The following is a 576,716-nucleotide window of genomic DNA, read 5'->3' on the forward strand; positions in this document are numbered from 1 at the left end:
GCAGCAGCATGCTTCACTGGAAACCATGAACAGAGTAAAATTTTCCCCTTAACTGGCTTTTTTTACTTGATTACTAGATACTCTCTTGTCAAATGTATGATGAAAGTGAAAGTGAAGTCGCTCAGTCGTGTCTGACTCTTTGCAACCCCATGGACTGTAGCCTACCAGGTTCCTCCATCCATGGGATTTTCCATGCAAGAATTCTGGAGTGGGTTGCCATTTCCTTCTCCAGGAGGTCTTCCCAACCCAGGGATTGAACCCAGGTCTCTTGCATTGTAGGTAGACGCTTTATCATCTGAGCCATCAGAGAAGTCCCTAATGTATGATGGGACCAGAGAAATGGATTAAATTGTTATTAATACATATTCTGGGGGGGCAAATTGGGGGTGCTTTGACTCTCATATCTTATTGTTTAAACTGAGAGAATAGTGGTTCAAATTTTTCTTTCTTAGCTGTGTTTTGCATTCTTGTAGATATAAATACATGAAAAGCATATGTTAACAAGATTGTTCAAAGCTGGGAAAGATCATCACCACCATCATAAAGAACATGTACTCTTAGAGAACACAGTTCTATTCTGAAACTAAAAAGGCCTCTGAAGGGACTTCCCTGGTGGTCCATTTGGCTGGGACTCTGTGCTCCCAGGGCAGGGGACCTAGGTTTGATCCCTGGTCAGGGAACTAGATCCTACATGCCGAAACTAAGAGTTTGCATGCCACTACTAAGAGATCCTGCATGCCGCAACTAATACCTGGGGCAGCCAAATAAATAATTAATTTAAAAGGCCTTTGAAGATGTCCCTCACGTTGGCAGTATTCCAGAATCAGCTGGATCAGAGTGATACAGCTTAATATAGAACACTGCAACCCTGAAGACTTGTGAAAGCCAAAATAGTGTCTACAGCAAATGAACGTATGATTAATGCTGATGGATCCAACCTTCACTGGGTGACATCTGTCGAGATTTCTTGAGGAATGAGATGTAGTTCCAAAAAGAAAAAATCAAATAACTAGTCTCTGAAATACACAAATGTTAGCGCTATTTTTAAATTTTTTTTCTTTACCTGGAAGCAAAGATTCTGAAGACGTAACTAATCTTCAGTCTAATGTGTTTGACTATTGATTATATATTTTTAAAAAAAACTAGCAAGGGACTTGGTTCATTTTTTTTAGTTAGCTTTTATTTTGCCTTTCAGATAGAAAAAGAGACATACTTTGAATTGATCTGTGCTTGGTGATCACAGTAATGACTATAGATTAATGAAGCAGGAAGCACTTGATAAAACTATCTAGATAGCTAAAATGCTGAGGGTTCATTCAATCATTCAAAAAACATTTATTGTTTGTTCTATGATAGACACCATTCTCTGGAGGGATGTAACTATTGTTAAAAATAAACTAAGTCTGTTTCCTTCTAGAGTTAATATTTTAGTGTGTCTGATAGGCAATAAAATAGGTACAATATTTCAAGTGGTGATAAATGCCATAAAGACTGATAAAGCAGGTAAGGATAAGTGAGTAATGACATGATGGAATGGGATGGTGTTTCAGGATAAGAGCTTTTGGAGGAGGTGATATTTAAGCAGAATGTTGAATGAGCCACACAAGTACATGAGGAAGAGCATTTCAGGTGAAATTAAAGGCAGAAAACAAACAAAAAGATCTTGAGAACAAAATGCATTGAATTTGTTTTCAAATCAGCAAGGAAGCAGGTTTTATGGGAGTGAAGTGTACTAGAGAGAGACAGGTGAGATCAGGGAAATAGCCAAAGGCAAGTTGGCAGGCTTTGTAGCCCATGAAGTCTAGATTTCATTCCAGTGTCCACAATGTCATTGGAGGTTTTCTAATAGGGGTAGGACATAATTCCATAAATTGCCCAGACTTTAAAAGGTAAAAGTAGACTCAGGGAAACTAGTTAGGAGAGGATGGTGGCTTGAATTTAGATGTGGTAATGGTAGATAAAGTAAGAAATTGTGAAATACTGCAATAACTTAGAAGTGGATATGAAGATATTTGCTAGTGGCTTAAATATGGGATGTGATTTTTTATTTAGGCCATATTTTTCAGTATGCCAAATTTTAGTTCCCTGACAGGGATCAACCCACTCCAGTACTCTTGCATCAAACCTATGGCCCCTGCATTGTGAGCATGAAGTCTTAACCACTGAACTGCCAGGGAAGTACCTGGAGTGTAATGTTTAAGATAAAAAGGAATAAAGAGGGATCTTATATTTTTGCCTTGAATGAGAAGACTGTTAACTGAGCTGCAGACTCAGATCAAGGTAAATGGAAGATCAAAGGTTTTTAAGGGAAAATCAGAGTTAGATTTATGATATAAATATGTGTAAGTATTAGAAAAAAAGAAATCTCAAACTCCTAAGTGCCACAGCATAAAGATCAGATTTACACAAAAATTAGGAGATTCTAACATTACTTATGTTTCTAGAAGGGAATAGACTTGGGTATTGGGAAGAGATGTTTCCATTTTTTAAAAAATGCATTTCTATGCTTGTTCAAGGCTTTAAAAAAATCTTGTTCATGTATTACTTTTATTTTAAAAGTTTTAATATATCAGTAAGAATTAAGTAGTTAAAAGAGAGATTATATAGTAAACAGAATGAAAAATCAATAGCATTTAGCTGCTTAGAGAGATTTTAAAACTATCCAACCTCTAAAATCTTTAATGAGCCTTAGAAGCAGACAGGTGCATCTTTGGCCCTCTCCTCTAACGTGACATTTGGCATCAACATCAACTTGCTCTTAGTTTAAAGTTTGCTTTCTTTCCCCAGCTATGCCTTCTGCTGCTCCACTTGTAGCATGATATGCCCTGCCTCAGGCTCTAAAATGGCTTATATGCATCTATCTCAAAAGCATTTGTCATCTGTCCTAATCCAGTGCCTGCTAAAGACCAAAACCAGTTGGCCTCGATTAGTCAAATGAAGCCTGTTTGTTTGCTCTTTGAAGCTAGGTAGCAAATACAAGAGTTTTCCAACTTGCCATATTACCTGATGCTTCTGACATGAAATCAGTTAGCATAGTAGCTGTCATGAAGTCATTCTTTCTGTTTAGATAAGAAAGTAGCCAAAGCTCTCAGGTTGATTTTAACAGACTCCTATAGAGAAAGGATTAGAGCCTCTATTAATACACTCAGTCCCAGGATTCCTAGAATATGGGCTATTCTACTGATCTTCTCCCCTCACATTCTTCCAATGAATTATTCTTCTCTCCACAGTGGGGTCTTATTTCAAGGGCGTTCACTAGCTCACTTATAATGTCAACTTGCTATTTTTAAAATGAGATCATCAAATCATTAATTCACTTTAATGTCAGCTTTATTGAGGGCCGATTTTGAAAGTACAATTCAACAAGTCTTGACAAATGTACACGGTTGTGAACTCTTCATCACAGTCAAGCTGTAATCAACTCCAGCACTCTCCAACAGGTCACCACTGCCCTTTTGCAGTCATTCCTCTTCCTGACCTTCCAGCTTCTGGCAACCACTAGTCTGCTTTCTGTTACTATATTTTTGCCTTTTCTAGAACTTCATATAAGTGGAATCATACAGTGTATAGTGTTTTTGTGGATGACTTCTTTCTCTTAGCATAATATGTTAAGATTCATCCATGTCTTTGCATGATTTAAGTCGTTTGCTCCTTTTTATTGCTGTATCTCATTATATGGATATGCTATATTCTATTCATTCATTCACAAGTTGATGGGTATTTGAGTTGTTTGGCTTATATAAACTTATAAAAAGGTGCTTACAAATTTTTGTGTGCATATATCTTTTATTTCATTTGGGTAGATACCAAGAAGTAGGGTTGCTGGGAGTTGGATTTAAGTCTACTATTACTTCTGCTATTACTAATCTACACCTTACTATTTGTTTTTTATTGTGTCCATGTGTTTCCAGCTCTTTCACCCCATCCTCTGCCCTTATTCTGAATCTTTTGTAGTAATTATTTTTAGCATTCCATTTTGTCTCAACTACTGGTTTGAGAACTCCATGAACAGTATGAAAAGGCAAAAAGATAGGACACTGAAGTCAGTCAGTGCCCAACATGCTACTGGAGATCAGTGGAGAAATAACTCCAGAAAGAATGGAGAGACAGAACCAAAGCAAAAACAATACCCAGTTGTGGATGTAACTGGTGATGGAAGTAAAGTCCAATGCTGTAAAGTGCAATACTGCATAGGAACCTGGAATATTACGTCCATGAATCAAGGCAAACTGGAAGTGGTCAAACAGGAGATGGCAAGAGTGAACACTGACATTTTAGGAATCAGCAAACTGATGGACTGGAATGGGTGAATTTAACTCAGATGACCATTATATCTACTACTGTGGGCAAGAATCCCTTAGAAGAAATGGAGTAGCCATCATAGTCGACAAGAGAGTCTGAAATGGAGTACTTGGATGCAATCTCAAAAATGACAGAATGATCTCTGTTCATTTCCAAGGCAAAGCATTCAATATCACGGTAATCCAAGTCTATGCCCTGACCAATAATGCTGAAGAAGCTGAACAGTTCTACGAAGACCTACAAGACCTTCTAGAACTAACACCCCAAAAAAGATGTCCTTTTTGTTATAGGGGACTAGAATGCAAAAGTAGGAATTCAAGAAACAACTGGAGTAAGAGGCAAATTTGGTCCTGAAGTACAGAATGAAGCAAAGCAAAGGCTAATAGAGTTTTGCCAAGAGAATGCAGTGGTCATAGCAAACACCCTCTTCCAACAACACAAGAGAAAACTCACACATGGACATCACCAAATAGTCAACATCAAAATCAGATTGATTACATTCTTTGCAGCCAAAGATGGAGAAGCTCTATACAGTCAGCAAAAACAAGACCAGGAGCTGACTGTGGCTCAGATCATGAACTCCTTATTGCCAAATTCGGCCTTGAATTAAAGAAAGTAGGGAAAACCACTAGACTGTTCAGGTATGACCTAAATCAAATCCCTAATGATTATACAGCAGAAGTGAGAAATAGATTTAGGGGACTATATCTGATAAAGAGAGTGCCTGATGAACTATCAATGGAGGTTTATGACATTGTACAGGAGACAGGGGTCAAGACTATCCCCAAGAAAAAAAAATGCAAAAAAGCAAACTGGCTGTCTGGGGAGGCCTTACAAATAGCTGCGAAAAGAAGAGAAACAAAAAGCAAAGAAGAAAAGGAAAGATATACCCATTTGAATGCAGAGTTCCAAAGAATAGCAAGGAAAGATAAGAAAGCCTTCCTCAGCAATCAATGCAATAAATAAAGGGAAACAATAGAGTGGAAAAGACTAGAGATCTCTTCAAGAAAATTAGAGATACCAAGGGAACATTTCATGCAAAGATGGGCACAATACAAGACAGAAATAATATGGACCTAACAGAAGCAAAAGATATTAAGAGGAGGTGGCAAAAATACACAGAAGAACTATACAAAAAAGATCTTCACGACCCAGATAATCACGATGGTGTGATCACTGACCTAGAGCCAGACATCCTGGAATGTGATGCCTCAAGTGGGCCTTAGGAAGCATCACTACGAGCAAAGCTAGTGGAGGTGATGGAATTCCAGTTGAGTTATTTCAAATCCTAAAAGATGATGCTGTGAAAGTGCTGCACTCAATAAGCCAGCAAATTGGAAAACTCAGCAGTGGCCACAGGACTGAAAAAGGTCAGTTTTCATTCCAAACCCAAAGAATGCCAAAGAATGCTCAAACTACCACACAATTGCACTCATGTCACACGAAAGCAAAGTAATGCTCAAAATTCACCAAGCCAGGCTTCAACAATACATGAACCATGAACTTCCAGATGTTTTAAGCTGGTTTTAGAAAAGGCAGAGGAACCAGAGATCAAATTGCCAACATCCACTGGATCATTGAAAAAGCAAGAGAGTTCCAGAAAAACATCTATTTCTGCTTTATTTACTATGCCAAAGCCTTTGACTATGTGGATCACAACAACTGTGGAAAATTCTGAAAGAAATGGGAATACCAGACCACCTGACCTGACTCTTGAGAAACTATATGCAGGTCAGGAAGCAACAGTTAGAACTGGACATGGAACAACAGACTGGTTCCATATAGGAAAAGGAGTGCGTCAAGGCTGTATATTGTCACCCTGCTTATTTAACTTATATGTGGAATACATAATGAGAAACACTGAGCTGGAAGAAGCACAAGCTGGAATCAAGATTGCCAGGAGAAATATCAATAACTTCAGATATCCAGATGACACCACCCTTATGGCAGAAAGTGAAGAAGAACTAAAGAGCCTCTTGATGAAAGTAAAAGAAAGTGAAAGAAGAGAATTAAAAACCTGGCTTAAAGCTCAGCATTCAGAAAACAAAGATCATGGCATCCAGTCCCATCACTTTGTGGCAAATAGATGGAGAAACAGTGGAAACAGATGCAGACTTTATTTTGGGGGGCTCCAAAATAACTGCAGATGGTGACTGCAGCCATGAAATTAAAAGATGCTTCCTCCTTGGAAGAAAAGTTATGACCAACCTAGATAGCATATTAAAAAGCAGAGACATTACTTTGCCAACAAAGGTCCATCTAGTCAAGGCTATGGTTTTTCCAGTGGTCATGTATGGATGTGAGAGTTGGACTGAGAAAAAAGCTGGGTGCCAAAGAATTGATGCTTTTGAACTGTGGTATTGGAGAAGACTCTTGAGAGTCCCTTGGACTACAAGGAGATCCAACCAGTCCATCCTACAGGAGATCAGTCCTGGGTGTTCATTGGAAGGACTGATGTTGAAGCTAAAACTCCAATACTTTGGCCACCTCTTGTGAAGAGCAGACTTATTTGAAAGGACCCGGATGCTGGAAGAGATTGAAGGCGGGAGGAGAAGGGGATGACAGAGGATGAGATGGTTGGATGTCATCACCTACTCAATAGGCATGAGTATGAGAGTTGGGGAGTTGGTGATGGACAGGGAGGCCTGGCGTGCTGCAGTCCATGGGGTCGCAAAGAGTCAGACATGATTGAGCGAATAACAACTGATCTATTGGTTTATTAACCTAAGCTTTCTGCTTTATTTTCTCATGGTTTCTCAAAGTATCTACAATATGCATATTTTAAATCTTATCACAGTGCTCATTCCAATAAGAATATATCCTTTCACACCTAAGTAATTAATAGTATTCTTCCATTTCCCCTCCTCTTTTGTGCTATTTTTGTCATATACCTTACTTTTATATATGTTATACACTCTGCAATGCACTATTATTATTTTTTGCTTTAAACAGTCAATAGTCTTCAGAAGGGATTTTAAAATATAAGAAAAACACCTTTCATAATTTCACATTTTTTGCCCGTGTTTAGGCATCTTTATTTTTTGTGTGGGTCCACATTTCCATCTGGTATTGTTTTCCCTTTGTTCTTCCCGTAACATTTCTTTTGTAGAGCAGGTCTACTGATAATGAATTTTAAGTTTTTATTTGTCTGCACTTCACCTTTATTTTTTGAAAGAGGCTTTCACTGAGTACCAATTCCATGTTGGCAGGGTTTTGTTTTTTCCTTTTTCAGTATTTTAAAGATGTTGTTCCATGTCTTCTGGCTTGCATAGTTTCTGACAATAAGTTCCTGCAGTCCTTTTTTTTGTCGCCCTGAATTTTCTTTTTTTCCCCCCTCTCTCTCAGGCTGCTTTTAAGATTTTTATCTTCATCAGTCTTGTCATCTAGGCATTTATGATGTGTTTTGGAGTGGTTTTCTTCGTGTTTATTTTACTTGGGTTTTGTTTATATTCTTCAATCCATGTGTTTATATTTTTAATGAACTTTGGAAATTTCTCAGTCCTTGCTTCTCCAGTTTTTTGTGCTTCTCTACCCACTCTGGCACTCCACATACATGTACGTCAGAACACTTGATACTGTCCTTCCTGTCATGTTGCTCTGTTCATTATTTTCTGATCTTTTTTCCCTCTGTGTTTGTCATTTTGGGTAATTTCTATTGCTGTGTCTTCAAGTTTGCTAATTTTTTCCTGCAGGGTCTAATTTCCTTTTAATCACATCTAGTATAATTTCTACCCATATATTATATATTTCACCTCTAGAAATTTCATATGGATCTTTAAAAATATCTTCCACTTCTCTCTGCATCATGTTCATGTTTTCTTTTACCTCCTTGAACAATTTTCTTATCTCCTAATTCCATCACCTCTGTTATTTCTGGCCTGTTTCTATTGACTGAATTTTCTCCTGGTTATAGGTCTGGTTATAGGTCTCTTTTTCATGCCTCTTTGCATGCCTAGTAATTTTTTATTGAATTCTGAACACTGAGAATTTTACACTGATGGGAGTTAAATGTAGTTGAATTCTTTTAAATAGTAATTTGCTCTGAGACTCAGTTAAATTTCTGGGAATTAATTTAATCCTTACAAGCTTGCTTTAAAACCTTGTAAGGATGTGTCCAGAGAAGCCTTTAGTCTGTGTTCTGAGTTATCTCATGCCTAAGGTGATATCTTTCCAATCACTCTCTCCAGTGTCTATATATTAAAAGGTTTTTCTGCTCTGGCTGGTGGGAACACAAATTATACCCAACTCTTTCTAAATCACAGGAATTATTTAGTTTGCTGCCTCCTGATGGTTCTGTCCCAAGCTATGAGTAATTAGTATCTCTCACACATGTGCAGATCAGTACCCAGCCAAAAAGTTCAGGAGAGCTTTCTGCATATCTCTGGAGCTCTCTCTTCCTCTGTGCAGCTGACTCCTGTCTTGTAAATTTAACTGCCTTGACCTCCCAGAATTCTGATCCCTGTCTCTTCAATGAATTGAGAACTCTGGGCTCTCCTTGGGTTTCATTCCCTGTGCTACGGTTTGGAAAATTCTTTCAGACCTTAGTCTGGGGCAGTTATAGAGCTCTCTTTATTTGTTTTCCTCTATCAAAGATGACAATGTTGCTCTGCCAGTTGTCCAATGTTGAAAGGCATTGTTTCATATAGAGTGTTCATTTCTTAGTTACAATGGAAAGTAAATTTGGTCTCTGTTACTCCATCATATTAAGAAGCCTAAATCCCATGCATCCTTTTATGGCTATAAAATAAAACCTACAAAGATAAAATACAAAACAGGTCTTTATACTCTTTGCAAAACTCTGAAAAACTCAAATATACAAGCCTGCACACATATGCATGGCCCTTGTGCATTTCGTTATTTTGAAATTAGTATGTGGTTCCCTCTTAGTGTTTAAAAAGCAAAAATTAAGTGCTGTAAAAGATGAGAGCATTAATAAGAATAAGTAAAGAGAATCCAAGATAATGGTGACTTATGGTTACCAGGAGGGAAAGGGGAGAAAGGGATAAGCTGGGAGACTGGGACTGATATATACATGCTGCTATATAACATAAAATAGATAACTGATAAGGACCTACTGTACAGCACAGGGAACTCTTCTCAATACTCTGTAATGGTCTACATGGGAAAATAATCTGATTCACTTTTCTATACGGTAGAAACTAACAGAAGACTTTAAATCAACTATACTCCAATAAAAATTTTTAAGAAAGGGATAATGAAGTAAGCCAGAAAGAAAAACACCAATACAGTATACTAACGCATATATATGGAATTTAGAAAAATGGTAACAATAACCCTGTATACGAGACAGCAAAAGAGACATTGATGTATAGAACAGTCTTTTGGACTCTGTGGGAGAGGGAGAGGGTGAGATGATTTGGGAGAATGGCATTGAAATATGTATAATATCATATATGAAACGAGTCGCCAGTCCAGGTTCGATGCACGATACTGGATGCTTGGGGCTGGTGCACTGGGATGACCCAGAGGGATGGTATGGGGAGGGAGGAGGGAGGAGGGTTCAGGATGGGGAACACGTGTATGCCTGTGGTGGATTCATTTCAATATATGGCAGAACCAATACAATATTGTAAAGTTTAAAAATAAAATAAAATAAAAATAAAGAAAGGGATAATGGTGACTTAACTGTGCAAATGGTTAATAGTTTTTCATTACTGAATAGCTGTTTACATTTCTATAGTGCTCATCTCCAGAATACCAAGCCATAGCACCAAACCTGGTCTTTTTTCTTTTTTCTGATCACATGATTAGACTATTTCTCAGCCTCCTTCAAGTTACATGTGACTGTTTGCCAGTAGAAAATGAGAGGAAGAGGTAAGTACCACTACTAAGCCTAGGTCATGCAAACCTCCCATACACAACCCACTGTGTTTTTCCATCTATTGGGGTGTCTCTGAAAGTCACATATGAAAGATGGCAAAGCCACAGGAAGGAAGGAACTGAATTAGCACTTGCAGTAAAGTTATTCACCTCAGAAATTCCTGTTTTGACTTTATGTGAACAAGAAAATAAAAACAAAATCCCTCATGTTAGATACTGATTTTGGGGAGAATTTATCTTGCTTAAAAAGTGATCTATTATACCTCAGACATGCCATCACTTAAGAGTAATCGTGGGCTTCCAAGGTGGTGCTCATGGTAAAGAACCCACTTACCAATGCAGGAGATGTAAGAGACGCAAATTCGATCCCTGGGTGGGGAAGACCACTCCAGTATTCTTGCCTGGAGAATCCCATGGACAGAGGTGCCTGGCGAGCTACAGTCCATGGGGTCCCAAAGAGTCAGACACAACTATAACGACTTAGCACATACAAAGAGCAATTGTAGTTTAAAATGTTTTTATTAATCAATCATTACTTACTGAAGATAAACAAGAATATTTTCTACACAAATTATAACAGGGTTAATTTTAGATGAATCATTAATAACGTAAAGAAATAAAATCCTCCTTTCCATAGAAACCCCTAGGTATTATCAATTTTAAAATAAACAGGAAAATTCAGATATATTCATAATCCTGTGGTTTGCAATCTGACTTGTGGTTCAAGGCAGAGGATAATTTTAAGCCCCCAAAGGCCCTCCTAATCTTGGCAGAGAAGAGATAAACAGAGAGAAGAGTGTTTTTTTCTTTGCTTCCCCATTTAAGTTACATTGCTACTAATGTGTCTTATCTTACAAATGGTATGCCAAAGCACCTCGTGTTTAAGATTAAAATCCTATTGCATGTTTGAAAACTCCAAATTAGAGTTTAAGCGGTCCTAATATTTTTCTAAACTCTCTCACCAATTGAGCTTTGTGTCTAGGCCTCTGGTCCCACATTTTAAAAATGTTTTTGCAATATCAAGCGTCTGTGTGTTTCTCTTAATTATATAGTAAAAGGCTCATTTCATTTTCAATATTGGATCCATTCCTCAGTAACTAGAAGAGACATCAAATTCTAAGCTAATGAACTACAGTAATTATGTAAGCCACTTTCTTACTCATACTGAACACCACAAAAGACAACTTAGAAGAAAAATTACAGCCTTATAGTTGGCACACACATACATGCACATAAGTGCTTTTAAATGTTGTTATAAGTTTTTTATCTAACTATTCCTTGGGACTTACAAGTGAAAACCAACTTAGGTACATAGGTTATAAAGTAAACATATCACACCAAAAGGAAAACACAGCTTTGAAAAGATATGCTTTGTAGATAAGGTTAAGTTCAGGATGTGACCTTTTTCTTTTCAGGGGTTGGGAGGAAAGAGGTTGGAGGGAGAAAATGAGAGAATATGAATAAATTATAAAGGAATCACATGGATATATATTACAGAAATATATTTGTTATATATTACATATATATAATATGTATGTATATATATACACATTTTGTAATATATATATTATAAAAGTATATTACAGAAAGAAAGAAAGAGCACACTGAAAATTCTATCCTAGATATTGAACTCAAATTTTCTACAACTCCCATATGGAGAGACTGAAATGCTAAATTAATCAACTGGTAACAATATAAAATTATATAATTTGGATTCTTTGTAGTACATGATAATTAGCAAGGCTGAATAAGATACTCCTTCCCCAAATAACTGTGGACTCATTCATATAAATCAGCAGTTAAGTAGATTTTTAAATTTTAATAATTATATTTTTATTGAAATAGAGCTCATCTATTTTCAAATATCAGTTAAACAGTTGTATATGTTTATAATCTTATAAGGTAGTTCAGACAGGTGAGTATAAGAGTAAAAATACTCACCAGTCCGAGATGGGACCAACCACCCTGGATGTTGCTATTTAGCAGCATAGAAACAAGATTTTATTTCTTTCTACATTTTCAGGCATTAAAGAAATTAAAATAATTCTATTGACTGAGTCTAACTGCTTTAACCTCTACTTTATACTGTCAAGCAATTCTTTCACTGTGAATACATTCTGTTATTAGAGGAGATCTAAATGTTTCAAAATCTATTTTATTTTATTTAAAAAACACAAAAATGAGAGTAAACAGAGCTAATGAGTTTCCCTATTTATGAGTATTATTGTTTTCAGTTCATTTCAGTCATTCAGTCATGTTCAAGTCTTTGCGACCCCATGGATTGCAGCACGCTAGGGTTCCCTGTCCATCAACAACTCTCGGAGCTTGCTCAAACTCACATCCATTGAGTCAGTGATGCCATCCAACCATCTCATCCTCTGTCGCCCCCTTTTCTTCCTGCCTTCAATCTTTCCCAGCATCAGGGTCTTTTCCAGTGAGTCAGTTCTTCACATCAGGTGGCCAAAGTATTGGAGTTTCAGTTTCAGCATCAGTCTTTCCAGTGACTATTCAGGACTGATTTCCTTTAGGATTGACTGGTTTGATCTCCTTGCAGTCCAAGGGACTCTCAAGAGTCCAGCACCACAGTTCAAAAGATCCATTCAATTGTTGTTTTAGAGATCGACCAAATCAACTATTATTTTAGAGAAATAAAAACTTTAGGAAACCGTAAATATATTATCTTAAATTCTTGAAGAGTTCCATTTTTTAATTTTTTGGTTGGGGTTTATCTAGTCATTATGTTCCAAACAGCAATCTTTAATAAGCCATAATGTAAAGGAAATAACATATCTTTTATTTAATTTGGATTTCAGAACGCTCTCCATGGAAGAACAAATTCCATGTCAAAGCTTTCTTATCAGTAGGAGCTCATTACCTTGAAATAACTACAAAAAGTAATAAATCATGGGCTGTTGAAATTGGAGATGCTATTTCCAGTTGTACTGTATTGATCAATTATCAGCACAATTGTATTTCTGGGATTGTATTTTTGATTAATTATCTGCATGAATGCACAACTCCCAAGTAAAAGATATCTAATTTGAAAAATTAACTACAAAATTCATGTGGCAATCAAGCCTGGAAATAAAAACTGCAAAGTGGGTGGAAATAGTTGAAACTTGCACAAGAAGGAAAAAACTGAGTGCAATATTTCCATTTGGGACAAGGAGCAAACTCAAAATACAGACAAATAGATGAACCATTTTAGAGGAAGAACATAGTAAATGAAAAGAGAACTTTTCCTTTTAAAATGGACTGTGTATATTGGCAGCTAAAGACCCTAAATTATTTCTTTATTTTAGTAGATTTAGGTCACAACAGATAAGTACTAAAATTGGATTTCCAGAGTATACATTATGTGACTAAATTCAAACATGAATATCCATTGCTTAACTGCTAAGTATTGAGGTTGACAACTTGAAAACTGAAGTTCAAAGACATTGTTTCTGTGAACATCTAAGACCTTTCATCTCAAGCATTAAGTTATATCATAAAGGTAATGTAAACAATGTCTTTACATTTTAAAGGAATAATTATGAAATAGTTTCCTCATGAGAAAATCCAAGGATCTCAAAAAAGAACCTCAGTTCTTCACAGAAACACATAGATGCAGTATTGTGTTAATCAAGGTTCCTCAGACAAACAGAACTATTAGGGTGTGTGTGTGGGTGTGTTTATCAAAAAGGAATGGTTCACGTGATTATGGCCCCATGGAACGTTATAACATGGCCTAAGTGTCAAAGTGCCTGTGTCAGGATCCTGTCTCGACTTATTCCCTGGGTGACCCTGGATAAGACAATGCTAAGTGCTTCTGACTTTTGACTAGCAAATTAGGGATAATAACTTAAGTCCTTATTTCTACTGTTTTTATTGTTGTAAAGATTAAATGAAATGAGATTTCACATGTAAAATACCTAGAAGAATAACTAGCACATAGTAGGAACTCACCAATAATACACTGTATTACACAAAATTCACTGAAACAAAATTCTTAAAAATCATTGTTTTGCATATTTTTTCTTTTCTACTTGATTTTTTTCAGTTTCATACACAAACCAATAGTTTTCACTTGCTTCACCCATTTTTCTAAGTGTTCAATAGCACATATAATAAAACTTATGTTAAAAGGTTTTAACACAATCATAATATGAATGTATCTTATATTGATTAACCAGCATGGAGTGGTTATTAACTGCCATCAAGAGAACACAAAGAAAAGTAAGAAGAGTAAAATATGTTCATTTTTCTCAAATAATCTTATCCCAATTGAAATAAGTTAATAAATGTGACTTAATAAATTAATAAAGAGAAACTAATCCTAGACATTATAATAGTACAATGGGGACAAGAATTCCTCATGGTTATTAGAGGGGAACAAGGATTTCCAGCCTTCTCCTCTCCATCTCAGAAGAGCTAACCTGTTGGCAAAACTGAATTTTGGGTTTGTTTATGTACAGTAAGGAGAATGAGTAAAGCAAACAGAAAGTTAAAAAAAAAAAAAAGGCAGACAAGTGGGTAGATCAGCATAATAAAGAGGAGGAAGAGGGGGAAAGAAAGAGGTGGGGAGAGAAACAAAATTCCTTGGGCTAAGTATCCTGGGTTAGTGGATGGTAGTGACCCAAAGTCTAGAGTTGCTATAAAGTGCAGGATATTAATATGGGTAGCTGGCTGTTCTTTTAAACTTCATCCCATCTTTTTCTGCTTTTGGTTCACCCCTTGTTTCATCCTACTGTTTGATTTTGCTGGAGCCTGAGCTCAAGTTTTGAGACCTTACTCTAATTGCATTTGTCCCCTTATTTCTTTGAGCAGGCTCATGGTCATACTCCCTTCTGGCCTAGCACTGTCACTGATCCGTGCTACTGAGTGAGCCACCTCTGGCGTGACCCCAGAAACCATTTTCCTCCTATGGCTCCTTCTCTGGGGTGAACAGCCTGGGATGAAACAGAAGTGCTCAGACCTTACCAGCCAACCCCTGGCCCCTGGTGTTTGAGTGTCAGAGAGTAAGAACAAAGGTTAGCTGATGCTAATTACTTAATACATGAAATTGTTTTCTTACATATTACTATGAGACAAGTAGCATTCAGGGTAATTAAAGGGGAGAGAAGCCGAGGGGCAAGAGATTATAATAGTTAAGTGGTGAATTACAAAAGCTTGTAAAAGTAACTGCTCCCAGTCAAAAAGATGCCTATAAAGAGAACCAACAGACTGTGGCAACCACAAAGGTAAGAGAGGCAAAATATAATTGGGACAGTTACAGTGACTTTGAGGTCTCGTTATGGGATAACATCAAGACAGTCATGGAACTATCAAATACGATGATGGAGTATTAGATTTGGTGGGTACTGACACTAAAGTGGAAAGTGAAAAAGTTGGCTTAAAGCTCAACATTCAGAAAACGAAGATCATGGCATCCAGTCCCATCACTTCATGGGAAATAGATGGGGAAACAGTGGAAACAGTGTCAGACTTTATTTTTCTGGGCTCCAAAATCACTGCAGATGGTGACTGCAGCCATGAAATTAAAGGACGCTTACTCCTTGGAAGGAAAGTTATGACCAACCTAGATAGCATATTCAAAAGCAGAGACATTACTTTGCCAACAAAGGTTTGTCTAGTCAAGGCTATGGTTTTTCCTGTGGTCATGTATGGATGTGAGAGTTGGACTGAGAAAAAAGCTGGGTGCCGAAGAATTGATGCTTTTGAACTGTGGTGTTGGAGAAGACTCTTGAGAGTCCCTTGGACTGCAAGGAGATCCAACCAGTCCATTCTGAAGGAGATCAGCCCTGGGATTTCTTTGGAAGAAATGATGCTAAAGCTGAAACTCCAGTACTTTGGCCACCTCATGTGAAGAGTTGACTCATTGGAAAAGATTCTGATGCTGGGAGGGATTGGGGGCAAGAGGAGAAGGGGACGATAGAGGATGAAATGGCTGGATGGCATCACTGACTTGATGGACGTGAGTCTGAGTAAACTCCGGGAGTTGGTGATGGACAGGGAGGCCTGGCGTGCTGCGATTCATGGGGTCCCAAACAGTCGGACAGAACTGAGCAACTGATCTGATCTGTTCTGATCTGACACTAATATAACCAAGTTTGTGTTTGCCAAGGTCAGCTTGTTTCAGAGATGGTAAATCTTGCTGTACTGGAGTTATGCTGGAGACGGAGAACAAGACAAGTTATTTGAGTCTCTAAATGTTTGCTGAAACCACAGGATGAAAACTGCTTCCTCAGTAGGGAGAAAATGAAAACAATCACATCAATGCCTCTAAAGAAACATCCAAACAAGTCCTGATTTATGAAGACCTACATGATGGTTTTAAAAAGGTATAATGGTTTCTAAAATTTCCATAAAGGGAAGAAAGTAAAATTAACTCTAAATTGACTCTTTTTCAGGTACTATCACATAAAGATATTTCTGGACTTCTTAGTTGAAGGCTGCTGCTGCTGCTGCTGCTAAGTTGCTTCAGTCGTGTCCTAATCTGTGTGACCCCATAGATGGCAGCCCACCAGGCTCCCCCGTCCCTGGGATTCTCCAGGCAAGAACACTGGAGTGGGCTGCCATTTCCTTCTCCAACGCATGACAGTGAAAAGTGAAAGTGAAGTAGCTCAGTCGTGTCGAACTCTTAGTGACCCCATGGACCGCAGCCCACCAGGTTCCTCCGTCCATGGGATTTTCCAGGCAAGAGTACTGGAGTGGGGTGCCATTGCAAGACAGTTCTTTTTTTTTTTTTTTAATAAAGGAAATGGTTGCCAACTACTCTGTGAGTGAATATTTACTTTTTATAAACTCCTGCTCATGCCTAATAATGTCTCCTATGGAGTTCAGTAATCTAGATTGGGGGAGGATCAATTCCACAAACTAAGTCAAAGGTTCTGACGAATCAGGACCAGCTTTTCTGAAGTGTTGGTAATGCTTCAGTGTAACCTAGGATTCAATAACCTGTATGTTAGTTAAGGTAAAATCTTCAAGCGTTTAAATCTTACACCCGAGTTCCAGATCTCTGAGAGTAGCAATTTCATAATGGAAAGTCAGTTGCTGGGTTTAGCTTTGAGTTATTTCTTTCCATGATCTACGACATTCATAAAAGAATATCCATTCCAAAAGATTTTCAAAATGACATTTATTATGTGTCCCTATGCGCAAAGCTCTGTTGGGTTGTTTTGCTAAGGCATGTTTTTTAAAAATACCATTCTTCCACAGTGTAAACAGGAAAGATTTGGAGTGGGCGGATTAGTCAGAGGATGGAACCAGGGAAAGCATGTGGGGATGGAGACTTATTATGGAAGCATAAAGTGAGAGAAGTGACATTTCTTGGCTCCGTTCCCAGTATTGTTTGCCAGACATGTTTTGTGTGTGAAACAAGCAGCGTTAACACCCGATAGTACCATTTTCTAATCAACTGGTAGTACCTTTAAGGGAAATTAAAATTCCAAAGGATTAATTAAAATTAACCTTTGATATACTTGCCAAAGGCAAACCTAAAGAACAGAAGCAACACTGAGGAGCCCCACTAGTTTCACTTCTGTCATCTGTAATAAATGATTAAGCTTTGCCAAAAGCAAACCAGTTACTTATCCTTACTGTGTCTAAAAGATTCATGTAACTCACTCTAAGATAGCAACTGTGTCCCAAAACAACTGGCAGTGAGTCGTGAAATGGTCTTCAACCGAATTTCAGTCATTTGAGCAGTGTGGCCAAATCATAAGGCTCATTTTCCATGTCCCTAAACCTCAATCCTGTTAAGTTAGGCTACAGGGGAAAAAAAAGGAGAATAAATTAAATCCAGCTGTGATCATTCTGCATCCCTCTACATAACCCTAGAGATGTTTATGCGACTGCAAGGTTTCAAGGAACATGTTATGAAAATCCCTGCAAACTCTTTGTTGTTTACACTGAAATTCCCAGGAAGAATTAGAAACTTCAATAACTGTGAGGAAAACAGGAAAAGGGGCCTTTGATCAACACTTAACCTCTATTGTAGCTTTCAGTGGTAGAGCATCAGAAGAAATGACACCAGTTATTTGTAGGAAGAATTTGGAGAAGGGTGTTTTTACACTAAAATTTAACGTATTCCCTAAAATTATTAGCTAAGTGATTAGTAAGGAAATGTGAGGGTGGAGGCACACAGGAGGCACATCTCCTCCTGGAGAAATGTAAGCGAGAAACTGCAAGTTTAATATGTTAAAGATTACGTTAGTGAGGACAAGAACGTACAGTTTTAGACATGCGGAAATATTGTCTGTGTCTAAAGAAAATCTACATGAAGTAGCTTTTAAAAATCTAGAAGCCTAGGAAGCTGGTTCAAGTGAAGCCCTGATCCTGATTCTGAGCTTCAACTCTGTTCTTTTACCTGTTCCTTGTTTTATTCGTAAGCCCAGGCATTAATGAAGGGTTGAAGTTTAAATTTAATTTACGTTTGAATTTAAATTCATCTAAATTCATCACAGGAGGGAGCTGGAACACCTAAGATTTTGATTGAAGAAACTTTCTAATTCGTAAATTTATAGCCAGGCAGGTAACTGTTCAATTAATTGGTTCTTTGTGTGTATAAATGTTTCTCATTTTTAGTAAGTGAGAAGTCACCAAGAATCAGACTATCTTTCAGAAATGTTGTCAGAAATGTCTGAGATGTTTCCCTTCTAGCTTTTTCTCAAACTGAGGTGAGAGAAGGCTCTCAGAGAGAGGTCCCAAAGCCTCTCCCTTGCTCCCATGGTTGCTACTGAATTAGGAGGAGCTGCCGTAACCAAGGACCGTATTCCTTATATGGACTTAAGCAATGTGCTCTTCAAAGATCTGTGCTTGCTTGTATTGTGCCAGCTCAGCATTGGCTGTTCTCAAGGGAAAAAATTGTGAAACTTCACAAACCTGAGTTAGAATTAGAGATCATAGCAGCCAAGTCATAGTTCATGGTCAAGTGCCAACAGTTTGACACTCAGGGGAGTCAGGATGAAGGGCATCTTATTAATATGGATTGACAGTGTCAGAAAGGTGAAGTTCTGCCTCCTAAACCACCATACCCATTTAAGAGTTTTTCCTTAAAAAGAAATTGACTGGCAGTGAAGATTCGAAATGTAGAAGGGAAAGTTAGTGGCATAAGGTTTAAAAAAAAATCTATACTTTGGAACAGAAAAGAAATAAAGCAACTAATTCAGAGCTGAATGAAAATAGAATTGGGGATGAAGAAAACCATAGAATGTGAAAATGGGGGGAAAATGGAAAAATTAGAAAAATATAATATAACAGACCAGGTAATACTGCAAACTTAAAAACTGCAATAATTCAGTGTCTTACTATATTTGCCTTTTAAGTATTAACTAAATTTGAAGTATTTCTAATGATGGGCAATTTAATACTTTTGTTGGCAACTTAAGTTCTTGGCTGAACTTGCTAGTGCTATTTATGGACATTTTCCCTCGCCTGCCTGTAAAAATACATCACTGAAATATTTTTAACAGCAAACCTTGTATGAGACAGTTTACTTTCATGACCTGTCAGATACCTGTGGTTGCTCCTAAGTAGCCTCACTTGTAAACACTTGTTTGTGGATTATTTCCCCTCAAATTGGTGTCATCTAAAAAAATCGTAGTAGTAGTGTATTCATTGAGGATGCACTATATATGGCTAAAACTTCACTTTACAGGATTTCACACCACTGCAAGCACTTTGGTTGCTTCCAGGAATAATTTTTAGGTCTCAGTGGCCCTGAAGAAGGATCTGCTTCCTCTTTAATACAAACCAAAGCTGCTGCCATGTTATTTTTCTTTAATCTTCAGCACTGTAAGTAACAAGAACCGGAGAGCATAAACAAAACAACAACAACAAAAAGAATTTATTTTTAAAATGAGCTATAGGGGTGGGGGTTTCAGACAAGTATAAAATACCATTCTCTACCAGGAATATACTCACATTATATAGATCAGAAATGGCAACTAAGTTTCCTTGCATGTGTTTATCATGGTCATTGATCACTTGCTATGGAGAATCACATTAAGAAGGGTTTACAGGTTTAGTTCAGGCTCAACAAGAGAAAGTGTTCTGATTTGGAAATCTTCAAGAATTTTCTCAAAAATGTTAAGTTTAGAGGAATTATGGTTATATTTGGCAAGGAGAAATGTTCTAGCCAGTACACAGCACAGAGATGTTTATCTCTACCCACCACTACTATTAGAATACTACTAGTATTCTGCTGAATGAATAAACTCGTTTTCTAAAAAATTAAAGATCTCTGAGACATTTAGAAGAGCTGTTATTGTAGTTGTTTATAGTTTGGTAGTAGTTAATGAAATAATCTAACCCCTAGGTGAGATCAATTGAGCCATGGGAGTGAAATGGGAATTGATTATGGGAGAAGAGAAGAAGTAATAATTTGTGGGCAGGAGACACTAGAAGGCTTCCTAAAATGTAAAATTCTTTTGAGAGATTTTGGCTGTCTGGATTGCCAGTGTCTTATCTAGGTCACTGATGAAAACATCAAATGGAACAAGGCTTTGGTTTGACACCTGCTAAACATTATTTATGTCTTAAGGCTGACATCAAACCATTTGTAACCATTCTATTTATAAGTTTCCTGAGCACCCTTCTGAGTTTCCAGATATAAACTATAGTAGTGCTCTTGGCACTTGGCTGGTAGATTTGCCTGAAAATATAGATCTCTGAATTATCATAGGAATCTTCTTTCATAACTTTACTTTCCTCTGTAGCTCCAGGATGGTGGAAATTGTATGAGACAAAGATAGAAAGATTTGTATTTTAGCTCTAGAGTTCTAGCTTTAGTTAATTGTGTCATTTTGTACAAATTGGTTAATCTTTTTGGACCTCAGAAATGAAGGTAATCCAAGATCAGTATTTCCCAACCTATCGGCCTCAAATTCCAGAATGTCCTATCTACTGCCAAGGGCCCACAAATGCATGTGCACCCCAGAATTGTCTGACTAAGTACACTACCACATGTGAAAGATTGTGGTTACTGTCTCCAAAGAGGACTTTTGAAAATGGAGGAAAACATTGTCATAGTTTTGAACAAGCTTCTTTCTCTCTTAGCTTTTAACACATAGACTCCTTCCTCTATATTTGACAAGAGGAAGAATATTTGACAAGAGCTAAGAATAATCACTTCTGTTTTACAGTAAAATAACCTTGAGGCATAGAAAAGTATAATTAAGCTCTCAAAATTCTCCAAGCCAGGCTTCAGCAATATGTGAACCGTGAACTTCCTGATGTTCAAGCTGGTTTTAGAAAAGGCAGAGGAACCAGAGATCAAATTGCCAACATCTGCTGCATCATGGAAAAAGCAAGAGAGTTCCAGAAAAACATCTATTTCTGCTTTATTGACTATGCCAAAGCCTTTGACTGTGTGGATCACAACAAACTGTGGAAAATTCTGAAAGAGATGGGAATACCAGACCACCTGATCTGCCTCTTGAGAAATTTGTATGCAGGTCAGGAAGCAACAGTTAGAACTGGACATGGAACAACAGACTGGTTCCAAATAGGAAAAGGAGTACGTCAAGGCTGTATATTGTCACCCTGCTTATTTAACCTATATACATAGTACATCATGAGAAACGCTGGACTGAAAGAAACACAAGCTGGAATCAAGAATACCGGGAGACATATCAATAACCTCAGATATGCAGATGACACCACCCTTAATGGCAGAAAGTGAAGAGGAACTAAAAAGCCTCTTGATGAAAGTGGAAGAGGAGAGTGAAAAAGTTGGCTTAAAGCTCAACATTCAGAAAACGAAGATCATGGCATCCAGTCCCATCACTTCATGGGAAATAGATGGGGAAACAGTGGAAACAATGTCAGACTTTATTTTTCTGGGCTCCAAAATCACTGCAGATGGTGACTGCAGCCATGAAATTAAAGGACGCTTACTCCTTGGAAGGAAAGTTATGACCAACCTAGATAGCATATTCAAAAGCAGAGACATTTCTTTGCCAACAAAGGTTTGTCTAGTCAAGGCTATGGTTTTTCCTGTGGTCATGTATGGATGTGAGAGTTGGACTGTGAAGAAGGCTGAGCGCCGAAGAATTGATGCTTTTGAACTGTGGTGTTGGAGAAGACTCTTGAGAGTCCCTTGGACTGCAAGGAGATCCAACCAGTCCATTCTGAAGGAGATCAGCCCTGGGATTTCTTTGGAAGGAATGATGCTAAAGCTGAAACTCCAGTACTTTGGCCACCTCATGTGAAGAGTTGACTCATTGGAAAAGACTCTGATGCTGGGAGGGATTGGGGGCAAGAGGAGAAGGGGACGACAGAGGATGAGATGGCTGGATGGCATCACTGACTTGATGGACGTGAGTCTGAGTGAACTCTGGGAGTTGGTGATGGACAGGGAGGCCTGGCGTGCTGTGATTCATGGGGTCGCAAAGAGTCGGACACGACTGAGTGACTGATCTGATCTGGTATTATATGATGGCTTCATCATTGTAGTAGGAATTGACTGCTATTGTTTGAGTACGTTTGTTTTCTTTAATTAAGTGCAATATATGATCTTTATTATATTTGGTTCCTTTCCCTGATAATTAAACAAGCATAAATGTGTGAGTACATAATTGATTTGATTAAAATGTCCTTTGAGTAAGAGATTTCAATGAGAAACAGGAGCAGTGTTCAGTGAGCTACCTTTATAAAAGATGTAATTTGACTTTTGCCAGAAATGACTGGTGGAGTTTCACTGTCAGCTAACATGAGCTGCAGAACCTTGGCAGTCTGCAGGGCTAGCTACATGCCAGATACTCTTTTCACACTGCCAGAAGATACCTCACCTATGATGTAAAAACTCACAAGACAGTTGAGCTCAGAATGCAGGCTATGTATCCAGTAGGACACCAAAAAAAGTTGCTTGGGTCATACAAACAAACTGTATTTGGAACTGACGTCTTTGAGAGATCAAAATGCCATTGATATTTTAAAAGCTTTATCTTAACAAATCTTCACAGGGAGAACACATGGAGCTACAGACACACGTATGTCAGGTGTCTTAACTGATGAATGCCAGGAATTGAGGAATTTCTTAATTGTATCTAGGAAGATACACATTGTCCATTTCCAGGAGTTGGTAAGGTTAAAAAAATTCTAACCAGAAAGTATGATATTCCAGCTTAAAAGTGGAGGTTTAGCAGGATAACACATAAATTCAATGATTCTTTTCTTTCAGATCACAGACTTTATGCTGTAGGTGAGGGATACACTGTGAGTTTCCTTCAAGAGGTTCATGAACTTGTTTAGGCAAAGAGTCTTAGCCGTTGGCTGATTAAATAATATGTTTTATGTATTTGTACTGCTATCTGTTAAATGTACTATTAGCCACTATTGTGGCTAATATAATCTTAATTTGTCAAAAGGTACTAACAACATTAGTGGCTAACAGGTAAAGAAACCACCTGCCAATGCAGGAGACATGGTTTGATCCCTGGGTCAGGAAGATCCCCTGGAGAAGGAAATGGCAACCCACTCCAGTATTCTTGCCTGGGAAATACCTTCGACAGAGGAGCCTGGTGGGCTACCATCCATGAGGTCACAAAAGCACTGGACATGACTTAGCAACTAAACAACAATGACAACAACAACATACATATATATTTGTTTAATCTACTGATCTTAAGAGTTTAAGAAGTATCACACAGGGGTCAATGAAATTTTGCTTGTAAAGGACCTTCACTGTGAAAAGGTTAGGATACAGTCTTAATGGATTTCAGGTGGACAGGCTGGTGGAGAGATATTTTTGGCAAAGGAGTTTTCTTGCTGCAGCTGCCAATATGATAAAAAAAGAGCAAAGCATATCCTGAGAAAAAGCAACCTTAACCAGCATTCTACATGCCACAGACTAAATTTTACTTGTAAGAATAAAGCTTAGTGTAAGAAGTGATTTCTCTCCCAAATCCAAGATGCCACCTTATTTCTAAGTTATTGGACCAAAATAATAACAAAAACAACAGATTCCAGGTATTATATGCCTCTAAATCACTGGTACTTTAAAGTTAGTGAAACTAGATAACACCTATTTGCTGTAAGAGGTAAAAAATGATAAAGTACTAGCTAGAGGAATATTAAACTGCTATGGGTATAAGAGTTGGGGTTTTCCAGGCGGCACAATGGTAAAGCATCCGCCTGCCAATGCAGGAGACGCAGGAGATGCAGGTTCAATCTCTGGGTCAGGAAGATCCCCTGGAGAAGGAAATGGCAATCCACTCCAGTATTCTTGCCTAAAAAATTCCATAGACAGAGGCTCCTATGGTCCATAGAGGCTATATGGATTATAGTCTGTATGGACTATAGGCTATAGTCCATAGGGTTGCAGAGAGTCAAACATGACTGAGCGACTGAGCACACACCACACACAGCTTTAAGAGGCTCAAGAGAAGCTAGTTATGGCAAGCGAGGTGGCTACCGCCCTCTAGTGGTTAGTGGTTCTCGCTCCCTCTCACCTCCAGTACCCTAGACACTTTGCTAAGAAGTTTCCAGTTTCCTCTTATTCAATCAAGGCACCTCAAAAAAACAAAAAACAAACAAACAAAAAAAACACGGAAAGATAGAAAAAAGAAGTTTGAAATCTATTGCCATTCTCATCTTCAAATCCTAAGAGATTTTATCTTCCCAGGTTAAAGGCACACATACATATTCATATAGTTGGGTTTTGCTGTTGCTCTCATAAATTTTTGCATTTAACAAAAAACATTTCTTGAACATCTACTACAAAACCAATTACACACAAAAAAATTATTCATTAAAAAGTATGACATAATCCTTACCCTGAAGAAACTTTTAATATAGGAGAGGATATGACAAACATATAGAAAGAAAGCTGAGTGCCATAAAGGAAGCTGAGTGCTAAAGAATAGATGCCTTTGAACTGTGGTGTTGGAGAAGACTCTTGAGAGTCCCTTGGACTGCAAGGAGATCCAACCAGTCAATCCTAAAGGAAATCAGTCCTGAATATTCATTGGAAGGACTGATGCTGAAGTTGAAGCTCCAATACTTTGGCCACCTGATGCACAGAACTGACACATTAGAAATGACCCTGATGCTGGGAAAGATTGAAGGCAGGAGGAGAAGGGGGCAACAGAGGATGAAATAGTTGGATAGCATCACTGACTCGATGGATGTGAGTTTGAGCAAGCTCCAGGAGTTGGTGATGGACAGGGAAGCCTGGCTTGCTGCAGTCCGTGGGGTTGCAAAGAGTCAGACACTGAGTGACTGAACTGATACTGATATACAAACATGAATTTTTTTTTACAATAAAGCCGAAGAGTAATAGTGTTTTATTTACTAGAAAAGCAACTCTTTGATCTTACATACTTGACTCACTGGTCACTGAGATGATTTTCAGCATTGAGCAAAATTTTTTAAAAGAAAGTTGTAATGGAGAGGATGCCAGTGTTACAAAAATTGACACAGGTTTATGTGTGATGGGGGAGAATGAGGACACAGTCCTAGCTGTGTCTCTATTTAAACATGTTCTTAAACTGTTATATTAAATTGTTGCTTTGCTTGTAAGAAGACAAAAGGCTGGTAAGCCATTGTCAATAGTTTTCACTCCTTTTCCAGGTCAATAAAAGGACATTATAGGACTAATTGTCACCCTAATGCCATATTTAATAGTGAGCACCTTGTCTTGTGCATGAGTATTCAGAAAACACACAACCTCCTAGTACATTTATACTTCATGATTTCATATTCCTTGCTCTCCAGGGATAAAGTTGTTTATTAAGAACAGAAATGGAGGTATTATTGTTGTTGCTGTTCAGTCACTACGTCATGTCCGACTGTTTGCGACCCCGTGGACTACAGCAGGCCAGGATCTTCTGTCTTCCTCTATCTCTTGGGGCAAGCTCAAATTCATGTCCACTGAGTCGGTGATACTGTCTAACCATCTCATCCTCTGCCGTCCCTTTTCCTCCCGCCTTCAATCTTTCCCAAAATCAGGGTCTTTTCCAGTGAGTCAGTACTTCATGTCAGGTGGCCAAAGTATTGGAGCTTCCAGTTCAGCATCAGTCCTTCCAGTGAATATTCAGGACTGATTTCCTTTAGGATTGACTGGTTTGATCTCTTTGCTGTCCAAGGGGTTCTCAAGAGTCCTCTCCAGCACCACAATTCTAAAGCATCAATTCTTCGGCCTTCTTTAAGATCCAACTCTCACATTCCACACATGACTACTGGAAAACCATAGCTTTGACTATACAGACCTTTGTCAGCAAGTGATGTGACTGCTTTTTAATACGTTGCCTAGGTTTGTCATAACTTTTCTTCCAAGGAGCAAGCATCTTTTAACTTCATGAATGCAGTGATTTTTGGAGCCTAGGAAAATAAAATCTGTCACTGCTTCCACTTTTTCCCTTTCTATTTGCCATGAAGTGATGGGACTGAATGCCATGATCTTAGTTTTTTGAATGTTGAGTTTTAAGCCAGTTTTTTACTCTCCTCTTTCACCATCATCAAGAGGCTCTTTAGTTCCTCTTCACTTAATAAATGTTTCTATAACCATGTTCAGTAAATTCCTATCACATAAGTAAAAGGATATAATTTATACTCAGCATTGCATTTGATTGTGGACCCACATGTTACAGTACTATGTAAAGGCAGTCAGATAATACTGATGAAAGGTACTCTTATAGTTTAAAATTATTCCTAAGGATTTTTTAAAGTTTGCCAATGTGTAGAATGAGTCTCTTTTAAATTTTAATAGGCATAAATTTTTTTTTTAAATTAAGACTATTTTTTAGCATACCTGTAAAAATATTGATTTAGAAGATAACATGACTTGAATGCTCTCATATAAAATTTCTGAAGAACTTAGTTGATTTTATAGGATAAGTATGAACAGATCATATGATATCACAGGAAAAATAACCAATGAAGACATTAATTGCATTAATATAAAGTTTGATATTCATATCAATATTGTTCTCTGTCCTGGGCAGGTATATATGAGATATTGTGCTCTTTTCTGGATATCAAAGTTTAATGATGTCAACTTAATCACAGAGTTGTCAGAAGCAGGAAACTTTGGAAGTTGTACTGAGAACAGCTGGACAAAGTGGGGCAAAATATTAAAGATGATATTTTAGCTCATTTTAAATATGTGTAAGACTACAGTATAGAAGAAAGGGGAATGGGAAAGGAAAGAGATATAGAGTCTAAACCTATAGCTTAAAAATCCCACTGTTTTCTACATAAAATATGTCTCAAATTCATACTTTTCTTTCTTCTCATTTAACAAGTCTCCTAGATTTGTCCCAGTCTCTTTATTCTCAATGTTATTACTTCAATTTGGGTTATATTTTATAATTTATTTTCTTTTGGGCTTTGCTACGTCCTTGTTGCTGGGTGGGCTTTTCTGAAGTTGCGGTGCATAGGCCTCTCATTGTGGGGGCTTCTCTTATTGTGGTGCCCAGGCTCTAGGGCATGTGGGCTTCAGCAGCTGCGGCACAGGGGCTCAGCAGTTGCAGCTTGCGGGCTCTATGGCACAGGCTCAATAGCTGGGGTTTAGGGGCTTAGTTGCTCTGCAGTATGTGGGATCTTCCTGGATCAGGAATCCGATCTGTGTCTTCTGCATTGGCAGGTGGAGTCTTTACCACTGAGCCACCAGGGAAGCCCTTAATTTGGCTTATTATAATAAAAGTGTATCTCATTTTTATAGCACACCCTGACCTCACCCATCTTAATGTTGTTACTAAGCGTTTCTTCTTAAAATATTATTGATGCAATGGAACTACAGCAATTCTAAATTATGGCTTTCAATGCCCCCATTCATAGTATATGCTGAATTCACCTAGGTCTTATTTTCTATTATTTCTGTACTCAAGTTTGTTCCTTCACTATCTGACAAATGTGTCATGTTCTTTGTAAGTTCCACAACTTTGTTATATTTCTCATTTACCCACTCCAAACCCTTTGTCCATAAATTTCTCCCTATGCATCCAATTCTTATCCATTCTTTGAGAGACATTACAAGTCATTCTATCTTTGACATCTTCTTAAACTATTCTAACCATAATAATTTTGTACCATAGTTCCTATGGTGTATTTTGACTGACATTTAGTACATTTAAAATAATAAGGCAATTACAAAATAACACTTATTCCACAATACTGTTCATCAATTTCACTCTAATAAAATTTTATACTTTTGGGATAGATTTTTCAGGGATGACCCTGATTTATCCATGCCTCTTTGTATCTGTGGCCTTGGAGAGACTGTCATATAATAACCCTGGACTTAGTTAATTGACATAATTTGGCCAAAGAGGCAGTACGCAAGTGCAATGAAAGAAAAGATTTGAAAAATGTTGTACACTGGGGCTTGCCTTCTCTTGTTGCTCTTTGGAATCCCAAGACCAACCATGTGAGAGAGCTTAAGCTATCCTGGTGGAGACATGTGGCCCCAGTCATCCTTGCTCCCTGTTTCAGGGTTAATACCAACCGAAAGCCAGTATCAACTGCCAGACATATGAGTGTGACTGCCCTATAGCCACCAGCCCCTAACCAACCCAACCAACCTGTTGCAGCTGCGTGATTGAACCCAAGCAAGACCAACAGAAGAACTGGCCAATAGGCACTGCCAACTCACAGAACTGCTAGTTAAAAAAAAAAAATGATTGTTGTCCTAAATCATTACTTTTAAGGGTAGCTTGTGTTGAAGCAAAAGCTGCTGGATACAATAGTTCTGTATCAGTCAATTTTTAATTGAGTATTAGATCTGCTTCAGCATCTATAGGACTTTCCTGGTGGGGTTAGTCGGTAAAGCGTCTGCCTACAATGCAGGAGATCCAGGTTCAATTCCTGGGTTGGGAAGATCTCCTGGAGAAGAAAATGGCAACCCACTCCAGTACTCTTGCCTGGAAAATCCCATGGATGGAGAAGCCTGGTAGATTACAGTCCATGGGGTCGCAAGGAGTTGGACACGACTGAGAGACTTTACTTTCAGCATCTATACTGTGAATTATTTGAGAGCAAGAACCATGAAGTCTTTTCTGAAATCTTCAGTATTTTCACTAATTGATATTGCATAGACAATTTGATTAAAAATTTTCCTTAATAATTTAAATATTGTTTTGCTGGTACCATAAGGATGAAATTACCAATCCTTACAAATAACATCACTTGCATTTTCTAATTTTAGGTAGGATAAAATTGTTTTAAAATACAAAATTCATGATAAGTATAGTCTTTGATTGGAACTTAGATTTTTAAAAAATTTCTATAAAGAATGTTACTGAGACAATTGGCAAAATCTGAATATGGATTACATATTTGATAATAGCAATTTATCAATGCAAAATGTCCTCAAATTTATAATTACATTATGGTTATATAAGAAAATGATTCAGTAAAAATACTGGTACTAAATTTACCAGTACTAAACAAGTATATATGCAGAGAGGGGCAAGAAGGGGATGAGATAGAGAGACAGAGAAAACAGAGTATGGCAAATTGCCAAGAATCTGGTGAGTCTTAGGGAAAGGGTAAAATGGGATTCATTATACTACTCTTATACCTTTTTATACATTTGGAATTTTTATTCAAAATAAAAAGTAAGAAAAAAAGAGGTAGGAGCTACTGCTCACCAAGTAAACATTTTTACTTATAAAAGATGTAAGTCACTATTGTTTAAAATGGAAAGTCGGTTGGACACTAAGAATAAGCTGACAGTTACTCTATCAGCTCTGCTGTCATCATTCATTATCCTAAGGAATTTGTTCTTTAGTATGTGATGAAGGATTGGAGAAGGAACAGCAGGCCATGTTCAATGACTGCTGTAGATTGAGTGGCCAGAAATAAACTTGGGGATTTTAAGGCTTACCAGATCTTGTAACAAATGCAAAATTTACCAGTAGATTCTAAAAACAAATGCTTTCCAATAGTATTCCTAGAAGTAATGTAGAGCTATTCCTACCATTCCCCTCTAAAAGAATGTCTCACTGCAGTGAAGAGCTGTTTGCAATTAATAAATGATAAAAGACGAGCGATTACATTAATTTTTTTTTTCCTTTGGGTAGGTGATCCAGGACTGAAACTCAAACCATTTACTGATTTCCTAAATGTTCAGTCTTTTTCTCTGCAGACTAAACTATGGAATCCCTAGGAATTTAACATAATGACCCCAGTTAAAATTTATCTGAAATTCTTTGACTTCTTTACTCTTGTGTATATGTACAAATAAGAAAAACCTTCATTTTCTGGAAAACTTCTGGAATGCTGCAGACTAATTTAATATATTTATTATTTACGGGAAATTTTTAAAAGAAGGACTTTAATCTTTAATTACAAATTGTTAAAGATACTGTTTTATTGAAATACAAATGAAAACAAGCAAAACAATCTGAAACTAAACTCCAAATGCTTAGTTCCAAATGCTGTAAGAGGGTGAATATTTACTTTAGGCATTTTAGGCATTTTTAAACTTTTTTTTTTTCAAATTATTGATTTTAGTAAGAAGTATAGCTTAAAAGTCAAACTCATTTTATGCTTCTTCTAGATTGGACTTAGTTAAAAATAGTGGCCTTTTTCCTAGATATTCTTAAATAGAAGCATTGAATTAAAGCATAGGAATGTTGAGCTTTGCTGCAATTGACAATTTTGGGAATAAGAGATAAACACATAGGCCGTTAACCAAAGTATTGGCTAAGTAAGGATCAAAGAGGGAAAACTCTGGTTGAAATAGAATTTTTTTTTAAAGTATGCTCAAACTTTTCATTACTGATGGGAAATAAGTCCACAGCCAAGATAAAATCTCCCTGTTCCTTCTCCATCTACACAGTATGCTTGAGTGCAAAGGCAAATGGCCCTAAAAATACTGGAATCATTACTTAGTATCTGTTAACAAAATCATGATCAAGACCTACTGACATGAGACTTTCTTTAACACAGACAAATCCAATGCATGTAACTCTAATAAGAATAAATCAGAGTTAGTATACAAAGAGTAAAGCTCTCTTAAGAAAAAAAATAGTTTCCCATTTTTATTTTAAAAATATTTATCCTATAACTTGAATTGCAGCAGAGGAGAAAAACAATTTATCTTGAAATGCTCAAAAATCCAGCTTCTTATATGGTTTTGTGATTTGTTCTCCTTGTATAAATGAGATAACTGGGTCATAATGCTCATTATTTTAAAATACATTTTACCTTTTCTGACTGAGCCCAGATACCACATACTTAACTACCCCTGGTTTAGCTCCATTGCTTAGTACTTCATCCTGTCACTGGTTGGAAGTGATGAGGTATGTCCTAGTTTCTTCCTATTTATAGAACAGAGGCAATGACCAGAAATGACAGATGGGGCTTATGTTAGTTAGGGGTTAAGTGAAAGTCTTAAGTTCTAGGCTTGTATATAAACTTAATGAATGAGGAGTGGGCTCTTCACAAACTTCTCTTCTCCTTGCTTATCACTTTCAACTAACCAATCATATATATACTTAGAAACTGGCAAAGGCAAATTATCTTCTCTTACTTACTAAATAGAAACTTTTAAATAATTGCAAACCTCTAAATAAATGAAAATTGGGGCTTCCCTGGTGGCTCAGTGGTAAAGAATCCGCTTGCCAATGCAGGAGACATGGATTGATCCCTAAGTCAGGAAGACCCCCTGGAGTGGGAAGCAGCAACCCATTCCAGTACTCTTCCTGGGAAATCCCATGGACAGAGGAGACTGGCAGGTTACAGTCCTTGAGGTTGCAAAAGAGTCAGACATGACTTAGCGACTAAACAATAACAAAAATGAAAATTAGCACATCCTTGTATCTGTTATTCAGGGAATTTTTTTCCTCCTTGCAGCCTGAATCATTAATTGTTCAGTTTTAATATTTTATCTTACTTAAGAAGAAAGAGGATATCTATTATCCTGTTTAAATCTGTTTACATTCTTCAGGGCTTAGAATACCATCCTATAAATTACAGAATATGTGTTCTATTCATCTCAATTATAAATCTTTAAAAGGTCAAGTTGGTCTCTGGATTATGTTTTTCATTCATTCATATAACAAATATTTCTTGAATATGTCATAGACAGGCATGTACTGGCAAGTAAAGAATACATATTGCTCACTCCTATTGGTTTGATATCTTATGCAGGATAAAACCAATTATATTCTAGTGATACATAATTTCCACTTTTTGAAATATAAATATGTGAAAAATAATAAATTACTTTCCCTATAGAGAAGCAAGAAATAAAATTTCTAATAACTTTAGCATAATATAATGAAGCAAATGTACAGCCTTTCTAGTTTCTTATTCATGTTCATCTAATTCAATACAAAGTACTCACTAAGTAGAGTCTGTACCATCTTATTGCTATTTTAATAAATCTTTTCAAAATTTTTTTATTGCCACTTCTTTTTGATTAGATTTTCTACAAAAGCTTTAAATTTTGAGGGACAAGCCAAGCCATTAATAGGGATAATTAGAAAAACATGTTAGTTCAATTTACATGTAAAGTTTTATTTAATTCTATTTTATAAAAATGCAACACTTGTTTTGAAAGTAAAGACGTACTCATGATTTTATTTAGTGAGAAAACTCCCAAAAAGAGAAATATAATCAGTGTCTTGAAAAAATAAATCTTCTTAAAGGCATATATAAAACAACTGTATCTTCTTTGGTTCCAAGAGAATGACAGATTAGATGCAGAATATCCTTATGAGAGCTTCCCTGGTGGCTGCAATGCAGACCTGGGTTCGATCCCTGGGTCAGGAAGATCCTCTGGAGGAGGGCACAGCAACCCCCTCCAGTATTCTTGCCTAGAGAATCCCATGGACAGAGGAGCCTGGCTGGCTGCAGTCCATAGGGTTGCACAGAGTTGGATATGACTGAAGTGTCTAAGCAGCAGCAGCAACATTCCTTATAAAGGCCCTGATGTAATCAAAAGAATAATTGTGTCCATTGCTAACACCTAACTAGAAGACTGGAAAGGGTCACCAAAGCTGTAGGACAAATAACAAGATGTAGACCAGAGACAGCTAAGTCAGCACATCTCCTGATCAAGCGTGTCTTTTAGGAACAAGAAAAAGCGAAGTTGCTCAGTCATGTCTACTCTTTGCGACCCCATGGACTGTAGCCCACCAGGCTCTTCCATCCATGGAATTTTCCAGGCAGGAGTATTGGAGTGGGTGTTCATTAAAGGGAAAAGTTAGTGCCTGGAATATGTGAAAATGTTATTTCTGTGTCTTCTATCCAAAATGTTACATGTAATATTGGGCATACCAGGTAAGGATCAGTAAATGCTAGCTCCATCTTTATGGTCATAGAAAACATAGCTGCTTGAATATTTTTATAACAGATTTTGTTTCAAATGACAGACAAATACAAATTAAACTTTATATCTATTTTTATATTTAGTAGAAGTATATTTAGTCAAAACCATTCTATTTTGCTATTTTGTTTCTGTGGAATATGAAAACGTGAATGCTGTTGATTAGAACTCTATTACTTGGCAGAAAATGAAGAGGAACTAAAAAGCCTCTTGATGAAGGTGAAAGAGGAGAGTGAAAAAGTTGGCTTAAAGATCAACATTAAGAAAACTAAGATCATGGCATCTGGTCCCATCACTTCACGGGAAATAGATGTCAGACTTTATTTTTTGGGGCTCCAAAATCACTGCAGACGGTGACTGCAGCCATGAAATTAAAAGACGCTTACTCCTTGGAAGGAAAGTTATGACCAACCTAGATAGCATATTCAAAAGCAGAGACATTTGCCAACAAAGGTCCGTCTAGTCAAGGCTATGGTTTTTCCAATAGTCAGGTATGGATGTGAGAATTGGACTGTGAAGAAAGCTGAGCACCGAAGAATTGATGCTTTTGAACTGTGGTGTTGGAGAAGAGTCTTGAGAGTCCCATGGACTGCAAGGAGATCCAACCAGTCCATTCTAAAGGAGATCAGTCCTGGGTGTTCTTTGGAAGGAATGATGCTAAAGCTGAAACTCCAGTACTTTGGCCACCTCCTGTGAAGAGTTGACTCATTGGAAAAGACTCTGATGCTGGGAGGGATTGGGGGCAGGAGGAGAAGGGGACAACAGAGGATGAGATGGCTGGATGGCATCACCTACTCGATGGATGTGAGTCTGAGTGAACTCCGGGAGTTGGTGATGGACAGGGAGGATTGGCATGCTGCGATTCATGGGGTCACAAAGCATCGGACACGACTGAGCGACCGAACTGAACTGAACTGAACTTATATATATGTGTGTGTTTATGTATGAATATGATGGATCACTGAGATTATTTAAACAAAAATAATACTAGGTTTATGAAAATAGAGTATAATATGCCCAAAGTTAGACTTACATGTTTCATGTTTTTCCAGTAATACGATATAACTAAACCTCAGTCCTGAATATTCATTGGATGGACTGATGCTGAAGCTAAAGCTCCAATACTTTGGCCACCCGATACGAAGAGCTTACTCATTGGAAAAGACCCTGATTCTGGGAAAGACTGAGGGCAGGAAAAGGGGGTGACAAAGGATAAGATGGTTGGATGGAATCACTGACTCAATGAACGTAAGTTTGAGCAAACTCCAGGAGATAGTGAAGGACAAGGAAGCCTGGTGTGCTGCAGTTCATAGGGTCACAGAGTCAGACATGACTTAGCAACTGAATAACAATAGCAAAACCTCAATGGCTTTCTGTTTTATAGTTTTTTCTCTCCAAATGTAGCTTAAACCCAAAAGGGAAACTGTAGGTTTTAAATGGTAATGCCAAACTCCTTACTGTTTTTAATACCAAAAATCTTTCTTCAAAGCATGAACTTAAATAACATCTTGGAAAAGAGTATTATCCATTGTTATTCAAAATAAAATCACTGTTTTCCAGACTAAATCTTAGCTGACGTACAGATAATACTTGGATATTCAGACATCAGAAAGGAATTTTTAAACTTAAGTTTAAGAATGGAAGATTTTCATATCTAAACCTTTATAATGAAATATAACTGGAACTCATAACACTGAAGAAATGCCAAGTGATGCTAACTATAAGGATCACAACATGATCCAAAAGCTGTAAGTTCAGGAGTCTGATATTGATTTATACTTATCTTGTTACTAACCACAAACTACAGGAGTGAAAAGCTAATATAATGCATTGAAGAAAGGCATTTGTTGGTTTTATGAAGATTAAGCTTTGGATCCCATGCAGCCACATGGTTGTATTATGTTTCTTTAACTATGTCTCTATAAAACTTTTGTTTGTAGGTATGATGGGCAAACTTCAAACTAGGAATCCCTGCAGTTTCAAATAGTAATTATTCCATAAATATTTGTTGAATGAATGTAAGTCCTAAGTAGCTAGACAGATATTATAAATGGATAGAGAACTGAAACAACTTCTAGTATTTTTAGATGTTTATATTTTCTTGATTTCTTCATTCTATTTTGTAACTAATTACAATGAATTTGTTTCATCTTTTTTCTACTAGTGAAGTAAATTTTAATGTCCTAAAGACAAGTGCTTTAGAAAATGCATTATTAGCACTGCTTTTCCTTATGCCTTTTATTTAGGCTTCATACCAGAACTTGCAAATTATTTTTGTGTTTTGATTTTTACAACAATTCTATTGACAAAAGTTATCAGTATAAGTTCTATTTTATAGATAAGGAGACAGATTCAGAAACATTAAGATAAACTTTCATTAGAACCAAAATCTTCTGATTCTCAAATAAGTTTTTTTTTCCTAGTAATAATCTAAGGCAGTATTTCTATAAATCAATTGTAATATTTCTATATATGCCTCTAAGATTTTCTGGCTAGCCATAAGTGAGCACAATTCAGGTGAAAATTAGTAGATTTTCATACACAATAATTTTCTTTGTAATTAAAAAACAGCAAAGATATTTATGCAGGTGTTTTCCTAAACCAGGAATAAAATGTCTTCAACCACTTCCATTTCTTTAAAAATTAAAATTCAATTATTTAATGTATTGAACTCCTCCTTCCTATGAGCTAGACAGCATGCTACAATGTAGACACATGCACACACAATACATCACACACACAGGAACCTACCATACAATTTCCCTGCTCTCTTACTTCAGAAGCTGGTCTTTTACTACATCAGGAAGAGGCAGATTAGTGTGTGCTGAACTGAACATCAAAAGAAACTGATTAAGAAAATGGTATTGGGAAGAGATCTAATATTGTAAGCAAGCCTGTTCTGGGGTGTTAAAATTTCTGTTCAGTCTAACAGTCTGCAAGATGTGCAGGAAAGCAGAGATAGAGAATCAACAATAGGTAATATTCATGTGGTCCCTATAGGCATTCACTAGTGGGGACTAAACAAGAGTATATATGTAATGCAATTTCAGAAGGATACTTCCTAGTTCTAAATGAGTTTTTTGAAAAGTTTAAATCCTATACGAGAGATTGTTTAACTGTGTTGTGGCCTTCTCACTCCTTCAATCTACCCCCTCAATTCTTTTATATATATTTCTTTCCTTCTCAAAGTTAAAAATCTATTTTTATAAAAAAGCTAAAAATCATTTCCTCACAACTGAAGAAAGCTAATCTAAAGGCTTGAGTTCCATGAACAAGGTATTTCTCTTTATACTATGGGAGCAACTTAATTTCTAGTAATCAATTCTTATGTGATGGTAACATCATATACAAAGTTTTCCTGTCATGACATTGATTGGTAGGATATTGTTTAAAGTTCTAACTACATGAATACTCTGTTTAAGAAGATCTTGTGAGAGACATTTTAATCCCCAGTGCTAGGAAAAGTTATACTTGACCTAATCAACCAGAATATTCAAATTTCATGGACACTGAATTTTGAATTCATCATATTTACTTTTAGAAAATCAAGGAATTTTGTAGATGAACTCCAGCATTTGAGTAAGAACTTAAGATTTCCAGTAATTAGCTTCATCCTTGCCTTCATCTCATTATCCTACTTTTTCTTGCCTTGAGTTTTTTTCATTTTATATTCTTTTTATGCATTATTTTTGCAAAATGTTAATTGATTTTGTAAAGTGAAAGAGGAGAGTGAAAAAGCTGGCTTTCAAAATTAAAAAAACTAAGATCATGGCATCCAATCCCCTCATTTCATGGCAAATAGAAGGGGAAAAGGTAGAAGCAGTGACAAGAGTTTCTTTTCTTGGGCTCCAAAATTAGTGCAGATGGTGACTGCATGAAATTAGAAGACACTTCTTGGAAGGAAAGCTATGACAAACCTAGATAGCATACTGAAAAGCAAGGATATCACTGCCAACAGAGGTCTGTACAGTCAAAGATGTAGTTTTCCAGTGGTCCTGTGTGGATGGGAGAATTGGACCATAAAGAAGGCTGACGGCCAAAGAATTGAGGCTTTTGACCTGTGGTGCTGGAGAAGACTCTTGAGAGTCCCTTGGACTGCAAGGAGATCCAACCAGTCCATCCTAAAGGAAATCAATCCTGAATATTCATTGGAAGGACTGAGGCTGAGGCTGAATCCAATACTTTGGCCACCTGATGTGAAGAGCCAACTCACTGGAAAAGACCCTGATGCTGGGAAAGATTGAAGGCAAAAGGAGAAGAAGGGGGCAAAGGATGAGATGGTTGGCTAGCATCACCAAATCAGTGGACGTGAACTTGAGCAAACTCCAGAAGATACTGTAGGACCGGAAAGCCTGGCATGCTGCTGTCCATGGGGTCACAAATAATTGGAAACAACTTAGCAACTGAACAATTATTTTTAATGATACTATATTTGTGTGTATATATATGGTGGTGGTGATTCAGTTACTAAGTCATGTCTGATTCTTGTGACTCCATTGACTGTAGCCTAGGCTCTTCTGTCCATGGGATTTCCTAGGTAAGAATACTGGAGCAGGTTGCCATTTCCTTCTCCAGGGGATCTTCCCAACCCAGGGATCAAACCTGCATCTCCTTCATTGCAAGTGGTCTCTTTACAGACTGAGCCACCAAGGAAGCCATTATATTCCATTACATGATGACTAATCTGTGGGATAATATGTCCATTTTATAAATAAGGAAACTGTAGTCCAGACTTGCTGGACTTCTATGTTTCATATGAACTAACTAGTGTCTAGAGAGGAATACATTCTTATTTCAGTAACAGTAAATGCTTAATAGAAACAGTCTCAATTTAGTTCTACAATCTGAGAAACTCCTTCAGGAAAGATGAGAATACTAAGCAGACTATTGACAGTAAGTTATTTGCCCTTCATTCCATCATCACCTCCTGCCTCTGCAATTATGCGGCCCTGAAACTGCTGCTCAGTCATTAGCACAGACCCTTTTTCTCCAAGCATTGTTTCCACCTGACTTATTGCAACTCCAGTGTTCCCTAGCAGCCCAGTGGAGCAGTGGGTGTGATTCTTCCAATCCTTATAAACTTTACTGAGGCAAGATTTGAATCCTTTCTTCTCCTCATTACATCTTCAAGATCATTATCCACCCCGTCTCACAGTAACCCTACTCCTTTGAGGCATACGCACTTAGCCTTTATGACCTGATCATTTTGTCACTGTTATCTGTCTCTTGACCATTCTCCATTGTTCATCAAACACTTTGGCATCAGACGCACATTCTTTTCTCAGTTCCAGTTCCTGCCATCATTGTAGGTGGCTTTAATATTCAGTGTTCTTTCAATACTCTGGCCTTTCATTTCCTTACCCTCCTCATCTCTATGGCCTTTTCTACTACACCTCAACTACCTCTTCCCATGATCATACTCTGAATCTTTTAATCAACAAAATCATTGATATTTCAAACCAGTGATGTAGATATTTAACAATCACAACCCCATCTCTCATATTTCTGACTTGCTTCTTCAATTACTTCCACCTTGGCAATTCCTTGATCTCTTTGGACTCTCCGATAAGAGACCAGTCTCTCTATCTGTATCTTTCCCTCTTGGCTTCATTTTCTTCCTATTCAGTTTACTTTCCATGGTTGATAATTTTAAGAATTATCAATTTTGTCAATGCCATAAACTGTCTTATCTGTCTTATCTCTTCTTCCTGGAAAAAAATCCTTCCAGTGTGATCCAACTCTTTACTTTTTCCATATATTTATCTGTAAAACAGAACCATTGTAGGGGGAAAAAAATCACAGGACATATTAGTACCAGCAGATATTTATGATCACCAACTTCAACTGGGCTCTCAGAATGGCCCAGAAATCCTAGCGTGTTTCACTAAGCAACTTGCTTTCATGTTTGCTTAACTATTTCACATTTCTCAGTCTCCTAAATGCCTGTTATCCCATGTTCCCTTTCACTTCCTAGTATGAAAACAGTCAACTCCCTGTTACTGCCCAACTCTTGCCCCTCTCTGTCTGCATTTTTCCTGGTGCAACTGAGGAGAGTTTTTTTTCTCTCCTCTTGGCCAGTTTTCCATCTGTGTCCAAGAAGCTGTCTTTTCTTGCCTTTCAAGAACCTTACAGGGACTCTCCTGGTGGTACAGTGGATAGGAATTCAGGTGACATGGGTTTGATTCCTGGTTTGGGAAGATTCCACATGCTGTTGAAAGAGTCAATTCCTAGGCAGATTGATAAGAAGTCCAGGGGGTCCCCAAGGAGAGAGGGGTCTGGAATTCTCAAGGAGGAAAAAAGACAAACTTTTTTCCCTCTACATTCCTTAGGATTATATAATGACAATGTATCCTGCTTGAGGACAGTCTCTGGAAAAAACCTTCTGGCTAATCCTGTTATCTTAAAATGTAAATTATGGAAGTAAACCTCCAGACATTCTTTTGATTCACTGTAATAACTAATTAGAGAGTATATAACTCCATGACTAACACTAGCAAAGGGGTACTCTTTCTGCCCCCTTCTGATGCCTTTATACTTTAATAAAACTTTATTACACAAAAGCTCTGAGTGATCAAGCCTCGTCTCTGGCCCCAGATTGAATTCTTCTTGTCCAGAGGCCAAGAATCCCGGCGTCTTTCTGTGGTTCAGCAACGACCTTTCACTGTGGTGCAACTAAACCCCTGTGCCACAACTACCGAAGCCACAGGCCACAGCTGCTGAATCCTACGCACTCAGAGCCTGCGCTCCGTAGCGAGGGAAGCCACTGCAATGGGAAGCCGGAGCACCACAACTAGAGAGCAGCCCCTGCTGTCTGCAACCAGAGCAAGGCTGCAGCAGCAAAGACCCAGTGCAGCCAAAATAAAAAATATTTTTTTTATAAAAGAACCTTACAGAACAGATTCTCCCTCTTCACCTGTGTCTTCAACCACTACTTTTAATGAGGTTTTCTCATCAACATTTCAATTTGATCTAATCTTTCTCAGCTTAAAAAAATAGCCTTTCCTCAAATACATGGCACATTTTAATATTACCAATTTCAGTATCATTAACAGTCTTACTACTGGTACAATTTATAGAACTTTATGAGGTAAAGCCTCATCAACTTTCCTTTTCCTGTATGATGGAATCGAAGTGCATTGTCAATATAGTTTTTAGGGTTAACTAGCACCCTGGAAAATCCCATGGACGGAGGAGCCTGGTGGGCTGCAGTCCATGGGGTCGCTAAGAGTTGGACACGACTGAGCGACTTCACTTTCACTTTTCACTTTCATGCTTTGGAGAAGGAAATGGCAACCCACTCCAGTGTTCTTGCCTGGAGAATCCCAGGGACGGGGGAGCCTGGTGGGCTGCCGTCTATGGGGTCGCACAGAGTCGGACACGACTGAAGCGACTTAGCAGCAGTAGCAGCAGCAGCACCCTACCGCCAGCAGGTGGCTCTGTGTCAAAAAAAGGAAAAAGGAAACAAAAATACAAACTGAGAGTACAACCTAGGAATTGGACCCAAGTTCCTGTCATTACTACTTATTCTATTTATATTTTAATGGTTACCAAAAGATAGCTTTCTGTCATTTCTACTTATTTTGTTTACACATTAATAGTTATCATCTGAAAGCTGTTTACTATCCGGTGAAGAAGAGGTTACCCATGAAGGGACAAACAAGTAAAACACTGAAATAGACCAACAGTTCTTTCAAGGAGATAACAAATGTGCTCCAGATCTATAATGAGAAGTTGGCTTGGACTTGTTGCTTTTTAAAAAAAAAAAATTTATGTATTTATTGGCTGCATTGGGTCTTTGCTGCTGCTAGTGGGCTTTTTCTAGTTGTGGAGAGTGCGGGCTACTCTCTCCACAACGGGTGTGCAGGCTTATTGCGGCGGTTTCTCTTGTTAAGGAGCACAGGCTCTAGGTGTGTGGACGTCAGTAGTTACGGCCTGGTGGGCTCAACAGTTGCAGCTTGTGGGCTCCAGGGCTCCGTCTCAGTAGTTGCAGCACACGGGCTCAGCTGCTCTGTGGCATGTAGGGTCTTCCTGTACCAGGGATCAAACCAATGTCCCTTGCATTGAAAGGCAGATTCTTAACCATTGGACCACCAGGGAAGCCACTGTATTATTTTTTCATTTAATTTTATGTATTTATTAATGTAGTCAAAGAGAGAAGAGGGGAAGAAAATGGCAAGAACATTAAAAGGAGCTATTGGTTTATCTTGATTTTCTGTAGCTAGGGGCAGAAAGAAAGGCTTTGAATATTACTCACATGTCCAACAAATACATATACTATAAAATAAATATCTATGCATGCCACCTATCCCAGCAAATAGAACATTATCTGGCTCGTGAAGGTTATGTGAAGGTTCCTTTTTGACAAAGGTAATGATGTTCTGATTTGCATGTTTATAATTTTTGTCATTTCCTTTCTTGTCACTAGAGTTTTGCTACATATATACTATTCCTAGAATATTTTTTTAACTTTTTATTTTGTATTGGGGTATAGTCAGTTAACAATGTTGTGACAGTTTCAGGTGAACAGCAAGGGGACTCAGCCATACGGTGTACATGTATGTATTCTCCCCCAAACTACCTTGCCATCCAGGCTACCACATAACGCTGAGCAGAGTTCTACATGCTGTACAATAGTAAAAATATAATGCTTAGTTTGGTATAAATGATACCATACTATGTTCATTCTTCTGTGACTTCCTTTAATATTAACATTTATATCTGTGAGGTTCATGAATTTTGAGGTATGTATTCCATTGTATAAATAGACCACAATATATTATTGAGTCATCACATTTGATCAATAAAGAACTTAACCAACTGAGTGCAACCAAGGGAAAGAAGAATGTAAAATTAATATTGGGAAAAAACTTATAAGTTTTGTCCATTGGTCAGTTGCAGAAATGGGAAGTTGTAGTAGTCATCCATATTTTATCTTATCATGTTTATATTGTGTGTGCTACTGCTGCTGCTGCTGCTAAGTCGCTTTAGTCGTGTCCGACTCTGTACGACCCCATAGATGGCAGCCCACCATGCTTCCCGTCCCTGGGATTCTCCAGGCGATAACACTGGAGTGGGTTGCCATTTCCTTCTCCAAAGCATGAAAGTGAAAAGGGAAAGTGAAGTCGCTCAGTCGTGTCCGACTCTAGCGACCCCATGGACTGCAGCCTACCAGGCTCCTCCATCCATGGGATTTTCTAGGCAAGAGTACTGGAGTGGGGTGCCATTGCCTTCTCCGTATATTGTGTGTATACATAACCAATTACATTTTCCCCTTTCTTCCTTCCCTCTGTTGTTTTGTGTGGCATGGTTGATAGTGGTTGACTTAACAAATTAGCTTATACAGGTACAGGGGAGGTAAAAAAGCTGCAAAGGGTGTGAGATTTTCCCTACTTTGCAAGTTAACCTGACAGTTCCATGCTGGTAGAAGACACAAGACACGGGATCAGAGATGAAGGGCAGCTTATCGTTCACACTTTGTGCTGGTCCCCGAGCCTCAATTTTTACAGGACTAGTCAAAGAGGGTCAGATAACACCTGCATATGCAATGGGTTGTGTTTCAGGAAAACAACCTGAATCTTTTATAATGAGCAGAAAACATGCCTTCTTCTTTGCTCCAGAAGAAACCCTACTTTTATCTCCCAAGGCCATTAACTATATAAACTTTCATGAAAAGAATAGATATTATACACATTGTATTACATTCTGACTCCCACTTGTGACATACAACAGAGGCATTTAGATATCCTTGAGGAAATATAATTGAGTGCTAGTGGTATATCTATATCCACTAAGAACCTCTTTCCCCCTTCAGATATCTAAACGCTTTAACTGAATAATGTCATTAATAGCAAAACATGTGGCCCAGAATCATACATTATATTGGTTATTGTATCTCTCTAGTTTCTTTCAATCTGGGGACTTCCCTGCTGGTCTAGTGGTTAAGAATCCACCTGCCAATGCAAGAGACATGGGTTCAATCACTGGGTCTGGGAAGATTCCACTCACCTCAGGGCAACTAAGCCTGTTAGGTACAGATAGTAAGCCTGTATTCTAGAGCCCACGAGCCGCAACTAGTGAAAACCTGTGCACAACAATGAAGACCCAGGACAGCCAAATAAATAATAAAATTTAATTTGGAGCTACTCTCAATTTTTCCTTGACTTTCATGGCATTGACACTTTTGAATATTAAGGCTAGTTATGTTGTAAAATATCCTGCATATAAAAAGTCTTTCCTAGTAATTAAACTCAGGTATCTTTGGCAGGATTATGACAGAATTGATACTATGGTCTTCTGACTGGAAAGAGAGACAAGGAAAAGGAGGAAAGAGGAAGAAAAAAGTAGAATAAGTTTTGTAAAATTTAATGGGTAGAGAATATATTCTCTGAGACAAGGAGTTTCAGGTAAACTCAGAGTTTCTGAGATGTAGTTCTGACTTCTCTAATTACCAACCATGTGACCTTGGGTGATTTATTTGACTTACTTGGAATACACTTAATAAAATAGGAACTTACAAGGTTCTCAAAGACATTAATAAGGTAATAGGTATGGAAAGTTCTAATAGCCAATATTAAACATGAGATTTTTACAGAGGCAAAAAAATGTCCGTCATTAATGGCATGCTCCTGCTGCTGCTGCTGCTGCTAAGTCGCTTCAGTCATGTCCAATTCTGTGGGACCCCATAGATGGCAGCCCACCAGGCTCCCCCATCTCTAGGATTCTCCAGGCAAGAACACTGGAGTGGGTTGCTATTTCCTTCTCCAGTGCATGAAAGTGAAAAGTGAAAGTGAAGTCGCTCATTTGTGTCCGACTCTTCGCGACCCCATGGACTGCAGCCTACCAGGCATAAATTATATAAAAACTAATTTGTAAAAACAGTGACAACTATAGCCAATGTATATTGTCTCATTAGGAAATTTGGAATTGGACATTACATGTTTAATTTTCCCTGTGTACACATACATGAACAATAAGGCTCATGCTTACCTTATCTGATTTACTCATGTAAGAGCAGATGGTCAGAGCTGTTCTTATGCCAGGGACATAAAACAGTTTTTATTTTTTCTTTTGAATGAAAAATAAAGGCTTAAATACATGCAAAATGAAGATAAAACACCATTGTTCTTAGAATACTGTGGTCACTTTCAATCCTGTTTGGTTGGCAGTTGAAATATTGGATTAGCCAAAAAGTTCATTTGGGATTTTCAACATTTTTTTTTTGCCAAACCAATAGATTCACTATCTGAAAATACACTGACCTAGGGTCTCCTTGAAATAGTGCTCTGGCTATAGGGTGATAAAAATATTGGGATAAAAACTGTCAGATCTTATAATATCTCCTTTTCAGTGATGAATAAGGCAGTATTTAATTGTCTAGAAGGTCTTAAAAGGCTGAATTGTTTTTTGACACCAGTGAAAAGGAGCCACATATATTTTAAATGAAGTAAAGGGAAACAACAAGAAAAGTGTACTGGTGTGAGTAAAACTCTCAACTACTAAGACATTACTTCTCAAAAAGCAAAACAAAACAAAAACAAAAACTTCCCCCTGCAACAAAAACACATGGATATCTGCTTGGGTGGAAACATACATCTGATTGTATTGACTCATTAAGGATTTTGAGTTCTTTAACATTCTCTGCAGGTTCTCACTGCACTCACTGCAGGCAGATGGCAAAACACTTTACATTCTTAAGAGATATCCAAGGAAGGAGACTCTATAATGCCTCTCAGGAATTTGTTCAGTACTTTACAGGCTTTGCTGTCAGGAAACTATTCTTCATGTTTAACCTAAATCCCACAAGCCAAAGTTTAGACCCATTTCCTCTGATTCAGCCCTCAGTGAGATGGATAACAGCTGCTCACCATCTGCATAATATTCCTTTATAAATTAGAAGGCTGAGGTCATTCCACAGTCTTCCCTTCTACTGCATAATGATCCCATTCATTTAATCTGTCCTCATATCACCTATTTGCAGATCTTTAATCATTTTAATTCATGTCTGTGAACTCAAAGTTTTTCATGTGTACAAGACACTTGAATATATGTGCCAGAGTTGGGAACAATGTCTTTTCTCTGTTACAACTAAGCCCTTAAGATCCTGTATCATATCCACTTAAAAATAATATGCAATTCTAATACATCATTAGTCACTGTGTTCTCTATGATTACTATCTTCTTTTTAGCTATGCCATACATTCTTAAATTTAGTGTATTTTTTCTTCTTCTGTATCTGGGTCACTTTATGAATCTTTAAACGGAATTCCATTTTTTCTGGTTAGGACAAAATATTTTATTTTCATGAGAAATATCTTATTATTCTAATTGAAATTATTGATGATTTTAAATATATGCTCTATATTCCATTAAAAAGGTGATCATCAAATAAAATATGAAAAAACAACAACTAGATCTGACATAAACACTACAAAATATCTGGCTTCTAGGTTAGTGGTCGGAGAAGGCAATGGCACCCCACTCCAGTACTCTTGCCTGGAAAATCCCATGGACGGAGGAGCCTGGTAGGCTGCAGTCCATGGGGTCACTAAGAGTCAGATGCGACTGAGCGACTTTACTTTCACTTTTCACTTTCACGCATTGGAGAAGGAAATGGCAACCCACTCCAGTGTTCTTGCCTGGAGAATCCCAGGGATGGGAGAGCCTGATGGGCTGCTGTCTATGGGGTCGCACAGAGTCGGACACGACTGAGGCGACTTACCAGTTAGCAGGTTAGTAGTACCTTTGAGGACTATTCTTATTTTCCCTAGGAAAATATTTCCATCGGACAAAAATAATAGCTAGGCAATCTTTGGGAGCAACACATACACACATTCCGTTTAGGGGGTTATCTGCATCACTGCTGCACTGAGTTTGCTCCTCAAGCATGATTTTCTTTGCTTCTGTGGACAGACAAGAAACGGCCCACTGTGAGCTTTAGCCATTTGGCTTTGGTGATGCTGGCCTGTCGTGCAGGGTTTTGTTGGAGCATCTCACTCCTGCTGTGTGCCACCAAACCGTGGCTGCAGGCTGTTGTCAACAAAATTCTTACCATAACCACAAAAAGCAGTACGTGCAGAAAACACATTTATAATCTGACTAGAAAAATCACTGAAAGGAGTTGACATTCATGCCAGATTGTATTTTTCTGGGGTCATAATTTCCATTCCCTCAGTGATCCTATTCAAGTCAAGATAAATTATACCTATTCTAACTAGTTCTGTCATCCTCGTCTGCAAAAGAGCTAGATTGGTCCCGCAGGCTATTTTTTTCACAAAATCGTGCTGCTTATTATTCTTTTGTTCCTAAGGTGTTTGCCAATTGATTTTTTAATGATTAGATTTAGCCCTTTGGAGGGAATGATTGTTGAACTTTTTAAACTTACAGTTTCTAAGGAGCATTTGGAAAGAAGAGGCAAAAATCCCTTAACTTTATAATTTCTAAAGAGCCTCTTTCTTTTTTAGAAAGATGGGCACTGCATTGGCTCTTACTGACAGAATTTACAATTAATCAAAAAATACTACAGACAGATATTTTAAAATCAAGGCAATAAATCAATTCTTGATTTTGTCTTTAAAAAACATGTTACCACAGAATATGAGACTTTCCATGGAAGTTCTCTGTTCTATTCCAAAGGCAGACGTACAGAGAATGTTCTGTTTTAAGGTGATTGTGAATTAGGTAACAGTTTCTCATTGCTCTGAGTTGAAAAGTAGTCTGTGTCTCTTAGTTCATTCAGACCTACATTTCACAAAATGACTTAAAACAGTTTTCAAAGTTAACACTGTTGACTTATCAAAAAATGAAATCATAATTTGAGGTTACAAGATTCTCATTTAGACATGTCTCATTTGAACTTATAGTTCTATTATGAAATAGAAAATCATTCATAGCAATGGTTTTAAAAGTAGTTTGCTTGAACATCCCCTAAAGGATTTCTATTTATTTATTCAACAAATATTTTTTGAGCAGGTTCTGTAGAGACAGGTGTTGTTCTATGTTTTTACAATCCATCAGTAAACAAAACCCCAAGATCCTGCCTTCAAAGGAACTGACAGTTTAGAAACAGACAGTAAACGTAACAAAGAAATTAAATAGTACATATGAAGGTGATGTGTGTTATGCAAAAAAGAGAAAAATAGAGGCCAGGAACACAAAAGTAAAGAAAAGCATTAGGGAGCTGGTAATATTAATAAGATTTGAGCAATGCACTAAAAGAGGGGAGAAGTTGGCTAAGCAGGGGAAACTCATTCTAGACAAAGGAAACAGCTTATGCATAGACCCTAATATAGGAGCTTGCTGGGCAGGTTCAAGGGTGCCAGTGTTTCTGGAATATGGTAAGGAGTGAGAGCAAGGATAGTAGAAGAGGAATTCAAGCAATTGGAGGCCAGATCCTGAAGGGACTTTGCAGCCTTTATAAGGACTTTGGTTTTAGCTCTGGGTTAAGATGAAGGGAGAGGGCAGTAGAGGGTTTTAAGATGGGAATAACATGACCTAAACTACAGTGTTTCTTCCAGTTTTACTGAGATACAATTGACATATAGCTCTGTATATATTTAAGGTGTACTACATAATAATTTGACTTACATACATCATGAAGTAGTTATCACAGTAAATTTAGAGAACACCCATCATCTCATATAGATACACAATTTTTTAAAGGATCACATGTTGATGTGTGGCAGGGGCCACCACAGTGTTGTGAAGTGATTGTCCTCCAATTAAAATAAATTAAAAAAAAATTTTTTAAGGATCATTCAGGTTACTTTGTTGAGAATAGACTATCTAACAGTGAAGGTAGAAGTGGGGAAACTTCTAAGAAGGCTATTGAAAAACTGAAGTGACAAATGATGGTGTCTCAGAAAAGGCTACTGAGAAGTGATCTGATTATGGACTTGTTAGAAGGCAGTCACGAGATCGCTAGATGCATTGAATGTGCAACATGAGAGAAAGGAAGGAGTAAAGGATGGCTTAGAGTTTGACATAAATAAATATATACAACATAAAATTTGTAGGTAGGTCTGGAGTTCAGGAGAAAATGGCAATGTATGATAGTCATTGGTAATATGATAGAATATGTTAAGGCCATGAAGTTGAATGAGATCACAAAGGGTGTGTGTTGAGAACAGTTGAAGATCAGAGACTGGACCACATGACAGACCAACATTTTGAGGTTGGAGTGAAGGAAGAAGAAAAAACAAAGGAGACTGGAAAAGAGAGACCAGTGAGAGAGAGAGAACAACAAGACTGTGTTTAGCCGAGAGGAAAATTTATATTAAGGAAGAAAGATTAATCAACTACTATATTAAATCCTGCTGATAGATCAAGGAAAATGAAGCAGAACTGATCATTGGATTCAGTAACTGTGAAAGTTATTAATGAACTTTATGATAAGCTTTTGGTATAATGTTGGGTGTCACCTAACTTTGTGGCACTTCATAGGTTAAGGAGAGAATTGGAGAAGAGGAATCAGGGGAAGCAAGTATAAACAATTTTTGAGGAGTTTTATTAGAAACAAGAGCATAAAAAGGATAGTGGTTTTCAGAGTAAGTGAAGTTAAAAGAGTGTATTTTAAAGAAAGGAAAAAAGCCTTAATCTGTTTGGATAATGATAAGAATTTTTGTGGAGTGTGAAAAATTGATGATGTGGGAAGGGGTGGAATTGCTATTAATAGTTTCAGGTTTTGAGTAGGGAGACAGAGGATAGGAGCTATGTCCAAGTGAAAGAATTGGTTTTCCACAATAGCATGATAGCCATCGATACTATCAGATGAGAAAGCAGAGTATACGGTTACATTTACTGGTGGGTGAATTTCTATGGTGGTAGGAGACTGTGGAGACATTGCAGTTACTGGAAATGACAAGATCTAGTCTATGATCCTGAAAGTTAATGGCTAAAGTAGGGTGAAGCACAAGATCATTGGAGGAGAAGAGTTTTTTTCTTGTTTTTTTTTTTAAAGAAAAAAAATGAATTCACTGACTGGATGAAATAAGGTGCTGTTACCTTTGGTATGCATTACTGATACTCTCTTTGTATATTCTCATTGTACTGCTCCTCAGAGGAAATATACTTTTGTTGCCTATAACTAGGGGAGAGAAAAGGAATTATCATTAAACAAAAAAGTCATCTACTCCTACTCTACAATATATATAAATTCAGAACATTCTAACATGGGCCAAACCACTGTTTCTAACACCATGCATATGTATAAAGCCAGGATATATAAATTTCTACTATGGATTTATGGCACTTTGCTCAAATGAGGCTTCATTGACAGCAATATTTTGGGCCTTTCCTGTATTTGGCACTGTCAGAGATTTTCACACCCTGGCACAATGCACATAGCAAAATTCAGTATGGCTGAACTGTTCACCTCACTTTTACACTGTGAAAGGGAAAGTGGGAGAGGAAAATTGGCATGATTCCTTGAGGCAGATCACTTTTAAGGAAAAATACATATGAAAGTTGAGAATAAGGAAATTGATGCCCTTAAAACTTTCTGTGTTCACTCCCACATAAGAAGTCTTCCTTTGCCCTAGTTTTCAGATTATCAATATAGATTACTGAAAATTTAAACAATTTGATTTATTAATATTCCATCTGGGAAAAAAAAAAACCTGTCACAGTGTAATATATTCAAGATGAATGCTTAGTTCAATTAAAGCAGAAGACAAATGAAACAAAAGACAAATTGGAGCTCTCCAGAAAGGAAAGGACTTTCATCTTCTAAATGAGTAACTATACTACCCTTTAGATAACATTTTCATTGGGTGTTTATTCTTGAACTTTTATGACACTGTATGGCATTTGCTTGGCTGGACAGTAAATCAAGGATGGTAATAAACCCATCCTCCAGAGCAGGACAGATTCAAAGAAACTTGCCCCAGCAGTAATGGCTGACAACACAGATTTACTCTTCCAGGAAAGCCTGTATCCAGGGGTTTCAACAGTTCTCAAATACAGTCCAAGCAAACATCAACATGGGCATTAGTACAAACTGAAGTGCTTGGGTATCCCAACAGGTTGTTAGAGCTTATGACACAGACTAAAGCAAGGCCATTTAGAATTTAAGTGATATAGATAATCACCATCAGGGAAGCTTATCCATGGGTAGAGCTGAACCAAAAATCTATAACTTGACTGAGAACTCCACTTCTGCAGCTATTACCAAGGTAATGTTGCTCTGTAGAAGGAAAGGATGACAACTCTCACTGATAAATGGAGAATAACTAGTAGAGACTATTTGCTTCAATTAAAACAGAGACTTCTGGACATGCCAGGACATCTCTACCCTCAGCCAAACCAACTCCTCCTCTAGGAGGGTCTGGTGAGGGTCTAATGCACATTTCACTTCAAAGTAACTGACGGGGGCAGATAATGGCAAGAATCACCATGAGTTCAGCAACACTAGGACATTTTACTACTTTTAAGAGCATCTACACAAATCTGAGAATTGTTAATATATATGTTTGCAAGACATTTTATTCTCAATAAAGTTTATCTTTGATAGACTCCTTACTTAATTTCAAAACCTCCTATGGTCTGTCATGTGGGTTAGAAATTGAATGTCATTGTTCTAATATAATTCTTGTCCACCTTGTATTACCTTGCTTCAAGGAAGCCTCATTCTCCAGTGGTCAGCCTTGAAGTACATCATCTATATTCATAATTCTAAAACCAAGTTTTCTGAAAGATTTATAAAGAAATCTCTTTATATCCTAAAATGTGGTGGTGAGCACATGGGCTCCTTACAAACTTGATCTGAAGTCTTCAGTTCAGAAAAAGACAATATGAAATTTGTGAAAACACAATTCTGTGAAATGTATAAAGATCTTTGTATTGTAAAGTGTTTTGTTTTCAATCCCCAGCATCTCTACCAAATTAAAAAAAAAAAAAGTGTTTTGTCAAGAGTTCCCAGGAAAACTATAAAGATTACTTTGATACCAAGAGCACTTAAAAATCAGAACATAGGTTGATTTGAATAGTGTGATATATAAGAAAAGATTTCTCCAGTAAAAAGCTACAGTCTCATAAAAATGTTTTCCTTTATAGAAAAGAGTGAAGGTTATAAATAAAGTGCTGAGGAGAAAAATAATTTTCAGCATTTTCTTGTCTTAAAGCACCACCAGAGAACTATAAAAACTTCTTTTGTGTTTTCCCAAGCATTGGCAAGAATATTTGTGATTGGAAAAATGCATTTTCAAATACTCTTATGTATTTGTTTTGCCATATGTTTAAAACTAGGTTTATAACTGTCTCCCTGGATAAACCCATGTGCTTACAACAGTGCTTATTTTCAAAGGAATCTTGGAGAAAATAAGAAAAATAACAATAAATGAATACATGATTTTCAAATGTAAATAGATTTAATATAAATTGAAGGGCTTCGTTTATTTTCCCTTTCTTAAAACCTTCAAAAAAATTTAACTGCAAAAATTAAATTAAAAAATCTAATCATATGTATTAGCATTAAAACATGTATGGCAGGTCCTCAAAGTATTTAAGCTTAACTTACAAATAGTGGCTTGTATAGGACAACCTGCCTTAAAATGCTGAGAGATATTCTCGTTTCCTTCCAGCTATTGATCTTGAGACCTTTTTCTGCTCTCTCTCCACCCTCCCACCTGCATTTCCTTGAGGCCAGGTCTTCCTGCCTATTCTCCCAGCACCACTTCCCTACAGTGTCTATGGCAAGAGATGGGTGAGGGCTAAGCAAGAAAGGAAGCCACTCTCCAATAGATTGACTTGTCCTTCTCCCTGTCCCACTATCAGGCTCATCTGGCTGCAGGATGTCCATTGCTAAGTCTAAGATCTCTGGCATCATATAGGGCCTCCATCCTATTCTCCCAAATAGCTTTTATTCTAACTCCAAGGGTGAAACACCAAAAGGAGATGTCTGAGCAACAGTTTCAAATGTTCCACTGAAATATACGCCGTGTTACTTCAATCCATTTTGAACAGAATGGCGAACATACTATCACCAAGTGGTCTTGTATTTCCTTAGAATATAAGTAAAATAAATAAGAGGCAGAAAAAAGTCTCTTTAAGCCCCAAAAGGAGCATAGCTAGTAAAATTAAGAGTTGTAGATGGATTAGAATAATCACTTCAGGTAAAATAAGAAATGGTTATCTTGTACATTATTTCTTTCCTTACTTCCCATTGTCTTAACAAATATTTATATAGATCTATATATACCAGGCACTGTTCTCTATTCTAAGCTTATTTCTCTCTCTCTCTCTTTAAAAAATTTAATTGGAGTATAGTTGCTTTACGTGTTGTGTTAGTTTCTACCGTACAGCAAAGTGAATCACCTATAGGTAAACATATATCACCTTTCTTTTGAATTTCCTTCCCATTTAGGTTACCACAGAGCACTGAGTAGAATTCTCTGTGCTATACAATAGATACTTTTAAAAAAAGTTTTTAAAATAACACTTCTTCATGGCAAATAGATGGGGGAAAAGTGGAAACAGTGATAGATATTATTTGGGGGGCTCCAAAAATCACCGCAGACAGTGACTGCTGCTGCTAAGTCACTTCAGTCGTGTCCGACTCTGTGCGACCCCATAGACGGCAGCCCACCAGGCTCCGCCGTCCCTGGGATTCTCCAGGCAAGAACACTGGAGTGGGTTGCCATTTCCTTCTCCAATGCGTGAAAATGAAAAGTGAAATTGAAGTCGCTCAGTCGTGTCCGACTCCTAGCGACCTCATGGACTGTAGCCCACCAGGTTCCTCCGTCCATGGGATTTTCCAGGCAAGAGTACTGGAGTGGGTTGCCATTGCCTTCTCCTAGAGCCATGAAATTAAAAGACGCTTGCTCCTTGGAAGAAAAATAAATGGCAAACCTAGTCAGCAGGTTTGACTTTTAAAAAGCGGAGATATCACTTTGCTGACAAAGGACCGTATAGGCAGCACTTTGGTTTTTCCAGTAGTCATGTACGGGTGTGAGTGTTGGGCCATAAAGAAGGCTGAGCACCAAAGAATTGATGCTTTCAAACTGTGGTGCTAGAAAGACTCTTGAGAGTCCCTTGGACAGCAAGGAGATCAAACCAGTCAATCCTAAAGGAAATCAACCCTGAATATTCATTGGAAGGACTGATGCTGAAGCTTCAATACTTTGGCCACCTGATGTGAAGAGCCAACACATTGGAAAAGACCCTGATGCTGGGAAAGATTGAAGGCAAGAGAAGGGGGTGACAGAGTATGAGATGGTTGATGGTATCATTGACTCAATGGGCATGAGTCTGAGCAAGCTCAGAGAGACAGTGAAGGACAGGGAAGCCTGGCATGTGGCAGTTCATGGGATTGCAAGGAGTTGGACAGGACTTAGGGACAGAACAACAACGAAATATCATTTATTTCTTAATATGTGCACAATAGGAAACCAAAAAACACAAGAAGTAAGAAACAAAGTCACCATAATCACAAGCAGGATACCATTTGTTGCATCCTTCTAGGTCTCATGTGTATTTATACAGCTATACATCCATTTTTATGTCACTAAGATCATATAGCTATGTATCATGCTTTTTCAACATCATGAATATTTACCATTTCAAAGTCCCAAAGCTATGAGAAGCAAGAATTTTGAAAAGCTAGAATATACTATACCAACTCTATCTGGAAGGAAAAAAATGTAATCCTGCCTTTCTTGGCAACAAAAGTTTCAGAAAAGACATAAATAGCAACAGGTCTCTAGATAAAGATATTGGCAGAGTTACGATTAAAATGTTATGTTCCCTTAATGTTCAATTAAAAATGAGACATGAAGCAATAGAGTACATAAAGTATAATGCTTCTCAGGGGATTCATTATCTGATCTAAACTACTGAAGTATTAGCAAGGAGGTATGGTTTCACTGAATTACTTAAAAATGTATTCCTACAGTATAGCCGAAGATGCACACACATCAATGGTTATCAAAATATAAATATGAACATATCCACATATATTCCTACTTTCATACTTCCTTCTCCCTCTTGGGTGTCAACCTAGTGAATAAGTTCTGACGTACATTTGTCAGACGCAATTTAAAAATTCCATGTCCAAGATGCTGCTTTTTCTTTTTTAGCAATTATAACAAAGATATTTACAAATTGGTTAATTCACTAGCTCTACTTTTTCTCACACAGTGTCACCTCAGGACATTTAGAAAGCCTAGATCTTGCAAAATAAAGAATGAACTTTGTCCACATACAGAACTATGGTTATAGCCTAAAACTGTCTTCTAGATATGGAGATATTAGCTAACAGCCCTTCCCTTCACCCTTCTTACCTCTCCTCCAGCATTTCAGCAACTAAGCAAATTTCTAGCTCCAAGACGTATAGATACTTCAAGATACAGCCCTTCCTAAAAACCAACAAAAGGACATTAAGGGATTATTTTACTATCTCTACTTTTAATATACTTTGGGCATTATTAGGACTTGCTCATTCTTTACTACACAACAATTTTAACTAAAACACACCAGTAGAAAAATGGTTAGAAAATCTGAACTTGTCTAAATACTGATGGACACAGAACCCTTCTCTTTTCACTTTCTTTCCTGTTCCCTTCTCCTCCCCCACCACCCGGTGACCAGCCAACTTACTCTCCAAGACTCAAATTTAACAATTCAATTTCTCAAATAAAACCATTCCTATGAATTATTAGAAAAAACACTTAGAAGGTGTTAGTTTCACTCTCTACTTTCAACATAGTTTGTGTACTTTTACATATCTAGAAAGGCTAGATGTTTCAAATAAGGATTTAAGTTTGTACACTATATATGCACCTATTAACACTGAATAAACAGCACACAAGAGCTATCATCTCAGAGTGTTTTCTAAACAGGAACACTCTGGTGAAAACACTTCCCCTTCTCTATCATCAACCCAGTGGACAAACATAATATGCATCTATAACACTTGGAGGGGGATTTTTAACAATTTCATGTCCCCAGTTTTCATAAGTCTTTCCTATGAATTTTAATATAGAGTGTACACAATGTATTTGTTTGCTATTTTTGTCACATACTGGCAATCTCTTTCACATCTAGGAAGACTAGATGCTGTAAATTTGAATAGTTGTCTTTTTTGCACATTATATACACAGCTACCAGAGAAGGCAATGGCAATCCACTCCAGTACTCTTGCCTGGAAAATCCCAATGACGGAGGAGCCTGGTAGGCTGCAAGTCCATGGGGTCATGAAGAATCGGACACAACTGAGCGACTTCACTTTCACTTTTCACTTCCATGCATTGGCGAAGGAAATGGCAACCCACTCCAGTATTCTTGCCTGGAGAATCCCAGAGATGGGGGAGCCTGGTGGGCTGCCGTCTACAGGGTCACACAGAGTCGGACACGACTGAAGCGACTTAGCAGCAGCAGCAGCAGCATACACAGCTAAGTAAAACAAAATGCAGAGACATATGGGACAATGGTTAATTTTGCCTAACTAGAAACATACTGGTATAAAGTCCTTTGTACTTTCTCCTTTCTCCCTGAACCACCACAAATAAATAATGAGTACTGCTCAGAGATGTGGTTTGATCATTTTGATCATTCTATTTCTAAAAGAATATTTCCTGTCTTTTAGAATTTTAAAAGGATTTATTGAAGATGGTGAAGAAATAGGATGGGGAGACCACTTTCTCCCCCACAAATTCATTGAAAGATCACTTGAACACTGAGCAAATTCCACAAAAAAATTTTTGAATGCTGGCAGAGGACACCAGGCACTCAGAAAGGCAGCCCATTCTCTTTGAAAGGAGGTAGGACAAAATATAAAAGATAAAAAGAGAGACAAAAGAGTTAGGGACAGAGATCTGTCCTGGGGAGGGAGTCGTGAAGGAGGAGAAGTTTCCAAACACCAGGAAACCCTCTCACTGGCAGGTTTGTGGGGAGTTTTGGAATCTCAGAGGACAACATAATCGGGAGGAAAAAAAAAAAAACCCCACAGATTATGCACCTAATTGCAACTCCCAGTGGGGAAGTAGCCCAGACGCTTTCGTCTACCAGCAGCAAGGCGGGGGCTGAACAGGGAGGCTTGGGTTGCATGCTTAGGGTAAGGACCAGGCCTGAATGCCCTGAGGACAATCTGAGGGAGCTTTGAGGACAATCTGAGGACAATGTGAGATAGCAACCTAAACTGGGATAGCCAGAGAGAGAAAAAAGAGAGAGAGAGAGAGAAATTTCCCATGAAAACCTCTAAGGCACAACCTGACCCGCTCACAGAACAAAGGACTGAGAGGATACCAGAGGAGATATAGCTGGCTGTGGACTGGCCCCTCCCCCCACCGGAGGCAGAGAGGCAGGCAGGCGACAGCCGGAGCCAGAAGGCAAGGGGCAATCTTGGCACCAGAGACTCCACCAAACTGTGAGCAGGCTCCCAGTTGCTAACCAAGTCTTTCTGGGATCCTGGACTGTTGACATCTGCCAGGAGGGTTGCAGTTAGAGATCAGCTCCCCAGAGGAGACACGTGGCACACCTGAGATGGTGCTCTCTCAGCGCACCCAGGAAACCGAGCAGCTGGCACAGGGGAGGTGATAAGATGCACTGCCCACCTGGGGAGAGTGTGCTCACCAAGCACTGGTCACCTGAACTGCTCAGACCTGGGAAGGGCACAAAACAAGGACAAACCAAGTCTATGCCTTTGTGGAGTACCCCAGAACCTGAACCTGAGTGGATCAGACCTGGGAGGTGCACACAACCCAGGGCCCGCTTTAGACAGTTCCCCTGCAGAGCAACCTGGAGCCTGAGCAGTGTAGACTGGGAAAGCACACACGCGGTGAGTGGGGGCAAACCCAATGTGGCCCAGACATTGCGAGCACTCCCCACACATGCCAGTGATATTTGTTTGCAGTGTTCCTCCCTCCCCACAGCACAATTGAACAAGTGAGCCTAAATAAATGACCACCTTTGCCTCCTTGTGTCAGGGCAGAAATTAGACACTGAAGAGACTTGCAAACAGAGGAAGCCAAAATAAAGAAAGAAGAAGGAACCACTTTGGAAGTGACAGGTGCAACAGATTAAAACCCTGTAGTTAGCATTGACTACATTGGAAGGGGGCTATAGACCTTGAGAAGAAGTATAAACTGAAACAAGGAACTATCTGAAACTGAAATGACCCTACACTGCCTTCAACAGCTCCAGAGAAATTCTTATATTTTACTACTATAATTTTTAAAATTTTAAAATATTTAAGTTCTTTATTACACCTTTAATTTTCATTTTTAAGACCTACTATTACCTTGCAAAAAAAAAAGACCCTATTTTTAAAGCAAATTTTATATATATATTTTTTATAATTTTTACAATTTTGTTTTGTTATTTTAATATTGTATTTTTGAGAGTCTAACTTCTATTCTAGATTTTTCATCTTTGCTTTTAGGCATTTGTTATCAATTTTGTACCTTTAAGAATCCAATCTTCAGTACCCATTTTTACTTAGGAGTGTGATTACTGGCTTGATTGTTCTCTTCCCTTTTGACTCTCCTTTTTCTCCCCCAGGTCACCTCTATCTCCTCCCTCTCCCTTCTCTTCTCTACTTTGTGAATCTCTTTGGGTGTTCTGGGCTGTGGAGAACACTTAAGGGAACTGATTACTGGCTAGATTTGTCTCTTTCCTTTTGACTCCCTCTCCTCTCCTCCTGGTCACCTCTATCTCCTTCCTCCCTCTTCTCTATGTAACTCCATGAACCTCTCTGAGTGTTCCAGACTGTGGAGAGCACATAGGGAATTGATTACTGACTAGATTGCTCTCTCCCCTTTTGATTCCCCCTCTTCTTCTTCTGGTCACCTCTATCTCCCTCCTCCTTCTTCTCTTCTCCATGTAACTCTGTGAACCTCTCTGAGTGTCCCTCACTGTGAAGAATCTTTTCACCATTAACCTAAATGTTTTATCATCAGTGCTGTATGAATGGAGAAGTCTTGAGGCTACAGTAAGAATATGACTGAAAGCCAGAGGCAGGAGGCTTAAATCCAAAACTTGAGGACACCAGAAAACTCCTGACTCCAAGGAACATTAATTGACAAGAGTTCATCCAAAAGCCTGCATACCTACACTGAAACCAAGCTCAACCCAAGAGCCAACAAGTTTCAGAGCAAGACATACCAAGCTAATTCTCCAACAACGCAGGAACATAACCCTGAGCATTAAAACACAGGTGGCCAAAAGTCACACCAAACCCATGGACATCTCAAAACTCACTACCAGACACTTCACTGCACTCCAGAGAGAAGAAATACAGGCCTACCCACCAGAACACTGACACAAGCTTCCCTAACCAGGAAACCTTGACAAACCACTAGACAACCCCACCCACAGTGAGGAACCTCCACAATACTAAACAAGATAAAAAGGCAGAGAAATACTCAGCAGGTAAAGGAACAGGATAAATGCCCACCAAACCAAGCAAAAGAGGAGGAGATAGGGGTCTATCTGAAAAAGAATTCAGAATAATGATAGTAAAAATGATCCAAAATCTTGAAAACAAAATGGAGTTACAGATAAATAGTCTGGAGACAAGGATTGAGAAGATGCAAGAAAAGTTGAACAAGGACCTAGAAGAAATAAAAAAGGGTCAATCAATAATGAATAATGCAATAACTGAGATCAAAAGCACTCTGGAGGGAACCAGTAGTAGAATAACTGAGGCAGAAGTAGGTTAAGTGAGGTGGAATATAGAATGGTGGAAATAAATGAAGCAGAGAGGAAAAAAGAAAAAAGAATTAAAAGAAATGAGGACAACCTCAGAGACCTCTGGGACAATGTCAAACACCCCAACATTCGAATCATAGGAGTCCCAGAAGAAGAACACAAAAAGAAAGGCCATAAGAAAATAGTTGAGGAGATAATTGTGAAAACTTCCCTAAAACAGGGAAGGAAATAGTCACCCAAGTCCAAGAAACCCTGAAAGTCCTAAACAGGATAAATCCAAGGTGAAACACCCCAAGACACATATTAATCAAATGAACAAAGATCAAACACAAAAAACAAATATTAAAAGCAGCAAGGGAAAAACATCAAATAAGACATAGGGGGATTCCCATAAGGATAACAGCCGATCTTTCAATAGAAACTCTTCAGGCCAAAAGGGAATGGCAGGACATACTTAAAGTGATGAAAGAGAAAAACCTACAACCCAGATTACTGTACCCAGCAAGGATCTTATTCAAATATGAAGGAGAAATCAAAAGCTTTACAGACAAGCAAAAGCTGAGAGAATTCAGCACCACCAAACCAGCTCTTCAACAAATGCTAAAGGATCTTCTCTAGACATGAAACACAGAAAAGGTTTACAAACTCGAACCCAAAGCAACAAAGTAAATGGCAATGGGATCATACTGATCAATAATTACCTTAAATGTAAATTGGTTGAATGCCCCAACCAAAAGACAAAGACTGGCTGAATGGATAAAAAAACAAGACCCCTATTATGCTGTCTACAAGAGACCCACCTCAAAACAAGGGACACATACAGACTGAAAGTGAAGGGCTGGAAAAAGATATTTCACAGAAATGGAGACCAAAAGAAAGCAGGAGTAGCAATACTCATATCAGATAAAATAGACTTTGAAATAAAGGCCAAGGAAAGAGATAAAGAAGGACACTACATAATGATCAAAGGATCAATCCAAGAAGAAGATATAACAATTATAGATATATATGGACCCATCGTAGGAGCACTGCAATATGTAAGGCAAATGCTAACAAGTAAGAAAGTGGAAATTAACAGTAACACAAGAATAGTGGGAGACTTTAATACCCCACTCACACCTATGGATAGATCAACTAAACAGAAAATTAGCAAGGAAGCACAAGTTCTAAATGATACAATGGACCAGTTAGACCTAATTGATATCTATAAGACATTTCATCCCAAAACAATGAATTTCACCTTTTTTCTCAGGTGCACACTGAACCTTCTCCAGGATACATCACATCCTGGGCCATAATCTAGCCTTGGTAAATTCAAAAAAACTGAAATCATCTCAAGCATCTTTTCTGATCACAATGCGGTAAGATCAGATATCAACTACAGGAAAAAAAAAACTATTAAAAAGAAAAACATATGGAGGCTAAACAACATGCTTCTGAATAACCAACAAATCACAGAAGAAATCAAAAAAGAAATCAAAATATGCACAGAAATGAATGAAAATGAAAACACAACAACCCAAAACCTATGGGATTCAGTAAAAGCAGTGTTAAGGGGAAGGTTCATAGCAATACAAGCTTACCTCAAGAAACAAGAGAAAAATCAAATAGATAACCTAACTCTACACCTAAAGCAACTAGAAAAAGAAGAAATGAAGAACCCCAGGGTTAGCAGAAGGAAAGAAATCACAAAAATTAGGGCAGAAATAAATGCAAAAGAAACAAAGGAGACCATAGCCAAAATCAACAAAGCTAAAAGCTGGTTCTTTGAGAAGATAAATAAAATAGACAAATCATTAGCCAGATTTATCAACAAAATTAGAAATGAAAATGGAGAAATCACAACAGACAGCACAGAAATACAAAGGATCATGAGACTACTATCAGCAATGATATGCCAATAAAATGGACAACTTAGAAGAAATGGACAAATTCTTAGGAAAGTATAACCTTCCAAAACTGAACCAGGAAGAAATAGAAAATCTTAACAGACAGAAGCACGGAAAGCTTACAAGGACAGAAATCGAAACTGTAATCAGAAATCTTCCAACAAACAAAAGCCCAGGACAGAATACATAGCTGAATTCTACCAAAAATTTAGAGAAGAGCTAACACCTATCCTACTCAAACTCTTCCAGAAAATTGCAGAGGAAGGTAAACTTCCAAACTCATTCTATGAGGCCACCATCACCCTAAAACCCAAACCAGACAAAGATGCCACAAAAAAAAAAAAAGAAAAAAGAAAACTACAGGCCAATATCACACTGATGAACATAGATGCAAAAATCCTTAACAAAATTCTAGCAAACAGAACCCAACAACATATTAAAGAGATCATACACCATGACCAAGTGGGCTTTATCCCAGGGATGCAAGGATTCTTCAATATTCACAAATCAATCAATGTGATATGCCACATTAACAAACTGAAAGATAAAAACCATATGATTATCTCAATAGATGCAGAGAAACCCTTTGGCAAAATTCAACATCCATTTATGATAAAGTGAAGTGAAAGTCACTCAGCTGTGTCCAACTCTTTGTGACCCCATGGACTATACAGTCCATGGAATTCTCCAGGCCAGAATACTGGAGTGCGTAGCCTTTCCCTTCTCCAGGGGATCTTCCCAACCCAGGGATCGAACCCTGGTCTCCCACCTTGCAGGTGGCTTCTTTACCAGCTGAGCTACAAGAGAAGCCCCATTTATGATAAAAACCCTCCAGAAAGCAGGCATAGAAGGAACCACATAATAAAAGCCATATATGATAAAACCACAGAAAACATTATCCTCAATGGTGAAAAATTGAAAGCAAAGACAAGAGCGCCCACTCTCACCACTACTATTCAACATAGTTTTAGAAGTTTTAGCCACAGCAATCAGAGAAGAAAAAGAAATAAAAGGAATCCAGATTGGGAAAGAGGAAGTAAAATTCTCACTGTTTGCAGATGACATGATCCTCTAAATAGAAAACCCTAAAGACTCCACCAGAAAATTAATAGAGCTAATCAATGAATATAGTAAAGTTGCGGGATATAAAATTAACACACAGAAATCCCTTGCATTCCTATACACTAACAATGAGAAAACAGAAAGAGAAATTAAGGAAACAATTCCATTCACCATTGCAATTAAAAGAATAAAATACTTAGGAATAAATCTACCTAAAGAAACAAAAGACCTAGATATAGAAAACTATAAAACACTGATGAAAGAAATCAAAGATGACACAAAAAGATGGAGAAATATACCATGTTCATGGATCAGAAGAGTCAATATAGTGAAAATGAGTATACTACCCAAAGCAATTTGTAGATTCAATGCAATCCCTATCAAGCTACCAACGGTATTTTTCAGAGAATTAGAACAAATAATTTCACAATTTGTATGGAAATACAAAAAACCTCGAATAACTAAAGCAGTCTTGAGAAAGAAGAATGGAACTGGAGGAATCAACCTGCCTGACTTCAGACTATTCTATAAAGCTACAGTCATCAAGACAGTACGGTACTGGCACAAAGACAGAAATATAGATCCATGGAACAAAATAGAAAGCCCAGAGATAAATCCATGCACCTACGGACAACTTATCTTTGACAAAGGAGGCAAGAATATATAACAGAGAAAAGAAAATCTCTTTAACAAGTGGTGCTGGGAAAACTGGTCAACCACTTGTAAAAGAATGAAACTAGAACACTTTCTAACACCATACACAAAAATAAACTCAAAATGGATTAAAGACCTAAATGTAAGACCAGAAACTATAAAACTCCTAGAGGAAAACATAGGCAAAACACTCTCTGACATAAATCACAGCAGGATCCTCTATGACCCACCTCCCAGAGTAAAGGAAATAAAGCAAAAATAAACAAAAGGGACCTAATTAAACTTAAAAGCTTTTGCACAACGAAGAAAACTATAAGCAAGGTGAAAAGACATTCTTCGGGTTGCCATTTCCTTCTCCAATGCATGAAAGTGAAAAGGGAAAGTTAAGTCGCTCAGTCGTGTCCGACTCTTAGCGACCCCATGGACTGTAGCCTACCAGGCTCCTCCACCCATGGGATTTTCCAGGCAAGAGTACTGGAGTGGGGTGCCATTGCCTTCTCCAGAATGGGAGAAAATAATAGCAAATGAAGCAACTGACAAAGAATTAATCTCTAAAATATACAATCAGCTCCTGAAGCTCAATTCCAGAAAAATAAATGACCCAATCAAAAAATGGGCCAAAGAACTAAACAGACATTTCTCCAAAGAAGACATATAGATGGCTAACAAACACATGAAAAGATTATCAGAGAAATGCAAATCAAAACCACAATGAGGTACCAACTCACGCCGGTCAGAATGGCTGCTAGGAAAAGGGTACAAACAATAAATGCTGGAGAGGGTGCAGAGAAAAGGGAACCCTCTTACACTGTTGGTGGGAATGCAAACTAGTACAGCCACTATGGAGAACAGTGTGGAGATTCCTTAAAAAACTGGAAATAGAACTGCCATATGACCCAGCAATCCCACTGCTGGGCATACACACGGAGGAAACCAGAACTGAAAGAGACACATGTACCCCAGTGTTCATCTCAGCACTGTTTACAATAGCTAGGACATGGAAGCAACCTAGATATCCATCAGCAGACAAGTGGATAAGAAAGCTGTGGTACATATACACAATGGAATATTACTCAGCTATTAAAAAGAATGCACTTGAATGCATTCTAATGAGGTAGATGAAACTGGAGTCTATTATACAGAGTGAAGTAAGCCAGAAAGAAAAACACCAATACAGTATATTAACACATATATATGGAATTTAGAAAGATGGTAATGATGACCCTATGTGTGAGACAGCAAAAGAGACACAGATGTAAAGAACAGAATTTTGGACTCAGTGGGAGAAGGCAAGGGTGGGATGATTTGAGAGAATAGCATTGAAACATGTATATTATCATATGTGAAATAGACCACCAGTCCAGGTTCAATGCATGAGACAGGGTGCTCAGGGCTGGTGCACTGGGATGACCCTGAGGGATGGGATGGGGAGGGAGGTGAGAGGGGGGTTCAGGATGGGGAAAACATGTATACCCATGGCTGATTTATGTGAATGTATGGCAAAAACTACCACAATATTGTAAAGTAATTAGCCTCCAATTAAAATTAATTAATTTTTTTAAAAATAAAAGGATTTATCTACAAAACATGTTATTTCACTACTTCTAGTTTTAACATATTTTGTGTACTTGTAAACATCTAGAAAGACTAGAAGTTTCAAGTAAGGACTTAAGTTTGTCCACTATATACACAGTAGTGTTGAATAAACTACATACATGTAACAATGGTTATATCTGAAAGTGTCTTCTACAAAGGAATATTCTAGTCTAGAACCCTTCATTTTTCCCAATTCCTCCTCTTTGTTATCCATCCAACAGTGGGCAAGTACAGGTACACGTGTCACTTAGATATGATTTACAATTTCACTTCCAAATGTCCTTTTCAGGAGGCCTTTCACTGAACTTTAACACAAAGTATACAAAATGTATTAGTTTGCTGATTACTTTTGTCATACACTGGCAACATCTTTAATATCTAGAGACTAAATATAATGAAATCAGGATCCATTTGTCCAATATATACATAACATATACAGTAAAGTTAAAGGAAATATATGCAACATATAGAGTAATGGATTAGCTGAAATGTTCTAGTTCACACTAGTAAAATCTCTTTTGCAATCTTCCCTCCCACCTCCCTCAGCCCAATGAACAAGTGCAGAATATATTGTTCAGAGAGGAGGTTTAATTATTCCATTTCCAAAGACAGTATTTCTCGACTTTTTTTTTCTCTTTCTGGCCACACAGCATATGGGATCTTAGTCCCCCAACCAGAAATTGAACCTGCAATCCCTGCATTGGAAGCACAGAGTCTTAACCACTGGACCACAAGGGATGTCCCTCTCATCCATTTTTAAAAGCTATTTACAAGAAGCATTATTCTACTACTTCTACTTTTAAATACATTAAGCACTTTTAAATATCTAGAAAGGCTTAGATATTTCACAAGAACTTACTTGTTCAATATGTACAAAACACTGTTAAATAAAATTGCACACATGTAACAATGGTTATGGGTGTCCCTGGTGGCTCAGCATCAAAGAATCTGCTTGCGATGCAGGGGACACAGGTTTGATCTCTGGGTTGGGAAGATTCCCTGGAGAAGGAAATAGTAACTCACTCCAGTATTCTTTCCTGGAGAATCCTATGGACAGAGGAGCCTGGTGGGCTACAGTCCCTGGACTTGCAAAGAGTCAGACATGACTTAGTAAGGAAATAACAACAACAACGGTTGAAATCTGAGGTATCTACTAAATATGACCATTTTGGCCTGAACCACTACCTCCCTCACTTGTTTCTGTCTACAACAGACAGAATAGGCATGTGTAATGCTTAGAGGTGGTTGAACAAATTCACATCCAAAAGTCATTTACAGAAGACAAGCTTTCCTATGAATTTCAATACAACATGTACAAAATGCACTAATTTTACCACTGTTTCATACCCTAGCAGTCTCTTTAACATCTTGAGACTAGATGTTGCAAAGTTTGGACTCATTTGTCCATTATGTACACTATGCTGCTGCTGCTAAGTCGCTTCAGTCATATCCGACTCTGTGTGACCCCATAGATGGCAGCCCACCAGGCTCCCCCATCCCTGGGATTCTCCAGGCAAGAATACTGGAGTGGGTTGCCATTTCCTTCTTCAATGCATGAAAGTGAAAAGTGAAAGTGAAGTCGCTCAGTCGTGTCCGACTCTTAGCAATCCAATGGACTGCAGCTTACCAGGCTCCTCCGTCCATGGGATTTTCCAGGCAGGAGTACTGGAGTGGGGTGCCAGTGCCTTCTCCATATGTACACTATATACACAGCAAAATATAATGCACACAACATACAAAAAATGGTTTTGTCTGAAAATGTCCAGGTATGAGCATGTTAGCATATTAGCATATTACCTTTTGCAATTCTTTCCCTCCCACCTGCTCCAAACCACTGAACAAGTACTTGACAATAGTATACTGCTCACAGACGTGGTTTTGTTACTGAAACTCAAGTCCATGTGCCCAATGCACAGTGAGGCCAAAGAGTACCAAAAGTATCAGTTTGGAACCGAGGAAGGTTTATTACAGGGCCCTGCAAGGAGATGCCTTAAAAACCCCAAATTCCCCGAAAGCTTTCAGCAAAGCCCTTTTCTAGGAAAGGTGAGGGAGGGATGTGGTGAGTTGCTGCAAACTTTCTGGCGTCAGAACCTTTGTTTTTGAGGTCGGGTATGGGGTCGCACAGAGTCCGACACGACTGAAGCGACTTAGCAGCAGCAGCAGCAGCATGGTCAGAAAACAATGCTCCTGTAACTCTCTACCAAATGAAGGTTACTCTCTGTTCTGAAAAGAAATGGAAGGGTCCCAAGGCACAACCTTCCCCCTCAGAGGTTCCGGTCCGTGCTAAGAGGAGGCAGATCTCAGCTGGTGGCTCCCTCAGAGCCAGGTCCCCAGACCTGCCCAGCTGTCATCACTGAGGGACTGAGAAGCCCAACCCAACTGGCCCTCAGGCTCCTCAAGCCACCCAAACAATGGAGGGGTGGGCGGCTAGGTCCTGCATACTGCTACCCAGGCGACTGCCAGCTGCTATTAGGTCACAGAGGCAGGGATGGGGGAGAGGTTCACTCCTGCTTCAAGGCAGGGGCCCAGCCAGTGGGTAGCTTCCGCGAGGGCTCTGGAGCCCTGCGGGAACACAGCCTCCAGCCTGTTCCCTGGGTCCCCCATCTCACCTGCTGACCAGGTGAGCTGGAGGGCCTCGGGGGAGAAGGCCAAAATTCATCTCTTACCTGACTCTCCACTTGAGGACCACCATTCCGCACTCCACCGACACTTGACTGAAAATCAACCACTAACGGTCACTCATCGACAGTTGGTCGCTTGGGGGAGGGGCCACGGTGGCATGGACCAATGGCTGAGCAGGGCCACTAATTGCCTTTGGGTAACTGCTGCCTGTTAAGGGGGAGGGGGATAACTGAGCACAGCCACAGCCCGGTGCTAAGGGCTGTGCTTGGCTGCACCCTGTTACATTTTAACACTTAACATCCCCCAAGACAGTACTTCGTATGAATTTGGGCAAAAAGATATTTACAAAGTGATATTTTACTACCTCTACATTTAACATATTTGTTGTTGTTTAGTCACTAATTTGGAGAAGGCAGTGGCACCCCACTCCAGTACTCTTGCCTGGAAAATCCCATGGACGGAGGAGCCTGGTAGGCTGCAGTCTGTGGGGTCGCTAAGAGTAGGACACGACTGAGCAACTTCACTTTCACTTTTCACTTTCATGCATTGGAGAAGGAAATGGCACCCCACTCCAGTACTCTTGCCTGGAGAATCTCAGGGACTGGGGAGCCTGGTGGGCTGCCGTCTCTGGGGTCGCGACTGAAGCGTAGCAGCAGCAGCAGCAGCAGCAGTCACTAATTTGTGTCTGACTCAAATTATGGGTTTGTGTGCGAACCCATAGGCTCTAGCCCTCCAGGCTCCTCTGTCCTTGGAATTTTCCAGGCAAGAATACTGGAGTCGGTTGCCATGTTCTTCTCCAGGGGATCTCCCCCGACCCCGGATCTAATATGGGTCTCCTACATGGGCAGGCAGACTCTTTACCACTGAGCCACAGGGTGGCTGTTGGAACCCTGTTCAGCCTGTTGGCAGAAACCACCTGCCAATGCAAGAGACACAGGAGACTCCGGTTTGATCCCCAGGTGGGAAGCTCCCCTGGAGAAGGAAATGGCAACCTAATCCTGTTTTCTTGCCTGGAGAATCCCATGGACAGAGGAGACTGGTGGACTACAGTCCAGGGGGTTGCAAAGAGTCGGACACGACTGAAGCAACTTAGCAGTCAGTCTTTGCCACACAGGGAATTTGCAGTGGTATGTAATCATGCATGCATGGGTGCTAAGTCGCTTCAATCCACAATCAACTCTTTGTGACTCCATGGACTGTAGCCTGCCAGGCTCCTCTGTCCATGAGATTCTCCAGGCAAGAATGGAATAGGTTACCATGCCCTCCTCCAGGGGATCGTTCCCATCCAGGGATCAAACTCTTGTCACAGCATCTACCTCCATTGGCCACCTGGGAAGCCCAGTATATAATCATAAGACAATACAAAGATTAGTTCTAGTCTCCTAAGTATTGCTTTCTGTAACTATTTGTTGGGTGAATAAGTGAATTCAAAGAGGAGCCAGAACATAGGATTTGGGAAGGTGAGATGAAGAAAATACTGGGGCTAGTGTTAAGAAGAAGTTGGATTGGTTTTCAGTGTTTTTCAATGGAGGATTTTCTTAGAAATCTGGGTCAGACAATTCTTCATTGTCTTAATTCCCCTTTGCAATACAGGATATTCACTCCAGGGTGCTACAATAGTTACACTTCCATTGCACTTACTATGTGCCAAGCACTATTATGAAGTGGTTTCTATACATTTAACACATGCAGTCTTCACAATAATCTTATGAGATAAATAGTCTCATTCCCATAATAACAAGGAAATTGAGGCACAAGACAAGTAACTTGCCAGTCACACTTCAGTGATTATGACAATGAAAATGCTTCCCCACATTTTCAAATGCTGCATAAGGACAGAATATTAACTTAGTTGAAAAGAGCCAAATATAACTTCACTGTCATCTGGCTTCCATTACTGTAGCTGAGAACTCAGAGGATCTGTATGTTAAGATATTCTGGTTACTTTTAAGATCTTGCCTTTGGTATTCTGAAATTTCACTGCCATGCTTTCAGGGAGTGTATTTCTTTTTATTAATATGTATTCTTCATTGGATTCATTGATCTTCTGAATCCTGAGGACTGATATCTTATATCATTTCCGGAAAATTTTTCAGCCATCATCTCTAAGATCCTTCCATTCTCTATATATTTTCTGTGTGTGGAACCTTCATTAAATGTGTTTAAGGTTTTCCCTATCTTTCACATTTCCTGATCTTTCTCCTTCATATCGATGTGTCTCTAGTTTACATTTTTGAAATTTCTTTAGCACTATCATCTCCCAGTTTGCTCATTTTATTTCAGCCATTTCCAGTCTGCCATGTACCCAAAATATAGAATTTCTAATGTCAATAATATATTTTTCCTTTTTTGAAATTTATTTTGATACTTTTCACAAATTTGCTTAATCAACTTTGGTGATCATGTGTTCTTTCATCAAACTTTGAATTATTTTATATCTTGAAACATACTTATTTTAATTCCCCTTTATTATCAATTCTAATATCTGTACCTTTTAAGAAGTGAATACAGTGGTTTGTTGTTTCTTTGACTCTCATTCATAGTACCTTGATTTCACGTGTATTTACTATTTTTTTTTTTTTTTTTTGTGAGCCAATTTTCCTTGGAGTTTTACATGTGAGATTTCTTCGACAACTAAGTTTAATTTCCTTTCCTTCAGAGAGCACAACTATCTGGAATTGCTCTAAAGCAAACCTGTTTTGAGAGTGTGTTGGGGGGATACAAAGATGAGTGTAGGCTAAAGATTAGGGATTGTTAGAACTGAATGTGCCAGGTACATCTCTGTGAGTATGGCTAATTTTTCCTATGTCACCTAATTAGAATATTGTCTTTTAAGTGTCCATATTTCATGCCAAGTTCTCAGATCTAAATATCTACCCTAGTCAGGACCCCAGTTTTGTCTCTCTACCTCATGAGTAGTCCATTAAAACCCAGTGCTCACTTCCCACCTTCTTGTTGTTTTTGGCCTCTGAAGAGTACTTAATTCCTCTGACAGCATTAATCAGTAATCCTTTTTGAAAAATATTTTGTACAATATTGTGAGGTTTGTCCTACCAGGAAGGGTTTTTCTGAGCCTCACACTGCCATATTTCCAGAAATAAAAGTCAAGGTTGGATATTTTACCTCAGAGACCAGATCTTAAAGTTTTTGCATGTTGTACATTGTATGCCTGTTTATGTAAACTGATGGATTATATATTTTAGACTATTCTAAATGAAAAGATTCCCCTAAAAGGAACTATAAATTAAAAAATATTAAAATGCAAGTGTGGGCAGACAAAACGAAAATTACAAAGTTAGCTCTTCTCCTGCCCTTCATTGACAACTAACTATGTTAGGGAGTAAAAAGCAAACAATAAACTAATTGGATATGAGAGGAAGAGATAGTCTAATAAAATTAGTCAAACAATCAGTAAGCATATTTGAGACATGAATTTAAGCTGTTATGATTAGCAATAAAGTCCATCAGATCAGATCAGATCAGATCAGTCACTCAGTCGTGTCTGACTCTTTGCGACCCCATGAATCCCAGCACGCCAGGCCTCACTGTCCATCACCAACTCCTGGAGTTCACTCAGACTCACGTCCATCAAGTCAGTGATGCCAACCAGCCATCTCATCCACTGTCATCCCCTTCTCCTCTTGCCCCCAATCCCTCCCAGCATCAGAGTCTTTTCCAATGAGTCAGCTCTTCACACGAGGTGGCCAAAGTACTGGAGTTTCAGCTTTAGCATCATTCCTTCCAAAAAAATCCCAGGGCTGATCTCCTTCAGAAGGGACTGGTTGGATCTCCTTGCAGTCCAAGGGACTCTCAAGAGTCTTCTCCAACACCACAGTCAAAAGCATCAATTCTTTGGTGCTCAGCCTTCTTCACAGTCCAACTCTCACATCCATACATGACCACTGGAAAAACCATAGCCTTGACTAGACGGACCTTTGTTGGCAAAGTAATGTCTCTGCTTTTGAATATGCTATCTAGGTTGGTCATAACTTTCCTTCCAAGGAGTAAGCATCTTTTAATTTCATGGCTGCAGTCACCATCTGCAGTGATTTTGGAGCCCAGAAAAATAAAGTCTGACACTGTTTCCACTGTTTCCCCATCTATTTCCCATGAAGTGATGGGACTGGATGCCATGATCTTCGTTTTCTGAATGTTGAGCTTTAAGTCAACTTTTTCACTCTCCTCTTTCACTTTCATCAAGAGGCTTTTGAGTTCCTCTTCACTTTCTGCCATAAGGGTGGTGTCATCTGCATATCTGAGGTTATTGATATTTCTCCCGGCAATCTTGATTCCAGCTTGTGTTTCTTCCAGTCCAGCGTTTCTCATGATGTACTCTGCATAGAAGTTAAATAAACAGGGTGACAATATACAGCCTTGACGAACTCCTTTTCCTATTTGGAACCAGTCTGTTGTTCCATGTCCACTTCTAACTGTTGCTTCCTGACCTGCATACAAATTTCTCAAGAGGCAGATCAGGTGGTCTGGTATTCCCATCTCTTTCAGAATTTTCCACAGTTTATTGTGATCCACACAGTCAAAGGCTTTGGCATAGTCAATAAAGCAGAAATAGATGCGTTTCTGGAACTCTCTTGCTTTTTCCATGATCCAGCAGATGTTGGCAATTTGATCTCTGGTTCTTCTGCCTTTTCCAAAACCAGCTTGAACATTAGGAAGTTCACGGTTCACGTATTGCTGAAGCCTGGATTGGAGATTTTTGAGCATTACTTTACTAGCGTGTGAGATGAGTGCAATTGTGCAGTAGTTTGAGCATTCTTTGGCATTGCCTTTCTTTGGGATCGGAATGAAAATGGACCTTTTCCAGTCCTGTGGCCACTGCTGAGTTTTCCAAATTTGCTGGCATATTGAGTGCGGCACTTTCACAGCATCATCTTTCAGGATTTGGAATAGCTCAACTGGAATTCTATCACCTCCACTAGCTTTATTCATAGTGATGCTTTCTAAGGCACACTTGACTTCACATTCCAGGATGTCTGGCTCTAGGTCAGTGATCACACCATCGTGATTATCTGGGTCGTGAAGATCTTTTTTGTACACTTCTTCTGTGTATTCTTGACATCTCTTCTTAATATCTTCTGTCTGTTAGGTCCATACTATTTCTGTCCTTTATCGAGCCCATCTTTGCATGAAATGTTCCTTTGGTATCTCTGATTTTCTTGACGAGATCTCTAGTCTTTCCCATTCTGTTGTTTTCCTCTATTTCTTTGCACTGATTGCTGAAGAAGGCTTTCTTATCTCTTCTTGCTATTCTTTGGAACTCTGCATTCAGATGTTTATATCTTTCCTTTTCTCCTTTGCTTTTCGCTTCTCTTCTTTTCACAGCTATTTGTAAGGCCTCCCCAGACAGCCATTTTGCTTTTCTGGATTTCTTTTCCATGGGGATGGTCTTGATCCCTGTCTCCTGTACAATGTCACAAACCTCATTCCATAGTTCATCAGGCACTCTATCTATCAGATCTAGGCCCTTAAATCGATTTCTCACTTTCACTGTATAATCATAAGGGATTTGATGTAGGTCATACCTGAATGGTCTAGTGGTTTTCCCTACTTTCTTCCATTTAAGTCTAAATTTGGCAATAAGGAGTTCATGATCTGAGCCACAGTCAGCTCCTGGTCTTGTTTTTGTTGACTGTATAGAGCTTCTCCATCTTTGGCTGCAAAGAATATAATCAGTCTGATTTTGGTGTTGACCATCTGGTGATGTCCATGTGTAGAGTCTTCTCTTGTGTTGTTGGAAGAGGGTGTTTGTTATGACCAGTGCATTTTCTTGGCAAAACTCTATTAGTCTGCCCTGCTTCATTCTGTATTCCAAGGCCAGATTTGCCTGTTACTCCAGGTGTTTCTTGACTTCCTACTTTTGCATTCCAGTCCCCTATAATGAAAAGGACATCTTTTTTGGGTGTTAGTTCTAAAAGGTCTTGTAGGTCTTCATAGAACCATTTAACTTCAGCTTCTTCAGCATTCCTGGTTGGGGCATAGACTTGGATCACTGTGATATTGAATGGTTTGCCTTGGAAACGAACAGAGATCATTCTGTCATTTTTGAGATTGCATCCAAGAACTGCATTTTGGACTCTTGTTGACCACGATGGCCACTCCATTTCTTCTGAGGGATTCCTGCCCGCAGTAGTAGATATAATGGTCATCTGAGTTAAATTCACCCCTTCCAGTCCATTTTAGTTCACTGATTCCTAGAATGTTGACATTCACTCTTGCCATCTCTTGTTTGACCACTTCCAATTTGCCTTGATTCATGGACCTGACATTCCAGGTTCCTATGCAATATTGCTCTTTACAGCATCAGACCTTGCTTCTATCACCAGTTACATCCACAACTGGGTGTTGTTTTTACTTTGATTCTGTCTCTCCATTCTTTCTGGAGTTATTTCTCCACTGATCTCCAGTAGCATATTGGGCACCTACTGACCTGGGGAGTTCCTCTTTCAGTATCCTATCATTTTGCCTTTTCATACTGTTCATGGGGTTCTCAAGGCAAGAATACTGAAGTGGTTTGCCATTCCCTTCTCCAGTGGACCACATTCTATCAGATCTCTCCACCATGACCCGCCCATCTTGGGTTGCCCCAGAGGCATGGCTTAGTTTCATTGAGTTAGACAAGGCTGTGGTCCTAGTGTGATTAGATTGACTAGTTTTTTGTGAGTATGGTTTCAGTGTGTTTGCCCTCTGATGCCCTCTTGCAACACCTACCGTCTTACTTGGGTTTCTCTTACCTTGGGTGTGGGGTATCTCTTCACGGCTGATCCACCAAAGTGCAGCCATTGCTCCTTACCTTGGACGAGGGGTATCTCCTCACCACCACCCTTCCTGATCTTCAACGTGGGATAGCTCCTCTAGGCCCTCCTGGGGCCACACAGCTACAGCTCCTTGGACGTGGGGTTGGTCCTCCCAGCCACCGCTCCTGGCCTTGGGCTTAGGGGCATGGGGTATCTCCTCCCGGCCGCCGCCCCTGACCTTGGACGTGGGGTAACTCCTCTTGTCGCTGCCCCTGACCTCGGACGCAGGGTAACTCCTCTCGTCACCATCCCTGACCTCGGACACGGGGTAACTCCTTTCGGCCACCCCCTCAACCTTGGACGTGGGGTAAGAGATAATTATATTTTAAGATATTAGATACTTATATTAGATACTTATATTTAGGAAATACATATTTACATGCTTAATTCTCTTTAGGCATGCATGCGTGGGTGCTAAGTTGCTTCAGTCATGTCCAATTCTTTGCCATCCTATGGACTGTAGCCCACCAGGCTCCTCTGTCCCTGGGATTCTCCAGGCAAGAACACTGGAGTGGGTTGCCATTTCCTTCTCCAATGCATGAAAGGGAAAAATGAAAGTGAAGTTGCTCAGTCGTGTCCGACTCTTCGAGACCCCATGGTCTGCAGCCTACCAGGCTCCTCCATCCATGGGATTTTCCAGGCAAGAGTACTGGAGTGGGATGCCATTGCCTTCTCCAAAAAAAGTCTGATTGGCAGTTAAAGTGGAATTATCACCAGTTCAGCCAGTTCAGCTCAGTTCAGTTGCTCAGTCGTGTCTGACTCTTTGCAACCCCATAGACTGCAGCACACCAGGCTTTCTGGTCCATCTCTAACTCCAGAGCTTACTCAAAATCATGTCCATCAAGTTGATGATGCCATCCAAACATCTCTTCCTCTATTGTCCCCTTCTCTTCCTTCCTTCAATCTTTCCTGGCATCAGTTATGTCTTTTTCATCAGTTATGTTATGTCAATGAAGTAACTTCTTTAACTGTGTTTGAAAAATCATGACCCCATATAATTTATGTTGAAAAATTAATTGTGCTTCATAGTCATGGCCAAAAACCGTTGACCAACTGTTCAAACAGAACTTAAAAAAATTGATTGTCAGCAAGTCTGGAACACAGTACAATCAATTGGATATTAATTTCACTTTCAGATTATAATTGCTTTTGCCAGTGTATTGTGGTCAAGACTAAGAGAATGAAACTCCTTACAGAAAATTTAGTAATTTTTTTTTGTTTCTATGTGCTATGTTTCATATTCATTCACAAGATTTCCTATTACTGTTCCTTTTGAGGTGATATAACTCAGGAGATTCTCAATTTTTTTCTCCTCTGAGGAAATTCAGAGATCTTAAACTGCCTGGCACTATTTAGTCAGACAGAAGCAGTAACCCGTCATTCATATAGTTCTTGCAGGCCAGAAAGTAAGGCCATTGCAGCTAATAGTGGCCAGTGCTAATTTAAAGAGTGCTTACCTTATGCCAGGCACTGACTTATGTGCTTTTACTTGCATCATCTAATCCTCACAACTCTAGGAAGCAGGGTCTAGTGCCTTTCTCATCTCACAGGTACGGAAACTGAGGTCAAGAGGTTTAGCATCAAGAGCTGACTTAAGTCTGAGGCTGTCTCTTGAGTCACACTTTTACAGTGGGACTTTGACTTCTGTCTTACTAGTTCTCAGAAGTCTAGACACGCCTTTCATAGGATCATCCACAGTTCTGGTTTGTTGGTACCAGTTATTTATGAGCAGGGCATAGCTCTCACCTGCAGTAGAGCTGCATTGCCAGGACCAGGGGCTCTTATGGTTGTGCCATCTCACAGGTGGTGAAGAGAAAACAAAGGTGTAAATGCATTTGTTCTTCCATGCCCTCCTCTTTTTAACTCACAGTTACCTCCACCTCTGAAAATATCAACACATAGGCATTTTAAAGATGTTAACTTCAAGAAAGGTGAAGGTGGAATGTTTTGTGAACCAGTTAGGATTTTATCATTTTTATAAATTATTTTCTGTCTTTGGGGAGTAAAGTTATGTAAATATTATTCAGTTTATAGTTCTCAGAAGAAAGATATCAAAATACAATAAAATTGCCAAACTAAGTGCTCATTGAGTCACATGGTCAATTATGAACCTAAGACATATAAAAAGATTACGGCAAGAACAAAATGATGTACTTTGTTTAACCTACGAGAGGGTGAAGCTAGGCTTCCCTCATAGCTCAGTTGGTAAAGAATCTTCCTGCAAAGCAGGAGACCTGGGTTTGATTCCTGGGTCAGGAAGATCCTCTGGCGAAGGAAATGGCAACTGACTCCAGTATTCTTGCCTGGAGAATTCCATGGACAGAGGAGCTGGCAGGCTACAGTCCATGGGATTGCAAGAGTCGGTCATGACTTAGTGATTAGACCACCGCAAGTCCGGAGATTAAGGACAAGTTTACCATATTTGTCCTCACAGCATCACAGTAAGATAAATAAATACACGTTCAACATCACAGTGCTGGTCCTTCTTCCACATTATGATGCTCCTTTCCCCATGAGAGATGGAAGGTTGCTTTGCTTTTATTGCCATGGTGCTCAGAGACCATGTGTGTTGCTAAGGATCTCTGTCTTTTCTCTGGGTAAAAAGCCAAAATTGATAGAAGGTTTGAGGTGGAAAGATAAGAGAAAATAAAGATACTAAAAGGAAATGCCTCTAAAATTGATTTCTTTAGAAAAGATAAAAGAAAAAGAGGCCAGTGAACGAGGTCTTGGCTTGAGTAAACATGTTTAATAGGGTAACAACGAGGGTGGTCACATTCTTGGTTAGTCATTAAGGATTTTGAAGGGCTAAGAATGAACAAAAGCAAGCACAACCAAGGAAACTAAGAAGATAATTTACTTTCCAGAATGCACACACACACAATGTCAATGATTCTCAATCAGTTAAGTACACTCAAACATGTAGATACAGGGTCTAAAAGCTAAGGGTGTGTTATACAGAAGACTGAAGCTATAAAGTAAAGATTTCTGAACTACCCAGAAAATTAATGATAAAAAATTTTTTAAAGCTTTTAAGGATCTAATAATGGCCCTTATTTTGGAAATAAAATGAAGTGATTATTGTATGTATTAGCTAAGTAATGTAAGTATGATTTTCTCCCCTATTTCACCCTTTAAGGATTATGCTCTCTGTGTGTTCTGTGAGTGGGTTTTCTTTACTGGGAACCAGAGGTGAATGCTTTAATCATTATTTCCTTCTAACATGTGGACAGATCATATATTATTTGTGTTTTTATCTCTCGAGCCTAGCACAGTACTTACCCCAGAGGAAGTGCTCAATGATATTTCTTTAATGAATGATAACTTTTTCATTATGATATTTTTCTCAGCCAGAGTGTCCTAAGGAAGTGTATTTCTTTTTATATTTTCTTCATTGGATTCACTGGTCTTCTGAATCCAGAGGATTGATATCTTAACCAATTCTTCATAAAAAGTTGATTATCTTTGTAAAGGGTCCTTCTTGTTAGAGAGATCCTATAAGTTCTCCATGCAGATATGAGGACTTAAGGACTTTACCAAATTCTGGCAGTCCACATGAATGAAAGGAGGAGGCATGGTGTGCTTATCAGCCAAAACCATAATAACCATCTGAAAAAAATTAATCCCATAATAATTTTTTAAAAGAGGAAAGTAACAAAAGTGAACATTAAGACATAATTAATGATAGAAAAGCATTTTGTTATCTATTCTAAAGCCACTTATTTTTTATTTTTTAAAACCCTTTTTATTTTGTATTCGGGTATAGCCAATTAACAAACAACGTTGTCATAGTTTCGGGCAAATAGTGAAGGGACTCAGTCATACATATTCTTGTATCCATTCTCCCCCAAACCCTCCTCCTATCCAGGCTGCCACATAACATTGAGCAGTTTCATGTGCTGTTCAGGAGGTCCTTGTTGGTTATCTATTTTTAATATAGCCGTGTGTACATGCTCACCCCAAACTCTCTAACTATCCCTTCCCTCGTTCTCTCTCCCTTCCTTGCCAGAAACCATAAGCCTGTTCTCGAAGTCAGTGAGTCTGTTTTGCAAATAAATTCATTTGCATCATTTCTTTTTAGATTCCACATATAAGGGATGTCATGTAATATTTCTCCTTCTTTGTCTGACTGACTTCACTCAGTACTACATTCTCTAGGTCCGTCCATGTTGCTAAAGCCACTTATTTTTCCTATAAGCAGCCACAGGATCTGCATGCCTGAATTCTGGATCAGTCATTTTCTAATCGGTAACCTTGGGCAAGTGACTTTTTCTGTGCTTTGATTCTGTCACGTGTAAACTAACTTTCTGGGGTCATTGGGAGGATTAAAGGAGAAAATAGATTTGAAATACCGAGACAATTGGATTGTCTCACTTTTTCAGTACATAGTCGATACTGTTATTATTCCTGAAACAGTAGTTTGGATAAGTGAAGTCACTCAGTTGTGTGCGACTCTCTGTGACCCCATGGGTGGAGGACCTCCGTCCATGGGATTTTCCAGGCAAGAATACTGTAGTGGGTTGCCATTTCCTTCTCCAGTAGTTTGGATAAACTCACCATGAATTTATCCAAACCCACAATGAGCATTACTCATCGCCAAAGAAAGCTTCTGAGCAAGTTAGTGCTTTACCATCTATGCACATTCTTTTTCTAAGGACTGAGAATATGGCTTCACAGTTCAGTTCATTTGCTCAGTCAGGTCCGACTCTCTGTGACCCCATGGACTGCAGCACGCCAGGCCTCCCTGTCCATCGCCAACTCCCAAAGTTTACTCAAAGTTATGTCCATTGAGTCAGTGATGCCATCCAAACACCCCATCCTCTGTCATACCCTTCTCCTCCTGCTTTCAATCTTTCCCAGCATCAGGGTCTTTTCAAATGAGTCAGTTCTTCGCATCAGGTGGCCAAAGTATTGGAGTTTCAGCTTCAGTATCAGTCTTTCCAATGAATATTCAGGATTGATTTCCTTTAGGATGGACTGGTTGGATCTCCTTGCTGTCCAAGGGACTCTCAGAGTCTTCTCCAACACCACAGTTCAAAAGCATCAATCCTTCAGTGCTCAGCTTCCTTTACAGTCCAACTCTCACATCTATACATGACTACTGGAAAAACTATAGCTTTGACTAGATGGACCTTTGTTGGCAAAGTAATGTCTCAGCTTTTTTATATGCTGTCTAGGTTGTTTATAACTTTTCTTCCCAGGAGTAAGCGCCTTTTAATTTCATGGCAGCAGTCACCATCTGCAGTGATTTTGGAGCCCCCCAAAATAAAGTCTGTCACAGTTTCCACTGTTACCCCATCTATTGGTCATGAAGTAATGGGACCAGATGCCATGATCTTAGTTTTCTGAATGTTTAGGCCAACCTTTTAACTCTTCTCATTCACTTTTATCAAGAGGCTCTTTAGTTCTTCTTTGCTTTCTGCCATAAGGGTAGTATCGTCTGCATATCTGAGGTTACTGATATTTCTCCCGGCAATCTTGATTCCAGCTTGTGCTTCTTCAAGCCCAGTAAGCAGAGTGACAATATACAGCCTTGATGTACTCCTTTCCCTATTTGGAACCAGTCTGTTGTTCCATGTCCAGTTCTAACTGTTGCTTCCTGACCTACATACAGATTTCTCAGGAGGCAGATCAGGTGGTCTGGTATTCCCATCTGTTTCAGAATTTTCCAGAGCTTGTTGTGATCCACACAGTCAAAGGCTTTGGCTTTTTTTTTTTTTTTTTTTTTTCTGGAACTCTAGCTTTTTCAATGATCCAGTGGATGTTGGCAGTTTGATCTCTGGTTCCTCTGCATTTTCTAAAACCAGCTTGAACATCTGGGAGTTCATGGTTCACGTATTGCTGAAGCCTGGCTTGGAGAATTTTGAGCATTATTTGACTAGCATGTGAGATGAGTGCAACTGTGTTGTAGTTTGAGCATTCTTTGGCATTGCCTTTCTTTGGGATTGGGATGAAAATTGACCTTTTCCAGTCCTGTGGCCACTGCTGAGTTTTCCAAATTTGCTGGCATATTGAGTGCAGCATCATCTTTTAGGATTTGAAATAGCTCAACTGGAATTTCTTCACCTCCACTAGCTTTGTTCATAGTGATGCTTCCTAAGGCACACTTGACTTCACATTCCAGGATGTCTGGCTCTAGATGAGTGATCATACCATCGTGATTATCTGGGTCATGAAGATCTTTTTTGTACAGTTCTTCTGTGTATTCTTGCCACCTCTTCTTAGTATCTTCTGCTTCTGTTAGGTCCATATAATTTCTGTCCTTTATTGTGCCCATCTTTGCATGAAATGTTCCCTTGGTGTCTCTAATTTTCTTGAAGAGATCTCTAGTCTTTCCCACCCTATTGTTTCTGTCTATTTCTTTACATTGATCGCTGAGAAGGCTTTCTTATCTCTCCTTGCTATTCTTTGGAACTCTGCATTCAAATGCGTATGTCTTTCCTTTTCTCCTTTGCCTTTCAGCTGCACTGCATGGGAGCCGGAGCAGGAGTGGCAGCGACTGTGAGGAAACACCCCACGTCCAAGACCAAAGGAGAAACCACAGCAAGATGGTAGGAGGGGTGAAATCGCATTTAGAATCAAACCCCGTACTCGCCAGAAAGGCTCAGAGGGCTCAAACAAACCTTGTGACCCCCACCCCGGCCCAGGACCCAGAGACCCCACAGAGACTGAGACAGAACTGTGTTTGAGTGTCTCCTGTGGAGGTACTGGTCAGCAATGGACTGCCTTAGGGGCAGGGGCTCTGGGTGCAGCAGACCTGGGTATGGCATAAGCCCTCTTGGAGGAGATCACCATTAAGTCCACCATAGAGCCGCCAGAACCTACACAGGACTGGGAAACAGACTACTGGCAGGCACAAACAGAATCTCGTACACTCCAGGACCCAGGAGAAGGGAGCAGTGATCCCACAAGAGACTGCCCTAGACTTGCCCATTAGTGTCCAGGTGTCTCTGGCTGCAGGGCTGGGGGCACTGACTGTAGCAGTGCATGTATGGGACATTTTGAAGGAAGTCACCATTATCTTCATTACCTCCACCATAGTTGGCCCCAGGTAAATATCAGGGAGAAAATACAGCCCACCCATCAACAGAAAATTGGATTAGAGATTCACTGAACATGGCCCCATCCATCAGAACAAGACCCACTTTCCCCCTCAGTCAGTCTCTCCCATCAGGAAGCTTCCATAAGCCTCTTATCCTTCTCCATCAGAGGGCAGACAGACTGAAAACCACAAACACAGGAAACTAACCGATCTGATCACATGGACCACAGCCTTGTCTAACTCAATGAAACTATGAGCCATGCCGTGCAGGGCCACCCAAAACAGACGGGTCATGGTGGAGAGTTCTGACAAAACGTGGTCCCCTGGAGAAGGGAATGGCAAACAACTTCAGTATTCCTGCCTTGAGAATCCCATGAACAGTATGCAAAGACAAAAAGATAGGACACTGAAAGATGAACTCCCCAGGTCAGTAGGTGCCCAATATGCTACTGGAGATCAGTGGAGAAATAACTCCAGAAAGAATGGAGAGACAGAACCAAAGCAAAAACAACACCCACTTGTGGATGTAACTGGTGACGGAAGTAAAGTCCAATGCTGTAAAGTGCAATACTGCATAGGAACCTGGAATGTTAGGTCCAAGAATCAAGGCAAATTGGAAGTGGTCAAACAGGAGATGGCAAGAGTGAACACTGACATTTAAGGAATCAGCAAACTAAAATGGACTGGATTGGGTGAATTTAACTTAGATGACCATTATATCTACTACTGTGGGCAAGAATCCCTTAGAAGAAATGGAGTAGCCATCATAGTCAACTAAAGATTCCAAAATCCAGTAGTTGGATGCAATCTCAAAAATGGCAGGATGATCTCTGTTTCCAAGGCAAACCATTCAGTATCACAGAAATCCAAGTTTATGCCCTGACTAGCAATGCTTAAGAAGCTGAAGTTAAATGGTTCTATGAAGACCTGAAAGACCTTCTAGAGCTAACACCCAAAAAAGATGTCCTTTTCATTATAGAGGACTGGAATGCAAAAGTAGGAAGTCAAGAAACACCTGGAGTAACAGGCAAATTTGGCCTTGTAGTACAGAATGAAGAAGGGCAAATGCTAATAGAGTTTCGTCAAGAGAAGGCACTGGTCATAGCAAACACCCTCTTCCAATAACACAAGAGAATACTCTACACATGGACATCACCAGATGGTCAATACCAAAATCAGATTGATTATATTCTTTGTAGCCAAAGATGGAGAAGTTCTACACAGTGAGCAAAAACAAGACCAGGAGCTGACTGTGGCTCAGATCATGAACTCCTTATTGCCAAATTCAGACTTAAATTGAAGAAAGTAGGGAAAAGCACTAGACCATTCAGGTATGACCTACATCAAATCCCTTTTGATTATACAATGGAAGTGACAAATAGATTCAAGGGACTAGATCTGATAGACAGAGTGCCTGAAGAACTTGGATGGAGGTTCGTGACATTGTACAGAAGGCAGGGATCAAGACCGTCCCCAAGGAAAAGAAATGCAAAAAGGCAAAATGGTCGTCTGAGGAGGCCTTACAAATAGCTGTGAATAGAAGAGAAGTGAGAGGCAAAGGAGAAAAGGAAAGATAGCTTCACAATACTACACCAAATTAACTTTTCCTAGAGAGAACTGACTACTATGCTCTGGACACAATGACATCATTCTTTCCTTCCCTGAACTCCTCTCAGGTCCCTCGTCTTCTCCATAAACAAAATACCTGGGAAATGAAGATGGGCTTGATTTAAAACCCCTCTGAATTCCAGAGCCTATCACAGTATCTGGCACTTGTAAAGGCTCACTAGACATTTAATGAATGGATGATTGGACATCATCACAATTTAGCCCTCTTTTGACTGTTCTGAGCCCCAGGGACACAGGGGCATATATCAACTACATGTCTCTACTTGGATGTCCCAGCCAACTCACCTCTCCAAGGCAACCCTCCTAGGGTGTTCCTCATTCTGCATTTTTGACTTGGTGTCATATGGCAGACACATATGGCATGTGTTTTTGAAAGTATCACTATTTCCTCACCATTGTCTCTGGAATTTGCTTTTTTCTCTCTATTGCATCACAAGGTTCCTCTTGTCTCTTTGCATCCTGCCAATAGTCTTCACAGTCTTCTCTCCCCACTCCCAAGTCCATTACATTTTCCTGCCAGGGTATTCTTTATAAAATGCAAATCTAATCATAACACTTTTTTGTATAAAATCCTTCAATGCCATCCCCAAAAGTTTGGCTAGGATGTTAATTCTTTAGTATGGCATAGTGGACACCTACCTTTTCTCCTTTCTTTATCTAGCCTCCTTTTCCCCATACTTTAGCTCACCCAGACATCTCTGAACAAGTCCTCCACTTTCACAGACCTGAAAGTGAAAGTCACTCAGTCATGTCTGACTCTTTGCAACCCCATGGACTATATATTAACCTAGACTCTCTGCAGAATACCTTATGGCCTACCATGAAAAAATCTTAGAAAACAACATTCTGGAGACAGATAAAGATTGGAGTCAGTCAGTTTTATATTAAAAACATATAGCTAGTTGGTTTAAGAATTATGCACTACGTGTTTGACAATAATCTCCTGGTTCATAGGACCATCAACTCTGTTGAACATTGATCCCAATGGACTAGAACTGAAAATCATTTGAGCTGTGTACGTACCTTGGCCTGAATATGGATATTGAATCGTTAAACAGTTTTCCATACAAATATATTTATGTAAGATTTGGACATCAGATAAAGAGCTCCAACATGTTTCAATTAAAAGTAGTCACATGGTATCTCTGGAGGAATTGTTTGGCAAATATAAACGTAAGTATTGAATACATATGCTAGAAAGGCAATAGGCATTTTCTTGGAGCTAAGGCTATAACTTTAAACTCAAAACTGAGCTCAATTTGGACAATGTATTTATTCATTGATTTTAATTAATCAGTTAGGACATGAGTTATACTTTATGTAGCCAATAAATGTTATCCTTCAAAACCAAGCCAAAGACACAGAAAGACTTTGGCAGGAACCTAAGAACTGTGGGTATAGTAGTCACTCAAGAGTCAAACCAAATAACGTGTGATGAAAGTTCAGACTCAATTTGGAGAATATTTTCAACTTTGGTTTATTCAGGAGGAATTTTTAAAGTATTTCTTATTACATTAAAATATATATACATAAAATTTACCATTTTAGCAGTGTTTAAGTGTACAGTTCTGTGGCATAAGTACATTCATATTGTTGAGCAATCTCAATACCATCCATCTTCAGAAAGTTTTCATCATTTTAAAGGATGAGTAGCTTTAGAATATATACAAGTTTGGTTTTTACAAATGGATTCCCTAAAATGTCTTTTAAAAGAAACTTTTGATTACGTCATAATTCCTTAAAAGAATGTGCATATGAGTTTACATACAAGTTCAGCTTGTTCATTTGCTCATTCTGGTCTTTAGTTTTGTAATCCTTGAAACAGCCCTACTGGGGATAAATGTAAAGCTGTCCTGATGAGCAGAATGTTACCTTGGTTTATATTTTCATCCAACATCAAGCAGTGTAAGAATTCCATGGTGGAAAAATATTAATATCAATTATGCACATGAGGGATCACTATTCCACTTAATTGAATAATTTTTAGGCCTGCTATCATAATGGCCCTATTTTTTAAAGCTACATCTGAAGAAACTGAGAAAAAGAGAAACCAATGGCTTGATGTGAAGAATTCAGTCTCCATCTCTCTTACCAAGCTAGATAATCACATCTTTCATTTCAAGATGATAGCTGGTTGCTACGTATCATGTATAGAGTTCAGTTCAGTTCAGTTCAGTTCAGTTGCTCAGTCATCTCCAACTCTTTGCAACCCCATGAACTGCAGCACTCCAGGCCTCCCTGTCCATCACCAACTCTCGGAGTTCACCCAAACTCATGTCCATTGAGTTGGTGATACCATCCAATCATCCAACCATCTCATCCCCTTCTCCTCCTGCCCTCAATCTTTCCCAGCATCAAGGTCTTTTCAAATGAGTCAGCTCTTTGCATCAGGTGGCCAAAAGTATTGGAGTTTCAGCTTCAACATCAGTCCTTCCAATGAACACCCAGGACTGATCTCCTTTAGGATGGACTGGTTGGATCTCCTTGCAGTCCAAGGGACTCTCAAGAGTCTTCTCCAACATCACAGTTCAAAAGCATCAATTCTTCAGTGCTCAGCTTTCTTTATAGCCCAACTCTCACATCCATACATGACTACTGGAAAAACCATAGCCTTGACTAGACCATCCTTGGTTGACAAAGTAATGTCTCTGCTTTTTAATATGCTGTCTAGGTTGGTCATAACTTTCCTTCTAAGGAGTAAGCGTCTTTTAATTTCATGGCTGCAATCACCATCTGCAGTGATTTTGGAGCCCAGAAAAATAAAGTCAGCCACTGTTTCCACTGTTTCCCCACCTATTTGTTATGAAGTGATGGGACCAGATGCCATGATCTTAGTTTTCTGAATGTTGAGCTTTAAGCCAACTTTTTCCCTCTCCTTTTTCACTTTCATCAAGAGGCTCTTTAGTTCCTCTTCACTTTCTGTCATAAAGGTGGTGTCATCTGCATATCTGAGGTTATTGATATTTCTCCCAGCAATCTTGATTCCAGCCTGTGCTTCCTCCAGCCCAGCACTTCCCACGATGTACTCTGCATATAAGTTAAATAAGCAGGGTGACAATATACAGCCTTGATGTACTCCTTTCCCTATTTGGAACCAGTCTGTTTTTCCATGTCCAGTTCTAACTGTTGCTTCCTGACCTGCATACAGTAGAATTAATAAAGTTAATATAAGACTCCTTGAGTTGGAGAAAAGCTTTGTGCTTTGAGCTTAGCTTGGGACAAGCATTATCAGTTCAGTTCAGTTCAGTCACTCAGTCGTGTCTGACTCTTTGCGACCCCATGAATTGCAGCACGCCAGGCCTCCCTGTCCATCACCAACTCCCGGAGTTCACCCAGACTCACGTCCATCGAGTCAGTGATGCCATCCAGCCATCTCATCCTCTGTCATCCCCTTCTCCTCCTGCCCCCAGTCCCTCCCAGCATCAGAGTCTTTTCCAATGAGTCAACTCTTCGCATGAGGTGCCCAAAGTACTGGAGTTTCAGCTTTAGCATCATTCCTTCCAAAGAAATCCCAGGGCTGATCTCCTTCAGAATGGACTGGTTGGATCTCCTTGCAGTCCAAGGGACTCGCAAGAGTCTTCTCCAACACCACAGTTCAAAAGCATCAATTCTTCGGCGCTCAGCCTTCTTCACAGTCCAACTCTCACATCCATACATGACCACTGGAAAAACCATAGGACAAGCATTATAATATCACTGAATTGGCTGTAGATTTGGTGAGAGTATCTTGACTCTGAATCTAATTTGGGGGCAAGTTCACAGAGATTGAAAATTCTTAGATAACATGAACTCTAACATCTACAGAGCTCAAGTGTATCAGGAAATTGAAGTTCCAGGCCACTGCTACATCAGAGGGTCTCTTAGGTCTGTAATTCTTGAGGCATGGGGTCTTATTGATCTTGTTCATTCCTATAGCACTGATTTCTGGAATAGTGCCGATTACACAGAAGGCACTCAAGAAATACTTCTAGAATGGAAGAATATATCCTCCTCCCCCCAACACACATCTCTTGATTCCACCAGCATAAGGGTACAAATGAGTCACATGAGAATTAAATATGAAAATTTAAGAGGTTCAGTGCATCATCTCTCTGACCATTTTGTTAGTCTCCCTCTCCATGTATCTCCTGCAGTTTTATGTACATGTCCTCAAAATGTGTCGGAGAAGGCAATGGCACCTCACTCCAGTACTCTTGCCTGGAAAATCCCATGGACGGTGGAGCCTGGTGGGCTGCAGTCCATGGGGTCGGTGAGGGTCGGACATGACTGAGCAACTTAACTTTCACTTAAAATGTGTCTCATTTGTGTATAAGAAAAAATCTACTCCAGGTCCTCTGATCTGGCTTCCTTGTTGCTGCTGTCTGTGGCATGAGCAACTTGAGAGAGTCTCTTTATTCTCATTGCTGTGGCTAACCAATGGGAGAATGCAAGCATGGTGCTTCCCTTGACAAGAGAGCTTGTCCTCATGCTTCTGTGTTTGAAAAATCTTGGGGGTGGCCAATGGCATAGTGTATATTTCAGTTTTCTGAGCACTGGAGCCATGTGACATCCCACAAACAAATAGGGAGGGTCCTTCTTTAATACCAACTTAATGTTACTATTGGTACTAGGAATCCACAAAGCCTATTTGATTTTCTTTTAGAGTTCACTAGTACAAACATGTCTTACTTGTACAAAAGGATTCTTAATTACTGCTATTAGGTCCTCTTCCTTGCCACTGCACAAGTAAGTATAAGTACACTGCATTTTAGCCAGACCAGTTTCCTTCCTGATGTTTTATTTAGGTTTTTCCCTCTTAGCTAAATTTTTTGTTTTATCTTCCTCCATATTAATGTTCTCAAACATAACTTTCACTATCAATCTGTGCTTTACAATTAATAAAGCTTTTTTTTTCTTTCTTATTTTTTTAGAATAAAAAATACAAATAGATTTCTTTCCATTCCCTAATGGATTGTCTTATGCATCTTCCTGGGTGCATCTACCCCACTTTGGAGGTTACAGCCATTAGGAACTCTGTGCCCTGTTATTAAGCTAATGTCTTCCAGCCACAAATCTACCCTTCTTTACTAGGCTGGAAGTGGGCTGGGGTTGGTTGAATCACCTTTCTCCTTGGCTAGCTAGCGGGAGTTGGTGATGGACAGGGAGGCCCGGCATGCTGCGATTCATGGGGTCGCAAAGAGTTGGACACGACTGAGCGACTGAACTGAACTGAACTGAATAGAGGGTGTTAGAGGGAGACCTCAGCTGGAAAAGGAAGGAGAGACTTACTCTTTCCTGTTTCTTCTTGTTGGCTGTATCTCTGAGTGTCCTGTAGCAACACTTCACCCTCAAAGTGGCAGTCCATTCCAGTAGTAGCCCTTGATTCCAGGCCCCAGCTTTTTTTTTTTAACACTCACAGGCCCAGCCTCACTGTGCCCGCTGAAGAACACTAACCCTAGTGCTAACTCCTGGTGTCCCCCTCCCCCATCCCCTCACTTAGAGATCTGGTATGTTCCAGCTCTGTGGGCTTAAAGGTCTGAGTTTCAGCAACATGGGCATTTGCTTCAAGCTTATATGTTTAAATAGCGTCTTTCCCTTTATTCCTCCAGGCCAGAAGTGGTAACTACTTCCTACATATGCTAACTCCATGGTATTTTAAGGTAATATTTTTGCCTTTTCAGTCCCTCAATCACTAGCAAATATTTTTATTAAGTTCTCTCTGTTAAAATAACTGGTGTGAGGTCTCTTTATTGGACTCTGACTGGCTCTGTCTCTCTTTTCTGGATGACTTCAGTGTGCTTATATCTGACTAGTCTTGCTATTTACCCTGGTTACACTGGATTCATGTTGATCTCAAAATATCAAGTTTAGCTGTATGGTCAATATTAATCTCAAAATGACTGCAATGGTTAATTTTATGTGTCAGTTTAACTGGGCCACAGAATGCCTAGATATTTGGATAAACATTATTCTGGGTTTCTGGGAAGCTGAGAGGTTTTGGATGAGGTTTTTCCATTGGTCATGTATGGATGTGAGAGTTGGACTGTGAAGAAGGCTGAGTGCTGAAGAATTCATGCTATTGAACTGTGGTGTTGGAGAAGACTCTTGAGAGTCCCTTGGACTGCAAGGAGATCCAACCAGTCCATTCTGAAGGAGATCAGCCCTGGGATTTCTTTGGAAGGAATGATGCTAAAGCTGAAACTCCAGTACTTTGGGCACCTCATGTGAAGAGTTGACTCATTGGAAAAGACTCTGATGCTGGGAGGGACTGGAGGCAGGAGGAAAAGCGGATGATGGAGGATGGGATGGCTGGATGGCATCACTGATTTGATGGACGTGAGTCTGGGTGAACTCCAGGAGTTGGTGATGGACGGGGGGCCTGGCGTCCCAAAGAGTTGGACACGACTGAGCAACTGAACTGAACTGAACTGAACATTTATGTTGGTAAACTTTAAGTAGTTTGCCTTACCTAGTATGTTGGGTTCATTCAATCAGTGGAAAGTCTAATAAATTTTTTTAAAAAGACCAATTTTCTTCAGCAAAAGAGAATTCTCCAGCAGATGGCCTTTGGACTTCATGTGCAGCACTGGCTCTTCCTGATTCTCCAGCAGATGGCCTCTGAACTGGAACTGCAGCAGCTCTCCTGGATCTCTAGCCTGCCAGCCCACCCTGAAGATTTTGAACTTTGCAGACATGTATAATTGCATGAGCCAATTGCTTCTAATAAATCTCTTTTATATATATATATTATATATATATATATATATAAATGAATCCTATTGGTTCTATTTCTCGATAGACCCTAATATAGTAACTATTAGATATTTCTTGAAGAAATATTAATTATTCTGACTTTACCTCTTGTGCACTCTGCTTCACTGGCTGGTTTATTGGAGGCTGTTATTTTTGTCAACCTTGGCAACTATTTATGGGCAAAGTGCTCCTGGAATACTTTTCTTGAAAAAGAGCAGTATATTTTCTACATGTTATTTTATTTTAAAATTTCTTCCCCTCTTGTAATTTGCAGACAGAATCACATTGATATTTAGAGAAAAACCTCACAGTACTGTATTAATCAGCTAGTGCTGCCATAATGCTGCATAACAAATTCTCAGAGGCTTAAAACAGCATTTTAGTATCCTCATTCACAAGTCTACAGGGCAGCTGGAGTAGCTCTGCTTTAGGCTTTCTGTGTTTTCACTCTGGGACCACTGGTTACGCAGGGCATGATCTTATGGCAGAGCACAGGAGCACAAGTTTAGCAAATATCAACAGCTTTATTTTCTTTTGTACTTAATGGCTACATTCATATGTGTTCATATGTGGAAGAGCACAGGAGCACAGGAACACAAAAATCTTCTGCACATCAAAGGAAACCATCAACAAAACCAAAAGACAAATCACCAAAAAAAGAGAAGATACTTGCAAGTTACATTTCCAATAAGGGATTAATATCCAAAATATATAAAGAACTCATACAACTCAACAACAACAGAAAAACATTAATTGGGCAGAAGACCTGAATAGACAATTTTCTAAAGAAGACATATAGATGGCCAACAGGCACAAGAAAGATGTTCAATATTGCTAATCATTAGGGAAATGCAAACCAAAACCACAGTGAGATATCACCTCATGCCTATTGGCTATTATAAAAAAGCAAGGAATAACAAAGTTGGAGAAGATGGAGAAAAAGTGAGACCCCAAAACACTGTTGGTGGGAGTATAAACTGGTATAGCCACAGTGGAAAACATTACGGAGATTCTTAAAAAAATTAAAAATACAAACTACCATATGAACCATCTATTCTACTTCTGAGTATTTATCTGAAGAAAATAAAAACATCAGTTTGAAAAGATATAAGCACCCCTATGTTCATTACAGAATTATTTACAATAGTCAAGATTTGGAAACAATCTAAGTGTCAATCAAGGGATGAAAGAGTGAAGAAAATGTGGATCTAAATGTCAATCAATGGATGAAAGAGTGAAGAAAATGTGGTATATATATACAGTGGAATTCTACTCAGTCATAAAAAAGATGAAATTTTCCCATTTTTAGCAATATGAATGGATCTTGATTATTATGTTAAGTAAGTCAGATGAAGAAAGACAAATACCGTATGATGTCACTTATATGTGTAGTATAAACGAATAAGGCAAACCAAACACAAACATCTGGGTACAGAGAATAGAGTAGTATTTACCAGTGGAAGAGGGGTTGAGAGGAGGGAAAAATAGGTAAATGGGATCAACTGTATGGTAATGGGTGGAAACTAAATTTTTGATGGTGAGCATGCTGTGGTGTATACAGGTAGAATTATAATGTTGCCCGCATGAAACCTATATAGTGTTATAAACCAACTATTTCAATAAAACATAAGTAAAATAAAATTGAAACCAAAAAAAGTCAATTTTTTTTAAATGGGCAAGACTACACGATAGTTCTTAGACATGCCTCATTGGATAATAAAGCCACAAATATAAGCAAAGACGGATTAGTTTAAAAAGTAAGGATGGTGGTTACTTTTGAAGGGAATGAGTTCACTGAGGGGGAATTTCAGGAGATGACTGATAAAGTTCTATTACTTGATGTGTACTTAGTCTTAGGATCAGTTCAGTTCAGTTCATTCACTCAGTGGTGTCCAACTGTTTGCAATCCCATGGACTGCAGCACGCCAGGCTTCCCTTGACTATCACCAACTCCCAGAGCTTATTAAACTCATGTCAATAGAGTTGGTGATGCCACCCAACCATCTCATCCTCTGTCATCCCCTTCTCCTCCCACCTTCAATCATTCCCAGCATCATGGTCTTTTCAAATGAGTCAGGGGAGTTGGCATGGGGGCACCAGATCTAACAAAAACATCCTTGGATCATGTGTCTGGACATAGGAGATGGCGAAGTACAAAGACGTGTACTCATCTTCTCCTGCAAGAACTCCAAAATTACAATTCACTGCTGAACAACTGTCAACAGGAGAATTTTGGATCCCACCAATAAAAGATACCCATGTCCAGGGGCAAAGGAGAAGCCCCAGCAAGATGGTAGGAAGGGATAAATTCTGTTTAGAATCAAACCCCATCCTCACCAGAGACGCTCAGAGGGCTCAAACAAACCTTGTGCCCCCCACCCCGGCCCAGGACCCAGAGACCCCACAGAGACTGAGACAGAACTGTGTTTGAGTGTCTCCTGCAGAGGTATGGGTCAGCAGTGGACTGCTGCAAGGGCAGGGGCTCTAGGTGCAGTAGACCTGGGTATGGCATAAGCCCTCTTGGAGGAGGTCGCCTTAACCCCACCACAGAACTTACACAGTACTGGGGAAACAGACTCTTGGAGGGCACAAATAAAACCTTGTGTGCACCGGGACCCAGGAGAAAGGAGCAGGGACCCCACAAGAGACTGACCCTGACTTGCCCGTGAGCGTCCAGTAGTCTCTGGCAGAGGTGTGGGTTGGCAGTAGCCTGCTTCAGGGTTGGGGGCACTGAGTGCAGCAGTGCCTGCATGGGACCTTTTTTTTTTTTAATTAATTTATTTTTTATTGAATGATAATTGCTTTACAGAATTTTGCTGTTTTCTGTGAAACCTCAACATGAATCAGCCATAGATATGTATACATCCCCTCCCTTTTGAAACTTCCTCCCATCTCCCTCCCCATCCCACCCCTCTAGGTTGATACAGAGCCCCTGTTTGAGTTTATACAGAAAATTCCCATTGGCTATCTATTTTATGACAGAGGATGAGATGGCTGGATGGCATCACTGACTCGATGGACGTGAGTCTGAGTGAACTCCGGGAGTTGGTGATGGACAGGGAGGCCTGGCGTGCTGCGATTCATGGGGTCGCAAAGAGTCGGACACGACTGAGCAACTGATCTGATCTGATCTGAATGTAAGTTTCCATGTTACTCTTTCCATACATGTCACCCTCTTCTCCCCTCTCCCCATGTTCGTAAGTCTATTCTCTATATCTGTTTCTCCCTTGCTGCCCTGTAAGTAAATTCTTCAGTACCATTTTTCTAGACTCCATATATATGTGTTAGAATACAGTATTCATCTTTCTCTTTCTGACTCACTTCACTCTGTATAATAGGTTCTAGGTTCATCCACCTCATTAGAACGGACTCAAATGTGTTCCTTTTTATGGTTGAGTAGTATTCCATTGCGGAGAAGGCAATGGCACCCCACTCCAGTACTCTTGCCTGGAAAATCCCATGGAAGGAGGAGCCTGGTGGGCTGCAGTCCATGGGGTAGCGAAGAGTCGGACGTGACTGAGCGACTTCACTTTCACTTCTCACTTTCACGCATTGGAGAAGGAAATGGCAACCCACTCCAGTGTTCTTGCCTGGAGAATCCCAGGGACGGGGTAGCCTGGTGGGCTACCGTCTATGGGGTTGCACAGAGTCGGACACGACTGAAGTGACTTAGCAGCAGCAGCAGTATTCCATTGTGTATATGTACCACAACTTCTTTATCCATTCATCTGTCGATGGACATCTAGATTGCTTCCATAGTCTGCTGCTATCATTGTAGTTTTGATTTGCGTTTCTCTAATAATGAGCGATGTTGAGCATCTTTTCATGTTTGTTAGCCATCTATTATGACTTCTTTGAAGAAATGTCTGTTTAGGTATTTTTGCCACTTTTTGATTGGGTTGTTTGTTTTTCTGGTATTGAGTTGTATGAGCTGCTTGTATATTTGGGGAATTAATCCTTTGTCAGTTGTTTCATTTGCTATTATTTTCTCCCATTCTGAGGGTTGTCTTTTCACCTTGCTTATAGTTTCCTTTGCTGTTGCGTGGGACTTTTTGAAGTGCCTGCATGGGACTTTTTGAAAGAGGTCACATTATCTTCATTATCTCCACCATAGTTTGGCCTCAAGTCAAACAACAGGAAGGGAACACAGCCCCGCCCATCAACAGAAAATTCGATTAAAGATTTACTGAACGTGGCACTGCCCATCAGCACAAGACCCAGTTTCTCCCTCAGTCAGTCTCTCCCATCAGGGAGCTTCCATAAGCCTCTTACCCTTCTCCATCAGAGGGCAGACAGAATGAAAACGACAGTCTCAGAAAACTAACCAATCTGATCACATGGACCGCAGCCTTGTCTAACTCAATGAAACTGTGAGCCATTCTGTGTAGGGCCACCCAAGATGGACGGGTCATAGTGGAGAGTTATGACAAAACGTGGTCCACTGGAGAAGTATTGTTGCCTTAAGAACCCCATGAACAGTATGAAAAAGTTAGGATCACATTTACCTTATAAAAGGCCTCTTAGATGGCTCAGTGGTAAAGAATTCACCTGCCAGTCCTGGAGATGCAGGAGTCATGGCTTGATCCCTGGGTCAGGAAGATCTCCTAGAGGAGGAAATGGCAACACAGTCCAGTATCCTTGCCTGGAAAATCCCATGGACAGAAGAGCCTGGTGTGCTATGGTCCATGGGGTTGCAAAGAATTGAACATGACTGAGCAACTGAATGTGCATGCATTACCTTATAATAATGCACTCAGATGCACATTTTTTTCTGTGTGATTTTCTGTACATGTTTCATTTTACAAAAAGAAAAAGATTTAAAAGTAAAAAACAAAACAATAATAGCTATGAGATGTTTTTACTCATAAGAGTGAAAAAGAATAAAATAATTAGCATTAAGTCCTATTAACTGGAGAATTAGTTTGTGCAACCTTTCTAGATATCAGTCTACAATTGGTATTATCATTTAAAATGCACATAACCAGTTACTCAACAATTCCTGTGCTAAAAACTAACAAAGAGATCATGCAAAAAAATTATGTACAAAATATTTACTACTGGAGTAAAGAAAAATAGCCAAACAAATTGAAGAAAAAATTTTGGTCTCTTCCTTTTGCCTGAATATTATCACTATATACATGGCAGAGTAGCTAAATTGATCATTTCATCCATGGCATAAAACCACAAATTTTTCACAGTGACAGAGTATATTAAATTTACCAATAAAGTAACAAATTTCCACCACCAACATGAATGTGTTTTATGCACCAAAATGTGCTTTTACTGTGAAACATTAAAAAAAAAACTCTACAGGAAGGAAAAAGTGAGATAAAAAATACAGTTAAAGCAGAAAAAAATGTAAAGAGAAAGGTTATCAGGCAATTCATTTTAACAAGCTTTTGGTGTTTCATTTGTAGGTCTTTGAAAAGGTTGACTTTTACAGCCTTTTACCCAGAGCTTGCAAACCTTAGTACTTAAAGACATATTTTTATCAGAAGTCTGTTTAGCAGACGTTATGAAACTGGAGTGGAAGGAAAAGATGTTCAGTGTAATTTATGGTCGAGCATTGTCCTGAAGTTTCCAGTATAAAATGACCTGAGGTAATCCAATCAGGCTCATAATTTTGAGGTCTTCCCAGTTGGGCAAGCATGCAGTGGGGAGGAACAGCTTCCCTGTTGCTGTGAACAAGCTAAGGAGGCTGGAACAAGGTCAAGGGCCTCAGCCCATCCTTAGCCTCACCTGACTTATGTCAGGTGGGCAGCACTGCACTGCCTGTCCACCATTTGCATATGATCTTCACAAAGCATTTTACCACGCAGATTTCCCCCATGTTTACTATTGTTCTGGATAGACTTTTCATTTTATTCAGCCTGCCTAAAAATGCTAGATGAGGCAGATGGACAAAAGATATGCTGTAAAGATTTTCCTTCCAGATCAGCCCACAAATCCACATTTTCACCGACTCTACTCAATTCTCCATTCCCCACCTCAGCTGAGCTCTCCTGAAGGATGACTCTGCCCAACTCTTCCTGTGCAGAATCAATATATGAATATGCAAATTGATATTTGAACAACATGACAGAGGTTGGTAAAGAATGCAAATATTTAAAGGGGTATAAATCACATTAGGTACTTTGGTCTCAACTGTTCACCACAGGAAAATTTCCATCAGAGGATGAGTTTAGAACTCACTAGGCACAGAGAAAAACAAGCGTCAGAGGAAATGACTAACAGAAAAAAAGATAAGAAACTCTGGGTAGGATTGACCCACGTTGTTCAGTTTAATTTTCATTTCTAAATTTAATTTTGTTTATTTGCTGCTTTAGAGAAAACATAATAGTTATAAGTATTTATACCAGTCTTAACATTTCAAGTTCATCAATCTAATTAAACAACGAAGCAATTAGAAGTTCTAAATTTGCAGGAGGGCTTCCCTGGTGGCAAATTTGGAACTTCTAAGTACTTAGTGATTAAACAGCAACAACAACAAAATTTACAGGGGACATTCCACTACGCTTATTTCTTTATCTCAGAGTCTTCCCTTTGTTCAGAGTGATTGCAAACCAAAATTTTTCAAAGAATTTAGGGATAGCAGTATAAGCATAAGGCTTATAATCAACAGCACTGAGTCTGAGTACTAGGACCACTACCTAACAGCTGTTTGACCTTGGATAAATTGCTTACTTAATTCCTGTAAGGCTTAATTTTCTTATCTGCATAATAGGTCTAATAAGATCTCCATTACAGATCTGCCATGTGCCTTAAACAGCCCTACAACTATTGCTATCATGAAAGAAACATACTAAGTACTCCAGTTGATTGCAATATTCTCATTTTAATTTTTTGGAAATTATTTTCCAAAGTTATATATAAGAAAATAATTCAATACTTAGAATATTTGATTTTATATCTCATACCTTGCATAGTCTCTGTTTCCCCACATTTTTCCCCCTCCTTTTTTTTTTTTTTTTTAAAGATAGAAGGGTTGGTTGATGGGCACTGGTGGTTGAGAAAGAATAAGGCAACTAGCAATCTAAGGCTTTCCCTGCTGACTTTTGACCAATCTCCTTTTTTTCTGCCCTGAATCTCAAGTACACTTTTGTGGGTTCTGTGTTCCTAGTGCCTTATGGGTTCTTCCATTTTGTTGGGATGATGTCTTCTCAGCATATGTCCTCTCCACCCTTAGGAAACTTGGGTCGTAACTATGACTGGTGGTGGTGGTTTTGTTACTAAGTTGTATCTGACTCTTGCGACCCCATAAAATGTAGCCCACCAGGCTCCTCTGTCCATGGGATTTTCCAGGCAAGAATACTGGAGTGGGTTGCCATTTCCTTCTCCAGGGGATCTTCCCTACCCAGGAATTGAACCCATGTCTCCCGCATCGCAGGTGGATTCTTTGCTGACTGAGCTATGAGGGAATGGATTTAATCAAGTGCCACTCCTCCAACTTACTTCTTGTCTGCCAAAATATTTTTTGAAATGTTTTGTGTATGCTTGACTCCCTTCATCTCTTTGTCCTTTCTGAATACACCTTTTGTATACTTACACCTTCATTTAGTGTGGTATGGGGATACACACATATGTTGCTATTAGGTCATGCTTAACCAGCTGCTTGAAAGAACAAGTTTGGAAATTGAAACATAGGATTCAAACTAAGGATGTGAACAATGAAAAAGAGAAAACGATTTTTAAAACTCCAAGTAAAGGATGTATAAGAATTGTGATTTTTCAGTTCCTGAAAAGGAGATCAATCCATACATTTAATTTGAGCCTATCCATCATATAACTTTCAAGATAATGCACAAAAAGCTTCAACACTTTTAAAAAAGTGTTTTTTCTTTTTTGGTGGTGGTGGAACACTTTTTTTTTTTTAAGCACATTTTTAGGAGTTTTGCTATCCTTATTCTTTGAATTTATAAATAGGGCTTAATGCATAGGATACAAAGAGTGAGAACTAAAACTTAACACTCAACTGGCTTTAAGTTCAAACTTCACTTTTTGAAATTCATAGGGTGTTAAAAGTTGCCTTTGACTTCAGTAAAAGATAAAAGATGACTTTGGTTTTTCTTTTTAAAAAAAGACTATAATACTTGGTGTTTTCTAAAACTGAAAAATGAACCATGAACAGTGACTTAATCTTGGTAGCTGATATTCATCTGGGCCCCATTTTGCTTGAGCTGTGTAACTGAAGAGACTTTGCTGTCATCCGGAGCACTTATCTCTTATCTGCTCTTTTAAATTGGAAAACGAAGAGAACGTTAAAATTGAGGTAGAAGCACCACTACATTTGAAGAAATAAAAGACAAAGATTTGATTCTGAACACTTACAAAAACATAGCAGCCTATTAACTTGAAGTTTAAGTCAATATAACAAACAGTTTCATATGAATTTCTATTTATTTATAGAAAAGAAAGCTTCTCTATTCAAATTGAGCCTTACCAAATGTCTGCAATTAGCAAGTCTCCATTAACCTAAAATCTGCTCTTTAGTCTTGTCTTTTGGGAAATGGAATTAGGTCACTCAATATTTCATGAACCACTAAAAAACCAAAATATAAATTTATTAGAGCATACTGAAAATACACTTGCCAAACAAATCATAAAATTATTGTCAATTGTTTAGCAAATCTTCTTTCCAAGTGTTGCATCAGTTACAGAAAACTGGGTCCTTTTAACAAACAGCATAAGCAGTAGGGGGATAAATTTGCATGGCAAAGAGAATATTTATACCTGTCTATCAAAGCATCTTTTATCTAAGATAGTGATGGAAAACTGAAAATTTTCTTACAAAGTTTTTTCTTTTAAAATGTTTTTATGAGACATCCAAAAGCACATGTTATAAAAAAGTATCTTTCTAAGAGAAATCTCATGGTGCTAGTACTAGTGTTCAATACATGTTGGTTGTTCACGTGCGGGCTCAGTCACTTCAGTCGTGTCCGACTCTCTGTGACCCCCATGGACCATGGCCCAGTAGGCTCCTCTGTCCATGCGATTCTCCAGGCAAGAATACTGAGTGAGTTGCCATTTCCTTCTCCAGTGATAAAGTATGAAGTGAAGTGAGTGAAGTGAAGGCGCTCAGTTGTGTCCGACTCTTTGCGACCCCATGGACTGTAGCCTACCAGCCTCCTCTGTCCATGGGATTTTCCAGGCAAGAGTACTGGAGTGGGGTGCCATTGCCTTCTCCAATGCTTTGATTGTATAAATGTTAACTGGATGATAATCTCATGTTAATTACTCATTTCTTTGTGCTTTTTATTTCTTGATTAAACAGAAGTATTTGATTGAGGCTTGCCCTCTTTGAAAGGAATAGAATTTTGAGAGGAAAACAGATGGATTTTGAGGAAGGAAGTGAATAGCCAAATGGTCAAAACCACTCCTGCAAGCAATTAAACAAAACCATTGTGATCACAGCATAGTGACATCTGACATTCTTATGTGGGCCATAGGGACCGTTTAATATTTAGGAAGAATTCAATTCTTCTCAGAATTACACTTATCTATCTTCTTTTGGTTGTGACACAAATCTACAGATGTCCAATTTTTTTTTTTTACCATTTATATTATTGTTGTTTAGTTGCTAAGTTGTGTCTGACTCTCTGTGACTCCACGGACAGCAGCCCAACAGGCTCCTCTGTCCTGTGATTTCCCAGGCAAGAATATTGGAGTGGACTACCATGTCCTTCTCCAGGGGATCTTCCTGACCCGGGATCGAACCCACATCTTTTGCTTGGCAGGCAGATTCTTTACCACTGAGCCACCTGGGAAGCCCTTTATAAAAATTCTTACAAACCCCAGGCCTTAGAGACAATTTGGGATCTTTTCCTCCAGACTACAGTGGTTCATCCTAATTGAAGCCTGTAGCTTGCTATGAGCTATTGAAACTGTTTATATTAATAAAAGACGTACATACTGCCAGGAAACATACCATTTCCAGCCTTCATGGGCTAGGTCCCAGCATTCAGCAACTTGATGAAAACAATGATGCTTTCTCTCCATATGGCTCACGCTCATGAAGGACTGAAGTACTCATGTAGCAAAACTATTCTGGAGGCCAGAAAAATAATTTTTAGCATAACTTTGTTCATTGTTTTCTGGATCTGTTAATTTGCTGTAGATGAAAACTGCTTCTCCTTTGCTTATAACAATGGTGTTTATTTTCATAGTCTTGTATAAGTCTGTATTCCAAGAATTGAAGCTTCATCTAATTTCTGTAGTCATCACTTAGAATTCTCGTTTCACTGGAGAATTCTCTCTTTCCTTTGTAGACACAGGACAACAGATGTTAGTTGTGTCAGCAAAACCAAGATTTCCTTTGTTCTAAGCAATTTCCTATTTGCAATATAAGCCAATCTGAAAGATTCTGCTAGAAATCCTACACACTTGATACAAAGGCATCAAAATCAGTTTCTAGAATGAAATGGTAAAAAAAAAATGCTTAGGAGAAAGAATTTAGATCAGAAATTTGTTTGATATGTATGGCCAGGCTAATATATAGTTAAATAATCCTAAGAAACAGTATCAGCAAATGATGGAAGCCTGGTAGAGTAAGAAATATAAATAACAAACAAACCATAAATAACAAACAAATGCATAAGTAAGATGCACATAAATATTTATAAAAATTTAATTAATACAAATGAATATAAATATATTAGAAACATAGACTTATATTTATATTAAATAATAATACAGAAATATATTTATCATAAATATAGTTTTATTATTTAATTCAGCCTAGTGATATATTTATGAGACCATCTATTGCAGTGATTAATAACAAAGACTCTGAAGGCACATTAACTGGCTAAAATACTGGCTCTGTTGCTTTGAGAATTTGACAAATTAAAACATTAGTACTAAGTAACTGATTAGCACAAATATCAGTGTTTGCTATCATTAGTCAGCTTGTTACAGAGTCCTGGAAATTTTTGGATACATTCTTTTCCAAAATTTCATTTTGCTGAATTTCATGGGAAAAACACAATTCTTTGCATTAATATGTCTTCAAAATGTATTTTAAAAACTCAAATATACAAATCATTTTAATAGATACAGCTTGGGTTGCTTGAGGCATACTAAGTTCTAGAAAAGGGTTTACTCTCACCAAAACATTCTTTCTAAATTACACTCCTGTGTGTATTACTTCAGTGCCTCTAAAGAGGCAATCCTTCCCATCCTGTGACCTGGGATTATTAGAGAGGGTGACCTTCCTTTGATCTGAGTATCTTGTCTGTGTTGCTAAATTTGAGGACAAAATAGCTTGTGCCCTTGTAATCTACAGTCCATGAACTTTGTGTCCCTTTGGACTTGCTGTTTATGTAAGACAGGGGAAATGTCTTCAGGGAAAATTATGTCGTTGAATAATAGAGCAGAAAGTGAATTTGGAGGTCACATGGCTAACTCTTCTTTTCCTAGGACTGACATTCTTAGAGGAGATGAGCCACTTTGGGGTAACAGGACAGGGTGAAGGCAGAGGTGGGGTTTAATCATGGTCCTTCCTCCTATAGTATGTGTAGTGATGATACAGAGGGGATAGTAATTGAATCTGGAAAATTCTTGAAAAACAAGTTAACTTACTCTATTTTGATGCCTATTTTCCTCATTCATGATAGAAGAGTAAACATGCAACCTCATGAATAAGATTCAAATATTTAAGGAATTTTACATCTAGAAATGCTTTCATGACAAGCCTTTGTCAGTAATGTAACCACACTCAAGTTATGTAACTATTTATGATATCACTTTGTGGGCATTAAATGAGACAATACATGGGAAGCCCTCTGTTCAATGCCTGGCCCACAGGAAGCAATCAACAAATATTATCTATTTATATTATTTTCTTATATCTGGGAATCCTTTTTCAGCCAAAAGTCTAGGCAGAAAAACATTTATTCCCATTCTTGGTGTTAATTATTGTATTATTCTTCACAGTACCTGAAGCATCAGGTAAGAAAAATTGTGCTGTCCCTGTTGAAATCTGGGAAAACAGATACTAAAAGTTTGCAAGTACATTTCAATTACCCAAATAGGCTAGGAGCAGAAAAAGAAACATATTCTCATTTCCTGCTTTATTAATCCCAGGTTTAAATACTTCAGTTTTAGATGTTTTCAGATTCTCAAATAACTGACTATGAAAAGGAAATTGTTTGATTAAGTAAAATATACCAGAAAACTTTAGAAGTTGAGAAGGAAGCTCTGTGGGGTTCTCCTGGAGACTTCCTTCTTTTTCCATCAACAGTGCAGTTAGAAAAGTAGAAATGGGTTTGATTGACCACTTCCCCTTTACCAAAATAAAAAAAAAAAAAAGGAACTAACATGTGAGCTATTTTTATAATATTATATTTCCATTATTGAAGAAATGTGTAATAATCACTCAAACTTAACAAGCAGTAACCACTTGCCAAGCAATGCAGAGTTACTTGAATATATTAACCTGTTTAATCCTTTCTACTCTGATAAGAATGATTTTTTATCATCACCGTTTGTTTTATAGAAGAGGAAACATGCTGAGAGAGGGTGAGGAACTGCCTAAGATTCCAGAACTGGAAAGCAGCAGAGCTGGAATTCCAATACCGGGGCTCCAGCCGGCAGTACTCCAGACCAGAAGTCTCATCAGTACCTTGAGAGACCACACTACTGTGCAGGTTGGAGGATAAGGAAAACAAGAAAAAACTGGACTCTGAGTTAATACTGGGTTTTAAACAGCAGTTAGGAACTTGATAATTTTATCAGTTGGCTTCCAGCTTGGGAGTAATGGCGAAAAGGAAGATACAGTCAAATTAAAATAGTCCTTCTAATGATTGTGTGGACAAAGTGTAACAAATTGCCACATTTATTCAGTTACGTCTCATGCAGTCCAATCTAGATGCACAGGGTATCCATAAAGGGCACCTGGCATGAAGAAATAATTACCCCACTGGGGGCAGGGAGCTGTGAAATAGTGATCCACAAGGGGTTTCATCTTGCGTTTCTCACATTTCCCTTCCCTCTATCAGACAAAGAGTTGACTTTGTGTTCATTCTCCTCAGGAGAGGATGAAGCAACAAGAAAAATAAAAGTTGCCCTGCAAGTGCTTTTCTTCCCGGCTCTTAGTTCCAAAACCTAACTACAGAGAATGCAAGAATTCATCAGCGTAGACTCTTGAAGGAAACTGATCCCCTCTTCATACACTTGCTAATGATATTAACAACTGCTAATACTCACAGATCTCTAACTATACATCAGGCACTTTTGGAAGCACTATGTACTCATTAAATGCTTTCAAAACCCTATGAGGGAGTTACTACTATCATAAGAATGCTCTGCAAGGGTGATGATTTTTGTCTTCTTTTGTTTACCTCTTTACCTCTTATTACCCAGAAGAGCACCTGGCAGAGATTAAGTACTCAATAAATATTTGTTGGAGTAAATTTCCATCTAAAGATGAAGGGGTTAAGGCACGGACAGGTTAATAACTTGCCCAAGTCCTACAGTTGGTAGTAGAGGATTTTGCAGTATTCCCACTTGGGTTGGGGACAGGAGAAGAGAGGGGGGAAATCTGTGGTTCCTGAGCGGAAGGGCACTAGGCTGCTGCTGTGCTGCCCAGGAGGCGGCAAGACCACATTGAAGGGATAGTTGTGTTGGTCGGTGGGCAGCTGGAACCTCAGGAGGCATTGTGAGTGACTAAACTGCCACATTTGGGCAGAACGAGGATAAGGAGGCAGAGAAGCAGCAGGGAACCACTAGTGTGAACACTACACACACAAAGGCAGCGGGCAGCCTCTAGGACAGCCTGTGCTGATCAGTGACCAAGGAGCAAATGGCTACCCCTCCCCTGACTGATGATTTGTTCTCTGCCAGGTAAGCCAGCCAAGCAGAATGGGTTGTAAAGCAAAAAATCGTTCCAGAAAATGAGCAAAGTGCTATTATTTTTTCATATTTAATTTTTTTTCTACTGAAGCATTATGTAGGGAAAGAATATTAAATGTATCATCAGAAGGCCTAGGCTTTCATTCTAGCTTGTCCCATTCCAAATTCCTGGCCAATTTATCTAATCTACCTGCATCTCTGTTTCTTCATCTCTGAAATGGGGATTAAAAATAATCAAGGTGAGGACAAAAAGATTTTTTAAAAATGTAAGCTAAAACTCAGTGAAAGATAATTAATGCAATGTGTTAATTTTGGACTGCTTCCATTCCATTTGCACTTGATTTTGAGTGACATATATCATTTTGGCAGTAACGGGCTGTACTTGTGTGTGTGTGTTGTTTTTTTTTGGTGGGGGGCTGCTATGCACAGGCTCTTCATTTGTGGCACGTAGGCTTCTTCTCTAGGTATGGTGCACAGGCTTAGCTGCCTTGAGGCATGTAAGATCTTAGTTACCCAACGAGGGATCAAACTGGCAACTTTTGCATTAGAAGGAGGATTCTTAACCACTGGACCACCAGAGAAGTCCTGTACTTGTATCTTCTTAATTAGAATTTTTATAGGTTAATATATATTGGCAGGTCACAATTCATGAGTTCACAAACAGTTGGACATGACTGAGCATGCATGCACATATATATATATATATTTATTTTCATTTCTATGTTTATAATAAATGGATATGCAAATACTTTTCAAACTTTAAAGCAGTTAGAAATAGGAAATATTAAATAATTGATAGGTTGCTATTGTTGCCTTCTGGAAGTTAAAAACTAGACTGTCATTAAAGTGTTTCATGGATAATCTGCAAGTTCAGTAATATCCTGACAGGTATTTATTTCGCTGTACCTTTTCACTGAGCTGTTCTAATATTGAAGCTGGAATTAATTTATGCACTAAAGACTGAAAAAATAAATTTCTAAAACATTTAGGCATTTGTTACTAATCTGTTTAAGATTCATCAACAAGACATAGGTGGAGATTTAAAAAAAATGTATATGTGGGAGTTGTGAGTGAAGTTTATTTGGGGCAAAATGAGGACTATAACCTGGGAGACACAGATAGCTCTAGGAAATTACTCCAAAGAGGTAGAGGGGGAAGGTCAGCATATATGTGATTTTGATGAAGGGAGAGTACATGTAATCAAGCACATATTTTTTGCAGAAACTTTCTGCTAGTCTTCTGAAGGTTACTGCTATTCACAAGGAGTAGTCACCACCAAGAAGGATGTTAGTGCTTTTCCGGATATGAGGAAATAAAAAGAATCTATCTGAAGACCTGTTCTGCCAGTATTCCCAGAGAAGAAAGTGCCTCATTTCTGCTCTCCAGCTTGAGTTCCTTTCAGGGGAGGGTTGAAGTCACCTGCAGCAGCAGCACATGACTTAATCCCTATAGCTGTAGATGGCAATTGCCAATTTGTAGTCGCCATAGGGAAATCTTTCCCTCCAGTTTTACTTTAAACAAAATGACCCTGAAACCAAGCTAAGGGCTCATGTACACACAGCACGGAAAGCCAAACTGACAGTGGGAGTTTGCAGGAAAGGAAGGCTTTATCGCAGGACATCAAGCAAGGGAGTGGGAGGCAGGCCTCAGATCTACTCCAGCTTGGTCTTTCGTTAGGCTTTTATTTTTTAAGGGAAAGAACCAAAAGGCTGGGATTAATTATTGGTTTGTGACACTTCTGTGACACTTCTTAATTGAAGTTTTGGGAGTCACAGGATGTCTCTGGCCAGGTGGTCCATGCTTTGGGGTCTGTTAGCTCACCTTGCCCTTGAGAAACAACCTGGGTTTGTGGATTAATTATGATAGCTTATTTAACTTATATTCAGAGTACATCATGAGAAATGCTGGACTGGATGAAGCACAAGCTGGAATCAAGATTGCCGGGAGAAATATCAATAACCTCAGATATGCAGATGACACCACCCTTACGGCAGAACGTGAAGAAGAACTAAAGAGTCTCTTGATGAAAGTGAAAGAGGAGAGTGAAAAAGTTGGCTTAAAACTCAACATTCAGAAAACCAAAATCATGGCATCCAGTCTCATCACTTCATGGCAAATAGATGGGGAAACAGTGGAAACAGTGACAGACTTTACTTTTGGGGGCTCCAAAATTGCTGCAGATGGTGACTGCAGCCATGAGATTAAAAGATGTTTGCTCCTTGGAAGAAGTTATGACCAACCTAGACAGCATATTAAAAAGCTGAGACATTACTTTGCCAACAAAGTTTTGTCTAGTCAAAGCTATGGTTTTCCAGTAGTCATGTATGGATGTGAGAGTTGGACTGTAAAGAAAGTTGAGCACCGAAGAATTGATGCTTTTGAACTGTGGTGTGGAGAAGACTCTTGAGAGTCCCTTGAACAGCAAGGAGAACCAGTCAGTCCATCCTAATATTCAGGAAATCAGTCCTGGATATTCATTGGAAGGACTGATGCTGAAGTTGAAACTCCAATACTTTGGCCACCTGATGCAAAGAACTGACTCATTTGAAAACACCCTGATGCTAGGAAAGATTGAAGGTGGGAGAAGAGGACGACAGAGGATGAGATGGCTGGATGGCATCACCGAATCAATGGACATGAGTTTGAATAAGCTCTGGGAGTTGGTGATGGACAGGGAGGCCTGGCATGCTGCAGTCCATGGGGATGCAAAAATCAGACGCAACTGAGCTGAACTGAACTATGATCGTGATAATAGCCATCTTGGTATACTAAAAATATTATCAACAACAGCGATCTTAGTCATCTGACTCTGGTTGGTGAGTATTCTGTTAGGACAATATTGAGGTCAGAGGGGACAAGAAGGGGAATACAGTTTTAAACCAAGAGATTAACTACAAACTCAGTCAAGGACCTTGGTTAGGGGGATTTAGTTTCAGCCCTTATAACAGTGCAAGTGAAATATACTACCTGCAATGAGAATTTAGAGAGCCTCTTTTAAAATATGACTTGAAAAAAAAATTAAAAAATGACTTGTGGGGAAATATACACTGGGACATTCATCCAATGACATGCTGTTCATGGAGCTTACGTAGCACTGGGGGAGGATGAATACAAACAGATTAAATACGTTGTGTTGCCAGACACTGTGATGAATAAACACAGAGCAGGTAAAGGAAGAGGTTGTTTGAGGAGGGTTCTGGGGAGGAGGTGGTCAGCCAAGGACTAGCGGAGGACTCACCAAGGAGAGCTAGTGAGGTGAGGAGCAAGCTGTGTATACATCTGTAAAGAGGGTTTACTCACTCTCAAATTTTCTTTTTCTCTTGGGACCTATGGTTCTTTTTCTTTAAAAAAAAAAAAAAGACTTTAAAAATAAACGAACATGTAGCAATAGACAGCTGTAACTTTGACTTTACTAACTGTATGCAAATAACTCAGGTTATTTATATAAGAGATCCTATAAAATGCCAAGAATAACTGGAAGTCTTTATACTTTTAGGCGGGCACATTTCATCTAAGAAATGAAGGAAGAGACTTAGATGGAAGTAAGTCACTTCTCTCATTGGCTTGTGACCAATGATCTTGATCACTGTGGCTTGATCTTACTCTTCATATAAACCCAAATGCAGTCATACATAAGAGCATAGACGATACTAGAAACTCCACAGAGACACAGCCCAAGTAAGTGATATGACTGAACTGTACAGAGATTAGAAATTATATAATCTTCTCTCTTCATTTTAGGTTTATTTTTATTACTGTCATATTCTGTATGTGTCTGTCTTATGCCCTGTTTTTAGATTGAACTGTAAAATTGTTAATTCTTTATTTGTAAGCATCTATCCATCAAAATTACTCTCCAAATTCTATCCCATTTTCAAATAATCTGTTTAAATCTTTAAAGTGCTTAACAAAGTATTTGAATCTTAGCCTCCTTTGCCAGAGAGCTGAATTTGGATGTTGTTATTTTTCTAGCAGAGACATTAGAATTTTTGAGACTCTGTTTTACTGTACTCTTACAGCAATATACATATTAGAATAAAGACTTAGTTAAAATTAAATTGATTTATAAAGATAGTTTGTATTTTCAATGACTGCATGAAAATTGCTTCTGGGATTAAATATTTCTGTATTTTGTTGTTAATCGGCTGAAATGTATCAGTATTACATAAAGTAAAAAAGAGCTACAAACCTAGGAGAAAGAAAGGAAATACCCAGTGTAGAATTTTTCAAAAGCACTACTATTTTCTATGTATTTAATTTCTAAACAAGTTTAGCAAATATCAAAAGCTGTATTTTCTTTTGCACTTAATGGCTACATTCATATGAGTGTTTATGTGGGTAACTAATACCCATCAGGGTATTAGTTAGTCATCCACCCCTATGTTCTTTAAGAATCTTTATATCTTATTTTTTAAAAAGAAGCTGAAGTAAGCTTTTTGTTTATCTGCCGAATCAGGAACTTCTCATGACTTGGTGTGGAGTGGGAGAAAAGCAGCAGTTAGTTTCTAGGTGTACAGGAGAAGCTTAAGGATGATCAAACGTTTTCCTTCTTGTTTCTAAATCATTTCAGGAAATAAATGCAGCTTCCCCTAACACAGAATGACTATGACAGGGCTCAGAGATGAAGCTAACAGGAAATAAGTGACCAGCATGACACTGGAATTTGCATAGGCCCATTAAATCATATTCAAGTCTACAATACACCTGGGTGTTATTTCCATGTATCATGTGAAGTCAGGGTCTAATTATGTGTTATCTTTCCTCTTTTGTCTCCCAAACATTTTAGCCTACTCCTCTTATGAAGCCCACTGTAATATCTTGTCTCTCATATATCTGAGGTTCTGTCTCCAGACTCTGTGCATCTCCCTTTATCTAGTCCTGAACAAACATCACATTACCATAATTACATGGCTTTTTATATGTCTTGCTATCTGGTAGGTCAAGTTCTCGCCTCTATTCTCTTAAATTTTAGGGGACTATTTTAGTCCTTTGCATTTCCATTTGAAGTTTAGGATCAGGTTTACCTCTAGAGTCTCTTGGATTTTGAATATGGGCAAGCATTTGATTGTAAAGAAGGACAATTTTGTCTCTTCCTTTCTACTCCTTACGTATGTTTCAAGCAGGTTCCTCCAACCTCCCATCCTGTGTAGAGGATTTTATTCCCTTTTATTCTGAAAAATATCCTGGGGGCTTTCCCAGTGGCTCAAATGGTAAAGAATCTGCCTGCAATGCAGGAGACCTGGGTTCAATCCCTTGTGGGGAAGATCCCCTGGAGGGCATGGCAACTCACTCCAGTATTCTTGCCTGGAGAATTCCATGGACAGAGGAGTCTGGCTGGCTACAGTCCATGGGGTCACAAAGAGTCAGACACGACTGAGTGACTAATCATTCACTTTTTCTTTCTGAAAAAAGCTAAGGTCTAGGCTGCCCAATTGGAGAAGGCAATGGCACCCCACTCCAGTACTTTTGCCTGGAAGATCCCATGGATGGAGAAGCCTGGTAGGCTGCAGTCCATGGAGTCCCTAGAGTTGGACACAACTGAGCGACTTCACTTTCACTTTTCACTTTCATGCATTGGAGAAGGAAATGGCAACCCACTCCAGTGTTCTTGCCTGGAGAATCCCAGGGATGGGGAAGCCTGGTGGGCTGCCGTCTATGGGGTCGCACAGAGTGGGACACGACTGAAGCGACTTAGCAGCAGTAGCAGGCTGCCCAGTGCCGCTAGCAGAATTCCAGATCCTGCTCACTGCATTTCATTTCTGTTCATTTGGTCTAGGCAAAGTTTCTCTCACTCTTGATTCTAACTTTGTATCTTCTTTTTATATAACTTTCACTTTTTATGTCCCTGTAGCAGACTAGATTTTACCAAAGAACACGATCTCGAGGACTTGAGTCCAGTTGAATCACACAAAGCTGGACTCTTCTCCACTGCTAGGGGGAACCATCCCTCTCTCTTTTACCTCTTCTCACCCTCCTCCTTTTTCTTTGCTTTCTCAGTAAATACTATGCACTGAGCACTGTATTGGTGGTACTTCTGTTGTTCAGTAACCAACTCGTGTCCAACTCTTTAAACCCCATTAGCACACCTGGCACACCTGGCTTCCCTGTCCCTCACCATCTCCCAGAGTTTGCCCAAGTTCTTGTCCATGGAATCGGTGATGCCATCCAACCATCTCATTCTCTGTCACCGTCTTCTTCTCCTGCCCTCAACCTTTCCCAGCATCAGGGTCTTTCCCAATAAGTCAGCTGTTCACATCAGGTGGCCAAAGTATTGGAGTTCAGCTTCAGCATCAGTAATTCCAATGGGTATTCAGGGGTGATTAACTGGTTTGATCTCCTTGGTACTTTACACACAGTATTTTCATTGCCATCTTACAGGTAAGGAAAGTAAAGTGAGGAACACTGACTTGCCCAAGGCCATTCAGATAGTAAGTGGTTGGCTCACTCCAGAACCACTCACTCTCTTCCATTACCTTCTCTACCCTGAACTTGATCCTCACTGCATCCCTTGGTGGGGGCGGGGGGGATGTGTTTTAAGTTCAACCTTTTACTTCATTATCCTTATGAAATAAGGGCTTTAGCAAAGTGAGATAATTGTTACAGTTGAGTTCAGTCACTCAGTCCTGTCCGACTCTTTGCAACCCCATGAATCACAGCACGCCAGGCCTTCCTGTCCATCACCATCTCCCAGAGTTCACTCAAACTCACGTCCATTGAGTTGGTGATGCCATCCAGCCATATCATCCTCTGTCATCCGCTTTTCTTCCTGCCCCCAATCCCTCCCAGCATCAGAGTCTTTTCCAATGAGTCAACTCCTCACATGAGGTACCCAAAGTACTGGAGTTTCAGCTTTAGCATCATTCCTTCCAAAGAACACCTAGGACTGATCTCCTTTAGAATGGACTGGTTGGATCTTCTTGCAGTCCAAGGGACTCTCAAGAGTCTTCTCCAACACCACAGTTCAATAGCATCAATTCTTTGGTGCTCAGCTTTCTTCACAGTCCAACTCTCACATCCATACATGACCACTGGAAATACCATAGCCTTGACTAGAAGAACCTTTGTTGGCAAAGAAATATCTCTGCTTTTCAATATGCTGTTTAGGTTGGTCATAACTTTCCTTCCAAGGAGTAAGCGTCTTTTAATTTCATGGCTGCAGTCACCATATGCAGTGATTTAGGAGCCCCCAAAAATAAATTCTGACAATGTTTCCACTGTTTCCTAATCTATTTGCCACGAAGTGATGGGACCAGATGCCATGATCTTTGTTTTCTGTATATTGAGCTTTAAGCTAAATTTTTCACTCTCCTCTTTCACTTTCATCAAGAGGCTTTTGAGTTCCTCTTCACTTTCTGCCATAAGGGTGGTGTCATCTGCATATCTGAGGTTATTGATATTTCTCCCGGCAATCTTGATTCCAGCTTGTGCTTCTTCCAGCCCAGCATTTCTCATTATGTACTCTGCATATAAGTTAATAAGCAGAGTAACAATATACAGCCTTGACATACTGCTTTTCCTATTTGACCAGTCTGTTGTTCCATGTCCACTTCTAACTCTTGCTTCCTGACCTGCATATAGGTTTCTCAAGAGACAGATCAGGTGGTCTGGTATTCCCATCTCTTTCAGAATTTTCCACAGTTTATTGTGATCCACACAGTCAAAGGCTTTGGCATAGTTAATAAAGCAGAAATAGATGTTTTTCTGGAACTCTCTTGCTTTTTCCATGATCCAGCAGATGTTGGCAATTTGATCTCTGGTTCCTCTGCCTTTTCTAAAACCAGCTTGAACATCTGGAAGTTCACGGTTCACATATTGCTAAAGCCTGGCTTGAGAATTCTGAGCATTACTTTACTAGCGTGTGAGATGAGTGCAATTGTGTGGTAGTTTGAGCATTCTTTGGCATTGCCTTTCTTTGGGATCGGAATGAAAACTGACCTTTTCCAGTCCTGTGGCCACTGCTGAGTTTTCCAAATTGGCTGGCATATTGAGTGCAGCACTTTCACAGCATCATCTTTCAGGATTTGGAATAGCTCAACTGGAATTCCATCACCTCCACTAGCTTTGTTCGCAGTGATGCTTTCTAAGGCCCACTTGACTTCACATTCCAGGATGTCTGGCTCTAGGTGAGTAATCACACCATTGTGATTATATTGGTCGTGGAGATCTTTTTTGTACAGTTCTTCTGTGTATTCTTGACATCTCTTCTTAATATTTTCTGCTTCTGTTAGGTCCATACCATTTCTGTCCTTTATCGAGCCCATCTTTGCATGAAATGTTCCCTTGGTATCTCTAATTTTCTTGACGAGATCTCTAGTCTTTCCCATTCTGTTGTTTTCCTCTATTTCTTTGCATTGATCACTGAGGAAGGCTTTCTTATCTGTTCTTGCTATTCTTTGGAACTCTGCATTTAGATGCTTATATCTTTCCTTTTCTCCTTTGCTTTTTGCTTCTCTTCTTTTCACAGCTATTTGTAAGGCCTCCCCAGACAGCCATTTTTGGTTTTCTGCATTTCTTTTCCATGGGGATGGTCTTGATCCCTGTCTCCAGTACAGTGTCATGAACCTCAGTCCATAGTTCATCAGGCACTCTGTCTATCAGATCTAGGCCCTTAAATCAATTTCTCACTTCCACTGTATAATCATAAGGGATTTGATTTAGGTCATACCTGACTGGTCTAGTGGTTTTCCCTACTTTCTTCAATTTAAGTCTGAATTTGGCAATAAGGAGTTCATGGTCTGAGCCACAGTCAGCTCCTGGTCTTGTTTTTGCTGACTGTATAGAGCTTCTCCATCTTTGGCTGCAAAGAATATAATCAATCTGATTTCGGTGTTGACCATCTGGTGATGTCCATGTATAGAGTCTTCTCTTGTGTTGTTGGAAGAGGGTGTTTGCTACGACCAGTGTATTCTGTTGGCAAAATTCTATTAGCCTTTGCCCTGCTTCATTCCGTATTCCAAGGCCAAATTTGCCTGTTACTCCAGGTGTTTCTTGACTTCCTACTTTTGCATTCCAGTCCTCTGTAATGAAAAGGACATCTTTTTTGGGTGTTAGTTCTAAAAGGTCTTGTAGGTCTTCATAGAACTGTTCAACTTCATCTTCTTCAGCTTTACTGGTTGGGGCATAGACTTGGATTACTGTGATATTGAATGGTTGCCTTGGAAACAAACAGAGATCATTCTGTCATTTTTGAGATTGCATCCAAGTACTGCATTTTGGACTCTTTTGTTGACCATGATGGCTACTCCATTTCTTCCAAGGGATTCCTGCCCACAGTAGTAGATATAATGGTCATCTGAGTTAAATTCACCCATTCCAGTCCATTTTAGTTTGCTGATTCCTAAAATGTCGATGTTCACTCTTGCCATCTCCTGTTTGACCACTTCCAATTTGCCTTGATTCATGGACTTGACATCCCAGGTTCCTAGGCAATATTGCTCTTTACAACATTGGACCTTGCTTCTATCACCAATCACATCCACAGCTGGGTATTGTTTTTGCTTTGGCTTCATCCCTTCCTTCTTTCTGGAGTTATTTCTCCACTGACCTCCAGTAGCATATTGGGCCCCTACTGACCTGGGAAGTTCTTCTTTCAGTATCCTATCATTTTGGCTTTTCATACTGTTCATGGGGTTCTCAAGGCAAGAATACTGAAGTGGTTTGCCATTCCCTTCTCCAGTGGACCACATTCTGTCAGACGTCTTCACCATGACCCGCCCGTCTTGGGTTGTGCTACGGGCATGGCTTAGTTTCATTGAGTTAGACAAGGCTGTGGTCCTAGTGTGATTAGATTGACTAGTTTTCTGTGATTATGGCTTCAGTGTGTTTGCCCTCTGATGCTCTCTTGCAAAACCTACCATCTTACTTGGGTTTCTCTTACCTTGGACATGGGGTATCTCTTCACAGCTGCTCCAGCAAATCGTAGCTGCTGCTCCTTACCTTGGATGAGGGGTATCTCCTCACTGCCCCTCCCCTTGACCTTGAACATGGAGTAGCTCCTCTGGGCCCTTCTGCGCCTGCGCACCCACCACTCTTTGGATGTGGGGTTGCTCCTCTCGGCCGCTTCCCCTAACCTCGGGCGTGGGGTAGCTCCTCCCAGCCGCCACCCCTGGCCTCGGGTGTGGGGTAGCTCCTCCCAGCCACTGCCCCTGGCCTCGGATGCGGGGTAGCTCCTCTCTCATATCAGCAGTATATTGTTACAGATATACTGATAAATGCTATCAGGGAAAAAATATGTTTTTCTACTTTAGATTTTATTGTAAGTTTCCTTATGTTTTCATTGGCCATGAAAACATTTACTTGGAATTCCTCTTGTTAGTCTTTCTGCAAAAGCTTATAAGATATAGAAAGGATTTTTAGAGTCAGTATATGCTTCCAACAGTTTTTATCTTTAGTACTTACTGGTTTTGTGTTATAAAATGTGCACGTATATCTTAAAAAATAAAAGTCTTCAAGTTTGGAGTTTTATAACAGGAAAAAATTAAGAAACCAGACTTTTGCTTGGTAGAAAATACAACTATGCAAGTGACTATAGAAATGTGATGTTAAAGTAAAGCTTCATTAATGAGTTATGACTGTTGAAAGCATGTTCTTGAAAGCAAGATAAGCATTTGTCAGATGTCCATGGGCCTTGCCAAGTTTTAGATGTAAAGATATATTTGCAGAGAAATAAAGACAGCTACCAATTCATGCTAGGAATTTTTAAATGTCTTCTTTACTTAAATTAAATACAATGTAAAAGTTTGATTTTGCAGAATTAACAACAACCCTCTCATTTTCATGTAGAATTATGTGATATTTGACCAAATGAGAAAAGATTATATTTAATTTAAAATGTTGATCCTATGGACAAATATGAATCTATATATACATATAATGTTCATAAGAAATTCATAATGTCCTCAGGAGCATTGACCAATAGCATAAAAATCAATTAAAATAGCATGAAATTGTCTGGGAATGTTTAACTGTAGGATTCCTGTGTGCCGTTTCCTATATCTCTTGACCCCTCTGTTCCTTATCAGTACCTGTCAGGAGCGAGAGGAGTGGCAAGCCACTCCCAGGACTAAGATAATAGAAATTGGATGCTTGCATAGGATTTCCTACATTCAGATCAGATCAGATCAAATCAGTCACTCAGTCGTGTCCGACTCTTTGCGACCCCATGAATCCCAGCACGCCAGGCCTCCCTGTCCATCACCAACTCCCGGAGTTCACTCAAACTCACATCCATTGAGTCAGTGATGCCATCCAGCCATCTCATCCTCTGTTGTCCCCTTCTCTTGCCCCCAATTCCTCCCAGCATCAGAGTCTTTTCCAGTGAGTCAACTCTTCGCATGAGGTGGCCAAAGTACTGGAGTTTCAGCTTTTGCATCATTCCTTCCAAAGAAATCCCAGGGCTGATCTCCTTCAGAATGGACTGGTTGGATCTCCTTGCAGTCCAAGGGACTCTCAAGAGTCTTCTCCAACACCACAGTTCAATAGCATGAATTCTTTGGCACTCAGCCTTCTTCACAGTCCAACTCTCACATCCATACATGACCACAGGAAAAACCATAGCCTTGACTAGAAGAACCTTTGTTGGCAAAGTAATGTCTCTGCTTTTGAATGTGCTATCTAGATTGGACATAACTTTCCTTCCAAGGAGTAAGCGTCTTTTAATTTCATGGCTGCAGTCACCATCTGTAGTGATTTTGGAGCCCAGAAAAATAAAGTCTGACACTGTTTCCAATGTTTCCCCATCTATTTCCCATGAAGTGATGGGACCAGATGCCATGATCTTCGTTTTCTGAATCTTGAGCTTTAAGCCAACTTTTTCACTCTCCACTTTCACTTTCATCAAGAGGCTTTTTAGTTCCTCTTCACTTTCTGCCATAAGGGTGGTGTCATCTGCATATCTGAGGTTATTGATATTTCTCCTGGCAACCTTGATTCAGGCTTGTGTTTCTTCCAGTCCAGCATTTCTCATGATGTACTCTGCATAGAAGTTAAATAAACAGGGTGACAATATACAGCCTTGACGTACTGCTTTTCCCATTTGGAACCAGTCTGTTGTTCCATGTCCAGTTCTAACTGTTGCTTCCTGACCTGCATACAAATTTCTCAAGAGGCAGATCAGGTGTTTTGGTATTCCCATCTCTTTCAGAATTTTCCACAGTTTATTGTGATCCACACAGTCAAAGGCTTTGGCATAGTCAATAAAGCAGAAATAGATGTTTTTCTGGAACTCTCTTGCTTTTTCCATGATCCAGCGGATGTTGGCAATTTGATCTCTGGTTCCTCTGCTTTTTCTAAAACCAGCTTGAACATCTGGAAGTTCATCGTTCACATATTGCTGAAGCCTGCCTTGGAGAATTCTGAGCATTACTTTACTAGTGTGTGAGATGAGTGCAATTGTGCGGTAGTTTGAGCATTCTTTGGCATTGCCTTTCTTTGGGATCGGAATGAAAATTGACCTTTTCCAGTCCTGTGGCCACTGCTGAGTTTTCCAAATTGGCTGGCATACTGAGTGCAGCACTTTCACAGCATCATCTTTCAGGATTTGGAATAGCTCAACTGGAATTCTATCACCTCCACTAGTTCTGTTCGTAGTGATGCTTTCTAAGGCCCTCTTGACTTCACATTCCAGGATGTCTGGCTCTAGGTCATGATCATACCATCGTGATCATCTGGGTCATGAAGATCTTTTTTGTACAGTTCTTCTGTGTATTCTTGACATCTCTTCTTAATATCTTCTGCTTCTGTTAGGTCCATACCATTTCTGTCCTTTATCGAGCTCATCTTTGCATGAAATGCTCCTTTGGTATCTCTGATATTCTTGATGAGATCTCTAGTCTTTCCCATTCTGTTGTTTTCCTCTATTTCTTTGCATTGATCGCTGAAGAAGGCTTTCTTATCTGTTCTTGCTGTTCTTTGGAACTCTGCATTTAGATGCTTATATCTTTCCTTTTCTCCTTTGCTTTTTGCTTCTCTTCTTTTCACAGCTATTTGTAAGGCCTCCCCAGACAGCCATTTTGCTTTTTTGCATTTCTTTCCCATGGGGATGGTCTTGATCCCTGTCTCCTGTACAATGTCACGAACCTCATTCCATAGTTCATGAGGCACTCTATCTATCAGATCTAGGCCCTTAAATCGATTTCTCACTTCCACTGTATAGTCATAAGGGATTTGATTTAGGTCATACCTGAATGGCTAGTGGTTTTCCCTACTTTCTTCAACTTAAGTCTGAATTTGGCAATAAGGAGTTCATGGTCTGAGCCACAGTCAGCTCCTGGTCTTGTTTTTGCTGACTCTATAGAGCTTCTCCATCTTTGGCTGCAAAGAATATAATCAATCTGATTTCGGTGTTGACCATCTGGTGATGTCCATGTATAGAGTCTTCTCTTGTGTTGTTGGAAGAGGGTGTTTGTTATGACCAGTGCATTTTCTTGGCAAAACTCTATTAGTCTTTGCCCTGCTTCATTTTGTATTCCAAGGCCAAATTTGCCTGTTACTCCAGATGTTTCTTGACTTCCTACTTTTGCATTCCAGTCCTCTATAATGAAAAGGACATCTTTTTTGGGTGTTAGTTCTAAAAGGTCTTGTAGGTCTTCATAGAACCATTCAACTTAACCTTTCAGCTATACTGGTTGGGGCACAGACTTGGATTACTGTGATATTGAATGGTTTGCCTTGGAAACGAACAGAGATCATTCTGTCGTTTTTCAGATTGCATCCAAGTACTGCATTTCAGACTCTTTTGTTGACCATGATGGCTACTCCATTTCTTCTGAGGGATTCCTGCCCGCAGTAGTAGATATAATGGTCATCTGAGTTAAATTCACCCATTCCAGTCCATTTCAATTCACTGATTCCTAGAATGTCGACATTCACTCTTGCCATCTCTTGTTTGACCACTTCCAATTTGCCTTGATTCCTGGACCTGACATTCCAGGTTCTTAGGCAATATTGCTCTTTACAGCATCAGACCTTGCTTCTATCACCAGTCACATCCACAGCTGGGTATTCTTTTTGTTTTGGCTACATCCCTTCATTCTTTCTGGAGTTATTTCTCCACTGATCTCCAGTAGCATATTGGGCACCTACTGACCTGGAGAGTTTCTCTTTCAGTATCCTATCATTTTGCCTTTTCATATTGTTCATGGGGTTCTCAAGGCAAGAATATTGAAGTGGTTTGCCATTCTCTTTTCCAGTGAACCACATTCTGTCAGATCTCTCCACCATGTCCCTCCCATCTTGGGTTGTCCTACGGGCATGGCTTAGTTTCATTGAGTTAGACAAGGCTGTGGTCCTAGTGTGATTAGATTGACTAGTTTTCTGTGAGTATGGTTTCAGTGTGTTTGCCCTCTGATGCCCTTTTGCAACACCTACCATCTTTCTTGGGTTTCTCTTACCTTGGGCATGGGGTATCTCTTCACAGTTGCTCCAGAAAAGTGCAGCCATTGCTCCTTACCTTGGACGAGGGGTATCTCCTCACTGCTGCCCTTCCTGACCTTCAACGTGGGATAGCTCCTCTAGGCCCTCCTGCACCCACGCAGCCACCGCTCCTTGGACATGGGGCTAATTTCCTACATTAGCCTTTCCAAATGGTGAAAGGGATTATCTATGACCCTCTTTTGATATGGATTGCCTTTTGGCCTTATGGCCTCTATTGCTCTTTGTTTCCTTGGTAACTTGTAAAACCTGGTCTTTTGATCTTTATCTGAAGAAGCTACCTTGTAATACAGTATATATCAGTTCAGTTCAGTTCAGTTGCTTAGTCGTGTCTGACTCCTTGTGACCCTATGAATCGCAGCATGATTCGCAGCACGCCAGGCCTCCCTGTCCATCATCAACTCCCGGAGTTCACTCAAACTCACGTCCATCGAATCAGTGATGCCATCCAGCCATCTCATCCTCTGTCATCCACTTCTCCTCCTGCCCCTAATCCCTCCCAGCATCAGAGTCTTTCCAATGAGTCAACTCTTCACATGAGGTGGCCAAAGTACTGGAGTTTCAGCTTTAGCATCATTCCTTCCAAAGAAATCCCAGGGCTGATCTCCTTCAGAATGGACTGGTTGGATCTCCTTGCAGTCCAAGGGACTCTCAAGAGTCTTCTCCAACATCACAATCTAAAAGCATCAATTCTTCGGTGCTCAGCCTTCTTCACAGTCCAACTCTCACATCCATACATGACCACAGGAAAAACCATAGCCTTGACTAGACGGACCTTTGTTGGCAAAGTAACGTCTCTGCTTTTGAATATGCTGTCTAGGTTGGTCACAACTTTCCTTCCAAGGAGTAAGCATCTTTTAATTTCATGGCTGCAGCAAAGAAATAGAGGAAAACAACAGAATGGGAAAGACTAGAGATCTCTTCAAGAAAATTAGAGATACCAAGGGGACATTTCATGCAAAGATGGACTCGATAAAGGACAGAAATTGTATGGACCTAACAGAAGCAGAAGATATCAAGAAGAGGTGGCAAGAATACACAGAAGAACTGTACAAGAAAGATCTTCACGACCCAGATAATCACGATGGTGTGATCACTGACCTAGAGCCACACATCCTGGAATGTGAAGTCAAGTGGGCCTTAGAAAGCATCACTACGAACAAAGCCAGTGGAGGTGATGGAATTCCAGTTGAGCTCTTTCAAATCTTGAAAGATGATGCTGTGAAAGTGCTGCACTCAATATGCCAGCAAATTTGGAAAACTCAGCAGTGGCCACAGGACTGGAAAAGGTCAGTTTTCATTCCGATCCCAAAGAAAGGCAATGTCAAAGAATGCTCAAACTACCGCACAGTATTTATCAGATCAGATCAGTCATTCAGTCGAGTCCGACTCTGCGACCCCATGAATCGCAGCACGCCAGCCCTCCCTGTCCATCACCAACTCCCGGAGTTCACTCAAACTCACGTCCGTCGAATCAGTGATGCCATCCAGCCATCTTATCCTCTGTCGTCCCCTTCTCCTCCTGTCCCCAATCCCTTCCAGCATCAGAGTCTTTTCCAATGAGTCAACTCTTCACATGAGGTGGCCAAAGTACTGGAGTTTCAGCTTTAGCATCATTCCTTCCAAAGAAATCCCAGGGCTGATCTCCTTCAGAATGGACTGGTTGGATCTCCTTGCAGTCCAAGGGACTCTCAAGAGTCTTCTCCAACACCCCAGTTCAAAAGCATCAATTCTTCGGCGCTCAGCCTTCTTCACAGTCCAACTCTCATATCCATACATGACCACCGGAAAAACCATAGCCTTGACTAGACAGACCTTTGTTGGCAAAGTAATGTCTCTGCTTTTGAATGTGCTATCTAGGTTGGATATAACTTTCCTTCCAAGGAGTAAGCGTCTTTTAATTTCATGGCTGCAGTCACCATCTGTAGTGATTTTGGAGCCCAGAAAAATAAAGTCTGACACTGTTTCCAATGTTTCCCCATCTATTTCCCATGAAGTGATGGGACCGGATGCCATGATCTTCGTTTTCTGAATCTTGAGCTTTAAGCCAACTTTTTCACTCTCCTCTTTTCACTTTCATCAAGAGGCTTTTGAGTTCCTCTTCACTTTCTGCCATAAGGGTGGTTTCATCTGCATATCTGAGGTTATTGATATTTCTCCCGGCAATCTTGATTCCAGCTTGTGTTTCTTCCAGTCCAGCGTTTCTCATGATGTACTCTGCATAGAAGTTAAATAAACAGGGCAACAATATACAGCCTTGACGAACTCCTTTTCCTATTTGGAACCAGTCTGTTGTTCCATGTCCAGTTCTAACTGTTGCTTCCTGACCTGCATACAAATTTCTCAAGAGGCAGATCAGGTGTTTTGGTATTCCCATCTCTTTCAGAATTTTCCACAGTTTATTGTGATCCATACAGTTAAAGGCTTTGGTATAGTTAAAAAAGCAGAAATAGATGTTTTTCTGGAACTCTCTTTTTCTATGATCCAGCGGATGTTGGCAATTTGATCTCTGGTTCCTCTGCCTTTTCTAAAACCAGCTTGAACATCAGGAAGTTCATGGTTCACCTATTGCTGAAGCCTGGCTTGGAGAATTTTGAGCATTACTTTACTAGCGTGTGAGATGAGTACATAAAGCATCCTTGTTCCACCAGAGACTTGGGTCCCTGTGTCCTTCTCTCTCTTTCTCTCTATTTTTGGCTGATTCCCTGGAGCGCAGAAGCTAGCTGCGTAACCCAGGGAATATTAGCCTCTTTCCTTCTTTCACTTACTTATCGTTGACTCTGGATCACCAGGTTCCAGTCCAGTTAAAGGACCCCAACATGAAATGCGTTTCAAATAAAAACTCCAATTAAGAACAACACTTCCACTCTAAGAGCTATTTTTGTTCTTTTCAGATTTTAAACAAATAGACCAAGGAATCCTAACAATTACATTTTGTATCCTGCATAAATGTGGATCCTTTATTTTGCTTATGCAAAATTTTTTTCAGAAAGATATGTATTACTTTACATTTTTATCCACTATTTTTTTTTTGTTCTCATATATTTCCCACTATTTCTAAGCTCAATATTTCCAAGAAACTTGGAAAACAACCTCATTGTTCTGAGGGGCACTTAATTTAGTGCCCCAATGTGGATTTCCTATATGCATATTTCATCCCAAAGGAATTTGGGGCTGGAAACCTTGGAATTTTCATTAGTTTAGTGAATTCTTTAGCGAACATTCCCTCACATACTGATGTGTGGTATGTGCCACATTTCACTTGGGTGGGGACTCGACTAGCTAATGGAAGTGGACAGGACGCGGACTGTAGGGTGACTCTGTCTCTTACAAGGAGCGCCACCTCCACAGCATCTAGATATGAAAAAACCTGGGCCTAGAGAAATAGATTTGCTAGAAATTGCCATCACTGTTTCCTGGATCCGGAGGGGGTCTAGATAAACAATCAGACAGTTATTCCCCATCAGCATTCCCACAGATAGACTGATTTGTGTTTTATCTTTTATGTGAAGTGATTTCAGATGGAACTTTGCATTCCAAATTCAGCCAACTTTTTATCTAATATTCCATTCATATCTCTGAAAGACTTCCTTAGTAGAGAATACACTATTTAAGCTCAGCACTTTAAATAAATAAATGCTATTTATTATTTTTATTTAATTAAAATTTTGTGTGTTGTAATCATGGTGTTTATTCTTGAGTAGAATGAATTCAAAATTATTAACAGCTAAAAATTCAGTGTCTAGCTTTGTGCTAAATGCTGTACATGTGTTACCTCATTAAATCTCCAAATCTATATTAGTATCTCTATTTATAAAAAGTGGACTGTGAAATTTGGAGATACTACTATGTTGACTCAGCCAAAGGCACACAGAAACTAAGTGGAAAAATGAAAATGCGTTTCAGTTGCCTAATCATTATAAGATTGCAATACATTCTACTATTAGTGCTTATAATTACAAAATGTTTATAGACAATAGAAATGAAATTGTACAAATTACAAAAAACTCACAAAATTATGACGACCTCCATCTAACCAATATAGCCTGTTTTAGCAAACTTCCTGAAATGTAAGAAATATTTGTGTCTTTCTTCTTAGCTCCTCTGCAGAGGGAATAAAGAAATAAGCTCACCATCATCCCATCCCAACAGAGGTCCCCAATATGGGGTCTGTTTGTATGTGGAAGCAACACAATAGAACTCAGCAGTATGGATGCAGTAAGAGAAGAGAGCAGTTATTTCCCCTAGTCTTCCCTTCCTTCAGGAAAAAGCAACGGGGTGGGGGAAATCACAGCATGACAAATCGACATGCTGGTTTACATGCCTCTTGTGTGTACCCTGCCCTTGCAATCCTTACCCAGCTGTCCCCACAAACTCAGCTGTGTCACCAAAGCAAACAACAAAGCAGATGTCAAACACCATTCATTACAAGTGTCTAAAGGCAGAAGAAAAAAAAAATCCTAAAATGCAAAGTTTTTGACTCCATTCTCCAAAGTTTGATGTATAGGTACTCTCTGATATCTTTTTATAAATAAAACCTGGATTTGGTTATTTCACTGAAATGTTCCAGCTAGTTCTTAAAGAGAGTCAGGATCTTATTTCTATCAAATCTTCCCCATATATTATTAAGATAATGATTTATAATTCTGGTTTTGAAATATCCTCTAATGTCTCCGGTTATCTCAGACGATGTCATAAATTTTTCAAAAAGTCCTTCAAGAAAAACGTTGAAACATCTCTAGAGAGCTGTTAAAATAATTGCTCTATTTCACTCTTTCCAGAATCACACCATGCCAAACTACAAACTCATTTATTTTAATATGAGGGGGAGAGCAGAAATTATTCGTTATATATTTGCATATTTGGACATAAAATATGAAGACCACAGAATAGAACAAGCTGATTGGCCTGAAATCAAGTCAAGTAAGTAGCATAAACATTGTTGATGGAAATGTGTGAAGAGGAAATGTTTCTAGAACCTTTTGTCTCTCCTCAGGGGGAAAGAAAATATAAAGGTTTTTAGATCTTATGTAGCTTTACATTTTAAACAGCAGTTCAGGCAAGTTAAATAAATGCTATGTGACCCAGAAAATTTCCTACTTGCGGTGAAAACACACACTTGACAGAGGGAGCAGATCAAAATAACTGAACATAAAGCTCCATCAGAAGAGCTGAAATGGAGAAACACAGAAGTTAAACTTTTGACCATTGGAATTGACTGGGCTTGCTCAGCTATCAATAGCATTTGGACAATGGGTCAGATAAGCTGCTTTAACAGGAAACCAAATGGCTTAAATAACAAGGACATAAATTATATCACATAACTGAAAATCCAGAAGGCCAGGGTCCAAGGATGGCTTTATTCAGTTTTCCCCCTCACTGTGTTGGCTGAATCATGAAGCTCTAGCAATATATTTGCTGAAATTCCAGCCTGGCAGTGTTGAGCAGCAATCTTGAGAGGTTATAGGAGAAAACTTAACACTGCTCCCTTAGGTGTTCCCAGAAGGAAAAAAAAATTCCCAGGAGACCTCAGCAAACCTCTCATGTCTCACTGGCTCAGGCTGGTCCATGTGCCCATTTCTGAACCAATCACTGGCAAAGAGGGGTAGGAAGAACCTTAGAACTATTGAGTCCATCTCTGAAGTAGGAGATGGAAATTGTTTTCATCTCTGAAGATGTCAAGATAGTGTAGAAAGAAAACAACTTAAAAAAATATACCATCCTCAGAGAAAAGAGAAGATATTCTATACAACCTAAAAGGAATGTTCAGAGACAAAATTTTCTTCAGTTAATGTCTTATACAAACAGACAAATAAAATGATGAAAAGTAAGTAAATCCTCCAGAAAACACAACAGGGAAAAAATGAAAAATAAGAGAAAAATAAGGACAATTGAGAATCAGTCAGTTTAAAAGGTGCAACATTTCCATGAAATTCTGGAAAGGGAGAACAGAAAGTAGAGGGGAGGAAAACTTTTAAAAGAAACTTCCTTATACAAAACTGAAATTATCTCCATATGGCTTTCACATATTGGTCTTGGAATTACCATTTAAATAAGGGAGAACAAATTTTTTTTTCTCTCACATCCAATTATTTGAAGAAATTTAGAATCTTTAAAACATCAGAGAGAAAGCCATTGCTGTGTAGACAGTTCAATGAAAATGCTCTGAAGATAAAGACAGTCTTTGGCTGAATCCAGAACCAAGTCCCCAGGTAACTCATGCACGTGTATCTCTGTTTAGATATCAACTTTTGGAACTTCCTTGATTGTTTCTCTGATTATTGTGAAATTAAGTCCAACCTTCCCTGCCTTCTTTATTTAGACACTGATTCCTATACACTGAGATATGCAATCACATGTAGGTTCAAGGGACAACTGTCTGCTCTTCCTGAAGAGGAGATTTATTTATTTGTTTCCCCTGGTTTGGGTTTCCTCACCACCCAAGTAGAACAGGCTCCTGCTAGACTCTGCTATTTTACGTGTGGCACCTATGGGGAAACACAATGTTCCAGACATGAGAACAGCACACAGTAGACTGGGACGATCACTCCTGGCACAAGTTGAGACATTTTTCTAAGACATTTTACCAAGATCACAGTAGCTATTTTGGCAGCTATAGCACACTGAGGCTTTATGTTCAGCATCACTAAATCTCTTAAAGCTTTTTGACAGGTGTTCCTGTTAAGTTACAACTCCAACACCCTGAAATTATTTCTTTCTGGAACCAAATAAAGGACTTCGTATTTGTCTTCTTAAATTTCTTCTTGTTAGATGCAGCCCTGTATTCCAACTGTTGGCAATCATCCCAAGCTTGGCTCAAAGGCTTCCAGTAGCTGAATGCTTACCATCTCATAAGAAAACACATTCCACTGTTAACAGTTCCAATGGTAAAATAATTATTCTTGATCTTGAGTTAAAATATGCCCTTTAAAATTTTCTTTTTGGAAAAAGAATTTTTTTTTTTGGTTCTGGTTCTGCATTTTAGAGATAGTTAGAATAAGTAAGATTTTTCTTTCCATTTGACAGTTGTGCCATATTGGAGATGGCTTTTATGTTCCATTTAGTTTGTTCTGTCTCCTTCAGTGAATAGTGTGAAGGTCTTAAGCCAATCCTCATATAATGTGATTTTCAGACCCTTTCTAACTTGGATACTATCCTCTGGGGTTGCTCTGAGTTTTAATATCTGTCTCAAAACATGGCTCTTAGAACTAAAAACAGCTGAGCAAGAGTTCCAACTGACCTCAGTTTGGATCTCACCTTTACCAGGTGTGTGACCTGGGCTTTTTGTATAACTTTTCCTCATTTATAAAACAAGATGGTAGTTAATACCTACTTCATAGAGCTGTTGTAAGTACCTGAAGACCTAATGGGCATGTTCGATATTTAGTACAATGACTAGCACAAGGGAAAAACCCCCCAAATGCTAGGCATGTTATTTATTCTTCATCATATGCTTCAAATAAGGCATCACAATTTGTGCCAGCTTTATTTGGGACTTTGTTTTGCTTACCGAGTCTCTTAAACACCTAGAACAGTAAGAGGCATGCAAGGTTTTTATTCTCGGTGTGAACTGTAGTTCAGGCACTATTCAGTGCATATGAAAGACACTTGAAGGCTGATGCTAGCGGTTGAATTAGGGTTGTGGGATTCTAAGTGGCACTTTATTCTTTTCCCTCATTCCAAAATAATTTTATGCCCAAACCTAAGGTGGCTCAGTGGTAAACAATCCAGCTGCAATACAGGAGATGATGGTTCAATCCCTGGGTCAGGAAGATCCCCTGCAGGAGGAAATGGCATCCCACTGCCGGTATTCTTGCCATGGACAGAGGAACATGGCAGGCTACAGTCCTTAGGATTGTAGAATCAGACACGACTGAAGCAACTGAGCAAGCAAGGCACAGGTAGGGAAAATTGTGATTAATTCATACGGCAAAGTGCACGCTGTTCAAAAGATGGTGTTTTATTGATTTAGAAAGATTTAAAACGGTATTATCAGGGACCTTCCTGGCAGTCCAGTGGTTAAAACTCGGTGCTTCCATGGCAGGGGATACAGGTTTGATCCCTGGTTGGTGAACTAAGATTCCCCCAGGCTGCACGGTGCAGACAAGCAGGGAAAAACAGAAGTAAAACAAAGAAAAAAGGAAAGTATCATCTAATGAAAAAACAAGTGGTTTACACACATTATGCACATTATGATCCTATATTTATATGTATGCATGTGTGCTCAGTTGCTCAGTCGTTTCCGACTCTGCAACCCCACTAACTGTAGCCTGCTAGTCTCCTCTGTCCATGGAATTTTCCAGGCAAGAATACTGGAGTGGGTTGCCATTTGCTACTCCAATTTACATGTATATGGGAAAGCAATTAAAATGTTAAAATGGTTATAATTTTGTGGTAGAATTTGTATTTATCTTCAACTTAGAATGTTTCTGTAATAAAGAATAAAAATTACTTGCTGACAAAAATATAATAGGTTTCAATAAGAAAACAAAGTAGGATTTACAGAGAAATATTAATACACGTTCTCTGAATCTGTTGTATATTTGTACAAATATGTTTGTTGCCTTACTATATACTTCAAAGCCCCTCATCAGAATCAGCGTTTGGCTAAATTCCTTACCATAACTCAATTATCAAGACACTCCATATTCCTCAGACTATGGTTTTAAAGAATAATTTATATAATCTCAGAAGACTGAAAAATTAATGAGACTTTAAAAGAGAAGTTTTTTAAAAAAAATTATACAGTAAGTATGTGAGATAATGTATCTAAGCATTGATGTAAACCTGGATTTTAGACCCAGTTCTGTCACTAACTCTATAGCAGTTCTTCTAACAACTCATTCCCACCCCCTTTTTAAAAAAATTTGAAGTATAGTTGCCATACAATATAAGTTGCAGATGTACAATATAGTGATTCACAATTTTTAAACGTTATAGTCCATTTATGGTTACTATAAAATATTGGCTATATTCCCCACTTTGTACAATATATCCTTGAAGCTCATCTTATACATAATACTCTGTCCTTCTTACTTCTCCACCCCTATATTGCCTGTCCCCTCTTTCCTCTCTCCACCGGTAACCACTGTTTGTCCTCTGTATCTGTGAGCCAGCTTCTTTTTCTAACAAGTGTTTTTTTTTAACTTGTGAAATGTAAAGATTCCACTAACCCCCAACCAGGGACTAGATTCAGGAAGACGGTTTTTCTGTAGACCAGGGTGGGGGTGGTGATGGTTTTGGGGTGCTTCGAGTGCATTACATTTATTGTGCACTTTATTTCTATTATTATTACATCAACTCAGGTCACCAGGATTAGATCCCAGAGGTTGGGGACCCCTGCACTAGATAGGCTCCCTGGTAGCTTAGAGGGTAAAGAATTTGCCTGCAATTTAGGAGACCTGGGTTTGATCCCTGGGTAGGGATGGTCCCGTGGAGAAGGAAATGCAACCCACTCTAGTATTCTTGCCTACAGAATTTCATGGAGAGAGGAGCCTGGCACCGGGCTCAGTCCATGGGGTCACAGAGAGTAGGACATGACTGAGTAACTAACAATATCCTTTACAGAATAAATATTCAAGAATTCTGCGATGTTACTCTCATGCTTTGTTTCCACAATTATCAGTAAAACAAAAGTATTATGACTTGATTTTGTTCTGGAAGTTGATTATTTGGTTATTTTATTTTAAGCTCTTCCATTTGGCAAAATCCCCATTTTGGAAGTTGATGGACTTAACCTTCACCAGAGTCTAGCAATTGCAAGATACTTGACCAGAAACACAGGTAATATATTCTTTATGTTTAAGGTTCTTGATAACTGAAAAATGCATGGCATATATTCACTATTCATTTAGCAGCTCTATTACTGAATGAGATTAAACTATACAGTGCAAGGGATAACGGGATTAAATGCCAAGTTATTATAAATATACCAGCTCTATCAGTTTCATTTTCCCTGAGTTCCCTAGACAATTAATTTTATCTTATATTGCCCAGTCTCTCCTGCCCCACACCTCCTTGTTCTCAATCCCTTCTTGGAATATAGCTGAAAAATTAGACAGATGTATCTGAACCCAAACTTTTGTTAGAGTGCATATCTTAAGTTATCAGAAATTAACAGGAAATACACGAGGCATCAGTTCAGTCTTGTTCAGTCGTTCAGTTGTGTCTGACTCTTTGCAAGCCCATGGACTGTAGCATGCCAGACATCCCTGTCCATCATTAACTTGGAGCTTACTCAAACTTACCCATCAAGTCAGTGATGCCATCCAACCATATCATCCCCTTATCCTCCCACCTTTAATCTTTCCCAGCATCAGGGTCTTTCCCAATGAGTCAGTTCTTTGCAGCCTGTGGCCAAAGTATTGGAGTTTCAGCTTCAGCATCAGTCCTTCCAATGAATATTCAGGACTCATTTCCTTTAGGATTGACTGGTGTGATCTCCTTGCAGTCTAAGGGACTCTCAATAGTTTTCTCCAACATCACAGTTCAAAAGCATCAATTCTTCAGCACTCAGCTTTCTTTATGGTCCAACTCTCACATTCGTACATGACTACTGGAAAAACCACAGCTTTGAGTAGATGGACCTTTTTGGCAAAGTAATGTCTCTGCTTTTTAATATGTTGTCTAGGTTGGTCATAGCTTTTCTTCCAAGGAGCAAGCGTCTTTTAATTTCATATAATATACCATGTCATTAATATACAAACCCAGGTTGTTTCTCAAGGGCACGGTGTGTTAACAGATCCCTGAGCATGCACCACCTGGCCAGAGACATCCTGATTCTCAAAACCACCATACCTTCATTATCCATTTCTCTCTTGATGGACTCTTAGGTTGCTTCCTTATCTTGGCAATTGTACATAACACTGCTTTAACACTGGGGTGCATGTATCTTTTCAAGTTAAGAGTTTTTATCTTTTCCAGATACACGTCCAGGATTGGAACTGGTGAATCATGCGGTAGTTCTATTTTAAGTTTTTTGAGAAACCTCCCTGCTGCTCTCCACAGTGACCACACCTATTCCACCAACAGTGTAGGAGGGTTCCTTTTCCTCCATATCCTTGCCAACATTTGTTATTTATGTTCTTTTTGATGACAGCCATCCTGACAGGAGTGATGCGATACCTCATCATGGTTTTCATTTGCATTTCCCTGATGCTTAGTGACGCTGAGCATCTTCTCATGTGCCTGTTGGTCATCTGCATTTCGTCTTTGGAAAAATGTCCATTCAGTTCTGCCCATTCTTTAATTGGATTCTTTTTGATGCTGAATTGTATGAACTGTTTATATATGTTGGGTATTAATCCCTTATAGATCATATCATTTGAAAATATTTTCTCCCATTCAGTGGGTTCTTTTCATTTTGCTAATGTTTCCTTTGCAGAAATGCAACCAATCCAGCATGCTTCTACACAGAAGCATTTTAAATTGACACCAATGAAAATATATTTAGGAAGACCAATGATTCCTTAGCAAAATGTTGATCAAATGGCAGAAAAAAAAAAAAAAACCCAAACTATCTGTATTATTTTAAACTTATAGTTTCTAGAAAGCAAACACATGCTCTTGACAAAAAACTATCTGTACAAGTAGGAGTAATTCTTTCTACAAGATAAATGATAATATATGTATAGGTTGTTTACTGTAGTATTGCTTGTACTAGCAAAAGACTGGAAACAAACCTAATCAGTTGAGGCTAGTTAAGTAAATAGTGGCACTTCCACTTAAAGGAATCCTATGTGCCTGAAAAAAGGGCAAGGATGCCCTTAAAGAACTTGTAGGAAAAACTAGGATACATGGGGAGAGGTGCATGCTGAGTGGGATATGAATTCTTATTTTCACTAAGAAACAATAGAATAATATAAGATAAATGAATGAAAATGGTTACCAATATGATAGGTAGGTAAGGAACAAAATGAAGTGAATGGGAGCAGAGGTGGAAATTACTTTTCACTGGATACTTTTACTGTATACTGTTCAGAATTTTTGAACCATATGAATATGCTGCCTTTTACAAAAAAGCTTTACAATGGTAAATTAAATTGAGTATATTCTTGGGCATAAAATGTCCTCTCTCTATTCCGTAGATTTGGCTGGAAAAACAGAACTTGAACAATGTCAAGTGGATGCAATTGTGGACACACTGGATGATTTCATGTCTCGTTTTCCTTGGGCAGAGAAAAGACAAGATATAAAAGTAATGTGATCAGTTTGCTATTAATCATATCCATTTGCCAGATGTTATGTTAGGTGCTTTTAAAACTTCCTTTTTATCAAAGTAAAACATACCTCTAGTTTTAAAATATCAAGTTATAGTAAAAAGTTTAAAACAAAGTACTACTGTGATTCCTGCCCCACCTCTTTGTATTAACCCTTCCTCAGGGGCAGCCCTCGCTTTAACACTTTTATCTGTTTCTTTAGGATTTAGACATCTCCATATAGGATGTGTAAATATGGCTTTCTCTGATTCACAAATTTTAGTTTTGATAGACTTATGAGACTAATGAGAATCTATCTCCTACGCAGTCATTCTGATTCCCTTCCTCCAAACTCCTAATATTAAAATTTTGTGGTGAAATCGACAGTCATTACAATGCCTATGAAAATAGTGTGCAGAACTGTGCCTATATTTCCTTTCTCCCTTTCCTCTAAGGAGTAATTGCCTTTTTTCATTTGCTTCTTTTTCACTTTTATTGGTGAACCTTCCCACACTACCCAATAGCCTGCCAATACTGTATTCCACAAAGTCAATGATATCAGATAATCTGTTGTTTCCATTATTTCCTTGGAGATATCCAGCCAGAGATTGTCATTCTCCTTTGTAGAGCTGTCTAGGTTTTTGCACAGCTTTCACCATTGGACTTCCCTTCACTGCCATCCCAGGAACATCTTTCTCTTGAGCTAGAGTCCTGTTTCCTGGATGCTTTCCTCTGTTTTTATTTACTCCTTTGTTTACTTGAGGCACATCCCCAGTATTCATATCTTTTATCATCAAGGCTGCATCATTTTAAATATTGGAAACTGTTATCCTCATTTTCCAGATGAAGAAATGGAGGTTCAAGTAGAAGTGTAAATAACTTGCCTAAGGTTATTTAGCTGGTAAGTGGTACATGTAGAATTCAAATCCCAGACACTGTGGCTCAGGCTCCACGTTCTTAACCACTGAGTGTAATGTCACAGGGCCAGCAGCCATTCAAAACAGCTGTGCAGGAATATTTATTATGTACATGTTATAGCTTAAATAAAGTGAAAGGGTTAGTTGCTCAGCTGTGACCATTTGTGACCCCATGGACTGTAGCCCACCAGTCTCCTTTGTCCATGGAATTCTCCAGGCAGGATACTGGACTGGGTAGCCATTCCCTTCTCCAGGGGATCTTCTCCACCCAGGGATGAAACCCAAGTCTCCTGCATTGCACACAGATTCTTTACCATCTGAGCCACCAAAGAAAAGCTACAGCACAGAACAAATGGCAGTCTTATTAGTTTACTTAAGCATATTTACTTGGAGAAGGAAATGGCAACCCACTCCAGTATTTTTGCCTGGACAATCCCACGGACAGAGGAGCCTGGTGGGCTACAATCCATGGGATCACAAGAGTCGGACATGACTTGGTAACTAAACCACCACCACCACCACCATTTATTCTAAATACCGTTTGATTAGGACCCTCTGATTTAAACAGAGATATTTGGAACATAAAAGTATTCACATTTACTGGTTCCTTGATATAAATATAAGGTGTGTGGGGAGACACCCACACATGCATATATACACACACATACTTGACTAACCAGAGCAAAGTGTTAAATAAAGGCTCAGCCTTGATGATAGAAACACATTTGGGCTCTAGAGTTAGACTGCCAGGCTTGAACCCTGATTCTCTTTTTACCAGTTGTCACTTAACTCCCTATCAAATTTTCATATTCAATGTCTGTAAAGTAGGGATAGCATACAATCTACTTTGAAGTATTAGTCACTCAGTCATGTCCGACTCTTTGCAACCCTGTGAACTGTAGCCTACCAGGCTTCTCCATCCATGGGATTCTCTAGGCAAGAATACTGGAGTGGGTTGCCATTTTCTTCTCCAGGGGATCTTTCAAATTCAGAGATTGAACGCGGGTCTCGCACATTGCAGGCAGACGCTTTACCCTCTGAGACAGCAGGGAAGCCCACTTGAAGTATGTTGGGAGGATTAAATAGTAGAGTATCCATGGCTAGGTGGAAAGTGTTTACTAAATATTAGTTATTAATAGTAGTATTATATACTTCAGTGCTTATTTTTTCTTTTGTCAGACATGACATCTACATTTCACCTATCCTTATAAATGCAGAAACAAGCAGATATATATAATCTTCAATTTAGAAAAAAAGTATCTAAAGGTTTTTGTCCCGTGTTGGCTTGCCTTTCTCTATTTCTCTACTTTGTACCTGTGATTGAGGCTCCATAACAGAAGCAATCTCCCAAAGGAAAATGTCTTTGAACATTTATGATGAGAGTAACTTTACCTTTGTGTTAGAATAACAATGCTTTTACATACTACCTACCACAAAACAAAATAAAACCCAACATTCACAGGACATAATTCAAGTTTATGAATAAATCATATGAATGGACAATGTGTTGCAGAATTACTGCAAATAGCCAGACTATTGGATTATCTGATTAGTAAAGCAGGATCTGACCAGAATACAATGAAAAATAACACAGTTCTTTTGTATCTTGTCACTTAGTCTCTCTGTAGTGGTTGCATAGCTGCCACCTTGTGGTCAGGTAAAACTTTCAAAAGCAGACTCCTGAAAACAGTAAAGATGAAAAACAGTCAAGACAGTCCTCTTATTATATGTGCTTAAAACAAAATCTATCAAATTTATTTAATTATAAATGTATCAGTGATAAAAATTCCATTTCTAATTTAAAATTTAAGAAAGTTAAACTTACAGGCAAAATTTGTCTCTGTGCATTGGTCACACTGAAAATCCTTGAAGCTCTCACTAGAATTTCTGTGGTTATACAATGCATTTGTTTCAGTTTTCTCATCTGAAGAACAAGGCAGGGGTTTGTGGGTGGGGGACGAAGGGTAAGCAGGACTGAAGGAACATCAGTGGCCCATTTCCAATACTAAATGATTTTGATAAGTGTGGATTTTAAAATGGTACTTTGGAGAAATATACAAACCTCCTTAAACCCTGTAAAGGTTGTTTGATAGAAAACTATAGCAATAACTTTTCAGTGTGCACAAATCTACTGCCTTATAACTTCCGAGGAGGAGGTAGGAAAAATCTGAGTCCATCAAGTATAAGAATGGCTATCGAGGCTTTATCAGAAAATATACTTTAAAAAGATGTATAATAACATTTTGGGGACTTCCCTGGTAGCTCAGATGGTAAAGAAGCTGTCTGCAATGTGGGAGACCTGGGTTTGATCCCTGGGTGGCAAAGATCCCCTGAAGGAGGGCACGGCAACCCACTCCAGGTATTCTTGCCTGGAGGATCCCCATGGACAGAGGTGCCTGGTGGGCTATAGTCCATGGGGTCACAAAGAGTTGGATATGACTGCATGACGAAGCACAGCACACAAAAACATTTTATCTTCTTTAGGTTATTCTGGTGAATATTGTTTAAAATGACTCAAAACACAAATGGTTATGCTGTTTAGCAGTCTACATTTCATTAGACTGAGATGATTTCTCACCACAGACAATAAGAGAACCTAGGCTAAAGGAGAAGTCAAGAGTGTAGAGGTAAGACTTCATCTGGCACTGCCTATGCAAAGCACTGGTGTCTCTTACACTGTGGAAATGCACAGCAGGAGAAGTAGCAGAATTAGCCAAGTGAGCACACAGGAGTTTCTGGAAAGCTGTACAGCATCTACATCCTGTTCCACTGAACTCCCTCCTGTTTGCAGCTATCCAGGACAGCCAAGCTGGCTACTGCCTCCCCAACTGATGCTGAGCTACGCTAAGTTGTGGGAAATGTCACGTTTCTGGGCCTATTGCCTCTCAGCTCACAAATTTTGTATAAGGGGCTAAAGGACTCCCATTATTTTTAGAACCATGAATGTATTTACCATAGAGAGAGAACCATATATACAAAGGTGGTACAGAGCCGCGGAAAGCATGTAAAATCAAAATAATGACAAGCTTCCTAACCTTCAGTTTGTGATATGTGACAAACATATGTACAGGTGTAATGAAGCTTTTATAAACTCTGCTCCTCAATATAAGGCATTATAATAATCTGTACTACCTAGCTAAGTCATAGTAGTAACTCAGCGAATCGATGAAGGAGTTATCCACTATCTGACATTAATAAGGGCTCAATTTTATTGTGGGTCATTTATGAATATTGATGATATATGCATATTTTATAGTATTTTTGAGTTTAGTTTACATTTCATATCCACAATACAAACCAGTCCAGTTTTCATATATAAACAAATAAACAATTCTTACCAAGACAGACACCATGAACAAATTACTTGTTGTTCACAGATTTAAGTAAAAACAAAGATAATTATTTAAGTGGGTATATTTGTTCATTTTTTCCCCAAGGATATTATTTGCTTTGTAATAATATCTTACATATTCTATCAAAAGGGGACACCTCGGTGATGGATTTTATAGATGATATTCAAGGCAGAGAATCTCTAAGGTACAATGTTAAGTCAAAGAGAGGAAACTCATAAAGGCCCAAAAGCATAATACTTCTGTTAAGTGTAAGACTGCCAAACTGGAGGAATCTAGCCCAAGAAAATAAAGTTAGTTTCTTTTCCTTTAGTTACACTATTTAACTTTAAAGGGAGTGAGCCCAAAAAGGTGGGGGGATTTTAGAAATGTAAAAACATAATGGAATAATTTTCACTAACAAAAATCAGGATTAAAAACTATGGAAAGATTTTACTGATGAATGATTTAGTCATGATAAATGAAAAAAACCCTAAGAACTGATGACAAAAATGTAATCTATTTCCCCCTCAACTCTTTTTCTTCCTATTATCCTTAGAGTGATCTTTCCTTTCTCCCCTAGAATCAGATATTTAAGGAGCTACTTACATGTGATGCACCTCCTCTTCTGCAAAATTTGGACACGTACTTAGGGGAAAACGAGTGGCTTATTGGTGACTCTGTGAGTATGTTTTACATCTTAAAAAATGTATGCACATATATATGGATAAATCAAAAACTATAAAAATGTATTGAATAGGGAAGAAGTAGGTTAGAGAAGTAGACGTAGGTTAGAGGGACAAAAGCTAAACTTCTTTGAATAAACCTTTCTTGGTGATGTTAACTTTGGAAAAAAGTACTAAAGTATATAACAATAACAAAAACATTTTAAAAAGCTATCACTGACAAACTAGAGCAAAGTGAAACAAATGAACTTGTGTCAAATTGGTGAATAGGGTATGTGGAGAAATAGCTCTGTACTCTATCAGTAAAAAACTATTTTAAGAAACATCATCATTGGTAAAACAGAGTGATTTGACTATACACATCTTATTATGAATATTTTCTCAGGGCAAACAATATTAATCATACACGTTTCAGTTCACAATGTACTTTATTTTAGGGTAAAGAAAAAAGCATTGTGTGTCTTTTTCTTGAAAAAATGGCCAACTTACTTGTCCTGGGCAACCCTAGGACGCAGATCCTTGTCTCCAAATTCTAAAAGTAACTGTTTCTTGGAGAAACAGCTCATTCTCAGTTTGGGACAGGAAATGTAAAACATGAGCTGGGAATACTTTGTTATACCAGAACCAAATTCATTATTAAAAAAAAAAAAAAAAACCCGAAAATTGGAGTTGTGTCAAAAGGACCTAGAAGTCAACTTGTAGACACTCTCACTGGCCAAAGATGAGCAAAACTGTCTAACACAAAACCTTTATAATAAAGTGCTGAATGTCTCATATAAGTATTGAACACTGTAGTAAAAGTGAAAAACAGAATGGTTGTATGGGTACAGAATGGTTGTTAAGTGTATCGGTTGTTTACCCTCCTGATCATAGTTCACTGCCACGGCCCAGCATCACAGGAGAGTTCTACGCAGCGTATCACTAGCCTGGGAAAAGATCAAAATTCAAAGTGTGGTTTCTACAGAATATGTATCATTTTTGCACTGAAGGAGATCAGCCCTGGGATTTCTTTGGAAGGAAATGATGCTAAAGCTGAAACTCCAGTACTTTGGCCACCTCATGCGAAGAGTTGACTCATTGGAAAAGACTTTGATGCTGGGAGGGATTGGGGGCAGGAAGAGAAGGGGATGACAGAGGATGAGATGGCTGGATGGCATCACTGACTCGATGGACGTGAGTCTGAGTGAACTCCGGGAGTTGGTGATGGATAGGGAGGCCTGGCGTGCTGCAATTCATGGGGTCGCAAAGAGTTGGACACGACTGAGCGACTCATCTGATCTGATCTGATAGTCAAAAAATTGTAAAGCTGAACCACTGTAAGCCAGAGACAGACTGTCTATATTTAGAAAACTGAAAAACAAAAAGTGTGTGTGTGTGTGTGTGTGGGTTGAAGAAAGCATTTATCTTGCCATTCTTATGCCAATTAAACCTCAAGATAAAAAAAAAAAAGATGGGATGAAGTTTGTCTTCATAAGTTTTTTAGTTAGTAAGTATGGAGAGATTAAAATAAACCATCACTATCTTCCAACCCACGAAGAATCAATGGATCTAAGCACTGACTATCAACAACTGTTAATATCACAAAAGGGAGAGAACGAGATATTATGAGCCTGCTAACAGAGGAGCACACCGTCACCTATGAAGTAGTCTTGCCAATAAAAAGTTCAAATCTAAATCTGATTGAGAAGCTGTGTTAAGTTGGGGCGCCTGCCTTCAACGAGACACCATTCTAGGAGAGAAGATACTGCTTTTGGCCACGCTTCGGGACTTACTCTAGTCACTATCTGCTGAGTCCTGGAGAGACAGAGAAGCAAACTTACCACGTCTTTTGTTCCTTTCTCTGCCCTATTGACCGAACAATTTCTAATGATTTAAAATATTTTTTCTTCTGCTTTTTATTAAAATTTCTTCGTAATCTATCTCCTATCCATTTCTCAGCACTTTCTCCCTTCCTCCAAACGTTCCAAACACTCTGGTGTTTTGTTTTTCCCTTAAATACAAGTCATACTCCTGCCTGAAAGCCTTTACACTCGTTCTTCCTTCTGCCTGAAATGTTTAATTCCCAGATCACTGCACGTCTGGATCTTTTTATGATTCAAGCCTTAGCTTAAATGGCACCTCTTAAAGGACTTCTCTAACCACCTGAGAACCTCTCATCACTCTGTCTTCATCACCCTTATCACTTCACGTGGATTTTGGTTTTTGTTTAATTGAAGTACAGTTGATGTGCAACATTATGTTACTGGTATACAACATAGTGGTTCACAATTTAAAACTTACACTCTATTTATAAATAGTATATAATATTGGTTATATTCCGTGTTGTACAATATTTCTTTATAGCTTATTTTACACATAATGGTTTGTACATCTTAATGCCCTCTCCGAGATGTAAGAGTAGGAGTAGGGAACACTTTCTACCAGTGTCCATGTGGTAGAAAGCTCACATATATGGCTACTGCCAGTTTCTCTGTTCCTAGTATGAACACAGAGGACAAGCATGAGCCACAGCTTCCCTCTTGCCTCTCTGGAAGACTTTTCAAGACCAGTAGATAGACCTGGCCTATCAAAGTGCTGATTTTGCCCTGGATCCTGGTGTGAGATCTTGTGTGCCCCCTTAAGAGTAAAGTTTCTATTTCCCCCAGTTGTTTGAAAACTTCCAAAATCAAACCCTGCTGGTCTTCAAAGCCAAATAACTCTGGGGTCTTGTCTTCCTGGTGCTGGACCCCTGGGCTAGGGGCCCTGACTTGGGGCTCAGAAGTCACTCCTGTGGGAGAACCTCTGCAGCATGTTTATTCTCTAATTTGTCAATTGTCCCCAGCAGGATAAAGGACTGGATTAATTATATTATGAATCTGCCCCTCCTACTTGTCTCACTGTAGTTCCTTCTTTATGTGTTTAGTTGTAGATTTTTTCTGGTAGATTCTGGTCTTTTTCATCAATGGTTGTTCTGCAGACACTTGTGATTTTTGGTGCACTTGTAAGAGAAGGTGAGATCAGGGAGGTGAGCTTTCTACTCCACCACCTTGACCAATCCCCTGCACCACACTTTCCATGTCTGATTGTCTTCCTGCTTCTAAAGTGGGAACTTCATCAGAGAAGGGTCTTGCATCACATCTTGCTCTCTAGTCAATCCCAGCACTTAACCTGTACAGGGCACATAGTAGGTACTTCATAAATATTTGTTGACTGAATTCTGAATCCTCTAACCAATAAACTGTCCTATGAATGTTGACAGATGTTTAGTGAGCAAGTTCATAAAACACTAGCAACCTGAATCGTTAAATCCCACACAAAAGCAAAACTAAGAACAGTCCATATTTAAACTTCGCTCTTGGATGACATTTATATGGAGCCAAAGTAACATGATCCAGATTAGTTTCTAGTCATAAAGGAACAAAACAAGTGTATAAATCAAAACAAACAAATAAACAAAAAAGGTATACAAGAGTAGGGCTAGGCTGTCATCATCCTACTGTACAGTGGCCAGTTATAGTAATGGTCAGACATATATTATGTCTTCTGATGTGATCCAATATAATGTTATATTAGCCAAAGTATTTAATTTAAAGCCATGTACTGTCTAAAGATAACTTGTACTGTACTCCTTTTTACTCTGCCATATAAAGGAACAAGGTAAACATGAAATAATTATAAAAATCCCGAAGGCAGGACATTGTGCAGAACTAGTGTAGAATCTTCAATAATTCAATGATATGGAATAAAAAAGGGGGGTACTGTTCTGAATTGAGAGTTAAAGGATATAACCAAGTGAAATGCATGGTCCCAGAATGGATACTGGTTTGTCCTAGGAAAGACATTTGAGAAACAGATGGAAAAGCACTGACAGGGTATTAGATAACATAAAAATGTATTGTTACAGAAAGGTGGAGATTGAATCAAGTTACAAAAGAGTATGTACTGTAATATCTCATTTTAGTAAAAACACACACACATGCACAGAAAAACCACCTTATGCTAAAGTGTTAATATGAGTAACCTCTGGGCTTGGGAGTATGGTGTTATCTATAATTTTCTATCATATACACATTCTGCTTTTGTAATTACAGACTATTCTGAATTAAAAAACAACTTTTTTTTTTACATTAAGAAATTAGGCCTTTTATATTCCAATGAAAATTTGTTTCCTTTAAACTAGGTAACTTGGGCAGACTTCTACTGGGAAATTTGCAGTACCACACTTTTGGTCTTTAAATCTGATTTGCTGGACATCCACCCCAGGCTGGTGACATTACGGAAGAAAGTCCAAAGCATTCCTGCCATCGCTGACTGGATACTGCGAAGGCCCCAGACCAAACTCTAGGTAATGCCGGCGCCTCCAACCTTTATTCTTCTTCACAGCATCACTCTCATCAGATAAGAAGCTATATCAACATGCTGCATAATGTGCATACACCATCCCCTCAACTCCGTCAACACTTTCACTTCTGTCATATTCTGCTCATCAAAAGAAAAAAGAGGAGGAAAGGGGATTAAAAAAAAAAGACTTTTGTTTCCAGTATCTTTTTTTCTCCAGAAGAGCTTCACATTATCTATAAGCAGGGAAAATAGTTTACAATACAGGCAGGCCATGCTTTGCACTAGTTCTGACATGCATGAATTTCAGTCTATGGTTTAGTTACATACTTTCCAAAAAAAGAAATGGTTTGGATTTCAGTTTCCATGGTGTATTAATGAGTAATTGCATAAAGTATAAAGTTTGCTGCTAGCGCTTCAGCCCACAAGTCACTATGTAAATAACAGACGGATGTATGACCAATCACGCCACTTCTTTGAGTCTTCTGGAGACTGGTCACTGCACATCTGTCATTCACGCACAGACAGCAATGCATGTAGCTGTGCTGCCTGCTTGCTTCTCAGTGATAAACCCACTTGACATTTTACAAAAATGGATAATTGAAAAGAGGAACTCACCCACAGCAAAGGAAACCATTAACAAAATGAAAAGACAACCCTCAGGAGAAAATACTTGCAAATGAAGTGACAGATAAGGGATTAAACCTTCAAAATATACAAAAAGGTCATGCAACTCTGTCAAAAAACTGACAATCAAAAAATGGGCAAAAGATCTAAAGAGACATTTCTCCAAAGAAAACACAAAATGGCCAAAAAACACATGAAAAGATGCTCACCATCACTAATTATCAGAGAAATGCGAATCAAAGCTGTTGCTTCAATGGGGTATCACCTCACAGTAGTCAAAACGGCCATCATCAAAAAGCAAGTCTATAAATAATAAATACTGGAAAGGGTATGGAGAAAGGAGAACCCTCTTACACTGTTGGTGGGGATGTAAACTGTTATAATCACTATGGAGAACAGTATGCAAGTTCCTTAAAAACTAAAACCAGAATTATCATATGATCCAGCAATTATATACCTGGGCATATTTCCAGAGAAAACAATAACCTGAAAAGACACACGCATCCTGATGTTCATCACAGCACTATTTACAATAGCCAGGGCATCAAAGCAACCTAAATGTCCATCAACAGAGGAGGGCTAGGAGGTGGAACATATATATAATAGAATACTATTCAGCCATCAACAGAATGAAATAATGCCATTTGCAGCAACATGGATGGACCTAGACATTACCACGCCACGTTAAGTGAGCCAGAAAAAATCATGATTATCACTTATATGTGGGATCTGAAAAGGATACAAATGAATTTATTTACAAAACAGAAACAGACTTAGATATTGAAAACAAATTTATGGTTACCAAAAATGAAAGTGTGTGTAGTGGGGAATAAACTAGGAGTTTGGGATGAACATACATATACTACTGTATATGACCGATAACCAACAAGGACCCCCTACTGTATAGCACACGGAACTCTACTCAGCACTGTAATTACTTATATGACCAAAGAATCTAAAAAATATATGAATGTATAACTGAATCACTTAGATGTACAGGTGAAACAACATTGTAAATCCATTCTACTCCAATAAAATTAAAGTATTTAAAAAAAAAAAAGACAAAGAGAACTCACCAACAAAGATGAAAGTGCAGTAAAGAAAAGTGGTAATGCTGGAGTGAAACTCAAACTGAACATAAATGGAAAGACGGTCTTCACACGCAGTCTGAAGAACTTGGTAAGGCAAACTTACTGACATAGATGAGGAAAGTGGTTGTGACAAAGATGAAGATATCCTGGAGGAAGTGAGACTGGTGAAAAATCCTTCACATTAAAAGAACAGAAGATGAAAAGAATGAGAAGCCAAGGCACAGATAAGAAGAAAATATCTGCAAAAGGACTTTATCCAAAATATATAAAGAACTCTTAAACATCAACAACAAAATAAACAACCTGATTACAAAATAGACGAAAACATCTGGATACACACCTCATCAAAGACACACAACAGATGGCAAATAAGCATATGAAAAGATGCTCAACATTATATGTTACCAGGGAACTGCAAACAATGAGATACTATTACATACCTATTATAAAGGTAAAAATTCAAAATATAATACCAAATGCTGGCAAGGATGTGGGGCCACAGGGACTTTTATTCATTTCTGATATAAATGCAAAATAGTACATATACCTTGAAAGAGAGTTTGGCAATTTCTTACAAAATTAAACATACTCTTACCATATGATTCAGCAATCACACTCTTTGGTATTTGCCCAAGGGAGTTGAAAACAGGTCCACAAGAAAATCAGCACATTGATATTGTTGGTAGCCTCATCAATAATTGCCAAAACTTTCAAGCAACCAAAATATCCATTAGTAGGTTAATGGATAAGAAAACTGTGGTTTACCCAACAAGAGAACATTTTTCATTGCTAAAAAGAAATGAGCTATCAAGCCATGAAAAGACATGGAGGAAACTTCAATGGATTTTTAAAGCAGTAAGACTATTCTGCAAGATACTGTAATGGGTTCATTTGTCAAACCCATACACCATACAACATCAAGAGTGAACCTTAGTGTAATCGATGGACTTTTGGTGATTATGTCATCTCAATGTAGGTTCACTGATTGTAACAAAAGTATCATTTTGGTGTAAGATGTTGATAGCAAGGGAAGTTGTGTTGTGTGGGGACAAGAGTACATGGGAACCCTCTGTACATCCTGCTTAATTTGCTATGAACCTAATCTCCTTTACTAAAGTCCACTTAAAAAGAAAAAACAGCAGGGAAGGGGGGCATTATTTCATAACACTGAAAAAGCAATGAAATGTTGGAAGCTGATTGAAATCTAGGATTATGACTATTTGCAAAAGTTTAAAAAAAAAAAAAATTCTTGCCTGCAAGTTTTATAGGAAGGTACCATTCCAACTACTTTGATAAATTTTTTACAAAAATTTTCTCAATGTTTCTAATATTTTACAGTGCACTAAATATTAGTTTTCCTATTTCATTCATTTACTTATAAATTTACTTTATGCTGACAACATTTTTAAAGGCCATGGAACAATCATTTTTCCTGAGGATTATTTTACACTTTCAACTTCAATCATTTTTATAGTTCTACATGACTGTACAAGAACTACCCATATAAACAAGCCATTTACATAGAAATCTTTCAATAAACTGTATATTTGGATTATCCCAATCTATTTTAAACCATAATTATATTAAAAAATAACATTTTAGTTCAATATACATGTTAATATTATTGAGTTGTCTAATCTTAGTATGTCATATCAGGAAACAGATTAACAAAACAGATAGCCTTATCTATGAAATGAATGGCAGAGGAAAGAGAATATAGTTGAGAAGCAAAAAGTGGGGACAGGGTATGGGAAAAGAAGAAAGAAAAGGCAAGTCCATGTAACTGTGATCTTGTTTAAGGTGCTTCTTTCTTCATAACAATGTTCTATGAAATCTGAGGAAAAAAATTACTGTACACATTATTAAGAATTACACAGAGTCAGAAAGAGAAAGATAAATACCGTATTCTAACACATATATACGGAATCTAGAAAAATGGTACTGAAGTATTTATTTACAGGGCAACAATGGAGAAGCAGACATAGAGAATAGACTTACGGACATGGGGAGAGGGGACGAGAGGGTGAGATGAACGGAAAGAGTAACATGGAAACTTACATTACCATATGTAAAATAGATGGCCAACAGGAATTTGCTGTATGGCTCAGGAAACTCAAAACAGGGCTCCGTATCAACCTAGAGGGGTGGATGGGAGGGAGATAGGAGGGAGTTTCAAAAGGGAGGGGATGTATGTATACTTATGGCTGATTCTTGTTGAGGTTTGACAGAAAACAACAAAATTCTGTAAAGCTATTATCCTTCGATAAAAAATTAAAAACAAACAAAAAAAGAATTACACTGAAAAACAAAGTGTATTTCTCAAGTACCTTGCTTCTTCAGATTACTTTTCTTACTGTTAGTAGCTGTTAAGAAATGATAATAGGTTGTAAGCAACTTCTCATTGCATAGTCCTCATATATGTCATCAGGGCAGTCTAGAGGGAAAAAAAAAATTGTGTTTCACAGAAGAAATTCAAATAATACTCTAGATAATAAAGGTAGAAACTTTTCTTCCCTCTTATATATATTGATTTTCCTCCACATAATTACATTCTAACAAGCTGTATTGAAAATAGAACTTAGTGATAAATATATTTATATAAATTATGAAAACTCTATAATATAGAGTCCCACTGTTTACAAATATCATGATTCAACAGAAAATGCAACCATAGCAGATTTTATAAGGAAATATTTCAATCACAGCATCATCATAACCTTTAGGTCATCTTTTTTTCACTGAAAAGAACAACATATTCCATTATCCCATCCTGTATTTAAACATCTCCTCACTGAGCAAGTAAGCAAGGGCGAGAGTACATGAATTAATCACAGCAGAAATGAGTTGCATATTATATTTATAATTAGTAAGAAATCATACCTTTTGGGAAGTTAAAACAATCAATTCCTTAATTTATAGACCATTTAAATATCTTAAGGTCACACAAATGGAAACCAAATCTCCTGATACTCTTATCTAATCATCATTATACAATAACACCAATGAGGAACAATATTAATGTTTCAACATACATATCTATTGGTATAAAGTTACAAGACTGGGGTCAGAACTAAGAGTTATGAAAACACATTATGTCTTTTATCCCTGTGTGACCTGTATTAAAAAAACATACGGTGCTTCAGTTGGCCAAACATTACTCCAACAACTGTGGCTTCATATAGTCTTTACTGAATATGGATTTCGAATTTTACTGCTATCAGTTCAATAAAAGGACTAATGAGAATACATCCAAAGTAATCATTCCAGTTTACTGAGAAAGAGACAATATTAAGCACATAATACCATTTGTGCTCAATACAGAAACTACTACAAAATGTATGTAATACAACTTATGATCATAATTGTTTTTATTAAGCCAAAAACATAACAGAGCTTTACAGGGAGAACCCAACTACATTTAATTAAACATAAAAATATGGATTAAACAACAACAAAAGAAACAGCCTATCACTGAAGACATATTAATACAAGAAAGTTACAAGGAACCCATTTAAGATTTTTAGAAGGTAACATTCTCAACAATATAAGTGATTTGGGTACCATGATGTAGAAGGAGGTAGTAATACTATTTGCAGAGTCTTTTCAATCTTTCAAGACTGGGTAAGTCTACTGAGTCATGAGTTTTCAGGGTCTATAGTATCTGAAGAATCACTATAAGAGCTTCATTAGCCTTCAACTGAAGAGTTCTATTACTCTAGAAACTTAGAAAGCCAGGATGTTGTGAAAGTATAATCTTCAAAAATGAACAAATCTTTGATTTATAAATAAGTTTATTTATAATGATATTTACATAATAAAACAAAACACATGAAACTCACAAGTTATACAAAGAAACTGATGCATAATAAAAACAGCAATATAGACCAACAGGCAAAAATTTAAAGAAAGATTTAATAAAGACTTAAATATCAAGTAGACAACTTTACTTCTAAATTTCACTTTGTCACCCACACTGAATTGGAATTGAAGAATGGCTCTCTCTTCAGGAGGTCCTGTACTGGAAATTCTGCCAAGTGTAAATTATATTTTGATAAGAATTCAAAGTTAATGACCTATTTCCATGCAGTACCTAATGCTGCCTTAAAATGAAGTCATATTCAGTCTGCTTTGAAGTGAATCAGCCTGCTAATCTGTTCTGCCAGACTAGAAAAATGTCACCAACATTTTGCTGACGTGGCAGGAATAAACTACTATGTAAAGAGAACTGGAGCAGAAATAACTGGGCAATAGTTTCAAGAGAAGCAAAAGCCAGGAGAGGGAAAATAATGAAAACATGCACAAGAATAGGTAGACTAGTAAGCACAGTTAGTGCAGTTGGGAAATGAACAGAAGGATTTACTTCATGGAGTAAGATAACGGCTTCTTCAGTTACTATTCACTGGAAAACAACTTAGTGCCTAGCCAAACAAATTTGTGTTAACAGAAGTACTTGGGAGGACCTGGGCAGGGGGTTAGTATATGGAATGCCACCTTTAAATTCAGGTTGAGTTCTTATTGACAGTGGTGAACATCTGTTTCAAATAGCAATAAAATGAAAACTATATAATCTATACAGCTGCATTCTTTAACATAATTAAAAAAAAACTTCAAATGAGACGAGCAAAAACAAGACATAAGCATTGTCAAATAAGGCACATGTAAAAATCTACACACATTATCCAGTGAAAGACAATATATATATATATATATTTGGAGGTAGAAATAATTACAAAAATACTGACATTTCTAAAGCATTAGCGTATTTGTTACAAACAATCACCAACTAATCCCCATTCAGAAAACTGTTTTGTAAAATGATTATTTAACATCTTCAAGACTACATATTCGTGGCTTTTTTCGAAATTTCACATGTGAGCATCTGGAGAATTCAGTTAGTGGCAAAAAAGTTGTCCATACTATGAGAAATGTAATATGGAAATTATAAAAAGTTATAAATGTTCATAAACCCCATGGTCATCATAATGTAAATGTCCTTGAGTGCACCAAGTTGATATTTCCTCATCAGTTAGGAATTAACAATTCTTACTTCACAGGCCCATTGATGTTTTCAGTAATGTGGCTATATCTGCTGGCATACTTCCTTCGTCACCTGCAGGTCAGAAACTGGTGTTACAAGTTTGATAAAAATATTTTATGAAGCATACTTCTTTCCAATTTTCTCTACTTTTGGTGAATTCTTAATCATCTTTCAAAGCCCAGTTTGATTCAGTGTTACTCCCTGTTAAAAACCTTCTCAAATTCCTACAAATAATATTAGGGCTACTTCCCCTGTGCTCATGTTCACATTGCCAGCAGAGCAGTCTACAGCTTCTCTTTCTGATTTGATAAAGATATACAGAGACAGATATAGATAGCCTGGATCATATCCTATTCATAGACTACATAGTATTTACTCCTCAGGTTCACTAAATAAAAGCATCTATGTAATAATCTGAATGTGAAAATAAAGACAAAACTCACAAATCCAACCAAACAGAAATAATTTCATCTAAACTTATTTTCAGTCCAAAGATAATCATTGACTTAAAGAAAATTTCAATTAAACAAGACCCCAGTATCTAGACACACTTATCCAGGCGTCTCTCTTTCTCTGTCACTCATACAGACCCCAGCTAGAGTCTAAATGTAAGACAATACTTTTATCTACTCTTCTCCTTTCAGTAAAAAATATGCATAAGATGACAAACCACTGTATAAACTCTCAGGACATTCACTGACATGCTTGCCTCTGAATTTGTCCAAAGACTTGAAAACAGTCCATGAAATCCAAATTTAACATCACATAAAAAAGTAAGATGCAGAAATAACTGGTCATACAATAAAAAATAAACTTTACAAGGAAGCTGGGTGATAGGGTGGGAAGGAGGCTTTTATTTGCCCTTTTATATCTTAGGAATCTTGAACTATGTGGATTTATTTACCTTTTTAATAAAAAATTAAAACTTTAAAAATCATTCTCTTTAAAAAGATGGAGGAAATGGAGAGGGTTCTATTTGATGATTGTTTCTAATATCCAATTGCTCTTTAATTTGAAATTATTCAATTTTTTAATAAGTGCATTTTATTGTACTCTAGAGTAATGAGTATTTTGCTAGTCAAAATGAAATTAATATAAATGTTAGAGTTCTTAAGAACTTAATATTGTGCCATGTGCTTTGGATTCATAAATATTTCTAATATAGTAAGTGAATTATAAAACTGCAGATAAAATTATGGACCCAATTTTATTTCTGGGATATTTTTGTGTCAGAGACTGAGAATGGAAGAGACAGAATTTTTCAAAATCAAAGTGGTTTTATCAGTTCTGGCAAAATGATCTTAGTTACTGCAGTACTTTTAACACAAGTATGCTTATGTTCTCCTGTGCTATCCGTTAATCTGCATACCAATCAAGGACTCAAATCATCTTTGTTACTCCCTGCTACTGCTAAATTGACGCCTTTCCATATTTTATGCTGATAAAAAACTTACCTTCATCTACTGTGGTCATATCTTGTTCTAGTTTCAACTTCTGTTGATTAATTTTTAGCATGGATTCTTCAATTGTCCCTTGGCCTATTAATTTTATAACTAGTACTTCTCTAAAGAAAACACAAGATATGTCCACTGGTTACTTAATATAAAATTATTTGATATATATAAACTATGAAATACATAAATCGCTTAAGAATGCAGTAAGAATAATTAGAAAATTGTTTTAATGAATACATCCATAAATTTAAATTCTTTTATTCACACTACTTGAGATTGACGTTTTCTGAGCATGTCACTTTCAAACATCCTTACTGATCCAAAGGATAAGAAAAAAGGTATCTATAAAAATTGCTGGTATAACTGTATTACAACAAACAATTCTGGGTTCAGGTAGGTATTTCATTTAACAAAGAACATGCTTTTCTTATCAGGTTCCCAGAGATATAATTTAGCACAAAAAGTATGGAAGTGTTGTAAAGTACAAGGATTACATAGGAGGTTTTAGTTCTACAATAAGTACTAATAAATATTTGGTTCACAAATGAACTTATCAATGTCTTTTGGAAATACAGTAAAACACCCCACAAAGACTGATTGTTTGCTGTTTACATTGAGAACAGAGCTGAATTATAGGTATTTTCACCTCTTTATGTCCTGTGAGCAATGTCTAATTTAACCTTCACCTAAAATACCTACAGCTCACATAATCTATTTCCTATGAGGTAAGAAGGTAGCAACTGTATCACATTACCAAATGTGTCTGGCTCTTACATGGCTTAACAAGAAGTTATTTCAATTACTAATCTTTTTCAAACGGGCTGGGCCATTGGTAGGACTTCGTTTTCATTAGTTGCAGAACGATATGGACTGGGGGTGGGAGGTTATTCTGTTTTATTTTTTAGGCTGCACCATGTAGCTTGTGGGATCCTAGTTCCCCAACCAGGGACTGAACCCGCTCTCCTGGCAGTGAACGTGCCTAGTCCTAACCCCTGGACCTCCAGGGAATTCCCTGCTTTAATTACTAGAATAAGAATAGGTTATATAGTGCAGTTCATATCCAACACTGTTGATATAAAATACCACAGGGGTCTTGCTTTGCTGAAAATATAAAAACAAAAAACTAAGAAAGGACATCTGACAGATCATATTCTAATACTCTATAGAAATTAAATTGGCATTTAATTAAAAATAAATTTCAACTGCAAACACTCACTTCGTCTGGCCTACTCTATGGCATCTATCTTCTGCTTGTTTGTCATTGTAAGGATTACAGTCAATATCATGAAGTATAACAACATTTGCTGAAGTCAGGTTTATTCCTAAGCCGCCAGCTTTTGTTGACAGCAGAAAGACAAAGATATCCATATCGGTATTAAACTCATCAATTAGATGAATCCTATAAGATAAATATATTAGGTTAAATATCACAAAAAGGTTTATAATGAAAACTGAAAGCAATCACATCACATGGAAAATAAACTTCAAGATGTAAATATATGCTCTTGGCACTCTAGTTATTTTTCTTTTCTACACCATTTATCTCCCTACTATTAATAATTCTTACTTTTAACTATGCAGATTTGATTAATTCCTAATTAATTTTGTCTTTTGTTAAAAGACTTGGCTTTTCTAAATTCTGATACGGCTTTGTGATCTTTAACCTTCTTAGAGTCAGTCAGTTATGACTCACAGACAATATCCCTGATGAACTATGCATTTCAAGATTAAAATGGTTAAAACTATAACCATTAAAACTATAATGGTTTGTTCTCTTTAGCATTACTTCTCTTCCTACTCAATGCAGGAAAAAAAAATTTACTCTAGCTGATAAAAAAATAAACCAAAGATATAATGCAGTTTAAACACACTAGAAAAAGCACTGCTTTTAAGACAACCAAAACCCCAAACTTACTCAACTACCCTCAAAACAAAAGATTTTAAGGTAATCTTGGTTTAAAGACAATGTGCTTTAGACTTGGAATGATTTTCAAAGAGAAAAGCACTGACATACATCTAACTCTACTAGTTGTTTCAAAATGTATTTGACTATGGTTCAGAACAAAAATTAAATTTTCCTCATCTTAAGGTAATGAATGATCTAAAGTAACCAAACATAAGACTCAAAGCAATATACAATTCTATGAAAAGCTCTAGACATTTAAAATTCTAACATTTACTCTTATTTGAGAGTAAGGTAGAGATTTTCTGAAACCAAAGTATACCAACCTTTCAGAAATCTGAGTCTTCCCATCTAATCTGAGGTACCTATGCTGATGATGTTTTAAGAGAACCTCTAAAATATCCAGCATCATGGTAAATTGGCTAAATAATACAACTCTATCACCCTGTGGAAATACATATATTAGTTAGGTACATAAAAATAAAATAATTATCTAATGAAAAACTGCCTCTTTAATAATAACAATAATAATCAAGTAATCATAGCTAAGATAAATTTCTTATTTTAGATTATATATAAATTGTCTTCTAAACTTTGGACCTAAAATTGATTTTTAAGACTAATTAATGGGAATAGCTACCAAAAATACTAATTAGATTGTGATCTTACAAATCTAAGCTATTTCACATGTAAACATTATGCATTAATTTATGTTAATGCTCACATATAAGGATTAATTTATGTTACCATGTACCTTCAAAATACTAATTTTGAAGCAATTATATACAATGTCACCTATGAAATAATGACAAGATTATTTAAAAAATCAATATAAATACATTCTACTAACTTCTATTAGATGGAGGAAAAGTAATCAGGAAAACATGCCCAAATACATCCAAAAAATGCTCAAAACATTAATTTCTAGAAGAATGCAGAACATAGGCTAAAACCTCAAGAAAGTCAAATCATGCCAGAACTACTTTAAAGTAGCTGAACTAATTGGGAAAACATATAAGGGAGAAATATTCTTCTTTAGTACCTTCTGCTTCAATTCAGACAAGATGCATCCTAAAACTCGGAATTTTCCAGAATCTAAAATCAAGTCCATGTCTAACTGGAAGTTATTAATATGTCGATACTGTTTACAAAGTACATGTAATTCAAAGTCTGTCATAACTTCCATATCTTCAAAGATCAGGTCAGGGTTAGCCTCACAATGTGTAGGTTCCTCAAAATAAAACAAAACAATATACACCTCAAAATGAAGATAATTTATAATATGATTAGAACAATCTAAAAAAATTGTTCAGATCAGATAGAATATCTAAATCATTAGGTATTTCAGTGCAACAGATTTGGCAAAGGAAATTAATAATTATTTTTTAGCTATAATACAGATAAGAAGTTCTTACTGTTTTAGAGATAATATACTGATATATTTACAGTTGAAATAATGTCTAGAATTTGGTTCAAAATAATCCTGGGGAGGATTCTAGGTGAAACAAGAGAGAGCAATCTCCTTCCAGATGATAACTGTAGAATATGGGTGAAGGTTACACAGGTAGAAGCTTTCATTACACAATTCTCTCTACTTTTACACGTCTAAAATTTTCCACGAGTTTAATATAAAACACAGATACAAAAGCATATGGCTGTGTTCGAACAAAGCGTTATTTGTAAACATAGCTACTGTCATATTTGGCCTTGTGGTCATAGTTGGCTGACTCTTGATGTAGACTGTCAGTCCTTCTTGGCTCTTATGTCTCCTAATTGTTTTCAACTATGTCTTAAAAATGTTTTTCTTAAATATTTGGTTAAAGGGTTAATACCCTTATCAGGTTCAATGGTCTGACTTTTAGACTAACAATGAATCTAAAAGCTTAATAGTGCTAATAAAGCTTACTGTTAGCATACAAAATCCTTACCTTTAGCATAAGCTGAGACATTTCCTTGAGTTTTTCAGCTGTGTAATATTGGCGATGTAATAAAGGATGATTGGCCATTTTTCTCAATTGCATCATGACATTGCACATTTCTGTATTTTTTTCTGTGATCCAAAAGTACACATTAAAAAAAAAAAAACAAGTTGATGGCTGTTTGCTGAAATACATCTCAATGCAAACAAAAGGTTTTAAAACTATTTCTTCAAATTGCAACTTAAAAAAAAAAAGCAAATCCCACTATCATACGATTAAACAAAAAAACAGTCCCAGTACAGGATTATTCTTTACATAAAATTGTGAAAATAAGGTTATACCCATGTTATTGATAGACTTTTTCAATCTGTTGAAGAGATTCATATAGAGTTGTTCCTGCTTCTCTGACATTGCACATAACTCAATTCGATCTTTTTTGGGGGGCAGCTGCTTGAGAACCTGTGAAAGGAAAACAGTTTAAGCAGATCATTCAAATAAAGAGTAGAAAAGATTTTAAAACCAATCACAACAAAAATACACAGATAAGAGTTACCTCTTCTTTTACTCTTCTGAGAATAAATGGTTTTATAATTTGTTTTGCATGTGCTATTCTCTCCTTTTCATATATACTTTGCTCATCTGCTGGTTTCTAAGTAAAGTAAGAACATGACATTTTAAAGTTATTACACAACATGAAACTCTCCCTCACTACATTGAGTTGTTTCCCATAGAAATTCAATTCATTCTAGACGGAACTTGAATTCTGGGCTGACGTATGGCTCTTAAGACTCCACATGTACTTGCAGGTGTTGTGACAAATCAGGTACTCTCCGGAGGTAATGAAACTGAACTGCACTAGGACACTGTTCAGAAGTTATTAACTGAGGAGTCATTACTGATCACACAGATAACTCTCTTAAAAAGATGTGTATGTATTTAAGGGAGTTTGGGTAGAGGTAAAGAGAGAGAGAAGTAGAAACTTGTTTGTTATCTATTTGTGGAAAATGGCCCCCAAAGAAAGCTAGTGCAGGTGATGCAAATAATTAGTCTACAGAAATAGGGTAGTTCCTAGCCAAAACCTGTTAATTTTGGAGAAGAGGATTTTTATTCTAAGATTTTAAAGGAATCCTCCATATCCTATGATCTGCTAAGACCACCAAATGGGAGGGACTACATTAGTGAAATTAGAAAGGCAGCTGGCAGTAGAAGATTATCAGAAAATTCTCGTAAAATACATGTGATTTGGGAGAGTGTCAAGAACCTATATAAACATTGTTGTGCTGGAAAATCAGAGTTCCTGAAAACTACACTCTCATTTTTCTAAGTAACAGGGAAAAAATTAATCATATTTTCTTCTAAATAAGATTTCTTTATTGTGACTTTTATGGAGTGTTAATGCAAAACATATCTCCCAGTATACGAATTTTTGGGATATTCTATCTTGCCTGGCTTTATAGTTTACCTATTAAAAAAATGCTAATTTATCTAATTTTAAAAAAGAAGATGACATGATCAAACTTTCTCCACATATTAAATATCTGAGCTATCCACTAATTTGAAATGATGATTCAGAAAATCAGGATATTAAAAACCAAAACTTTCAGACAATGATTATAGAAGCCTCCAGTTTATTTCCCATTGTATTTTGGCTGACTTCCCAACTCATCCAAATACAGGGATATCAACCACTTAAACTTATTTCATAAGCACACATCTCTGATGAAAACAAAAAAAAAGACAAAATTAAAAAATGGTCCAGATAAAACACAAAGTAAGACATTTGAGAAAAAAATATGAATTTATGCTTACTGTCTTAGAAGAAAACATTCTTCGTATTTCACTGGTGCTACTACTGAACATATGTGGCATAACAAAATTCAACAGCGACATGAGTTCTAACAGGTTATTTTGCACAGGTGTGCCTGTGAGCAGCAGACGGTTATTTGCCTATGAACAAAGATAAAGTTTAGATTAGTGTTGCCTTAAAAGAAAAAAATATTTATATACTTTTTGGTTATCTCCCTCAGTGGAGGAGAAAAAAATTAAAATCATTATTAGTAATAAAATATTCTGTGATGAAAGATAAGTAATTCTAAAAAATTATCATCTATTGTACTTAAAGGTAGAATATATAAAATAGTTTATAAGTGGCTAACTCATGTTCCCACATTACTTTTCTATGAAGCAATGAAAGAAGATAGATTACATCTGATATCCATAAAGTTTATCCTATAGTACAAAGGTTGGCAAACTGAAGCTCATGAGCTAAGAATGGTTTTTACATTTTTAAAGGGTTTAAAAAAAATAAAAAGCAAAAAACAAGTGATAGTAGCTATGGCTCATGGAGCCATAGTAGAATGGCTCATGGAGCATGAAAAGTTACTTATCTGGTCCTATACAGAAAAAGTTTACTGATCCCTAATTTAAGATACCATACACACACACACACACAAAATCTAAAATTTTATCATACTTGGAAAAATTCAGAGAACATTCTCTTACATTAATTGTCATAAGGTGCTGGTAGCGGATGGAGCCCATATTCTTCAGCATATGGCCCTCATCAAAAATTGCATAATTCAGTTTCAGCCGACGAAACAGACTACGATCATCAGAACTGCTGATGGCACAGTTATACCTGTCACCAAAAGAAAAAATCAGTCTCTAAGAATAAACCTTTAAAAGCATGAACTCATGTGAGATTAATGTTTCAAAAAATTATTTTTATTTATATATTTTTAATAGCTAGTACCTAACATAGCTGGTACTCAAATAATTACTGATGCACTTATATCCAATAATTACCGATGTACATGTAAGTGTGTATATGTTAGTCACTCAGTTGTGTCTGACTCTTTGCGACCCGATGGACTATAGCCTGCCAGACTCCTCTGTCCATGGAATTCTCCAAGCAAGAATACTAGGGTGGGTAGCTATTCCTTTCTCCAGTGGACCTTCCTGATTTAGGGATCGAACCCAGGTTCCCTGCACTGCAGGCAGATACTTTACCATCTGAGCTACCAGGGAGGATGATGCACATGTAACCAAGTTACAAAAGCTGCAATATGCAGTTAAAAGACAATTTATGTGTTGTAATTAGACAACCTCTACACATCTAGAAGAGGCCAATTTGGGTACAATTTATATGTGATCTGCAATTATCACACACTTTGCTTTATGAACTGTTACATCTTAAGAAGCAGTAGGGAAAAAAAACCAAACAAACATGAAGCTAAGACATTTCTGTTAAGAACACAATGTTCTGTGCTTAGTTGTTCATTATATTAAACTGGTAGAGTGAATCCAAGAAATAACAATTAATAGCAGCTAGCAGTACAAGACTATATATGAAAATGGAGTCTCTTTTATTAAGAAAAGATGAATTCTGGATGAATTCTTTTAATCATGGTCTCCTACAGAATTAATTAAAAAGTGTTATTATGGTACTACACACCAAACTGAAAAATGCGTAAATCTTCAACATAACTCATTATATTACTTTTGTTTCATAGTCCTTAGCATAAATTTTATTTCATTTTACTACTATTTTAAAAACATTTTTAAAAAAAGATTTGGTGGCTATACATTTTTTTTCTTCCAATTTTTTTTTCTCAATACTTACGTAGTCACGATTACATTGTATTCTTCATATCTACTATGAATGTTGTATCTAATCTGTTTACGTTCTTCTTGAGAACCTAGAATTTAAAGATGAAACATACAAATTGATTTATTGTACTTAACTGTATGTTAAGATTTTAAAGAAATTTCCAAAGTTAAGAGAATAATGACATACTCTTACCATAGTAACAGAGCACCTTTAAAGTGGGGCACCATAAATTAACTTCTCTTAACCAGTTATCTATGAGACAAAAGAGATATTACTTGCATCTGCTACAAGAGGATATATGTGTGCAATGAAATGAACACTAAAGTCTAACAAGTTCCACCAGGAAATTCTTTTAAAAAGTAACAGAAGATGATTTTGAAAAATCACAGACTCTTCACAATTTTATCCCTGTGATTTTCAGGTGGCATCAAAATAAAGAGCAGAAGCCCAATCATTATATTTACAGATGCTTATTAATTTCTAATTTTGACATTTCTTTTTTTTGGGGGGTAGGGTACATTCATACATACATTCTCTGACTCCAGTCTAAAATGAATTGAAAAAGAATGAAACAGTAATTTGAATTGGGATGAATTGCATATTTCTCAATTAATAAATGTTTAATTATAAGTTTAAATCACTTCAGATCAGATCAGATCAGATCAGTAGCTCAGTCATGTCCGACTCTTTGCGACCCCATGAATCGCAGCACGCCAGGCCTCCCTGTCCATCACCAACTCCCGGAGTTCACTCAAACTCACATCCATTGAGTTAGTGATGCCATCCAGCCATCTCATCCTCTGTCTTCCCCTTCTCCTCTTGCCCCCAATCCCTCCCAGCATCAGAGTCTTTTCCAATGAGTCAACTCTTCGCATGAGGTGGCCAAAGTACTGGAGTTTCAGCTTTAGCATCATTCCTTCCAAAGAAATCCCAAGGCTGATCTCCTTCAGAATGGACTGGTTGGATCTCCTTGCAGTCCAAGGGACTCTCAAGAGTCTTCTCCAACACCACGGTTCAAAAGCATCAATTCTTCGGTGCTCAGCCTTCTTCACAGTCCAACTCTCACATCCATACATGACCACAGGAAAAACCACAGCCTTGACTAGATGAACCTTTGTTGGCAAAGTAATGTCTCTGCTTTACTAGGTTGGTCATATGCTATCTAGGTTGGTCATAACTTTCCTTCCAAGGAGTAAGCGTCTTTTAATTTCATGGCTGCAGTCACCATCTGTAGTGATTTTGGAGCCCAGAAAAATAAAGTCTGACACTGTTTCCACTGTTTCCCCATCTATTTCCCATGAAGTGATGGGACCGGAAGCCATGATCTTTGTTTTCTGAATGTTGAGCTCACTTAGCTTCCCTTAAATTAATTACTCATGAAACAATTTAAAAGTATTACGAAAACAATCTTTTCAAATGATATTTGATCTGTAATAATTTATAAGCTGAATAACTTACTTATACTGAGTTATTTTCTTTAAAAAGACTTCCAGTATAATAATACACATATGCAAAGGGAGAAAAGTTATAAGGAAACCACAAAAATGAACATCCACCTCCACAAACTAAGAAATCACACACACACACACAGTTTTTCTTCCCTTCATATAAAACACTATTTAGTCAAGTAAAATTGTCCACAGTATTACAAACCTATAGTTGATGCTGGAACAACAATCAAATGAGGACCTTTATTACCCTCCTGATAGAGGTAAGCCAGAAATGCAATAGCTTGAATAGTTTTTCCCAGGCCCTAAAATAAAAGTTTAAAAGAAAACATATTAAATGTAAAATCAAACAAAAGACTCAAATAAATACTGGGAAAATGAAAGAAAAAAGAATATTTCTGGTTTTATTTATTTATGATTCCCCACAATGTAACTCTACTGTATTCTTAGTTCTCAATAACCAAAAAAAAGATCATAATCTCCAAGTGATACTACAACTTAAAGAGTGGGATGTATTTTAACTGCTTGTTAATATGTGATACACACTAATATGAAAGACCTCTGCTTGCATATAAACAATATAATTTTGGTAACTGTTAATATAAAGCAACCATTTAATACATACTGGATTGATAGAAACAGCATTCCATTGAGTAACTGGAGTTGAATATATACCCATCCTATTACTTAGCAATTTTACTCCTAAGAATATATTGAAGAGATATGAGAGCATATGTCTATGAAAAATCTTGGGTAAGAATACTGATGCACTCTTATTATAATAACCACACCCTGGAAATAATCTAAACTGCCAGGAGAGTGGGTAAAAAGCAACCACCACCACCAAACCACTAATACATGGAAGAGCATGGATTAATCTTAGTAATGTTATTATGTACCAAATGAACCAGAAACTATTTAAACAGTATATGTTGTATGGATCTATTCATACAAAGTTCAGAAATCAGAAAAAAAATTATTGTACTGTGATAGGTGTCAGAATAACGGTGGTGTTTATGACTGAAAAGGAGCATAATGCAACTTTCTGGGATGATGGAAATGTTGATCGAGAGGCAGTCACGTGGGTGTACATACATGTAAAAAGTCACTAAGTTGAACATTTGTATGCACATCAATGAAGTATTATATTAAAAAAAGGCTGCTGCTGCTAAGTCGCTTCAGTCGTGTCGGACTCTGTGCGACCCCATAGACGGCAGCCCACCAGGCTCCCCCATCCCTGGGATTCTCCAGGCAAGAACACTGGAGTGGGTTGCCATTTCCTTCTCCAATGCATGAAAGTGAAAAGTGAAAATGAAGTCGCTCAGTCGTGTCCGACTGACCCCATGGACTGTAGCCTACCAGGCTCCTCCGGCTATGGGATTTTCCAGGCAACAGTACTGGAGTGGTTTGCTATTTCCTTCTCCAAAAAAAAGCTAGAGGAAGAACAGCTCCTCAGGAGAGCTAAACATTGCCAACTGTTAGGAACTGAATTGCTCCCAACCCCAAATTTATATGTTGAGTCCTAATTCCCAATGTTAAGATTTTTGGAGATAAAGCCTTTAAAGAGATAAGTTAAATATAGAGTCATAAGGGTAAGGGCCCAACCCTAATCTTTAAGAAGAGACTGAATGTGCCCACAGGAAAAGCCATGTGAGGACACAGCAATGTGTCTATCTACAAACCAGACGGTAGCCTCTGGTGAAACCAAACCTGCCAATACTTCGATTTTAGACTTCCAGTCTCCAGAACTAAGAGAAATTTCTGTTGTTTAAGTCTCCCTGTCTTTAATATTTTGTTAGGGAAGCCCTAGCAGACACTACCTTATCATAAATATTGTACTTTACAGGATACAAAAACAGTTCCACATAATATATCTCATCGATACCAAATATAAATGATATAGGAATTACTTATGCTTTATTAACTTCATTCTTGAGAGATTAGGTCATTTGGTAAAGGTCAGGCGGCCCATGAAAGACAAATGTAGACCCAGAACCCAGACTTGATTTCCAAGTCCAGTTTCCACAATTGTACTATTCTATATACTATATATAACTTCTAATTATTTTTAAATCCCGCATATATTATTCACTATTCTAAATCACTTCTATGTTTTAACAAAAGTATGAGGCACATGTAGGAATTGTCTTAAAATACTGACGATTATTTTACTAGAAGCGAAATAGAGGACAAAGATTATCTTTGTTTTTATTTTGAAACTCTACACAGTGTAAAAGAGCTGACTCACTGGAAAAGACCCTGATGCTAGGCAAGATTGAAGACAGAGGATCAGATGGTTGGATGGCATCCTTGACTCAACAGACATGAGTTTGAGCAAATTCCAAGAAACAGTGAAGGACAGGGAAGCCTGCATGCTGCAGTCCATGGTGTCACAAACAGTCGGACGTGATTGAAGAGAGTGAACACCACCCCCACCACAAGTTAATACATATATATTCAATAAACATTTTCTCCACTGAACATGATTCATTTTTTAATAAACACTTTTTAAAAAGTATAGTTGGCAGAAGGAAGGTAAAAGTTAGATTAAAGGTCAAGTTTCTACATGACAATACTTGGACTATTGGCTGTAATGAACTTCCTAAGCTTACCTTCAAGTAAAATGTGATTGGGAAAAGAACAGAAACTCAGAGATCTCTAATAAAAGTAAAATGGCTGAGATGATGGTGATGATAAATGTGTAGATTTACTTACTGACAAGGACAGTATCTATGATCAATTTTAAAGGCAGGTATAGAAAAGCACATGCATTAAAATCTCTTTTAGTATAATATATATATGTACATGTATATATATGTATGATGCATTCAAACACATCTGCAGAATAATCTGGAAAGATACAGCAAAATAAATATTTAAGGTGATAGGATTATGTGTGATATTGGTTTTTTTCCTATGTATTTTTATGTAACATCTAATTTTTAAAATATATATTTATTAATTTGATGAGAAAGACAAAAAACCTATTTTCATTTCTGAGAGGAAGTAAGGAGGCTAAAACTCACATAAGCAATCGAAAACTGAGAAGGGCAAGTGGCCTTAACTTTGCTAAGAGCAGTAAACTAACAGGGTCCAAGGGAAATTTTCATTTTTTAAATGACAGCAAGGATGCCTACTAATAGTATATCCTAGAAATAGAGTACTACTTACCATTTCGTCTGCCAAAATGCCATTAAGTCCATGTTTATGTACCAGGGCCAGCCAATTCAAACCAACCTTCTGATAGGGCTTGAGTGACAAACTGGTAAAGAGAGAGTTACCGAATGTTATAGCTTTATAATTCTATTAACTTTCTCTACTAGTTTTCTGAGATGCAATTTAGGTCTACAATGTACACAAAAAGGAAAGTATCTAGGTGTGGTCTTACCTTTTAACTTACAGTTATTAATAAAAGCTATTTACACTTAAGAAAATGAACCCAAAACATAATATGTTTTAAAAAGTCTCTCAAATTTTATTCTGTATTTGTTGACTTACTTCTTCTGGCAATAAGAATTACAAAAGGTATTGTCGTATTCAGTTAAAACGTAATGCTACGAAATTAATTACATAAACAATCAGACTATTAACTATGGTAACATATTACAAAGCTAACATTTATATTAGAAAAATGCATTCATATGAATGAGTATTAGCACACTAAGGAACTTAAAAGTATCAGAACAAAAACATAAGCATAATTTGCTACTTTGCCAGGCTGATTTAATAAACACTTTCTGAATGAATGCCAATCACCTTTAATGTCGCTGATATATATAATTATAGAGCATGTATGCATTGTGTATTTATGTTTGAACTATGTATAAATGTAAACTTGCTAGGCGTCAATAAATACCAATGAATAGAAAACAGCAGGCAAGTGTCAAAATGTTATTTAATTTGTGAACACATAACAGATTAATCCCTGGGATTAACTTTCTTGAAAGATAACATGGAAGGGTTACAGCAGACGAAAACAACAGTTTTTTCTCAAAGTTCAAGTTGTTAAAAACTAGTATTTACTGAACATCTATTATATACACAGATACACAAAAATATCATTTTCAGGTATCACCTCATTCATAGAGGTAGGCTATCACCATTTTAACAGATGAAAAAACCTGAGGCTCAGCAATTTGCCTGAGGCTGCATAACTACAAAGCAAAATCTCATGGATAAAATTTTAACCCAGAAAGTCTCTCTCACTCAAAAGCATATTCTTATACTCTCGAGGGCAGCTTAAACCCCACATTAACATAAAAACTTAAGACAAGGCCATGCTCCTCATTCTACAGTTTTTATTCTGTCCCTTTAATTTCTGTTGCACATATCCTATCTGCACATAGGGAATGTGTCTAGACACAGCCATGGGTATGATAAATGGTTAATGGGTCAGATTCTGAAATCCAGACACTTTAACTAGAACAGGGGTCAAAGAGGTAAGGCAGAAAGGTATCCATCTTAAATCAGAACCTATTCTTCAACTGTGGGGTGTGCAATCTGCAAAACATTTCTCATCTGAAAAAATTAAAAGTAGAGGTAGAAAAAAGTCAGCAGTGTTGCTGAAGCCTTTACAGTTCATTTCTTAAAATGTCTTTGGTCTTCTTGGCCAATACTATTTCTATGCCATTAGAAAAGTAATAATAAGTAGAATATACTATCGAAGGTATTTCAATTTTTCAGATCCAATTAAATTCTACTATACTGGTAGTCAGAATAAATGCTAATACTGGACTCAAGACACTCTACTATGGGCTTTACATGCATTATTACTTTATTTAACCTACATTATAAAGTAGGTACTATTACTATAATCATCTCCATTTACAGATAAGAAATCCTCCCTGGGATTCAAAGAAGTTAAGTAACTTCCTAAGGTCACAGTTATCCAAATCTGTGTCTACAGTTGGTAGAGTAGAGCTGGTATTCAATCCAGGTCTCATCCAGAGCTCTGCCTTCAATCACTAAACAGCAAATATGAAAGTTTTCTCTTTCTGACCCACCTACTCTACAGTCAGGACTTTCTATTTTTAAATTGAACTTTCTATTATTTTTCTGAGTCATTCCTAACGTCTTAGTCATCCCCTACATATCAAGGTTCACATTCCATGAAAATGATGAAAAACTCGATAAGGTAGGCACATTGCTGCTGCTGCTGCTGCTAAGTTGCTTCAGTTGTGTACGACTCTGTGCGACCCCACAGACGGCAGCCCACCAGGCTCCCCCATCCCTGGGATTCTCCAGGCAAGAACACTGGAGTGGGTTGCCATTTCCTTCTCCAATGCATGAAAGTGAAAAATGAAAGTGAAGTCGCTTAGTCGTGTCCGACCCTCAGCGACCCCATGGACTGCAGCCCACCAGGCTCCTCCGTCCATGGGATTTTCCAGGCAAGAGTACTGGAGTGGGGTGCCATCGCCTTCTCCAAAGGTAGGCACATTACATCACTTCTAAACACATGCCAAGAGCCAATATGCTATCTCAATGTAAACTGATCACAAATAGCCAAAAAATATTTTTAACAAACAAAAGTGACTGAATCTATGCATCACTAACACATGTTGAGAAATGAGTCTATTAAAATATTCTTGACTATACATAAAATTTTTAAAAAGTGATGAGATAGAGAATCACCTACTACATTGAATTTCCCATTCAAATACAATTGTTTCATTCACATTCATAAAGCAGCTATAGTAGTTGTTCTGATGAGGACATTAAATACCTTTATTGAGTACATGTATGTGTGTATTTGCTCTTTTGCTCAATTTATCTAAATTACAAGTAACTAAATTATCTAAATTACAAGCAACTGTCTGTTGCAGCACTGCTGCCCACAACACAAATCTTTTCAGAAAGCAGAAGGATCACTGAAAATGCAGTTTTGGTAAACATTTTTCAATTCACTTGTTAAGACAAGTTTTAAAACAGGGCAGCTATAGTCTTTGTCAGTCACTAGTATTTAGTTGCTATACAATTACACCTCCCATTAATTTTGACATTTCAACATTTTCTAAAAACTTTCGACTGCATATGAACCCCAACCACAAGTTTACAGGTAAGAATATAAATTGCTCAGGGTTATCTGAATGGTATGAAGTATAGCCTGGACCTTGTGAAGTGGGTAAGTGAACTCTTCTCAGTAAGGGACCATAACTATCCTACATTGTATCTTACCTCCCAATGAGGAAAAAAGTGATTTTAAGATTTTCTGAGGTCATGAAAGAAAAGAAGGCAGCATGTTTAAAGTTACTTGTTTTGTTAGGGGGGGAAATCCTTTCAGATATAAGTTACTCTGATTTCTTTTCAGAGGGAAATTAAATTGGGTTTAAATTTCCTGTCAGAGAACACTAACTTCAAAATTATTTTGAAAGGTGAGAAAGGCCTGAAATAGAAAACTGGAGTATATACAGTGTGCTAAATTTAAGTGTAAAATGCAGAAGTAGAGGGCTAAACTTTTTGCAGTAGTTCATATGAAACAGATTAGGGATGCTAGTTGAAATTTTATATCCCTTAAGTATAACATGAATGCTGAAAATACTACCACAATAATAGTTTGTACTAAGAGCAGTATCCAAGCTTCTAAAATATTTATATCATAGGACTCTGAGTTAGTTGGATTACGTCTGCAGTATAGATTTGCATTTGATGTCACTGTCAAATGGTTTCACAGCAACTGTTTAGGAACAAGGATATGGAATCATCCTGTCAAGTTGAGGATGAACAAGATCAGAAGAACCTTAGTAGATTTAGCCCAGAAAAAGACACATAATTAAATATTATTTTACACTGAACATGTGAGATATCTTTTCAGTTAGAACAGTATAAAGCTGATAAAATGCTGATTACAGCTAAAGCTTGAGAGATGGCTACATTTATGATAGGAATAAAATAGGAGTAATGCTGAGGTTTGTTTTTTTAACTTTTCTCTCACTGTATTATTATATTTTAACTTAAGGCAATTTTAATTTTGATGTTTCAAAATAATGATTATGAATGTTAATGGTTTTTAGATACATATGAGAATTTTTTCTCTTGCCAGGACTTTAACAGGTTACACAGTTAAAAATATGTCATAGTTACACTATGTCTATATTTTCTTTTATCTCTAAAAGGTTCTTTTTCTGTTATAATTCTTATAAATTCATAATAGCAAAATAGTTAACAAAATTTTGCTTCAAAATAAACTTAACTACAAAGAATTCATTCTGTTAAGCAAAAGCATAACGGGTTATTCATCAGGATTGCGTAATATTTTCTTCGGTGCTAATAAATCCTTTCCCAAGGCAAGGAAAGTACTTTAAATGTTTCTATACTAAGCAGCCATTATGCTTGGCCAGTATACCAAGTAAAAGTCTGCAAGTTGCTTGTGTAACTTACAATGGCTAAAACAAAAGCCAAGAAAATAAATTTCACCCCCTAGAAGTGTATCTAAATAAACTCTAGACTATCTGTACAGGTTTTCAGAAGCTGTACTTTGGACTAGATCCAATAAGCACCTAAAAAAAAAATAAACTATTTTTCTCATCTGTTCAATATTTCATAAAAAAGTCTTCAGTCTAATGGAAAGGATAGCTTTATTACCTGATCATACTATTTACAAGTGATAGGACTTTGTGGATGTGGGTTTAATAGAGAAATTTTTTAAGTGATGCAATAAAGCACTTGATTTTTTAAAATCCAAATTACGATAAAGTTGACTCAACTGGGTAAGCCTTGTAGAGTGAAGAACTCCCCATATCCAATGCTGTAGAACAAGAAGGAGCAGCTCCAACTACACTTTTAGGAGATGAATTTGCTGACATGGTCTTAGTTCTTTCTATGCAACAGAGAAAAGAGCTTCTTTGTGGGATGTGCATCACGTTTCCCTACACCATCCCATAGCACCCTAGAAGGGCACAGAAAAGATTGTAGCTTACTATTAAAGGCCAGTAACCATATCCTGATTTTTTTTTTCTTATCTTGATTTTTAATTAACCAATGATCAGCAAATATGCTTTGATCATTAACTTCGTAAAATATCAGAAGTATATAAAATCACCAATGAAGGTAATTAATTTTTATGAGGCCCTGGTGTTAATCTTATTATATATCTACCAGAAATATTCCAAACAGAAATAATTCATTTAAAAAATTACATAACACTGCAGAGTATGGATATACCAAAAGTAATTCTAACTAGGCTCTGATCTTAGAAACCTCAACTGTTTCTGTGTTTCTGCCTCTGTATGTATTATCACAGTAAACAATTGTATACTTTTTTAAAAATGGAAGCATTCTGAACAGTTCTAGGTTTCCAGACAACTTAAAAATAAACTTTTAAAGGAAGTTCAAAACAACTGTGTGCCCACCATATCCCAACATCATGCAAAGTAGGGATGTTCACAATTACAAAATATTGTGTTAGTTATGTTCTGGTTGTTGGACAATTAGTGAAAATACTTTAGTGCTTATTTTTTGCAAGAATTCTGACAAGGTATTTTACTGACAGCAGCAGGGGGGGGAATATACTTCTTGTATTTTTTTTAAAATCACTTTTCCTTACATAATCTATTTAATAGAAGTATCCTTTTCATTTTTTATGTGTTTTTACCTCAAAAAGATTTAAAAATTTGGGCTTCTGAAAGCATTTAAAACATTTAATGACATATATAGATTATTTTAATCATTTCATTCAGGATTAAAAAGAAATTGAACTAAGACAAATTCTTACATTGATAGAATTCAGTAGCTGACTCTTCGAAGCCCTAAATTAAGTAAAGAGGTAGCTAAAACCACCTTTTCAGGTTATGTGACTGTATAAGAAATTATCTGTTATCACAAGGAAAACATAGGTTATGTAAGACCATATTTTTTCCCTCTAACTTACAATGTGATAATGGAGGAAGATATCCTGACTGAGAAGGGGAGAGGAGATCAATGGAAAAGAATTCACACACCACTCATGTACCATTTTAGGAAACCCTGGTTTTTCCTTTTGACATTAGTTTTCCTATCATTTCCACAGTTAAGTTTCCTAGGCACAATATAGAAATAAAAAAAACAACTTACACAACTGAGATAAGACAATAAATAGGTGCATACAAGTGTTACCTTTGGTTTAGAATGGAGGGTTGCTCTGTGTTCCATCCACCTCCATTTCCAGTGAGCATGGTAACTTGTTTTGTCAGTTTATTTGAAATGTCTTCACATTTGTTCATAAGCTTTATAACTACATCCCTTTCTTGAATCAGTGTTTTACAGTGCCATATCAAATCTTCTGATAAGCCATTCGTTTTGGACATCTTTGTGAACTATGGCATGAAAAGAAAAATAATTTAACAGTTCAGATCTAGAGTCAAACGGAGAGTCAATCTCAATTTTTCTCTGTGATGGAAAAAAGTTTCTTAAACTCTTATTAATGACCTTCCTTAATCAAGTGCAAAGACAATAGGCATTTTCATTATCATATTTCTCTTTGATAAATCTCACTGCCATCTTAAACTCATCATGTTGAAATAAAATACACCTTTCTCTTCAAAATACAGAATCCCAAGCTTGTTACTTTGATTCTAGTAGCTGTTCTCTTATGGGAGAAACTCTAACGTAATTGTTAATGTCTCCTATCAGTCATTTTTTTGCCTTTAAAACTCAATTCATTTCTATTACCAAAGGTAACAATACCAAATGTAATAACCTCAGACCAGATCTCTTATTTTTGTCACTTCCTATGAATATGACATACAGTCATATGACTATATGATTAATTTTTCTGAAACATACTTTTCCCTATCTAAGTACAACCCCTCAAGCTTTCAAAAACTCCAATTATTGATATTGTCCCTTGATATTTTACCCTAAACTGAGACTAATACTTGGAAGATACTGCCTGAATTAAAAGTTAGCTGTGACCAATTCGATAGTTTGATTAAACTTAAAAATAATATCAATTTCAACACAAGACTTGGATAAATGGTTTTGTGTGAAAACTCAGAATTTCTTTCAAAATATATTCGTATTTATTTTTCTAAAGGAGATACTGACTACTGCACAATGTAGAAGTTTTAACAGAATTAGAATTTTTCCACAGAGCTGAAAAATATACCCTGAAAAACTGTAAAAAAATATTTTTAGTGTAAACGATTAGAAAAAAATCCCAGTAGCTATTTGAAAACTGTTTGTTGGACAAAAAAACAAACAAACAAACAAAATTCAGAACAGAACAAAGCTAACTAAACTAAAACCATCTTATCAAGATAAAACCACACGATTTTGACTCATGACATCTTACTTGGAATATTTTTTCAAGTGTAACAAGAATCTCATTAACAACTCTAAATAATCCCTGTTATCACAATATTTCTAAGTTCACAGAAAAGCTCAAGCAATAGAAATTTAGTAGAGGATATGCTGAGAAAATTTCATAAATAATAGTTTATATTAATACATTTTTTATATCTAACTTAGTTGGTAAGAAATGAAATTTTTAATCTGTCCCAAAGCCATATTATTACTGTACTGCAGGAATAAAAAACATAACAAAACAAAGATGCAGCATGCCAAAAAACAGCACTGTGAAATACGAAGTCATTTGCACACTACTTTATATTTTCACAAGGACAACATACATTCATAATCACAATGTAACCTTCCATTTGGTACTTTCAGGGAAAAGATTTACACATAAAGAACCAGATGTGTAGGAATCAGTGCCTTGAAGATTTTAAGGAGGTTCTACTAGAACTTTTAATTACAGTATTTTTATTTAATGGAACGCCCCAAAACAACCTCATGTCTATTATGGGGTATGTGTTTGTGATATGTATGTGTGAGAGAGAACCAACAAGAATAGCCAGGAAAAAAAAAAAAGGAACATACAGTGTGTGCTTTGTATGTGGCAGAGACTGCTAGGTAAGACTCATTAAGTCCCCACAACAAATTCAAGATCAGTCCACCAGTTCCGGATGAATAAATCAAGGCTCAATTCCCAAGGTTACAAAGCAGGATAAAAAGACTCCAGTCTATGCTCTTTTCACTAAAAACTAGTAACTCCCCAAATAAAATAAAACTGTGAAAGTTAAAAAGCAAAAACCCTTTTTTTCTGCAAATAACTGCCATTTATTGTGCGTTTTATTTTTAAATAAAATAACAATTTTATTTATCACTACCCTGGCTGGTAAACATACCCGGTATACAGACATATTCCCTGTTCTCATGTGGTTTACAGTCATTGGGAAAGACACACAACATACAATTTTAAGTGTTAACAACTGGTATTCCAAGTTGTTGTTCAGTCGCTAAGTCGTGCCTGACTCTCACAAGGAAAAAAAAAACAAAAGCTCACGAGTATAATATAACTGAGGAAGTCCTTTCAGAGTAATAAGGCCAGAAATCGCAAAGAACAGTTTTGACTCAAAAAAGATCAATTTAAAATGTCACAACCTAGAGAAGTAAGATATAAACATAAACAAACAACTAACCAAACATTACCACTTCCTGATGAAAGAACACATCACCAACCATTTAATAGTACTGGTGGGAACATCTAATTCTAATTTTGTTACTTCTAATTCCACAGAAAATATAACCAGAAAAGCCCAGACTGGGAAGCTATAGAACAAATGATCCAGTTTCTTCACCAAAGATTACAGGAAGGGTTGGGGCAGGAGGGAGGGAGAGAGGCACAGGAAGGTGGGGGGAGATGAGGAATGGAGGAGCAGCAGGGAGGACAGATGAAACAAGATTCAAGCGGGTAATTAAGCTGGCGATGAGTACACAAAGGTTTGCTACACTATTCTAATTTTTATGTCTGATATTCTTGTAGGGGCAATGAGGGGTATGCAAAGCAACTCATTTCACAATGCTGTAACAGTCTGATTGAGACTTAGTGAACTTGACATTTTGGATATTTTTGAAGTCAAAGTTTCAAAACTTAACTCGCTGAGCTTCTCACATTCTTTACCCCTCTTTCCATACAAGACAACCAACATTAGAGATGATCCAAATTATTGCTGTTAGTTTAGAATTTAGATCTAAGTAGTGATACATTGTCAATGAATGTAAGACATCAGTTTCATTTCTCATCAGAAAGAGAAAAAAGTTTCACTGTGTGATAAATTTGCTAATATTAGCTTTAGTAATAAGTAATAATAGTAAACACAAAACATCTCTCTCATGTAAATGATGACCCTAGGGAGCAGTTCAGATCTGGTAGAGTGGTTCCAAAAACCAAAACTTCTACTTTGTCGCTTCAATATCCTCAGCATGTGGTTCCCAACATCACACCAACAGGGAGAAGAGATCCTTAAAAGACTCTTTCAAAAATCACAGTATACTTCTGTTATATCTCACTGGACAGGAATTTGTCAAATTACCAAAGGGAGGCTAAAAAAAGTAGTCTTAAATATACTGTGGGTAATGTCACCAGTCATAAACCTGTTTTAAAGCACAGAGTGGGTTAAAAAGACAGAAAAATGATTTGATCCAAAAAAGTTTGACTCATTACGTCTAGAAATGACACTGACGGAGGAGTAGAAAACTACAATGGTTTCTTAACATTTCACTAATAATATACTATGGTTATCTGCAGCAAACGTTTTTCAAGACAGACAACTGAACAGGCACTTACTTTACAGTCCTTAGACTGCTCCACTGGTCAGTACCATAATTACAGCCCATTTACAGATGAAGAAATAGAGGAACAGAGACAGAACTTGCTTAAGGTCATGTAAGTTGCTGGAAAATGTCAGAACTGGGATTTAAAATAAGGTCATTTATCTCTACTCTATTATTCAATCACTTCCTAGTAGGTATTTATAAAACCAAGGGACTAAATAAAGAGGCATGAAACACAAAGAGAGAATAACAAGTTTCCTCAGGATGTCAGGGAAATCAGACTCCAATGTCACAACTGATTATTTGACCTACAAACAATCAGTCCAAACCACAGCAGGTCTTAAGACTCCAGAAGACTTTTTCAAGAAGACGAAACTGATAAAATATCTGAAGTGTTTAATAACTGAGGGCAAATTTAGACAACTAGGGAAGAGTCTAGAATTGAAGTAACAAGTATATATACAAAACTAAGAAAAGAGAAAAATCAAGATAGCTAATAATTAGGGAAAACAAAACGCTGAGCAAGGTGAAAAAAGCAATCGGTGTTGTATATCACAAGGTTCAGTTATGAAAGGTATTTGCATAGTTAACAAAGTAGATACTAAAAAAAAGATTTTCAAAATTATCACATTATTAACATATTGCTGGGCCTGGGAAATGGGCATGTGAGACAGACGGTGAGAAGAGAGCTAATCCTACCACAGTGCTATAATGTCTTGTATCATGTCAACAAATAAGCCCTGCAACTGAGAAATTTGGAAAAGCATTATGTTTATATTACCTAGAGATATAAAAGCAATAAGAATCAGACAAGATGTGGAAGCAATTATTTGCAGTACAAGAAATGGGCTAGGAAGCGGATGGATATGGATTTTCAGGGAAAACAAGGCTATAGAATTATTTAACCTGTTTATCTAAATATATGCATAAATAATAAACATTAAAAAAATCAAACATTTAATTTCATAATGTTTTCATCAAGTGTGTGTGGAGGCAGGGGAAATGGGCATCTCCCCTTAAGAAAAGGTGTAAGAAAACTACTGCTATGTCACTGCTCTGAAGACAAAAAGCATTTAACAATCCTGTAAGTTACTTAGCTTCACTAAAACAAGATTTAAGAAGTACAAAGTACTCTGTAAAAGCAGGATCTACTAAGAAATCTAAAGTTATTGATAAGCATAAAAATATGACCCTAATTACATAATGTGAAATATACAAACATACACATAAACGGATACTCAATAAATCTTAAGTGGTGACTATCTTTGGTAGAATTTTGGCTAAACTTGACTTTCTTTTTTCTTCTTGCATGTACTGTTTCAACTTTAGACAAAACAAATTTCTTTTTAAAAAATGATAAAGCTATTTCTTTCAGGGGGAAAGAAAAGGTAACTGATAGTAACTGGATAATTTCATGAAAAAAGAACATCAACATGGCCCTGATTACCATCTCTTTGATTAAAAAGTATTACTTTAAGGCCTTTAATGTTTTTAAAATAGTCACAAACTGAAGTACCTATCTCCTGCCACCATGTGTCGCTCTTACAGCACAAGTAACTGAATTTCTATGGGAAGGGGAAAATTGTTTAAAAGCAGACTTAATTCCCCACCTAAATAAAAAGTGGGACAGCAGCTTAGAAAGTACTCAAATGCACATGTAATTTCAAAATAAATATTTATCAAACTTACAAAAGTGAAAACAAAGCCTGAATACAGCAATCTTCTTCATTTTATTGAAGCCACCCTATCAGGAAGTAGTACACATTACAATGCATCAAGTGACAAATTCACAGACATTTTACAATAAGCACCAGGAAAACAAAGCAAAAGAAAACTTGTAGTATAAGTTACTAGAGGATGGGAGCAGTACAACAGGAGCTTAGTGTTTCCACATGACTAAACCTTGTTTGCTTGGTTAACAGTCAAAGAAAACTGCATTTATACTGATCTAAATGTTATGGAAGTAAATGTGTTTTAGGTTGAGTTATTTACATAGAGTTAGCTACTCATGAATCTTCAATTGATCAGTATACACTACTGTTCTGATTAAAGTATAAAGGTGCAACATATAAGATTATCATAGACATAATAGTATCTCCACCTTACTTTGCACAAAGCTAAATAAAAATTCAGTAAGTGGTGGATCAACTGGTGCCATCAAATGTGTGAAATCTGGCAATAAAAACCCCAATTTTACCACATTAACAGTACATGTTTTTAAACTAATAACATTTTGGCTGGCTATATTTTCAAAGTCTACATGATTTAACAATGTGGCTTCTTACCATAAGCACATACTTTACTGCTATTAAGCAGAAAAATAAGAGAAATGGAAAAATTATGAGGAAAATTTGACAATCTTTAGATTTTTATTTTTAAAAAGGATATACAGCTGCAAACATCAACACCCTCACATAATGCACTTATTTTGTTAAAAAAAAACTGATTACATTTAACCCATCAACATTATGGAGACTGTCAGCTGGGTAAAAATCATAATTAAAATGTATGTGTATACTTGATTTATTGGCTGTTTGCACTGTACTGAAATATCTAATGAGTTATTAAAGTTCTGCCAAATTCTCCAATCCTTAAGACTAAAATAAGCTTCAACAATAATGTCTAGTTTACTAGACATTTGTATACTGCTCTTAATATACATAATGCCTTGTAATTTTCACTTAAGTATGACTGAGGGACATGATTAAAATTTCAACTAATTCTCACAGGAATTTCTAAAAATAGTAGTTATGAAAACAAAGGTAAATGCTATTTCTTTTGTTTCTTTTTGAAGTAGCTAACAGGTGTGTTAGCAAGCCTCTCTGATTAACAGGGAAGGAGTAAATTATAACATATGCATTTTTTTTTTTACCAAAATGTACATAATATTGACTTTCCTTTAATTACTTTTAAGACATTAAATTGCTCTTTAAACTAGTCTCATTCAAAATTCTAAAGTAACTGAAAGGAGAAGTTTAAAGTCCTAAACAAATTAAAACATAAAGCTCATACACAATGACTTGCTAATTTTAACTGTTCATTTCCCAAAAGTTACATTTACTTTTACATTTGCTAACTTTTCCAAAAGTTACATTTACTTTTTTTTTTTTACTAAAGCACTGTATATGCTAAACTCAAGTGGCCAACTTTGCTTTTTGACTGCTATATAAAATAATCAACATAATATGAATGGCTAGTGAAAACAGTCTGTGTTCAACTTTAAGAAAGGGGGCAAGATGCTTTAGGAGGTTTAAGTAGATAATCTCTAAATTCATGTCAAGACTAATTTAAACTATGCCAATTAATTAGTAGGGGAAATACGCTTTCTGCATGCTAAGTTGCAGAATATTTTTCAAAGCATCTGGGACATATCACTTTGGTATAATTTACTTTTACTGTAAGATATGTGGGCAAGTGGTTACAGTGACTAAACACACTGGCGCAGATAACTGCATTCCTTATTAAATAAATCAGAATCCCAACAAGCCTGAGCAACCCAACTCTGCAACAACACAGGAGACCATTCAAGATTAAAAGAAAGAAGAAAAGGAAGAAAAGAAGAACAAGAAAGCCCTTCAGCAAATACTTTACCAAATAAATCACTTAGGCAAAGCCAAACAAGTTTTGAAAGGGCCTGCTTTGACAGATGTTCTCCGTAAAAGCAAAAGCTTTAGGCAAAATGAATGTCTTTATTTATTTATTTTCAAAGCCACAGAATATTAGTAATGTTGTTTCTTTATTTTTCAAATATTTTAATTTTTAAAAAAATGCTATTTACAGCCACTGTTCAGGGACCTTCCCTCACTGCCACTTCAAGATACTCATCAAGGGAACTTAGGTTCACACAGATTTGACCAAGTACAAAATTAATCACAAAGCAACTTTACTCCCTAAGTTAGAGAATAAAACTGAAAACTTTATAAAGCACCAAGAGTTACTTCATATTCTAAAGCTATAAAAAAATCACCTATATTGCTTTCACAGCAGGGCTTATTTAGAATTCATGCTCGAAAAGCTGATATTTTCATAAAAGATAAAGGAAAATTTAAAAGACAAGAGTTCTTTTTTCTGTATGAATAAGATTTGCTGACTGTTGACATTTATAAAACTCAAAATACAGGTATTTTAGATATAAGTTGTTTACAGTAAATGAAATTCCAGAGAATGATCATGCAAAGTGTACTTACCAATGCTTATGCCTTCCCTTCACCTAACGCTTGAATTCTAGGCTTCCACACACTTTTCTATCTTTCCACTTAAAAACGCTGCAGCCTGCTACACTCCATAAAATGGCCGCGTTGTTTAATCAAGAAAAGCATGTTAGAGATTGAGCTGTCACTTTTAGAAGAAAAAGAAAATAAACAACTGCTTCTTTTGTGGTGAAGCATAAAACACTTAGGCTGGCATTTTGAATCATGGAGCTCCCCTGGATGTTGCTATTGCTCTTCAAGTAGTTGTTGTAAAATTTCTGCCACATTCTTGCTTTCTGCATGGTGTCTCAGCAGTAACAGATCAGAACAGGCTAGCAAACAACTCCTTCCTTAATGGTAAGCTCTAATTTCTTCTTCTGCAGTGAAATGAACCAAGTTTCTATGCAAAAAAATGAGTGACAGTATGCCCAGCCAATCAGCTTGGGGTTTTCCAGGAAAATCACCCCCTAATTCATTCAAAATTAGGTCATATGACACTATTTGAAATACTATTGGCTTAGAATGATAAGTAATGTTTGACTCTACACAGGATAAGGCCACCCATCTATGCTTCCCTAGGCTGAAGACACCTTGACTATGAACGGTACAGTGAAAACACACACACTCACACACAGGGGGAAAAAAAATGTAGCCTTACCAGAGCTTCCCAACTATTAAAGGGCCGGAGTTCTGTTATCTTCTGAGCCTTTTTCTGAGAACACTGAGGAATCAAAGTAAGTTCACCGATTGAAGCATCTTGAAGGAAGTGAAGGATTTTACCTTTATAGCCATCCTCCATCACTTCTTCACCACTACTATAGTCCTCGTCTAGCGAACTACCGACATCAGAACCTGAATCATATTCAGAGTCTTCAATAACTCTTTTAGGATTAAATACATTTTTTTTACGTTTCTTGTTAAAACCATTTTGTGGTTTCATGGAACATTTCTGTTTCAGTTTTGTTTTAGCTGCATTTTTAGGATAATTTTGACTTCTTGAAGAAACCTCTTTTCCATTTGGAAACTCACTCGGTGAAGCATATTGCATATCTAAGTACAAAGAAAGACAAAAATAACTATATTAGAAAGATATAAATTAAATATAAAGACATAGGACTTTAAGACTTCATATAAGAAAAATATTTAAAACAGTATTCGTGTTTTTCAATACAGAATTCAATTACAATTTATTGTTACATCTTGATTTGCCTTAAAGAGAAATAATGAAGTAGAATATGAAATTATACAATGAATTTAAATATTAGTTTCAAAAACAGGTGATAACTTCTTTCTTAAAATGAATTAAATATAAATCCTCATTTTCTATCAAAGATCCTGAGAATGTAAATGGCAGCTGCATATACATAAGACACCCATGATGGTATTTAGCAGCCCCATCCCCAGGCCAAAACTGATGGGTATTAGAAAAACAATGCTCATCCTAAATTAAAACTATCCATTTTATAATTAATTTTCCCATCACCCATCTCCACTATTCTAGGTTCATCTTTACTAAAAGTCATTTACATATATTATTAAAAAGCACCACTACTTTATCACTGATTAATGTATTATATTCCATGGATTTCTAAGATGTCTGTGATTGAAGGTACATTTATTTTACATACTAGTAAGAAATATGAACAATTAATCTATAATCATTGTTTTATTATCTAGAATGCTTTACTTATTCAAACAGCTTTGAGACTTGAAAATTTTCATACATTCATTTTTGTACATGTATTAAAAAATAAGAAAAATAAATTGAATTTCTTCACATTCGTAATCCTTCTCTTCTTAACCTTATTTCAGACTCAGAACTGATGATATTGGTGGCTTTCTTTTCTCCACACAATACCATTCTCTGTGCCATCAAGAGCACTTGTTGTACAGCATTACCTAAAATAATTCACTAATAAAACCTACAGCCATTGTGTTGGAATTTTAAAAAACTGGCTTTGTAATTAAGAAGAGCTAGTCTACTTGATTGCTACTTAAGAATGTTACTAAACATGTGTGGTTCAACTTCTCCCCACTATTTCTCTACCCTTAAGTTCCTAAAGTTAAAAACAATCCACAATGGGATCAGTGACTTTCTTCCATGCCTGCGACACTTACCTTGTAAGTTTCTGATATTGATGCTTTAGATATTCATGTAGTGTAGGTGAGGACATCTATCTTACAATGTTTACAAGGAATACAGGGAACTGGTTTCTAATATCTCTTGCAAGCCCATTCTCTGGTTATTAACTAATAGGTTTACTATTTTCTTACATACTACAATATAATATACTGGGAAGTATGAATTTTCTATAATAATATAGAACAGATAATTACCTTGGTCTTCTGCAAATACTTTTAAAGATTCTAAAGCCTCTGTGTACATCCATTCATGTTCCTTGAGTACTTCCCTTAATTCCTAGAAATAAGTCATTGATCTTTTTATTAAAAATCTAGAATTAATGACTTCTTGAAAAGAAAAGTTTTATACTTTAAAAAATAAATCACTTAAAAACTTAAAAGAATTCATAGCTGATGATTTCACACTTGTTTTTATGTTGCTCTTTACAAATGCTTTCTGTATATACAGTTATACTTCTGTAAATATATAACAGTCTTTCTTCAAAGGGAAGGAAGCTTGACAGTTTTTGCATTTCTACTCTTGCTATGGAGTACTCTGAACACCAGAATATCAAAAAATGTTTGCTCAGTTTAACTTCAACATGCAGTTAAGCTTTTTCATAAACTGATAACTTCAAAATGTAATTTGAACATACATAAAGAACCAGTATAGCAACAAAACTTTGTCTTTAGTTCATCAGAATTTAGCAGATGTGCGTATACCTGAATAAATCAATACAGGTATAAATGTATTCCCAATGTGAAACAAATAATGTGTTTCCAAGTACAATATGATAAAACAGAGGCTCTTTTAGTAATGGCATGCTTGGCATGGGTCTTTACTGACTCTGAAAGTATTTTTACTACCTAGCAAATAAACCAAAGATTATGGAATATCAAGGCACTAAAGTGGATTATTACACTTTAAAATTCTTTACGAAAAATCAAAGGTTGAGAATACGAAGAAAACTAAAAGAAGTTACTTGGGATCATAGATGACTTTGCATTTTATATATGAGTTGACAACTATTACTACAGTTATATTTGTTATGCTTACATGATGTTATCATTATAATGTTGATATTACAGTATCAAATAAGGCAAATAACCAAGGTAAACAAGTTATACAAATATGTTTTATAATATTGATAAACAAGAGTTAAATTAAATATAATTAGAAAAATGCAAAATCACTCTAAGCTTTTCATGCAGTTGACCTCAAAGACTATTTTGCAGTACAAACAGCACACACTGATTAAATACCTATATATGAGGACTCACCTCTTTATCAAAATTGGGAAATTCCTTTTGCAATTTCAACACAATACTTTCCTGCTTTTCCCAGTTAGTGCTAGATTCTGCAGATTCATTTGACTCTTCCCCCTAATGGGGACAAAAGAAAAGAGAACCAATTTAAGAGATCATCAGGAAAAACAGTCTTAAGACAGCCACGTTTGTATTTTGACTTGATTTGAAAGGTCTCACATTCCATCAAGAAGAATTCAAAAATGCTTTTTTTTTTGTTCATGTGAAAGTTGACAAATTTACATCTTAAGAATAAAAATATTACTGGTTTAAGATCACTCAAAGACCCTGACTACATATCTAGTAACTTGAATGATACTAAAACTAACTTGAAATAATTCAGGTATAAATATTAACTGCTGAGTCACAACATAAAAGCAACATAGTAACAAAGAAACTTATATGAAACTAAATAATATATAAATTAAACCTTAATTTGGGAGTAACTGGCTACTCACACACTCTTTCCTCTGTCACTTAACTTCATTTGAAGAAACTGGTTCCACATTTAAAAGAAAAAAAAACAAGATCTCTTGGGTTCACATATAGGAGAAATCTTGTATTTTAGTCAATCTAAAAGCATCTATTTACGTTGCTAAGAACTGTACCACATGCTCTACACACAAAAAATTAGTTTCATGCTTTCTCTTCTACCTCCTTTCTTGTCCAACAACAGTGCTTTTTTCTTTCATTACCTAACAGAGAAATATCTAAATTGTGAGCAATACCCCCTTCACACTAGATATCTAGATATCTATCCACTAGATAAAGATATAAAATGCTAGAGAAGTTAGGAGTAGGAAGAAGAAAACCGGACATGTTTTTTGTAATAGTAATTGGCCTGTTTGGGCTGGAGCACAGAGACTAAGAAAAAGGCTATAAGGTTGAAAAATCAAACCAGAGCTAATACTGCTTAAGGCCTAGAATGCCAAACTGAGGTCAGTCTTCATTCAGAAAGTAATGAGATTTTTGAGAAGGGGAATAATGAAACACTAATATTTGGAGAAAGCACTGAAAAGCTATCAAAAATTCATACTGCCATCCTTGCTTTACAGATGAAGACACTGAACCTCCAAGAACAATCCTTTTAAAGATCACAGATGGACAATGACCAGCTGAGGTACAAACAGAAACTTAGGTGTTTAGATCAGTGTTCTTCCATTACCAAGTACTCTTGCCTGGAAAATCTCATGGACGGAGGAGCCTGGTAGGCTGCAGTCCATGAGGTCGCAAAGAGTTGGACACTACTGAGCGACTTTACTTTGACTTTCACTTTCATGCATTAGAGAAGGAAATGGCAACCCACTCCAGTGTTATCGCCTGGAGAATCCCAGGGACAGGGGAGCCTGGTGGGCTGCCGTCTATGGGGCCGCACAGAGTCGGACACGACTGAAGTGACTTAGCAGCAGCAGCAGCAGCAGCAGCAAGTGTTTCCTAAACTTTAGTTATTCCCACAGCACATTCATGATTTTAAATAAGTCAAATGTTATCAAAGGATGAAGGATAAACAAATCGTAATATGCATATAAAACAGAATATAACTCTGTCCTAAAAAAAGGGAGGGGGGAAATGAAGTACTTATACCTGCTACAACATGGATGAACCTCAAAAATATTAACCTAAGTAAAAGAAGCTAGACACAAAAGGTCACATATGATTACATTTATATGAAATCCTACGACAAAAAGCCAACTGGTGGTGCCAGAGGCTAGGGGGAGAAGAGAATGGGGAGAAACTGCTTAAGATATGCAGCATGATATTACTGGGTGATAAAATATTTTGGAACTAGATAGAACTTATATTTGCAAAACATGGGTAATGTACTAAATGCCACTGAATTTTTAATGGTTAATTTTATGCTATGTGAATCTCATCTAAAGAAAAAAGTTATTTGGAAAATAGTAACCAGTCCATCCTAGAGGAAATCAGTCCTAAATATTCATTGGAAGGACTGATGCTGAAGCTGAAACTCCCAATACTTTGGCCACCTGATGCAAAGAACTGACTCATCTGAAAAGACTGGAATGATTGAAGGCGGGAGGAGAAGGGGAAGGCGGGAGGAGAAGGGGACAACAGAGGATGAGATGGTTGGATGGCATCACCAACTCAATGGACATGAGTTTCAAATAAGCTCCGGGACTTGATGATGGACAGGGAAGCCTGGCATAGAGCAGTCCATGAGGTAGCAAAGAGCTGGACATGACTGAGTGACTGAACTAAACTATCTTTTGCAAATTAAATATATTGAAGCACATATTAAACATTCAGGAGGTTGTGTGCCTATCATTTGCTCTTTGATCTTGGACCCCACACTTCTGTCAGCTCTGCTAATCCCTGATGACTGAAAATACCTATGTAGTTCAGTGGTTATTCTGGAGCTTCACAGAAGCCAGGTGATACATGAACTCTGGGCTCAAATCATATCAGTGGGCCCAAGAGTTATGAATCAATCCTGCAGTTACACTTCTAGTTCCAGAATGTAGAGTCGGAACTGACATATTTGGCACTGGCAGAAATTCCACATCAGTTCCTTGACCGATGGAGTAAGGTCCATAGCGGTATAAAATACTAGATCTAAGGCCCTAGAACTGTCCCTCTGACAAAGTAGCAACAACCATATTACTGAAGGAATTGCAGAGATTGGCACCACCATCCCAGATACCAATGTAATGTGCCTCCTTGGCCTATACGAAAGCGAAATGAATCTTAGAGAATTATTTTAGACTATCATACGCAAACAACAGGTGATGACCCCACATGCAGCTGCTATACAAGATGTATTTTTACTGGAGAAAATCAATGTAACTACACATTAGTCTAGCAGTAATTAAGGAAGACAAGAAGAAGCTATTTTCACCTGGGCAGGGTAAGTGATGAAGGTGCAGGGTAAGTGATGAATACACCTTCGTGCTTTCAGGGCTATAACTCTCAACTCTTTTTCAAAAAATACTACCCAAGGACTTTGATAGTTTTGCAGAGTCCACAGTGTATCACTTTGGTCCTTTACACTGAAGACATCACGTAAGTTGGACTTAACAAGCAGGAAGTAGTGGTTGTTTTCAGATGGCCTTAGTAAGATATATGGAGAAGGCAATGGCACCCCACTCCAGTACTCTTGCCTGGGAAATCACAAGGACGGAGGAGCCTGGTAGGCTACAGTCCATGGGGTTGCTAAGGGTCGGACACGACTGAGCAATTCACTTTCACTTTTCACTTTAATGCACTGGAGAAGGAAATGGCAACCCACTCCAGTGTTCTTGCCTGGAGAATCCCAGGGACAGGGGAGCCTAGTGGGCTGCCGTCCATGGGGTCGCACAGAGTCGGACACGACTGAAGTGACTTAGCAGCAGCAGTAAGATATATGCATGCTAGAGTGGAAAATATGCTGAATGCTCAGTCTCTCAGTTATGTCTGACTCTTTGCAACTTCACAGACTACAGCCTGTCCAGGCTCCTCCGAATTTTTCAGGCAAGAACACTGAACAGGTTGTCAAGTCCTACTCCAGGGGATCTTCCCAACCCAGGTACTGAACCATGTCTCTTGCGTCTCCCAGAATTGGTAGGTGGATTTGTTACCATTGCGCCACCTAGGAAGCCTACCACCCTCAAATTCTGAGGTCCACCACTTTCATTAATTATATGGGGGTTCAACGTGAAGCATGCTGCAAATTTCACTCTGAAAAGAAAAAACAAAAGACAAATGAATGGCTAGACTTGCTGCCTCTGAGAAAAAGGTACAACACTTTAGTCGGCCTCTTGGGATGCTGGAGGCAAGGTACACTTCAGTTCAGTGTATGCTGCTCTGTTAGGAATGGGGCCTAGATTAAGAGAAGGCTCTGGCGTAGGTCCAGGATGCAATTGCCACTTGGGTTTTGCAACCAGCGAGTAGATGCAATGCTTATCAAAGAATCTGTGGCTCATGAGGATGTTGCATAAAGTCTCTGGCAATTCCCAACAGGAAAATTACAGCAGAGACCCATATGGCTTCAAAGAAAGGTCATGTCCTCTTCTGCTGACAACTACAGGCTGTTCCGCTATAACATGACACATCCATTTGCAGAAATTATTGCACCATGCAAAATCATGAAAATAAAAAGCCACTGGGCTGAGGAAAATTGTGTTAGAGGTATCACATTCAAGAACTTCATTCAGTTCAGTTCAGTTGTTCAGTCGTGTCCGACTCTTTGAGACCCCATGAATCGCAGCACGCCAGGCCTCCCTGTCCATCATCAACTCCCGGAGTTCAACGAGACTCACGTCCACCGAGTCAGTGAGGCCATCCAGCCATCTCAGCCTCTGTCGTCCCCTTCTCCTCCTGCCCCGAATCCCTCCCAGCATCAGAGTCTTTTCCAATGAGTCAACTCTTCACATGAGGTGGCCAAAGTACTGGAGTTTCAGCTTTAGCATCATTCCTTCCAAAGAAATCCCAGGGCTGATCTCCTTCAGAATGGACTGGTTGGATCTCCTTGCAGTCCAAGGGACTCGCAAGAGTCTTCTCCAACACTCCAGTTCAAAAGCATCAATTCTTCAGCGCTCACCCTTTTTCACAGTCCAACTCTCATATCCATACATGACCACTGGAAAAACCATAGCCTTGACTAGATGGACCTTTGTTGGCGAAGTAATGTCTCTGCTTTTCAATATGCTATCTAGGTTGGTCACAACTTTCTTTCCAAGGAGTAAGCGTCTTTTAATTTCATGGCTGTAGTCACCATCTGCAGTGATTTTCGAGCCCCCAAAAATAAAGTCTGACACTGTTTCCACTGTTTCCCTATCTATTTCCCATGAAGTGATGGGACCGGATGCCATGATCTTAGTTTTCTGAATGTTGAGTTTTAAGCCAACTTTGTTACTCTCCTCTTTCACTTTCATCAAGAGGCTTTTTAGTTCCTCTTCACTTTCTGCCATAAGGGTGGTGTCATCTGCATATCTGAGGTTATTGATATTTCTCCCGGCAATCTTGATTCCAGCTTGTGTTTCTTCTGGCATTTCTCATGATGTACTCTGCATATAAGTTAAATAAGCAGGGTGACAATATACAACCTTGACGTACTCCTTTTCCTATTTGGAACCAGTCTGTTGTTCCATGTCCAGTTCTAACTGTTGTTTCCTGACCTGCATATAGATTTCTCAAGAGGCAGGTCAGGTGGTCTGGTATTCCCATCTCTTTCAGGATTTTCCACAGTTTATTGTGATCCACACAGTCAAAGGCTCTGGCATAGTCAATAAAGCAGAAATAGATGTATTTCTGGAACTCTCTTGCTTTTTCCATGATCCAGCAGATGTTGGCAATTTGATCTCTGGTTCTTCTGCCTTTTCTAAAACCAGCTTGAACATTAGGAAGTTCACGGTTCACGTATTGCTGAAGCCTGGATTGGAGATTTTTGAGCATTACTTTACTAGGGTGTGAGATGAGTGCAATTGTGTGGTAGTTTGAGCATTCTTTGGCATTGCCTTTCTTTGGGATTGGAATGAAAACTGACCTTTTCCAGTCCTGTGGCCACTGATGAGTTTTCCAAATTGGCTGGCATATTGAGTGAAGCACTTTCACAGCTTCATTTTTTAGGATTTGAAATAGCTCAACTGGAATTCCATCACCTCCACTAGCTTTGTTCGTAGTGATGCTTTCTAAGGCCCACTTGACTTCACATTCCAGGATGTCTGGCTCTAGGTCAGTGATCACACCATCGTGATTATCTGGGTCGTGGAGATCTTTTTTGTACAGTTCTTCTGTGTATTCTTGCCACCTCTTCTTAATATCTTGTGCTTCTGTTAGGTCCATACCATTTCTGTCCTTTATCGAGCCCATCTTTGCATGAAATGTTCCCTTGGTATCTCTAATTTTCTTGAAGAGATCTCTAGTCTTTCCCATTCTGTTGTTTTCCTCTATTTCTTTGCATTGATTGCTGAGGAAGGCTCTCATACCTCTTCTTGCTATTCTTTGGAACTCTGCATTCAGATGCTTGTATCTTTCCTTTTCTCCTTTGCTTTTCGCCTCTCTTCTTTTCACAGCTATTTGTAAGGCCTCCCCAGACAGCCATTTTGCTTTTTTGCATTTCTTTTCCATGGGGATGGTCTTGATCCCTGTCTCCTGTACAATGTCACGAACCTCATTCCATAGTTCATGAGGCACTCTATCTATCAGATCTAGGCCCTTAAATCGATTTCTCACTTTCACTGTATAATCATAAGGGATTTGATTTAGGTCATACCTGACTGGTCTAGTGGTTTTTCCTACCTTCTTCAATTTAAGTCTGAATTTGGCAATAAGGAGTTCATGGTCTGAGCCACAGTCAGCTCCTGGTCTTGTTTTTGTTGACTGTATAGAGCTTCTCCATCTTTGGCTACAAAGAATATAATCAATCTGATTTTGGTGTTGACCATCTGGTGATGTCCATGTGTAGAGTCTTCTCTTGTGTTGTTGGAAGAGGGTGTTTGCTATGACCAGTGCATTTTCTTGGCAAAACTCTATTAGTCTTTGCCCTGCTTCATTCCGTATTCCAAGGCCAAATTTGTCTGTTACTCCAGGTGCTTCTTGACTTCCTACTTCATTAGTGACCCATTAAAAAAATAGAAGAAAATCTTAAAAGAAGGATAGTGCAATTTTACACATTAAATGATTAAGAAATGCATAAATACTCCAATAAGTATGAACTCAAGTCTGCTTGGAATGTGAGCATTGGAAGGGCTATAGTTTATGAGTTACTATGAAATAGTAGATGAAGAGTTATTTGAAAATGAGCAGCAATGGAAAGACATGCCTCACTGTCTTTGTGTCATCTCTACTATATGGCTGAAAATGTAAACATTAAGTTAAAAATAAGCAAATAAATAAAATCAATAAATTTCAGCTACTTTGCTAGCCTCCTGTTCTCATATTAAAAGTGCCTGGAAGGTTGAAGATTCAACTGCATGCCATGCACAACTCTCCTACTATGTTCAGCATTAAAACCAAATTTGTATCTTCACATCAGTAGAATTGTTTTCAATAACGTTTAAAACACCAGTTAACATTGCTAATCTGTCATGGTATAGGTTTTTGAATTTCACTGTCACCGTCCTTAACATCATCTACATTAACATGGTATCAGCAGGAAGTCTTTTGTGGTGAGATAAACAGGTTGGGACCCTAGCTCTTCAATATTCTCATTTTCTATCTCCTCAAATCCAATCTGTTTTCCGAAACCAACACTTGTGAATTTAAAACATTTCTCTGAGGGTTCAAGTTCTTCAAAATCACAAGTCACTGTGAAGAAAAATTTTCCACAATACATAATGCACTCTTTTGTCATCAGTCTAGGCTTCTAAAAATGGTGGCAATGACTACTCCAAAGTTAAGTTTCTCAAAATTCTAAAACCATATTTGCATCCTCACCTTCAATTACAGTAATTAGTATTTTAAATGCTCACTTTAAATAGTAAGTCATAAATGCTGCTAACACATTTTTACTAAAAGACTGTATCAGAGAATGGTTTTTGGAGGCAAAAGAAAAAAAAACTGGGGTTGAGTTCAGCTTCTGTAGAGGGACAGGCTTGATAAAGCTAAATGTTTTCATTTGGGTCCTGTTTTTGCAATAATTCGCTATAACAGAGAAGAATTAAGTAAATATATCAATGCAGATTTGGCCGGTCCATCCATTTTTGCTATAGCTAGTGCATGGGGTCTCTAAGAGTTGGATATGACTGAGCGACTTCACTTTCAGTTTTCACTTTCATGCATTGGAGAAGGAAATGGCAACCTACTCCATTGTTCTTGCCTGGAGAATCCCAGGGACAGGGGAGCCTGGTGGGCTTCTGTCTATGGGGTTACACAGAGTCGGACACGACTGAAATGACTTAGTAGCAGCATAGTGAATTCCAAGACTGACTTGAACAATTCTCTTAAGAGGTTCCATTTGTTAAGTGATAAACTACCACTGGACTTCCCTGGTGGCTCAGTGTTAAAGAATCTGCCTGCCAGTGCAAGAGACGTGGGTTAGATCCCTCTGTTGGGACGATTCCCTGGAGAAGGAAATGGCAACCCAGTCCACTATTCTTGCCTGGGAAATCCCATGGACAGAGGAGCATGGTGGGCTCCAGTCCAAAGGGTTGCAAAAGAGTTGACACAACTGGCAACTAAACACCAATAACCAAACTACCACTGGCTTCAGCTTCAAATCTCTATCTGGAGTTGATGCTGAACATGACAACACTGGTACTTTTAAAAGCTTTAAATTCTAGAGTACATTTTCTGTCTTTCAGATTTGAGTCCTTTGATGCATGTGTTCATCAACAGATCTTGTTTCACTGATCTTACCATGTGTCTCAATTCCTAGATGCAGCTGGCTTACAGAGCAGTGGTATCACTTAATGAAAATTTAGAATGTGAATTTGTTGATAACACCCCACAAGGCTAACATGCTATTCAACAGACGTAAAAGCAAAGTGAATGCTTTGAATCAGCCATCAATAAATACAATGCTATTTCTTCCATGGCCGTTATACACAGGTTTATAAACTAAAATGTGGGCCTACTCTCTTATACTAGTGGTTATTCAAACCTAAAACTCAGAATTTTTACTTCCTACCATGGGAAGAATACTTCTATGGAGGGATACAACAGCTATCCCATTAAATTAAGGTGGAGACTAAATCAGGCAAAGAAAGGGGTTACTGTGCTAATTGGGGTGACTGACTTTGATCGCCAAAAAGAAATTGTGCTGTCATGAATGCAGACATGAAAGACTATGTCTAGATTCACTGGGAGGCCTCTTAGCAGATTTATTTCACAAAGTAAAAGTTAATAGAAAACCACAATAACCCAGTAAAAGCATAACTAATATTATTTTCAGATAAGCAGTTAAATATCAAAGGAGTCATCTATAGGAATTATAAGTAGTTGTCACCGAGGAGTTTGAAATAGTGCTGGTGCTAGTAACAACTGTTTTATGTAAGCATTGTACAATTATATGTATATACACACACATTTTACAAGATAAAATTTAAAGTATGTTTTTCCCAAAAGTTACTTTACTACACCACTAGAATATTTTAAAAATCAGTTTTATAATTCAGAGATAAGCAATTAATACTTCTGTGAGAGAGAAGACTGATTCACTGAGATGTATTTTTGTAAATTCAGATTCAACATAGTCTGTGCTTAAGTAGCTAATTTTGATGCTGCAATTCAAATGTAACTCACATGATCCAATCTCTTCTTTTTCATAGATTGATCATCATTAAATTCATCTTCCTCGAATGGCTCTGAAGAAGAAGATAATTTTCTTTTCCTGGGTCCACCACCTTCTAAAACAGACAAGGACATGCAAAGTTCACACTGATATAATACAAGAATCATTAATGTAAAAAAAAGGGCAAACTACACTTAATAGTTCTCTTGATATCAGGACAGTATTATTTCTTCTACATATGACATACATGCAATAAATGTTAACTGCATTGAAGGAAAAATAAAGAGATCCTTTTCAGACTTTCAAAAGTAGAAATCACTGTAAGACTATATGTATTTCTAAACTATCACATTATTTAATGCTAATGATATATATCTTTGAACTGACAAGTAATTCTATAGTAGAAAGAAGAGGTTCTCCTCAATGACTGAATGTTCAGTAGTGGAAAAAAATTGAGCCCATCAGCTTATCTGAATAGCATCAAATAATTGTCAATAATTAAGTATCTACTATGTACCAGGCTTCGCAGTGGGCTTTTATAAACAGCTGTTTCATTTACTTTCCACAACAAATCTACCAAGTAAATACATACTCATTTTACCAATTAGGAGGAACTGAGAAACAGAGAAATCAAGAGATGAATGCTTTTAACCTAAAAACAAGAGAGTACAGCACAAGAGAGTGCTGTACGACAGTAATAGGAAATGTGCACATTCTGTCACGACTGATAGAAAAACTCCATCTACATGATTTGGAAAAGCTATGTTACTTATGTTTTACTTTGTATACATTCATATACTTCTTCAGTACCTTCACTCTCAGAGAGCAAATTCCAGAGACATACTGCAGTGCTTGTAAGAAAGTATTTGCTGAAAGCTTACAAAGGTTTAAGAGTTCAGTATTAACTGTATCAGTACCCTAACTATGCAGTTAGAAATAAAAGTTGTAGGAATATTCAAAATAAGTACAGACACAACAGCTTTTAAGCTGTAAGCATGAAAATGTCATAATACGGCTATAACCAAATTGAATGCAATCAACATTTCAATGTATAATAATTACATGCTTTAAGTATGCATGCTTAAATTTTCCCCACTTTATTTCATAAAGTAAATGTGCATTCTGCATACACCAACTAACTGCTGGCATCCACTCTATCATTACCCACATATTTGCTGGGGTTAAGTGACTACCATTCAATTCAGTCATATCCAGTAATTAGGCATATTACTAATAACTACCATTAATAATAATATTCTAATATTCAAAGTCTGAAAAGTTTCAAACTAGGTGATTACACCATGTCACCTAGATATGTTTAATCCTTTCTTAAAATAAAGAAAAGCATATTTAAAACATAAAAAGTAAAACATGAAACTGCAAAAAAGAAAATATGAACAAAGAACACTAACAGGCAATTCAATAGGGGAAAAAGAAAGAGAAAAGATGATCAACATCATTAATAACTAAAGACAGGGAAAACACAGTACCTTTTTTTCCATCCTAAGATTAAAAGGAGTAGTAAAAGGAAGTCACAGCATACTGTGGGCAGTCATGTTACAACACTATAAATTGTTATACCCTATCTGGAAGGCAATCTAAATAACACACCTCAGAATTTTAGATGTGTGTGTCTTTCAGTTCAATAATTCTTTTTCCAGGAATTTACTTATAAAAAACTGAGGGAGAATGATTATTTAGGCATACATAAAAATTTTTACCTAAGCATTTAAGTGCCTGTCAATAAGCTATTAGACAAGTCAGAATACACTGTTATAAAGAAATGAGTAGACTTTTAGAAATAAATATGGTTACAAAACAACAAAAAAAAAAAAAAAAAACCAGAATCACAGTCACATAAAAACGTTTTTACCTACTCTTACACTGACACATACATAGAGAACTAGGGCTTCCCTAGTAGCTCAGATGGTAAAGAATCTGCCTGCAATGCAGGGGACCCAGGTTTGATCCGGGGTTGGGAAGATACCCTGGACAAGGGAATGGCAACCTATTCCAGTATTTTTGGAGAAATCCCATGGACAGAGGAGCCCGGGGAGCCCCAGTCCATGGGGTTGCAAAGAGTTGGACACGACTGAGTGACTAAGCACAAACATACAGAGGTGGAAGAATCAGCTAGATTCCGGATGACATCAGTAAATTCATATTTTTACCACTTAAAGTAGGGTAAAAATTTTGGATACCTATTTTTGTCTTTATTAACTTAGTATTCATAAATGAAAACATTCAGAAGGCAATGTAAAAAACATACCTTTATTGTTTAATATGCAGGATGATACTGCATATAAAAGACTATAATTTGTGGTAAAACCAATGTCCAACATCAGAATTTGGAGACTCTTTGTGAACTGTCCAAGGCATTTAAAAAGACCCTCTGTTAGTGAGACAAAGCTGTCATTCTATACATTACCTCAAGAGTGTACCATACTGAAGATGATTGATATGACTATCCTGTCCATTCTAAGAAGCAGCACGGAAGTTTACTTAAACAAGAAAACCTTAATTTCTTCTTTCCTTATAATTTGCCATTTGACAATATCTTCCAAACAAAGAAATAAAATCAAAGTCTAGTACAACAATGACAAGTAAAAAACTCCGCTGAAGTTCAACTTTAACAAGTACTGTAAACTACATGTGGGTAGAGGTTGTGTCCATTTCGTTCCAGCATGTACCCTCCATGCCTAAAACAGAATCTGGCATCCAGTAGTAGATACATACTGAGTATTTGTTTAATAAATAAAGCTGAATAATACAAACTGCTCAAGACAAAAAAAGACCATGCATTGCTGTAGAATAGTTACTTAACAAAGTTTTCATTGGAAAGATTCTGAAATATGAGATATTATGAGGACAAGAAAGAATATGTAAAATCTCCCCAACCCATTTAACAACTCAACAAATATTAACAGGGCCTACAATTTTTCAGAGTTTTTACAGTAGGATACAGTAATGAAGACACAGCTTTCTCTTGTACCATTTCTAGTATCAGACGGCCCTTAAGCACAGAAATGTTAATATGGACTATGCACTTACTATTCGCCACACACTATAACAAGAAATTTGTAACAAGGATCATTGTTTCATAACAACCTAAGAATATCCTACTATTAATATACTATTTTACTACAGAAAGAGAAAACTTAGGCAATGCTGCCCAAGGTTACACAGCTAGTAAGCAAAGCAAAAGGAAGAATCTTAATATTCACTGTGGGTAGCAGCCACACACCATACAATACCATTCTGTTGCTCAAACTGGTGAGAAAGAGATTTAAAATATTTCATGTGGAAAACGGAATATTACTCTGCCATAAAAGGAACACCTTTGAGTTACTTCTAATGAGGTGGATGAACCTAGAACCGATTATACAGAATGAAGTAAGGCAGAAAGAGAAAGGTAAGTATCGTATTCTAAAACATATATAAAATATATATATATATATATATATATATATGCAATCTAGAAAAAATGGTACTGAAGAATTTACTTACAGGGCAGCAATGGAGAAACAGACAGACAACAGACTTATGGACGTGGGGAAAGGGAAGGAGAGGGTGAGATGTATGGAAACAGTAACATGGAAACTTACATTACCATATGTAAAATAGATAGCCAATGGGAATTTGCTGTATGGCTAAGAAACTCAAGCAGGGGCTCTGTACCAACCTAGAGGGGTGCGATGGAGAGGGAGATGGGAGGGAGGTTCAAAATGGAGGGGATATATGTATACCTATGGCAGATTCATGTTGTGGTTTGGCAGAAAACAAAATTCTGTAAAGCAATTATCCTTCAAAAAAAAAAATTAAAAAAATTTCATGTCGATAAAGTAATATCATCTATGGAATCCAAGCAGGGGGTTAAGATGAGGTAGATAACTGCAGAAGAAAGATACTAGACCCATGAAAACACATTATGGTATTTTCTATTTTTGTATATAATTAAAAAAAAAAATCCACTTAGGAATATGGGTGCATATTCACACTGCTAATGAAATCATAAATTGGCATAACCTTTACAATTAACATTGAAGTACATATTATATTTCAAAATGTGCATACCCTTTGACTCAGCATCCTGGTTTGACGTTTAGGCTACAGAAATAAAACCAGAAAGGTTTACTTGTAATGCTACTTTCTTTTGTATTGTAGTAATGAAATAATGTAAACATCAATGCTAAGTAATAGTCAGATCAGTCACTCAGTCATGTCCGACTCTTTGCAACCACATGAATTGCAACACACCAGGCTTCCCTGTCCATCACCAACTCACGGAGCTTGCTCAAACTCATGTTCATCAAGTCGGTGACGCCACTCAACTATCTCATCCTCTGTCGTTCCCTTCTCCTTCCACCTTCAATCTTTCCCAGCATCAGGGTCTTTTCTAATGAGTCAGTTCTTTGCATCAGGTAGCCAAAGTATTGGAGCTTCAGCATCATCCTTAGCAATGAATATTCAGGACAGATTTCCTTTAGGATGGACTGGTTGGATCTCCTTGCAGTCCAAGGGACTCTCAAGACCACAGTTCAAAAGCATCAATTCTTTGGCGCTCAGCTTTATGATCCAACTCTCACATCTTTACATGACTAATGGAAAAACCATAGCTTTGACTAGAGATCTTTGTTGACAAAGTAATCTCTCTGCTTTTTAATATGCTGTCTAGGTTGGTCATAGCTTTTCTTCCAAGGAGCAAGCGTCTTTTAATTTCATGGCTGCAATCACCATCTGCAGTGATTTTGGAGCCCAGGAAAATAAAAGTCTTACTGTTTCCATTGTTTCCCCATCTGTTCGCCATGAAGTGATGGGACCGAATGCCATGATTTTAGTTTTCTGAATGCTGAGTTTTAAGCCAGCATTTTTGCTCTACTCTTCACTTTCATCAAGAGGCTCCTTAGTTCCTCTTCGCCTTCTGTCATAAGGGTGGTGTCATCTGCATATCTGAGGTTATTGATATTTCCCACAATCTTGATTTCAGCTTGTGCTTCATCCAACCTGGCATTTTGCATGATATACTCCACATATAAGTTAAATAAGCAGGATGACAATATACAGCCTTGACATACTCCTTTTCCAATTTGGAACCAGTCTGTTGTTCCATATCCGGTTTTAACTGTTGCTTCTTGACCTGCATACAGATTTCTCAGGAGGCAGTTAAGGGAGTCTGGGATTCCTATCTCTTTCAGAATTTTCCACAGTTTGTTGTGATCTACACAGTCAAAGGTTTTAGCATAGTCAATAAAACAGAAGTATATATTTACTGGAATTCTTTTGTTTTCTCTATGATCCAACAGATGTTGGCAATTTGGTCTCTGAATTCTCTGCCTTTTCTAAATCCAGCTTGAACATCTGCAAGTTCTTGGCTCGTACCGTTGAAGCCTCGCTTGGAGAGTTTTGAGCATTACCTTGCTAGCATGTGAGGTGAATGCAATTGTGAAGCAGTTTGAACAATCTTTGGCATTGCCGTTCTTTGGTACTGGAATGAAAACTGACCTTTTCCAGTCCTGTGGCCACTGATAAGTTCTCCAATTTTGCTGCCATATTGAGTGTGGCACTTTCACAGCATCATCTTTTAGGATTTGAAATAGCTCAGCTGGAATTCCATCACCTTCACTAGCTTTGTTCGTAGTGATGCTACCTAAAGCCCACTTGACTTTGGACTCCAGGATGTCTGGCTCTAGGTGAGTGATCACACCATCGTGATTATCTGAGTAGTGAAGATCTTTTTTGTACAGTTCTTCTGTGTATTCTTGCCACCTTTTCTTAGTATCTTCTGCTTCTGTTAGGTCCATATTGTTTCTGTCCTTTATTGTGACCATCTTTGCATAACATGTTCCCTTGGTATTCTCTATTTTCTTGAAGAGATCTCTAGTTTTTTCCATTCTATTCTTTTCCTCTATTTCTTTGCACTGATCAGTTAGGAAAGCTTTCTTATCTCTCCCTGCTATTCTTCGGAACTCCACATTCAGATGGGTTTAGCTTTCCTTTTCTCCTTTGCTTCTGTTCTTTTCTCAGTTATTTGTTAAGTCCTCCTCAGACAACTATTTTGCCTTTTGCATTTCTTTTTCTTGGGGATGGTTTTGATCACTGCCTCCTGTACAATGTCACGAACCTCCGTCCATAGTTCTTCAGGCACTCTATCACATCTAATCCCTTGAATCTATTTGTCACTTCCACTGTATAATCCTAAGGGATTTGATTTAGATCATACCTGAATGGGCTAATGGTTTTCCCTAGTTTATTCAATTTAAGTCTGAATTTGGCATTAGGAAGTTCATGATCTGAGCCACAGTCAGCTCTTGGTCTTGTTTTTGCTGACTGTGTAGAGTTTCTCCATCTTTGGCTGAAAAGAATATAATCAGTCTGACTTTGGTATTGATCATCTGGTGATGTTTATGTGTAGAGAAACAATAAATTAATCCTACTGGTGTCAGAGAGGAATGTTATGGAGGTATTTTGTAATTAGATAAATTTTGATTGTAACGACAAGTTATCCAAGATAAATGATCAAATGACTTTTCTTAAAAATGCAAACCAATACTATATTTTGTATTCTAATGATTATATATAGTATTTAGGCTTGCTTTCATTTCTTATTTAGTAGTGGGATTATAGGTTAGTTTTACTTGCTCGGTACATACACACAAAAAAAAATCTAGGCAGCATTTACTGAAAAAAATTGGAGGTGCTTATATAAAAATATTTATTTGGTATTCTAAAAGCGGACTATAGTATAAATGTTTAGTACACAAAGGAATGCTAATTACAAGCTAGGATTTCCTTAAGTTCCTGACTCTCATTTAGAGAAGTAAAACTACAATGAATTAGAAAGGACACTTATTAAAGAACATATATCTCCCAAAACTTCACTGTTAAGATATCTGATCTGCAGAGGACAAGCAAAATTACCAATGAAACTGTCCCCTCCCCTTTTTTGGGAGGGTCAAGAAAATGGAACCTAGAAAATTCAGTTTCCAGGTAAGTAAGACCTCAGGTAAGTTAGTCAGTTAACCTTCTTATTTTTTTAAACCTTCTTAATCTTCACTGTTTTCATCTAAAACCCCTGAAGCTATTAATACTTCCTAAGGTTCCTGTAAGAATTCATGGAGAAGCTTGGTAAACTGATGAGCAATAAAAATGAGAAGATATGTATTATCTTCAACATGGCTTGAAACGAAGTCAGGCATACCTGCATCACCGAACATCAGCAAGGCAGCAGCAATTGCTCCATCCATAGTGCTTGTTGAGTCAATCAACTAACAAAATGAGAAAAGATTGTTTTAAAAACAATACTTTAAGAATTATTTTACAAACTTACCAAATATTTAAATATATTAAATATATAAACCAATATATTAAATATACAAGTAGAGAAATAGCTACATAATAGCTTAATTTCAGTAAGTCAGATGATAAATTTTCAGAATATCTGGTTTGTCTAAAAAGTCTAAATTTATCTATCTTAAAATGTATTTAATGGATTTACTTATCACCATTATAAAAGAAAAAATAAAACATAGTCAAATATGTACAGTACACTCAAGGTTTTTGTTATTTTAATTGTAAGACTGGGCCTTGAAGTCTCAAAAACTTCCTACCTATGAGTGAGTTCAGGTACTGGGTGGGTGGGGGTGTGTGTGTGTGTGAGAGAGAGAGAAAGGGAGGGAAAGGAAGAGAGGGAGAGGGGAAGGAAGGGAGGGAGGGAAGGAAGGACAGGCACTGATAGGCATTTAAAATAAACTCTGGAATTATTTTTTAAATCTAGTACTTCTCGAGAGGGATAAAGGACTCTTGAAATATGCTCTATTTCTAAATTGCTAAAAACTAAATTGCTTGAATTTACTCAAGAACATATTAATAGATGGCTTACATAATTCACACTTTCAGATTTCAGAACTCCCATACTTTCTCTTGCCGTAGTTTCCTGTACTTCCAATGAGTTATTTGTTTTAAAAAGATCTTAATTTTTAAAATGAGCTATTTTTGCATTAAATTAAAAGCCTCAAAACAAAAAAATAATGCTCTTTTCTATACTAGTTTTCTTCCTCTTGGATCCTCCAATATCTTGTAAGCCTTTCCTCATTTTCAAAATAGACAAAGCATATTCTTATCAAGTGTAGGACTAAGTTTATATTTCATAGCTCCTTGAATTATTTTATATGGGTCTAAAAGCCTCTGAAGAGTAATTTATAAATGTTATCTTTAAATCTTTTAAAATGATGGGAGATCACTTGAAATCCAGATTACTTCCAGGGAGTGCTTTGCTTTGGAGCAAGTGTTATGCTAAATTCCCCAAATTTCAAATACTAGTGAAACAGACACACAAAGTTCATGTAGCAATTCAACTTTACCACTGTAATTATAAAATTAGAGATAAATGCTTCTATAGGGAATAAATCCCCTTGAACTACACGAAAAACTGGCACTCAAGCTAAAGTATTTTTAAACTGCGATTTATGTTGACTATTTTAATACTCCACCATGTTTATTCTGTTGAAAGTTCTTTCCAATACTTTCAGTGTTGCTACTAGTGGCTACGTTCTTTCCTTCTTTTCCTATGGGAAAAAAACCCATCAGGAAGCAAGTAACACTACTTGCAGGGGAAAAGTAGACTCAAGATACCATTCAAGTTTCACTGAGCTAACAGTAGAAAGGTTATCAGAATAATTTGGGAAAAAAGAAAGATTCATATTAAATATATCAGAGAACAAAGGAAATAATATAAACTTAAAAGAGTTCAAACTAGCAGGCCTAGATCACTTCTATTTCAGGTATGTTTTGTTTGACTTGAATGGTATTTCTGGTTTTGTCTTTCTTTAAATTAGTTACTATAAAAAGGAATGAAATATGATACAACATGAATGAACTTCAAAGCTGTATACTGAGCACAGAAAGTCAGTTATAAAAGATCACACTGGGATTTTCCTGGTGGTCCAGGGGTTAAGACTGTGCTTCCACTGCAGGAGGCACTGGTCCAATCCCTCCTTGGGGAAACAAAGGTCCTAAATGCTATACGATCAAAAAAGAGAAAAAACATGTACGGTAATGTTCCCACTGATATGAAATGTCCAGAATAGGCAAGTCTATAGAGACAGAGATTAGTGGTTGGCCAGGGAACGGAGATGGGGAGTGACTGCTAATAGGTACAAGGTTTCTTTTTGGAACGATTAAAATGTTTTAAAATTAGATTATGGTGATGGTTGTACAACTCTGTAAATACGCTAAAATCCAAAAAATCAGGTGATCTTTACAGATTTAAACTATATCTCAATAAAGCTCTTAAGTTGATGTTCAACACCAAATAAAAATTCAGTCTTTTATTTGAAAATCTGAATTATCTGATAAAAACAGGCTGTCACTGATTTCACATGGTCATATCCTATCAAAGCGAAGCAGCAGCTACCTCTCTTAAAAAAAGAGTATGTGCCAATATCCACCGCTTCAAAGTTACCTGCCTAGACCATAGAGATATGGTGCCTTCCACACCTTAGCTTGGGGGAGTGATGCTAGGGATGGTGATGATCAAAACAAAGGTGAAAAACCTATGAACCTGTAATTAAATGATTCCCCGGAGCTCAATCAAATACTAAGTGGCAGAGCTAGGGATAAACTATTTACTAATCTTCAGAGGTTTATTCTCTACCTACAACTTAACTGAACGGTAAATTTTTATTTCCTCTTATAAAAAGAGAGCTAGATAACTGTAACAGTAAAACTACAGCCACTTGTTTTGTTTCTATAGTTCAATCAATATTTCTCAGCAAGGGTGCCACTGGCAGGACTCCTTTTCTGTTACACGGCTGTGTTCTCGGTACTGTAGCGTGTTTAGCATCCCTGGTCACAGGGCACTAAATGTGAAAAGCAACTCCTAATCATTACGGGGAAAATAAGAAGAAAAGTCTCTGGACATTTCTATGTTTCTAGTGAGAAGAGGGTTATCCCCATTTCAGAACCATCCAAACTCAAAAAACTTCACAACCTATATGAGATACAGAGACGCTCAAGTTATTTCATTACTTATAGGTGAATAAACCTCACCTACTGTAAGATTCAACAAGTAAATCTCTGGCATCTGCTTTTATTATCAAATTATCTTCAAACATAAGATATTTTTAGAAAAATGACTATCTACTGAATATAGCACTGGATACAGGAGACATTTTAAGCATCATTACAGCTGTAATAACCAATTACTAGAAAGGGGTATAACCTTAAGTAAATCACTGTCACTTCTTTGTGGAAAAAGTTCCTTCAACGTCTGAAGTTTAGCATCTTTAAGGTCTTCCAATTCCGAAAGGTCCTCCAATTCTGAAATATCATTATTGTTTCTAGTGGCCATGGTAGGAAGGCCTTGGGACTCTTCATCTTCAGATGGCTCAGAACTAAAAGTATTTTCGGAGGGGAAAAAAACAGTATTTTAATGTATTACTAATGTTATCTCATTATAGATGAATATAACTGTACATATATAATACAATACATTTGCAGTTCTTTTCAATAATAAATGTAATCTGTATCTGTTAAAGATTAAAACAAGTTGTTATTTTTTCCATTTCAGTACAGTTGTACATCTACACTGAGAAAGTCAGCATACTTTGAACATATTTCAAATTCTCTGGGCCAGGATAGAAAAGAACAGCAAAAACGTGAACCATTTTGTTAATATACTCATCCATTGCATACCCAACTTCTCTTTCCTACTTTTTTCACCTGTACCCTGAATAAAAGATGGGTGTTGTCATGTTGTTCCTGAGAAATTATCATGCATACACTAATAAAAATATAAAAGGATTTTCACAGTCTACCTAGGTGATCGAAGTGTTAAAATCAAAATGGTCCATTCAATATTAGACTGTCTACCAAGAACAAAATGTTTGTTTAGCAGACAGGGAGCATTTGTTTTACACAAGGCTTCATCCAACAGCAACTAACTTTAATCTCATTACATTTCAGTTCATATGTTTATCTTACATAAAAGACACTGTGAGCCAAATTTCATTCATGTTTCTCCCAAACAACAGAATTCATTTTGAAATTTTGATTTTCTAACACAGTAAGCATTCTGAAGATCAGAAATCAGAAGTATAACAAATGGGTAGAAGTCACAGAGATCAGAGAAAGAAATATAGTCAAGTATATTCCTAGTGCCAGAGAATGCAGACTTCGCTATGCAGCTAATTCTGTTTTTGGACAGTTCTTTTAGACACATATCCAGGACCTGTATTTTAGTAACTTCTCTTTACTTAGTTCAGCTGCACCTGTTAGGGTTCCAGTTATGACTAAGAATCTCCTGAAAACATATAAACTGGACTGTGAAGGAACAGAAGTATCCATTTTAACAAACTTCTGGGTTGACTTCTTGAATCTTGCTCTGAAAAACTGCTCTAAAGTAACAAGGTTAAATAAATCTCTTCCTTTAATGAAGACAATTACACATATCTCCCTTTCCATTACACCCAGATTTCTCATTCCTTACATATTCAACTCTAAATTTTCACCCTGACTTACTACATTCACACTTCCTAACTGGTTTCTGCCTCTGAGTTCACTGAGAAAATGAAGCTTTCACGTTGGAATCCTTTTACAATTTTCACACTGATCACACTAGTGATCAGATTCATCACCATTCTGTGGGACAAACTCATGTGTCTCTTGATGTAGGAAGTTTTCAGGCTGACAGTGAATCTTATCAAGCCTTCGACTTAATGTCAATTTATAGGAGATAGAAAAGATAGAGCAATAAATTCAAGTCAATCATGAAGAAGCAACCAGAAAAAGTCTATTTTGTCTAGAAGACTCTATTTCTTCAGTAAGTTGAAGTACTTTAAAAAGAGAGGAGAGGAGTGTACTATTTTAAGATCCAAGTATAGGTAATTAAGAGTCATGACACTCAAATGTTTCTTATTTGGATTCTGGTTTGAAAAACTAGCTACAAAACACATGAAACCTAAATATAAACTGGGAATTACACGATGTAGAGAACTGATAGTAGTATTTATGTAAGTGGGATATAGAGCAAGTACTAAGGGGACGAGTGTTCGGGTATCTATTATTCATTTTAAAATACTTCAGCTAATAATAATAAACAAAATAATGCAACAGGAAAATAGTAACAATTGTTAAATGTAGGTGGCATATATATGTTCATTATCTATCATTTTCCAATATGAATAAAGCTTTAAAAATAAAAGAAAAAATCTACAAGAACAAGAATAACCACTCTGTGTTCTTTTATCTGGTCTCAGATCAAGTTATTTATTCCTTTCCCTTTACACACACACTCAGGGCTAAGGGATTCCAGGCCTAATGCCTACAGGAATTAACTGTCTACTATGTTCTCCTCTGAATCTATCTCTTTAACTGCTTGCCTCCAAGCCTATGTATTCAAGATTGCATTTTTATTTCTTCATATCTTTTATGGTTCTCAACTTACTGTTATATATCTTCTGCTGCTGCTGCTGCTAAGTCGCTTCAGTCGTGTCCAACTCTGTGTGACCCCATAGATGGCAGCCCACCAGGCTTCCTCTTCCCTGGGATTCTCTAGGCAAGAACACTGGAGTGGGTTGCCATTTCCTTCTCCAATGCATGAAAGTGAAAAGTCAAAGTGAAGTTACTCAGTCGTGTCCGACTCTAGCGACCCCATGGACTGCAGCCTACCAGGCTCCTCCGTCAATGGGATTTTCCAGGCAAAAGTACTGGAGTGGGGTGCCATTGCCTTCTCCGTATATATCTTCTACTGTTATATAATCTTCTGCCCCATCGCCTCAGGGTAATTGTTCTAAGGGCAATAATATCCTCTATAAAGTCAAATGTGATTTAAAACAACAACAAAACCCCCAAATCGTTCATTAGTTATCTGTCCTTCTGTGGTCTCAAACACTGTTCTTTGAAAATGCAGCCCCACCCCCAACCCTCACCCATGGGTTCTGCAGTATCATTACTTCTGATTTTTCCTTTACCTCTTCAGTTCAGTCGCTCAGTCGTGTCTGACTCTTTGTGACCCCATGAATCGCAGCATGCCAGCCCTCCCTGTCCATCACCAACTCTGGGAGTTCACTCAGACTCACGTTCATCAAGTCAGTGATGCCATCTGGCCATCTCATCCTGTCGTCCCCTTCTCCTCCTGCCCCCAATCCCTCCCAGCATCAGAGTCTTTTCTAATGAGTCAACTCTTCACATGAGGTGGCCAAAGTACTGGAGTTTCAGCTTCAGCATCATTCCTTCCAAAGAAATCCCAGGGTTGATCTCCTTTAGAATGGACTGGTTGGATCTCCTTGCAGTCCAAGGAACTTTCAAGAGTCTTCTCCAACACCACAGTTCAAAAGCATCAATTCTTCGGTGCTCAGCCTTCTTCACAGTCCAACTCTCACATCCATACATGACCACAGGAAAAACCATAGCTTTGACTAGACGGACCTTTGTTGGCAAAGTAATGTCTCTGCTTTTGAATATGCTATCTAGGTTGGTCATAACTTTCCTTCTAAGGAGTACGCGTCTTTTAATTTCATGGCTACAGTCACCATCTGCAGTGATGACTGCTATTTTTTGGAGCCCAAAAAAATAAAGTCTGACACTGTTTCCCCATCTATTTCCCATGAAGTGATGGGACCGGATGCCATGATCTTCGTTTTCTGAATGTTGAGCTTTCAGCCAACTTTTTCACTCTCCACTTTCACTTTCATCAAGAGGTTTTTTAGTTCCTCTTCACTTTCTGCCATAAGGGTGGTGTCACCTGTCTTTAATCTGTATAGAAGGCTTTCTTCCTTTTTTTTACCTTTTTGAACTCCAGTATTATCTAGGATTCCAAGGTGGACTCAAGAGCCTAGGAAGAAATGTCAGTAACCTCAGATATGCAGATGACACCACCCTTATGGCAGAAAGTGAAGAAGAACTAAAGAGCCTCTTGATGAAGTGAATGAGGAGAATGAGAAAGTTGGCCTAAAGCTCAACATTCAGAAAACTAAGATCATGACATCCAGTCCCATCACTTCATGGCAAATAGATGGGGAAACAGCAGAAATAGCATCTGACTTTATTTTTTCAGGCTCTAAAATCACTGCAGATGGTGACTGCAGCCATGAAATTAAGACGCTTACTCCTTGGGGAAAAAAGTTATGACCAACCTAGACAGCATATTAAAAAGCAGAGACATCACTTTGCTAACAAAGGTGTGTCCAGTCAAAGTTATGGTTTTTCCAGTAGTCATGTACAGATGTGAGAATTGGACTATAAACAAAGTTGAGGGCCGAAAAATAGTTTCTTTTGAACTGTGGTGTTGGAGAAGACTCTTTAAAGTCCCTTGGACTACAAGGAGATCCAACCAGTCCATCCTAAAGGAGATCAGTCCTGGGTGTTCATTGGAAGGACTAATGGTTGAAGCTGAAACTCCAACACTTTGACCACCTGATGGGAAGAGCTGACTCATTAGCAAAGACTCTGATGCTGGGAAAGATTGAGGGCATGAGAAGAAGGGGACGACAGAGGATGAGATGGTGGGATGGCACCACCGACTCAATGGACTTGGGTTTTGGTAGACTCCAGCAGTTGCTGATGGACAGGGAGGCCTGGCATGCTGCAGTTCATGGGGTCGCAAAGATCCGACTAAGCGACTGAACTGACTGATTACCTAGGATTCTACCTTCAGCTCCTTGTTATCTATTATGTTTCCTGAGATACTTCCACCAATTGTCAGAGTTTCTACTATCTCTATCAGTTCAGTTCAGTCTCTCAATTGTATCCAACTTTTTGCGACCCCAAGAACCGCAGCACGCCAGGCATCCCTGTCCATCACCAACTCCCGGAGTTTACATAAACTCATGTCCATTGATCGGTGATGCCATCCAGCCACCTCATGCTTTGTCTTCCCCTTCTCCTCCCACCTTAAATCTTTCCCAGCATCAGGCTCTTTTCAAATAGGTCAGCTCTTTGCATCAGGTGGCCAAAGTATTGAAGTTTCAGCTTGAACATCAGTCCTTCCAAAGAATATTTACGACTGATTTCCTTTAGGACAGACTGGTTGGATCTCCTTTAATTGCAAAAGAATCTCAAAGAGTCTTCTTCATTATCACAATTCAAAAGCATCAATTCTTTGGCACTCATCATTCTTTATACCCCAACTCTTACATCCACATATGACTCCTGGAAAAACCACAGCCTTGACTAGATGGACCTTTGTTGGCAAAGTAATGTCTGCCTTTTAGTATGCTGTCTAGGTTGGTCATAACTTTTTCCCCAAGGAGTAAGCATCTTTTAATTTCATGGCTGCAGTCACCATCTGCAGTGATTTTGGAGCCCCCCAAAATAAAGTCTGCCACTGTTTCTGCATCTATTTGCCATTAAGTGATGGGACTGGATGCCATGATCTTAGTTTTCTGAATGTTGAGCTTTAAGCCAACTTTTCCACTCTCCTCTTTCACTTTTATCAAGAGGCTCTTTAGTTTTTTGCTTTCTGCCATAAGGGTGGTGTTATCTGCATATCTGAGGTTATTGATATTTCTCCTGGCAATCTTGATTCCAGTTTGTGCTTCATCCAGCCTAGCGTTTCTCATTATGTACTCTGCATATAATTTAAATAAGCAGGGTGACAATATACAGCCTTGACGTACTCCTTTCCCAATTTGGAACCAGTCCATTGTTTCATATCCAGTTTTAACTGTTGCTTCTTGACCTGCATACAGATTTCTCAAGAGGCAGGTCAGGTGGTCTGGTATTCCCATCTCTTTCAGAATTTTCTAGTTTATTATGATTCACACAGTCAAAAGGTTTGACATAGTCAATAAAGCAGAAATAGATTTTTTTTGGAACTCTCTTGCATTTTCGATGATCCAGCAGATGTTGGCAATTTGACCTCTGGTTCCTCTGTATTTTCTAAAACCAGCCTGAACGTCTGGAATTTCATAGTTCATGTATTTCTGAAGCCTGGCTTGGAGAATTTTGAGCATTTCTTTACTAGCGTGTGAGATGAGTACAACTGTGTGGTAGTTTGCGCGTTCTTTGGCATTGCCTTTCTTTGGGATTGGAATGAAAACTGACCTTTTCCAGTCCTGTAGCAGTGAGCCACTGCTGAGTTTTCCAAATTTGCTGACATATTGAGTGCAGCACTTTCACAGCATCACCTTTTAGGATATGAAATAGCTCAACTGGAATTCCATCACCGCCACTACCTTTGTTCATAGTGATGCTTCCTAAGGCCCACTTGACTTTACATTCCAGAACGTCTGGCTCTAGACGAGTGATCACACCATCGTCATTATCTGGGCTGTGAAGATCTTTTTTGTACATGTCTTTTGTGTATTGTTGCCACCTCTTCTTAATATCTTCTGGTTCTGTTAGGTCCATACCGTTTCTGTCCTTCATTGAGCACATCTTTGCATGAAATGTTCCCTTGGTATCTCTAATTTTCTTGAAGAGATCTCTAGTCTTTCCCATTCTATTGTTCCTATATTTCTTTGCACTGATCACCAAGGAAGCCTTTCTTATCCCTCCTTACTGTTCTCTGGAATTCTGCATTCAAATGGGTATATCTTTCCTTTCCTCTTTGTTTTTCACTTCTCTTCTTTTACAGGCCTCCTCAGACAGCGATTTTACTTTTTTGCATTTGTTTTTCTTGGGGATGGTCTTGAACCCAGTCTCCTGTACAAAGTCAGGAGTGCCTGTAGTTCATCAGGCACTATGTCTATCAGATCTAGTCCCTTAAATCCCATAGGTCCACCCATGAACAGAAAATTGCATTAAAGATTTACTGAACATGGCCCCACCCATCAGAAAAAGACCCATTTTCAGGAAGCTTCCATAAGCCTCTTATCCTTCTCCAGAAGAAGGCAGACAGACTGAAAACCATAATCACAGAAAACTAACCAATCTAATCACATGGACCACAGCCTTGTCTAACTCAATGAAACCATGAGCCATACCACGCAGGGCCACCCAAGACGGACGGGTCATGGCAGAAAGTTCTGATAAAATGTGGTCCACAAGAGAAGGGAATGGCAAACCACTTCAGTATTCTTGCCTTGAGAACCCCATGAACAGTACGAAAAGGCAAAAAGATAGGACACTAAAAGATGAACTCCCCAGGTTGGTAGGTGCCCAACATGCTGCTAGATATCAGTGGAGAAATAACTCCAGAAAGAATGAAGAGACGGAGCCAAAGCAAAAAGAACACCCAGCTGTGGATGTAACTGGTGATGGAAGCAAGGTCCGATGCTGTAAAGAGCAATACTGCATAGGAACCTGGAATGTTAGGTTCATGAATCACAGCAAATTGGAAGTGGTCAAACAGGAGATGACAAAAGTGAATACTGACATTTTAGGAATCAGTGAACTAAAATGGACTGTTGGGTGAATAACTCAGATGACCATTATATCTACTACTGTGGGCAAGAATCCCTTAGAAGAAATGGAGTAGCCATCATAGTCAACGAGTCTGCAATGCAGTACTTGGATGCAATCTCAAAAACAACAGAATGATCTCTGTTCATTTCCAAGGCAAATCATTCAATATCATAGCAATCCAAGTCTGTGCCCTGACCAGTAATGGTGAAGAAGCTAAAGTTAAATGGTTCTATGAAGACCTTCGAGACCTTTTAGAACTAACACCCCAAAAACATGTCCTTTTCATTATGCAAAAGTAGGAAGTCAAGAAATATCTGGAGTAACACCAGGTAAATCTGGCCTTGGAGTACAGGATGAAGCAGGTCAAAGGCTAACAGAGTTTTGCCGAGAATGTACTAGTCATAGCAAACACCTTCTTCCAACAACACAAGAGAAGACTCTACACATGGACATCACCAGATGGTCAACACTGAAATCAGGTTGATTATACCCTTTGCAGCCAAAGATGGAGAAGTTTTATACAGTCAGCAAAAGCAAGACTGGGAGCTGACTGTGGCTCAGATCATGAACTCCTTATTGCCAAATTAGACTTAAATTGAATAAACTAGGGACAACCACTAGATCATTCAGGTATAACCTAAATCACATCTCTTATGATTATACAGTGGAAGTGAGAAATAGATTTAAGGGACTAGATAGAATGACTGATGAACTATGGACGGAGGTTAGCAACACTGTACAGGAGACAGGGAGCAAGACCATACCTAAGAAATAAAATTATCTCTATCTGTGGTTCTCAAAAGGGAGGCAATTTCCCTTAGAGGACATGTGACAGTGGCTGGAGACATTTTTGATTGTCTTGCCTAGCGAGGTGCTACTGGCATTTAACTGGTAGAGGTCAGGGATTCTGTTAAACATTCTACAACATACACAGCAGCCCCTCAGAACAAAGAACTACCTGGCGCAAAGTGTCAGCAGTGTCAAGGTTAAGAAACCCTGATAATTAAAAAGGCCCATATATTGATTGTAACTGATTGTAACTATGGAAAACAGTGTTGTGAAAAACAATAAAGATTTTTATGAGCTGACATGATTTCCAGGATATATATCATGTATGACAGAGGATGAGATGGTTGGATGGCATCACCGACTCAATGGACATGAGTTTGAGCAAGGTCCAGGAGTTGGTGGACAGGGAAGCCCGGCGTGCTACAGTCCGTGGGATCACAGTCGGACATGACTGAGAGACTGAACTGAAGTTAATAAAACAAAGAATAAATGTACACATACATCTATACATACACATTATTTATTCATAGACAGCACAAGATAGAGTGCTAACTTCTGTGTAGCAAAGAAGAAAAAAGACACATGAAAGAGAAACAAAGTATGACAAAAAACTAACTGGTTAGTTCTGAGGTGGGAGGAGGAAGAGGCTGGTAGAGAAGGGACAGGAAGTTACTACTTCTCTGTGCTTAGATGCTCAGTCATGTCCGACTCTTTGTAACCCCACGGACTGCAGCCTGCCAGGCTCCTCTGTCCATGGGATTTTCCAGGCAAGGATATTGGAGTGGGTTGCCATTTCCTACTTTAATTATTCTCTAAGCACATTCTATGTAGAGTTTTGATTTTTGGAACCATGTCAATATTTTAAATATTTGAAGGTAAAAAATTTTTTTAAAAGGGACAATGGAAAAAAAACCCTAAAAGGAATACAAACAAAAATTAACATACTGAACTACACTTGAAGTGAATAACAAAGAAAATTTTCAATAAATAATCTAAGTACTGTAACCATACACCTTCACCTAAAGACAACATAAAACTTATGAACAAATCTTAAACTCTTAGTGGGCTTTACAGTCAAGCAGTATGACAACAGCAATTCTGAAACTATTATACGTGTACTGGGTGACTGAACAAATTAGCAAATATAATGATACTGGTGGAAGCAGAGTTCTCACTATCAGAGAAGGAAATACAGAGGAAAGGCAAGGAAGAGTCTTACAGTATTAGGTCAGAATAAAATATATTATCACAAACTTACGATTTTAAAAGCAACAATAACAAAAACCCCACAACATTCTCTCTCATATCCTAGCCCATTCTTGCTGAAAGGGCAATGACAATCCCGTTTCACCTAACAGCAAAGAAAGAACACACTTCACTCCCAGATTGCCAAATGCCATTCCTTTAAAAAGGTGCTACTTGAAGAAATGGCAAATTCTAATTTCAGGCTTGAGAATTCAACTTAAGCCCATCAATTAGGAGAGAACAAAAGAGAACAAACAAAACTCTACGGAGAGAAGGGTAAACTCTCTTATGCATTGTTGAAAAATTGATAAACTAATCTATGGTATCAGTCAGTTTAGTTGCTCAGTCATTTCTGACTCATTGTAACCCCATGGACTGCAGCACACCAGGCTTCCCTGTCCATCAACAACTCCTGGAGCTTACTCAAAGTGATGTTCATCAAGTCAGTGATGCCATCCAACCATCTCATCCTGTGTCATCCCTTTCTCCTCCTGCCTTCGATCTTTCCCAGCATCAGGGTCTCTTCCAATGAATCAGTTCTTCACATCAGGTGGCCTAAGTACTGGAGTTTCAGCTTTAGCTTAAGTCTTTCCAATGCATATTCAGGACTCATTTCCTTTAGGATTGACTGGTTTGATCTTCTTGCAGTCCAAGGGACTCTCAAGAGTCTTCTCCAACACCCCACTTCAAAAGCATCAATTCTTGGGTGCATTAGGGGTGTAGAAATTGAAAAAATCAAAGTGTCAGTCACTCAGTCATGTTTGACTCTTTGCAACCCCATGGACAGTAGTCTGCCAGGCTCCTCTGTCCATGACAAGAATATTGGAGTGGGGTGCCATTCCCTTCTTCAGGGTATCTTCCTGACCCAGGAATCGAAACTGGGTCTCTCGCATTGCAGGCAGATTCTTTCCTGTCTGAGCCACAGGGAAGCCATGTAGAAAGTGAGAGACATCCTAAAAAACCTGGTTTATTACCTTCACAAGCAACGAAAATCATGGGAACCAAAAAAAAGGCTGAGATAATTTCAGATTAAACCAAAGACACATGATGAACTAAACCCAATGCATGATGCTAGAGAAAATTTTATTATAGAGTACTACTCAAAATATGATTCATGGACTAACCACCTGTCCTTGAAATCAAACTGTTTGTAATCTGTCCATCAAAAGATAAGGAACTTAAATCAGAGGGAAAAACAACTACATTACTAAGCACAAAGCTTCGTTCAGCTAATTATTTTTTTTCATTACAAGACATTCTTAGTGGAGGAATGAGTACATCAATTTATATTTTAAGGGGAAACAAGTTTGATCCTTGGTCCAGGAAGATCCCATGTAATGTAGGACAGCTAAGCTCAGGCACCACAACTACTGAGCCCGTGCTCTATAGCCTGTGAGCTGCAAGCACTGAAGCCTGAGTACCCAGAGCCCATGTTTTGCAACAAGAGAAATCAATGCAATGCGCAGCCTGAGCACTACAACTGGAGTAGTCCCCACTCACTGTAACTAGAGAAAGTCCAGTGCAGGCATAAAAAAATAAATAAAAATACAATAATTCTATTATTATACGAAGGTGACAAGCAACGTGGAAAAATGTTAACAAAGGATGAATCTTTTTAAAAAGCTTGTGGAAACTGGTTTTTCTTGTAACTTTTCTGTAAATTTAAATTCTTTTCAAAATAAAAAGTAAAATTTGGAGTGCTAATGTATCAATTTTCCTCAGGATCTACCACATAGGATCATCACTATTTTTTATTTCAGAGTAAAATTCAAGACAAAGGCATGTTCACCTAAGCTTATGTACAAGAGGAAATTCATTTTAAGAGAAAGTCCTCATCTTAGCAGAGGACAGTCTTGATCTCTTGCATCACTTTCCTCACTTAGCCTCTCATCACACAACTTTTTGAGTTTTACCTCAATGACTGTTCCTTCTTAGAATCTTCTACCAGTTTCTTCTCATGTCGCTCCGTTCCTAAAATCAAGAGTTCCCCTGGCCTAAGTCCTTCAATCAAGGCATTGTCTGTATTCCAGCTATACTACAGTGTCTCTTAGTGATTTTATCTAATCGTGTGTCTTTTAATATCAAGGGCCTGCAATGCAGGAGACCCAGGTTCCATCCCTGGGTCGGGAAGATTCCCTGGAGAAAGGAATGGTAACTCACTCTGGTATTCTTGCCTGGAGAATTTCAAGGACACAGGAGCCTGGCGGGCTATAGTTCATTGGGTTGCAAAGAGTCAGACATAACTGAGCAACTAACACTGCAGTTTTCATCCTGACAACACCTAAATATACATGTGGAACCTAGACCTTTCTCCAGAACCTAATGTTACAAATCTAAATTGCCTACCTGACATGTCCACTTAGATGTCCAAGAGTCTTCTCAAACACAGCATGTCCAAGACTTAATTGCCAATCTTTCCTTCTAACGCTGTTCTCTATCACACTCAAGAGAGTACTCCTTATCCCAGTTACTGTTAACTCCATCCTTCCAGTTGCCCAGGTCAAATTATCTTAGGGTCATCCATACTCCCTTCTCTGCCGTTCCATTTGCAATCCATCAATAAAGCCTCTCTGCTCTACCTTAAGAGTATATCCAGAATCTAACTACTTCTCATTCACATCCATAGGTACGAGAATGGTCTAAGCTTCCATCCTTTTTTTTTGCCTTAGTTATTACAAAAGTATTCATGATTCTACTACCACTTCCCTATACCCTTGAAGACTTTTAAACATATTAATCAGGTCATTTTACTCCTCTGCTCAGTATGCTCCTTTAGCTCCTTTTATTCTCATTCAGAATAAAAGCCAAATAGCCTATGGGCTTATTAACTAGATAAAGTCCTTGCCCTATTCTACTCCTCACCTTGTGACCTTAGGTCCTTCACTTTCTAGCATTAGCCCTAGTCAGTCAGTTTAGTTCAGTCGCTCAGTTGTGTCCAACTCTTTGCAACCCTATGGTCTGCAGCATGCCGGCCTCCCTGTCCATCACCAACTCCTGGAGTCTACTCAAACTCATGATCATTGAGTCAGTGAAGTCATCCAACCATCCCATCTTCTGTCATCCCCTTCTCCTCCCACCCTCAATCTTTCCCAGCATCAGGGTCTTTTCAAGTCAGTTCTTCACATCAGGTAGCCAAAGTACTGGAGTTTCAGCTTCCACATCAGTCCTTCCAATGAACATCCAAGACTGATCTCCTTTAGGATGGACTGGTTGGATCTCCTTGCAGCCCAAGGGACTCTCAAGAGTCTTCTCCAACACCACAGTTGAGAAGCATCAATTCTTTGGCCCTCAGCTTTCTTTATAGTCCAATTCTCACATCCATACATGACTATTGGAAAAACCATAGCTTTGAATAGATGGACCTTTGCTGGGGAAGCAATGTCTCTGTTTTTTAATATGTTGTCTAGGTTGGTCATAGCTTTTCTTCCAAGAAGCAAGTGTCTTTTAATTTCATGGCTGCAGTCACCATATGCAGTGATTTTGGAGCCCCCCAAAATAAAGTCTGTCACTGTTGATGATGGGACCATGATGATGGGACCCACTCCTTTTCCCTAAACAGGCATAACACCACTAAAGGTCACTAAGCAGGATATTCCTAATGCCCCTCCCAGCACATTCACATCTCTGCTCAAGCAACATCTTCTTAATAAAGTCTTTTCCAACCATGTACTTTACCCTTGACCCTTAACCCTGGCCCCAAATCCTGTATCCCCTCTCCCCCCTCCCTTTGCCCATCAGATTTATTATTTGGCATATTGCATTTTTTATTTACTTACTACATTTCTATCTATCATACAAGCTCTGTACTAGCTCACTGAATGTGTCCCCAAAATGTCCAAAAATGTCAATCGGACTCAAGAACAAATCAGGAAGTAGTTACAAATGATCAAAGGTACTTGTTAAAATAAATTCCCTATCTATGGAGAATGAAAAGATTAAATATTTACTCTAACTGAACTTTTTTTCTGAAAATCAGAACCGAGGGATTTCCTGGTGGTCCATTAGTTAGGATTCAGTGCTTTTAGTGCCGTGTCCTGGGCTCAATCCCTGGTTCAGAAACTAAGAACCCGCAAGCCAACTTGTGAGGTCAAAAAAATAATAATAGAGAAAATCAGTCCAGAATCAATCAATCTCACACACATACACATAAACATGTACATACACACACACTTATGTGTTTACAGCTCTATGTTAGGAAAAAATGACCATGATGCAGTCAGGAAAAGGAAAAAAGTGGGGTGGAAATCATCAAAAATTTTCAACATAAGTTAACTTTTTCTAAAAAAAAAAAAAAGGGGGGGTTTATACATGCAAATATAATGAACCTATTAAGTTGCTTACACTATAATCACCGTGTCTTTGTTGAATTTTTTCTCTTGAACTGTACTGGAGCAATTTGGGGAAACAACATCTTCACTATCAGAAGACAAATCAATGTATTGAATCCCTCTTTGATTCTTGAAATACGATATACTTGCTTTTCTGTCATTTTCTGGAGTTTCTGGAACACTAGAATCTTCTGCAAAAGACAAAAAGCAGAAAGGCATTTTGAGCAACCTGAAAATAAGACAAATTTTGTTTGTGCAAATCTGTCTTAGCACAATCATGTGCCAAAATTCTTTAGCTTCATTCACGTTTCCATCTTAAACCAAAACTCCTCCTAATTTTTAAAGAAAAAATTAATAGTCAACCAGGGCTGGCATTAAATGATTTTCCACTTCAGAGGTTACTTACTAGCAAGACCTTAGTGGACACTGCAAAACAGCGGTTTGTATATTTCAACCCTCTTATCTCTGTGCTTTTGTTTCCTAGTACTCAGTTCTTACCTAAGACAACATGGACACTAGAGCCCAAAAGACTTGAATTTCAATCCCATCTCTCAGTCAAGTTACTTAATCTAAGTCTCAGTGTCCTCTATAAAAAAGAGATGCTAATAATCACAGGGTTAATGTGCACATAAAATTTAATTTGGAAAATTGGCACACTGTCAATATCCAACATACATTAGCTCTTATGCAAATATTGGTGTTACAGGCCAAATTATGTCCCCTCCAAAATTCCTATGCTAAAGTTCCAACCTCCATGACCTCAAGATGTAACATATTTGGAGACAGGTCCTTCATAGAAGTGACCAACTTCAAATGAGTCAGTTAGGTTAGTAACCTATGAGAGAGAGGAACCAAGGATACATGTGCATGGGGGAAAGGCAGGGTGGGCACACAGGGAGGAGGCTGAGGAGAAAGGCCTTCACAAGACACCAACCCCACCGACACCTGGATCTTAGACTTCTAGCCTCTAGATATGGGAGAAAATCAGTCTGCTCTTTATGGCACTCAGTCTGTGTTATTTTGTTATGGCAGCCCTCACTAATAAAGGCTGGAGAAGGCAATGGCAACCCGCTCCAATGTTCGTGCCTGCAGAATCCCAGGGACGGGGGAGTCTGGCGGACTGCCATCCATGGGGTCGCACAGAGTCGGACACAACTGAAGCGACTTAGCAGCAGCAGCAGCAGCACTAATAAAGTCAGCATCATTTGTTTATCCAAAGCAGGTGAGTAAAATATTCTATTGTGGTCTCCTCTCTCCAAGGGCTGAGGTTCAAAATTATTCTCCCTTATATACAGGAGGAGGAATTCCTGATTTAAGGAATTCATATTAAAGTGTCTTGGTTTAGTGAATACAGTTGTCCTGCAGTATCTGGGAGGTTTAGGGAGACTGGTTCCAGGACTTTACTGCCCACTCTCAAAATGGGGGAATGTTCAAGTCCCTTAAATAAAATGGTCCTGTAATTTCATATAACATATGCACACAGCTGTATTACTTTTAATACCTGATTCGTGTAAATTCTATGTAAAGAGTTGTAGATACACATGTGAAAGTTACACAAATAGTTGCAGTGTGTATGTGGCAGATTTGTTTTGCTATTTAGAACTTCCTGGAACTTTTCTTTCTGAATATTTCCATTGTACCTGATCTGTAGATGAGAATCCATAGATATGAGGGCCAATTAGTGATACATTTTAAAAAGGAATGATCACATGAATTTTAATTCAAAAGTACCAATTTAAAAAACAATAGCTACCATTAGCCACTATTCAGTATCAATTCCAGAAGTGAAACACATTTTCAATACTTACAATAACCCCAAGGGGACATTATATCATCATTTTATAAATAAACTAGATGCAGAGGAAGCAACTTGTCCAAAGTCATACAAGGGAAAGTATCAGACCTAAAATCCAAAACCCAGAGTCTAAATCCTGGTAAGCTAAAATTCTTGACCTTCCTGCAATTAACTGTCATAAAATGATACCAATCACTATCATAAGGCTCCTGAGTCATATTTGTAAATAACATTAACCAAGGCTTACATAACCAATCTCTTAGAGGACACAAAAAATATTTTTCTTCCTGCAATGAAGTCCCAGCAACATTCAGTTCAGTTGGTCAGTCGTGTCCGACTCTTTGCGACCCCATGAATTGCAGCACACCAGGCCTCCCTGTCCATCACCAACTCCCGGAGTTGACTCAGACTTACGTCCATCGAGTCAGTGATGCCATCCAGCCATCTCATCCTCTGTCGTCCCCTTCTCCTCCTGCCCCCAACCCCTCCCAGCATCAGAGTCTTTTCCAATGAGTCAACTCTTCACATGAGGTGGCCAAAGTACTGGAGTTTCAGCTTTAGCATCATTCCTTCCAAAGAAATCCCAGGGCTGATCTCCTTCAGAATGGACTGGTTGGATCTCCCTGCAGTCCAAGGGACTCTGAAGAGTCTTCTCCAACACCACAGTTCAAAAGCATCAATTCTTCAAGGCACTCAGCTTTCTTCACAGTCCAACTCACATCTATACATGACCAGTGGAAAACCCAGAGCCTTTACTAGATGGACCTGTGTTGGCAAAGTAATGTCTCTGCTTTTCAATATGCTATCTAGGTTGATCATAACTTTTCTTCCAAGGAGTAAGGGTCTTTTAATTTCATGGCTGTAGTCACCATGTGCAGTGATTTTCAAGCCCAAAAAAATAAAGTCTGACATGGTTTCCACTGTTTCCCCATCTATTTCCCATGAAGTGATGAGACCAGATGCCATGATCTTCGTTTTCTGAATGTTGAGCTTTAAGCCAACTTTTTCACTCTCCTCTTTCACTTTCATCAAGAGGCTTTTTAGTTCCTCTTCACTTTCTGCCATAAGGGTGGTGTCATCTGCATATCTGAGGTTATTGATATTTCTCCTGGCAATCTTGATTCCAGCTTGTGTTTCTTCCAGCCCAGCGTTTCTCATGATGTACTCTGCATATAAGTTAAATAAACAGGGTGATAATATACAGCCTTGATATACTCCTTTAATGATTTGGAACCAGTCTGTTGTTCCATGTCCAGTTCTAACTGTTGCTTCCTGACCTGCATATAGGTTTCTCAAGAGTCAGGTCAGGTGGTCTGGTATTCCCATCTCTTTCAGAATTTTCCACAGTTTAATGTGACTGTGGAGAGGTCTGACACAATGTGGTCCACTGGAAAAGGGAGTGGCAAATCACTTCAGTATTCTTACCTTGAGAACCCCATGAACAGTATGAAAAGGCAAAATGATAGGATACTGAAAGAGGAACTCCCCAGGTCACTAGGTGCCCAATATGCTACTGGAGATCAGTGGAGAAATAACTCCAGAAAGAATGAAGGGATGGAGCCAAAGCAAAAACAATACCCAGTTGTGGATGTGACTGGTGATAGAAGCAAGGTCAGATGCTGTAAAGAGCAACGTTGCATAGGAACCTGGAATGTCAGGTCCATGAATCAAGGCAAATTGGAAGTGGTCAAACAAGAGATGGCAAGAATGATCATCAACATTCTAGGAATTAGCAAACTAAAATGGACTAGAATGGGTGTATTTAACTCAGATGACCATTATATCTACTTCCGTGGGCAGGAATCCCTCAGAAGAAATGGAGTAGCAATCATGGTTGACAAAAGAGTCCAAAATGCAGTACTTGGACGCAATCTCAAAAACGACAGAATGATCTCTGTTCATTTCCAAAGCAAACCATTCAATATCACAGTAATCCAAGTCTATGTCCCAACCAGTAACGCTGAAAAAGCTGAAGTTGAACGGTTCTATGAAGACCTACAAGACCTTTTAATACTAACACCCCCAAAAGATGTCCTTTTCATTATAGGGGACTGGAATGCAAAAGTAGGAAGTCAAGAAACACCTGAAATGACAGGCAAATTTGGCCTTGGAATACGGAATGAAGCAGGGCAAAGACTAATAGAGTTTTGCCAAGAAAATGCACTGTCATAGCAAACACCCTCTTCCAACAACACAAGAGAAGACTCTACACATGGACATCACCAGATGGTCAACACCAAAATCAGACTGATTATATTCTTTGCAGCCAAAGATGGAGAAGCTCTATACAGTCAACAAAAACAAGACCAAGAGCTGACTGGCTCAGATCATGAACTCCTTATTGCCAAATTCAGACTTAAATTGAAGAAAGTAGGGAAAACCACTAGACCATTCAGGTATGACCTAAATCAAATCCCTAGCAACATTACTGAAAAGCAAATCACAAAACTGTTCAAACAGAACAATTTTATAAATGTTGAATGTATGGGGTGAAAAATCACTTTGAAAAAAAAATTTTTTTTTCAGCTATGTTTACTGCCATTTGTATGAAGACACAAATTCTGATAATTATGTAAAATAATAAAATGATAGTCTAATTCTTATCTACTAAGTATTAAAGGTACTATGGACTCTGCTTTTACACAGTGGTCCTGCTATATCACAAACCACAAATAAAACTAAAAATGTAGATCTTTATTGCATCATAAATTTAACCTAAACTTAATGCTTAAAGCTCAACATTCAGAAAACTAAGATAATGGCATCCGGTCCCATCACTTCATGGCAAATAGATGGGAATCAGTAGAAACAGTGGCTTTTATTTTTTAGGGCTCCAAAATCACAGCAGATGGTGATTGCAGCCATGAAATTAAAAGACTTACTCACTGGAAGGAAAGTTATGATCAACCTAGACAGCATATTAAGAAGCAGAGACATTACTTTGTCAAAAAAGGTCCTTCTAGTCAAGGCTATGGTTTTTCGAGTAGTCATGTACAGATATGAGAGTTGTACTATAAAGAAAGCTGAGGGCCGAAGAATTGATGCTTTTGAACTGTGGTGTTGGAGAAGACTCTTGAGAGTCCCTTGGGCTGCAAGGAGATCAACCAGTCCATACTAAAGGAGATCAGTCCTGAGTGTTCATTGGAAGGACTGATGTTGAAGCTGAAACTTCAGTATTTTGGCCACCTGATACGAAGAGCTGACTCATTTGAAAAGATCCTGATGCTGGGAAAGATTGACGGTGGGAGGAGAAGGGGACGAAAGAGGATTAGGTGGTTAGATGGCATCACCGACTCAATGGACGTGAGTTTGAGCAAACTCTTGGTGATGGACAAGGAGGCCTGGTGTGCTGCGGCTCATGGGGTCACAAAAAGTCGGATACAATGAGCGACTGAACTGAATGCATATAATTTTAACAGTTCAACACTGTCCAGCTTTTTGAAAAGGGCTATGACAAAATGATTTGGATTGTCCTCTTTTCTTTAAAAAGCTTCCTTATTCAAAGTGAAGAACAAGCTTTTCAAACTAGTCTTACCGTTTGTTTGGGGGCAGCGGGGGTGGCAGGTGGTAAAAATTCTATTAGTGAGTAGTAGGAGCACTAGAGTTTCTTGAACTGATTATATATTCATCTTTTCTTTAATCTTCTCCTCTGATCTTCCCAATCCAGGAATCGAATCCAGGCCTCTCACACTGCAGGCAGATTCTTTCCCATCTGAGCCACCAGGGAAGCCCAAGAATACTGGAGTGGGTAGCCTATCCCTTTTCCAGGGGAACTTCCCAACCCAGAAATCAAACCAGGACCTCCTGGATTGCATGCAGATTCTTTACCAGCTGAGCTACCAGGGAAACCCTACTTATTATATACAGATTATAATACAAAATAGATGGTGAGGACATAATTTTAAAATTCACATTCAATATGCTTCATTAATAAGGTAGGAAAAAAAGCTGGGCTTTCTTATGGGTTTCCCTTGTGGCTCAGCTGGTAAAGAATCCACCTGCAATGCAGGAGACCTGGGTTTGATACCTGGGTTGGGAAGATCCCTTGGAGAAGGCAAAGGCTACCCACTCCAGTATTCTGGCCTGGAGAATTCCATTAACTATATACTCCAGGGGTTGCAAAGAGTCAGACATGACTAAGTGACTTTCACTTTACTCTCTTATAGGTACTGAATTATTAAGAGCTTTTACTGGATATGCAACGTTCACCATCAAAAAATATACATTAGATTGGTTCAAGAGAGTAGAGTAGAATGACACATGTTCATCTCCTCCTGCAAGAGCACCAAGATTGCAATTGGTTGTTGAACAACTATTAAAAGGAGGACGCTGGAGCCCACCAAAAAAAGATACCCCAGACCAAAGACAAAGAAGCTGCAAGGAGATAGAAGGAGGGGGCGCAAGCACAATAAAATCAAATCCCATATTCACCAGGTGAGTAACCCACAATCTGGAGGACAATAATACCAAAGAAGTTCTCCCACTATTGTGAAGGTTCTGAGTCCCATGTCAGGCTTCCCAACCTGGGGATCTGGTAAAGGGACTGGGAATCCCCAGGAATTCTGACTTTGAAGGCCAGCAGGATTTGATTATAGGACTTCCACAGGACTGGGGGTAACAGACTTCGCTCTTGGAGGGCACAAACAAAATCTTGAGAGTATCAAGATTCAGGCACAAGGAGCAGTGATTCCACAGGAGACTGAACTAGACCTACCTGCTACTGTTGGAAGGTCTCCTGTGGAAGCATGGGTTGGCAACGGATGGCCGCAGGGACAAAGGCACTGGCAGTAGCAGTCCTGGAAGGTGCCCCTTAGGATAAGCCCTCTTGAAGGTTGCCATTAACCCTACCATAAAGCCCACAGACCCCAGGGCTGAGTCGTCTCAGGCTAAATAACTAACAGGGAGGAAGCACAACCCCACACATCAGCAGATAATGGGATTAAAGTTTTACTGCCCACCACAGTAAGTCCCAGTTTTTCCCATGCCCAGTCCCTCCCATCAGGAATCTTACACAAGCCTCAGCCTCATGCACCAGAAGGCAAACAGAAGCAAGAAGAACCACAATCCTGCAGCACTAGAACAAAAACCACATCATAGAAAGTTAACCAGAATGAAAAAGCAGAGGGTTATATCCCAGATGAAAGGACTAGATAAAACCCCTGAAAAACAACTAAATGAAATGGGGACAGGCCAACTTTCCAAAAAAAGAATTCAGAATAATGATAGTGAAGATGATCCAGGATCTCAGAAAAAGAATGGAGAAGATGCAAGAAATATTTACCAAAGACCCAGAAGAACTAAAGAATAAAGATGAACAATACACTAGAAGGAAGCAATAGCAAAATAACTGAGGCAGAAGAATGGGTAAGTGACCTGCAAGACAGAATGGTGGAAGTCACTGTTGCAGAACAGAATATAGAAAAAAAGAATGAAAAAGAATGAAGATAGCCTAAGAGACCTCTGCGGCTGCTGCTTCTAAGTCACTTCAGTCGTATCCGACTCTGTACGACCCCATAGACAGCAGCCCACCAGGCTCCCCCGTCCCTGGGATTCTCCAGGCAAGAACGCTGGAGTGGGTTGCCATTTCCTTCTTCAATGCATGAAAGTGAAAAGTGAAGGTGAAGCCGCTCAGTTGTGTCTGACCCTCAGCGACCCCATGGACTGCAAGTCTTTCAGGCTCCTCCATCCATAGGATTTTCCAGGCAAGAGTACTCGAGTGGGGTGCCATTGCCTTCTCCAGGGTTTCCAGAAAGAGAAGAGAGGGAGAAAGGACCTAAGGAAATATTTGAAAAGATAATAGCTGAAAACTTCCCTAAGATGGTAAAGGAAATAGTCAACCAAGTCTAGGAAGCACAGAGAATCCCAAGCAGGATAAACCCAAGGAGGAACAGACCGAGACACACAGTAATCAAAATGACAAAAATTAAAGAGCAAGATAAAATATTAAAAGCAACAAGGGGAAAAATGACAACATACAAGGGAACTCTCATCAGGCTATATTAGCTGATTTCAACAGCAACTCTACAAGCCAGAAGGGAATGGCACGACATATTTAAAGCGATGAAAGGGAAGAAACTACAACCAAGAATACTCTACCCAGCAGGACACTTGTTCAGATTCAGTGGAAAAATCAAAAGCTTTCCAAACAAGCAAAAGTTAAGAGAATTCAGCACCACCAAACTAGCTTTACAACAAATGCTATAGGAATTTCTCTAAGCAGTATGCACGAGAAGGAAAAAAATCTACACAAAATAAACCCAAAACAATTAAGAAAATGGTAATAGGATTGTATGTGTGTGTATGTGTGCGTGTGCATGCGCTCAGTTGCTTCAGTCTTGTCCAACTCTTTCTGACCTTTTTGACTGAAGCTTACCAGGCTCCTCTATCCATGGGATTCTCCAGGCAAGAATACTGGAGTGGGTTGCCATGCCCTCCTACAGGGGATCTTCCTAACCCAGGGACTTAATTTGCCATACATATGGATTATTACCTTAAACGTAAATGCATTAAATGCACCAACCAAAAGACAGACTGGCTGAATGAATGAAAAGATGTGCATGTATGCACTTCCACCTATCGCATCACTCTACTTAACCCCTCAAATTGTACATTATTATTTTATACTGTTAGGTTAATCATGTTTCCATTATGGCTTGCAACTGTAATTCTTTTATTTTTTGTCTGGCTATTGGTTGTGAAAAGTGATAAACATCTTTTACTGTTGTGGAAAAAAAAAAAAAATATATATATATATACATATACACATTAAACATGTATACTACCCTGAACCAAGTGGCACCCCCAAAGCCTGATTGGCAAGTGACTAACAGCAGAGGAAATGGTTTGATAATATGGCGGAATGAGGGAAGATTATAAAACAAAAGCATTTCTCAAACTAAGGACCTCTTTTAAACTTCTCACTTTTAAAAAAATGAGGGCTCCACAAGAGTCTTTGCTTATGCTGGTTGTACCTATAATATTTACCTCATCAGAAAATAGTAACTAAGAAAATGTTTAAGAATTTATTTAGGACTTCCCTGGAGGTCCAGTGGTTAAAAATCCTCCTGACAATGCTGGGGACATCAGTTCAATCCCTGGTCCAGGTGGATTGCACACGCTGCAGGGCCACTAAGCCTGTGTGCCACAACAAGAGAAGCCACTGCAACGAGCGGCGGCATGCAGCAACTAGAGACAGCCTGAGCGCAGCAACGAAGGCCCAGCACAACCACAGAGCAAACAAGAGGAAGGAAGGAATGCTTAAAAAGAAAAAAAATTAATAAGAAAACTATATTCCTTCCTCCCCCATCCCTCAAATTCAGTGAGACAAGTAGCACTGTTTTAAATCTGTGAAGATTCCTGGTTTAATAGAAAGACAGCTAGATTCTCATATCTGTTTGTGCAATTATCTATTGAAGTGTATTGTTTTTGTTTGGTTTACAAAGGAAATCATGCCTCACCACAGTTACATAGTTAAGGAAGGAATATTTTTTAAAAATAAAAAATAGTTTTACTTTACTGTGGGTATTTTTTGACAATGAACCCAAATTTGACAGATGGTAGTTTTTCTAAAGGTTGTTGCAATGTGGAGTCTGAAATGATGTGAACGAACTTTTCATTCTGTTACATTAAAACGTTCCAGTCAATCTTGCACTTTAATAGCCCCTTAACCCACGCATTATCTTTTTAAAGCATTGTGTGCACTATCTTTTGGAAAATATTGGTTCACTCACTGATTAATGCATATCTTCCAAATGTTGACGTCATATTTTTTTACAAAAATGACATTCATTAATCTCACCACTGGTTTCTAAATATCTGGAGACTGTCAAAATCACATTTGTAGATAGGTTTTCCAAAATTCAAAAGTTTTCTTTGAAACTAGAATTTTATCATTTGCATAAATACTGTCAGTTGTTTTCCTTGATATCAGATCATTTTTTTGAAAAAAATGTCTGTTAAATACCTGTCTACATAGTGTGGTTTGTCAGTCATTCTTTTAAATAAAAATGGTGCTCTGTGAAATAATGACAAGCTCAGCTCAAACTCAAAGCAACTGCTCAAATGCTTTCTCCTCAGACAACCACTGCACTCCAGCATGCAGCGAAGGGGAGTTCACATTTTGTTTCAAAAAATATTAAAATGGTGCCTACTAATAAAGGTTGATTTATTAAAAACTATTTTTACTGCTTCATCAAGAACATTCTTAAGTGAAACTGACATTTAAAAATTTTAAGGATACAATGACAATTTAGAACAGCCTGGAATCTTGGCCTCAATTCACGCGAGGGTACCAGCAGTTTTACCTATCACTGCTTTTGCATCATTGGTGCAAATACCAGTATAGTGAAAAAGGCAGGCAATGTCTTAATATTATTATGAAATAGTTTTAACCCTTTTGGGTCCAAGGGAACTCAAAAATTCACAGGTCATACTTTGAAGAATAAAGGGATACAGTAAGAGCTTTACATAAAATATCAACTTTCTAGTATCAATAATCTGGAATTATAATAGTGCTGAAGTGCTTAGATTTGTTTGACTATTTTCAGAACAACCGGAAAAATAGCTAATAGCCAATGGCCAAAGAGATATTCCTGATGTAATGACATTTTTTGACCAAAGCAAAGAAGCACTTTTAAGCAACAGCACAAAGGAGACAGGAAGGAAGCAAAAAAGAAAACGATAGAAATGCGGGAAACAATGTGACAACTAGAAACAATTATAAAAGACACTGGCTACTACTCTATTCTGACTTTGTTGCAGGCCTGCTGTATTTAAGGCACTGTACCAGGAGGTTATGGATATTAAAGAAAAAAAAAAAGGCAAGTTACAGTTCCACTTGCCCTAAAGAAACTAATTATAGGAGCTAAATAGCCATGTACATAAATAGCTATGTTATGAATCATAATCTGTGCCACCTGAGAGGAATCAACAAAATGCTAAAGGAACGTAAGGGAAAACAGCCTGTCCTTTCATGTAAAAATAACTTAAAAATCCTGTTTTAGGAACAGAAGATGGTATTTTCCCATTATCAAAGGCAATGGGAACCTACATCATTAGCATATGAAAGAAGATTCCAAGGTTCAAGGGAATAAGCACAAATGAAATTCTCCATTCAGTTCAGTTCAGTCGCTCAGTCCTGCCAGACTCTTCATAACCCCATGAATCGCAGCACGCCAGGCCTCCCTGTCCATCACCAACTCCCGGAGTTCACTCAGACTCACGTCCATCGAGTTGATGATGCCATCCAGCCATCTCATCCTCGGTCGTCCCCTTCTCCTCCTGCCCCCAATCCCTCCCAGCATCAGAGTCTTTTCTAATGAGTCAACTCTTCGCACGAGGTGGCCAAAGTACTGGAGTTTCAGCTTCAGCATCATTCCTTCCAAAGAAATCCCAGGGCTGATCTCCTTCAGAATGGACTGGTTGGATCTCCTTGCAGTCCAAGGGACTCTCAAGAGTCTTCTCCAACACCACAGTTCAAAAGCATCAATTCTTCGGCGCTCAGCCTTCTTCACAGTCCAATTCTCACATCCATACATGACCACTGGAAAAACCATAGCCTTGACTAGAGTTGGCAAAGTAATGTCTCTGCTTTTGAATATGCTATCTAGGTTGGTCATAACTTTCCTTCCAAGGAGTAAGCATCTTTTAATTTCATGGCTGCAGTCACCATCTGCAGTGATTTTGGAGCCCCAAAACGTAAAGTCTGACACTGTTTCCACTGTTTCCCCATCTATTTCCCATGAAGTGATGGGACCGGATGCCATGATCTTCGTTTTCTGAATGTTGACCTTTAAGCCAACTTTTTCACTCTCCACTTTCACTTTCATCAAGAGGCTTTTTAGTTCCTCTTCACTTTCTGCCACAAGGGTGGTGTGGTGTCATCTGCATATCTGAGGTTATTGATATTTCTCCTGGCAATCTTGATGCCAGCTTTTGCTTCTTCTAGCCCAGCGTTTCTCATGATGTACTCTGCTGCTGCTGCTAAGTTGCTTCAGTGGTATCCGACTCTGCGCAACCCCAGAGATGGCAGCCCACAAGGCTTCCCTGTCCCTGGGACTCTCCAGGCAAGAACACTGGAGTGGTTGCCATTTCCTTCTCCAATGCGTGAAAGTGAAGTCGCTCAGTCTTGTCCGACTCTAGCGACCCCATGGACTGCAGCCCACCTGGCTCCTCCATCCATGGGATTTTCTAGGCAAAAGTACTGGAGTGGGGTGCCATTGCCTTCTCCCATGATGTACTCTGCATATAAGTTAAATAAGCAGGGTGACAATATACAGCCTTGACGTACTCCTTTTCTTCTTGGAACCAGTCTGTTGTTCCATGTCCAGTTCTAACTGTTGCTTCCTGACCTGCATGTAGGTTTCTCAAGAGGCAGGTCAGGTGCTCTAATATCCCCAACTCTTTCAGAATTTTCCACAGTTTACTGTGATCCACACAGTCAAAGGTTTTGGCATAGTCAATAAAGCAGAAATAGATGTTTTTCTGGAACTCTCTTGCTTTTTCCATGATCCAGCAGATGTTGGCAATTTGATCTCTGGTTCCTCTGCCTTTTCTAAAACCAGCTTGAACATCAGGAAGTTCACGGTTCACATATTGCTGAAGCCTGGCTTGGAGAATTTTGAGCATTACTTTACTAGCATGTAAGATGAGTGCAATTGTGTGGTAGTTTGAGCATTCTTTGGCATTGCCTTTCTTTGGGATTGGAATGAAAACTGACCTTTTCCAGTCCTGTGGCCACTGCTGAGTTTTCCACATTTGCTGGCATATTGAGTGCAGCACTTTCACAGCATCATCTTTCAGGATTTGAAATAGCTCAACTGGAATTCCATCACCTCCACTAGCTTGTTCGTAGTAATGCTTTCTAAACCCACTTGACTTCACATTCCAGGATGTCTGGCTCTAGGTGAGTGATCACACCATCATTATTATTTTGGTCGTGAAGATCTTTTTTGTATAGTTCTTCTATGTATTCTTGCCACCTCTTCTTAATATATTCTGCTTCTGTCAGGTCCATACCATTTCTGTCCTTTATCGAGCCCATCTTTGAATGAAATGTTCCCTTGGTATCTCTAATTTTCTTGAAGAGATCTCTAGTCCTTCCCATTCTATTGTTTTCCTCTATTTCTTTGCATTGATCGCTGAAGGCGGCTTCCTTATCTCTCCTTGCTATTCTTTGGAACTCTGCATTCAAATGCGTATATCTTTCCTTTTCTCCTTTGCTTTTCACCTCTCTTCTTTTCACAGCTATTTGTAAGGCCTCCTCAGGCAGCCATTTTGCTTTTTTGCATTTCTTTTCCATGGCGATGGTCTTGATCCCTGTCTCCTGTACAATGTCACAAACCTCATTCCATAGTTCATCAGGCACTCTATCTATCAGATCTAGGCCCTTACATCTATTTCTCACTTCCACTGTATAATCATAAGAGATTTGATTTAGGTCATACCTAAGTGGTCTAGTGGTTTTCCCTACTTTCTTCAATTTAAGTCTGAATTTGGCAATAAGGAGCTCATGATCTTAGCCACAGTCAGCTCCTGGTCTTGTTTTTGCTGACTCTATAGAGCTTCTCCATCTTTGGCTGCAAAGAATATAATCAGTCTGATTTTGGTGTTGACCATCTGGTGATGTCCATGTGTAGAGTCTTCTCTTGTGTTGTTGGAAGAGGGTGTTTGCTATGACCAGTGCATTTTCTTGGCAAAAACTCTATTAGTCTTTGCCCTGCTTCATTCCGTATTCCAAGGCCAAATTTGCCTGTCACTTCAGGTGTTTCTTGACTTCCTACTTTTGCATTCCAGTCTCCTTTAATGAAAAGGACATCTTTTTCGGGTGTTAGTTTTAAAAGGTCTTGTAGGTCTTCATAGAGCCGTTCAACTTCAGCTTCTTCAGCGTTACTCATTGGGGCATAGACTTGGATTACTGTGATACTGAATGCAGCAACCCCACGCCCGAGGCCAGGGGTGGCAGCCGGGAGGAGCAACCCCATGTCCAAGGAGCGGTGGCTGCAGGGGCGCAGGAGGGCCTAGAGGAGCTATTCCACGTTCAAGGTCAGGAGGGGTGGCAATGAGGAGATAACCCTCGTCCAAGGTAAGGAATAGCGGCTGTGCTTTGCAGGAGCAGCTGTGAAGAGATACCCCACGTCCAAGGTAAGAGAAACCCAAGTAAGACGATAGGTGTTGCAAGACGGCATCAGAGGGCAGACACACTGAAACCATACTCAAAGAAGCTAGTCAATCTAATCACACCAGGACCACAGCCTTGTCTAACTCAATGAAACTAAGCCATGCTTGTGAGGCCACCCAAGACAGGTGGGTCATGGTGGAAAGGTCTGACAGAATGTGGTCCACTGGAGAAGGGAATGGCAAACCACTTCAGTATTCTTGCCTTGAGAACCCCATGAACAGTATGAAAAGGCAAAATGATAGGATATTGAAAGAGGAACTCCCCAGGTCACTAGGTGCCCAACGTGCTACTAGAGATCAGTGGAGAAATAACTCCAGAAAGAATGAAGGGATGGAGCCAAAGCAAAAACAATACCCAATTGTGGATGTGACTGGTGATAGAAGCAAGGTCCGATGCTATAAAGAGCAATATTGCATAGGAACCTGGAATGTCAGGTCCATGAATCAAGGCAAATTGGAAGTGGTCAAACAAGAGATGGCAAGAGTGAATGTCAACATTCTAGGAATCAGCAAACTAAAATGGACTGGAATGGGTGAATTTAACTCAGATGACGATTATATCTACTACTGCGTGCAGGAATCCCTTAGAAGAAATGGAGTACCCATCATGATCAACAAAAGAGTCCGAAAGGCAGTACTTGGATGCAATCTCAAAAATGACAGAATGATCTCTGTTCGTTTCCAAGGCGAACCATTCAATTCTCCATTAGTGGTGTGCAAACAGAAGACAAACTTATATCCTAAATTATTCCAGTATACATTTATTCATTTTCATACCTAAGTCTACCATCACACAAAAGAAGGATTTAAACACCTGCCACTGATTCTACCTTTCCAAGGGATCCCAGATCAAAAACTATTCAAAAGAAAAAAATCACTGCTAGGAGATTATGAATTCACACAGAAAAGTCTACATCAATTTGTTAATCCACAAATAAAGGTGATGCCAAAGTAGAATGAAAACACTTAAACCTTTGATTCTGTCCCGTAGACTTATGTAAGTGTGCCTTTTTGCCATTTTGACATTCTAATTGTGTGCTGTTCTACATGATTCAATTCTCTAATATGGCAACTGACTTTCAAGGCCGTTCCTTTCAAGGCCATTCCTAGTGAAGCACATCATACAATTGCCCCTTTAAAAGGTTTATTACCAAAAAAACAGATCATAAATTCTGGACAGTCTTGGGCTTCCCTGGTGGCTCAGTGGTATAGAATCTGCCTGCCAGTGGAGGAGACCTGGGTTCGATCCCACATGCCAAGGAGCAACTAAGCCTGTGTGCCCCAACTACTGAGCCTGTGCTCTGGAGCCTGCAAGCCTGTATGCTCTAGAGCCTGTGCTCTGCAACAAGAGCAGCCACCACAATGAAAAGCCTGTGCACCACAACTAGAAAGAAGGCCCTGCTCACCACAAAAAAGCCTGCACGGCGATGGAAGACCCAGTGCAGCCAAAAATAAAAATTAAAAAAATTAAGAAAATATAATCTGGACAGTCCTAATTTGAACAACATAGTAGACAGGGATCTTCAGCATCTTAGATAAATCAAACTATCTCTGATGAAAGCTCTCAAAAAAGACAAGGAATACACTAAAAGATTGAAGATTAGTTTCTCATACACTAGCTTAAAATGAGAAAGAAGAAACATTTCAGGCTTAAGCCAAAAGAAAAGGTAAAGATAAACAGAAAAAATGTAAAGGAAAGAGTCATGTGATTTATAATGGACAAGGTCAAAGTGTTAAACCTGAAAAGTACTTTTTAATAAGAATTTATATCTACATTAAAAACATAACTGACATGTACAAATGAATTTTAATAATGAAATGCATAAACATGGCAGGATACATAGAACAAAAAGTCAACAGAGACAAAAATGAGGCTTTAACTGTCTAGTCTAAACTCTTAATAGAAAAGGCAGCACCAAAATAATTAAGATATAAAAAGATATTTTTTAAACTATTTTGATTGGTACCTACTGTAAGAGACACATTATAGATTATGACCCTAAACACACAGATCACTAGTTATATAACAAAGGTCTCATAGGCTTTACTGTTATACTTTGATAATTTTCTATTTGTTGTATCTATGAAAAATAAGTTATATGCATTCAGCCAGGATCCAAGAAACTGACTTTATGACATGTTTGTAATCCAGTTTGAAAAAAATGATATAAATAATAACTCATTATTTTTGACATATAAGTAAATGTGTAATTAGATTATGCATTTTCAAGTACTCAGAGCTTTTACAGAAATTCTTTAGTAGGCCAAAAAGAATATCTCAGTAAATTCATCAAAGATGAAATATTACAGACTACATTCTCTGGTCACAAAAAGTAAAATTGGAAGTAAATGTTAATAATAATGTTGAAGCAAAATTTCAGTTACTTGGATATTAAAACAACAAATAAACAAGAAAAACAAAAGAAACCACTCCTTTAAACTCTCAGGTCCAAGAAGAAGAAAAAGCAAAAACATATTAAAATCTACAGTACAGGAATACCTCTTTTCTTGCATTTCACAGATACAGTGCTTTTTTTTTTTTTTACAAATTGAAGGTTGATGGCACCATATGTTGAGCAAGGTTTCTGACATTTTTTCCAACAGCATTTGCTCACTTCATGTCTCTCTGCCGTATTTTGGTAATAATTCTTGTAACATTTCAAATATTGTATGGTGATGTTTGTTACGGCGATCGGTCATCAGTGATCCTTGATATTACTGTTGTAATTGTTTTAGGTGCCCCAAAAGCACACATATAAAATGGCAAACTTAACTGATAAAACGTTTTATGTGTTTTGACTGCTCCACCCACCTGCCACTTCCTTCATCACTTTCCCCCTCTTCCAGCTTCCCTATTCCTTAAGACACAACAATAAATTAGGTCAGATACTAACCCTCCAATGGCCTCTAAGTATTCAAGAGAAAGGAAGAGTTGCACATTCCTCTCTCTAAATAAAAAGATGGAAATGTTTAAAGTTAGTGAGAAGGCAGGTCAAAAGCAAAGACAGGCTGAAAGTTAGGCCTCTTGCAGCAGTTAGCCAAGACATGAATGCAAAGGCAAAGTTCTGGAAGAAAATTAGAAATTCTACTCTAGTCAATCTACAAACAAGAAGCCAAACAGCTTTACTGCTGATATGGAGAAACTTTCAGTGGTCTGGATAAAAGGTTAAACCAGCCTCAGCACTCCCTTAAGCCAAAGCCTAATTCAGAGCAAGACCCTATCTCTTTCTTTCTATGAAGGCTGAGAGAGGTGAGAAAGTTGCAAGGAAAAAAGTTTGAAGCTTGAAGAAGTTAGTTCATAAGGCTGAAGGAAAGTAGTTGTCTCCATAACATACAAGTGCATGATGAAGCAAGAAGTACTGATGTAGAAACTGCAGCAAGATATCCAGAAGATTTAGCTAAGATAATTAAGGAAAGTGGCTACATTAAACAAGAAAAGTTTCAGTGTCAACCAAACAACCTTCTAATGGAAGAAGGTTCCATCTAGGACCTCCAGAGCTAGAGAGGAGAAGTCAATGTCTGGCTTAAAAGGATAGGCTGAGTCTCCTGTTAGGGGCTAATGTAGCTGGTGACTTTAGTTGAAACCACTGCTAATTTATCATGCCCGAAAATCTTAAGGCTCTTAAGAATTATGCTAAATCTACTCTGCCTGTGCTCTATAAATAAATGGAACAAAGCCTGGATGACAGAAAAGTTGTTTAAAACAGTTGTTTAAAATACTAAGTATTTTAAACCCACTGTTGTTACACCTACTGCTCAAAAAAACGACTGCTTTCAAAATATGACTGCTCAGGGAATTCCCCAGTGGCCCAGTGGTTAGAACTCTGGGTTTTCACTGGTGAGGGCCTGATTCAATCCCTGAATAGGGAACTAAGATCCAACAGATGTGAAAGAAGAAAATACGGATGGATATATTTATAATGTGGTGGTAGGGAATGGCTTTCTTTTATCAGTTCTGATCGGGACCTAAAACCATAAGCCTTAAAGAAAAAGATTAACAAACTGACCATTTAAAAATGGAAAACTTCTCTGTTGTAAACAACAAACAGAATTAAAAGACTGGAATAAAAAAAAAAAAAGGCAATTTAATCGTTCATTAGCCTTTTAAAGATTAGAAAGGTTTGCAATATTCTGGCCTGGTATGAAAAAGCAGACATCTGAAACCAGCCTGTAGTCTAGTGCAAACTGGTAAAACTATTATGATGGGTTATTTGGCAATTACTAAAATATTAATTCATATTCCTTCTAACATGACAATTTCATTTCCCAGAATTTTTCCACAGATTGTACACAGGCAAAAACATCAATATAAAAGAATGGTCACTACAGCATTCTTTAAAACAAAAAGAGGAAATTAACCAAAACAACCAATGTCTATTAACACGGAACTATATGAATTATAATACATCAATGTATAAGACATACTGTAGTCACATTCAAGTATAACATATTTTATATGAACATGGAAAACATAAAAAAAAATCTACTTTGAGGGGACTTCCCTGGCAGTCCAGTGGTTAAGAGACTGCACTTCCACCGCAGTAGGCATGTGTTTAATACCCAACTGGGCAACTAAGCACATGCAGCATGGCATTTGGGGGAACCCCCCCCAAATCTACTTTTTAGTCAATAGTGAGCTGCATTACAATATACATAATACTATTTTATCTAAAAAAAAAAACACAAAAAACCAACAACCTAGAATACATATAGGTAGGGAAAAAAATGAAAAAATGAAAATACCAACACTAAATGAAAAGATTACATTAGAGTCTCTCCATTACACAATTGTTATAATCATTTTTTATATAACACTTTATTTTGAAGAAAGCAGCACAAAAACTAAAAAGGTAGAAAAGGAAAACATAGACAAAAAATGTACATTTAAAATGAATTTAAGACATTTAGACTCACAGTACTTTCTATTAGAACAATTGAGCACTAATCTTTTTAACAAATACGACTCTTCAACTAATACTAGCAGACATTAGGAAACCAGAATTTCTATCCAAAGATAAAATGAGGATTCACATTTTGGCCACACACACTTAAGAGGACTCAGTAGTTAAAAGTATCACTCAACAGTTAAAGAATCGTGAGGTTAAAATGATACGTGCAGCTTCATCATTCAAATGATCTTATTCATTTTGATTTCAGAGAACAAATAGACAAAGGAAGTGAAGTCCAAAAGTGATAAGATTGTAGAATCCGTAAGTGGCAGAGCATTGTTCCTTGGAAATCTTTTCACAATTAAAAAATTTTTTCCTCCTACTTATTAACAACAGTTACTTTCAACATGATGACCACACCAAAATGGCAGCCACTATAGAAGACTGACCATTTCATTAAGAAATTCATCAAGCATACACTAAAGCTTTCCTCCATTCCAACCTCAGAACCACCTATGAATCATCTATTTTTCTCTTTTACTCCCATTCCCCTGGGTAAAATGTGTCTTCATGTTTTTCTCAAAGTTAAACAGTCCAGCTACAGTTGCACTCCTACCTCCCTGACGCCTCTCATCAGATACCACGCCCCGTCTTTCATCCTTTCCCCCTCCACTAGCTTCTTTCCCTCAGCTAAAAAGTATGCTCAATTTTCAATGTTCCTCAGACATCTTTTCTTGACATTATTTCCTCATCAAGCTGTTCTCTTTCCCTTGTTGGAATAGGAGTCTTCATCTGCTTAGTTTTCTATTGAAACTGCTATGGGCCAACAGGAACTTTAATTTCAAAGAAAAGAGGTCTCTGATCAGATCTCATTCAAACTGATTTCTCTGCAACATTTGATACTGTTCACTATACAACACCAATGTGGAAACTCCCCTTTCTTTTGCTTTCAGGGTATTACCATTTGCTTACTATTCTGTCATCCTTTATATCTTTCATTGGTTTCCCTTCCTTTATCCATTTTTAAATACTGATGCTTCTTACTATCTATTTTGTTTAGGACATTTTTTTGGCTGGGGGCGGGGGTGGGTAACTACCTCAAGGATGACTTCAAAGTTGATTTCTCATATTCCAACCATTCTCTGAGCCCTAAACTCCAATGTTCAACCCTCTACTAGACCTTGCTACTAAAACATAAACGCAAATTCAACATGTTTTGGTATCTATCTCTTAATCCTGCTGCCTAATTCAGTTGATAGTGCTACTCACTCAGCTGTCCAAGCAAGGAACATCTGCATTACCTTTAAATCCTCCACATTTAACTGATCATCAAATATCATCATATACATATCATATAAAACATCTCTAAACTGCCTCCTCTGTCATTTCCCTGTATTTAGGCTTCAATTATTCCAACAGTTTCATTGCTATTTCTCCCATACTGAAATGTTCTATATAATGTATACCAAATAAAGTCCATTCTCCCTGGGAGAGCATATAAATAGGCCTCTCAAAACCCACCAGTCTCTGTTTCTAAATCTTTTCTGCTTCATGCATACTGCCCTATACCTCCTCTTCCATAGATAACTTCACCTATTCCATTCACATACCACATTCCAAGGCAACATGCTTTTATCCCTTGTTCACTGAATAAGCAATGAGTCATTGTTTAGTGTTCACTCAGTCATTTCTCTATGATTTTTCCTGATTCTCTGCAGAAAGAAGGAATAATCTAATCACTGTGAATTAGACTGCGGTCCTACACTGCTTAATATCTTCCCTTATTAGAAGTTACCACATTGTGCTATTTTAACCATATATTTATGTGTTCTTTCCTCTTGGTGCTCCTTGAGGATCATGCTTAGCTCAATGTTTTATTCTTTATGCATAAAACAGTAGATTCTCTACTCTCACACTCATTTGTCACTGCTTTATTCTCTCCAAACCTGCTATGCTCCCAGAAAAGTAAAATAAAAAAGAAAATGTAAGTAGTAATGACTGATAACTCCAGGCACTAATGAGAGTAAAATAAACCGAGGTGGGGGGAGGCGACCCACAGGTTAAGTGTATGCCCTCATAGCCAAAGGCTGGATTAAGGGAGCCTGCCCTCTATCAAAGGTAGTTTCAAGTATCCCAGGCTAAAGATGACTGATGGCTATGGCACTGTTTCACAATCATAAAGAGGAAGAGGGACATTTAAAAATATGTACGAAGTACTATTATCACCTATTCATCATTCAATACTCCTTTTTTCAACACATACTTTGAATGCCTACTATACACCAATCATTGTTCTAAGCAATGGGGATGGACAGATAGGTAAACCAGGTCTTTGCTCTCACAGATCTTACATTCTAATAAGTGGAACATAAATACATAATGCAAAGTTAGTGATGGATACTATACAGAAAAATACAGTAAAGGGGGTGAGGGTTGCTACTTTAGAGAGTAATCAAGAAAAGACCTTCTTAAAAAAAGGTACATTTCACTAAGTCCTAATACAACAGCAGAGTCACATGCAGATAACAAGAGAAAGCGTCTTGGAGGCAGATGGAAAAGCATATAGGAAGAAGAAAAGATTGAATGGGGTTTGGCATATTCAAGGAACAGTGTCCCTGTGGCACTGTAACTGAAGGAGAATGGTATAAAATAAAATCTTAACTCTTAGGTAAAATAATTGGATTATCTGAGAAAGAGTGATAACAGGTAATTTTAACCACATACAATTTCCATCCTGTAAGTGGACTCAGACCCTAAAACTGATGTAAATAAACAAATGTAGCCTAATTCTACATAATAAGAGTAATTACCGGTTGATGATAAAGAAAGGTCAATATTCATATCCCACTGATGATACGTCCACTGATTTCCCAATGTCCATATTCAGTCTGATCTTAAATCCAATTTTAGTGTGTTGACCTCTCCTCGGAACCGTGTGTACGCACGCTCGATTGTGTCTGGTTCTTTAGAACCCCATGGACTGTAGCCCACCAGACTCCTCTGTCCATGGGATTCTCCAGGCAAGAATACTGGAGTGGGTTGCCATTCCCTTCTCCAGGAGATCTTCCCAACTCAGGGATCGAACCAGGGTCTCTTATGTCTCCTGCACTGGCAGGCAGGGTTCTTTACTACTACCACCACCTGGGAAGCCAGGGGCCCAAGGCCTGATGTTTATTTCAGCACCCCTCTCCCGCCATGCTAAGTTAACCTGCTTTTGGTCTACTGCTTAACTGGCAGGCTCCCCTTGTGGCTCAGCTGGTAAAGAATCTGCCTGCAACGTGGGAGACCTGGGTTCAATCCCTGGGTTGGGAAGATCCCCTGGAGAAGGGAAAGGCTAACTACTCCAGTATTTTGGCCTGGAGAATTCTAGGGACTCTATAGTCCATGGGGTCAGAGAGTTGGACATGAGCGATTCTCACTTTCAAACTCAGGGCAGGACCTTTGATTCTCATTTGAATTTTTAAAGGCATACCCAAGGTCTTACAGTGGGTACTTCATACCTATTCTAATGTATAGAACTACCTTTATTCCCCTCAATTACTTAAACTAAGATCCTTAACATCCATTTTATCTCATTCCTACACAAGGACCCAGATGTAAAATCTTGTACTTTCTTACTCTGAAACTCTTAAGCCTTGTTCTTCTGTTTGTACTGCCACTGCTGTTTGGATTAAAAGAGCTTCCCAAATGATTTCTCTCCCTTTAAACACTACACTCTAGCAATACATAGGTTTCATGACTGCCAGGTTGATTTTTTTTTTTTACAAAACAAGTTTCTTTCATTATTTTACCCAAGGGCTTCCCTGGTGGCTCAGTGGTAGAGAATCTGCAAACCAATGCAGGAGACTCGGGTTCGATCCTTGGGTCAGGAAGATCCCTTAGAGAAGGAAATGACAACCCACTCCAGCACTCTTGCCTGGGAAATCTCACAGACAGAGGAGCCTCGTGGGCTACAGTCCCTGGGGCTGCAAATATTCAGACATGACTTAGCGACTAAATAAGTACCTCTGGAGTACCTATAATATTAAGTCTAAACTTTGCCTTACTTTTCAAGATTCTCAAAAATCTACAGGATCAATTAAAATAATCTTTTCAGTAAGCAAAGCTCTCTCTTCCAAGGAGGATGAATCCTTACCACTCCTGGAACAAACTTGATTTTTGTAATTCCCAAGTGTCATTAAGACTTACCCCACAATTTCTAAAGCAATCTCAGTTTTAAAAAGAATTTACATATGGAAAGTCCAAATAAAGAGAAAAGAAGCGAAGTCTCCTTAGAGAAAAAAAGGAAAGCAGAAAAAACACCTTCTGATTAGAAAAAGAAACTAAAAATTTTACATTACTGATAAATAACTGAAACATTTCATTAAATTCCACTTTACAAAGTGTTTTTATTTTAGAGATGAAAAAACTGTGGATCTCAGAAAATCTGAGTTACTTCTCCGATGTCCCATTTAACAAAAATTAAGAAGCAGAGGCTCCCAAGGACTCAACATCCCATGCCTACACCCTGGCCTTTCCTTCCCTAACCACAGAATAAACAGATTAAAATATTTAGTTAAAATATTAAAGTACCTGGATGTTTAGACATTAATGACAGCATGTTATGCAAACCAAATTATCTGCTGAAAGAATGCACACAGGGATGTCACTCGTGCTTAAATCTTTCAGTGCTCTGAATTTAGGTTAAGTTCAAAATTCTTCGAATAAACAAAGCCTTTCAAAATTTGATTCCTAATTACCAGTTAGTCACACCTACCAAATTGTTCCATCAAGTTCCAATTACACCTAAGTATTTAAATTGTTATTCTAATGATAACTTGTAGGGACTGTTTTCAATGTTATATTTAGGTAGAACAGCAAACAAAATGGGGATATCAAGGGTAAAGACAAATATTACTAATTCTGTAATTTAAAAGGTGCTTATGAAATACTGAGCTTTACACTAAAAAGGGTATTACTGAAATAAACATTAAAATATAACTTCTAATATTCCTTTCATCCTTCATTAGAAACTGAGTGACATAAATGATTAAAAGTTTAAGTTCAAGAATTAGATTGCTTGGATTTGAGCTCTGGTTCCACCAACTTCCCAACTTTACCCACCAGGTCTCATTTCTTCAAAATGTGGGTAATATCTTGTAGGCCTGTTTTAATAAGAGAATATGAACCACTCACCATTATGACTAAAACATAGCAGCAGTTCAAATATATACTAATAGTTAACTGTCAGAAGAACACAGATTAAGATGGGGATGCTAATTTTTGGCTTTCTCAAACCCTACTGTTCGTAACAATTTGCTGAAGAGGTTAAAAAAATGAAGAACCACCATGAAGAACACCAATTATTGGGACTTCCCCTGTTGTCCAATGGTTTAGATTTCAAATGCCAATGCAGAGGTGTGGGTTCAGATCCTTGGTCAGGGAGCTAAGATCCCAGATCTCTTGAGGTCAAAAAAATGGAAACATAGAAGCAATATTGTAACAAATTCAATATAGATTTAAAAAAAAAAACAGTCCATATTAAAAAAAAAAAAAACTCAAAGGAAAAAAAATTATTCATATGCACTTTGGAAGTCAGTGGTTGGCAAAATCTGAATGTGACCTGCTCTTCATTTGTTCATAGACGTTTTCTTCAGGCAACCTTGAATAAAGTCTTAGCTCACAGCAGGTTATCAATTTTTTTTGGAGAAATACTGGAATGAATTTAAATGTGTGGCAGTAACAGCCTCAAAATCTATCATAGGACTGAATCACCTAGTTCTTTTTCCCATAGCTGCCATTCTGACCTAAATTCTGATTTTAGCTGCCATCACTGGGCCATATTTAAGAACTTATGCAGAAGTGAAACAACTATGGACGGATAATCAGTTGGAGGTACATGGCGCCTATGGCAGCCCCGAAGCTGCATGTAAAAGGGCATGGTGAAGGACAATGCATCAGTATGTATGACATCAAGAACAGAAATCAGAATCTCTTCTGCTTTTCTTCTTAAAAAACAAAAACAAAAACACGAAACTCTCTTGATGCTGTATCAATTTCTAACATTGTAACTCACCTGTTTTTTCAGTTACATCTGAATCAGGGGTGCCTGCCCTGCTAACTTCCCCTTCAGCATTCTCCTCTTCAGCACTAAGAGAAATTGGTGAAGAAGGGCCAGGCTGGGAGGGTTGAGGGGTTGCTTCGGGCGCTTCCTCAATCTTATTTCTTTTCTCAAAGCGAAAACGGTCCAGGTTGAAAAGATTCATATTGATATAAACTACCACTTCGTGGGGTTTGGCGCTATAGGTGAACTATCTGCAGGGAGAAAATAAAAAGAGAAAAAGAGGCCATGAAAACAACATAAAATACAAAGCCACAGCAGTTCATTCCCAAGGCAATTAAGTGCCCGCAAACATGCCAGTGGCTCAGCATGACTATTATGGCTGCGCTTCATTGTTAGGCCATAACAATCAGGTGGACAGGGTATCCTTTTAAAATTTTCCATTGCTTTTTTTCACTCCCTCTCTCCCCCACCCCCGCCCTTCCTTCCTAGAACCACACGCTGACCCTCGCGCAACCTCCTCTTACCCCAGCACGCGCGGGCACGTTCCCCACGCTAACTCCCCTGCGGGCCGCGCGCCCGCCCACAGTGAGAGAGACTCCCTGTACTAAGATGCTCCCTGCCTCGAGAAAGGACGTGCCAGGGCCCGTGCCTCGACACTGCAGGGACACAAAGGGGCCAAAGCAGGGGAGCGGCGGAGGCCGTGGTGGCGGGCACCCGCCCGGAAGTTGACGCGGCGCGAGCCCAGCTGAGAGGAAGCTGATAGGATCAAGAAAACACAGGGAAGATTCAGAAGTGCAGACTGCTGAGGCATCTCTTTCAACGATCGCTTGCTCTCTATCACTCTCCCCCTAGTACTTACAGTCTTGCAACTTCGGTGCGCTTAACAAAGAATGAAAAGCAAAAATAATTCTTGGCGTGCAGCGACGGTAGCCGGGCCGGGACCTTCTAAAACAGCACGGAGAAGCCCAATGAGCGCGCAGTGATGACGCAACACGCAACCTAGGCTTTTCTCTTCCCCAGCGACGTGCGAGGGGAAAAATGTCTAGGCGCGCGCCGTTGTCATGGTAACCCGTATCCGCCTCTTTCCCTTGGAAGCGCGCTTGTGGCCTGTCTCTCCAGGTTAGCCAGAAAGTTGTTAAGTAGAACAATAATAAATAACACAATGACAATAAATAGCCTAATAAGGATATTTAATATAATATCTGACATATTATAATCTATACATTTATATAATCTGTAAACAGTATAACACCGTTGTTCTAAAGGCATTACGTATAATCGCAACCCTTTCAAGAAGCCTGTTTTTATAAAACAAGGAAACTGAGGCCTGCAGATGTTAAGTAGCGAAGAGGGAAAATCGAGGTATGTTGAATTTAAAAGCGTATTAACTGCCTCTGCACTGTTGGTGGGATTATTCCTAGAGTGGAATATGACAATTCACATATCTTGATAGAAGTATTAAGAATATTTCCTCTCTTTGCTCCAACATTAAAATAAACAGACAGTTTTTGAATCGTAATTTGATCCCCTGGTTGGCATTTACCTTGAAGAATTTCTATAAGTCATTCTTCTGCCAAATACATTGGTCGTTGTAAACAAATTAGCACTGTTTTTAAATCAGTGTTTTGAATTATGTAACGTAAACCCACAATTTGAATTGTGTAATGTAAACCCATAATTACAAAAATTAATTTTGTAATTAATTATCTGGGTCCATAAGATTCAGGATCAATGACTGAACAATTGGGATTTCCATTGTACTTATCCTTGATATCCCATGAAATGCCCTAGATTTATGCATTAACTTATAAATAGTAAATTCTTTTTGTTAATGAAAAATATTTGCTTTAAGATCTCTTAGCAACTTTCAAATATGCAATACAGGATTATTAACTGTAGTCACTGTGCTGTATGTGTAATAGAAAAAAATGAATCTTTGCTTTACATGCAGAAAGATCTAGCATTGAAAATGGATTCGATTAGCTTGATGACTTTGGTCATATTGTAAATAACATCTCTGAGTCTCAGTTTCCTCATCTTTAATTGTGGTTGATGATACTATTGACATCTTTGCTACCATTAGGGGCTTGTGTTCATGCATATGGACCCCCACCTCAAATGTCCAAGTCTGACACTACCTAGGAGTTGGCATAGTTTTTAAAAAAGTATGCTCTGTTAAGTTTGAGTTTTAGATAAACAATGAGTATTTTTTAGCATAATTATGTCCTATGCAATATTTGGAACTTGTCCATACTAAACAGTTACATGTTGTTCGTCTGAAATTTAAATTTAACGACGTGTCCTGTATTGTATTTGGCAAACTTACTTTCACCCTACCACTTTATCACCCCTTTGACCTAGGGACTTTTTGGTACACATTGGTCTAAGGATATAGATACTAGAAACACAATTGGCCCTCAACAGAAAAGACCTGGGGAAAAGTCACTGTTAGCCATTTTGGAGCCATGTGAGCAGAGCATTTTGAGAACCAAGTACTCAAAAGCAGTCCACCTTATTCCAAGAACTCACTTGATGATTTGAACAAACCTACTTGGTTATTTTAAGGAATAAAACATTCATTAGATTTGTAAATTTTGCTAAAACTTTTGGCTCATTCTCACTGACTATGGTAACAACTAATTTTTTTTATTGTTTTCTACTTTTAAGTTTTTTTAAAGAAATAATTGAAGTATAGTTGATTTATAATGTCGAGGCTATCCACTAAAAGTATCCCAAAAAATTTTTTTTAATTTCAAGAATTTACAAAAAAAAAGTCTTGCAAGCCTTTTTTCTTCCCCCACCAAAAAACCCCCTTTATAGAGCCTATAAAGGGACAAAAAAAAAAAAAAGTAAAAAAACTTGTTCATTAAACTAAATGCCTGAAGGTAATTCTGCAGTATCTACAGAGATGTGGAGGAAAGGATTAGGACTCAGCAATTTTCTAGATCGTATGTGGGGGTGTGTGTGTGTGTATGTGATTGGCCAAAAAGTTAAAATATTAGTTTATTACAGAAAAACCCAAATGAGTATTTTGGCCAGCCCAATATTATTCATTTGTGCAAGAAAAAAAATTTAATTTTATATCTTGGAAATACGTCTTCCTTAAAATGTTCCCAAAGACATAAATCCAGCTTACAGGGTAAAGAAATGAAGGTTTCAAGAATGACCAATTCATGGTGTAAAAGTATTCTGTTGAGACTAAACACAGTTAGATCTTAATAATTATAAATAAGGCATACTAGTCAACTTTTTGTTGCATTACCAATATAAAATTTTACTTGAATAAAACAATAAGCTTGATTGTCTAGTGTAGGTCAACTTCAGATTACAACGACTGTCTGCACAAAGTACATATTCGTAAATATTTGTTAAGTGAAAATAACCAGACAAAATTTCAGAGCAGATAGATAAACAGAAATAAGTTTTAGAATAAGCTGAGAATCTTCAAAATGATGCATGCTATGGAAGAACAACATAAACCAGAGCTTACAAATCTCAGAAAAGAGTTGACACATCTCAAGAAAGAGAAGTAAAAGAAAAAAAAAAAATCTTAGATTAAACTAGATGTAAAATATAGATAAACATAACAGATAATGCCTTAAGAGAAATAGAGGAGGAAAAGAATGTTAAAATTTGAAAACTAAAAATATAAAGCTAAATATATTTCAAGACAAAATAATAAAGATAAGCAAAGAAGGTCCAACATAATTATAATTGAAGTCACTTAATTGCACTCATCTCACACACTAGTAAAGTAATGCTCAAAATTCTCCAAGCCAGGCTTCAGCAATACATGAACCGTGAACTTCAGATGTTTAAGCTGGTTTTAGAAAAGGCAGAGGAACCAGAGATCAAATTGCCAACATCTGCTAAATCATCGAAAAAGCAAGAGAGTTCCAGAAAAACATCTATTTCTGCTTTATTGATTATGCCAAAGCCTTTGACTGTGTGGATCAAAATAAACTGTGGAAAATTCTGAAAGAGATGGGAATACCAGACCACCTGACCTGCCTCTTGAGAAACCTATATGCAGGTCAGGAAGCAACCGTTAGCACTGGACATGGAACAATAGACCCTGGTTCTAAATAGGAAAAGGAGTACGTCAGGCTGTATATTGTCACCCACTTATTTAACTTAAATGCAGAGTACATCCTGAGAAACGCTGGGCTGGAAGAAGCACAAGTTGGAATCAAGATTGCCAGGAGAAATATCAATCACCTCAGATATGCAGATGACACCACCCTTATGGCAGAAAGTGAAGAGGAACTAAAAAGCCTCTTGATGAAAGTGAAAGAGGAGAGTGAAAAAGTTGACTTAAAGCTCAACATTCAGAAAACAAAGATCATGGCATCTGGTCCCATCACTTCATGGGAAATAGATGGGGAAACAGTGGAAACAGTGTCAGACTTTATTTTGGGGGGCTTGAAATTCACTGCAGATGGTGACTGCAGCCATGAAATTAAAAGACACTTACTCCTTGGAAGGAAAGTTATGACCAACCTAGATAGCATATTCAAAAGCAGAGACATTACTTTGCCAACAAAGGTCCATCTAGTCAAGGCTATGGTTTTTCCAGTGGTCATGTATGGATGTGAGAGTTGGACTGTGAAGAAGGCTGAGTGCCGAAGAATTGATGCTTTTGAACTGGGGTGTTGGAGAAGACTCTTGAGAGTCCCTTGGACTGCAAGGAGATCCAACCAGTCCATTCTGAAGGAGATCAATCCTGGGATTTCTTTGGAAGGAATGATGCTAAAGCTGAAACTCCAGTACTTTGGCCACCTCGTGTGAAGAGCTGACTCATTGGAAAAGACTCTGATGCTGGGAGGGATTGGGGGCAGGAAGGGGACGACAGAGGATGAGATGGCTAGATGGCATCACCGACTAGATGGATGTGAGTTTGAGTGAACTCCGGGAGTTTGTGATGGACAGGGTGGCCTGGTGTGCTGTGATTCATGGGGTCACAAAGAGTCGGACACAACTGAACTGAGCTGAACTGAACAGAAGGAAACCAAAGCAAAGGTGTGGAAGAAGTAACTATAGCTGTAATTCAAAAAGCATTTCCTAAAAATCATAAGGATTTCAAACTATGTATTGAAAGAATATATCATTTACTTGAGAATATCAACCCAGATGGCCAACACCAAGACATATTCTAGTAAAATTTAGACTTTAAAGAAAGGAGAAGTACACATGTTAGGAGGAGGTTAGAGTGCAATTTCTGGAGTGCAGATGGACCTTTATTTGAATTGAAAATATTTGCAGGAACATATGAGGTTCGATACACATACTGTATAATACCTGTGTCCACTGGAAAGGTATAAGAAAGCTTATATTATTCCCTACCTCCAAGATTTTGGTCTTGAAATATCGTTTACCACTATAGAAAACCAGGACTTTTTTCCAGTCAGGATAGGAAATGTACAGAATGAACCTGGAATGATTTTATAAAGCAAAAAGCAAAGAAATTATGAAAGACCACTAACATCATGTCAAAAAGTTTCAGGAGTCAACTTGAAGAGGCTCTTACCAAGGGTCAAAGATGGTACAATTTGAACTTCAGTATGGTTAAAAATTGCAGTTATTTGAAAGCCATTAAATATGTTTAAATATATGAGTTTTTTCCTGTTATTTAAAACAACTGTTTATCTTTAGAGAATGAAAGGAAACAATTATGAAAGGTATGGGGAAAGAATCACGCTTTTATCTTGCCCTTTGTCTATAAAGGGCTGTAGTGAGTAATCAAATAATGGATGAAGGGAAGTGGCTACTTATAAAAGTGTTTCAACTAGTAAATGACAAAGAAGTTATAAAATTTGAGTTACTGAGTACACCTGGCCCAAATTTCTGACCTACAAAATTGTAATCTGTAATAAAATGGCTAACCACTAATTTGGGGATGGGTTTGTTATGTTGGAATAGATAATTGGAACATATCCAACTTTTTCCAACATTTTTGTCTCAAATGTACTGATTCTCTCAGTTACAACTAAAATGTTCCTTATTTTCCCTTCTTAAAATACTGAGAGGGCTTCCCAGGTGGTATTAGTGGTAAAGAACCCACCTGCCAATGCAGGAGACCTAAGAGACATGGTTTCCATCCCTGGGTCGGTAAGAGCTCCTGGAGGAGGGCATGGCAACCCACTCCAGTATTCTTGCCTGGAGAACCCCATGGACAGGAGCCTGGCAGGCTACAGTCCATAGGGTTGCAAAGAATTGGACACGACTGAAGCAACTTAGCATGCAAAATACTGAGATTCAGAAACTCTAGAAATCTTAGGCTCATTTCCTGTTTACCTGAAGTTTGGAGTAACTGAGTCCAAAAGTCAACATTTGATAGGTTTTTTTAATGTGTTGTCACATTTTCTGTCTGCCTTCTTTGCCAGAATTATTTCCCACAATAGTGTATATAATTCTTTCTAAGTCATGTAAAGGAGGTTTAAGGCACCTCTTCTTTAGAAATATAGTTAGTCACAGAAAGGCATTATCATTTCTAATTTGTATTAAAGTGTTATTTATAATTCAACATGGTAGTTAAGATAAAGTGTCTAAAATGTAGACCATAAAATAAAATTTTGTCAGTAGGATTACTCAAATGTAGTGACTAAGATGTCAGAAATAAATTACTATCAAAGGTACCTATGGAGATAGAAGTCACTTTTTACATTAAAATAAATATTTATGTAGAGGTGCTGTTGTGATGGTTAATTTTATGCATCAGTTTCACTGGGCTAAGGATGCTAAGATAGCTGGTAAAACATTATTTCTGGGTGTGTCTGTGAAGGTCTTTCTGGAAGAACTTGCCATTTGAATTGGTAGACTGACTAATGAAGATTGCCTGGACCAATATGGGTGGGTATCACCCAGTCCATGGAGGGTCTGCATAGAACAAAATGGTGCAAGAAAGACCCACTCGCTGAATCTGCTTGAACTAGTACATCCATCGTTTCTTTCCTTCGAATCTGTTCTCAGGCCTTCAGATTTGAGTCTTGGACTGGAAAAACACCACTGACTCTCCTGGACTTCCAGCTTGCAGAGGGACCACTCAGCCTAAAAAATTGAGTGACTCAATTCCTCATAGTAAATCTCTTCCTGTATACATATACATCCTATTGTTTCTATTTCACCATAGAACCCATAGCTGCCAAAATCCTGTTAATTACCTGTTAGTTTTGAAATGGTCTCAGTGAAAATGTTTGCTGGAATCTTCAAATTTCTTCATCAAATAGGAGGAAAGGCTTTGTGAGAAGTTAATTTTTATTTGTTTTTGCCTTATATTCACCAAAATAAAACCATGAAGCAATTTGGGGAAGGAGAAACCCTTCCAAATTTGAATTGAGTAAGAAACCAAGCAAAATAAGAAAGAGCAACAGAGATTTAAAATGGGATTTGCAAACTTGGATCCCTTAACTTGATATCTTAAAAATGTAAACCACACCTGGTTAGTAATGGAAATTTAAACTTGTGTAATCTTACCTCCCACACACATATGAAATGGAAAACACAAGATGCCAAATCATAAAACTAAATGGATTTTTCTTCCTTGGTAACAGGAAACAGACAAATATTATCTATTTGTAAGCAAATACTTCTTTTCCCAGATTAATCATTCTTAATTTAGGGAGGTCCAGGGGATGGTCATGAACCTCTTTTGAGAACCTGATTTTTAAAAAGCTGTGGAATGCCTTCCAGAAAACTGTATATGTACATAATGGATTGTACATAATTGTACATACTCCAAGTATTCTGTGGATATCACATTAGGAAATTCTGACAAAGAGATCCTCAATCCAAATAATTTTGGATAAATCCAGGGGAAACTATCCTTGAATGTGACTTCTAGAACTTGAAACCTCTACTAACTACTGTTAACAATTTAAGAGATTAAAAATAATGAATATTTTTCACCTTTTTGTTAATTACTTGCCATTTTATTAACTGTTGTAATTACTTTTCTGGAAAAAGGTAGGATTTAAACTCTAAATAATGCACATTTTTAGTAACCTATTGTTAAAGAGCAAATCTTAGGTTGTATCTTTTCCTTTTTTTTCAACCTAATTTTTTCCCCTGGTTTTTTTTTTTTCCTATTTATTCATGTCTTATAATTGTCAGTATACTTTCAGCCAGAAACTTGAGTTCACTCATATGTACACATTGCTGACTAATATATCCACAGTTGCTATTTCTGCCACTGTCCCTGTGTAGTTCAGTTTCTTCACAACACTTGTTAGCACTGTTTGTTGTTGTCTACACTGCCAGAATGGTGCTTGATACTTTGAATCATTCAAATCATACATCCAAGTCCACATGTTATTATATTTGTACTTGCAGTATCTCATTTTGTTGTAGTGATTCTTACCTTGAAGTTGTCCTTTTTATCTGACACTCTGCAGATGTTGTGCTTCAGAATAGATTTAAGTCAGGCTGGATCATTGTAATCAATCCTGTACATATATTTTTTTTCTTCTTAAATTGGCCTTTATGAAGAGGATCCAAAAGAAAATAAATTCTTTCTTTCCTTTAGCCATTTCAAATTAAATAAACATTAAACATAATTCAGGAGACTTCTTACCACCAGATGTTAGTCAAAACATAGTTCTAGGGATAGATTACATGTTAATATTTTACATTTTTATGCACTGTATGTTGTCTGTGGACTGTTCCTACTTAGGTATTTGATAATAGTATAAATGCCTTTTGTTACATATGTCTGTATTCTTGAAAGTAGAAGTGTTATTGAACCAAAAACATGACTTCAAAAAATAGTCATGGATTATAATCAGCTATAAACTGATTATATAAACTTATAATAAACTTATAGTCAGCTATATTGAGAAAGATGAACTCTTAATAAGAAAGTAATAAAAATTAACAAAGTCATTATGAAACTAAAGACACCTGGGTTCAAATATATGTTATATAAGTACCCATACTAGAAAATAGTACTCATACTAGAGAGTTTCTATGGATTAAATTAGAAATAATTCATGCTTAGGGTAAGACTTGGCCAATAGTCAATGTCAAGTAAATATTATTTTTAGAGTGGAATTCATCTTACCCAATGGCTTAGGCTTTCAGTAGTCAAATTATGTGATGGACCATTTTAAATTAAAATTATCCTTAAAAATTCTATATGCACGCTAAGTCGCTTCAATCGTGTCCAACTCTGTGCGACCCTATGGACAGCAGCCCACCAGGCTCCGCCGTCCACAGGATTCTCTAGGCAAGCATACTGGAGTGGGTTGCCAGTTCCTTCTCCGTACTGGTATACTAGTAAGTAAAAGTAAAAAGTCGCTCAGTCATGCCCAACTCTTTGTGACCCCACAGACTGTAGCCTACCAGGCTCCTCAGTCCATGGAATTTTCCAGGCAAGAGCACTGGAGTAGGTTGCCATTTCCTTCTCCATATAAATTCTATAAGTCAGTCATAAATTATAATGTATATAGATTTGTGTATGTTAAATAACTTCCATTACTTTATTTAATTAATCATTATTAACCACTACCCTGTACTAAAGAACTATAAGAGGTGCTGGGAAATATAAGAATGAACAAGACTCATGTGATTCTTGTATTTCTTCAGATAGCTTAAATTCTGTCAGTGAGAGAATTAACCATAAATTGCAAAATAGTACTAAATATGCTATGATAGTGAAAGTAAAGTATATGGTACTAGAGGGGCTCTTATGATTTGTTGGAGATAACTAGGGGAGAAGTGATGGCAGAGTCCTGAAGGATGGCTACAAATAAGTGAGTACATATATACCAGTGAAGGAGATAAAGTGGTGACAAGGAGGGAAAAGGCTAAAGTCCTTTAGAGGTCGTTGTACTTAATCCTCAGGGCAGAGGAAAAGATCAGAAGTTTTAAACAGTTATAGGTAGGAAAATTGACTCTGGTGTTTATAAACATTGAATTGGAGTGCAGCAAAAATGAAGGCTTAGTTCTGTAAAAATAATGACAGCTAAAAATATAGAGGAATGATAAAACTGTTAAACCCCTACTTTGGTGGTGCTGGTTTAGTCACTCAAACCCTGTAGCCTGCCAACAAGGACCCAGATTTCCTTTTTCTCCAACATTCCTAGCATTTCATCCACATATCATCTTATGGTTGTTTGTCAGCTGCTAAGCTGCTAAGTCACTTCAGTCGTGTCCGACTCTGTGCGACCCCATAGACGGCAGCCCACCAGGATGCCCTGTCCCTGGGATTCTCCAGGCAAGAACACTGGAGTGGGTTGCCACTGCCTTCTCCAATGCATGAAAGTGAAACGGAAGTCGCTCAGTCATGTCCGACTCTTCGCGACCCCATGGACTGCAGCCTACCAGGCTCCCAGGGCTGCACAATTCTAAACACAAGAAGAGAAGTGCAATAAGCTCTTTTTTTTCATTTATCTCCTTATTAGAAAGCCAGTCAGAAGACTTCCCCTATCAGTTCATTGAACAGAACTGGGTCACATGTCTACCTTTAGATAAAAGGGAAGCCTGGAAAATGAGAACTTGGATGTCCTAGCTTTGTAGTAGAAATTGACAAAGAAAAGGGGGAAGGGCAGATAGGAATGTTTTACACACTTATGTGGCTCTCCATTGCTCCAGGAAAAGGTACGCATCTTTAACAATGACACCAAGGTTCTGTGTTCTGCCCCTTGACCTTTGAGTTCCTCTCTAGTTATCTTTAGCCATGACCCTCCTATCCTCACTGTAGTCAACCTGAACTTTCAGTTCCTCCTGTGTACCATTCTCCCTCCAGTCTTTACACAAATTGTTCTCTTGCCCTAAAAAACTGCTCCTTGCATTGTGGTGATGTCTTGACCTACTTTATTTAGCTAACTGACTTTGATGCCCTCCCGCAATCATTGTCAGTAATCTTAAATTATACAGTGTTTCCCTATCAGATGTCATTATCACACTGTAGTATAATTGCTTATATAACTTTCTGTCCCTGTTCATAGATTCTAAGCTGCATCTCAGAGCCTATTGAAGCATTCTTCAAAATGGATACTCTATAAACATTTTGGGAACAAAGGGATGAAGGACTTGAGCTCAGGCCGAAACTCACCAAGTTTAACTGGGTTAAATGAGAAATAATTTTAAAAATATGTAAATGTACTCTTAACAATTTGATATACAAATGTCTTTATTATTTAATGGTTGAGTTCGGCAATTAAATTGTAGGGGGAAAATAGGTATCAAAATGTAATTGGTTAAATGTGAATTCTTAGTAAAAATTCTGGGAAAGGTGTATTAAACAGCATAATCCCAAATCTGTTTTTGCCATATTCAACCTACCTAAGTGAAACTATTTAAGTGTACTTATTTATTTGATGAAGGATTTCAAAAGTGAAGGGAAAAATCATTATTCCAGCAATGATTTGTCATTACAGGTCTGAACTGCCAGAGGCACCAAGCCACCCCAGATCTATATAGCATGAGTCACAAATTAAACAGGTCTTTACTGTATCTGAATTCCAGTTCCTAATCATGAAGTTCACTGTGAACGTGACAACATTTTGAGATAAAAGAACTGATTCTGCAAGGGACATTTTGTTTCATTCATTTCTGTAAATTAGGAAAGTCACAGCTTATAAAAGATATGTTAAAATAACAAATTAATTCACAATATGTATTCATAGCTAACGAAGCTCTAAGTAATATAGAAAAATTTAGAATCATTTTTAAAGCATTATATTCCTTAAAACATTTTATATTTCCTGTAAAATAAGGAACAATGAAGAAAGTGGGGAAAAACCACTAGACCATTCAGGTATGACCTAAATCAAATCCCTTATGACTATACAGTGGAAGTCAGAAATAGATTTAAGGGACTAGATCTGATAGAGTGCCTGATGAACTATGGACGGAGGTTCATGCATTGTACAGGAGACAGGAATCAAGACCATCCCCCCAAAAAAGAAATGCAAAAAAGCAAAAAGGCTGTCTGAGGAGGCCTTACGAATAGCTGTGAAAAGAAGAGAATCAAAAAGCAAAGGAGAAAAGGAAAGATATAAGCATATGAATGCAGAGTTCCAAAGAATAGCAAGGAGAGATAAGAAAGCCTTCCTCAGCGATCAATGCAAAGAAATAGAGGAAAACAATAGAATGGGAAAGACTAGAGATCTTTTCAAGAAAATTAGAGATACCAAGGGCACATTTCATGCAAAGATGGGCTCAATAAAGGACAGAAATGGTATGGACCTAACAGAAGCACAAGATATTAAGAAGAGGTGGCAAGAATACACAGAAGAACTGTACAAAAAAGATCTTCACAACCCAGATAATTACGATGGTGTGATCACTCGCCTAGAGCCAGACATCCTGGGATGTGAAGTCAAGTGGGCCTTAGGAAGCATCACTATGAACAAAGCTAGTGGAGGTGATGGAATTCCAGTTGAGCTATTTCAAATCCTAAAAGATGATTCTGTGAAAGTGCTGCACTCAATATGCCAGCCAATTTGGAAAGCTCAGCAGTGGCCACAGGACTGGAAAAGGTCAGTTTTCATTCCAATCCCAAAGAAAGGCAATGCCAAAGAATGCTCAAACTACTGCACAATTGCACTCATCTCACATGCTAGTAAAGTAATGGCTCAAAATTCTCCAAGCCAGGCTTCAGCAATATGTGAACCGTGAACTTCCAGATGTTCAAGCTGGTTTTAGAAAAGGCAGAGGAACTGGAGATCAAATTGCCAACATCCACTGGACCATCCAAAAAGCAAGAGGGTTCCAGAAAAAACATCTATTTCTACTTTATTGAATTCCAAGGCTACAGTCCATGGGGTTGCAAGGAGTTGGACACGATTGAGCAACTAACGCTTTCACTTTCACTAACAGTGTGCTTGGCATATATGAAAGTGAAAGTGAAAGGCCAGAATACTGGAGTGGGTAGCCTTTCCCTTCTCTGGGGGATCTTTCAAACCCAGGGATTGAACCCAGGTCTCCCGCATTGCAGGTGGATTCTTTACCAGCTGAGCCACAAGGGAAGCCGTGGCATGTATGAGCCTTCAGTAAAATCCTATCAGCTATTAATATGACTCTGGTTCTTATCTGAAAATGAAAGCATTAGGTCTAATGATTCCTAGTGCTTGAAAAATATTTGTGTTCCATTTCAGGATTTTGTGGCAAATGGACTCTGTTGCAAACTTCTGAGGTTTTGTAAAGTTATTATTTATCTGTTGCTTAAGAGTTTTTTGTGTTTGTCTTCCTTGTGGTTTCTATAAAACAATATGACCTTAATAATGTAGGAATTATCAAATTCATTTTTAAAATACACTGGCTTGTTTAAACAAACTCAAAATAAAAAATTTAGTGCTTTTATTAAGAAAAAAAAATATGTATGAAATACTAGTTTTTGTCAGGCCAGTTTCCCTTAAATCTTATCTTTTTGGTCATTGATTCATGATTGTTTTAAGTTTTTCAACAAATACTGGCACAGAGCCTCCTTCTAACACATTCCTGTTTGAAATTGACATAGCTATCTTTATTGTCCTGGAACGTTTGTAGCACATATGTTAGGACCTATCCCCAAAGATTGTTGAACATCATTAAAAGTAAGTGTTCTGCATTGCTGTAAATTGTAAGCCAGACCCAAGTCAGTCCCAGATGAGTTTCTACACGAATAATTTTTAAAAAAAAATGAAAGAAGGAAAAAAAAAGAAGTCCTCAGATGTTTAAACCCGCTTAACCATCTATAGTAGAGGGCTTGAGAGAGGGTGATATAATATATGTTGTTTCTATAGCAATCTTACTGTTCCTTTGCTTGCACAAGTATCTAGATTCCAGCAAAGGAAAATGTACAATAGTTCTAAGTATTCTAATGTTCTAATAATCTTCCACTTTTCATCTTTTTCATCCTCTTCTATTTATTCTATCTGGTACAATTTATACTTTTATGCATTCCAAAAGCCTTGGTAGAAAACTTCAATAATTTAAATATCTGTACTATTATCCATATAGCACCTATTATCCTCCAAACATAGTAGGTTAAAACAACAAATATCTATCCTTTCACATTGTTTCTCAGGATCAGGAATCTGGAAGTGACTTTAGCCAGATGATTCTGGCTCAGTGTTTGTCCTGAGATAGCAGTGAGGTTTCTATCTGGGGCTGTGGTCATTGCAAGACTCAAGTAAGACTGGAGGATCCACTTCCAAACTCACTGATGTGGTTATTTGGGGACTTCAAGAACTTACTAATGACCCTGACCATGGGAGCTAACATCCGCCAGAGCAAGCAATCTAAAAAGAGGATGATGGAAGCGTCTTTTATAACCTTATATCATTCCTGACATGCCATCACTTCTAGTGTATTCTGTTTCTCCCACAGACTAACCTAGTACAGTGAGGGTATGAAAACCAGGAGGCAGGGGTGATTGAGGGGGGGGGGGTGTCTTCTTTTTAAAAAAATTAACTTATTTATTTTAATTAGAGGCTATTACTTTACAATATTGTAGTGGTTTTTGCCATACATTGACATGAATCAGCCATGGGTGTACATGTGTTCCCCATCCTGAACCCCCTTCCCATCTCCCTCCCTATCCCATCCCTCAGGGTCATCCCAATACACCAGCCCTGAGTGCCCAGTCTAATGCATTGAACCTGGGCTGGTGATCTGTTTCACATATGATAACATACATGTTTCAATGCCATTCTCTCAAATCATCCCACCCTTGCCTTCTCCCACCAAGTCCAAAAGTCTGTTCTTTACATCTGTGTCTCTTTTGCTGTCTCGCATATAGGGTCTTCGTTACCATCTTTCTAAATTCCATATATTTGTGTTAATATACTGTATTAAGTGTTTTTATTTCTGACTTACTTCACTCTGTATAATAGGCTCCAGTTTCATCCACCTCATCAGAACTGATTCAAAAGAATTCTTTTTAATAACTGAGTATTATTCCATTGTGTATATGTATCACAGCTTTCTTATCCATTCGTCTGCCAATGGACATCTAGGTTGCTTCCATGTCCTGGCTATTGTAAACAGAGCTGTGATGAACATTAGGGTGTCTCTTTCAATTCTGTTTTCCTCAGTGTGTATGCCCAGTATACACACTGATTTGTATGGCAGTTTTATTTCCAGTTTTTTAAGGAATCTCCACACTGTTCTCCATAGTGGCCATACTAGTTTGCATTCCCACCAACAGTGTAAGAGGGTTCCCTTTTCTCCACACCCTCTCCAGCATTTATTATTTGTAGACTTCTTGATAGCAGCCATTCTGACTGGCATGAGAAAGTACCTCATTGTGGTTTTGATTTGCATTTCTCTGATGATGAGTGATGTTGAGCATCTTTTCATGTGTTTGTTAGCCATCTGTATGGCTTCTTTGGAGAAATGTTTGTTTAGTTCTTTGGCCCATTTTTTGATTGGGTCGTTTATTTTTCTGGAATTGAGCTTCAGGAGCTGCTTGTATATTTTTGAGACTAATTCTTTAACAGTTGCTTTGTTTGCTATTATTTTCTCCCATTCTGAAGGCTGTCTTTTCACCTTGCTTATAGTTTCCTTTGTTGTGCAAAAGCTTTTAAGTTTAATTAGGTCCCATTTGTTTATTTTTGCTTTTATTTCCATTACTCTGGGAGTTAGGTCATAGAGGATCCTGCTGTGATTTGTCAGAGAGTGTTTTGCCTATGTTTTCCTCTAGGAGTTTTATAGTTTCTGGTTTTACATTTAGATCTTTAATCCACTTTTAGTTTCTTTTTTGTGTATGGTGCTAGAAAGTGTTCTAGTTTCATTCTTTACAAGTGGTTGACTAGTTTTCCCAGTACCACTTGTTAAAGAGATTGTCTTTTCTCCATTGTATATTCTTGCCTCCTTTGTTGTCCATACGTGAGTGGATTTATCTCTGGGCTTTCTGTTTTCTTCCATTGATCTATATTTCTGTCTTTGTGCCAGTACCATACTGTCTTGCTGACTGTAGCTTTGTAGTATAGGCTGAAGTCACGCAGGCTGATTCTTCCAGTTCCATTCTTCTTTCTCAAGATTGCCTTGGCTATTCGAGGTTTTTTGTATTTCCATACAAATTTTGAAATTATTTGTTCTAGTTCTCTGAAAAATACCATTGGTAGCTTGATAGGGATTGCATTGAATCTATAGATTGCTTTGGGTAGTATACTCATTTTCACTATATTGATTCTTCCTATCCATGAACATGGTATATTTCGCCATCTATTTGTGTCATCTTTGATTTCTTTCGTCAGTGTTTTACGGTTTTCTATATATAGGTCTTTTATTTCTTTAGGTAGATTTATTCCTAAGTATCTTATTCTTTTCATTGCAATGGTGAATGGAACTGTTTCCTTAATTTCTCTATTTTCTCATTGTTAGTGTATAGGAATGCAAGGGATTTCTGTGTATTAATTTTATATCCTGCAACTTTACTATATTCATTGATTACCTCTCTTAATTTTCTGGTGGAGTCTTTAGGGTTTTCTATGTAGAGGATCATGTCATCTGCAAACAGTGAGAGTTTTACTTCTTCTTTTCCAATTTGAATTCCTTTTACTTCTTTTTCTTCTCTGATTGCTGTGGCCAAAACTTCCAAAACTATGTTGAATAGTAGTGGTGAGAGTGGGCACCCTTGTCTTGTTCCTGACTTTAGGGGAAATGCTTTCAATTTTTCACCATTGAGAATGTTTGCTGTGGGTTTATCATATATGGCTTTTATTATGTTGAGATCTGTTCCTTCTGTGCCTGCTTTCTGGAGGGTTTTTATCAAAAATGGATGTTGAATTTTGTCAAAGGCTTTCTCTGCATCTATTGAGATAATCATATGGTTTTTATCTTTCAATTTGTTAATGTGGTGTATCACATTGATTGCTTTGTGAATATTGAAAAATCCTTGCATCCCTGGGATAAAGCCCACTTGGTCATGATGTATGGTCTTTTTTAATATGTTGTTGGATTCTGTTTGCTAGAATTTTGTTAAGGATTTTTGCATCTATGTTCATCAGTGATATTGGCCTGTAGTTTTCTTTTTTTGTGGCATCTTTGTCAGGTTTTGGTATTAGGGTGATGGTGGCCTCATAGAATGAGTTTGGAAGTTTACCTTCCTCTGCAATTTTCTGGAAGAGTTTGTGAAAGATAGGTGTTAGCTCTTCTCTAAATTTTTGGTAGAATTCAGCTGTGTTAGCTGGGCTTTTGTTTGTTGGAAGATTTCTGATTACAGTTTCAATTTCCGTGCTTGTGATGGGTCTGTTAAGATTTTCTATTTCTTCCTGGTTCATTTTTGGTAAGTTATACTTTTCTAAGAATTTGTCCATTTCTTCCAAGTTGTCCATTTTATTGGCGTATGGTTGCTGATAGTAGTCTCTTATGATCCTTTGTATTTCTGTGCTGTCTGTTGTGATTTCTCCATTTTCATTTCTAATTTTATTGATTTGATTCTTTTCCCTTTTTTTCTTGATAAGTCTGGCTAGTAGTTTGTCTATTTTATTTATCTTCTCAAAGAACCAGCTTTTAGCTTTGTTTATTTTGCGTTTATTTCTGCTCTAATTTTTGTGATTTATTTCCTTCTACTAACCCTGGGGTTCTTCATTTCTTCTTTTTCTAGCTGTCGTAGGTGTAGAGTTAGGTTATTTATTTGATATTTCTCTTGTTTCTTGAGGTAAGCTTGTATTGCTATGACTCTTCCCCTTAGCACTGCTTTTACTGAATCCCATAGGTTTTGGGTTATTGTATTTTCTTTGTCATTTGTTTCTGTGCATATTTTTATTTTTATTTTTAGTTCTTCTGTGATTTGTTGGTTATTCAAAAGGGTGTGGTTTAGCCTCCATATGTTTGTATTTTTAATATTTTTTTTTCTTGTAGTTGATGTCTAATCTTACTACATTGTGATCAGAAAAAATGCTTGAAATGATTTCAATTTTTTTAAATTTACCAAGGCTAGATTTATGGCCCAGGATGTGATCTATCCTGGAGAAGGTTCCATGTGCATTTGAGAAAAAGGTGAAATTCATTAATTTGGGGTGAAATGTCCTATAGATATCAATTATGTCTAACTGTTCCATTGTATCATTTAAAGTTTGTGTTTCTTTGGTAATTTTCTGTTTAGTTGATCTATCCATAGGAGTGAGTGGGGTATTCAAGTCTCCCACTATTACTGTGTTACTGTTAATTTCATTGGGGGTCTTCTTGAATCATCAGCTACATAGATTGTTGTTGTTGTTCAGTCACTCAGTTGTGTCCAATTCTTTGTGGCCTCATGTACCACAACATGCTTGGCTTCCCTGTCCTTCATCCTCTCCCGAAGGTTGCTCGAACTTATGTCCATTGAGTCCGTGATGCCATCTAACCATATTGTCCTCTGTCGTCCCCTTCTTCTCCTGCCTTCAATCTTTCCCAGCAGCAAGGTCTTCTCCAATGAGTTGACTCTTTGCATCAAATGGCCAAAGAATTGGAGTTTCAGCTTCAGCATCGGTCCTTCCAATGAATATTCAGGACTGATTTCCTTTAGGATTGACTTGTTTGATCTCCTTGCAGTTCAAGGGACTCTCAAGAGTCTTCTCCAGTACCACATTCTTCAGTGCTCAGCCATTTTTTTGTACAGCTCTCACACCTGTACATGACTACTGGAAAAACCATAGCTTTGACTAGACGGACCTTTGCAGGCAAAGTAATGTCAATGTCTCAGGTTTTTAATATGCTGCTAGGTTTGTTATAACTTTTCTTCCAGGAAGCAAGTGTTTTAATTTCATGGTGCAGTCACCATCCACAGTAATTTTGGAGCCGAAAAAATAAAGTCTGTCACTATTTCCATTGTTTCCCCATCTATTTGCTGTGAAGTGATGGAACTGGATGCCATGATCTTCATTTATTGAATGTTGAGTTTTAAGCCAGCTTTTTCACTCTCCTCTTTCACATTCATCAAAAGGCTCTTTAGTTCCTCACCACTTTCTGCCATTAGAGTGGTATCATGTGCATGTTTGAGGTTATTGATGTTTCTCCGGGAAATCTTGATTCCAGCTGTGCTTTATCCAGTCTGACATTTTGCATGATTTACTCTGCATATAAGTTAAATAAGCAAGGTAACAATATACAGCCTTGATGTACTTCTTCCCCGATTTTGAACCAGTCCATTGTTCCATGTCTGGTTCGAATTGTTACATCTTGACCTGCAGACATCTTTCACTTTGGCAGGTAAGGTGGTCTGGTATTCCCTTCTCTTTAAGAATTTTCTCTTCTTAAAATTGTGGTTGTGGTCTACACAGTCAAAGTCAAGTCATTTGGCATAATGAGTCAGCTCTCTCTCACACGCATGCACGCACTCTTTCTCTCTCTCCCTATATATACACATATATATATTTAGTTAATAGTTTAATCTACTCAGCTGACTGCCACATTTGAGTCTAGTGACTTTATACCAAAAATTTTTTTGTGGACTATTTAGGCAATTACTTTTAGCCATTTTTTACCAAGGGACCAGGTTAGATTGGCTTTTCCCTTGCAGAAAGTTTGTAATACAACTTTGACACACTCATCATTAAATTATTATAAAAAACTTTATAAAGAAATTAAATAAAAAGCTAATATTAAATAGTAATAAAACATATTTGATAAGACAATCCCCATAAACTTTTATTTGATGAGCCATGAAAACAAATCTTGGCCATGGCAAAAGAAAAAAGCAAAGATATACAATTAGACATGAAAAGGAGATATTGCTATAGATCAGGAGGTAGAAAAGGAAAAATTAGACCATTACATGAAACTTTATCACTATAAATTTGAGAAGTTTAAAAAAATGGACTATTTATGGAGATCAGTAGTTCTAAAATGTAACTCTTCATTAAGCAGCATTAGTATCACTAAGAAACTTGTTAGAAGTAAAATTCATAGACGCCCTAAATCAGAAACCCGGGGAGTAGCATATTAAAAAGCAGAGACATTACTTTGCCAACAAAGGTCCGTCTAGTCAAAGCTGTGGTTTTTCCAGTAGGCATGTATGGATGTGAGAGTTGGACTACAAAGAAAGCTGAGCACTGAAGAACTGATGCTTTTGAACCATGGTGTTGGAGAAGACTCTTGAGAGTCCCTTGGACTGCAAAGAGATCCAACCAGTCCATCCTAAAGGAAGTCAGCCCTGAATATTCATTGGAAGGACTGATGTTGAAGCTGAAACTCCAATACTTTGGCCACAGTTTCTTTTTGCAAAGAACTGACTCATTTGAAAAGACCCTGATGCTGGGAAAGATTGAAAGCGGGAGGAGAAGGGGACGACAGAGGATGAGATGGTTGGATGGCATCACCTATTCAACAGACATGAGTTTGAGTAAACTCTGGGAATTGGTGATGGACAGGGAGGCCTGGCATGCTGCAGTCTATGCAGTTGCAAAGAGTCAGACACGACTGAGCGACTGAACTGAATGGAGAATAGGACTTTATAATCTGTGTGTGTGTGTGTGTGTGTGTGTGTGTATGTTTAGGATTTATTTATTTTTGGCTGCACTGGGTCTTCATTGCTGTGTGCAGGCTTTCTCTAGTTGCAGACAGTGGGTGGGTGCTAGCCTTCATTCCAGAGCAAGGGTTCAAGACCATGGGCTTCAGTACTTGTGGTGCGTGTGCTTAGTTGCCACAGCATGTGGGATCTTTCTGGACCAGGGATTGAACCTGTGTCCCCTGCATTGGCAGGCAGATTCTTAACCCCTGGAGCACTAGGGAAGCCTCATAATCTGTGTTTTAACAGCATGCTGAAATACAGGAATCACTTAACAATAAAGGTGATTGGAAAGGTGATTTAAACTCTAACATTAAAAAAGGCACCTAAACCAAGTGAATTCTCAGCTATGATTTATCTAAGCTTTAAAGATTATAGATACATCAATATTTTATTAAGAGATCCTAAGCATTAAAATTCGGAGAAGACAATGGCACCCCACTCTAGTAGTCTTGCCTGGAAAATCCCATGGACGGAGGAGTCTGGTAGGCTGCACACCATGGGGTCGCTAAGAGTCAGACATGACTGAGCGATTTCACTTTCACTTCTCTCTTTGCACTGGAGAAGGAAATGGCAACCCACTCCAGTGTTCTTGCCTGGAGAATCCCAGGGATGGGGGAGCCTGGTGGGCTGCCGTCTATGGGGTCACACAAAGTCGGACATGGCTGAAGCGACTTAGCAGCAGCAGCAGCAGCAGCAGCAGCAGCAAGCATTAAAATTATATTGTGGAAAAAAAGAATGATGTCAGAGAAGGACATGTTTGGGTGACCACATAAGGATTTTCAGGAGTGCAAATAAGGTTCTGTTTCTTGACCTGAGTGGTTAGTAGTTATTTGCTTTTTAAACTATTTTTAAGCTGGACATATATATGTATGGATGGATAGGTTGGTAGGTAATTTATGTTTTTATTCAACCCATATTTATTTAGTGCCTCTCATGTGGAAGGCACTGTTCCAGGCACTTGAGATGCTTCAATAAACAAAACAGTGTTCTCTGTCCTCATGGGGCTTACTTCTAGTGGGAATATATAAAAAATAATAAACACAAAAAGAAATTGTTTCATATTAGAAGACAATACGTTTATGGAAAAATAAGATAGAGGAGTTAAGGGGGACAAGGAGTGCTAGGATAAAGGTCTGATTGTTAAAATGAGATTTATCAAAGAAATGAAGGTAAAGTGGTAAATCATGAGAGTATCAGGGAAAGGTAGAGGGAACAACTAATGAAAAGCCTTAAATTAGAAACATGACTGATATTTTTAAGGAAGAGTAAGGAGGCCAGTGTAATGGGAGCACAATGGTTGGCAAGAAGAAAAGTTTGAAAAGTTAAAAGAGCTAACCAGATCAAGTCATGTATGTCCTTGTAGGCCACTGTAAAGTTTTGGCTTTGGAACAGTCTGATAGGGAGAAATTGTAGGGACAAGTATAGGAGAAATTGGTTATGAAAAGTTATATGATCTGACTAATGTGTTTATATGTGTCACTGTACCATATTGAGAATGTACAGAAGGGTAGAATCATGAAGACCATTTAGGAGGCTTACAGTGCATTACTGACATGGCAGTAATTTAGGAAAGAGATGTTAGATTGGACAAGGGTTGAGTTGCATGAGCTGTTTGTACATTTTGGAGTTGAATCCATTGTCAGTTGTTTTATTTGCAGATATTTTCTCCTATTCTTGTTTTCTCTTTTGTCTTTTCATCTTGTTTATGGTTCTTTTTGCTATGCAAAAGCTTTGAAGTTTAAGTAGGTCCATTTATATATTTTTGTTTTTAATTTCATTGGGAGCTGGGTCAAAAAAGATCTTGCTGTGATTTATGTCACAGAGTGTTCTGCCTACGTTTTTCTCTAAGAGTTGTATAGTTTCTGGACTTAATTTAGGTGTTTAATCCATTTTGAGTTTATTTTTGTGTATGGTGTGAAGGAGAGTTCTAATTTCATTCTTTTGCATGTAGCTGTCCAATTTTCCCAGAGAAGGCAATGACACCCCACTCCAGTACTCTTGCCTGGAAAATCCCATGGATGGAGGAGCCCAGTAGGCTGCAGACCATGGGGTCGCTAAGAGTCAGACATGACTGAGCGACTTCACTTTCACTTTTCACTTTCATGCATTAGAGAAGGAAATGGCAACCACTCCAGTGTTCTTGCCTGGAGAATCCCAGGGATGGGGGAGCCTTGTGGGCTGCCGTCTGTGGGGTTGCACAGTCGGACAGGACTGAAGTGACTTAGCAGCCGCAGCAGTCCAGTTTTCCCAGTACTACTTATTGAAGAGACTGTCTTTTCTCCCCTATGTATTCTTGCCTCCTTTGTCATAGATTAGGTGTCCAGGGATGCATAGGTTTATCTCTGGATTTTCTGTCCTGTTCCATTGATCTGTATTTCTGTTTTTGTGTCAGGACCATATTGTCTTGATTACTGTAGCTTTATAATGTAGTCTGAAGTCAGAGAGCTTGACCCTTCCAGCTCCATTTTTCATTCCCAAGATTGTTGGGGCACTTTGCGGTCTTTTGTGTTTCCATACAAATTGTAAAATTTTTTGTTATAAGTCTGTGAAAAAAGTAGGTTCCCTCAATGTCTACTTTCTAAAGATTTTTTAAATCATAAACAGGTGTTGAATTTTATCAAAAGCTTTTTCTGCATCTGTTGACATGATCACATTTTTTTCACCTTCAATTTGTTAATATGGTGTATTGCATTGATTGATTTGTATATATTGAAAGTCCTTGCATCCCTGGGATATATTTCACTTGATCTTGGTGTATGATCCTTTAATGTGTTGTTGGATTTTGTTTGCTAGTATCTTGTTGAGAATTTTTGTGTGTATGTTCATCAGTGATATTGGTCTGTAATTTTCTTTTTTGTGTGTGATATCTTTATCTGGTTTTGATTTCAGGGTGATGGTGGCTTTGTAGAATGGGCTTGGGTATGTTCCTTCCTCTGCAAATTTTTGGAAGAGTTTGAGAAGATTTAGTATTAGCTCTTCTCTAAATGTTTGATAGAATTTACCTGTGAAGTCATCTGGTTCTGAATTTGTTTGTTGGAAAATTTTTAATCACAATTTCAATTTTATTACTTGTCACTGATCTGCTCATATTTTCTATTTCTTCTTGGTTCAGTCATGGAAGTTTGTACCTTTCTAAGAATGTGTCCACTTCTTCCAGATTGTCCAGTTAATTGGCATGTACTTGCTTGTAGTAGTCTCTTATGATTCTCTATATTTCTGAAGTGTCAGTTGTAAATTGTCTTTTTTCATTTATAATTTTATTAGTTTGAATCTTCTCCCTTTTTTCTTCATGAATATTGCTCTAAGGTTTTACCAATTTTGCTTGTCTTCTGAAAGAATCAGCTTTTAGTTTCACTGACCTTAGCTATTGTGTCTTCATTTCTATTTGATTTATTTCTGCTCTGATTTTTCTGATTTATTTCCTTCTGCCAACTTTAGGTTTTGTTTGTTCTTCTTTCTCCAGTTGCTTTAGGTGTAAGGTTGCTTTAGGTTGCTTTTTGAGATTTTTCTTGTCTCTTGAGGTAGGATTGTGTTGCTATAACTTTCCCTTTAGAAATGCTTTTGCTGCATCACATAGGTTTTGGGTCATCATGTTTTCACTGTCATTTGTTTCTATGTATTCTTTGATTTCTTCAGTCATCTTTTGGTTATTTAGTAACATATTGTTTAGTTTCCATGTGTTTGTGTTTTTTACAGATTTTTTTTTTTTTTTTTGGTATGTGATTGATTTCTAAGCTCATAGTGCTGTGGTTAGAAAAGAAGCTTGATAAGACTTCAGTCTTCTTAAATTTATTGAGGCTTGATTGATGACCTAAGATGTGATCTATCCTGAAGAATGTTCTGTGTGCACTTGAGAAGAAAATGTATTATGCTGCTTTTGGGTGGAATGTCCTATAAACATCAGTTAAGTCTATCCAGTCAAATGTGTCATTTAATTCTTGTTTCCTTATTAATTTTCTGTCTGAATGATCTGACCATTGGTGTAAGTGGGATGTTAAAATCTCCCACTATTATTGTGTTACTGTTGATTTCCCCTTTTATGGCTGTTAGCATTTGTCTTATGCACATTATGTCTTATGTACTCCTATACTTATGTATAGGAGGTGCTCCTATGTTGGATGCATAGTATTTATAATTGTCGTATCTTCTTGGATTGATTTCTTGATCGTTAGGTAGTGTACTTCCTTGTCTCTTGTAACAATCTGTATTTTTAAGTTTATTTTGTCTGATATGAGTATTGCTACTCCAGCTTTCTTTTCATTTCTATTTACATGGAATATCTTTTTCCACCCCATCATTTTTAATCTTTATGTGTTCCTATGTCTGAAGTGGGTCTCTTAAATAACAGCATGCATATGGATCTTATTTTTGTGTCTGTTTAACTAGTCTATGTCTTTTGGTTAGAGCATTTAACTTACATTCAAGGTAATTATTGACATATATGTTCCTATTGCCATTTTCTTAATTGATTTAGATTTGTTTTCGTAGGTTTTTTTCTTCTCTTTTGTCCCAAAAAGTCCCTTTAGTGTTTGTTGAAAAGCTGGTTTGGTGCTGTTGAATTGTCTTAGCATTTGTTTATGTGTAAATCTTTTGATTTCTCTATTGAATCTGAATGATATCCTTGCTGCATAGATTAATCTTTGTTTTAGGTTTTTCTCTTTCAACACTTTAAATATACCCTACTACTCCCTTCTGGCCTCTGTACTTTCTGCTGAAAAATCACTTAATAACCTTATGGGGATTCCCGAGCTTTTTAGTGCTTTTCCCTTGCTGCTTTTAACATTTTTTCCTTGAATTTAGTTATTGTTAGCTTGATTAATATGTATCTCAGTGTGTTTTTCCTTAGATTTATCCTGAATGGGACTCTCTGTACTTCCTGGGCTTGGGTGGCTATTTCGTTTCCCATGTTAGGGAAATTTGTGACTATAATCTCTTCAAATGTTTTCTCAAGACCCTTTCTCTTTCTATTCTTCTAGGACCCCTATAATTCAAATGTTGGTGCCTTTAATGTTGTCCTTGGGGCTTCCCTTATGGCTCAGCTGGTGAAGAAACTGCCTGCAATGCGAGAGACCTGAGTTTGATTCCTGGGTTGGGAAGATCCCCTGGAGAAGGGAAAGGCTACCAACTCCAGTATTCTGGTCTAGAGAATTCCATGGACTATATTGCGACCATGGGGTCACAAAGAGTCAGACACGACTGAGTGTTTCCACTTTCACTTTCAGATGTCTCTGAGGCTGTCCTCATTTCTTTTAATTCTTTTTTCTTTATTCTGCTCCTTGGCAGTTATTTCCACCATTCTATCTTCCAACTCACTTATTCATTCTTCTGCCTTGATTTTCTGCTATTGACTCCTCCTTGTAAATTTTTCATTTCAGTTATTGTGGTGTTATCACTGTTTGTTCTTTGGTTCTCCTACATCCTTTTTAAACATTTCTTGCATTTTCTCGATCCATTCCAGTTTCAAGATTTTGGATCATCTTTACTATAATTTCTCTGAATTCTTTTTTAGGTAGATTGCCTACTTCCTCTCCATTTATTTGATCTTATAGGTTTTTACCTTGCTCCTTTAACATATTTACCTTGCTCCTGTAACGTATTTCTGTCATCTCATTTTTGTTGTTCCTGGCTTATTGGTTGTTTGGCCAGAGGTGTCCAGCATTGGAGCTTGCAGGCAGTTGAGTGGAGCTGGGTTTTGGTACTAAGATGAGGACCTCAGGCAGAACTCACACTGATTGATATTCCTTGGGGCCTTACATTCTCTGGTGGTCTTGGACTTGGCACTCCTACCATAGGCTCAGACCAGGCCACTGACCTGGGAACCAAGACCTGGCAAGCTGCCTGGTGTGACAAAAACAAAAGTCAGTTCAGTTCAGTCACTCAGTCATGTCCAGCTCTTTGTGACCCCATGGACTGCAGCACACCAGGCTTCCCTGTCCATCACCAACTCCTGAAGCTTGCTGAAACTCATGTCCATCAAGTTGGTGATGCCATCCAACTGTATCATCTTCTGTCATCCCCTTCTCCTGCCTTCAGTCTTTCCCAGCATCAGGGTCTTTACAAATGAGTCAGTTCTTCACATCAGATGGCCAAAGTATTGCAGTTTTAGGTTCAACATCAGTCCTTCCAATGAATATTCAGGACTGATTTCCTTTAGGATCGACAGGTTTGATTGCTTTGCAGTCCAAGGGACTCTCAAGAGTCTTCTCCAACACCACAGTTCAAAAGCATCAATCCTTCAGCACTCAGCTTTCTTTGTAGTCCAACTCTCACATCCATACATGACCACTGGAAAAATCATAGCTTTGACTAGACCTTTGTTGGCAAACTAACATCTCTGCTTTTTAATGTGCTGTCTAGGTTAGTCATAGCTTTTCTTCCAAGGAGGAAGTATCTTTTTCATGGCTGCAGTCACCATCTGCAGTGATTTTGGAGCCCCCAAAAATAAAGTCTGCCACTGTTTCCATTGTTTCCCCTTCTATTTGCCATAAAGTGATGGGACCAGATGCCATGATCTTCGTTTTCTGAATGTTGAGTTTTAAGCAGCTTTTTCATTCTCCTGTTTCACTTTCATCAAGAGGCTCTTTAGTTCCTCTTCACTTTCTACCATAAGGGCGCTATCATCTGTGTATCTGAGGTTATTGATATTTCTCCCAGCAATCTTGATTCCAGCTTGTGCTTCCTCCAGCCCAGCGTTTCTCATGATGTACTCTGCGTATAAGTTAAATAAGCAGGGTGAAAATATACAACCTTGATGTACTCCTTTCCCTATTTGGAACCAGTCTGTTGCTCCATGGCCAGTTCTAGCTGTTGCTTCTTGACCTGCATACAGATTTCTCAGGAAGCAGGTCAGGTGATCTGGTATTACCATCTCTTTAAGAATTTTCCACGAAATTCTTAAACAAAATAAAAGCAAAATTAAAAAGAGACAAACAAAGCCCAAGGCAAATAAAAATAAAGCTACACAGACAAAAACAAACACATAATAAAAGAAAACCAACAGACAAATGTAACCAGACAAATATAACTGGACAGATAGCAAAAACAAATCAAAGTCACTAAAAATAAACCACTAAGCAAAGACAAGCAACAAACAAGGAAAGCAACAAACAAACAAACAAACAAACAAACCAAGAAGACACTGCCCAAAGAAGAAAGCCCGCAAGCAAAAACCAATAATAAAAACAAATGTAACCAAAACAGAAAACAAAAAATAAAACATAATCTAAAAAACAAACTAAATGAAAAGCTCTGAGAACAAAATATAAGCACACGAAAATGATAAAAACAAAACTGAAAAAATATAAAAAGAAGATTAAAAGCAAAAAAAAAAAAACTAACACAAAAATATCAAAAGAATAAACTGTCACCACCATCACCATCACCACCACCAACAACAAAAATAACAGACAACAAACAAGAAAGAGCAGAATAATGAAAAGAATTAAAAATGTAATGGAAAAAATAAAAATGAAACAGCAATAACATAACAGTAAAAAAAAAAAAAAAGGAATAAGTAAAAAATAAAAGATAAAAACAAAATTCCTTGGTGCCTTTACTATCCATGTCCTTGACCCCACAGGGAGCTGCACCCAACCCCAAGCTCTTCAAGAGGCCTTCCAAGACCTGGAGGTTGGTTCTGGACCCTATGTCAGCCCTGCTTCTGTGGTGTGTTTCTTTCACCAGCATCTGTTTCTGAAGCTGACCCAGAGCACATGTCACTGCTCAGGCCAGTTGGGGCAGAGGCTCCCAAGTGCAAGTCTGCAGCAGCTGACTCTATTGGAAGAGGCTTTGAAGGGGTCAGTTCTTCACTGGGCAGAGGAGATCTTGGCTGAGGCATGGCTCTCTCAGGGGCAGCAGGTGGGCCACCATGATCTGTGTGGCCCTGGGAGTCCCTGGCAGGGGCAGGGCTCAGGCCCGAGACTCGTGTGGTCAGAAGGGGCTTTGGCAGGAGTGGAGCCCAGGCCCAGGGTGCTAGTAGGCTCCCTAGGGCCTGAGCAGGTAAGGTAGACCCTGGTTTGAGTGGTGGCTGATCCTGCTTAGGAGTGTGCCCCTGCCTTTGCCCATGGAGGCTGGGCCAGTGCGGAATGGTGGCCCTGCCCTTTCCTTGCCACTTGACAATGGACCTTGCCTCTAAGGTGGCCCAGGCTCCCCCTCCAATCCTCTCAGCTGTGGAGCCTCTCCTTCTCACTGCCCCAGGTTCTTTCCCCACCAATAACAGTTGTCCCCTCCCTGGGTCCAAACCCCACTCTCCAGCACCCAGCCTCCCTCCTCACCAGGAAACACACAAATCTGGCTGGAGCACTCAAAGCTGTGGCACATACCATGCATGTAGCTCTCACTGCACTCTGCCCTTCACACACCTGCTGCTGTGCTCCCCTCTGAGCCCCTGGTCCTCTGAGGGTCCCCCTCTCTGCCCCTGTTGGTACCTTCACTGTGAGTGGGCCTGCCCTCCCCAAGTGTGGGAACTTCTCCTCCCCCACCTGTCCCTCAGGGGTGCTGGCTTTATCCCGCTTTCATTCTCCTTCCCCCTTTCCTTTCTCCACAACATCCTGCCTAGTTGTGTGGGGATCCCTCCTATACACCCTAGGTGTTGAAGTGTTGGAGGTCCTCCCCCAGTGTCCAACAGACGCTCTAAGAGAATTGCACCTGTGTACTCCTGATGTACCTGCAAGGAGACACCAGCTGTACATTCCCATACTCCACCAGCTTGCCTCTACTCCCCACAAAATGAATTTTTAAAAGTGTTGCTCTTACTCCTCTGACCTTGACCCAGTTGTACCTAGAAGCTCTTGACCAAGAGAAGTCCCATGCATACTGATTGCTAGATAACAGATCTGATTATTGCTTTGAGATAGATATTTTTCAAGAGAGAAAAATGTCAAGAATTTGGAAATAATAGCTAAAGCTTGCAGGAATCATGATTATAAGGATTTGGGAAGTTTTCGGTTTTGAGCAGCTTGATGGTATCCCTCATTTCTGAACATTTTCATATACTTTTTTCCTTTGAACTACCCTACTTAGTGCTTCGCTATTTCTGTTCATTATTCAAGCCTCAACTTTGAGATCTCTTTCTTTAAAATGCCTTAGCCTGACTCCTCTATATGTTGAGGTCTCCCTGCTATGTGCTCCCACAGTGCCTTCACTATTTTAATTATTCATTAAGTTATACATTTTCCCTGGACCTTCTAGAGGTAGTGTCTGTTGCATATTTTCACCACCTGTCATGTAAGAGCTGCTCACTAAAAATTTGATGAATGAATAAATGCATTAAAAAGTGAGACTGTTACAAAGAATATAAGGTTGATTGGAAACCTGTTTTGGCCCTAGGATGTAGTGGTAAAAAGCCCTGAGGAAATAAAGAGATGATCTCTCCAAATGACATTTTGAAGTTAATGGTTAGAGTCCATGCTGAATAAAATTCTAAGTCTTTGATGAATGATTCAGCAGTATTTTGTAATTAAAATAAGCAATAACTATAAAATTTTATGAGTTTGTTTCTAACAGAGGCTAGAGTATTAATGTCACATTAAAGTATTAGTATTTCAGAGCACTAAATATTATATTTAGTATTAGAGCAAAATTCAATACAATTGGTTTTAAATCACTTCAATTATAGAAGTACAAGCATCATGAAATACATTGATGGCAATCTCCATGATAACATGTTTCCAAGAAAAGAGACCAGACTGTATTATGTAAAAATATCATAGTATTTTAAAAATAATCTTCCTGGATTTCCCTGATGGTACAGTGGATAGGAATACGCCTGGCAATGCAGGGGACATGGGTTCAATCCTTGGTCTGGGAAGATTCCACATGCCACGGAGCAACTCAGAGCAACTAAACCTGTGTGCTGCAACTCCTGAGCCCATGTGCTGAACTACTGAAACCCATGTGCCTACAGCCTATGCTCTTCAACAACAGAAGCCACCGCAATAAGAAGCTTGTGTACCTCAACGAAGAGTGACTTCCGCTCACCACAACGAGGGAAAAGTCTGCACAGCAACAAAGACTCAGCACAGCAAAAATAAATCAATAAAAAATAATCCTAAATCAGTTTAGGTATATAATTGATTTACCATCTTTTTGTGGCATGATTAGTAATAATTATTTTTAATAGAAGATACAGGTTCTGTAATATTTCATTGCATGTTATTAAATTGTTAGTAACTATGTTTCCTAGTTGTTAGTACATTTTCATTCTCTTGAACGTTGATTGAATAAAATTTTAAAAACAGCTTTATTGATATATAATTCACATTTCATATGATTAAAACATTGAAAGTATACAATTCAGTATTTTTTTAGTATATTCACTGGGTTGTGCAATCATCACCACAATCTACTTTCAGAGCCTTTTCTTCTACCCTAAAAAAAGCTCTGAATCCATCACTTGTCACTTCCCATCCCCTTCCCTCTTTCCTCCAGTCCTAAAGACAGCTAATCTACTGTGTCTCAACATATTTGCCTATTCAGGACACTTTGTGTAAATGGAATTGTACAATATGTTGCTTTTTGTGTCTGGCTTCTTAACTTAGCAGGCAATTAAAAAAAAAATTTATCCATATTGTTCAGTTCAGTCACTCAGTCGTGTCCAACTCTTTGCGACCCCATGAATCACAGTACGCCAGGCCTCCCTGCCCATCACCAACTCCCAGAGTCCACCCAAACCCATGTTCATTGAGTCGGTGATGCCCTTCAACCATCTCATCCTCTGTCGTCCCCTTCTCCTCCTGCCCTCAATCTTTCCCAGCATCAGGGTCTTTTCCAGTGAGTCAGCTTTTTGCATCAGGTAGCCAAAGTATTGGAGTTTCAGCTTCAATATCAGTCCTTCCTGTGAACACCCAGGACTGATCTCCTTTAGGACGGACTGGTTGGATCTCCTTGCAGTCCAAGGGATTCTCAAGAGTCTTCTCCAACACCACAGTTCAATAGCATCAATTCTTCAGTGCTCAGCTTTCTTCACAGTCCAACTCTCACATCCATACATGACCACTGGAAAAACCATAGCCTTGACTAGATGGACCTTTGTTGGCAAAGTAATGTCTCTGCTTTTGAGTATGCTGTCTAGGTTGGTGATAACTTTCCTTCCAAGGAGTAAGTGTCTTTTAATTTCATGGCTGCAATCACCATCTGCAGTGGTTTTATTGTAGTATATCAGTACTTCATTCTTTTTAATTATCAAATAGCACTGCATTGCTTGGTTATACCACATTGTTTATTTATCCATTCATCAGTTGTTGGACTGAATAAACTTTAAAAAGCATATTTGAGTAAATTATCCTAATCATGAGCTACAAAAAAGTTTACTGTGAGAGCAGATCCATCTGTACTATGGAATTACAATAAAATCAGTCAATTACCAAAATATCCTCTAATCTATGTTGGTTCAAGAGTTTGTGCAATAAAAAATTTTAGGAAGAATATTTTTCTCTACAAAATCTAGGATTCTGCAGTTTCTGAAGTATGCCACTTTACCTCACAGTGTTGATGTGAGGATGAGGTTGTGTAACACAGTGACTTATTTGTAATATTTTAGGTTCAGATTAAGAGCTGATGTGGTCCTCTCCTTTAGTTATCTCAGGGTATTCCACCACTCTACTGTTAACTGTGCCAAATCCTCCCCTCCTTTGACTCCTCCTTAGTTTGGTGATCCTTGAGTCCACTCCAGATCTTAGGTCTTTCTGTACTCAATCACAGTCTGCCTTCTCCACCCCAGCACCATGGCTCTTTGACCCTGCTAGAAAAGGGTTCATAATTGTACTGATTGGTGCCTCCAGAAATATTTTATCTTCAGTATTACTCAGGGAATGAGTGCCAATGGAAAGATCTTTTTATATTATTTGGACAGTTTTCTTTTTCTTTCCTGTTTTCTTTGGCAACTATTTCAAATACGGGCATCTTCAAATACTCTAATTCCTGTATGAATCACAATGATTCATACTCAGCAAAAGGTCTCACTATTGAGAAAATTCTGTTTTGTCTAGTTTAAATCCCCTCTTGTGTTTCAGTGTTCTTGACCTGTTCTCTTCATTTCTATCTCTTCAAGGATCTTGCTGCTTCTCTTGTCAATAGCTTCATTACCTTCCTGTCTATTTACTCTACTAGCTCTTTTAAAAGTCTCACAGATTCTTCATCTTCTGTTCATTCTTCAAACCACTGAGTTTGGGGATTATTTCTCCAAGAGCCATATGTAACCCTTCATCTGCCTCCCTTTTCTCACTCTCCTCTTTCTTCCCCAGCTTGGGCACAGAAAAGCTACTCTGTGCTTTCATGACTCTGTGTATTTTCCACACTAAACTGTAATGCCAGGATATCTGGAGACAGAGATTGTGTCTTGTTTATTTTGAATCCCCAGAGACTTCATTTGTTTTTGACGTAGAGTTGCTGAATGAAACTTACCAAATCAGAAGAGATGCTTAGCTTTCCTTAAATTAGATTTGTATGGTAAAATGTTATTAATACAGATGTTTTAGAAGTTGTATGCTGTGTGAGAAGTTCAAAGAGAATTGGCAATGCCCTCCCTGTCTGTGATGTTTCTGTTTAGCAGAGTTCTGATATTACAGGTTTTCCTTGATATTAGTTGTACAACAGCAATATAGTATTATTAGTCCTAATTTAAGTTATTAAAAAATATTGGCCACAACTTTTATTTGAATCTGACATCTTCTAGGTAAGCGGTTTTCAATTGGGAGTTCACATCACTTACTGATGAGTTTTGTGAGGTAAAAGATGATGTAATCATTCATATGATGATTAGGACCTACTCTGGACTTTTGAAATCCTTTTACTTGATATGCTGCTGCTGCTTAGTCACTTCAGTCGTGTCTGACTCTGTGCAACCCCATGGACTATAGCCTGCTAGGCTCCTCTGTCCATGGGGATTCTCCATGCAAGAATACTGGAGTGGGTTGCCATGCCCTCCTCCATGGGATCTTCCTGACTCAAGGATGGAACCCAGGTCTTCCACATTGCAGGCAGATTCTTTACCATCTGACCTTTTATTTGCTAACTATATGCTTGGTGTGTTTATGGTATCTTATGTCTCAGAACTGTCATATATTCTTAAGTTTTTTTCTTACAAAGATTATGTTTGGCCATTTTCACAAATTAAATGTAGTATTCACTCTTCTTAGAAGATAGGTTAATCATTATGTTTATAGATATTTTATCCAAAATATTTTTTCTGGATTGATTTTAATATCTTATTTTTCATACCACAGAAACAACCAAATTTCTTTGTCAGTTGCCCTATTCTTGAGAACTCTCATCTGATCTTTTATTTTGGAAAGTTATTAGTAATAATTTAAGTATAACCATTTTAAATGTGTCATATACAAATATTTTTTTGTTTTTCTCTCATGCTTCCCTGAAAACTCTTAATATCAGTTACAGGCCTGAATACTGCATCAAAGGACTGTCTTCAGTGCTTTGTGGAAAAAGATGGAGCCAGGTATTATTGGGTACAGGCTTCTGGTAACATTGCTTAAACAAGTTTGACACCATACCAGTAGACTGAGTCGGGATTTCCAGAACTCCAGTCAAGAAGCTGAGAGCATATGAGACTGGTAACCCTAGATCAAGTAGTGTAAGTGTTAATTACATAGCATTAAATGAACTAAAATGAGAGGTGACTGTAATGTTTATTTGGAGTATTGTTAATGTTTTAATGTCATATTTTATGATATATAAGGAATACCTTCTCTTTTCTCCTAAGTTATCTATAGCTCATAACAATTTAGTAGACTCTGATTTTTGAAACAAAGCATTTGTAAATGATCTCTTTCTTCCTGTTTGACTCTTTAGAACTTGAAAACTATTATTGAGTATTCTTATTTTAACAGCAATATAGTTATTTTCATAGGTTCAGAAATAATCTGTCTTGTTACAAGAACATAATTGAAAGCATTGGTTATACAACTGAGACCTTGCCTGAGAATGATTGTCATTTAGTCGGTATGACCAGGTACTTGTAAGGAACTAAGATTGACTTTATAGAGCAATGCTTACAAAGCCTTCTTGAGAAAAATAGCCTGTTACCTGGCTACAGTGTTCTCTGCCTGCCTAACAAGTGACTAAGGAAGTTACTTCCTGGCAAGCTTAGGAGACTTAAGATATTTCAAAGATTTTTTTACAAATTGCTAAGTTAAAAACATTTTTTTATTGGAGTATAATTAATTTACAGTGTTATATTAGTGTCGGGTGTACAGCAAAGTGAATCAGTTTGTATATAAATATATATTTATATTTCTGTATATATTCATTCTTTTTCAAATTCTTTTCCCATATAGGTTATTACAGAATATTGAGTAGAGTTCCCTGTGCTATATATATTAGGTTATTTCTGGGATATTGAGAAGAGAGGATTTACCTCAGATTCATAGATTCTGCTGATGAAACCTCATAGCAAGTTCTTGGCTTGGCTTCCTAGCCTCAAGAGACTTTTAAATCTTTAATCTGAGATTTCATATGACATTTTCCAGCAAAGCAAATTTAACAAGGCCTAGATGGTAAATTCCATTTTAGTTCACTGATTCCTAAAATGTCAATGTTCACTCTTGCCATCTCCTGTTTGACCTTTTCCAATTTACCTTGATTCATGGACCTAACATTCCAGGTTCCTATGCAATATTGCTGTTTACAGCATCGGACTTTACTTCCATCACCAGTCACATCCACAGCTGGGCATTCTTTCTGATTTGGTTCCATCTCTGCATTCTCTCTGGAGTTATTTCTCCACTCTTCTCCAGTTGCATATTGAGCATCTACCAACCTGGAGAGTTCATCTTTCAGTGTCCTATCTTTTTGCCTTTTCATACTATTCATGGGGTTCTCAAGGCAAGAACACTGAAGTGGTTTTCCATTCCCTTCTCCAGTGGACCACGTTTTGTCAGAACTCTCCACCATGACCCGTCCGTCTTGGGTGGCCCTCCATGGCATGGCTCATAATTTCATTGAGTTAGACAAGGCTGTGGTCCATGTGATAAGTTTGTTTAGTTTTCTGTGTGGTTTTCATTTTGTCTGCCCTCTGAGAATAAGGATAAGAGGCTTATATGGAAGCTTCAGGGTGCCAGAGACTGACTGGGGGAAACTGGGTCTTGTTCTGATGGGTGGGGTCATGCTTAGTAAATCTTTAATCCAATTTTCTGTTGATGGATGGGTCTGTGTTCCCTCCCTGTTTATTGGCCTGAGGCCAAACCCATGCCTCCACTAGAGATTCCTGGACACTCACAGACAAGTCTGACTCAGTCTCTTGTGAGGACACTGCTCCTTTCTCCTGGCTCCTGGTGTGCACAAGGTTTTATCTGTGCCCTCCATGGGCCTGTTTCCTCAGTCCTGTGGAAGTTCTATAATCAAATCCCACTGGCCTCCAAAGTCAAATTCACTGGGAGTTCTCAGTCCCTTTGCTGGATCCCCAGGTTGGGAAATCAGTTGTGGGTTCTAGAACTTTCTTAATAGTGTGAGAATTTCTTTGGTATAATTATTCTGCAGTTTGTGGGTTGTCTGCTCGGTAGCTCTATGGTGGGTAATGCTGCGTGACCCAGGTTTGCTGCAGCCAGAGCCCCTGCCCCGTGGCAGGCCACTGCTGACCCATTCAAACACTCAAAGGCAGGTCTGGCTCAGTCTCTGTGGAGCCTCTGGGTCCTGGTGTGCACAAGGTTTCGTTTGAGCCCTCTGAGTGTCTCTGGCAGGTCTGGGATTTGATTCTAAATGCCCTTCCTACCATCTTGTTGGGGCTTCTTCTTTGTCCTTGAACTTGGGGTATCTTTTTTGGTGGGATCCAACATTCTCCTGCTGATGGTTGTTCAGCAGTGAGTTGCAATTTTGGAGTTCTTGCTTGAGAAGATGAGTGCACGTCCTTCTACTCCACCAAATCACAGTAGCATTCCTGGTAACAAAAGATGGCAATAATGAACATCAACAGTTTAGAAATCAGTGAACTAAAATGGACTGCAATGGGCAAATTTCATTCAGATGACCATTACATCTACTACTGTGGGAAAGAATCCCTTAGAAGAAATGGAGTAGCCCTCATAGTCAACAACAGAATCTGAAATGCAGTATTTGGGTGCAATCTCAACAATTACAGAATGATCTCTGTTTGTTTCCAAGGCAAACCATTCAATATCACAGCAATCCAAGTCTATGCCCCAACCAGTAATGCTGAAGAAGCTGAAGTTGAACTGTTCTATGAAGACCTACAAGACTTTTTAGAACTAACACCCAAGAAAGATGTCCTTTTCATTATAGGGGACCGGAATGCAAAAGTAGGATGTCAAGAAACACCTGGAGTAACAGGCAAGTTTGGCCTTGGGGTACATAATGACACAGGGCAAAGGCTAACAGAATTTTACCAAGAGAACGCACTGGTCATAGCAAACACCCTCTTCCAGCAACACAAGAGAAGACTCTACACATGGACATCACCAGATGGTCAACACCAAAATCAGATTGATTATATTCTTTGCAGCCAAAGATGGGGAAGCTCTATACAGTCAGCAAAAACAAGACTGGGAGTTGACTGTGGCTCAGATCATGAACTCCTTATTGCCAAATTCTGACTTGAATTGAAGAAAGTAGAGGAAACCACTAGACCATTCAGGTATGACCTAAATCAAATATCTTACAATTATACAGTGGAAGTGACAAACAGATTCAAGGGATTAGATCTGATAGAATGCCTGAAGAACTATGGATGGAGGTTCATGACATTGTATAGGAGGCAGTGATTGAGACCATCCCCAAGAAAAAGAAATGCAAAAAGTCAAAATTGTTGTCTGAAGAGGTCTTACAAATTGTTGAGAAAAGAAGAGAAGCTAAAGGCAAAGGGGGAAAGGAAAGATATATCCATTTGAATCCAGAGTTCCAAAGAATAGCAAGGAGAGATAAGAAAGTCTTCCTCAGTGATCAGGGCAAAGAAATAGAGGAAAACAATTGAATGGGAAAGACTAGAGATCTCTTCAAGAAAATTAGAGCTACCAAGGGAACATTTCATGCAAAGATGGGTACAATAAAAGACAAAAATGGTATGGACCTAACAAAAAACAGAAGATGTTAAGATGAGGTAGCAATAATACACAAAACTATACAAAAAAGATCTTCATGACCTAGATAACCAAGATGATGTGATCACTCACCTAGAGCCAGACAACCTGGAATGTGAAGTCAAGTGGGCCTTAGGAAGCTTCACTATGAACAAAGCTAGTGGAGGTGATGGAATTCCAGTTGAGCTATTCCAAATCCTGAAAGATGATGCTGTGAAAGTGCTGCACTCAATATGCCAGCAAATGTGGAAAACTCAGCAGTGGCCACAGGACTGGAAAAGGTCAGTTTTCATTCCAATCCCAAAGAAAGGCAATGCCAAGAAATGTTCAAACTACCCCACAATTGCACTCATCTCACATGCTAGCAAGGTAATGCTCAAAATTCTCGAAATAGGCTTCAACAATATGTGAACTGAGAACTTCCATATGTTCAAGCTGGATTTAGAAACGGAGAGGAACCAGAGATCAAATTGCCAACATCCGTTATATCATAGAAAAGATGAGAGTTCCAGAAAAACATCTATTTCTTCTTTATTGACTATGCCAAAGCCTTGACTGTGTGGATCACAACAGACTTTGAAAGATTCTTAAAAGATATGGGAATACCAGGCCACCTTACCTGCCTCCTGAGAAAGCTGTATGCAGGTCAAGAAGCAACAGTTAGAACTGGGCATGGAACAATGGACTGATTCCAAATTGGGAAAGGAGTATGTCAAAGCTGTATATTGTCACCCTGCTTATTTAACTCATATGCAGAATACATCATGAGAAATGCCGGGCTTGATGAAACACAAGCTGGAATCAAGATTGCTGGGAGAAATATCAATCACCTCAGATATGCAGATGACATCACCCTTCCGGCAAAAAGCTAAGAGGAACTGAAGAGCCTCCTGATGAAACTGAAAGAGGAGAATAAAAAGCTGGCTTAAAAAAAAAAAAAAAAGCTGGCTTAAAACTCAAAATTCAGAAAGCTAAGATCATGGCATCTGGTCCCACCACTTCATGGCAAATAGATGGAGATGGAGAAACAAGGGAAACAGTGACAGACTTTATTTTCTTGGGCTCCAAAATCACTAAAGATGGTGACTGCAGCCAATAAATTAAAAAATGCTTGCTCCTTGGAAAAAAAGCTATGACCAACCTAGACAGCATTTTAAAAAGTAGAGACATTACTTTGCTGACAATGGTGTGTCTAGTCAAAGCTATGGTTTTTCCAGTAGTCATGTATGGATGTGAGCGTTGGACCATGAAGAAGGCTGAACAGCAAAGAATTGATGCTTTTGAACTGTGATGCTGGAGAAGACTCTTGAGAGTCCCTTGGACTGCAAGGAGATCCAACCAGTCCATCCTAAAGGAAATCAGTCCTGAATATTCATTGGAAGGACTGATGCTGAAGCTGGAGCTCCAATCCTTTGGCCACCTGATGCAAAGAGCTAACTCACTGGATAAGACCCTGATGCTGGGAAAGATTTAAGGCAGTAGGAGAAGGGGACAACAGAGGATGAGATGGTTGGATGGCATCCTTGACTCGATGGACATGAGTTTGAGCAAACTCTGGGAGTTGGTGATGGACAGGGAAGCCTTGAGTTCTGCAGTCCATGGGATTGCAAAGAGTCGCACAGGACTCAGTGACTGGACTGAACTGAGATAGGAAATTGCTGATATACCTATGCAAATAATCAAGCTAAATATAGTTTATAGCAGTTTTATTTTTTGAGCAAGTATAATTCTTTTATGATTAGTTTTGATCAAAAGGTAGTTAAGGGTAGAAAGAAATTTTTTGTTTCAGTGGAAAATTGCCTCAGTTATAGCACATGTTTCACAGCTATCAGATGAAAGCCTCATTCCTGGCTTTGAGTTCTTTGCATACTCTTTGTAAATTACAGATAGGCTATACATATGCAAATTATGTCCTGTCTGGCAGAGATTTCAATCACTTCCACCCCTTCCCTGTGGAATAAACGAATTTGGGTACCTACCTGTAAGTTGGATTCAGTTCTATTACATTGCTGAAATTGTCAGTTCTTACCAAATTTTAAATTCTAAAAGTATCCTTTAATATCTGACTGTAGTCATCCAAACCTTTTCCAGTTTCTCTCCCTTCTGCCTGACTCTACATCATGAAGAACTGAAAATTGACTGCTCAAATCCCCAGGACACTAGGCTTCCTTGCAACCCACCCTTTCCAGAGCACTAGAAGACGCCCTGCAAGCTGAATCCTGTTGCCCTGATATAAACCTTGAAGGACTCACGCTAACAGCCCATGTGTAGGTCAGATTTCTCCCTGAACAAGTTGTTGTCTGGATCACTAAGAAAGTCCAGAGAGATGCTTGGGCTAAGCATGACCTTATTATGTAAGGTGTAACCAGGACTGTGAACAACATCACCAAGAACATTGGTGTTCTAGCTTGAGAGCGTGAAACTGAACAAGTAGTGCTGAATAACCAAAAAATACTCCTTAATAGCCTCTTGGAATTCCCTGGACTGGTTACTGTTGTTAGGGAGGGGGAAATTTCCCCCTCTACCCCTCTGAGTTCTTATGGCTGGACTAATAATAAAATTGACACAAGACAGATTAACAGGAGAAAGAGAAACAAATTCTAATTCCTATGTATGTAGGTCTCAGAGAATGGCACCTAAGAAGTGGTCAAAGTAGGCAGCTTTTGTATTTTTTAGACAAAGAAACAATAGATTTGTGAGAAACTGACAGGACACAGAAACTTGGTCTTTGGGTGCTCTTGATTAAGAATCTAAACAGAGCTTGGGCTTAGGGATAGTAAATAAAAGAAGTAACAAGGCTTGTTTACACAGTCATCTCTACAGAATTCCCTAACCCTGGTGATAAGAGTGTCCTTCTACCTCTACATGCAGAGAGTGCACCTTCATAGCAGAGCTTTATTTCCTGCTTTCAAGGAGCCAGAGAGGAGGGTCAAAGTGTCCCTCTGGCATCAGGTTGTTCTTAAGTAACTATAATTCAAATTAATGTCATTGAGGCACGTTTTGGGGTAGCCTGTCCTGGGCCCTGTCACCCTCAAGTTTCAACTGTTGACTCTTTATTAATATAAAGTTTTATGCTAGTATTTCTCTTTTTCCTTTCAGACATCCCTCTTTTAATATGTCTAAGTCTTTAGGGCCTTTAGGACCCTATAACAATTGACGTTTGATACCACCTCTCAACAAATGGTTCAACTAATTTTACAGGAATAATGAATGCCAGCAACTATCCTTGAGAGATTGTTTCTCATACATTTCTTCCTGCCACTCCAGAAGTTTATAATCAGCTCTGAGCTGTTCAGGATGAATGACATTCATCTGTCTTGAACAATCGTCATTGTCTTAACAGTGTTGAACTTCATCTGAGTGTTGAGTTACTGGAACCTTCCTTTCCCCTTTTTTGTGTTCCAAGTAATGGCTAGAATAAGACTTCCCTGCTGTCACATGCTCCGAGATAAGACCCATCCCCCTTCCTCCCTCAGTGAATTCTTTTTTTTAAAGTCTGTTTTATCTCTGTAAAACTCTAGTCCCATTTACTTTTCCTTGAGATGTTCCTTATTAACAAATGATCTCCTTATTACAGTAGCCTGAATAAAGTCATCTCCTTGATTGTCAAGTATTTTATTTTAGCTTTCACACTATTTTAGCTTTCATACTAGAGTTGATTTATATGAGTTAGAGATAAAAATTGTGATAAAACTGAAATGTGGCTTTAAAGAGCAGGACAATTTTAACTGCCTAACCAGAAAGACAGCCCACTAGCTTAAAGAATGCAAATTCACCTTTATTAAATTACTATTATGAAACACTTTTTGGATTATGAGATCTGTTAAACAAAGAGGGTTAGCAGTAAAAATATGTTATAATTCCTAAAATAGAGTAGACCTTGAATATCCAAAATGTTCCATATCTGCCCTGAGATTTTAAGAAAAAAAGTCAAGCACAAAACTGATTAAGGAATATTTATAAACTGGGTGTCAGTATGTCCTAACTAACTCTGTACCATCTTGGTAATGCCTGCTGTAAGGTTTTGTGTGAGAAATTGTAATTGAAGCTGATTAATTGATCTTGAGACATTTAAATTAAATACCATTTAAAATCCTATCTGAAATGGAACATTATGAAAAACTACCAATAGATGGAAAACACATATAACTAGAACCTCTTGAAATACTTGATCATCCCTGAAAATTGCCACGTAGGCTCTTCTTGCTTCATCTTTGTTATCAATAAAATAATTCATACTGTCTGCTTTTATTTGGACTCCAGATCATGTAACCTTGAATAGAGAAAAAACCTGTATGTTTTTGGACTGGATAGGAGCCAACATATGTGAATCAGAGCCAGAGACAGGGGCTAAGGGGGAGGTTCTGTAGACTGGCACTGTTTCCTGCAAGATTGACAATCCTATTTAAGCTCTTTTAGACTTTCCCCAAGGACAAAGTAAGAACTTGAAGAGCAAAGATAGCAGTAGGAAACCCAGAATAGTGTGAGCCTAGTATTGCTCATGCATGTGTCCCAGGGGTGGGACATGAAATACTGAGATCTGGAAGGCAACATATGTTTGCTGATAGTCACTGCTGCCATTGTCTTCTCAAATGAGATTGAGGAATGATTTGAAAAGTGTGAGGCACCCTGGAGGTTGTAGAGCCATTGAGGAGGCAGCCAGTATTTCTGCTTGACAGTAAACAAACTAAATCTGTGAATTTGAGTGAAAACAGGATTATTTGAGAGACATCTAAAGATAAGCTAAAAATTTTAGTGTACCTGTTCTTGAACAAAGATTGGGGTTAGAGTTTATGGGAAAATCACTTCTATAGCATTAACAGGGTGAAAGGAAAGGGATGGTACAGCATGAGGAAAAAAAACAAACCATGATGTCAAAAGGTGTAAATGAATCAATGCAAGTTCAGTGTGGTAGGTGGTATTTAAAGAATAGCTAGGTCCAGTGTTGTTGAAGGATTGAAGCAGAAGAAGGAATGAGACAGAAATGAAAAAATAAGAGTGGGTCTAAAACTCTCAGGGACTGCAGTCTGGTCTAGTAATATCTTTCTTTTACATGTAAGATAGTAGAATTAGCCTTTTATGTTCACCCTTTAAATTTTGTGTATTTAGAATGCTTCTGACCAACTTTTGCAGGGAGGACTTAAAACTAGTTATACTTTTCACTCAATAATACACTTCAGTTTGTGAAAATGGGTGAAGTTCTTAGAAAAGAACAAGTATACAAAATCATTTTAAAATTGAAATGTATTTTCTGTTCTCAATAGTCAGGAGAATTCACATTGAGATTTTTTTTGTATGCATTTAATGGTTTCCCTTAGAATCTTATAAACTGTAGGATAAGTTTTTTACATTATATAGGAGATTTTAAGTAATTTGGATTTTAGATATTTCTGTCTGTATCTGTTATATGTGATAATCTTTATAGAAGGCATCTCAAAATTGCATTTAATAAGCTATTATAATAATTTCTGACTTAATATCCATGATTTAGTAGAATTTTTGTTTTTGAATTTGCCTAAGAAGAGGTAGCAAGAATACACAGAAGAACTGTACAAAAAAGATCTTCATGACTCAGATAATCACCATGGTGTGATCACTCACCTAGAGCCAGACAATCTGGATTGTGAAGTCAAGTGGGCCTTAGAAAGCTTCACTAGGAACAAAGCTAGTGGACGTGATGGAATTCCAGTTGAGCTACTTCAAATCCTGAAAGATGATGCTGTGAAAGTGCTTCACTCAATATGCCAGCAAATTTGGAAAACTCATCAGTGGCCACAGGACTGGAAAAGGTCAGGTTTCATTCCAATCCCAAAGAAAGGCAATGCCCAAGAATGCTCAAACTACCGCACAATTGCACTCATCTCACATGCTAGTAAAGTAATGCTCAAAATTCTCCAAGCCAGGCTTCAGCAATATGTGAACTGTGAACTTCCAGATGTTCAAACTGGTTTTAGAAAAGGCAGAGGAACCAGAGATCAAATTGCCAACATCCGCTGGATCGTGGAAAAAGGAAGAGAGTTCCAGAAAAACATCTATTTCTGCTTTATTGACTATGCCAAAGCCTTTGACTGTGTGGATCACAATAAACTGTGGAAAATTCTGAAAGAGATGGGAATACCAGACCACCTGACCTACCTCTTGAGAAACCTATATGCAGGTCAGGAAGCAACAGTTAGAACTGGACATGGAACAACAGACTGGTTCCAAGAAGAAAAGGAGTATGTCAAGGCTGTATATTGTCACCCTGCTTATTTAACTTATATGCAGAGTACCTCATGAGAAATGCCAGGCTGGAAGAAGCACAAGCTGGAATCAAGATTGCCGGGAGAAATATCAATCACCTCAGATATGCAGATGACACCACCCTTATGGCAGAAAGTGAAGAGGAACTAAAAAGCCTCTTGATGAAAGTGAAAGTGGAGAGTGAAAAAGTTGGCTTAAAGCGCAACATTCAGAAAATGAAGATCATGGCATCTGGTCCCATTACTTCATGGGAAATAGATGGGGAAACAGTGGAAACAGTGTCAGACTTTATTTTGGGGGGCTCCAAAATCACTGCAGATGGTGGTTGCAGCCATGAAATTAAAAGACGCTTACTCCTTGGAAGGAAAGTTATGACCAACCTACATAGCATATTCAAAAGCAGAGACATTACTTTGCCAACAAAGGTCCATCTAGTCAAGGCTATGGTTTTTCCTGTGGTCATGTATGGATGTGAGAGTTGGACTGTGAAGAAAGGTGAGCCCCGAAGAATTGATGCTTTTGAGCTGTGGTGTTGGAGAACTCTTGAGAGTTCCTTGGACTACAAGGAGATCCAACCAGTCCATCCTAAAGGAGATCAGTCCTGGATGTTCATTGGAAGGACTGAAGCTGAAGCTGAAACTCCAGTACTTTGGGCACCTCATGCGAAGAGTTGACTCATTGGGAAAGACTCTGATGCTGGGAGGGATTGGGGGCAGGAGGAGAAGGGGATGACAGAGGATGAGATGGCTGGATGGCATCACCGACTCGACGGACATGAGTTTGGGTAAACTCCAGGAGTTTTGATGCCTCTGGGACAGGGAGGCATGGCGTGCTGCGATTTATGGGGTTGCAAAGAGTCAGACACGACTGAGCGACTGAACTGAACTGAACTTTATGAAGCAGTTCTTAAACTAAAATAATTGTGACCGTTTAAAAACCACTTCCCCAAACAGCATAGTCTGTTATATTTATCCCTGTGTTCAATAATAGTAACTAGTTTGCACTAGTCTGTGAGATTGAAACGTGTATATATTTATTTTAAATCCAGTTAAAAGTCATTTACTGTAATGGAACATTGTAGGTTTTTTTCACATTTAAGTTTTAATTCAGTAGATGTATTAGGATAGAGTTAAATTTGATAAAGTACATAATTGAAACATACTTTGCTGTTTAGACTCTCAGTGCCTGACTCTTTTGAGATTCCATTCACTGTAGCCCCTCCAGGTTCCTCTGTTCATGGAATTTCCCAGGCAAAAATACTGGAGTGGGTTGCCATTTCTTTCTCCTAGGGATCTTCCCAACCCAGGGATCAAATCTGCATCTCCTGTGTTACAGGCAGATTCTTTACCACTCAGCTGCTGGGGAAGCCCCAAAACATACTTTTAACTCAGTTCAGTCACTCAGTCGTGTCCGACTCTTTGAGACCCCATGAATCACAGCACGCCAAGCCTTCCTGTCCATCACCAACTCCCGGAGTTCAATGAGACTCACGTCCATCAAGTCAGTGATGCCATACAGCCATCTCATCCTCTGTCATCCCCTTCCCCTCCTGCCCCCAATCCCTCCTAGCATCAGAGTCTTTTCCAATGAGTCAACTCTTCGCACGAGGTGCCCAAAGTACTGGAGTTTCAGCTTTAGCATCATTCCTTCCAAAGAAATCCCAGGGCTGATCTCCTTCAGAATGGACTGGTTGGATCTCCTTGCAGTTCAAGGGACTCTCAAGAGTCTTCTTCAACACCACAGTTCAAAAGCATCGACTCTTCAGCACTCAGCCTTCTTCACAGTCCAATTGTCACATCCATACATGACCACAGGAAAAACCATAGCCTTGACTAGATGGACCTTTGTTGGCAAAGTAATGTCTCTGCTTTTGAATATGCTATGTAGGTTGGTCATAACTTTCCTTCCAAGGAGTAAGCGTCTTTTAATTTCATGGCTGCAACCACCATCTGCAGTGATTCTGGAGACAAGAAAAATAAAGTCTGACACTGTTTCCACTGTTTCCCCATCTATTTCCCATGAAGTGATGGGACCAGATGCCATGATCTTCATTTTCTGAATGTTGCACTTTTAGCCACTTTTTCACTCTCCACTTTCACTTTCATCAAGAGGCTTTTTAGTTCCTCTTCACTTTCTGCCATAAGGGTGGTGTCATCTGCATATCTGAGGTGATTGATATTTCTCCCGGCAATCTTGATTCCAGCTTGTGCTTCTTCCAGCCCGGCGTTTCTCATGAGGTACTCTGCATATAAGTTAAATAAGCAGGGTGACAATATACAGCCTTGACGTACTCCTTTTCTTCTTGGAACCAGTCTGTTGTTCCATGTCCAGTTCTAACTGTTGCTTCCTGACCTGCATGTAGGTTTCTCAAGAGGCAGGTCAGGTGGTCTGATATTCCCATCTCTTTCAGAATTTTCCACAGTTTATTGTGATCCACACAGTCAAAGGCTTTGGCATAGTCAATAAAGCAGAAATAGATGTTTTTCTGGAACTCTCTTCCTTTTTCCATGATCCAGCAGATGTTGGCAATTTGATCTCTGGTTCCTCTGCCTTTTCTAAAACCAGTTTGAACATCTGGAAGTTCACAGTTCACATATTGCTGAAGCCTGGCTTGGAGAATTTTGAGCATTACCTTGCTAGCATGTGAGATGAGTGCAATTGTGCGGTAGTTTGAGCATTCTTGGGCATTGCCTTTCTTTGGGATTGGAATGAAAACTGACCTTTTCCAGTCCTGTGGCCACTGCTGAGTTTTCCAAATTTGCTGGCATATTGAGTGAAGCACTTTCACAGCATCATCTTTCAGGATTTGAAATAGCTCAACTGGAATTCCATCACGTCCACTAGCTTTGTTCCTAGTGAAGCTTTCTAAGGCCCACTTGACTTCACATTCCAGGATGTCTGGCTCTAGGTGAGTGATCACACCATCGTGATTATCTGGGTCGTGGAGATCTTTTTTATATGGTTCTTCGGTGTATTCTTGCCACCTCTTAATATCTTCTGCTTCCGTTAGGTCATACCATTTCTGTCCCTTATCGAGCCCATCTTTGCATGAAATGTTCCCTTGGTATCTCTAATTTTCTTGAAGAGATCTCTAATCTTTCCCATTCTGTTGTTTTCCTCTATTTGTTTACATTGATTGCTGAAGAAGGCTTTCTTATCTCTTCTTGCTATTCTTTGGAACTCTGCATTTAGATGCTTATATCTTTCCTTTTCTCCTTTGCTTTTCGCTTCTCTTCTTTTCACAGCTATTTGTAAGGCCTCCCCAGACAACCATTTTGCTCTTTTACATTTCTTTTCCATGGCGATGGTCTTGATCCCTGTCTCCTGTACAATGTCATGAACCTCAGTCCATAGTTCATCAGGCGCTCTATCTATCAGATCTAGGCCCTTAAATCGATTTCTCACTTCCACTGTATGATCATAAAGGATTTGATTTAGGTCATACCTGAATGGTCTAGTGGTTTCCCCTACTTTCTTCAACTTAAGTCTGAATTTGGCAATAAGGAGTTCATGGTCTGAGCCACAGTCAGCTCCTGGTCTTGTTTTTGTTGACTGTATAGAGCTTCTCCATCTTTGGCTGCAAATAATATAATCAATCTGATTTCGGTGTTGAACGTCTGGTGATGTCCATGTGTAGCGTCTTCTCTTGTGTTGTTGGAAGAGGGTGTTTGCTATGACCAGTGCGTTCTCTTGGCAAAACTCTATTAGTCTTTGCCCTGCTTCATTCCATATTCCAAGGCCAAATTTGCCTGTTACTCCAGGTGTTTCTTGACTTCCTACTTTTGCATTCCAGTCCTCTATAATGAAAGGACATCTTTTTCAGGTGTTAGTTCTAAAAGGTCTTGTGGGTCTTCATAGGACCCTTCAACTTCAGCTTCTTTAGTGTTACTGGTTGGGGCATAGACTTGGATTACTGTGATATTGAATGGTTTGCCTTGGAAATGAACAGAGATCATTCTGTCATTTTTGAGATTGCATCCAAGTACTGCATTTCGGACTCTTTTGTTGACCATGATGGCTACTCCATTTCTTCTGTGGGATTCCTGCCCGCAGTAGTAGATATAATGGTCATATAAACATACTTTAGAGGTATTTAAAATTAATTAGAAAAGTTAATATCTATTTGTCTTTTGTACCTTGTTAGTCTATTCTATTTTAACTTGTTGGGTTTCCCAGGTGGCTCATTGGTAAAGAATCCAGAACAAATTGGTAGACACACTTCTACGACTAATGCTTAGTTATTTTCTCTATTTTTGTCTTACCCCTACCACTGACATATTCCTACTCTCTAGTTAGTTGAGTTTTTTAATGTCTGAGTTTTTTAATAGTCACACATGGTTATATTTAAAAGAACATCCAATTTACTGAAGTCATAAATTTCAAGTATAATCATGAATTTCACACTTTTATTTCCCCAAGTACTTCAAACAACTAATCAAGGAAGGCTTTTCAAACCAAACAAATCTTTGTGAACATTTAAATGCTCCTTAAAAACCTGAAAAGTTTAAACTTAGTGGTTTGTTATTTCATTTTCTTCTTATTTGAAATAATATTTAGAAATAAGCTAAAGTATTTTATAATTTTCAAACCAAAATCACAAGTCTAATATCAGTCAAATTTATTTACATATGTAAAATAAATTCATAAATTTAACAACACTTAAACATTTCATATTAAATCACATGTTTAATTTGCTGGATTATCAGGGATGTGATATTGCATGCCCACCATTGTCAATGCCTGGGTTAGGATTTGGGGACTTTACATAGTTACAGATTTCCAGGAGACTTGAACAATGAGGATGATTTCCTCTCAAACTCTGGGTTAAGATCATTTTTTTACTGTAATGTGACTTGCACATCCATGCCATTTTTTTGCCGACTGGTGCATTGTATTAGTAGTCTCCATCTCACATTTTAATTGGCATGTCTGTGTTGCTGAGATTCTGCATCCCTATTACAGCAAACTCTTTACCACCTGATTTGACACCAAACATACCATGTATATTATTTTTTAATGTCTTATTAACTACTTTCTGTAGTCATTTACTGACAGAGATCACTCACTACTTCAGATGCTTTTTAATTTCTCAGTACCACCTCCATAGACTGTCCTGCTGGACCATCCAGAAGGAAAGATCTGGAAGAATTTGTTCAGTGCTTTCTGGAGTTGCACCAGGAAATGAGTAGTATTGCATGATTTGGTGTTAGATTTCTAGCAGCATCTTTTCTCAACATTTTGAGACTCTTCCTTCTTGCAAGGTACAGGTTTAGCATTTTTGTTAATTGTTGGTTTTTATTTTCCATAAAAATATTCCTTATAACAGAATTGTCGTTTGCCTAATGAGCACTCTTAAAAAAAAAAAAAAGATGTTCCTAATGCCAGATTCCTAAAAACTATAGAAAGAGGCTAGAGGTCTGAATACTGAATGTGAAGAGTCATGGTAGACAACTTGTTATTGGAAGAACAGATGTATATTTTTCAGACTACGGAAGACCTTATTTTTAAGAGGTTTCCACCTCTCTAATTCATTCCATTTGAAGAAGACAGCATTTAAGTGATTAAAATCCACTGAATAATGTGGGGCAATAGAGAATTATGTTGATACTTATATTGTTCTCAAGATCAAATGGAATAATTCTTGTGCGAGTGCTTTGTAAATTTTAAGGTGGTATGACAAAGCAAGAGAGTTCCAGAAAAGCATCTACTTCTGGTTTATTGGCCATGCCAAAGCCTTTGACTGTGTGGATCACAACAAACTGTGGAAAATTCTTCAAGAGATGGGAATACCATACCACCTGACCTGCCTCCTGAGAAATTTGTATGCAGGTCAAGAAGCAACAGTTAGAACTGGACATGAAACAACAGACTGTTTCCAAATAGGGAAAGGAGTACATCAAACTGTATATTATCACCCTGCCTATTTAACTTATATGCAGAGTACATCATGCAAAATGCTGGGCTGGATGAAACACAAACTGGAATCAAGATTGTCGGGAGAAATGTCAATAACCTCAGATATGCAGATGACACATCATAAAATGTGTCAGATATGCAGATGACATATGTTTGTGTCCCTCCTCCCAAATTCAAAGGTTGAAATCCTTACCACCAAATATGATGGTTGTTAGTAGGTGTGTCTGTTGGAAATGATTAGGTCATGGAGTGGAGCCCTCATGAATGGGATTAGTGCTTTTATAAAAGAGATCCCATGGAGTTCGCTAGCTGCTTCTACCCCATAAGGATACAACAAGAACCTTGAATCCAGAAGAGAACCCTCACCTGCCCATTCTGGCACCCTGATCTCATTCTTGCAGCCTCCAGACTGTGAGAAATAAGTTTCTGTTGTTTATAAGCTACCCAGTCCGTGGTATTTTATTGTAGCAGCCCAAATGGACTAAAGTGATTCATTTCTTGAATCTCAAATTTCTTAGCTAGGATAACAAATCTCTACCTTTCAGAGTATCTGTTAATGGGAACTTATTATAAATTAGCATATAGTCATTTATTTTAGCTTGAATATTGTACTACTACTACTGTTATGGAGAACAGCTGCCATGGCAGGCAGTTTCATTATTTAATATGAAGATCAGAAAAAGTTTATTTATTTCACTATGAGACAAAAGCCCCCCAAAAGTTTTAGTGGCTGAAATAATCCAGTAAGCATTATTGGGCATCAGAGTATCACTGTATGTGCTAACTTGGGGCATACTTTTTTAGGGATTTTTTAATTAAAGATAGTTACATTTCATCTGCATATAGGTGTACGTGGGATTTGTATATTACTGCTGAGTTAATTCTTCAGATCACAAGTAAGGCCAGTATCGATCTGTTGGGTCGTTTCTTCTCCCTCGGTTCTTGTCATAGCAAAGAATTGAAATGACCTACCAGGACAGCTCAAGCAGGCAAGATTTACTAAATAAGCAGCAAACAATACACTCTTGGACCAACCCCTGCAGAAGTGGTCTCCGTCATCCATGTTTCCCTTTTTATGTCCTTTGTTCCCTCCCCTAAGCCGTCCCTCGAGCCTGATTGGTTCTGCTTCATGCAAAATAGGGCTTACACTGAGACTAATCAGGAAGGGTGCATGTTGGGTGCATTTTCCCATAGGAAGTCTTCACTCCAACTTGTGGTTTCCCTATTTTACAGGTTTTCTCTTTTCTTTGTTTGCCCTCTGTGTGGTTCTTCTAGTCACTGCTTCCTCTGACCACCATCTTGGACCCTGTTTTCCTATTCTAACTCACTAACAAATCTTAAGTAATTCATTATATATGTTGTGGAGTTTTATTCAGAGCTCCAAGAGCAAAAATATTTTCAAATTCAAGTTGGTAAACACACTTGGTGCACTACTTTCTGGACTAATGGGTTGTTAAAAAGAAATGGAAATGGTCAGGATAATTTAAAAATATGCTTTGGGAAAAAAAATTGGGACCTCTTTAATCTTACATATACTTTAAATTCCTTTCATGTACTTTATCTAGGTAAAGCAAAATTTTCCATTAAAAAAAAATCTTGGCCAGGGAAACATGCTGGGTGAATCATAGTCTTTTCAAAGATTCTGGAAATAGGGAAAAAATTAGCAATGTAGCTGCCCATCTAATTAATTCTGGACTCTATTAACAACAATTTTTTGCTTTCTTTGGCAGAAGATATTCTCTTTTTCACTAATCCTATCTCAACTCATTTCAGGAGGACTCTTTTAGTTGGGCAGGCAAAAAAATGTTCTTTGTCTCCTTTATGTAACTGAGTGTCTTCACTTAAATAAAGTGCCTTAGGAAGAAGAAATTCCAGAGGAGGTAGAATGAGAGAGACAAGAGCTGGGCAAAAGGACTTGTTTATAACAGGCATATACACGAGAACCTTTTAGTCTAAGCACTTCTGGAGGGTGGGGTGGGGTCATCCTGGGATTAATGATGAAGGGATCCTGTCACCTTTGAGCATGAGGGTTGTTTTTTTTTTTTTTTAACCTGTGACTCTGTAACAAAGAGACTATTATGCTTATTCTTTCGCCCTCTTCCCACCTCCCCCCTCCTGGCCCCCAACAGAAGCATCAAACAATGGCAGGGAAGCCGGGCAAAGGAGGCCAGAGGAGTGGCTGCTACTGAACACTTCAGTAGCATTTTCAAGATAATTGGCTTAATTACACACCCAAACTAAGTTGTTGTAATTTTGAGGGCACCACAATTAACAATGATTTATTTTAAAACACCGTAAGTAGTTCTTTGTTCTTTCTTTTCTGTAAAGCAGACCTCTGAGGAAATAACTAGGGCCTGAAATGTTATGGGTCAAGACTATGTGAAACAAAAGCCACTCTTGATTCAAGGATGGTAGGAGATATTTGGAATCAAGAATGTAGAGTCACTGTGGGTATGATAGGGAAGAACTAAATAAAATATTTCTGAGCTTATTAGTTTGTATTTTATATACTGCTCCACATAAAGACAGTTTAGTGAGCAGTTTAAAGTGAGACCTCTGGGGCCAGACTACTGGGATATATTGCTCAACTTTGCCATGAAGCGTGATCTTAAGTAGAACAAATAAAAATCACCTATAATCCCACTACTTAAGAAAATACCAAGTATTTACAGTAAAGAATGAAAGCAGACCTTGGCTGCATTAACCTCTACAGTTCTTTTCAGTTCAGTTGCTTAGTCCTGTCCAATTCTTTGTGACCCCATGGCCTACAACACACCCGGCTTTGCTCCAACTCATGTCCTAGAGTCAGTGATGCCGTCCAACTATCTCATTCTCTGTTGTGCCCTTCTCCTCCTGCCTTCAATCTTTCCCAGCATCAGGGTCTTTTCCAGTGAGTCAGTTCTTCACATCAGGTGCACCTCTACATTTATATTCATTTCAACTTTTTTCCCCAAAGTTATATACATGAGATATAATAGGCACATGCATGATACCAATAATATTGGTTTTCAGTTTAAAAAATTATTTAATGCTCTAACACTGACCATTTTTAGGTTAGTACATACGAGTTTATCTCATGAAAAAGACAGCTACAGTATTTCATCTTATTAGCTGTTGATCTATTAAAAATATTTTATTGAAGTATAATGACATATAACATTATATTGGTTTTAGGTGTACAACATAATGATTTGATATTTGTATACACTGCAGACATTATAATAAATCTAGTGACTATCTGTCACCATACAAACTTAACTTTTAGTTTTCAAATATGTCCTACAATATTATTGACCACAGTCACCGTGCTGTATATTACATTCCCAGAACTTATAACTCAAAGTGTGTATCTACTGACTCACTTTACATATTTTACCCACTCCCCCACACCCCCTCCTTTCTGGCAACCACTGGTCTGTTGTCTTTATCTATGACTTTTGTTTTATTTTTTAGATTCCACATATAAATGAAATTATATGGTATTTGTCTTTCTCTGTCTGACTTAACTTAGCATAATGCCTTCACAATCCATCCATGTTGTTACAGATGGCAAGATTTCCCTTTACTGTGGCTGAGTAGTATTCCATTAATCCATCAATAGACACTTAGATTGTTTCCATATTTTGATTATCATAAATAATACTGCAGCAAACACAGGGGCATCTTTTCAAATTAGTGTTTTTATTTTGTTTAGATAAATACCCCAAAGTGGAATTTCTGGATTATATGGTTCAGTTCAGTTGCTCAGACGTGTCTGACTCTTTGCTACCCCAAGGACTGCAGCACGCCAGGCCTCCCTGTCCATCACCAACTCCCGGAGTTTACCCAAACTCTTGTCCATTGAGTCTCATCCTCCGTCATCCCCTTCTCCTCCCACCTTCAATCTTTCCCAGCATCAGGGTCTTTTCCAATGAGTCAGTTCTTCCCATCAGGTGGCCAAAGTATTGGAGTTTCAGCTTCAGCATTAGTCCTTCCAGTGAATATTCAGGACTGACTTACTTTAGGATGGACTGGTTGGATCTCCTTGCAGTCCAAGGGACTCTCAAGAATCTTCAACACCACAGCTCAGAACCATCAGTTCTTTGGCGCTTGGCTTTCTTTATAATCCAACCCTCACATCCATACATGACTACTGGAAAAACCATAGCCTTGACTAGATGGACCTTTTTTGGCAAAGTAATGTCTCTGCTTTTTAATATGCTGTCTATCTATTAATATGCTATCTAGGTTGGTCATAACTTTCCTTCCAAAGAACAAGTGGATTATATGGTAGTTCTATTTTAAAGTTTTTGAGGAACCACCATTCTGTTTTCCATAGTGGCTACACAAATTTACATTTCCAACAACAGTACATGAAGGTTCCCATTTCTCCACATCCTCTCCAACACTTGTTATTTCTTATCTTTTTTGATAATAACCATTCTAACAGGTGTGAGGTGATACCTCATCATGGTTTTGATTTGCATTTCCCCAATGATTAGTGACGTTGAGCATCTTCTCATGTGTCTGTTTGTCATCTGTTTATCTTTGGGAAAATGTCTATCCAGATATCTTGCCCATTTTTAAACTGGATTGATTTTGCTATTGGTTTTTGAGTTCTTTATATTTTTTTCTATATTTTTTTGTAAATGTTTTAAACCATTTGGGAGGTACCTTTTTCATTTTGTTAGTGGCTTCCTTTGCTTTGCATAAAATTTTTATTTTTGAAAGTTATTTATACATTAATTTTTAAAAGGTTGTGAAAATTTATGCTCTTATTAATTTTGTGTGAGAGAATGTCCACTTTCTCAATCCACATGGATTTTTTAAAGCTTTTTCTTATGAAAAACTTCAAATAAATGCACAATAGAAAATAGTATAATGAGTCCCAGGAAAAACAATATCCAGTTTCAGCAATTATCAACTTCATCTTTGTCTCCTCCTGTTAAACTATTCTGAAGCAATTCCAAGCCTGACATTCTCTCATGTAAAATATATTTAAAATCTTCAATTATCTCTAATTCTGCTTTATGATAACAATGTATAAGCATAATGCTAATTAGTCTTCCTTTAGTCTGATCTCTTGAAGTGAGATAAAAAAATAGAAGGACCTGTAAGACTTCAGGATGCAAGTGAAAGATTAAACATGATTTATTTTTCTTGACTTCCATGCTATTTTTTCATTGATTATTAATTATAGGTCCTCATAACATGTGGGGCTTCCCTGGTGGCTCAGTGGTAAAGAATCTGCTTGCCAATGCAGGAGACACAGATCTGATCCCTGGGTCAGGAAGAAAATGGAAAGCAGAAATAATTGGCAGTCCACTCCAGTATTCTTGCCTGGAGAATCCCATGGACAGAGGAGCCTGGCTGGCTACAGTCCACAGGGTCGCAGAAGAGTCAGACACAAGGACACAACTTAGCGACTAAACGATAATAACATGCTGGTTTCTCCCCCCCACCCCCACCAATTTTGAGTTATAGTTGATTTACAATATTATATAAGTTTCAGTATGTGGGATCTTAGTTCCTATACTAGGGATTAAAACTCTCAACTCTTGAAGTGAAAGTGAGGAGTCTTAACCACTGGACTTCCAGGGAAGAAGTCCAAACATGCCAGTTTTTGAATGGCTCTTTGATGTTGCTGTTCTTGGAAACAGAGATACTTTAATGAATGAGAAATAAACTTTCCCTTGAGGATGAGATACATCAATGAAGAGCCAACCCCTGGTTTTGGTATTAGATGTCAGATGAGCCCCTGCTGGAGGACAGTGTTCTGGTGATACTGTTGTGGTGTGCAGCCTGCTTACTTATCAGTGCTGTCCAGTGCTCTTAAGAATATAACCAGGGAGGGGTTCAGTAGCAGTCAAATCATGATCTGTGATTTTAAAAAATAGAACATTGTTAAAAAATAGAACAGATCATACCTATCTGAGAGAAAGAGTACAAAGATTACCTTCCTCTTTATACTAAGGAGGAGAGATTAGAGGACCCCAGAGTTCACCCCACTCCAGTACTCTTGCCAGGAAAATCCCATGGATGGAGGAGCCTGGAAGGCTGCAGTCCATGGGGTCGCTGAGGGTCGGACACGACTGAGCAACTTCACTTTCACTTTTCACTTCCATGCATTGGAGGAGGAATTGGCAACCCACTCCAGTGTTCTTGCCTGGAGAATCCCAGGGACGGGGCATCCTGGTGGGCTGCCGTCTATGGGGTCGCACAGAGTCAGACACGACTGAAGGGACTCAGCAGCAGAGTTTACAAGGAATAATTCTTTCTTCATTCATCACTCCCAGTCAAGTGCCTATTTTAATAATCTGAGGGTTGAGTGAGTGCTCAATTGCTCAGTCACATCTGACTCTGCAACTGCATGAACTGTAGCCTACCAGGCTCCTCTCTCCATGGAATTATGAAGGCAAGAATACTGGAGTGGTTTGCCATTTCCTTTTCCAGGGGATCTTCCCAACCCAGGGATCAAACCTGAGTCTCCTGCATTGGCAGGCAGATTCTTTACCACTGAGCCACCTGAGAAGCCTTGAGGGTTTAAGTATTCTTTATTTAATTAGCCTAATCCAATCTAGGCCATATAGTCAAAGCTATGATCTTTCCAGTAGTCATGTACAGATGTGAGGGTTGAACCATAAAGAAGATTGAGCACCAGAGAATTGATGCTTTTGAACTGTGGTGTTGGAGAAGACTCTTGAGAGTCCCTTGGACAGTAAGGATATCAAACCAGGCAATCCTAAAGAAAATCAACCTTGAATATTCATTGGAAGGACTGATGCTGAAGCTGAAGCTCCAATACTTCGGCCACCTGCTGTGAAGAGTCAGCTTATTGGAAAAGACCCTGATGTCAGGAAAGATAGAAGGCAAGAGAAGAGGGCACAGATGAGATGGTTAGATAGCATCATGGACTCAGTGGACATGAACTTGGGCAAACTCGGGAGATGGTGAAAGTTAACTGGTGTGCTGCAGTCCATGGGGTCGAAAAGAATCGTACAAGACTTAGCAACTGAACAGCAAAAGCAATAATCTAGTCTTCATACAATATTTGTTTAGTTGCTTAGTCGTGTCTGACTCTTTGCAGCCCCATAGACTCTAGCCCGCCAGACTCCTCTGTCCATGGGATTTTTCAGGCAAGAATACTGGAGTGGGTTGTCATTTCCTTCTCCAGGCAAACTTCCTGACCCAGGGATCAAACCCCTGTGTCCAATGTCTCATGAATTGCAGTCAGTTTCTTTTCCACTGAGCCATCTGGGAAATAAGTAGATCTTTCTGAGAGGTAAATTAGATTTTATTTATCTGTTTGAAACCAGTTGGAGGCTTCTCATTGTCCTTAGGATAAAAACTAACATCCTCAAGGAGGTTGATAAGGCCTGATCTACGTTTTCACTTTCATCTGGATGCCTTTCTCCATTTTGCTTATTGTGTTCTAACCACAATGAGCTTGGGAGAGAGTTTTCATTAAAGGGCTTTTAGAGACTTTCAAGGAGGGGAAGGCCATCTGGAATGAATGTCGTGAACATTGGATTGGAAATTTGCTTTACTCTGTCTTGTGAAAAATAGAATAATTTTTCTTGTTTTTTTTTTTTTGTAAAAGAAATGTGTTTTTCTGATATATTGCCATATTTAGTTATTAAGCCAGGATCATTAGAGGTGCAGAAAAATGAGCTAGATAAAAATCTTAGTGGAATTAGTATTGGGGTGCTCCTGTTAATATGCAGGTGTTAAGGTGCATAGATGATAGTGACTCACTCCCAACCTGTGATGTTCTGCCTCTGAGAAATAAGAACGCAGAGAATAGAAATCAGGATGTGTAGGCTGCTGATATTATCTGTTACTTTATTGAATAAAGGAAAACAAATCACTTTTAAAGTGTATTATGTTTTGAACACCCCCAATTTTTTCTATGCCTTTTTGTTAGTAAAACTATTAGCAAATTAAGGATAATAACCTGCAAAAAATAATTGGCCACAATTTTAAAGGCAAGTATTTTGGCAAGGAAATGTGGGAAACAAACAAACAAACAAACCTTACATGCCAATTCTTGTTAGAAGATATCTTGCTAAAATATTTCACTTTTCAGCTAGCTCCAAATCTGAAATGTCTATTTTTTTAAAAATGGGATTTATTCATCACAAAAAGAAACATAAAATATTTGATGGAAAGTTAGTCCTGGGTTTAAATCCCAGTCCCTTCACTTATTATGGAAATAGGATAATTTTTTTTAATGGCTTGATTTTAGTGTAATTTGCATGCCATAGAAATCTACTTTAAGTGTATGATTAAATGATTTTTTGAGTAAATTTAGAGTTTTGAAGCTATTACCCACAACCCAGTTTTATGATATTCCCTTTACCTCCAAAAATTCCTTTCTGTCCCTCTGCAGTCAATTCCCATTCCACAGCCCTAGGCAAGCAGTAATTGATTTTTAAAATTTCTGTAGGTATGCCTTTTCAGGCCATTTAATATAAATAAAATCCTATGGTATGTGATCTTTTGTGGCCACCTTTCACTTAGCAAAGTATTTGAGTTTCATCTGTTTCAGTAGTTTTGTTTCTTTTTGCTGCAAAATGGAATCTCAGTATATACACACACACCAGTTTGTTTATCCATTCACCAGGTGATCATCTAAAAGTTTTCCACCTTTGGCAGTTATGCATAATGGTTCTATAAACATTCATGATTGTCTTTGTGTTGATGTATGTTTCCATTTCTCAGGGGTAGATATTTGAAACTAGAAATACTAGTCGTAGGGTACATTTATGTTTAATTTTTAAAGAAAGTGCCAAAATGTTTTTTGAAGTGGCTTAGTTTGAAGGTTCTTGTTTCTCTATATCCTCTCCAGCACTTGTTATTTTGTCTTTTTAATAGCCATCCTTGTGGGAATGAAGTGATTTTTAATTCACATTTCCCAGTAACTGGTTGACTCTTTTTATGTTTATTGGTCATTCATATATTTTCTTTGTTGAAATGACTGTTCAAGTCTTTTGCCTATTTTTAAAGTGATTTATTTCTTTTCTTATCATTGAGTTCTTGTAGTTTTGGTGTGGATTCTTTGGAATTTTCTACATATTAGATCATGTTGCCTGTTAATAATTTATTCCTGCATTTCTTACATAAATACTCTTCTTTTCTTCCTTCCTCCCTCCCTCCCCCCCCCTTTTTTTTCCTCTCTCTCTTTCCTTTATTTCTTTTCCTTGCCTGATGTTTTAATCTGTTTGCTATAATAAAAATACCACAAACTGGGTGACTTACACAGCAATTTATTTCTCATAGTTCTAGAGGTTGAAGCCAAGATTAAGGCACTGTCTGGTGAGGACGAGCTTCCTGGTTCACAGATAGCCCTCTTCTCTCTGGGACTTCACAGGGTCGAAGGGCAACTTTCTGGGATCTCTTTTATTAGGACAGTAATCCCCCCAAAAAACCACTTCCCCAGAAAAACCCATCTCCAATTGCTATCATATTTGGGATTAGGTTTTAACATATGGATTTTGGGGCAACACAAACAGTCTATAGTACCTGATTACTCTGGTTAGAATCTCAAATACGATGTTGAAAAGAAGTGATGAGAGCAGATATCCTTGCCTTGTACTTAGGGGGAAAACGTTCAATCTTTTAGCTATTGAGTATACTGCTAGCTATAAGTTTTTCATTAATTCCTGTTATCAGATTAAGAAAGTTCCCTTCTATTCCTAGCTTGTGGAGAATTTCTTTGTTTTTTTGTTTCCATTAAGAGTGAATTTTTTCAGGTACCTTACATCTTTTAAGAGAATCATGTGTATTTTGTTCTTTATTCTTTTAATAAGATATTAATTTCTACTTGAATATTAAACCAACTTTGCATTCTGTGTTTAAATCCTGCTGGGTCATAGATTATGGCATCTGGTTCCATCACTTCATGGGAAATAGATGGGGAAACAGTGGAAACAGTGTCAGACTTTATTTTGGGGGGCTCCAAAATCACTGCAGATGGTGATTGCAGCCATGAAATTAAAAGACGCTTACTCCTTGGAAGGAAAGTTATGACCAAAATGAGGTGGATGAAACTGGAGCCTATTATACAGAGTGAAGTAAGCCAGAAGGAAAAACACCAATACAGTATAATAACGCATATATATGGGATTTAGAAAGATGGTAACAATAACCCTGTGTACGAGACAGCAAAAGAGACACTGATGTATAGAACAGTCTTATGGACTCTATGGGAGAGGGAGAGGGTGGGAAGATTTGGGAGAATGGCGTTGAAACATGTAAAATATCATGTATGAAATGAGATGCCAGTCCAGGTTCGATGCACGATACTGGATGCTTGGGGCTAGTGCACTGGGACGACCCAGAGGGATGGTATGGGGAGGGAGGAGGGAGGAGGGTTCAGGATGGGGCACACATGTATACCTGTGGCGGATTCATTTTGATATTTGGCAAAACTAAGACAATTATGTAAAGTTTAAAAATAAAATAAAATTTAAAAAAGAAAAAAGAGAAAATTGAATTTAAAGAGAATTTTACCTTCATCCTTTTATAATTTTGAAAATATAATCATTTACTTGTTCACTTATTCATTGATTCACTGATTTATGCACATTTATGAGGACCTGACTTTCTCAAATAAACTTTCAATGTAAAAAAAAAAAAAGAAAGAAAAGCAGAGACATTACTTTGCCAACAAAGGTCCATCTAGTCAAGGCTATGGTTTTTCCAGTGGTCATGTATGGATGTGAGAGTTGGACTGTGAAGAAAGCTGAGCACTGAAGAATTGATGCTTTTGAACTGTGGTGTTGGAGAAGACTCTTGAGAGTCCCTTGGACTGCAAGGAGATCCAACCAGTCCATTCTAAAGGAGATTGGTCCTGGGTGTTCTTTGGAAGGAATGACGCTAAAGCTGAAACTCCAGAACTTTGGCCACCTCATATGAAGACTTGACTCATTGGAAAAGACTCTGCTGCTGGGAGGGATTGGGGGCAGGAGGAGGAGGGGACGACAGAGGATGAGATGGCTGGATGGCGTCACTGACTCGAAGGACGTGAGTTTGAGTGAACTCCAGGAGTTGGTGATGGATAGGGAGGCCTGGTGTGCTGCGATTCATGGGGTCGCAAAGAGTCGGACACAACTGAGCATCTGAACTGCACTGGTCATAGTACATTGTCCCTCTGATATCTTCCTGGGTTTGATTTGCTAACATTTTGTTGAGGGCTTTCGAGTATATTCATGAGGAATATTAGTTTGTAGTGATATCTTTGTCTGGCTTTGGTATCAGGATAATCTTGGTTTCATAGAATGAGTTGGAAAGTATGTCCTTCTCCTCTGTCTTTGGGAAGAGTTTGGGAAAGATTAGTGTTCTTTCTTCTTTAAATGTTTCATAGAATTGATCAGTAAAGCCATTTAGGCTTGAGCTTCATTTTTATAGGAAGATTGCAGATTACTACTTCAGGTTCATTTGTTGTGGTTATATTAAGTTTTTCTCTTTTTCTTAAGTCAGTTTCAGTAACAACATTTTTGTTTTTTTAATTTGTCCATTTCATCTTCATTGTCCAATTTGTTGACACAGAGTTGTTCACAGTCTTCCCTTATGATAATTTAAATTTCTATAAAATGATTAGTGATGTCTCCTCTTTCATTTCTGATTTTGGTAATTTGTATTTTCTCCCTTTCTCGATCAGCTTTTCTTTTTTCTAATATAAAGATAATACTCACTTTTTAGCATGAGCTATATTACTTCCTCGGAGAAGGCAATGGCAACCCACTCCAGTACTCTTGCCTGGAAAATCCCATGGACGGAGGAGCCTGGTAAGTTGTAGTCCATGAGGTCACTAAGAGTCGGACACGACTGAGCGACTTCAGTTTCACTTTTCACTTTCATGCGTTGGAGAAGGAAATGGCAACCCACTCCAGTGTTCTTGCCTGGAGAATCCCAGGAACAGGGGAGCCTGGTGGGCTGCCGTCTATGGGGTCACACAGAGTCGGACACGACTGAATCGACTTAGCAACTTAGCAACATGTTACTTCCTTTTCTGTTTTCTGGAAGAATTTGTGAAGGGTTGGTATTATTCTTTATATGTTTGGAAGAACTTATCACTGAAGCCATCTGGATATGGGATTTTTATTTTAATGAAGATTTTAAGTACTAGGTACATTTCTTTACTTACCAGATCTATTTAGTTTTTCTGTTTCCTTTCTAATACACATATTTACAATTAAACATTTCTCTCTAAATACTTATTTAGCAACATTTCACAAATATTTTCTTGTTTCTTTTCTTCTTTGATGCATGGGTTATTTAGAGGTACAGTTTAAATTTTCTAAATATTTGTAGCTTTCTTATATTTTCTTCTGTTTTGATATCTAATGTAATCCCCTTATAGTCAGAGAACATACTTTGCATGATGTTAATCTTTTTAAATTTGTTGAGACTTGCTTTATGGTCTAACTTATGGTGTATCCTGGATGATGATCCATATGCACTAAAGAATTATTCTGCTGTTGTTGTCTGGAGTGTGTTACAGATGTCAGTTCAGTCAAGTTGGTTTATAGTACTCTCCAGAACTTATGTATTCATGTGATTTCTGTCTAATTCCTCTACCTTTTATTATGAGTGGAGTATTGAAATCACCATTATTCTTCTTGAATTATGTATTTCTCCCTTCAATTCTGTTATTTTTGTCTCATATATTTCAAGGGTCAGTTGTTGAATGTGTCAGTTCAGTTCAGTTCAGTCACTCAGTCATGTCTGACTCTTTGTGACCCCATGGACTGCAGCACGCCAGGCCTCCCTGTCCATCACCAACTCCCGGAGTTTACTCAAACCCATCCCCATTGAGTGGGTGATGACATCCAACCATCTCATCCTCTATTGTCCCCTTCTCCTCTCACCTTCAATCTTTCGCAGCATCAGAGTCTTTTCCAATGAGTCAGCTCTTCACATCAGGTGGTCAAAGTATTGGAGTTTCAGCTTCAACATCAGTCCTTCCAATGAACAGTCAGAACTGATTTCCTTTAGGATGGACTGGTTGGATCTCCTTGCAGTCCAAGGGACCCTCAAGAGTCTTCTCCAACACCACAGTTCAAAAGCATCAATTCTTTGGCACTCAGCTTTCTTTATAGTCCAACTCTCACATCCATACATGACTACTGGAAAAATGTGTTGATGTTTATAACTGTTATATCAGTTATAAATTGTTGAATGTGTAGATGTTTATAATTGTTATATCATCTTAATGAGTTGACCCTTTTATCTTAAAATGATATTCTTTGTCTCTGGAAATACTTTTTGCCTTAAAGTCTATTCTGTCTGATATTAGTGTACCCTCTGCAGCTCTTTTATGGTTATTAATTGCATGTTATTATATATATATATATATATATATATATATATATATTCATCTTTTTGCTTTAAACTTGTTTATGTCTTTGAGTCTAAAATGTTTCCATTTTAGACAAGATGCAATTGAATCTTTCTGTCTTTTCTTTTTTGGTACCATTAGGATGTTGTTTGGGCTTCCCTAATAGCTCAGCTGGTAAAGAATCTGCCTGCCATGCAGGAGACCCCAGCTCAATTCCTGGGTTGGGAAAATCTGCTGGAGAAGGGATAGGCTACCCACTCCAGTATTCTTTGGCTTCCCTGGTGGCTCACCTGGTAAAGAATCTGCCTGCAATGGGGGAGACCTGGGTTTGATCCCTGGGTTGAGAAGATCCCCTGGAGAAGGGAAAGGCTACCCACTCCACTATTCTGGCCTGGAGAGTTGTTTAATCTTTGTTTGTAAAATATAGAAATTATTAATTTTATAGGGTCATTGTGAGGATTAAATTGGATGGTTGGAAGGCTTACAAAAACACTGACTGCTGGCCCCCACCTTCAGTGTTTCAGACTGAGTAGTTCTGATGTGGGCCTGAGAATTTGCATTTCTAACAGGTATACATGGAGAAGGTGATGGCACCCCACTCCAGTACTCTTGCCTGGAAAATCCCACAGACGGAGGAGCCTGGTAGGCTGCAGTCCGTGGGGTCGCGAAGAGTTGTACACGACTGAGCGACTTCCCTTTCACTTTTCACTTTCATGCATTAGAGAAGGAAATGGCAACCTACTCCAGTGTTGTTGCCTGGAGAATCCCAGGGACAGGGGAGCCTGGTGGGCTGCCGTCTATGGGGTCGCACAGAGTCGGACACGACTGAAGTGACTTAGCAACAGGTATACAGGTGATGATTATGCTGCTGGGCTGGTAGCCAAGGTTTGAGAATCACCCAAATAAAATAATGGCTTCCCTGATAGCTCAGTTGGTAATGAATCTGCCTGCAATGCAGGAGACCCTGGTTCGATTCCTAGGTTGGGAACAGCCACTGGAGAAGGGATAGGCTACCCACTCCAATATTCTTGGGCTTCCCTTGTGGTTCAGCTGGTAAAAAATTTGCCTGCAATGTGGGAGACCTGGGTTTGATCCCTGGGTTGGGAAGATCCCTTGGAGATGGGAAAGGCTACCCACTCCAGGATTCTGGCCTAGAGAATTCCATGGACTATATAGCCCTTGGTGTCACAAAGAGTTGGACATGACTGAGCAACTTTCACTTTCAAATAAAATAAACACCTAAAGCAGTTCTGGTTACCTAATTTTTGTGGCTTCTGTTTACTTCTTTTATTACCCATAGGTCATTTACTCTTTGAGTAACCTACTCTGTTGGGACTTTTTGGGTTTGGCTCTAATATATTGATATTTATGTTTGGGGGGGTCTATTAAAAATAAAAACCCCGCTTGTAAAGCGATCAGAAAAATATCAATTGCAAAAGGGGAAATTTATAAAAGATCAATTTTTATCTTTCCTTTGTGGTAAGAGGTTCATATAATTAGAGCTCTGTAATTCTTATCAGATCATATCACTGAAACTAACATTATTAGAGAGCTTAATTAATCATGAAATAAGATATTATTTTTGTTGTGGGGAAATGATGGTAAATATTACAAGGATTGGTATTAAAATGTATCAGTGGTACTATTTGGCAGATTTGATATTTTGACCTTTTATAGCTTCATGAAATACTTATTTAACATTTTATAAAACTAACCCACTTCTAAATATCCCCCGAAGAATAATACTTTTGTATAAACCTGCACCTTTTATCATGGAAGTGGGGAACTTCAAAACCTTTATGTAAGCAGTTTTTAAAGAAAAAGGTAAATCTCCTTTTAATCCAGTGGCTTTGAAAGGTTATAAGTAGTTCATTGCTTTAAAATGTTTTTTAAAGAATAATTCTATGAATATCTTGGATTAAATACATTTTTTCATGTTACAAGTTGGTACAACGGCTTGTCATTTTTCTGTTTTTATTTAAAAGATTAATCTTCAGCAACAATCTGATGCTGCAAGAGGGCATTTTTGCTGCTTGTTTTCTCAAATGTGAAAATAAATCTGAAGGACAGTATCAATACCTATAATGTATGGTATCTCTGCTTGTAATTTTGAAGTAGAATTTACCCCAAATTGAGGTCTAATTTAGTTCTAATGTGTGTATTTGATATATTTGCTTACCAGATTCTTATTGATGTTACTGTTGTTAGCATTACCAATGTAATATTCCAGAGATTCAAAGGTTAAACACAGACTTAGGATCTAGGATTGCTGTCTGACTCCTTCCTTTTCTGTCTTCTAATTGTGTAGCTTTGGGGAATTAACCTCTCTGTGCCTTGTTTTCCTCCTATGCAAAATAAGGATAAAATAAAATCTACTTTTTGGGTTGTTGCAAGGCTCAAATGAAGTGATGTGTATATACCAGTTAATACTATGTTTACCAGTTTGTAAGTAAGATTCTATAAGTCTTAGGTGTTATATCTGCTACCAAAGACAGCAGTACTTATATTTGTGTAGTGCTTTAGACATTGTGAAAAACTTCCATATTTAATATCTGTGGAAGCTGTTATAATTGCTACTGATATTGTTTGCAGTTATGTGGAATGCAGTTTTGTTAAGTTACTGTATTTTGCCATGGCTATTTGTACAGTACAGTGCTGAAATGCCAATACCAGGGCAATCCTTTTTCACTGAGGTTGCAGAGCAACTCCACTCACTTTTCTCCTCCCGTTTCCGTCTTTCTCCTCTCCTTATGTCTCTATTTTTTTTTTCAGTTTTATTAAATTTCTGTTAAACACAAATATTACACTAAAAATTCATTGATTCTTTCCAACTCATTTTCTCTTTCCTTCATGTATTCTAGAATGGTGTGGAAGGAGTATTATATGCTAAGGAGTACAATATGTGGAAAAGAAGGGCTTTCCCTTTAAGAAGTTATAAAGTTGCACACTTTAAAGTCATTGCAGAGTGATATAAGAAATGGAAGAAGGGGTTTTCCTAAATTTACAAAATTCTTATGGAATAAAGTATGGATTATTATTTGGGCTTCCCTGGTGGCTCAGAAGGTAAAGAATCTGCCTGCAATGTGGGAGACTTAGGTTCGATCCCTGGATCGGAAAGATCCCCTGGAGAAGGGAATGGCAACCCACTCCAGTATTCTTGCCTGGAGAATTCCGTGGGCACAGGAGCCTGGTGGGCTACAGTCTTTGGGGTCACAAAGATTGGACAGGTTTGAGCGACTAACACTTTCACTTTCACCATGAAAATAAGTAAAGTTTCCAAATGTTTCAATATTTTTCAAATCATCAAAATATTAACTTTGCAAGTATATAATGTTCTTCATGGATTTACAGATTCTTTAAAGGTCATTCTTCCACATTTTGAACAATGAATGGTTAGATGCCGAGTTAAATATGAACTGTAAGATTCAAACTTTAGTTCTTTCTGCTGCACCTACACTGGTTTCTATTACTTTGACCATTGGAATATTATGTGAGAATTTGAATTTACAGTATTACTTGATGTCCACTAGGGGGGAACCAAACCATGAACAGAAGTATATGCTCTGTTCCCCCAAGTGGTGAAAATCCTAAGCCATTGCAGACTCCCTACCTGATATTCACAAATTATTCTTCAAAGTTTCCTGTTACTAAAAGGCCAACTCCATATAAGCAAATCTATGGTATCAACAGTAGACAAAAAATATTTTAGTGTAGAGTAAAATAGTGTTTAAGATTTTTGATAACCTGAGAGTTTAGTCAATTTATAGAACAACACTAAACTATTTTGAAGTTGTTTAACTTTTAGCAAGTAAGTTTTTTAAAACATTTGATTTAATAAGAAGGCAAAAGTGAATTTTGAAATAATGTAGTATGTTAATGTATTTTGGGTCATGAGGAATATTTAGAAGTAAATTTTTACTGGAACCATGTCTACCTTTTATCAGGGAATAACTAAAATCAACAGAGCTTGAAATTTGTTTCTAACTTATCACTTAAAATACCTTATTTTGAAAATATTGGTTTCCAAAATAAACTCAACATGTACTTTGGAATTCTATGAATTTCAATGCAATATTTCTGTTATGCTTGAAATCTCTGACTTGTAAAAGATGTTCATGATATGAAGCAGTATGTTCATATACTAATATATTTGTTCCAGCTTTCTTAAAGCATTTCACATTTGGGAAGCGACACGACTGAGAGACTGAACTGAACTGAACTGAATATCCAAGAAAAATAAAATTATTTTATTTCATGTAAATATAATTCAATAATCTCATATTGCAATATTTTTTCAAAGTAAAATGTATACACACTCAGATAAGAATCACTTTATAGAACTATAGATTCTAAACAATTTGTTTTTTCATATGGGCAGCTTGATTTTATTGCCAAGTTAGCACACACACAAAAAATCACACTTCATGAAAGATGAAAAATGGCTTATTTAAAACTAACAGCAGAAACAACAAGACAGTTAAACCACAAAGATCTACCCTCTATCGCATCTATTTCTCTGTAAAATACAGAGAGGTATTGCAGAAATGAAATGTCCACTAGATGCCACACTTCCTTTGCAGAGTAAAGCAGTCCTCTGGCTTCTGGGAAGTGTTGTACAGGTGCTGTTGTATCTTGTAACAGTACTCTAACTCAGTTATGTTTTCCCTTACATTTGCTCTCTGATATCCCTCCCCCACTAATATGCCTAAGTCATCCAAATTTTTCATAGTAGTGGTGGCTTGTAACGTTCTGTTGATATACTTCTGTAAGTTACAGAAAGCTCATATTTACTGACTTTCAAGTCATTCTGGAGCTTTTTTTTTTTTTTTGGTCTGGCAGCTGAATGTGGTTACATTTCGCCCTTTCATTATTTAATTTTTAAAATTATGTCTTCTTTTTTGTGTATATTTATTCTGCTCTCTTTTTTCATATATGTTTATTCTATTTTCCCTCTCAAGTATGAACGGAAAAAAAGCTAATTTTCCAAAAATATAATAAAGAGTTATAATTGAACTTTTCAGAAAACCATAATGAATGTAACTGAATTATCTTTAGGGGGATTGGCATTTTCATTTGTTTTCAGAGATTATTAAAACTGAGAAAAATAAAAATCTTTCACTTTCCTTTGACATTTTTCATAGTCTGGATTCAATTATGAAATGAATAGACTCTAGTAAGTAAACAAGTGTAAGGCATTATTTTACAAGCTCCTATTCTATGAGACAAACCTCACAGGGCTACTGAGTATAGAGCATACTTCTACACAGCGTGAGTCACAATATTTGATGTACCTGTGAATTGTCAATTATGGCATCTTTATGGGAGTGTAATCAGAGGTTATCATTTGGTGATATGAAATATATGATGTACTTAACCATGGGATGATCTGTGTTCCTCCAGATTACTAGTCACCTAAGCATTCTTCCCTAGGACAATTGTAATTTTATAGCATTGTATTTTCTTAATTCTCAAAATATTTTGAGGATATGATCACTATATCTGATCATCAAGGAATCTGCAGTGAATTTTTTAAATCACACTTAAGCTAATTTTAGTTGTTGGAGTAACTAGTAAATTTATTAGTTGGTCTACAATTTTTTGTTTTCACAATATGTTTTGAGAATTAATTTTTATATAATTCACTTTCCAGATAACCTATTCAAAAGATTCTTTCTCTTTTTTGATTACTGACATAAGATTGACTAAGTTTATTGGCCAGAAAATAATGAATTCTGTAGGGAAGAAAAAACCCCAGTCAAATAGATCACTACAATAAGAGGCTAGCAAAATAAATTACTATTGTTGCACATTTGTAGTTTATTTTCATGTGCCTTAAAATAACATCCTTTATTAAAGATTTCATTCACTGGGAAATGTACACTATTGATGGTGACTTTCTAAAGGAAACTAGGAGAAACAGATCAACAAGAAAGTGACTTTGTAAAGGGGGCTTAAATAAACAAAGCAAGATAATGTTTGACACCTCATAAAAGCTGCTCTAGGAACAGATTGCCATTAATTCTAGCTGCTTTATGATTACCTTTAAGAATATGCCCTGAAAACTCAAAGACCCACTTATAAATGAAGGAAACCTAGAGGCTAAGTCCTCAAAACAAAATTCTCCCTCATGTGAATATGTTGCTCTGGTAAAGATACTGTAATTTATTTCCACGGAATTCTAAGAGTAAACAACTCTGCCTTAATGACAAACTTTACCTTTGGCCCTTCCATTTTCAAGGAAATTGTACCTGTATCAGGCAGGTTTGTTTAGGTTGTCTCCTGGAACTAGAACTTGTTTATCTCAAACAATACATTGTCATGAGGCAGCATTCTCACCAAATTCTCTAAGAAATATGTAGGTGAACCTAGATACCTTGTGAAATACTTTCCTTACTGAATCATCCTTAGTTCTGTGAAGTTCTTTCTGTCCCTCTCCATCCCAGGTCTAACGCTCAAGTTTTTCTGATTCTTTGCCTACGTTCTGATCCATCCTGGAGGTATTAGCATTGAACAGACTTGTTTAGACCTAACTTCCAAAAGAAGATTTCTTTGTCCTGGCCATAACAACAGGAGCCACTAAGTATAAAGAGCAGGGCCCTGATAAGAGGATCCTTGAAGTACTTGCATTAAGGTACTGGCAACCCCTTTAAGTTGCCTTATTTCTTATATTATTGTTCATTAGTGATGAAAATTAAATTGAAAAAAATTTTCATTTGACAGCATTATCTTTTGTGCATATTACAGATACTATCTTTCTATATTTATATAGTTGTAAGGATTAATAATGAAAGTAAATTTTATTTTAAGAATTTATTACACATTATAAAAGTAATACATACATATGAACAATTTAAACAAGACATATATGTCACACAGAAACTGAAATTATTTCTTAAGAATCTACCTGACAACGTAGGGAACACGGGTTTGATCCCTAGTCCGGGAAGATTCCACACGCAACTAAGCCCATGAGCTGCAACTCCGAGTCCACGTGCCTAAAGCCTGTGCTCTGCAACAGGAGAAGCCACTGCAATGAGAAACCTGTGTACTGCAGCTAGAGAACAGCTCCTTGCTGAAACTAGCGAGAAAGCTCACGGGCAGCAATGAAGGCCCAGCTCAGCTGAAAATAATGAATAAATAAAATGAAGCACACGTTTAAAAGATTTTCAGTGAGAAAAGGCCCAAGTTCTGGTTCCAGATTTGTCAGATTGACTGTTTGATAGAAATGTGTATATAGTTATATTTATATATGGGTGTTTGTAACTGCATATATATATGTATAATGGTTTATTATGAATACATTAAATACTCATGTTATATTCTTTTATCATTTATCAGATTATAATTATGTAGTAATTTGTGTGATTATGTTCTTCTGCTAGAGCATGTGCTCCAAGAGAAGGTAGATGTCTTTCTGTTTTCTTTATTGCTGGGTCCCTGGGCCCAGGGCAGTGCTTGTCACACAGAATGAATGCCGGTCAATAGGATAGATACGTTACATATTTACCTCATTTTAGCCCTCAAAATAATTCTGAAGTAGAATATCCATTTTCTTTATAGATGAGAAAGCCAAGGACCCAGTACGTGTAAAAAAATCTAATTTACATGAGGTTGTTCAGATAACAAGTAGCAGAGCCTGTTTCAAACCTAGGCTTGGCTGACTCCAAAGCTCATACTCTCTCCCTTCACTGTGTTGCCTAGACTTTGAATTAAGCACGATATTGTGAATCTTAACTAAAATTTTAAGTAATGCAAGTGCATTTTTTATGCCACATTTTTGGATATATTTTTAGACCATATTTTGACTCTAAGAACATATGTTGTTCTTGTAATCCTGAATATTTGAACAAATTAATAAAACTCCATTGTGAATATCAGCTGCTCAAAAAAACTCCAAAATAATTAATGTTATAACATTATAATATTTAATTACAACCCAACTAGAAAAATATGAATTCAAATTTAAGAATGGAGACGACTCTCCATCCACTGTATACAAAGAACAAAGGCTCATTTAAATCTGGCTATAAGTTCATGGCAGTCAAAAGAAAAGACAGATAAAATCATTTATATATTTCTAGAGTAATTATATATTTCTACAGTAAGAGAGAAATCTTTTTTTACTTCTTCAAGGAAATCAAAATATCTCCTAGCAAGCTTTAAAATAAATTTCTCACATGGAGCTCCTTATAGGGACTATAGAGTTTAGTTTGGAAAATAATTTAATTATTCCTACACAACACAAAAACTCTGTGTCTTAGGTAATTTTTCATTTAAAGCAAATGACACAACAAAAGAACAGAAATGGTACAACCTGATAAAGATAATTCTTTGGGGGTTCGAGGCACAAGACATGTTCAATATTAATATAGAGGTTTATACTTCTCCAAGCTAGTCTTTCTTGTATTTGGTAGGCAGAGATGTAGATCTTAAGAGATCTCATAAGATCTAGATCTCTCAGGGGTGAATATGTATATTTACCCCTGGATATACATATTCTGAGTAATCCCTTCCCCTTGTATGTGAGCAGAATTTGGGACTCTGATAGGATGACACTCCTGTGACTGTGTTCATTTTGCAGATATAATTAAGATTTGCAGATATAATTAAGGTTCCTAGTCAATTGAGTTTGAGTTGATCAAAAGATTACTTGAGGTGAGTCTGACCTAATCAGGTGAGCTCCTAAAAGAGGTGGAAAGATTTTCCTTCTGGCCTTGAAGAAGCACAGGGCCACACTGTGGAGAGGAGTATGTCAGGCAATTGTGGAATGCTTCTAGGAGCTCAGACTGATGCCAGATGACAGCCAGCAAGAAAGCGGGACTTTAATTCCACACTTGCAAGGAATTGCATTCTGCTAATAACCAGTAAACTTGGAACAGTACTCTGAACCTTGAGTCTGAGCCATATGACTTGCCTTGAACCATGGGAAAGTAGCAAATGTAATACAAATAGGGACTTTTCTCATTGGGACTTTCTCCTGTTACTCATGAGAATCTTATACCCACCATGATGTGAATGAACCTGGCAGGATGATCAGATCTGTGGCTCACTTACCTCGTGGCATCTGTTGATAACCAGCCGGTCTTCACACATTTGAGTCAAACCTTGAATGCCAGCTGACCACAGATACATATAGGATGCAACCTGGTTTGCCTGGAACTTTCTGAATTTTGGCACTGAAAATCCCGTGGTCTAGGAACCTCCTCATTCCCAGGAAAACTGAGATTGTTGCTTACCCTGGACACATGACTGAACCCAGCCCAGTTCAGCAGAAGAACCACCATCTGAACCCAACCCAGATTTCTCACTCACAAAATCATGTGCTAAAACATGGTTAGTTTTTGTTTAAGCATTAAGTTTTGGCATAGTTTATTATGCAGCAGAAGCTAATGATACTGACTTTTAGAGACCTAATTCATTTGGTCTTCCCAGGCGGTGCTACTGGTAAAAAACCTGCCTGCCAATGCAGGAGCCATAAGAAATGGGTTCAGTCCCTGGATTGGGAAGATCCCCATGTTGGAGGGCATGGCAACCCACTCTAGAATTTTTGCCTGGAGAATCCCATAGACAGAGGAGCTTGGCAGGCTGTATAGTCCAAGGAGTTAATGAAGAGCTGGACATGACTGAAGTGACTTAGTACACACAGTAGTTCACTTACCTCATTTTTGAGGTGAGAGAGTTGAGACTCATAGAGACAAAATGACATACTCAGGGTCACATATCTGCTAAGTACTGTTTGTCAACAAAAACAAATCAAAACCAATATTAAGGAATTCCAGGGGATACATCTCCCAAAGGACAATATTTGAATAGTAGTGTATAAAAAAATCCACAGCTGATGAATATCCAATTGTGACATGAATGTGGTGAGACTGTATAATGCAGCATTTAAGAAAGACTTTTAAACTCAAGCTGTGTGAGTTCAAATAGGTTTAGATCATTGCGAACCTTAGGCAATTTACTTAGCTTCTTTAATCACCAATTTCCTTGTTTATGTAATGGGCATACTTGTTCTTACCTCATAGATTTGATAAGGTGAGAATTAATTTAATATGATAATATAAAGTCGTATGTATGGTGCCTCGTATATAGTAAGGGCATCATCAGTATTTGCTGTTGTTGCAAGCATGCAGATCACAGTGTTATTAAAAGCACTTAAGTTTGTGGTGTTTTAATATCTGGTTTTGGGCAGTGCTGGTAGTAACCTTGAATTGAGTCTTTTCAGTCATTAGTCCTAGAGAAAATATTAGATTAAGAAACAGTGAACCTACTTTTAATTGTTTTGTGCCTCATTTTTCTTACATTTACAGATGTAATATCAAGAAGCTGTAATTCAACAGAAACTGAAGTTTCATTTATAATAACCTCTTTTCTGTTGATAGCCTTTTAAAAAGAAAAATCCCCTACATCCAGATTTCAGTTAAAATTTTTCCCTCATTTTTATTTGCAGCTATTAATCATTTTATGAGAGAGTTTCAGATAATTATAAAAGAATAGAACTGATGGGATTAAATAATAAAATGTTCAACATCAGCAAAACTTGTTTTAAAACCGTTTAAAGAATGAGAGGTAACTCAGAAACCAAAGGGCACTAAAATATTCTGATTGAACCTATCATCAGAATAAATGGCAAGCTGGTACAGTTAAGAAACGGAAATCCATTCAGGTAACAAAAAAAAAAAAAAAAAGACACCAGCTGTAACCCCCCAGCTGCAGATAGAAGAAAGAAACATTACAGAAGAGGCATCTTAAACTTCTCCGTACTGTAGTTTTTGTGAATGACCATTGTAGTGTCTCTGGTATGGGAGCACATTAAGAAGAAAAGACGAGATCAACACCGTGACCACACCACAAGCCTCAGGAAAGGCATTGTCAGTTTATTGTTCAAAGCACATTGTTTAACATTACACCGAGGAAAATATCCCTTGGTATTTCAGGGGGAAAGTTGCATCTCCAAAGCTTCCTCTGCTTACAGTTGTCTTCTCACAAATTCCATGGTAATCAACCCAGTTCTCAATAAAGTGGTATCTCTGTGGGCATCTAATTTAAATAATCAATATATAGAATCTACATAGAATTTTTTTTTAAATAGAAAAAAATTATGATCTCTGAATTTGATGTTAGTATGTTTTCATGCTGTGGAATAATATTGTATTTAAGAAAACTCTAGATATAATTTCATTACTGGAAGATAATATAATTAGGTTTTACGAGTACAAGTTGTTCTTTGCAATACAATTAATATTCTCTCAAAATATTGTTACCAAGTAGACTGAGACAAAGAAGCTTATTTACATTTTTATTTTGAAAGTAATCGTAAAAGGCCATCTCTTTAACCCCGTGTAGGCAGAATGAATGACTTGGTGTTTTAAAGGTCCTTAAGTGTGTCCTTGTACAGAGGAAAGCTCTCTATTTATCTATAGGACAGGCCTAGGACACAATAGCATCATTACCAGCTTGGCCAAGTAGCCCCATCAGGGAGCCTTCATCCTTCCCTGGTGAGACCAGAATGAGTTGGTAGTTCAAATTCCATTGCCCATTCAGTCTCCTGAGACTTCAAACGAGGGAGCCAGTTATGATGGTGGGTGCTGGGTTGTAGACTTGTGTCCACCATTAATCAGACTGGAGTCTGCCTCCAGTTCATATTATAAACTCCAGTGAGTGACACTCAGGTGGCATGGCTTTTAGTCAGGGCTGTATGGACTGAGTTTGAACTGATGAACTGACATTCTGCAACGGAAAGCTTGTTACTAGTCCCCTGAGTTTATCAAAAGTCACCAATTACTTCCTTGGTGGACTACCTTACGCAGCAGCTTTCATTTATTTTTATATAGCCTTTTAAAGAGCAGGGCCTGATATTAGTTAAAAAACATCAGAAATTTAACATACATGGCTAAATAATAGCATATTTTCTTCTGTGAGAGGTATTATTTGATTAGATGAGTAAGTGAAAACTATCTGAAATTTAAATTTTCAATTATCTTATTTTTAAAAATATATTTATTTGACTTTAGGTGAAATATGTATATAGAAATTACTCTAGACATTTGAAAATATTTACCTGGGACAAGGAAAATTATAAATAGGACAGTGTGTGTGATAAACATTGTTAGGTTATTATAATGCTTATTTGCTGATGCTGAAAATTTTTTGTGAATTAGCAGGTTTTACTCAGAGATGTACATACCATAGACTAGCATAATTAAATCTTGATTCAGTAGCTTCCCTTTAAAAAGGAATAGGAATAAGAAGAGGGCTTGTTCTAAACTCCTTCAACAGTTTATATGAAAACTTTTTAACTTCAAAGTGATTTTTAAATTAAAGAGATAGAGACAGACCTGGATTCACAGTCCAAACTATACTAAAAGTATATAATTTTTAACAGATTGTTCTTCTAAAACCTCATCAGTGATCAAAAGGTTGCAGTGGTTTTACTTTCACCCCTAGAATATGTATGTGAATTTTATATACTGATGACTCTTTTAATCTTGTAAGAACCACATCCAGCAATGAATCACATTCTTCGAGTGAATAATTCAGTCCTTGACGCCAACCTCTGAGGGGAATATTGTGGTCATGCTGTCTGAACAGTGTGGTAGCTATGGCTACCTATATAATTCTTCGCAATGAAAAAAAAGTGACAATGACATTAAATTTAATCAGGTTCCCCTTTTCTTCGGTTCCCACTGGGATGAGCCACTAGTGTCTTGCCTTAAATATTCAAAGGCCTTCCTGAGTAGTTTGCATGTGTTCATATACTGGGACAGTGTCCTGCTAATACAGAACAATAGATCTGTCATGTATATCTCCTGCAAGTAGATGTGAGTCTAAAGTTACTAAGTATAGGGTTTATGGGCTGTCTTCCCCTTAGTGACCATCTTTACTTAAGTCTTAGCAAATGGCAGTAAGGAAATGCATATAGACAAAAATATTATGAACTTGATGATCAGAGTTGGAAACTCAAAAGAACTGTGTTTGCTAAATATTTATAAAGCTACCCATCATTATTTTCATATTTCATCTGATATGAAAGACACAGTACAGAATATCATATGGTTGAAAACATTTGAAACCCACAGCTTAACTCATATTCAGGGACAACAGCCTGTATTTATGCCCTTGTATTTCTGCAGAACACTCAAGTGGTTATCACTTTCTTTAAAATCGTAGTTAAGAAGTTATGAGATATATTTTATTTCCATTAAGCATTTCTGAAGGATAGTAATAAGCTAACTTTTAATATTCAAAGAATGAAAAAGATAAAAGTATGTTTATCATAATCATCTGTGATTATGTCTGCAACAGATCTGTGCAATTCAGATTGCTCATAAACTCTGATTGCTCATAATTTTATATTTGGAGAAACTGAAGAGAGATGCAAATTAACTTCTTTCTTCTCTTTGTATTTTTCAGGTAGTCAAAACCAGCCAAAAAAATAAAGACTAACCCACAAAACTATTTCTAGGAAAGAACCACATTTTGCGAGTACTTAAGAAATGTACATGACACTTTCTATTATTTAAATGGAGTAACCGTGTCTTGGGTTATATTTAATCCTATAGTATTTCATATTAAAAACTGACTCTGAAATCTTTTGATAGCATTAATTAATATATTTGTGTGGCATATTAGCAATCTAAGAGCAATATTTAAATTTTTTTCTCTAGCCATAATATAATGAAAGTGAATTTCATAAGTCTTTCAGACCTTTGAAGATACTTGCATAATCTACCTGCTAATTTTCTTCTATCATATATAATTAAAATAGAGGTGGAAATGGAATGTGTGGTAAATACTGAACATTTCTTTGTTTTATTTTTCTTCTACCTTGTCCCTTTTTATTGAGTCTTAGATTTTGTTGAAATCTTAGGATTCTTTGTCTCATAGATATGCGTATATTAACTCCTATTAACATCTATTTCATAGCATGAAAATAGTTCATCGCACAATTGAAAGCATGATCAATCCCTTTATAGCTTTATGCTTTCATTCACTAGGTAGGTGTTTGAAGATGGACAACTTAAAATGGTTTCTAATGTCAAGATCATAGTCAAAGAAGTGAGCTTATCATAAATCTGTAAGAAATTCCTCTTCTAATGACATACCATTGACCTCAGAGTCACGAAAGAGTTCAAGGTCAACCAGTGAGACACTCACAGTGATCAAATATTTTTGACTGACTGACACTTGTTTTTTAACCTTTGAAAATGTGATTTCATGTTTATCAAAGTTTGACATAGAGCATTGTGTGCAATATAGAAATAGGGACCTTAGGCTCTGGCTTTCTAATATAAATTTGACAGACGATATATTGGCATCCCCTTTAGGACAGATCAGTGTCAAGGGGGCAAGAGGTCAGGAGTGAACAGGCTTACTGAGTAGGTTTCAGTCAGAGAAGACAGGTTGCACAGGAAAACTGCCTTTCCAAGTGATCCCATTGGTAGACGGTAGACTTAAGACATTGTAATTCTAGTCTCTCTACTCTTCCTGTTGTTTGGCAAGAGGGAGATAGAACAAATCAGTAACCTCTGTTTATATGCCAGAGATGACATAAGATTATTGTTCAGGGTACAATGGAAAGGAATCTAGAGAGAGAGTTTTATGTGGGTGCCAGGACTGATCCTAGAAAAAGAGTAGTAGGAAAAATTTGTCTTTATGACATTTTATGCTTCAGCACTTTGTTTTTCCTTCCTCATGATTACTCTTCTTGAATATTTCTTGCATTTTGCTAATAAGGTGTTACCTGATAATGCTTATTGTCTAACCTATTCCAGAATATCTGAAAGTGTTTTTAAAATCTACTTTTTCAGCCTTCTTAAACTAGTACATACCTGACTGGCCACTGTGTCCATTTTCTTTCCTACCAGGTCCTTGTTTTGACAACAGGGAACAAAGTTTGAAACTATAATGTGTTTGTTTATCACATTTTTGCCAGTGTGTTTGTTTGCATGGAATCCTTCAATATGAAGGAATTGATCAATGAGAAACTGGAATGCTACTTCAGAAACTTACTCAGTTCAGTTCAGTTGCTCAGTCGTGTCTGACTCTTTGCGACCCCATGGACTGCAGCACGTCAGGCTTCCCCGTCCATCCCTAACTTCCCCCCATCCCTAACTCCTGGAGCTTGCTCAAACTCATGTCCATTGTTGGTGATGCCATCCAACCATCTCACTAGTTAAAAAAAAAATCCTTACTAGTCTTTGCATTAAATTTGGTGATTCTTTGGTACTTCTTATATTTCAAAGAAGTCACATTAAAAATTATGTCATTTGAAAAAATGCAGCCTTTTGGAAAAGCACTCCTTAAATAATATATAGTCCATGAGGAAAAACTAGTTAAAAACATATTTTAAAATATGTAACCTCATTATATAGACATTTAAACTGTGACTATTTAGACTATAATCATTATTATAGATGATATTGTGATTAATGCCTAGTATTGAATTTTCTTTGTTGTTTTTGTTGCTGAACCCTTTGAAAGTCTCAGACATCATATCTTCTTCTTCAGTGTCTTATTGTGTGTTTCCCAAAAGCAAGGATGCTCTCCTACAAAATCTCAATACTATTTTCTCAAGAATTTAACAGTATAATAATAGCTTCTAAAATGTAGTCCACGTCCAGGTGTCCTCAGTTGTTTCCCAAATGCGTTTTATATAGCTCTATAGCTTTCCTTCGTCCTTTCCTGCCTCCTCTTTACTTAACTTCCTCCCTCCCCTTCCTTCTTTCCTCCCTTTCAATCCAGGGGCCAGTCAAGGATAACACACTGCATATAGTTATCATTAGATTAAGGAAGACTGTTTAGTCTCCTATTTAAATAGTCTCCTTCAATCTAGAATATTCCTACTCCCACTATTTTTTTTTTCCTTTATAATGACCTTTGTGGGGGCTTCCCAGGTTGCTCAGTGGTAAAGAAACTGCCTACAATGCAGGAAATGTGGATTCAATCCCTGGGTGGGGAACACCCCTTGGAGAAGGAAATGACAACCCACTCAGGTATTCTTGCCTGGGAAATCCCATGGACAGAGGAGCCTGGCGGGCTACAGTCCATGGGATTGCAAAAGAGTCGGACAAGACTTAACAACTAAACAACATTGACCTTTGTATTTTTGAACAGTTCAAGCCAATTGTCTTATAGACTTTTCCATAAAATGGACTTAAAAAAATATTTCTCATGGCTATATTCAGGTTAATAATTTTTTATAATAGCCAGGACATGGAAGCAACCTAGATGTCCATCAGCATACGAATGGATAAGAAAGCTGTGGTACATATACACAATGGAATATTACTCAGCCATTAGAAAGAATACATTTGAATCAATTCTAGTGAGATGGATGAAACTGGAGCCTATTATACAGAGTGAAGTAAGCCAGAAAGAAAAACACCAATACAGTATACTAATGCACATATATGGAATTTAGAAATAGGGTAATGATAACCCTATATATGAGACAGCAAAAGAGACACAGATGTATAGAACAGTCTTCTGGACTCTGTGGGAGAGGGCAAGGGTGGGATGATTTGGGAGAATGGCATTGAAACATGTATATTATCATATGTGAAATGAATCGCCAGTCCAGGTTCGATGCAGAATACAGGATGCTTGGGTCTGGTGCACTGGGATGACCCAGAGGGATGGTATGGGGAGGGAGGTGGGAGGGGGGTTCAGGATGGGAAACACGTGTACACCTGTGGCAGATTCATGTTGATATATGGCAAAACAAATACAATAATGCAAAGTAATTAGCCTCCAATTAAAATAAATTTATATTAAAAAATATTTGTCATGGCTATATTCAGGTTAATAATTTTTGACAAGAATGCCATGTAGGTTATATTGAAGATATTCACACTGAAATTATACTTTTTTAGTTGTATACAAAAGACACATTCACCTATTTTGAATGACTTGCTCAAAATTTTTAAAAAATTCTATGCCAATTAGAAGGAAAAAATAGTTTATATTTTGTTGATTACAGATGAAGTAAAATATCATGTAAAAAGTTTTCTATTAATATTTTCCTTTTGTGAATTCTTTGGTTATTTCTTTTATTCATCAAACAAATTAACTTGTTAATATACTTATATCAGTTTTATAAAATTTAATGCAAATATTTTTGAAGGCACCCTCTTGTCATTTTAAAGTATGGAACTGAAACAACAAAATAAATGCTATGTAGTTAATAGATGGCTTCTATTAGGTAGTTCCTTAGAGTTATTATGCAGTGTCACATCTGTATGTTTCTAACCTGACTTTAACTAGTATTCTCTAGTTTATGAGAGGCCTTATTTTAGTTTCAATCATTGGGCATCTACAGAATGTGCATGTGTGCTCAGTCGCTTAGTCGAGTCTGACTCTTTGTGACCCTGTGGACTGCAGCCCACCAGATTCCTCTGTCCATAGGATTTTCCAGGCAAGTATACTGGAGTGGGTTGTCATTTCCTCCTTCAGGGGATCTTCCTGACCCAGGGATTGAATCCTCATCTCCTGAATTACATGTGGATTCTTTACTACTGAGCCATCTGGGAAGCCCTACAAAATGTGTTCACTGATTCACAAACTTCAAATATCCTAATAGCCAAGTATCTTTATGGTGAAATTTTTGTATATCAATGAGTTAAAATATAAAAATTCTAGAATTTTGCCAACATGATAATAGGTTTAAGCAGGTACATTCTCAAATTTAAAACTATCAAAAAATTTCAAGCACTAATAGCAGGTAGGCAAGTTTTCTGGGCAAGAGAGGAAGAGAGGCTGCAATCCTCTACACAGTAGGTTGATCCCCAGTACATCTAGATTGTTTGCTTTAGGTTTACTGTAAGATGCAGAGTAACAGAAAGAGTAGTCTATAGTCTCCACCCTGAAAAGGACACCCCTCCTTCTCTGAAGATGAAGAGTTGAATAGCTGGTCTAGTGTCGGCTTCAGGGGACCTCCGATGTTTAACTGTAAACTGATGTCACTTATTTCATTAGAGATGTTAACAGAGCATTAACAGTTAATATTAGATACTAGAAAGATGTTCAATCTTTCTAGATTATAGAAAGAATACTTCCATGAGCATAACCATGGAAGTTTGAAAGAGAGCAGAGTGTGACTACTGGAGCATCCAAGATGTCCCCCAAAGTAGCAAATATTTTAAGGGTCTTGTCCTTAACTTTTCAGGCTCAAACATGTAATTTTGACAACTCTTAAAAAATAAGAACATATTTCTGGGAGATTGTTCCCAACATTTCGTTGGCCCTTCCTGAATAAGGTTAATGTAATCCTGTTGAACTCAGGTAAGGTGAGGTGACTTGCCTTGCTGATATCACCTCTGGACAGAGATTTATTTTATCATGCTCTCTTTCTTTGACACTACAAAGATAACCAATGATATTTCCAATAGGAACAATTCTGTAGGTTGGGAGTCCAGATGAAGTCCAATCAAGATTGCATGGACTGGATCTGTAGATGCCTATGTTGTAATCACTGAGGTTTTCAAGGGTCATTTATCTCAGAATAACTCAGCTTGTTCTGAGGGGTAGAATCTTTTAAGGGTAAGGAAATGGCAGCCCACTCCTGTGTTCTTGCTTGGAGAATCCCAGGGACAGGGAAACCTGGTGGGCTGCCATCTATGGGGTTGCACAGAGTCGGACACGACTGAAGCGACTTAGCAGCAGCAGCAGCACCAGTGTTATTAAAGAGTAATGTTTATACCAAGAGATATTATAAATTTCACATATAAGTTAAGAATAGAATCCATGTATAGCAGAATACTTCCATGAGCATAACCATTACAGTCATACATTGAGGTACAGCTTCAGGGAAAGGTTGAATTATAGACCCAATATCCTTCTTGGTCATGAATTTTTGTTCTTGGAGAGTGGATTTTGTTTCAGGGAATACTTATAAGCAAATGTAATTTGGAGCCAAATGAAACCAGAGACATTGCTTTGCTAACAAAGGTCCGTCTAGTCAAGGCTATGGTTTTTCCTGTGGTCATGTATGGATGTGAGAGTTGGACTGTGAAGAAAGCTGAGCGCCGAAGAATTGATGCTTTTGAACTGTGGTGTTGGAGGAGATTCTTGAGAGTCCCTTGGACTGCAAGGAGATCCAACCAGTCCATTCTGAAGATCAGCCCTAGGATTTCTTTGGAGGGAATGATGCTGAGGCTGAAACTCTAGTACTTTGGCCACCTCATGCGAAGAGTTGACTCTTTGGAAAAGACCCTGATGCTGGGAGGGATTGAGGGCAGGAGGAGAAGGGGACGGCAGAGGATGAGATGTCTGGATGGCATCACTGACTCAATGGACGTGAGTCTGAGTGAACTCTGGGAGTTGGTGATGGACAGGGAGGCCTGGCGTGCTGAGGTTCATGGGGTCACAAAGAGTTGGACATGACTGAGCGACTGAACTGAACTGAACTGACTGAAGGTGTTTACAATTTATGATCTAAGAAAAATTAGTGGCATTGGGAGAGCAGTTGTCTACTTTCCACCTTCCTGCCTGAAAATAACAAGACTTCTCACCCCTTCATTTGCCAAAAGCTCAGATTTAAAAAGTAGTTTTTGTGATATTTGACATTATTTTCATTAGCCCAAGGACATCTTCATTATATAATATCTTGCACTTTTTTCCCCTAATGATTTAAAATATTCACCTCAGATGTAATTTCCATTTTGGCTAACTCTAATAAGTTTTGATAAGGGTTAGGCTGATTGCTTATTATAGTTTGGCTAACTATAATAAGTTTTGATAAGGGTTCGGCTGATTGCTTTAGGATAAGGAGTAGAATGGAATCTTAGACATTTTCTCTACCATCTTTGAAACACTGTTTATGAAGTTTAAATCATTGGCTGAAAAGTAAATAATTCTGGCAAACTACTTAGGTATTTTATAGTATCTCAAAAAGGCTAAAAAATCTACAAAATTGTCACATCATTTTATAAATTTACTTTTTAATTGTAGGAAATTGCTTTACAATGTTGTGTTGGTTTCTGCCATGTGTGTGTGTTAGTTGCTCAGTCCTGTCCGATTCTTTGTGACCCCGTAGACTGTAGCCCACCCGGGTCCTCTGTCCATGAGATTCTCCAGGCAAGAATACTGGAGTGGATTGCCATTCCCTTCTCCAGGGCATCTCCCAGACCCAGGGATCAAACCTGGGTCTCTGGCATTGCAGGCAGATTGTTTACCATCTGAGTCCAGGGTTTTGCCATTCAACAACACAAATCAGCCATGATTATACATATATTCCCTCCCTGGAGAGCCTCCCTCTCTTCCCTTCATCCTGTCCCTCTAGGTTATCACAGAGTACCAAGCTGGGCTCCCTCTGTCATATAGCAACTTCTTACAAGGTGTCTATTTTACATATGACAGTGTATATATTTTGATGCTACTTTTTCCATTTATCCCAGTCTCTCCTCCCCCTCCACTGTGTCCACAAGTCTGTTCTCTATATCTTCATCCCCATTCCTTCCCTGAAAATAGGTTCATCAATTCAATTTTTCTAGATTCCATGTATATGCATTAATATACAATATTTGTTTTTCTGACTTACTTCATTCTGCATAATGGTACATATATACAATGGAATATTACTCAGCCATAAAAAAGCATATCATTTTTTTAAATATAAAGATTTATAGATTTATCTTTTTTGACCAACTAACTTTGTAATGTCATAATGATTTGTTTTGTTAACTGAATCTCAAACATATGCTTGTAGAATTCATTTCAGGAGAGAAGTTTCTTTGCTCAGAAGTATTATTAGGATTTATCATTGTAATATTTTTGAGGTACTTGGATTCATAGGGGACTTTAAATTTCAATACTTAATTGAAATTAACATTAGAAATATGAATTCATGTGTGTGTTTGCATACTAGCTTTTGCTAAAAATGAAAAATGTCCAAAATGTTTAAAGAAATTTACAAGCACAGATTAAGGGTACCATTAATGTCAATCTGCCAGCTTGTGCTTCATCTGGCCCAACATTTTGCATGGTTTACTCTACATATAAGTTAAACAAGCAGGGTGACAGTATTCAGCCTTGACGTACTCATTTCCCAATTTGCAACCAGTCTGTTGTTCCATGTCTGATTCTAACTGTTGTTTCTTGACCTGCATACAGATTTCTCAGGAGGCAAGTAAGGTGGTCTGGTATTCCCATTTCTTTAAGAATTTTCCACAGTTCGTTGTGATCCACACAGACAAAGGCTTTAGTGTAGTCAATAAAGCAGAAGTAGGTATTTTTCTGGAATTCTCTTGCTTTTTCTATGATCCAACAGATGTTAGCAATTTGATCTCTAGTTCCTCTGCCTTTTCTAAATCCAGCTTGAACATCTGGAATTTCTTGGTTCACATACTGTTGAAGCCTTGCTTGGAGAATTTTGAGCATTACCTTGCTAGTGTGTGAGATGAGTGCATATGTGTGGTAGTTTGAACATTCTTTGGCAGTTCCTTTTTTTGAGATTGGAATGAAAACTGACCTTTTCCAGTTCTGTGGCCACTGCTGAGTTTTCCAATTTGCTGGCATATTGAGTGCAGCACTTTCACAGCAACATTTTTTAGGATTTAAAATAGTTCAGCTGGAATTCCATCACCTCCACTAGGTTTGTTCATAATGATGCTTCCTAAGGCCTACTTGACTTCAGACTCCAGGATGTCTGGCTTTAGGTGAGTGATCACACCATCATGTGTATCTGGATCATTAAGATCTTTCTTGTACCATTCCTCTGTGTATTCTTGCCACCTTTTCTTAATATCTTCTGCTTCTGTTGGGTCCATACCATTTCTGTCCTTTATTGTGACCATCTTTGCATGAAATGTTCCCTTGATATCTCTAATTTTCTTGAAGAGATCTTTAGTCTTTCCCATTCTATTGTTTTCCTCTATTTCTTTGCATTGATCTCTGAGGAAGGCTTTCTTATCTCTTCTTGCTATTCTTTGGAACTCTGCATTGAAATGGGTATATCTTTCCTTTTCCCCTTTGCTTTTTGCTTCTCTTCTTTTCTCAGCTATTTGTAGCTTTCCTCAGACAACAGTCTTGACTTTTTGCATTTCTTTTTCTTGGGAGTGGTCTCGATCACTGTCTCCTATACAATGTCATGAACCTCCATCCATAGTTCTTCAGGCACTCTACCGGATCTAATCCCTTGAATCTGTTTGTCACTTCCATTGTAACATTGTAAGATATTTGATTTAGGTCATACCTGAATGGTCTAATGGTTTTCCCTACTTTCTCAATTTAAGTCTGAATTTGACAATAAGGCATTCATGATCTGAGTCACAGCTCCTGGTCTGGTTTTTGCTGACTGTAGAAAGCTTCTCCATATTCGACTGCAAAGAATATAATCAATCTGATTTTGTATTGACCACCTGGTGATGTCCATGTGTAGAGTCTTCTCTTGTGTTGTTGGAAGAGGGTGTTTGCTATGACCAGTGCATTCTCCTGCCAAAACTCTGTTAGCCTTTGCCCTGCATCATTTTGTACTCCAATGCCAAACTTGCCTGTTACTCCTATAGTATAGTTTGGCATAAATCAACATTAAAATGAATGTATCCTTTGATTTTGTGATTGCTCCAAGTGCTGACATCTGAAAGGATAATTGCCCTTGTTAGAAAAGATATATGCACAATAATGTTCACTGAATTAGTTTGTAGAGCATAACATTGGCAAAATCCTAATTGTCCATCAATAAGAAATTGTGTCAGTTTAATGGTTACTTACAATGTTATATTTCATAGTCATTAAAATACATAGGAATATCTATATTTGTTGATAGATAAAAATATCTGTGACATTTTGGGTAAATTTTAAATTTTAGAATAATTTTAGATTTATGTAAAATGTACTAAAATTTGTATGTCATTTCAAGAAACTGAGTAACCAAAAATTCTTGAAAAAGAACAACAAAGTTAGAGGTCTTAAAATTCCAGATTTCAAAACTTATATGCAGCTATAATGGTAACTGCAGCCGTGAAATTAAAAGACGCTTACTCCTTGGAAGGAAAGTTATCACCAACCTAGATAGCATATTCAAAAGCAGAGACATTACTTTGCCAACAAAGGTTCGTCTAGTCAAGGCTATGGTTTTTCTTGTGATCATGTATGGATGTGAGAGTTGGACTGTGAAGAAGGCTGAGCGCCGAAGAATTGATGCCTTTGAACTGTGGTGTTGGAGAAGACTCTTGAGAGTCCCTTGAACTGCAAGGAGATCCAACCAGTCCATTCTGAAGGAGATCAGCCCTGGGATTTCTTTGGAAGGAATGATGCTAAAGCTGAAACTCCAGTACTTTGGCCACCTCATGCGAAGAGTTGACTCATTAGAAAAGACTCTGATGCTGGGAGGGATTGGGGGCAGGAGGAGAAGGGGGATAACAGAGGATGAGATGGCTGAATGGCATCACTGACTCGATGGACATGAGTTTGAGTGAATTCCAGGAGATGGTGATGGACAGGGAGGCCTGGTGTGCTGCGATTCATGGGGTTGCAAAGAGTCGGACATGACTGAGCAACTGAACTGATCTGATAATGATCAAAACATTGTGGTAGTAGCATAAAGTCAAGCATGTAAGCCAATTAAATACACTAGACAGTACAAAACTAAACTAATGTATATAGTCAAATGATTTTAAACAAGGATGCCAATATGATTCGATGGGGAAGGGATGGTCTCTTTAACAAATGGTTTTAGGAAAACTGGATATCCACTACCAAAATAATTAAGTTGTACCTTATCTAATATCATATACAAAAATTAACTGAAATGGATCAAAGACCTAACCCTGAAACCTAAATTAGAAACCTAAATTGTACATAATACTGTACAGTTCAGCAATTCCATTTCTGGATATATACCTAAAAGAAATTTGCACACCTGTGTTTATAGCATCAGTATTCACAACAGCCAAGCAGTAGAAACAGCCTCTGTGTCAGTGAATAAAAATATGTGGCAATGTGGCATACATATCTATATCTATCTATCTATATATATATTCCCTTCAAAAGAAGGGAAACTTTGACTGTTATGGACTGAATAGTTTGAAATCTTAATTCTCATTGTAATGGTGTTAGAAGGTGAAGCCTTGTGGCAAGAAATTAGGTTTAGATAAGATCATGAAAACGGAGCCCCCATAATGGAGCTATTGTCCTTTAAGAAAAGGAGGAGACTAGAGCTCACTCTCCACGGTGTGAAGAAATGGCAAGAAATCTGCAATCCAGAAAGAGGGCTTTCACCAGAACCTGACTATGCTGGCAATGTGATCTCAGACTTCCTAGGCTCCAGATCCATGAGAAATAAGTGCCTGCTGAGTAAGCCACAGTCTGTGGTATTCTGCTATAGCAGCCCACTGACACTACAACATAAATGAACTTTGACGACATTGTGCTAAGTGGAATAAGCCAGTAACAAAAAGACAAATAGTTTATGATTCCACTTACACTAGGATTTAGAGTAGTCAGAACCATAGAAACAGAAAGCAGAGTGGTGGTTGCCCGGGAGTGGGTGGGGAGGGGACATGGGTAGTTGTTTAATGGGTGTGGAGTTTTAGCACTGCAGAATGAAAAAGTTTTATAGATTTGGCAAATAACAGTGATAATATACCTAACACCACTGAACTTTCTACTTAGAAATGGTTAAAGATGGAAAATTTTATGTTAAATTTAAAATACAAGATTTTAATGTGTTAAAAAATTTTGAATTTAAAAAGAAAAAAATTGTATCATAGTACAAATTTCTTCACCCAGGTTCCCTTATTAACATCTTACATTAGTTGACATTTGTCAAACCAGTGAACCAAATATTGATACATTTTTAATAATTAAGAAGGAAGAAAGATGGTGCTAAGTCATGTCCGACTCTTGCAATCCTATGAACTCTAGCCTGCCAGGCTCCTCTGTCCATGGGATTCTCCAGCAAGAAGACTGGAGTGGGTTGCTGTTTCCTTCTCCAGGGGAACTTCTCGACCCAGGAATTGAACCCAGGTCTCATCCATTGCAGCAGATAGATGCTTTACTAACTGAGCTACTTGGGAAGCCCAATTAATAATTAAACTCCACAGTTTATTCAGATTTCACTGATTTTTCCATTGTGTCCTTTTTCTGTTCCAAGATTCTATGTAGCATACCACATTACACTTAGTTGTCATGTCTCCTTAGCATCTTTGGTTTGTGGCATTTTCTCAGACTTTCCTTATTTTTAAGGAGTGCCAGTCAGACATTTTGTAGAACATCCCTTAATTTGGCATCGTCTGACGTTTTTCTCATGTTTAGACTAGTGTTATGGGTGTTTGGGGGGCTTCTCTAGTGGCTCAGATGGTAAAGAATCTGTTTGGGAGGATGATCAGGGGGACAAAGGATGATTCTTGCCACATTGTATTAAGTATACTTGTTGTATTAAGTATACTTGTTGTGAGTTTGACTTATCACCAGTGATGTTAACCTTGTTCACCTAGCCTATGTAATGTTTGTTGGGTTTTCTTAACCATAAAGTTACATTTTTTTTCCTTTTAAAAAAATTTCCATACTCCACTCTTTTAAACAAGCCACTAAGTATAACCCATAATCAAGGGGTCACAGGAGTTAGGCTTCACCTCCTTGAGGTAGTGGGTACCCATACAAACTCTTTGGAACTCTTGTATATGGGAGGTTTTTCTTTTCTCCTCTATTTAACTTATTTATTTAATCATTTTTTATATCCATTTGAGCTCAGATATTTATTTTATACTTTGAGTTATAGTTCAATACCACATTATTTGTTTTGTTGCTTAGATTCTTCTTCTGTGTCATGTTGGCTTCTGTGTCCCCACCTGTGCCCCCCTTTTGGGGGCCATTTTCTTACTTTCTGGTCCTGCAAGATGCTCCAAGATCAGCTTACATTTTCCCTAATCTAGTGCTAGAATTGGTCACTGTGCCAAGGATCCCTGGTTCCTTTTATTGGAGAATGGTATTAGAAATCAAGTTCTAGGATCGTGATTTGCTCACTGCTACTATTATATTTTTATTTCTAGGCACTCTCAGTGGTCAGAGCTAGAAAATATATGTATGGTATGTATACTAACCTGTGTATATATACATATGTATAGTTATTGCTTAATCCATCTATATTTATATTAACTTAAAATGATTCATACTGATGATTTCAAACCTAATGTAGTATCACATGGTTCATTCTTACCTTCCCCTCTTCCCCTCTATATCTTTCTTTCCAACAATGAGAATCTTGCTCCCACCATCAGTGATAATTTACTCGTGTGTTCAATCCTAATATACATCTATAGCAACTTCAGAATTACTAATCTGTATGCCTGTAATGACTTTGCTGACTAGGTGCAGTGTTTTTGTACAGTTCCTTTTTTACTTCAGTCTTACAGTATTTAGTCAAAATATAAAATTATTAAAGAATAATTTCCAAACAGTGCCTAAACTTTACTTTTTTTTTAATATTTTAATATTATACAAAATATATATAGCTATGTTACTATTACCCAAAATCGAAGCAATATGGAAGAACATAGCATAAAGCAGGGTTAAGAATTTGGCTTATCTCCTTCCAGTTCTCTTACAGGGATGTGTGTGTGTGTGTGTGTAACAAAAAGTAAAATTTATTTTTTTGAGTGTGAATTTTTAGGTGTTTATTTTTTTTAATTTATTTATTTGTTTTAATTGGAGTGCAATCACTTCACAACACTATGGTGGCCCCTGCCACACATCGACATGGATCAGCTATGGGCACACAGGTGCCCTCCCATCCTGAACCCCCCTGCCACCTCCCTCCCCACCTCATCCCTCTGGGTTGTTCCAAAGCACCAGCTTTGAACGCCCTGCTTCATGCATCGAACTTTCACCGGTCATCTATTTTACATATGGTAATATACATGATTCAGTGCTATCCTCTCATATCATCCCACCCTTGCCTTCTCCCAGAGTCCAGTATTCTGTTCTTTATATCTGTGTCTCTTTTTTGCTGCCTTTTATATGGGATCATCATTATCATCTTTCTAAATTCCATATATATACTTTAATATACTGTATTGGTGTTTCTCTTTCTGACTTATGCCACTCTGTATAATAGGCTCCAGTTTCATCCACTTCATTAGAACTGACTCAAATGCATTCTTTTTTATAGCTGAGTAATATTCCATTGTGTATATGTACCACAACTTCCTTATCCATTCGTCTGCCAATGGACATCTAGACTGCTTCTGTGTCCTAGCTATTGTAAACAGTGCTGCAATGAACATTGGGGTACATATGGCTCTTTCAACTCTGGTTTCCTCAGTGTGTATGCCCAGCAGTGGGATTGGTGGGTCATATGGCAGTTCTATTTCCAGTTAACAAAAAATAAAATATTAATAGATGTATACACATATAAAAGAAAATACACACAGACACATAAAAGACGTATAAAACACACAAATACATAAAATCCATAAAAAACACAAATACACACAAAGACACATTAAAGAGTATATACCCAAGAGTTGGACAGAACTGAGCAACTAACACTTTCCCTTTCATACACATGTAGAAGGGGAAAAAGTGGAAGCAGTGACAGATTTTATTTTCTTGTGATCCAAAATCACTATGGAAGGTGCTTGCAGCTATGAAATTAAAAGACACTTGCTCCTTAGAGGGAAAGCTATGACAATACTTGTGTGTGCTAAGTCGCTTCAGTTGTGTCCAACTCTTTGCAACCCCATGGACTGTAGCTTGCTGGGCTTCTCTGTCCATGGGTTTCTCCAGACAAGAATACTGGGGTGGATCGCTTTTCCTTTCTCCAGGGGATCTTCTTGACCCAGGGATCGAACCTGGGTCTCCTGCACTGCAGGCAGATTCTTTACCATCTGAACCACCAGGGAAGACAGCTGGCTTCATGGGTTAACTAATTATACCATAATTTCTCAGGCTCTTTACTTTTTTGTTGCCTACAAACTCCCAGACATCGTACCTTAAATTTTTTACTAGTAAACGTAATATCTGTTTTATGTTGAGGTAGTAAGTTACGTGCCCAGTACGTGGCCTTTGGCTTCTCATTTAATGCACAGTAGGTGTAAATTAATATATCACAGCACAGCTTTTCTGAAGGCTATTAACTAGACTGTTCCTACAGCTGGTTTTCAGTGGAGAAAATGCTCTTCTAAAAGAGCCACGACCTTGTGTTTGTGTCCAAATTTTAAAGATTTCTTTCTTGGATGCACCATATGTTTCACAGCTTCTACTTTGTAGAGCTTTTAAGAGAAATATTGGAGAAGTTTAAGAGTATAAGGTAAGCAATTGTTCACTTTTACACTGCTAATAATCAGGAAGTTAATTTTCATTATATTGCTAAGCTTGAAATGTATGTGTTTTGGGGAGATGTTAATATAATATCTGATAAGCATTGTAAAGTTATTTTGGAGGGCATGAAGAGTGCTAAAACTTTTTAAATATTATATTTTGAAAAAAGAGTATAGGTGGAAATCAAAGAACATCATTCAGAAATTAATGACTACTCTCTTATTATTGAAAAACATTTCTTTAATGACAACATTTGGGTGTACTATTCACGTTAGTTTTAACACATTTAAGTTTCTAGAAATTAGATTACACAATTATTCCCTCCATTGTAAAAGGGTGTCAAAATCCAGTAGAACTAGATTCCATAGTTAGTACCCAAATCAGAAACTCAACAACTATGCAACTAAGGTAAACACTTCCAGTGGTAAGAATAACATGGAGGAATACATGATCAAAGTCTGATGGCTAACTGTGGATGAAATTTTATTTGTCTATAGTATATATGCTTTACAATCATAGAATAACGCTGCAAGATGAGGTTTGAGGAAAAGAATTGTTACTATATGCAGTTAGTGTAAACTTATATGTATACAGTAATTTGTTAATATCTCTCAACAATTAAAATACATATGCCTTTGGTCCAGCAATTTTATTGCTAAGAATTCATCCATAAGTACCGGAGAAGGCAATGGCACCCCACTCCAGTACTCTTGCCTGGAAAATCCCATGGATGGAGGAGCCTGGTAGGCTGCAGTTCATGGGGTCTCAAAGAGTCGGACATGACTGAGTGACTTCATTTTCACTTTTCACTCTCATGCATTGGAGAAGGAAATGGCAACCCACTCCAGTGTTCTTGCCTGGAGAATCCCAGGGACGGCGGAGCCTGGTGGGCTGCTGTCTATGGGATCACACAGAGTCGGACACGACTGAAGCGACTTAGCAGCAGCAGCAGCAGCATCCTTAAGTACATGCATATTCATTTCAGTAGATTATAATATAAGAACTGGAAGGAACTTCAATGTGTATCAATATGAAATTGTTAAGTAAATAATAGTACAATTATGCATAAAATATCATTTAACTATTACAAAGAATGAAGTTTGCTTTTATGTGCTAACTTGGAAGATTTACCAGTATATATTTTTAAGGAAGAAAAGATGATACAGTATGTGTATTATGCTACTCACATGAATAAAATTAATGTGTATTTGTTTTCTTGACTTGGAGAAGGAAATGGCAATCCACTCTAGTACTATTGCTTGGAAAATCCCATGAGTATGGGATACTCAAGTATTTTCTTGAGTGTGTCCCCAAAATTTCTATGATGAGGCCCAAAAAATTATTAATTTTACATCCAGAGAGTAGGACTTTGGGTTGGAGTAAAGGGAGATATTTATTTGTTTTTACTTTGCTGCCTTAAACCTATTTGAATTTATTTTAAAAGTCATGTGTGCCTTTTTTTTTAAAAAACAAATAATTAGAGTCAAAAGTAAAATTGAACTATTTTATAGACCCTCAACTTAATGATAATGAAACTATGGAGAAACATATCACATACGTTCACTGTATATTAATACTAATATTTTTCAAATATATTACCTTCAAAGAATGACTTGGGGCAAATTGATACTTGATCACTTTTTGTTCTCTCTGGTTTTGCTTATTTTCATTTGGTTTGATTTGATTATTTGCTTAGTTTAGTATTTTAAGAGAGTAATCATTTGTCCTTATCCTTTCCTTATAAAATAATACTATTTCTAAAGATGTCTTATTTATACAGGGCTTCCTAGGTGACTCAGTACTAAAGAATTTGCCTGTAATGCAGGAGACTCAGGAGATGCAGGTTCATTCCCTGGGTTGGGAAGATTGCCTGGAGGAGGAAACGGCAACCCACTCCAATAGTCTTGCCTGGAAAATCCCACGGACAGAGGAGCCTGGTGGGGTACAGTCGATAGGGTCACAAATAGTCAGACATGACTTGAGCAACTGAGCAGGCACACACTCCTTACTTATATAGATCAGATCAGATCAGTTGCTCAGTCGTGTCCGACTCTTTGCGACCCCATGAATCGCAGCACGCTAGGCCTCCCTGTCCATCACCAACTCCCGGAGTTCACTGAGACTCACGTCCATCGAGTCAGTGATGCCATCCAGCCATCTCATCCTCTGTCGTCCCCTTCTCCTCCTGCCCCCAATCCCTCCCAGCATCAGAGTCTTTTCCAATGAGTCAACTCTTTGAATGAGGTGGCCCAAGTACTGGAGTTTCAACTTTAGCATCATTCCTTCCAAAGAAATCCCAGGGCTGATCTCCTTCAGAATGGACTGGTTGGATCTCCTTGCAGTCCAAGGGACTCTCAAGGGTCTTCTCCAACACCACAGTTCCAAAGCATCAATTCTTCGGCGCTCAGCCTTCTTCACAGTCCAACTCTCACATCCATACAGCTGTAACCAAATTTCTCGGGAGTGATTTAATATTTTTCCACCATGTTAAGTTGTTAGAAGCATTAAATGACACAAACGCTGCAGGCATATTCCATTCTAGCAAATTCTCCATTATGAATACAAGAAGATTGGGATGGGAATGTAGTTGAGAAAGGGTTTACTCTTCTGCAGGATTTACTGGCCACTGCCTTGGTGTGGACATCATGGTTTTCTGACTTTCCTTACTGCACTTTAACTCTGAGGATGGGGACTAAATATGATATAGATAAGATTCCTCAGAAAGTTTCTCACCAAAAGAGTTTCCTGCTTTGTTACCCAAGCTGCAAGGGTGTTTTGAGAACCGCCTCTAGGTCAGAAAGGGGAGCTTATTTGTTCTATGCAATTTTGATTAGAAAATTATTTAAAAATATATTTATTGTAAAAAAATATATCTATTTACTTTGGAAAGTGTTGGAAACTCTAAAGATGCAGATATCAGTCCTTCTTCTCATTAATCAGTCAAACATTCACAATTCTACATTCCAGGGACCATGGTCTTTAGAGTTTATCTGCATCTTTAGAGTTTCCAACACTTTCCAAAGTAAAAATTATAATAAATATATTTTAAAATACTTGTCTAATAAAAATTGCATAGAACAAATAAGCTCCCCTTTCTGACCTAGAGGTGGTTCTCAAAACACCCTTGTAGCTTGGGTAACAAAGCAGGGAACTCTTTTGGTGAGAAACTTTCTGAGGAATCTTATCTATATCATATTTAGTCCCCATCCTCAGAGTTAAAGTGCAGTAAGGAAAGTCAGAAAACCATGATGTCCACACCAAGGCAGTGGCCAGTAAATCCTGTAGCAACTCTTCCCCAACTACACTCCTACCCCCATCTTCTTGTACTTATAATTGAGATTTTGCTAGAATGGAATCTGCCTGCAGCTTTTGTGTCATTTAATGCTTATGCTGCATCACATGTATATCATCTTACAGTCTGTTTAAATTATTATTATATGCATTTTCTCTCATTGTTCATAACTTTTCATAAGCATAATTTTTCATGGATGCTTAGTATTTCTGAACTTACCATATTTTGCATAGTAATTCATCTAAATTGGGATATTTAAGTCAAATCCATTAAAAATTTTTAGTTATTATAAAGAATGCCACTACAAACCTCTTTCTTTAATAAGTCTCATTATAGTTCTCATAGTTATTTTGTGTTCTTTCCCTTTTTCATATTTTTGCACATATTTTGGAATAAAGTGGCCACTTATGTTTTTTTTTTTTAATTTCATATGTACTCATCTATACAAACTAACCATCTCTGATTGCTGCTGCTGCTAAGTCACTTCAGTCGTGTCTGACTCTTCAGTCGTTGCCGACCCCATAGACGGCAACCCACAAGGCTCCCCCATCCCTGGGACTTTCCAGGCAAGAACACTGGAGTGGGCTGCCATTTCCTTCTCCAATGCATGAGAGTGAAAAGTGAAAGTGAAGTCGCTCAGTCATGTCCGACTCTTCTCGACCCCATGGACTGCAGCCTACCAGGCTCCACATTGAAGAGTATTCAGGGATTTCAGGGGTAACTTGAATTGGTAGCGTTTGCCACTATTTATCTATTTATACCTCTGAATAATGAACAAAAAATTAGGAGAAACATGGTGCTTAGGTCAAAATGACTAAAGTTTTCATGTAGTCATTAATTCATCATAATTATCATTATCATCATAATTACCATTATCATAATTATCATTAATCAACTTTATAAACAAAATAAATTTAAGTAAAATCTTGATTTGTTGTTTAGTAAGCTCTTTCACATCAGATTTCATTTGAAGCAAGAGTTCTGTTTCTTAAAAATATGTGAAGAACCATTAAAAAGGGGATTTGACTGTCAAATGACAGCATACAGGGTCAGCAGGAGGATCATAAGTAAGTCTTGTTTGTGTTATTTACCTTGTAAGTTATATAGAAAGTAAAAGGGGTTGGAGTCATTACTCAATTTATGCACAAGTACATTATTCCCTTTCCATATAGGCAGATTACTTTGCACAGAAGTGTGAGGCAGTAAAAATAACTGTGCGACCAGTCTTAAAATCAGTGGGAAGAAATTATGATTGTTCTATGATCTTTAAACATTTTTCTCACAACATCAAAGACTCTTCTGCTGTTAATATGTATTAATATATAATAATTAATATGTATTAATACATGCATAGCAACATATGAAACATATTAAAACTAATATTTAGTATGCTATAATATAAAACATTAGAAATATTGAAAATTAATATGTTTTATTTATAAAAACTTATTTACAATAGTTTAAACAATGCTTGTCTTCTTAAATATAACTTGCCATAAAGAGTAAGCATCCTTTCTCTGTGTTAGTCAATTGCCATACTTTTAAAGTTTGGAATAACTCCTAATGTTTTATCCTATGCATTTCAACATGGGGAAGTATCTCTGAGAATTCCTTTTATGCGAGATTTTCTGCTGGAGTCACTTTCTCAGGGACATCTTGAGCCTTTCATTACAGCCATTTTCCACTTATGTTTGCCTTCACTAAACTACTTTTGTTAGAGTCTCTGATGGTAACCGGAGAAGGCAATGGCACCCCACTCCAGTACTCTTGCCTGGGAAGCCCCTTGGACGGGGGAGCCTGGTGGGCTGCAGTCCATGGGGTCGCTAAGAGTCAGACAGGACTGAGAGACTTCACTTTCACTTTCACTTTCCTGCATTGGAGAAGGAAATGGCAACCCACTCCAGTGTTCTTGCCTGGAGAATCCCAGGGACGGGGAAGCCTGGTGGGCTGCCATCTATGGGGTCGCACAGAGTCGGACACGACTGAAGCAACTTAGCAGCAGCAGCAGCTAAAGGTAACAGTGTCTAAATTCACATAATCAATTATTCCTTCTATAACTGTACTTATATTTGATTCTCATTTTCAGCATTTCCACATTTCTTTGCTGCACTTCCATCTTTATTGGCCAAAATCCTCTTTGATTATCTATTTTTGTAAAATGTCACGAGTTTGTCCCTGCGAGCCAAGGATACAACACAACTATACACGTTACATGTGAACTGAATACAGATGCTTAGTGATTGATCACCAACCAACAGACTTCGAAAAGAAGTGGTGTGATTGCTTACTGATCATGATGTACATCTTTTATTTATGAAGTGATCTGTGGCTTGAAGAGTGAGCAGAGAAGTTTGTAATTTGTGCAGTCACTCACATTGAAGATACAGTGGTAACTGAAATTTGAATGTTGTTGGGAGACAGATTATTGAACCAATCCATGGTGAACTGAAATTCATGTGTAGGGGAAGCATGCAAAATCAGGACTTCTGTTGTCTGTGCTCAAACTTGAATATCATAATTCCTTCTGAGTCTCTGAGACTGGAGTGGAATGAATTAGGAATTATCAAAAAATTGCTCTTTAAATATCTTGTTTGGTTTGCCTGTGTGTGTTATTTTCTGATACCATAACAGGATCAAACATTTTTATTACAATTCTTATCTTCGGGGTCATTGCTATTATTACTTTGTAGATTCTAAGTATCAAGCATGTAACAAAACAAATCAAGATATTTTTATACTTTCACTATATACATATTTAGTTAATACAGTAATAGTATTTAAAAAACATCTTTATTTTAAAATAATTATTAACTCATCAGAAATTGTAAAGGCTAGAACAGGAAGGTCCTATGTACCCTTTACTGAATTTCTCTCAATACTTACCTCTTATGTAACTATAATACAATATTAACACCAGGAATACAACATTGGTACAGCATATGTATAAAGTTCTATCATTTTAATCGCAGTGTAGATTGGTATAGCCACCTCTACAATGTACAGAATGATTCCATCTTCACAATGATCTCTCTCATATTGTTGTTACCATTGTTGTTTAGTTGCTAAGTCATGTCTGACTTTTTTTGCAACCCCATAGACAGTAGTCCAACAGGCTCCTTTGTCCATGAGATTTTCCAGGCAAGAATACTGGAGTTGATTGCCATTTCCTTCTCCAGGGACTTTCCTCCACCCAGGAATTGAACTTGTGTCTCCTGTGTCTCCTGCATTGGCAAGCAGATTCTTTACCACTGAGCCACCTGGGAAGCCTCTCTCTCACATTACCCCCTTTATAATCACATCCAGCTTCTCTCCCTACCCTCTTTGTAATTTTATCTTTTCAAAAATGATACAAATTTTTTTATTGCTGAGTAGTATTCTGTGTATTATAGTTTTAGGTTTTTTGTGTGTATTAAACATTCATGTAAGTTGTATCATAGTATTTTATCCTTTTGCAACTTTCAGAAAACACAGCATGTTTTTGAGTTTCATCCATATTGATCATTGGTGGTAGATTTAATAAGTAGCCTATAGATAAAATTTTAAACATTCAATCTGAGAATCTTTTAACTTGTGATTGAAATCCACTTATGCTTATTGCTATAATGAGCATTTTTATTTATTCATACTATGTTATATTTAATTTTCTACTTTTATTTTGCTTACTACTAGAATGACATTTTTTTCATTCTTTTGAAGTAATAGTTTTATTTTTGTTCTTCCAATGAATGCCTCACCTTTTAAAATATGCATACTTGTTTTAAAAATCTTTTCATTAATACACATCTTTACATTTCTTATAAACTTTTAAGATGCATTTCTTGAGTGACCTCTCAAATTTTCATATGAGTGTTTTATTTCCATCATTGGTTTTGCCTGCTTCCTGCTAGTAGTCATTATTTTCATCATTTATATTGATTACTTTCCACCTTTTTTGTTCACCATTGTTTCCTGAGTTCAATTTCCTTCTTACCAAAATTTATTACTAAATCTTTTGGATGAATATATATCATCATTTCTCTCTTATTTTTAATTATGAAAATTTCAAGCAGATAGAAAAATAGAACCATATACACCCATGTGCCTATCATCTAGACTAAAAAATGTTAACTTTGTTTTTGCCATGTTTGCGCCTGCTGTCTCTGTGCACACATATTTTAGCTCAACAAATTCCAAATAAATTTACAGATATGTGCTACATAATCCCTAATTGCAAAGAGTTCAGCATGCTTCTCTAAGCTTCTATCTAAACTAAAAATAGTTCTAATATATATAAAATTTCATTACCATTTACTGACAATTCTGTAATATCAACTGATACTCAGATTATATATTCAGATTTTGTCCATATTTTCAGTTTTTAAAAATCTTTTTTCAAACTAAGATCCAACCCAAAGCTACACACCACATTTATTTGTTGTATTTCTTTAATTTTCTTAATCTAGTGTAGGGTCTATGCCTCTCTTATTTTCATGACATTGATTTTTAAAACTTATTTTTTTATTTATGGGCTTCCCTGGTGGCTCAGCTGGTAAAGAATCCACCTGCAATGCAGGAGAGCTGGGTTCAATCCCTGGGTTGGGAAGATTCCTTGGAGAAGGGAACGGCTACCTGCTCCAGTATTCTGGCCTGGAGAATTCCATGGACTGTATAGTCCCATGGGGTGTCAAAGAGTCGGACACGACTGAGTGGCTCTCACTTCATTCACTATTTATTTATGGCTTTGGTGGGTCTTGGTTGTTTTGTTTGGGCCTTCTGTAGTTGCAGCAAGTGGGGACTACTCTTCACTGCTATGCATGGGCTTCTCATTGAGCGGCTTTTCTTGCTGCAGGGCACAGGCTTGAGGTGTGTAGGTTTCAGTGTTTGCAGCACGCGGGCTCTATAGCTGCAGTGCGTGGGCTCAGTAGTTGTGGCTCGTGGGCTTGGTTGCTCCATGGCATGTGAAATCTTCTCATACTGGGGACTGAACCCACGTCCCCTGCATTGGCAGGCAAGTTCTTATGCACCGTGCCACCAGGGAAGTCTCATGATGTTGATTTTTTTTAAGATACCAGACCAGTTTTTTGGGTTTTTTTTTTTTTTGAGAATGTTCCACTTACTGAATCTTTTTTATTACTTCTTCATATTGTCATTTAGCTTATTCCTCTTTCTTTGTATTTCCTGAAACCTGTTCATCCTTGCCTTTGAGTGCTATTTGACCTAGTTATAGAATTCTAGATTGACAGTTATTTTTCTTGAGTATTATTTTCTGGACTCTGTTTTATCTCCTTATAAGTCTATTGACAGTCTGATTTTTATTCCTTTGCAGATAAACTCTTTTCTTTATGTTTGCTTTTAATATTTTCTTTCTGCTTTTATATTCTGTAGTTTCAGCAAGAAGTGTTTTGAAGTGGACTTATGTTTACTATTGAGCTTTGGGCTCTTCATGATTTTTAAATCAAATGATTCATGCCATTCATTAATTTAGAGAATGACCAAGCATCATCTTACTGAATATATTTCTCTCCTCCTAGAACTCCTATATCCTGTATGTTCAACATTTTTATTTCCCATGTTACTTCTACTCTCTTTCATGTTTCTTACTTCTTCACTTCTCTTCTTACTATATTACTCCTGACTGCCGTCTATGGGATCGCACAGAGTCGGACACAACTGAAGCGACTTAGCAGCAGCAGCATTTCTTCAGAACTATCTTTCAGTTCTCTAAACTTGCAGCTCCATGTATTCTGCTGTGTATATAATTCACCCTTTATATTTTTAATTACTATATTTAATTCCAAAATTACCTTTTACTTTTTTCCTGAAGTTATACACATTTTTTCAATATCTTAATTTTAAGATAATATTCTATTCTGTTTTAATAGTTTTTTTCTTTTTATTATCCCCTCAATAGTTTTAAACGCACCTAGTTTATAGTTGCCTTCATATTACCTTATTACTCTAAGATCATGGGTTCTAAACCTCCCCCCCATTTGTTGTACTGCTTATTGTATTCATGTTGGAGCATTTCCTCGTAGGATTTGTACTTTGCAGTTTAGATCAGCTTTGTTGATGATTGTGTGTTGTGTTTGTCCAGGGCCAGAGAATCATGCTGAATGAAAACAACTGTCATCTTAGAATTCTGTAGTGCTAATGCAGAGAGTAGCTTTGCATTTTCCTCTCCTATTTGTTTAAAATTAGAGTTGGGTTTAATTTTATTCAATTTAATCCTTTTAGGACAGGAGTTTAAGGATTCCTATGCCACAAGATACCACATGCTGAATGTTCACTTTTGAAAGCAAATGCTTATTTTTCTAAACCTTGAAGAGCCCTTGGAAGTGACAGTGTCCTTTTTTGTCTTGAACTTTTGGATGGTATCCTTTTCTTACACAGAAGAGACATTTCTTTCGAGACCTCAATTTCATGCAAAGTCTGGTTTCTGTCTCTTTACAGAGCCTAGGTTGAAGGCAAAATCTCTTGTTCCTGCATGGAAAATGAAACTTTAGCAGCTGGTCATGCAACTTGCCCACATCTTTGATTCAATGTGTCTTGTAAGCTTCCTGTTCTGGCTACTTTCTGGCATCTGGTTGTTTCTCTTTTTTTCTCTTGACATCAGCTATATTTAAGTCTTTCTATGTATTTGCTTTTTAATATTTTAAAATACTTTAAAATTATGTTTTAATTTTTAAAAAGTGTTGGTATGGACCACCAAATTCAAAGTTGGCCAAATATTAATTCTAATTATATGGAAATATTAAAATTGTAAAAAATTTATTTTTCATTGATATGCTTGTCATTTCTGAATAAAAGGTTCAAAGGATGATACTAAACTTTGTTTCATAAATACTATAAAATAGGAAAATATGGGAATATAAATTAAGAAAACAAGGGCCATGAATGTTAAAACTGAGGTACTGAATTCACAAAAATATACATCATGCTCTTCAAATTCCAATAAATTAAAAAGTGATTCAATGATACATTCTCAATGTATCCCATTTCTCCTAACCAAGGGTTAGGCTGGGAGCTGGGAGGTAGTGATGGGAAGCAAAATGGTTCCAGCCATATCATAGCTTCGAGTTTCAGTTTTCTTTTCCATTGACAATTAAAGCAATGCTTTATTTTCAGTGTCAGAGTTGCATATCCAGTGGAAAGAAAATTTTCCACTTTTCCCCTCCTATGGAGACATAGGTTTATGAAGAATGGACACAATCACAAGGCATGTGAGCAACTAAGTCCAGTCTATATAATAAAGTGGCTTCCCCCGTATAACAATATTTTGGCCTCTGTCGCTACTTGATAGGACGGATTTAGAGAAAGAAGAGTTGACTCAATCTCTTAGGAATCTTGTTGAAAAAAATTAAGATATTTTTCAAGTAGACTATAGTATGGAAATATTTACTAGTGAGAAAAGCTCTCTAAAACTTTAATTTTGTGAGATAATGTAGCTAAGAATTTAACTCATCTCTTTTAAAGTTAGAAAGACTCAGTTTGAATCCAAGCTCTGCTCCCTATTAGCTCTGTTGCTTTTGGGTAAATAATATATGTTTTCTGATTCTCAGTTTGCTGATCATCAAAATGACGATAATAATACCAAACTCCTATGCTTCTAGTGAGAATTAAAATGAAGCACTTAGCACAGTGCCTACAAGTAACTAACTTGCAGATCAAGATCACTAACACACAATATTTACTATTTTGAAATCACAGAGATTTCAGGATCACCTCAGGTGATCAAGAATCCAGACGACTAGAAATATGAGGAGTTTATCTCTTAACTAACTGGCTCAAATTCTGGAATTTCTGAGGCACAACAAATAAAGGATATAATACTATTCCCATAGCTTGAAAATGTTATGGTCATAATGGTCATAATTCAAATAATGAATTTTTTTATGATGTGAACCCAAATTTATAGAAAAAAACTAATCTTAGATATCTATACCTTGTTTGAAAAGGAAAGAGAAATATTTTTGTGAGTAAGCTTCTGAATGCTCTATGTTAATGTGTTTGCTCTGGTAGAAATACTTTTATTCACTGATACCTGTTTAGGACAAAGTTTTCAGGCAACCATAATTCTCCTTTCTTTCCTTTGGTCAAAAAGTTCCAAGTCTGGATAATTTTCATAATGATTAGAAAGCATATTCCCTATGAATAAAGAATTCTATTCCTTGCTTTTAATTTGCCTATTATTTTTCTAAGTAAATTTGCATCTTGTGTCTTAGACTTACAAAATAACTTGTAATTATCTCATGTTTTGAAAAGGCAGTGGTGACCTTGAGTCACCTGAGTTTCATCTCTGGGCAACAGTGACAAATGGTCACTTGCAGTGCAAAGATCAAGTGCTAAGAGTGTGAGGTCAGCTGCTTTATACGACACCTGATGGGGCTGTCATTTCTCAGGGTCCCCAGCCAGAGGCAGGGTGGCGACATGGCATACCCATCACTAAGGTGCCATGTCTGGCATCTAAATAGAGCTCAGTAATTCCAGTGGAGCCAGGTTATTAGAGCTCTAATTGCCATTGTCTAATAAATTCTTTTGAGGTCTTTGTGTGTTTATTCACTTAAGTATTCAGTGCATCTAGCTAGAAGCAGTTATTTAAAATGTAATTGTTTTGTAAATTTTTATTTTTCAATTCCAAACACCCTTATGAATTAATAAACAATGTTCAGATAAAATAAGCATATTCATCAATAATGTAAGATTTTCTTTGTCATGGGGGTGGGGTGTAACCTTACTACACTGTTGATCAGAAACTCTGGGGAAATAACCTGTCTTCTGTAATACCCTCCCATCTTGGATATTCTAGATCATGTTTAGCTGGAGAGGTTTTACTTTGAATGAAAATGTTTTTATTCATATGCATTTCTAATAGAGTTTATTTGAACTCATCATCATCCTAAGTTTATTTCCAGTTATTACTTTCTCGCTTGCTTTTCCAAAGCTAGCTATGAATACACAGTGGACTTTAAAAATACACTGTTTTTGTTTCAAGTGATCAGTGGGTCTTGCTGCAATAGAATATAACCTTCCCAGGGCATTTAGATGTTTTCCAAAAGACTGCTCCATGGTCAACAAATGGGGAAATATAAACACTTCTCCAAAGGGGGTGAGTGCTTCCTTCAGTGACCTGATTGACAGCTCTAGTCTTGCCTGGTGACACTGTCATTTGAGGGACACTATACTTTTTTTTCCCAGGTTTTCTGAAGTGTCTCTGGTATCATAAGGGGACAAACCCCTGTGGTACTGCCAGGCCCCTCTCTGTCAGAGGGCTAAGACCTGGACTAATTCATTGCAGTGGAGTTTAATTAAACTGCTCCAGAGTTGTTTCCCTGGTAAAATAAGTGTGGGAAGAGAATGTGTGTCAAAAGGGACATGCCCCTTACTGTGTGTGCTTTATTGTTACACCACAGCTAATATATTGTGGGAATTCCCATGGAGTCAATGATAAACTGTATTATCAAGCTCCATAAAATAGGCATTCTACTAGTGCAGGTTACTGTAGCTCACAATTCTATTAATCCTTCTAATTTATTATATTATAGCTGTATGTGAGGTCTCATAAATTTATTATACCTCTTTCATCTAAAAAAAAAAACACAAAACCCATGCTTGTTTCTCCTCTCAAATAAAACTTCTTATTATTTGTTGTGTCTGTCTCTAAAAATGTAATAATCACTTGTAAGAAAATATAATTTCTCTGACTGAGAAATTTAAACTGCATTTGACATGTCTTCTACTATAAAATTTTAAAATTCTATTAAATCTTGTATGAGTACAAATATCGGTGCATAAAGACCCATTGGATTTTTACTTCCAGTTTCTGGTAGTAAGTTTACTTAAGTGACATCTTCAAAATTTTCACTGTTCTCATCATTTTATTTGTGATAAAGGAATTTACTTATAGTACATTTTATTTTTTATCATTTACATTGGAGTCCAGTGTGAGTTCAGAGATAACATCTGCTTTATTCATTTCTGTATCTTCAGTGCCAAGTACAATGCCTGACTCATTTTAGAGGCTCAATAAATGCATGTTAAATATAAGAAGGTGAATACAGATCATAGGAAAAAAAACCTTGTTATTTCCTTATGCAGATCTTCAGATAATTTTACCTGTATATTAATATGCTTATTAATAACAGTTTATTTTTAATCAGCTGCAATTGCATAAATATTTGGTTTACTGCTTAAAGGATAACATCTAAAATATGAAAGAATAAGTTAAGTTATGAAATTTCAGTTGCTGACTTTAGGTTACATTTCCATTTACCTTTAGAAAATCTTGATGCCTCAAAACTGGCTATGCTTTGAGCATTGAGAATGAGCTAAAGATTTTGTGGGCTAGTCCATGTGATAATAAGAAATGTAAACTATGCCACACTTCATTTCCACTGATGATGAGGATCATCCCTGCACTGTTTGTGAATGAGCTGAGATGAACTTAGAAATATGTGAATTATAGTTATAATTTTGTTTTCCTGAAGTAAAAAGGCAATTACTGATTGACACAGAAAGACTGGACATAGGATAACACTGTGTCTACTTTAAGTTACTATCGCAGATCCCAGATGATGATGAAAATGACCAAAAAAAAAATTTTTTTTTTTTTAGCAACTCTAACTTTAAAGCATCCTGTATGAAAGTGAAAGTGAAGTCGCTCAATCATGTCCGACTCTTTGCAACCCCATGGACTGTAGCCTACCAGGCTCCTCCGTCCATGGGATTTTCCAGGCAAGAGTACTAGAGTGGGGTGCCATTGCCTTCTCCAAGGGAAATGATTAGTTTCAGTGCAGGTGATCAGAATTACAAAAAGAATGAAGACAGTTGGTACTTGAGTATGTTATTGGAGACTTGAGAGACTAAATCAATCTTGGAAATGGATTTGCTGTGGAACACATGTATACCTGTGGCGGATTCATTTTGATATTTGGCAAAACTAATACAATTATGTAAAGTTTAAAAATAAAATAAAATTTTAAAAAATCACTTCTGTATGACACAATTAGGTAAAATTAATGATGTTAACTAATATTCTGGTCTTGGCTAAATTTCCCATAGTGTTGTTTTGCAAATAAAGACAAACCTTCCCTTTGATGTCATTCTTCTATCAGTCATAAGAAGAAAAAATATATCTTAAAGCAGGTGCAATAGATGTACCTAGAACTGACACAGTGGGTGGTTCCAGTGATGCAGCTTGTCTCACCATGGTGAGACAAGTGCTAAGAACTATAACAAGTGTGCTACCTGGACTGTCTCATTGAGTCTTCACAATAAATCTAAAAGAAAGGTGCAGATATTACCTCTGAACTATGGATTAGGACACTGAAGTTTAGAGAGCTGACATAATTTGCTCCAGACCATACATGTAGCAGAATGTAGAAGGGGATTGAAGGGGTACTCATCGCTCCTGGTCTGTGCTTCTGTTTGCAATATCTGCATCTCCCAACACACCCCCATGCATCCCCTGTCTGTTTTTTCCTGGGCAGTGTCTAGTCAGTACTAGCCTTTGGTCAACTCAGGTCAGATGTTAAGCTTAGGGGAGGATGATTGCCCTAGAGTATAGTAGCAGGGGAGTTCAACTTCTTCTAGAAACACTGTCTTAATGGTTACTTGATGATGAAATTCTTCACTGTTGGAGACACATATATGTTTACATTCTTTTTTCTATTATTGTTGTTCAGTTGCCCGGTCGTGTATGACTCTTTGCAATTCCATGGCCTGCAGCAGGCCCAAGTTCATGTCCATTGCATCAGTGATGCCATCCAGACATCTCATCCTCTGATGCCCTCTTCTCCTTCTGCCCTCAATCTTTCCCAGCATCAGGGACTTTTCCAATGAGTCACTGTTCACATCAGGTGACCAAAATACTGGGACTTCAGCTTCAGCATCAGTCCTTCCAATGAGTATTCAGGGTTGATTTCTTTTAAGACTAACTGGTTTGATCTCCTTTCTGTCCAAGTATCTTACTTTGGTATAAAGTACTATAAAATATATAACATGAGTGATTTCTTACACATTTTGAAGAGCTGCCTTAACTTTTTTTTTAAAGAACAAAGTAGAATCTAATAATACCTAAATAAGAGAAAGTAGGGCTTTGATAACTTTATAGATTCATTTTTGACATTTAATCTCTTTATAATTTGAAAGCACTAAGATTGTGTCTATACTGGCAAAACTAATATAGTCTTTATAAAATAGGTAGTCTTTATAAAATGTTTTCAATTCTGGCAGGAAAAATATGATAAAAATAAAGAACATGAAATTAAAATTTTTTCTAATGCTGTGCTTTATTTCGATGATAGAAAAATAAAATAATATATAACTATGTGTTTAAGGATTTTAACTCATTCTTATTATCATAATAAAAATAAACACTGGTTGTTTAGGAATACAGGTGAAAAAAACTTATTTTGTCTTGTGTTGAGATAAAAGAGCAACTTTGACACAGTGTTTGACACAGCAATTTACATACTGTGTTGCTGAGAAGTAGAGAGAGCATTTTTCCTATTTCAGTAAGAATTATGTGAGATTTAGCAGATATATATGTGGTACTATGTGGTATACTTCAAGTGGTATATGTCAAGGATTTTAAAATTTTATTATATGCAACTGAAGTAGCAACTATGAGAACTATATTAAAAATAATTTGCCAGAATAGTTTAAAAATGTCATTTTTATAACGAAGTGAAATGATTAATAAATGTCAAATTAATACTTTTACTTTAATTTCAAAATTTATTGCTATTATACATAACATTAAGAAACAAAGTTTAATATGGAAGAGCTGTAAATCATATGAAATTGTTAGGAGGGAGAGATCATGTATGTCACAGTGAAACAGCACACCATAGAAAAGAATTCTTTGAAATGAAAGAAACATTGTTTTAGCACTGTTTTCTCATTTGCCAAAATAACTTTTTTGCTTTCTGTAGCTCATGAACCAATCTGAAGGCACTCTGAACTTTGCCAAATCAAGGAGACCCACCTTACTTAACATTTGACATTCTATTATTTTATATCTTACCCTGCCTTAGATTTGATGTATTTCAAGCAGTGTTTTCCAGTTGCAGTTTAGAGGCCTGCTTTCTTAGGTCTTCTCATGTGACTTATTTTTAAACCTCTGCAAACCCTCCTGCCTTCTTCTAGTACATAACTGAGAGTGGGAGTGAGCATCTCAAGACAGAGGGCCCAGCAGAAGAGTTACATGATCTTTGACCTGCTTGTGACATACTGTATAAAGATTTTGGGAAATGCTGTCTAGGATAATCCATCATCGAGCAGTTTGGTATAACCTTGATGACCTTGCTCTCTCAGTGCAAGTGAATCCTGATGCAGCTACTGTCTTGAAGAGTTTATATTATTGTATAAAAGCACATGCCCTAAAGAGCAATAAAAACACAAAATGTTAGTTTGTCAAGTAAATTAAGGAGTAGAGAATGTGAAAACATTGCTTTGTGTAAAAGTTGCTCGGTAGCTGTTGAAGTCTGCAGACACTGGGAAAAACTTTCCCAAGCCAATCAACTAGACTTTGTAAGTGAGAGCAAATATTGTACTTCTCTTGGTTTTCAATACAAGTGTGACACTCATACACATCTCTAAATATGCTTTGTAGCTAGAAAATATTCATATAATTTTCTACTTTGATATGAGAGATATTAAAAACAAATTTAAAAAATGAACCTATGTTAGAGTAAGTAAAAGCAGGAAATAAAAACCAGGCCAAGTAATAAAAACCTTTGTGAAGTGACAAGTCAATAGTGAGAAGAGGTAGCTGTATTTAAAACCTCAAAGGAGAAGGCAAAAGATTTGTGTGACTGAAGAGAAAACAGAGTATTCCATTTCCACTACCTTAGCTTTAACCCATCTTCATGTCTCACCTCATGGACTGAGACTGCTCTCTTTGGTATGTTAGAGTTCCGCTTGACCCTCCTCCAGTTAACTCCCCAACTTTTCAGCATAATCCATCTTAGATTCTAAGGTGCTAATCCGATCCAGTTACTTCTCTGCTTTAAAATCAAAGCAAAACAAAAACAAGCAAAACGTAAACAAACACACACAAAATCTTTAGTGCTTTACCACCAGCCCATCCACTAAAGTCCCAAATCATTGTTTTCTTACCACTACAACCTCAGTTTTCACTATTGTTCCTTTATGTTTCAGCCATGTTAAACCTTTAATTCCTCAAAAGCACCATATTTTCTCCTTCACTTCCAAACCTTGCCTTATCTCAGTCTGGACATTCTACTCCATCTCATCTTTCAGATCTCAGCCTTACATTTCCTTAAAAGACACCACTTCCTATCTTTTAGTAATCTATAATGGAATATAATCTACAACAAAACAAAACTGAATCCTTATGCTGTGTACCTATAACAAGTGTGATATTGTAAACAACTATATTTCAATTAAAAAGAAAAGGCACCACTCCCCAGGATTGGCTTGGGTACCTGTTTTAGGTTGGGTACTTCCACACTGTTGTTTGCAGACATTATTGTCTCAGCTTTGCAAAGGAGGAAACAAATTCTGAGCACCTGACTTGCCCAGTGTTAGACACCTACAGAGTATCAGAGCCAGACCTTAAACTAAAAACTTCTGGCTTTCATCTTCTCATATGCTTAATTTTACCTGAACAAATAGATACTTAGGTAGTTCTACGTGGCTTCATTCCTCTGTTCCTTTACGTAGTCCCCACTCTTGAACTGGGCTGCTCTAGTGGCTCAGATGGTAAAGAATCTCCCTGAAGTGTGGGAGACCCAGGTTCGATCCCTTGGTTGGGAAGATCCCCTGGACAAGGGAATGGTTACCTTCTCCAGTATTCTTGCCTAGAGAATTCCATAGAGGAGCCTGGTGGGCTACAGTCCATAGGGTCGGAAAGAGTCGGACACGACTGAGCAGCTATTTTTGAGATGGAAATGGCCACCCACTCCAGTATTCTTGCCTGGAGAATCCCATGGACAGGGAGAGGTCTTTTTATTTCCACATTCACCATTGAGTGAAGAATAACAAAACAAATCTTCGATCATTCCTTGGAGTTAGTGGAAATAATATGAAGAGAATCTTGGATTAGAAATCTTCCTCTACCATTTATTGGTGATGTAAATGCAGATAAACTGTACAATCATTCTGAAGCAGTTATCTCTCCCATAAAGCAGATATAATACCATACACCTCACAGTGCTTGAAAGGACTAAAGAAAACACAGAAAATGACAATGCTGATTCCTGGTAGATCTAGCTAAGCAGGTGTTAGTTTCTTTCTCTTTCTCCCACTTACAAGTTCTCCTCTTTCTTCCCAGCTTCTTGATTCACTTGTTAAGGAGTTGTGAAATTCCCAGAATATAGGGAATAAAGGAGAGGAGAAATACACTTGCTTGGAGTGGGGAGCATATACTTAGACTGGTGGGGAATATGTTTTGACACTCTGTAAACGTCATCATTAAATCTTAAAACAGTATTTTTGTTTGTTTTTTATAGTTTGTGAAGCTTCATTGTTAATAGTTTATTCTGTCCTTTGGTAATTACCAACCCAGAGGAAGGCATCTAAGTTCCTCTTTAGGCCCTTGTCAGTGGTTCTCAACCTTGTAGTGATAATGTAATACATAGCTTGTTTGTTGTTTAGTTGCCAAGTTGTGTCTGACTCTTTTACAACTTCATGGGCTGTAGCCCACCAGGCTCCCCTGTCCATGGAATTTCCCAGGCAAGAATACTGGAATAGGTTGCTATTTCCTTCCCCAGGGGATTTTCCTGACCCAGGGATTGAACTTGCATCTCCTGCATTGCAGGCAGATTCTTTACCACTACCCAGAGCACTTAACAGTTATTTCTAAGAAACATACAGATGCTGGAGCCCCAACCTACACTGACTAAATTAGAATTTCTGGGGATGAGGCCCTGGCACCAGTATTGGAACAAAATTCTCCAAGTTATTTTAGTGATTGCAAAGTGGTTGCAAACTTTGGCCTAAATCATAATGTCGCTATGATGTTCACACCATATTTGACTGGGGTCATAATATATAGTGGGGCTTCCCTGGTGGCTCAGAGGTTAAAGCGTCTGCCTGCAATGCGGGAGACCTGGGTTTGAACCTGGGTCAGGAAGATCCCCTGGAGAAGGAAATGGCAACCCACTCCAGTATTCTTGCCTGGAGAATTCCATGGACAGAGGAGCCTGGTAGGCTACAGTCCACGGGGTCGCAAAGAGTCAGACACGACTGAGCGACTTCACTTCACTTCACTTCATAATATATAATAGGAATTGTGTAAAGTGGCTTTTGAAAAAGAATATAAACAAGAGGGAAATTGACAAAATGTAGAAAAGACAAATATTATTTAAAAACGTTACCTATGACTATGACAAAATAGGATTCCCATGGCTCCCCAAATCCTATAAATGTGATAAATTGCAAAGGGAAAAAGTGAACCACTATTTTCTTATAAACTCAGATGGAGCAACATTGGGTGGTTGCTAATTAGATTCAATGAAGGGTGAAAAATCTGGATTTTATTTTTTAATTAGAGAGATCAATGATAGAATCCACATTTCTGAAAAAAAGAAACTAAAAATAATAAAAATATTACATGCTCAATTCAAGAAAGCAGCTACAGGAGTATATTTATTGGTCTAAATTGAAATATTAACCCCTTGGAAACTCTTGACATCTATTTAGTCAGAAATGGAAAAGAGCTATCAGATAACAGAGCCTATCCTCCTGGGAGCCTCCTGGATTGTGTCTAGTGCCCAGAGAGAGGATAACACACTCCTCTCAGCCCAAAGGCCATCCTCCTAAGTACTCATTTGGCAGACATCCTGGAAAATGGTAGTGTTGTAAGGGCTAAGTTACTCTTCTCAGAGATCTCTATTGGACATGATAAAGAAAAAAAAAAAAAACCTCAAAGCACAAACTGTATACAATCCAATGTACATTTTAAAGGATGTACTAGTGAGTATTTACATAGTGGGTCAGATTTTCATTCTGTGAGATTCAAAAGAAGAAAAGGACTCTGAGTTGAGAAGCTAGCTTATTGTTTTTAGTGATGGGGTTTAGAGACAAGTGATCCATAGCCATTGCTTTTGAAGATCGTGATTTTATAAGCAATGAAAGTTTCAGGTGTCAGTAACCCATGCTGCACTGGTTTAAGGTGATTGTTTTTAGCCATTTCAAAGTCCTTTAACACTGTTATTTGTAGCAAATAAATTCGACATAAACCTTTCCCAAAATCAGAGATCTCTTTTCTTAAATGCAGCAAGCATCTGTTGTCAATGCATTGACAATAAAAGGCAAGATGTAAAGAGAACTCAGCCTTTTTCTGGGACTCATCTGACTGATTTATATCTTCAGAGTAAGGTTTGCCAAGTAAATATAATGATTAATTTAACAGGTAATTACAAAATAATAGGTTACTATTTTCTCAAAGGAGAATTCCAAATTGTCTCAACAATAAAAGCCTCAATAGATCACAGACCTTAATTTATTTTGGATTATTTCCACCCCCCTTTTTTTTTCTTTTTTTGCATAGAAACCTTATCATGAATACCAATTTAAAAAAAGGCATATTTTCCACAGGCTTATTATTTGCCAAACTGGTATTGTCAGGATATTTCAACAATCTTCAGGTGGTATACAAAATAAATTACATGCTTTCCAAGACTAGTTGTTTTTGAAACAAGGTTTATATATTTTTGTTTTAGAAAGATGCTGAAGCTCAGTTACAACATTTTATTACTGAAGATTACATTTAAAAATCTCCCTATGAGACGGTTTATGTGCTCAAAAGTTTTGATAACTTTTAAAAATTTTCTTTCCTTCACTTTTGCTCAGCACATACCTTGAATTTGATGGCAGATGAGAGGGTCAGCTCAGCAGGGCTTGACTGCTGGTTGTTCTTGGGGGAATCACTCCGTCTCTTTAGCTGTGATTCAGCACAAAAGGTCATTTGGTGGACTCTGCTGTTCTGGAGGGGAGAAGCATCTGCCTTGAAGAGTGGGTTCTCTGCCAGCCTGCTATAACACAGAATTCAGAAATGTGGTGGCTGTAACATACAATCTGGCTGAGGATGCCTGGAACTTCACATACAACTAGCATTGGGCCGAGTTTCCTTGTCACAGCTCTGGGTTTTAGTCTGGGTGAAGGCTGTCACTGTGTGGCCACAGTCTGGACAATCTAGAACCCTCTGAAGGAAAATATAACAACTTTGTATGTGATAAGTCACTTCAGTGGTGTCTGACTCTTTGTGACCCCATGGACCATAGCCCACCAGGCTCCTCTGTCCATGGGATTCTCGAGGCAAAAATACGGAGTGGGTTGCCATGCCCTCCTCCAAGGGTTCTTCCCAACCCAGGGATCAAACCCACATCTCTTAATGTCTCCTACGTTAGCAGGTGAATTCTTTACTACGAGGGCCACCTGGGACATAAATTCCTACTAAAAAGGTGATTACTTTTATAAGGTATGTTATTCTATAGTTCCTAAATTTATTACAGAATTAGTCCACTTTAATGTTTATTGCTTTTTCATTTAAAAGTGATTGTTTCTAAATGTATTTTGATTAATTTATTTTAATTTATTCCTCATTTCAGAAAGCATTCCAAGAGGCTTAAAGAAGTGCAGCAATAAAAGAAATAAGATGTAAACATGAGTGGAAAAGGAAAAGAAAATGTAGTGTGCATAGGATAATAATCTACATATAAATTCAAAGTAACACTTTAGTCAAATCTGAATAAAATTAGAAAATCACATTACATTTTGGTTTTGAAGCAAAAATGAGAACTATTTTAATTACAATATCCTACCTTTTAAATTAGATGATGTCATTTTTGTAATTTAATGATAGTATATAAAATTAGAGTGATCTTAGTTTGTCTAGTTTTCTAGGACATAAGAAAGTCACAGCACAGAGAAGGTATCACACTGACTTAAATTTACTGGAATTTTGTAAATGAGTGTGTTAACTATAGTCATGGTAAAAAGTATTTGAGAACATGGGCCCATCTTGCAATATAAGTACTTTCAATATTCCTATACATTTTTCACACTGAAATGAAAACACATAGATTCTCTCTCTATATATACATAGTTATAGTTATATATTTCATTTTAATTGTTGTACACCTTTAATGTATTTTAAGTAACAAAACTCTGTTGGCAGCAAAGAAGGAGAAAATACTATGGCAAGTGTCTTTGGATGCACTTTACAAATCTGAATGTTGCTCACAGTTAAAGACAAACATATATATATGTTTATATAAACACCAAAAATTAACACCAAACAGCATAAATACTGTACCTGTGTATGCACACATTGCTCTCAAGTTTTATATTTTATTTTATAGAAAATAAACTATTCTATTCCCCACCAATGCCAAGAAATAAGAATAAAAACAGTCCCCCAATGGAAACTTTTAACAGAAGGAGAGGAAGAGAAATGAGGATTTAAATCCTTTCTTTTTTTTTTTTTTTGCCAGATAATCTGCTTATTCTCTCAGTTTTTAATTTTTGTCATCACACATTTTCTTCTTTTAAATAAAACATAACTTAAGGTTGGTCTAGTCACAATGAATGAGAAAAATACATATGTATGGAATTCTGTGAGTTAGTTATTTTGTTGTTGCTGGGTACAAGAAGTAACAAAAATTCTTACACAATAAACTCTGTGCCTGTATATGGGGTCTGTGAAATACAAAGCATTTCCAGTGGATGACTGTCTTAAGAAATAAAAAAGAGCATATACGTTAGAGAAATGCTAATAAAAAGCCACAATCATGGTATGTGTATTTCTATAAAATAGTCCTTTGGGGAGAAATATTGTTTAAGGTCTCAAAGGAAGCCAGGAAAAAATGTGTGCACAATTTTGGGGGAAAGAAAGCCTGGGCTGACTCTATAAAATAAGCATTTAAGTGAGAATATAAAACATAATTCTAGGCAGATCTAGCTACCATAGGGACCTCTAAGATCAGCTTTCGGCCTGACGCCCCATGGCCTGCTGGGCTAGAAGAAAGGGCTTGCTTTATTTTTGTTTTCTAAAACTTATTTATTTCTTTATGTATTTTTGGCTGTGCTGGGTCTTTGTTGCTGCAGGGGCTTTTCACTAGTTGCAGCACGCAAGGGCTCCTGGCTGGTTGTGGTGCACGAGCTTCTCACTGCAGTGGCTTCTCTTGTTGCAGAGCCAGGGCTCTAGGGCCTGCGGGCCTTAGTTAGACGCAGCATGCGGCTGCAACTCCAGTAGCTGTGGCTGGTGGGCTCCAGAGCACAGGCTCAGCAGTTGGGGCACATGGGCTTCGTTCCTCCACAGGCCTATGGGGTCTTCCTGAACCAGGGATTGAACCTGTGTGCCCTGCATTGGCAAGCAGATTCTTTACCACTAAGCCACCAGGGAAGCGAAAGGGCTTGCTTTAAATGATCACCTTCGGTTTCAGTTATCTAATTTCTATAGTTTATACATCAAAATAAACAAGTTCCTTGTAGGGACATGGGAATCACTATGAGATAAATAACCTTGAAGTTAGTCAGCAACTGAACAGCTTTGAATTCTGTTTCCTATAAAATTCTCATTAGAAGGTCTGTGGTTTTGTTTTTTAAACCAGCCATCAGTAGGCACAGACATTATAATATCAAAGTCAATTCTTTCTGAAATGTTGAATAAAGAACAGGAATAGTTAGAGTGAAAAAGTGCAAGATTCTCAGGAAGATTTGACTTATGATTGAGAGGAAAATGAATTCATCTTTGTGAGCAAATATCTTTCAAATGTCTAATGAGGGTTGTATTCAGGAGGTAAAATGAGAAAAATGTTGATTTCACCAGCATAAAAAAAGAATAATGATACCACTAGCTACTCATTTCATGAAGAAGACTTAACCTAAATAGCAGGTATTTGAAAAGATGGGTTCTGAACATTACACTGTACCATACAAATATTGTTTGTCAGAGGAAGAACCTGATTTCACTAGACTTATTAATTTTAAGCCAAGATGACAACACCAAGATCAACTCAGCATACGCACATGAAAAATGCCTATAATTACTTTTATATTATAGAATATTATCTTGACAATCTAAATGTTAGGACAAACAAAACATTTACTTTCTTTGTAATGCACTGGAGTGCTTTCCAGTTCTACTTTTTAAGCAAAAACAAGAGCAAGAAATTATAGATCTATTAAGAGACAGGAAAAACATGAAAACAGTATATTGACAAATGTTCAAAAAGTTTTCCAGTGTCATATGTGTTTTCATCTTTATCAGGTGAACAGAAATAAGCCATCAAGCCATTCTCTAAAACAGTAAATAAAGACAAAATAAAATAAAGACAAAAAAATAAAGACAAAAGTAAATAAAGACAAAAGACAAAAGTGGTAGGGAAGGAAGAACTTAGAAGGAGAAATTCTTTTAAAAATTGTATTGCCTGCCTTTTCAAAACAGTGTGTTCATCCCATGGGAGATACTACTGAGGAACACAAAGTAATAGAATTAGTAGTTAATATAGAGGCCTATATTGGCTTCAGTTCAGTTCAGTACAGTCACTCAGTCGTGTCCGACTCTTTGTGACCCCATGGACTGCAGCACTCTAGGCTTCCCTGTCCATCACTGACTCCTGGAGTTTACTCAGACTCACGTCCATTGAGTCAGTGATGCCATCCAGCCATCTCATCCTCTGTCGTCCCCTTCTCCTCCTGCCTTAATCTTTCCCAGAACCAGGGTCTTTTCCAATGAGTCAGTTCTTCCCATCAGGTGGCCAAACTATTGGAGTTTCAGCTTCAGCATCAGTCCTTCCAGTGAATATTCAGGACTGATCTCCTTTAGGATGGACTGGTTGGATCTCCTTGCAGTCCAAGGGACTCTCAAGAGTCTTCTCCAACACCACAGTTCAAAAGCATCAGTTCTTTGGCACTAAGCTTTCTTTATAGTCCAACTCTCACATCCATACAGGCCTACTGGAAAAACCATAGCTTTAACTAGACGGACCTTTGTTAGCAAAGTAATGGCCCTGCTTCACTATAAATACTATGACTCTAGAACAAGCTTGTCTTTAACTTAAGCTTCATGCTTTCATAACAGCAATATGATAGCAAAGCAAGTTCTGAGGAATAAGATCTAAGAGACAGAAGGAAAAAAAATTAAAATAATTCAAGAACCCACCTGAAAGAAATCTGTAACCAAAAAATGCTTTTTGAAAATTATCCAGGAATCCATATTGTGACTTCATAGTGTCTACAAACTAAATAATATGCTGAAATATTTTTCATTTAACAATATTCTTATTAATTATAAGGAGTAACACTTGTGGAGGTCTAATTCCAAGAAAGATACTGTTTTAAGTGCTTTACTTGGTCTGTTAATTCTCATAATAGCAGTAGGAAATAGGTACTATTGTTATTGTCATGTTACTGGATGAGGAACTCGGCACAGGTAGTTTGAGTACTTTACTGAAGGTCATAAAGCCAGTTGTTGGAGGGTAGGCAGGTTTTGAACTTAAGAGCCCGTGCTTCACTGCTCTGTCACAATTAAATGCATAGTTTATTCAAGCTATAGAAAAACCATTGAGTCATGATTTATCATTTAACTATATCTTCAAAGGTGTCAATTTCAGCAGACTTCCCATTGAAAGCTGAAGGAAAGAATTTGTGATGTTTAATAATATTATTTTCATGTTGTTGATATACTTGGGAACTCATTAAGAAAAAAAGAACAGCCAGTTTCAATGTTTTGGGGCTCTGCAGTTTCAACTGAAAGATATAACATGGTCTATTCAACTCTCATAAGCCTGTAGGAAGACAAGTAAATACAACCAGAAAAACAGCTACTAGATATAAATATTCTCATGGTGTCCCTACTGTGCAGGGGGCTGGCAAGAACCTTCTGGGAGGGTGGAAGTGGTGTTGGTAACAGCTCTCAAGAAAAAACTACCTTTGAAAAGAATATAGGGCAGGAATTTGTGTCTGGCACAGTCCTTAGCAGCATGGGATGGTTTAAGGGATGGTTGAGGCAGTGAGCACAGCTAGGCAAGTGTACTGGAACAGGGCACATTAACACTCACCAGCAGACAGGCTTCCATTGAGAGTCTGAATTAAAATGAAGTATCAGATGTAAATTTAATTATCAGGATGTGAAAGGAGTCCAGGGGCAAAGGCACATAGCAGTAATTCAGTTAAAGTGAGGTTGCCTGTGAAGTAGAGGGAAAATGAATATTTCACTCGAGTCTAACGTTTAATTTGTCTTTCAACTACTACACAATGACAATCATTTCAGACAATAGAACATTCTGTCTCAGTCTCGGATTAGACCTTGCCATTGGATTTTTTTTCCCCCTAGGGTTAACAAGAATCAGTCATAGCAGTAATTTCCTCTGAAAAAGAAATCCTATCAGGCTCATATCTGGGTCTATGGAGCTGATGGATTGCTTCTTTTTTTATAGAGCCAAATCATTTTTGTAGGAATCAGCTTTCAAGTGTATAAATTTCATTTTGGAAATTATTTCTTGCAATATTTGCTTTCAGTAATTCTTTTCTTAACATTAATTAGCTGAATAAATCCACCAAGGGACACAAAGTGTTTCCGCAAAATAATACGATGATTTGTATTGAAAATGTGATTGAATACTGGGAAGAAATAAAAGAAACAAAGGATCACAAAGGGAATAACTCTGTTATAGCAATTCGAAATATGGGATAAAATATACTTTCTTCTGTTTGATCTAATATATCTAATTTTTCAGCCCATTTTCCCTTTTCTATCCCTCTATCCTGTCTCAATTTAGACAGTGTCTCCTCTGTTTACTTGCTACAAAGATTTCAGTTGTAATTCACAGTTCAGAATAAATGCTGACAGCTTACAGAAAAAAACTTACTGAGATAAGTTTCAACAGTAACAAAAATAAGCCTGTATGTTTTTGAACAAGATTATGGATGCAGTCAAGTCTCTTTCTTATTGACCAACAGATTTTTATTATTGTGGCATTTATGTTTTAATCATTTGTATTTTTATCATGCATCTGTAAGTACAAAAGTTCAACCAGACAGATACCAGACATAACCAGGGGTCATGGTAAGATAAATGTAAATATCTTTAACTAGGCTATGAAAAATGGTCTTTGCCTTGTTGAAGAGACATTTAGTAATATTTTATATAAAGAATTAAATTATGACAGAAAGCAAAGAAGAACTAAAGAGCCTCTTGATGAAGGTGAAAGAAGAGAGTGAAAGAGTTGGCTTAAAACTCAACATTTGAAAAACTAAGATCATGGCATCCGGTCCCATCACTTTATGGGGAATAGATGGGGAAACAGTGTCAGACTTTATTTTCTTGAGCTCCAAAATCACTGCAGATGGTGACTGCAGCCATAAAATTAAAAGATGCTTGTTCTTTGGAAGAAAAACTATGACCAACCTAGACAGCATATTAAAAAGCAGAGACATCACTTTGCCAACAAAGATCCATCTAGTCAAAGCTATGGTTTTTCCAGTAGTCATGTATGGATGTGAGAGTTGGACCATAAAGAAGGCTGAGCATCAAAAAAGTGATGCTTTTGAACTGTGGTGTTGGAGAAGACTCTTGAGAGTCCCTCAGACTGCAAGGAGATCAAACTAGTCAATCCTAGAGGAAATCAGTCCTTCTGAATATTCATCGGAAGGACTGATGCTGAAGCTGAAGCTCCAATACTTTTGCCACCTTATGCAAAGAGCTGACTCATTCAAAAAGGCGCTGATGCTGGGAAGGATTAAAGGCAGGAAGAGAAGGGGATGACAGAGGATGAGATGGTTGAATGGCATCACTGACTCAATGGACCTGAGTTTGAGCAAGCTCCGGGAGATGGTGAAGGACAGGGAAGCCTGGCATGCTGCAGTCCACAGGGCTGCAAAAAGTTGGGCACGAGTGAGCAACCGAACAACGACACCTACAAAGAATGAAATTTAGGTCAACTAGCAAACAGGGTGCTCTTTTAATTGCTTAGTTTGTTGTGGCAGTGAATTTATAATAGTGAAAATGCATTGGCTATCACATTCACTGATAAGATGCATTGATAATGCACACAACAAGATGTAGAGAAAACACTGGAGTTGGAATTCCATGATCTAGGTTTGGATTCTGGTTTGTTACTCACTACTGGTAAGCCCGTTTGTCTGTCCTGACTCCATTTTTCTATGTATTTAGTAGGGATAGTAATTTATACCTCATGGGGGTTTGGGGGTGTATTAAATATCATAGTGCACATTGAAGGATCATTATGAATTTTACCAGGGGGGAATTGAATCTATACCTTGGCACCCATATACCCAAAAGAACACTTCCCAAATTGAATAAGAACACACTGGGACTGTGAGCGAACTCTGGTCTTGAAAGTGAATTATCAAAATGGGAATGCAAAGCTTAAAAATATAACTTTTGGAGATTCGCCTCTAAGCTTTGCTTTAATGAGATATGTAATACTAATGCAGACTGAAAAATTGCCAAGGACTAATAACTAATAATGTCCATGTTTAAAATAAATTATTGCCTTTGCTTATGAGAAGGACGATAGAGAAGGCAAGAAGAGGCCAACTTTGTTCTTTATGTCTGTAAACAAAAACTGAGGAACATCTCTTCTGAACTGAATGCTTATTACTCTCCACTTACAGGAAATTATGTTTAAAATCCTTTATAGAGGAAAAGCTCAATTCTAACTTTTGCATAGAAAATATGTCAAAAATTCTATAAAACTGTCACTTCATCTTCTTTTAGCACTTATTACATTGTTTTACAATTATTTTCCCATGCCTGACACTTCTATCAGGCTATGAATTGTATTCTCCAGAGATACGGTTAAAGAACAAGAGAAAAAGTAAGAAAGAAAGAAAAGGAGAGAAAGAGGAAGATGCCTCTGTCTCATTAATGTATTAAATATTTTTAGTACCTTTTAGGTGTCAGATTTTGGACGTGTAAAGTACCAACAACAACAAAATGACTCTGATTTCAGAGAATCTAGATTGGCAGGACATACTGGCAAAAAAAATAAGAAGCAGCTATTTCAAGTGATGGCAGATAAATCCTGGGACATTTGGGGAGTGGAGCTTAAGGAGGATATCCTTGGGAGGTAAAATTTCAGATAACCATTAAGTGAGCTAAAATGATGAAGTTGGGAAACTATAGTCCAGATAAGGCAAAAAGCAGTCTAAAGGCAAGGAACAAGATTATAAGGTCAATTTAGGTCAAGCTCTGTAGTCTGAATTTTATTTTTAAAATTTCAAAGAAATTACTAAAGGAATTTGAGTTGAAGAGTAACATAAGTGAAACTGAATTATAGAAAAACTAATCTACCATCAGAGTGAATAATAGATTGAAGGAGATGGGAATTTGATGAGAGGAAGGGTAAAGAGGTTAGTTAGGGATATGCAATGATTAGAATAAGAAGAGATGGAATGGAGAGATAGTAAAATCAAAATAGTATACAAATTTGAGAATGATTAAGGTGGTAGAAAATATGGGACCTGATGACTAATGAGTATAATCAGAGTCTAGAATGACTACTAAGATTTTTGCTTAAACTTAAGTGTGTCATGCTGTGAGTAGCCAAAAAGAAACAGAAAGAGATTTTAGGGAAAATATAGTGAGTTAAATTTGAGGCATATTGACATATTGAATCAAATTGAGTTTGAGATGCTTGTGGAACATCCAGGAGATGTATAGCAGGCAGGTGAGCGGGGGAGTCTACAGTTGCACATCTAATATCTGCTAAGTCGCTTCAGTCATGTCCGACTCTGTGCGAACCCCATAGACAGCACCCCATCCTCTGTCCCTGGGATTCTCCAGGCAAGAATACTGGAGTGGGTTGCCATTTCCTTCTCCAATGCATGAAAGTAAATAGTGAAAGTGAAGTCGCTCAGTCAGGTCTGACTCTTAGCGACCCCATGGACTGCAGCCTACCAGGCTCCTCCGTCCATGGATTTTCCAGGCAAGAGTACTGGAGTGAGGTGCCACATCTAATAGCAATACAGTATAAACCTTGAATATATTTAAAAATTTCTAGCAGTCACTAGAAATGTTTATGGACAGGTTTTTGTGTTTTCATTTGTCTGAGAAAATGCCCAGGCATGCAGTTCCTGGGTCATATGATAAATATACATTTGGCTTTTAATGAAACTGCCAAAGTGTTTTCCAAATTGACTGTACCATTTTGCTTGCATTGTGTGAGATTCAGTGAGTCATCATCCTTGTCAACACTTAATATGGTCAGGTTTTTTTTAAGCCATTCTGATAGGTGTGTAGTGATATCTCATTATATAGATTTAATTTACATTTCCGTAAAGGCTAATGATGTTGAGCATCTTGTGTACTTTTTTTTTTTTAATCATTGTGCATCCTCTGTGGTTTATATATATATATATCTGAACAAATTCTTTGCACTTTTTGTGAGTGGGGTTGTTTGGGTTTTATTCTTGAGTTTTGAGGTTTTAGAATAAACTCTGGTTACAAATCCTTTGTCAGATATATGATTTGCAAATATATTTTCCTGGTTTATAACTTGTTTTTTTGTTCTCCTAATAGTGTCTTTCACAGAGCCAAAGTTTTGCATTCTGAAGAAGTTCACTAATTCATTCTTTTATAGATTGTGTTTTTGGTATAATATCTAACAACTCTTTCCTCTTCCTAAGTCATGAAGATTTTCTCTTGTGTTTTCTTTTAAAGTTTTTAAAGTTTTATGTTTTTAAAAGAATTTATTTTATTGAAGTATAGTTCATTTATAATGTATTAGTTTCTGGTATACAGTAAAGTGATTCATATATATATGTATATATGCTTTATTATATTTATCCTTAAGTAATATTTTAGAGACATTGTAAGTGGTATTTTTCAGTTTTGATTTATTCATTGCCGGTATATGGAAATGACTAGTTTGTTTATTTTTTATTTTGATATAATTGTAGATTCACATACAGTTATAGGAAATAACACAGAGAGATTCCATGTATCCTTACCGAACTTCACTGTGTGTGGCTATACCACATTTTGTTTATCTGTTCATCAGTTGATGAACACTTGAATTACTTCCACTTTTTTTTGCCATCATGAATAATACTACCATGAACATTTGTGTTCAAACCTTTGTGGTAACATGTTTTATTTCTCTTGAGTATATAGCAAAGATTGAAATTACTGGGTCATATGGCGGTTCTAGGTTTAACTTTTGAGAAACTGCCAAGCTGTTTTCCACAGCAAGCAAAAACACTTTATATATCCATCACCAAAGTAGAAGGATTCTAATCTCTTTAAGTCCTTACTAACACTTGTTATTTTCTGCTTTTTAAAATTCTAGTCATCCTAGTAGGTGTGAAATGGCATATCAGCGTGGCTTTGATTTGCATGTCCTGAATGATTAATGATGTTGACCATTTTCCCCCCAGGCTTGTTGCCATTTGTATATCTTCCTTGAAGAAATCTCTATTCAAGTCTTTTGCCCATTTTTAAATTGAGTTGTTTGTCTTTTTGTTGTTGCATTATAATCTATTTACATATTCTGGATATATGATTACCAGATATATGACTTTCAAATATCTGATACACAATTTTCTAACTGAGATATAATTGAAACGTATAAAATGTAATGATTCAATATTTGTATATTGATCACAATGTGATGTGATTGCAAAATGATCACCACAATAAATCTAACATCTGTCACTATACACAGTCACAAAGTTTTTTTCTCATAATGAGAACTTTTAAGATTTACTCTCTTAGCAGCATTCAAATATGCAATATAATATTATTAACTATAGTCATCATGCTGACATTACATCCCCATGACTTACTTTATTTTTTTCTTAATACATCTATTTTATTGAAGTATGGTTGACTTACAATGTTTCAGGTGCACAGCAGGGTGATTCAGTTATACATATACTCATATAGTGTTTTTCAGATTATTGTCCATTATAGGTCATTATAAGATATTGGCTGTAGTTCTATATGCTATACAATAAACCTTTGCTGCTTGTTGCATATCTATTTTTTAAAATTACAAATCTAGCATTCTATTCATACTAAGTCAAACAAGTGTAACCCTATGTTTTCTTATAAGAATTTTATAGCTTTTTCTCTTGTTAAATACAAAGGCATTGATCCATTTTAAGCTAATTTTTGCAAAGAAAGTGAGGTGCAATTCCAGTTTCATTCTTTTCTGTGTGGGTAGCCAGTTTTCCTAGCACCATTTGTTAAGAGGCTTTTCCTTCCCCATTGAATGGTCTGTGTGACACTCCTGTCAAAAATCATTTGGCTGTTGATGTTTGAATTTATTATGGGATTTCAATTACATTCCATTGATTTATATGTCTGTCCGGTGCCAGCACCACACTTTTGATTACTGTCACTTTATAGTAAGTTTAGAAATTGGGAAGTGTGAGTACTGCAACTTTGCATTTCTTTTCCAATATTGTTTTCATTGTTTTGGGCCCCTTGCATTTCTGTATGAATTTGAGGATCAGCATTTCCATTTCTGAACTAAAAAGCCATTGGAATTTTGATAGAGATTGCATTAAATCTATAGATCTATTTGAGGAATATTGCTATCTTAAATATTGTTTTCCAATCTGTGAACATAGATAGATGCCTTCAATAGATTCAGGTATTTGATAATTAGTTTCAATAAAATTACTATTTTATAGGTTTCAATATATAAGATCGGCATTCTCTTGATTAAATTCTTTTAATGTTTGATAGAATTTGCCATCTGTTCCTGGGCTTTCCTTGGTTGGAAATTTTTTTTTAATGATTCAGTCTCTTTACTTGTTATTGGTCTATTTATATTTTCTAGTTTTTGATTCAGTGTTAGTGATTTGTGTATTTTTAGGAATTTTTTCATTCACCTAGGTTATCTAATTTATTGAGATACAGTCATTCCTAGTATTTAATTTCAATCCTTTTTACTTCTGTAAGTTCAGTAGTAATAGTCTCACTTCTGATCCTGATTTTAATTTGAGTCTTTTTATGTATTGAGCAATCTAGATGAAGGCTTGTCCATTTTGATGAGAGCCAACTTTTGGTTTTATTTATTTTCTACATTATTTTTCTATTCTTTATTTCTTTGTGAGGGAATTATTCCATAGTGTTCTTTTCTTATAATGTCTTTGGTTCGCATATCGGTGTCGTTCTAGGCTGATTAGATCAATTGAAAAATATTCTCCCTTCTGTTTTTAGTGAGAGTCTAGAATTTGGGAAGTTTTATACCCTGTAGTTCATTTCTCAAAGCCTTTGGTATTCTGTTTAAGGTCAGATCCATACATGTGTAGCTCAAGATCAAGTCTAGGAATTCATACCCAAACCTATTGGGTTACTTTCTTGAGCTCCTTTCCCTTCTTGATCTCCCCAGCACATCTGATTTCTAGAGTTTCCTTTCCTTAGTCATTGTGCTAAAATAGTGGGTTTTAGTTAACATATTGTGCTGTACAATTTACATACTTATGCCTGTCCCCATGGCCAAGGGAGAGAATGGGAAGAAAATACCAGGGTATTTTTCCCACTCCCTCATCAGTAGAGATCTCCATTTCACCTCCTTGGACCAAAAGTTAAAAGCTTTTCTGTTTCATTCTCAAAGGGCAAGATATATTTGGGTATAGAACTATTTGATCTCTTTGTTTTGTTTCTATCATTCTGACCATAAGACTGTTTGACTTGGCACTTAGTCAAAAACAAAAACATAAATAAACTTGCAGTGTAAGTATTTTCTGAAGAAAACTCAAGTAAAATTAATCCTTTTATCATTTTTTAATAGAGAAGTTAAATTACGTTCTCTATTTTACATTTCAACTTTATTATACTGAAATAATTTCTATAGTGTAAACCTTTTTTTTTTTTTTTTTAAGTTTATTTATTTAGGCTGCATCAGGTCTTAGTGGTGGCATGCAAGATCTCTGTTGCATCACGTGGGATTTCTCCCTTCGTTGTGTGGGCTCTCTAGCAGCAGCCCATGGGCTTAGTTCCCCTGTGGCATGTGAGATCTTAGTTGCTTGACCAATGTTCAAACCTGTGTTCCCTACATTGCAAGGCAGATTCTTTAACCACTGGACCACCAGGAAAGTCCTGTGTAAATCTTTTTCATGTAAATTTTACAAGGAAGGTTTATTTCTTCTTTTTAGGTTTTAGTATAATCTTTTTTAACCATGTTTGTTAAAAATTAACTTGGAACAGAGAACTAGTTAATCTAAGTATTTCCCTATGATTTTAAAAAAATTGATAGGCTTTTATACTCTTCACTTACTTTTACACAGTACAGTGTCTTTAACAGTTGTGGTAAAAATTTTCAATTTTCCCTCGTATTTTAAAGTACTATTTAGTGATAATTAATAAAGCAAGAGAGTTCCAGAAAAATATCTATTTCTGCTTTATTGACTATGCCAAAGCCTTTGACTGTGTGGATCACAATAAACTGTGGAAAATTCTGAAAGAGATGGGAATACCAGACCACCTGACCTGCCTCTTGGGAAACCTATATGCAGGTCAGGAAGCAACAGTTAGAACTGGACATGGAACAACAGACTGGTTCCAAATAGGAAAGGGAGTACATCAAGGCTGTATATTGTCACCCTGCTTATTTAACTTATATGCAGAGTACATCATGAGAAACACTGGGTTGGAAGAAGCACAAGCTGGAATCAAGATTGCCGGAAGAAAAATGAATAACCTCAGATGTGCAGATGACACCACCCTTATGGCAGAAAGTGAAGAGGAACTAAAAAGCCTCTTGATGAAAGTGAAAGAGGAGAGTGAAAAAGTTGTCTTAAAGCTCAACATTCAGAAAATGAAGATCATGGCCTCTGGTCCCATCACTTCATGGCAAATAGATGGGGAAACAGTGTCAGACTTTATGTTTTTGGGGATCCAAAATCACTGCAGATGGTGACTGCAGCCATGAAATTAAAAGACGCTTACTCCTTGGAAGGAAAGTTATGACCAACCTAGATAGTATATTCAAAAGCAGAGACATTACTTTGCCAACAAAGGTCTGTCTAGTCAAGGCTATGGTTTTCCCTGTGGTCATGTATGGATGTGAGAGTTGGACTGTGAAGAAAGCTGAGCGCCGAAGAATTGATGCTTTTGAACTGTGGTGTTGGAGAAGACTCTTGAGAGTCCTTTGGACTGCAAGGAGATCCAACCAGTCCATCCTAAAGGAGATCAGTCCTGGGTGTTCATTGGAAGGACTGATGCTGAAGCTGAAACTCCAATATTTTGGGTACCTCATGCGAAGAGTTGACTCATTGGAAAAGACCCTGATGCTGGGAGGGATTGGGAGCAGGAGGAGAAGGGGATGACAGAAGATGAGATGGTTGGATGGCATCACTGACTCGATGGACGTGAGTTTGAGTGACCTCCGGGAGTTGGTGATGGACAGGGAGGCCTGGCGTGCTGTGATTCATGGGGTCGCAAAGAGCTGGACACGACTGAGTGACTGAACTGAACTGAGTACATTCATAATGTTGTGAACCATCACAAGTGATATTAGTTGTAATAACTTTAATGAACTTTATTTCTCTATTCAATAACTTTCTAGCAAGTTTAATTTTTAAAGCAAGATCTACAGATCAAACTTTTATTGTGTACAGTCATTATTAGTCTAATTTTATGTTTAATATCATTATTCTCTGGAGTATAGTATTTGAAATGTAAAGGTAGCTTGTAGTTATTTCTTAGTAATTCTCTTTGGACTCTCCTCAGTTTTTTTTTCCTATTTTCAGTGTTTGGAATATTATAATATTATACTAATTCTTCACTGTACTTCTTACTATACAATGCAGAGAATATTAAAATGGTCATTCTTTGAGTGGAGCATATAGCAAATATTGAGGCAAAAACATAAGACTAAAATATTTTTGAAGTCAACTTGACATTGACTAAAATGCTAAGGCAAAATGATAGCATTTAGCTTTGGTTTCAGTATTGTGTTGGCAGGAGTACTCTGACTCTTGGGGTTTATTTCTTGTGAGGAGTAGAAATGGGATGGGCTGAGGATGGAATTATACACCTGGATAGATCATAAAAGGCCATATCAGCAAAACAAAAATGTATTTACAATTGATTCTAAGTGGAAAGGGAAGCCATTGGTGAATATTAAGGGACTTAATGTTATATTATTTACATTGTAGAAAGTTCACTTGGATTGCTGTATAAAGAAAAGATTTTGAAAGTTCTAAAAAAGAAGCAAGTGGTTAGAAGCTACTGCAATCTACAGCAAATGATGGCCAAACTTGATGCTTGTTTAGGAAGTATGTGTGTAGGTGATGTAGGAGGTATATGGGATAAAGAAGACTCAAGGATGTCTCCTAGGAATTTTGCTTGAACAAATGGTTGGAAGGTGATACTCTTTATTAGCTGGAGAAGCAAAGGAGAGAAACAAGTTTAGAAACTCAGAGGGAGAGTTCAGAGCTGGAGACTTTAAAATGGAGAGTCAGCAGCACACAGATAATAGAGTCATGGGACTGGATGAGATCTTGGCAGATCACAGTTTTACACCACGAACATTATTTTGACCTTGACAAGTACAATTTCAGTGGTTAGAGGGGAGATAGATTTGACTGGGGTGGGCTGAGGATATAAGGTGAGATAATAAAAAGAAGTCAGTAGGCATCTCTTAATATGTTTTGTTCTGAAAGGGTCAGAAAAGTGAGGTTATAAAGGTAATATGAGATCAAAAGAGTGGTTTTTTCCTAATGGATAATTTGTATGTTTGTGTTTCTTGGAATGATCCAGTAAACAGAGAGTGTCTAATGATACATGAAGAGTCATAGGATCATTGCAGACTTGAATTTCTTGAACATGGGAAGAGGAGATGAAATACAGAAAGTGAGGGGAGGGGCTGATATCTTTAGGCACTGGGAAATTTCTTTTTTGCATTGTAGTTAGAGGAAGGCAGAGAATGTGAACGTAGATGCAGCTAAGTTAATAAAGTTGGTGGTGGGAAGTTGAAGGAGTTCCCATCTGATTGCAACCCTTTTCTCAGAGAATAATGAGGTGAGTTCATGAGCTCTGGAGAGGAGTGGCTTTTGAAGGTTTGAAGAGAAAGAAGATCTGAAACTTGTTTCAGATAATGGGAAATGCAGAAGGTTTCCTGGGCACTCGTGAGTGCTCTTCTACAATTATTACTCATGAATTTAGAGAAAGATCAATCTACGATGCTTGTTGATTTTCTCCAGGAACGTTTAGCCTTTAGGGCAAAGAGGCAGAGAAAGTGGGCAGTTGAGTTTAGTCATAGTTGAGGTATAATTAAATGGGAAAGAGGGACAAAAGAGTTACAGGCAAATTGATTCTAATACTTATCCATGGAATCTAGACTGGGAGAGGTAAAAAATGGGTATGTGAGATGATGGGACTGGAAACACTTCACTTCTCTGCACTCAATTGAATAATTGCTGGCACTGAATATGGGGAAAGGGGGAGAGCAGGGAAGAGATACATGTGAAAAAGGTGAGAGCGTCTCCACTACTGGAGTGGGTAGCCGTTCCCTTCTCCAGAGGATCTTCCAAACCCAGGGATCGAACCCAGGTCTCCCACATTGCGGGGGGATTCTTTACCGTCTGAACCACCAAGGAAGCCCAAGAATACTGGAGTGGATAGCTGTTACCTTTGCCAGAGGATCTTCCCAACCCAGGAATTGAACCCAGGTTTCCTGCATTCAGGCAGATTCTTTACCAGCTGAGCTACCAGGAAGCCCTTAGCCATGTAAGGGAGCGGTGCTATCTGAAGCATGTTACACACAGTAGCATGTTACAAAAAAGCAAAATGGCTGTCTGGGGAGGCCTTACAAATAGCTGTGAAAAGAAGAGAAGCGAAAAGCAAAGGAGAAGAGGAAAGATATAAGCATCTGAATGCAGAATTCCAAAGAATAGCGAGGAGACATAAGAAAGCCTTCCTCAGCAATCAATGCAAAGAAATAGAGGAAAACAACAGAACAGGAAAGACTACAAATCTCTTCAAGAAAATTAGAGATACCAAGGGAACATTTCATGCAAAAATGGGCTCGATAAAGGACAGAAATGGTATGGACCTAACAGAAGCAGAAGATATTAAGAAGAGGTGGCAAGAATATACAGAAGAACTGTACAAAAAAAAGCTTCACGACCCAGATAATCATGATGGTGTGATCACTGACCTAGAGCCAGACATCCTGTAATGTGAAGTCAAGTGGGCCTTAGAAAGCATCACTATGAACAAAGCTAGTGGAGGTGATGGAATTCCAGTTGAGCTATTTCAAATCCTGAAAGATGATGCTGTGAAAGTGCTTCACTCAATATGCCAGCCAATTTGGAAAACTCAGCAGTGGCCACAGGACTGGAAAAGGTCAGTTTTCATTCCAATCCCAAAGAAAGGCAATGCCAAAGAATGCTCAAACTACCGCACAATTGCACTCATCTCACACACTAGTAAAGTAATGCTCAAAATTCTCCAAGCCAGGCTTCCACCATATGTGAACCGTGAACTTCCTGATGTTCAATCTCGTTTTAGAAAAGGCAGAGGAACCAGAGATCAAATTGCCAACATTTGCTGGATCATGGAAAAAGCAAGAGAGTTCCAGAAAAACATCTATTTCTGCTTTATTGACTATGCCAAAGCCTTTGACTGTGTGGATCACAATAAACTGTGGAAAATTCTGAAAGAGATGGGGATACTAGAGCACCTGACCTGCCTCTTGAGAAACCTATATGCAGGTCAGGAAGTGAGAGTTAGAACTGGACATGGAACAACAGACTGGTTCCAAATAGGAAAAGAAGTTCGTCAAGGCTGTATATTGTCACCCTGCTTATTTAACTTCTATGCAGAGTGCATCATGAGAAGCGCTGGGCTGGAAGAAGCAAAAGCTGGAATCAAGATTGCCGGGAGAAATACCAATTAACCTCAGATATGCAGATGAGACCACCCTTATGGCAGAAAGTGAAGAGGAACTCAAAAGCCTCTTGATGAAAGTGAAAGTGGAGAGTGAAAAAGTTGTCTTAAAGCTCAACCTTCAGAAAACAAAGATCATGGTATCTGGTCCTATCACTTCATGGGAAATAGATGGGGAAACAGTGGAAACAGTGTCAGACTTTATTTTGGGGGGCTCCAAAATCACTGTAGATGGTGATTGCAGCTATGAAAATAAAAGACGCTTACTCCTTGGAAGGAAAGTTATGACCAACCTGAATAGTATATTGAAAAGCAGAGACATTACTTTGCCAACAAAGGTCCATCTAGTCGAGGCTATGGTTTTTCCAGTGGTCATGTATGGATGTGAGAATTGGACTGAAGAAAGCTGAGCACCAAAGAATTGATGTTTTTGAACTGTGGTGTTGGAGAAGACTCTTGAGAGTCCCTTGGACTGCAAGGAGATCCAACCAGCCCATTCTAAAGTAGATGAGCCCTGGGATTTCTTTGGAAGGAATGATGCTAAAGCTGAAACTCCAGTACTTTGGCCACCTCATGCGAAGAGTTGACTCATTAGAAAAGACTCTGATGCTGGGAGGGATTGGGGGCAGGAGGAGAAGGGGACGACAGAGGATGAGATGGCTGGATGACATCACCGACTCGATGGACATGAGTCTGAGTGAACTCTGGGAGTTGGTGATGGACAGGGAGGCCTGGCGTGCTGTGATTCATGGGGTCACAAAGAGTCGGACACGAGTGAGCGACTGAACTGAACTGACTGACACACAGTAGACTCGGCATGCTGTTTCGTCACTCCCTCTCCTCCAAGACAGCATTCCCAGGGGAAAGTGTACTAGTTGTAGCTCTCAAGACCTAACCACAAAAGAGAGAATTTTAAAATGTTATACCCTGAAATTCATAAGATGTGCTATATAAAAATAAATTCGGTGCCAATATTCAGCTGTTCTTAGGAGTAATTATTTAAGTATTTAGCTTAATAGATCTTCGTTTTTAATAAGTGCCAGACTCTGTCGTAGCAAGGTGTATTTATTACAGCAGGTCTTGAATTAGTATTAGAGAAATGTTTTGTCAGGGTTACAGTATGTGAAAGTCATTAAAGTTATCTGATATTTTTGAAAGCTCTTGAGATTCCTTTTTATGTTCCCCAATAAAATGTAGAGAAAGCAAGCAATATAGAAGTCTGGGGAATTAGAGTATTGTGGATTCAATTGCTGTTGTTGGAAATATGTAAATTAGGGTTCGAATGTTCCCTTGTTTACCAGTAAGTGTTAATACATTCTTTTATAGCATTTTTCCCTGTAGGAAGCATCTCAGGCACAGATAAAATAGCACCATGAATTCATTCACTTAATAAATGCTTGTCACAGGCCTACTGTGGGCCAGATATGAACAAAGTTAAAGTTCCTGCTCCTAGGGCCACGTGTTCTGGTGAGAGGAGGCAGACCCTACATGTACAAATAAATATGTAACATATTAAAGCTGAGAATTGCTGTGGAGAAAAGGAGGGTAAAGAGAAAAGGGTATGGGGTAGTGTGCTTTTTTTCTCCAGAGTCTTCTGGGTAGGATGCTCAGAGGATGAGGTGACATTTGAGAAGAGACACAAAGGAGCTGAGAGAGGATACAGGCCTGGATGGGACCTGAGGGGTTAGTGTGTTCACGTCCAGGTCTGCTAGCTTCTGGCTGGGCTTCTTGCCGCTCTCAGTATAAAATGTCCTGCTGCCCCACCTAAAACTTCCCACCTCAGGCTTCTGCTGCTCTGCCCCGGGCTCTCGCGGATCCCTCAGTTCAAACAGGAGTGCTGTAGGGAGCCATTTCTGACTATGCACGCGTGCGTATGCGCTAAGTTGCGTCAGGTGTCTCCGACTCTTGGGGACCCCCGTGGACCATGGCCCTTCAGGCTCCTCTGTCCATGGCATTCTCCAGGCAAAAATACTGGAGTGGGTTGCCATACCCGCCTCCAGCGGATTTTCCCCACCCAGGGATCAAGCCCGAGTGTCCTGCACTGGCAGGCAGGTTCTTTACCACTAGCCCCACCTGGGAAGCCCACTCCTGACTATACCAGGAGTAAATTTGAATTCTACCCATTTTGCCCTTCTTTTGTACCTACAGAGTTCTGTTATAGTACCTACAAAATGTTATTATTTTTTGTGTTTAAGTCCCTTTCTCCCAATGCTAGACAGTAAGATCCCTGACAGTAGGGTTATGCTCTGCCCATCTCTGTGTTCTCAGTACTCATCATGGGGCCTGACATATTGTAGGTGCTACAATTTTGTGTTGAAACAAATGATATTTAGAGCAATAAAAAATGAGCTATCAGGTCCTGAAAAGACTTTTCGTAAGGATTCTAAGGCAAAACCTTAAATGCTTGTTGCTTAGTGGAAGAAACGAGTCTGAAAAGGGTAAATATGGTATGATTCCAGCTATATGACATTTTGGAAATTTATATAGAGACAGTAAAAATTATAGAGACAGTAAAAAGATCTGTGATTGCCAGGGGCTCACGGGGAGGACGGGGAGAAAGAGCTGGAAGGGTGTGATTGCCAGGGGCTCACGGGGAGGAAGGGGAGAAAGGGCTGGAAGGGCTGAGTATGTGAAGCACAGGGAATTTTAGGATACTGAAACTGTTCTATATGTTAATACAATATAATGATGAATACATGTTAAAACCCATCAAATTGTACAACACCCAGAGTGAACACTAAACTATGGACTGTAGTTAATAATAAAGTATCAATCTTGCTTCATCAATTTTAACAAATCAACTACACTAAAGCAAGATGTTAATAATAAAGGAAACTGTGTGTAGGGGTAGGAGGTAGGGAGTTGCTATATGGAATGTTAGATATTATTTGCTCAATTATTCTCTAAACCTAAAATTGTACATTAAAATGCCTATAAATTATTTGAAAATAAAATTTAACAGTGAAAGCAAGGAGTGTTGTAGGATAATAGATAGACACTTTTTCAGGACTGATTTTTTTTAAAAAGGGACTTTTGAACATAGGTCAATAATAAAAGTGTGAAATATTTGATGTAATTAATTCATAAGCACCTACCATCTTTCTGACTCCTTTCCTGTGCTTTGTACAATGGAAGTAGCTGATAGAGTATTGGTGTCATGCATAGACAACATTCTATTCAGGCAGACATGTGTTTGAATCCCATCTAGCTGTGAGGCCTTGCTAAGCCTCAGTGTCCCTGTCTGTATGAAGATCACAGAGGGGTGTGCTGAGGATTAAATGAGACACATTATCTAAAGTGCTAGCACAGGGCTTGGCATATAGTGTGGCTAAAATTCATTCATTTTCTTTATTTTCCCTTTCAAGAAGCTATAAAAATGAAATAAAAGTTGGACTAAGTCATGGAAGAAATTAGGAGGAAGACCAGAGAATGATCACATGTTGGTATAGCTCTGAATTTGAGTTTTAACTTTAAATCTGAGGACTAGCTCTGGTTTCCACTAAGGTCTATTAGGTTGCATTTGACGGAAAAGACAATGGCAACCCACTCCAGTGTTCTTGCCTGGAGAATCCCAGGGACAGGGGAGCCTGGTGGGCTTCCGTCTATGGGGTCGCACAGAGTTGGACATGACTGAAGTGACTTAGCAGCAGCAGCAGGTTCCATTTGAACAGACACCCTTGGCAGAATTGTCCAAACAAAGAAACTGAGAAACATGGAAAAGTATGTTCCCAGATTAAAGATTTTATTTTTTTCTTTTACATACATGGTGTGTGCCCCTGTATGTGTTAAATATATCATATTGCCTAGTCTTTGATGTATATATAATAACCGAATAAAATAAGCTTCCTTTTTTCTTACGAAAAAGACTGCTTTTTCATCAGGAACTACATATAAACTCACTTCAATAAATATTTTGGAGAAGGAAATGGCAACCCACTCCAATATTCTTGCCTGGGAAATCCCAATGACAGAGGAGCCTGGTAGGCTACAGTCCATAGGGTCGCAGAGTCAGACACGACTGAGCGTGTACATATACATATACTGCTTCTCTGACACATTATTTTTTTTTTAAACTTCTATATGATGACAGGTGAAGTGACTTTTCTCAAATTGGGTTTTTCTCAGGCAATAGATGATGTCATATGTCAGAAGTAAGGAGGTGAGAAGGTAAAACTGTTGAGTTAATGAATATAGGGAAAGCTTGGAAGTGCCTTGGTAGGAATGGGGCACTGATAACAGTATATCATACTTTGTAATCATTTGGCTGCGTGTCTCAATTTCCATGTATTGGTTACCTTGCATCTGTCTCTCCTATCAAGATATAATGTAATACTGAGCGCGTGTGTGTACTAAGCCGCTCCGTCAGACTCTTTGCGGCCCTATGAGCTGTAGTCCACCAGGCTCCTCTGCCCATGGAATTTTCCAGGCACAGATACTGGAGTGGGTTGCCATTTCCTACTCAAGGGGATCTTCCCGACCCAGGGATTGAACACGCCTCTCTTGTGTCTCCTGCGTTGGCAGGTGGACTTTTTACCGCTGGTGCCACCTGGGAAGCCCAATATTGAGTAGTAGCTGCTCAATAAATATTTATTGAAGTGAGTGTATATATAGATCTTGATGAAAAAGCAGTCTTTTGGGTAAGAAAAAAAGGCAGCTTATTTTATTAGGTTATTGTATATATATCAAAGACTAGGCAGTATGATATATTTAATACACACAAGGGCACACACCATGCATGTAAAAGTAAAAATAAACCCGTAATCTGGGAACGTACTTTTCCATGTTTCTGTTTCTCACTTTCTTTGCTTGGACATTTCTGCCAAGCATCTGTAAGTTTAAAAGCAGTTCAAAGCAGGGTACCAAGAAAAGAAATCCATTTAAAATATCTCAGCTAGACTCTCATCATTTTGTACCAGGTTCAGATGTGATTTGGACACCAACACACCAAGGTAAGCTTTGTGTGAGGAAGTAAATGTTCGACTGAAATGGGAAACTGAACCAGGTCATTCCCCTTTTGTTGAGCTTCTCCTTCTTGTCAGAGCCACCGGGCTACATGTTGTCGTTCTTGTTTGTCACCGATAGCCTATCACAAAGCCCCTTCTGTTAGAATCCTGTACCTGAAACTCCCGCTAGCCGGCAGAGCATAAACTCCAGGGTGGAGCCGCCTTCCCCAGTCTTCTCACACAATAGCTACTGCTGTCACAGTGGGACAGCTGAGTGGGTCTTATGGTGGTATATTTTTCCCCATCATATGCATGACAGAAAGTCTAATGGGCCTTGTTCACTTTTAAGGTCCTATAAAATGGCCTGTTATCAGTCCCATCTCTGTTCCCAAGATGTCTACCTGGATGTCAGAGAGTCCAGGGAATAGCTATATTTTTAGTCCTCCAGTCAGCAAGAAGAGAGTAATTAGCTGAAAAATTAGAAGGGAAAACTATATGAATCCAGAAGGGAAAGCTAAATGCCAGTGGCATTTTGTGATGAATAAAATTCACAGCCTTTAACAATAGAAGGATTAAATGGACTACATTCTTTTATATAAGATTTAACTATGTGCCTTAACAAAGAGTATGGATTACTGCCCTTAATAATGAAAATGTTTAAAACTTGATATGATTTTATACCCAGTTTTCAGATATATTATTCTCTAAGTACAGTGCTAATTATATTCTGTTATATATTCTGTTATTACCCTGGAATGGGATATAAGAAAATGGAGAATCATAAAATAACAGCATCACAGAGACACTTAAAAAAAAAATAACCCCTCAGAATTTTAGATATGTTTCTGTTATTTTCTAAGACTTAAATATTGACATAAATGAAAATGACTTTTTGACAAGCAGAGGAAAACTACATCTGATACTACAGATAATACAATCCATCAAGTAGGGGTTTCTATAAGAATCTAAACTATTTTGGGTTCCCCGTAGTATTTTGGCTTGTAAAAATATTTCCTGAAATTCCTAAAACCGTTTTACCCCCGTGAGATGGTAAGTGATATTTAGGGTTTTTTAACTAAGTATAAATGCTTAGGACTTTCCTGTCTAAGTTGTTATTGAACATAATCTTCAGGTCACAAAATCATTTGTACAAACTAATTTCTAGGGCTGTGAGCAATTAATCTTGGTCAGTCTGTGGTTCTCTGTCGTCTTGTGGGGAATGTGTTTAAGTCACATAGTCCGGAGTGTTGAGGTGGGGTATATCTGACCAAGAAATCATTTGTGGAGTTGATGGTATCTTCTCATTTCCTGTACAGGTTGCTAACCATCTCAAACAAGACTGTTAATTTGGATAACACCTCCGCACCCCCCCCCCCCGCCCCCACATCACTTTCCACTGTGCTTTGCCGTGTACAAATCTTTCTGGTTCTTTTAAAATGTGTGAGCATGTGGAAATCTATGAATGTGTCTGCGGTCTATCTTAAATGCTCTGTGCAGCATTTCCTCACTGGCCCCACAGGGACAGGGCACAGGGCACTTCTCTGCACTCCCAAAAGCCTTTGCTCTCATCCTTCTCTTGATGGTTCATCCTCCCACAATGGAAGCGATTTTTTAAGCCTTGGGAGAAAGACCTCCCTAATTTCCATCATGATTTTGCCTTGGAGGCATCTTGCCTTGTCTCAAGGGGTTGTTATTGTTTAGTTGCTAAGTGGTATCTGACCCATTATTACTTATTTATTATAATAATATAATAATAATAGACAAACAAAACAAAGATAGATACAAAGAGCAGATTAATGATTACCAGAGGGGTAGGGGTGGGAAAGGGAAAAATGAGTAAAGGGGGCCTTCTGTATGGTGTCAGATGGAAACTAAATTTTTGTTTTGTTCATTTATTATTATTATTAATAGAAACAGTGACAGACTTTATTTTCCTGGGGTCCAAAATCACTGCAGATGTGACTGCAGCCATGAAATTAAAAGGCGCTTGCTCCTTGGAAGAAAAGCTATGACCAACCTAGACAGCGTATTAAAAAGCAGAGACATTACTTTGCTGACAAAGGTCTGTCTGGTCAAAGCTTTGGTTTTTCCAATAGTCATGTACGGATGTGAGAGTTGGTCTATAAAGAAAGCTGAATGCCGAAGAATTGATGCTTTTGAACTGTGGTGTTGGAGAAGACTCTTCAGAGCCCATTGGACTGCAAGGAAATCAAGCTAGTCAACCTAGAGGAAATCAGTCCTGAATGTTCATTGGAAGGACTGATGCTGAAGTTGAAACTCCAGCACTTTGGCCACCTGATGCGAAGAATTGACTCACTTGAAAAGAACCTGATGCTGGGAAAGATTGAAGGCAGGAAGAGAAGGGCATGACAGAGGATGAGATGGTTGGATGGCATCGCTGACTTGATGGACTGAATTTGAGCAAATTTCTGGAGCTGGTAATGGACAGGGAAGCCTGGCATGCTGCAGTCCATGGGGTTGCAAAGAGTTGGACACGACTGAGCAACTGAACTGATTTTATATTTCACATGGGCTTCCTAGGTGGCACTAGTGGTAAAGAACCCACCTACCAATGCAGGAGATGAAAGAGGTGTGGGTTTGATCCCTGGGCTGGGACAATCCCCTGGAAGAGGGCATAGTAACCCACTCCAGTATCCTTGCCTGGGGAATCCCATGGACAGAGGAACCTGGTGGGCTCCAGTCCATGAGGCTGCAAAGACTCAGAAACAAGGGAAGTGGCATAGCACAGCACAAGCACAGCCCACAGAGGTGTTCATAGTATTCTCTTGTAATCTTTTGCATTTCTATGTTATCTGTTAAAACTTCTCTTTAGTTTCTGATTTTATTTATCTGAACCTTTTTTCTTTTTTTTCTTAGTCTAGTTAAAGCTTTGTCAATTGTATTTATCATTTCAAAGAACCAGCTCCTATATCCACTGATCTTTTCTCTTGTCTTTTTAGTTTCTATTTCATTTCCTCTTTGATTTTTACTATTTCTTTTTTTCTACTGACTTTGGCCTTTGTTTTTTCTTCTCTTTCTGGTTCCTTTTGATTTAAGTTTAGATTGCTTACTTGAGATTTTTGTTTGTTTCTAGTGTAGAAGAGAAAGTGTTAGTCTTTCAGTCATGTCCAACTTCTTTGTTGACCCCGTGGACTGTAGCCCGCCAGGCTCCTCTGTTCATGGTATTTTCCAGGCAAGAATACTGGGGTGGGTTGCCATTTCCTTCTCCAGGGGATCTTCCCAACCCAGGGATCGAACCTGCATCTCCTATGTCTCCTGCATTGGTGGGTGGGTTCTTTACCACTAGTGCCACCTGGGCTAACTGTTTGCTATAAATTTCCCTCTTACAGCCACTCATGCTGCATCCCATAGATTTTGGTAGGTTGTAAGTTGGCTTAAAGCTCAACATTCAGAAAATGAAGATCATGGCATCCAGTCCCATCACTTCATGGGAAATAGATGGGGAAACAGTGGAAACAGTGTCAGACTTTATTTTTGGGGGCTCCAAAATCACTGCAGATGGTGACTGCAGCCATGAAATTAAAAGACACTTACTCCTTGGAAGGAAAGTTATGACCAACCTAGATAGCATATTCAAAAGCAGAGACATTACTTTGCCAACAAAGGTCCATCTAGTCAAGGCTATGGTTTTTCCTGTGGTCATGTATGGATGTGAGAGTTGGACTGTGAAGAAGGCTGAGCGCCGAAGAACTGATGCTTTTGAACTGTGGTGTTGGAGAAGACTCTTCAGAGTCCCTTGGACTGTAAGGAGATCCAACCAGTCCATTTTGAAGGAGATCAGCCCTGGGATTTCTTTGGAAGGAATGATGCTAAAGCTGAAACTCCAGTACTTTGGCCACCTCATGTGAAGAGTTGACTCACTGGAAATGACTCTGATGCTGGGAGGGATTGGGGGCAGGAGGAGAAGGGGACGACAGAGGATGAGATGGCTGGATGGCATCACTGACTTGATGGACGTGAGTCTGAGGGAACTCCGGGAGTTGGTGATGGATAGGGAGGCCTGGCGTGCTGCGATTCATGGGGTCACAAAGAGTCGGACACGACTGAGCGTCTGAACTGAACTGAACTGATTCTCAGTTTTATTTGTCTTCAGGAGTTTTTTGATTTCTCTTTTTTTCTTTGTTTATCCAGTAGTGGTTTAGGAGTGTTTTGTTTAGTCCCTATGTATTTGTGATTTTTCAACTTTCTTCTTTTTGGCTTCTAATTTTATACCATGTAATTGGAAAAGATGCCTGACATGATTTCAGTTTTCATAAGTTTATTGGGACTTGTTTTATGTGCCAATGTATGGTCTGTTGTTAAGAATGCTCCACGTGTGCTTGAAAAGACTATGTATTCTATTGATTTGGACAGAATGTTCTGTATATATCTATTAAGTTTATATGGTATAATGTTTCATTTAAGGCCCCTGTTTCCTTGTTGACTTTTGGTCTGAATGATCTGTTCATTGTTATAAATGAGGTGTTAACGTTCCCTGCTATTATTGTCTTGCTTGTTAGTTTCTCCATTTATATCTGTTACTAATTGCTTTATATATTTTGGTGCTGTTATGTTAGGTGGTATATATAGTAATAACTGTTATATCTTCTTGGTGAATGATCCTTTTTTCATTATATAATGTCTGTCTTTGTCTCTTGTTGCTGTTTTTGGCTTGAAGCCTATTTTGTTGATGAGTATGGCTTCACCCTCTTGCTTTTGGCTGCCATTCGTTTGTTCATCTTCCATCCTATCTCTTTGAACCTTTGTTTGTCTTTAATGCTGAGATGAGTCTCCTGGGGGCAGCATATAGTTGGGTCTTCTTTCCATCTAGCTACTCTGTGTCTTTTGACTGGTGCATTCAATCCATTTACATTTAGGGTGATTATTAATAAATGAGGACTTACTTTTGTCTTCTATCTTTTGTTTTCTGGTAGCTCTGTATTGACTTTTTTTTTTTCTAAATTTTCCCCCTTCTGTTTCTGTCTGCCATTTTAGTTTGGTGGTTTTGCAAGATGTTTTTCTCAATTTCCTCTTATTTTATGTTTCGTGTCTCTGCTCTAATTTATGTTTTGTGGTTACCATGAGGTTTTTATAAAAGGTCTTATAGAGAAAATAGTCTTTTTTTTTTTTTTTGCTGATAGAATCTTTTCTCCATTTGCCTATATGGGTTCTATACTTTTCCTTTTCCCCTTTTTATGCTTTTGTTGTGTCAAGTTATCACTTTTTTATGGTGTAAGTTTGTTACCCAATTGAAGTAACTATTGTTATTTTTTGCTTTTTTCTCCTTAAACTTTATGCTATAATTAAATGTTTAACAACCTATTCTGATATAGAGTAGCAGTTTTCTAATTCTATCACCTTTCTCAAAGTTTTGTGTATTTTTGCCTTTTCATTTCAGGTGGAGGATGTCCTTTCAACATTTCTTGTAAAGTGAGTCTAGTGGTGATGAACTCACTCAGTTTTTGTTTCTCTGGAAAGGCCTTTATTTCTTTTTCCTTTCTGAAGGATAACTCTGCTGGATAGAGTATTCTTGGCTGACAATTTTTTAAATTTTTCAATATATTGAATTTGTTATTCCAATCTCTCATGGGCTGTAGTTTCTGCTGAGAAATCTGCTTATAGCCTAATGCAGGTTACTTTGTAAGCTGCTGACTTTTTCTCTGTGCATGCATGATCAGTTGCTCAGTCATATTTGATTCTTTGTGACCCTTTGGGCTATAGCCCACCAGGCTCCTCTGTCCATGCGATTTTTCAGGCTAGAATACTGGAGTGGGTTGTCATTTCCTACTCTAGGGGATCTTCCGACCCAAGGATCAAACCCATGTCTCCTGCGTTTCCTGCCTTGCAAGCAGATTTTTTACTGCTGAGTCATTGGGAAATCCCTTTTTTTTCTGGCTGCCTTTAAAATTCTTTCATTATCATTGACTTTTGACAGTTTTAATGTATCAGGAGTACGTCAAGGCTGTATATTGTCACCCTGCTTATTTAACTTCTATGCAGAGTGCATCATGAGAAACGCTGGACTGGAAGAAATACAAGCTGGAATCAAGATTGCTGGGAGAAATATCAACAGCCTCAGATATGCAGATGACACCACCCTTATGGCAGAAAGTGAAGAGGAACTCAAAAGCCTCTTGATGAAAGTTAAAGTGGAGAGTAAAAAAGTTGGCTTAAAGCTCAACATTCAGAAAACGAAGATCATGGCATCCGGTCCCATCACTTCATGGGAACTAGATGGGGAAACAGTGGAAACAGTGTCAGACTTTATTTTTCTGGGCTCCAAAATCACTGCAGATGGTGACTGCAGCCATGAAAATAAAAGATGCTTACTCCTTGGAAGGAAAGTTATGACCAACCTAGATAGCATATTCAAGAGCAGAGACATTACTTTGCCAACAAAGGTTCATCTAGTCAAGGCTATGGTTTTTCCAGTGGTCATGTATGGATGTGAGAGTTGGACTGTGAAGAAGGCTGAGGGCCGAAGAACTGATGCTTTTGAACTGTGGTGTTGGAGAAGACTCTTGAGAGTCTCTTGGACTGCAAGGAGATCCAACCAGTCCTGAAGGAGATCAGCCCTGGGATTTCTTTGGAAGGAATGATGCTAAAGCTGAAACTCCAGTACTTTGGCTACCTCATGCAAAGAGTTGACTCATTGGAAAAGACTCTGATGCTGGGAGGGATTGGGGGCAGGAGGAGAAGAGGACGACAGAGGATGAGATGACTGGATGGCATCACTGACTCGATGGACGTGGGTCTGGGTGAACTCCGGGAGTTGGTGATGGACAGGGAGGCCTGGCGTGCTGTGATTCATGGGGTCGCAAAGAGTCGGATATGACTGAGCGACTGAACTGAACTGAACTGAATGTATCATAGAGAAGGTCTTTTTGTGTTGAGATAATTAGGTGTTCTCTTAGCTTTGTGAATTTGTGTATCCAGTTTCTTCTCCAGATTTGGAAACTTTTCAAGTATTATTTCTTCAAATAAACTTTCTCCTCTCTTTTCTTTCTAGAATAAATATCCTTGTGTTGCCTTCTGAATCCAGTCAGATAGTTCTTGTAGAAATTTTTTATTTTTAAAATACTTAGTTTTCTTTCCTATTCTACCTGAGTCATTTCTAGATTTCTCTTTTAGCATGCGAATTCTCTCTCCCATGTAGTCTTCTCTATTTTCAATGTTTTTTTGAATGGGTTCTTCACCTCATTGATTGACTTCTTCAGTTTCAGAATTTCCATTTGGTTCTTTTTTAGTTTCAATTTCTTTGGCAAAGTATTTATTCTGTTCAGTAATTTTATTCCCGATATCATTGAACTGGCTTTCTGGGTTTTTTGGTAGTTCATTGAGTTTCTCTATGAGAGCTATTTTGAATTTTTTATCAGTTAGAACATAATATTCTGCAACTTTAACTTTGGTTTCTGGAAAACTGTCATTTTATTTTTGTGATACCATGTTACCATGGGTTTTCATGGTGCTTGATGGGTTTTTTCTCTGCTGGACCATTGGAAGTAGTGAACACCTTTCTTTTTTAGGTTGCTGCTAAGTTGCTTCAGCCGTGTCCGACTCTGTGCGATCCCATCGATGGAAGCCAACCAGGCTCCCCCATCCCTGGGATTCTCCAGGCAAGAGTACTGGAGTGGGTTGCCATTTCCTTCTCCAATGCATGAAAGTGAAACGTGAAAGTGAAGTCGCTCAGCCGTGTCTGACTCTTAGCGACCCCATGGACTGCAGCCACTACTTTTTTAGGTAGAGCTTTTAAAATTTTGATTCTAGCAGTTCAGCAAATTGGTAGGTAGAGGCCTTTCTGTTTTCCAGTAGGTGGCGCTGTATCTCAAGTTTGCACCCCCACCCCCACCCTAACCTGAGCTGCCTCTGGCAATATTCGAAAATTGGCACTTCCCACCCACCACCACCTCTGCTGGAAGTTGCAGGTCCCCTTGTTGCTGCTTGTGCCTCCAAGTTTGCAGGTGCCTTTCTGCTGCTAATGTTGCCACCTGTTGCACTGGGATGGTGGGTGCCTCTGTGACATCTGGGGCTGCCTGGGTCCCCGGCACTGCCTCTGTGGTGGAGGGTGGTAGAGGATGGTGTGGGGAACCAGGCTTGTGGGCACCTCTGCCATGTCTGGAGTTGTCACCTTCATGGACTACAGATTAGGGGCAGGGGCTGGAGTGTGGGCGCTGCTGTGTGTGGAGGGATGAACCTTGCCACCACTGCTGCTGGTTCCCTGTGGCCATAGGTGATGCTGTGACAGGGAGACTGGAGTCACATGTGCCCTTTTCTGCTGCTCCTGGGTTCTCTGGGGCTGCAGGCTCATCCATCACAGAAGGGGGATGGGATCACAGGCACCACCTATCTTGTTCCCCATTTCCACTTCGTCTATGTGTCCCAGCACCACCCCACCCCCATTTCTGATGTACAGGTGTGTGGATCTCTCTGGTGTCCTGGCACATGTTGAGTTTTGGATGTTTTACTAGTAGTAGATTGAATGGGCAAGACAGAGGAGCATCTAATTCCACTATGATGCTGACATCACTCCCTGAAATGCCATTTTCAGAATTTTTAAATGGAAATCATGGTCAGGTACCTGTGATGTTTGGCTGCATGATTGTGCATAACAATTTTTTAAATAAATGTTATGAGACTTCAGGTAAAGAGTCAAGGAATGTGAAGGCACATTACATAGAACTGTAAGTTGAACTCTGTTCTAGGACAGTGCATTTCAGTGTGATTTCCAGGTCAGCATTATAAGAAATCTACTAGAAATTCAATTATCCCAGATATACTGAATAAGAAACTCTGGGCATATGCTCTCCATATCTGTGTTTTAACAAATCTTTTGTGTAATTCTGGTGCTTGTTAAAATTTGAGAATCCCTGGCCTGAGGATGGTTAGCTCAAATCAAGTGAGAGATTCAATTTTATAAAATCTTGGGATTTGATTTTCTCATTTAGGATTAAGAAATACACTCTACTTAACCTAGTGGGAAGAGCATCCTTTTGTCTTATTTTACTTAGAACAAAGTACAGCTATTTTCACATGGTTAGTAGGTCACACCATTTGGCTAAGATCTTATCATTTACTTAAGAAGAGTAGAGGTATGTCCAAGTGTGTATACATATTGCACATTCCCCATGAGGCAGTATGCACGATGGATAACCATACAGGCTCTCTGGAAAGATAGCTGACGTCAAAGCACCAGATTCATCTTTTACTGTGTGACCTTCATCAAATTTTCAGCATCTCAGTACCTCAGTCTCCTCATCTGTAAATTATGATCATACTGTAATACTCTCTAACTCCTAGAGGTAGAATGAGATAATATTGAAGTTTGAGATGACAGGTTAGATGCTTATAGCAGGGCCTAGCACTGATTCAGTTCAGTTTCAGCTTTAGCATCATTCCTTCCAAAGAAATCCCAGGGCTCATCTCCTTCAGAATGGACTGGTTGGATCTCCTTGCAGTCCAAGGGACTCTCAAGAGTCTTCTCCAACATCACAGTTCAAAAGCATCAATTCTTCCGTGCTCTTATTCCTTAGGATTTGATTATTATTTAAATGAAACTCATGTAAATAGTTTTAATCTCTTTCACCAATATAATTCCTTTTGTTTCACAAGTTTTGAATAAGAATAAACAAATCTAAAGAAATGTAATGACTTGCCCTAGGGTAAAATACCCCCACCCATTTTTAATAGTTGTTAGTTGCTCTTTTAGTTTTTGGTGAAAGTCGCTCAGTCGTGCCCAACTCTTTGCAGCCCCATGGACTGTATAGTCCATGAATTCTGCAGGCCAGAATACTGAAGTGGGGGTTGCCTTTCCCTTCTCTAGGGGATCTTCTCAACTCAGGGATCGAAGCCAGGTCTCCAGCATTGCAGGCAGATTCTTTACCAGCTGAGCCACAGGGAAGCCCATTTTTATCACAGAGGACTGTAATTTAAGACCCTAACTTTTCTTCCCATTTATATTTGCTTCTTGAATTAACCAAACTTCCATCTTCCCGCTCATTAATAAAATAAAGAACAGAAGATGACACATAGAAAGAAGCCTTCTGTTTTGAACAAAGAGCTTTATAAAGTGAGAAATACTTCAAAACTGATACAGAATTGGTGCAGAGGGGTACCTAAGATTGTGCGGCAGTGCTGAGCCACCCAACCCAAGCCAGTCAGAGAACTCCCTCCTTGCAGTGTCGGTATTCCTCATCCCCTTCTCTGACAACGTCAACTCTCAGTTATTTAAGACTTCTCTGTGTTAAATTCCACCTGAGTTTGAACAGCTTATCAATCTCATCCAAAGAATCTCAATTTATTGAGAAAAGGACTAAAAATCAACTATTTGTCACTTATAATAAATAATTTATTTTACAAGTAATTTCAGCTAAATAATTCCATTTGTATAGGAAATATACTTTAAGAAGATGAAATGAAAAGAAAAATAAAAAATTATCTCTGAGCAAGCAAAAATAAGAGAAGGCTTTATTTAACGAATGTGTTTTTGAAAGGAATAAATCTTTCACTAGCCTGTAGTGGAGAGCAAACAAGGGAAAGAGTCATGATTTATATCTTAACGATGTTCTGAAATTTATTAATATTTGAAAGTAGATGCCACCTTTAAAAGTGAAGACTAATGCCGTTTGGCTTCCCTCTTGTGCCCTCAGATGAGAAATACGTAAATATTTTGTATGTTTTCCCTTGGTTTTGAGACTGACACAGTACATAGGTCAGTAAAGTTGACAACATCTAAATTGTTAAAAGGTTTTTTTTCTGTGTCTTCTGGGAACGGCAAAACAGGATACAGTCTTTTATTCTCATTTCCCTTCGTGAAATGTACTCTCTTCTTTTTGCAACACATGATAGTTTCTGTGCATACAGATAGGTCCTAACAAGGCTTCTCTGACATTTAAGCATCTAACCTTCCTTGCAGTACAGCCTGTTTGTCCTTTTAAACTTGGCTGCTGGGGCAAATGCAAAGGAACCACTGTGTGACTTTTGGCTTATCTTCTGTACCCAAGCCTACAGAGTTAGTGCTTGAGTGTGTCAGGTATCACCTAGGGACTTAAGAGCAAGGCTTTTTACAGTTAACCCAATCCTATGACCTGCACTACACTGCCTTTGATTTGAAGGCAGTTTAGTTAACTATCAAGACTGCCTACTACATTAATCGGAATCAAGTTCACCTGTGATGTGGACACACAATAATTCCTAGTTTTCTGCCTAATAGCTTTAAGCATACTTCATTACATGCTGGAATAAATTTGCCAGTGGGAAACAGCAGTGTTTTTCTTCTTGTATATGCTGCATCAGCAGAGCTGGTTTCTTATTTTTAACTTTCTATTTGGAAATAATTTCAATCTTTCAAAAGATTCAAGAAAAAGTATAGTTCAAATAACATCCTGATACTTTGTTAAAAAGATACATTTATTACAGCTATTTGACCTCATTTGATTAATCACTAGTTCAAGTTCTCTCTCACCCTGTTTCTGCATGTTCAGTTCAGTCACTCAGTCATGTCCTACTCTTTGTGATCCCATGGACTGCAGCACGCCAGACTTCTCTGTCCATCAGCTTGCTCAAACTCATGTCCATTGAGTCGGTGATGCCATACAACCATATCATCCTCTGTCATCCCCTTCTCCTCCACCTTCAATCTTTCCCAGCATCAAGGTCTTTTCCAATGAGTCAGTTCTCCCCATCAGGTGGCCAAAGTATTGGATCTTCAGCTTTAACATCAGTCCTTCCAATGAATATTCAGGACTGATCTCCTTTAGGATGGACTGGTTGGATCTCCTTGCAGTCCAAAGGACTCTCAGCAGTCTTCTCCAACATCACAGTTCAAAAGCATCAATTCTTCAGTGCTCAGCTTTCTTTATGGTCCAACTCTCACATCCATACATGACTACTGGAAAAACCATAGCTTTGTCTAGATGGACTTTTGTCAATAAAGTAATGTCTCTGCTTTCTAATATGCTGTCTAGGTTGGCCATAGCTTTTCTTCCAAGGAGCAAGCGTCTTTTAATTTCATGGCTGCAGTCACCATCTGCAGTGACTTTGGAGCCCAAGAAAATAAACTGTCACTGTTTCCATTGTTTCCCCATCTATTTGCCATGAAGTGATGGGAACAGATGCCATGATCTTCGTTTTCTGAATGTTGAGTTTTAAACCTTCTTTTTCACTCTTCTCTTTCACTTTCAAGAGGCTCTTTAATTCCTCTTCACTTTCTGCCATAAGGGTGGTGTTATCTGCATATCTGAGGTTATTGATATTTCTCCCGATAATCTTGATTCCAACTTGTGCTTCTTCCAGCCCAGAGTTTCTCATGTTGTACTCTGCATATAAGTTAAATAAGCTGTATTTAACTCATCTGTATTTAACATATCTGTATATGTCAGTCCCAAACTCCCAATCTATCTACCCCTGCCCTGACCCTTCCTCCCTGGTAACCATGTTTGTTCTCTGGGTCCGTTTCTGTTTTATAAATAAATTCATTTGTATCATTTTTTTTTAGATTCCACATGTAAGCAGTATAATATGTTATTTGTCTTTCTTTGACTTACTTCACTTTATATGATAATCTCCAGGTCCATCCATGTTGTTAAACAAAGGGCATTATTTCGTTCTTTTTAATGGCTGGGTAATATTCCATTGTGCACATGTACCACATCTCGATCCATTCATCTGTCAGTGAACATGTAGTTTGCTTCCACATCTTGGCTATTGTAAACAACACTGCAGTGAACATTGGGGTGAGTGTATCCTTTTGAACCATGTTTTTCTTTGTATATATGCCCAGAAATGGGACTACTGGATCAGATGGTATTTCTGTTTTTAGTTTTTTAAAGAAAACTCTATATTCTCCATAGTGCCTATACCAATTAACCTTCCCACCAACAGTGTAGGAGGGTTCCCTTTTCCCCACATCCTTTCCAGCATTTACTATTTGTAAAATTTTTTTGATGGTGGCCATTCTGACTGGTGTGAGGTGGTATCTCACTGTAGTTTTGATTTGCAGTCTCTGTAGTCTTTTAAAATCCAGAACATTTCCATTACCTTACTTTGTGATTTTATTCTATTGACATTTTGAAGACTACAATCTCCCATTTAAAAAAAAGCTTTTATTTTTAAAGAGTGTTCCTAATTTGGAACTTATATAAATAATATTAACTTATGCTGCTTATATTTTCTAAGTCTCTTTGCCAGAATGATACCTAGGTGACTTTATGGCCTTCTCAGGGTACCTCATCTGAAGGCATGTGATGCCTATATACTCCTCATTCGTGATATTAATTTTCATAACCCAATCAATGTATTGTCTAATTTCTCCACTGTATAATTGTCATTTTCCCATTGGAACTAATAAGCAATCTATGCTAAGACCCTTTGTGCATGCACGCTAAGTCACTTTAGTTGTGTCAGATGTTTTGCAACTTCATGGACTGCAGCCCATGAGGCTCCTCTGTCCAAAGGAATCTCCAGGCAAAATACTGGAGTGGGTTGTATTCTCGTGAATTACATGTAATTCTCATGTAATTCTCCAAAGACCCTTTAAGACAGTGCAAATAATATGCTGTTCATCAGAATTTCTCCCCATATATATTGTTCATTGATGATTCTTGCCTGATCTAGTCTTTACTATGATGATTATGTAATGCTGATTTTCTATCTCTTGAACTCCCCTCTTATCTGCCAGTTGGCATTCAACATTTTAAGGTAATCTAGCATACTCCCTTTTCTGCTGCTAAGTCGCTTCAGTCACGTCCGACTCTGAGACCCCATAGACGGCAGCCCACCAGGCTCCCCTGACCCTGGGATTCTCCAGGCAAGAACACTGGAGTGGGTTGCCATTTCCTTCTCCAGTGCATGAAAGTGAAAACTCAAAGTGAAGTCGCTCAGTCGTGTCTGACTCTTCGCGACCCCGTGGACTGCAGCCTACCAGGCTCCTCCGTCCATGGGATTTTCCAGGCAAGAGTACTGGAGTGGGGTGCCATCGCTTTCTCCAACTCCCTTCTCTACTCTTTGCTTATTTATCTATTTATAATTGATATGAATCTTGATTTCAAATTTTTGAATTGCTTATAATTCATTAGTGTACTTAATTATTTTATGTTAAAGTTGTTCTTGATTTGACCAGTGGAATACCTGCAAGCAATCTCCCTAGTCTTTGTAACATACTCCATTATTTATTTATTTTTAGCACTTCCTTACTTCTGTCCTAACAAGATGTTCTAGCTCATCTTGTATATCCTGTGCCAGCTCTGAACTCAGCCATTTCTCTAAGAAGTCTTGATTCCTTTTAGTGCAAAATGGTATTAGAGACCAAGATCTAGGTACTGGGTATACCAAGAGGGATATTTTGTTTTAAGTATCGTTGACTTACAACATTGTATTAGTTTCTGGTGTACAGCAAAGTGACTGAGATATATATATATATATATATATATATATATATATACACACACACACACACACATGCATGTATATATATATACAAATATTTTTCATATCCTTTTCCATATTACAGGATCAGTTCAGTTCAGTTGAGTCGCTCAGTCGTGTCTGACTCTTTGTGACCCCATGAATCACAGCTCGCCAGGCCTCCCTGTCCATCACCAACTCCTGGAGTTCACTCAAACTCACGTCCATCGAGTCAGTGATGCCATCCAGCCATCTCATCCTCTGTCGTCCCCTTCTCCTCCTGACCCCAATCCCTCCCAGCATCAGAGTCTTTTCCAATGAGTCAACGCTTCACATGAGGTGGCCAAAGTACTGGAGTTTCAACTTTAGCATCATTCCTTCCAAAGAAATCCCAGGGCTGATCTCCTTCAGAATGGATTGGTTGGATCTCCTTGCAGTCCAAGGGACTCTCAAGAGTCTTCTCCAACACCACAGTTCAAAAGCATCAATTCTTCGGCGCTTAGCCTTCTTCACAGTCCAACTCTCACATCCATACATGACCACAGGAAAAACTATAGCCTTGACTAGATGGACCTTTGTTGGCAAAGTAATGTCTCTGCTTTTGAATATGCTATCTAGGTTGGTCATAACTTTCCTTCCAAGGAGTAAGCGTCTTTTAATTTCATGGCTGCAGTCACCATCTGCAGTGATTTTGGAGCCCAGAAAAATAAAGTCTGACACTGTTTCCACTGTTTCCCCATCTATTTCCCATGAAGTGATGGGACCGGATGCCATGATCTTCGTTTTCTGAATGTTGAGCTTTAAGCCAACTTTTTCACTCTCCACTTTCACTTTCATCAAGAGGCTTTTTAGTTCCTCTTCACATAGAGGGCAATTTCTAATAGACTCATAAGATGAAAGATATCTTGAGATTTTACTTAGTTGAGCTGTGATATCATTAAATCATTTCAAGTTGAATTCTGCATGTTCAGAGAAGACATAAAGCTTAAATTTTAAAATAATGAAACAAATAAATGTACACCTTATCTAGAATGCTTTTTGCTTATTTTGTTTAAAACTTCATGAAGCAATATAAGAGGAAGTATTCAGCTCTGTGCTGTGTGTGCTGTGCTTAGTCGCTCAGTTGTGTCTGACTCTTTGCAACCACATGGACTGTAGTCTGCCAGGCTCCTCTGTCTGTGGAGACTCTGCAGGCAAGAATACTGGAGCAGGTTGCCATGCCCTCCTCTAAGGGATCTTCCTGACCCAGGGATCAAATTCAGGTCTCTCATGTTGCAGGCAGATTCTTTACTGTCTGAGCCACCAGGGAAGCCCGAGAATACTGGAGTGGGTACCCTATCCCTTCTCCAGGGGATCTTCCTGACCCCAGGAATTGAACTGGGGTCTCCTGCATCGCAGGCGGATTCTTTACCAGCTGAGCTACCAGGGAAACCCATTCAGCTCTAACATCCTAGGTTTATTTTATTGCTATGGTATAACCACTACCAGGAAGCGTGGTTTTCAAATAATATTGTGAACTTATTAATTTGGTTTATAGTAATACCCATTAATGGCTAGCATACAGAAACATGACCACATTTAGCAGTGATGACACCCAAGGCAGGACTCCTGGAGCCCATCCCATAGTGTTGCAAGTGCACAGAGGGTAAACAGGGTTCTTTCAGCATTATTTCACCAACTCCTTAGGTCTGATGTGACTTTCAATTACACAGTGCCTTTTTTTCTGGCCAAATTTCTTAATTTGATTCTCAAAAAGGCTGCTTCAGTAGTCGATTTTCTTTGAAAGGATATTTCAGTAGCTTCCTCAGAGTAATTGGCTTATATTCAACTTGAAGGTTTTATTAAGGCGAATTTTAAATAAAGGGCCTTTCAACCTCGAGTAATAAACCAGAGTTTCTATACCTGAGTTATGGCAATGCCTTGAATTGTGTTAGTACTACTGACTCTTTAAATAAGCTCATACTAATTCATATTGCAACAAAATTATAAATGCCACCTTGAATTACTAAAACCACATAGACATTGATTTTATTTGTAGCATGGAGTACAAAGAACAATGAAAAACTTGCTCTACAATCATAATGCAAAGTTGGTGATTTAAATTAAAATACCACAGACATACATTCACAAAACCATAACTGAATATTCATACGCATAATAACCCTCCCATATAATTATTTAGCCTTCTACTATGGGGACAGGTTTTCTGTTTCCATAATCAGTAGTTGAGTTATCCAATGGACTATACGTCACTGGAAAAAAAAATCAGGGCACATAATATACTATATCATAAAAAGGGTCTAGAAGGTGAGGTGACACGTGCTTGGCCTTTTATTCCTATTAGGGTTTATTTGGCAAACCTCAAATTAGCCCATGAATCAAGGATAATCTTAACTAAAAACTCTATAGTCGCATTAACTGTTAATGAGAAAAATATACCTAAGAAATAACTCAAAATTGCATAAGTTTTAGAAGAAATATGATTAAGACATCAAAGGTTTTTAATTTGAAAAACAGTAAATCCCCTTTAATAACTAGACTAGTTATACATGGGAACCTCACCTTGCCTATCAGTTACCATTGAGATATAAAGTAATATAATACTTACATTTTGTTTTGTATTTGAAAAGACCACAAAGAACATTTCTAATGGTTAGAAATTCTTAGTTTGCGTTAATTGGCTGTGATTTCTGTAAAGACCCTGGATCTCTCCTATCTGTCCTCGTGCATTCAGTCATTGATTTACTTATTCATATTTGCTGTGCAACATCTGAAAATATGCCAGTCATATCAGTTCTTTAAAGATTTTGATCCCTATTAAAATTTTAAAAAATAATAAAATGTAAGACTTTGAACCATTCAGATCGTTAAAGACATCTTGATCTTTGAATGGATCCTAAACAAACCTATCCTTTGTTATGCTCTTGTGTACATACTATATGCCATAGCTAAGTGCTTTTGAAGAGCACTGTACCAAGTACAGAGGAAACTGGAGGAAAGAAAGTAGAAAATATAAACTCTGCCTAGAGGGAATTCAAAGGAAAATAGTAGACACAGAATAAGCTCAAATAAATACATATAATTACAAATGAAAAGAAGTGAATATATATTAAATGAACTATGAATGTACCTATCAAAATAGTGTTAACTTTAACTGTTTCAGTGCCGCTCACAGAATTGTCTTAGGAAGGAAAGAAGAGTGTTTTCGAACATAGTTATGGCAGTCAAGTGAGGAATAGTGAAAGGATGAGCTACTTTTGCTACTTTGTAGAAAGTAGTCAAGGACAAAAAGGGACACACCAATCCAGCAAAAGAAATATTCCCAGATAAAATCCAAGCATAAAGTTGGTCCATTAATAACCAATGTTGGAAGAAAATTAATAAACTTTAATAAAACATTTGTTGTAAATTTTTATTTCAAGCTTCACTGGTAAAAAAATATGGTCTATTTTTAGAAAATTTATATTAAGCCAACAGCTATGAATTGTCTGTTTCTGACAATAGTCATATTCTCTTCTCTACCTTAATTAAAAATGCTGATGAGTTAGATGTCACTGAATTGCAGGTTTTTTATAGGACATGATTTAGAAAAAATGGATGGTGCTTCATTTCTATTACTGAAACACTCACAAGTATCAATTCTAAAATGTCCTTTAAGCAAGACTTGGAAGGCAATATATACATGATGTTATATCATAAGAGATAATCACTAACATTAAATTTTATATCACTTCTCTGAATGGCTGTTATAGTCAGCAGGTGACTTGGTTCAACTCTTAAACAGGTCTAGACTATAGAACCAACTGCCTTATGACTGTGATAGCTGTTTAGGGTGGTTACTCATTCATTGATATTTGGTATGAGTCCCACTACTGTTAGGCAACAGGTGTTGGTTCTATAATCTCTGCACAAGAGTCAACATTCTTATTTTGTTTTATCACAGCCAGTAGGCTCCATGGTTGGATAAACTTTATGAGACTCATAACATGAATTGAAAGGTGTCAGAGCTTTTGTGAACATACTTTTTCAATGAGAATAGCTAACATCTCATGAGGGCATACTATTAATATATGCCATAATGCTTGGCATTTTATAAACAAAAGCTGATTTAATCATTATAGAAACCTATAAATATTATTGTTATCTCTGATTATAGAAGAGAAACAAGGCACAGTCACATAGCTATTAAGTAGTTGAGCAGAATTTCAAAGTCAGGTTTGACTCCAGAGTATGTATTCTTTTAACCACTGTGCTTATGTCAGACAGTGGACAAATATCAGTGTGGTTGTCTTTATAGCATAGGAACTGCATATGACATGAAGCTTCTTGTTGGACATTGGATCTTAGTAAGAGAATTGGTAGAATGGATGGGAGAAAATGTGAATTCCTAGTTATGAGTTGAATGGAGCAGGTCTGATAATTGTAAACAAGCTAACAAGCTAAACCTACTAACACATGTTGGGAACACTTATCCCAATCACATCAATATAAAATATGAAAATTCTATTACATTCACAGCAATTGTTTCAAATAATGGAACTCAAAAAAAAAAAAAAACAAACTCACCAAAAAAGACTCCACAAGGGTATGTAATAACGGATGAAGTTACTTGCTCCTGCCCAGGCAAGAATGTGACAAGTATGGCTCAGAATTTTGCATCTGAATTCACAATATTAGTATGAAAAAGTTGAATGGACTTTAAAAAAGAACATGCTTCAAAAAAGAAAAAGAGCAATACAACTCAAATATCTGAAAAAGATTATCTGGTAATAGGCAATTTCAAATGAAATGGTTTTGACATAAAGCTCAATTGAAAAATTTAGGAAGCTGGTTATAAAATTAAAAGCATTATAAACAGGAATTAAATATTTTCAAACACCAGACACTTAAGTATAAATCCATATACTATCTGATTTATTATAAACTCTTACAGTATGATGCCAATAAAACCATACTATATCAAAAGGGACAAACCCTTGTACGTTCCCATATGCCATGTGTTACAGGCAGTTTCGTGCACCTGCTGTGGGTGTGTTTTTAGTACTAAAAATTCATTTACTGAAAAGCCATGATAGATACAAATTATCTAGAATTTAAAGCCTTTTTACATATATGTCTCTGGTATGAATCAGGATAACTTAAATACAAAACAAAAATCAGGATAACTTAAATACAAAACAAAAATCAGGATAACTTAAATACAAAACAAAAATATTGAACAAAAGGCAAAAAATGTTTGAAAGAATTGGAGAAACAGTCCATTAGCATCATATAGAAATGTATGACTTTATGTATGCAAATATCAGATATTAATAGATGATGATAAGTTTTGGTAATACTCAAGCATTCCCTTTATCTTTATGGGAAACAAATATATGGATTTAGGCTAAAGTTTATAACAACAAAACCTGTGCTATGCTTGTAGAAAAGTAAAATCTTTTTATACATAGAAAAGTAATATTTCATATCAGTACTTTTTAATATTACATGAAACACACTGTTATATAAATTAAGAAATGCATTGGAAATAGTAAAATGGTGAGAAAATACCTAAGAACTGACAATGAACAGTACTACTTTACAATAAATTCTACTACCATTTTTGACATGACTTGGATAAGAAACACAGCCTCTCTAATATTCATCTCAGTCATAAGAAGGCAAAATACAGTTGCTTACTTCTTTATTGGTGGTGTTAAAGAGAATGTCTTATTATTTTTGAAAATGTTATGATGAATGTTGCTATTTTAACAGAATTTGAATATTAATTTTATAAATATAAATTGTAAAAGTTTACTATTATTCCTCTAGATCCATTGTTAAAGAATCTTACTGAAATTGAGAAAGAAAAGATCCAATACAACCTTTTCAGCTGTGGAAAAATTATTTGAAATGCTAAACCCCAAAGAATAAAATTATTATCATTTTTGTCCTCCAAGTCTCTTGCTCTTTGGGGACTGTTTCTTTTTTAATTTATTGCTTTGTGTTCTAAAAAGTGGAGAAAGATTACAAACCACATTTAAAAAGTGTATTAAATATAACTTATAGTAAATTAGTAATACCTCTTGAAAAACCATGCTATGCACTCTCCCATGGTACTTCCTTTGGGGGAAGATAACTCAATTGTGTTGATTTAAAGGTTCTGTCTGGTTCTTTTAAACATTCCTTTGATGTTGTATTGCTCTGCTTGTAATAGACTGTTATTGCCTATATTGAGTTTGCAGAGTGAAGGTAAATCTTTTGTGATGTGATTGTGCCATCACAAACTCAATATTGTTCATAGGACCTTTATAACTCTCAGCCACATTGCAGCAGAACAGCACACATTTTCATTTTTACCTTTTTAGATTTTTATTCTTTGCTCTGAAGCTGGAAGTATGTATGCTTACCTACACGCTATAGTGCTTGTTCTGTGAAGCGGTAACTCATAAGAAAAGAGAACATTGTCAGGTGGTTTTTTTCTTTTTCTGAAATTGGTGATTTTATTGTTGATCTTTTTCATTATGTTCCATTAGGTACTCTACTGTGTTATTGAAAAAGCACCACTGTTGGAAAAAACTCAATTCAAATATCTACCCAAGTTTCTAGTTTGAAATGTTTTCTGAATGCATAACGACAATATTAAAAGAGGTTCTCTTGAGGAGTTCCATCCCACCTTGAAACTCAGGTAAATGCAATTTCCCCCATGTGTGGCAGATCACACAAAGAAGACATGTGAATCAGAAGTAGTAACATGGATATTTCAATATTAACATTGGCCAGTTTGATTGAAAGTAGAAACTTTATGTAATAGCTTGTGATATTATTTGCTGCTTTTATTTAATTTCTTGCCATTTTTTTTCTCTTTTTCACTGGTACAGCATTCAACTCAGTTTAAAGCTGCTTGCAAAGCAAGACAACACCAAGGCTACTTTTTAGGCATTTATTTTACTTCTTTATTAATTTTTGGTTTTGGCTGTGCTGGGTCTTCATTGCTTTGCACCAGCTTTCTTTGGTTGCTGCAAACAGGGGCCACTCTTCTTGGTGGTGTGCAGTCTTCTCATTCTGGTCGCTTCTCTGTGGAGGCTCTAGGTGTGGGCTTCAGTAGTTCTAGCACACGGGCCCGGTGGTTGTGGCCTGTGGACTCTAGAGCACAGTCCCAGAAGTTGTGGCACACGGGCTTAGTTGCTCCGCAGCATGTGAAATTCTCCAGACCAGGGGTTGAACCCATTTCCCCTGCATTGGTAGGTGGATTTTACCCACTGTGCCCTGGGGGAAGTCCCTGTTTTACTTCTGATGTGTGCCCTGTTACTACTACCATTTTTCCTGTTATGGATGGTGGTATGAACACACAGTTTTGGCGGGGGGAGGAATTAGTTGATAATCAATTTTGAGAAAAATAAAGACTATTCACAAATATACAGGGATATTTTATATATTACAGTAGGCTGGATTTTAATCAACTGTATTCATTGGGTATATTAGCAGACTATACCTCTGCTAAGGGGCTTCCCAAGTGGCATGAGTGGTAAAGAATCCACCTGCCAATGAGGGAGACATAAGAGACGTGGGTTTGATCCATGGTCAGGAAGATCCCCTGGAGGAGGGCATGGCAACCCACTCCAGTATTCTTGCCTGGAGAATCCCCATGGACAGAGGAACCTGGCCAGCTACAGTCCATGGGGGTCTCAAAGAGTGAGTGAGTGAGTTAGTTAGCTAACTAACACTACCTAGCTACTGAAAATAAAATCATAAGTCTTTTATCCTAAGAGATGACAAATATTAGTTACACTGGTAAATGTTTATAGTATCTGCATTGCTAATTATCTTCTTTCTGTTTTCCCTTTCTTGTCACTTCTACATGTTACTCTAGGACCCTTGCAAATGAAAGTCTTAAGAGCTCTACAATGATTTGTGAAGAAAATTAAAGACACACAATTTATAGGAAGAAAATTTATAGGAAGAAAAATTTCAGAGGTAATGCTTAATGTGTGTAATTTTCAAAGATGAAGATATGTTTTTCAATGAGAATGAAGTTCATAATTGAAACAAGAATTCCTTTGATGGGGTTGTAGAGGGCATCTGACCCAGAAGTTGCAAATGGATACCCATAGGGCCATAGATAGGCTGTAGATGTGTTATATTTGACTTGCACAAGGCTTTAGATTTTTTATTTTTGTTTTAATTAGGTGTTAACATTTTAAAACTGGAGTTTTACTTTAGAATATGAGTTTTCACTTCAGTTGTACAATTGAAAACTCTGATAACACTGGGCCGACATTCTCACCAGGGCCTCCACCTTTAGGTGTCTCGTGCGTGCGTTTTCTGGCCACAGTCTCCACATGGGCTGCTTCATTTCCATTCCTGCTGGCTCCTCTGGGCATCTGAGTTTGTGGTATCTGTTGCGAGTTTAATGTTAGCAAGTTCTTCAGCCTCCTCACTTTGCTCACTCTGGCTTCTTGTTTTGGCGTGTGTTTCTCTCCGATTCCATCTGTCAGAGTACTTACACCTCAAAAGCATTTGTTCCCCATGGCTTTCTTTAGTTCTTCATTATCACTTCATAAGAATCTCTCCTGCTCTAATTCTTCCTCTGCCCCTTGTCGCACACAATCTGCTTTGGGTTATATTGATGGTGTTTTTCTTTTGCTTCTCACTAATTGTGAACACTTGAAAGGCAGGGGCCATCTTTGCATCTGAAAGAGTGACTTCTAGCACCTGCCTTGCACCTAGTACATTCTCAATAGGCGTGGAGTAATGTAGATGCAGGTGTATGGGAATTTATGGTTTTTATCTGTTCAGTTCAGTTCAGTTCAGTTCAGTCACTCAGTCATGTCCAACTCTTTGCGACCCCATGAATCACAACACGCCAGGCCTCCCTGTCCATCACCAACTCCTGGAGTTCACTCAGACTCACTCCATCGAGTCAGTGATGCCATCCAGCCATCTCATCCTCTGTCGTCCCCTTCTCCTCCTGCCCCCAAACCCTCCCAGCATCAGAGTCTTTTCCAATGAGTCAACTCTTCACATGAGGTGGCCAAAGTACTGGAGTTTCATTCCTTCCAAAGAACACCCAGGGCTGATCTCCTTTAGAATGGACTGGTTGGATCTCCTTGTAGTCCAAGGGACTCTCAAGAGTTTTCTCCAACACCACAGTTTAAAAGCATCAGTTCTTCGGCGCTCAGCCTTCTTCACAGTCCAACTCTCACATCCATACATGACTACTGGAAAAACCATAGCCTTGACTAGATGGACCTTTGTTGGCAAAGTAATGTCTCTGCTTTTGAATATGCTATCTAGGTTGGTCATAACTTTTCTTCCAAGGAGTAAGCATCTTTTAATTTTATCTGTTAGATCATTGAAATTAGTATTTAGAAAATATTTAGGAGATTTAAATTTCTTATCCAAGTGGCCAAGGAAATAAAAATTGGAGGGTCAAAGAACAAAATTCCCTAAATGGATAATTGAGGGTAGATTATAACTATTATTCACCTCAGTAATTGTAAAATGAGTTGTTAAATCACAGCTTAAATCTCTTTAAATGTTACCACTGGGAGAGAAGTTGCCTCAATCCTATCTCCTGCCTACATATTATGGGTTGGCAATTTAGCATTACTTCCCCCCTGCTTTGTTCTCCTTCTCCCTTGTATGGAGATAGCAGGACACTTAGCAATTACATTCCCAGAATCCCTGACAGCCATGTTTTGAGATTTTGCCAAGAGATGCATTTGTATCAAGTCTGCAAGGTGAAAGGAAAGTCAATGCCATATTGCCCTTCTTCTGGCAGCAGCAGGAAGTGGACTTCTCTAGATATGAGATTTTACAGTTGTCTCTGAGCCATTTTTCTAAGAAATACCTGTTTCCTGATTGAAGTACCTAGAGCAGTTTCTGCTTTCCTAGCTGTTTTCTTGATGGAACTCTTGCTGACACGCTTTAATAAGGAAACAGACAGCAAAATACCATTTAGTATATTTGTTTCTGACTTTGACATGGTCAAATATTTAAAATCAGAGTTTTACCAACTAGAAAATAGTGTGAATGAATATCTCCAGAATAGGAGGAGTATATCTTCCCCATAAAAGGAAAATAAATTGACATTCCCCCCCCTCCTATCTTTACCCTGGGAGAAAGATAAAGATATCATAGGTTTTCTTTGGATCATTTATAAGAAAAGCATATATTTTTTAATACAAGACTATCTGCAAGAAGAATAATGTTTTGGAAAAAGCAATCTAGGCTATGTATAGCTGATGAAAATACTTATAATACAAATATTTTAAAGATACAATGGAAAAGAATAAATACTTCCTATCCTTAGCTTAAATTGAATGGTTAGCAGAGTGTTCTGTATATCATAGATATTTAGTAAATACTTACTGATTTAAATATGAAGAAAAAAGGAAAATTACCTTGCTCTTTTTCAGTGAAATCTGGTGTGTATCAACAATATTACTTATGTGAAATAATTTAAAAGATGTCTTTTTATTTGGCTTTGTGAAGTATAATCAAATAAGAGTGTACTGAGCACTCTGACAAATCTAGAATTGGCATTGGTTCCTACTCAGTAGATAAGGAAAATTGCAAATAACGATTTCCTTTTGCTTTCAGTTAGCTAGAATTTCAGTAAAATTGCTACCACAAACTTATTTTGATTAGCTAAAGCACGATAAGTAAATTTACCATGTCTGAGTCAGAGCCGTATAGTATGGAAGGCTAGACCATTGAGGTTTGCTATTGTGAGTTAGAGGATTAGTAATATTCCCATGGCCCATACCTCAAAGTCACCCCCAGTCTACAAGACAGAACTGTCTTGGTTGGAATTGAAAGAAATTCTTCCCTGAAAAGATGGTTAGTTTCAGCCAACTGCATGCTTTTTTCTCTGCTATATTTCTAATTGTGCTGGGTTCTTGTTGCCTGCTAGATTTCTTGCATCGGACACTTGGGCTCTTCTCACAAGTGAAGGGATGCAGACTGATGTTTGCAGGCTAACATTTTTCTGTGAGATGCCGCTTTGTCTGGGTGAACATGATCTGCTAGCCTTTGCTTTCTACACAATTTTTTCAAGGTAAGCCAAAAAAGTTGAGAAAATAGTTCAGTTCAGCTCAGTCGCTCAGTCGTGTCTGACTCTGCAACCCCATGGACTGCAGCATGCCAGGCCTCCCTGTCCATCTTATATAGGATAGTAAAGATGAGAGCTGTATTATTACTGATAATATGTAATAAATGTATTTGGATGTTTGGTGAGTCATTGGTAATTTGAGGTACTTTGTGTGTATTTGTGAAAACTGGGCTCATGTTTAGAACAAATTGGCACTAGACATAAAGTCTCTTTCTTTCTTCTTTATCCTATGGCAGCAAATTAGAATAGGCACATACAACTAAAGCCAGCAGAATGAAATCTTGGTTTACCTCAATCCAATAAGATATTTAGAAAAGGCAATTGACTACAAAAACTTATAAAACTTACATAATGGCAACTAGATTTTTTTCAATTTTCAGAGAACCACAAAATATTATTTCATAATAGGATTTTATATTAAGAGAAATATGCAGGTTATCTCTAGCAGTCATTTTCGATTTGTTGTCTTGTAGATTTTATACCTATGCAACTGTGATTATTTAAAAATCTAGATAATGGAAGTCCTAAAATTCTGATTCTAATTTGTTAAAAAACCCTCTTGTTACTAAAACAGGAATATTTATTAATATATAAGAAGTATATATAATCTAATTTATAGACATCTATATATACTAATACAAATATTTTGCCACAGTGAAAGAAAAAACTTTGTTTCCGACAATCTAATATATTTTAAACAGATAGAAGATAGTATTTATTAGTGGCAAATCCCAAACAATATGAAAGTGTATAAAACACAATCCTTTCTTTTAACCCCTTACTAGGACGATAAATAATGTCAATAATTTGACATATATTTTCCCAGTTTCTTCCCATATATTTGAAGACATAATGGAATTTATGTAGATTTCTAAAAATCCTGAATGAAATAATACTAATTACAGTATTATATAAACTACTTTTTTTTTTGCTCAGCTGGGTCAGGCAGTTCCCCTGGAGAAGGGATATGCTACCCGCTCCAGTATTCATGGGCTTCCCTGGTGGCTTAGCTGGTAAAGAATCCTCCTGCAATTTGGGAGACCTGGGTTTGATACCTGGGTTGGGAAGATCCCCTGGAGGAGGGCATGGCAAGCCACTCCAGTATTCTTGCCTGGAGAATCCCCTTGGACAGAGGAGCCTGGCGGGCTACAGTTCATGGGATGGCAAAGAGTCAGACACAACTGAGCGACTAAGCACACACACATACATATTGTGGACATCTTTCTAGGTAAATATATAGGGAGAATAAATAATTTTATAAATAACATAATCAAGAAATAATATAGTAATGGAAAATAATTACATAAAAGGATATTTTATATTTTATGACCTTGATTTGCTTTAGATTATTTCAGTGCATTGGTAAAGTAATAAGGTAAATAAGGTAAATTCACCTTATTGGTGAATTATTGAAAAAGTTTCCTTGGTAGTGTATCCATGATAATGGAAGTTGCTTTAAAATTTCTCTTATTTTTATTTTTAAAAATGTATCAGTTTAGTACTTAAAAAATTATTTATAGAGATATTCTGCACTTAAACAAATGTGTTTAATGTAATCTCTGATTCTATTTTATGATTAACTGTAAAAAAATCTTTCATAAGTTCAAATAATCTGAAAGTCATAAATCAAAAGTCCACTCATCTTCATACCTTAAAGAAAAATAAGGTTGCACTATTATTTACATGTAGGAGAAAAGTAAACAAGATTATAGGAATAAACTCACTAGGAGAGTTGCATAAGAATAGGAATAACATTATTAAAAATGTAGGACCATCTGGATATTTGGTAATCATATTTTAATTTTCTGACTTAGTGTTTTTATGTGAAATAAGAGATAAGTAAGGACAGACCACTTAGAGTGGGTGATACCGTTCTAATGCCAGAAAGCAAAGAGGAATTAAAAAGCCTCTTGATGACAGTGAAGGAGGAGAGTGAAAGAGCCAGCTTAAGACTAAATGTTAAAAAAACTAAGATCATGGCATCCTGCCCCTTTACTGCATGGCAAATAGAAGGGGAAAAGGGGGAAGTGTGACAGATTTCCTCTTCTTGGGCTCTAAAATCACTGCGGATGCTGACTGCAGCCATGAAATCAGAAGATGATTGCTTCTTGGCAGGAAAGCTATGACAAACCTAGACAGTGTATTGAAAAGCAGAGGCGTTACTCTGACAACAAAGGTCCGTATAAGTCAAGGCTATGGTCTTCCCAGTGGTCATGGTACGCTTGTGAGAGCTGCACCATAAAGAAGGCAGAATGCCAAAGAATTGATGCCTTCAAACTATGGTGCTGGAAAAGACTCCTGAAAGTCTGTTGGACAGCAAGATCAAACCAGTCAATCTTAAGGGAGATCAACCCCTGAATATTCACTGGAAGGACTGATGCTGAAGCTGAAGCTCTGGTATTTTGGTCGTCTGATGTGAACAGATGACTCATTGGAAAAGTCCCTGATGCTGGGAAAGAGTGAGGGCAGAAGGAGAAGAGGGCATCAGAGGACGAGATGGCTGGACAGCATCATCAGTGCAATGAACATGAACTTGGGCAAACTCCCAGAGATTGTGAGGGTCAGGGAAGCCTGGCATGCTGCAGTCCACGGAGCCACAAAGAGTCGGACACGACCGAGTGACTGAACAATAGCAGCACCAAGGGCAGACCACCATTAAGATTAATATGGTGTGTGGATTATGTTAGAATAGAAGCTCTCGTATTTTTGAGATGTCTAACTAAAAATTTAATTTCTCAGATGAGTGAAACAGTGAGGAGTCACCAGTGTGATCCAGGATCACATTGCTAAGTTCAGTGATCAATGCTTACTCCTAATTTTACTTGACCTTTCAGCATGACTTGAAAGAGCTGTTCTCTTTTTATATTTATACATTACTTACTTAAAATTTTAAAAAAGTTCCAGCTTTATTGTGATGATGTGGGTATATGTGTGCTAAGTCGCTTCAGTCGTGTCCGACTCTGTGCGACCCCATAGACGGCAGCCCACCAGGCTCCCCCGTCCCTGGGATTCTCCAGGCAAGAACACTGGAGTGGGTTGCCATTTCCTTCTCCAATTCAGGAAAGTGAAAAAGTGAAAGAGAAGTCGCTCAGACATGTCCGACTCTTAGCGACCCCATGGACTGCAGCCTACCAGGCTCCTCCATCCATGGGAGTTTCCAGGCAAGAGTACTGGAGTGGGGTGCCATTGCCTTCTCTGTGTGGATATATAACATTGGGTAAATTTAAGGTGTACAGCATGTTGATTTGGTACACTTATATATCGCAAAATGGTTATCACCATAAGATTAGCTAACACCTGCATCATGTCACATAATTACCATTTTGTTTTTGTGGTGAGAATATTTAAGATCTACTCTCTTAGCAACTTTCAAGTATGTAATTCAGTGTTATTAACTATGAGCACTATGCTGTATATTAGATTCCCAGAACTTACTGATCTTATAACTGGAAGTTTGTACTCCTGGATTCATATCTCCAGTCACTCCCACCCTCTCACTCCTGTTAACCAACAACCAGGCTAGTTTCTTGAAACAGGTCTTTTCTATTAAAAGATTTGCAAATATATAAAACAATGTCACTCTTATCACTATTTTTTTCTATTTTGGAAAATACGACTTATTTTATTAAATTGTTTACGTTAGCATATGAAGAGTTTATTGTTACTTTAAGTGACTGAATAAATATTTTATATTTCTGTTTTAATTTCTAATATTATAAATATGGATAGATATAATCCACACAAACAAAAGATCTTTGGGATCATCAATACTTTTTAAGACTGTAAACAGGTCCTGAGAACAAAAGTATTGACAAATGCTGGACTAAATTAAAGGAGAAAATAAGTTAAAATAAAATAGTAAGATAAAACAATAATTTTAGCATTAAACTTGAGGGAAAACCCAAGAATAATAAAGATCAGAACACTTTCATTTCAAAGGCAAAATTTCTGAGATGCCAATTATATTTATAATTACATATTAGATTTAACATGTAAACTACTTTTAAAAAAGCCAAGTTCAAACAGAAATGTAAATTAAATATGGAAACCTGATCAAAATAGTATACTTTCCTTTAGATAGTGCTCCACTCCACCATGTTTAAAAGACTTCCTGAAGCACTCATAGAAAATGTACATTTAAGTCCTTAAGCTTGATTATAATTAAATCCTGAAAAACACAAAAAAGAAATGAAGACATAATAATTAAGAAAAACCAAGCAAAAAGAAAAGATCAGAAATGAATACATTCTTTACAAAGGTTTTATGATGAAAATAAATCCCAAAATAAAAGTAAAAGTCAAGTTAGCTATGTTATATCGCTCAGTGAAAATAAATCTTAAAATGCTTAAGTTTCATTAGGCAGAACAAAACACCGGAATTTAGAAAAGCAAGTTAATGCTGTATATAGTAAATTCTATTATGTGTAAGACCCTGGCCTATGAACTTCAAGGAAGCCTTAGATGAATTGTAAAGAACTTTGTGGTTAAGATGGTTATAGTTTAAAATAAAAAGCAAATGTAAAGTGATTTAGATGATAAAGTAAAGCATAATTTAAAATGATAAAACATATAATAGGCTATAAAGTAATGAAAAAAGTTTTTTAATTTTTCAAAAATTTTAAATTACATTAATAACTATATATACTTCAAATTTAGGCAGATATAAGCCTTATCAACAATATTCACTCACATATTTTATTCAGTTCAACTCAATTCTAATCTACTCATTCATTTATTTAGTCATTAGTCATTTAATTACATACACAAAAAATCTACTGAATAGAACATGCCAGGTACCTTGTAGATGCTAAGAATAAAGAAAAGTGCAGAACAGACTTATTTGTCCCTAGAAGATAATAGTCAAGTAACATGGTCAAACATACACTTTCAAAACTGGCACTGAGCTCTGAATGGGCAGCAGAGATGCTATGAAGCACAGGACAGGAGAGTGATCTAGCTGGGATTCTCAGAAGGCTTCCCTGGGAATGTACTATTTGAGCAGGTGCCTCAGACGGTAAACCGTCTGCCTACAACGCAGGAGACCTGGGTTCAATCCCTGGGTTGGGAAGATCTCCTGGAGAAGGAAATGGCAACCCACTCCAGTATTCTTGCCTGAAAAATCCCATGGACGGAGGAACCTGGTAGACTACGGTCCATGGGGTCACAAAGAGTTGGACACGACTGAGCGACATTTACTTTTTTACTTGAGGGCCTGTAGAATAGGTAAAGGAAAAGGTCATGATGATGAAGAAGATGAGAAACTGTACTCAATGTACTGTTGAAGCTTAGCGTGGAGAATTTTGAGCATTACTTTGCTAGGACGTGAGATTAGTGCAATTGTGCGGTAGTTTGAACATTCTTTGGCACTGCCTTTCTTTGGGACTGGAATGAAAACTGACCTTTTTCCAGTCCTGTGGCTACTGCAATTTTCCAAGTTTGCTGGTATATTGAGCACAGCACTTTTAACAGCATCATCTTTTAGGATTTGAAATAGCTCAGCTGGAGTTCTATCACCTCCTCTAGCTTTGTTTATAATGATGCTTCCTAAGGCCCACTTGACTTCTCACTCCAAAATGCCTGGCTCTAGGTGAGTCATCACACTATTGTGGTTATCTTCGTTGTTAAGATCTTTTCTGTTTAGTTCTTCAGTGTATTGTTGCCACTTCTTAATATCTTCTGCTTCTGTTAGGTCCATACCATTTCTGTCCTTTATTGTGCTCATCTTTGCATGAAATGTTCCCTTGGTATCTCTAATTTTCTTTAAGAGATCTCTAGTCTTTCGCATTCTATTGTTTTCCTCTATTTCTTTGCACTGATCACTAAGGAAGGCTTTCTTATCTCTCCTTACTATTCTTTGGAGCTCTGCATTCAGATGGGTATATCTTTCCTTTTCTCCTTTGCCTTTCACATCTCTTCTTTTCTCAGCTATTTGTAAGGTCTCCTCAGACAAGCATTTCACCTTTTTGCATTTCTTTTTCTTCAGTTCAGTCGCTCAGTCATGTTGGACTCTTTATAACCTCATGGACTGCAGCACACCCTGTCCATTGCCAACTCCTGGAGTTTACTCAAACTCATTGAGTCAGTGATGCCATCCAACCATCTCATTCTCTGTCGTCCCCTTCTCCACCTGTCTTCAATGTTTCCCAGAATCAGGGTCATTTCAGATGAGTCAGTTCTTCACATCAGGTGGCCAAAGTATTGGAGTTTCAGCTTTAGCATCAGTCCTTGCAATGAATATTCAAGACTGATCTCCTTTAGGATGGACTGGTTGGATCTCCTTGTAGTCCAAGGGACTATCAGAAGTCTTCTCCAACACCACAGTTCAAAACATTAGTTTTTCTTGGGGGTAGTTTTGATCACCCCTCCTGTACAATGAATCTCCACCCATAGTTCTTCAGGCACTCTGTCAGATCTAATCCCTTGAATCTATTTCTCACTTCCACTGTATAATCATAAGGGATTTGATTTAGGTCATACCTGAATGATCTAGTGGTTTTTCCTACTTTCTTCAGTTTAAGTCTGAATTTGGCAATAAGGAGTTCATTTTTTTTCCCCTAATAAAAAATCCACTTTCTTATGTCATATCACCTGCTTCTTTGAATTGTTATTGTTAACTTTTCACCAATGCTTTCAATTTTCCTGTGCAGGAGGTTTGGAGATAATTTTTCAGTTTTTAAGGATTGGCCTGTTGGGTAATATAAGCAGCATGTAGTGATATGGAGTCATCCAGAAAATTTCAGGGTCAGTTCGATAGAAAAGACAGCTAAGTGGGCATGTTGAAGTATAAGGAGAAAGTTAATAGAGGTAGTAAGAACAATGAGGAAAATCCAACTAGGTGCGGGTATTTTTTAACAAGATTAAAATTTGCAGTTCACCTTCAGTTGGTAGGGATTGATACCTTCTCACTGTCTGCAGCATTTGGAATTGATAACAACAGTTACTATAATTCATAAATAGAATGGTTCAGCTACATTTGATTGTCCAGCTCTTCAGTAGAATCAGGTTTGGCATCATAGGGTTTATAAGAACCTTCCTAGACATGTACATTTCACAGATCAGTAACAATTTTAAATTAAGAAAAAAGTGAAGAATATTGACATGGGTTTGCCAAATGCTTTTTGTTATGTAAGGACATTAAAAAAAGATCGCCATCGTTTATCATTATATTATTAACTCTCCAAGAAAAGAATGGCAAAATCCTACAGGAAACTAGGGTCTTCCCTCAGGAAATAAAACTTTGCATTTTAGAATTCTCTCTTTCTCTTTCCTTTGCCCTTAATATTATTTTCCTCTTTTCAGTATAGACTGGTTAAATCTTTGTCACAGACTGGCCTTAGTCCAAAAATAAACATTTGAGAACAACAGATTTTCCAACCTACTGTATAAAAAAGCAAGAGTTTTAAGATATTCTAGAAAGATGTAAGTCTATTTCACTCCTTAAAATCTTTATGATGGGTATTTTTAGTGTAATACTATTGTGATTGTGGAAACTTTTTGGAAAACAAATTCCAAATACTGCCTGCTTTAATACAAATTAATTTGTTTTACTTTTATAATCTCATAGTAGAAGACTAAACCTTTTTAAAGCTTTTATTCCCAGAGGCCAAATAAACAACTTATATTCCTATGTTCCTTGAACAATTATTTTATTGCTGAAATTTGCAAATCTTTATTTTTGAGAGGAATGGAGGCAGAACACTTGGTGATTTTCTTGTCCTAGGAAGATCGATGCCCCATACTAGTGGAACATAAGACAGAAGAGCTTACCATGATCATTTCTGTAGAGTTCAGATGTCAATAACCTGACCCATTAGCTGAACTGCAAGAATAAAGCATAGACAAACAGCAACAGCCATCATTCAAACAGAGGCATTTACAGCTCTCTTCTACAACACACCTGCTACTCCAGATGAAGTTTTGCTTCCCTGTGAAGTGCTCTAATTTGCATGGACTTTCAGTGACCTATCTATCAGCACACAGCAAGCACACACCTGCCTAAAAGGCTGGGTCCTCTTTTTATACATCATTGGTCACTGCAGGGAAGCATAATAAAGCAAGACAACATAGTTAAAAATTGCAGACATTAAAGAGGAAACAGGAATAGTAAATGATCAGATTAAGCAATAGGAGTGTGAAAGTGAAAAGATAAGACAGAACCAAGAGTCAAATGAATTGATTTTTATCTAGGAGACTCCTTTTGAGCCCTGCTAATTTTTTTTTCATGGAGTTAAAACACACAAGGTAAAATTCTTTCATTTATAGGTCTTGCAAAATAATGAACCGGGTTTGTTGGAGAAAATGTGAGGCCAAGGGAGCTTGAAACTTTGCATGCACAATTGGCCAGTGGGCTTATGATAGATCTGAGGTCCTTGGGGAGATAAGGAGCCCGGGCAGTTCTCAGAGCTTCTGGCAATCCACAAGGACATCATTTCTCCTCTGCATGGACTCTTCATATCTTGGTTGAGAAATATTAACGTGATAGGTACATCTTCTTGGTGCACTTTTGTGCAGCCAGTTTCAGGAAGGAATGTTTTGTTTCCTTGAAATAAAATTGACTCTACTATATAATAAGAATATAAATGAGAGTTGTACCATGGGAGGGGCTTCCCAGGGCACTAGTGGTAAAGAACTGACCTGCCAATGCAGGAGACATGAGATGCAGGTTTGATCCCTGGGTCTAGAAGATCCCCTGGAGGAGGGAATGGCAACCACTCCAGTATTCTTTCCTGGAGAATCCTATGGACAGAGGAGCCTGGAGGGCTACAGTCCATAGGGTTGCAAAGAGTCAGATATGACTGAAGCGACACAGCACACACGCATACCATGAGAAGATGGGAAAACCAGATAAGGAGTCAGGAAATCTGGGTTCTGATCCCAATTGCTAAAACCCATTACTGTATTATAATAGCAAAGCTACAATTACCTCTAGACTTTTGTCCTCACTTGTAAAATAAAAGGTTTATATCTAATTTTTAAAGTCCCTTTCAACTCTGAAGTGTTATGATACATGATGTATTTTTGATCTCCTAAGGAAGCACTTCATCTAAACACTGGTTTTGTTGCGGTTTTCTTCCCTTTTAGAGAAGATTTGCAGACTAAAGTCAATATACTATGCTGCTGCTGCTGCTGCCAAGTCGCCTCAGGCATGTCTGACTCTGTGTGACCCCACAGGCGGCAGCACACCAGGCTCTGCCATTCCTGGGATTCTCCAGGCAAGAACACTGGAGTGGGCTGCCATTTCCTTCTGCAATGCATGAACGTGAAAAGTGAAAGTGAAGTTGCTCAGTCGTGTCCGACTCTCAGCGACCCCATGGACTGCAGCCTACCAGGCTCCTCCGTCCATGGCATTTTCTAGGCAAGAGTACTGGAGTGGGGTGCCATTGTCTTTGTTAAAACATTCTAAGGGCTAGATGAAATTGATTTTGAAGAAAATATGTCATGCTATCTCATACAGCTACAAAAAAATAAAGACACTAATTCATATAGTTGTACAAAAATAAAAATAAGAATTAGTATGGTTAACCAGAATAAAACAGATTACACTTGTCATTTTTATGGATAAAGTTGTCCATAAAGAAAATCTCATGTATCTTTTTCCTTTTCCTTTTTACCTTATCTTTTAAAAACATTTTTTTTTTTTCTGAAAGAAGATTACATTAAACCTGTGATCCATCACAGTTAAGAGATCATTACTGAGGCTATAGTCGGAAATACAGTCTTAGTCACAGGAAATTGACTCCTCATGCTTTAAGGACTGTGATTCAGGCTCTCTTGGCTCTCGATACCAAGTGATTTCTCTTTCACTGTCTCCATTGGTCATGCCTCTGTAATCCCCACTGTCAGTTTTCTTCCTCTCTCTGTTCTGAGCTGTGCCCTGGGCTAGTGAAAGAGGTCTGATCCTGAAGACAGCAGCACTTAGTTCATTCAGGCTTCTGGAAGCACAGCAGGAGATATGTGGACAGGAGGAGAAAGAGATCAAGGTCTTTCTTCCCTCTCTCTGGCTTTGGCTCAGTGGCTGTGTCCCTCTCACGTGGCTGAGCTCTCACTTGGTCTGGAAATGCTGCTTCTTCCGCTTGCCCAGTACCCTTCCACTGGTGATGGGTTCCTGAGACTTGTCCCTGGCTGACTCGCTGTCTCTTACTGGTTCCCGTACTCCTACACAGAGCTCTGAAATCATACCTTCTTTCATTCAGTTTTCTTCACTATCCCTATGAAGGTGTCTCCTGCTGACAGTACGCTATCCTTCAAGGGTTTTAAAAATCTTCCTATTATAGATTTAGCAAAAGTATGTTTGTCCCCCAAAAGGTGTACTTTGATTTTAAAGTTCAACTTATTTTTTAAGAGTTTCTCTGAATTTTAAAAATCAAAATATTACATGAAAGGAAAAAGATTTCTTTGTCATGACAGTGAGCTTTTTTAATTCAGTTTTTTCATTAATTGGGACAGCATGCTCACAGCCAGTTCTAAAAGAGTTGATAATGAAAGAGTTTCCATTATGCCTTTTCATTCTCTTAGACATTCCTTCTCACCCTACTGAAAAATAAGTCAGTCCCTCTTCACACACCCCCATCCTCCCCCCATAAAAGGAAAAAGAAACCTACCCAAATCTTTTTGGATACATTAATTCTTATCAGTGCCACTTTATACCTGAGAGCTCAACAATTTCTATTTTGTGATTTTTTTTTCAGACTCCTTAACATTTATGTGGCAATCATGGTGTAAGATTGACTTTCCAGTGTTACCACACAACACATCATAAGGCATCCACAAAAGACCAAAGATGTTAGAATAAGCCAACTGATAACTGAGCTTTGATATGCTGAGCTGCCATCATCTCTCTTTTCACTTAACAGATTGTTTGAAAGGAAGTTGGAATAAAAGGCAAGGAGCAAAACGCCCCGTTGCCCAACAGAGATTTCTTTAGACCGAAGATCATCTAACACGTTTGTTTCTCCTTCCTTTTTTCTCGTTAACTATGTCCGATCCTGCTGTACAGGTGTGGTTGATACATTTCACCTGTGTCACGCCTCCTCTTTCTTCCACCATTAACTCTTTTCAGATTCAGAATATTTTTGAAAAGATTTTATTGAAGGACTGCACTTTTAGGTTGTCTTAGAATTTCCAAACGTAGAACAAAAGTTAAAGGCAATTAAATTCTATAAACTATTAAAGTCTTAGTATTGCTGCGTTTGGCATGGACTATTAAATGGAGCAAGAAAACTGGTTTACTTTTGATGGACAAATTTTGGTCATGTGTACATAATCCGAACTGTGGAAATTGCTACAGGAATAACAGCATGCCTCAGAAACCAATGAAATCAATGCCTGTGGTATACTATTTGAGTTTTTTTCCCTCCCCCCATCCCACTCCTCTTTCTTTCTCCTTTTTTTAAGGGTTAAACTGGGTGGTTTTCAGAGTTTTACAAGAGAACTATTAGTGAAAAACAATCTGATACATTCAACTTACCAAGGCCCTACTCTTTCCCTCTAATCTTTCAGCAGGACCCAAGGGAGGCTAAAGTTTAGATCAGTCTATTCTCCACAAGAACTTTGATTCACTATTAAATTCCGTCTAATGAAGATGACTTTGCCATCCCACGGCCATCAGCAGGCTATGTGTGGGACAATGCAAAACCCACCTTGTATAGAGGAACATTGTTCTTTCTTCTTAGTCACACCAGTTGAATAGACTCTCGTGGAAATTCACATGCACAAGAGACCTGTGAAATCAGTAACAGTATTAATCTCTAGGGTGCCTTGCTGAGTCATGTTAAGGAAATAACTATTTTGCTTAAGTACACACTTGTTCGTGTCTTAACAGCTTATCATGTTTATGATAAGAGCAAATAGATGAGACAGAGAAAAAGAGGGAGGGAGGGAGGGAGAGAGAGAGGAGAGAGGAAAAAGAGAGGAGAGAGAGAAAGGGATTTTTATTAATGACAAAAGTTAACATTATAATATAAAATATAATTCAGCTATTTGCAGATTATGCACTAATTAGGTTGAATCTAATTTTCCCATAGTTCTTACTTTGTAGATAAATTTTTAAAATGTGTAAGTTTGAGAATTCTGAAGCTTGCTTTAGTACTTAAAGAATTTCTGATTATCACTCATACAAACTAAAAAAATTAAAAATAATGAAATAAACTGATGCTGATATTAAACTATTCCATTTAATAAAATCGTGTATCTACAATGTTTATTTATTCTTCCTATTTACTTCATACATTACATTAGAAATTAGGCAAAATTAGACAAATGAAGCCTTATAAATAACAAAGTTTTGGGGTTAATAATGATCCAAACTTGTGCCAGAGATAACAATTTGTGCTTTTAGGAGGCAGTACCGCATAATGGTTATAGGCATGAACTCTTACAATTCATCATATACTACCCGTGGGACAGGTACAGATTAATCCCTGGAACCTCAGTTTCCTTGTTTGTAAAATGAGAATTATTCTTCTGTAAAACTACTGCTTAAGTTGTATGTTGATGTGAAGATTTACTGAGACAACATATATATAAGGCATTTAGAAGAGTAATTGAAACATTAAGTAGTAAATGCTGTTATTATTAATGTTTTATTCATTGGACACTGTGCATGCTTTCTGATGGAGAAAAACAGCTTCACAATGATAAAGTAGAAATATTTAAGGTATTAAATAGCAGTAAAAAATATAACATAATTCATATACATTATTTAACATGAAACTTAATGTTAATTCTTACTTTTTTTTCTATTAAACTTGTTAGAAAAACAGGTGAGTCTACTTTAGTTGTGATTGAGTAGTTCCTATAAGATGTACCTTCCTATTGAGAGTAACTATAAACCACAGAAAAGATTTAAAAATTACCAGAGGTACATACATGTGTGCTCAGCCATGTCTGACTCTTTTAGACCCCATGGACTGTAGCCTGCCAGGCTCCTCAGTCCATGGGATTTCCCAGGCATGAATACTGTGTAGGTTGCTATTTCCTCCTTTAGGGGATTTTCCCAATCCAGGGATCGAACCCACATCTCACATCTCCTGCATTGGCAGGCAGATTCTTTACCATGTGCCACCTAAGAAGCCCCAATTACCAAAGGTACTATAGAGTAAATAAAAGCAGGCAAAATCTGGAAGGGACATGATTTTTGGAAGAAGAGAAAAGCCTTATGAGTTTCTTTTTTTGGTAGCTTTTTACCTGAGTCCAGGCCCACTCAGTGACATAGAAAGTGAAAGCGTTAGTCTCCCAGTCAAGTCCAACTCTTTGCAACCGCATGCATGGACTGTAGCCCACCAGGCTCCTCTGTCCATGGGATTCTCCAGGCAAGAATACTGGAGTGGCTTGCCATTCCCTTCTCCAGGGGATCTTCCCAACCCAAGGACCAAACCCAGGTCTCCCGCATTGCAGGAAGATTCTTTACCATCTGAGCCACCACTAATACTTGTATAGAAATCTGTAGTCTTAGTGGCTTGAAGAATTAGGCAACAGAGTTTGAGGGCACCATAGCAGGGCACTGGGAAAGTACTGGGTTGAATAATGTTCCCTCAATATTCATGTCCATCCAGAATCTGTGAATATGACCTTATTTGGAAATAGAAACTTTGCAGGTCTAATTCAGGCAAGATCATATTGAATTAGAGTGGGTGCTAATCCAATGACAGTATCTTTATATAGAAGAGGGAAATTTTGACATAGACACACACAAGAGGGGACATTCCCTCATGAAGATGGTGGCAGAGATGGGAATGTTGCTGTTGTTCAGTCCCCTAGTTGTGTCCAACTCTTTGGCAACCCCACGGACTGTAGCATGCCAGGCCTCCCTGTCCTTCACTCTCTCCCGAAGTTTGCCCAAGTTCATGTCCATTGCATCCTCTGATGCATCCAGCCATCCTCTGATGCCCTCTCCTCCTGCCCTCCTCGGTCTTTCCCAGAATCAGGGACTTTTCCAATGAGTCAGTCATTCGCATCAGGTACCAAAATACTGGAGCTTCAGCTTCAGCATTAGTCCTTCCAATGAGTATTCAGGTTTGATTTCCCTTTGATCTCTTTGCTGTCCAAGGGACTTTAAGGAGTCTTCTCCAGCATCACAGTTCAAAGGCATCAATTCTTTAGCACTCTGCCTTCTTCACAATCCAGCTCTCACAACCATACATGACCACTGGGAAGACCATAGCCTTGACTATACGGACCTTTGTCGGTAGAGTAATGTCTCTGTTTTTCAACACACTGTCTAGGTTTCTCATAACTTTCCTGCCAAGAAGCAATTGTCTTCTGATTTCATGGCTGCAGTAACTGTCTGCAGTGATTTTAGAGCCCAAGAAGAGGAAATCTGTCACTATTCCCACCTTTTCCCCCTCTATTTGCCTTGAAGTAATGGGGCAGGATGCCATGATCTTAGTTTTTTTGATATTTAGTTTTAAGCCGGCTTTTTCACTCTCTTCCTTCACCCTCATCAAGAGGTTCTTTCGTTCCTCTTCATTTCTGCCTTTAGAGTGGCAGAAGGTTATCTGAGGTTGTTGATGTTTCTCCCACCTATCTTGATTCCAGCTTGTAACTCATGCAGCCTGGCATTTCTCATGATATGCTCAGCATATAGATTAAATAAACAGGGTGACAGCAGACAGCCCTGTTATAGTCCTTTCTCAATCCTGAACCAATCAGTTGTTCCATACAGGGTTCTAACTGTTGCTTCTTGACCCGGTTTATCAGGAAACAGGGAAGATGGTCTGATATTCCCATCTCTTTAATATCCACATGTATCAAAGGCTTTAGCATAGTCAATGAAACAAAGGTAGACGTTTTTCTGAAATTCCCTTGCTTTCTCTGTGATCCAGTGAATGTTGGCAATTTGATCTCTGCTTCCTCTTCCTTTTCTAAATCCAGCTTGGACCTCTGGAAGTTCTTGGTTTGCATAATGCTGAAGCCTGGCATACAAGATTTTAAGCATGACCTTACTAGCATGGGAGATGAGTAAAACTGTCCAATAATTTGAACATTCTTTAGTGCTACCCTTCTTGGGAATTGGGATGAGGACTGACCTTTTCTGGTCCTGTGGCCACTGCTGGGTCGTCCAGATTTGCTGACATATTGAGTGCAACACTTTAATAGCATCATCTTTTAGGGTTTTGAATAGCTCTATTGGAATTACATCACATCCACTAGCTCTACTGACAGCAGTGTTTCCTAAGACCCACTTCTATAATGTCTGGCTCTGGGTTACTGACCACATCATAGTTATCCAGTTCATTAAGATCTTATTTTGTACAGCTCTTTCATGTATTCTTTCCACCTCTCCTTGATTTCTTCTTCATCTGCTAGGTCTCTACCATTTCTCTTCTTTATTATGCCCATCTTTGGGGGAAAAAGTTCTCTTGATATTTCCAATTTTCCTGAAGAGATCTGTAGTCTTTCCCCTTCAGTTGTTTTCTTCTGGTCTTATACACTGTTCATTGAAGAAGGTCTTCTTGGCTCTCCGTGCTATTCTTTGGAACTCTGCATTTAGTTGGATGTACTTTTCCCTTTCTCCCTTGCTCTTTTTTTTTCTCTCTTGCTCTTCTTTCTTCAGCTATTTGTAAAGCCTCCTCAGATAACCACTTTACCTTATTGCCTTTCTTTTTCTTTGGGATGGTTTTGCTCACTGCCTCCTGTATAATAGTACAGACCTCTGTCCATAGTTATTCAGGGACACTGTTTACTACATCTAATCACTTGAATCTATTCATCACCTCCACTGCATATTCATCACCTCCACTGCATATTCATCAGTTCAGTTCAGTTGTTCAGTCATGTCTGACTCTTTGTAACCCCATGGACTATAGCACTCCAGGCTTCCCAGTCCATCACCAACTCCTGGAGCTTGCTCAGACTCATGTTCATCAAGTCCGTGGTGCATCCAACCATTTCATCCTATGTCATCCCCTTCTCCTCCTGCCTTCAATCTTTCCCAGCATCAGGATCTTTTCTAGTGAGTCAGTTCTTCAAATCAGGTGGCCAAAGTATTGGAGTTTCAGCTTCAGCATCAGTCCTTCCAGTGAATATTCAGGACTGATTTCCTTTAGGATGGACTGGTTGGATCTCCTTGCAGTCCAAGGGACTCTCAAGAGTCTTCTCCAACACCACAGTTCAAAAGCATCAATTCTTTGGCACTAAGCTTTCTTTATAGTCCAACTCTCACATCCATATATGACTACCAGAAAAACCATAGCTTTGGCTAGATGGACCTTTGTCAGCAAAGTGATGTCTCTGCTTTTTATTATGCTGTCTAGGTTGTGTCTTTGAATTTCATGGCTGCAGTCACCATATTCAATGATTTTGGATCCCAATAAGATAAACTTTGTCACTGTTTCCATTGTTTCCCCATCTATTTGCCATGAAGTGTTGGGACCAGATGCCATGATCTTAGTTTTCTGAATGTTGAGTTTTAAAGCAGCTTTTCTCTCTCCTCTCACTTTCATCAAGAGGCTCTTTAGTTCTTCTTTGTTTTCTGCCATAAGAGTGGTGTCATCTGTATCTGAGGTTATTGATATTTCTCCTGGCAATTTGATTCCAGCTTGTGCTTCATCCAGCCCAGCATTTCACATGATGTACTCTGCATATAAGTTAAATAAGCATATTCATAGGGGATTGTATTTAAGTCTACCTAGATGGCCTAGTGTTTTCTCCACTTTCTTTAGTTTAAATCTGAAGTTTGCTATGAGAAGCTAATGATCTGGGCCACAGTCAGCTCCAGGTCTTGTTTTTGCTGACTATATACAGCTTCTTCATCTTTGACTAAAAAGAATGTAATCAATTTGATTTTGGTATTGACCATTTGGTGATGTCCATGTGTAGTCATCTCTTGTTTTATTGAAAATGATGTTTGCTATGACCAATACATTCTCTTGGCAGAATTCAGTTAGCCCTTGCCATGCTTCATGTTGTACTCCAAGACCTAACTTGCCTCTTACTCCAGGTATCTCTTGACTTCCTACTTTTGCATTCCAATCCCCAATGATGAGTAGAAATCTTTTTTGATGTTCTAAGAGTTTTTTCTAGGTCTTCATAGAGCTTATCAACTTCATCTTCTTTAGCATTGTTGGTAGGGGCATAGACTTAAATTACTGTGATGTTGAATGGCTTACCTCGGAAACGAACTGAGATCGTTCTGTCATTTTTGAGGTTGCACCCAAGACTACATTTTGGACTCTTTTGTCAATTAACAGGGCTACTCCATTTCTTCTATGGGATTCTTGCCCACAGTAGATAATGGTCATCTGAATTAAATTCCCATTCCCATCCATTTTAGTTCACTGATTTCTAAGATGTCGATGTTTATTCTTGCCATTTCCTGCTTGACCACATCCAATTTACCTTGGTTCATGGACCTACCATTCCAGGTCCTTATGCAATACTGTTGTTTGCATTGGCTTTTACTTTCATCACTAGGCATATCCACAAGTGAGCAGCATTTCTGCTTTGTCCTAGCCACTTGGTTCTTTCTGGGCTATTAGTAGCTGTCCTCCTCTCTTCCCCAGTAGCATATGAGATACCTTCTGACCGGGGGGACTCATCTTTTGGTTTCATCTCTTTTCGTCTTTGTCTACAATTCCTGATTTTCACACGGCAAGTATATTGGGGTGGTTTGCCATTCCCTCTTCCAGTGGATCACGTTTTGTCAGAACTCTCTCCTATGCGATTGGAATATGCAGCTGCAAACCAATCAATGCCAACTATTATTGGCAACCACCAAACCCTATGAGAGAGGCATAGAACAGATTCTTCCTCAGAGCCTCCAGGAGAAGCAAGCTAATATTGCCAATACCTTGATTTTGGACTGCTAGCCTTCAGAACTGTAAGAGAACAAATTCTTGTTTTAAGCCACCTAGTTTGTGATACTCTGTTATAGCATCTCTAGGAAACTAATACAGAGAGAAAACACAGGGAAAGAGAAAGTCAATACCAGATACCCCAAATTCTGAGTATAAAATCTGCCACTATCTCTGGCGGACCCCTGAATAGCACAAGTATGGAGAAACTAAGGCTAAAATAATTGAATGGACTTTCAGCTGCTTCACTCTACAGGGATACAGAGTTTGGAGTTCAAGTTCAGTCAAATTAACTGTCCATTGAAACATCAACAACAAAACCCACAATGCTTTTGGGAGACTATAAGAAGATCCTGCATCTTTATAATATATAATTCAAAAGATAAAATATATATTTATAAAATATCAATAACATAATGCAATTCCAAATAATTCAACAAATGAAGAAACAGAAAATTGCAATTCTTACTCAAGAAAACATATGGTCAGTAAAGATGATCTCTTTACTCTTAGATGACACAGGTATTGAAATTACCAGATAAGGATTATAAAGCAACTATTTTAATTGTTTTTAAGAACATAAAGAAAAATGTGACTCCATAGAGTGAACAAATAGGATATCTCATCCAAAAAATAAAAACTATGAAAGATAACCATTAAAAAATTATAGAACTGAAATGTGAAATATCTGAAATTTAAAAATACTGGAAGTTTAGCAGAAGACTGAAGGTGACAAAGAAATCACAGTAATCTTAAAGATAGATCATCAGAAATTAGTCAATCGGAAGAACAGAAGAAATAAAGATTATTTAGAAAATGAACAGAGCCTCAATATCTGTGGAGCAATAGCAAGAAGTCTAACATATGGTTAATTTTAGTGGAAAATATATGACAAATAATAGCTCAAAAAAATCTTAATTTTTGATTTAAATGTCTCACTACAGAAAAAAAAGAAAATCACCCTAGGCACATCTTGATGAAAAATAAAGAGAAAGAGAAAGTATTATAAGAGGAAAAAAAGACACATTACACACAGGAGGACAAGAATATAAATGACTGAATATTGATATAATGGTTTCCAGAAAACATTGGGACAATATCTTTAAGACACTGAAAGAAAACTGTCTGACTAGACTTCTGTATTCAGTGAAAATATCAGATATTTAGAAAATCCCTCAAAATTTGGAAAGTAAACAACATACTGCTATTTTTTTAAACAGAGGAAACTATCAAGATCAACATTTTATCTAAAGGCTGAGATTATTTTTATAGTTTGTCATTATTTCTGCTTATGAACACAAATTCTTCTTCAATAGCACCAGAGGGCAACATTGATAATCTTTTCAGCAGCCAAATGGACTGAGCTTATTCTTGATCTGACAGTTTTTCCACTAACATTTCTTCTAGTTCCTCCTTAATCAGTCATCTGCTGCCAATTGGATCTTTGGTTTTTAGTTTTTTCTGAAAACAGACCTTGAGCTCACAAGTGGTTTTGGCTGTTTTTTTTCTTCTTCACATGTAGTAGCTTTCTGTGTGCCTCATGCATTCATGAATAATATGATTGTTTGCCAGTATAAAAAGAAAATGAAATGGGCGGCCATCTTCTCCCCACTGGATGCTCTTTGTTTTGGAAAAATCTCTTCAGGATGCTTCATTATTGGCTGGGCTCACTTCTCAAACCCCTGGGGAAAAGGTAAGTAATCAGTCTGTCAATATTCTCTTGGGTAAAACTTTCTGAATCTTTTCCCATCATGTTAGTTAAATGTCTCTTTCCTATGTTGAATTCTAAAATCTGCTACGTAAGTTTCACGTCTTAAGGCTGCAACATTTTTCTTGTTATAACTGCAGTGTGTCTTAGCCTTTGCTGTGCTTAGTCACTCAGTTATGTCCGACTCTTTGTGACCCCATGGACTGTAACCCACCAGGCTTCTCTGTCTATGCGAATCCTCCAGGCAAGAATACTGGAGTGTGTTGCCATGCCCTCCTCCAGGGGATCTTCCCAACCCAGGGATTGAACCCAGGTCTCCCAAATTTCAGGTGGATTCTTTACCATCTGAGCCACCAGGGAAGCCCTTCTTAGCCTTGATAACTGGCGTCTGGTCCTTGTCTGTAGCTCAGCAGTGGCAGCTCTCCAGAGGCCTTGTCTGGGGGCAAAGCTAATCCTAACCCTAAGAAAGAGACAGAAGGAGGCAGCTAGGGGGCAGGACACCCAGGGAGCAACCATGTTGGCAAAGGGAGATAGGGAGAGGGCAGAGGGGCAGGGCCTGCAAACTGCAGCACACATCTTTTAAAATACTAATTTTAAATTTCATGGCTGCAGTCACCATCTGCAGTGATTTTGGAGCCCAAGAAAATAAAATCTGCCACTGTTTCCAGTTTTTCCCCATCTATTTGCCATGAATTGATGGGGCTGGATGCCATGACCTTCATTTTATGAATGTTGAATTTTAAGCCAGCATTTTCACTCTCTTCTCTCACTCGCATCAAGAGGCTCTTTAGCTCCTCTTCACTTTCTGCCATTAAAGTGGTATCATCTGCATATCTGAGGTTATTGAGATTTCTCCCAGAAATCTCTTAATTTCTGAATCTCTTGATTCATCGAGCTCAGCATTTCATATGATGTACTCTTCATATACATTAAATAAGCAGGGTGACACTATGCAGCCTTGACATATTTCTTTCCCAGTTTTGAATCAGTCTGTTGTTCCATGTCCAATTCAAATTGTTGCTTCTTGACTTGCATGTAGGTTTCTCAGGAAGCAAGTAAAGTGGTCAGGTATTTATTCTCATGTCTTTAAGAATTTTCCTCAGTTTATTGTGATCCACACAAAGGCTTTAGCATAGTCAATGAAGCAGATATTTTTTCTAGAATTCCCTTGCTTTTTCCCTTGCCAGTGTATGTTGGCAATTTGATCATTGGTTCCTCTGTCTTTTCTAAATCCAACTTGTATGTCTGGAAGTTCTTGGTTCATGTATTGTTGAAGCCTAGATTAAAGGATATTGAGCATTACCTTGTGTATCTCAATGAAGCTATGAACCAGGCAGTTCAGGGAGAAGGCAATGGCAAACCACCTCAGTATTCTTGCCTCAAGAACCCCACGAACAGTATGAAAAGACAAAAAGATATGACACGGGAAGATGAGCCCTCCCAGGTTGGTAGATGTCCAATATGCTACTTGGGAAGAACAGAGAAATAACTCTAGAAAGAATGAAAATGCTGGGCCAAAATAGAAATGACACTCAGTTGTGGATGTATCTGGTGGTGAAAATAAAATTTGCTGCTCTAAAGAATAGAGAGGGACTATCATTATAGATATTATAGACATAACAAGAATAATAAGAGAATACGAGTGAGTGAGTGAAAGTTGCTCAGTTGTGTCTGACTCTTTGTGACCCCACGGACCATACAGTCCATTGAATTATCCCAGCCAGAATACTGGAGTGGGTAGCCTTTCCCTTCTTCAGGGGATCTACGCAACCCAGGAATCAAACCCAGGTCTCCCACGTTGCAGATGGCTTCTCTACTAGCTGAGCCACAAGGAAAGCCCAGTAAGAGAACATATTGACAACTTTATGCTCATATGTTTAACCACTTAGGTGAAATCGATGAATTCTTTGAAAAGTACAACTTACCAAAACTGACACAAGATAAAACAGAAATTTGGAAGAGTCCAATATTGTAATAGATTTATCGGTTGATTAGAAAAGTCGTGTTTTTTCTTCTCTTTATTTCATGCCTGATTTTTTTTAACAGAGTGTCTTAATGTATTTTGTGTATGTTGTAGATCTCTTTATTTTAATCTGTTTGGGCTGCTGTAACAAAATACTGTTCTCCACCAGCTGTTTTTACCTTTGTCATGTGATCAAAGTCAATACTACCTATGATGGGACAAACTGACATCATGTGCCTCCTGATATGATGGACTGAGAAGGACACAGCATCACTACTGTGGTATTCTTACCAACAATGAATAATCTGAATTTAATCATGAGGAAACATCAGATAAATTCCAATTGAGCAGCATTCTACAAAATAACTGGCTAGCATTCTTTAAAGTGTCAAGGTCATGAAAGACAAAGAAAGGCTGAGGAACTACTTCAGCTTATAGGAGAGTAAAGTGACATGACAACTACATGCATCGTAGGTTAGATCTTAAACCAGATGAAGAATATTAGTGGGTAAAATGGTAAATTTGAAGAAAATCTGTAAATTAGATAATAGTGTTACTTAATGTTAAGATTGATTCTAATACTAATTTCTTGATTTTAATGATAGTACTGTGATTATATGGAACCTCCTTGGTGACTCAGACAGTAAAGAATCTGCCTGCAATTTGGAAGACCTGGGTTGGATTCCTGGGTTGGGAAGATCCCCTGGAGAAGGGAATGGCTACCCACTCCAGTATTCTTGCCTGGGAAATCCCATGGACAGAAGAAGCCAGGTGAGCTACAATCAATGGGGTTGCAAAGAGTTGGACACGGCTGAGTGACTAGAACTCTAGCACTCACTGTGGTTATATAGAAGGTGAAAGTGTTAATCACTTAGTCATGTCTGACTCTTTGACCCCATGGACTGTAGCCCTCCAGGCTCTTCTGTGCATGGAAGTCTCCAGGCAAGAATACTGGAGTGGGTTGCCATTCCCTTCTCCAGCAGTCTTCCCAACCCAGGGATTGAACCTGAGTCTCCCACATTGCAGGCAGATTCCTTACCATCCGAGTCATGTAAGATGATATTTATAGAATATGAGTGGAAGGTGTATACGAATTTTTTATAGTATTTCTGCAACTTTTTGTAAGTATAGAATTATCTCAAAATTAAATTCTTATAACTTCTAAGCTTAAAAATTAAAAGAAATTTAACAGAAAGTAGCTTTTGAACTTCACCTGCTCTCTTCAACTAGTCTACAATTGGCTTACTGCCCACTGGTGATTATGCTGGGTTCAGTGTAGATAGTCTCTGGGCTTTTGGAGTTTGTATTCTGGTGGGGAAAGATATTTATTAAAAAAAATACTTTTGTTGTTATTTTTCAGTCACTAAGTTGTGTCTAACTCTTGTGCAACTCCATGGACTGTAGCACGCTAGGCCTTACCAAGAATGCAAATAGATTTTTTTGCCAGACTATTTTCCATGAACTAGGCTGAGGCAGAATTTAAAAGCACCAGAAATTTTATTCTAATGTTATAAATTTAAGTCCCTAATATTCTAACTTTAAATCATGAATTTAAAATTTGCAAATTGACAAATTTGTATATGTGTGTGTATATTGCTATGGACATCAGACAATATTAAATGTTGATTACACATATAGTCATGTTACATTTATCTAAGTTATAAGTAAATTTTTAAATTTTATATCCAGTGACCAGACTGTATCTATTGTTCTTTACAGAAATTACTCTGTCTTTATCTCTGAAGGGGCTTCATTGACCAAACAATCGCAACCTGGGCTAAATCTCCTAATAAAACTAAATACAAATGGGTAATATGTACTTGATTATATTTAATCATTATAATAACTTCAGTAAACAGTTTTGAAGATGGAATTTTTAGTCTTGCTGGCTGGCCCACCTTTTCTTATGATTAGTGGAAATTTTGGTGCTGTCTGTGACCATAACACTTAATACATCCCAGAATGAATTCTATGACCGAGACCTCATGAGAAGACTCCGTGACCTATTGAGGTCAACAAAACTGACGCAGAGTGTTTTAGAGCACAGTGATTTGGAAAGCCAGTGAACCAAGGACAAAAATGTTGGGCTGACAATTCTGTGTCATACTAGGCCCTCTTAGGGCTTTCAGTTTGTACAGTGGTAAAGAATCTGCCTGCCAGTCCAGGAGATGCAAGAGATGTAGGTTCGATCCCTAGGTCGGGAATATCCACTGGAGGAGGAAATGGCAACCCACTCCAGTGTTCTGGCCTGGAAAATCCCATGAACAGAGGAGCTTGGAGGGCTACAGGCCATGGGTTGGACATGACTGAGCACACACACACACACACACACACACACACACACAGGGCCCCTCTGCCTTTGTTGTACAATGGGTTTGGAAAAAGTCCTCTGACATTCAAAGGACATAATGATATATTTGCACTCATGTTTAATTTTCTGATCCAAGTAATAAGTGACACTATAAATTGAGGATTTCTTCAACCTTAATGGATAAAATTTTTTTGTTCTTCATGAGCGTCTAAGTATAAACTTTTTAGGATAAACATTTTAGTCTCCCAGTGATGATCTAAAGCTTCACATTTTAAACTTGGATCAATTGTTCACTATGCAGAAAACATTAAAGACTGCAGTCCTACCACGTTTTCTCTACCTTTCATTAAGTTTTCAAAATCCCTGTTATGGATAGTCTTTTTCTCTCTCTCAGGGCCTTTTAATTTTTAATCACGGTTGTCTCAAATGCTGATCATATTTCTGAGAAATTACTTTATGTAAAAGATGGAGCAAGATAGAGTTGCCACATACCTTTTTATCTTTTCTGTGAAATTATTTGAACCTAAAGTTGTGGTGACAAGGTTGCTTCTAATAGATTCTGTTGCCATGGAAGCAGGCTGTTGAAAAGAGCAAGACTCAAAACCTCCAACTCTTTGCATGTTTATACCTATGCTCACAAATATATAAATTTTAGATTGAATGACAAACCATATACTGTGAAACCTGTTGACCATGCAGTATTTTTCAAAAACAAAAGTTATAGATGCTAATATAGCAGAGTTGAGCTAATTGTATATATTAATCAAGATTCTTTTATACAATAAAATGGTGAACTGAAATAGATTAAAAAAAATATTTTTAGGAGCCAGAGAGAAGTTATCATTCAAGACCTGAAATGGAAGAGAAGAAAAAAAAAAGAAGAAGAAGAAAGTGGAAGGAAAGAAGGAAGAAAACAGCCAATTATTCATTCATTAAGTATACACACCAAGTATGTGTCTGGTTCCATAAAGATAAGATTAATATCCAATGTTTTCTTTCTGTAGTCTCATTGCTTTGTTGTTTTCGTTGTTCGGTAGCTAATTTGTGTCTGTTCTTTGTGACCTCATGGATTGCAGCATGCCAAGCTGGACTTGATCATTGGGTTGGAAAGATCTCCTGGAGAAGGGCATGACAGCCCACTCCAGTATTCTTGCCTAGAGAATCACCACAGATAGAGGAGCCTGGTGGGCCACAGTCCATGGGGTCGCAAAGATTCAGACATGACTGAGCAACTAAGCACAGCACAGTGGCCCTTAGAGTATCATACAAATGAAAGTGGCCAGACTCAGTTAGATCCTCCTGTTAGGGTAAGAGAAGTGCTTGGGCAACTGACCCACTGCACGTGTTACAGTAGAACACACAACACATAATGTTCAAGAACACTGGCTATCTTTGGACCTAATCCAAAGATGATAGTAAGAGGCAAAGCTGATAGTAAGAGACTAAAATAGAGCAATATAACCAGGGAGATAGCCAGACCATGGATAATCTAACAACTGTTGACATAGTGTGTGCCATGGGAATGTATATACATCACAGAAGGGTTTCTACACAAATGTACAGATATCTTTTTCTAAATATTTCAGTACTGTTTAGAGATTAGTATTGGACATATTCACTCTTTGTGACATCATAGATACATGTTTTAACAGATGCATTTAAAGGAAAATGTTTGTGTGCTTGCGGGCTAAGTTGCTTCAGTTGTGTCTGATCTTTGCAACCCTATAGACCATAGCCTGCCAGGCTCCTCTGTCCATGGGATTCTCCAGGCAAGAATACTGGAGTGGATTGCCATGCCCTCCTCCAGAGGATCTTCCCGACCCAGGGATTTGAACCCACATCTCTTTACGTCTCCTGCGTTGGCAGGCAGGTTCTTTACCACTAGTGCCACCTGGGAAGCCCATAAAGAAAAATACAAAATTTATTTTAAATTGTGAAAACATTTACTTTGAAATAATTTTAGACAAAGTTGCAAAAATAGTACAGAGTTCTTATATAATCTTTGGCCAGTCTCCCCTCATGGTATCTTCTTATATAAATACACTACAGTGATACAGACGAGGAAAGTAACATTACTACAACAATGTTAACTAAACTAAAAGTCTTACTCAAATTTCTTATTTTTTTTTTTTTTGCATTAATATCCTTTCTCTGTCCCAATATCAATTCCAGGATCTCATTGTGTTTATTTGTCATGTCTCCTTAGCCTCCATTGTGAAAAAAGAGGAAATTTTTACTGTCATCAGAAAAATATGTTAAAAGTTAGAATTTAGATTATTAATAGTAGTATTGCTATTTCTGGGTCCTTCCCCATTTTCAGAGCACAGCCGAGAAAAGGAAGTAAGAATCTGTATTTAATGGGGGAGAAGACCTACCACTCTCTTTCCTACAACCTGGGCTTCTCTAATAACTGCTTTGTGTTGTTTGGATTTAATTCCTGCAGAATTTTGAGGGGAACATTCAAAATCTGTGGACACCTTTATAGTTGACAAATTGCAACAACTGTCAACAAGGATAGAAGAGTAGAGGAGTAGAGAAAAAAAATCAGGTGGACTTTACTCAGCAGAACATTCTGCTGATGCAGACTAGAAATATACTAAGGAATTGAGATTACAAATACCATCTGAAAGAGTCTAGGATAGAATTTATGAACTCCAGTGCCAGGTAAGTATTGTGAATAACTGGAATTGGTACTAAATCCAGGACTTGTGTCATGATAAAGACACAATGAGTAAAAAAAATGGCAAGTATCATCTGGCTCAGTCAGTAATAAAATGAGGTGTGGTGAATTGGAGGACGCATGTCACTTAAAGCTGGTAGTTGGTATTTAGCTCCATTTGGAATTTACAATCAGAATTTGAGTCCAGTGTTGCAAGATTCTCATATGTTTTTTTACAAGAGAACTTTTTTCCCCAAAAGAATTTTATGTGAAAATTCTTATTTTTAAAATTCTTGTTTTTAATATTTTTATGAGATTTACATTCACAAAAGTTATAGCATTAAATTTTCTCCATAAAATATGCATGTGAGTCTCAGTTAAATACATCTAGATGCTGCTGGATGGTCTGCTGAAGTGAAGTGAAGTGAAAGTTGCTCAGTCGTGTCCAACTGTTTTCAATCCCATGGACTATGCAGTCCCTGGAATTCTCCAGACCAGAATACTGGAGTAGGTAGCCTTTCCCTTCTCCAGGGGAGCTTCCCTACCCAGGGATCGAATCAGGTCTCCTGCACTGCAGGCGTATTCTTTACCAACTGAGTTATTAGGGAAGCCCCTTAAGTGTACTCAAAATCTAAGTGACTAATTTCTACTCCCTGGTCCTATAATAGGTACAAGTCAAATGCCATAGAAAAAGTTCAAACTACTTCATGTAACAGACATTTAATTCACTGTTAGTAAGTTCAAACAAATCAGAAAAAGCCAATAGTCTCTTCTACTAAAACTTTATAGGAAGATGATATAGACAACAGTGCTGATAGAAAATTCTCATATTTAAATGTTAGCAACTAATTTGCCTGTGAGTTTCTCTTGAAACTCCCTCAACTCTTGAATTGCCTAAGAACTCTAAGGCCTTTCTCAGTCAGAGTCACTTTTCATCCAAACACTGTGAAAAGAAAAAAACAAGACTGATCAGTCTTCTTTTGCTTTTACTTCCCCTGGCCATGGAGTAGTCATTGTTAAAGGTGGATTTCAACAGATGTTTGTCCACTGCTGATCTAGATCTTATTTGGGCCACAGGTTGTCACACTGAGCTCCAACATTACAGCTGTTTACATTTCTGCACTCAGCCATTGCTCTCCAGTGCCAGAAACATGCTAGACTGAGTATGCCCAGCAGAGCTTCTGTTATCATCCAGAAGATGTTTTCCTTGAAAAAATATCTTTGGGCATTTTGTGAACTCTAGTATTTGGCCCAGAATCCTACTTTTCTCAGGAAAATTTTCTTTTGCTTTATTCTTTCATCTATCCTACACCTGGGCCATATTCTGTACCCCTCTGTTCTACTCTATGCCAACAATACTCCTCAACTCTGAACTTTGAGAAATAGGAACGGTAGAGGTTGTTGTTGTTCAGTCACTAAGTTGTGTCTGACTGTGTGACCCCACGGACTGCAGCACTCCAGGCTTCCCGTCCTTCACCATCTCCCGGCGTTTGTTCAAACTCATGTCCATTGATTGGTGTCGTCCAACCATCTCATCCTCTGTCACAACAGAGGAGGTTGGAACTTCCATTTTTTTTTTCTTTTCCCAGGAAGCTGAAGCCTCCTCATACAGATTCCCGTACCTCACCCTAGCAATCAACTCTAGTGATTAGTTTTGGTAAATCACTAAACAAACAAATGAATTGTCCTGTTACAACTTCCTGAAGGACAAAGATAACACTGCATTTACATAACTCAGTGGGGCCATTCAAGTGATTCAACCCCAAACAAAGAAGGTCTGGTCAAAAGCAGTCTCACCTTTAGGCATAAGAACAGCTTCTCTAAATATGAGAAGTTTCCCTCAACTTGCACTTGAGGTAAATCTTTACTTTAATACCCTGTTATCCAGATTTAAACAGTTTGATAAACTTGAATTCATTTCTTATAGGGAGTCATTATAAGAAGTAAAAACAAAGATATACAAGATTATTATTTAAATATACTTATTTGACAGAAAAATCTTACTTCCCCATTATGAAATTGGAATTGAAAATGAACAAATTTATAGCAAATCTTTAGTAGGTGAAAGTGCAACAGGTATATACTTGTTATATATATTCAAATATCTACAAGAAAACTTCAGCAAGCACTTATATATTCTGTGCTTAGAGACAGCCTTGTTTCTGGTTAAATCTTTCACTTAACTTTCTGCACAAAGTGAATAGCCAAAGAATGCTTCAGTCCTCAGTTAGTCTGTAACAATTTTCCCTCTGTGGATTTTTAGCAAGAATTAGCCTGGGTGCTGTTTATGGCAAGGGTACATAAAAGTTGGGTTTGTGAGGGTCTGTTTCAAAGGTTCTTTCATACTGAATTTCTTCAATTGGGAGTGTGACACTGAATACAGGAAACCTCATTTAAATTGAAGTTGGGAATCCAGAAGGGGAAGCTCTCACACACTACCATCTGCGGACCCCCAAAGGAAGAGACATACCTTGTGTCTAACCTTCTAACAGGAGGAAGGTTACTACTTTACTACCCCAGCAGGAGGAAGTTTTTCTCCTTGCCCAGTGACAAATGCCACCAATGAGAACATTGCAATTCAGCCAATGGGAAGCCATCACTAACTTAAATTCTCTTTCCTCCAATGGACTTTCATTCAAAACACTTCCTCCCAGCCTTTCCTTCTTCTTTATAAAGTAACAGTTACTTTCCTTTGTTTGCTGGACTTGCCTATAGTTTTTCCCACAGCATGCTTGTCCCTAATTGCAATTCTCTGCAATGGCACCCCACTCCAGTACTCTTGCCTGGAAAATCCCATGGACAGAGGAGCCTGGTAGGCTGCAGTCCATGGGGTCACGAAGAGTTGGACACGACTGAGCGACTTCACTTTGACTTTTCACTTTCATGCATTGGAGAAGGAAATGGCAACCCACTCCAGTGTTCTTGCCTGGAGAATCCGAGGGAGGTGGGAGCCTGGTGGGCTGCCGTCCATTGGGTTACACAGAGTCCGACACGACTGAAGCAACTTAGCAGCAGCAGCAGCAGCTATCTTTAAATAAACTTATTTTGCTTGTAAAGTAACTTGCCGTTTTTAACAGATAGTGCTTTATTTTGCTTTGTTTCTCTTCTTCATTTCCCCAAGAAGCCTAGAATTGTTTCAAACTTGTAATATGTGTGAACTTCCTAAATAGATGGTAATGGGTTTGTGAACTTCAGGAGAGACAATACTGGGGAAAAGCTCCCAGACTGAGGAGACTCAGGAAGCTGAATTTTATCTACTGAGCTCCAAGAGATTCCTTTTGCTCACTGGTAAATGGAGAGAACAATATTGGTTCTCCCTGTCTTACAAAGAAGTGAAAGTGAAAGTAGCTCAGTCATGTCCGACTCTTTGTGATCCCATGAATTGTAGCCCAGCACGCACACGACTGAAGTGACTTAGCAGCAGCAGCATGCTCCTCTGTCCATGTAAAATACTAGTCTAGAGTCGAAAACTTTGTAAGTTTCAACGTGAAAAAGTTAGTGCTAATGTAATTGAAAAGTCAGCATGTGATAACTTTTATGACTATGCTTATACTTTATCAATAACAGGAAAAAATTCTGTGTGATATGGTTAAATTGTTCATACTGATCACCTAGCAATTTTATACATGCTCTAAGAAAACCATAGAATACTACTCTTTTTTTAAAAAAAATTAATTTCTTTATTTTAATTGGAGGCTAATTACTTTACAATATTGTAGTGGTTTTTGCCATACACTGACATGAATCAGCCGTGGGTGTACATGTGTTCCCCATCCTGAACCCCCCCTCCTACCTCCCCTACTCTTTAACACAGTAAACATGGGTCAAAATGTTAATACTAAACAACTTAATTATTTCTTTCCTCAGAATAAGAGCTTCTTGGCAAAATGATTGCAGCATCAAGGAATGCTCTGGATTAAATGGGTCCTGGACACTGATTCCAACTTGCCGCCTACATTCCCTCAGTCTTGGGCCTCATTTTGTGCATGAAATTCTGTAGTAGCTGTGTTTTTCCTTTGAGAGTCCACATTTGCATGTGTATGTGGATGTTTTGAGAACCTGTTTTTGAAAAGTTAACTGGTAGATTGGATTTGAAAATACCATGAAGGATCAGTGATCCGTTAAGCAAAAACAGATTTAAGCACCTACCTGGTGTTGTCCCAACCTTGTTAATGAAAAAGAAATAAATGTTGGAGGCAAATTAACTCAGAGCCTCTCCAGGATTTCTTAAAGGATCTAGACTCCCTTAAGAAATGCTTGGAATTTTTGTTTTACAGTTAAAACAAGAAATTCTTTATTTCACATTAAGAAGCTGACATCCTTTAACATCTGAAATCAGAGCCATTTAACTGAGCTCAGTCACCCATGAGAATTAATCTTCAATATTTAAATAAAGGATATTATGAAGGATGGGCCAAGATGATTCCCATGATGAAAACCAGTGTAATGATACTAAGAGCAAACTGTGTAAGGCCAACGTGGGTTCAAGTACTTCAGGGGGTTTCCCAATCAATGTTACGACTTCCTAAAAGGGGTTATTGCCAAAGTTTTACTGATGATGAATAATTGACTCAACTGGCTTCTCGAATACATAGTTTACTGATTGAAATAATTGGATAAAAATGTAGAGTACATAAAATGGCTCATTTTAAAATGGATTCAGGCATTTTATAGGTCAAACCAATTAAGTCTCTCCTTCAAACATAAATATGTACATATCTCTGAAGTGAGATTTCATTGTGTCCCCCCAAACAATATTATAAAAAAAGGTCATATCACACACATAGCATGGCCTTATGTATCTACAGAAAGACACATAAAGACAAGCACTTTCACTTGCCATGTGATGTAGTTCCTAGAATGGTGTGTCCATACTGCCTTTCAAGACTTTTAAAAAGACATAATTGACGAATCATCCAAAGTGAAATATATTTGAAAGTATTTTTCTTATTTTATACTAGATTAGGTTAGACATTTGTTGATATAACAAGTACTTTTGAGGTCATGCTTTTATAATATTATGTTATACTTTAGAATATTTTTGTGGGTTTAAAGTGTTTTGCTTTGTTTTTACTATTTTAATTGTATGCTTTGAAGGTTTGTTTTCGTGTTCTATTTATTACATTTATAACTGTTAGTTTACATAATAATACTCTTAATCCTCTATTATTTTAAATAGTTATCTGTTAATTTCCTTCTGTGGATAAGCAAAATTAGGTATTTCTTTTTCCTTCCAATTCTTTAAGCCATTTTTCTTTCACATTCATTTTGCTTAATTATAATACATTTCTTAATGTTTAACTTTTACTATATAAACCTAGAGGCAAATATACTTGACAGTATTTTTTTAATATATACTATTTTCTGCATTTAAGTGATATATCTTAAACCCTAGTTGCATAAGATATCAGTGTACTGTATAATTTTTATGAGAGATCTTCAACCTACAATGCAGGAGACCTGGGTTCGATCCCTGGGTTAGGAAGATCCTCTGGAGAAGGAAATGGCAACCCACTCCAGTACTCTTACCTGGAAAATCCTATGAACAGAGAAGCCTTGTAGGCTACAGTCCACAGGGTCGCAAAGAGTCAGACATGACTGAGCGATTTCACTTCACTTCACTTTCATTTCTATATTGCCAAAGTTTATACCATTTTCACTTGACAATATAGCCATAATCCAACATTTGTGTTACTCTTGGTTCTATGGTTATATAGGATTAATATTCACTGTCAGGTTTCCTTCATATCTTGTGTGTATGTTAGTCACTCAGTCCTGTCTGACTCTCTGTGACCCCATTGGACTGCAGCCCACGAGGCTCCTCTGTCCATGGAATTCTCCAGGCAAGAACATTGGAGTGGGTTGCCATTTCCTTCTCCAATGTGAATTTTATTAGTAGTAGTTTAGTCCTAAGTTGTGTCCAACTCTTGCGACCCCACAGACTGCCATGTTCCTCTGTCCATGGGATTTTCCAGGCAGGAACACTGGAGTGGGTTGCCATTTCCTTCTCCCCCTTCATCTCTTACTTGAATGAAATTCTTTAATCTATTTTTTTTTTCCATGTCAAAATGGTTTTACTGTTATACTTGGATGATATAAAGGTCAGGTATAATTTTTTATGAAGTGGCATTGTCTTTTTTCAGTGATCTGTAGGCAGTGCTCAATGACTTTCATGGAGAGTGTTGACTTGGAGACCTGTCTGATTTTGTTCTCCTTTACTGACTTGTGGATTAGTCCCAATTCATGCCTATTGTCCATGCATTCTTTTTAACAATATTGTATAAGTTAAAGGATGTTAAAGGATGTTAAAATAAGTATTTCATTATATTTCAAGTCTAACAATTGCTTATTTAACTTATACACAGAGTACATCATGAGAAACACTGGGCTGGAAGAAGCACAAGCTGGAATCAAGATTGCCAGGAGAAATATCAGTAACCTCAGATATGCAGATGACACCACCTTTATGGCAGAAAGTGAAGAGGAACTCAAAAGCCTCTTGATGAAAGTGAAAGAGGAGAGTGAAAAAGTTGGCTTAAAGCTCAACATTCAGAAAACGAAGATCATGGCATCTGAAGATCATGGCATGGGACCAGATAGATGGGGAAACAATGGAAACAGTGACAGACTTTATTTTGGGGGGCTCACAAATCACTGCAGATGGTGACTGCACCATGAAATTAAAAGACGCTTACTCCTTGGAAGGAAAGTTATGACCAACCTAGATAGCATATTCAAAAGCAGAGACATTACGTTGCCAACAAAGGTCCATCTAGTCAAGGCTATGGTTTTTCCAGTGGTCATGTATGGATGTGAGAGTTGGACTGTGAAGACAGCTGAGTGCCAAAGAATTGATGCTTTTGAACTGTGGTGTTGAAGAAGACTTTTGAGAGTCCCTTGGACTGCAAGGAGATCCAACCAGTCCATCCTAAAGGAGATCAGTCCTGGGTGTTCATGGAAGGACTGATGCTAAAGCTGAAACTCCAGTACTTTGGCCACCTCATGCGAAGAGTTGACTCACTGGAAAAGACTCTGATGCTGGGAGGGATTGGGGGGCAGGAAGAGAAGGGGATGACAGAGGATGAGATGGCTGGATGGCATCACCAACTCAATGGACATGAGTTTGAGTGAACTCCAGGAGTTGGTGATGGACAGGGAGGCCTGGCGTGCTGCGATTCATGGGGTCGCAAAGAGTCAGACACGACTCAGCAACTAAACTGAATTATACTATAACTCAGTTTGACCAGTTTATATACTTTTCCTCCTCAGGTGTGATAGGCTTTTTCAATCAGTAGATAAAGTCCTATTATCCTCCCTCTTATTCTCTCCCTCTCCCTTTCTGTCTTCCTCCTTCGCCTCCTACCCCTCCCCCTCTCTACCCCACTTCTTCCCCTCCCCTCTCTTCCCCCCTTGCCCCTCCCCTCCTCCTCCTTCTCCTTCTTCTTTCCCTTCTCCCTCCTCCTCTCCTCCTTCTTCTTCCCCTTCTTCTTCTCCTTTTTTTCTTCTCTGCTTCTTTCTCTTCTTCCTCCTCCTTTTCCTTCCTACCCTTCTCTCTCTTCTTTCTTCTCCTCCTTTTTCTTCTTTGTAATCCTTTTTACTTTTTACATATTTAATTTTCTCACTTAGGTCTACTATATTGGCATTTTAGCAGTACCTATTCTCTTTTGTGATGCTTCCAGTTTTCACTTTATTTTTGTGCTATTCTTCCATTTTATTCCTGGATTCAGTCAACTTTTCTCTTCTCTTTCCTAAGCTCTTGTACCTACGCTCTCTGCTTTGTTTTATAAAGATACTTTATTATTATTACTGTTATAATTCATGGCAAAATGATGGGTCACACTAATATTTGATCTGTGACTTAAAAAAAAATATTTTTTGTTGGCTTCATAAGCCATTTTATTTATTTATTTTTTTATTGAAGGATAATTGCTTTATAGATTTTTTTTTTCTCCTTAGGAAGTTTCTTTTTTTGTTTTTTAATTTAATTTTATTTTTAAACTTTACATAATTGTATTAGTTTTGCCAAATATCAAAATGAATCCGCCACAGGTATACATGTGTTCCCCATCCTGAACCCTCCTCCCTCCTCCCTCCCCATACCATCCCTCTGGGTCGTCCCAGTGCACCAGCCCCGAGCATCCAGTATTGTGCATCGAACCTGGACTGGCATCTCGTTTCATACATGATATTTTACATGTTTCAATGCCATTCTCCCAAATCTTACCACCCTCTCCCTCTCCCATAGAGTCCATAAGACTGTTCTATACATCAGTGTCTCTTTTGCTGTCTCGTACACAGGATTATTGTTACCATCTTTCTAAATTCCATATATATGCGTTATTATACTGTATTGGTGTTTTTCCTTCTGGGTTACTTCACTCTGTATAATAGGTTCCAGTTTCATCCACCTCATTAGAACTGATTCAAATGTTTTCTTTTTAACGGCTGAGTAATACTCCATTGTGTATATGTACCATTGCTTTCTTATCCATTCATCTGCTGATGGACATCTAGGTTGCTTCCATGTCCTGGCTATTATAAACAGTTCTGTGATGAACATTGGAGTACACGTGTCTCTTTCCCTTCTGGTTTCCTCAGTGTATATGCCCAGCAGTGGGATTGCTGGATCATAAGGCAGTTCTATTTCCAGTTTTTAAAGAAATCTCCACACTGTTCTCCATAGTGGCTGTACTAGTTTGCATTCCCACCAACAATGTAAGAGGGTTCCCTTTTCTCCACACCCTCTCCAGCATTTATTATTTGTAGACTTTTGGATCGCAGCCATTCTGACTGGTGTGAAATGGTACCTCATAGTAGTTTTGATTTGCATTTCTCTGATAATGAGTGATGTTGAGCATCTTTTCATGTGTTTGTTAGCCATGTGTATGTCTTCTTTGGAGAAATGTCTATTTAGTTCTTTGGCCCATTTTTTGATTGGGTCATTTATTTTTCTGGAGTTGAGCTGTAGGAGTTGCTTGTATATTTTTGAGATTAGTTGGTTGTCAGTTGCTTCATTTGCTATTATTTTCTCCCATTCTGAAGGCTGTCTTTTCACCTTGCTAATAGTTTCCTTTTATGTGCAGAAGCTTTTAAGATTAATTAGGTCCCATTTGTTTATTTTTGCTTTTATTTCCAATATTCTGGGAGACGGGTCATAGAGGATCCTGCTGTGATGTATGTCAGAGAGTGTTTTGCCTATGTTCTCCTCTAGAAGTTTTATAGTTTCTGGTCTTACGTTTAGATCTTTAATCCATTTTGGGTTTATTTTTGTGTATGGTGTTAGAAAGTGTTCTAGTTTCATTCTTTTACAACTGGTTGACCAGATTTCCCAGCACCACTTGTTAAAGAGATTGTCTTTAATCCATTGTATATTCTTGCCTCCTTTGTCAAAGATAAGGTGTCCATATGTGGGTGGATTTATCTCTGGGCTTTCTATTTTGTTCCATTGATCTATATTTCTGTCTTTGTGCCAGTACCATACTGTCTTGATCACTGTGGCTTTGTAGTAGAGCCTGAAGTCAGGTAGGTTGATTCCTCCACTTCCATTTTTCTTTCTCAAGATCGCTTTGGCTATTAGAGGTTTTTTGTATTTCCATACAAATTGTGAAATTATTTGTTCTAGCTCTGTGAAGAATACCGTTGGTAGCTTGATAGGGATTGCATTGAATCTATAAATTGCTTTGGGTAGTATACTCATTTTCACTATATTGATTCTTCCAATCCATGAACATGGTATATTTCTCCATCTGTTAGTGTCCTCTTTGATTTCTTTCACCAGTGTTTTATAGTTTTCTATATATAGGTCTTTAGTTTCTTTAGGTAGATATATTCCTAAGTATTTTATTCTTTCCATTGCAATGGTGAATGGAATTGTTTCCTTAATTTCTCTTTCTGACACCTAAAGCAACTAGAAAAGGAAGAAATGAAGAACCCCAGGGTTAGTAGAAGGAAAGAAATCTTAAAAATTAGAGCAGAAATAAATGCAAAAGAAACAAAAGAGACCATAGCAAAAATCAACAAAACCAAAAGCTGGTTCTTTGAAACGATAAATAAAATTGACAAACCATTAGCCAGACTCATTAAGAAACAAAGGGAGAAAAATCAAATCAATAAAATTAGAAACGAAAATGGAGAGATCACAACAGACAACACAGAAATACAAAGGATCATAAGAGACTACTATCAACAATTATATGCCAATAAAATGGACAACATGGAAGAAATGGACAAATTCTTAGAAAAGTACAACTTTCCTAAACTCGACCAGGAAGAAATAGAAAATCTTAACAGACCCATCACAAGCACGGAAATTGAAACTGTAATCAAAAATCTTCCAGCAAACAAAAGCCCCGGTCCAGACGGCTTCACAGCTGAATTCTACCAAAAATTTAGAGAAGAGCTAACACCTATCCTGCTCAAACTCTTCCAGAAAATTGCAGAGGAAGGTAAACTTCCAAACTCATTCTATGAGGCCACCATCACCCTAATACAAAAACCTGACAAAGATCCCACAAAAAAAGAAAACTACAGGCCAATATCACTGATGAACATAGATGCAAAAATCCTTAACAAAATTCTAGCAATCAGAATCCAACAATACATTAAAAAGATCATACACCATGACCAAGTGGGCTTTATCCCAGGGATGCAAGGATTCTTCAATATCCACAAATCAATCAATGTAATACACCACATTAACAAATTGAAAAATAAAAACCATATGATTATCTCAATAGATGCAGAGAAAGCCTTTGACAAAATTCAACACCCATTTATGATAAAAAACTCTCCAGAAAGCAGGAATAGAAGGAACATACCTCAACATAATAAAAGCTATATATGACAAACCCACAGCAAACATTATCCTCAATGGTGAAAAGTTGAAAGCATTTCCTCTAAAGTCAGGAAGAAGACAAGGGTGCCCACTTTCACCATTACTATTCAACATAGTTTTGGAAGTTTTGGCCACAGCAATCAGAGCAGAAAAAGAAATAAAAGGAATCCAAATTGGGAAAGAGGAAGTAAAACTCTCACTGTTTGCAGATGACATGATCCTCTACATAGAAAACCCTAAAGACTCCACTAGAAAATTACTAGAACTAATCAATGACTATAGTAAAGTTGCAGGATATAAAATCAACACACAGAAATCCCTTGTGTTCGTCAATTTTGAATGAGATCCTTGCTGGCTACAGTAATCTTGGTTGTAGATTTTTCCCTTTCAATACTTTAAATATATCCTGCCATTCCCTTCTGGCCTGTAGAGTTCTGCTAAAAGATCAGCTGTTAAGTGTATGGGGTTTCCCTTGTATGTTACCTGGTGCTTCTCCCTTGCTGCTTTTAATATTCTTTCTTTGTGTTTGTCTTTGTTAGTTTGATTAGTATGTGTCTTGGCATGTTTCTCCTTGGGTTCATCCTGTATGGGACTCTTTGTGCCTCTTGGACTTGATTGATTATTTCCTTTTCCATGTTGGGGAAATTTTCAACTATCTTCAAAAATTTTCCCATACCCTTTCTTTTTCTCTACTTATTCTGGGACCTGTATAATTTGAATGTTGGTGCAGTTGACATTGTCCCAGAGGACTCTGAGACTGTCCTCAGTTCCTTTCATTCTTTTTACTTTATTCTGCTATTCAGAAGTTATTTCCACCTTTTTGTCTTTCAGCTCACTGATGAATTCTTCTGCTTCAGATATTCTGCTATTGAGTCCTTCTAGAGTATTTTTAATTTCAGTAATTGTGTTGTTTGTCTCTGTATGTTTATTCGTTAATTCTTCTAGGTCTTTGTTAATTGATTCTTGCATTTTCTCCATTTTGTTTTCAAGGTTTTTGATCATCTTTACTGTCATTATTCTGAATTCTTTTTCAGGTAGTTTGCCTATTTCCTCTTCATTTATTTGGACTTGTGTGTTTCTAACTTGTTCCTTCATCTGTGTAGTAGTTCTCTGCCTTTTCATTATTTTTTTTAACTTACTGTGTTTGAGGCTGCCTTTTCCCAGGCTTCAAGGCTGAATTCTTTCTTCCTTTTCATTTCTGCCCTTCTAAGCTTGGTCCAGTGGTTTGTGTCAGGTTCATATAGAGTGAGATTTGTGCTGAGTTTTTGTTTGTTTATTTGCTTTTCCTCTGATGGACAAGGATGAGTGAGGTGGTAATCCTTTCATCAGGCATTTTATCTCCCTTATTTTTTTTTGTTTCCATCCTCACACTTTATTATCTTAACAAATACACTGGTTTCTCTTGGATTATTATTATAGGAAATTTGTGTATTGAGAATATAGGGTTGTGTTTACAGAATAGAAGAAATTTTCATTATTAACAAAGTTTGTGAATTTGCATTCTGACAGCCATTTCCTTTCTAGCCAGCCTGTAAGAAGACAGGGAATGTAAGTTTATGCACACTTCATTCTGTAAAGGTGCCCTATCCAGTTGATCCCTCATTCATTTGTATATCTCTGCTTCTAGAACTCTATCAGGCTCAGGGAAGCTCCTTGTCACCAGCCTATACTTTTTTTCCCCTATTGTTACTAAAAAGGGATCTGATTTTGGATCTTGAAGTAAGCATTCCAGCTTGGAAAATGTTCTTTGGAGTCAGCCCTGCTCAGGGCACAGCACAGGCTCCCCTCATCCAATGCTCTTGCCTGCCTTGATTGTCACTGCTTTTGGAAGCCTGTCTATCAGTTTTATGATTTGCAGATTCGTATAAGGCTTTCTCTTCCACGTCCCCTTTGTTATTTTTAAATGATATATAGGAAAGAAGAAAGTGACAAAACTATGCTACTCTCTTCAACTAGGAAGTTTCTACCAATAAATTTGATGTGAAGTACCATGAGACAGGGCAAAGTTAATAGAGTTTTGCCAAGAAAATGCACTGGTCATAACAAACACCCTCTTCCAACAACACAAGAGAAGACTCTATACGTGGACATCACCAGATGGTCAACACGGAAATCAGATTGATTATGTTCTTTACAGCCAAAGATGGAGAAGCTCTATACAGTGAGCAAAAACAAGACCAGGAGCTGACTGTGGCTCAGCCCATGAACTCCTTATTGCCAAATCGAGACTTAAATTGAAGAAAGTAGGGAAAACCACTAGACCATTCAGGTATGACCTAAATCAAATCCCTTGTGATTATACAGTGGAAGTGAGAAATAGATTTAAGGGCCTAGATCTGATAGATAGAGTGCCTGATGAACTATGGGTGGAGGTTCGTGACATTGTACAGGAGACAGGGATTAAGACCATCCCCATGGACAAGAAATGCAAAAAAGCAAAATGGTTGTCTGGGGAGGCCTTACAAATAGCTGTGAAAAGAAGAGAAGCGAAAAGCAAAGGAGAAAAGGAAAGATATATACCCATTTGAATGCAGAGTTCCAAAGAATAGCAAGAAGAGATAAGAAAGCCTTCTTCAGTGATCAATGCAAAGAAATAGAGGAAAACAACAGAATGGGAAAGACTAGAGGTCTCTTCAAGAAAATCAGAGATACCAAAGGAACATTTCATGCAAAGATGAGCTCGATAAAGGACAGAAATGGTATGGACCTAACAGAAGCAGAAGATATTAAGAAGAGATGGCAAGAATACACAGAAGAACGGTACAAAAAACATCTTCATGACCCAGATAATCGTGATGGTGTGATCACTGACCTAGAGCCAGACATCCTGGAATGTGAAGTCAAGTGGGCCTTAGAAAGCATCACTACGAACAAAGCTAGTGGAGGTGATGGAATTCCAGTTGAGCTATTCCAAATCCTGAAAGATGATGCCTTGAAAGTGCTGCACTTAATATGCCAGCAAATCTGGAAAATTCAGCAGTGGCCACAGGACTAGAAAAGGTCAGGTTTCATTCCAATCCCAAAGAAAGGCAATGCCAAAGAATGCTCAAACTACTGCACAATTGCACTCATCTCACACACTAGTAAAGTAATGCTCAAAATTCTCCAAGCCAGGCTTCAGCAATATGTGAACCGTGAACTTCCTGATGTTCAAGCTGGTTTTAGAAAAGGCAGAGGAACCAGAGATCAAATTGCCAACATCTGCTGGATCATAGAAAAAGCAAGAGAGTTCCAGAAAAACATCTACTTCTGCTTTATTGACTATGCCAAAGCCTTTGACTGTGTGGATCACAATAAACTGTGGAAAATTCTGAAAGAGATGGGAATACCAGACCACCTGATCTGCCTCTTGAGAAATTTGTATGCAGGTCAGGAAGCAACAGTTAGAACTGGACATGAAACAAAAGACTCTTTCCAAATAGGAAAAGGAGTTCGTCAAGCTGTATATTGTCACCCTGTTTATTTAACTTCTATACAGAGTACATCATGAGAAATGCTGAAGAAACACAAACTGGAATCAAGATTGCCGGGAGAAATATCAATAACCTCAGATATGCAGATGACACCACCCTTGTGGCAGAAAGTGAAGAGGAATTCAAAAGCCTCTTGATGAAAGTGAAAGTGGAGAGTGAAAAAGTTGGCTTAAAGCTCAACATTCAGAAAACGAAGATCATGGCATCCGGTCCCATCACTTCATGGCAAATAGATGGGGAAACAGTGGAAACAGTGTCAGACTTTATTTTTGGGGGGCTCCAAAATCACTGCAGATGGTGACTGCAGGCATGAAATTAAAAGACACTTACTCCTTGGAAGGAAAGTTATGACCAACCTAGATAGCATGTTCAAAAGCAGAGACATTACTTTGCCAACAAAGGTTCGTCTAGTCAAAGCTATGGTTTTTCCTGTGGTCATGTATGGATGTGAGAGTTGGACTGTGAAGAAGGCTGAGCACCGAAGAATTAATGCTTTTGAACTGTGGTGTTGGAGAAGACTCTTCAGAGTCCCTTGGACTGCAAGGAGATCCAACCAGTCCATTCTGAAGGAGATCAGCCCTGGGATTTCTTTGGAAGGAATGATGCTAAAGCTGAAACTCCAGTACTTTGGCCACCTCATGTGAAGAGTTGACTCATTGGAAAAGACTCTGATGCTGGGAGGTATTGGAGGCAGGAGGAGAAGGGGACGACAGAGGCTGAGATGGCTGGATGGCATCACTGACTCGATGGACGTGAGTCTCAGTGAACTCCGGGAGTTGGTGATGGACAGGGAGGCCTGGCGTGCTGCAATTCATGGGATCGCAAAGAGTCAGACACAACTGGGCGACTGATCTGATCTGATCTGACCATGAGACTAGGGGCTTCCTTGGTAGTTCAGCTGGTAAAGAATTGTCTGCAATGCATGACACCCCAGTTTGTTTCCTGGGTCGGGAAAATCCCCTGGGAAGGGATAGGCTACCCACTCCATTATTTTCAGGTTTCCCTGGTGACTCAGATGGTAAAGAATCCACCTGTAATGTGGGAGACCTGGGTTCAGTCCCTGGGTTAGGAACATCCCCTGGAAGAGGGCATGGCAACCCACTCCAGTGTTCTGGCCTGGAGAATCCCCATGGACAGAGAAGCCTGGTGGGCTACAGTCCATGGGGGTCACAAAAAGTTGGACATATTGAGTGACTAAGCACAGCAGAGCAGTACCATAATACTAGTTTGGCTGTAACTATATTATAAATTTCATTTTGATTTAATACATCGACTCAATGGACATGAATTTGAGCAAACTCTGGAAGATAGAGAAGGACAGAAAAGCCTGGTGTGTTGCAGTCCATGGGATTGCAAAGAATTGGACATGACTTAGTGACTGAACAACAAATGAACTTTTAGAAGTGAGTTTTTAAATTTCCAGATATAAAAGGTTCTTTATTGGTTAGTGGAAGACAGGGGATTATCTTTTGTTTTTATTTCTAATTGTACTGGATTTGGCTTTGCTGAGGCTTCCTCTCTTTCTTTTGATTATGTTTGTTTTTTATTTATAAACTACAGCAATTAGAAAAATTTTAATGTCCTCAAAAAGGAATGATTAGTATGTGCTATTATGTATACAACTATATAATGGACTATTATGCCAACATATTTATTAAAAAATCACAATTTCAAAGAATATTTAATGACAGGAAACATGTTGTTACTTAAAGAACTGTCAACTTACACTAGGTTTTTAATTTAGAGAAGTGAATTCATTAATATGGATGTGTACATTTTAGAAAGTTGGAATGATTTGCAATTCATCTCCTTTGTATTTTATTTGTATTTTCCAAATTATCAACATTGAATGCAGTATAATTACTTAATCAAAAGTAAATAAGTATTAAGCTCAATTTTCTAACGGTAATGAAGCATGATGTTAGTTGGTTTAAATTTTCTAGTCTAGCATATGGAAAATCTTGGCAGATGTTCCATAAAGTGTTTGAAAAAATACTTTATGTATGTTAGATTAAGCTTAATAATTATCTTATTAAAATCATCAATTTTTTAAGCTCAGTTGATATTTGAAGGAGAGCCATTTAAATCTCCTACCGTAATTGTGGACTCGGCAATTTCTCCTTGAAGTTCTATGCTTTTTTGTTTTATCTACTTTGAAATTATATTATTAAGTAAATAAATCTCAATGATTGACATTTAGATTTGAATTTACACTGGAAGTTTTCTTCAAAGTGGAAGGGTAGTTGGGTTAACAGGTAGAAATCATAAAGCATCTGCTCTAGTATGACCAGAAATATTTATACGATGAAGCATAAGTTAGTGACCTTAGATGAAGGTAACTAGTAAAATTCTTCATATTTTTCCAGCTTTTTCACTGTTACAAGCAATTCTTAAATATGCTTAATATAAGGATATTTGAGACCTTTTGTGATTTTTTTTCCATTGTTATAGATTCCTGGAATTAATATTAGTGGTTCAAATGGCATAATTATTTTCAAGTTTTTGATAAGCATCACCAAGTTGCTTTTCAAGAAGATTATACCAGATAATCTTCCATCATGAACATATGAATGTGTTCATTTCAGCTATTTGGTAACACTGTATACTATCATTTTGAGACATTTGTTTATTGCAACCATGGAAAGTAGTATCTCCTTGTGTCAGAGGCAGCCATTTGCCACCAAAATCCCTTCTTCCATCCTTCTGCAGCATGAGGCCATAGTTTCCCTCTTTTCCTTACGTCTGCTCAGTTACAGGCCTCATTCCCCAGCCCTCTTTGCAGCTGGATTTCACTGTGTGGCCAGATTATGGTAGTATAAGCAGAAGGGCGTGTGCCACTTGTGGGACTTGGCCTTAAAACACTGAATGCCTATTTCCCCATGTTTCGTTTTCCCCGGCTTCCCCTGAAACATGGGTGAGCCTATGACCACATGTTTGGGAACTGCAGAACTACAGGATGGGAGAAAATGGTATTTCTGAACAATAGTGTGAAACAAAACCACTAGCTGACTTGGACTTTGTCACCCATGACTGTTATAAGAGAGAAATAAACCTCTATGTTCCTTAAGCTACTTTATTTTGGGCCTGTTTGTTACATCAGCCTGGTTTTTATCCTGATTTATGTACTCATTTTATTTTATTTTGAATTATTTGCTGGATTTATATTATAAATTTCTTTAATGGGTTTGAATTAACTCTTTGTACATTATATAAATAGTCCTTTGTTGTATATAATTTCATTTGCCTTCAGATTCTTCTTAGGCAATTATATTTCTCAGTTATATTGGTATCATGACCAACACATTTCTTCATTTTACTTAGTGAAATAGTCTCTGCTAATATACATAATGATATTAATGAGAGTCCTTCTGCCATTAATTCATCTGTAGTATTAATTTCCAAGACCTTCCATGATTTAAAATAGCTTTCATACTCGGGAACTAATAAGGACACATAAATCTAAGAGCTACAACTTTAAACCACAAGAAGAATGAGAAAAGTGTTAGAGATTATCTATCTGTTTTTGTCATTTCCTTCTTTTTGCTATATTGCTAAAAGAATTGGAGATGGAACAATAACATAAGCAAGATTTCAATAAATTTTTGGAAGCTGGAAATTAAAGGAATGAAAACTGAATTAGTTGGGTTATCATCTAAGTCAGTGGTCCCCAGCCTTTTTGGCTCCAGGGACCAGTTTGGTGGAAGACAATTTTTCCACTGACCAAAGGGGAGGAGAGAAGGATGGTTTTGCGTTGATTCAAGTGTAGTAGGGTTCACACTCCTTTGAGAATCTAATGTTGCCGCTGATCTGAAGTGGAGCTCAGGTGGTAATGCGACCAATGGGGAGTGGCTATAAATACAGATGAAATTTTGCTTGCTTTCCTCCACTTATGTCCTGCTGTGCAGCTCGGTTCCTAACAGGCCATGGACCGGCACTGGCCTAGTGTTTACGCAGCTCGTTTCCTAACAGGCCCTGGACCAGCACTGGCCTAGCATTTGGAGTGGTTGTTCAGTTGCCAAGTTGTGTTGGACTTCTTGCAACTCCATGCCAAGGACTGCAGCATGCCAAGCTTCCCTGTCCTTTACAATCTCCTGGAGTTTGCTCAAACTCCTGTCCATTGAGTTGGTGGTGCCATCCAACCATTTCATCCTCTTTCATGCTGCTTCTCCAGGAGACTGGGGACCCATGATCTAAGTGATTATAGTGGGGGCCTGCTGATGTAAGTTAATCACCATGCAGAACCTGTAAGAGATACATCAGTTGACAGTATCAAGTATTATGAAGGATGAACATAGATCCTTTCTCATGTCTCAGGAGAGGAGAGTTTTAATCAGAACCATGGGGTACTTGGCATTTAAGAGTACAAGGGTGAGATGGGCTGAAAACATGGTATTTAGTGAAAATATGAACTGTGGGATCCTCAGTTACTTCCTTTATCCCTAGCATTTCTGAAGCAATGTGTATTAAAAAGTGAATGACCCTAGAGAAAATATCTTAAAATACTGAAATTTGAATTTCTTGCCATGATAAGTGCCTAATGTAATGAAAGCCCATATAATGGGATATCATCATAAACTTTCAGAATAGGAATAAAGAAAAAAAAAACCTAAAGTCTTCCTGAAGATAAAACAGGTCATGAATAAAAGATCAGAAATAAGAATGACATTAGACATCTCAAGAACGAAACTGAAGTGTAAAGAAAATAGAGTCATGCCCTTACAATCGAAAGAAAAATTTCTCACTCAGGTATGAGGATAAAGATATTTTCAAACTCTGCGGGTCTCAAAAATTGACCTCTCATTCACCCTTTTCCCCTGTAGGAATTGATAGGAGGATATGTTCAGCTAAAATGAAGGACTAGATCAAGAAAAAGGAAAATGTGGAGTCCTGAAAAGAGGGGAAGACATTGTGAAGGGAATTATTAGGATGAAGACTGTGTACCAGATGGAGAGAGCAGACAGTCTTCAATGGAGCAGGAGGAGCTGAACTGACATCTCCAGCACAGATGATCTGAAGTAGTTGAAAATTTGGAAAACAATTTGCTAGGTCTGTTTGAATCTTTGGGGAAAACTAGAGATAAGCACATTACAGACCAATTTAAAAAAAGTAATGTATTAACTAGGGAAAATAATCTTATGCAACAAAAACATAATTATAGTATACTTGGCAGCATACAATATTTACAGTCACAAGCCATAAACTCTGACGACTGATTTCACCAAACAGTTACAAATATATTAGAAAGAAGAATGGCGGTGAGGTATGTGTCTATGAGATTACAAAATCTTCACTGACCTTCAGTGCTAATTTTATTCTTAAACTATGAATGAATTTGTATAATAAAATAAAAATTTATTATGGGCATGAATATATCCCTATTTTGCATTGTTGTTCAATCAGTCGTGTCTGACTCTTTGTGACCCCGTAGACTACAGCACTCCAGACTTCCCTGCCCTTCACCATTTTCCGGAGATTGCTCTAGCTCATGTCCCTTGAGTCTGTGATGCCATCCAATCATCTCGTCCTCTGTCGTCCCTTCTCCTCCTGCCTTCAATCTTTCCCAGTATCAGGTTCTTTTCCATTGAGTTGGCTCTTTGCATCAGGTGGCCAAAGTGTTGGAGCTTGAGCTTTAGCATCAGTCATTCTAATGAATATTCAGGGTTGATATCCTTTAGGAATGACTGGTTTGATCTCCTGATGGTCCAAGGAACTCTCAAGAGTCTTCTCCATCACCACAATTCAGAAGCATCAATTCTTTGGAACTCAGCCTTTTTTATTGTTCAGCTCTCACACCCAAACATGACTACTGGAAAAACAGTAGCTTTGCCTATACTAGGCAGAGTAATGTCCCAGCTTTTTAATACTCTGTCTAGGTTTGTCTCTGCTTTTCTTCCAAGGAGCAAGTGTCTTTTAATTTCATGCCTGCAGTCACTGTCCACAGTGATTTTGGAGCCCAAGAAAATAATCTGTCACTGCTTCCATTGTTTCCCCATCTATTTGTCATGAAGTGATGGGACTGCATGCCATGATCTTTGTTTTCTGAATGTTGTTTTCTGAATGTTTAAGCCAGCTTTTTCACTCTCCTCTTTCACTTTCATCAAGAGGCTCTTTAATTCCTCTTCGCTTTCTGCCATTAGGGTGGTGTCATCTGCATATCTGAGATTATTGATATTTCTCCTGGCCATGTTGATTCCAGTATGTGCTTCATCCAGCCTGGCATTTCGCATGATGTACTCTGCATATAAGTTAAATAAGCATGGTGACAATATACAGCCTTGACATACTTCTTTCCCAATTTTGAAATAGTCCATTGTTCCATGTCCAGTTCTAACTGTTGCTTCTTGACCTGCATACACATTTCTCAGGAGGCAGGTAAGGTGGTCTGGTATTCCCATCTTTTCAGAATTTTCCATAGTTTGTTATGATCTACACAGTCAAAGACTTTAGCACAGTCAATGAAACAAAGGTGGATGTTTTTTGGAATTCTCTAACTTTTTCTATGATCCAACAAATGTTGAATATTTGATATCTGTTTCCTTTGCCTTTTCTAAATCCAGCTTGTCTATCTGGAAATGCTTGGTTCACATATTGTTGAATCCTGACTTGAAGGATTTTGAGCATTAATTTGCGAGTATGTGAGATGAGGGCAATTTTGTGTTAGTTTGAACATTCCTTGGCATTGCCCTTCTTTGGGATTGGATTGAAAACTGACCTTTTTCAGTTGTCCTGTGGCCATTGGTGAGTTTTCCAAATTTCCTGGTATATTGAGTGCAGCATTTTAATGGCAAAATCTTTTAGGATTTGAAATAGCTCAGCTGGAATTCCATCACCTCTGCTAGCTGTGTTCGTAGTAAGACTTCCTAAGGCCCACTTGACTTCACACTCTAGGATGTCTGGTTTTAGGTGAGTGATCACACAATTGGAGTTATCAGGGTCATTAAGATCTTATTTTGTACAGTTCTTCTGTGTATTCTTACCACCTCTTCTTAATATCTTCTGCTTTTGTTGGGTCCATACCATTTCTGTCCTTTTTTGTGCCCATCTTTGCATGAAATGTTCTCTTGGTATCTCTAATTTTCATGAAGAGATCTCTAGTCTATCCCATTCAATTGTTTTCCTCCATTTCTTTGCATTTTTCACTTAAAAAAGCTTTCTTATCTCTCATTGCTATTATTTGGAACTCTTCATTCAGATGAGCATATCTTTTTCTCCTTTGCCTTTTGCTTCTCTTCTTTTCTCAGGTATTTGTACAGCCTCCTCAGACAACCATTTTGCCTTTTTACCTTTCTTTTTCTTGGGGGTAGTTTTGATTACCACTTCCTGTACAATGTTATGAACCTCCATTCATAGTTCTTCAGGCATTCTATCAGTTCTAATCCCTTGAATCTATTTGTCACTTCCACTGTATAATCATAAGGGATTTGATTTAGGTCATACCTGAATGGCCTAGTGGTTTTCCCTATGTTCTTCAACTTAAGTCTGAATTTGCAATAAGGAGTTCATGGTCTAAGCCACAGTCAACTCCCAGTCTTGTGTTTGCTGACTGTATGGAGCTTTTGCATCTTCGGCTACAAAGAATATAATCAGTCTGATTTCAGTATTGGCCATCTGGTGATGTCCATGTGTAGAGTCTTCTCTTGCATTGGAAGAGGGTGTTTGCTATGACCGGTGCATTCTCTTGGCAAAACTCTGTTAGCCTTTGCCCTGCTTCATTTTATACTCAAGGCCAAACTTGCCTATTACTCCAAGTATCTCTTAACTTCCTACTTTTGCATTCAAGTCCCCTATGATGAAAAGGACATCTCTTTTTGGTGTTAGTTCTAGAAGGTCTTATAGGTCTTCACAGAACTGTTCAACTTCCTCTTCTTTAGTACTAGTGGTTGGGGCATAGACTTGGATTACTGTAATGTTGAATAGTTTGCCTTGAAAATGAACCGAGGTAATTTTGTCGTTTTTGAGATTGCACCCAAGTACTCCATTTTAGACTCTTTTGTTGACTATGATGGCTACTCCATTTCTTGTAAGTGATTCTTGCCCACAGTAGTAGATATAATGGTCATCTGAATTAAATTCACCCATTCCTGTCCATTTCACTTGGAATGTTAGGTCCATGAGTCAAGGTAAATTGGAAGTGGTCAACCAGGAGATACTTTGCATTAGATTTCCAGAAATTTTCTTAGAATAATCTTTTAAGATTAAAACTTCTGTCTGTGCTTTTAGAACTAATCATTGCAATGTTGATCCAACTGTAAGACTCTTGCATAAGAGCAGGAGTGGTGCAGTTGTATTTTTAAGGTGTAGGTAAACTTTTAAAAATGTTCACCTTAGGTCAAAGCCCATCACTTGTTTTTTTAAATAACTTTACCAATATTTCAGTATTCTTTAGCCACCGGTTTTCAGTGGATGTTGAAACCCTAAAGTTCCACAGAATCCTTGATAATAGGTCTTCCTATCCCCCATGAAATGAAAAATATGTGGTTTGATAAAAAAGGTTTTACTCTAAACAGAATCAACGGAGAATATTTATATTTGGGCACAAGTTTTTATATCTTTTAGCAACTGTATCTTTCTTCTAACCTTTCTTCCCCAGAGGTCTTGCCATGCTTTCTGAATAGAATATCCTTTCCATTATATGTCTCCTGATCCATATTTGTGCCTCTATCAAATATCCATTTAAAATAAGTTTTCTCCATCAAGGCCACTTGAATAGTTCTGTTCCACACTGATCATTTCATTATTCCATTTCTCTTAGCACTTGTGTTTTGTGTTACATTAATTTGTACCTGTTTTCATGTCATCTTTGCCTTTGTTGTTATATCTTTTCATCTGCATTTTGTTCCCCTATTATATTGTAAATTCTCTGAGAATGAGGACAATGTCTTTAACCTCATTTGCATATCTCCATGACATCCAGTAGAGCATTCCATTTGAAGGCGGCACTCAATTAAATGATATTTTCACTGACAGAATCATGTCTAGCTTTGGAAAATATGGTTTATGATGCACTCAATATCATTGTTATGTATATTTTTTTCTTAAAAAGTCTTTAGGAAGCATACATATACAGCATTATGTAGAAGATATGTGCAGAGTGGTTTCAACAAGACATACCACCCAATGTATTGACATATAATTAAAAAAATTCAGATGGCAGATAACAAAACATCATTGGTACATGCATATGTATATATATATACATATATATGTATATATATAATTAATATTATTTGTTCAACCTGCATTTTTATATATGTTTGTGGATATAAATATATATATATATATACACACAAACACTCTCTCTCTCTCTCTCTCTCTCTATATATATATATATACACACATCTATATATATATGTAAATGCAGGTTGGACAAATAATATTAATTAATTAATTTCAGTAATATCCAAAATAAACAAAAACATACCTTTAGAGTACACTCTGCCTCTCCATATCTTAAAAAGTAGTTCATTTGGATTTATATATTTTTATTAAAAATGTATATTAAGAACAATAAAATTTCTAAGAGACTTTGGCTTTCGGTAGTACCCAGAATGTATATAACCTCTTTAGCTTGTTTTTTTATAAACTTGCCTCAACATTCTTTTTTAGTCTCATCAAAATTATATCAAATGCTCAGTTCCAGAATTCTTCTTTTAGCTCCTATTTTAAGATTTAACACAGAATCTTAAAATATTAAAGCTGGAAGAGTTCATTAAGTTCCAGCAGTTTCCAAATATGCTAGAACTACAGAATCAGGAAATTCATGCAATTGAAGATCCCAAGCCCTATTCCCTGCAGTTATTACTTACAAGTTAGGGTCGAGAAATCCATCATTTTAATAAGCACCCTACTTACTCCTAATATATTGGAAAATCAATAGTTTACTCTGGTTTCTTCATCATAGATATAAATAAATGAAGATATTATACACACATAAATGTGTGTGTGTGTGTGTGTGTGTATAGATGTATTATAAGTGACATGCTTCTCCTCAGATGTGAATTCTCATTCTTAATCCTTCCCTGCCCCCATCCTCATCCAGTGGCACACTTCTGCTTATATCCCCTGGGCAGTTCCAACTTCAAGTCTTTGCCCACACTCTTTCCCACCTGCAGTGGCCTCTCTTTTCCTTTGGACAAAATCAAACTATATGGTACACATTTATCATGATGCCTTCCCCATCTCAGAATCATACAGTTATCTTTCTTCACTAACTTCTTGTGGAACCATTTATCTGCCACTGAATCAGATACTGCTAGCATGAAGATTATCTATGGATAATACTGAGCTCTACTCTCCCATCAAGCCTATTAGAAGTTCTACCTTGGGAAAAATTTTACCAAGGTAGAGGGGGAAACTTTTTAATGGCAATAAATCCTTACTCATTTTGAGAAAATGTTTTAACTATCAGCAAACTACATCAATGATCTGCTATAGACTGAAAGTATCATGCATTATATCTTGGTTTCTCAGAGATTCTCAAACTTTAATACACAGAAGAACCACTTGCCATTGGATCTCTTAGTCTGGTCCAGGGGTATTTTAATCTATACATTCTATACTATTACATAGCTTTTGATTAGCTTTTATCTCTCATTAAATTTGAAGTCTCACAAAGTATTCTATCTTCTCCATATCCTCTGCCATAGCACCTGTCCATCATTAATTATATTATTAGTAAATACTTAAATTGAATAATTAAATCTGTCAAGACTGTTGCTAAACTTTCTAATTTTTAAAATCTCTTGTTAAGAATACTTAAAGCAGGAGTCTCATTGGAATAAGTCTGAAACGCACCATACAAATTTTTTTCTCCTTTATTTAAGCCAAGAATAAAAGGTAAGAAAAAGTTGGAAGATGTCATTCTCAAAAAAGAAACCCTAGGGACTTCCCCGGTCCAGTGGTTAAGACTCTGCCTTCTAATGCAGGGGGCATTAGTTCCATCCCTGATTGAGGAACTAAGATCCAACATGCCTTGTAGTGTGGCCAAAATAAATTCATAAAAAGAACTCTGTAAATTAAAAAAAAAAGAAAATCAGAATATATAAAGAATGAGTTTTCTTTTGCTACCATGAAATTCAGTTCACACAACTATTTATATGAAAGTTGCAAATTAAAAGGCTAATAGAGTTTTGCCAAGAGAACACACTGGTTATAGCAAACACCCTCTTCCAACAACACAAGAGAAGACTCTATACATGGACATCACCAGATGGTTAAAACCAAAATCAGATTGATTATATTCTTTGCAGCCAAAGAAGGACAAGCTCTATACAGTCAGCAAACACAAGACTGGGAGCTGACTGTGGCTCAGATCATGAACTCCTCATTGCCAAATTCAGACTTAAATTGAAGAAAATGGGGAAAACCACTAGACCTGATTTAGGTATGACCTATATCAAATCCCTTATGATTATACAGTGGAAGTGAGAAATAGATTTAAGGGAGTAGATCCGATAGATAGAGTGCCTGAGGAACTATGGATGGCGGTTTGTGGCATTGTGCAGGAGACAGGGATCAAGACCATCCCCAAGACAAATAAATGCAAAAAGCCAAAATGGCTGTCTGAGGAGGCCTTACAAATAGCTGTGAAAAGAAGAGAAGTGAAAAGCAAAGGAGAAAAGGAAAGATATACCCATTTGAAAGCAGAGTTCCAAAGAATAGCAAGGAGAGATAAGAAAGCCGCCTTCAGCAATCAATGCAAAGAAATAGAGGAAAACAATAGAATGGGAAAGACTAGAGACCTCTTCAAGAAAACTAGAGATACCAAAGGAACATTTCATGCAAAGATGGGCTCGATAAAGGACAGAAATGGTATGGACCTAACAGAAGCAGAAGATATTAAGAAGAGGTGGCAAGAATACACAGAAGAACTGTACAACAAGAATACACAGAAGAACTGTACAACAAAGATCTTCACAACCCAGATAATCACAATGGTGTGATCACTCACCTAGAGCCAGACATCCTGGAATGTGAAGTCAAGTGGGCCTTAGGAAACATCACTATGAACAAAGCTAGTGGAGGTGAAGGAATTCCAGTTGAGCTATTTCAAATCCTAAAAGATGATGCTGTGAAAGTGCTGCACTCAATATGTCAGCAAATTTGGAAAACTCAGCAGTGGCCACAGAACTGGAAAAGGTGTTTTCATTCCAATCCCAAAGGAAGGCAATGCCAAAGAATGCTCAAACTACCGCACAATTGCACTCATCTCACACGCTAGCGAAGTCATGCTCAAAGTTCTCCAAGCCAGGCTTCAGCAATACATGAACCGTGAGTTTCTTGATGTTCAAGCTGGTTTTAGAAAAGGCAGAGGAACCAGAGATCAAATTGCCAACATCTGCTGGATCATCGAAAAAGCAAGAGCATTCCAGAAAAACAACTACTTCTGCTTTATTGACTATGCCAAAGCCTTTGACTGTGTGGATCACAATAAACTGTGGAAAATTCTGAAAGAGAAGGGGATACCAGACCACCTGACCTGCCTCTTGAGAAATTTGTATGCAGGTCAGGAAGCAACAGTTAAAACTGGACAAGGAACAACAGACTGGTTCCAAATTGGAAAAGGAGTACGTCAAGGCTGTATACTGTAACCCTGCTTATTTAACTTCTATGCAGAGTACATCATGAGAAACGCTGGGCTGGAAGAAGCACAAGCTGAAATAAAGATTGCCGGGAGAAATACCATTAACCTCTGATATGCAGATGACACCACCCTTATGGCAGAAAGCAAGAATAACCTCTTGATGGAACTGAAAGAGAGTGAAAAAGTTGGCTTAAAGCTCAACATTCAGAAAACTAAGATCATGGCATCCAGCCCCATCACTTCATGGGAAATAGATGGAGAAACAGTGGAAACAGTGACAGACTTTATTTTTGGGGGCTCCAAAATCACTGCAGATCATGACTGCAGCCATGAAATTAAAAGACACTTGCTCTTTGGAAGGAAAGTTATGACCAACCTAGACAGCATATTAAAAAGCAGAGACATTACTTTGCCAACAAAGGTCCATCTAGTCAAGGTTATGGTTTTTCCAGTGGTCATGTATGGGTGTGGGAGTTGGACTGTAAAGAAATTTGAGGGCCCAATATCACTCATTATCAGAGAAATGCAAATCAAAACCACTATGAGGTACCATTTCACGCCAGTCAGAATGGCTGCGATCCAAAAGTCTACAAGCATTAAATGCTGGAGAGGGTGTGAAGAAAAGGGAACCCTCTTACACTGTTGGTGGGAATGCAAACTAGTACAGCCACTATGGAGAACAGTGTGGAGATTCCTTAAAAAACTGGAAATAGAACTGCCTTATGATCCAGCAATCCCACTGCTGGGCATACACACTGAGGAAACCAGAATTGAAAGAGACACTTGTACCCCAATGTTCATCGCAGCACTGTTTATAATAGCCAGGATATGGAAGCAACCTAGATGTCCATCAGCAGATGAATGGATAAGAAAGCAATGGTACATATACACAATGGAGTACTACTCAGCCATTAAAAAGAATACATTTGAATCAGTTCTAATGAGGTGGATGAAACTGGAGCCTATTATACAGAGTGAAGTGAGCCAGAAAGAAAAACACCAATACAGTATACTAACATATATATATGGAATTTAGAAAGGTGGTAACAATAACCCTGTATATGAGACAGCAAAAGAGACACTGATGTATAGAACAGTCTTTTGGACTCTGTGGGAGAGGGAGAGGGTGGGATGATTTGGGAGAATGGCATTGAAATATGTATAATATCATATATGAAACGAGTCGCCAGTCCAGGTTCGATGCACGATACTGGATGCTTGGGGCTGGTGCACTGGGACGACCCAGAGGGATGGTATGGGGAGGGATGAGGGAGGAGGGTTCATGATGGGGAACACATGTATACCTGTGGCAGACTCATTTTGATATATGGCAAAACCAATACAATATTGTAAATTTAAATAAAATAAAATTAAAAAAAGAAAAAAAAAGTTGAGGGCTGAAGAATTGACGCTTTTGAACTGTGGTGTTGGAGAAGATTCTTAAGAGTCCCTTGGACTGCAATGAGATCCAACCAGTCCATTCTAAAGGAAATGAGTCCTGAATATTCACTGGAAGTACTGATGTTGAAGCTGAAACTCTAATATTTTGGCCACTTGATGCAAAGAGCTGACTCATTCGAAAAGACCCTGACGCTGGGAAAGACTGAAGGTGGGAGGAGAAGGGGACAACAGAGGATGAGATAGTTGAATGGCATCACTGACTCAATGGATATGAGTTTGAGTAGACTCCGGGAGTTGGTGATGGACAGGAAGGCCTGGCATACTGCAGTCCATTGGGTCGCAAAGAGTTGAACATGACTGAGCGACTGAACTGAACTGCAAATTATTTATTTACAAAATCAGTTGTACTAGATTTTAGAGTTTAAAAATAATTCTGACCCATGAAGGAGTGATAACTGTTAGAATAAATGCTCGTGTCCTAGTTGGCTTTAGAATTTAAGTAAAAATTTAGAGAGGCCTCTCTCTCAAGGAAGAGCTTCCATGGGGTCAGTTGCGAAGGACACTTCCTCTATTGTCTTGTTGCTTATCAATTGGGATGTTTTATACGAGCACCCGAATGCCGTGTGTGGCTCTTTAAGGTTTAATGGATCTCCATAGCAGTAAATTGTGGGTTCTCTCTAACAAGGAGGAAGGGCCTTAAATCTATTGTAGTAGGTAATAGAAGACAGTCAGTGGACTTCAGACTGTCACTCACACCTCTTTTTGCAGTAAATATTTCTGGAGATGCACAGACTTTTTCAAGTCTCTAAGACCCACTTAGACCAGTGACTATCATAAGTTTTACCAAGAATTCCTTCTTTTGGATTAAGGCTCAAAGATTAATTTGCTTTAATTACAAATTTTATTCTTCCCAGTTCATGAATAGATGGCTGTATTAGTGTAACTTTAGTCCATTTATAAATATTCTTCATATCACTTGAAATGCATATAGAGAAAGAGCCAATAAAGTTACAGCTGTATATAAAATTTTTTGTTTGTTTTGGCTCCTCCTTAAATGGAAAGGCATTAATTTTGTTTTTTATTATTATCAGAAGACATCTATTTTTCAATTTAATAGAATGTTTTTCCTTTGGATATAGTCATTTTATTAGTTACTATGACAATATCTTTCAGATATAGGTTGGTATTGTTATCTTTATTTTATGGTTACTGCATTTAATCTATTTTATGCTTATCTCTGGTCTCCAGTTTATGGCAATGTGTGTCCTGGTAAAACAGTCTGCAACTTTCCCACATTCCTATAATATAACCCAAGCATTTGTCCGATATTTGACAATAGTACCATCCTATGAACCACACTTATCTTTGTAGGTATGCTGATTTTCTCACTTCTTCTATGTGTGAAGTTATATCACATATTTATTACCCCCAGTAAACATTAGCATTAGGCTGTGATTGAAAGTGTCCCTAGTGAGATTTCATTTTTAGCATTCAATGATAAGGAAAATCCTTGCATACGTGCCTCATTCTATCAGACTTTCACTCTCGTGCCCTCCCCTTCCCCATTTTCTTTCATTGTCTATCAAAGAAATTCTCACTTGTCCATAAATGAATTTGGGGTTCTCAAGTGCAGGGAGGAGCAGAAGAGGGAAGGAAGAGAACCTGAGCAGTCACATGGAAGGTTCAGAGCAGAATCTGAAGCCAGATGACCTGAGTAGCATCAGGGTCTGCCATTAATATCTAGATATCTTGAGAAAGTTACTTTACCTCGTTATGCCTCAGTTTCTCCATCTGTAGTATTAGTTGCTCAGTTGTGTCCTACTCTTTGCAACCCATGGACTTTAGCCTGCCATGGCTCCTCTGTCCATGGGATTCTCCAGGCAAGAATACTAGAGTGGGTTGCCATGCTCTCTTCCATCTCCGTCTGTGAAATGGAGATAAAAGCAGAATTTACCTTAGAGTTTTTCTAAGGATTAATTGGATTAGTATTTGTAAAGCATTTAGAAGGATACCTAGAGTAGAAAGTAATACATAAATAGATAAATAACAGGTGTTCTGACCCCAATAAAAGATTTTTTAAATTAAAAGAAATAAAAGCCTTCAGAGTGATGGAAATTGGCAATGGAGAAGTAACTTATTGCAGTTTAGGACTTTGCAATAACATAAGAATATGAATCATTTTAATATAACCTTCTTAAGTGAACACCAGGGCTTCCCTGGTGGCTCAGAGGGTAAAGCGTCTGCCTGCAATGCAGGAGACCTGGGTTTGATCCCTGGGTCGGGAAGATCTCCTGGAGAAGGAAATGGCAACCCACTCCAGGATTCTTGCCTGGAGAATCCCATGGACAGAGAAGCCTGGTGGGCTACAGTCCACGGGGTCACAAAGAGTCAGACACAACTGAGTGATTTTACTTTCACTTAAGTGAACAATGCAAGGAAATAGAGGAAAACAATATAATGGGAAAAAAACTAAAGATCTAGTATGTGAACTGAGAACTTCCAGATATACATGCTGGATTTAGAAAAGGCAGAGGAAAAAATGATCAAATTGCCAACATATATCGGATCACAGAAAAAAAGCAAGGGTATTCCAGAAAAACATCTGCTTTATGGACTATGCTAAAGTGTTTGACTGTATAGATCACAACAAACTGTGGAAAGTTCTTCAAGAGATGAGAATACCAGGCTATCTTGCCTGTCTCCTGATAAACCTGTATGTAGGTCAAGAAGCAACAGTTAGATCTGGACATGGAACAGTGGACTGGTTCAAAATTGGAAAAGGAATATGACAAGGCTGTATATTGTCACCCTGCTTATTTAACTTCTATGCATCATGGGAAATGCTGGGCTGAATGAAGCACAATCTGGAGGAGAAATATCAATAACCTCAGATATGCTGATGATACCACCCTTATGGCAGAAAGCAAAGAGAAACTAAAGAGCCTCTTGATGAAGGTGAAAGAGGATAGTGAAAAAGTAGGCTTAAAACTCAACATTCAAAAAGCTAAGATCGTGGCATCTGGTCGATCACTTCATGGCAAATAGGTGGGGAGAAAATGAAACAGTGACAGATTTTATTTTCTTGGGCTCCAAAATCACTGTGGACAGTGACTGCAGCCATTAAATTAAAAGACGCTTGTTCCTTGGGAGAAAAGCAATGACAAACCTAGACAGCATATTAAAAAACAGAGACATCACTTTGCTGACAAAACTCCATCTAGTCTATGGTTTTCCCATTAGTCATATATGGATGTGAGAGTGGGACCATAAAGAAGGCTGAGTGCTGAAGAATTGATGCTTTCCAACTGTGGTACTGGAGATGACTCTTGAGAGTTCCTTGGACTGCAAGGAGATCAAATCAGTCACTCTTAAACCAAACCAACCCTGAATATTCATTGGAAGGACTGATGCTGAAGCTGAAGCTACAATATTTGGCCACTTGATGTGAAGAGCCAACTCATTGAAAAAGACCCTGATGCTGGGGAAGATTAAGGGCAGGAGGAGAAGGGAGCAACAGAGGATGGGATGGTTGGATGGCATCATCGACTCAATGGACATGAGTTTGAGCAAACTCTGGGAGATAGTGAAGGACAGGGAAGCCTGGCATGTTGCAGTCCATGGGGTTGCAAAGAGTCAGACATGACTGAGGGACTGAACAACAACAATATACAATCTTGCATAGAAAAATCAGTCTCTATATGTTATATACTTCTTTTCTTTGTTGCTTTAGGCCATTTATTACACAGTGGAAAAGAGGTCAGAACAGTAAATTGTTATATTGGAATGGTTACTACAAGAGACAAATACTCTTCTTGACTGGAGTTCACTAAGTCCATCTTGTAAATAAATATGGAAATAATGCTTACTACCTCCTCTAGAAATCTCCTGGGCAATTCTACATGATTCTTTGCCTGGAAATTCCTGTGAATAAATTGCTAACAGTTTCCTAATGAGTGAGTCATAATGTATATTAGTGGTTTTTACCTACACAAGGCGAACGTCCTTTTCCAAAATCTCTCCTTCTTCCTTAAGATGTGACAGGGCCTGAAACATTCGCACAAACATTTGTATAGCACTCTTTGTCTTCTAGACATTTTGCAACTATTTGAAATAAATTTCCAAACCAGTAAATTTCTAGAAATTTATTTTATGAATATAAATATTATGTCCAATATTATATCATAGAGCATACACTACTTATTTTGTCTTCTGATTATAAATAATCCTGCATATTCTTTGCCCTCAAATGTGTGTTTGTATGGGGAAAAAACTATGGTTAAATTTAAATCTCCAACAATTAAAGCAAGTTAGTGAAGCAAAGTTAGGAAAAAAAATTTTTAGTGGTCAAAAACTAAAATATTGTATTCTGATTCATGAAAAAAATGTATTTTGGAAATGTAGATTTCAGTTCCTCTGTTGGCAAAGTCTGTTTTATGGCTACTACTTTATTTCCATATGCATGGTCCTCAAATAACTAGAAATGGTAAGGACATCTGACTAGGTGCTATTTTTACACTTTTAAAACAGGCATTTAAATACTTTTATTTTTTTAAAAAACATTTTTTGATGTGGACCTTTTTTACTCTTTATTGAGTTTCTTACAGTATTGCTTCTGTTTTACGTTTGAGTTTTGGGGCCTGAGGATGTGGGACCTTAGCTCCCCTACCAGGGATGGAACCCACACCCCCTGCATGGCAGTGGATGGCAAAGTCTTAACCACTGGATCACCAGGGGAGTCCCCAAATATTTTTCTGTATCGCGAATTTGTGGAGCTGTTGTAATACAATCCTTTTCAGTTATAGGTTTGCACACATGCTCAATGAAGAGAAAGACAAATAATGTTAGCGAATTTATGTTTTAATTTGTGGTGCTTTGAGAGACAGAATATATGTCTACTCTGAATGTATGATATATGAATATCCTCACTAATTTAGCACAGATTTTGTGAGCTGTGGCATAGTACCACTCAGCCAGTCCACTAAAGACATCAGTGCACTATAACAGTGAACAGTCTTGAGCCTCTGTGCCTCAGTTTAGCCCTCAGAAATCAAAAGCTTAGTGATCCATCTGTTAAAAACATACGCATTAAGGGAAACTACATGAAGGACTGGACTATTTCCATGAAGGAGGTCAGAGAAATTCCATAATGGCAAATCGTTACACTGAACTACCAAGGTTACAACCCCCTACAGGTATTTGACAGTCATTTATGAGCAACTAAACCAATATTAGGTATCCCAAGACCATCAGGTAAAGACCTAGAAGCTTATTGGGAACAAGTCCAATTTTAGATAGCTGGAAAATCAACATACTCTCAGAGGAGCCCAACAAGACCTATTTTTGTGAAAGAATCTAGAAGCCTAATTTCCTAGTGGCTTTTTAAAAAAAATGCCTACATATACCCCAAGTTTGTATTTAAGAGGCTCTAACCTGCATTCAAGTAGCTTATGTAGAGGACCTGCAGTAAAAACTCATAAATTATAAACAACTCATATTTTATGAAAACATAACTTTTTATTTGGGTGATAGAAAATACAGGTAATGTAAAATGTAAATAAGGGTCTTCATAAACCTCAGTGGTTAGTTGCCTGCTGGAATATACTATGCAAAAGTAATTTATACACAACAGTAAAAGTGGTCAGTGTAAATCTTTGTCAAATTTTATGACATATGGGGCAACTTTGACAATTTTTCTATACTGACCACAAAATTTACTGGGAAAAAAGATGGCCTATGGAAATCTAAAGTGCTCATTTTTTCATCCAAATAAGCAATTTAAATCCATTATAATGTGAGCTTATATTTTAAGAAATATTTTGTGAGCTATCAGTATATTTCTTTAATTAAAATGGTATAATCTTACCCTAATGAGAGTGGTTTCCCCCAAATTGAAGATACATTAATTACAACTGTGAAGTTAACTTGCTTTTCTATTTAACTATCCATGTCACAAAACTAAATATTATTAGAGTATGGAACTTTTTTCAGAAGAAAATTGTTTTTGTTGTGAGATTTAACTGCTGAAATTTAAGGATTCAAATCACTAGGTATGTCTCATTCCAGCAAACTACAGATGTTCTCCGTGTTGTCCCCTGCAGCAATGTTCTGGGCATTCCATATGGCTAATTCAACTACTAACAAGTACATGCAAAAAACTGTGAGATGAAGTAAAACTGAATAATTGGGACAATCGATTTAAGTATGATAACTCACCAAAGAATTTTATTATATTATTTCAATTAAATAATTGTATGGTAGATTTTAGTTCCAGCTGTATAAATTATTGAACAGTTGTAATTTTGAAATTAGATCAAGAAACTTCACAGTCTTATAGAGTTTTTTTTTTTTCTTTTTTTGGATCTTAGGCTAGTAAATAAGCTCTAATTTTCATAGTTATATAGGTGTGTGGATACTCATGCATGCTCGGTCAGTTGTGTCCAACCTTTTGTGACCCCCACTGACTATAGCTTGGGAAGCTCCTCTATCCATTGAATTTTCCAGGCAAGAATACTGGAGTGGGATGCCATTTCTTCCTCCAGGGAATCTTGCCAACTCAGAGATGGAACCTGCATCTCCTGTGTTTCCTGCATTGGCAGGCAGATTCTTTACCACGGAGCCATCCAGGAAGCTCCTAGTTATACAGGTATATATTGATTAATATAAATAGTAAGTGAGATTAAGCATACAACTCTATGTAATGAGGAATTATATATGTTCAAATACTTTGTGCCAGTTTTATTGACTATAGCCTTTAAATAAGAAATCAGAATAAATTGATATACATATAATCAGAAATTCTTGGAATTTGGAAAAGAGCACAGGACTTAGAGGGCTTCCTTAGTGGTTCAGTGGTAAAGAATCTACCTGCCAAGCAGGAGATGTGGGTCCGATCCCTTGGTCAGGAAGATCCCCTGGAGAAGGAAATGGCAACCCACTGCAGTATTCTTGCCTGGGAAATACCATGGACAGAGGAACTTGGTGGGCTAGAGTCCATGAGGTCACAAAGAGTTGGACACAACTAAGCCAGAAAGAAAAACACCAATACAGTATACTAACACATATATATGGAATTTAGAAAGATGGTAACGATAACCCTGTATGTGAGACAGCAAAAGAGACACAGATGTATAGAACAGTCTTTTGGTCTCTGTGGGAGAGGGCGAGGGTGGGATGATTTGGGGGAATGGCATTGAAACATGTATAATATCATATGTGAAATGAATCGCCAGTCCAGGTTCGATGCATGATACAGGGTGCTCGGGGCTGGTGCACTGGGATGACCCAGAGGGATGGGATGGGGAAGGAGGTGGGAGGGAGGTTCAGGATGGGGAACACATGTACACCCATGGCGGATTCATGTCAATGTATGGCAAAACCAATACAATATTGTAAAGTAAAATAAATAAATAAATAAACAGAAGAAAAAAAACAACAACTTAGCAACTGAGCATGAATGCATGTACAGGACTTAGCAGAGGAATTGAGGGCTCAGATATACTCATTTACTTGAAATGAAAGCTTGAGTCAGTTATTTGCCCTCTTTAAACCTAACTTTATCATGAAAATATGATCTTTAAATTCCATCCAGCTCTACAATCTTGTAATTCTATTTACCTATTCTATATTTGTATCTGCCTACATAATCTTTAAAACTCCATCCAACTTTTATAATTCTCTTTACTTTCTATTTTGTATTTGTATCTCATTAAGAGAGGGCATGGGGATAGGAAATAAAGCTGTGTAAGATGAAGAGTCGGCCATAAAGAAACATTATAATCTAAATACATCTAATTATGCTGGCCTCAGCAGGTATCTTCCCAGATTGCAGGACTACTTTTATAATAGTTCGCTATTTGATCATCCTTACTCAATGATCTTTGAGTAAGAGAAGAAAATATACATGATACCAGGCAATTAGTATTATTATTATTTTTTCCCCCAGGAGAAAGAAGGTGTGTATCAAATACAGATGGAGACACTTGTTCAAGATCCAGGAGACCAGAATGCCTTTCCTGCCTTCAGGGCCCGTGAGTCCTTTCTATAAGCTCTTTCCCATACTTAATCTGGGGCTCAGGAGAATTTTTGTTCCTTGTTGCTAAAAATATTTGGACAAAGAATTCTAATAGCAAAGTGGATGAACAACATGAATAGCTCTTCTACAATTAAGAAAATAGGCACAGAGAAATATATACTACCTCGCTAAAGAGTAAAAACATGCAGTGGAAACAATATGAATTCTGTCTGTCCTTTGTCCACCAGGCTGGCAAAAATTTAAAGATTATATCTAGATTTTGCAAGAGAGAGGGAAATAGGTGGGTGGTTGGGTATGTAAATTACCAGGACTTAATGTGAAGGGAAACTAGTAACATTTATCAAAACAAAATTGTTCAGTCATATCTAAGAATTCTTTGCCAAATTCCAAGTCATGAAGTTTTACTCCTGTGTTTTCTTCTAAGAGTTTTAGTTCCTACATTTGGGTCTTTGACTCATTTTAGTTAATTTCTGAATATGAGGTAAAGCTGCAATTTAGTTCTTTTGCATGTACCTACCTAGTTGTTTCAACAACACATGTCAAAATGACCTTGCTGAACTCATCTAACGATTCAAAGAGTTTTGTCGGTTTATTTTTAATGGCCTTTTTAGAATTTTCTATATACAGAATGATGTCATTTGTAAGCAGATATAGTTTTACTTCTTCCTTTTCAATTTTTGTTGTTGTTCAGTCACTCAGTCATGTCCAACTCTTTGCAATCGCATGGATTGCAGCATGCCAGACTTGCCTGTCCTTCACTAACTCCTAAAGTTTGCTCAAACTCATGTCCATTGAGTTGATGATGCCATCCAACCATTACATCTGCTGCCCCTACTCCTCCTGCCCTCAGTCTTTCCCAGCATCAAGGTTTTTTCCAGTGAGTCACCTCTTCACATCAGGTGGCCAAATATTGTAGCTTCAGTTTCAGCATCAGTCCTTCCAATGAATATTCAGGGTTGGTTTGGTTTAACAGTGACTGATTTGATCTCCTTGCAGTCCAAGGGACTCTCAAGAGTTTTCTCTAGCACCACAGTTTGAAAGCATCAATTGTTCAGCACTCAGCCTTCTTTATGGTCCATCACTCATAATCTGTACATGACTACTTGAAAACTATAGCTTTTACTATGTGGAGCTTTGTCAGCAAAGTGATGTCTCTGTTTTTAAATATGCTGTCTAGCTTTATTATAGCTTTTCTTTCAAGTAGCAAATGTATTTTAATTTCATGGCTGCAGTCCACAGTGATTTTGCAGCCTAAGAAAATAGTCTGTCACTGTTTCCATTTCCACCCCCTTTCTTTGCCATGAAGTGATGGAACTGGATACCATGATCTTAGTTTCTTGAATGTTGAGTTTTAAGCCAGAATTTTCACTCTCTTTTTCAATCTGGATGACTTGTATTTGTTTTTCTTGCCTAATTGCTTTGTATAGAACCTCCAGTAAAAAGTTGAATAGAAGTGATGAGAGCAAACATCCTTATCTTTCCCTGATCTTAGAGGGAAAGTATTCTAGTCTTTCACCAGTAAGTGTGATGTTAGTTCTGGGTTTCCATAGATGCCCTTTATTAGGTTGAGAAGTTTGCTTTCTGTTCTTAGTTTTCTGAGAGTTTTTATCATGAATGGGTCTTGCATTTTGTCAAGCATATTGCTCCACCTATGAAGGTGATCATGTAATTATCGTTCTTTATTCTAATATTGCAGTATACTACCTTGACTGACTTTTGTAAGTTAAGCAAACTGCATTGCTAAGATAATCCACTTGGTCAAGGTGTGTAATACTTATATATTGCTGGATTCAGTTTTCTAGTTTTTTTATTAAAGATTTTTACAGCTGTATTCATAACAGATATTGGTCTGTAGTTTTTCTTTTCTTGTGGTATCTTGGTCTGGTTTGGTATCAGGGTAATACTGATATCATAGAATGAGTTAGGAAGTATTCCCTCCTCTTCTGTATTTTGCAATATTTATGAAGGATTGATATTAGTTCTTCTTTAACTGTTGGTAGAATTCACTAGTAAAGCTATCTGATTCCAGCTTTGTCCTTATAGCAAGTTTTAAAATTACTTATTCAATTTCTGAATATAGGTATATTCAGATTTCATACTTATTTTTGAACCAATTTTGATAGTTTGTGTCTTTCTAAGAATTTTTCTTAGGAGGGGTAAGAATTTGTCTTAGGAGAAATAAGGCCTTCTTAAATGAACAATGCAAAGAAATAGAGGAAAAAAATAGAATGGGAGAAAACTAGAGATCTACCCAAGAAAACTGGAAATATAAAGGGAACATTTCATGCAAAGATGGGCATAATAAAGGTCAGAAACAGTAAGGACCTAAGAGAAGCAGAAGAAATTAAGAATAGGTGGCAAGAACACACACAAGAACTGTACAGAAAAGGTCTTAATGTCCCAGATAACCACTATGCTGTGATCACTCGCCTAAAGCCAGACATCCTGGAGTGTAAAGTCAAGTGAGCCTTAGAAAAATTACTACAAACAAAGCTAATGGAGTGACAGAATTCCAGTTGAGCTATTTCAAATCCTAAAAGATGATGCTGTTGAAGTGCTGCACTCAATATGCCAGCAAATTTGGAAAACTCAGCAGTAGCCATAGGACTGGAAAAGGTCAGTTTTCATTCCAATCCCAAAGAAAAGCAACACCAAAGAATGTTCAATCTATCATACAGTTGTGGTCATTTCACATACTAGCAAGGTTATGCTCTGAATCCTTCAGGAACTTTCAGATGCACACACTGGGTTTAGATGAGGTAGAGGAAGCAGAGACCAAATTGCCAACATTTACTGGATCATGGAGAAAGCAAGAGAGTTCCAGAAAACACCCACTTCTGCTTCATTGACTATGCTTAAGCTTTTGACTGTGTGGATCACAGCAAACTGTAGAAAATTCCTAAAGAGATAGGAATACCAAACCACCTTATCTGTTTCCTGAGAAACCTGTATGCTGGTCAAGAAGCAACAATTAGAACTGGACATGAAACAATGGACTGGTTCAAAACTGGAAAAGAAGTATGACCAAGGCTGTATATTGTCATCCTGCTTATTTAACTTATATGCAGAGTACATCATGGGAAATGCTGGGCTGGAAGAAGCACAAACTGAAATCAAGATTGCTGGGAGAAATATCAATAATCTCAGATATGCAGATGATACCAAGATAATGGCAGAAAGTGAAGAGGAACTAAAAATTCTCTTGATGAGGGTAAAAGAGGAGAGTGGAAAAGATGGCTTGAAACTCAACATGAAAAAGCTAAGATCATAGCATCCAGTCCCACAACTTCATGGCAAATAGATAGGTAAAAAGTGGAAACAGTGACAGAGTTTATTTTCTTGGGCTCCAAAATCACTGCAGATGGTGACTGCAGCCATGAAATTAAAAGATGCTTACTCCTTGGAAGGGAAGCTACGACAAACCTAGACAGCATATTAAAAAGCAGAGACATCACTTTGCTGACAAATGTCTGTCTAGTTAGAGCTATGGTTTTTCCATTAGTCATGTATGGATGTGAGAGTTGGACCATAAAGAAGACTGAGCACCACAGAATTGATTCTTTCAAATTTTGGTGTTGGAGAAGACTCTTAAGAGTCCCTTGGACTGCAAGGAGATCAAATCAGTTAAACTTAAAGCAAATCAACCTTGAATATTCATTGGAAGGACTGATGCTGAAGCTGAAGCTCCAGTCAGGCCACCTGAGTGAAGAGCCAACTCATTGGCAAAGACCCTGATTCTGGGAAAGATTGGGGGCAGGAGGAGAAAACAGGGTGGCAGAGAATGAGATGGTTAGATAGCATCACCGACTTGATGGACATGAATTTGAGCAAATTCCAGAAGATAGTGGAGGACAGGGGAGTCTGTTGTGCTACAGGCCATGGGGTTGCAAAGAGTCTGACACAACTTAGCAACTGAACAACAAGAACGGCAAGAATTTGTCTACTTTATCTAAGTTAATTCATAGTGAGAGTGAGTGAAAGTCGCTCAGTCGTGTCCGACTCTTTGTGACCCTATAGACTATACAGTCCATGGAATTCTTCAGGCCAGAATACTGGAGTGGGTAGCCTTTCCCTTCTCCAGGGGATCTTCCCAACCCAGGGATCGAACCCAGGTCTCCCACATTGTAGGCGGATTCTTTACCAGCTGAGCTATCAGGGAAGCCCAAATTCATCGTACTCCGTTATAATCTTTTTTATTTCTATAAGATTGAGAGTTATGTTCCTTCTTTCATTCCTGATTTTAGTAATTTGAGTCTTCTCTCAGGAAATTCCCTGAGGTGGTTTTCCATAGATTTTCAGGGATTTGTCTCCTGCCCTCTGGTGTGCATGTGCGTTACTAAGTGTTCCAGCTCTGTGTTCCAGCATCCAAAGCCCTAAATGCTATGGCTTTGAGTCCTCAACAAGTCATTTCAGTGGGAGAGAGCAGGAGTGGTAGGTGAGAATTCTGATGGGAAAGCCATACTCCCAAATTTTGAAAAGTCCCTGCACTTAACTATTCCTTGGATCTCCCTTTCCTCAGCCCCTCAACGTCATCCTTTCCAAGTCCCTTATCATCTGATGAAATCATCTACCACTGTCTATGAACTAATGTGGATAACTCTAGCCAACTCTCCTAGGTAGAGTGATAGCCAAATGTAACCCTGAAAATTTCTTCTCACCAGAAATATTTCTTTCCCTATGTACTTTCGGGCCTCCCTGCTTCTACTGTGCATCTTCAAATCATATAAACCTATTCACAGCCCATAGTTTAGCCCGTTTCTTCCTAATCAGCTGGTCATGATGAAATCATCATATGACCATACTAAGTTGTTTCGGTTGTGTCCAGCTCTTTTCACCCCCATGGACTGTAGCCTGCCAGGCTCCTCAGTCAATGGGATTCTCCAGGCAAGAGTACTGGAGTGGGTTGCCATTTCCTCCTCCAGGGACCACTGTTGTGGATTAAAAGGGAAATAACAGTGTACCAGGAATGGAAGCTCTGGTAAGTGGGAACCACCTGCTTATGAAGCCTCCAGGGTCTGCGTAAGTGCCTTCTTTCGTGTATCACTACCACTCAAAAGGAAATATTGCTGTGTGTGCCTACCTTTATGGCTTTGTGGATTAGATATCCCCACATTTATGATGGGTATATTTGATTGCAAGGTTACTTTGTTGCCTTATGGGCAGTTCACCAGATATAAGATATTTCTGTGACTTTCTATTTGGCACTAGTGGTGAAGAACCCGCCTATTTAGTGCAGGAGATATAAGAGAGGCAAGTTCAAGCCCTAGGCTGGGAAGATCCCCTGGAGAAGTGAATGGTTACTCACTCCAGTATCCTTGCCTGGAGAATCCCATGGTCAGAGGAACCTGGCAGGTGACAGTCCATGTGTCGCAAAGAGTCGGACATGACTGAAGCAACTTAGCATGCACGCACACATTATTTTGGTACAAATATGTAGATATAAAGGCTTTCGATTTTACTTTCTACTAATACTGTAACACTTCACATTCCATAGGTCTGGTAATCAGTGTAGATTCTGTGAATTGCCCACTAAGTTAGAAAGGGTTCCCTAGACTACAGAGCATAAAGAAAGCAGGAGGAAGGGGAAAGGGAGTGAGTCAGGGAGGAAAGAGAGAAGAGCAAATGGAAAGGGAGTAATTAGCCCAGCCACTGCTTCTGCTGTTACTGCTATTCTGCCTCTTAATTCAAAATCAATTCAAAGTAACAAAAATTGCAAGACTGGAATAAGGGATTTACTTCCCTCCCAACCCCACCCCTGAATTGTTGTTGTTGTTTAGTCACTAAGTAATATCTGACTCTGTTCTCCACTATCTCCCAGAGTTTGGTCAAACTCACGTCCATTGAGTCATGATGCTGTCCAATTATCTCATCCTCTGTTATCTCCTTCTCCTCCTGGCCTCAATCTTTCCCAGCACCAGGGTCTTTTCCAGAGAGTCATCTCTTCACATCAGGTCGTCAAAGTATTACAGCTTCCACTTTAGCATCAGTCCTTCCAATGAATATTTAGGGCTAATTTCCTTTAGGATTGACCCCTCATCTCAAAATTATTTGAGAGTAAATTGCCAACATAATGGCCACTACCCTTAGATGCTTTAGTGTATACATCTGACACAGACAGTCTCCTTCATAACCATAACTTAAATGTCAAAACCAAGAAAATCCATCCTGATGCATGATAGTCATCTAATCCCAAGACTCTACTCATTGTACCAGTTGTGCCACTGGTATAACCTTTATAACAAAAAGATCCAGTTTAGCATCTTACTTTGCTGTTGTTACTTACCATGTCTCTTTATCTTTTTTCAGTTGGAGTCATTCCCCAGTCTTTCCTTGATTTTCATGACCATAACATTTTTGAAGATTACAAGTCAGTTATCTTGTAGAAGTTTCCTTAATCCATGTCTGATGTTTCCTCATGATTATATTCAGGTTCTAGTCTTTGGTAGGAATATTGAATTCAGTTCAGTTCAGTCGCTCAGTCATGTCTGACTCTTACTGACCCCATGAACCAGGCCTCCCTGTCTATCACCATCTCCCAGAGTCCACCCAAACTCATGTCCATTGAGTCGGTTATACCATGCAGTCATCTCATCCTCTGTCATCCCTTCTCCTCCTGCCCTCAATCTTTTCCAGCATCAGGGTCTTTTCAAATAAGTCAGCTCTTCACATCAGGTACCCCAAATATTGAAGTTTCAGCTTCAACATCAGTCCTTCTAATGAACATCCAGGACTGATTTCCTTTAGGATGGACTGGTTGGATCTCCTTGCAGTCTAAGGGACTCTCAAGAGTCTTCTCCAATGCCACAGTTCAAAAGTATCAATTCTTCAGCACTCACCTGTCTTTATAGTCCAACTCTCACATCAATACATGACCACAGGAAAAACCATAGCCTTGACTAGATGGACCTTTGTTGGCAAAGTAATGACTCTGCTTTTTAATATGTTGTCTAGGTTGGTCATAACTTTCCTTCCAAGGAGCAAGTGTCTTTTAATTTCATGGCTGCAATCATCATCTGCAGTGATTTTGGAGCCCCAAAAAATAAAGTCTGACACTGTTTCCACTGTTGCCCCATCTCTTTGCCATGAAGTGATGGGACTGGATGCCATGATCTTAGTCTTCTGAATATTGAGCTTTAAGCCAACTTTTTCACTCTCCACTTTCACTTTCATCAAGAGGCTCTTTAGTTCTTCTTCACTTTCTGCCATAAGGGATATCTGAGATTATTGATATTTCTCCCGGCAATCTTGATTCCAGCTTGAGCTTCTTCCAACCCAGCGTTTCTCATGATGTACTCTGCATAGAAGTTAAATAAGCAGGGTGATAATATACAGCCTTGACGTACTCCTTTTCCTGTTTGGAACCAGTCTGTTGTTCCATGTCCAGCTCTAACTGTTGCTTCCTGACCTGCATACAGATTTCTCAAGAGGCAGGTCAGGTGGTCTGGTATTCCCAGGTCTTTCAGAGTTTGCCACAGTTTATTGTGATCCACACAGTCAAAGGCTTTGGCATAGTCAATACAGCAGAAGTAGATGTTTTTCTGAAACTCTCCTGCTGTTTGATGATCCAGCGAATTTTGGCAACTTGATCTTTGGTTCCTCTGCCTTTTCTAAAACCACCTTGAACATCTGGAAGTTCACAGTTCACATATTGCTGAAGCCTGGCTTGGAGAATTCTGAGCATTACTTTATAAGTGTGTGAGATGAGTGCAGTTATGTGGTAGTTTGAGCATTCTTTGGCATTGCCTTTCTTTGGGATTGGAATGAAACCTGACCTTTTCTAGTCCTGTGGCCACTGCTGAGTTTTCCAAATTTTCTGACATATTGAGTGCAGTGCTTTCACAGCATCATCTTTTAGGATTTGAAATAGCTCAACTGGAATTCCATCACCTCCACTAGCTTTGTTTGTAGTGATGTTTTCTAAGGCCCACTTGACTTCACATTCCAGGATGTCTGGTTCTAGGTGATTGAGCACACCATCATGATTATCTGGGTCGTGAAGATCTTTTTTATACAGTTCTTCTGTGTATTCTTGCCACCTCTTCTTAATATCTTCTGCTTCTGTTAGGTCCATACGATTTCTGTCCTTTATCAAGCTCAACTTAGCATGAAATATTCCCTTGGTATCTCTAATTTTCTTGAAGAGATCTCTAGTCTTTCCCATTCTATTGTTTCCCTCTATTTCTTTGCATTGATCACTGAGGAAGGCTTTCTTATCTCTCCTTGCTATTCTTTGGAACTCTGCATTCAGATGCTTATATCTTTCCTTTTCTCCTTTGCTTTTCACTTTTCTCTTCTTTTCACAGCTATTTGTAAGGCCTCCTCAGATAGCCATTTTGCGTTTTTGCATTTATTTTCCTTGGGGACGGTCTTGATCCCTGTCTCCTGTACAATGTCACAAACCTCCGTCCATAGTTCATCAGGCACTCTGTCCATCAGATCTAGTCCCTTAAATCTATTTCTCACTTTCACTGTATAGTCATAAGGGATTTGATTTAGGTCATACCTGAATGAGCTAGTGGTTTTCCCCACTTTCTTCAATTTAAGTCTGAATTTGGCAATAAGGAGTTCATGATCTGAGCCACAGTCAGCTCCCGGTCTCATTTTTGCTGACTGTATAGAGCTTCTCCATCTTTGGCTGCAAAAAATATAATCAATCTGATTTTGGTGTTGGCCATCTGGTGATGTCCATGTATAGAGTCTTCTCTTGTGTTGTTGGAAGAGGGTGTTTGCTATGACCAGTGCATTCTCTTGCAGAAACTCTATTAGTCTTTGCCCTGCTTCATTCTGTACTCCAAAGCCAAATTTGCCTGTTACTGCAGGTGTTTCTTGACTTCCTACTTTTGCATTCCAGTCCCCTATAATGAAAAGGACATCTTTTTTGGGTGTTAGTTCTAAAAGGTCTTGTAGGTCTTCATAGAATCATTCAACTTCAGCTTCTTCAGCATTACTCATTGGGGCATAGACTTGGATTACTGTGATATTGAATGGTTTGCCTTGGAAACGAACAGAGATCATTCTGTCATTTAAGAGATTGCATCCAAGTACTCCATTTCAAATTCTTTTGTTGACTATGATGGCTATTCCATTTCTTCTAAGGGATTCCTGCCCACAGTAGTAGATATAATGGTCATCTGAGTTAAATTCACCCATTCCAGTCCATTTTAGTTCACTGATTTCTAGAATGTCAATGCTCACTCTTGCCATCTCCTTTTTGACCACTTCCAATTTGCCTTGATTCATGGACGTAACATTTCAAGTTCCTATGCAATATTGCTCTTTATAGCATCAGACCTTGTTTCTATCACCAGTTACATGCACAACTGGGTGTTGTTTTTGCTTTGTTTGTTTTTGCTCCATCCCTTCGTTCTTTCTGGAGTTATTTCTCCAGTGATCTCCAGTAGCATATTGGGCACCTACTGACCTGGAGAGTTCATCTTTCAATATCCTATCTTTTTGCCTTTTCATACTGTTCATGGGTTTCTCAAGGCAAGAATACTGAAGTGGTTTGCCATTCCCTTTTCCAGTGGACCACATTCTCCACTTTTTACTCTGTAATTAATAAATATTTTCTTGTGAGTTATTTTAAAATAATGTTTTAAATGTTTCATTGGTGTATTATGTCATTATGGACTCATGAATGTGTTTTTTCCAGTGGGTTATAATTCCTTAATGTTATTTATTTTATTGCTAAAATTGTGCCAGATTTGGCCTGTGCTCTGTGCCTTCACCCTGGCTCCCGTGACTTGGTGAAACACCACCACTTTTAAGAACTTTCTCACTTTTTGGCAGAATAGGATGTTCTAGGTTCATCTCACTTCTTTTCAGCCTCAGTCTTGAAACCAGGCATTCTTCTAAAGAGGGCTGCTTCCTTACAGTGAAGAATGATATTTAAAAAGCAGAGTTTTTTTAAAATTTATTTGGTTTTAATTGGAGGATAAATGCTTTATAATATTGCATTGGTTTCTGCCATACATCAACATGAATCAGCCATAGGTATGCATATGTCCCTCCCCCTTTAACTTCCCTCCCACCTACCCCATCCCACTCCTGTAGGTCATCAGAGAGTCCTGGTTTGAGTTCCCTGAGTCATACAGCAAATTCCCACTGGCTATCTATTTTCCACATGGTGATGTATACGTTTCCATGCTACTCTCTCAGTTCATCCCACCCTCTCCTTCCTGACCTGTGTCCACGAATCTGCTGTCTATGTCTATGTCTCCATTGCTTCCCTGCAAATAGGTTCATCAGTACCATCTTTCTAGGTTCCACATTTTGCATTAATATATGATATTTGTTTTTCTGATTTACTTCCGTCTGTATAGTAGACTCTAGGTTCATCCACCTTATCAGAACTGACTCAAATGGTTCCTTTTTATGGCTGAGTAATATTCCATTGTGTATATGTACCACAGCTTCTTTATTCATTCATCTGTCAATGGACACCTAGGTTGCTTCCATGTCCTGGCTATTGTAAATAATGCTACAGCGAACATTGGGATACATGTGACTTTTTCAATTATAGTTTTCTCAGGGTTTATGCCCAGTAGTGGGATTGTTGGGTCATATGGTAATTTTATTCCTAGTTTTTAAAGAAATCTCCATACTGTTCTCCATAGTGGCTGTATCAATTTATATTCCCACCAACAGTGCCAGAGGGTTCCCTGTCCTTCCCATCCTCTCTAGCATTTATTATTTATAGATTTTTTGATGATGGCCATTCTGACCAATGTGAGGTGATACCTCATTGTAGTTTTGATTTGCATTTCTCTAATAATGAGCAGGGAAACAGTGGAAACAGTGTCAGACTTTATTTTTGGGGGCTCCAAAATCACTGCAGATGGTGATTGCAGCCATGAAATTAAAAGACGCTTACTCCTTGGAAGGAAAGTTATGACCAACCTAGATAGCATATTCAAAAGCAGAGACATTACTTTGCCAACAAAGGTCCGTCTAGTCAAGGCTATGGTTTTTCTTGTGGTCATGTATGGATGTGAGGGTTGGACTGTGAAGAAGGCTGAGCACCGAAGAATTGATGCTTTAGAACTGTGGTGTTGGAGAAGACTCTTGAGAGTCCTTTGGACTGCAAGGAGATCCAACCAGTCCATTCTGAAGGAGATCAGCCCTGGGATTTCTTTGGATGGAATGATGCTAAAGCTGAAACTCCAGTACTTTGGCCACCTCATGCGAAGAGCTGACTCATTGGAAAAGACTCTGATGCTGGGAGGGATTGGGGGCAGGAGGAGAAGGGGACGACAGAGGCTGAGATGGCTGGATGACATCACTGACTCAATGGACATGAGTCTGAGTGAACTCCGGGAGTTTGTGATGGACAGGGAGGGCTGGCGTGCTGCGATTCATGGGGTTGCAAAGAGTCAGACACGACTGAGTGACTGAACTGAACTGAACTGAATAATGAGCAACGTTGAGCATCTTTTCCTGTATTTATTAGCCATCTATATGTCTGGAGAAATGTCTGTTTACGTCGTCTGCCCATTTTTTTTATTGGTTTTTTTTTTTTTTTTTAATTGAGCTTCCTGAGCTATTTGTATATTTTGGAGATTAATCCTTTGCCAGTTATTTCATTTGCTATTATTTTCTCCCATTCTGAAGATTGTCTTTTTATCTTGTTTATAGTTTCCTCTGCTGTGCAAAAGCTTTTGTGTTTAATTAGGTCCCATTTGTTTATTTTTATTTCCATTACTCTAGAAGATGGGTCATAGAGGATCTTGCTGTGATTTATGTCAAAGAGTGACCTGCCTTTTCTCCTCTGAGAGTTTTATAGTTTCTGGCTTTACATTTAGGTCTTTAGTCCACCAAATGTCTATATTTTTATTTGAGTGTTTCAACTCCTAGACTCTCTCAATGGCCAGAGCTAGAGAACACACACACACACACACACACACTCATACATATACTTGTTCACATCTATATTTATTTCTCTATCTATCTACCTATACAGCTTCAAAGCCATGATTTCGTCCCTATATTTCCAATTTCAGTCCAACACCACAGGGTTTAATCTAGTCTTCTCCTTTTCTATATTTGTGCCTCCCTTCTCTGAGAGTGAGAAACCTGGACCCTGCACTTTAATATAGTTAGGTGAGCAATTTCCCTGGGTGGAGACAATCCTAATGGTGCTACCGCCTGCTGCTGCCTCCTCACTGGTGTTTTCAGTTTCAGTTTCCACACTCCACTCTGGGCCATTGTGGACTTGCTTCCTTCTCCTTATCCTATTCCCCAACAACCCCCCACCATCTCATAGTGTGGACACATATCTTGCTCAGCCCCAAATAGTGGATTTTGGATCGAATTGTTTAGGAAGGGAAGAAAAAGAGAGGAAAAGGGAGGGGATGGGAGAGGAAGAAATGAGAAAGGGAGAAGACTGAGAGGTGGAAAAGGACAAAGAGAAACAGGAAGAGAATATAGAATAGGAAGCTGAATGCCACAACTTCTCTGTGTGCTAAGTCACCTCAGTCATGTCCGATTGTGTGTGACCCTGTAGACTGTAGCCCACCAGGCTCCTCTGTCCATGTGATTCTTTAAGCAAGAATACTGGAGTGGGTGCCATTCTCTTCTCCAGGGCATCTTCCCTACCAAGAGATTGAACCCACGTCTCTTAGTTCTCCTGCGTTGGCAGTGGGTTCTTTAGCACTAGCACACCTGGGAAGCCCCAGTGATGGTCTGTCCCACTGGATAGTGTCAGAGTGGCCATGCACAACTAATGCTCGGCTGAGCACTGTTCTGGGAGAGAAAGCACTCCTTCCTACCCACTGTCCCCCATGGGTCAAAGCGTCCCCATGGCGTACTGACTACCATGTGCGTCTGGTTGCATCACTGACTTGCAGATGCCCCCCAGGGGAACCAGAGGCACAGCAGTTCGGGGGAGACCCAGTGCATGGTTATGGTGATCTCTCTCCATGAGGTGGTCCTGCATCTCAGTGTGAAGTTGCGGAAAGAGCAGTAGCAGCAAATGGGCTCAGTGACACCCAAGCTGCTTCTACAGCCATTCTGACAGGAAAACAACATGTATATATGAATCTAGAGTAGTCATTAAACAGAACTAGTTCAGTCCATCCCTTCCCTCAGAGGTATAACACGCAAGTCCAATTTTTCAGACTAGCGGCCAGATGCAATTTCCCAGAATATTAACAAATGAAGCTACTGTTCATCTTCTGTAGTTTGTCCCAGAGTTGTAATGATCCCCCATATCTTCTTCCTGTACCACCTATCTAGATTCCTCTCTTTTCAAATAACTCTTCAGCTGCCTGGATTGCTTGCCATGGAGTGACCTGCAGCTTCAAGTGGTTTGAGCCCTTGGTTATTTTTTCTTAAGGGCTGGGTTTCTGCTGCTGTCCACTCACAGCTATCAGGTCATGGAAGGATGAAGAAACCCCATGGTGCCTCCCCTGAGTTCCTCATCACAACTGAGTTTGGTTACTCCAGTGTCTTCTTGCTAGTCTTCTGGAATAAGGAGCCTGCTGTTGCCTACTTGCAGCAGTCAATGGCTATGGAAATGTCAAGAGAAACCCTGGAAAGTCTTAAATTCTACATCTTAGTTTTCCAGAATTGTATATTCCAGCTCTTGGGGACACAGCATCATTTATCCACCCTTGGTTCAATGCATATATGCATCCTGGAGAGCAGAGTCCAAGTCCTACAACATATGTTCCTTAAGCTGCCACCTTATCTGAGTCTTCAACTGCCATTCCTTCATTTTATACAGCTGGCCCATATAAACTACTTGTGTGACTTCCCATGTTCTTTCCTCTCCTGCTTGCTTCATTTAAAACGGCATAGTGACTTTAGAAGGTGTATGTTAAATATCTCAAAGTCATATGATGTAAGGACCGGAAACATCACATGAAGGAGATCATTTACCGGTTAGTAATATCTGGTTTGGATTTTATATGAACAATAAACCAACTTTTATTGTGTTTTAGTCCTTGAATATTTAGGGCATTATTTGTTAAATTAGCTAGTGTTACTAGTAATGCAGTGCTTCACCAAAACCAAAGCTCTGAGCTAAAGTCACCTTTGCAGAAGCTCAAAATAACAATTACATGAAAATTAAGCCATAGTGCAACTCAACTGATATTTACCTAGTCTCAGCCTATGCACAACTGATTTTGAAGTTGTAATATCAAAATATAAAATGATAGGCCCAGTAATGGGCATAGTAATATTTATAGCTATAATTATGTAGTCTGTTCTATCCTGAATTTACTAAAATTATCATAACCATCATTATCAACAGTGACCATCATCAGGTGAGCCATCTCAGACTGTTTCTCTGGAACCTGTGCAAAGTGAAATCATAACTGCCTCCTATCTTTGGGGAGGGGAGGGGTGTTGTTCAAGCAGTCAATGCTGACATAGATAGAAAAGGTCAGTTTCATTCATAATAGTGATGTAATTCATGCAAAATGAAATAATCTAGATACTGTACATACTTAATTACTTTCCTAAGTAGTTTTTGATAACTACTTTGATTTTGAAGGAATATGGCGGGAAAGTGATCATTGTCTTCTTTATGACTTAAATCAGTGGTTCTCAAAAGGTGCAGTTTTGCCCCTGGGAGGACTTTTTGGCAATTCAGTCCAAAATGTCACTAGTGTTGAGGAACTCTAATTTAGATTATGAAATTTCAGACTTCATTTTTTAATGTGACTTCATTTGAGGTTAAAATCCAAATCAAAACAATGCCAAAGAAAAGTAACTGAAACCACTACAAAGTAGGGGAAATAAAATAAACCCAGTTGTCAATTTGCAGTTACACTGCTCCTATTGTCAGTGTGCCACTAAAGAAATGTGTCACTCTCCTGTGTCTATACATTATCTGTTAAAGCAGTAAAACCAACATCACTTTTACAGTTATTCTGCCCTCCTAGTTTATTCCCAGTCTTGGTTTGCAGAATGGAGCATCAATTGCCAGATATTCTCTAAGGTCTTTACATCTTTATCAGCTCTGTCATCAAAAGTGACGTAAATGAAGAAATCTGCTCCCAGCAAAGGAAAATCCCCAAACATGTGTGTGAATAGAGGCAGTGATCTAAAGGGTAGTGATCTGGGTGATCACAACCACACACAACCATAGGGGCTGGTGGGAAGAAACCCGGAGTCTCTTAGTGTCCCACAGTCTTGCCAAGCGTTCCCAGATGTTTCAGAGGTGTTAGATAACACCTAGAGGTCCCACATGTCTACAGTTTTGCTTAGAGCTACTCTGGGATTAGAGAAGAGAATCGTGTGAGTGTAAACTCACAATAGAAGGAAGCACAACATGTACCTTCTTGCTGCCTTAATATAGACTCTATTGACTTTAGAGGACCTCACCCTGTCCTCACAAACCTGGCAAACATAAAATAAACCAGAACAACCCGGCTCACCTGGTGGTTTCCCCCCTTTTTTTTTCCCTCCCTCTCCAAATATATTCAAGTTTGGGGAGGTGATTTAGACTTTAGTCAGGGAAAAAAACTAGCTGTAGCCCTCCTCTTTAGGGCAGTAGTTGATATGAAATTTCACACATATTTGGAGACCCTCTGAAGGATGTCTCTATCTTTCACCATGTAGGTTAGAGAAGAAACATGAAATAAATTTATTCTTACTTGGAATAATTCTTTAAATACTAAGTGGTTCTGTTTAAAAGCTTGACATTTGTGAATGCAGGTAAACGCCATTGACATGGACTAGTTATCGGCAAGGCCGGTAATAAAGAAATACTTAGAAGAAAAGTAGTGCCCTGACTTTCAAGGACTTACCACCACTTGTAATAATGCTAATGAAACCTTCTAAAGAAAGATCCTTCCAGAAAATTGTTTTGGTGTTCTGAGGCATTGTCAGCAGCCCTCGTCTTAATACAGAAGTAGTGTGTTAAAGTCATAAAAATAGTTGTGGTAATTGGTGGTGGCTTATTCGCTAAGTTGTGTCTGACTGTTGTGAGCTCATAGACTGTAGCGACCCCATAGACTGTAGCCCTGTAGGCTCCTCTGTTCATAGGATTTTCCAGGCAAGAATACTGGATTGGGTTGCCATTTCCTTCTCCAGGGGATCTTCCCAACCAGGGGATCAAACCTGGGGTCTCCTGCACAGTAGGCAGATTCCTTTACCTGCTGAACTACCAGGAAAGCCCTTCTGTGGTAATTAAGTTGGCTTAAAGCTCAACATTCAGAAAACGAAGATCATGGCATCCGGTCCCACCACCTCATGGGAAATAGATGGGGAAACAGTGGAAACAGTGTCAGACTTTGTTTTTCTGGGCTCCAAAATCACTACAGATGGTGACTGCAGCCATGAAATTAAAAGACGCTTACTCCTTGGAAGGAACGTTATGACCAACCTAGATAGCATATTCAAAAGCAGAGACATTACTTTGCCAACAAAGATTCATCTAGTCAAGACTATGGTTTTTCCAGTGGTCATGTATGGATGTGAGAGTTGGACTGTGAAGAAGGCTGAGCGCCGAAGAATTGATGCTTTTGAACTGTGGTGTCAGAGAAGACTCTTGAGAGTCCCTTGGACTGCAAGGAGATCCAACCAGTCCATTGTGAAGGAGATCAGCCCTGGGATTTCTTTGGATGGAATGATGTTAAAGCTGAAACTCCAGTACTTTGGCCACCTCATGCCAAGAGTTGACTCATTGGAAAAGACTCTGATGCTGGGAGGGATTGGGGGCAGGAGGAGAAGGGGACGACAGAAGCTGAGATGGCTGGATGGCATCACTGACTCGATGGACGTGAGTCTGAGTGAACTCCGGGATTTGGTGATGGACAGGGAGGCCTGGCGTGCTGTGATTCATGGGGTCGCAAAGAGTTGGACACGACTGAGCGACTGATCTGATCTGATCTGAAAATGTCCTTACATGTGGTATTTTTACTGCTAATCAAACCCTTTTTTTGTAGATTGGGGTGAAGGAAATTTTAGCTCAGATCAAGATAATTGATAAAAACTAGAAATTAGAAGAGCTGATAATTAATAAGACATTACACTATGCAAAAGAGAGGTACCACTGAAAATAGGATGTTGAACTTGGCAAGTCAGAAGTTATGGATGATTTTAGGAAAAAGGAAAATGAGGCTTGCTGGACTGAATGGAATTTAATGGGGAGGAGACCCGGGAAGTGAGTAAAAGTGAAATTTTGAGATGGAGGAGGCTGAAAATGGAGGCCAGTGATGGCCATTGTTTTATCTGGGGAGGTGAAGCTAATATAGTCAGTTTAAAGTTGATGAGAATGAAAAAAAAAGTTGATGAGAATTATAAATTTGGAACATTCATGGTTGGAGAACACAGAAGAATGCTGACTGGAGAAATTTAAGTATTGCCCGTTGAGGTTCAAAACTATAAAACCACAATAATAAAAAAGAACCAATGACAAGACATCAAAAACAAAAAATAAAATCATGTTAACACATCTGGGACCTGTATCCATTGAGGCAAACAAAATCTTGTTCCGATCTGTGCCATTTTAGCCATCTTCCACATGCATCTGTGGCTTCCTTCCACTTCAGCACTAGGTGAGGTGACCTCTGTTTCCACCACACTGCGGCAGCACACCCTGGTCATGTCTTTTCAGAATTAGTTTGTTATAAGCACATCAAACTTGGCAGCTGCAGCACTTTTTCAATAAGGCAGTTCATTGCTCAAACTCTAAACCTCAGTTTGTAATATTAATTTTTCACTTGTAGACAATCACAAGATTTAGGGGAGAAAGGATGGGAATACAAGAAGGGAAATATGGATATAGAATTTAACCAGGCAACATGTTTTGTGTCGAGCTAAAGATTATTTCGGAGAAGGCAATGGCACCCCACTCCAGTACTCTTGCCTGGAAAATCCCATGGATGGAGGGGCCTGGTAGGCTGCAGTCCATGGGGTCGCTAAGAGTCAGACATGACTGAGCGACTTCACTTTCACTTTTCACTTTCATGCATTGGAGAAGGAAATGGCAACCCACTCCAGTGTTCTTGCCTGGAGAATCCCGGGGACGGGGGAGCCTGGTGGGCTGCCGTCTATGGGGTCACACAGAGTCGGACACGACTGTAGTGACTTAGCAGTAGCAGTAAAAATTATTTATCTTAATCTTGGTCAAAGGGCCACTGTTTTCTTTCCACAATTTAACTGCCCATTTTAAACAAGATCTTGTTGATTCAAAATCTGCTAATTGATAACAGTCAGATGTGTCCTGGCTTTAAATATCTTTAAGGCTGTCAATGAAGAAAGGTTGTTAGGTGATAACAGTATAAATAACATTAAAGAAGGAATATTAAGCTACTTGTGAAAATATTTTAACACTTCTTCAAGAAGTTAATAGGTCTTTACAGACACAAAACTAATGCTAATATAAAATAATCCAACAGTCCTGCCACACAAAAGACCTGTATTCAACTGGAGGTAATAACACTATATCTTGTCAGTTTCATCTACTCCAATGTATTTCACATTAAATATATTTGATTCAATAGTGCAGAAATTCTGAACCATGGCAGCTTCTTGGTATCACCTGTATAGCTTTTAAGAAGCTTTCAGCGGAGATTCTAAATTAACTGATTGGAGTGGGCCTCACACATTCCTTAGTTTTAAAATCTCTGCAGACAATTTTAATGAATAACTTGGTATGAGAATCACTATGTTAGCACATTGTGAAAACAAATTACTTGATCATAAGCAACATTTTAAAAATTAAATACAGTATGTATGTAATAAGGGTAATCTTAACTGGTGAAACTTTTGCATTGGTTATGTTTGTGTTGGTATGTGGATATGAATATTTACTTGGTTGCTATGCAAAGCATATTTTTGACTCTGGATTATGCTAATCCAAGTGTTAGAAATTATCTTCTTACACAATGAATTAATGAGATTTATATGAAGTTATTTTTCTATTCATAAGGACCTTCCTAGGAAACGAAATTAGCTTTTACTGTGTAGATGTTAACAGATTCTGGAGCTAAACTATCTGAGTTTGAATCCCTGATCTGCCAGGAACTGGCGTTAGTGACTGTGGGCAAATCACTCTACATTTCTGTGCTTCAATTTTTTCAGTTGTAACGTAAAGAAACTAATAGTTGCTATCTGATAGGACTGTTATTAAGATTAAATGAGTTAACATTCGTATTAGCATTACAGCTGTATACTATAGTAAGTAATATATAAATACATTTTATTAAATAAATAAGATTAAAAAAAAACAAAACCTTATTCTAGATCACAACATATTTCACAATCAAAAGAATATAGCCAAAGCATGGGATTTATAACCAATAATTCACTGGAGAAAGAGATGCAAAAATCAAGCCTAATTTTATAGTACACTGATTGGGAGAATAAATCCTAGAAATGTTGACTGAATATGTTCTTAGTTGATACCTATTTACAGAAATCTTTAAATCTGCTTTTTATTTTAGCACGTTGAATGCTTTAATATTTAATAATGAGATGATTTCTGTCTTTATCTCAATCAAAATGTGATAAGATACACTGCCTTTTGCCTGTTGTGTAAACGGTTTGTAATCTTGCACTGTATGAGGTCTCCCTCGAAAATGTTTTGTTTAGCACTTTTGAGGTTGCAAGTTAAGCATAGAGGCAGGAGTGAGTAACATTTCAGTTCCTGTAGTTGCTCGGGTAGATGTCAGTTTTGGATTTGGGAAATTATAGGCTCCGTGATAAATATTTCAGGCTGCTGACTACAATGAAAAGTAATTAAAGCAGCTATGACAACAGGTGCTGTATGGGGAAGCAGGGCCTTTCATCATGAGGTTGTGGGTGCATGTGCTGAACGTGCTCATCATTTTCTCTTCTCTATTATCCACCGAATGCCCTGGGGAGATTATTCTATTGCCAGCATTTATAGGATATAATGAAACCACATTAAATATGTATCTGATTGCTACCAACTGTGTAGAAAGCGTATGCTAACTATGGTTATGTACGGCGAGTTAGACTCAGACCAGTGAAGTTCAACTTCACTGGGACTTCTTTGTGCTTGACCCGCGGGCCTTCACTGTCTCATTGACCTTTAATTCAAGCATCAGATATCATTTTATGTGTTTGCTTGTTAAATGAAAACTTTAAGAGGGTTGTAATAAGATACAAACTTCTTTTAAACTATGTGTTCCACTATAGGGAACTCCTTAACATATGGCATATGAACAACTACAATGGAAAATGATTTTAATCTTATCAGCTTTAATTATGCATTTCTTTGGAATATTGAGCACCATATTTCACAACTTGTCTCATTTTAACTCCGTCCAACTCACAGACTTCTCCTTACAAACAAAAAACAAAAATGTTTTAAATAATACAGTGGTTCAATTTTAGTTAATAAGGAATCATGTCCATATTAAATGTCTAAAATGATGTAATGAATGAGTGTTCATAAAAGGTTCAACAAGTGAGTTATGATAATGCTTTTTAAAAAACTTTCTTAAAACTTAATTAAAAGTTTCTAATATTTTACTTTCTACTTGTATGGAAAGATGATTTAATGGTAATCAAACTGCTGCTTTAAATGCATAAGTAACTTTTATATATCTGTTACTCCCTTTTAATTAAAACATTTCTTTATTCAAGGATACACATTCTTCCAAGGTAATATGGATTCAGGAGTCATTTCTATATAGAGAGAGATCAGTACTTATTCATTGATGACAACTTTATGGTCTAGATTTAGGTTTACTGACCTCACAAGGAAAAAAATAACAATTAAATCTGATAATGCATAGTAATATTCAGTTACTTAACTACAAATTTAATGCAATAAATTTAAAGATTAAATGTCTTAAGTTTGCATACACAATTGACATCCTTGAAGTGAAGTGAAGTGAAGTGAAGTTGTTCAGTTGTGTCCAACTCTTTGCGACCCCATGGACTGTAGCCCACCGGGCTCCTCTGTCCATAGAATTCTCCAGGCAAGAGTACTGGAGTGGGTTGCCATTTCTTCCTCCAGGGGATATTCCCCACCCAGGGATTGAACCCAGGTCTCCTGCATTGCAGTCAGACACTTAACCGTCTGAGCCACCAGGGAAGCCCATTGACATCCTTACAATAATTCAAATAAATTTGCTATCAAAGTACCTGGGAGCTTTGGAAATGTCATATTAAATTTGATAAGAAGCTATGTCTTCTGTGAAATTTAGCTTAAGAATATAGGAAAATAAGAAAGATCTCTAAAACTCTATGAAAAAAGTGTTTGAATATATTCTGACTTTTAAATAACAAATGTTACTAAATGTTATTAAAACAAATGTTTATGGTATCTACTACATGCCTGGCATGGTGTCAAGCATTTAAGACAATCAGGCTGAATAAGGGCACTACTATAGATCCAAACATGTAGGACCCTGTGTTTTTCTTTGAGAACAGAATTGAAGCTCCATCTCCCCAACTCTCTCTAGTGTTTAGAATTATTGATCTGAAAAGCAGAGAGTCTCTATGGGTACAGCTCTGTTTCCTAGAGAAATCCCTGGGCATATGCATTCAACTCAGTGGGCTCCACAATTAAGGTGGAATGGAGTCATTGATTAATTAATTGAGATTGACTTAGAACTTTCTGATGCTTGTCGGCATCATAAAAGAATTCTGCAGTATATATAAAATCAATAGCGCTCCTGACTTCTCATTGCTAGAGGTTATTTAACTAGGCTTTATTCATTTATTTATCAGAAACATTTTTGTTTATTTATATGCTGGGCAGTGAGGTTGCAAGTAAATGAGAGAGTTGCCATTCCTTCACCTATGGAGCTTATGTGAGTCTAGTTGGGAAATCAGATAAGGGAGCAGTAACTAGAGTACAGTTGCATGGTAACTGCAATAGTAAGTACTGCTGAGAGGCCAGATAAGATGAATGTGAATATATATAAATGTTCAGTAGATTTAGACACAGGCTAGTTGGTTGATTTGACAAGGGAATATATAATTTCTGTATTATACGTTAGGTGCAGCAACTTTCTTGCCATTCTAGCACCATGATGTTCTAAGTCCTGTGGAAGGCATTTTAGCTACATTACCTTATGGGATCGTCACAATATCCCTCAGATTTGAAACTGTGATGTTAATTTTACACGAAAGGACGTCAAGCTTACAAAACCTGTTGTGAACCATGAAGACTTGTAGTTGGGTGTTGGTGTCCCTTTTCCCTCTATACTACACTGCCTCATAGAAGTTGTAGCCCAGAACCTGGGGGTGTTGTATCAAGTCACAACTCTTTCAAGGCTGGTCCTGACCTCCTTTTAGTCAAGTTCCCTGCAGCACCCCTCTCCCAACTTATAACCCAGTTTGGACTTCAGTGTTATCATTCTCCGTCCAAGTTTTGTCCGGGAAGTCTGTCTAGAGCAGTAGACGGCACTACTAGTAGCTGACATTTGGGGCCTGATGGCCATTTGTGGTGGGGGCTGTCCAATGCGTCTGCCCACTAGATGCCAGTTTTACCCATCCCCCAACCCCAAGTGTGACAATGAAAATGTCTCCACACATTGCCAAATGTCCCAGGGGGCAAGTCACTCCCAGTTGAGAACCAGTAGACTAGAGGAACAACCATTTAGGATTGATCCTCTTCCTTACTCCTACCAGCCTTACTCTCCTCCTCTTACACTCTGAAGAACCTGGCATCAGTCCCTGACCACTGGGCACGTTGTCATGATGCTCCCATCTAATCACCACTGGCTTCTGACTTGGATTCTAGTAGCCTTCTCCTGGATATTCTGCCTCTGGACTCTACCTGCCTGCAGGGAAAAGTGTGTTACACCACTTAAAGCATCCCACCTGGTGGCCTTGGCAGCATCTATGTCAACCCCAATCTGTTGCTGAACTGCATTTCTTCCTGCAGCCAAGTGGCTAACTCTCTAAAAAGTCTACTTTAAGTTCTGAATACCTGCTTTCTGTCTCTTCTGTTATGGTTAACTAGGAAGTTTCTATCCACACTCCAAGACAGGAGCCTTTGTAACACTAATTATGACATAAAAGCATATTTTAAGGAAGGGGGTGTAGCAGCCTTCTAGACATGGCTCAGATGGTAAAGAATCTGCCTGCAATGCAGGAGACCCAGGTTTGATCCCTGGGTCAGAAAGATCCCCTGGAGAAGCAAGTAGCAACCTGCTCCAGTATTCTTGCCTGGAAAATCTCATGGACAGAGGAGCCTGGCAGCCCATAGCGTTGCAGAGCTGGACACTACTGAGTGACTAACACTTTTTTCACTTTCATAGCAACCTTCTAGACAATTTCCAAAGTATCTCTGCTGCTGCTGCTGCTAAGTCACTTCAGTCGTGTCCGACTCTATGCGACCCCAGAGATGGCAGCCCCCCAGGCTCCCCCATCCCTGGGATTCTCCAGGCAAAAATACTGGAGTGGGTTGCCATTGCCTTCTCCAAAGTATCTCTATTTTGCTTTTAAAAATCCTACTTAAGCATCCATCAATTTGTTTAAACTCCTTTTCAAACTTTATTTTCTGTATTATATCCTTGGACCAATGTATCCAATAAAGTGAGTGAAAGTTGCTCAGTCGTGTCTGACTCTTTGCAACCCCATGGCCTGTAGAGTCCATGGAATTCTCTGGGCCAGAATACTGGATTGGTAAGCCTTTCCCTTCTCCAGGGGATCTTCCCAATCCATGGTTTGAACCCAGGTCTCCCACATTGCAGGCGGATTCTTTACCAGCTGAGTCACAAGGGAAGCCCAAGAATACTGGACTGGGTAACCTATCCCTTTTCCAGCAGATCTTCCCAACCCAGGAATCGAACCGGGGTCTCCTGCATTGCAGGCGGATTCTTTACCAACTGAGCTATGAGGAAAGCTTATCCAATAAAGTAGTACCTCGTTTAATATTAATATTTAATATGCAATAAAGTGCCTTTTTCAAGTTCTAGAGTTGTGTACTAGTTTTAGAATTTAGGATTTTAGTAAGCAAAGTGATGTCCTTAGTCATACTCAAGCCTGCACCTCCGATATTTAATTATCACCTTCATAGGTTTTCTGCTCCAATACTGGTTGGTTTTTCTACAGTGACTCAGAAGCACTTTTCTTTTCTTGATTATTTCAGTTGCTACGAGCTTAATACTCTCTTATGCTTGCTTTAGGCTTGGCAACCAACATTGCATGCACTGTTCCAAATGCAGATCTGCCATCATTTTGCTTTGTTTTGTTTCTATAAAGGTAAAATAATATTTCCTGTTATATGCATTCTTTCTGTTGATTCTGATTTTGAATACTGGTCTATTTCAAAAATTCCATTAAAAAACAAGACCATTTTTTAATTAAATATTTAGTCTCTTTAGTTGATGATATTTTGTCAAATTCCCTCTTCAATATAAGATGATTTTTATATGTATAACTGACTCACTTTGCTGTACACCTGAAACTAACACAACATTGTAAATCAACTATAATCCAATAAAAATTAATTTTAAAAAAGAGTAAAAATAACACTAGTCATAACTAAGTGATTTTTTGTATGAGGCAAATAACTTTAGTTTCATGTAATGTTCACAGTAACCATATAATGCAGGTGGATTCTATATTATTTTCCTTATTTTGTAGCTGAGGCAATGAGACAGAGGGTCTAAGTTATATGTCCAAAGTCACTCAGGTATTAAGTGGAGAGTGTGTGTGTATGCTCAGTTGTGCTGTAGCCTGCTAGGCTCCTGTGTCCATGGGATTCTCCAGGCAAGAATACTGGAGTAGGGAGCCTTTTTCTTCTCCAGGGAATCTTCCCGACCTAAGAATTGAACCCAATTTCTTGCCTCTCCTGTATTGGCAGGAGGATTCTTCACCATGAGTACCACCTGGGAAGCCCAGTAGCAGAGAACTGGGGTATAAACTCAGGTCTGTGTACATTCAAAATTCCCAGCCTAAGCCAATATATTCCCAGCCTAAAATTCCCAGCCTAAGCCAATATATTCCCAGCCTAAAATTCCCAGCCTAAGCCAATATATTCCCAGCCTAAGCCAATATATTCCCAGCCTAAAATTCCCAGCCTAAGCCAATATATTCCCAGCCTAAGCCAAAAGTTTCTGCAAATGTGGCAGATTTGGAGAAAGACAAAAACATTGCTAGAACATTTCTTTAAAGCACTGTCCAAAAGAAATGTACTATAAATTGTATATGCAAAATTTTCTAGTAATCACTTTTTACAGTAAAAAACTGATATTTTTAGTGATTAAATGTTAGAAAAGTATTTATTTATTTTCTTAAATAAAACTGATTACAGTTTCTTCACAGTAAAAGTAACAGATGAAAATGATTTTAACAGTATATTTTATTTAACCTACTTAATGTGTCCAAAGTATTCTTTTAATATGTAATCAATATAAAAATTATTAATTTTACTTTTTTTTGCATTAAGTCTTTGAAATCCAGTGTGTACATTTTATACTTTCATCCATGTCAATTAGGACTGCGTTTATTTCAAGTGCTTAATTGTAGGAGATCAGTCCTGGGTGTTCATTGGAAGGACTGATGTTGAAGCTGAAACTCCAATATTTTGGCCACCTGATGTGAAGAGCTGACTCATTTGAAAAGACCCTGATGCTAGGGAGGATTGAAGGCAGGAGGAGAAGGGGATGACAGAGGATGAGACGGTTGGATGGCATCACCGACTCAATGGACATGAGTTTGGGTAAACTCCGGGAGTTGGTGATGGACAGGGAGGCCTGGCGTGCTGCAGTCCATGGGGTCACAAAGAGTCAGACACGACTGAGCAACTGAACTGAACTGAATTGTCACTTGTGGCTAACAGCTACTATATTACACAGCACAACTGAATAAAAACCTCAAACCTACATTTAGGTAACATGTTTTAAAGACTATCTTGGATCGTGCCATTTTATCCCACCTGTAAGATTCTTCTAGCCTTGAATAATTATATACTAGAATGATCCATCTTGGCCTCAGATGTGTTGTGAGGAATTCAAAGGTGGGGATCAGTACCCTTCCCCATCTCTACTAGTGGCTATCATAATGGCAGCAGATGAAATTAGTTAGGAATTCCCAACGGAAAGGTGAAAGCAAGGGACAAAAGTTGGGATTTTAGATCTAGCTGCTCCTGCTTCATCACACATCCTGGAATTTTCTTTTCTAGGGGGGTTAGTGATTGCCTTAAATCTGTTAGAGAAGTTTGGAATTTGGGCACTAGCGATTTTCAGTGTTAGTTTCAGACTTTCTTTTCTTACCTAACACCCTTTTATTTGGTGAATATACAAACAAGTTGCTTACTGGAAAGTGTAGACACAGCCTTCTTTTTTCTAAGATTAATCTAGTGAGTGATCTGGGAGGGGGCAATTAGCCTTTCCCCACCAGTAATCTCCATCAGCTCCCCTCAGCAAACTGATGCCAGAAATAAAACAGCATAGGTAGGAGGAGACTCCTAACCTCATTGCTGTGCAGTATCCATCGATTTAGAGTTTCTACCATCACTGTAGTTTAAATTAATCCTAGAAGCAAATGAAGATGTTAGTAGCTGACAACTGGGCAAAAAAAAAAAAAACAGCCTCCCATAGCAGCTAAAGAGATTTATGAACAAGAACTGGTTCACAAAGTGGGCAACAGACTGTTTCTAAAACACAAGAAACTAGATATTTACAATGAGTCTAGACGAGGAATGCTGCTGCTACTGCTGCTGCTAAGTCGCTTCAGTCGTGTCCGACTCTGTGCGACCCCATAGATGGCAGCCCTCCTGGCTCCCCCATCCCCGGGATTCTCCAGGCAAGAACACTGGAGTGGGTTGCCATTGCCTTCTCCAATGCATGAAAGTGAAAAGTGAAGGTGAAGTCGCTCAGTCGTGTCCAGCTCCTAGCGACCCTGTGGACTGCAGCCTACCAGGCTCCTCTGTCCATGGAATTTGCCAGGTAAGAGTACTGGAGTGGGTTGCCATTGCCTTCTCTGAATACTTTTACCAGTAAGATATTTTGGGATAGTTTTGTGGTAATCAAGAGTTTTGGGAAAATAGAGGATGATAATTAATTATATAATAAATAAAATACTTTAATATTGTACTTGCTAAAATTCCATTACAAATGGAATCATGTGGAAAATTTTAAATTTGAACTACCAATTGAACTGAGACAGTTTGCAGGAATCTAATATATGCAGACATGTGCACAGCAGAATATCCTCAGTGTTCATTCTCACCTGTGGATGAAATCTTTTTTCTTTATTCTGTCTTGTTAATCTGCATTTATAACTCAAAGGTAGATGTGAGTTTCAAAGAAATGAGCAGAGTGTGGAACTAGGTTTTCGGTTTAGTTGCCAAGTAGTGTCCAACTCTTGTAACTCCATGGACTTTAGCCCGCCAGGATCCTCTGCTTATGGGATTTTCCAGGCAAGAATTTCCTTCTTCAGGGGATCTTCCCAACCCAGGGGTTGAACCTGGGTCTTCTGCACTGCAGGCAGATTCTTTACCAACTGAGATACCAAGGAAGCCCTTATTATGATTTGGAGACCAATGGAAAAGCACAGCAAAGACAGTTGAGAGGACATAATAAGATAAAACAAGTACAGTTTAATGACTAGGTGCACATTTGGTTTTGTGTTTTGTACCAAGCAAGATGGGGCTTCTTAGGTAGTTCAGTGCTAATGAATCCACATGCCAATTCAGGAGACATGGGTTCGATCCTGGGTTGGGAAGATCTGCTGGAGAAGGAAATGATAACCCACTCGAGTATTCTTGCCTGGAGAGAGGAGCCTGGTGGACTATAGTCCATGGGGTTTCAAAGAGTCAGACATGACTGAGCATGCACCCACCAAGGAATAGATGTAAAAATGGAAAGGAGTTGGCTATAAAGTGACTTATTTTCTGCAAGGAAATTTATCTCCTAAGAGCAAAACAGATGTTAATCTGGGAAGCATTTCAGCTTAATTTCTAGTCTTGTAAATTTTTCCTAATTTGTCACAATCAGTATCATTGAGACTAGGTCTGAACAAAACAACAGCTATAACCAAAAAGACATTGGGAAATACAAGTGAGATCAGAGACATTTGTCCCTTTTTAGATTGAACAGTACTGCTCTCCTTGCTTCCTCTCTCCCCCAGTGAAAAGATGGAAACCAAAAGAAATAGAAGTAGGTCAGTAATTTTATATCTAGCCCAGTTCCTGATTACTGAATTTTGAAAATAATTATTTGGGGAATTTAAGCATAGCTGGCTTAGAATTAGAAGACTTTAAAGAAAAGCAAAGAAAAGGGTAAACTCTGGTGGATTCTTCCTTCTCTTTACTGCCTGTATTTCTTGAAATAAAGAAGACTATAGAGTGGGAGATTTTTTACTAACATTCCTCATGACAATGTTTCTAAGAAAAATCAGAAGCCCACCTACCCTGTTTTCTTTTAAACTGCTATTAAGACTTATTTTAAAAATCATATATAACAACATCAGGCCAGTTTCTTTGCACAACAGCTTTTTGCCTGAACTACTAGACATCTCATGGGGAAAATATTTTGCTACTGAAGAAGGAACTTGATTTTACCTGGATAATTCATCCCTTGCCCTGGGCTGACAGCGAGAGGGCCAAGCTCTCCATATGTTGAACAACATTCCACAATGGCATAAGCACACAGACAGGTTTGTGGCTGTTGCTACTTGTTTCTATGTCAGAGAGGGGCATTTTCACTTCTCAAAGCTTTCCTGGACTTTTTCTTTCTTTTCTATATAGAGTTTGCTGATCTATGGCAGCATAGCAACATAATTTTCATGAGATTTAATGAGTACTTATAAAGACATGAAATCTTTTTCCATATATTGTGCATGATCCTTTCTTTAAAAAAAAAGTGGGAGAGGGGAGTTCCTTAAAATGGTCCTACATCTGAGGTCCTGTGAGATCTTTATTTTAATCAGTCAACCTGGATTTAGAACATATCACAATCATGTCATTAAATAAGCCTCTATTTATAAATAGTATAAATTCTCCTCTATAAGATGTAAATTGCCAGATGTCTCAAACTCTAGTATACTCCAAAATCTCTCATTAATGTTTTTCCCAGACTGAAGTTCTCATTATTAAATCCTTTATTTGACTCAGACTAAATAGGTAGGAACATTGTCTACATAGGGCTACTGTGTAAAGGGAAACATAGCCTATATATAAGATACATAGAATAGGTAAAATTTTGTTCAAATCATATCCATTTGTCTTTAATCCAGCCTGTGTAACAAGGAGTGTTCTGGAGTGTGGAAACCTGTACCAAGTTATGTGGAAAACTAATCATCTTCTTCACGACACACTGTAAGGAAAAGCTAGTTTACTAAATTGAGGGCAACAGCAGGAAGAGCTCCAAGCCCAGCTCTCTACTGAATATTTGATCTTGCTGAAATCAAAGAATCAGAGAACTGTGAAATGATTGGTCCACCTTCAAACCAATCCATTTTTCAAGTTTTTTGAGGAGGTAAGAAGTTGTCCTCTGACAGAAAACCTCTGACAGCAGCTCATATATAATAGATCTTCCTGGTGGGAGAATCTCTCCTATTCCCTAATGGAGTCTGGAGCCACTATGATCAGATCAGATCAGATCAGTTGCTCAGTCGTGTCCGACTCTTTGCGACCCCATGAATCGCAGCACACCAGGCCTCCCTGTCCATCACCAACTCCCGGAGTTCACTGAGACTCACGTCCATCGAGTCAGTGATGCCATCCAGCCATCTCAGCCTCTGTCGTCCCCTTCTCCTCCTGCCCCCAATGCCTCCCAGCATCAGAGTCTTTTCCAATGAGTCAACTCTTGGCATGAGGTGGCCAAAGTACTGGAGTTTCAGCTTTAGCATCATTCCTTCCAAAGAAATCCCAGGGCTGATCTCCTTTAGAATGGACTGGTTGGATCTCCTTGCAGTCCAAGGGACTCTCAAGAGTCTTCTCCAACACCACGTTCAAAAGCATCAATTCTTCGGCGCTCAGCCTAACCAAAAAGAATCATCAAGAAGTTAAGACCCATGGGAAAAATTCCCTACAAGAAAGCCCAAGTGCAATATTTCTTTGATGGCAAAATTATAACCCAGAATTTCTTCAAACTGAGTAATGAAAATTAACAAATTTTCTGATTAGCATATGACTGAATATAATCTGTAATAGTGACATCTGGTGGCTTTTATTATAATGCTGTTGGCATCTTTTGTACAAAGCCAGGCCATAATTAAATAGAATTAAAACATGGCTTTGTGCATGACAAAATAAACATACGTATTACCTTTTACCATAGTATTCCTTCTAAACTGGGTACATTCCTTGAAATGTCACATATTTTTACCTGTTCACAAGTTTGAAAGTTTCAGATAAGAGTATCCAATTTTATATTTTAAACTTGAGCTTTCTGTCACTCTACCATGAACTTGCTGGCTTTAAATGTATGTATATTTAGCTTTCGCTCATTTTCCTCGTGTTGATGAAGTATAGGCTCAGACTGGCACACTCTTTCAGAGCTGCTTCTACCACTCACAGTAGCTGAAACCCCAGGCCGCCTGGAATAAATTTAATTCCTTGCCCTCTTGAACTCCACCGGGGCTAAATGGAGAGGGAAAGGTGACTAGGTGAATCTTGGTCTTGCACTCAGGGGGTTTAATAATGACCTTGATTTGTCCATGTACACTTCACCCCCCACCCTCCCCATCGTGAGGGCTAGCAACCCTAGCAACTCTGAAAAGCTTTCCAAACACAAAGAGACAACTATGAGAACAGATATATAAGCGACAAAGATTCCTTGAGAAATTATGTTCTAGCTCCATAGAGTTTTTAAATGCTATCCTTCAACTTGCACTTTTTCCCACTGATTGGAAAGCAGTCAGGAGACTGATCGCTTTGGCAGTTCCCATTTCTTAAACTTCTCTGACAGTTGCTGTCTTTGTAAATGCTGGCTGATAGAGAACTCCTGTGATAACGGTCTATCATAAAGGGACTTTTAACCTTGTGTTTTCTATCCTTTGGGCACTCAGATAACTTATATTAGATCGTCTAGTTTAATTTGCACTGTTGAGTCTAGAAAAGAAACGTGGTTCAGGTAGCAGCAATTGCACTTGTGTGTCCAAGTTGAAGATGATCTAAGCATCAGGCCGAACTGGTGATATTTCCGATTGTAATGTGTTATATTTAACTATATTCCAATAAGCACATTCACTGGCTTACTTCAGGAAGCTGCAATTTCTGCTTTCTTTCTTGCTGTCTGTCAGGGCATGTTACTTGTGGTAGATACACTTACCAAGAGAAACACTGTATTTGAGAGTTAGAGAAACAAACTGTATATTCCAGCAACTGAACTGCATGTTAACAGTGAGGTCCTGTTTCCACAGCACTACATTGTGACTGTTTTCAGACAAAGAGAATACTAGATACAGACCCCATTTTGTAAATAGGCCATGCTGTGGAGTTCAAAGACTAAATCAATACTAATAAGTCATTTTATTATCTCTTAATCCTTCTTGAGGATAAGGAATTCTTTTTCCAGGTATATTTAATCTGTGAAATAGTGGATCAGGATTAGTATCCATTGCCTGTTTACATCAGTTCATGACTGTTTACATCAGTTCCCATAAAAAGCAAAAGACTCCTTGATGGAATTTTCCAGCCTGATGAACCACCTGAACAGTGAAAATTCCCCAATTGACAATTCCATGTTTCTACTAACTTCCAGACTGTAATTAACTATCCTTTGACTGGATGCCTAGTGGACATCTCAAACTTAACATGTCCGAAGAGTTTCTGATCTGCCCACCAAAGCATCTTCTCTCATAGGGTCCACCATCAGAATAAATGGCATCTTCATTCTCCTAGCTGCTCACTCTAAAAAATCTTGTGTTATCCCTGACTTCTTTTCTTCTCTCATATCCATATCCAATCCAGTCCATCAGTGAATCTGTTGGTCTTTCACCATCAAAATAGATCCTGATTTAATCACCCTTTACCGCTCCGTCATTATTATCTCTCATTTGTCTGATTATTCCTCTCTTTAACTTACTATGTAATCTCATTACTACATAATCTCATTTAAAAGGAGAAGACTCCTTTTAAACCTAAATTATATTATATAAGCCTTTTGCTCACACCTTTCCAAAAGATTAATTTCTCATGCAAAGTCAATTCTTACAATTTCTTAGGAGGCTCTAGATGGTCTGATTCCTTCTCTCCTTCCTTTATCTTCCACTATGGTCTTCTCTGGGCTTTCCAGGTGGCACTAGTGGTAAAGAACCTACCCTTCAATGCAGGAGATGTAAAAGGTGTGGGTTCAGTCCCTCGGTTGGGAAGACCCCCTAGAGGACGGCATGGCAACTCACTGTAGTATCCTTGCCTGGAGAATCCCATGGACAGAGGAGCCTAGCTGACTATAGTCCATAGGGTCACAAAGAGCTGAACACGACTAAAGCAACTTAGCACACACGCATGTGATCTTCTTTGCTTAGCAAAGCTGGCCTTCTCGCTTCTCCCAGACTCTACCACACTGCTGTTGCTTTGGGGCCTCTGACCTTTATCTTCTCTCTGCCTGGAACATCTTTTTCCCAGAAATCATTTTCACTACCTCTCTCATTTCTTTCAACTTTTTGTTGAAATCTCATCATGTCAGTGAGGCTCTCCCTATCCATTCCTATATATGGTTCTTTCTGTATCCACCCTTGGGCTTGCCATCTTCTTTCTCTGAATTTTCCTCCATTTATCCCCAACTGACATATATATATATATGCTGCTGCTGCTAAGTCACTTCAGTCGTGTCCGACTCTGTGAGACCCCATAGACGGCAGCCCACCAGGCTCCACCGTCCCTGGGATTCTCCAGGCAAGAACGCTGGAGTGGGGTTGCCATTTCCTTCAATGCATGAAAGTGGAAAGTGAAAGTGAAATCGCTCAGTCAGTCATGTCATGGACTGCAGCCCACCAGGCCCCTCCCATGGACAGGCAAGCAGTACCACCAGGCTCCATATTTGTTCCTAGTGCTAGTATAAAGATTTTCCATTTTCTTTGCTGCAAGAATGAGACTGGAGGCAGCCCACCAGGCTGCCACCGTCCCTGGGATTCTCAGGCGTGGGGTTGCCATTTCCTTCAATGCATGAAAGTGAAAATATGAAATCTATATATATATGGATATATAGGATTTTCCAGGCAAGAATACTGGGGTATATATCCGATCCTCATGGGACTTCTAGTATCAAAAATGCGTGGAGATAAACAAATAATGAACAATAAAACTTATGTATTTGTTCATTATTTGTTTATCTCCACGCATTTTCGATACTAGAAGTCCCATGAGGAGACTGACAAATGTTTTGTTTACTGCTGTATTCCCAGCACGTACAACAGTGCCTCAAGCATAATAAAAACTCAGTAAATGATTATCTGTAGCTGCATCACACAACATAATTCCTCAAAGGAAAGAACTTTTTCTCTGATTAGCTGGGTGTGTAGTGTCATGTTTCTGATTAAAAACAAAACAAAACTATTGTTGGTGTCATAGAGCTTGAAAACTACTAAGTTCACTACATTAGATTTCTTTAGTAATTGAGGACCAGCCTGGGGATCTATGAATTGATAACTATTCCATTCTGTCTTTATTTATATTGACTTCGAGAAATACTTAATGAAATGAATTTTCTGCCTTATTGTTGAGAGCAAGCAAAGATTGATTTGCAAACTGGATATTACTTTTGTTGTTTCAATGCAGTACTGCCTCTCAAAGGAGAAGTCAACCATTCCAGTTATCTATCACTGTGTAACAAATCACTACAAAACATTAATTTGCTTGTAAATCTCAATTGGCAGAAGCAGCTTATCTCTGTTACACTTAGCATCATCTAGACTGGCTGAAAGACTGGGGCTGGACTCACCTAAAGGCTCACAGTTGACTTCAAGACCTCAGCTGAGGCTCCCATCTGGAACACCTTGACATGCCTCCACAGCTGGTTTGGGCTTCCTCACCATAGGGTGGCTGGGTTGCCAGGGTAAGCATTCCCAAGAGAAGAACGCAAGCAGAAGTCGAATCACCTTTTGTGAAGCAGCCTTAGAATATCATGCAGCGTCACTTTTGCTGCATCTCTTTGTCAAAGCTATCACGAAGGCCTGTCTGATTTCAAGGTAGAAAGAGATTTTCCCTCCTGATGGGGAGCTGGCAGGATTCTGAAAGAACGGTTGACAGTAGGAATATTGTTATGGTCATTTTGGGAACATGCAAACTGTCACAGGTGTTACAAGGTATTTGAGGTGATTTTGGCTCTTCATGATTAAAATAAGATTCCTTTGATAGAGCTCATAGAGAACATGTAGGATTTCCATGTTGTCTTTTTTTTTTTTTTTTCAAGTCCCAAGTTCTCTTTATTATTATTTTTTAAAATTTTTATTTTATTTTTAAACTTTACAATATTGTATTAGTTTTGCCAAATATCGAAATGAATCCACCACAGGTATACCTGTGTTCCCCATCCTGAACCCTCCTCCCTCCTCCCTCCCTCTGGGTCATCCCAGTGCACCAGCCCCAAGCATCCAGTATCGTGCGTCGAACCTGGACTGGCGGCTAGTTTCATACATGATATTATACATGTTTCAATGCCATTCTCCCAAATCTTTCCACCCTCTCCCTCTCCCACAGAGTCCATAAGACTGATTTTACATCAGTGTCTCTTTTGCTGTCTCGTACACAGGGTTATTGTTACCATCTTTCTAAATTCCATATATATGCGTTAGTATACTGTATTGGTGCTTTTCTTTCTGGCTTACTTCACTCTGTATAATAGGTTCCAGTTTCATCCACCTCATTAGAACTGATTCAAATGTATTCTTTTTAATGGCTGAGTAATATTCCATTGTGTATATGTACCACAGCTTTCTTATCCATTCATCTGCTGATGGGCATCTAGGTTGCTTCCATGTCCTGGCTATTATAAACAGTGCTGTGATGAACATTGGGGTGCACGTGTCTCTTTCCCTTCTGGTTTCCTCAGTGTGTATGCCCAGCAGTGGGATTGCTGGATCATAAGGCAGTTCTATTTCCAGTTTTTTAAGGAATCTCCACACTGTTCTCCATAGTGTCTGTACTAGTTTGCATTCATGTTGTCTTTCAAATGATCTGTAGTATAAAGAGGGTAGGGTGGTAGTTTTAAAATATATCCACAAATCTTTTACAATCTTCCTACTCTGTTTCCTCCTCTTAAGGGGATAGTGTGGCTTTAGAGACTCACTCATAATCAGTACAATTCAGCAGAAGTGCTGTTTTGTGAATGCCAAGGCAGCTCTTACCTTTGCCACTGGAACACTTGTGTTTGGAACTGTGAGCTGCCATGTAAGAAACTCAACTATCCTTAGGCCTCTATGCTGTGCAGAAGCCAAGACCATGCTCAGGAGACCTTGCATAGGTGTTGCATAGGTTGGCAGGGCAGCTGAGATCCCGGTTGACAGTATCAAATGCCAGTCCCAAGAGTGAGCCACCTTGGATGTCCAGCCCACCTTGATAGCTTTGGCCCCACCTACCTCTCATCCAAGCACATGGGAGACCCCAAATGAGAACTGACCAGCCAAATTCTTCCAAAATTTTTGATCTACAAAATCATGAGCAAAATAAAATGACTGTTTTAAACCACCAAGTTTGATGTAATTAGTTATTTAGCAAAAATAACCAAACAGGTAGGGATAATGGCCAAGAGAATCCAACTTTTATTCAAGAGCTAAAAGTATATTCTTCAGTTCTCCATTTGCTATATAAAACATAGGTTGGTTTCAGTGGTTAAACTTTTTATTATTATTTTGTAGTAAAATAATTTTAAAAAGAGAGTGAAAAGCTCTTCAAATTATTGAATCATCAATCCTAATCCTTTACAAAATTGTGAACATGCAGGACTCTGCGCATAAACATAAGGACTCTTTTGCAACAAAGTCACTCTATAGTTGGAGAACATCTTCAAAGTGTATTGAGTTCATAATTGTAATTAAAGTGAACTGCTTAGTATTTTAAGGGCTTTGTTGTAATAAATCTGTACAACTTTTTTGATTATCAATGCTTATCTATAAATGTACATCTTATGATACTATCTTAATGTTAATATTGAAAGTCACCCTTCTGTTAGATCCTTGAAAAGGTTAGAACACTAGTAAATGTTAATAAACTTTTTAAAATGACACCCTTTCACATACAAAGAAGCAACAATGAAATGCGTGTACAAGTTAGAGAAATATTGGAGTGGCAGATTGGAATAATGAAACAGAATTTAAGAAGAAAATAGAAGTAAAAGTTAGCTCAAAAAGTTGACCTGTTTCTGCTGATGAAAAATTACCAAAAAAATCATGGTAGCAACGTACATATTTTCTCTTCTTCATTGTTTCTCATTCAAGGCTGGAGTATTATTAGCTCTATAAAAAATTTTTTTCTGTGTACAAACTTGGCATTTATTTATTTAACTTCTTTCTTGATAGAGCAGAGACAAGGGTGTCACCAGAAAATACTGCAATTAAGAGAACGCCTTCCTCCTGGTGTGCTTGTAAATACTCCTGCCTCCTAAGAATTGTGGATTGGGTGTGTTCAGAGCAAATCTCAATTATTATAGTTATGAAAACTAAAATCAAGTACATAGGGACCCAACTTCTTAAAAATTAGAGGGTAACTATATATTTCAGTAAATATGATAGAAACACCACAAGACTCAAGAAAGATAAATGTTCAAATTTCATCTTCAAAAACTTTTTTTTTACTATGATTAACTTTTCACATATGACTCTATTTGAGCCTCCCATCCCTTTAAAAACACTTTCTGTGTTTGACCTTCAGACATAAAATCCAGCTTTTGTGAGAACTTTGAGATCATCGTGTTACTTTGGGGATGGAGCTAAAATGGTTTACAATTTCAGCTCCGAATCGTGATCGTGATGGTCTGTGTGTGTGCCTGCACGTGTACGCCTGCCTGTGTGGGTAAATAAGAACCATGCCAGACAACATAAAACCTTCACTGGAGAGAGGTCCTGAATCTGGTTTGGCAAATCAGGATGCCACTGCGTATGAGGGTATTACTTACACGGGTGGCAGCTGTTCTTGTGACTCTAACGTTAGACACATCGGCTAAGTAGATTCTGAAGCCAGTGATAAACAAGTGTCTCAAAGATACATCCATACAACGGCACATGTTTAGCCTTTGATGCGCTACAATGGGTGTCCCACGTCAGCTTTCTTCTTCTTCAGGTTTCCGGCAGCCCCCCTGACTGTCCCTGTCACCCAGAGCCAGATGGGAAGTGAGAGCTCAGCTGATCCACCTCTTTGTGGTGGAAACCCCCAGAGCTTCAGCTCCAGGCTACAGGTTACCGAAGCCGTCATGAAAAATTCAGAGCTGATATTAACAAGTCTGCTGAAAGTAAAGCGTGTGTCACATTATCTACCCTGCCTTTCAGTTAATAGTAAAGCTACTGTCGCCAAAAGAAGAAATGTAGACTTGCTGTGCTTGCGTTCAGAGCTATTTGTGTTGTACTATGCAGACACAGAAATAAGAAGAAAGATGCTGTGCAAAGTAAAGACAGAAAGATCAGACAGTTGAATTACTGAGAATCCTAGAGCATAAGAAAAGAAGAGCAAACTGGAAGGAAGTGGCCTCTTAATACTTGAAGTGAAATATGGGAACGTTGCCGAAGTTCCTGTTCTGCAGCTTCATTAAATAATTAAGCATGTCTATAATTGTTTTATATGCACATTATTTCTATATTTATCCAGTAATATATATACTTCATGAAAGTTCTTTTAATAAAAAATGATAAGCCCATAGAAAAAATTCAAGATATTCAAAATTAATTGCTAATTAATTTATTAAGTGCTTACTATGTTCTAAGAACCATTCTGAATACTTTCCCTGTATTCTCATTTACTTCTCACAACAAGCCAGTGAGGTAGGTACTGTTTATTGTTAAACACCATTTTATTGATTAGAAAACTGAGGCACTAGAAGCTTCATTGACCTTGCCCTGGTCATGTAATAAGTGGCAGATTTAAAAGCAGGCAGTCTCTCTCCAGACCCTGTATACTTAACCAGTACTCTGTTACTAACGGTTTATTCATTATTTTTAAACCATGCAGTTTAAATTCAAAGGATACCTCACTCCCTTCCCAAAAGACAACATGCCTTAGAAAAGACAAAAACAACGCTTTACAGTGAAAGTGAAGTCCCCTCTGACAATCAACTTCCATCCTATTACCCTTGAATCTTCCCAGAGGCAACCCGCATCATGAATTTGGTATGTATTTTGAAATACAATTTTATATTTTAAAAAATGTATATAGTATGATATCACAGTGTAAGTATATTTCTACAACTTTCTTTTCTTCTCAACATTTGTGATTTGAGATCTAACCATAGTAAATATAAAACTTAAAAAAAAAAAAAAAGCCTGGAGGACTGAGTTTGTGAGACTTTAACAAGGGAGAAAAAAAAAAAAACAGCAAAAACCCAGACATAGGCTACAGTACATATATTACCTCATGAGCTGAATGGGATTTAATGGGGGCACATAGGAGGTCTTCGCATGAATGCAGTGATTTAGTAGCTAGGCGCACACATCAACCAACTGTCAAGCCCCTTTGATTCCCATTCCCATCTAATGAAACCAAGAAGCCAGACCTCATCAGAATCTTTAAAGAAAATACATGGAATCTCTTTACAATTAAGAGATCTTTTTTTTAATTTTCAAAATATATTCATTCCTGTTACCGTTAGATCATAAAGTCATCTCTGAAATTTTATCAAGGTTAAAAATGTTCTCCTATACACAATTTACAGGACGAAAATTAGATTATTGTGAAACTTTCACAGGAAGGTTTCCAAAGAGCTGAGAATATAAGCAAGTTTTCATTTTGCTTCCAACAGAGAGAAGCTAACGTATCAAGAAAGAAAAATATTAGATCAACTGACTATCATGATTTGACCACAACCCAGCCCTCTTGATAATATATGCAGGAGTTATTTGGTTATAAAAGACTAGAACATTATCTGGGACTCATCATTCTTAGTCTAATCCTTTCACTGCTCTAAAACAGTCTTTAGAGATAGGGAGGAGAAGTGGGGATGGGAAAGATAAGCAGAGTGATTAAAATATCAATGGATAATATTATTGTTATTCTCTAGCATGTGTGACATTCATTAGGTAAACAAGCAGGGTAGCACAGATGAACTATACTATGTAATGAAATATTTTACCAGAAAACCATTTTAAGATTTGGTTTGTGCTAGTTATTGCCATTTACTCAAAATACACAATTTGAAAGCCAAGACTAGGATTTATTTGTATCAACACTAGAGTTTCACATGCATTTACCTCAAATCAAAATAGTTGTAATATGTTTGATTTTAAGAGAGTAATTAAAATAGAGAGTACTACAGAATTTCAGGTTAATTGCAAAAGCTATGTAGATTGTTTGGCATTCATAAACCTTGCCATAGTTTTCTAAGAATCAAATAAGCAAAGATGCCCAAATTACAAATGAATGAAAAAGGAAATTCTAATATTGTTTTACTGTCATTGTGCATGTTTTTACCCTCATTTACTTGTCAAAATTTGTACTTCTTGACAGTGTTCCAGTGTGTGGTGGTTATTCCAGTCTTCAACCCTAATAAGTAAATAGAGAATTTACTTCTTTTTTTCTTCATATATTAGCGGTTTTCAGTTACCCTAGTACTCAGCAAATTGGCAGGGTGGTCATTTCTAATATCACTTGAAAATATGTTAAGTGCAGTGTAATCTCTTATCTGAATCTATCAATTGAATGTTTCTGCACTGTATTTAACTTCTGCGAGATAAACTTAAAAAAAAAATGCCTTCGGCTTCCAAGATATAATACTTGAAGATAATTCTAACCAGTACCAGCTGTGATAGGCATTGCTTTGTCTTTCTTCTCACGACAGCTGACACTAGGGTTTTTTGTTTTATTTATGAATTTAATTGCTCAGACGACTTCCATTCCCAGCATTCAGTATTCTCATTTATCCTAGACTATAAGTTACCTGAGGACAGCTAGGAACCATGCTTCTTGTGCCCATGTTTTGTGCTTAGTAAATTTTTAGATCTCAGAAAATTTTATTTGATCCAGAATTTATATTTATAGTTTAAATAAAACAATTAAATTTATAGTTATATTATCTTTATATTCTAAATCAGCTCTAATACCTATGTAATTTTCAAATCAATATTTCTACAGTTGGTTTGAGAACTTTGGAGTTTTTCTAGATTTCAATTTTTTTTATTTCTAGATAACCAACTTAGAATAGGTAGGCAATATTGACGATTTTACATGATATTACAAACCTTGAATTTGTGATTTTTTTTTCTCAGAACTTGCATTTGGAAATATTAGTTTTTTTACTAAAATTGCACCTCTGTGAAGGCACAAATTTCTGCTTTTTAGATGGAAAAGCCAGTCACAGAGAACTTTAACAGCTTATTTCATATCAATGTTCACCCTCCTACCCTGGGACCTGTATCTTCTGTTTCTTATATAGATTTAATTTTTAAATGTTTTGGCCCATGTTTAAATACTAGAGCTGGATTACATCCCTAATACATATAAAAATGGAAATTTAAGATAAAATAGTACAATTAGGGTATAGTTTTATTATTTATACAATAGCCAGGTTTCTACTAATTATTGAAAGAATTATCTGTTTAATCAATTTATTTATTAACTTTTTTTTCTATGAAGGCAGGTGTTTACTGTAATTCATAAGCTTTGGAAGTGACCTTTAGCAAAAAGGACCCCAGTCTGGTTGTGCCAACATATTTGCAACAAGTAGTACAATTTGGTAGAAGAAAAAATAGATTAGGACCTGTACTTTGAAGCAGAGTTAAATGAAATAGTCTGACACTGGTAAACCAGGTTCAAAGCAGGTTTTCTGATGTCATTTGATTCCAATAGAGGTTGGAAACAAACAAGTTGCTTTACAGATCTAGCCCCATATTCTAAAACATGTCATCAGTCAAAAATTACTTGTAAACAAGATTGTTTAATCCTATAGTTGGTTGTCAGAACCCTGGTAGAAGAAAACCATAGCTACTGAGAATTCATAGAAACTTTCACGTCCAATTTTGTGAAAAATGAACTAGTTGGTTACCACAAAAAGAATGTACTTATGTTTGCATTACATGAAACCTGACACAGAAGTCACCATGGAAATAACTAAAATGAAGAACTTTCCCCAAAATATTGATGCTGTCACCACTATTGTTATAAAACTACATTCACAGATTTTTTTTTTTTTTTTTTTTTTTTTACATTCACAGATTTCTAAATGCATGTTAGTGACATGGCAATTACGGAAGAAATCATGGTCTGCTTGCTTTTTAGATTTATGTTTACTTTTTTTTTGGTTTGTTTTTTGATTTATGATAACTTTGTTTTGGTTTTTGTATGGCCATTTCTTTTTTTCTTTTCTTTTTTTAGTGAAAACCACCTTTTCTAAAAGAAAAAAGAAGTGACATCACAGTGCATTTAAGTCTCTGGTGGATTCACCATTGGCCTTTAAAACAAAGCAAAGGCATTTTCGGAACAGTTTTAGACTCACAGTAATACTCAGCAGAAGACACAAAGCTTTTCATAAACCTCTGTCCTCACACATGCATAGCCTCCCTGTTATCAATATCCCCCCCACCAGAGTGGTGCATTTGCTATAATTGGTGAACATATATTTTCACAGCATCATCACCCAAAGGCCATGGTTCAGTCTTGGTATTGTCCATTCTGTGGGCTTGGACTTATAGTGACTTATACCCATCATTATAGTATCATCCAAAGTATTTTCACTGCCCTAACAATTCTCTCTGCCCCATCTATTCATGTCAGAGACCGTCATTTGTATCCTAATGAAAATATGAGCTTGAAGAAAAGCTTCTTATTGAAGGTTTTCACTTTTAACTAAAATAGTCACACCTTTTTATTTTAAACTACATGTCTAGTTTTTTAAAAATCACTTGAAATATTACTTTGGTATAATGTCTTTGAAGAGACTGTTGAGTTCAAGTGCAATGGATGAGTCACAAAAGGTTATTAAATTTCTGTTTTTCCAAAAATGGTCCATCTCACATTCTGCTGTCAAATGCTGGCACAATTAACAATGATACCAATTAATAATTCACTGAATTTTAAGTATAGCCTGTGACAGTTATGAATGACACATAATTTTTTTTAATTTTCCAAGTCTTTATTTGCTTACTACCTAATCTTTTACTAACATGGTCCTACGAGCTTTAATATTTCTTTATTGAATAAATAATTAAATGGTGAGCTATAGCACTTCCTTTCCTAGTTTTACTGCCTTTCCACTAGAAATGCCATTTGTATCTCCTTTAACTGCCTTGATTATATTTTTTCTATTTATATTAAGTACACACAACAGAACTGGAAAAGGTCAGTTTTCATTCCAATCCCAAAGAAAGGCAATGCCAAAGAATGCTCAAACTACCTCACAATTGCACTCCTCTCACATGCTGGTAAAGTAATGCTCAAAATTCTCCAAGCCAGGCTTCAGCAATATGTGAACCGTGAACTTCCTGATGTTCAAGCTGGTTTTAGAAAAGGCAGAGGAACCAGAGATCAAATTGCCAACAACAATAGGATCATTGAATTTTTGGCAAAACTAATACAATTATGTAAAGTTTAAAAATAAAATAAAAGAAAAAAAAAAACATCTATTTCTGTCAAAATTAAAAAAAAAAACAAAAAAACTTTAAGGCTTTTGATTTGTGTGGACATTGTCATTTACAATAAACGTGTTTGATATATATGAAAAAAATCTTCAAGAGATGAATAAATGTAAAACCAGACCACCTTTGACTGTGTGGATCACAATAATCTGTGGAAAATTCTTCAAGAGAGAAATCTGCCTCTTGAAAGGTCAGGTCAGGAAGCAACGGTTAGAACTGGACATGGAACAACAGACTGGTTCCAAATAGGAAAAGGAGTATGTCACGGCTGTATATTGTCACCCTGCTTATTTAACTTATATGCAGAGTACATCATGAGAAATGCTGGGTTGGAAGAAGCACAAGCTGGAATCAAGATTGCCAGGAGAAATATCAATAAACTCAGATATGCAGATGACACCACCCTTATGGCAGAAAGTGAAGAAGAACTAAAGAGCCTCTTGATGAAAGTGAAAGTGGAGAGTGAAAATGTTGGCTTAAAGCTCAACATTCAGAAAACGAAGATCATGGCATCTGGTCCCATCACTTCATGAGAAATAGATGGGGCAACAGTGGAAACAGTGTCAGACTTTATTTTTTGGGGCTCCAAAATCACTGCAGATTGTGACTGCAGGCATGGAATTAAAAGATGCTTACACCTTGGAAGGAAAGTTATGACCAACCTAGATAGCACATTAAAAAGCAAAGACATTACTTTGCCAACAAAGGTCCGTCTAGTTAAGGCTTTGGTTTTTCCAGTGGTCATGTATGGATGTGAGTTGGACTGTGAAGAAAGCTGAGCACTGAAGAATAGATGCTTTTGAACTGTGGTGTTGAAGACTCTTGCGAGCCCTTTGGACTGCAAGGAGATCCAACCAGTCCATCCTAAAGGAGATCAGTCCTGAATATTCACTGCAAGGACTGATGTTGAAACTGAAACTCCACTATTTTGGCTACTTGAGCGAAGAACTGACTCATTTGAAAAGACCCTGATGCTGGGAAAGATTGAAGGCAGGACAAGAAGGGGACGACAGTCTGAGATGGTTGGATGGCATCACCGACTCAATGGACATGAGTTTGCGTGAACTCCGGGAGTTGGTGATGGACAGGGAGGCCTGGTGTGCTGCAGTCCATGGAATCAGAAAGAATTGGACACAACTGAGCGACTGAACTGAACTGAACTGAGACAATAAAGAATCTGCCTATGATGCAGAAAACCCAGGTTCAATCCCTGGATTGGGAAGATTCCCTGGAAAAGGAAATGGCAAGCCACTCCAGTATTTTTGCCTGGAGATTTCCATGGACAGAGAAAGGAGCCTGGTAGGCTACAGTCCATGGGGTCACAAAGAGTCGGACATGACTAGTGACTAACACATACACACACACACACACACACACGCACTTAAGTTTATATTAAGTACAAGTTTGGGGACAAAATAGATACATGAAAATAAAATAAGATTAACATTCTGGTTGACACTCTATCTTCTTAAAAATTCCCCAGACATCACTTTTGGTAGTGCAACAGTATTTTTCACAATCAAACAGAAGTTTCCAACCATGCAGGGATGGATAAGAGGCTAGAAAAAGACTGAAAGGCTAGAAGAAGTAGTAGGAACAAATAACTTTCACTGTAAAGGTCTTTCATTGTATGAGAGCAGGTAGTGAGTATAAAGAAGTAAAAAGTTGGGTATTTGAAGTTTCAAATTTTTGAGGAGGATGAGAGATGATAAGATTTAGGGTAAGTCCTGGGAATAAATTAAAATAAAGGTCATTGAAATTGCAGAGATCCAGGCCTAGTCTGGGTGTTTAGATGAGTCATTAACACAGATGTATGAATTTTGACTATTGCTTGTTTGAAGTTAGACAGCTGGTACTTGCCAGAGTTAGGATTGCAACTCAGGCAGGCTGGCTCTAAAGCCTTCAACTTTAACCCCTATGTACCTTTTTATGAGGATGATACGATAATGCCACTATGATGGCAATGGGGAATCTCGAGAAGGATAAACACCTCTTGTTCTGTTTCTCATGAAAGATGAGAAAACAAGCTTCCCCCGCTGGAGAAAGGTGCACTGTGACAGATGTCCTTGATGCTGAGTTATATTCCAGATAAGTCATCCTGCAAAAATATTGAAAAAATAGGGGACTTTATATACAATGGAAGAGGACTCAGTCTGTTTTAAAATGAGTTGGAAAGGAGGATATAACAGTCATAATAAAATCAAGGGTAGACTATATATTTTTTGCTTTCCCGTGAAACTGAAAGGGGGAAAGAAGAAGAAGAGGAATGAAGCAGAAAGACAAATGCGAGGGAAATATGGGAGCAAGTCACGTGAGTTGTGTGCTGTTCACAGGAAAACTGATTTTAAACAAACCCAAATACAAATTTATTTTATTATCTGAATATCATGAACATCTATTTTGTCACCTCAGAGCTGCAAAAGTACATCTCAGAACTCTCTTTCTCTCTCTTTGCCCCGCCCCTAGGCCTCTGATAAGCTGGTACATCACCTGGACAACAATCAGATCAGATCAGTCTCTCAGTCGTGTCCGACTCTTTGCGACCCCATGAATCGCAGCACGCCAGGCCTCCCTGTCCATCACCAACTCTGGGAGTTCACTCAGACTCATGTCCATCGAGTCAGTGATGCCATCCAGCCATCTCATCCTCTGTCGTCCCCTGCTCCTCTTGCCCCCAATCCCTCCCAGCATCAGAGTCTTTTCCAATGAGTCAACTCTTCGAATCAGGTGGCCAAAGTACTGGAGTTTCAGCTTTAGCATCATTCCTTCCAAAGAAATCTCAGGGCTGATCTCCTTCAGAATGGACTGGTTGGATCTCCTTGCAGTCCAAGGGACTCTCAAGAGTCTTCTCCAACACCACAGTTTAAAAGCATCAATTCTTCGGCACTCAGCCTTCTTCACAGTCCAACTCTCACATCCATACATGACCACAGGAAAAACCATAGCCTTGACTAGACGAAACTTTGTTGGCAAAGTAATGTCTCTGCTTTTGAATATGCTATCTAGGTTGGTCATAACTTTCCTTCCAAGGAGTAAGCGTCTTTTAATTTCATGGCTGCAGTCACCATCTGCAGTGATTTTGGAGCCCCAAAAAACAAAGTCTGACACTGTTTCCACTGTTTCCCCATCTATTTCCCATGAAGTGGTGGGACCGGATGCCATGATTTTCGTTTTCTGAATGTTGAGGTTTAAACGAACTTTTTCACTCTCCACTTTCACTTTCATCAAGAGGCTTTTTAGTTCCTCTTCACTTTCTGCCATAAGGGTGGTGTCATCTGCATATCTGAGGTTATTGATATTTCTCCCGGCAATCTTGATTCCAGCTTGTGTTTCTTCCAACCCAGCGTTTCTCATGATGTACTCTGCATATAAGTTAAATAAGCAGGGTGACAATATACAGCCTTGACATACTCCTTTTCCTATTTGGAACCAGTTTGTTGTTCCATGTCCAGTTCTAACTGTTGCTTCCTGACTTGCATACAAATTTCTCAAGAGGCAGATCAGGTGGTCTGGTATTCCCATCTCTTGAAGAATTTTCCACAGTTCATTGTGATCCACACAGTCAAAGGCTTTAGCACAGTCAATAAAGCAGAAATAGATGTTTTTCTGGAACTCTCTTGCTTTTTCAATGATCCTATTGTTGTTGGCAATTTGATCTCTGGTTCCTCTGCCTTTTCTAAAACCAGCTTGAACATCAATCAGGAAGTTCATGGTTCACATATTGCTGAAGCCTGGCTTGGAGAATTTTGAGCATTACTAGCGTGTGAGATGAGTGCAATTGTGAGGTAGTTTGAGCATTCTTTGACATTGCCTTTCTTTGGGATTGGAATGAAAACTGACCTTTTCCAGTCCTGTGGCCACTGCTGAGTTTTCCAAATTTGCTGGCATATTGAATGCAGCACTTTCACAGCATCATCTTTCAGTATTTGAACAACAATAGTAATACATAATTCCTGTTTCTGAGACTCTGCATGTAGTACATGCTAGGTCCTCAATAACATTTGTTGAATCTGAATTTAAATACCACTTGATTGAACTCTTTGCCAACTTGTTTGTTTAGGGAATTAGAATAAGGAGGTGATAGTAAGGAGGAAGGTAGAAAGTCAGGAAAGAGTTCAGTTCAGTTCAGCCTCTCAGTCGTGTCCGACTCTTGGCAACCCCATGAATCGCAGCACGCCAGGTCTCCATATCCATCACCAACTCCCGGAGTTCACCCAGACTCAGGTCCATCGAGTCAGTGATGCCATCCAGCCATCTCATCCTCTGTCGTCCCCTTCTCCTCCTGCCCCCAATCCCTCCCAGCATCAGAGTCTTTTCCAATGAGTCAACTCTTCGCATGCATTCCTACCTGGCTCAGGAGCTTGCTCCATTTCCACGGAAATGCGGAACAATTATACTGAAAGGAAACATAAAGACAGAATTATGCAATATAGTCCCCTTCACCACAATATGCCTCAGCTGGAAATGTTGATTTTCAAGAAGAAAATGATTAATGCTGGAGTTCACTTCCTATACCTGGCTGAATGCCTATTGAGTTGAAGAGGGAACTGGAGATGCCTCGCTAAGAGGTCATCCCATGTTTCCAAAAAGTACATAATGTGGCCTCCCCAACCTCTTCCTTTTGTTTTATAGCAGTTCCTTTGCAGTCATTTTCTTCCCATGGTTCTGGAAACAGGGCTTCTCATGATGAGGGTACATGAAACAGGTGGAGCAGACCTCTCCCCACAAAGGTGGACACACGAGCCAACCTGACTCATCAGAACTCTGAATTCCCAGGGCCACAGGGATTGCTTCATCATTCAAGTGATGCAAAGAGCCACTCAGAACTTATCCAAGACCTGACAGAAAATACGACAGGAGGTTTTCTTTACTCTGAGATTGCTAGCTTAAGGATAGTATAAATCTAGAGCTGCCAATGGTAGTTTAGAGAACAAAGAATATTTTAGAAAGGTAAAAGAATAGGATGAAAATACAGAGAGATGCAAAATGAGGCTGGAAGTGTAGGCAAATTCCTGATGAATTGTAAAGCATTTATGTGATAAGCAGAAATACTGGCTATTCTCCCTGCAGGCATAAGAATGCCGAAGTGGTATAAACAGGTTTGGTAGCAAGGGAGCCTGGAACTGTGGTGCTCTCATCTTTTATTTTTCTAGAAAAATAATAGTGTCATTAATGTGGAGGTAGATAGGAATATGAGGAAATGAAGAAAACTGATCAGTTCAGTGGCTGTGGCAATTTTCTTTACAATAAACAGTAACGGTATGTTCTGTGGTATGGGCCTAGACAAAGTCAAGACTACATTTGTGATATTTAGTAAGATTTTAGTGATCTAATTAATAATTTGAGAGAGAGAAAAGAATCAAGGATCACCCACAATTTTCTGGCTTAGAACATTGCAAAGATGAGAACTGTTGACAGAGATTGGGGATAGAAGTTAAAAGGGCTCTGAAGGGAGCTGAGAACAAACACTAAATCTGGGCGAGTTCAGCTCAATAAGGTTATGTCATCCTGAGTAAGATGAGGGTGGAAGTACGAAAGTGGGAGTCAACAGCATATGCATAATAAATAAAATTGCTGATATAAATGAAATTGCCCAAGGAGACTAGATTGTGTAAGAAGAGAAAATGGACAAGGAATGAAAAGTCCTCTGCAGATGAAGAAAATAATGGAGTGAGTGTCAGTGACATGAAAACCTAGATAGAGTTTTAATAGCTCTCTGGAGGTCAAGGAATTTAAGGATGAACAGCATTCACTAACTTTGTCGCTTTGGAGGGTTACCTTGACGTTAGAGCGAACTTTTGCCACAGTAATGGTATGGAAGTCAGGTTGCACTGGGTTGAGAAGTGAAGTACAAGTGGAGGAAAGTTAAAGGGTATAGATTATTAAGACTTAGATATGAGAATACCTACCAGGCAGGGGAGACACCATGATCACAGGACTTACATTAAGGGAAAACCAGAATAGTACATAGAAAAGAATAAGAATGTGCAATGCTGCTTTTTATCTATTTGTTTAGTTATTTAGATGTGAAATTTGAGGAAGGAGATGATAGCTGATGGATCAGGATCTCTGAAAAAATGAGATGGGATCTAGAATATAGGTAGAAAGATTCTTAATTTATTCGTTAATTATTTCCCAAACCCATTTAATTTTCATCTCTTGATGCTTCTGGTAATGTGACCAGGCTATCTGATTTTAACTTTTAGAAGTAGATAATTTTGGAAAAATCTTTTCATAAGAATCCAATTTTCTGATGACAGTTTTGTAGCTTTCAAACATGACTGTTCAGTTCAGTCGCTCAGTTGTGTCTGACTGTTTGCAACCCCATAAACCACAGCACGCCAGGCCTCCCTGTCCATCACCAACTTCCGGAGTCCACCCAAACCCATGTCCATCAAGTTGGTGATGCCATCCAGCCATTTCATCCTCTGTTTTCCCCTTCTCCTCCTGCCCTCAATTTTTCCCAGCATCTGTGTCTTTTCCAATGAGTCAGCTCTTCGCATCAGGTGGCCAAAGTATTGGAGTTTCAGATTCAGCATTAGTCCTTCCAATGAACACCCAGGACTGATCTCCTTTAGGATGGACTGGTTGGATCTCCTTGCAGTCCAAGAAACTCTCAAGAGTCTTCTCCAACACCACAGTTCAAAAGCATCAATTCTTCAGTACTCAGCTTTCTTTGTAGTCCAACTCTCACATCCATACATGACCACTGGAAAAACCATAGCTTTGACTAGACGGACCTTTGTTGGCAAAGTAATGTCACTGCTTTTCAATATGCTATCTAGGTTAGTCATAACTTTCCTTCCAAGAAGTAAGCGTCTTAATTTCATGGCTGCAATCACCATCTGCAGTGATTTTGGAGCCCAGAAAAATAAAAAGTCAGCCACTGTTTCCACTGTTTCCCCATCTATTTGCCATGAAGTGATGGGACCGGATGCCTGTAGTAGATAAAAAAATTATGTGCATTTCCAAGTACACTATTTCAGATTCACATACACATGATATAATTTACACAAAATCATAAGCAACTAAGGCAGCAAGTAATTTCAAACACTAAGCTGTAGGTTCTTTATGACATTTAAACATTTTCATTTATGTTCCACTTTACATTATATATATCTTTTTAAAATCAGATTTTCTGCCTAGGAATATTAGTAGCCCCCACCTCTAATCTTTAGAGTATTATTTTACATTTTTTGCATTCTGATTCATTTTTGTCTTTGGAATTGAACCTAGAAGTGACCAAAATGCTTTAATCCTGAAATCTGTAATAGACATTTAGTTCTACTAATAGATAATAGTTTTGTTATTAATAGGTAATAATTTGGGGCTTCACTGACCAGCTGAAATCTCGAGCAAAACCTTGAAAATTAAAATTTTTTGCCTTAAAATTTTTCTTTTAGTTTAATTTTTATAAATATGTTGAATGGCATGCATACTTTCTACTTCAGGTATAATATGATGGATAATATATGTGATGGGATGAATAGTATATAAAGTAATCTTGGTTTACATAAAAATATATTTTTGACATTTCCTTTAAATTGAAATAGAATTTATCTTTGTGCAACTTAAACTTTAAGTCAGTATATTGACATCAAATGATAGTCCAGTATATTGTTTAAAATCGACATATAAATTTGAGCAAAGTAGAAATGAATTGAACACATATGTATGTCTTATCATACGTACTTTGCACACATCACATGTGTTCAGTTGGGATTTTATTAACTAACCCAAAGAATATTGCTGCACTTGGTTTGTTGATGTTCAAAAGAGTCAACAGACACACCTTTAAAGTTCACCTATTGATATAAACACAAATAATGTTTTGTTCCTGGCATAAACCCACAAGATACAATTCAGATATGGCAAATTTATGTCAAATGCCAGTCACATAGATCATTGGCTGAAAAGAACACCAAGAAAGAAAGAAAATCCAATACTGAAACTGACGTCTGTTTGAAATAATCTTATCTAAATTGTAGAAATAAAGCTTAGTTTACAGTGTGCACTTTACATAAGAAGTTGAAGTCATTCCTAATCTAGCCAACGATGAAAGAGCTCTTGACCGGGGGTTTGCTTTGTTCCTACTGTCCCTTCCTCCTCAGCTGCCTGGTGCCTGAACACATAAGAAATCATTGCAGAAAGAAAGATAAAGATTAGAACGTCTCGTGTCTAGGAGATTGAAATGACGGTGAAGCACTGGAGGGCTCCCCTTAAGTTTTCCTGATACTGGTTGTTGTTTAATCTCAGAATAGTTCCTCTGGGGATAGGACTAAACGGAATCACACAGGGGAACAAAATATAAGGAAAAAACTAACTGCTTCTATAACTGTGCTCTTAAAAGCACAAGAGGCACCACATAAATACAGTTTTTAGGAATAAAGAAGAAGTATACGGAGACTGAATTTGAAATACACACGAGAATTCTGGAACAACTTGGATTGGTGATCTTAAAACTCAAGAGTTGTCTTTGTTCTTTAATTGACTCCTTCACGGATGAGGGAAAGCTCAGCCTCTCATCCCTGCTGTTTGACACCTCCATGAGCTTTTGTGCCTTTTAGCAATGTTCTAACAACGCTGGCAGAAAAACTGAGCAACACTCAGTTAAAGACGAAGAAAGTGAATTCTGCGCCCCTCTCTCCCACGGATCAGCAATAGATGCATACACAATGAGTGTGGCTTGGGGTCTAAATCAATGATGCCGGTGCCAATTACTATCCCTCACTCTCAATATTGATCTTTACCAAACAGAGGAAGCTTCCTTTTAAAATTTCAGCCCTTACATTTTAGGGTAGGCTCAGGGCAGAGATATTGAAAAACAGTAGGAAAAAAGACAGTGAATTGTCGACTCACTGCTGTAGTTTTGCCTTCTAGTAAAGACCGGGCTGCCTAGCATTCCAGATTTTCATTTGCATAAAGTCTAGTCCTTTTTCAGCCTTTGACGACTTGCTTGCCTTTTCCTCTCCATAATCTTCTATTTGCCTCCAGTGTAAAATGGAACTACAACTCATGATTCTGATAAGGATGTAATTTAAGCTCTTTAAAGATGGGTAGGATTATGGTATTTTTAAGCAGTATAAACTTCTGGTGAAAAATAAAAGGATTTCTTCCTTAAAGAAATCGTCTTGTGTGTAAGAGAAAATTCCAGTTTGATTATATAACTGGATTATATATTATATATATTATATTATATATATAATTATATATTATATATTATAAATACAATTATTATAACAATATAACTAAAGTCTATGCAGTGCTTTACAGTTTACAAAGTACTTTTAACCACATAACTCCATTAGTTAAGACTAATATTAAGAGGCTTATTTTACAGAAGAGAAAACTTCTGTCCAGAGAGACTAAATAATCTGCTAGAGACCATTCAGCTGGTAAATGTGGAGCATGAATTTAGGGACTCAAACCCAGGTCTCTGTCTCCAACTTCAAATCAATGTTCTTTCACTATATTATGAAAGTCTCCTAAAATAACCTAGTTCATCCCATTTTGGTTGATATGATCTCTTTTAATTCATGACCCTCTTTTTCATAAGATGAAAGCATAGCAGTTCCTTTAAGAGAAGCAAAGTACCAGTATATATTTCAGAAAAAAATTCTCACGTGGGGCTTTGTATGGGGACGACTAGGGATACACAATATCCTCAACAACATCAGTGTCGTAAATGATTTATTTGTAAGTTGCTTTAAACATTTGATTAAATCTAAGGACTTACCACTGGAGTGCAACTCAATAAAAATGAATTTGAAAAGGAGTCGAGACACTGTTATTCAAGTAGGCAGCTTTCTACTGCTACTTTCTACTTAGCCCAAGGATACGACCCTAGATAAGCCTGAGAATAATGCTATTTTCGCAAGTGATATTTGTAGTAAGACTCATTTGATTGTTTAAGAGACAGAAATTAAACTCAAACTGTTTAAGCAGAAAGTAAATTTATTGGTTTACCTAGGCAAATTGTGTAAAGGTCAAAAACACGTAGAACAGAGGATCTGAATGCCATAATGACTGCTTTTTTCTCTCTCTGTCCCACTATATCCCAGAGTTTGCTCAAATTCATGTCCCTTGAGTCCTTGATGCTATCTAACCATCTCCTCCTCTGTTGCTCCCTTCTCCTTTTGCCTTCAATCTTTCTCAGCATCGGGATCTTTTCCAGTGAGTTGGCTCTTACATCAGGTAGCCAAAGTATTGGAACTTCAGCTTCAGCATCAGTGAATATTTAGGGTTGATCATGGTTTGATCTCCGTGCAGTCCAAGGGACTGTCAAGAGTCCTCTCTAGCACCACAGTTTGAAAGCATCAATTCTTTGGTACTCGGCCTTCTTTATGGTCCAACTCTCGCATCCATACACGACTACTGGAAAAACCACAGCTTTGATTGTATGGAGTTTTGTTGGTAAAGTTATGTCTTTGCTTTTTAATATGCTGTCTAGGTTTGTCATAGCTTTCCTTCCAAGGAGCAAGCATCTTTTAAATTCATGGCTGCAGTCACCATCCACAGTGATTTTGGAGCCCAAGAAAATAAAATCAGTCACTGCTTCCACTTTTTCCCCATCTATTTGCCATGAAGTGGTGGTACTGGATGCCTTGATCTTAGTTTTTTGAATGCTGAGTTTTGAGCCACCTTTTTCACTCTCCTCTTTCATCCTCATCAAGCGGCTCTTTAGTTCCTCTCCACTTTCTGCCATTAGAGTGGTATCATCTGCATATTTGAAGCCCTTGATCTTTCTCCCGGCAATCTTGATTCCAGCTTGTGAGTCATTCACCCTGCATTTTGCATGATGTACTCTGCACGAAAGTTAAATAAGCAGAGTGACAATATACAGCCTTGACCTACTCCTTTTCCTGTTTGGAACCAGTCTGTTGTTCCATGTCCAGTTCTAAATGTTGCTTCTTGACCCGCATACAGGTTTCTCAGGAGACAGGTATGGTGGTCTGGTATTCCCATCTCTTTAAGAATTTTCCAGTTTGTTGTGATCCACACAGTCAAAGGCTTTAGTGTAGTCAATGAAGCAGTAGATGTTTTTACTGGAATTCCCTTGCTTTTTCCATGATCCAGTGAATGTTAGCAATTTGATCTCTGGTTCCTCTGCCCTTTTTAAAAAATCTAACTTGTACTTCTATCTGGAAGTTCTTGGTTCATGTGCCACTGAGGCCTACTTTGAAGGATTCTGAGCATTACCTTGCTCACATGTGCATAATCTCATGTAAAATGAGCTCATTTATGTGGTAGTTTGATCATTGTTTCATATTGTTCTTTTTTGGGATTGGAATGAAAACTGACCTTTTCCAGTCCTGTGATCACTGCTGAGTTTTCCAATTTGCTGACATATTAAATGCAGCATTTTAATAGCATCATCTTTTAGGATTTGAAATAACTCAGCTGGAATACTGTCACCTATACTAGCTTTATTCATAGTAACACTTCCTAAGGCCCACTTGACTTCACACTCCAGGATGGTCAGCTCTAGGTGAGTGACCACACCATTTTACTTATCTGGGTCATTAAGACCTTTTTTTGTATAGTTCTTTTGTGTATTCCTGCCACCTCTTCTTAATCTCTTCTGCTTCCTTATCATTTCACTCTGGTAATTATGAGAGTAGAGTAGAGTGAAAGAATTAAAGTCCCAAATTCTCCACTGAAGCAGAACTAGGCATTGATGAATGTTTTGTCTTCTTGGCCATGCCAGGCTCTCTGGGTCATGATATCTAAGGCCCAAGGCCATTCTGAGATGAGGCAAATACAAACAAGGAAAATCAGACTGTGTGCTCAGATCTTCATTCCATACTCAATATTGTGAAGTAGTTAAAGTTTTATCAAAGTTAAAGGAGACAGAAGAGAATTAATTCTGACCTTAGCCTCTCTGATATCAAATGAAGGTTTTGCTGTGTATATATGGATTGATTTGTGTTCATATATGGATTGATATTTGTTTAGGGATTAGTTATATGCATATTCACCTTTGGCCATTTTTTAATTTCTGAAAAAAATAACTTTTCCATTCCTTCTGCTTCCCCGCCTGGCTACAAACACATTGAGGTGTGCTCAATGTGGCTACCCGCCTGTATGAACTCCAACCTCATTTTGTCTCAATAAAGAGACAATAAAGTGCACACTAAGCCGCTTCAGTCATGTCCAACTCTCTGATACCCTATGGACTGTAGCTCTCCAGGCTCTTCTGTCCATGGGGATTCTCCAGGCAAGAATATTGGAATGGGTTGCTGTGCCCTCCTCCAGAGGATTTTCCCAACCCAGGGATCAAACCCACATCTCTTAGGTCTCCTGCCTTGACAGGTGGGTTCTTTACCACTAGCACCACCTAGGAAGTCCTAAGTTACATATACACTACCAGTAATCAACTTCAAATATGGTTTTAATCCTGTTGTTAAACTCAAAATCCAGTAGTTAGTTTTAATGACTCATTCTGTAAAAATAAAATGGATGCCCATGAATTTTAACATGTATCAATGTTTAATCAATACTAGTCATAACTTTTGCTTTCATTTTCAAGTGTTTCTGAATTCTCCTGTTTTTTGAAATAAACACATTTGCTTCTTCCACTATTACTATTATATTCCTGCTTCAACATACATTCCACTCCTGCAGGATATAATGATATTTAAAATAGATAAATTAGGTTCCACAAACTGTCCTAAGTACTTTACATACAATATCTCATCTAAATTTCACTATGATTCCATAGAGTAAGCATCAGTTTTTCCTATTTTTATGGAGTCTCAGATAAATTGCTTCTAACATTCATGCTCCATGTGTCTATATATCTGATTACAATAAGAAACAGTTCTGTTATGTTTGCAAGTGCATAAATCTAGGTGGTCTGGCTAATTTATCAATGATTAAATAAAAATTTATTGGCTGCGATGGATGAATGAAAAAAACCTAATACAAGCCTAAATATAAAATCCTATACCAAAGTTAAAGAAATCAATTGCACATGAATAAGGTATAGATGACCTAATATTACCACACAAAATGTTTCTTTAAAAATGCCCTGATGGAAGTTGCTTCATAACACAGGGAGCTCAATGAGGTATTCCGTGACAAGCTAGAAGTGTGGGATACAGTAGGGAGTGAGTGGGGGGAGGTTCAAGAGGGAGGGGATGTTTATGGTTACGCTGATTCACATTGTTGTATGGCAGAAGCCAACACAATATTGTAAAGCAATTATCCTCCAATTAAAAATAAATTTTAAAAAATGCCCTGGTCATTTTATCTGACTGAAAACTCAATTTAATCCAACAACATAAATAAGATCTTAGAAAGCCAATGTAGATGTTGGCTACTTTAAAAGCATATTACAGAGGTTGATAATGTCAACAGAAGTAAAAGTCCATTGTGCCAAGCAGAATTATGGCTAATTCTGGGTGTCCACTTTAGAGACACTATAAATCTAAGGTGTGTACAAAGAGTACAGTAGAGATCACACAACAATGTCAAATGAGAAATTATTCAGCAGATGGACTTGTTGGTCTGAGGGCAAAATGAGTGAGGGAGAAATTATGCAGAGATGTTTGAGAGGTGTAAATCTCTTGAAAGGGCAGACTTTGTATTATTTTATAGAAGAGAAAAAAAAATCTGGTAGGTCCAAATTCTAGTAGAGTAAATTTAAGCCCACTGTGAATACCAACTTAGTTAGTTGCTCAACAGAGGAAGGGGATGTTACACAAAATAATTAGGTTTGTTTGTTTTTTTCGACAATAGATGTTCAACGGATAGCCAGATGACCATTTTAAAGGAGTCTATCCAAAAAAATTGTTGAAAAATACTCAGCTGATTGTCTTGTATAAGAAAATTTACCAACTGATTTCTTAGTAGCCTTCCAAACTTTAACACAGTATAAATTTTTTCTTTCTCACCCAATTATAATTTCCCCTGATAAATTCTATTAAGAATGTTATAATCATTCCTCATCCTGATATGACATCCTTTTAAGTTCTATGCAGTAGTATTTCTATAAAATTTTCTAAGCTCTCTACATCTTGATTCATCCACAAAATCACTCCCCCATTCTTATAAATGTCATCAAGTCCTTCTTTAATAATTTCAACCCTGGGATTTACCTCTTATTCAAAATGTAACTTATTTTTGTGTGTAGTGTTAATGAGTGTTCTAATTTCATTCTTTTACATGTAGCTGTCCAGTTTTCCCAACACCATTTATTGAAGAGACTGTCTTTTCTCCATTGTATATTCTTGCCTCCTTTGTCATAGCTTAGGTGACCGTAGGTGCATGGGTTTATCTCTGGGTTTTCAATCCTGTTCCATTTGATCTATATTTCTGTTTTTGTGCCAGTACCATACTGTCTTGATTATGGTAGCTTTGTCGCATAGTCTGAAGTTAGGGACCCTGATTCCTCTAGTTCTATTTTTCTTTCTCAAGATTGCTTTGGCTATTTGGAGTCTTTTGTGTTCCCATACAAATTATAAAAATCTTTATTCTAATTCTGTGAAAACTGCCTTGGTAATATGATAGGGATTGCATTGAATCTGTAGATTGCTTTGGGTAGTATAGTCATTTTCACAATGTTCATTCTTCTGATCCAAGAACACAGTGTATTTCTCCATCTGTTTCTGTCATCTTTTATTTCTTTTATCAGTGTCTTATAGTTTTCTGAATAGAGTTCTTTTGCCTCCGGCAATGGCAACCCACTCCAGTGTTCTTGCCTGGAGAATCCCAGGGACGGGGGAGCCTGGTGGGCTGCCATCTATGGGGTTGCACAGAGTCGGACACGACTGAAGCAGCTTAGCAGCAGCAGCAGCAGCAGCCTCCTTAGGTAGGCTAGTTGGAATGGCCACCATCAAGAAACCTTTGAACAATAAATGCTGGAGAGGGTGTGGAGAAAAGAGAACCCTCTTACACTGTTGTTAGGAATGTAAATTGATACAACCATTGTGGAGAGCAGTACGGAGATTCCTTAAAAAACCAAAAATAAAATTATCTTATGATCCAGCAACCCCACTACTGGGCACATACCCTGAGAAAACCATAACTCAAAGAGACACATGCATCTGCAATGGTCATTGCAACACTGTTTACAATAGCCAGTACATGGAAGCAACCTAGATGTCCATTCAATAGAGGAAGGGATAAAGAAGATGTGGTCCATATATGCAGTGAACTACTACTCAGCCATAAAAGGGACAAAACTATGTCATTTGCAGAGATGTGGATGGACCTAGAGAGTTAAATAAGTCAGAAAGAGAAAAAATAAGTATCGTATATTAATGCATGTATACAGAATCTAGAAAAACACTACAGATTAACCTGTTTGCAAAGCAGAAATAGAGACACAGATGTAGAGAACAAATGTATGGACACCAAGGGAGGAAGTGGAGAAGCAGGATGAATTGGGAGATTGGGATTGACATATATATCCTACTAGGTATAAAATGGATAACTAATGAGATAACTAATGAGACCCTACTGTGTAGCATCAGGGAACTCAGGGCTCTGTGGTGACCTCAATGGGAAGGAAACCCAAAAAGAGTGACTGCTGCTGCTGCTGCTAAGTCGCTTCAGTCGTGTCTGACTCTGTACGACCCCATAGACGGCAGCCCACCAGGCTTCCCCGTCCCTGGGATTCTCCAGGCAAGAACACTGGAGTGGGTTGCCATTTCCTTCTCCAATGCAGGAAAGCAAAAAGTGAAAGTGAAGTTGCTCAGTCATGTCCGACTCTTAGTGACCCCATGGACTGCAGCCTACCAGGCTTCTCCGTCCATGGGATTTTCCAGGCAAAAGTACTGGAGTGTGGTGCCATCGCCTTCTCCAAAAAGAGTGATATACATATATAACACGACATTGTGAAGCAACTATACTCTAATAAAATTTAATTTTAAAAATGTAATTTGTTGCATATCTCTCTAGCTTGTACTGGAAAATATTTGCGAATATGTATTAACTTGAAGAATATGTATAAACTTCAAAGTCCTAGAAAACATGGCTAGTATTAATGTTTTTGTGTGTTTGTCTTGATGATCCCTCAACTATTAAGGGATGTTAAAGGATGTTAAGATGTTAAGTTTGTGGGAAGTAATGATTTCATTTTAAAATGATTTCATTTCTAACAATTTAGAAAATGTATTCATCTTAAAAAATTTTATGAATAAAAGCTATTAATGTATGACATGGAAACACCCCAAGAAAAGCCCAAGTTTTTAGAAAATATTTATACTGGGAAATACTCCTATAAGATTCGTTTCTCCAGTTTAACAGAAAATATATACTTTTGAAAATTTCTTCCACAAATTTTTCTTACAAAACCTTGTACATTTTGAAGTTGGGATTTGTCATGGATGAAAATGTTTGCATGGTGAGGAAGCATTAGTTGCTAATGAACCACATCTTGTTTGTGGAAAATATAGAGTTGAACCATTTTGAGTACTTCTGAGAACTGGAAGGTTAATGTTTAAAGTCACTGAAGGGAAGGTGAAGCCTTCTTTCAAAGCCATAAAAAGGAATAATTGCGATGACACACCACAGTGTGCATTTTATACTGTTGAATGATGGCAGCTTCACTTTTGGCTCAATGCCCCAGAGGCCTAGCACACCCAGGGAGCATTGTAAAAGCTGCCTAACGCACACCCTGGCGTGTGTGCGCCCACTTTTACAGCCAGCAATAATTTTAAAGGAACATACAGTACCTACTAGGAAGCTTTTCCAGAAGACAAAATGTAAATCAATAAGGATATAAACTTTGTGTATAATATTATTATTAATAAGTGAATCAATAATAACCTTGTTCTGAAATACTTAACCAAATAGCAATTACAAACCATTTAAATCATTTATTGAACTACTTAGGCTCTAAATATTTTCTCATAATGGGTTGATTATAAAGATTTGAGGATATGACAAATAGTCATATAATCTTCTTGAAAATAGTTTTATACTACTGTTCAGGTTAGAATCATTCAGTTGCCTCATGTAGTACCACATTTTTCAAATAATAATAACAAGGTTGCTCTCTTTTGGAGGTAGAATGTTATGCTAACTGCAGTAGAAATGCTAATATTTTTATAGTTAACATATTAATATTTTTCCCATTCAGGGTGCTAAAAGACATGTTAAAATCCTCAAATTATGCCAAAATAAATAATCAATTAAATACATGGGGTAATTTTGGCATTTTATTCGACTTCATAAATAAAAGACAAGAAATCTGATTATCTCAGGCAATTTTTTATTATTTAGCAACTGAGTGAACTATCTACAACATTCATAAGATATAGCCATTCACTGGGGTGAAAAGTGAAAGTAGCTCAGTAGTGTCTGACTCTTTGCGATCCCATGGACTGTAGCCTGCCAGGCTTCTCTGTCCATGGAATTCTCCAGGTCAGAATTCTGGAGTGGGTAGCCTATCCCTTCTCCAGGGGATCTTCCTGACCCAGGAATCAAACTAGGGTCTCCTGCATTGCAGGTGGATTCTTTACTAGCTGAGCTAGTAGGGCTTCCCTTTCACTGTGGTAGAAGCAGGCTTTACAAAGTATTGAATTTGCAGTTTGGTAGGGTTGGGAGTTCGGAGAAGGCAATGGCACCCCACTCCAGCACTCTTGCCTGGAAAATCCCATGGACAGAGGAGCCTGGTAGGCTGCAGTCCATGGGGTCGCTAGGAGTAGGAGACGACTGAGTGACTTCACTTTCATTTTTCACTCTCATGCATTGGAGAAGGAAATGGCAACCCACTCCAGTGTTCTTGCCTGGAGAATCCCAGGGACGGGGGAGCCTGGTGGGCTGCCGTCTATGGGGTCGCACAGAGTCAGACACGACTGAAGTGACTCAGCAGCAGCAGCAGCAGGGTTGGGAGTTGCCTCTTTAAAAACATAAATACAAAATCAGATTTAAAAAGTGAATGATTAGGCCACTTGATGTGGGTGAAAGAGGAGAGTGAAAAAGTTGGCTTAAAATTCAACATTCAAAAAACTAAGATCATGGCATCTGGCATCATAGCATCCATCACTTCATGGTAAATAGATGGAGAGAAAGTGGAAACAGTGACAGATTTTATTTTCTTGGGCTCCAAAATCACTGCTGATAGTGACTGCAGCCATGAAATTAAAAGATGCTTACTCATTGGGAGAAAAGCTATGACAAACCTAGATAGCATGTTAAAAAGCAGACACATCACTTTACTGACAAAGGTCTATATAGTCAAAGCTATGGTTTTTCCAGTAGTCGTGTATGGATGTGAAAGTTGGACCATAAAGAAGGTTGAGTGCCAAAGAATTGATGCTTTCAAACTGTGGAGAAGACTCTTGAGTCTCTTGGACTGCAAGGAAATCAAACCAGTAAATCCTAAAGGAAATTAACTCTGACTGTGTATCGCAAGGACTGATGTTAAAGTTGAAGCTCCAATACTTTAGCCACCTGATGGGAAGAGCCAACTCATTGGAAAAGACCCTGATGCTGGGAAAGATTGAGGGCAGGAGGAGAGGGGGATGACAGAAGATGAGATGGTTGGATGACATCATCCACTCAATGGATGCGAGTTTGAGCAAACTCTGGGAGATAGTGAAAGACAGGGAAGCCTGGTGTGCTGCAGTTCATGAGGTCGAAAAAAGTTGGACACCACTAAGCAACTGAACAACAACAAGAATCAGTTATTTAGACTTGGAGATTTAGCCTATTGACTTCTAAGATATCCTTAGGCAATTTTTCAGAAACGTTTACAGAGAAATGCTTCCTGATTGTGACTTGGCTTTCCTTCTCCATCTGGAACTCTCCTTCACTCCCAGCAACTCCAAGTGCTCACAGGGCCCATGCCCATGAGGGGCCCTGACACTTAAGCCTTATCAGTTGCACAATAACCCTGCCCCTGCTACCCATATCTAACATCGGTAGAAACTTCTTCCCTGGTGGCTCAGGGAAGAAAAGAATCTGCCTGCAATGCAAGAGACCTGGGTTCAGTCCCCAGGAAGATCTCCTGGAGAAGAGAATGGCAACTCACTCCAGCATTCTTGCATGGAGAATTCCATGGACAGAGGAACCTGGTGGGCTGTAGTCCATGGGGTCACAAACAGTCGGACATGACTGAGTGACTTCCACTTCACTTCATTTTAACGCTACCCCTCCTAGCCAAATCTAATATTGGTAGAAACTAGTGGTAAGAAGTACTCTTTCTGACCCTGTCCCTTCAGAGTTAAAACTTTTTTAGATTCAACTTAAGATTGTAAGCAAGGGTTGAATCAAGTTTAAGAGTCCACACTTATAGATAAATTATTGAAAATGTTTTTATTTTCCAATCCTGACTATCTTTAACTCCCTTGCTGCTGCTGCTGCTAAGTCGCTTCAGTCGTGTCCGACACTGTGGGACTCCATAGACAGCAGCCCGCCAGGCTCCCCCGTCCCTGGAATTCTCCAGGCAAAAACACTGGAGTGGGTTGCCATTTCCTTCTCCAATGCATGAAACTGAAAAGCAAAAATGAAGCTGCTCAGTTGTGCTGACTCTTAGCGACCCCATGGACTGAAGGCTACCAGGCTCCTCTGTCCACGGGATTTTCCAGGCAAGAGTACTGCAGTGGGTTGCCATTGCCTTCTCCCTTAACTCCCTTATATGCTATCAACTAGGAGAAATTAATGTTCAGAAGTTTGAGCAGTCCATCTTTTCATGGGCTCTGACTCTGAATCAAACTATAAATTAGGAATCTTGGAAGCATTTGTATTCTCAGCCATCCACAGTGAACCCCTTCTTGTATAATTCCATAATTATAATAACAGCATAATAATACACAATAATAAGTGGTTAATAATTCTTGTCAATAAATTTTCTGAGACCAGATGTCATTCTTATGCTACAGACATATTAAGAAGGTATGAAATCTCTATGGGGATTTTGATAAGACAGACCCATAGGACGAAGCCCACCCTCAGGGCTCTTCACTACTGGGCAGGGTGAGAGGGGTCCAAGACTAGATCAGAGCAGTAACTGGAAGTTAGAATGTGTAGGGCCTGGTTCCTTTCTAGTAACTTTAGGTTTACTCTGAGTGAAAAATAAAACCAAACCAAACAACCATTAGAGGGTTTTGCACAGGGGCAGAATGATATGACTTGTGTTTGAAAAAAGGATCACTCTGCTGTTATGTTGAGAATAGATGATCAGAGGCAGGGGTGAAAATAGGGAGAGGTTATCCCTTTAATTCAGACATGAGATGATGGCAGTGGTTGTATTCCAGGTATATTATGAAAGGAGAGCAAACAGGATTTGTTTGATGATTGTGTATGAAGTGTGAAAGAAAGAGAGTCACATAGGACTGCAAGATTTTTAATCTGAACAACTGGAAAGATTGCCTAAAAGAGGGAAGCCTACATGTATAGCATGCTTAGGCAGAGACAATCAGGAGGTCGGTCTTTGACATGTTACCTTGAGATGGCCATCAGTTGTCCAAACGGAAATGTCAGGTAGAAAGTTCTTCCAGGTGAGGCTGGGGATTAAGGAGGAGGTCTATACTGAAGTTACCAATTACGAATAGTATTGAAAGTCCTGTGATCGGAGGAGGCAATGGCAACCCACTCCAGTACTCTTGCCTGGAAAATCCCATGGACAGAGGGGCCTGGTAGGCTGCAGTCCATGGGGTCGCTAGGAGTCGGACATGACTGAGCGACTTCACTTTATTTTTTCACTTTCATGCATTGGAGAAGGAAATGGCAACCCACTCCAGTGTTCTTGCCTGGAAAATCCCAGGGATGGGGGGCCTGGTGGCTGCCATCTCTGGAGTCGCACAGAATCTGACACGACTGAAGCCACTTAGCAGTAGCAGTAGCAGTGGTTGGAGGAGCTCATTAAGTGAGTGAACACTGATAAAGAAGTCCGAAGATTAAGAAGGTTGAGTCCTGGGATGCTGTGATATTTAGAAATCAGGTAGATAATTAGGAACAAGCAAAGAAGGCTGAAAGTGTGTTGCCCGTAAGGTAGGAGGAAAAGCAGAAGAGTGGGTGCTGAGCAAGTAAAGGTGGAATGATTCAATTCCACACACACACACTAACCTCCAAAAGCATTTATTGAGGGGAATCTAAAGGAATATGCAGTAGCTGGTCCCCATCACCCTCTGGGGAAGTGCAACCCTAGGGACCTAGGAGGGCTGAGGATTGTATTCCAGGTGAGGAATCCCAGCCCTTAGGCTGTGGGGCTGAAGAGCTTAGGACTAAAGTCCCAGCTGCTCCCCAGATATGATCAGGGGCTATGATCCTTGCCTGTGGTTCTGTGTTAAAAGGTGACAAAGGCCCCTGAAACTTCTCTGTTGTGATTAACCGGGAAGAATTCTCAGGGAGAAATGGAATGCATTTGTTCATGCTAAGTCACTTCAGTCATGTTGGACTCTTTGCAACTCTATGGATTGTAGCCCACCAGGCTCCTCTTATCTGTGGGATTCTCCAGGCAAGAACATAGGTTGTCATGCCCTCCTCCAGGGGATCTTCCCAACCCAGGAACTGAACCCACATTTCTTACATCTCCTGCATTGGCAGGCAGGTTCTTTACCACTAGCGCTACCTGGGAAAGAGTGTGTGTGTGTGTGTGTGTGTGTGTTAAAACAAGAGCAAAGAGATACAAGAGGAGAATTATAAGCTGACAATAAGAGTATGCACATATGTACTCTGTCTCCTCTAAAGATCCTGTTCCCTTCCATGGCTTTTACTCTGAAACATGTTCAGATGACATCCTCAGCCTTCATACATCACTGTTTGAAATTCCATTGGCACCTCATATTCAATATGCTCAGAACTGAGCTCACTCCCATCCATATCATTCTCTATCCACCACCCCCACCCCACCAAGTATGTATTTTTCCTGCTGTTGTTCCCTATCTTAGTGTATGGTTCTGTTTTCGCTTTTTCTCCATAAAAATAATCACAAACTCTCAGTGGCATACAACACACATTTACTTCTCACCTATGGGTTTATCTGTTAGTAGGCAGTTTCTGCTTCAGGCTGTGAGTAAAGTTCAAGTCTGTTCCATGAGTTTCTGGGACCCAAACTGAAGAGTAGCAGTAACCTGGGGCATGTTTTTCTCTTGGAGATAAGAAGCCTGGATTTAATTAGTTGACTATACCATTGCAGAGTCAGATGCGACTGAGCGCACTTGCGCGCGCGCACACACACACACACACACAGTCTAAATTCACCGAACGGCTACAAAACTTCTATTTGCTTTAATATGGCTTAGAAACTGCTAGTGTAAGGATGCTTTTCTTTATGACAGTTTAGATCACAGTGTATGTTCATATTAAATAGTCCATATTAAAACTTTTCTGTTCACAAATGTGTTCTGTAAATCAAATTTAGCTGAGGATGATCAATACTTCTTTCAAAGCAAATGACAATATCATTTGTATACATACATATATACACACATACATTAAACTTTTTAATCTTTTATAGCAAAGTAGAAAAGAATGTATAGGAATTAGATTAATATTGGATATTTTCAGTTATTTATGATCAAAATTTTGTTTGAGTGTTTTATTTCTCCAATAAAGGAAAGCCAGGAAAGTGTCAATCAATAAGTTTCAAAATAGATTTTTAAAAAAGAGAAAAAAACCTTATTCTAGTTCACCTTGTATTTTAAATGAATACCCAGTAGCTCTAAAAGGAGAATAGCTATTTTATGAATTTTTTCCTAAGAAAACATTGAACTTATTAAAGACTTTTCTATTTACCTCTCAAAGAATCCCAATTAAACTAGAGCTTTTGATAGTTCAAAAACATAATTTTAGCTCTGTAACTCTCCATTCAATTTTGTTTGAACCTAAAACTGCTCTAAAAAATAAAGTATATTAATTTGTTAAAACTACATAATTTTGGAATATTTTTAGAATAATTTTTAACTTATAGTTCAGGTGATTATTAGGTTGTCTCAGAGGTTAAAAATTTGTTTCAGCTCAGTAGTTTTCAACTCTTACCTATCCAAGTATTAGAACTCTTGAGGGGCATTTAAATGTAGATACCTTGGGGGCTTCCCAGGTGGCAGTAATGGTAAAGAACCCGCCTGCCAATACAGGAGACATGAGATATGGGTCTAGCCCTGGGTTGATTAAACCCCCTGGAGGAGGATCTGGCAACCTACTCCAATATTCTTGCCTGGAGAATCCTATGGACAGAGGAGCCTGGCAGACTATGGTTCATAGTGTCACAAAAAATCAGATACAACTGAAACCCCTTAGTACTCATGCACACATGCAACTCTGTGGATGTAATAAGTATTACTTGAAATGGGTGAATTTTATAATAAGTGAATTATATCTCAAAAGGTGTATTTTAGAAAATGTTGGTGCCCAGTTATCATTCTGGACTAATTAAATCTAAGACATCTGAGGAAAGATCAAGGCACACACCCAGGTGATTCTCACAGCCTGAGGATAAAACCACTATCGAGCTTGTTCTATTTAGCGAAAAAAAGTACTAGCATTCATTATTTTGGGGATTTATTCTGGCAAATGAAGTGTTTAAAAGCAAAACAGTTTTGATTTCTAACTTTGTTTAGCTTGATTATAAGCCTTCATGATGATGTAAGGGTAAAATTCTTCAGAAGTAAGAGAAAGCCACCTAGTTATCTTTAACTAACTTCAGTGTGATATGGAAATAGCTAATTTCAGACAAGAAGGAAAGGCAGAATTCCTGTAGAATTATATTCAGAACCAAAGAGATCTCTTCTGGAAAAGGGTTGTTTGTAGCAGGTGGTGGTGATGGTGGGGGTGGTGATTTCCACCACTGTGCAGAGGATCAGCAAAATCTACCAGAAGGCTCTGGACTGCACTGGCAAATAAAACTTCTCTGTAGATGTAGATGAACAGATTTTCAGTGACCCAGAACAATCACCCTGTTCATTATGCTGACAATGTAGCAGGTTGCATCCATGACGTGAATTTAGTGCTGAAAAAGGACGAGTCCCATAGTGGAATATGCCATTTACAGATCTCTTCTCCTCTCCTTTCATGGTATCACCTACACTGCTAGATGCCCGCTGTCCTCAGGAGATACTCTGTGAAATAGGACTTAGCTCTAAAAGAACTTACTCAAGCCTACCCTTAGTGAATGTCCAAGCTTTGGACCTCTCTCTCCATCTATTAAAGTCTACCATGCGTTCAGCATAGTGAACACTGTACTTGTCTCCCCTATAGTTGAGTTCTTCTTACTGTAGCACACATAGACTCTAAGTCATTAAGGGTAATATCATTTCTCTTGACAAAATGATTGGTCCAAGAGTAAGTGTATGTCCTAATTCAGCCCAATCAATGTGGAGCTCAAGAGTTCTACTTTGTTATTGGGAAAAACACACTTTCTCCCTCTGGATGTGAATAAGGAAGCAGGCAGTGCTGTGAATTGCTGAGAACTATACAGTTTGCATTAGGGACACCAAGCTGAGAACAAAGTCAACCCATGTTGGTGGACAGAGCTGAGAAAATTGCAGAGGATGAGATGAAGATTCCTGACAAAATTGCGAAAATTGTTCTCAAATGCTCATGCCCAAACCCTCACTGACTGCAGAGCTTCTCTGATAGGTGAGCTCATATTTACTTTTTGGTGAGTTAATCATTTTGAAGGACACTTCCTGTTCCTTGCATATAAAAGCATCTTAATTAATTTGTCTATTATATGTGGAATTTCTTTTAATTGGTTAGTTTTAAAAAGTGAAATTAAGGATCAATATAATATTTTGGCATAATAAACAATATCCTCAGGATGTCTAACTTTAAATAGGGAATTGCCTACAATCAAAGAAGTTCATTTAAGAATAATAACAGAGTGAATGGTCCTAAGATTATTAGGGTTGAGATTTTGGATAGAGGGGCTTTCTCAAATGAAAACACTCCAAAGATCCATCTGGCCTCTATTTTGTGTCCAGTAGAATCTGCCTTCCTTTTGACAATTGTTTCTATTACTTCTATAATGATGCTCCTCTTCCAACTATCACCATTACTCTGTGCTGTGCTGTGCTTGGTGGCTCAGTCATGTCTGACTCTTTGGGACCCCATGGACTGTAGCCCCCCAGTCTCCTCTGTCCATAGGGATTCCCCAGGCAAGAATACTGGAGTGGGTTGCCATGCCCTCCTCCAGGGGATCTTCCCAACCCAGGGATCAAACCCAGGTCTCCTGCATTGCAGACAGATTCTTTACTATCTGAGCCACCAGGAAGGCCAAGAATACTGGAGTGGGTAGCTATTCCTTCTCCAGGGCATCTTCCTGACCCAGAAATGGAACCAGGGTCTCCTGCATTGCAGGCAGATTCTTTACCAGCTGAGCTACCAGGGAAGCCCTACATTATCCTAACCATCAGCAACCAAGACTCTTTCAATCTATCTTCATCTCTCTCTCTCTCCCCTTATTCTGCTTCTCCTTTTAATCCTGAGCCTCACTGTTGATCTGAGAATCATATTAGCTTAAGCCTCTCCTTTTAGCGTCTGTATGCTATGCCTTCAGGATATTAAACAGCTAATAAATTAATCCAAGTCAATATTCTAATGGGTAGACAGGCTCTCCCAGATTACACATTAATTCCTAACCATCCTAGAATCTTCCTTGTTTAATCTAAAGATTGTTCATAATGGTGGTAATTTGGTGGGAGGAAAGGCTGAGCGAAGAATGGGGGCAACTTTTGAGGACAGCTTCAGATCATCCCGAAGAAGCTGATGTGACCAGGAGACTGGACTGAGAAAATGTGGAAGATGGAAGTGGATCACAGTTTGGAGGAATTTGGCACCCAAGTGTGTGAAATGAAAGGAGAGAGAATGTACTTCTAACATGAGTAGGGAAGCAGAAATAATTTTGCTCATTGGTGAGAGGGTAGGAAAATGGATTAGTGTCATGATCTCAGAAAATCAGCAATTAAACTCTGCAGAAAGCCAACCAAAAGTTTAATTATAACTTTTAACATCTAAACATAACTTGAAAACATAGAACAATCGCCATGTAAAAATTAGGCTGCTAGCCACTAATTAGGGTGGCAAATTAGGGTGGCCACCACTGGGTGTGATTGATCAAACCTTAAGAAGAAGGGCAACAAATAAATTTAGAACAGGTAAGTTACTACTAATTTTTACTGTTCAATTTCTCCATCCTTGACTCTTTCTTTGCATAGGTATAGGTAGATCTTTTCCCCTGCCAGACACTGGAATGAGAGTTTTATCTTTATGCTTTTTATAATGATTTTTCAAAAAAACTGTTTAGTACCGCTCTCTGGAAGGGCCACATCCTTGAGAACACCTGCACTTGCTGTTAACCGATTATTATTAAGCAAGAGCAAATGACATGAAGTCAGTTACAATAAAGTGTAAATAAAAAAGTTTATGGCAGGGTGTGTAGAGCAAAAAAAAATTGAAATTAATCATCCAGGCAAAGCAAGGACAGATCCAAAGGTCATTTTTTTCTTCACTTACATACTTCAGTAAATGCCTTGATTAAAAATTGTGCTCATGTTTCAAAAAATTTAACTTGGGATTATAATTGATTAACTTTTTGTGACTTCTAGTATAACAATCACATTCACTCTCAAAATAAAATGTCTTTGCTAATATAATAAGCTTTTTTTCTCTGAGGAGTCTGACTGGTAAATATCAGCCTAGAACATTTTAAGATGCTGTGCTTTTCGTGCAGTTGAAATTTCTTCTAAGGGTGTGGAAAATTCAGTTTTCTGCACTCACCTCAAACGGTATCTTTGTTTAATTGAGAAGTGAGCTTAAATACTTGGTACAAGGGATAGAATTATTCTGTGATTGACCTTTTCCTTAACATCTTTTGCACCCTATGTCAAAGGACTTGATTTTCTTGGACAATTTAGGTAACAGCTGAGAATTGAAGGAAGGATTCTACTCAATTTCAAATGAACAATTTTAATTAAGCATTTATGGAATACCAGTCAGTATGTTCAGTGTTGCAAGGGGTACAAACGTGAACAGAATATTTCTCATAATTGACAGTATCAGTAAGTGGTTAGACTGTGGTTAGATCTACCACAATATCTGTTATTCACCATCTCCCATCCCAAATAAGCATACAATCTTAAGGAAAGCACTATATGTACCATTTAAAAGTACCTTCTACACACATATGCTGTTAGGAGCTTTCCACCTCTACCTCATTCTCCTAACAAGATTGCCACCTCTAAGTCTCATATATCTTGGCTCCTGCACTCAAGAAATTTAGAGTTTAGTAAGAGAGAAAAAGCAAGTGTATACACACACACAGACACACACACCTTTTGATATAAAAGAATATAATACAGAATGTGTTTTTCTACTTTTCTTGTTTTCTAACTGCCATTTGGATGTGTTTCTTCTGAACCTCTTCTTTGTTCTCTATATCCTTTTTAATTATGGGATTTTGGTAAAATCTATTTTCTTAGAACTTACGTGTTAAATTACAACGATGTATGTGTTGGCCAATCTATTATTAAAACCTGGATTCTTCCAAGCAATGTCACCCTCAAGATGAATAAGCATTATGTTCTAGACTTTGACTCCAATCTTTGTTCTCTCTCACTGGGTCTGAGTTATGACAATAAAGTCATGATATATGACATAATTTCTCTTTAGTAATCATAGTGCATACACTTTGAATCATCAAGATGAGTTGACCATCTCTCTTCATTTACTTTCTCTGGTAGCAATTTTATTCTTCTAGAATCACAGTTACTATTTTAAGCACTCCCTTTCTTATTTTATTTTTTAAATGAAATGATTGACTTTCTGATGTGCATTTCTATGAGTTTTAACACATGTATGAATTCATATAGCCATTCCCACAATCAGCATGCAGAATGATTTCATCACACTCATTATTTTAAATTGTTTCTTTTCTTATTGTTGGGTTTTGAGAGTTTCTTATATATTCTGCACAAATATACTTTATTTGATGTATGATTTGCAAGTATTTTCTTCCAGCTTTTACTTTGCCTTTTCATTATCTTAATAGTATCTTTTGAAAGGCAAAACTTTTAATTTTGATGAACTCCAATTTATCAGTTTTTTTTTCCTTTTATAAATCATGTTTTTAGTGTTAACTCTAAAAATTCTTTGCTTAACTCTAGGTCACAATGATTTTCTCCTAAAAATTTTATAGTTTTATGTGTTACACATATCTTCAATTCAAATTAATTTGGACATACTATTACTGTACATGTCAATTCCTCACTTTGTATATTTGTTCCGTATTTGTTAATCTTTTTTTTTTTTTTTTTTAATTTTGGCCATACTGCTCAGCATGAGGGATCTTAGTTCCCTGACCAGGGACTGAACCCGTGCTCCTGTAGTGGAAACATGCAGTCTTAAGTCCCTCTCAAGTACTTCTAATCCACAATTTATTGCTCAAATTTGGGATTTCCATTGTGCATTAATAGGTCTTTGCAGTTTACAAATAGGTTTATAAAGGTATTAGTAAATTTCACATGAACAATTTCATCTAATCCTCACAATAAGCCTGAAAGTTTGAGTAGATGTAAGAACTAAGGCTCAAGGAAAGGAAAGAAAAGTCAAGTCGCTCAGTCACGTCTGACTCTCTGTGACCCCATGGACTGTAGCCTATCAGGCTCCTCCAACCATGGCATTTTCCAGGCAAGGGTACTGGAGTGTGTTGCCATTTCCTTCTCCAGGGTATCTTCCCGACCTAGGGATCGAACCCAGGTCTCCCACATTGCAGGCAGACACTTTACTGTCTGAGCCACCAGGGAAGCAAGGTTCAAGGAGTCCATGCTTATCACAGAAATGAGGAGAGCTCTGATCTCCCAGTTCCAAGGGGAGTTCTTTATACCATGAGGTGGCATCCTTTTAGCTTACTCTGATTCATTTGCTTTTATATTTCCATTTTGGTGGTACCAGTCTTGTGTGAAAATATACAGGAGTAACATATTTAGGCCATAACAGAGATTTAATTAATTCCTGAGGAATCTGAGCTAAGAGAATATCCTACATCTTTCTATCTCTCTGCTTTTTTGGGAGCTCTTCCTTTTAACTGACATAACTTCCCTTACCACTCTGTAGTCAAAGATCTATTCAATCTCTATCACCTATATAAAACTGTTCCCATCATTACTACCAGGATTTAGTGAGAACAATAACTAATGGCCAATGTTAGGAAAGGGATTCATGTTCCAGCCTTTCTTAGCTCCACTCAGCTGAAGGTTCTCATTAATTTACTGCTACTGCTAAGTCGCTTCAGTCCTGTCCGACTCTGTGTGACCCCATAGAGGGCAGCCCACCAGGCTCCCCCATCTCCGGGATTCTCCAGGCAAGAACACCTGAGTGGGTTGCCATTTCCTTCAATGCATGAAAGTGAAAAGTGAAAGTGAAGTTGCTCAGTCATATCCGACTCTTAGCGACCCCATGGACTGCAGGCTACCAGGCTCCTCCATCCACGGGATTTTCCAGGCAAGAGTACTGGAGTGGGGTGCCATTGCCTTCTCCGTTTCATTAATTTAACAGTTACTCTATTTCAAATGTTTTGCTAGGGCTAGCAAATAAAGGGAGAATGAGAGATATCTCTGTATGTCTCAAATCTAGCAAAAGAGACAAGCCATGTTATTGCTTTGGAAAATATTTGCAAATATTTACTGTCTGCTCATCATATGCAATGCATTGTGTTAAACCCACAGTATGGATAAATCTATAAAGTAGTAAAATGATTACACTTGCTTGACAAACGAAGAAACAAAACTCTATAGAGAGGTTAAATAACTTATTCAAGGTCACACCATATGGTAAGTAGAGATGCCAGGATTTGAACTCATATGCCTAACTATTAAGTGATTAGAATTCAGATTTCCTAATGATATATTGGGCTTCCTGGTGGCTCAGCAGTAAATAATCCACCTGCCAATCCAGGAGACACAGATTTGATCCCTGGATCAGGAAGATCCCCTAGAGAAGGAAATGGCAACCCACTCCAGGATTCTCGCCTGAGAAATCAAATGGACAGAGGAGCCTGGTAGGCTACAGTCCATAGGGTTGCAGTGAGTTGGACATGACTTAGTGACAAAACAACAACAAATGATACACTGACTTCTCTCCACTACCGCTTCTTTAAAGTTAATTAAATGTCATTCTATTTTTGTTTTAACAGATTCATCCTTCTTGATACTCTGCAGTTAAGTCACTAAGAGCTCCTTAAAGAAGATTTAATGTGTCCAAACTGATCCTCCTGCCCATCACAATCAAGCTGTTTCTTTTGCTCTTTCTCATCTCAGCTAATGGCAACACCATTCCTCCAATTGCTCATACCTCTTTTTTTCCCCTCATATCTCACTTTCATATGGCAGCCAATTCTGTTGTCTACACATTTATACTAGGTCCAAAATTTGACAGGTCCTCACCATTCACACTTGGAGAAGGCAATGGCACCCCACTCCAGTACTCTTGCCTGGAAAATCCCATGGATGGAGGAGCCTGGTAAGCTGCAGTCCATGAGGTCACTAAGAGTCAGACACAACTGAGCAACTTCACTTTCACTTTCCACTTTCATGTATTGGAGGAAATGGCAACCCACTCCAGTGTTCTTGCCTGGAGAATCCCAGGGACGGGGGAGCCTAGTGGGCTGCCGTCTATGGGGTCGCACAGATTCGGATATGACTGAAGCGACTTAGCAGCAGCAGCACCATTCACACTACTTACCTGATCCAGGTCATTGTCATGCGTGTTAAGTTGCCTCAGTTGTGTCCAACTCTTTGCGACCCCATAGACTCTAGCCTGCCAGGCTCCTCTGTCCATGGGATCCTCCAGGCAAGAATACTGGAGTGGGTTGCCATGCCCTTCTCCGGGCATCTTCCCCACCCAGAATGGAACTCATGTCTCCTGCAGTTCCTGCAATGCAGGCAGATTCTCTGCCACTGAGCTAACAAGGAAGCCCCAGGTCATCGTCATCTCTCACCAATTTGCAATCCCAGCTCTTAAATCCTAAGCAAAATGAGTCCACCTGAACTGAGACCTAATTTCACAATGAAAAATATTCTCAAAAGAGAGGTTATTGGCACTTTAGTATATTCATTCCACTTTGTAATATTAGCTAAAATTGGCTCTTTCTTACTCCCTTATATCTGACTGCTATTTAATCTTGGAAATGACTGGTTTATCCACAAATGATATATACAGCAATTATTTCTGACGATTTTTGCTCCTTAAAGAACATAGAAACAGATTCTATTGTTACATCACACCTGTATATATTTTTTAATTAGACGTTTCAGTGAATGTCTAAAGACCTATATATTAGGAAAACGTTGATCTAGCTTGGGGTGAAGTAAAATGTCAAGCTTCATCTCTGGAAGCTCTGGGCCAATGTTTTCTGTAATTCCAAGGAAATATATCCATACCATTTAAATTAATGACCTCCAAGTAAGTTCACTTTAGAGGGTTAAATCACAAACCGGTGCTGATTTTAAATGAATTCATGTTGACTCTAATTATTAGAAATCCTCAGTCTACTTCTACACTTCTCAGCTGTAAAGCACTTTGCCATTTACAATTTCCCCCCATGAAGAGTGGTGGTAGTTAATGCTGTCCTCCGTATAGTCCTAGGTCTTTTCCACAGTAGGCTTTCGCTGTGGTTGGATGGGGCCTTGTGAATAGCTCAGGTCAATGAATTAGGAACTAAAGTGATATGTGTCAGTCCCAAGCAGATGATATAATTGCTTCTAGACCCTTCTTTCCATCTGTATCTGGGTATTAACAATGTTTGAGATGATGGCTATTGTGTCATTCTGGGTTCCTAAGAGATAACAGGCTAAGCACTAACTGATTTGTTATGGTTTTTTATTTTGAACAAAAAATAAAATTGTGTTGCTTAGATCACTGAGATTTTTGTCTTGTTTCCACAGCATAACATGGCCTAACCTGACTGACACATACGTTATCTTATATGATTCCTACGTGTTATCATATACATATACACATATATTAAATATACATATATACATACATATATAAACATATATGATCACCTATGATTTTCATAACAACCTATAAGGTAGGAAGCTCAGGTTAAATTGATTTTCCTCCTATATAGATAAGGACACTGAGGCTCACAGAAGTAAATACTTTGCCCTAGGTGCACAGATGGAGAAGGCGATGGCACCCCACTCCAGTGCTCTTGCCTGGAAAATCCCATGGACGGAGGAGCCTGGTAGGCTGCAGTCCATGGAGTCGCTAAGAGTCGGACACAACTGAGCGACTTCATTTTCACTCTTCACTTTCATGCACTGGAGAAGGACATGGCAACCCACTCCAGTGTTCTTGCTTGGAGAATCCCAGGGACGCGGGAGCCTGGTGGGCTGCTGTCTATGGGGTCGCACAGAGTCGGACACAAATGAATCGACTTAGAAGCAGCAGCAGCAGCAGCAGCAGGTGCACAGAACTAATGAGAAAACTAGGAGTGAAAATTGGATTGAATGACTTCACATCTCTGCTCTTTTAAAAAGATATAATTCTAAACACAGAGTCTTCTAATTCTTGACCGAAACATTTTCAACTTGAAAATTTTCCAAGTGGAACATTATGTGTCAATTTATATTAAAAATATCATGATTCACCACAATATTTCTTGTTATCCCTTATCCGTGACCACTTACCTCAATCTTTTAGTTGATCAGAGTAGTCTTGAGATAAAGAATACAGGAAGGTTATAAATGTCACTTTTTAAAGTATACTTTGAGCTAAAGACATATTTGCATAAACTCTTTAAAAAGTGTTTATTTATACAAAGTAGAGCCTTGACAATACTAAGCTTATATTCATAGTATATCCCTGTGACAGTCTTACATTTTGAAGCTGCATTCTCTTGAATGGGGAAACCATACACCAGTTCATTCCTTTCAGGAAAATGTACCTTAAGAGATTTCTCAAAGCAAGGAAAACAAACGGTTTATACTGAGGTAAGTTAGTTAAAACAACATCAATAATTACAAAAACCTTACCTACTGTCTAGGATTTGGGGTATGAACAGAACTGAAAAAATTTTTCAGGCCTGGATCTTTCAGTAACCCTTGTTTCTGAAAGCCTACACCCTGTAAAACTATTCTGGAGCAATTATTAACCACACAATGAGCCCGTGAGACAGCAGATGCTAGGCTCTCCTTTCCCTCCCTTTTTACCTCCTCAGTCAAACATATTTGTAGAGTACATATTTATCTACTTAAAAAAAGAAGAAAAAACCCTGTTCCCTCCCTTCTAACAGGAAGTAAGCAGGATTTCTCCTCATAGGCTATAAAAATATTGACAGTAGATAATGGGCCTGTATAAGATACTGGTGGGAAGTGAGTTAATAATCACAGAATCAAACTGCAGGGAGCTTCAGATGCTGCCTAAAACCAGGATGGCAATGAATACTGTTTTTGTTAATAACTAGCTGGTGACAGAACACGATTTCAACCTGGTTTTACTGGAACTGAAAAACACAATGCCAGAGAGATAAATAGTAATAAGATATACCTATCTTATTTATATCTATGAATTATTTTCCACAAATATAAGAAAGAAGCATCATCTCTATGAAAAAAAAAAGCATTTGATAAATTTATCTAAATTAAAATGTGATTAACAGTAATTAGGACTATTGGAGGATAAAACACTCTCTTTTTAAGCACTGCAAGAAAGGAAACTAATTTAGCCAAGCAATATTACCTAATTTATTGAACTATCTGGAGAATTTTCTCTTTTAAAAATATTGTTGTTTAGTTGCTAAGTCGCGTTCAACTCTTTTGTGACCCCATGGACTGTAGCCCGCCAGGCTCCTCTATCCATAGGATTTCCCAGGCAAGAAAAGTGGAGTGGGTGGCTATTTCCTTCTCCAGGGCATCTTCCTGACCCAGGGATCAAACCCACTTCTCCCGCCCGCATTGGCAGGCAGGTTCTTTACCACTGAGCTGTGGTTCAATATTCTTAACAAGCATTAGATGTTAGAACTTTTCAGAAACGTAAGAAGTTTTCACATAGCCTAGGAATATCAAGATAATCTTTTACAAAATCATAGTTCTTTTAGGGAGAGCAAGGGATGTTCCATAACACAGATGATCTACATTTCCTTAGAAATTAAACTTTCAAAGGAGACAGCTACACTCTGAAAATATGTTTTATCCTTCTATTGAAGCATAAATTTTTACTGCCCTTCTGTATAAAGCAAACTGGAAAGGTATCACTTTCTGTAATGATTAACCCCCTACTTGCCAGCTGTCCTGGTGAATACCTCTAGACTTGGGCAGACATTAAGCAACCACAAGTCCTACCGGTGCAAATCCTTCTGCAAGTTCTGCAGTAGTGTGTGTGCTCTCCCTCCCTCCCTCTCTCTTCTGATTTCTATAAGTATTATTATTTTAACCAAATGTCTTAAGTATTCATTCTTATCTTTCTTATGGTGTAAATTTAGAAATTATGTAAATCTTCTGCTATCTGTTAAACATCTAATGGTGAAACCATCTGTTAGAGATGAAACTAGTTTACTGTTGAAAAATTCAGGAGGACCCAGTAAAAGGATCGATTACCTTGGTAAACTTCAGGACACAGTTCTGAATGGCTCATTTCATTCTTTCTACTGTTCTTTATAAGTGTCCTGCAAACCTGTTAACAAGCATGATGAACCAAAAACTCTCACTGATTGAAGAGTCTTTGGGAGAATTTCATTTATTGCCTAGGCGAAAATAAATTGAAAAAGAGTACACAAAGGTGGTGGTGGGGGGCGGGGACAGAAAGAACTGAGGATTGTTTTTAGAGAGAAATCATCCTGAAAACTGTAGTATTGCTTAGTGGCTATTTGGTATTAAAAGTACCTGCAAGTCTCTAGATTGCAGTCAAGGTGAATTTGAAAAAGGTGATCCTTGAACCCGAGTGAAGTCCCAAAGGCTGGCGGAGGGATCGTTCCCAAAGACATGTTGATGAGCTCAGATGCTAACGATAATGCAAGTATTAAATGAAGGTTACTATAGCAAGGTGCCTGCCCCGGGGAAGAATTCTGACCGCAAAAGAAATAGAGATCTCTGACTCTTGATCACACAAATGGGCTGATGCTGACCTGCATCAGTGATCCCGAGTTGATTTAACCGAGATTAGGAGGCGAAAGTCGACAGCGCAGCCAACGAAACATTGCTGGGTATTTTTGTCTGGAGAAAGGGGGGAGGGGGAAAGAACAGGGGAAAGAAAACCCTGGGAGAGAAAACCTTCAGGGCTGGTCACACCGACACGAGATCCGGTTTCCCCAGCTCTGCCCACCCACACCTCCCACCTCTGCTCCCTTCCCGGGCCAGGGTTAAGGGCCGATGCCGGAAGCTGCTCCTAAGGAGGCGCTGCAGATTTTTCCATCTTTTCAAGATGTTAACTTGCTCCTGCCCCGCCGCTGGGAGGTGGCGGAGCGGTCTTGCTCGCCAGGCAGTGAAGTGTCTGCTCAGGTCTGGCCCTGACGGTGGGAGGCGAGAGACCAAGAGGGAAAACCCGAGGCATGGAGAGCCGTGAGGTTAGGGCGCCTTTGGTTAAGGAGCAGAGACGCGAAATACAATCACTAGCTAAGAAAGATCAGTATTGGCAACCAAAGATCGAGGGCGTGGGGGATGGAAGAAAAAAGTGAAAAAGGAACTTAATGGATGACTTAAGGGTTGAGGGAGCGCGGGTTGAAAGAGACGTGGCTACTCAAAGTAGAAAATGAATGTGGAGCCCGCGAGAGCTCATAGAAAGGAAGGGAAGACTGAGAGTGGAAGGGAAAGAGGCTCTAGAAAACTCAAGCAGCGAGGGAAAGTCGGGGAAGAGGCTGGTTGGGCTCGCCGGCCTTCCAGGGATCGCGCGGTGGTCCGGGAGGCTGCCGCGCATCTTCAGGTCCCCACCGCACCGGGTCAGCGCGGGAAGCCGCTTTCCAAAACCGACCTCGGGTATCGATCGTTCCAGATAAAGCACAGAAAGGCATATTGGGGGGGGGGGGTCTCTGAGCTCGGCTGCACAGGTGCCTAAGACCTTGCCCTCATTCGAGGGGCTCACGGAAGAGCGCTTCCAAAATAGTTAACGACACCACTTAAGAGGACCATAGCACACAGCTGGGAGCACTTACCCCAGCCTGGGGAGTTCAAGGGTTAGGACAAAAGTAAAAAAATGGAGGGAAGAACCTGTTAGGCCTTGTAGGAGTTTTCAAGGCAGAAAGAGGTTCTGGTGTCGGCTGCAATCAATTTAATGAGTCCATCTAATTTAAAGAGAAAGGTGACAAGGGATGGATTCTGCGGCCGGCAGAGCACTCAGAGGCTTGAGTGACCTTGACCCGCACTTGTTTCCTCCATGGGCACTATATGTCCACCACTGGGAGGGTGGCAAAGTCAAAGTAGACATGGCTACCTACGCTCAAGGGGCTGGCCCTTTTAAAATAGCAGTTACAGTGGAGTATCTAGAGCTTCCCTTGAGGTCCCAGGAAAAAAGAAAGCAAGATGAATCTTCACTAGACCTTGGAGGATTGGTGAGTCACCCAGAAGAGATAAGCTCAGAGGTGAAAGCAGGATTTTGGGGACAAGTCCTAGTTAACAAGATGGATTATTTTCTTCTTTATTTCCTAAGAGAGTGAGGGTGGAGAGGGGCGCACCACAAGGGACCTACATATAAAATGCCTGGCACCTGGGAAAGTGCTCCAGGGACTCTCCCAAATGGACCAAATAGATTACCTCCCCTTCTACAGCCCTGAAGGAGGCCTGGACTCCCTCATTAATATAGTCTTTGGCTGAGCAACCAGGCCTCCTAGCCCCACCCTCCAGTCCTTGCACATATGAGAAAACACTGAAACAGAGCCAGTGGCCTTGGTTTGAGTAGGTCAGACCTCTCTTTGTTGACAGCAAAATGGATGCACTGGAGGGACAAGGACAGATACATACAACAAAATGTTGGGAAAGTAGCCTCCTGGCCTACAGTGAATTCCTTAGGGTCATTTTGAGAGCAACGCTAAGTAGGAAAGATGCTTTGTCACAGCTTTGAACTCCCTTTCTGGAAACAGGAGGTATAGAGACAGTCCAAAATAGTAGGGGAAGTTTGGCCAGGTGGGTCACATGTATAGTCATGAGGGACAGGTTAAGAGTCAGTCTGGGTTTAGGCTTTGGCAAAAAGGGCTCTGAACTAAATTCTCAGGTGCTGTCCTGGGATGCAGATGGGAAGGAGCAATGAGGGAAACTATATAGGTAAGACAGCAAGTACAAAGTTTATTTCTTGTTTCTAAAGCGTGACCCAGTTAACTGCTTGCAAACTTTCCTTTTTTGATTAGAAATATTTTCTGCATTTCAAACACCTCTACTCTCCACTTCACTCCTTATGTGTGTTGAGGGGGGCAGGTTGTGAAAACACTTAGGTCACAGGCAGTATAGAAGAGCTTGCTTTAAACCAATGAATTGCTATTTTTTAGTCTCTAAGTTGTGTCTGACTCTTTTGTGACCCCATGGACTGTAGCCTGCAAGGCTCCTCTGTCCATGAGATTTCTCAGGCAAGAATACCAATACCGGAATGGGTTACCATTTCTTTCTCCAGGGGATCTTCCTAACCCAGAGGCTGAACCCACATTTCCTTGTCTCCTACACTGGCAGTTGGATTCTTTACTGCGGAGTCATCTGGGAAGCCCAAAACCAACGAATAAAGATTTATAAAAGGGAATACTGATTTTTGATATGTAGAGAACAGAACTTTTCAAAACAAAGATATTTTTTCAGATACTGAACCAGTCAGGCAATGGTAAATATTTACCTGGAGGAAGGTTTAAGGGGAAAAAGCCAATAGCTCAGAAGACTAGGGGAATAAAAAATGTATGCTATCATTGAATGTATCCACAGTTACAAATGTAGCAGGTTAATTTACTTCACCCTCCAAGAGAAACAGTAAAAATTATAGCCCCATTTTCTTCCCATCCTACATAAAGGGACAATTTTGTGAAATGACGTGCTTTGGGCCATTACTCTTCAGGACACACTTTCATATAACATTCTTTGTCTCATTCCCTAACCTACATGTGTGTTTAGTATTTGGATGGATTTTTCCAGATGAGAGCATAAATGAATTTCTATACAGAATAAGAGCACTTGTGTCCAGTATCAGCTGAATCAGAGGAGCAAAGCTGGCATTCTAAATGAAAAATTATTCTAAACAATTATCTCTTAAATCTGTCACCTCATATTGGAGCCTGATCCATGATCATCTCCAGAAAATTATCTCTCTGGAGCAAATGTAAAGTGGATGAGTTTAGGAATCTCTATTATCATCACCAGCAACTTTGACCAAGAATAGGAGGAGCAGGTATAAGGTGACTGGCTGAAAATATGCAGCTGAGGCAGGTGAAATGTGGCAGGAAGAATTCTGATCCTAGACTCAGAGACCCCTGTGATCATGGTCTCTGCAGTGCTGAGGCCAAGTTACCTTCAGCAGGCCATTTAATCTCTCTGAGCCTCAGTTTCTTCTGGTATGAATTTATGACTACACTCTCACTAATCACTTCATAAGAAACAAAATAAAGGTATCCTCAGTTCAAAAGGAAGAGACTAGAATTGTGGTTGATTTGAAGATTGGCACTGAGGGTTTCAAACCACTCAGAATCTCTGCTGTTTTTGAAAGAAAACAATGAAGGCTATGAGCAGGGTACCCTTGTAACTGTGGATGAAATAGTTTGATGGCTACCATAAGACTCCAAAGGTGGGTGACCCATTTGAAGCAAGAATGCTACTCTCATCTGCAGTACCACAAAGCTGCTTTTCCATGTTTTACTCTGAGATCCCACCAAGTTCTAAGTTCTCTAAAGGGCAGAGGCTCGATTTTTTGTGTGTATTTCTCTCAGGGTGGTGAACCCCAGTGCTACGCTACCATCAGCACCCAGGAAATACTCATTCATTGAGTAAAAGGAGGAGAAGATGAGGGAATATGAATAAGAGAGAGTGGGGCAAGAGTTTGAAAAGAATAAGAGAGGTAGTCACCAAAGGAAGTCTTGCTCTTCATGAGGTCACTGCCTTCTAAATAATAAAATTGCTTTTCTCTTTATTCTTGGAATATCAACACAAGAGAACAACTACTTTTTCATTCGGGTTATAGGTGGGTGTCCCTTCCATCAAAGTCAGTGGTCCTCTAAACGCATACTGAATTATTACAGAGTGATGCAACTTCATATACCGACCTTAGAGGCATCATGACAACCTGACTCTATCTCCCTACTTCTCTTAGAGTTTGTGTAGCTTAAGAGGATTCTTGCTCCCTGCTTTTCACAAGCATTCACTGGTTATGATTTTGGGAAATGGCAACCCACTCCAGTATCCTTGTTTGGAAAATCTCATGGACAGAAGAGCCTGGTGGGCTGCAGTCCATAGGGTCGCAAAGAGTCAGGCATGACTGGGCGACTAACACTTACACTTAACGGAGACAGGGGGCAAAGTTCTTGCCCCTCCTGGACTGATGCCCTTCTGCCACCAAAGGCAGCTGGTATTGCTTTAGAGTTGAAGTACCTAAGGCCTGGAGCATATGGTCATGGCCTCATAGGCTAAAAGCAACAATGAAGTCAGGTTCATGGGCTTTAAGAATCTAAGCTGTCTTCTCCTCTCTTCTTGGAAATATGAGTGTTATAAAAAAGAAGGCAAAAGGGGGTTACTATAGCCAGTATCCTTTCCTGTCCATTTCCACAGGCAATGTCAATAAGAAGTCTACCATAGACTCCTGTAGGTTGGTGCTCTTCATGGTGTGGTCCTTGCCTCCATTTGGATCAGATTCAGCTGGGAATGCTGTAGGAAGCTTCCTGGAGTTATTCTTTGACCTACCAAATCAATGTCTTTTGGGTTATAAGAAATTTTAAGAAAAGAAATCCTGTATATTTTTGTTAGGAACTGAACTTCTACCTTCCTGGTCAACAGGTAGCCCTATGTTTTCAGATCTCTCTTACTTTTGTGGCATTTAAGACACAAAGACCAAAAATGATGCCTACTAAGGACCCCTCCCAGTCCTAGTCCTTCCCATACCAACATTCCAAGGCCAAGTGTTTGTAGGGGCAGGAAGGCAACAAGGATTGTGAGGAAAGGCCTCTGAAAGAGACAAATAGGTGGCTAGTGGCTCTTAAGAACGACTACATCTGCTGTCTTCCCAAGACAGTCACCGAAGACCTAGCTCACACCTTCCAGCCTCATCCTGACAGTAGCTGGGCCTGGTGAACCCCGCATCAGAACACTATTTCCTTTATTAGATCACTTAACTCTTCAGTGGGGCTTCCCTGGTGGCTGAGATGGTAAAGAACGGGCCTGCAATGTGGGAGACCCAGGTTCGATCCCGGGATCAGAACGGTACTCTGGAGGGGGGCACGGCAACCCACTCTAGTGTTCTTGCCTGGTGAATTCCATGCATAGAGGAGCCCGGGGTGGACTACAGTTGTGGGGTCCCAAGGAGTTGGACAGGACTGAACGACTAACACTTTTAACAGAATTGTTAAAGCTAAAAACAAAACCAAACGCTTGTATTGGAGAGCATCTTTTGTTTCATGTCTTTGGAGGAATTTTCTGGTTTCCCTGGAGAACGGCATGAACTTGCCTCATGGGCCTGACTTCCTGCAGACTAGGCAGCCAAAACCTCTTCTGTTTCTCTCTTGGTTTTGGAAGCGGGACTGAAACAGGAAATGGGATGTAGAGAGGCCTCAAATCTTGGTACCACAGTGCTTAGTTCTGTCTTTCTTAAGGCGCTGAAAGAAAGAAGTCATAGATTTGCGTCTGGGCCTTGGGTTGTGAGAGACAGTGGCCGCGCTCTTTCCAATCAGAGCTTGAACTCTAAGAACTGTAACAGCATCCGTATATCCACAGGATAGAGGATGTTTTAAGCATAAGGGAGGGCTTGAAGAACTCTATTTTTGATTAGAAAAGGGGAACGCATCTTCCCCTGCGAGCCCGGCCCGGCAGTCGCGGAGCGCGTCTGCCAGGCCCTCGGCGCGGTGCCGCTTCACCGCTTCCGTGCCTCAGTCCCCAGCCCGGCTCTTCGCGGACGACCCCGCAGCTCGCCCGCCGCCGCCGCCCCCCAGCTTCCCCTCCCCTTGGCATTGCTTGGCTTTCCCTTCCCGCGGCCTCTTTTCTCGCCCGGCCGGTTGCCGGGAGGTGCAGTGGGCAGTGGCGGCTCCCGCTGCGAAGCTGGGGGAGGAGAGGGGCCCGGGCCTGGCGCGGGAGGCGGCGAGAGACGCTCGCTTCTGTGAGTTCTGCCGGCGGGGGGCCGAGGAAGGCTGTGGACGCGGAGGAGGCCGGGGTGGAGGAGGCCGGGGAGGGGTGATGATGGTGTTAAATGTGGCCGCGCTGCTCCCCGGGGAGCTGCCTGAAAGGAGAGTGCGCTCACCAGCTGACAGCGCGTGCTCCGCTCCAGACGCTCGGCACCGCGGCCAGGAGCCTCTGCCAGCCCCTCTATTGTCAGCCGTTCTCTAATTAAGAAACACTCACATTACGGCAAACCACCCCCACGCTTCTTGGTTCCTGTCCTTTTCTTTATCTCCCCCCGACTTCTCTCCTCCCCTGACTCTCCCCTGCGTCCCAGGATTTAACCCATTCTCCTCTCCATTGGCCTTTTTTGGTTCGTGGCCTAGCAGAAGAGGAGGGACCTCCGTGGTCTGCGATTCTCTCGGGGACTCTGCTCCGCCTGGGGTGAGGGTGGCTGGTGAGAGCAATGTCAAAAAACAGAGGAAAAGTTCACCTTTATTACAGCTACCCCACCTCCCATCTCTCACCCCTTCACCCAACACCAACTGCCATGGGTTCAACTGCTAGAGGTCGTGTTTAACTCTCACCAGGACTTGCTGGTTTTTCCAGATTGCAGTTGACAAATCTAGATTGCCATTGCCAAATGGGTTTGCTGCTTTTCGTTTCCATCTCCAAGTGGGCTCTGGAACTGCCAAGAGGAAGTTGATCATGTCTTTCTTGAACTTTCAAATGAACAGAGGAGAGAAGTAATTATAAGATATCCTTTTAATGAAAGACTGCTTATTTGGTTCAGGTTTAAACCTCTAAAATCAATAGAAAGGCCTAAGGAAAGCATTGCTCCTGCTTTAGTTAAGATTAAGGAAATTAACTACCCCACATTTTTTCTGGTCAGGCTGGACCCCTAGTTAGCAAAGTACCTTGGACTCGTGTTTAAACTTGCTGGTTGCCAAAAAGAAACTTCTTCAGCTTTCTGTGAAATCAAATAAGTTTCACAAAGTGTGGTGAGCCAAAGTCCTCCACCCAATAAAAGTGGTGGTGGTGTGAAGACAGAATGTAAGATAAAATACAAAGCAAGCTGTTTAAAGCATATAAAGTTCTAGAAAGCACGGGCAGCGTCGCAAAAGACTAACCCGATTTATCTATCTTCATTTCTTTAAGAAATGCTGCCTCTTTGTTTGTTTGGGTGATATTAAGCATGTCTAACTTGCACACATAGTTGATTCCTTTGCTAGTATCTTGGATACTTGGATCTGACTGGAAGGTAGAAGCTAATTGCTAATAATGGAGAGAAAGGAACCAGTCAGCATGGCAGGAGTGGTCTGGCATATGGGGAATGAGCACTCAGAAATACTCAATATTCAAGTTTCCAAAATATTAATGAGATTATAGCAACCTGCAGCTATACGTTACAGCTTGTTAATGGAGTGTAAGAGAGCGAGCTGCCAAACGTTTGTTATGCAAACTCCATAGCAGAACCTTAAAATGGAAATGTGATTGGACATCTCTTTCAAAGAAATGCCAGCGTTAAAAGAAAGAAATAGAATGAAGGAAAGAAAAGAGGTTGAAGTCCTCGTTTTAACTTTGAGCACTTAATTTATTGCAAAGTAATTTGGCTTTTTTATGCATCTCTTGATGGGTCAGAAGAATTCATCCTCACTTTTCAATCAGTGTGATATAGAATTTCCAATCTGATATTCTGTATGGCTATTCTTGAGAGCAGAAATGGAAAGTGACTCCACTGAATGAAGCTGGCATTTTCTCCACTTCATATATAATGCCACTAACATTTAAAAGTATAAATATCTGACTGTCATTGTGGTACAAGGGGCAGTAGGTGGGAATCCCTGAACATTTACATAGCTGTAGCGCCTATCCATCTATTTTCTTAGAGAAAGTCTGTGGGCACATTGACATAGTGGATGGGAGTAGAAAGCTCCAGTTCTGAATATTGACATTTTCTAGCTGTGTAATTTTGGGACGAGTCAGGGACAATAGTTTCCTCATTTATAAACGATGTGGAGGAAGATGTTCCTGGTGTCATTTCCGTTGAAATTTCCAGGAGTCCATAAGAAGAAAAGAAATAACTTTTAAGAGTCTTTTAACTCTGGTTAACACCAAAGAAGCATAAATAGCTTTGGAAAATGAAATACAGACTGTTTTCTTTGAGAAAAAAACCCACAGCTTTATTTTTTCTTCGTCTTGTCCTTCCCCTACTGATTCATAACGGATAAAACAATTCTAGGTTCTCTTCTCCATCCACACCTGCGTGCAAACAAACCAAGCCAAATAACTATAAAAATATGTGTATATTCATCCTGCAAGTTTGCCGTCTGTCTATGCCTGTTGAGTCTGCTGATTGAGAACAAAATGGAAATGTGTTAGAAGCAATCGCTTGATTTATTCAACAGTCCGAAGATTCCTGATGTTTATCAGGGAGCACAGCAAACTCATTGGGTGCAAAAGGTTATCTAAGGGTCAGGTGCATTGTTTCTGCCTCTGGAAAGTGTCACGAGCCACCACTTTCTCTGAGAGCTGGCGAGTCTTTGGCTTCCCTTGGTCGTCAGCTTCAGGCGAAAGCCATGGATCCCTAGGTGGTCAGTTATTAGTTTGTTCCTTGATTCCCTGCTCAAGACCAGAACTTCGTCCCTTCGCGTGCATTCCTTTTCCTGCAAACCCAGTTTGTGGTGCTTTCCTTTTTTCAAGGTGCTGGCGGGAAGAGAATTCAGGAGCAGTTAAACTAACCTTCTCTAACTTCCCCCCTTCCTCCAGCCCGCTTCCCTGTTGTCACAATTTATCTCAACGTAGACACAAAATACAAAGGATTTGGCTTAAAATCAACCTCTCCAATCCGGCGGAGTTTAGCCAGTGGAAATTCACCCAATCTTTAATAAATAGTTTTACTCTCAACGTTTGCCAAGAACATTTTAAAAAGTCTGCTTTCTACACACATACTTCATATTAGCTTTTTCTAAATCTATGATCCTGAGACCCAGGATATATTTTTCCTGAGAATGGTGAGGTGAGTGTGAGTGCAGTCTTTAGTTTCTGCCACTGACTAAAAAATGTAGTTAAACATTTTCAACATAGGCATTAATTTAGAAGGACAAGATTAAAGCAAATATCATCTTCACTGGAAGAAACAGAATAGTTTGGAAACAAAAAAGTGTAGCACAACCATTTCCTAGGATGACTGCAGTTTTCTATTTTTTGAATCAATGGGCTCCAATACCCCTTTCCCATCAAGTTCTTTTCCATTGTTCTCTTTTCCTCTCAGTGGCTTCCCTACTCCCCCCAACCCTGCCCCCGCCCCCTACAAAGAAGAGAGAATGAGAGAGCAGGAGGGAGGAAGGAGAGAAAGCTTGTGTTGTGTATTTGAACTTCGGGGCGGAGGGGAAAGCTTTCAACTTGGCTAAAGTTTTTATGAAGTGAAATAGCTAATCCTGGTAAAGTTCACTACTGGCTAGATCCTAGGAGATCTCAGACTCCTTGCAGAGGTTGTTGGGAATAGGAATAAGGAGCACGGAAAGATCCTGGGAAGATTCTAGAGGCAAAATTGTATTGAAAATTTGGGAAAGGTTTTATCTCATCATTTAATTATTGACCCAATCGCTTTTCTGTATTGGATTACTTGATGCTACAAGGTTTATAACGGAATTTTTTTTCAAAACTCGTGGTTCACATAAACTTGCATTTAATAGAAGACAGTTCAAACATTCAAGGTCATTTTAAACTGTTTTTATGCTTATATTAGAATGAAATAAGTAACTGACAAGTAAAAGTTATTTTCACATTTATTTTTATCATTTTGCAAAAGGAATACATAAAACAATGGCAGTTGGCTTTGCTAAATTAAAATAAAATGATCTCGAGTAGAAAAAAGTAAAAAAATGAATCAAGATAAGTAGAAATGGTAGCAAACACTCAATAATAAATATGTCTTCTGATATTAAAGCAAAATAAAATTGACCAAATGCTTTTGACACTACTGGATGTAGGTTATTTACTTATTTTTTAAAAACAAACATTTGTAAAGAGCATAAGGATCATAAGTGGCCGTATTAAAAATAAAAATAAAAAACTGGTCTGCAATTGGCAGTTGAGTTTGTCCCAGAGCCGCAGTAGTGGCGGCTGATAAAGTGCGTGCGCCAAGTTTCCGAAAAGACGCCAAGGTTCTCTCGCGGTCCGATATATATACTGGGTATGCTTATGCAATATATAAACCTCAAAGTTCATTGTTTTCCAACAATTCCATAGTCAAAACTTATTCACCTTGGAAGCATTAACTTTGCGTTTCACAATGAATTTTGGGAGACAACTTCGGAATACTCACTCTGCCACACGTGAGTGCGCGCAACACACAAGGATGGATGCCCAGGGCATAAAATAAATTAAACACAAACCAGCGACAAAGAAGTAGATTCGATGTTTTAGCAGCGTATTGGCAGCAGAGAACTAGAATAATGTTGCTATGTATGAGTACATATAATTAAACCTTATCTATCTACAGGAGGAGCAGAATGTGGGAGAACAGAACACAACTTTTAACAGCAAGCATTCACCGAACAACATGGACGATAGGAAGTTTGGGATAGCTGCGGCTTTTGCAAACCATCAAATGTAGCTGCCATCTGAAGCCAAGTCGTTGCTAAACAACGACCATCACTTAACAAAAATTAAAAGGGTGCGGGGATCTTTTACCGCGGGGCTCTCCGTGCACTGGAAAAGGGTGATTTTGTTTCTGTCTCAGTTTTCCGGGTTTTGGACACCTTCCTAACTTGCCTCATCCGAGTCACTGTAATGGGAATGGGGGGAAAACTCCCCGTCGCTTCTGTGGGATCGGGGGGAAGTTTTGCTACTTTCCTCCTGCACTGGCTGCAGGATGCCCCCAGGCAGCGAAGGCGACAAGTTCTTTTGCGCCATCATCGCCGTCAGGGCGCTGTCCTCGAAAGTCGAGAAGTGCAGAGCTTCCAGCTGCACAGAGTAACCGCCGGCGGAGGCCGGGGCCGAAAAGCGAGTCCGGCAGCTGCCGGGAGGGGTCGGTCGCTGAGCCCCACCCGAGGCTGGCGACGTCCCCGCTGCGGTCGCGGTGCCCGCGCCTGCTTCGTAGGGGGCGGCGGCGCGAAGGTGGTGGTGGTCGCTCTTGCAAGATGCTGGTGGCGGCGGCGGCTGGTCTCCGCTGCTGGGGGTTTGAAGCAGCTCGGACAAGGCGTTGATGTAGATCTGGGCCATCTGCAGGGTCTCGTACTTGGACAGCTTCTTGTCGTTGTTGAAGGACGGGATAACGTTGCGAAGCTGGTCGAAGGCGTGATTCAGCCCGTGCATCCTGCGTCGCTCCCTGGCGTTGGCCGCCAGCCGCCTTTGCTTCTGCACGCCGTTCACCTGTTTGCTGGAAGGGGCGCGCTGGCGGCTGCAGCCCAGCTCGTCTACCACCACCCCGCCTTTCAGCTTGCACAGCTGTTCCCGCACTTTCACCGGTCCCGGGCTCTTGCTGCTGCCACTGCCGCCGCTCCTTCTCACCAGCTCCCCTCGGGCGTCCGCCTCGTCCCGGGGCGCGGCGGCCTCGGAGGCACCCAGCTCTGGGGAATGGAGCAAGTACTGGGCGGCGCGTGCCGTGCAGATGCCCTGCAAAGTGGGAGCCAGCCAGGCGCGTGGGTCGGTGCTGTCCAGGAGGGACAGCTCGGCCGGGTAGACCGGATGCTCTCTTGCCTGCAGGGTCGCAGGAGGCTGGGGTGGCGGCGGCTGCGGGAGGTGGTGCGGCTGGGGATGGCGATGGTGGTCCCCCAACTCCTTCACCTCAGCCCACTCTTCTGCATGCAGCAGGCGGGACATTGCACTGCAGAGGCTCGGAGGCTCAGGGTCGGAGGAGGCACTGGCAAACAAGCTCAACCAAAAACCCCTTCCCGGGTCTCTACTGCAATGTCTAGTTTTTTTTTTTTTCCTCCTCCTCGACCCTCCCCCACCCACTCGGAGATCACACACCAGGTCGCGTGCAACGAAGCTTCTCTGGTTGCTGAAGGCGCTGCGCCCCTTTAAAAAGCGGCACGCGCCAGTGTGTCTCCCCCCGCTCCTCTCCCAGCCCCCTCCTCGCGCCGGTCGCGTGTCTGCTCAGCCAATGGAGGGCGCGGGCAGGCGCGTGCGAACAGCCAATCAAAGAGTTTTACACCCGGAGAAAAGTTCCTGCTAGTGGAGCGCTTGGGCGGCGGCTCCAGGTTTTTTTTTTTTTTTCCCCTTCTCTGTTAAGTTCTTAGATTCATATGTTAATTGAGGGTTGTAATTTGACTCCAGTGTTGTGTCACCCCGCCAGGGGCTGGGGTGCGTGAGCGGTTGCGGAGCGGACTCTTGGCTGGAGCCCGAGCAGACTCGGGTTAGAAGTGCGCAGCCACCGGGCGGGTAAGCGTCCCCGGACGAGGCTAGACGCGCCTGGGATGAGGAGGGCTCTCGCGGAAAGGAGAGAAATCCGTTTGCCTTTTGCTTCTTCACTCTGGGATCGCAGTTCGCACCGTTTGTGCCCACACGTTTAAAATCTCTCATATAGAATATGGCATGCATAGATATGCATGTAATATATACATGTATCTATGTATAAATATTTCATTATGTATTCATAGATACATAATTGCTAAATGTCATCCACCATTTAAAATCAATGTTGGAATTTTTTTTTTAAAATATTGTCTCTGAATATGTTTTTCATTTTTCACCTCTCGCTCCAGATCGACATTATGTAGTCTCTTTCTTAATGGAAAGTAAAGCTCTGGTACGGTTATAGAATGTACCAAACTCCAAATCCCCACCCCCACCCCAAATCCTCTCCGTTCTCCTTTCCCAGCACCCCGAGGCCAGATAGGATGGTAGTCTGCAGAAATCAGAGTAGTTTTAGGGAAGGGATATTGTGTCGTTTGAACACCCACAGTAGGACTTCATACTAAATGCGGAGCAAGGGGAGGGGAGTGGCGAAAGAACAGGCTCTTGCGTTCCGGGCAATTCGGAACACCCTCATGGTAAAGAAGCCCGGAGTGGTCTGATCTGACTCAGGAGCCCCAAGTTTAATACGGCACGAGGCTTCTCTGGCAAACACCTAGAAACCACAGCCTAAGTCACTGCTCCTCAGATCAGTTAGGGTGTGCTCTCCCCAACCCCCAACCCCAGCCGCAGCCGCCGCCTGGCGGAGCGCTGAAACCCGGGAGGTCCTGGGCGAAGCTTGGAGGCTGTCTCCCAGGTGAATATCACCCTCCCTCCGCGCCCGCAGCTGGGGCCTCGGGTAATCATGCCAAAAAGCCAATCAGAAACGCCCCAGGCCCAGGCGTGCCCATGCTGGCGCCCAACCCTCCTCCACTCTCTTCTGCACCTTACCTTCCTCAAGCGAGTGGGACGCAGCCAGCTCGGGCTAGTGCTGTTTTCCACTTTAGCGGTGGCTGTCCTCCGTAAAGGAGTTTCGTCCTCTGGAAAAGATGCTGAAGAGAAATGCCGGCAGAGATGGCCCTTGGAACATAGTTTTGCAAGTGCCGAGAAATGACTGAAAGTTGTTCTCGCTAGTATTCACAGGGACTTGATCTAACCTGCCATTTAGAACTCCCTGGACAAAAGAATCTCTGGGACTAGACTAGATTTAGTTTTGAGTGATGGATGGATAGATAGATCGATTGATCTATCATCTATCTTCTGTAGCTTTTTTTCCATCAGGTAGGCAGAGGAAGCTAGACATCTGAGTTGGAGGTGGAAGCATGAGGCCCAGGGCATGGGATTGGAATCTGAGTTTCATGAACTGGGTACCTCTGCAGAGGCTTTCAGTCTTGGGATGTCAAACACTACCTAATGTAAGTGTCTGTAGGGGCTGGATAGTGAGTGGCAGAAGCAGCTGAGTATTGCATATGGCAGTTTAAGCAGAAAGAGAAGGGCTTTTCGGTGCTGGACAGCTGGATTAGTTAAATATGTGTGCCTGCTCAGTCGTGTCCAACTCTTTGCAACCCCATGGACTGTAGCCCACCAGGCTCCTCTGTCCATTGGATTCTCCAGGCAAGAATACTGGAGTGGGTTGCCATTTCCTTCGCCGGGGGATCTTCCCCACCCAGGGATCAAACCCAAGTCTCCTTCAGCTCCTGCATTGGCAGGTGGGTTCTTTGCCAGGGAGCCACCTGGGAAGCCCGATTAGCTAAATACAGAAGGACTAATAAAAAAAAAGTAAGCATTTGAGGAAAATAGGAGTAAGGTTTCTCACTGTCAGAGAAGGGAATTACAAATATGGAAATGGACAAAGCTGTAGTGTTGAATTTGAATTGGATATTTTGCTATGAATTTATGGTTTTCAATATGTATAAATAGATACCGGAATAGAATAGATATAAATGTGGAGTGTATGTGCATTCATATATATATATATATATATATATTCCTAGTTCTTTTCATTCTCAGGGCTTGGGATCAGCAATGAGCATATCTAGCTATCAAATTTTACTTTCCAAATAAATTGCCCACTAAACAGACCAGGGTTCTTGGAAAAATGAACTAATTCCAGGGATGGTAGCAATGTTAATTTCCTGATTTTGATGGCTTTATTGTGGTTATATAAGAGAAGAGAACGTTCTCCTTTTCAGGGACTACTCACTAAAATATTCAGCTTATTCTCAAATAGTTTAGATAAAAAGGTTCCTTGCATTATGTTTTCAACTTTTCTATAAGTTTGACATTCTCTTGAATAAAAAGTAAACACACCAAATAGGCATATTTAATTTGTTCTTTGCATGTCTAGTGTTACCAGTTCATGTCTAGCCAAGCATTATACGAGTGCTGGGGCCTGTAGTTATTGCTGAAACTTTAAGTTAAACGTTGTTCTGCCCAGCTACAGTAGAGTATGTATTCAATGGGTTTATGAATTCTCAAGTTTTAATGACTATTCAATTCATAAAAGTCAAAAAATATTTCTCAAGATGTGCCCCAAATTGAATATTAACTTGAAATGTACTCTTTTACAGGTTATTTAAAGTAAAAATTTTAAATCTTTACAAATTCTCCTAGGCAGTGTTGTGATCAGGTTACAAACATAAGAAAAAAAAAGAAAAATCAAGCAACCAACCAAAGGAATTCCCATAGCCCCCAGAAGTATTGTTTTCACTACTGTTTATAGCAATTATGAGGAAGAATTAAGCATATCCCATCATTCCTATGTGAATGGCATTTCAGAGCAATCAGATGGTATTGCCTTAGTTCATGAGGAAAATTTCTTTTCAAACTAATTCCATCTAATAAGGATAGAAGAAATAAAAGACTTAGAAAATTCATCATTTCACAACCCCTAATGAAAATTTTTATTTAATCGATAGCAATGAATGAAACAATTAGATCAAGGTTTGTTGGGGGAATTTGACAATGGATGTATCAGTCTGTCACCATTGGAACCCATTCATCAATCATAGCATCTTTCAGAGTAGCACATGGTATTATGTGCTTCCTGATTTTTCATGTATTATGAAGTACTCATATAATTAATATAATTGATTATATGGACAAGCTCTATACAGTCAGCAAAGACAAGACTGGGAGCTGACTGTGGCTCAGATCATGAACTCCTTATTGCCAAATTCAGACTTAAACCGAAGACAGTAGGGAAAACCACTAGACCATTCATGTATGACCTAAATCAAATCCCTTATGGTTATACAGTAGAAGTGACAAATAGATTCAAGGGATTAGATCTGATAGACAGGATGCCTGAACAACTATGGAAGGAGGTTCGTGACATTGTATAGGAGGCAGGGATCAAGACCATTCCCAAGGAAAAGTAATGCAAAAAGGCAAAATGGCTGTCTGAGGAGGCCTTACAAATAGCTGTGAAAAGAAGAGAAGTGAAATACAAGGATAAAAGGAAAGATATACCCATTTGAATGCAGAGTTCCAAAGAATAGAAAAGAGAGATAAGAAAGCCTTCCTCAGTGATCAGTGCAAAGAAATAGAGGAAAACAATAGAATGGGAAAGACTAGAGATCTCTTCAAGAAACTTAGAGATACCAAGGGAACATTTCATGCAAAGATGGGCACAATAAAGGACAGAAATGGTATGGATCTAACAGAAGAAGAAGATATTAAGAAGAGGTGGCAAGAATACACAGAACTATGCAAAAAAGATCTTCACGACCCAGATAATCACAATGGTGTGATCACTGACCTAGAGCCAGATATCCCAGAATGAGAAGTCAAGTGGGCCTTAGGAAGCATCATTACAAACAAAGCTAGTGGAGGTGAAGGAATTCCAGTTGAGCTATTTCAAATCCTAAAAGATGATGCTGTGAAAGTGCTGCACTCAATCTGCCAGCAAATTTGGAAAACTCAGCTGTGGCCACAGGACTGGAAAAGGTCAGTTTTCATTCCAATCCCAAAGAAAGGCAATGCTGAAGAATGTTCAAACTACTGCATAATTGCACTCATCTCACACACTAGTAAAGTAATGCTCAAAATTCTCCAAGCCAGGCTTCAACTGTACATGAACTATGAACTTCCAGATGTTCAGGCTGGTTTTAGAAAGGCAGAGGAACCAGAGACCAAATTGCTAACATCCACTGGATCATCAAAAAAGCAAGAGAATTCCAGAAAAACATCTACTTCTGCTTTATTGACTATACCAAAGCCTTTGACTGTGTGGATCACAACAAACTATGGAAAATTCTTCAAGAGATGGGAATACCGGACCACCGAATCTGCCTCCTGAGAAATCTGTATGCAGGTCAGGAAGCAACAGTTAGAACTGGACATGGAACAACAGACTGGTTCCAAATCAGGAAAGGAGTACACCAAGGCTGTATATTGTCACCCTGCTTATTTAACTTCTATGCAGAGTACATCATGAGAAGCTCTGGGCTGGATGAAGCACAAGCTGGAATCAAGATTGCCGGGAGAAATATCAATAACCTCAGATATGCAGATGACAAAGAAGAACTAAAGATCCTCTTGATGAAAGTGAAAGAGAAGAGTGAAAAAGTTGGCTTAAAATTCAACATTCAGAAAACTAAAATCATGGCATCTGGTCCCATCACTTCATGGCAAATGGATGGGGAAACAATGGAAACAGTGACTGACTTTATTTTGGGGGGCTCCAAAATCACTGGAGATGGTGACTGCAGCCATGAAATTAAAAGATACTTGTTCCTTGGAAGAAAAGTTATGACCAACCTAGATAGCATATTAGAAAGCAGAGACATTACTTTGCCAACAAAGGTCCATCTAGTCAAAGCTATGGTTTTTCCAGTAGTCATGTATGGATGTGAGTTGGACTGTGAAGAAAGCTGAGCCCTGAAGAATTGATGCTTTTGAACTGTGGTGTTGGAGAAGACTTTTGAGAGTCCCTTGGACTGCAAGGAGATCCAACCAGTCCATCCTAAAAGTAATCAGTCCTGAATATTATTTGCAAGGACTGATGATGAAGCTGAAATTCCAATAATTTGGCAACCTGATGAGAAGAACTGACTCATTGGAAAAGAGCCTGATACTGGGAAAAATTTCGGGCTGGAGGAGAAGGGGATAACAGATGATGAGATGGTTGGATGACATCATCGACTCAATGGACATGAGTTTTAGCAGGCTCCGGAAGTTGGTGATGGACAGGGAGGCCTGGTGTGCTACAGTCCATGGGATCGGAAAGAGTCGGACATGACTGAGCGACTAACTGTACTGAACTGATGAAGTGCTCAGACTTCTATGAAGTATCCTTAAAAAAAAAAAAAAAGAAGTGAATCTGAGTTTAAAATATGGGGGATATCATATTGGGCTTCTGCGGTGGCTCAGTGGTGAAGAGTCCATTTGCAATGCAGGATCCACAGGATACACTGGTTCAACCCCTGGGTCAGGAAGATCCCCTGGAGAAGGACCTGCCAACTCACTCCAGTGTTCTTGCCTGGAGAATCCCATGGATAAGAGGAGCCTGGGGGGCTATAGTCCATAGGGTCAGAAAGAATTAGACACAACTGAAGTAACTTAGCACAGCATAGCACACCATATTAAGTTTAAAGGACATCACGAAAAATGCAAAGAGACAACAAACCCACTTCGTGTAACATTCTATAGAACAAATGTTCAGTTTCCCCAAGTCTGTGGCATGAAGAAAAGAGAGAGGTGAGGACTGTTCTTGATTAAGACAGTCTCAAGATATAGCACCAAAAGCAATGTGTGGACCTTGTTTGGATTCAGATTCAATAGTAAAAGGATCATTTTAAAGACACTTGATGAAATATGAATATAAATGCAGTATTATGTGATACCAGTGAGTTATTGTTAATTTTTTCTAAGTATGATAAAGGCAATGTGGTATCTAAAAAGTTGTGCATACCTTCAGAGTCACACTTATATATATATATATGTGGGTAAAATAACATGCCTATGATTTGCTTTGAAGTACTTTGTGAACAAGATCAACAGTATAAAAAAGGAATAATGAAGCACATGTACACAAATCTTGATAATCACTAATATGGGTGATATAATAAGTCAGTAGACCATTATTTGAACATGAAAATTTTCATAATAAAATTCTATTAGAAGTTCAGTGGCATCTCACTGTCTATCATACATCAACCACAGAGTCCAGCTTTTAATTCTCAGTTAAAACTATGTCCTAACCTATGTTTCTAGACTGAGATTTCATTATTCCTTTTGCACAGCTTCTCATATTTATTTCAAGGATCATCTATGTACATAAAGATCACTTGGGATATTCATTAAAAAGGTAGATTCCTGGGCCCCTACTAAATCTACCAAATCACCTTTTTGAAAGGAACCCAGAACTTGTATTTAAAATAAGCACCCCAAGGGTTGTCCCACTTTGAGAATTATTTTTCTAGACAATTTCCTGTACTCTATTCAGCTAGTTTATAGTTCTCAGAACTTGTAATTCCTGTCACCACAAACATGCTAATCCAGACACCTATTATCTAGTTCTACTTACTAGAAGGTAAGCTAAGTTTCAAAGTCTAGACTAAATGCTTCATCCTCTAAGAATTCTTCTCTTCTCACCTCTGGGATTACCATTCATCTTTCAGCAAGGAGATGAAAGCAAGGTGACTTAGGGTCTACTATTACACTAAAGGCTTGTTAGAGCTGTTCGCAGTTACATTTGTTACAGTTCCTAGGTTTGCTTAAGTTTCATTGACCACTAGGAACTGTAAACTCCTTCACAATTTTATAGTATCTGTATCAGTTATCTATTGCTCCATAATAAATCCACCCCCAGCCTCAGCCTCAGTGGTTTATACAACACACATTTACTACATCACACTTTCTGCGGGTAAGAGATTCTGGAGCTGCTGAGTTGGGTGGTTCTGGCTCAAGATTTTTCAAGAGGTTTTACTGAAAATATCAGCTCAAGTTTTAGTATCTGAAGGCTTGACTAGGACTGGAAGGGCCACTTCCCAGATGGTCCCTTCACAAGGCTTCAGAGTTAGTGCTGGCTGTTGGCAGTAGGCCCAAGTTTCTTGCCATGTGGATCTTCTCATACGGCTGTTTGAGTGTCCTATGGCATATGAGCACCTTGCTCATTCAGAGGAAATGATTCAAGGGAGAAAAATGCAAGCTTCAGTATCTTTTAAGAGGGCTTCTGAGGTGGCTTGGTGGAAAAGAATCCTCCTGCCACGTAGGAGATGCATGTTCGATCCCTGGGTTGGGAAGATCACCTAGAGAAGGAAATGACAACCCACTTCAATATTCTCGCCTGGAAAATCCCAAGGGCAGAGGAGCCTGGAGGTCTATAGTCAATAGTGTTGCAAAGAACTGGACTCGACTGAGCACGCGCACATCTTAGGCCATTTTTTTCTTCACTGAAAGTGAAACGCACAGGACTTCCTCTCAACACTGTCTTATTGCAACAGTAGCCTGTTTTTGGCTTGCAGACATAATGAGTCACCCTATCCACGAACCAGGCCTCAGTTCTTCCTTCTTTGTTAGCTGTTCCTTTTCTGTTACCTCATTAGAGGTGAGACATTGATGAAATGGAGTAATAAAAGAGTCTGGGACACCTGTTCATGTAACTTACTTATGCTCTCTTGAACTTATTGGGTCTGATCCAGAATTACTATTTCCATGATATGATGGATGGATATTTTCCCCTCCCCTCTCCCCCTGTCGAACTTGTAATTAATGAGATATCCAGATCAAAGTGAACAGCCTCAGTTGCACAGCACTTAATATTCCTTCATTAAGAGTTCAGTCTCTGCTAGAGGCCAGTAGCATCCAAGATCTGTTTGGAATGGTGGCTAGTTCTGTGCTTCAGATGGCATAATCTTGTTCCAACGCCTTAGAAGTCTGTGCTATGACTCTTCTACTGGGGCTTACAAAAGACCCTAAATGCAACCTTATGTTCCACAAATAGCTCCAGCACCATAGAATCTGCTGAATCACATGATGTCATGGACAAGGAGGTTTATTCCACAACTTAGATCTGGTGTAAGCTCTGCTCAGAACTACTTGCTTCTGAGTCAGTTGTCAACTGATAAATAAGTCAGAGCTGTATGACATGTGCTTTCTCCAAAATCAAAAAAGGACTACCAGGCATTATGCCTGTTCCTTTGGGAGTATCTTATTAATAGTATGTCACATAGTTCTGAAATTCTAAAACTTCACCACTCTGGCAGGATCTTGGATCTTTGTAATGTACCTCACAAGGGTATTTCTTTTAAAGCTACTTCCTGCTCCAGTTAAAGTGATGTCATCACTAGAACAGACCACCATGAGTTTCTGCAGAAGTTCCAGGTAAACCAAGTCCTTTTATCCTGAGAATGTTAACATGACCCTACAATGTGGAGATTCCTTAAAAAACTGGAAATAGAACTGCCTTATGACCCAGCAATCCCACTACTGGGCATACACACAGAGGAAACCAGAATTGAAAGAGACACTTGTACCCCAATGTTCATCACAGCACTGTTTATAATAGCCAGGACATGGAAGCAACCTAGATGTCTATCAGCAGATGAATGGATAAGAAAGCTGTGGTACATATACACAATGGAGTATTACTCAGCCATTAAAAAGAATACATTTGAATCAGTTCCAATGAGGTGGATGAAACTGGAGCCTATTATACAGAGTGAAGTAAGCCAGAAAGAAAAACACCAATACAGTATACTAACACATATATATGGAATTTAGAAAGATGCTAACAATAACCCTGTATGCGAGACAGCAAAAGAGACATAGATGTATAGAACAGTCTTTTGGACTCTGTGGGAGAGGGAGAGGGTGGGATGATTTGGGAGAATGGCATTGAAACATGTACAATATCATATATGAAATGAATCGCCAGTCCAGGTTTGATGCATGATACAGGATGCTTGGGGCTGGTGTACTGGGATGACCCAGAGGGATGGTACGGGGAGGGAGGTGAGAGGGGGGTTCAGGATGGGGAACACGTGTATACCCGTGGCAGATTCATGTTGATGTATGGCAAAACCAATATAATATTGTAATGTAATTAGCCTCCAATTAAAATAAATAAATTTATATTTAAAAAAATAAATAAAGCCACTTACTTAGGTTAAAAAAAAAAAAATGGAATGCACTATTATTCATTCCAGGTGAGTGTGAACTGCTGCTTATCACCCTTCCTGCTAAATCCTCCGGATCAATAGCTGCATGATGAGTGCAACAGTTGCCAGGTGGCTGAGATGGGGCTCCCCCTCAGTTAGGTTCACAGTAGTCTATTATCATCTACTGTGATTCATCTGATTTTTGCAGGTGTCAGAGTGACCGATGAGATAGGGACATGGTGGAGACCTCTGCTCTTCCATCTGGTGGTGCACACCTCTGAGAGTGATACTCAATCTCCAAGTTTCCATCCAGTGTGTGGTATTTTTCTCATTTACTATCTAGGAGGGAGTGTACTTTCAGAGACTTTCACTTGGCCTTCAGAGCTGGCATTATAGCATCTTTAAACCTCTTCCTCTCTGACCTCTGTGCCTGTTGTCACATCCCCTTATTTGAGTCTGACTCCTGCCTCCTTCACCTCAAAGAACATTGTTATTAATCTGGGCACACCCAGATACTCCAGCATAATCTCCCCATCCTGAGATTCTTAGTTCAATCACATTGCAAGTCCCTTTTGCCAGGTGAGGTAATACATTCACAGGTTCCTGGAAATTAGGATGTGGGCACCTTGGGAGGGACCACTAATCATCCTAGCGCTGCTGCTACTAAGTCACGTCAGTCGTGTCCGACTCTATGCAACCCCATAGACGGCAGCCCACCAGGCTCCCCCGTCTCTGGGATTCTCCAGGCAAGAACACTGGAGTGGGTTGCCATTTCCTTCTCCAATGCATGAAAGTGAAAAGTGAAAGTGAAGTCATTCAGTCATGTCCGACTCAGCGACCCCATGGACTGAAGCCTACCAGGCTCCTCCATCCATGGGATTTTTCAGGCAAGAGTACTGGAGTGGGGTGCCATTGCCTTCTCCAGATCATCCTAGCGCACCATCCATCTATTGTGTCCCTGGAAATACTGTGGTCTGTCAGCTATTGCCACAGACCCCTGGGGGTCAGGGTCCCCGATTTTCATTCTGGCTTAACTTCCTGGTGTAGGAATTACACCCACCTTGACACTGACAGGTAAGTGGCACCACCTGGCCTCTGCTCTTCTGGAATCCTCTCTTTTTGTCAACTCCGATGAGCTTATTCCATGGCAGATTTCCTGAGTGTATATCCTAGCTAGAAAAGGACAGATTCACTGCATTTCTTAACAATGATACTATCCCCACATTGGCACTTCCTTTTTGTTTAAAACAAACAAATTGACTGTATTGCTTATTCCAGGAGCTTCCTGCAGGACCCACCAGCTTCATAGCCTCATAGCTTCAATAGGAAGCATCAGCTGGCAGAGTGCACCCTAGACTGAGCTCCTCACCTCAGAACTCTCATTTTTCTTTGTTTACTCTAAATTATTACATCATGACCCTTCCCTAGCCCTAGTCAACCTCCACCCCTGTCCCAGCGTGGAAAGACCTGCCTTAAACCAGATTTCACAGTCTCAATAATTATTGTAGCCTTACTTATTCCCCTGTGTACTGTGTTGTCAACACATTCATTTTTGATTTAGTGAAGAGAGTTTCTTCTTTGGCTTCCCTGAGAAGCATGGTAGCTAATGAATTCTCTGGTCTTAAGCATTAAATCCATTCAAGTGTATCCCTCTTTTATAAGACTTTCCTCCCTTTCCTCAAACTGTGATGAAGCTGTTCTGGCATTTCCACCTTATTTACTGTAGGTCAACATTTCTTCCAAGTTTAAGAAATCCATCTCAGCATAATATTTGGACCTCTAGGATGTAAAATCCTGAGTGATGGAAATTCCCCTCAGTATTGCAGAACTTCTGGAGTAGTTCCTTTGCTTCCAAAATAAGAACAGTACTTCCCCAAGTGGGCCATGCTGAGACTTGACCCTAGCTTTATGCCTACAAACTATAAGAAAGGTGGAGCCAATTTTGATGAAGGCAAGTATTATCTGGTGAGTCATCTTACTCATGTGAGGTCTCTGAATGGTCCTCAGGCAAGGGGAGGTGACTGTTCTTGAGTGAAATAAAGGGTCACTTGAGGAGACCTAGATGGTTCAGCAGAACATAAAGGGTTCTATATGTCTGCTTTTCATCCTCAGTTTCTTACTTCTCTCTCAGGGTCTCAAGTTTAGCATTAGTCAGCTTGCCAGGGCTGTGTAGTAACAATACTCTGCAATTCGGCTACTCTTATAATATGGTCTAATTCTCAGCCTGTACCGGCATTAAATGTGGATATCAGAGTTTTCTGGATTTTGCATTGTGTCCTGAGGTGATGGCTGACTAACTTGAGCCCCCCATTTTCTTTCGGTGGTATATCTGTGGTACTTCACCCGACATATCTGCAGTCTTTTACTGCAATCACTGTTACCATATCTCTCAAATGGCAGAGATATTGCACAAGCTCAGTGTCTCCTCTTCTTCCTGCATCTGGTTCCAGTTCATCACAGATGAGACTGTTAGCAATAGTGACACTACAGCCTGCCAGGGGTCACCGCAACCCACTTATTGCTGACAATACACCCTTGGCTGCTATCTGGCCAGGAAGTGATCCACTTCTAGAAACCCATCTGAGGTTATGCTTCCTAGACCATTTCCAGTATGGATTATTTTAGTTTTGATTCTCCCAAAAGTTAGATCTTTAGACAAGAATTCACATTGCGGTAGGATGAGTGTTTGTTTTTAAATGATTTGTTAAATTATTCATAATCTATGTCTATGTTTTATGTATATGTGCTATATTTCTCAATTAATTCCTTAAATCTCCCCTTGTCCTATGTGACAGGATAAGTTGGAGATGAATTAAAACTTAAATATAAAAATGGGAAATTATAAACATATCTAGAAAGTGATGCAAGTAAGTGTTTTACTGACATCAGGCTAAGTAAGCATTCTATGCATAAAATCACTGGAAGATTCAATAATTAATGAAATAATTTAAAATGTTAAATTAACAGTAATTTTAATAATAAAAGAGTTCCACAAACAATAGTACATAAAAACTGAAGGAACATTTTTCACATACAAAAAATCATAGAAGTTAAAAGTAAATGATAAATTGGAAAAAGTATTTGCAACAAGTTTTACACACAGTGAGTTAATAGACATAATATAAAAAGGAATTACTAAACTTGATAAGAAAATGTCTAGTTCCTGATAGAAAAACAGCCAAAAGATAAGAGCAGGTAGTTCATGAAGGAGTAGTAAAAATGATTCATAAAGATGAAAAACATATTCAACCAGGAAATGCAAGTTAGAACAATAAGAAAGTTCCAGTTAACTGTTTCAGATTGAACACACAGATACCTCCCTCAAACATCATTAATATAACAGAAAAAGGACACAAAATATATAAACCCATGGAACGAAGAGAATGGCTAAAGAGACAATAACAAATGAAAGATGTCAACTGGAAATAGATGGACCAGTGATCGTTGATTTAGCAGAACTGAGGAAGCCTATAACTTAGTCTGCAGGGAAAGCCAAGGAGAAGACTGATTCCGCCCTAGTCCCCACATGTGAAGTTGTTGGAGGCACCAGGTATCTGTAAAGGCAGGGTTGAAAGAGGAGACACAACCTACTGTGCTATTGGCGTGCAGGCAAGTCAGGGCATCTCGATGTTTCTGAGGCTCTTGTAACACCTCTTTTCATTCCAAATTGAGCTTCCCCCCAGTAGAGAAGTAAAGAGTAATGGACATTTCATTTACTTTTATGGATGCTTCCAAAATATTTTCATCAGTATGACTGTTACTGAGACAATTTTTGTGTCTGTTTTAAAGACAGTATCCCTGGATGCATTATGCACATGATCAGGTGGTAATAATGACACTCTTGGCACCATTTGAATATAAATTTCAGAAAGCCTCTTTACAGGGAAGTTTCTGAGTTACGATTCTGATAAGCAGTTTAATTTAGGAAAACATAGTAACAGTTCTCTGGGATACTTTGTGGAGAAGACAACTTTCTGGAATTTATTCAATGCGTATGTACTGAGCACTCTCTATGTGTGCAACAAAGCAACAAGGCACACAAACGTATGACTTGACTCTTGCTAAAATCTGCAGCGGCTTCTGGAGTCTCTTAGGTTGAAGATAAATTTCCTTAGTGTGGCATTTAAGACTCTGCATAGGTGGTTTGTATCCACCTCTAGGACTCTCCTTCCACCTTTCTTACCTTTGTTTTCAGAGCTCCAGTTCCTTGGACCTGTCTTCATTACATCAGTCACATTGGCTTTTAGTTCTCAGATGAACTTTGCTTTCTATGAAGCAATGAAGGATGCTAGCTGGTCTCTCTGCCTGATGTGTTCTATCTTCCCCATCTCTATCCCCCAAACTTCTTCTCATTGTTCTTATTTTAGCAAAAGCTTTTTACTTCTTCCTGTAAACCTTCTCAACTAGGTCAGTTTTCTTTGTTATACACACTCATTTTATCCTTTCCTTCAGGGAATTAATCCTTGGTAAGATTATTGGTTTGATATATTTTTCTCATCCTGGAGTGTGAACTCCATGATTTTGCTATGTGATGTCTATCACTTATCATAGTATCTAGAAGATGGATGGCTTTCAATCTACATAAATTGAAGGAAAGAATGTCTTCAAGGAGTTTAACTTTACTAGTTCCTTCAAAATACTGCTTAGTTGCTGCCAAATTTTGATCTAGTAAAAAAAATGCAGATTTTCAGTTTACAGAAATTTAGCTTTGTTGTGGTGAAGATGGGAAATTTGAGATTATAATTCCATTAGGGACTGCTGTGACAGAGATGGTACTACATCTTCCTGTTGTAATTTGTATATATTTTGTTTGAAATATATTTTATTTAAGTAAAGATCTGCTTGCTTATTTGGCTTGGTCATTCTAGAATATTGATAGTAATCATCAGTATCTGGTTCAGATACTAACAGGTAACTGTTAGCTTTGAAGAGTTCTTTATAAATTCTGGACTTTATAAAGACCATGAAAAGACTCCATAGAGAAGAACTGAACTGACACAAAAGACAAGAGCCAACTGCAATTTACTAGGCAGTCAATTTCAGTGTAAATATATATACATCATCTTGGGAAGGACACACAGTGATGCTCCTCTGTAGTCACTTCCAGTCTCTCATGCTAGGGAGCTTGTGATCTCTCTAAGTACCATTCAGACTGTCTTCTTCATTCTTAACCTGACGGCTGCAATCCACTGACTTCCTTTATTTCCCACACGTATTCGTGTCTTACTAGGTCCAGTTAAAAAAATCAGCCCTTGTTGACAACAGGAGAGGGTTCTTAGTCTGCTTGCAAGTATTCAGAGTTCAGTGTTTAATTACAAAGCTTCCCCCAGCTCCCCACCATTGTGTGTACTGGCCGGGTTCCATCTACTGCTGGAACTTCTAATGTGATTTTCTGAAAAGCCTGGCATTCCTGCCAGCAATGGGGAGTGGCTGATCTCTGCATTCAGATACCTCTTTCTGCGAAACGCTGCCTACACTTTTCTTTTCTGTCCCGTGCATTGTATCTCACTCGGCAGTGTGTCTGCATCCTGATGCGGGGCAGTGAGAGAACTGAGTGCCTCTTACAGAGATACAGTTTGCAGATGAAGGTTAAACTGCAATGCTCCTTGTGTGTCATGAGTAAACATCCCCTCGGCTGTCCTCCCCTGGTGTTTGGCTTTAACTGTTTCCAGCTCACTAACGTGTAACCTATGAGGGGATAGCCTTTCCCTCTCACATAGCCTTGGACAGGCAAGGACAGACAAACTATTAAAGTCATTCATTTTTATTACCAATTTTAATCACCAAAGAAGGAATTAAAATTCAACCAGGGAAATTATTTAATGAGAAATTTTTATTGATAAAATAATTTATCAAAGATTTATGAAAAAACTAAAACTCTCCGAGAAAGCAAATTATTTCAACCAAGATGGTAAAAGGTATGTCTGCAGGTGAGGAAGGGTTTTCTATTTTGGGCTGGTTATGTAAGAGAGATCGGTGATACTCAGGATGTTACTTTTGAAAAAAACAAACCAAACAAAACTAGGATGTCATATTGCAACTCATAAGAAAGGCTACTGTAAGATAGACATGGCGCGGCTGTAGGTGACTCCATTTCCTGCCCAGTCGTATTTGTCCTGATACCAATTCCAACATCTTAATCTGCTTCTCAATTTGGATCAGTCTATTCTTCTTTCTCAGTTACCATGACCTGAAGATCATCTTGTTTCATATGCTTGGTCTGTCATTTCAGCAACAGCTTTTCTTCCTGGCATGGGCCTGCTCTCCTCTGGGTCCTCTGGCTCAGTGCCTCTGACCTTGGGTGGCTGGGACTCTGAGTCTCCCTGGCTCTCTTCCCATAGCAAGTGGTGACTGTAAACTATAAAACACTGTTTTAATTATCTTTGATTTTTTTTTAAGTCTTAAATTTTAATGTTACCGCCTAAAGAAAGGATTTGTGAATTTCTCAGTTCACTGAGTTGGCATATTAGATTCAGCTATTCTGACATATAGCTAGGAGAAGACTGTGAATTATTTTTCATCACATTTAAAAACATTTTGGAAATTGACACAATCAGTGTTTTCCCTAAAATTCCTCTTTCCTTGCCTTGAGAACCTGAGGAATGAGTTATAGTTGAAATTTCCTATTTCAGACTTAAGATCTTACTTCAGAGATTCTAGGATGCTAATTCTGTCTCATCTTTTGGTATATAATCATCATTCCCTTCACTCAAGAGATCTTTTATAGAAACTTTATGCTGTCCCTGGAGGTACATGCTAATATGTTCTTAGTTTAGGAGAAGTATATTTTATGTAGAAAGATGAAATCATTTTTTTTTTCCCTTAGAGGATGGCTGGGTATCAATGGCTCCATAGATACTTTATTTAGACTTCTACTCAGGACCAAAATAGAGTCAGTGTTTCAAACTGGGATAGACTACTTCACTGAGATTGGACTCCAATTAGATTAGTCAATCCAAAATCCATTTTGAATCACCAGAAACAGAAGGCCAGGCTAGGGCTTGGCCTTGTGGGTAGGATAAGAAACAGGGGTGGGATTCCTCACTGGTGTGTGTGTGTGTGTGTGTGTGTGTGTGCATGTGTGTGTGTAAGGGGGATACATGAGACTTGTAAGCCAGTTTATCAGTTTATCACAGGTCTGTTAGACAGACAAGGAGTAAACAAGTCAAAATCAGAGAGATAAGAGCCAGGTTGGCCTTAAGGATAAAGTGTGCTTAAGGAAGGGATGTGTCACCAAATCTTTGCTATAAATGAATGTCTAGAATTTTCCCTTGCCAGCTCAACTATAATAGGTTGAGCAGTAAGGGGTTGCTTGTGTTTTGTTTAAGTGGGTCAGTGCCTCCTTGTAACAAAGTCTTCTCATTCTGTCTTAGGAGATAAGCTCTCCACTGGCCTGGCTGGTGATTCCTTTAGTAGCCAAAGCCCAAAGGACTCCCTGAATCATGGCTATCTGGTTAGTTCTCTGGGGCCAAGAGAGACTTCTCTACTATGGCCTTGGGGAAAGCCTTCCATCAAGAGTGCTGACTGGTGTCTAAGTCCAGTGGTGTGTTAATGGTGGAATGGCTATATGGCAATAGGGCCCTGGCTTTGGTCCTCTGAATTATATCCTTGTCATCTTGTGAGGCATCAAAATCCTTAGACTGAAGCCAAATATCCAGGAGGGCACACACTTCATCATCTTTGTACCATTCACTTGCATGAAGGTGGTAAGAAAACTTTTTCTGGTAAAGTATAATATTGTATTTGGTAGGGAGGAGGAAGAACCCATGGAAAATGGAGGTGATAAAAATAACAAAGTTACATACATTTTCACATACATTTTCACTTGATTCTCACAACAACCCTGTGAGGTAGGTATAGTACATGTTTCCAATTTTACTTTGCAAAGAAAGACACCAAAGACTAGAGAGTTTAAGTGATTTGTCCATAGTCATGGTAAGTGCCAGGACCCAGTCTCCAAGCCATGTCTTCCAACTTCATAGCTTGATTCCACCTATGAGCAGCTATGACCTGAGGGCTACCAGTTTGATGACAGAATGGGGAAGGCGCTTAGTAAGAGAGTACCGAACTTACTGAAAAGTCAGGTGGCTTAGAAACAATTCATTAGTAACCAGAATCCATATGATCACCCCTTGCAGGGGTTCCCCCGGGGACTGCTGCTTGTTGGCTTGAATTTTTTGGGTTGCTTTGGCATATTAGGAGACCATCTGAGGCAACCTGGGCAGCTAGGAGCTTCTTGGGTGGTCCAAGATCAGAGATGTGGGAATTCTCGTGGTCATCCCCATCCTGGTCTAGCACTCACCATTCTGTTTAATTGTCTGACTTCCCCATTAGAATGTAAAGTTCTGAGGGGCAAGCACTGTAACACAGTCACCACTGAACACTCAGAAGTCAATGTTGTTCTGGGCACATAACATATCATCATAAGAATTGTTTGAATTCACAGGGAATTAAGATGCTTCATGAGATGTTTCCATACTTTACTTGTAAGAGACTGGTTTGCCCAGAAGAGGTATTATAGATGAAAGCGGTGCTGGGTATAGGGAAAACTCAGTTATTTCGATGGTGGGTAGTACGCACAGGCACTGCTATTCCAGGGTGTCATCTCATGATCCAAATGATCTTTGTCTACAATGACAAATTTACTAGATGTGGATTCAGACTGGTAGCTCTACATTAGTCAGAAATCCATGCAGATGTAGGTTTTTGATGGGCACTAGGGGTAAAGGCAATGTCTCTTGTCATGGAGAAAGATGGTTCATTTTGGTAAATATGAAGATACTATTGTTTTAGTAATATGGAGAGAGCTCAGTGATAAAATTCTCCAAAGATATTTAATCACAATCACCAGTGGCTCAATAAAGTCTGGGAGAGGCCTCTGTCTTTTTTTCTGGTTCAGTTCTGCCAAGGCACATTCTCCTCAGTCCTCCATGTCGGTCTTCTTGACAATTTGGCCATCAGAAGTCCCAGGACCCACAGTTTACACCGTTTAACCTTGAACAGGTAGAAGCTGGAGGACAAAGCTGCTGTGGTCCAGACTTGGACCCCAGTGTGAGTGCTCCTGACGAGGACACATAGGCAAGAAGTCCACTGCATAGAAGCACCCCTCCAAGATGAGTGGGTCGGCTCCGGTAAGACCCCACGACCTGTGGCTAAAAGCAGTAGTCACCTTGTTGCTCTTCTATGAGTGGATTACAGCAAAAATTTGTGGATGTCACAAGCTGGTGAGTTCAACTTCCTTGAACTGAGTAAGAATTTTTAACTTAGGATATAATACATCAGCTCACCAGTTTAGGGCACTCAGGATCAAGTGGGTCCTGAAAACAATAGGTGGGAAAAAGGTCAGCAGCCCTGGTGCTGCTAGAGGTTATGGGTCATCTAGAGGTCCTCCCAGTTGTGATGACTGGTGCAGGCCATGACTGGATGCCTGGCTTCTCCAGGTGCTGGTGCCAAGCTTCAAACATGGTCTTAATGGCCAAGCATTCCTTCTTTCAGATGTTGTAGTTTCATTCTGCAGGGATGAAGCCTGTGGGAAATAAAGCATAAGAGCACATCAAGGTAGAGTTCAGATAAGGTCTGGCTTTCCATGGTCCTACCTCTAGGAATACTGCATTGGCTCCACTTTAAAGGTCCCTCGTAAGCAAAGTGGAGCTTAATGACAGCCATTGCAAAACTCACAGGACTCCAAGCACCCAAAGAAAGCAGAGCATATTGCCTGCTGGTTCCATAGAATCTGTTTCAGGAAGGGGCTTGGGGTTCACCCAGGATACATTGGGTGAACTAGATGAGGCCTTGGATATCTTCACCAGAAAATAAAGTCATCATCACCCTCAAAGGAGAGTCAGTAGAGATTTCTACTGGTAGAAATCTTAACTGTCTCCTTAAATCTTGAATCTCTGATCTTGACTTTTAATTATAGTTATAATTTTACAGCATAAACTTTAAAACACTAATAATTAGTGATTAGTATGGGACTTCCCAGGTGGCACAGTGGTCAAGAGTCCTCCTGCCAATGCAGGAGGTACAAGAGACCCGGGTTCGATCCCTGAGTCAGGAAGATCCCCTGGAGTAGGAAATGGCAACCTGCTCCAGTATTCCTGCCTGAAAAACCCATGGACAGAGGAACCTGGCGGGCTATAGTCCATGGAGTCGCAAAGAATAGGAAATGACTAAGCACAATTAATGATAAATATATAAATCTTATTATAGTTGTAACCTTTAATCAATTTGATGTTGTTAAATGCATTTTAAACAACCCACTTAAATAGATGCTTTAAAGAAAAGAACTTCCCTTTTTCTTAAAATCCAAGGGTGTAGACCTCATAATTCAGCCTTTGAATAGCAGAATCATATAAATTTAGATCAACAGAAAGATCCTTGAATAAAGGCACAAAGCAGGAAGCTTAACTCTGGGCAGCTTCAAGGGATCACTGTGATCTTTCCTGTATGTTCTTTTTAGAATTTGTGCCCCAATTTTTTGTTTATCAAAATCTTTGCTAATGTTATAGAATTTAGAGAAGAGTAAATGTTTCTAAAAATTATTAGTGAATTGTTAGCACTTACCAGTTAATTGAGTTAAATAACCAGTTATTTCAGCAATTCACATGGTTTGACTAAGCTTAAAATAGAAATCAGCTCCAAAGACTTTTGAAGACTTTTCCCAAAGTAAGCTCAGTGAACACTAATTCCAAGAAATGGGTTTTGTCATTAAGTAGATTTGGGGTACACTGAATAATTTCTACCTCTTTCGAAGACTTGAGTAGACTCATTTTACAGACTCTAGGAAGTCTTGTAGTAAATAATCTTATTCAATGATGTTTAATTCAGTATATCACCAATACTTCTAAGTTTTTGAGCAATTTTTATTAGCATTTTATAGAACTTGTAGAACAAAGCAATTGTTCCATTTGCTATATGGAACAAATTTTAGTGAATTCTGGACTAGAAAGTAATGTAAAAAATACTTATTTTTAAAATCGACACTTTCCCCATTAAAAATAAATTAATTACTAATTATCTGTTACTACAGTTGTTTTAAAATCAAGTTGGCTTCTTTGGAAAACAGGAAATAAACTTGCTTAAAACATGAATTCTGCCCTTAACAGGCTCAGAATCTGATTAGAGATCAGTCTATGATACACAAAACAATATCAAACACCAGAAAAATCCACAGAACCAAGTACTAAGTTAAGTAATGCAGATTAATAGGTGTAATCGTTCTAGGGATGAAGATGAAGTATTAGAGTAATGAAGGAAAAAACCATGGAGGAGGTGAGACTGGTTTTGTGGTGGTGATAGCTAGAATTTTGACAGGTCAACAGCAATTTTACTTAAGGGCAAAAATACACAAACTTTGAAGGCCCTATGGCTCCTGGAAGCATGAAATAGTGTGACCAACAATACTTGTTACACTGCAGTCATTTAATTTTAATATATCTTGAGGCCTTCCTGCTCAAAGACAGAATGTTGGACAGCAGTATAATTTTTTAAAAAAAATGTCTCCTATACTTTCAGAGTTCTTACCTGGTATATTTTAATAAGCTGCTTAATTATCTATTATCTGTGATAAATCTAATTGATGACAGGGAGAATATATTATTTATTTGCATATCTTTGGAAACCAGTTATCGTTGTATCCCTGATGTCTGGTCCATGGTAGGCCTGCAGTGAATATTTTTTGACTATGTGAGGAAATCAATGAAAAAATTATACAATAGAAAATAGGGAGGGATTCTATGTGTACATAAAGACTGTTTCACTATGTAGTACAGCAGAAACTAACAATATTGTAAAGCAATGATACTCCAATTAAAAAATTTTTAAAAAGAATATAAAAAACCCCTCTAGATATTATATCAGGAAATACTGGGTAGAATTAGAATGTGTAGGCTATTGCAAACCAGGCAGAGGAGTGGGGAAGAAGGAATCAATAAAGATTTTTAACAGTGGTGGACAGAAAGCATTGTTTGTGCAAAATCATACTATTAGTGATGTACAGGGTGGACTGAAGTAAAACTAGGTCAGGGGATCAACTGAAATTATTGTTAAAGCAATCTAGTTACAAAGAAGTAAGGTTCTGAGACCAAGGCTCTAAGAATGGAAGAGAAAAGGGCACAGTGTTGAGTGGATGGATCTCTGATGCTGACTGATAAGAAAGATCAAGAAGCACGAGTGAAAGATGTTTTTTTAAAGTATAATAATAGCTAAAGCTTATTTATTAAGGGTTATGCTGGGCACTTTGGTTTAGTCTCTGGTTCAATCCCATTTGTTCCCTACAACAATCCTGAGATAAGAACTATTATTGTCTCTGTTTTCCTGATAAGAAAATGGGTTAGACAGGTTCAGAAATTTGTTCAAAGTTACACTGTTAGTAAGTAGCATCCCACCTCCGAGCCTGTGTTCTCAGCCCTGGTCATCTCTGGAGAAGAGATGGATGTTTATTGTTTTCACAGAAACATTTGAAGAAGAGATGGGTTTTAGATATTTGACTTTTGAGATGATTGTGAGATATATTATTAGAAAAGACAACATTCTATTTCCTGCAGCTTGGACCTTGATTTAGTAAATGGTCGACCTTTCAAATGGTTTATTAATGTGTTGTTTGAACTGAACCCTTGTCAGTTCTGTGGAGAAGGACGCCCCCTGTGAGGACAGAATAATGCCTTAGGAAGCCAGGAGATGCCTAGAGAGGGCCCCCCTAAGACACTGGTCTGGACTTGTGACCTGAAGGCAAGTCACTGTCTGCTAAGAGGTCCATCGCATCCAGGGGCGTCACGGTGGACCAGCCTGAGCTTCAGCTTGCAAAGCCTGCAGTTAAAGGTCAATTGTTTGAACTGTAGGATTCTGAGGGCCACGCTGAGGCTGTGCAGTGCTTTTCTTCCTTTTCACTTTGACCAACTCACTGAAGCTCTAATGACTATTTGCCTTGGAGATATCACACACAATCCCTGGTGTAGAGTTTTATGTTGTTGTGGTTTTTAATCTTCAGGAAAGTGTCCATTCCACTGTTGCATTTACACTTTGCTGTGGTTTAAATGCCAACCGCAAACAAGGTATGCAAAACCAAAATTCAACCACATAAAATCAGATGGTAAATTTGAGTGGTGTATTTGAGATAAGGCTGATTTTTAAAGGTAGAAAAAAAATTGGATCAAGACTATCAACTTTCAGAATTGTAACTCGTGTTTAATTTTTCGTTAAAACTTCTATTTTCCTCTCTCTTGCTCGAGCTCTATCTCAAGACAGTCTTTCTGGGTAATTTATTGTTGACAGGAGAGTGGAATCGTATAATTTTATTTTGATATTACTGGTGCATTGGAGAAGCACACAATTGCCTCAAACTCCAAGCTGTTTGAAATTTTGAATGATTTTATTTTCTTAAGAAAATGGGGGCAGGGGTACACTGATGGCTGCCCTGGGGGACGTCGTCCTGGATGGTTACCTGTACCCGGCGTGCGCTCTCTACTCGTACTGGTGCCTCTACCCGGCCGCCGCCGCCAAGGGAAAAAGCGGGGCGGACGAGGGTGGAAAAATTTAAAAAAAAAAAAAAAAAAGAAAATGGGGGAAAACTGAAACAGAGAAGGCATCTATGAATGAACTGAAAAAGCCACTGAAGTTCTGGCTGCACACTCTGCTACATGTAAACAGGGCTTGGGGACTCTACCCTTTCAACCAGACTGCTGGCTGACTGAAAGCCTTTGTTCAAGTAAGGCCATGTGGGAGCCATGCTTGGCATTGCCCACTAAGCAAACCTGACACCTACATGTGCTTATGACCTTTTGAAACATCTTTTAAAAAAAGTTTAGTTTTTATATTGAATATCAATTAACAAAAGAAACACATAATAATTATTACACTATAATGATAGCATACAAGTCATCTAGAACCACTCAAGTAAAAGAGAAATGAGAAAGTCTCAGGTAACCACAAAATAAAATATCATAATATTGATAGACACACACTACTATTCAATTGATTTGTATTAGGAAGCTAACATTAGCATGTTAGATTATAACTTCTTATGCATCAGAAACAGTCTTGAGCCTACTGTTTATAATAGTCATTCTTGACAAAAAAAACTCATACTGAAGTTCTAAATGTGCCCCTGATGTAATATTTCTAAATCTTGCTAATAAGAAAAGTCTTTTTGATAGTACTTTCTCTCCCTCTCTCTCTCTTTTTGAAGTTTATTTCTTCCCATTCAGTGTTAATTACTTACCTCTGAACCAGCAAAATTTAAATGACGTTCCGTTGCAGGACTAAGTGTTGTCAGACCTGACATTACACTATCTATAGAAAATTTGTGCAAACATTTAAGATCACGATTCCAGTGGGATAGTAAAATTTGTCGGAACGATTTATTAATTGGAAATACTTCTGAAGAACACAGAGTCAGAATTTAGGGACATTTCAAAGTTGGAATTAGCATAGGCTCAGAAAATATTTCTTTTATTTCCTTCCTTTTTCAGACCATTTACATTTTAATTGTTTTTTATTTATCATAGAGAATCTATCTTGTTGCAGAGATTTAACCAAGAGTTTTGACCCTGAAATATTAAACATGTACAAAATATTCCAAGTAGGAATGGAAAATCTCACATGCTTTATGATAACAAGTAGAGAAGGTATACAGTATAAATACTGCAGCAAAGATGTTAAAGCAATGCACAATTAGAAGATTTCCATGAAAGCATTATAGATTAGTTAAGTGAAAACCATGCTAAATTTATTTCTTCAGGACTTTATTAATTTGTGTTTTTAAGTGTTTTCAAAAAAATTCTTGTGGGGTAACAGTGATACTTCATGAAATCTGTTCCTTTTTATGTATAATACACAGTACACACACGCACACGCACACACACACACACACACACACACAGAGTCAAAGTCAATGGCAGTGGGTGGTTTATGTCAGGGCTGGTTTTGACGCCCCTCTCCCGGAATAAGATAAATGTAAGTGATGAAGAGCTCCTGGGGCTGGTTGAACTCATTTTGTATTCAACACTCTGCCTGGCCCCTTTCTCATCTCTTTCTTGCTCTCTTTGTATGTTCAAGCCTACTTGAGTTTCTTTTTTCTTTTGTAGAACTTTGTTCTTTTGATGTGTTTCAGGGCACGCCCTGTGGCAAAGAGAACTTCCCAGGAATCGGAAACATCAGCACAGAGGTCTGAAACAGTCACTGTGTAATAGAAAGATTCGGGCCCAGAAGCTAGGTTTTCTCTCTCCAAAACAGCACCAGAATACATCAGAACACGAACATCCAATACAGCCTACACAGGCGATTGTATTAAAGGAACACATACAATGAAATTTAAATGCCAACTAGGCATTTGGTGAGATTTTTAACCTGGATTGAGCCCATGAGAGTAATTTAACTTGAAATGTGTCTATATGCATTTGCACATTTGTTCATTTAACCAAATTCCCGCTATGATTATAAATTATCTTGTTTCACTGCTGTTATGGCATCAATGTATCTGATTTTTTTCCATGGCACATGGTCCTGTTATAAAATGATGTGAGAAAGTGCAGTGCTTTAACTTCCTATTTATTTAAGAAGTTGAGAGAAACGCTGCTGTAAGTATTGTAAAACTGGTTAGAAGGCACCATCTCTATTAGTAACAGAAAGTCTAGATAGAAGAAGTTAATTATTTTATATGCTATATCAGTATTTCTATTTTCATAGATTAAAATGATTTAAATGAATTGTGTTATGTTTTATTTAAAATATCTCTGTTTACTCACATATTATACTTTATGTGGCAAATCTTTCAGGACTATGTCACTGAATTAGAACTTGGAACTGAAAATAAAAAAAAACAAAAAAGAAAATAAGGAAAAACAGTGCAGTTTAAATTTACACAAACACCAACTTATCAACTTAAGACCTTCAAATAATAGTTAAATTCAAATTTACTCAAGTCTCTAAAAGAAGCCTTTTATTTATAAAATCAAAACTGTTGGAAAAGCAAACATCTATAAAATTGGTAGTTTATTGATTTAGAAAACCAATCTACATTAATTAGGTGTGTTGTTTACTTCTGTTTAAAGGAATTCATTCGCCTACTGAAAAACAGAATGCTACTAACTGAATAATAAAAATCTGACCAGGAAACAGTTGATTATTTTCAACTAAGTTAGATTCAGTTTAATAAATGTATTGAACACTGTTTATGTGTGTGCTAATGACATTATCTATTGATTTCTAGGAAAATAATTAGTGGTATCACTGAATTCATTCAGCATTTTCCAACATATTTTATGCTTAAACGGCAAAAATCAACCAACTAATTGCCACAATTTCTTTTAACTTTGGTCTTTATATTCTTTAAAGAAAGAGAGGAAGTGAGTTATGAAATGATTTAGTTATTCGTATATTAATAAAATGCAAACTTTTAACAATAATATGGGAGGATAATTTTAACAAATTGGGAATACTATAAAATAACTTCTATAACCACAGTATCTCTCGAGTGTTTTCCACATGTATCTGGGTTACTATTTGTAAATATTTGTATAAATATCTATAAATAACATATACATTTTTTGATAATAGTACATACTGGAGACTCACAAAACATGTTTAAATGCTACCGGTTTAAGGGGGCTGTTTTATTTAAACCAAAACCAAATCTTAAATACAATACAAAAGTACATAGAAGATTGCAAAAGAAGGACTTTTATCTTTCTGATGCACATATACTAATCCTGCACCTTTACTTATTGTTGCATAGCATTTCTAGAAACCGGATGCTTCCAAAGTATTTGATCCTAACTTTGATAAGATACACAGATGCATAATGGCCATAGCAACACTTTCCAGCTTTGCGGCAGTGACTGCATGTGAAGGGCCATGCAATGTCCTCCTCCAGTTTATAAAGGTCAGGGGAAGCCACAGGTTTTGAAGGAGCAGCACACAGCAGCCCCAGTTTACGCAGGATCTCTGCTTCGGCGCAGCACATCAGCTGTCACATCACGTATTTTAATGGTGCTAGAAATCCTGTTTTTGCATAGTTGCAGTTGTTTTCTGCCTCTCCTGCTTTTCTGCAGAGGTGGTATCTTTGACCTATAAGTAGAAGTCTGGTATGCCAGGCACGTGACTCATGCGTACTGTGTATTAACCCCAAACCAGGAAATACAAGTGCTTTTTATTTTTAAAAATATGCAAAATGTAAGAGAAATTGAGCCTTTTCAGATGGACTGATGGGTTCCAGCCTTAGCAATGTTTCTGTTTATTTGACGGGTGACTAAAATAAGATTTCCTTAGTGTCTCACTGAACATTTTTCCAGCCATGTTTATAGAATCCACTTGGGAAAACAGACACCTGTGAATTTTTCTTTTGAAACAAAAGCAAGACATAGCAACTGATTAGAAATTAGTTGACTGAATTCAATCGGATTTTAAATTAAACTTTTAATTACAATAAAGAGTTAAAGGGTATACTGGAGACACCACACCTACCCAAATCATACTGATTAGTTACTTTTATTGATTAAGGTTACCAGATAACCATATCATCTCTATTTTACTACTAGAATTGTGAAATGATTCATTTTTTAAAAATTTTAGTTATTAGGTAGCTTCCAAATATTTATGTATTTAAAATAAGTAGTTACTTGGCTTGATTGACTATTTTCTACTCTTTTGTTTCTATTCTACCTCCCACCCCAAGTCTATGTGGATATTATCTAAATATTTTTCTAAAAGAACAATGGGCTGATGTTCTGTACAGTTTCCCCTTGGGCTCACTACCATTTTTTTTAGAGATGTTAAGGATCATCAATCAATATTCCAAACCTCTTATTTTAGAAAGGAGGCGGTCTTGGGGAGTTTACATGAGTTTCATCACTCCGATACAGTGCCACAGTAGGGCTTAATGAAGATGAAGGGCTGATGTAGAGTCCACATAAATACAGTACCACAGTACTTAAGACGTTGTATTGCAACGATTCATTTAGAATAATAAACTTTTAATCACCTCATAGACACAGCGACACTATGAGACAGGAATCTCAGTAGATCCTAATGATTGTATAAACTATTTAACGGGTGAAATAACAGAGTCTAAGGATCATCAAATGGTTTGGCCAAGATCCAACAGCTAAGCAGTGGAAGAAATGAGATCTAAACTCCTCTTATTTTCTGACTTCTGAGCTTGGTGAGTAATCACTGTGCCATTGCCTATAACCTGTTTTTCTTTGTTGTTCTTTTTTCCTCTCTCAGGTAAAAATCAGGAGCTGTTGTTGTTAATTTTCATAAGTCCAGGATGCTTGGATGATAAAAAAGTGTTCAGTGAATGACTGCTGCAGGAATAAACCCAGGATCCAGCTACAGGTCCAGCTGTCTCTTCTACACTTCAGCTCATTTAGAGTGCTGGTGGGATTTGAGTAGACAGAGGAAGTAGACAGAGGAAGACTGAACTCTCTAAGGTATAGAAATACTTCAAACCACTTTAACAGAATTTATTCTACATTGTCAATAAGAGCAATTCTGCTTCTTGAATGTGGCTTAATGAGGACAGAATTTGCTGGCAGTTTCCTGATGCAAGTGATGTCTAAGTACTCCATATGGTCCATATAGCATATGGTCCATACATGATTTAAACTTGACCTGGGGAGCCCAGGGGCTTCCCAGGTGGTGCTAGTGGTAAAGAACCCACCTGCCAATGCAGGAGACGTTAGAGACATGGGTTCCATCCCTGGGTCAGGAAGATCCCCTGGAGAAGGAAATGGCAGCCCCCTCCAGTACTCCCGCCTGGAGAATCCCATGGACAGAGGAGCGGTGGGCTACAGTCCATGGGGTCCCAAAGAGTCAGACATGACTGAAGCGACTTAGCAGCATTCTTGTGGGGTCCAATCAGTCAGTCCTGAGGCTCTCCCCCACCTCCCACCTGCTCTCCAACTGAGTTTGCACCCTGGTCCTGGGTCTGCAAGCACAGCCACTGGGTCTAGGTGGTTCCTCTAGCCATGGATCCACACTGGTTTTCTAACAAGATGTCTCAGGCTGAGGGCAGGGGCCCTGTCATGTCCAAAAGCTCTGCTGTTTCTGTACTTGCCTTAGAAGAAGGGTTATTTGGAAAGACTGTGGTCCTACATGATGGAGCCTCTGCTCAGAGCCTCTTTCACTGATGGCTCCCTCACCTCAACCCATCTCTTCTCCCTTTTTGTATTCTGGGGAAATTTTTGGCCCCTTTCCTTCTTAATGCTCTCAGAGTAACTCCCTGGTATCTCTGCCTCTCCAGACCTCTTAACATTATCTCTCGGATAACTTTAAGTTTGTACCAAAAGCAGAAAAAGCACCTGCTCTCCAGTTTGCAAAGAAATATAAAGGGCTTGGCACTGAGCTTGGAGTCAGGAGGAAGGGAAAATTGCAGAAAGTAGAACACAGATTGGTATTTCCAAAGTATCTTACCACAGTGCTTTTTGAAATAGTGAATAAATATTTTTGATGCATTACCGCTATTGTAAAATTATAATTGCTAGCGTGTAGGGGACTTTCTTTGCATCTCTCCAAGAGCAAATCACCTTGGAATCTTCCCACCTATAGCTACTGAGACATTTTTCTGCAGGGCTTCTAGGAAAGGCAGCTCACAGCTCGGTTGTATCACAGGTTCTCTGACTTGGATGAACTCTTTACATTAGAGCTTCTAGAAAGAGATGTTTTGCTTAAAACTGTGCATTGGAAGTAAGAAACTGTTTTTGTTATAAAAATCTCAAAAAAATAGTATGTCCTTTGACATAAAAGTGGAATTATAACAATATAATAATAATTCATTGAATTTGAATGGCAACACGTACCCTTTAAAAAAATTGTGGTATAATTACTTCTAATGTGGTATTTATTAGTTTTTGCTATACAAGGAAGTGAACCAGCGGTATGTGTACATATATCCTCTCCCTTTGGAGCCTCCCTTCCACACACCCCCAGCCCACCCATTTAGGTCATCACACAGCACTGAGCTGAGCTTCCTGTGTTATATGCAGTACCCACTTGATTTTACGCACAGTAGTGTATATATGTAAATGCTACTCTCTCAATTCATCTCACCCTCCCTTCTCTCCCTCCATCCCTCC

At 38.3% G+C, this 576,716-nt stretch overlaps 3 protein-coding genes and 1 long non-coding RNA gene across 7 annotated transcripts; 2 read left to right on the forward strand and 2 right to left on the reverse strand.

The window, feature by feature from the left end:
- The first annotated feature begins 106,556 nt into the window (after positions 1 to 106,556).
- HPGDS (hematopoietic prostaglandin D synthase) lies at positions 106,557 to 143,657 on the forward strand. The gene is made up of 6 exons (XM_070372146.1): positions 106,557 to 106,602; positions 122,136 to 122,277; positions 127,045 to 127,137; positions 129,441 to 129,550; positions 134,381 to 134,479; positions 138,643 to 143,657. Exons 2-6 carry the CDS (start codon positions 122,145 to 122,147, stop codon positions 138,805 to 138,807), a joined length of 600 nt encoding a protein of 199 aa, XP_070228247.1. The 5' UTR covers positions 106,557 to 106,602; positions 122,136 to 122,144; the 3' UTR covers positions 138,808 to 143,657.
- A 265-nt stretch (positions 143,658 to 143,922) lies between these two features.
- SMARCAD1 (SNF2 related chromatin remodeling ATPase with DExD box 1) lies at positions 143,923 to 234,860 on the reverse strand. 4 transcript variants are annotated; one of them, XM_070372144.1, is made up of 24 exons: positions 234,735 to 234,860; positions 233,888 to 234,126; positions 208,985 to 209,162; positions 195,486 to 195,657; positions 192,465 to 192,531; positions 185,278 to 185,378; positions 176,074 to 176,175; positions 175,009 to 175,090; positions 173,330 to 173,721; positions 164,981 to 165,180; positions 159,062 to 159,152; positions 156,096 to 156,195; positions 154,635 to 154,694; positions 154,455 to 154,530; positions 153,335 to 153,470; positions 152,642 to 152,779; positions 151,386 to 151,481; positions 151,174 to 151,291; positions 150,842 to 150,963; positions 149,956 to 150,144; positions 149,240 to 149,358; positions 148,227 to 148,409; positions 147,011 to 147,120; positions 143,923 to 145,628 (listed from the first exon to the last, which is right to left on the reverse strand). In XM_070372144.1, exons 2-24 carry the CDS (start codon positions 234,075 to 234,077, stop codon positions 145,567 to 145,569), a joined length of 3,084 nt encoding a protein of 1,027 aa, XP_070228245.1. In that variant the 5' UTR covers positions 234,078 to 234,126; positions 234,735 to 234,860; the 3' UTR covers positions 143,923 to 145,566. The 4 variants fall into 4 exon arrangements, with proteins under 4 accessions (XP_070228245.1, XP_070228243.1, XP_070228244.1 ...); XM_070372142.1 differs by having other exon boundaries at positions 185,278 to 185,381; XM_070372143.1 differs by lacking the exon at positions 234,735 to 234,860 and adding an exon at positions 234,400 to 234,610 and having other exon boundaries at positions 185,278 to 185,381.
- An 80-nt stretch (positions 234,861 to 234,940) lies between these two features.
- LOC138988291 (uncharacterized) lies at positions 234,941 to 406,481 on the forward strand. Its single transcript, XR_011464605.1, has 5 exons — positions 234,941 to 234,994; positions 390,048 to 390,199; positions 391,385 to 391,488; positions 394,430 to 394,573; positions 403,708 to 406,481. It is a non-coding gene; the product is annotated as an uncharacterized lncRNA (long non-coding RNA).
- A 139,427-nt stretch (positions 406,482 to 545,908) lies between these two features.
- ATOH1 (atonal bHLH transcription factor 1) lies at positions 545,909 to 546,967 on the reverse strand. Its single transcript, XM_005905411.3, has one exon. It carries the CDS (start codon positions 546,965 to 546,967, stop codon positions 545,909 to 545,911), a length of 1,059 nt encoding a protein of 352 aa, XP_005905473.1.
- Between the last annotated feature and the right edge of the window lie 29,749 nt (positions 546,968 to 576,716).

Source organism: Bos mutus, chromosome 6 (assembly GCF_027580195.1).
Source record: "Bos mutus isolate GX-2022 chromosome 6, NWIPB_WYAK_1.1, whole genome shotgun sequence".
Classification (NCBI taxonomy): domain Eukaryota; kingdom Metazoa; phylum Chordata; class Mammalia; order Artiodactyla; family Bovidae; genus Bos; species Bos mutus.

Excerpts from the sequence above, each read along its gene's own strand:
- SMARCAD1 (XM_070372142.1), bottom strand. The coding sequence starts at position 234,077 with ATGAATCTTTTCAACCTGGACCGTTTTCGCTTTGAGAAAAGAAATAAG. Across the intron at positions 195,658-208,984 it reads AAAGACACGGTGATTATAGT|TTCTGAGCCATCTGAAGATG; the intron begins GTAAGCAACTTA and ends AAATACTTTTAG. Across the intron at positions 175,091-176,073 it reads TTCCCAATTTTGATAAAGAG|GAATTAAGGGAAGTACTCAA; the intron begins GTGAGTCCTCAT and ends ACTTATTTCTAG.
- HPGDS (XM_070372146.1), top strand. The coding sequence starts at position 122,145 with ATGCCAAACTACAAACTCATTTATTTTAATATGAGGGGGAGAGCAGAA. Across the intron at positions 122,278-127,044 it reads TTGGCCTGAAATCAAGTCAA|CTCTTCCATTTGGCAAAATC; the intron begins GTAAGTAGCATA and ends TTTTATTTTAAG. Across the intron at positions 127,138-129,440 it reads ATACTTGACCAGAAACACAG|ATTTGGCTGGAAAAACAGAA; the intron begins GTAATATATTCT and ends TCTATTCCGTAG.
- ATOH1 (XM_005905411.3), bottom strand. The coding sequence starts at position 546,967 with ATGTCCCGCCTGCTGCATGCAGAAGAGTGGGCTGAGGTGAAGGAGTTG.